Below are 567,241 nucleotides of genomic sequence, written 5' to 3' on the forward strand. Positions count from 1 at the left end.
CTGGTTATACATTTTTTAACTGAGACATTAATACTCAGCACTTGTAATGGTTTTAATCCATATATGTCAAAGCTCTTCTGTGGAAAGAGAGATACTGTGTAGCCTGGTAGGAGCCTAGAGATAACCCAATAAGATTTAGTAACAGTGGCTACAACACTCATTGACCCAGCTGAAGACGTACGGAAAAGCAACAAAATCCTCTGCCCAACATGCACCTGGTTTAGTGTGAAGCCCAGAACAGCTTCCCTGGAGTAATGTAGTGGGGAATTCAAAAACATCTTTATGTGAATACTGTAGTAACACGGAGCTGCCTTTGCAAGCTAAATTTTGCTGCTTCTGAGTATAATCTCAAGCAGAATCTGTTGTTTGAATTCATAGGGCATAAAAGACCTGCTTGAGCACTTCTCGTTGCCATCCCAATACAGGTAATGGGGACGGAGATTAAACAGCAGTCTCTGCCCTCCCCATTTCTCCCATTTGTAAACATGTGGTGTGTATTTCTGGGCAGAGGCTGCAGTGTCCTACTGTGGGATATCCTGGGCAGCTCTTCTCCACCGAGTATGTAAGAAGTCAATGACAAAATAAGGGTGCTGAGTCCCAGCCTGCTGTAACACACCCAGTCCTCTTCTGTCCTCCTAGCCAAGCAAGAGCCCTTGACGTTTTGTTTTATGCTGTTATTTTCCCTTTTGCTTTCTCTTCCACTCCAAACCATGCTGTTGTCAGAGTTGCCCACCCTCTCCCTCCCCACCTACTGTCCATGCTCAAAGCAATTAACTCTGCCACTTTCTCTGGGTCTGTTCCTCTGAAGATTACTGTCCCATGTCCAGAGTGGATCATCCATCAAACAAAAGGCCAGCTGCCAGCCAGGGGTCTGGTGCAGCCCTTTGGCACTCGTGCTGGAGGTCTCTGGCTGCACGGCTGGCGAAGCATGAAGAAGGCAGTGCACCAAGGAACAAAACCAGCATGGGCTGGAGTTTAGTGTTCCAGCCAGCGTGCGCACACACAAACATGAGCACACATATGTACACTCACAGTAGCAGCTCCACAGCCTCAGATCTCTGGAGATGGCTTGGAAGAAGAGCCCAGGAATGAATTAGCTGTCAGGAGACAATTTGCCAGCTCTCACACTGCAGAGACCCCCCTTTAGGGGAACTCTCCTTGCCAAGAGCTGGATAGGGTTTTCAGATGACTTATAGAACCTGTAGAGTGTTATTATCTGAAGAAAATGTGAAAGTGAACTAGCACTGAACATCATGCCCACGCTGAGCCCACATGCCATGAGCACACAGGGTGCCTCCAGCCCCGTTCCTGCAGTGCTGCAGGACTTCCCTGCCAGAGCTGGAGGGAGGTCTGACAGGCTTCTAGGCTGCCATAGTCAGCACAGCATCTCCTTTTCCTTGCTAACAGCCCTTCTGCACACAGAGCCCAGGCCAATGCTCTCATGAAGTGAGATGGCACCTTCTGGTCTGGCGATGCCACTGCAGACCTGGCTTTCCTCACAGCCCGGCCAAAACACCTCCAGCCCAACTGCTGTGCCCATCCTGGCCACCCACCCAGGCCGGGCTTAGGTCTGAGTTATACCACAATTAACTGGTCTTTGGAGTGAGTTAAACCCAACCCAACATCCCTCCACAACAAGGGCCACTGATAAGCAATATCAGCATCTTTACAATATGGCCCAAACCACAGCCAGGCTTCCTTCAGCCCACCAAGATACCTTGGAGAGGCAAACCAAGAGGAAGAGAAACATCAGTGCAGACTGGGCTAAAAAGGCAGGGTCCAGCAAGAAAAACAAGAAGGAAATGACTCAGGACATGGATGCACCATGCAGTCTGCTCTGGGCAGCTGGGCACGGCCCTACCAGCTTCATGCAGCTGAGATAAGGCAACATCTACCTTGTGGCTAAAGCAGAGACTGAAGGGAAGCAGTGTGCCCTGCGCCAGTTGGTGGTCCCTCCCTGTGCCCGGTTTGCCATGCCCATAGCACCAGCCAGCTGTGCTGTGAGGTGATGGCACATGGGCTGTCAGCGCAGCAGACACCAGGGAGAAGTCAAGCTGAGAAAACCCGTTGCAAGTGGAACAAATATGTGAGAAAAGAGGCCAAACAGTGAGATGCAAGCTCCTTGCTGGGAGTGAGGCTAAGCTGGACAGGCCGCTGGCAGTGAATGGACATCTGGGTGATATAACAAGCCATTTAAGAAGTCCAGTTTCCTCTGCTTTTTGCTATCTTTTCTTTCCCACCTTTCTTTTGTGTTTCCCTTGTTAGCTTTTAAGGGCAGACAGCTTATCCCATCAAGCTGTCCTGAGAGGAGGGACTAGGCTGTCTGACCCTCTACCAGTTCCCTACTGACAAGCATTTATTCAAATCCTTCTCCAGTTTCAACCAAGAGAGAAGCACAGAGATCCCAGAGATGATGAAAGTCTTTTAGATCTAATGAAAATAAGTAGGTGGATAGAGAAGACTCTCTGAGCATCCCCACTGCAGGAGAGATTGCAGTGTGAGCTAAAATACAAAGCACCAGAAAACCTTCATGGGAGAAACCATGTAAATACCCCAGGGCACAGGAAACACATTTAATCCTCCTCCACGCTCAGAAGGACACTTGCAGCTGGACACGGAGCAGGGAGTCAGCAGGCAATGGAGGCAGGCACAGCCTATGGCAGCTGCATCAGTGGCAGGTCTCTGTTCCCCTGGCCTCTGCGCAGACAGAGGGCACAGCTGTGTGCGAGCACATACATCCATTGCACCCAATCTGCTGTGGTGTGGGTTCCCTGCCTGGCATCAATGGCCAGCGTGGAACTGTGCATTAATGTCTGGGACTGCCAAAAGTGCTTAAAAGGCCGCTCCATCTCTCACAAAGCAAAGAGCATCCTCATCCCTCTTTACTCCTGTCCCAAGGAGATTGTATCCTCTACACTAACGGTGCTCGGCCAGCTCCGTAATGAAGCCACATTGTGCCGCTAATGCACCTGCATCCTTCTAGGCAGAAGGAGGCCAATAAGCCTGCTCTCTGTGTAAGTCTTCCCACACCCTCTCTGCAAATAAGCTCATGCCAGGTCATAGCCTGACTCCACTGCTGACTTCAGTGGCACATGAGTGCCCACCAGTTCCTTCAGAAGCTGCTGAGCAATATGAACCAGGCTTAATGATGGATGTAACTCTCAGCTGCTCCCTGCAGATTTTCTGTACTCTGCTTGGGAGATCCCATTTCCCCCTCTGAAGGAAGAAGGCAGCAAATGAAAGGGCATTATCTCTCCTATTTGCACTGATACATTGGCAGTGCCAGCACATAAAAAGTCAAAGGAGCCACATACCCATCTCTTTTGAAAATGGAAGGGCTAGGATGCTTTCCAAGCCTAGAAACAAACTTAAAGCCAAGGCTGATATTTCAGGGATCACTGCCAATTAATTTAATGAATAAAATTCTCCTCTTCAGCCATGCTCTGTGCATGCAGCAGAGGAGCTGGATTGTTTTCCTGCCCCAGTTCTGGATAATAATTTTTGCTGCATTCACTCAGAGACATCTGTCTGTTTTCATGCCTGCAGTGTAAGCTGGTGTTGAAGTTGCATCTGCTAAGGAGCCTCTCTGCTCCCTATCCTGGGGGCTATTTCAGGGCAAAAAAATCCACTAACCGCTTGCACTGAAGTACACACTTAACAAAAGCATGAGCAAAGAACATAATGATGCATCAAGCTCCGTATACAACTCACTGGCTGTGGCCATGCCTGGAGAGATGGAGAGAGCAGTGGTCTGGAGCAGGGTGGTTGCTTGAGCCACGGTGGCCGGGGCTGCATGGGCTCCCCGGCGCCAAGGCTGGGGCAGCACAGCTCGCTCCTGGGGCATCACAATGGAACCAGAACCTCCCCAGTGCGCAGTGCCCCGCTGCTGGGGGCAGCTGGGCTTTCCCAGTGGCTCTCGCTGTCTGCTGGCTGGCCCCAGAGAACACGCGCTGCCATGAACCCCTGCCATCCTGCTCCTTCCCTGCAGGCCTGAATCCACGTCATGTCCATCCTCCTCCCAACACCACCAAGGCCGAGTGGTGCTTCCTCACCTTGCACGCGGCTGTTTCACCAACCGCAATGTAGAGATGCTGGATAAAATAGCATTGAGTTCCCAAACCCACAACAAAAAGAGAAAGGGAGCAAGAAAGGGCTGGGTGTGGCATGTGTTTCAGGGTGTATGAATGACTGGAAACAAACCCCAATCCCCGAAAACTCAGAGAAAACAGGAATAAAAGGTGGGAGAAAAGCACACAAGCAAGGGAGAGGCAGTGAGGAGCGGGGCTCCTGGTATTGATGTTTGAAACGGGCTCTTTAAAATGGAAGATAATGACACTGAAAATTATTCTGAGCTTTTCAAAGGCATAAATGACCAAACTGCCTCCTGACTCCTGAATTACATTATCCAGAAAGAACTTAATAGCATGTTATTATCGCTTCTCCTTGCTGACAGGATTTCGGCACTGAAAAGACAAACAAGAAGTGCATTCATAATCGCACCCGCGTTCACCTCTGCACTGCGCTGGCCACAGCTAATTTCAGGTAAAAGTGTCTCGGCGGCCAGCCGGCGGAGCTCGGAGGGGCTCCTTGCGCTTGGCAGTGAGGTAATTGCCTTTGTCACTGCCTCAGGGGGACTGGCTGGGTGTCCCTGGGGTGGCCAGCGCTGAAAACAGGCTGTATGGGGGAGAAGAACACGGCCTGAGCTGGCTGGTGCCAGCTGACGGGGACCTACCTCCCTGGGGGCTGGCTTCGGAGGGTTATGTCGCTCCCCATATCTGCTAGGGGCCCAGGGCTGTGCACATGGCAGCAGGGTCCCTGTGTCTGCTGCAGCTATGGCTCTGCTGGCCTGCTGGGAGCTTGTAAGAATGGGAGCCAGACAAGAAAGTGGAACACATGGACAGTTGGAGAGTGTGAGCAAGCAAGCTGGTCTGAGCTGCCCAGGGATGGACTTAACCTTTGCCATTTGTCATGTACAGTTACTTTTCATGACCAGCAGACCAAGATACAGTGGTACTGTTGATTTGCAGAGCTGGAAGGCCTGGGCACCCCTCTCCCTCTTCCTCTATTCCAGGAGGTGTCCCATCTCCTCCTGAAACCTTTCCCAATGGCCAGAGATAGGGCCAGCTTCAGCTATGACAGAGCAGCACAGAAGCCCAGCCCGGAGGGAAAGAGACAGTGAGGGAAAGAGGCAGTGAACCATTTCATGGGCTCTGCTTGGCTGATGCTCTGCAGGACACATTTGCATGGGGCCGCCTGGGACACAGAGCGTGACCCAGCCCAGCAGGGTCCCTGGGCAGAAGACCTTCCCTGCCAGCATCACGAGGCCGAGCTAAACCCCAGGGGCAGCCTTCGTGCAGCGCTCTGTGGTTTGCCCGTGATTTATGTCCTGAGTTTAACAACATTTCGTTTCAGCAGCCATGCTTTGATGTCCAGAGGCCCCTAAGCAAGAGAAGGGAGTAACTGCCAATTATAACAGCCAGCGCTGTGCTCTGCCTGCTCACTACACGTGTACTCTTCTCATCTGATTTCTTCCCTGGTAGCACAACATGGCAAATAAATAATCCTGCCCCACTCCCAGCGGAAGGCAGGCTGTGGAGAGAGCCACCACACCATCGTAGTGGGCTCCCCAGCCCAGCCTTGGTGGGAAGCCATAGGAGCACCTGCTCCCACAGCATAATTCAGGTGCTGCCAGGGACAGTGCACATGGCAGAGGAGCACCCGAGAAGCTTTGCAGCCCTGTACCCTCCCACAGAGGCTCCTCTTGTCTGCCTCTTGGCAAGTGACTGCTTGGCAGAGAGTGGGAAACACAGGGACCAAAGGAAACCATGGGTAGAAGGCTTGGGACCGAGCTCCCAAGAGTAAGACCATGGAGCAGTCCCCAAAATAAAGTAGTTGCATTAACATTGTAACCTGGGAAGGTTGAGGGCTGAAGAGCAAACTGCAGGGAACAGCCCTTGGCCAGCAAGGCCATGAGGGTGACCTTGCACAGTCTGCACATCTCTCTGTCCTCTTTCCTGGCTTCAGTAACTCTCTTTCTCTGGGCACACAACTAAAGCGCCAAGTATGATTTGTCTAGGGTGAAACTCTTCTCCCATAAAACTGTTCAGTACTGCACAGTAACTGCTGTGCAAAGTTAGCAGTGGTACCACACTTTTAGCTGACTTCCCACACCACATCAACCTGCTTTCTTCTCCTGTCTTCCTCTGGGGCTCTGTCCAGCTAACACCAATGCATTTCAGGTGTGCCGATACCCCAACGTAAATGCCCACCCCACATCACCTCATAGCTGAGGTCTCCATGCTGGCTGTTGCCGAACAGCTATTTATATGCTCCCAGTGGCTACACTGACAGGCTCACCCTGCTCTGATTTATATGACGGTCCCACAAGTCAGAGGAGCAACCACAGTCCCAGCGCAGACTGAGTGCGGCACAGAACTGGCTGCCTTGTGATATAGGCATCTTAAATTGCTGAGTTTTCCTTTCAGCCTTATCAGCATGATGGATAGTTTAGCCATGGTGAAGTACAAGGCAGTAATAACAATGGCCATGATTATTATTTTTCACATTTTCCTTAAAAGCAATATGATATTACCAGGCTTCGTGTGGGTCACTTTGCTTATTAGCTACCATTTAGTAATCTCTTCCATCTTTGCTTTATTATAAGTTAGAGGCACTGTTAGGCTGAGAGGAGAGCAGAGACTCATGGGGCAGCCACCCTGCGGAGACACTCGCTTGCTTGCTTACATCCACGCTACACACGGGGTTGCAGGCCTGCAAACCACCAGCAGCTAATGCGCATTTTACATGCAGACATGTCTTGCTAGGTCAGACGTAAGTCTTGTTCCCTTCTTTGCAGTGCTCCAGTTATGGGAAGATGCTTTAGTAGCGTTATTTATGCTCATATGTATGAGAGTAGGGAAAAGTAGCTCAGCAAGAAAGAATCTGAATCAAATGAAAATAAAAATCAAGTAACATAAAATAAAATAGTAAACCACCAAAGCTCTTCCCCACTCCCCACTGCTCGTGCAGTCTGGGTGAACAGTCCTTGCTTGACCATCAGAAATTACAGTACCTGGGTTACAGCAAGCAGCTCAAGAGGGAAGCTGTGCAAAGGACAGCCCTTGCTCTGACACCGTGGCTGACCGGAGCAGCACGGAGGATGGCAGGCACAGTGATGCTCTCTGGGTCACACAAGCTGACCCAGAATGGCCATAACCCTTTGACAAGGTCACCTTGAGCTGCACAGGGTCTGTGGGAGGCGCAGGTAAGCGCAGTCACGTCCTGCCCAGGGCTGAGCCAGGCACAGCTGCAGGCACACGCACAGCAATGATCCCTGCAGGGGACAGGCACGGATCACTACCCCATGGAGAAGCAGCGACAGCTTTCCAAATTGGCATGGGGGACATATCTTGGCCGGGTGTAGCTCCCTGTCTGCTGAATGCTCTCAGTGGGGAAACGCTCAGTACTGGCTCTACAGGGCCTGATCACCATCATACACTCAGCATCCCTCCAGCCTGCTCAGGAAGCTTTCAGCTGGATGTAAGCAGAATCTCCTGCTGGTTTAAAGCCTGTTTAAAGCTTGAGGTAGCCACAGCAGGACCCTGGGAAGGTGCACACTACCCCTTCTCAGGAAGGCACTGAAACATGCAGGTTTTGCCCAAGATGAGGATGGCAGTCACCCCTGTGGCTGGCAGCACATGAGGACTGGTGATGGGAAGGAGTGAAAAGCCTTTGGGCCGTGCCGACTCTCTCCACACAGCACGGCTTGAGGTGGCAATCATGGAGTGGAGGCAGCAGCTTGGCCCATAGCCACCAGCTGCTGGCATCTTGCTGCCTGGGGGGCTCAGCTGGGGAGGTTTGGAGGTCCTGTCCTCCAGCACTACTGTAGCCTTGCCCAAGGTGCAGAGCTGCAGAGGTGTGTGGCCCAAGAGCCCCAAGCAGGGGGAAGCAGGGGGACAGCAGCATTCCCTGGGGCTGCTGCACTCCTACAGCAACCGAGACCTTCAGCTAAGCCTGCAGGCAGCAGGGAGATGGCTCTTCAGCGCAGAGCAGGGAGCAGCCTTTCTGCTACTTTGCTGCAGACATTAAGAGGGGAAGTGATGAGCAAACTCACAGGCTCCAGTTGCTCCTTCCCTACGCCCCCTGCTCCATCTTACAGCACCTCTATTCAAATTGTCAAGGGATCAGCAGCCCCAAGCAGACCTGGATTTACCTGGAAGGCTCTGAAGTATCCCTCCCACCTCCCAGCCCAGCAGTGCCAGCAAATTCCCCCTCCCAGCATAGGGCACAGCCCCAGCCTGCACCCCCCTTCTCAGTGCTGTTTGTTTGCTCTGTGCTGTTTGAAAGCTGCAAGACAGACTTCTCACCATCACACAGGGCATGCCCTGGGTGAGATGGGGATGGCCAGAGCTCAGGCTGCTGGGGCAGGAGCCAGCCCCAGCCTCTTGTTTCTAGAGAAGACTTAAGGAGGAAGAAATGTCTGTCCCCCTTTTCTAGCAATCCAGCTTTCACAGGATGAAGAGGAAAAGCACTGGCTGCCCTGAGGGCTGTGCCCCTCCAGGCATCCCTCTCTGCTCTCAGTTGAATGCCAGGTGTCCTGGCACAGCCTGCCATGGATGATGGCCCCTTGCATGCTCCAGGACTCAGCAGCCTGCCCACACCCCTTTGGACTCTGGGTACAGGGAGGGGGGGGAAATGGTGCCAGGGAGACATGGAGATAGGCAGTGGTGCTGGGGAAAGAGCCCTGCCAAGCAATGCATTGGAAGGCAGCCCTGGTGACCCAAGGGGAGTCATTTGTGAGGGGAGTGACTTTGGTGCTGGCCAGGCTGCGTGCTGGTCACGGTACATTTGCTATGGGAAGCAGGGAGTGATTCATTTAGAAAGCTTCTATGCTGCAGCTCCGCAAGGTTCATATGCCCCTGTGAGATGGCAGAGGGCACCATGCAGCCTTCATCTGCAACTCTATATGCCACCCACTTGTTGTCATTAAAGTTCACTGGATGTGCTAGGTAAAGGCTATGGCGTCTAGCCAGGACTAATGCTCTCTCTGGCTTTTTCCTCAGCTGGACATGAAAAAGCATGTTCACTTCACACCCTGAATTCTTGAAGTTTTACATGGCAACATCATTTACCCCAACTGCCCCATTTTCCACCTCCAGTGAACCTAATGACAGTACATTTAAATGCTAGATGAAATGACTGCTGGCCCCCCAACACTTCTGAGAGCACTGAGAGCCTTCGGGATGGGAGATGCTATGAGGCTACAGTGTAGTATTTCATATTAGAGGAGCTGAAAGTTGTCCATGAGTTTTGCACCTCTGACTCCAGCTCTTAACCCCCCACTTGTCAGCCATGAGACAGAGTTGGTGTGCTCAGGAGCCTGCTGTGAGGCCAAGGGTTAGTGCCCGCACCAAACCTCCATTCCCTCCTCACAGCTGAAGCCGGGCAGACAGTAGCCCATGCGCCGCTGCAAGCGGAGCACCAGAGACTGGTTGCTGGTGGTGAAAACACAGATAAATGTAGGTTGGAAGGAGAGGCCAAGTGCACAGAGCTGATCCAGGTTACCCATGTTTGACAACCACAAATCGGGATAAGAAAGTGTCTTTTCAAAACCCTTTTAACACATTCACCTTTGCGAGCTTTCAGCAGAAAGACAAGGCAGGAATGTTAAAGGGTCAAACTCCGGGTGTTTGCTTGTTCTTTCCTCAGGCAAACCCTCACTGATTGACTGGTGAGAGCAAAGCACAACTGACGGAGGAGTCCAATGGCTACCACCAAAGCACGCAGCCTCCTGGCAGAGACTAACGACAATAGACAAAGCTCTTGCAAACACACCCCACTCTGCCTGCTGCATGCCACCAAAATCAGCCTGAGGGGCTGCTCGTTCCCTACCACTTTCATAGCCAGAACCTTCCTCAGGCAGCAGGACTAGCAGTCGCATGGTGGGATTCTGGGAGGGGTGAAAGAACAGACGTGGCCAAGAGTGGGTTGGGGGCTCAGCAGTCAATGCAAATGTCAGCTGCAGGGAGACCCTCCACAATGTGGGATTGTCTGGAAATGAGGCACACAATCTGGGTCTCCCTGTGGGATGAGCTTTCACACATAGACATTAGTGAGACCCACATGGTGCTCTGGTCAGTATATCCACACATGGATAGGCAAAGGCATTTGCTGGGGCAGCTATACGATGAGGATGTGCAGTCAGCGATCACTGCTAGTGGGTCTCCTGGACTCTACTGGGTGCACCAAGCCAATTTTCTGAGCAGAGCTCTACTGGTGAGGAGAACAAGGCAGGCCCACCCACACTGGCCAACCTACAAGCCATTAAGTGCCTGAGCAAGGCACTGATTCAGCCGAACTGCTCATGTGAGCAAGATTACTCATGTACAGGCTGCAGGACCAATATTCCAGGGCCCTGTGACTCCTTGTTGACTCAGGAGTCTCGTCACTGCAATCACCACCACTCCATTCTCTGATGTCATCACACAACCCAGAAGTCAAAGGAATCTCTGACCTATCATTCCACACGCTGGGGACAAGCTTTGCAAGAACATTCAGTCTTACCAGGGTTTCTTTCTTTTGCTCTTAGCAAGGATGGGAGGTCACATCACTCTGCTGCTGCCCCATGGCAGGAAGGGCTCAGAGAGCTAATGCTAGGGTCAGATGATTTGACTGCACAGGAGGCCAAAACCCCACATTCAGTAATTCCCCATCCACAGCTCTGCCAGTCACACACCGCTTCTTGGCACTCCTGAGGCAGCCAGCTGTGCCTACACTCTTGCACATGTAACCAGTCGCTGTCATAAGCCATACGTCCGCAGTCACTAACTCATGCCCAAGCACACCTGTAGTAAGGTACCTTTCCTGGATTACAAGCCTTCCCTCTCCCACACAGCAAGCAAGAGCATCAGTTCCTCAGTCTGACACACACACTCACCCACACTCTGCTCCCTGCTTTCCTTCCCATGCAAATGGACTCACTGCAAAGTGGGGTCTCACACCAGTGCAAGCTGGGAAACTACATGAAAACTGAGTGTATGGTCTTCTTGTGGTTTGCTCTCAGGCACAGCCTGGTGCCTGAGTAATGACCCTCATCTTAGCAAGACTGCTGGCAGTAGAGGGATGTTCCCATCTGTTCTTCGTGTCCCCTTTCACCATGACGGTTTATGAGAAAGCTGAAATGATCTGAGCAGTCACCTCCATCCACCCTTTCTGGCTACAGAAGTCCTCACAAGCATCAGGGATGTCTCCCAGGATCCCAGATGTGTCTCACATAAAGAAGGCTTCTGGGTGAGACTTCCTGGTAACTGTCCCATAGCTGCAGAGTCAGAGCCATCAGATCTGTCACTTGCAAGCCGAGCAAGTGGCAGGTTTTTGTCTGAGGCAGGAACAGTGAAACGTCACAGGCAGTGATGAGGTGAAATACTCAGTGCATGGCGCAGGGATGGTGACATCTCACAGATGTGCTGCAGCGCGCTCCCACAGGCAGGGAGGAGGCAGGCTCAGTGTGGATCTCAGTGGCAAGAAGTGTCCTCCCAGCAGAATGACACCCTCTCCTCCATTCCATCCCAATACACATCTGATACAGCTCCAGAAGGCCCAGATATGGAACAAACCTCTTGGGAAGAGGAAGGACCAAGACATCATTTTATTTGGCTTGCAAAGAGTTAGCAGTGCTGCCTGGCATCACTCACTCAGTGGAGAAACAGGAACAGTGCTGAAGTTAGAGGCCCAAACGTCACCCTGAGTGCACAGCCAGGCATCCCTCCTCCAAAGGTCTTTGATACAACACATTTATTTTGCTATGTGGCAGTACATTACAGAACACATACATTACCATCAGTTTCAGAGCCCTGAGTTGTCATTCCTCCTGAATTTTGGAAAAGAGGCAAGACCAGTGTCCCCTTTCCCCATTTCACCTGAAAAGAAACAGATGAGGAAAAGTCCAAAGACACAGAGGCACTTGCTGACAGGACTGGAGATGAACCTCAGAAAGCTGGAGTCCCAGTCCACCACTCTCACCATTAGGGTCCCCTTTCCCTGGTGGTGGGATAGGAAGCCCTAGTGCCAGCTCTCCACAAGGTCTCACTCTTTGGAGAAACTCTCTGCACACCTGAACAGAAATCAGACTAAGGAGACTGCAAAAACTAACACAAACACTACTAGATTTTAAAGGGACTGACCACCTCTCTCTGAGAGGCTGAGAAATGTAGGGCATTCTAGGCAGGGTTGGGATTCTCTTAAATTCTGTAAGATTATTTAAGAAAGAGCCAAGGAGCGGCTTTTGCTTTCCACTGGAATCTAAATGGAATTTGCCCTGCTCAGATGGGGAAAGAAAGTACCCTGCCTTTCCTGCCATACAGTATCCCACGCCTCCTTTTCCTAAACCATGAAACGGCAGAGCTCCAGTACCAACTTCACCTCCCAGTGCCACAGAGAAAGCTAATGCTGTAACAGGCAAAGACAGAAAGACAGTGCAGCGTGTAACATAGAACAAGACCCCAAAATAGCTCACAGAATAGCAGAAACAGTCAGAAAGGCAAATGTGCTGTGGGGAGCAGAAGGGAGGGCAGGAGCACCTGGGCCTCTCCCACCAGTTCATGTCAGTACATAGAATGGTGCCTCCGCCTCAGGAGAGCAATGACCCAGTTCCCCAGCTGAGACCCCTTCAGCCAGAGGAAGAGTTCATACAAGCTGATCTGCCACAGGCTCAGGGCTTCTGTGAGTGAGATCTGGGCCTTCCTGTAAAGTGAGTGACTCTTGCTCCTCTGGTACCTAAAATGAGAGAAACAGCTGCATTAGATCCAGCAGGATGCAGCCCAGCGGGAAGGAGGCCTGTCATGCATCTTCATCCCCTCCCCAGGGAAGGAGAACATTCTACATCTGGAGAACCATCAGCAGTGGGGACCCGTGGGAGTAGAGATTTTTTTCCAAGTAATGCTCCTGAGAAGCTGGGGACTGCCTTGCTAGCACGAATCTGGCAGAAGAGACAGCCTGCTCCCCTGTGAGCCCAGCTCTCTCCCCCTGTGCATAGTGACTCTGAGCCATGGCATCCTCTGCTTCTATGCCCAGCTTCACTTCAGCTAACAGGAACAGGCGCACATTCCTACAGTCAGTCTTTCCTGGTAAAACACTCATACGAGCCCAGCAATCCTTACACACTGATTCCAGGAAAAGTAATTCTCCACCTTTCCTTAGAAGCAGAGGTTAACTGGGATTTGCACGTCCCTCATCAGTGAGAGAAATAACTCTTATTTCTCCTGCAAGGAGGAGGAATCTGAGGCAGAAGTGCATTGACTCATAAGACTCACAGATGGAAATTGCTTGCACGACTCCTGCTCCTGGCTTTTAAGCATCAGCCTGATCTTCAGTCAGCCCTAGCCCCTCGATCAGGCTGCAGAAACTGGCAGCAGTAAACTTTCAGTGATCTTTCCTATCCACAAATACTTTCCAATGGTGATGCCTGTAATGGACAGGAAATCCCTTATCCTCCTCTGGAGGGGCCAAACCTTAAACCCTAAGGCCTCGAACTCCATCCCTGTCCCCAGCCCCAAGGTGACAGACCTGTCCTCTGTAGAGGCTGATGGGTATGAGAACAGTACAGACAGGCTGAGATGTGCAACTGAGCAGGGGTAGGACCACGGCAGATGTACTAATGAGTAAGAATGGTCCACAGCTAAAAGTAAGAGGGCAAAAGGTCAAGTTAGGCCTTGTCAGGGCCCTAAGTGAGGGATTCTAATAAGCCTTTATGTGCCTGACTAGCCTGGGACCTCCCCCAGCCTTCTGCTCATGGGTGCAGGAACTCCAGCTAGTCTCAGACCTGCACCTTCAGTCCCTGCCTCAGCTACACTGGAGGAGTAATGGCCCCCAGCTCACGCTCTGTTCCCCTTGACCTGTACCTCAGCTCACATACTGACCTCTTGCTTGACCTCAGCCCTGCCTTGTCACCATGTGGCCTGACAACCACCACACCTGATCTACATAGTGACTTTCTGGTTTGACCTTGGACCTGCCCTGTCACCATGATGCTGCATTACAATATGGACTTTTGATTAGACCTGACCACCATCTCAGAGTCTGTCCTGTTTGCATTGCTCAGCTACTGTGGGACTGGGCCCTGGCCGGCCTGCTGGCACTGCGATCCTCTCCGGCTCCTTGCCCCCAGGGACAGCCAGCCCCTTCTGCTCCATGACCGGCCTGTGGTGCCTGAAGAAGAGACTCACGTGGAAACAGCTCTGATGCAGCAGCGAGACATGTTGAGGAAGGAGCTGGCACTGGCCCGTGTGTTCAGAGCTAATTCAATCCCCCTTAACAAGTCATTGGTCTTCAACAGCAGCAGCATCTGGCGGGGGACATTGTTGAGGAGCTGGGTGATCTGGGGTAGGTAAGCAGCAGTGTTGGACCGGATCTCCATATCCTGCAGCCAGCCGCATCATGTTGGGGAGAAAGGAGAGAGAAGTTGAGAGTGCATGGCAAACCCAGTTCCAGATGCAGCTGAGATTCGGCAGGAGGAGATGGTGTCTTTCCAGACCATGACTCTAAGCCAGAAGCTAAAGAGCTATTTGTCCTGCTTTCCTGTAGACATCTGGCTGTCCCAGATGAGGGTCAGCAGGTCTCTATTTCATGATATGGGATCTCACACTCACTGTTTGTGACCTTCAGACTTATTACAAAGGAACAGACCTCCACAAATCGAGTGTGCAGGTTGTGATGGTCAGAGATGTATACGGCTCACATACCACCATGGTTGCTTTGCTGCTGACAAATCTTTGTGTCCTCCTGCTTCTGTCACTGACCAAATACACAAAGCTTCAGCAAGAAGCAGCTTAGCTCTCCTAAATGTTTAATGTTTCACTCTGTTATTTGTTGGCAGAAAATTCCTGCTTGATTATCTCTTATCCTAACCAGCATCACTGCAGAGCCTACTTTATTTTACATATATAAGTTTTCTATTTCTTTTCTTTTCATTTTTAGCTCCAGCTGCTTGTCCACATCACAAAACAGCCACATGATCTGTCATCAGAACTGTCATTTTCTGTCAAGGGCAAAGCCTGCATGCTCAGGAAGAAATGAGCTGTGCCATAGGACCTGAGAAAAGCCCCTTGGCTGCAGTCACTGAGGCTGCTGCAGGATGCAGCAAAACACAATCATAAAATCAGATGAGATGAGGCTAGCAACCTCCCTGAGCGGTCAGCTGCCTGGCCATGGCTAAAGGCAGGAACAACTACACCTTTGGCAATCCTCACACATTTGCCTACCCTGTTCCTAAAACTCTCCAGTGGTGTGATTCAAAGCCTTCCCTGACCATCCATACCAGCATTTCAGTGGCCCTGCCATTAGATCTGGCTTTTCTCATATTTAAGCCCAACCTCCTTAGTTGAATTTAAACCCACTACTTCTTGTCCTGTTCACAGCAGTCTTTAACAGATTTGAAAATCACTACTACAGCTCTTCTTGAGCCATGCTTTTCTAGACATTTTCTGCCCTAACTTGCTCAGACTTACCTCATGGGTTGCATCTGCTTGACCACTAGTCCTTGCAGCTTCCTACTGGACTCACCTCAGTTTCATCAAACCTTTCCTGAGATGCAGGGCCCCAGACTGGACACAACACTACAGATAAGCTTTTGTTTCACAAGGGCTGCTTCCTCGTCTCGCAGGCTACTCTCCTGTCCATGCATCCCCAAGCACACTCTCTGGAGCTCTGTGCTGATGGTATCTGCCCAGACTGCGCTTGGCTCTTGCTGCTGATATAATCTTTCAAATTCACCTCTAAACTAAGGGCAAGCAGCAGCTCATTTCCTAATGCCACACCAAATCTGCTCAGCTCCCCATTATCTGCTGCAGGATTATCCAGTTTCAGCATTAATTGTGTCATGTAGGCAAAGACAACAGAGCTGGTTCCGTACGTGCAATTCAACCCAATGACAAAGTTCATTAGCCCACACAAGGCGCCATGTGGCCGCAGTTACACCTCTGGCACAACATTCACAATCCAGTTTAGGATAAACATTGCCTTTTAGCTCAGATTCAACACTGGCCTTATAGTAGTAGAGCCAGCTGTGTTGATTTGCTTTAGTGCCTCTGGATTTTTTTCTGGAGCTGCCATCTCCAGAACTCATCAGATCAAGCACAGATCTGCTAGACAGTCACTACATTATTTCTGCAGAAAATATATGCAGAAAATTAACTCAGGTAGGAAGCAATCAAAGTACTGGGTGTGGGGGGAGTCCATTACCCAAGGTATCTGACCAACTCATTGCTATGGATAATGGCAACCCAGTGCAGTAAATTCTGCCACATCCATCAAAATGAAATGCCAACCCAAAGGAATTTCATAGGACTGTAGTATAATGCTACTTAAATGAATTTCATTCTCACTACTACAAATGAATGCAGATAAAAACAAACCATAGGAACATGTTTCTACCTATAGACACTAGTCCACTGGCTGAAAACACAGCACTATACGCTTATCTCTAAATTTAAACAGCACAGTTGGCAGGGGCTGCTACTATTCTTAAGGTGGGGCGTGTGTGTCAGGATTGAGAGGAAGCATGAGAAGGAGCCCAGCATGTGTGTATAGGAAATGGAGAAGAATGTAAGTGGCAGTTTCCTAGATTTGTAGTGATTGAGTTGACAGGATCTGCAGTTAAGCAACCTTGACTCCAAGTTAATAGGGTTTCTGATTGGGAGGTAATTTCCAAGGGATTTTAGGAGTTTGTATCAGTGCTGATAGTCATTTACATGAATAGTGATAATGCATTATCCTCCTCATGTCTTCCCACTATGCCTTTATGTCTCCTCTACCTTAACCTATCCTCCTTGATGGTTCCCTGCACAGCTGCATTCCACACTTTTTAAATAAAAGGCTGATATACAAATGTTTCCCCTGCCAGAACTGGTGAACACTTAGCCATTAAAATATTATACAAAATTTAAGCAGCCCTTGACAATTGAAAATAGGAAATTAAGTTCAGCCACTATAAAACACATAGCAGAAGGAGTCCTGGGTTTTTCTGGCTCAGCTATCAATGCTGAATTTGCTAAAGAGCTGCCAGGGGTTGCCCAGCACTGCTGCAGTATCAGTGGAGCAAGTGGATACAGGAAAGAAGGGTATCCAAGGAGAAGGAAGGGCACACGATAGAGAAGGACACACAGGACCTACCTCGCTGGTTGAGACTGGTGACTTGTCAATGCCCCTGTTGACAGCCTCCCAGGATCTGGCGGTCACCACGCAGGCGAAGAGAGGGTACATATCCCCTGCCCCAAGCCGCCGGCTGTACTTCTGTACCCTCTTCATGTCGGCCTTGATGAGGGCCTGCCAAAGGCGGCAGTAGTCCATGCGGAAGGACTCGCTCAGCACCTGGGGAGGAAGACATGGCCCCCAGAAGTCCATGAAGGAAAGGGAACTGGAGAGGAAAGCTTTGTGCCCCCTAGCTGTGCCCTATCCCCCATTTCGGAGGCAGGAAATAATCTTGGAGGGTTATGGAAGTAATAGGAAAAATGTATTCATATGGGCCTAGAGGGGCAACGCTGCAGCTGGGTATGCTTTTTCAGTCTGATGCCCACAAGACCCCAGAAGCCCCCCACAGCTACATACCTGGTAGAGCCCATGATCCAGCAGGATAATGTGGGCCTTGCCAGAGGCTGGGCATTTCTTCACTAGCACGTTGCCTGGGTGCGGGTCACAGTGCACAAAGCCATTCACAAAGATCATTTCACTGTAGAGCTTCCCTAGGTTGCGAGAGATCTGTGAGGAGACAGGAGATGGTCACACAGTGCCACCACAGCGGGGTGCCTGTCAAGGAGGGGAGGCAGCCTCCATGTGCCAACGCTGCCAGGAGCAAGGGTCTGGTACATGCCAATATCCCTGTGCAGAGCTCTTGCAGCTCCTCACAGTGAGAAATGCACGGGGTGTCTGCTGGCATCTACCCTGGTGTTTGTGGGGTCAGGGGTTTTTTAAGGACATTTGCCTGGTATAAAAGAGAGAAAATACCTGTGGGTAGGAATGGGGTTTCTGGTAATGAGGAAAAAAGTGAGACAGCAGAAAGGGGCAGACAGGCATCCACAGGGAAGGCATGGAAAGAGCTGATGGGGTAGTGAGAGACCACTTGGAAGAAGACTCGGGTGTTTCCATCCACGGATGGCAGCAGGACTCAACAGAGAAGGAGTGGGAGGAGACAGAGCCTGTCAATCTGCTTACCAGAATGAACATGGATTCCCTCTCCCCTCCCTCCATCACACTTTCCCCCTTTCTTTCCTCAAACCCATGCTAATCTGATTTGCAATGCCTGTGAAGATGGAAAAGCACAGAAAGGCTGTTTAAATCATCCTGTCACTGCTGTGTCCCTCCATGCCACTGCTCCTTATCACCAAGAGATGTTATTAAAGTTAAAAACCTCCTAGGAGCAAGCAAACATCCCCAGGGCCTGGGATCAACCCCTTGCCATGCACTAACACGGCAGCCTTGCCTCGACATCTCACCACCAGCCCTTCCTGCCTTCAGAGAGCGGCACAGAGCTCCACAGTGGAGTGCTGAACAAGCAATTAAAAGACAATCATTATAAATGATTCCAAGCATGTCCCCAGACACACAGCATAAGCAGCAAACAGGCAGCTGTCCCCATAAGCAGAAGTGGTAGAAGAGGTAACAGGGATACTAATGACAGCTCATCCTGCAGAAAACCAGTGAGCCAGGGAAGGGCTTGTTTTACTGACCTCTGAAACGCAACCACACCTCTGGGAAGAGCATTCGTTATGAATAGTGCCCAAGTATCTAAAAATGAGGAAGAACAGGAACCTTTCCTGCAACACACCAACAGGGACAGCTATAGGACCAGATGGGACAAGCTCCACCCCTCAAGTGGGACCTGGAACCTCACTGCTGAATCATGGAGAATGCTGCCCCCATGCCGAATCACCCACACAGGTGGCATAGCACAGCCCTACAGTCTCCTGCAGTGCAGCTCCCGTAATGCCACACCGGTGTTACTTAAACTACTGACTCAGGGGAATAATGTTTATCTCCTGAATCACCAGCAGAGATCACTGGAGCAATGAAGTGACCCTCCTAGGTCTCCTAGATCAACAAGCTCCGAAATTGGATAGGACCAAAGTACTAGGTGCTGTGACCTCCTAGAAGAGCTGAGTATCACTTGCTGACAGTCCAAGGACGTGCCACAAAGTCTGTTTTAAGCCAGTCACTCATTCACACAGCCTCCCAGGGACCTGCACACCAGGCAGAATGCACTTGGACATCATGACTGACCATAGTATCAACCACACCACCTGTGCACACACTGAAGGAGCTGCATTTTGCCCTCTCTGCCTCACTCTTTGCCCTCCAGGAACCTGGAAGAGCACAGAATTATTGAAGATGAGGACCTGGCGACAATCTGGGGCACAATGTGATGCCTCATACCCATTAAACACAAATCCATACAAGGGCTGGCAGTTCTGAAAACCTGATGGTTGGTCACAGCTAAAACCTGGAAAGCTATTAATTTGGGGCACCAGAATACGGGCTGTGTCAAAGACAGTGGATTCTCCTTCTGTGCTGTGGTAATGGCATATGCTGAGAAAGTCAAGCAGTGGAACAAGTTGCCCACAGAGGTTGTGCAACTGCCATCCTTGGAAGTTTTAGACCTGACTGGATAACACCCTGAGTAAGCTGGTCTGACCTCACAGCTGACCCTGCCTTAGCAAGAGGTTTTATAGGAGACTTCCTGAAGCCCCTTCCAATTGCAAATATCCCATAATCCTATAAAAACACCTCTCACTAAGTTATCCACACCACCCTCATAACAGCATCTTATGGTATGGCTATAGACTCCAGCTGCAGGAAAAGTCTCCCATCCTGAATCAGCAGACAGGTTCCTAAACTGATCTGTGGCCATAGCCTTTTGCAGGCAACAAAGCAACACAAAAGAAGCTTGCGATTCATCTTCCCATCTTCCCACGAAAACAGAGGGGTCACAGCCCTCATGAGACCCATAGGCTAGGCCATGGGTACAAGACAAACTTCACTGCAAGATCCCCATCCTCTCTCCCTTCCCTGCTGTATTTATATTTACCTCTTCCCCAGCATGCCTGCAGTAGTTGAAAATACACTTTATGGCTTCTTTAAGAAAGAGGATCGCATTCTGTACAACTTAGTTAGCATATAGAAGATATGTTACAGGGATTTATGGCAGAAGTATAGAAACAGACTTTAGTTTGGAAAACAAAATTACCCAGTGTACAAGATGGAACTGTGCTGCACACTAAAGTATTTTCACATATTTTTGTCTGTTGACGAAAAATAGGATTTAAATTAAATTAAGATAGAAAGCACCAATACTGTCAAATTCTGAACAAAAAAGGAAGGTTATATTTCTAGGGCTTACAGTGTAATATGTGAAGAGTGACCTATCATTATATAATGCAGACAAAAGGAGTTCATGTTTCTAGAGAAAAAGTTTAGGAAAAAAAAACATGAAAAACTTTATATACATTAATTCTCCAGTACTGTGCCCCATCACTATGAGCCTTCATGCCACTGTTATTGAGAAGGGCACTGGATACATAACATACATAAACCACATTGGAAGAATGCTGTTAGGTGAAATGAGATAACAAACACATGAAAACCTCTACTCAGGAGAAGAGAGGAATTCAGCATGCATTTAGGCTGTGTAGGACCTCGGGGTGAAGGTGCATTGCAAATTAGACAAAAGGTTGCAGTGATGCACGGAAGCAAAGACCAAAGCAAACACACAGGCGTTTTGTTATGACAGGGAGAGGTCATCATTCCTTTCCCTGTTTTTCATCCAACACAGCGAGGTCCTTTCCATTACCCCAGCATTGTTCTGCTGCACATTGCGAAAAAAAAATAATAATCACCCTTGGAATCCTGCATTCACTTCCATGTGACACCTCATTAACAGAGAGATGCAGATTGTACAGAGTGAGTTCAGAGAGAGCAAACAAATGAGCAGGATGCAGAAGGAATTTACTTGGGAAAAAAAGATAGAAACAACTGAAGATTCTGAAGTTGGCTAAGGAATGGAGGGGCAGTCTTCTGATGTTGGAAGGTTTGAATAGCAAGGAAGCAGAAGCACTTGTAGCACTGTATGTGCTACAAGAAATACAACCAGGCAGAAGGGGGTATAATCAAGAATGGCATAATTTAGGCATAACACGTAAGGAAAAAAAAATATGCTAGTCAGTAAGCAGAGCTGAGCTTTGTATGTCAGGATGACACCAGGCTCTGGTCAGAGGCATGTTCTTGCCTATTGCAAGAAAGTGTGTTATTGGCAAAAAGTAGTTTGATTTGTCTGTCTGTGCTGCAGCAGATATGATGACTACATTCACCAAGTGAGCCTGCAGCCTCACCAGTCAATGCAAATAGCAACCTGCCATTGCCACATTACATGACATGACCGTGACACTGTGTCAGGCAAACTGTACATTTTCAGCCCAATGTTTTCATTTTGAAAAAAAACTGTAGCTGAGGAATAAGCAGATTGCAGATGATGAAATGAAGAGTCAGCAGCTGGGGTAAAACCACTGGACAGATACATGTAGAACAGCCAGACTCTTCACCAAACAAAGCACATGAAGTTCATTTTATATACTTAGTACAGCAAGGATGCTACATGCCACAAACTATCTTACATGAGTTACAAGCCAATACCAAAGAAAACAAGAATGTGGTGCAGACATTAAGGATTGTTACTGTACAGTATCACACAGTATCTCTATAAGCTACTCAAGTTCACTGGAAATAAGTAAGACATAAAGTATGACTTTGGAGGCTGTTCAAAAAATTCTCTCTTTAGACAGCCAAAACCCTTCCCCTAAATCCCACCTTCATTTTAATGATGGCCAGTTTAAATTTCCTTAGCTAACATGACCCTAGAATTTAACTACTTCCTTCCCTCTCCACTATTTACTACTCCAATGTGTTCACCAGTAAGGTTATTATCAGTATAAATGCAGCACAGATACTGCCCCATTTCTACAGGGTGTTCCTTTACTTGATGTGCCCTAGGAGTCAACCTGCCTTTTACACAGTCGCACTGCACTGGAAACACACACTTACTCTTTGATTGACTAATATCCCAAAGTTAATTCTAACATGTCACTTCCCTCTGATAAACTCCCAGCATACTTCAGAAAGTCTTCGTATTAGTTTTAAGCATATGGTCTTTCACTTTGCATTGCTCATTTTTATCCCTTTCTATTACTTCAGTCCTCAAGGCCACCAAGTGCTATTGCCACTCTGGTCCTTCTCTACAATGACAGAACCTCTCAACTTGTCATCAACAACCTCCTTCACACAGTTCTGTTTGTGTCAAGGTCATCACTGAATTAATTTAATAAGATCAGTTTGAAGAGCAAACCTCACAAAACTCCTCTATGGTAATCTCTCCCCACCGTTGCCTCTATCATTTTCTTACCTACCTTGCAATTTCCCTACTAATCCCCACCTTTTCTAGTTAACCAGCTCATATCAAGGTACCAAGGATTTTATCAAGTACACGTATTGCATTTCTGTCATCTAATTCAGAGGATCCCAAGCTGTAGTATAGATAGCAGCAAGGATGTATTTCTTCTTGTATATGTACACAGCTGCAGTTGCTGCTATCAGTTCTGAAAGCCTAGACAACCTGTTACCCTCCACTAGGAGCTGCTTTTGATGAACCCATATTACATTCTGTTGCATACAGCCCCATAACAGCAAACTTTTGGGGACACATCAGCCCCGTATGCAACATTCTCCTTAATGAATCAGCACACCCACCTGACAGAGCAACCTGACAATAACAAAATACTGGAAAGTCCATCACAAATTAGTATCTTTAAAAACACCAATATGCAATAGTGAGCAAGAAACCTCTCAGAAAGGAAAGAATGCGTGCAAATTTGAGTCTATGAATAGTCCTGCAGAAAAAAGATGGCACATATCATGTTCATGGGTATCTGCAAGGTAACAAACCAGCCCGGGTTATCCATGGCAAGTCACTGATCCTTTCCTGGCCTTGTGAGCAAACTGGAGGGGTCCTGGCTTCATGCCTCCAACTAACATGAAGAAGAAAGGCTAAGAAAAAAGTCCTGTGACATGGTACCGTAGATCTGATCTCACTCACTGCCTGCCCCTGATAAGTCCCAGATGAAACTGTCTGATAGGGCATCATCCCTTCCTGTCCCACCTCCATCTGTGACAGTTTCTTTAGATCTGGAGCAGATACCAGTCTCTGGCCTTAATTTGGCTGTAATATTTGCCAATTATTTTAAGAGATGGCGACACTAACTTCTATTGATCTCATTAAAAGTAAAGGTCGTTGTGCAGCTCATTTCTCAGGGCTCAATATTACCTCCTGAGGCCAAAATAGCAGCATTGATTTTGGAACCTTAATCGAAGGTTAATTGGATTGAAGAGTGCATTGGGTTTTGCTTTCTTTCATTGTTGTTATTACCGCCATCATCTAAGGGTTTGTTTAATCCTGCTAAGGCAATCCTGCCCAATTAAACTGGTGTCAAATTAGCAAAGGGTGCGGACGGAGGACAGCCACAATTTGGAACCTACTCTGTGTCTCTGCTCTGAAGTGGCTCTTGTCCAGAGCAGATTAGGATGGTCACACACAAGAGATGCGATTTCACACTCTGCCCTGTGTGATCCAGTTATGAGGATCAAACACAGCGCCCTGTAATGCAGTACCATTGCTATGCACTGATTAGCATCTCAGCAAGGTGATGTCTGGACACACATGATGTCATTAAGATACAGGAAGAGTTTTTAGGACTCCTGGAGTGTACTCCTAGAATGCCCCATACTCTCTGTTGGGGATTGAGAAAATTATTTTCTGGCTCAACGCCCCATCTTCCACAGCATATAAGTGGGGAAAAATATTCTGACTCATCCACCCAGGGAACTGAGGTACTAACTTGGTAAGTTTCTACAGATTCTCAACAGGACACAGGTAGTGAAGACCAGTCATTGTTTAATTGTTTTGTGCATCTCTGTCAGACCCAAAATGGCTCTGGGCATCCTTTCCCCTTGGCTTTAAATGTAGTCGCATTTCCTTGGATTTAATGCAGAGCATCTTGCTGAGACTGAAGCAATTGATTGACACTGATGCTTCAGACTGACTCTCAGTAAGAAACGGGTTTGTGTGTAATTTAACTTTTACCTGATGTCTTTGCACAGTTCAGAAGCTGAAATACTGGAGGTCACTATCCTCGCTTACAAGTGCCTTGTCAATTTTCATTAAGCTTCAGACAAGAGGAAATGTAGGAGAATCTGCAAGGAAACCTCTCCCCAGATTAAATCAGCAGGTGCAAAGAGCAAGAATAGCCATTTTCCCCAGAAACCGTGTTCTTCTCCATGCTCCATTTCATCTAACACTTGAGTGGTATAAGCACAAATACTTGAGACATGAGAGGTCTCCACACTTGCACTGACAAAGGGATCCCACCCTGGGAAATCCCACTAAATTTTAGCAGCTACAAGGCAGCAGCTCCTGACTCTTGGCAGAAGGGTAAATCTCAACTAAAAGCGTATTTCAAGTTGCAAAGTTATCAACCATGGGAAGGTAGCTGGGTTCTTTATCGAGCTAAGAGATACTATTCCAGTGCAGAACCCATTTAGTAACGGAAGCAAAAAGCCACAGAAGGATGGGGTGACAGATGGCAATAACTGTGCACAGTAGCTCATCTTAAGTACCTTAGCTGTTTGCTTTCACATCTCCACTGAACAAAACACTTTCCTGGCTTCTGAATCATCCATGGCTCATGACTGGGCTCTGGTGAGCTGAAGTACATGGCATCATTTCCTTTCTCTGGCTCAAGACCAAGCCAGGGTGATCATGGGGGACTCTCCACTTGGCTACCTGAGCTAGCTAGTTAGTTGGAGGCAATATAGCACATGCCAGGAGTGCATCTGTAACTCCACAGCTCCCACAGCCTGCTGATCCAGCAGCCTCTGTGAAGGCAGGCAGAGCATCCACAAGGAGGGACAGGGAAGACTCCTTGCAGCAGATCAGAGATAATGTTAAGATTTGTATACAGATAAAGTCTCCCTAAATTAACCAGGTAAAATCAGAATGGGTGCAAAAGGAGCATCTGTGCCATTTAGGATCTTCTTTAAAAGTCCACGCTCCAAGTAGCCTTGCTATCCTTCCTTCCCTCCTGCATGTAGTATGCTACAAACATCTTAAGAGCACCTCAGTCTGTTTTTCCTCCCTTCCCTGCTCTACCCACCTCTTCCAAATGTATCTTCCAAATCAAGACTGTAAATGCTCTTGTCTCTTGAAACAGGAACAGCCCTCTTAACCCTGTTATGGCCTGGTCTTCCCTCAAAATTCATGCCAGCTCATTTCTTGGTAACTCCCCTCTCCAGGCTTCCCTCCCACTGTCAATACCCTAGCTGCATGCGCATCCTCAGCTACACTTGCACATGAATAAGTAACTGTTCTACAGGCAGATATTTCAGTGTTTGCACTTGTCTTTAGAAATCAAAGCCTTCTCTGATTAAATGCCATTACAATCCAGAGCTTGGACGGATCCAGAGAGATTAATGTGCTTTTAGGCAGCTTTAATGATAATCCTGCTACAGACGGTATTAAGTAAATGTCAGTAACCTGGTTTGAAGGGAGCTTTCACCTCAGGGATCCTTTCCATTTAGAGGAGAGAGGCTCAGCTTGCTTTTCAAGGCTGCATTGTCACACAAGAGAAATCCTGCTTAGTGAAGACTCCTCTGCCTCCGCCCAGTAAAACAAAATGGAGTAAAATGATAGAAGGCTTTATAGATAAATAGATTGAGGTGGTTTACAGGGAACTAACACATCTCTCAAAAGCCAGGACTGCTGTATATTATAAGCCATGTCATAGTTTTGAAACCACGGGTTGCCCCCCTTTCCTCATGCTCTTTTCAGTGTCTGCTGCCTTTCGCTCACCTCACCACCATGCCATGCAGTTCTTTAGCCAGGGTGTCAACAGCAGCAGCTGATAATGGACCTTGGTCATATGCATCTCTATCTGCTGCACCATGCCAGAGGAGAAGCCTGAGGTGTGCACTGCCTCTACCTCATCTTACTGTGGCTGTAATAACAGACTTCGTTCCCCATCACATGATTCTGACAGGCTCAGTATTCCCTCCTTTCTACTGTCGCTTTATTAGCAATCAGTAGAAGTTAATAATTCATCTCAGGGGGTGGGGGGAGAAAAGGAAGAAAGAAGAGCTCAGTGCAGACACTGAGAGAGTTTTTAGAAACTCAGTCCTACCACCGAGCTGAGTAACATCCTATACCTGAAGATTGCTAGAAACCTCTGAGGCTTATATTTTGCAGTAGTAAAAGTCTGTTGACAACTTTTTTAAAATTACATCTTAGCCATCATTTAAAGACCAGCTCAGAATCAGCAAAATGTATGGTTTCATTGCTGCATGGAACCTGTTGTGCCAGGACATCATAAAAAGACCTTCCCAAAGGCACGGATGAACAAAAAAAATGAGCTGAATTTTCACCCTAAATCTTTCCTATTGCAAGAAAAAGCCTCTGCAAGTTAGAAAAACTGAAATTAGCTGCTTCTTTATCTTGGCACACACTGGCAGCAAAATATGTCACTGAAAGTCGTTGAATTTTTCTACCCTGACTGGCTGGAGAAAGCTATGGAAGATTGCAAACAGTGTCCCTCTCGGGGACTTCTCCACACAACCCTGCCATCTCCAGCAGGTTGAGAAAATTCAAAGAAGCCACCAAAGTCCCAGGGAGCTACACTGTGCTAGCTAACTCGATCTCAGAGTGAATCTGCTGTCCAAGAACTGTGAGAAAGCCCAGCTCAAAATCTGAATGCACATATGCTCAAGAGTCCTCATGGTAGTGCATCAAAACAAGCCTTTCTGACTGACTATTGCAAGACTTGAGGAATATTCGCTGTTGTATCTGAGCACTGTCTTTTTGATTTGACCTCTGCCTTTATAGCAGAAGAAAAGATAGGATAAATTCACTCAGAGAAACGACTCTCTCACTTTTGACCAGTTGAGTTGTTCCGGTGAATGGAGCTGACTGCATGTTCTGCCGTGGACAAGGCTTTTAAAATCTCTCTTGATAGCAAGGTCCATGAGCTGCCATGTTCGCAAGAGTCATATTATAGTGCTCCTTGCAGACTAGATGCACCATTGAGGCATTTACCTTGGTAAATACAAAGAAGGATCATCATCACAAAATAGACACAGAGAAGGAATTGTGTCTACCTCTGATTGCTGACAATGACCTCTGTGATGCCCTGATGAAAGGGAGGAGGAAAACCAGTGACCCAAATGCTCGAAATAATTCCTTATGGAGATGTGAAAGAAGAGAGACTGCACTATCTACGAGTAAAGCTGTATTCATTTAAGAAGTCCCTTGAATGAAAACGGACCAGACATCTTGCAGGGAAGAGATCATCGTTCACTATTACCCATTGACCTTGCTTGTTCGTCACAATTACAATGGAAAGATAGATAGTCTCAAAACCTACTCGAACCTTGGACCGGCCTTTCCTGTATTTCAGTGGAGAAACACATGAAAAGGTGCCTGCCTTTCTGCCTGCAGAGGTTACTCTGCAGGGTGCAAGAGCAGAGGAAGAGTAAAAGAGAAACAGGCAGGTTACTCAGTCCTCCACCTGTAATTTGGATGAGCTCTTTAGGCAGAGAAAGAGCTGCATGCTGAGTTAGGGAGGCAGCTGAGCAGACACACTCAATGTTCTCTCCTTGTGAGGTATACCAAACTCACATTTCCCCTCCCTTGAGAGATCTTTGGCATGCCTCTAACTGATGTCACACAAATTTTGCCACAGATGGAAAGGGAGCAGAGAGGAGGAAGAGCAGAGAGAGACGAAGCATTCAGATTTTGGAAGTGGATGGACAGATTAAGTACAATTCATTTTATGCTGTAGTTCTTTGGTAGTCAGTCAACCGAGTGCAACTTTGAGGCTCATCGATAGGGCACAATAGGAAATGCAAGCAGCTGTGTCTCAGTCAGCACTCACTGACTGGGATGGGTGGCTTAACACACTGTCCAATGGCTCAAAACCCTTTCCCCTGGCATCTTCTCAGCTCTTCTGGGAAGTAGTACCTTCTTTTCCTCAGAAATCATTCAGCCACAGAGAATCCAAAGTGCTCTCCTGACTTAATGCCACACATACAAACTATTTCACTCATCAGGGAAACGTAGGCTCTCTGTAGCGATGAAACCTGGCAGTTGTTTAATGAAGAACTGCAAAACTACACAGTAATGTAGGACCAGGAAGCAAGGAAGAAAACTTGCATTTGAAAGAAAAAGTGAGATTTTGGAAAGCATAAGGAAACATCTATGAATATTATGCAAAGCATCATGTCTGAGGCTCCAGCATCCTAATAAATCATAGGTCTTATATGATCACAGTTATATCTCTTGCATAAGGTGATAGCTTTTGAGATACAAAAGCTACATCCCATGCATTTGTCCAGGAAAAAGTTAATGCAGAAGAAGGAGAAGGAAAGAAGAAAGATAGAAACAATCAGAAGCTGAAGTTGTTCCTTTAGGATAGCAGCAACTGCCACCTTGGAACCAACCATGGGTGTATGTAATAGAAGAGGATGATCATTTTTCACTATCTGTCTTCTCAAAGATCTTTCTAGCTGTGCAGCCTACAAGACAGTTCCCCAAAAGGAGTTACGTATTTTTCATAGAAGCACAAGAACTGAAATCTCTCAGATTGATTGCTCTGTTCACATCTGTATGTGCTCCCTTTTCTGCCCCTGCCTGTCCTGTCAGCCTCTACTTTGCATCGTCAGTTGATTGCCCACATCAGTTTTGTATTGCCCACCACACCCAATTCAGAGATAGATGAAAAACTACCTCATTGACATCGATGCCATTCCTCTCCATGTAGGCCCTGTCATTCACCTGTCCCCCTTCCATAAACTCCATGAGAAGGACGCGGCTTGATGAGAGCTCCCAATAGATCCTGGGAACCTGAAACAGGAGCAGATGTGTTAGGTCAAAAAACAGGCTGGGAAAGCAAGGAGAATATATCACACACAACCTAGAAAACGAGTGAAAATTGAAAAGGCTGAAGTGAAGACTTGTTTTTTTCCTGAGCACAACGGAGGTAAATCCATCTACCAGCCTATTCCCCACGACAGCAGCAATGTGCACAAGGACAACATGCCAATTTAACAGCAGCAGGATCTGTCCTATACAACATTTCTGGCTGTGCTCTACAAGGTTTTGACCACCTCCCACCCCCACTGTCTGAGAGCTTGCTTATCTGCTGTGCAGTTCCTCTAGCTGGGCTGTTTAACTAGTACCTTTGCAAGTTTCTGAATCATCCACTCAGCTCCTTTAGATAGGAACTGCATCGTTTGCTACGCAAAGGGCCCACTTATGCAGATCTAAAAATAATAAGTCATCGTCGTAAATCGTATTTCTGCAGTGCCCCTTGGAACAGAAATGCCTTTGAGCTGACAAACTCTGCATACTTAGGCCATCTGCAATTGAACTGGAACTAAAAACAAGTGTCACAAATAAGGGACTTGTCACAGAAACCCTGGGAGACCCTTAACTATCTTATTGCCAACGTGACACCATAACAAGTGTTAAATGTCAAATCACTTTTCATTCAATCTGCAGTAAATCAAGCTGAGTGAGGTACCAGTAAGAGGTCCAGCGTCACCCAGGGAGGCAGTGATGCAGGCATCACTCAGTCTGGCTCCCCTTTTCCAACCTCTCTTTCCAGCAAAATTCTTCCCATGCTGAAGTCCCTCCTGTCAAGAGTCCTTCTGCTGACATTCCCTTTGGATATTCTTCACATCACTGCGCTGACATGACAGTTCCCAAGCTGTCCAGATTTGCCTTTGCACATGGGTGAAGCCACGCAGGTACATTTTACCAAAGATATAAGGGATTATTGTGCCTCGGTACAGAGATACACATTTTGGATCCTATAAAAGAGAAAGCCAGCTGTGCAGCCCCCTCTCCTCATCTGCCTGACTCTGCTGTGGACTCAGGACTCGCACAGTGCAAGGATTCAGCACTTTCGGGCAGGACAGGAAGAGGTAAGAGGTATTGTTCATCTAGTGTGACCAAAGCTAGGGGACCAGCTAGGCCACTGCAGCTCATCATAGCTTCTGAACAAGCAGCATTTTTTAATACTCTGCTTGTAACTACTCACAGTGCCTCAGTCCCTCACAAAGTATCTGCCTCCTCCACTGTTCCTGTCCTAGAGAGACCACTTTCCCAATGTCACCCACTTTTACCTTACCACGTGTGTTCTGCTTTAGCTCAAAGACTCCTTTGCTGAGCAATTCCAACGTCCCTCAGTCCCACTGTTCGACACTGCTGGCATACTTTGCCTGTTAACCCTGCATAGACTTTGAGGCCAGAGATCCACTATGGGCAAGGGGGATTCAGTTACTCACAGCCTTCCCAGCTTATCTGGATGACATTTTTTGCAGTTAGATTCATGAGAAAGAAAACCAACTCCAAAACTAACAGTACCCCAGCCCATCCAGCTCACTGATCCCTACTGCCTTAAATCATTTCAGATGATCCTCATTCTTGACTCAAGATTTACAGGGGCAAGTCAGTGGGCTTGTAAAGCACTGTCCATGCTCTTGGAGATGCCTCTCTCACTCACAGCCAAATTCTTCAGTGATTTTTTTAATTACTCACAGATGTTTGGCTGTAATGCTAGTGCATGGAAACAATTTATCTTTGGCTTTAAAAGCTCAAAAAGGTTCACAGCACAAAATCTACTTCTCAGCTTTCTAGCATGTTTAGGAAAATTAACGATACAGGAGACCAATTCTTCTGTTGCCTTCGGGTGATGAACACGTCTCTGAATTGGCAGGTCAGATGGAAGGATCCATTATTTAGCCATTTCAAGCCATTTGTTATTGTTACACATATTGATATCATGATAGCTCCTTAATCCAGCGAACGGGTGATTGGCTGCTCCATGGGGATTTACTTCAGAGTATCCTACTTACAGCTGCAATGGATACAGCTCTCCAAGGTACACCACTTCTGATAAGCACCCACTCAGCAAAACCTTTGGCCTTCTGTAGCCCTGGTGGCTTTTAGCTATCTGTGTCTATGGGAAGGCCACTGCTGCCACTGGGGTCCAAAAGGATTGCCCCAAACCTGGAATCAGGTGACAAGGAATTACAGCCCTTGCATGGAGGAAGCAAAGAAAAGATGGATGCATCAGCCTGCAAAGCCTAACAAAAACTCATATCATTTTAGATATCTATCACTTCCATCATGGGACTTCTGCATAAACAGGAGGTGAAAACCTCCTTTCATGTGTGTATGCAGGAGGTTCCAAAGGAGGGTGCATTTTTTGCTACTTTTGTGTCTGTGCAAATGCAGTTTCATCACTGACTGTGCCCACAGTCCTATGTGTGCTTGACCATACATGTATTTCCAGAATGCACACAGTGCAGGCTTGTGCCTCTTGTATGTCAGCAAAAGCTTTGCGCATATGTGAGTTTGAAGATGTGAAGTTATGCCTTCCTAAGAGATGTGTACATGCATGGTTGTCTTGAGACATTTGCCAGTGACCTTAGTCAGCATGTAGCCAGGGAGTTGGGGTAAGAGTGTCAGTGGGGAAAAGCAGAGTATGGTGCAGCTGAGTTTGTGTATGAAGATAACACAAATGCATTAGACATGGATGAGTATACTCTACCCCTCTACTCTGCTCTCATGAGACCGCACTTGGAGCACTGTGTACAGTTCTGGTGTCCCCAACATAAGAAGGACATGGAGCTGTTGGAGCAAGTCCAGAGGAGGGCCACGAGGATGGTAAGGGGGTTTGAGCACCTCCCATATGGAGACAGGCTGAGAAAATTTGGACTGTTCAGCCTGGAGAAGAGAAGCTGTGTGGAGACCTCATAGCAGCCTTCCAATATCTGAAAGGGACCTACAAGGATGCCGGAGAGGGGCTCTTCATCAGGGACTGTAGCAATAGGACAAGGGGTAACGGGTTTAAACACGGGAAGTTCAGGTTAGATATAAGGAATAAGTTCTTTACTGTGAGGGTGGTGAGGCACTGGAACAGGTTGCCCAGAGAAGCTGTGAATGCTCCACCCCTGGCAGTGTTCAAGGCCAGGCTGGATGGGGCCTTGAGCAACCTGGTCTAGTGCACAAGATGTGTAAAGTAAGACTATTAAGGTATATACATACACAGAAATATCTGTTCCCTCACCTTCAGGAAGTCAAAGTTCTTGAACATACGAGCAACCTTCTCAGCATTTCTACCTTCATGAAGGAAATCCAGCTCCAAGGGCAGATTCTTCTTAGCTTCTTCCACCAGCCACATGAACTCAAAATCTGGAAAGATCTGCTTCACAACCAAGAGGAGAACCTGAAGACAAGGAAACAGGCAATCTGCTGCATCCTGGCTCCAAAGCCTCACAGCTACACACGGTGTTGTTTTGGTAGGATCATTCCATGTAATTTACAGGGAGGAAAAAACCCAAATGAACCCCCAAAACAAAACCACAAACAAAAAAACCCTCACCAAACCAAACACAACAAAACCCCAGTCTGTAAGTGCTTGTAGGGTTCCTGCGGTATCATAACACAACACATGGTGCCATGCCTTGGTCGTGCAACACAAATTTTGGCTTGTTTTTCCAGCCAGGAACATCTAGGAGTTAAATGATGGCACAGACAGAAAATGGAGCCCAGCTGCCTGCTGCCTAAAAGTAAGAGAACGAAGCCCTGGAGAAGAGACCACATGGTCAAATCTCTCCAAGTGTATGGCCCAGGAGTGACCCTCTTCTGAGTCCTATGATTCTACAAGTCACTGTTTGGCTTCACTCGAACAACCCTCAGATATTGCAGAAGAGGAAGATCTAAAGTGAGACTTAACTCACTTCCACTTCCACTGCTGAGTAAGAATTTTGCAAGCACACAAAATCCACTGGGCAGTTCAGAGAAGATAGTGGAGTTTGGATACAGGTAGTAGACTACAGTTTTTTAAAGAACACTTCTGGTGGGGGTCAGAGGGCATGTTGCTCCACAGCATCAGTCACAGCCATCCTGAGCAATGCTGAGGTGGCGTTTTGCACATGTCATATATCCACCGCCTGCCATCCTCTCCTTAAAGGGATTAAGTATTCAGCTGCACAAGGCCTTGAAAAGCCCAGCCAAAAGGTTGCTAAAAGTGTTTGCTTAAAGCAACATTTAAGGGACAAGTGATGGGCAATCCTTCTTGAAGAGATTGTGCAATTGGATGGCTTAATCAAAACTGCACATCAGCCAAGCACACTTTCTGTTCAAGTGAAGGGCCAGCTTCTCAACCAGTGTCACAAACTTACATAACCTGACAATCTGGACCACATCTTAAGGAAAATAACATGTTTAGGTTTTTTAACTACTTGAGTCATAAAACAAGAATAAAACATTAAAATGTGATCCAATTTGCTATCTTTACCTTACTTGTTATGCACACCCATCTGAATAAGAAAATCAACTTATTAATGTGTTCCTGGACAGTCTCCCTTTCTAGCTCTCCACCACTGAGGTGGGAATTCCGGCACTGCAGGAGGAACACTTAAAGCACACACAAAAAGTTGCTATCATTGAAATGTATGACAAAAAGTAAATTTATGAACCATCACTGCTCCTGTTCAGCTGTGTGAAAACATTTGTTCTCCACCCCTGTTTCTACTTCTCTTATCTAAATGTCAGTTCCAAACTCAATGTTCCTTTAAAAATGTAATCACCAGGTTCCAGACACTATTGAATGATTTTTCAACTGTTATATCTAGAAGCATAAATCCTTTCAAATTTATGTCACCCAAATGAAATGTAACCAGCCATCTTCATGAATGTGTACATAAACTTTACAGGGGCTGAAGGATTATTTCATTGGTGCCTGATGTTAGAAAATTCACGCATTGTTTTTTGCTTTCTTTAAATGCTCTTTTGAATCAATTTACCAATTTGAACATCAGCAGGGACAAACTTAACAAGTATTTGGCCTGTCCCTTTTCTGACATGTGTCTAACATTGTCTTGAAGTAAGTATTGATATAAGAGGAACAGTGAAGTATCTCTCTCTGGATTTATCAGATGTTGTACTGATTCTTAAAGAGTCAGCACTGATGCCATGAAACCTCAAGTGAATTTAGGAATTTTCCATCTAGCTTTTTCCATCCAGATTCCTTCCCATCAGTCTCTAAATAAGACAATCTCCATCAATGTTTACATCAACCTGCTACCTAGCTGCAATATCTGACCGATTCTTAGAGGACCAGAACCTCAGTGCAGATAATCTGCCTTTTAGTGCAGCCTACACGAAAATAGTCCCACACAAGGATATGATAATGCATATAAGCCAACACTTCACAAGAGGCCCTTTAAAAACAAGACTGCATGTGTCATGCTGTGAACTACTTTCCTATAGTTGTGTGTACACAACAGATCTTGAGGATGACAAAATAGACTGTCTATTTGAGGAAGGACAACACTAAATTGCCAAAAGGAAATACACTGGTTTAGTTTCAAGTTTCCCAGGAGGTTTAGTCTAAAACTAGAAAATACAAGAATCATTCTAAAATCATTTGTTTAAATGTCTCTTAACAATATAACCAGCAATCACAATAACATACCATGGCAGGGGGGGGAGGTATTTCTCTATTATATCCACTGTTAAAAGGGCAAATGTCCCAACGTGGATCTAGGTCCTTGGCTCATTCACACATCATCTTCTTATTGCCCTGGTTTCACAGTCTTTCATTACATGCCCATCCTTCTTCCCTGACTGCTTAGTTTCTGCCATCCTGTTCTGGGCAGGAATGAAGAATGCCATAAGCCCCTTGAGATCTGCTGTGCATGTGATGATTCACAAAAGCAAACTCATTGGGCAGACCACTGCAGTCAGTCCTGGAGAGGACCAGAATCAAATCCAAATCCTCAGCTGGACCCAAATCTAGTTTAAACAGTTCTCTGTTCTCAAACCAGCATTGAAACAGACATATCACATCTTACTCGGATATCTTTATTGAACCCCAAAAATTTCACTGTGAGTTCAGAATAAATATTCAGCTTCAATGCGATGTGCTCCAGCTGGAACCATCTGTGCTTCTTTGCAGACTAGCCACAACTGCTCAAAGCTGGGTGTTTTAGATACCTAAAGAAGCTTTAGTTATGTGCTCCTCTGAGAGTGTGCTAGCGGGATCTCTGATAGGATCTTTGATTCCTGATCTTCTGTGATGGTGAACTGTGTGTCATTGCATCAACAGTATCCTCTAAACACTTATCAGCCCCCTTCAACCCCCCTGTTGAATCCACAATGGAATTTAACTGAAAAACACATGCTAATCCCGTAGAATGATTTTTCCTTGGCCACACAGCACTGCAAGGGGAAATGAGGCCAGTTTAATCAACCACTTCATGAGCACACAGGCTGAAGACAGACTTCAGGACTCGGTCTCTAGTCCTTAAATCTCATATAGACTTACTCTGACGTCATTCATGTTTACCTATTTTCTTCTTCTGCCCTCCTTCGCTCTTACCCTCTTCTTCAGTCTTTCCATCCACACAATCGCCCGCACTGCAGTCCTCACCAACTTTCTGTATTATTCCCGTAAGGCATCATTTATCTCTGTGGAGGTTTCAAAGCTACACAATGGTGGTATTATACCTGCTTATACAAGAGTGAATGTGGCCCCCACACATTTCAATGGCAATTGCTCTGTAAGTCAAAGTCAACATGTAGTTTTACCTCTATGAGCAAAATATCCTTGGAGCTCTGAGCTTGGACCTTTGGGTGCTGGATTTTCACTGCCACGGTTCTCCCATCCTGTAGCACTGCCTTGTGCACCTGGGCTAGTGATGCTGCTCCCAATGGAGTGTACTCAAAACTCATGAAGAGCTCTTTTATCTGCCAGGAGAAGAGAAAGAAGCATCAGCTTGGGGTGCCAGAGACTATCCTAAAGAAAGCCCAACCCACAGGCCAGAGATAGCATGTGCCAAAGCTGGACAGGCTCAGCCCTTTCATCCTTTCCTTGTCCCCTGCCTGAGCCTTGTCACTGCTTGGCCTCCCAGTGAAGCCTGCTAAGCATGGAAGTGCCCTGGAGATACTCTGCTCATGGAAATCTATGGTAGAGCCCCAGCAGCGCATTTCATCTAGGACATGGAATGGCCCAGCAGCACGTGAGGGACCCCTCCAGGCTGTCCTGAAAATGGGTTGGAGCAAATATGGTCAGCATCCTTGGTCACTACTAAGTGCAGAAGCCAACAGCTGTCCCTTTTCATGTATTTCTTTTGCAGATATTTATATGCCATCCACCATTATCCCTGAAACCTGACTGCATATTCCCATGCATTACAGCAGTGTCAGCTAGCTTACTTGGCAAAAGCCAGCATGACCAGGAGCAGCTGTAAAAGCTGGATTCAGGGCAGGGGGAAAAAATTACAGTTTGCGCTTCTTACGACTTGCCCTGAAAACCTGTTTTATGTCATGGACTTTCTCATACCCCCAGTAAAAGTAACCAGTGCTCCCTGCTCACAAAAAGCACCAGGCAGGGACAGCAAAGCACTTTATGGGCAGGAAAGGAAATTATTGGCAGCTCTGCCCATGAAACTCAGGACTAGACTATAAGGAGAGTTGCAGATGAATAAGTAGATTTATCAGGGGAAGCCAAAACCTAGACAGACATGGGTGAGGCAATGGGAGATGGGCAAAGGCCCATCTGTCCTGCATAGTACAGCACCCTGCTAGAGACCCTCAGCGCAGCACTGGGCACCCTGGACCCTGAAAACACTATTACTATGGTCACTAGAGATGCCCCTCTACACTGTTACATTAGCTCAGAGGGAGTGCCAACATGGTTATGTGGCTTCAAGCACAGAGCTGGTTCATCTAATGCTAGTTGAGGGTTTCTGTCCTGCTCTGTAGAGCATGGTGCAGAGAAGGCTCTGAGGCATCCAGAAGTCAGCAAAGGGAACCTATCCCACACTTCCCACAGGCTGGACTGATTTCGGGTGAGCGGTTGAGAAGCCTGTAATTTATGCAGTAACAAAAAAGAAAGAATGTCAGTGCATTTTTATAACCTGCTTTTTAAAAGGTAATTAAAGATGGGAGCTGCAGCGAGCTAGTAATTAAATATGAATAAAGACCTTCTAAGCAAAGTCTTCATGCAAAGCATTAAACGAATATTCTTTTTGCTGACAAGGAAGAAAAATGCTATACAAGGAGCAGCCTGTTCCCTTCTGCAGCTGCCAGGGAATGAGCCCCCTCCCACACCACCCTACCCCTTCTCTTCCAGCCCCTTCCACAGAAAACTATTGCTAGCAACAAAGTGGAGCATTTGCAGCAATTAGATTCCAATAGAGAGTCAGCTGCCTCCAGTAATTCACTAGGAAGGTGCATTCTGTTTATTTATTTAATTCCCTTTGGTCCTGGCAGCAAAATCAATTAAGTAAAACAACTGCATTTAAAAATAACTAGTTATGTTGTTTTAATTACAGCAGGTCCATAATTCAAACCTATTGACATTCATGCCTCTAGAGAAAAAAGGTTTTTCTCTCTTCCCCTCTGCCCTTTCTTTTCCCTCTCACTTCTGGATTTTTGAGATCCTTATTTCAGATTAATAGAAAGAAAGAAGCACCTAAGATGACAGATGGCTATGGGGACACATGTTCAAGACACAGGGACATTCACCTTTAGGTGAAGTTTTGCTATCAGCTGAATAGAAGACCTGTTAAGCAGAAGAGATTTAAGGTGGCCAGGAGCATGTTGGGCTAGGAGATCCCATAAAGAAGGAAAAAATGCAGAGAACTTACCACAAGAGGTCAAGCTGCAGCTGTCTTCAACTCTCTCACTACCCCACATACTCATATTAAAGGAGTCTACCCTTTACAGAGTAGCAACCAATATCACTAGTCTAAACCATCATAAGGGTGGTAACATCCTCCAAAGGTTAAAGCGCAGAACCGGGAGCTCAGTGGCTTGAATCCAGTAAGGTACATTTATAGTAAGATGACATATACATTAAATAAAATTCCACCTGCTCTGGATTTCAAAAGCTTTTAATTGCCTACACTGACAATCCAACCATTCTCACCACTACTGAATGCATACAGGATAAAAAAAAAAAAAAAGCTGCCCATATTCCCTCTGGCAGGAATAATATATCCAATATTCTTGTGTGACAAAGTTTTCTAAGGAAATATCATTTGAAGAAAGCTGTCTCTAGGAGTTCTTTTGGGCAGAAGGACTTCATTTAAAAACTTGTTGTTTAGGACATGAAACCAGGTTAGCAATCATGTTCATTAGAGCCAGCCCAGTGGCCCTGCTGCAGTGCAGGAGGAAATCTGTGTGCATCCACAGGCTTCAGACGAGGGCAGCAAGGCAGGAACTGCAACAGGGCCAGAGAATTGATAGATCCTCCAGGAGCAGAAGGGTAGAGTGTGCACATGGGGGAGGGAGCAGATCACCAGGCCATTACATGAGCAGGTGTGAGGATGAGATAAAGCAGCAGCACAATTACGCTTGGCTCCAGGACCCCCCACTTTGCAAATCACCCTCATTCATTATGAAATTGTGCTTTTTGCAGCTCGCTGGAGGCAGCTAGTGCCTCTGTTGGAGGCTGGGTGTCCCTGACATGCAAAAGCAAGCGAGAGACTGTATGACACGGAAGCAGAGCAGAGGTGAGCCAGGCTCCACACTGCCTGCTGCAGAGCAGGGTCCTTCCCAAGGGAAGGTGCCTGCACCCATTTCATGCAGGTGGGGAGTTCTTGGAGTAGGCTGCAGGCTCTTACTGATCACAAGCACCCAGCTAATAAGCACCCTTAACAAAAACTCTAACCATCATTTCCAGGATGTGTAATTAGCAAGCAAAGGTCTGGGATAGTCTCGAGCCCACCTGACATGGTAGTTAAGGAATTCTCAAGCTTCTTTCAGGCCACAGCTGGTCTCAAAGGGCCTTATCAAACTGGCTATTACCATCTGTAATCCTGGCAGGAGATGAAACAAGCGTAGTTTCTAGTCGAGTTTAATAAAGGTTTAAAAGAGAGAAAAGGCCCTTTAGGGCTGCTCTTCCAAAGAAGCAGGACAGCCAGCTGCTGGTATACAGCTGTACAGGTGAGCAATGTCCCTGCACACAGTGGTTTCCCTCACTAGCCTCCTGCACAGTCAGCTCCCCATCAGGCACGTGCTTAAACAGCAAGTGAATGTATCACTGTATTTCACTGGCTGGAAATACAGCCCTGACTGCCTAGTTCTAAAGAATGAAGCTCATTTAATTTAAAATATGCAAAATCTTCTCATGATTGTTGGTATTAGTATTCACACCTCAGGGACCTGATAGAAAAGCTCTTACAGGATCTATCTACTTAGACACTTATTAGTATGTATTTGTGCTGAGGTTGCACCTAGAGACCATCATTAAGGCCAGAGTACCACTGTACGAAATGCACAGCCATGGTGGGCCCTGCACAAACTCACACTTTCCAGGAGCCTCCAGCTGTCACCTACAGGCCTCCTCACATGCTGAAGTGCCTTCCCAAAGCACACACTGGTCTGCCTGAGGTCTGTGGCACACACCAGCTGATGCTGCAATGCTGAGCATCAGAATGCCTCAGTATTTTTTGTGAATCCTGTCCTTAAACACTTAGGAAGTTACTGGAAGTCAATTGGATTTAAACTTCCAAATCCTGAGTCCTTTCTGAAAGTATTACCCTACATGACCTGCCCAGCACGTTCTTAGAAGTCTTTGACAGAGATGGGATTTAACCCAGATATCCCAAGTTCCAGCTTGATGTCTTAATCTCCAAACCTTAAATGTTAACTATGCATGTCTTGCTAGCTAATTTCTTTTGAAATATACTGTCTCTTCATCCCAACCTTTTTATATCCAGGTGCTGCAGGAAATGATCAAGTATTACCACCTGCTTTCAACCTGCCCACTCCACAGAGAAGTATATTCCCTTCCCTTTCCAGAAAGGCTGCTAAAATGGTATGCTGGAGCAGGACCCTCAGTCTTGGAGCCCCTTCCTGGCTCAGCACTACATAACAATATCCTGAGTGGGATGTGGTGACTCTGCTCTGCCCTAGCGACCACAACAGATGAACACTGGCCATGTGTTAGCAGTCCGTTCAGGACAAATTTAGGGTGCAGTGGGATGCAGGCTCACTAACAGAAGGTGTCTCAACAGCCCAGCCCTGTTTAGCTGGCAGGTTGAAACCCTTCCAGCATAGTGCTCCAGACCCTTGTTATGTGGTGTAGTCAGAATGAGACTACTAAAGGGTCTAAGGAAGAAGATTTTGCATTGCAAGTCCTACCCAGGAGGTTTCCAGCAGAGTCCAGGATAATTTTGAAAATTCTGGTTTTCCACAACCACTTACAAAAACCCCTGCCAGAGCTGAGCCACTCCAATATAGGTAGTGTCAGTGAGGTGACTTTCAAATGCTCAGCATTTCCCAGGGGAAGACAGTCCTTCACCAAAGCATTTCAAAACTGCCTTCAAATATTTCCCAGGACTTCAAAGGAGACTTCAGCCTGCAAAGACAGACAATGGGAAGGGAACATCACAGAGCTCTATAAAATCACTTCTGTCATAGACAACAGGATTGGGAATGCTTGTTCACTCCATAGAAGTACTCAGGAGCAGCAAATTGTCAGAACGCAAGATTACCAGATGGCAGGACTAAAACAAGCAAAAAGAAATACTTTTTCCCCACCAATTATACTGTGGAACTCATTGCCACAGGATGTTATGAATACCAGAATTCCAGGTGGGTAGATAGGTCAATGAAGAAAATCCATCACAAGTTATTAAACACCAAAATATAATCTCTGGCCCAGGAAATCTCTAACCTTCAGCTTACTGGAAGCTGGAAGATCATATCAAGTAAAGTTTAACTATATGCCTGTCATGCTTTTATAGCCTTTGTCTCTTAGTCAACATTGGCTACAGTTGGAGGCAGTGGTGGGCTTCAGCTTTTGGTCTGATCTGTACAGTCATCCTTATGTTCTTCAGAAGCAATTCCCACCAGGACTGACGAGTCTCAAAAAGTTACTGTTATCAGAAAGGTACTGATAGATCCTGTAAGTTTCTGAGAGGGTATGGGGGAACCACAGCTGGCTCAGTCTCCAGGGTAAACCCTGACCTCTGGTAACAGTTCATCTTCGTGAAACCTCTGTCATGTAACTTTCAGACAATAAAGTTGCTTCTGTTACCAAAAGTATAGAGATATGCCAGAACTGAGTGCAAATATGCCCATGTCATGGGACTCTGCCAATCTGGCACATCTGGGGAACATGCAGCAGGAGCTGTGACCATCTCAGACAAAGGCCCTCTCCAGACACTCCACTGTGCTCCACAGCTTTACCTATCACAGACACTCAAAACAATTCACCAAAAGGGGCTCAACAGGGATGAGGCTATTCTCTTATCACCAAACAGCAATGCAAACTGAAACATTCAAAACCTCAGCCACAGTTTCACAGGAGATTGCGTCTTCTGATCACAGCATACTGTAACTGCTCCCAACTCTTGCATTTTGTATTTGGAGATAGCAATCTATGAGATGTCCTGCTACTTAAAAAGGGCCTGACTAGGCAGCACAGGATTAACTTGAACTTCTTGCCTACAGGATACTCATCACAGGCCATGATACAACAGACCTCCACTAACAACAGTATTGTGTTGTGATGAGTAGGAGCAGCTCACAGACTTGTAGCATTTTGTTGCTATGCAGCAGCACAGGAAGATGTATATGGGGAAGCTGGTATAAATCCATTCAAGACAAAGGGAATCATATAGTTGGGAGAAAGGTCCATAGTGGAAGCTGACAGCAAGAAAGTGATTGAGGTAGGTAAATTTTGCACATCTTCTTGTGGTGTCATTCTCCAAGCTGGAATTCTTTTAATGAGGTGACTCAGTTCATCTTTTTTTTCCATGGAATTTATGAACTTGCTGGAAAACAAACTAACACAATACCACTCTGGGAAGAGAGCAGCTTTCCATGGGAATTTTTGGGGGCTGCAGCTGTCATCTTAACACTGCATAGTACAATGTCCCCTCTATTTCATGTGACAGAATAGCTGAAGAGTTACTCAGTTCTATGTCTGATACAGCATTTCTAAGACTTGTGGCTCCCAAAAATTTTGGAATTCGCTGCATTGACACTAGGACCCTATTGCTTTCAAAAGTCTGAATGCCCTTCCTGGACTAGGTTTAAGGGTTGCAAACTTCATTCTAGGCTGGTCACCTTTTCAAGAACATATACATAGCTGTCCCTGGTCTCACTGGTTCCTGCAAGTCTGCAAGACCAGAGTTCCAGGCATGAGAAAATGTTACCTTGGAGTAGCGCAATCTACTCAGACAGAGAATGAAGGTTTTTTCCATTGTCCCAGCCTTTCTATCCCCTCTATGAAAACAAAATGTCACAGTGTTGCTCTGAGAATTATTAAGACAGCAAAAACTGAAAGATTAGATTTATCGCAGCAGACAGTGGATTATGAAGAATAATTCATCAAACGTCAGAACAAACAGCCCACAATTTATAGGCGGCTTTGTTGAGTCAGTGAAATCTGATTGGACTTCTCCTCACCTAATGAATGCCAAGCCTAATTGATGGTTTCTAAATGCATCTGTCAAGAACATGTATTTATTAACTCAATATTTTTAATAATATTGTAGATATATACAGAAGAGTGGTTTTATTCTGAATGGATTCACTGGTGTTCATATTATATATACATGAAAGTGTGCACATATATAGAGGTATACCCTGCATCCAAATGAATACAGGTAAAAAGTACGTGTGTATTCTGATGCACTGAAACAATTACATGTGGCTTATTACACGAAATCCCTGCATCTTTCAGTGCAGGAGATGGCAAAGCACTGTGGTCCATTTCAAGGGGAGATGTGCATTAAGGTGCCTGCCTAGAATTTTACAGAGCTAACGTTGGCTCTTCCTGACATCCCCTGTGATGCTGGGCCACACCATGTCACAGAGCTCATGCACGGATAAGAAGAATTAGGGCTGTCCAGTCAGCTACAAATCTGCCCTTATCTTATTTCTCAGGATCAAATTTGTAACTTTAATATCTTTTTAAAAACCTATCTGTACTGTACATATACAGCAGTTATTACACACACAGCCATGGACATGTAACTTCATCTGCCAATGGTATATACATTTGTTCCTGGCATGCTGATCACTGTTAACTTGATTAGTCGCTGCTAATGTTGCACTGCAATAGCACAAAATGAGGGCTGTCCATCAGCCTTTCTTCTCAGAAAAGGCTGTGAGCCAGCTGGGGTATGAAGTTCATCTTTTCCTGTTCTTTCTACCTGGTACCACTTTGGTACGCAGCAGCCCACAGCTATACCACAAAGAATCTTCTCTGTGATCCTACCATCAGCATTTCCCAGTCACAAAGCCATGAATGTTACAGAAAATGAACTCTGCTAAAGGAAGAGTCCTTGATCCAATCATCTGGAGACCAAAGTTGGCTCACTCATTCACTACCTGATACCTAGGATCCTGGCTATTCCCTGTTCTGCTAACCTACCATCCTCTTTCTACAGTCTCTTCTAGCTAGAAAAACACTGAGAAAGCCTACATAAAGCCACCCTTGCTTTCATCTTATCCATCCACTGAGCTGTACAGCAACACATCAGTCTACTTGCTATAGTACCGTTAACTGTTAGAGTCATACTTTAAGGAAAAGCACCTTTTATTCCATCCCTGATGATTCCTACTATTTAATAGTATGTGCTCAGACACACACATGGTAGCTTCATTTATTTTCCTAAGTAAGAAAGATCTTTAAGACAAGGCAGAACTGTCTGAGAGTATCGCTCATCCTGGATCGAAACCAATCTCAGTGGTGACAGCTACAATAGCCAGTAACAGCAAGGAGCAGACACAGATTTTACAGATCTCCCACTATCCTACCTCTGAAGTGGTCCTCATCTCCCTTCTTGCTGAATGGTGAGCCACTTACTCGTGGCTCCCACAAACAAACAATATTCAGTCCAACAAAAGCAAGGATTGTCTGCCATACCCAGACTGGAACCTAAGTGGCTTAGGAACATCCTCCTGACTGGCACAGGGACATAAATGTTTTTCAACAGTTAAGCTATTGGGTGTCCTACTACCTTCCAGAGACACAGGATGCAAAGATTAACAGACTGGCTCAGCACTCTTGAGAGTCAATGCTTTCAACAGTTGGAGTTCCACAGGTTTTCTACTTGCATCACCACAGCCTCTTCCATGATTAGCTTTATTCAGCTGTTCTTTGTCCAGGTGCTGCTTTCACAAAGCACTCTAAAAGCAGAGAGGCTGCACATTAGACTTCTGACATAAGGCAGACATCAAGGTGGGTAGTAGGAAACCAGAGTCCACGTATTAACTGCAGGGCTAGCACAACTTCAGTAGCGCAACCACATACAACAAACCAGAGAGAAGAAACAGCAAAGCTGGGATGAATCGGAACAACACTCTGACCCACCCACCAATGTGAACGTTACTCCTGGTGGAAGTACTCCATTTCAGACAATGCAGATAGCTTTTCCTCCCCTTGCCTGTAATTCCACACTCAGAATTAAATTCCAGGAAGTTCTTTATTTCCAAAATGTCCATGACCAAAGAAAAGATTTTGCTGTTGGAAGTTGCATCATAATTTTAAGCTGCAAGTCCAGTTCATTTCTCTATAAAGAAGCTGGAAGAACCTTGCACCACTGAAATCAACTATTTCCTCAGGATCCACCAAGTGATCATAAAGTCCCTTAAACCTGACGTGGCCATTGGGAAAATGCTCATTTTCTGTTTCCAGATGCAGTTAATCTGCACAAAGACCTGGCTTGTTCAGCATCCGACTTCTTTCCACCTCGGAATAAACATCTTGTGCAGCTAGTCACCTTCCCACTATCATAACCACTTTCACATCCCAGTCTGTCTGTGACTGGCCTCCGACAGCAGCCAGTGTTTCCTGATCCAGAGAGTCAAGCCAGAGTCCACCAGCAGCTATGCTTGTGTGGAGAGAGAAGGGGGAAAAAGATAAACTCTAAAAGTGCACGCTAAATAGTGTCACTATGCACTTATGCACTCTATTTTGCATGATACAATCATTTATAGTCTTATGCAAAATGCACAGACCAAAGCAGAGCAAAGCTGAGGCATGTATATATACATACATACATATTCCTGTTTACTTCCATTCTATCATGCTGAAAAAGAAAGTAGTGACTTGTGAGCTATTTATTCCTTCCAATAGTGCAGGCTATGAGGCAGATGCTGCAACCCGCCCCGTGTTCCCCACTCTCCCCTTGCATATACAAATGCTTCCCTATCTCTTAATTTGCTCTTTTGTCTTGAGCTGTCCTCCCACTTGAACAATGCTCATTAAATCCACTCTTTTCTCTCTGTGTTTTTGGAGAAATATTACTTCACTTGCATCTCTCCTGTCTGTGAGGATGGAGCTACACTTGTCAATCATTCAGACAGATTGGAATCACAGCCCTCAAGAGCACACGGCCTGCTGCAAAGACAGCACATTTGGAAAGAACCATCGAATCACAGAAAGGCCCAGGTTGGAAGGGAACCTCAAAAGATCATCTGGCCCAACTTTTCATGGGAAAGGGAGCCTGGGTGATATTATCACATCTTGAAAACCTCCAGTAATGTGGACTCTACCACATCCCTTGGGAGGTTGTTCCCATGATTTATAGTAACCAATGCTAAAAATTTCTTTCTTATATCAAGATGAAACCTCTCCTGAAATGCCACAGGGATGGGACCAGTTGGCACATTAAGCAAGAAGGCAAGATTTAAGGAAGTACCCAAAGGCAAACGGATTTCCAAGACCTTTTTGACTCCAGGCGTAAACACATCCCTGCCATCACTGGCTGAAGTCTGAGTAGGAAAGGGTCAACAGACCCACAACAAACAGGCTCCACTTTAGTCATAGACAAGCAGAGGGAGGCTCTGTTGAAGACTGCAGAGATGCCCCAAGGGTCCTGTCAGCAGTAAGCCTGCACAACAGCAGCAGTCCAGTGAGAAATAACCAGCTGCCAGAGCCTGAGAATATATAGGGACCTTCGGGAACACGCATCACCTGTGCCTCATCTCAAATGCCTCTGATTCAGCTTTGAAAGCTGGGGAGCTTTGAAAAGTGTATGAAAGAAGGGGTGGGGAGAGAAATGTCTGCAGGCATGTTTATGTGACTATACAGAGAGTGGTGAGGGGATGTCTGGGGGTATATGTTTGGAAGAGGTGGGCTACAAGTATCTGGTTGGCAAGCAAACATGTGCCAGGGCTTACGCAGTTAAGGAGAAGGCATGGGGCAGTGCATTTGTGTGCACAGCTTGTGTGGGGAATGGTAGGCAAAATCCTCCATCCACAGAAAGGCAAGTGAAGAACAGGGCCAGGACATGTGTTTGTGTGTACAGAGGCAGGTTGTGCAGGGGGAGCAGAGGGCTATGTTGCAGGGTCCATATCTGGCAGGACAGTACTGCATATATGCGACTATATGCTATACTGACAGACCCTTCCACTCCAGCGACTAAAATGGGGAGAGAGGGGCATACTCCCATGACTACTATGTGAAATGCTTTTATGTCCCTCCTCAGAAAGGGATGAGGGAAAAGTGTTTCTAGGACTGGGACAAAGAGCAGGAATGACAGAAGCAGCACTGCACAATCCAGTAGCCCGTCACCAGGGTGGACAGAGGCACAGTATAATTAAAGCAGGCAGAGGGAAAAGCCCAGTCCCAGCCAGATTCTGCCCAGCTACGTCCCTTCCTCAGGCTTGGGTCATAATTACATCGATGGATGCATGATAAAGTTTCATTGAAGCACAGCATTGCCTCAGAGTAATATGGCAGGGAAGTGGCAGTGAGGATCTGAGGTGGACATGGAAGCGCATGTAGCCTGGAAGATGCGGGCAGCTCTGTCTGAATTGAATTCGTATGAGGAAAGGGATATAATGAGGTCACTATCTTAGAAGAAAAATGCTAAAAAGGTAGTAAAACCCTGCTGAAGATGTCAAGCTCATAAGCCAGTTATTGGTGCTGACTGTGCCTTGATGGGATACTGAAACATCAGCACACCTGGCAGGTCAGTCAATGCAGGCAGCACAGCTGTACAGCAGTCCATACCACAGAGAACAAGGTGCAGAGACTGAAGAGAAGTTGAGGTAGAATAACTGACAAAAAGATCTGGATGAGACCCTGGAGTTTGTATCCTTTACAGTCTACTCTCACAAAAAACATACAGAGATCCAGAAAAGTCATTTAAGACAGACAACTGCATGGCAAATTAAATCCACAGTCAACTCTGCCAACAGCATCACTGGCACCATGCTGGGAAAGGGGTTCCATGCATCCCCTAATGACCAGTCATACAAACCCTGGAGCTCAGAGCTCTCTGCACTAGTCCAGAGAGGAAAGCCCTCCGCTAAGCCACTGGCATACTTTCCTGTTTCCTTCTTGTCAATCTTTTCTTTGAATATCAACATCTCCTTTCTTCTCCTGCCCATATTTCCCCTAGTTTTCATGACTCTGCTCTGATCCATCTCCTCCTTCTAACAGTTTATTTATTATCTGCCTCTTCTTCCTCTTCCTCCCATGTTTTTTCCCTTGTCCCCACATCTTGTTGGGCTGCCAGGTCCCTGGTTCAGTGATGTAACTCAGCTGATTTACTCTCCTTAAAGCAGTGTCTGCCCTCATGTAAATCACACTCCAAACCCAGCCTGTGAAATGGGCTTGTTCACTAAACTCTATGAATAGGAAAGTAGGCACAGCTGGCCTATTCATAATCAACATAAAAAATAGATTAGCACTTTACAGATTAAACATTATCATTTCAACAGTTAACATAAATCAGCTACACTTACAGGCCTAGCACTGCTGCTGCCACTGCAGGGTGATAAGCATTGCAAAGGGAAGGGCTGCCAGTCTGGGGTGCAGTGAGAAACAGTTCGTTTGTCTTCCCTCTCAGAGGTAAGTTCTCCTCTGGCACCCCCAGGGTGTACTGCTAGAGGTTGTTACAAGGAGAAAAGTGGGCTAAGGAAACAAAGGTAGGGGGTTAATTTTGATTAATTCACATGCATTTCTGAGCAATCCAGCAGCCTGCTATTCTAGAGACAGAATCTAATCGCCCTACTTCCTTCCCTGGGAGCCTCAGCCCAAAAACGGATGGAGCAACAGAGTCAGCCTCTGGAATGACAAAAGGACAGAGCCTCTAAATGCTGACTAGTATCTAGCTTTGTTTCCTATAGTTCAAAATCATTGGGTTCCTGTGTATGAGGTAAAGCAGGTTTTTCGATTCTATCTATTGTAAGCAGGGGCACCCATCTCAAAAAACACCTCATCATAACCTGGGGAGCCACCTCACCAAAGGGCCAATGACTGCGATTCACTCCAGACATGCCCTGTAGAGAGTAGCCTAGAGAGTGCTACTGGTCAGGCTGCATTTCGTCCTTCATTGGCTACAGGACACTAAGTCACTGGAAACTGTCAACCCAACACGCTGTCACCAGCGTGCTATGGTTCTATAGGCAATGGAGAGACAAGGCCCACAGAAGCTGCACAGTCCACACCCTTGCCTTCCTTTCTGCTCACTCACTGAGAACCACATAGTGCCTCACATGTTTAGCTTGGAGCAGCCAACCTGTAATTCCTGAGCTGGTCTTCATGATTGCTAGGGATAGGCAAAGGCCTTCAACATGATAATCCATTAAGAACCAGCCTTGCAGCATTTTCAAACAAAAATTTAAAATTAAAAAGGAAGAAAAAAAAAAGAAAAAGAATAAGAGGAGTTACAGTCCGACAGACAAAGGACAGCCTGGAACAGGAAGCATGGCCTTAGGGGTTTTCCTGGCAGCCGGGGCAAAGGCTCTAGCAAGTTCACAAACGACAGGCAGCAAAAGTTACATGGAGAGACTTCTTTAGTATAATGCCTCTTAACAAACCCTGGTAATTTTAATTGCTCTACCCTCCTTCCAGCCTTTCTTGATAAATGGGAGTAACACTTAATAGACCTAAACGAATCAGTTACGTCCAATAAGGTGCTTGGCAAAATTAGCTTTGTTCTCCATTCACAACTGATACCACCTCAGTTTCATTCATTATCTGAAATGAGCCAACTAATGTATATTTTCTACTAATAATTTGAAATTTGGAAGGGTTGGTGCTGAACAGCCTCTTCCAAGAACGTGCCAATTTGAGATGGAGTGGTTATGTGAGCATTGTAATGGAGAAACTCATGGGTTTGCTTCAGCTGAGCTCTCCTGGCACAAGCAATAGGCCATGTGAGTTTATTGCTTCAGTCGTCACAGACAGCTTCACAGGTTTGGCTCTGAATGATGCATCCTGTAAAAGAAAGCACTGCAAAACTTACAGAAAATAAGTGCAAAATGTGCTTAATGTTCACAAACATAACTTGATTTCCAAAGAGAATATGAGAAAACTTCCTCTCTCTCAGGCTGGCCTGCCTACTAGGGACTGACACACTTTGCTCACTAATGGTGGAAAGATCTTTGAGACCCCTTAGATCCCAATTTTTGCTTCAATTCTCAAAACACAAAAGCATGTTGAATGCAAGGCCTCCCATGAGGAAATTTCCAATGTTCTCACTCATAGCAGCTTTTTTACAGGGAGGAAAACCTCCAGCCAGGGTTGAAGTGCTTTTACAGCTCAGCATCCTTCCACGGAATCAGGAGCGGTCTCTCAGACAGATCCCAGAAGGGCCATAAAACAGAGCTTATTAGACCACTGTACATCTTAAAAATTCATAAAAATGCTATGTGTCTATTCTGTGCGTTAGGAAAATGCAAATATGTCAAGGTCAGGCCCCATAACTCCTTATTTCATTTTATGTCATTTGTTTCATCTACAAATAAGCTATTCCCAAAAGTCACCAGACTCACTGCATCATGTTTTCGTGTTCCTGATGGAACAGGAAAGAGCCAAGTAACTGGGCAGATGTAAAATTCTGAAAGAAAACAGGAGATGTTAACCAGGCAGAATCAAGTAGGATATTAAAAGATCAGTGGGCAGGCAGATGACAGGATTCCCTTCTCCCTCAGAGAAAAATCAGACATTCTAAACCCAGCCTGGGATCAGATCAGAGCATCAAGTAAGACTATTTCTGACTGTATCAGCAGCAGGCTTTGAAAGAGAAGCCAGCAGTCCCTCCACATGGCAGCTCAGTGTTTTGGCCCCTGCTGTGCCATAAATGCACAGAGATTGCTGAGCAAGTGAGACACATACCATGTTTGAAAAAAAGAAAACCTCCATATGCAAGAAAGTCATGTAAGGACTATTATCCCAATTACAGATAGTGATTTCCAGCGATTGTTTGGAACTGGAAGGGTTACCCATGCGCTGAGAGGTGGTTTCTGCCGATGGCTAGAGTACTGCTGTGCAACACATTCACCACCTCCACAGGACGTGTACACTGAACACAGCCCAACACAGCTGTGGTGTGCATTGCCCGCCAAGATCTATTTGTATCAGAGCAACACTTGAAGTGTCATCAAAACTCTGAGAAAACCATGCTGAGGAGAGCTTACCATCTGCACCCAAGACACTACAGCCAACAAATTCAGTGCAGGTATGTCATACACTAAGCCCCAGGCACCTGAAAATTTTTTAAATTTAAGAAAAAAATGACACTAAGCATGCAGATCAGAACTACTCCTTACCAGGCCATTCCCTATTGCATTTTCTGATCTCCAATCTTGCACTTCCTTGCAGAACGCCTTCCAAAATATCTTACAGAAAACCCACCGTCCAACCGCATGTATTGTAAACCTATTAGACTGAAGGAAGTCAAAGGAGATGATCTTCTAATCTATTCACAAAACCTTCCCTCTCTTAGGCAATAGGGCTTACAGCACCCAGGAAGAGGCTGCCATGAGCAGGACTCAGCCAGATGCTCTCTGAGGACCTGTGGGCAGAGAAAAAAACATGGAAGGAGGAGTACCCTGTCTCAAAGCTCCCCTGGCAATAAGGACACCAGGTCGTCCTTGGCATGACACTAAGGGTCAGTAACACTGGAGCTTGCAAATGGAGCAAGCAGCGACACAAGGAACAAAGCAAGGTTGGCTACCTGAGCCATATGAAGCTCCCTGTTTGGTTTTCCCATCTGCCCTTAGCAAAGGAGCAGTGGCTCTGGGAAGCTACTGCGTACACCAGAGCTTGGTATACACTGAGATCTGACAGTGACTGGGGCCTCTTAACAGAGACAGGGCAGGGAGAGCACAGCAGATGCTGCAGCAGCAGCAGGACCCGCGCAGGCAACAGTTCCGGCCTTTCAGTTGAGTAATGCGGGCCCATTTGTTCTGGGTGACATTAATGCTATTCACCATCCATCTCAGACTCTTTAAATTACCTTTTTATGGCCAAAATCCTTTTCATAATTGATAAAAATCTCTTTTTTATATCCTGAGTTATTGAAAAAAAATGTGAAGTTTTTTTATTCCTCATTATAGTTTTAATCCAAATGTGTTTTTTATTGACGGCTGCTTGGAAGCCTGTCAGGGCCTACTGAGAGAGGCTCAGAGGGGTGGGTGAAGGGCCAAATCCTCCTGTCCCACTTCTCAGCCCCTCATACTGTCAAGAGTAATAGCCACCACAGCCAAGCCTCCACTCTGGTGGGTAACGGTGGGTAATAGGAAGAGAAGATTTCCTGTGATGTATATAATGTATATTTCCTGTGATGTATATAATGTATATTTCCTGTGATGTATACAATAGCCACCACAGCCCAGCCTCCACTCTGGTGGGTAATGGTGGGTGGGTAGGAAGAGAAGAATTCCTGTGATGTATACAACACCCATAGCAGGCAGAAGAGACACTTGCTGACCCAAATCTAGTTTTCCCATGTCTGCTAGCGATGCATGCAAGGGCCAACTTCACATAGCACCCCAGCACAGAGATGCTGGGGCGGGGTACTTAAGGGCAGAATCAGAATCACAAGCTATGGGAGACCTGGGTGTTCAGTAGAGCCATTCAGCATCAGTCCCACAGCCCCAGGCAACCATGAATTTGCACTGACTGTGCCATGCATCAGGGCTTTGGGGAAGAGCACTCAACCACAAGGCTGTGTAACACCAGAGGAAGCAGGCAAATGTCCTGGCATTGCGGATGGGTTAGACAACACTGCCAGCATGGGAAGAGGCTTTCTGGGGCTATAACAGGATCTGCAGCATCATGACCTGAAGACCTTGTGATCTGGCAGGGTAAACGCATCTTCTCTAGGGCAACATAGGGAGCCACCTACAGAAAGTGGCTCATATTCCCTTGGGAACAACTTACATGCTGTATGACATGGAGTGTAATACCAAACAGCCTATTGAAGGCCTAGCTGCTCTCCCATAGGGCTGAACACTGCTTCAATAGTTCTGCAAATCAGAAGTAAGCATATGTCTCACCAGAGCTTAAAATGCTAACCAACAGTTCCAGAAGGAAGGGAATCAGTCCATCCTTCTCCCTGTCACTGGCACAGCAAAGGCTGCCATGCCGTACCAAGAATGTGTACAGAAATAGGAGTAAACAAAGGAGTCTCTTCCATTCCCTCTGTCTTTTCTCATACTCCAACAGTTCCAGGGCAGAGAAGGCTCTTGCTGTGGGAATTAGCACCTTGCTGTGGCCTCATTTTAAATCTTTCTCATAGCAGGTTCACACGGGCATACGGTTTTTGTCCCTCCCTGTCAAATGGCCATGTGGTATTGCTGCACATCATCGCAGTGACCATGCTTCCAGGTGTATATGGGTACATTTCAACAGTGGATGAATAACACTTGTGTATCCAACCTTGAGAATCTTGGGAGCAATTTAAACTGGAGGAACAAAGAGCAGTACCACTCTTAGCCACAGTTTTGCTGCAGGGACAATGAATGACTTCTCAGATGAGGAATATCTGTTTCTTACTGTGCAGCACTGGTGCCATACCAGATACAACAGTAGGAATCCAAAGACAGCAAAGACCTTTATCTAAAGCTGGATTCTCCAAACATCATTGTGAAAATGCATCCTGCTTCACAAATCCAGCACAGGAAGTTCCTCTACCACATGTGCTTTGCTTACAAATCACAGTCAAACTGTTGACATATCCTGCCCTGCTCAATCAGCAAGCTCCATTACTGTATGGCTGCAGGAGGTTTCTTACAAATGGCAAAACAGTCCTTGGACAACAGGTAAAAGCTACAATTAACAGTGGATGAAAACTATGGTCTCCTTGGAGGTGCTGGCTATTCAAGCAATTAGAAACTACTTCCCATTACCTGCATTCCCACAAAGCAGAGCTAGACTGACATCTTTCCAAATGACTGTCTTTCCATCTATTTAAGCCCTTTATACAGTTTGGCTTCAGCAGAGATAAGACTTGACCTCTGGGCTCTCCCCAGCCCTTTCTCCCAACTTTGAACAAAGCAAGCCCTAGAACCAACACATTCACACACATAGCGTGTTCTCCCAATGGAGCCTGTACTGCCTCTCGGCCTTCCTGGGGCACAGCAAACTCAAAAGAACACACCACTTCATTTTCATTTTCCACACTTGAAACATTTTCACTTTCAGAATCTTGTTCAAGCAAGGAAGATGAAAACAGAGGTAGGAGAGACTCTCATTCATATCACATCAGCCATTCTTATGCACATAGCTTTTCGCAACTGCTCCAAGGAATATACCCAGAAAAAGTCCAACCTGTGGTGTCTCCACCATTTCGCCAAAAGACACTATGATCTTGCTGGTGATCGTTTTCAGGAGTCATTGTAAAGATTTCTTTGACCAGCCTCTTCCATGGCTACTACTCGTGTTGCCCTGAGAATCCCCCCACTTCAATTTCTTGCATACAAGACTCAAGACAATGATCACTTCCCACCATCATTTAGCCAAACCACTATGGCTTAGATTAGAAAGACAGCATCTGCTCCCTACTGATTATTTTTATCCCAATGATTTCTGATAGGTACACAGATTCTGCCTAGACTTAAAACGGGGTTTGACAGGACAACTCACTAGTCAGTATATGTGATGCTTCTCCTTCTCTGTCAGATCAGCACACATGCCATTTGCCCTTAAATCAGTTCATTAGCTCATGTAACAGAGCTACATGCTATGGCTCCCTGTCTCCAGCCATCATGCTGGCTTAGAATGGGAGATCCCCCATCAGCAGGGTGTCACATAAGTCTGCATGGTGACAACAGGGCCATGTTGAACTGGTGTAAACCTACCTCACAAGCCCTCTGTCTTTGCTGAAAGATCAGCCCCATTGGCATGGTCTCCATTTACACCAGTTTTGCCACAAAACCACTCCATTTGTCAAACATCCAAGCCTCTGATAAGATTATCAGGAGTAGGTCACATCAGAAGAGAGACTGTTCCTAATTGACTGAAGATACAATGCTTCTATACACAAAATTGGCTTTTTTTGATCTGCACACCCTTTTGCAAGCTCTTGCCTAATTTGTCAGCTTGTCACATTCCTCCCTAGCTATATCTGTATTTCCAGTTGCTATTTGTATTTGAGAGCAGCAGGGTTAGACCCAGGTTCCCTCATTTTCTCTTCTATTTGAATTCAAGTGCGAGTTCCCAGGGGTGATGCTGGCCCCAAGGGGGAAGGTTTCAGGATCCCTGTTTGCAGTCTCCTCTGTCCTAACAGTCCACCTTGACCTTCTTCCATCTGTATTTCAGCTAAATATATCATATTTAAAATGTACTGAGGATGTAGTTACACTGGAATTAAATTTGTTCCTGAAGTAAACCTATTAAGTCTTCTGGCTCCAGCAAAGACAACACTGGTGCATTACATTCTCCAAATCCTTTCTGTTTTTAAATACCTTGATTTGGTAACTAATGGACATGGCCATTTACCTCCGCTTTTAATATTGCCCAGTTTCACCAGCTCCTTTATTTCTATGTCATTCTCTTAATTTCTCTCTTTTATCATCGCTCGCTCTCTCTCATTAGCATTTCCTCTCTACTCCTTTCTTCCCATTTCTACCTTTTTTTTCTCCTTCTCTCTGTCTCTTTAAAATTAAATATTGCCCAGCACTGCCCATGTGGCTGAAGTGAATGCTAAGAAGGAAGGCTGCTGTGGAGACTGGATTTGAGCTGCCTCGCTGGGAATCAATGAGACATGGAGGGTTCATCTAGCACCCAAAAAGCTGAAAGACACACCAGGGCGTATCAGTGGCAGCTGAATATGCACTTGTGAGAAAAGAAAAGGGCCCACCTCCGAGCACTGGCCTCAGCCTCTGAGAGACACCACACAAATTGAGCCAGAGGTGGCTGCTGTGGTAACTTAATGGGGGCCAACCTCAGGGTGGCTTTCTACAGCTCCTGTGCAGGGGAGACTGTACGATGAAGGCCCATGGAGCAGCAGGGGTCTGCAGGGAGCAGCCAACCTGCCCTGCTCCATCTACCCACTGATGTATGAAACACAGCTGGTACCAGCTGTGCTACAAGGAGGCAGTGCTGAGAGAGAGGGCATCTTACAGGTCAGAGGCTGACATTAACTCTGCCATTAAACTGCAGAGAAATACTGCCATTCCTGGCTAGACAATACCTAGACCCTTAAACTATGTATAGGCAGACCCACCCCATGCAAATCTCCCCATAATATACTCACTAGGTGCAAATACTTCACCTCACATTCCCCCCATACCTCCTTACCACAGAGTCAGACAGCCCAGAACAACTCAAAATAGCCCCACATACCTCTATAAGCAAAAACAAATGCACATGCTGTTTCTCTTCTTCAACCTTCTGTCTTCCTCCTGCTCACATGAACCTCCTCTACCTTTGCACACTGTTGCCTCCTGCCTCCATCTCATCATGTCAGTTGTGCTCCTTGAAACGTATTCCCTCAACCTGGGCTGGAGTGTGAGGGGACCCTCATCTTGTAAGGGACAAGATGCAGAGTAGCAGAACACCCTCTCTAAATACTGTGGTTACTTCCCTTATATCTAATGAACACAGGCACCTAGCTCTGATCCCAGTGCTGTGAGCTGCTGAGGGTTAATGGTGACACAAACTCCTAGGCTACTGTGTTACCTGACTGCAAGCACCAAAAGTGATTTATGCCATTATTTTCTTTGGGGGTTAATTAGGGGCTTGAGAAAGTAAAGGGCTGTCAGTGCTATCTGGAATGAGTCTAGCCAGGGGAGAAGAGCCGTCCCTCACAGAGCTCTGCTAATATATCTTTGTCCTGAACTTCAACACCTCCAGCTCCCACCCCTCAGTGTTGCAAATGGCCCTCCGTCCTGAGCTCCAGCAAACCTGTTAGTCTTGGCATAACCTCTGGGGTATGCTGCTCTGCTGAGTCTTGCCGTTTCCACCTGGCAGCTTTCACACCCTTAATCTTCGGTTACCTTCTCCTTTCCTCGTCTTGCCAATAATGCCCATCAATGGACAGGGAAGATTTGCATAGCAGTCTCCCAGTGGCAAGGAGAAGGTATATCTCCCCTTGATATCTCTTGCAACTGAGAGCCACCAGGGACCTGTTTGCTCCTTCCTCTCGCTGCCCAGGGCTTGCTGAGGTCTGAGAAACCAACAAAGGCTATGGCTGCCCCTACCTCTTTGCCGAGATCCTCGCGGATAACTTGCTCAATCTCCTGCCGGGTGCTCTGTGGGGCCTGGTTGTGCAGCACTTTGAGGGTGCGGGTGTATTCCTCAGGCAGCAGGTAGTCAAGTGCTCCTAGGTGCTGTCCCACCTTGATGAAGGTGCCTCGGTTGACACAGCACAGCTTCCGGAGGCGCTCAGCAGAGCGCAGATGCACCTGCAAGGAGACCAGAAGATCAGCCAAACCCTTTTGCTGTCTGCAACATGCACACATCCACATAGGTACCTTTTATTTGTCCAGTATTTAAACAGACTAGAGATTTCCTTCCTTGATTTTGGGCATCATCATCTAATGTGCCAGCTAAGCATTAGGTCTCTGGCTTGATTCAGAAGGGCTGAAGCTGATGAGGACAAGACACTCCAGAGTATAAGGGGCCTCGACACTTGTTTGTAAAGGCACCATGACCAGTGATGGCACATTAGGTTTTGGCTCTGTCCAGGGCTACATCCTGGCACAGAATATGATGTCTAGCCATAGGGCAGCACTGGTTTGTCACTGTGATCCACTGCTACAACGCACAGTTTGGGAACCTCTTGTCAAAAGACAAAAGTCAGGACCACAACCATGTATGCTAGAGTCTTGGTGTGAGTGCAGTGAATTCAAGTGAGAACTACAGGTACCATCCCAGAAAATTCCAGGAGCTTGGAAGAAGAATCTGTTACAAATCAAAACTATAGATATCTATTTGGCAGTGAGAAGGACAGTATGGGGACAGCCCTCCATCCTCCTCAGCTCACTCTGACACACACATGGGGGAAATTACATCCCTCCAGTTCAGCCAGGGCTTGGTCTTACTGCTTACACTGCAAAGAAAGTCTGCAGTGACAGTGATTTTAGCAACCAAGAATTAGACGACTTGCCAGTTTTGCTCACATTGGCCAAAATGCAGCCACCAAACGACAAAATCCATCACCAACTACTTGCCTGGTCTGGATTTCAGCTCCTGAGATTCATTCCACCTCTCAAGAACTGACAAGCCACCACATCCTTTAGTGGCAATGATTTATTCTGCCTTTATTACTCTCACTAGAAAAGCTTCCTGCCAAGGACACAGCTATACTCGATATTCTTTAATAAACTTCAGATAAGTTTACCCTGAGACATTAATAGAATATAAAGAAATCAATGACAAAAAAATAACTCCACACCCACCTCCTGTTAATGCCTGACACCTATCTGCACAGACACTCCTAATTCCTCCAGCTTCTGTGTCAGAAGGTCACTGAAGATCAAATCATGTGTCTGCAGACCTCATCTGCCCAAGATCCTGTGGTGAGGGACTCCACCAAAACATGCATGAACACCACACACACACATATGTAGTGGCTGTCTTTGCCCTCCATGCAAAGCAGTGCTGTGTCGCATCATGGGACAGGGCAAGTGTCTCACATTTGGGAACACGTCAGGGGACAGACTGGGTGCTGAGCTGCAACTGCACGAAACACAGGCCTAAGGGAGTGTGAGGAGAAAGCAAGTCTCACACTCAGCATGCCAGACTTAACAGCTTGATGCACACATGCACACACACACTTTCCTAGGTAGGCATGCATGGGCAAGTATAATCCGTGCGATATGAATCAGCTTCCCCCTGCATATTGCCTGCTGAAAAGCACTCGCAAATATGTAGGCAATGAGCGTGCCTGAAATCTCCTGTATTATTGTGCTGCATTTTACACACCAGCTTTAAATCTCCTGCTGTAAAAAGCAACCCTCTGCCCTGGCTGCTTCCCTGCTCTCCTCCCCTGCGTGCAGCGGGGGCAAAATCAGGCCAAAAGGGGACAAGGAAAGGAAGCTGTGAAAGAGAAGAAGAGCAAGAAAACCAGGGAGGGAGTAATGGGATGAAAGAGAATGGCAGTAGAAGGGAGGGAGCCAGAGCAGCTGGGTAGTTTGTCACAGCACTGGGAGCGCAGCCCATTACAGGGAAACAGCTTTTATGCAGCTCTAGTAATCACCCTCTGCTCGCTGCCTCCAGCTGTGGAGGAAATCACCCGCCAGCAGCAAGCGATGGGGAAAGGGAAGGAGAGCGGTGGCCAGCCACCCTCCTCGAGGCATTGGGCAGCCACAGCCCATTGCCTTGAGCAACCAGCATCAGGAACCCACCGGGAGGAAACAGTGGTGAGGCTCCTTGCAGATGTGTTCCAAAACCCCAGCACTGAGCAGGTACCAGCAGAGCCCTGCAACCTCTCCCAGGCACAGCAGGAGCCCATCAAATGACCCAGGCTGTGGCATGACTCGGCAGAGCAGTGGCAACACTGGGGCTGTAGCATGGTGCTGGGCACGAGGCTGGGCAGCCAGCTCGGGGCAGTGGTGCTGGCTCCAATGCACCTACCCACACCACGGGGATCGCAAGGGAGATGGAAAAAACAGGATGGAAAACCCTCGTAGCTGAAAATGCAACTCATTGTAGACACACTTGGAGGTAGGGTGTATCTTCATGTCAGTCACTGCTAAGAAGGAGGCTGAAATAGCCTCTCCTCCACTAGAAGGAGAGAGGAAATTTTGGCCTTCCCAAACTAATCCATCCTGTAGAGAACCCAGTTGGCCTCATGGACACAGCAGACTTGGCCAAGAGAGACAAGAGCATCCTTACAGAAGGCTCCAGGAACAACACAGAACAAAACCCCCATGCACAGCACCATCCACCATGCTCTCACAGGTGGCTTGGCTAAAACTCCCAAGACAGCTGCCCTGGCTGGCTTTCTGGACCAGGGAATGCCAGCTCCTGCATCTGCTAGAGAGACAGAAGACGACCAGGCAGCTTGTCTCAGAAGAAGGAAATCTATCTGTAGCCTTACATTTTACAAAACTCCAGTCCGTATTAAAGGCAGAAGTACAGTGAGAATAAAGCAGGACTGTTAATGCAGCTTCCAAGGTCTCTTTTCTTATCAACCAGATCAGGAATTCTAGCAGAAAAATGTTCATAACACTATTTATTAATTGCCTGTATCTCTCCAAGCGAGGTCATGGTCCAGAAGCAGCACCTTTTTCTGTGATAGACGACCTTCTCCTAATCACAGGCAAAGTAAGAATGCCACATTCCCACTACTATGTCCAGTACTGTTGACCCATATTTCTGTCCTAGCTTGAAGAAACTGCAGCGTAAACAGAAACCCCCAGAATGGCTCAGAGCTTTTCTCCAAGAAATCTCACAAGATACTGCTCTTTGCTGCACAAGCAATACCTGAAGACTCTTCTTACCAGGGAAAAGAGCTGAGAAAAACAGCTAGTTAGACACGGAGCCGCTTGTCTGCATCATGCCTAAGAGCACACTGCAGAAAAAGGAAGCATTTCATGTACTGAGGATTACCAAGAATAAGCCTCCCTCAGGAAGCACTTCAGATCACAACTGCTGTCTGGAGTGTGTATATGGTTCTTTCCTCAGTCCACATGGACATCTCCTTCTGTGTCATTCCCTTTCCCTGAACGTGAGCAGGACAAATTCTCCATTGGCCACTCACGTGGTTTACCTAAACCCTGGTAGATTGGGATTAACATTGATTATTAAAATTGTTCCATATGGGCTACAGTGAAAGTAACAATTGTTAGGTATGGAGAGGAGGCACCTCTGGGATGAAGCACATACTCAGCTATCAAGGAGCTGCAAAGGGACATTTTTTAATTTACCCTTGGTGTACAAGCAGACCTGGCTTCTCAAGTCATTTTGATGCTTCTGAAGAAGCCTTTACTCACAGAGACCTTGGCAAAGAATTGCTCTTCAGAGCATCAGACATGCAAGTGTCAGAGATTAGCAGATGCTAATCTGGTCTTAAAAATAAAGGAATTAATTCAGAAGAAAATAAATACCAAGGTTAAAATATACGGGTGAAAACTTGAGTATCTGGTGACATACATAGTGACAAAAGGGCTCAGAAAGGCCACTAGAGACAGTAAGGTATGTGGTGGAAGCCACTACTCGTATGAAAAAGCTCTCAGAAAAGTCATTCTAACCCTGAAGGGCATATTCACAGCTGGCAAAACGTGAAACGAGGATTAGGAATGCAGAGAAAAAAATTGAAACACAGTTAGTCAAAGACATAACAAACAAGTCACCAGAAATGCCTGGTGATGAGTGCTGCCTCCAGGAACATGTGGACACAGACATTTCACAAAGGATGTCAGGCTGGATTTCACCCAGAGCTCAGGGCTAGAAGGGCTGTCCCTCCTCTCACCTCCATGCCAGAGAGCACTCTTATACAGGTGAGCAGTAACAGCTCCACACCACGTGATGCCCACTCACGAGACCGAGCAAGAGAAAGGAGGCACCATCCCGTGACACCCCACCTGCAATACTGCGTCCAGCTCTGGGGCCCCCAGCATAGGAAGGATGTGGACTTACTAGAGCAAGTCCATAGGAGGGTACACAAAGATGATCATAGGGCTGGAGAACCTCTCCAATGAAGACAGGCTGAGAGAGTTGGGCTTATTCAGCCTGGAGAAGAGAAGGCTCTGGGGAGACCTTAAAGGGAGCCTACAAGAAATCTGGAGAGGGACTTTTTACAAGGGCATGTAGTGATAGGACAAGTTTAAAGAGGGGAGATTTAGATTAGATGTTAGGAAGAAATTCTTTACTGTGAGGGTGATGAGACACTGGCACAGGTTGCCCAAAGAAGTTGTGGATACCCCACCCCTGGAAGTGTTCAAGGCAAGGCTGAATAGGCCTTTGAGCAAACTGGTTTAGTGGAAGGGGGGTTAGAACTGGATGATCTTTAAGGTCCCTTCCAACCCAAACCATTCTATGATTCTCCTGCTGCAGTCAATTCCCTGCGTGAGGCAGGATGCTGAGGAGAAGCCTGCCCATTGCTACTTACAATGTCCTGGTAAGATACACTCTCCAGGACAGCATTTCAAGGAAGATGTCTCCAGAAAATACCTTGAAAACTTCAATCATACAAAAAGTATAGATTAATTCAAAAAGCAGCCAAGATGCTAATAATTATAATAAAAATGAGATCACATATTAAAACTGTCAGCTTCCAGAGGACTAAAGGGGAACAAATGTTGCCCCATTTTTAAGAAAAATCCAGAGTAATCTAGGAAATTATAGTCCTGCAAGCTTTTATTCTGTATCAACTAAATTAATCGAGACGATAATTATAGAGAGTACTAAAAATCATCTAGCTAAATGTGGTATGACGGAAAAAAGCCAACAGGGATTTTGAGAGGAAAAAAATAATTCTTCACCAGTCCACCAAAATACTCTGAGCATGTTAATGCAATAGCCAACAGAAGAGAAAAGGGAGATAATTTAATGAGACTTTCAAGTGGCTTTCAATAAATTCCCTAACAAGGACTGAAAAGAAAACTGAGTAATTATTGGAGAAGATGCAAGAACATCATTTGTTCATTTTACCCCATTCCCAGCTCAGAATTCCTTCTCTGCAACACCAAGCCCAGCACTACAGACAGCAGCAGTGGGGGACTCTCTAGTTAGGCCAAGGCTGCAAGTTTTGTGATGTTTTTACCACAGCTTCATTTCAACCTGCTCTGAGCTCTTTTAGACAGGGTGATACTGCAGAAGCCCTGTCTATTTACCACCTGCAATGTTGTCACTTCCAGTAAGGCTGAACTAGCACTGGAAACACTGAGAAATGTGATGAAAACGGAAACAGGTCCAAGCAGCACCCACGAGCCAGAATGAGCTGAAATGGGTTGGCCTGCATCGTTGTCCTAAGCAAACAGCAGAGTGCCCCATTACATCCATTCTTACGCCAAGGTTTCATTTCCCTGCTAGTGATCTGGCAAAGGAGAAGAGGGTGCAGTGACAAAAATTCCATGAGATGCAACAAAAATTATTCACCACTATGGAGAAATAAGTTCTGCCAGGTCCCTACCAAAGATAGGTGAACAATTAATACACTGGCAGATCACCCTCAGCATAGATGGCTGTAAGGTTACACATATTGGAAGGTGCAATTTATCCCACCTGCACATGCTGATGGACTCTAAATTAACTGTAACCACCCAACACTTGTATCACATTGTTGTGGACGGCTCAGTGAAGGCACCTGCTCAATGCACAGTGGGGGTCAGAAAAACCCAAACAAGCTGTTTGACTGTGTTAAGAGAGAAAAAGAGAAAAACACTAAAAATATCAAAATGCCATTGTATAAATTGAAAGCACAACCTCACCTTGGATTCTGGACATCCCATCACAAAAAGAGGTATAGGGGAAAAAAAAAATAGGATAGAGAAGGACAAGGAAAATACAATCATGGACTTGAAAAGAGTCTATAAAAAAAGAGATCTGAAATGTTCAGGGACTGTTCAGATTAGAGAGAGTTGATGCATAAGAGAGAGGAGTGGTATGAAATAATAAAAATAAAATCTCCCATTCCTAGTTCCAGCCTCACAAAACAGGAAATAATAAAGCATTCCACAAAACAACAACCTTTTAAAAGTGGGGTTTTTTTTACATCCCATCTTGCACAGTGCAGCATTAACCAGTGGCACTCGCTGTCAGAGGACAGAGAAGCCAAGAGTTTAATGGAATTCAGAAAGGCTTTAGACATTTATGATAGAACAACCATATGCAATTCTATATGGAGCTTTTCATGTCTAAAAGTGCTTTTATAAAGCTCTTTACAAAACTCAGGATTGCTATCCCCATTTTACAGACTCATAAGGACATTACATGTAATAAAATGTCTAAAGGGCTTTAAACACTCTTGCTCAAGGCATCAAGACAAAAATTACCCTATTGATTGCCCACAGTGAGAGACAGAATGCAAACGGGTGCATTATCAAAATCTTTAAAGAACTTTATTTAGTGTATTCAGCTCCCACATTCCGGTTAAATCAGTCACCCCTTCTGCTGGGGTTCAACCTGCTTCCAAGGATCTTCTGTATTTACTAAATTACCTGCCATTGCAAGAACTTGGGACATTCGTGATTGACTCCTGCTTTCCTCCCATGCCATAGCACAACTGCTGCTTATTCTTTCACATTAAGCCTCTGGGATGCTGGGAAGTATCCTGTGGCACACAGTGTGTGGAAGCGTGTCAGGCATATATGCTGTCAGCCATCCTGGATGAGACAGCTCTTCCAGGCATACCTGCAGTAGCAGGAGACTGGACTGGAAGAGCCAGGCTGTCCCTTGGACTCCATACAGAGGGAAGAGAAGAGGTCATCACACCTCTGTAGTGGGTATCCCTAAAACACGGTAAGTCAGGGAGGGAGAGAAGACATGTCAGAGAAGATAGGAGAGGAATCTGGCCACAGCCCTTTTCTCTTTCACCCCTGATAATGACAGGGTCATATGCACACAACTGGTAAAACTACAGAACAGCTCTAGATAACCCAGGACAGCACAAACCAGAGAGGAATGAAAGGATGTCCACCTCAGTGGACAGTGACACTACCACAGTGACAGACTGAAATTAAGTGCTACACGAAAAGACCTGTGAAGATGTTTAGGGAGGACATAGCTACTGGTGAAGTGAATAGGGTACTTGGGTGCTTTAAAAACAGCAATAGAAAACACAGAACCCATTGCAATGACAGCGTAGTTGCATCTAAGGGGCTGTTATCTCTTCCAAGAGATCTATATAAGCATACAGTTAATATAAACTACTATAGCCTTCACTATCAGCCTGGTAATCAAACTGACTGACAGCAGGGATGCTGCAGGGAGACACACAACTCTAAATGGAATTGTTATTGCCTCCTTTTTGTATTATCTTTCCTGCCTGCCTTTTACAAAACCTCGTTCCTAGGTACACCCGATATTTCCCATTCAAATGCTTCCTAACACTATACTAACTGATCATACTGCTGATCATGGACACATCCTCATCTTTGGAATTGGAGTAACTCCTGGTGCAATGTACCCCACTATCTAGTAATTCATTATTTGTGTAAATTATGTATACCATTCCTAAAGATTTACCTATGGCTCTCTGCCCATATGACCGTAGGGCATTCCATATGTTCCCACTTAGGCAGGAACATTGTTACCTTTTCAGACCTACACTTTTTAGTTAGCTCCCCTTGGTGCAAACCCTGGTTAAAAAGGCATCCTCCTCATTCTCAGTTTTGACTTCCATAGCTCAAAATAGTCCTAGCAGAAATCAAGATCCTTCAGATATTCTGGCACAACAAGTTGGTTGCCACTGGGACAGCCAGGAAGTGAGAAGGGAGCTTTATAGCTTGCAAAGGATAAAGGACAGAGATGATTGCCTAGATTAAAGTGACAATTTCTTAGCCTCTCAGTTTCACAAACACAGGAGCAAGGAGTCATACAACTAGCAGGATGGCCAATGAACTCTGTACAAATGGAAGGATATACACAGTGAACCTGTGTCAGGCAACTGAAATCTGGTGATGGTGCTGTGGCCTTGAATCACCAGTGCTGAAGGCAGCTGAAATTAAAGCACACATGTTTCATGATTTGCGCAAAACTTCCCTGGAGATCATGAGGGACTTTTTCCAAACCCAGGTGAGCACATTTCATGCTTACAGACATGCAAGCTCCCACCCTCTGAGCCATCACCCACACATGAGCACACACTAATATTGATCTCCTACCTACACTACACACGCTCCCAGGTTCTTCCTGCTAATACCCTAATTCACAACATGGTTCCTAACAATCTGTACACATGACTAAAGGGTGGCCTAGCAACAAACCCCTAGTTTGAGATGCCGCTTGGTACAGGAAACATTTACACTGGGCTGAGGTCCATCTCTTCAGCCAGTCACTTCCCAAGTTGCTCTGGAGAGGAGGAAGCAGTGTTGCTCAACCACAGCACAGAGCACCAGCAGTCACCTTGCTGAACCCCGCCCTTACTGGCTACTGCATACACAAGCAGCACCGATCACCTCCTTGTGTTCCATCTTCATTTTGCTCCAAGCTCGGTCATTTGTGCTCTGATTACCTCTCATTACTGACGACCTTGCTGTAATGAGTTTTAATCTGCCTCGTATTAATTAGAAACATTTTCATTAGCCAGCTCAATTTTAGGTAAATAGCTAATAGAAGCAACTGAGCTGCAATTAGTTATCTGTAGGGCAGTTTAGGAGAAAAATCAGAGGGGAACAGCTGTTTCCCCTCTAGACACCTCTGTGATACAATGCACTGTTCTGTCCAGGTCTCCTGAGCAGGAAGAACAAGGAGCACAGGGAAGGAATGGGAACATGCTAAAATAACTTGGACATACCACTTCTGTGGCTATGGCACTACCTGTCTATTCTCTCTCACTAACACTTTCAGATCAAACTGCTGAATACAGGAATCAGAGTCAAGCTGAGCCCTTTACACTCACAGACATCACCTCCAGTGAACAAGGTTCTGCTCTTGAAGCTGTACAACAGGTCCCTCACACAGGCTCTTTTTTGTGGCATGTGCACTTACATGAATGGTATTTACACACGAGGATCAGATCAGATGTGCATGAGAAGAAAGGAGCAGATGTATGTATACAGAGACGTATACTACTTGCAAGTCAGCAGATTTCCAAAAGCGCCTTCAGTGCCTTGTTGTCCTGATAGAGTTGGTGTACAAAGAGATCTGTTCTGTGCTTCGTTGCAGAGCACCCATGGAGAATAGGAAGTAATTCAACAGCACGCTGCAGAAGGCACAGAGACATTTACAGAAGCCGCAGTGAAATTAGGCACATATCTCGATCCATTGATCACAGTGCCTGCAGCTCCTGTTACAGAGGCAGGTGAAATTATAATAGATTTGACACAGCATCTATCAAAATCTTGCTAACAAAATTAATTCAACTCAGCTTGGATCAGACTATGTGAGATGGCATTGAAAACAAGCTGAAGGGCTGTAAAGACACCATCTTATAGGCCCTTGTGTTGAGCTGTAGTGGGGGGCTCCCAGCCACCAGTCCTATTAACCCCTGTTTTATTTGCTGTTTTCCGTTGTTGTAAGGAAAAGATCAGCCAAGATGTGTGCTACATTCAGGAGTGTTCTCTAAACAGGAGCTGCTGACACACCCTACAGAAACCATAGACTATTGACTGAACAGCAAGAGATTATGTTGTGCAGCAAAAATGACCTGAAGGGAGAACACTCCTAGACAGCTGTGTCCATGGGAAGTGAGGGCTGGTCCTGGGCCATGGGGAGGGTGGGGAGAAGAGCTCAAACAGGGCCACAGTAGGAAACAGCTCTCCTTGAAGCTCGTACAGTTATAGCTATGTATAGGGAGGCTTCGCATCAGGGAGAGGGGTGTAGAGATGGTCTCTTCACTTCCAAAGAGTCTGAAGTCCCAGATAGAGCAGGGAGAGCAAAACAAACAAGGACCAGGAGCCACTGCAAGATAGATCAATCAGTACGGTACAGAAGAGAAAGAGTTTCATGATTTGTCCTCAATAATAAAACAAGATGATCCCAAGAAGGCTGACCTGGTCACATTTTCTAGCTACTCAAGAGGTCAGACACTGTAAATGGGAAGTGAATCAAACGGGGTGTTATTAAGGTTAGTGAAGAGGTGAGAGATGAGATTAAATGAGTATCAAGGGAATCTCTTCAGTGCTGAATGTTCCTGGCCTTCACAGAAAAGTGAACGAACCTAGGGGCAGGGATGAGGATGGACATCTGACAGGCTCTTCCTTTAGTCCCCACACCACATCTTGCAATAAAAAGGAGCTGGAAAAGCCATGGACTCCACAGGAAGCACCAACAAACAGAAGATACACTGAAAAACACACTGAAAGGTGAGGTTTATCAGGATGGATGGCCCAAGCACTGAAGGAAAGATGGAGAAAGCTCAGCTCAGTCTCATCTAGTTCAGCAGCTGAAGGTCAAGACAGGGTAGCTTCACACAGTCTGCTCTCCCAGTGTGGGTGTGCAGGGAAGAAGGAAGCGCAGAGGCAGCCGCTGCAGCTGGAGGGGAGAAATCGTCACATCCACTTTGCCAATGCCAAAGAATCCGGGCTGACATTTTTCTCTTCCCAACAGTCGAACCCCACCCTACCAGCTGCACGTCACAGCTGACCTCCAGTCAGGACCTATCTGAGTCAATGTCAGCCAACTAAGCCGTGCAACAGCAGCTTCTCCCCCTTGCACATATGCAACTTCTCGCCTGGCAGGTGACTCCAAGGCTGGGGAGCAGAGCAAGCGGGCCCCCTATCTTACAGCCACGCAGATGGGCGCTAGCATTCAGCTTGGTTACAGAACCCAGAAAGAAGTGTTTCCATTGCAGTCTCTCTGGAGATCTCAAGACAGCCCCTTACCAAATGGACAGAGGCAGATTCCTTTCCCCTTCTTTAATCTGAGAAGCTCTGACCTTTAAAGTACACATCTCTTCCCACAGGAACAGGATGCCTGAAGAGGAAAGAGACAGTAACACATGAAATACCTAGAAATGATTAAATTGGATTGACGAGGAAGTCAGGAAAGATAACAACCGTGGGATTACACTGTCAATTCCAAAAAACTGCAGTGACTGTCATAGCAGCACATCCAACAGATAGAGAGTGGCTGCGGTGCCAGTAAGTCATCATCAATGGCAAAGCACAATTCTACTTTCAAAAGTGCCTATGTTGGGGGAAAAAAAAAAAAAAAAAGAATAAACCCCCAAAAGTGTTCCCTTGTTACTCAGTAGGTCTATTCCCTCCTGGATATCAGTCAGAGTTGCTGACTTCAGTGGAAAAAAAAAAAAAATGTATATATAAAAATTATTCCAGCTTTTTCATCCAGTTAACACCACACAGCTGCACACCAAAACCGACTGCCACTGTCCATTAGGATCCCAGCAATGTCACCACTATGGAAGACTGAGCTGGCGTCTCCTCTGATTCATACACAATCAATAGACTTGTTAAACTGCAATTAGAAAGTCAGATCCTTCCTTGCAGCCACTCCTGTGCTTTCTCATTGAAAATAATAGGTTTGTGCAAGTGCCAATGGAGGCAGAATTTGGAAAAAACGGGCACCTCTGGGTGCCAGTGAAGGTAGCATTTGGCCTACTGAATCTTTACGGCTGCTAGAAACACAGGCAACAGAGAGCAACTACATTGGCTTTGAGAGTGCCACTTTAAAATAGCATGAAATAGCCGTTCAATAAAGTAAAACATATGAATATTTGACATGGCACCAAACTGAGATGAACAAAAGGAGAGCCCAGGTGAGGCCGCATGTTGGTTATTCGTTATCTAGAGTAGATTACTTTGGCTCCCACGATAAGCAGAAGAAATTACCCTCAGCAGTACCAGAGGCAATTGCCTTTATTGCAGCTGGTATCACAATGAACAATATTGCACATCTCCCCTGCACTTGGCTGTGGTTCACCAAGGTTGTGAAGGGAATAAAACTGAGGTCATCTTTATATACAATTACATATTCAATGTTTTGCCTTTTCCATTGCCAGTTGTTGAGTTTTCCCTCTCATCTAAGAGATGAATGAGCATCCACGAGGCAGGGATGCTGCATTTGTAAATGTCAAACATATTACAAGAACCTAGAGTAAAATAGTCAGTAAAGCTGTTGGATGTCTTGTCTCATTCTAATTTTAAGAAAACAGAGTGTCCCTCCACCTGCAGACTCACTGTCAGCCATTGTTTTATTTACAAGGAATTGGGTGCAGCAGGAAACATTACCAGTGTATGGGGAGCTGGGCACACAGCCAAGAAGGAAAGGAGCAGAAAGCTTCTACCTCCAAGTTGCCTATCCCACCCACAATCAAAGTGGCTGGTCAATATTTAAGAGTGGTTCAGCCTACGAGATTATAAACTACACTTCTGCACAGTTGCCTGTGAAGGAATATCCCTACCCTTATTCCCCATCCTTTCAGACAAGCAACTGCAAATAGCAGGAAATGGGCTCTACCAAGAGGAAATCTACAGATTATTTTTTCTTGATTTAAAAGATGCTGATTACCACAGATCACGTGAGCAAGTACCCCAAGGGGCAGGGTAAAGGAAGGCTGGTCCATCACTACCTATTTATAACTTCCCTGTGAAGAAAACTGCAAATCAGGCAGCACTTTCCACAACTTAAAAAAGAAAGCACCATCTACGAATCCAGAAGCTTCAGTCTGAATCTCACATAAGCAAAAGTCAAGGTTGCTTTGTCAAAAGGGGTAGAATCTGGTATAAAAGGCTAATACTGGACAAGAACAAACAATGACACTGCATTAGAGATAACAGGCAAGAGGCAATCTCCCTCAATAGGCTAGTCAAAGATAGCTAATTTCTATCCTTGGCTAGAAGGTAAATAGTAAACTCAAGGCAAAATCCTAACACAAAGGCAATTGGTGCAAAACCTGACAGAAAAATAATACTGACAAAGATCCTCCAAAGAATCACACGTGGCAAAATACGTTCACTGTGGATAGTCCCAAAGTCAAAATTTGCATGCCAAAAACGACCATAGAGAATTAGCACTACACAAGACGGATGCAAAGAAAAACAATGAAATCAGATGCTAGTAATCCAAAAGTAATGCTATCTATGACTTCTAGCCTTAACTATTTAATATTAAAGCATTTACATACTCCAGAGATACAGAGATCCCATGAAGAAGGATGAAGTCACAGTGAAACTGGGAGTTGATATCAGCAGGCAGGGGAAGATGGAAAATGGGACAAACATGGTCTTGATTTGATCTCTAGAAAAGAATGGAGCTTCACTGTTCTTTCATTAAGGAGATCAAGACAGGCTGTGCGTTGATTACCACTGAAGATTTGTTCCTTTCCTGGGCAGGGACAGAGTGTTGCATGTACAAGCACTTGGCTGGAGATAGATGGGACTCCAGTCCCAAACAGAGGGATCCTTTGCCGAGTCATTCCTGCCTGATGACTTGAATGAGACATCAAAGAAGGCAACACTAAGAACATGAACTGGCCTTCTCCAGGAGCTTCTTTAAATCTACATTACGCCTATTCTGAAGCCTAAAATGGGCTCCTTTTTAATCGTGTGCTCCTCAACACCGGAGATTCACTCACAGTAGCCACTCATCACTCATGGATTCATAGTAGCCAGTCAACTATTGAGCTAGATATCTGTTTCTTTGAAAGCACAATTACCAAGTCTCCATGAATTGCTGTGCTGACTGCACGTAAACTGGGTGAGCTTCTAAACACAACCATTAGCAATCCAGATATTTCAAATTCCTCCTTCCCTATGACAGAATGCTTCAGGGAGGCAGGGTGCCTCAATCACCTCCACTGTCGGAAAGCAGCCATCTATGGTCCATACCACAGCTGTCCCCAGAGAGCACCCCACAAGAATGATTTGGGGCAGGTAGTTTGCACCTTCAAGGGAACACAGGCAGATAGAACACCACTGGCCACTTGGAACTCAGCCAGTACGTCAGATCTGACCTCCTGAATACAGGGAACGCTTAGTGGCATTAAAACAGTTCAGATAATGAGTTTGTGTCTTGTTCTAAAATCCATCAAAGCCACAAGTCCAGCACTCCTCACTTCCAAGCCTTCATGATGCTGCTCGACCATGACCCAGACAGAAGACATTGGTCCAATACCAACAACGAACACAGCCCCTCCATATGGCAATGCCCAGACTCAACCTCATTTTGGCACATGATATTGGGAAACCAAAAGCTCAATAAAAGCAAGCTTGGAAACTCACTCTATACTCTAGTCCTAGTCTTGCAAATCCCCCATCTCCAACAATTATGTGTTGGCTTACAGAGAAGCATGTGTTTCTAGCAGTTATACAGGAGCTGTTGGATTGTACTATTCAGTTGCCTGAAAGAAGAAAAAGAAATCTCCTCTGTTGGCCTATTAACCTGTCATAACAAGATTCTTCATAATTAATTTGTCCCTAACAGTTGCTTTGCAATGGTAGGGAGAGAATATTTCAGGAATGGCAATTACATCTGGTGTCAAAATGATGAGGAAAACAAATGTTGAACCATCAACAAAATGCAGTGCCTTCTCCACTCCCACCCGATGGTGGGTGACAGCACTGCAATCGGAATTACAGTGCGGTTAATTACTAAGCATGTGGCAATTGAGAATTCATTTCCCCTCTTGACATGAAATTTGATGAACAATGCAGGTAGAAGGAGGGGCATCTGCCACTGGGATGGGAGTTGTGTGGGGAAGTGGTCTTACCTATATGTTGCTTCTTTAGTTTAATTACACATATGTGCAACAATTGTAAGCAGTGGACACTAAAGGAACTTTCCTTCATTAGCTACACATATACCCCACCATTTTGCAAAAGGACAGAGCTTTACTTCTTGGTTGTTGCTTCACTTGAATTTAGTATCCTTCAAATAAAAATGACATGCCTGCATTACTTCAATACTAACGTGAAATATAATGAGTTTCTAGGCTGTTTCTAAATGGAAAAGTTCCTTGGGCTGAGAGCTCATTGGTTTTCAGAACCTGACACCTGACTTTCTGGAGTGAGATTTCCAGGATTTTAAGCTAAGATATGCAAGGTGTGGAGCTTGTCTCTCCAGGCGATGACAAAGTTGTGCCAGAGCTGGGAATCCTACTCCAGAAAAGGACTGGGAAGGGGAAATCTGCTGGCTCAACTGCCATTGACGCAGATGTGCAAAGCCGGAGCCTGGGAGAGCTCTCCTGCCTGGGGTTGGCAATGAATCCACCCAGCGCCTGATTCAGGCCTGGTGTGTGAGTGAACAGAGAGATCAGCTGCGCAGGGCTCGTGTGGGAAGCTATGGGGATATACCAGCAGAGGTGAAAGCATGAAGCTGCTTCTGCCTGCATCTTGCTCAGTCCTCAACCTCATTACCAAACACTTGCTACCCTAAAACCAAAACATAGGTTTAAAAGAATCAATCACCCTCATTCCTAGTACAGACTCAGTCCCTAGACTCACCTTTGGGGCCAATAAGTCAAGGAAAGTTGCAGTGGATCTAACCCAGCCAGTCAGGGAAGCAGGAGCTGGTATGCTTCATACGCACCAGGTTGCAAACCCCTCTTGTCTTCAAGCACACAGTCCAGTACAAGCACCAGCTCGGAGCGAGGAAAGCATGGTTCCAGCTAACAACCTTGCTGTTGTTCATTCCCCATCACTCAGGAGCCATCATTTCATTTTAACAATGTTCCTCAGTCAAGGATTACCACTCTGTATACTGGCAACAAATAACTCCCAATTCAGACTGCCACAGCAAAACCTCAGCTAACTGCAAGAAATAGAAGCAGGGAAGCTGTTCTGGAGAGGATGAGAAGAGCAGAACAGGCAATGCCAGGGCACTGCAGAGATGAAATAGCTCCTACTGGGCTCTGGAAATGCCCAGCTGCGCTGCCTGACTGTGAATGCTAAGGAAAGGGCCCGAGGGAGGAAAGTGTATCTTCCCTACTTCTCTTCACACAACAGTCCTAGGATAAGCATATGGGAGTGCAAAGCCTGATGCCCTTCATCAATCCTGTAAAAAACTTGCGTTAAGACCAACCCTACACTAACAAAGCAGCTGCACAGTTACAGAGTTCACAGGCGCTCAAAAAAAGTACATTTTCAGACAGAGACTGCAGGCCCGGTAAAGACATTCTAGGAGTTGGTTTGGTTTTTTTAAAAGCAATTCTGCTAGTGACCTTTGCAGTGAGTTTACTTCTAAATTCAGCAACACTGGCAAGATCATAAATGGATCTAAACTTAGCAGGAGACATTTCATAAAGCACTGTGCATGTGTGTACATGTGCAAGCTCACATGCAGATATTGATTGTTAAAGCGGAACTAAAGATGACCTTTGTCACTATGTTTATCTGCTCCCTGTGGGCCCCTTCCAAGTCACATCAGCTCAGTACGCTGACAAAAACAAGTTGTTACTGGTGTCAGACTTGCCAAGATGATGCTGCTGCAGAGGAAGGAGCAGCAAGCTGCTCTGAATGGTGCATCATCAGCAGAATTTGCAGCCAATGAGACAGGATACTCAAGACAAAAGAGACATGGGAAAGAAGAAAAAAAAAAGGGAACAAAAAAGAAACCCTCAACCAGTTGTATGGGACCAAAAGCAGGCTCAATTAGGCCAGCAGTGAATGTGATTACCATCTTGGATTCACTCCTCCAAAGCCATCATTGAACCTTTGACTCTGTTTCAGAAGTGGCCACGTTTCAACAGAAGCACTCATATCTGAACACACAGGCACATGTCTACAGGCTTGTCCAGATGTAAAAAACACGCAGACACGTGCTCACATCAGCAGATTTCTAGGCAGGGCACCTGGACACCTTAGTAAATAAAGTGAGAGGTAGCTTCCAAACCTGGCATTGAACTTTACATTTTGTTTTGTTCCTCAACTAAAACAGCAACTGCTCCAACTCAAGAAAAACAGTTTCTTTTTTGTCTTGTCCCCAGAGCTTCCTCAGCCCCGCAGAGTCCTGCCTGGTCCTGGGGCACAGTTCCTTTCAGAGACACCTTTTCTCAAGTGTGCAAACAGGGTGGCCCCACATAGGTAAAAGTGTGTGCCTGGAACCCACTAAGATGCCTTCAACATTGCCAAGAAGTCCAGAGAAGTGTTTGCAAGACACCACCCACCGCAGCGGTTCTCTCAACACTGACTTAACAGACCAAATGAAGACACCCGCTTGACAGGTAAGGTAATAGTGCGCTACCTTCCAGCACATTCTTTTATCAGATTCACTTTGGGGAGAATGTGATAAGGTCACTGGCTTAGCAGAGCAAATCTGCAGTATTCAGTCCTGGTCTCAAACTCCAACCTGACCTGATACGTGAAATAGCCTCTGCATGCTATGCTAGTCTTATCACTCCTGTTTTCACATCTCCATACTCTCTAATTTGGGGGCCTTTAAGCTGATGTTTGATTGCAAGCTTACTACAGTAACCTTAGAAAGGGGAATAGAATCCACAATATGGGTCTTGTTAAGAACTCAAAGGACAAACAAAACAACATTTGAGATGCCCAGTTTGCCACTGCAAGTTCTGAGTGTCTCTATTCCCAAACAAATCTTTTAGGTATGTATTTTTTTCTAGTCTCAGATAAGATTATTCCAATTCTCAAGCCAGCTGTTTTCCTATTCTTAAAATACGTAAAGCACCAGCTACCTGTCAGCTCTACTGAGTTTACAGACGGCCTCCAACAACCAAGTCATATAAACTGGTCAGTAGTTCAAGGCTTCAGTCCTTCATGAAGAAAACATCCCCAATTAGGGTCGGATCCAAAGTGAATGGGACCAGTCTTAAGTCACTTACAGTGGCATCCTAAGAAATTCCCACTTTTTGTTTCCTTCCCTCTTTACACAGACCTTCAACCCTCTGAGAAATCCTATGCTCAAATCTATTTGCACCACTCACATCTAGGGTGAAAATCTCAACCATGAGCTCTTCAGAGAAGATACCATCTCTTGCCATATCTCTGGACTTTGCAATGCTACTGTTCATTTCACATTGGGACTCAAGGTATAGCCCAAACACCAAATAAAACAAGATTACTTCTTCACTTTCCATTTGTTTTTTTTTTTTTTTTATAGTGCTCCTCATGGCGCAGGCTCCTTGCCGCCTACATCCTTCAAGGGCTTCCTAATGGTTTCCTCACTGTACTGGTTGAGATGATCAGATATTCCTCTGGCTATTATGTACCTCCTCAGCAGCTAGGAGGACAAAGTAATGAGGTCTTCAGGGATTCAAATAAAAAGGGATAGCCCCACCTGGAGGAGAGAAGGCTAAATGTTCCCGAGGCACATAGATTCACTCCTGCTGGGGAGGCACAAGAAAGATGCAGGACCATTTAGGCAAGTGGTGTGCCTGACGCCTCGCACTCATGCTCCTGGAGTGAAGCACTTCAGGGATGAGGGTACACAGCCAGGAAAAAAAAAAATGCAATAAATGAGACATTGCCTCTTTCCCCTCACTCACCTCCTTCCTCCAAAAATATCACAATGAGATGGCCCATTTCTCTGAATAAACCACTGCGTATGACTGAAGAACATCTTGTTTCATAGGCACACATCCCAAAAAAAATGGACCTTCCTAATGCTATAAAATTAAAACCTAGAGATGCTGTGGCCAGAATGTTCAGCTGATACCACTCTAGAAAGCAGAAGGAGGAAAAGGAAGTGTCTTATAATTATAAGATTTATTTTACAGCTTGTTATGTGTTTTCAGTGCAAAGCTTTCATACTTTATGTGTTGGCAGGAAGTTTGCTAGACAGCAGTGCCCAAATGTAGAGTCATCAAGCCACCAGCTGGCCCTGCTAGGAGCTTTTTTAGACTACATTAGTGTCAACCATGCCTTTTAGATGAAGAGATATCCTGGGGAGCACATAATAGGGCAACCAAATGTGATCAGCTCGGGGACTATGGATGGGCTGTGAAGGTCTGCACCTCTCTTTTACTGGTTCCCATTTAGCTTGGTGACAGAAAGTCACTGCCATCTAACGGCTATTCTGTGTCTCATTGGGAAGTTCATTTGTTTCTTTTCACCCCATGTTACCACAGGCTGAAGCACAAAGACAGCCACCTGGGGGTGTAGAACAGCCCACAGTCTCCATCACAGTTGCCTTTTTGAAGGAATGCCACAGAGGGCTCCTGGGGATTTCTCTCTGCAGATGCAGTCCACCTCCATAATGAAGAAACTATTTTAGGACATCACTTCCTATTATTTATGGCACACAGTGCTATGGAACCACAAGGAAAGTCAAAACACACAGGCTATTCCTTTGGTCTGAACTACCCAGAAACCATAGTTTATTTTTGAAAAGCATATGCACACATACACCCACCCCTTATCATTCCAGGATCCCTCAGTCAGGCAGCTCCACTGAGAGACACAGCTCATTTGGAAACACCCACCCAACCAGGAGAAGCAAACACAACATCAGGAATACCCTCCAAGGAGCAAGGAATCATATTCTGTATAATGATGGTACAAGGCTACACTTTCCAAATATTTGCCCAGATATTGACAGCCCAATAACCAGGAGTTTGAATGAGGAGAACATCTTCATTTGGTTCTCAAAAGGAGGAAAGTTAATTAACCTCCCCAAATGTCTTTTCCCTGACAAAGCAATTCTGTAGCCAAAAAAGTTAATTCAAGAATGGATTCCCACTGTCTCCATTAAAAAAAAAAATACCTGTACCCACGTTCACAGCAGTAACCTTTTGTCTTACAGGGCAAAATGACAAAAAAATGCCCTGCTCAAGATTTTCAACCGTGGCCACTTGTGCTAAAATCTGCAAGATGACTGACCTACTGCAATCCTCTTACTACACTAAAGACAATGGCTCTGAATCCCATTGATGCCAGCCCTTCAATAAACTGCATGTTATGAGATACCTCCTGACTGACTGCAGGATCAAAAGAAATTGATGCCAGCAATATAGGAAGTGTCAACCAAGGTGGTACAACAAAAGGAACACTGGAAACGTCACAGGGTAGGCTGACTTGAGGCTGAGGAGACAAACACTCAAGGCGGCACAAGTATGTCAGAGGAATGCAGTCCTCTACAGAATGAAATGGTTTGCTGAGAAAGCAATAGGAAAAGAAATGGCACTGAGCACGCTGCCCTCCTTCATCCTCTGAATCAGTACTAAAAGGGGCAGAAATGGGAAGAAATGCCCAAGTTTACATGTATAAAGATCGCCAGAATAATTTAATGAAGCAGAAGTGAAGAAAGTTACTATCTCTCCTAATGCTCCTGACACTAGACCTACAGACATCTGATGTCTTGGGGCTAACCATGGCTAAAAAAATAGAGTAATATTGAAAATAGAGTAATATTGAAGATAATCCCTTAGAGCTAAGCAGGAACCTGGCTAAAAGCCCATGGAGAACCCATTTCCTTCTTAATCTGCTTTGCATGTAATTGTTTCCTATGACTATGTCCCTGTTTGGCCCTGACAGGCTCAGGGACTGGTGCTACCACCAAGGCTTCCCATCTCTCCTCTGAGGCCACGGGTAATTTAGTCTCCAGTTTAACGGCTAATTCATGGAGAGCAAGTTAAGCATTATTTGCACTGGAGTAGCACCTACCAGTATGCTGAGTACCAGGAGGAGATGCACAGAAGTGTTTTTCCACTCCCAGCTGCAAGCCTGACCCAGACACCTACGCAGCTGCTCAGGGGACCAGAGGCACAGCAGCTGCATCCAGACCTGCTGGCACTACCCACAGTCCCAGGGGCACCAAATCCATGCTTCACAGAATCTCTCTTCCAGGCACAGCACCAAAAGTGAAGCTGGATATCAGTAACCAATTCATACACGCTCTTAAAACTCCAAACTCTCAGCATATGAAGAGAAGCTTAAGCTGGCCTCACTGGAAGGACAGAAAGCAAAGAGAGTATAGTGAATGGCTGAGAGCACCAGAGATCTACCAGGACAGAGGTTAGTAGAAGCAACATCTGGATAAGTATCCTTCACATACAACGCTTACTTGGGAGGGGCATTCCCATCCTCTTGGCCCCATCCAGTGACTATTTTTTAGTACCAACTCCAATAGGACAACTTCTTACAAGTCATTCTGGACTAGTCTGAGACCAACAAAATCAGCTCCCACATGTTAAAAGAGCTGCAAGATGATAAAGACTTGATTGCTATTCACTTAGAGCTGCACTGAGATAAAGGGTTTGGCATGCAATTGCCAAAAGTCCAAAAAATTTTCCCATGCCAAACTGATGCTTTGCTAGCACAAGCTCTGCAGGGATGTTGCTGAGGAACGCACAAGTGCTGTCACTATCAGGCTCAGTGGCAGCCCTTCATTAACATCTGCCAACAGCAGGACAGGCCTCCACTGGCCAAGTTTTACTAACTCATGCTATGCCTGCACCTTCTTCCTCCTATCTCCCAGCTTATTCCCCTTCCTGCAGCCAAAGGCTAGTGCTGGCCATGCCACAGAGTCCTCGTGTCATGCTGAGCTTGCCACTGGCTCTGTCACGCGCAGAGGCTGACTCAGCTAGTCTTGGCTGCCAAGCAGGGAGAGCACAGCTCTGTGCAGAGCCAGCAAACAGGGCCCCTTTTGGCTGCCTAGGGCATGAATTGACAAACCATCAAAACCTGCATGACAGAGGTTAATGAAGCCATAGAGAGACATGGCAAAAGGTCAGGAATTTGCAAGGCCTGCTGCAAACTGCTGCCAAATGACAAACTCTCCACAGCACTTATAACTCCATAACCTGGGTTTCACTCAAGAAAGCTACAAGCAGTCCTTCTGCAAACCAGGTTTCAAAGGCATATGGCAGAAAGATGGGCAGATGGAAAATGAAGCTCCAGACTCCAACACATCTATCTCTAGTTTATGCCAGGGCATCAGTGCTCTCACCTGGCATAGGCAGCTACAGCAGAACAATTTAGCATCTATAGACAGGAGAGGATGAGAACAAGCCCCAGAAAACTGTGGCAGGGGATTTGGAACTAGATGATCTTTAAGGTCCCTTCCAACCCAAACCATTCTATGATTCTACGATTCTGTGAAACCACTCTGCAAACTACCCCAAATACTCTTAAAACCATACTGATAATGTGGATTTTCTGCCAGAGGAATACTAAAGCATGCTAGAGTCCAATGTCACCAATTTCTACGTGGCCCATCACAGTTTCCAGCTTTGGAGTCCCTCCAGTCTGAGTGTCCCTGCAGAGCACCACCCCATGCATTTCAATCACACCAGTGGCCTAAATCCTACAAGCTCAAGAAAAATGAGGTTAAAGACCTTACTTCAAACATACTATGCAGACTGACCTCATTTGGCACAAGCCATATTTCCTACTCCAAAGAGGTCTTGAGCCAGAATAGCAGAGAGACCCTGACTACATACACCACATGCACTCAACTAAAGCCCAGTGTCACTCATAGCTCAAGGTATTGTAAGGAATGAAAAGTGCACCACGAGACTGAGAGGAGTGATAGGGGTGCTCATCTTCCTTCTTATTAGAAATGCTTTTTCCATTAATGTGAATTACTGATATCAAAACACAACAATGTGTTTTGCAGAGATGTACATTTCTTTGCCCAATTCTTATTGCTTTAGCCTTATTCATCCGTATTATTTCCCTTCCAACACACTCCTTTCAGTTAAATCCCTCAACCTTCATGTTATGGCCATTACCAACCAATAAGCGCAGGACAAGAAACCACTGCCAGGCCCCTCTCAACAGCTGACCTCTACACAACCAGTCTGGGCAGTAGAGAATCGGTGACAGAGCCCAAATGCATCTTACCCCATACACCGAGCACTTGAATCTCTAATGGACATAAGTGAGCACTGGTTGCATGTGGCTACACTTGAGAAGGGACCTTCTCCAACAGGCAACACAGGTCCTGCAAGAATCTTATCTAATATGCAGCACATATTATCTAATTTGCTGTCAACAATTTGGTAGAAGGCATATTGAATTACTAACCTGACAACCTGATGGTTTGCTTTACAGAAATGGCTTTGGCAACACACCTGTGCTTTGCAGTTTCCAAGGAACACAATCCAATGCTATCACATACCTGTGATTTGAGGAAGTCATACTCCTCTGATCCATACGGGACGCTCCGAAGAGAGGTGAGGTAGTCATAGGTGATAAGTGCCGTCTGCAAATGAAACCAGAAATGTTGAGCAAGCTCTGCAGTTATCAGAACAACAAAACTTCTGTTAAGGAGAATGTATGCAGCTTAGGCTCCCAAGTTTAGGCTCCACAGTGAGGCTTATGGTAACAGACTCATAAGATATTAAAATAAAATACTTCATAGAATCATAGAATCACAGAATGGTTAGTTCCAACCCCACTGACATGGGAAGGGATGTCTCAACCTAGACCATGTCTCCCAAGGCTCTGTCCAACCTGGCCTTGAACACTGCCAGAGATGAAGCATTTACCACTTCTTTGGGCAACCTGTTCCAGTGCCGCACCACCCTTACAGTAAAGAACTTCTTCCTTATGTCTAACCTGAACATTTATAGAAAGCAGTGCAGGGACCTCATTGACATGTAGCTATTAAAAATAAGCAACACTTGGCACTCCTATACAATCTCCTATTTGAGAAGCTCAAAGCATTTTCATAATCTCTGTACAGCACCTTACACAGCAGACTCCCATTCTCAGTCAACCATCTAAGGCTTCCACAGTAAGGTCTGCTGCTAGTAACAGGGGCCATGCAGACCTTGTTTGTGCCCCATGAGTTATCCTACACTTCACCTTCATACTTCCAACCTGTCTAATCACACTGGTGCACACTGAACTTAGTCTGGGTAGATGGCTCAGCAGGGAGCAGAGTGACCGTAGACAAGCTCACCCATTAGCACAGCAGCAGTACTTTTGGGGATATTCAACTGCACGAAGGACTAGAGGGCCAAAGAGTCAGATACCCAATTACAAAGTAACAATATGGGGATCCAGCTAAAGTATGTTAGCTAGACATAGCCACAGACAATGGAATCAGATTCCTAAGTGCCTTAATGATTTCTGAAAATGGATCTGCTATTTCACAATTCTGCCCCATGATTAAAGTTCCTCTCTTTCCACAGTCAGAATGCCAGCAAACAGAACAGAAACATAGGTCATGTTTATTGAGTTTAGTTGGAGGGAGAGAGGGGAATGTACATGTAGATAAGCCTGTCCACTAACCTGACATTTGAACTTTAAGATCCTTGCCAGAAAGTCAGACTTCCTAAAATCTCCCTTCTGAAGGGGTAGCATCCCATTCTGGGACAGGATACTAACCCCACCTTTCATCACAAACATGCCTAGGAAGGGCATAAAGTACAGCTGACGTATAATGAAAGACAGGGAGGTAATGGGATCAAATCTGGTTTGAGACAAAGTCACTGGAACTGACAACAGGGAAACAGTTAAAAGCTCAGAAATGCATACAAGAGGGTAACAGGCTGGGAATCAGTTACAGATAGACACGCTCCTTCCCTGTGCAGGTTAGGTTTCTCACGTTTCCTGTTTTCTGAATTGGAAACTGAGCACAGCAAAATTTTTTTCTGGCTTTTGAGGCTCTCTTGCCCCTGGTCAGCTCAGGAGCTGCACAGCTACACAGACACCCATTCAGAAGAAAAACTTTTCAAAGCATCGTTACAACCTCAAAAAACAACTTTGAAGTGCAGGGAGGTTCAAATCAGCCTTGCATGAAGGCTTGAGTTGGTTCTTATTTTATCTCTGGTCCACGAGGGTAATTATCACCAACTTGAAAAGAAGCAGCTAACAGATTGGCCTGTATTACAGAGGAAGAGGGAATTAATTAAGCAGTTGCTAATTACATCGTAATCTTAAACACTAAATTAGTATTATGATGATCCTGATAGGCAAATCTGACATTGCCAAATTCCTGCTACTGTCTGAGATGTATTCCAGCTACTGCACAGAATGTTCCTTCCACCACACCAGAACAACTGGGATACCCTCTAAGAAATAGGCAAATGCACAACTGCTCTACCAGGTTTCTAGTTTTCCCAGAACACAGAAACTATCTGAAACATGTGGCTGCCCATGCCATTAACTTCGTTCTCATCCAAGACTAGCGCTTGTCATTCAATGTTACAGTGTGAGACTGAACCTCGGAGACATAAAAAGACCTAAAAGATCAACCAGTCCCTCCCCTTACAAATGTCAGATTACTTCTTTATCTGATCTTGTATCTAGTCTAGTGTAAAAAGTCCCAAAGACTTGGGCTTCTGCTTTTTATCAATGAATTCTCAACATCTTACACTCTTCCACCACTCCTAAAACTGTCCTTAGATCTTACCAAGTCACAACGGCACAATGTTCCCTTCGAATAGTTGTCTACCCACACATAAGCAAGAGCCAGTTCCTTAAACTGAGGCTCAAGGCAGCATTTTCTGCTAGTGCACTTCTTCAAGCTTCTCAGGAAAGTTTTTGAAGGACTATTGTAGCAGCATGCTTAAAATGTAAGCAGGCTCAAACCTTTCTAACCAAACTCAGATCAAATCTGACCGGAGTCTTGTAGTTCTAGGTCAGGCTTCTTGACCTCCGTCTGTTCTTTTCCCCAGGTTTTTCTTTTCTTTACCACACCATAACTTATCTTAATTTTTTGTGTCTGCTGCTGCTGAATTTAGCTCGTAAGAATTACAGCTCTTAATTACAGCCTGCTTTTGCCTGGCTATGGTCCAATGATTGAATCAAGCATCCAGGTAAGAAGCCTGGGCAGGGCTAGATTGAAGGACAAACGTTTCAGGTCCATGGAGATGACACCAATATCCGAAGTCACTTGTTTGCTATGGAGTCTCAGCTTTCATTTAGAAAAGGAGAAAGCTTGAGAATTTGCCCAATGAAGTTGTGGATGCCCCATCCCTGGAAGCGTTCAAGACCAGGTTGGACCAGGCTTTGAGAACATGGTCTGGTGGAGGATGTCCCTGCCCATGGCAAGGGGTTGGAACTAGATGATCTTTAAGTCCCTTCCAACCCAAACCATTCTATCATTCTATAAGAAGCTGAGCTTCTTACAAATTAACATGTCTAATTGCTCTATTGGCTTCACCCAGTCCATGGCTAAGAAATGAGAGCAGTTCGGGCTGCCAGTGCTCAGATGAGAGCTACCTGACATTCCAATAAGAAGCAGACCCCAAGCTGGGAAGGCAGAGATCACTGGTGCAGCAGGACTAAAGAATCTCTCAGAAGCAACCTAACCATACAGAGTACTATTTATCAGAAGGAACACAGAATTCAAAATGAGACAGAAAATTCTTGTTTGAAAAGTATACAGTAACTTGGTTTTGGGGGTCACTGCTTGCAGCTATGGATGCAGAACCCTCTAATGCATTTAAGAGCAGGGCCAGTGAAGTGCTTTACAGCCCATGACTTGTGTAACCTGAAGACAGAGAACATGAAAGTCCAACATGTCTAGATTCACCAGGACGTAAAGCAAAGAAAATCTCCTTTCCCCTAGTTCCTATTCATCAGGAAAGTGATCTCTCATGGTCCCTCAAAACACAGACCAACTGCACAGCTTCATCATTGCACACTTCTCACTTATTTTTGTCTTAAATAGAAGACAGCCACAAAAACACCGGCTTCAAGAAAGAGTCAGAAATACTGGACAAGCTGACAGAACTCAAGGGCAGACTGGAGAACCCTAACAGCCTGAATAGCAGATTCCCCTTCAGCTACAATAAGCTGTGTTCCCTCTCCATGACTCAGTTTCTTGTGCAGTAAAAAGGAGATGGCTGCTCCCTGCCACCAGGCAGCATTGCCTTATGGAGAGGGACAGAGCATGAAGCTTAGGATTTATTAGGTAAGAAGGAAAGAATACAGTTTGTATTTTTGCCCTCACCCTTTCAAAATAAATAATTATTTTTCGCAACAGTTCATGGTGCAGCTTGTAGATATAAACAGCACAGCACCTGAGTCAACCCACAGAGCTTGTTTCTTATTGTATCTGCACTCAGCAGCTGACTCCCTGTAAAACTCATTAATAAAGTGCTTAAAAGTCATAGAACATGCAGACTGACAGCTGCTTACCACTGAGGGTCTGTAAATGACAGAGATCATGGCCTGAAGTGACAGATGTATAATGCAAGTGAGGTACAGGGAGACTGATAGCCCCTCCAGAGTCTCTGCTCTCCTTGTTCTTGGCTGCTAATGCATTCATCAGTGAATATCCTCAAGAAGAAGGCAGCAACCTGTTTGGCTGGCAGTCTCCATCTCAGGTTTTCTAGAGCAGTGATCAACACAAGGGTGAAACAGCAGTGTGACAGGTAGATGTAGCATTTATTTTACGAATCTAGAAACCAATCCAATCTCAGAAGCACATCATCACACATCCTAGCTTTACCCTTGCTTTGAAAATGATCCTCAAAACACCTGCTCTCCTCTCCCCAAATCTCTCATGCTAAGGGTCACGGGGCAATGGCTACTGTGCCACATCAATGCAACAACCACAATCCTCAAAACAGAATGTTCCAATGTAAAAAATGGCATATGGAGACAAGATAGTTCGAAGTAGGCCACTGTTAAAGGCAGCAGGACACCATACCTGGGTGACTGACCTTGAAGGGTGGCTGATGAAGATGTGGGGCCAAAGTAAGCCCTTGCTCCGAAGGCCCTGCCCTATACAGGGAAGCAGAGACAGTTCTATGCAGCCCAGTATCTCTGTTTCTTTCTTTCCAAAACATGCAAACAACAGCTCTATTCCTTACATGTTTTCACCTCTTTTCACTGTGTCAATAACTTAAAGAGCTCACTATTGACCTTCTGACTCCCAGAGCCAGCTGCCAAGTGGACATGCAGAGAGGGAATGTAGGAAGTCACAACTTATTGTGAACTCAAATTCTCTTACCCACCTAGGAATCTTCCTGCACATTACTAGGGTGAAACTTACTGTGGCAATGGTTCGGCCCACACGAACAACTCCAAAATCACTGGGATCCAGGAACTTGTTTCCATAAAGATAGATGCCAGAAGCAGCTGCTGTCAATGAGGCAAGTTTCAAGGCCCTTCGTGCCATCACCAACGAACCCTGCGGAGACACAAAATAGCAATCGTAACATCTGAGAAAGACATAGTGATCTGATGCCTATAGCCCCAAGGGACCTGACAAACCAAGTTTTAATTGGTCCTTTGCTAATGATGCATTACTAGCACTGTCCCCAGTCAAGAACTCAAATAATTGTGCAGCAACCAAACATAAGCTGTTCCACTCTGGCTCCATTGCTATTCCCAACTCAACAGTGCCTACAAGCCACAAACCCAAAAGTAACTCACTGCACCTTGCACACCCACAACAAAACATTTGTTCATTCTCCCAAAGTCCTTACAAGGAGAAACAGGTGGACAGAAAGAAGGGAGCAAAACAAGTTCACCAAAAGTCAATAGGCAATAGGCCACCTCTTTAATGCAAACGTTTTGAAGATGTCACAGTGTATGCAGATTGCAAGGGAATAATAGAAGATATAAAAAAGCAGGGTTTAAAAAGAGCTCTTGTAACATCAAGAGCTCCAACAACGTGTTGGAAACTCTGCCAGACTACTTGTGAAAGAGCCTCACTACTGACGAGTGGTGGGGGAAGAGGCAATGCATCCCTGGAGGTTGTGTGTGACTCCAACAGCCAGCGGCAGACAGCTGCACACAATGCAAGCAGATGGGGGACCTGATCAGCAGGACCAAGCAAGACTTGTTCTCTCATCATCACCACCCCACTTAAGTGCCAGGCAGGGACTGCATTAGCAGAAGGGACATTTGCAGGCATCAACAGTCTGATCCTGGTTCTGTCACAGGCCCAGCACAGGCCTGAGGCGAGACACTTCTCCCTTCTCTCACTTACTCCCTGGGAGACAAGGGTGGGAAACAAACACATTTCCCACACTAAGCACTTTGGAGCACTGCATTGATTGCTTACAGTATATAAAGTAGTGTAAACATGTAATTCATTACATATGATACATATGTTATGATGCTTTATGTTACTTCAGAGGATTCAGACCTGAAAAAGAAATTACAAGTTAGGTATATTTTTCTTTCCTTTCCTTTTGGCTGGTATCGGATAGAAAACACGACTGACCTTTATGCTTACACCACGAACTAAGAGGCATGGTTCACCTACTCCACAAGCACCCCTGACACGGTGCAGGGTTTTACCCCATCGAGTCCACTAATCCTTTCACTTTTAGACTTGACTGAGAAACTCTCCTACTTCTCACGGTGAACCTTTAGCAGGGTCAGTCTCGCTCATGCCTTTTGTCTCAAAAGCCTTGTAACGACAAAACACATGCAGTGACACAAGTCAAACCTTTCAAAAACAGTTCACAAGAACACAATCAGCAAAATAGGCTAATATAACACAAGAGACCTCTGTATGTGAGCCTTAAGCTAAATTTTATTATTTCCTTTTATTTTCTTACAAGCCCTAGGTAACTTCGAGGCAAAAAAGCAGAGACGTATCTGCCAGTGCCTATCAGAGCTGCCTAGAGCACCCCAGCGCTTTCTCCCATCGGAAGGGGTAGTTGGCTGATCAGGACTCCTCTGAAGCTACAATCAAACTCAAGAGAAAATACACCTGGCCCCTTGGCTGCAGAAAAATGAACATGCGCTTCCTCCCCCACCCAAAAAAGCTGTCCTTTTCCCCACCCCTCACTAAAATTCTAGAAATGTTAGGGCTTCTTCCTGGCAGCCTGATCTCTTTCTTGTATCCTCTGTCACCCTTAAAAAGCATTTTCCGCAAGCTGTTTTAATTAAATCATTTCTGCTCCTGGTATGCTTTTGTAAAATTTCATTTATTGGAAAGTAAAAGGTGCAAACAGGGACATTTAACAACACAGAAAATATGCCTCTCTTTCATTTTTTTTCCTTTACTTTATTACTTCACATTCTAAAAGAACTTTCCTTCACATACTAAAAGAACATTTACTTGAAAGCAGAATGCAAGTCCATCTGTTCTTGCAACTTATTCCTACCTGAAGCTATAATCTGCAGTTCGTGACATCACATCTATTGCCATACCCGCTGGCTATACGTCATGAACAGAAGATGGGAACTTTGCTAGCAAATAAACAGGCAGAGCAGCAGAGCTCCTCAGCAGCAAAGTTCCTGCTTTCATGTTTAATGTGTTGTACCAATAAAAAGGGAAGAATTTAAATCCCTCCAATACGAGGTACAGAAATGGAACTATCAGAGATAAATTACATTTCAAAGTTTTGCATAAGGTGTCAAAGAGCCTTTTCCATGTAAATGAGCCACTGCGGCACCCCTAAGGGTATCCATCCTAAAGACGCTGTCAGCTGCGAAATACGCCCCAGATGCCACTGCCTCTCGTTAGCCAGACCTGCGCAGATCAGCCACCTCCAGCTCTTCTTTCATCCAGGTGAGCTGGCTCCTGTGACCTCCGTACAGCTGCACATACTCCCCTCTCCTCTCCCCCGCGAGCCATGCTTCCCTAGTCCCACTCGGGGCAGCTGGGAGCACCTCACGGCTCGCAGGACGGGAGGTCACGGGCTTTCTCCCGCAGGTGACCCCCTCGAGGCCCGCCGCCGCCACCTGCCCAGGCCGTGCCCGGGGCACCGCGCCCTCCCGACGGCCGGGGAGCGGCGGGGAGCGCTGACCACCCCCGAGGTCTGCGGGGACCACGCACCCGGCGCCGCCGCAAAGCCCCGCCAAGGCCGATCCGCCCCCTGCGGCCGGCGCCGCAGCAAGCGCGGCTCAAGGTCTACCCATGAAGGACGCGAGGGGCCGGCTCCGGCCGCTTTTGGTTCTCCTTCAGACGTGCCCCGCCGCGCCTCCCGGAGCACGCCCGCGCCCCCCGCCGCTCCCGCCTTCAGAAACAGCCCCGGCCCCGCCGAGCCCTGCGGCGATCAGGCCTCTGTCCGCGGGGCCTGCGACTGCGGTGGGCGACCGCCCCTGGGCCCGGAGCCCCCCGTCCGCCGGCACCAGCCGGGGCACAGAGCGGCCGAACCGAGCCGAGGCTCCCGAGGCCGCAGCAAGGGGTGGGAGGGCAGCGAGGGCCCCTGTCCGCCCTCGCCGGACCCTCCGCAGCCTCCGCCACCGCGCCGACCCCTCCGCCGGCGCCCGGAGCCGGAACTTACCGCCGAGCCGGCACTTCAACTCCCGCGCGCCCAGCCGTCTGTTGCCCCCTCCGCCTCGCACATGGTACACCCTCGCCTGCGCGGCATGCTGGGAAATGTGGTCTCCGGCCGCTGCAGCTGGGACGGCGGGGGCGCGGTGGGACTGCAAGGGGCGTCCCCTGGGCGAGCCCACCGGGGAGCGGCACCGGGGGGACAGCCACAGCGGAGCGACGCTGCGCACCGGCGGCCCCTGGCAGGGCTGCGCGGCCCTCAGCTCCTGACGGGACGGGACGGGACGGGAGGAGGTGCAGGGGCAGCGCTCCCAGTTCGGCGTGCAGCAAGGTACATGGCCTCTGCTCTGTCAGCTGGGCTCCCAGCTTGGCACGGCTGCTGAAGAGCCAGCCTCTGCGCTCGCAAAACAGTCCCAGGTTTTAAGATACTTCAATTGGTTTTCAGTGTTTTCTCAATGAAAGCCCTGCAGCAGGGAGAAGGTATGTATATATGTATGCGTACATGGGTACATCTATCAGAAATCATGAGGGAAAGCAGAAATGCCAAACTTGGACATCAGAGCACTCCTTTTCTATGCTTATGAGAGGTGCCAGAGGGGCACTGATGCTTTTACCGACTAGAAATCAGAACTGCTCTTCAGTGGAAGGTGTGGATTTGACCAGGGCACTATGAACACTTGGTGAGCCTGGCTACTGCAGCACATGAGGATTAGGTGTGAGCACCACCACCTATACCGCCGTAGCACATGGGCTCACAATGCTGTGTCTGCTCTCTGTGCTAAGGGAGTGCTCTGACCACTGGGCTTCTGCCAGTAGAGGTGAACACCTGCCCTGCTCCTGCTGAACATGGAACAATGTTGTCCATCATGTAGTCAGATCCTCAAGCAGCGTAAATTGATAGCGTAGACTACGCAGCTATACTTAGCTTTTATCATTTGGTGAAATGCATACATGGCTGCTTATTATCAGCTTATATTTAAGGGTAGAATTCCAAGAACTGGTGTTCTCCATCCAAGAGAATGATCCAGTAAAACAACTGTGTTCATCAAGAATAAAAGAGCTGTTGGTAACAAGGGAAAGTAATTGTAAAATGGGAAGAAAGCTCTCTCTGAAGCTAACCTTTAGCTCCTTAAAATAAGAAATGAAAATGATAATAAATGTTATCATATTCAAGGTTCAATGCAAAACCAATCTTTTCCCCAGTTGTCTTTCTCTTTTATTACAATAAAAGAGAAGGAACAAAGCAGAGAATGAAAAAATGTTGCTGAATCATCATAATTATTGTAAGAGATTCATATTCCTTGGAGTAAATACCTAGCTTGATAGTCACCCCCTTGAAACTTAGTATTTCTGATTGAACTTCTCTCCCATTGTGAAAAGAAGGAAACTCAATGTTTTCCAGTCAATATCCTTCTCATAAGTAGAACCTGCAGTTCAATAACCTGGGAACCCATAGTGGGAAATTGGAAGTATTTGGGACAGAGTTAAGGACACCATTACCACAATTAATCCTTAATACTTTAAAAGGATGCAAAAGACCAAAACCAGAATGAGACCAAAAGGATCTTAATAATACTTTGAGAATTATTGTTTCCAGCAGGGTTCTGGAAACACTGAAAAATCCAGGAAAGCATCAACACACTGCATTTCCATTAGTATTTGCAGGGATACAGCTACACCCAAAAAGGTAGAGACAGGGGGAAAAGGGGTTGAAAAACAGTTGAAGGAAAAGGTCTCAGCTTCTAGAAGTAATAAACCAGGACACGGTGCTCAGGGCAAGTTCCTGATGACCAGCCTCTCTTCCAGGATGGACAGATTTTTCATCCAAGCCCCTGCGGAAAGTGCTGTAAAGGTAACCTGTCCACCTTCTCCCCAGGTGTGGGACAATGGTATATGAAAGATTTTAGGAAAAGATCAACATAATACTGGGAATATTTGCTGGGTTCCCCTTTTGTTTCCATCTGGCTTCACTTCACTTTTGTTTTCCCTAATTGTCTCCTGTGGCAGACATGAACAAAAATGCACAATGTGGGCTTCTTGCTGAATATTATTTAAGGAACAAAGCAGCTACAAATTATGAAGGGCAGTGTTAAGGGTAATTACCCTGCCAGCATGCTGAGGATACAGGGCCCACACAGCCAGTTGCTGCATCAGCCATATGATGGCAAAACTGGCTACAATCCCGTAAGTTTCCTTCCTTTCTTGGACAGATGGGAGCTTTTGAACTGCTTGGGGGGCAGTGAAGCATCCCAGCTTAGTCTTGCACCATTACAAATTGTGTAGGAAAGACTATTTGTTGGAAGGAAGCTTTACAGTTTAGAGGGTGATGTTAAATGAGGAAGAAAACAAAAAGTCAAGGAGATGTGCACGTAATGTACTACTGAGAAAATCAGAGAAATGAGTGCAGGATGAACATGAAGTAATCACTCTGAATCACAGAATAAAATAAGCATAGAAATATGGGCAAAGGATCGACCGCTCCTGTATGTACTACACCCTGTGGAAGTTTTGCTATAGATTTTTACATCTGCACATTCACGACCTCCATCGGCATAATAGCAGGACATCCATTTAAAGCTACTGTGCTACTGCATATAAAATTCTGAAATAGAGACTGTAACCTCAGCACAACCACTGATTTCTGATCACAGGTCACTGCTTCTACCCAGGACACTTAAGACTGTGGCCCAGGCTATCAATCCCCTGCTTTAACCATTAGATCACGCATGCTGGCAAAGCTCCCAGCAAAGGGAGCAGGTCAGTATCTGATTTTTGCTGGCCTCTCTTGGAAAAGCTATGGGAGGTTGCTTCAGATTAATTCTGTTCCTTGCAGCTCTCAGTTAAACAGGCTGACGCTGGGTCTGCTGCGAAGAGGCGGGGGGAAAGAGGCTTTTGTAGTATAACAATGCTGTGTGCCGATGTGCAGTGGGCAATTATGTAACCAACGCTAAATCTTTCTATAATTAGAACAAGCACCTAGTTAGAGTGATCAGAGCTCTTTTGTGTGAGCCTGCATGGGGTACGAAAAAAAGAGCTTGGCTAAAAAGAAAGATGCTGGCTTGATTTCCCTTTCCCTTTCAACTGATGAATAAATTAAATCTCAGATTACCCCAAATTGCTGTGAAAGACGAAAAGCAAAAAGCGTTTCCTTTTCATTCTTGTTGAAGACTTTTGCACCCTAGGTGTGAATCTCATGAAATGCAGAAACAAACCCAAAGTCTCAGGCCTCTCTGTCCCAAGCACAGGAGCAGGAGGAGCAGCCAGACAGACGGAACAGAGGACAGGTCAGCAGGAGCCTTCTCTACTGAAAATCAACCTCTTTTTTGGATTTGCTTTGGTGAAGAATATGATAAGATACCTGGAAGGTCTCATTTATACCAGACATTCCTCAGGTACAGGAGGAGACACGGGAAAAGAGATCGAAACAGTCCCAGAAAGGTGATCCCACAATTCTGTGGACTCAGAGAACCAGCTTAACGCGGAGACATGAAAAGGTATGGGGAGAAATTGCTACCAGAGCAGTGGGAAGAACAGCTTGACCCAGCAGGTCCTTCTTTACTCTTCTGATCTGTCCTGCCACTCTGTGGATGGTCAGCAACACAAATGTTGAGGCAGATGCAGCTTCTGCAGCTATAAAAAAGTTCAGCTCTTAAAGTGACTGTAACAATGCCAATTCATACAAGTTGGAGATCTGGCTGGTGGGATCTCTGCTGCTAGAGATCTGTACTTCTGAAATATTTTTGTTATTTTCTGGTTAGTTCAAGTCACCAGAAGAAGTATTACAAATACCTCTGTATAAGGGTTGACAGATGGGCAAATTGACATGGAAGACAGAAAGCAAAACAACCTGCCTGCAGATAATTCCAGAAGATAGCTTAACATAGTCCCACAGATCTCCTGCTGGGCTAAACCCACCCATGTTCTTGGTCCAACTTTAAATGGAGATTGGCAGGTTTTCCCTTTAGATCAGCAATGGAAAGCTCACAGCTGACTCTGGGAGCCATCAAATTTTACAATAGGATCTTCTTACCAATCATAATGTACAGAGACAACATTTGGATAAGACATCTCTTGACAGAAACATGCCCATTGCCCCAGGTCATTCACTCCCTTCAAGGCAGTAGTGACTAATGTCTGAATGTGACAACAGAAAGTGATGTTCTGCTTTCCAAAGCTGTGCTTTAGGTGAGCTGCAAAATCTGCTTCTACTAGTATTTTGAAAAGCCTTTGCTCAACCTTGTTACGCAGTATCAGTGTAGACAATTGCACACCACCTCCATACATCTCTCTCGTAATTTCTGCTGGCAAAAAAATCCCCTTTATTTTGTTTGCTAAAGTTATTGGTGGCTAAAGAATGCTTCACCACTTCTTGCGGGTTGTTGGGAAGTGTCAGTGAGGCCACCATGTCCCGTGTGAAAAGATGATGTTTATCAGCTGGGAGTGGAATGCTTCCAAAACATTTGCAGAACACCCAGGAGTCTGGAAGGTGTTACAGAAGTACATGGAATAATTTTTGCCTATCTGAGAAAGTTTAATTTTCTACAAAGAACAACAAGTAATAGAAATTAAACCAGCCTCCCTTTCAGTCATTCCAGAGAATACAGACATAGTTCAAAGAATTTAAAGATTTTTACAAAAGCACTAACAGACCTTCTGATCTTCTTCCCCCAGCTATAATTATTCCTTCTGAATGCTGCCTGTAACCCCTAAAGGAGTGTGAAGTGCAGGGGCTGCTGATGTGGCTGAACTTTTCCATCTAGGTAAATCTCTTTTTTTTCATTGTTTAGCATCTTACCCATGGCATAATTTATCCCTTGAGTTAAGAAGTGGTGTTTATTTTGATCATTTCTATCTCACAATGTGCAGTGTCTGTTAGGCATACAGGTATCTGATATTAACAATAGCTTATTCCATTACTTTGTATTGTCATCTTCATTTGTTACAAGATATTTCATGAACCATTTAATTCTGTATTTGCCAATGTGAAAAGTGCTGAAGTAGATAAAAACGGTGCAGAGGATTTAACAGCCTAAATCTACCCCAAAAGACTCCTTGGAATGCATCAGAAATATGTTCTCAAAACCAGTTGCGGTATTCTCATCAAACTAACTAAAAATGTCCCTGCTGGCAGCCATGCCACGGATTAAGTCCTCCGCAGAGCCTGAACTCCTTACTCACCATACAGAGGATCAATTTGGCATGACCATTTTGTGGAAAAAGGATGTATGTGGAAACCTGATAGCATTAATGTCCAGAAATGTTAAGCAAAAAGTATCGTGGTAAAAAAAAAAAAAAAAAAAAAGGATTAATCCTTCTTTCTTAGAGACAGATTTGTATCTAGGGAAAATGTGTTTAATGACCTCAGAACCATTCCTTGCCTAATGCTTCTTTTTATCAAAGCTCTACCAGAGCAGGCATCTCTGAACCATTACCAGGTCTTTTTCAGATAAAGTCCAGAATAAGGAGATAGATGAAGATGCACACAGAGGATCAATTCAGAAGAGAATATGAATTTTTCTTGTCTGATGCTGTATATATTGTGGGACATTGTTTCACCTGGGTGTTCATGTATGAGCCTGTATGGTTGCTCAGGCTTGTCCAAAGCAGATCTTGTAATAGTGGAAGCGTCTCTTCCCAAGAGACTTCAGCTTTGATTAGAAGATAACAAGGGATTGAAAAGTGAGCACCTCCCACAGTTTCCCAAAGCTTAATCACTCTCAGTGTTAAATATTTCTGCCTAATTTCTTGTTGGAATTTCCCTAATTTCCACTTCCAGTCACTGGTTCTTGGTTTGCCTTCCTCTATGAGATGAAAGAGTACATTCAGATCTTTCATTTCTAACTTGTATAGGTACATAGAGAGGATAGTTAGATCACTTCTTAATCTTTGTGTAATGAGCAAACCATACAAAATGTTTTCATTTGCTCACTTGGACAATTTCTCCTTGTAATGTGATGGACAATAAGGACAGAAAAAATGAGTTCACCTTATTTTAATCTGACAATGTAATATTTACCTCTTAAAACTTCACCACAAAAAAAGTTTACTTCTTGTATTTCCCCTACACTTCCAATAAACACTAGCCTTATATTATGTTTGTAGTCTTCTAACTCTCTTCTCTCTTCCAGCATTGTTTTAGAAACTTCAATGCCCCAACAACACAGAGTCCTTCTAGAGTTCACCATGCCCCTGCTTCTACATCCATGGGCTGCACGAGGCTTTTTGTGACTTCATAGCACCAGGAATTCATGCTAAGCTGCTTCTCTGTCATAACCCTTGTGGATCCTTTTCAGAGTCACTGTTTCCCAGGACAGCCTGTATTTAACCCCCCATTTCTTACTTCCAGATAAGAATTTTGCATGATGTGGTATTAAAACTCACCTTGCTTAAATGGATTCTACTTACCAAGTAATCTAGCTCACCCTGTATGACTCTCCTCTCGGTATTACTGACCATTTTGCCATTCATTTTGAAACTAACATATTTAATATTGATTGCAGGCTGATGAAAATGGTGACAAGTCTAAGTCCAAGTGTCCCTTCTGCTGTAATTTCCTTAGAAACACCTTTATGCAGCACTGATCCACCACTGATCATTCCTTTGTTTTTTGAAATGCCAGCCAGTTCTCCACGCAGGAAGCATACATCTTCAGGTGCTGCACCGTGCTAATTCTTTAATCACAGAATCATAGTATCACAGAATAGTTAGGGTTGGAAAGGACCTTAAGATCATCTAGTTCCAACCCCCCTGCCGTGGGCAGGGACAATCAAAACCTCATGAGAAGCAGAAGACAGAAGCAGTGAGAAGTGTACCAGGTCAGCTTCAAGGATAACTATGTGAATTATTTATTTGCACTGGTGGCTAAACTAATACAAAAAATAAATTGTTTTCTCATTTCAAGAAGAAAATGTAAAAAAAAACCAAAAAAACCAACCAAACAAAAACCAAAGCAAAAACCCCAACAAAAACCAAACAAACAAAAAAACCAACCAACCAACAAAAAAACAAACCACCAAACATTTTTGACCAGCCAAACCTTTTATGTAAGCATTTTCTAGGTTTGGTATGTGACAGCTAATGCAGAGCAGGGACAAGAAGTTATTCACAGCTGGGTTAGAAGCACGTGGATAAAATAACGACTCACAGAGCAATATGCTCACAAAGCCATATGGTTTTGAATAAGCTTGTACAGCCGCTTTGTACTATATGGTCCACTCTGTCCAGTGCTAAGAGCCTTACCTATTCACAAACTCAAAATTAGCCATTCTGACACCAAAATTAAACCACAGAAAACGGTTCAAGGGGAAGAAAATAAAGTATTAAAAAGAACCACTGTTGTCTTATAGCCAGACAGCCATAAACATCTGCAAGCACGAACAGCTCATTGTCTATAAAGAGAAAGCAACTGCACACTTCTCAAAAGAGGCCAGGAAACTGAGGAAACCAAAGGAGCATCTCCCTAGTGCAGGAGCTGAAGCAGATTGCTCATCTACAATGTTACCTTCTAAACAACAATTGTGTATTGTGGCTGTCATAGAAACTGGGTCGCAAAATAGCTCCAAAAGATGTATATTTGACATACACCATTAAATAATGCATCACAGCAAAGAAAGAAGGAGAAGTAGGAGGGAGAATGAAGTAGGAAAGAATGTCAAAGTAGGAAGGAGAAAGATTTTTTTTTAGCTGAGACTCGTCTAACAGCTGGAGAGAGAGACACTGGCAACTTCCAATGGTGATAGGAGGCTCCTGAATTAGGAGGCAATATTGCCAGATGTGACAACAGCAATTCTGTTGCTAAATGACTGGCAGAAATGGGTAGGAGAGATGACAGATGAGTTTTGCTCAGAAAAATTATTGATAAACGATATATGTCAAAGTCCTGTATCTTTAGCTTTGTCTGAAGTGCTCATAAGAGGCCAGCTGTCTCGCAGAGACAGGGATATATCTGTCATTCACAGAAATGATGACAGAGCTGCTGTCACCACAATGCAAAGCCAAAGTCTGATTCTCACTGGAGATGACAAGAATTTTGGCAGAGAAAGACTGCAACAGGACTGTCCTTACTTTACTCCAAATCTCTCACATCCTAGAAATTGTAGCAGATGAACTAGTCTGCCCTGCAGATTATAAGATGGCAAGTCAGGCAAAATGGCTAGAAGACTGCAAGACAGACATTTAGTCTGCCTTCTGGTCTTCCTGCCTCTTACGGTATGATTTTTTTGTTTCTAATAGACTCTGTTTCTTAATCAATCTACCCTTTTCCCCTCTGGCCAGCTTCTGTTTCTCTTCTAGATGAACCATACCTAGCACAATGGAACTCTTCACCCTTTGATTCAGTAGAGAGCAGTTACTAATTAATAACTGAATTTCTTTGATTTTGTATGGTACCACTTCAACACAAATAGCAACTTACCCATGTAAAGCTCTATCTAGTTCCCATCTACTACAATTCCCTGAGAAGGTTTTTTTTCCTGTTCTGCATTTTAACTATAGAGGGCATCCCTTGGGTTGATTTAAAAAATCCCCAAACTTCTATGTAACATATGGATGCCCATTATATATAGACAGTGAACTCCTTGCATTTAATACAGAAGCTTTTATTTTAAATCAATACATTTTTACACCCTTTTTCAATCTCCCTTCTTCCCTTCTCTCTCTCATGTCCCGATATCTAAGTAGCCAATACCAGAGTAAAGAAATTAATATTCTATTCCATTTGCTCTGTGTTTTCTGCTTTTTACTTGGACACATTGAGCTGGATGAACTGTAGTTACTGAAGTTGTTGGAAACTATCTGAATAGACAGGATGTCTGGAAATAAAAACAAAGATACTGTACTGAGCAAGCCCCCTCTTTTTCTTTTTCTTTCTTCCAATTGTACCTCAGGGATCTATATCGCTCGTTTTTCTGGCGCAGCCTTGCTGGGATTGCGCCATTTCCACCGGGTCCGTCTCCTCCGCCCTAGTTTGCCGAGGCCGGCAGTGCCTGGCGAGGTATGCAAGTGGGGCAGACCCGCAGCGCGGGAGACACCCCGCATGTGCCTGGGGGGTTGTTCATTAGACCGTGCCCTTTCGGCGGCAGACGCGCGCCCGGGGCCTGGTCCGTGAGGGGCTGCCACACACCCCGTAGTGCCCTTGACGCCCGCCCGGACAGCGCTGTCCTCCGCGGTCCTCTGCGCTTTGAAGGAGGCAAATGCCTCGCTGAGCTGGGCTGGGCTGGGCTGGGCTGGGCTGGGCTGGGCCGGGCCGGGCCGGCCTGGGCCGCCGGTCCCTCCCGCACAGCCGGTGCCCGCGCCGCTGCGGTAGAGAAACGACATCTCCCGAGAGGCCTTGCGGCCCGTCCGCACGCGCACCGCCGCTACGCACAACTCCCAGCTACACGCTGAGGCGAGCGGCGCATGCGCAGTCGCTGCCACTCCCTCTTCCCCGCGGCCTAGCTCCCGAGAAGACGACGGAGGCGGCAAGATGGCGCTCACCAGGTGCGTCTGTAGGCCCGCCCGGTTGCTCTCGCTGGCCTGCCTGCGGCTGCCAGCCGCTGTGCGACGCCTTCGCCGGCGGGAGGGGCCGCGCCTGGGGAGTGCGCTGCAGGGCCGCGGCCTCCCCTGGGCAGTGGGCCCGCCGGCCGGAGAGGAGGCCGGGCCGCGGCTGGACGGAGGGCGACGAGGGCCGGGTCGGGCCTGAGGGGAGCTGCCCTGCACTGCCCTGCCCTGCTCTTCCTTGCCCGGCTCTGCCCTGCTCTGGCGGGAGGGGGTGTTCGGCGCTGCCGCTGGTGGCTCAGGGTTCTGCCTCCTCCGCGTGTCCTGTGCGGGGAGAAGGAGCTCCTCCGCCCCGGCTGGGGGTGGTGGGTTCCGTGGGGGTTCTAGTGAGGTGTCCGTACCGTGAGCGAGAGCGGGACGCCTTTGCTACAAGCTGCTGCGTCTCTCGCAAGGCTCAGGAGTGCCCTGGAATGCAGGCTTTCTCCGGGGTGGACGCTTTCTTAATAAACACATAAAAGGGCTCCGTAGTCTAGATGAGCTGAAGATGGGAAGTCAAGAAATTGAGGTTCGACTTCTTGGCTTTAGCCAGGAGGTATCTGGTGTTAAGGGGGGGCATCGTTGACAGATCTCTTTGTGGGCGTTTGCCTTGAGAGAAAGGAAGGGGGAGTCGTTGGGACTGGGGGCGTGTGTTCTTTTTCTGCTCTGTGGTGTTGGAAACAATACACAGTTGCATGTAGTGTTCTTGTTGGAGGATGGGTATTGTCATACTCCAGTTTGAACATGACATGAATGTGGATGGATTTAGCATCAGTTTTTATGGGAATCTTACAGAGTGCTGAGAGAGCATGCATTGCTTTTGCCCCGTAATCTCAGAAGTTACTGCCCTCAGGTTTATGAGCGGAATGGTCAAGTTTCATGAATTGTTTCTTAATCTGTATAGCATGACTGTAGAGAAAGTAGTAATTTAATAGTAGACTGAAGCATAGTTGAGTGTCACTGAGTGAAATTATGAATTAACTTTTTATGTTTGTCTTTTTTTTTGGTGGCTCTCGGCAAACGTACAGTTTTTTACCAGCTCCAACCCAGCTGTCTCAAGACCAGCTAGAACTAGAAGAACGAGCGAGAGCCCAAAGATCAAGGCAGACTGCTCTGGTCTCGTCGCGAAGAGAACCTCCCCCATACGGTTACCGGAAGGGATGGATACCACGGGTGCTAGAGGTAGGTATTTAAATTCGCACTATAGTAGAGTGTTTGCAAATGGGGGGAAAAAAGTATATTTTCTAGAGTAGAAATAAATTCCGAGTGTTGCTCAGAGTTGTGTAAAGCCTTACCATGTGCAGTATTTCCATCCAGACTGCTCAACCTCTGGGGTTGAGGTAAGTTGTTCTAATTCACCACATTGCTTAGAACATTTCATGGTACACAAAATGTAACAAGGATCCTTCCTTTCAGAGATTGTTGTGTTGTAATATGGAAATAGATCCATGGTCCTTTCAGTTTACAATCTGTGAATGCAGGGATCCTCTTGAGAAAGACATCTGTGGGGTTCCTCTGTCTGTTTGTTAAAAACGTGTTCCAGATTATAGCTGGAATAACTGAAAGTGTTTACATCAGAGGGGAGAACACTCATGTATTCTGTTCTTAATGTAACAAAAACTGCTGTTGGGGGAGAAAATTGTTAAGAGTTGGAAGGAAACTTAAAAGTTTGTCAGATACTCATTGTTCAATATGTCACTGGCAAAAGGGGTTTGAACGATGTGTGTATTTAGCTGTAATCCTTGCCAGTTTAGCGTAATTTAAGATGAGAGTGTTAAAAGATAAAGGAAAATACAGATGTATAGCTCTGATTAGAAAACTGCTTTAATTCAATTTTTCCACTGCAAGCCACTAGATAAGGTGGCTTCAAACAGTGGTTCCCTAAAAGAAAAGAGTTTTGTGTGGGTAGCGTTTAATAAAGTATATGATGTTAAAAATTATACCTTTATTACGCCCAGTGTAGGGTTCCCTTCCTACAATGTTGCTTACTAAAGGTAATACTTTAGTGCTTATTCTTTCTAAATGTTAGCAAAATAACTTCTTAAGAAGTCAGGTGGTGAAGGTTTTCAGAAAGTTTCCAGCATCACTGGGCCACAAAGTGATACACATCTCACAAAGACTGTTACGGACTTCTTTCTGCCTCGTAACCAAATGCAGATTCTTTCAAGAGTGGTGAATGTTTCCAAAGTATAACTTTTGTCCAGTGATCCTGGAATGGCATTGTTGGAAAAAACAAAATCTGTTCCTAATAGATCAAGAGTTATGCAAAAAAATTTTGAGGAATGACTGAGTTCCGTTCTGGCTGATACTTCAGCATTGATTCTGTAACTAGTTGTTGAATGTGGGACATCCAGTGGAAGGCTTTAAATAACTGAAGCAGTGTTTCAGTGAACACTGAAAGATGGCATAAGCATGTTGTTCATTGGAACGAAGAGTTCTGCTACTTCATTCCAGCCTCAGTCCACACTCTCTGTTGCAGTGGTGTTAACGATTTGCTCATGTGGTGAGCATGGGGAAAGATCAATCTACCCATGATACCCATTCTTCTTTAATCTGATTTGTTATCAGACTCCACATAAGCAGTGCCATTGCAACAGAGGGAGAAGGAGATGCTCATGTTGCTTTAAGCAAGTGCATCCTCTGAAGAACTGCATTTGAGACTGTAGCCTGCAGTTGTTCTATGAACAGTACTGATTCTGTGTGCATCCTCAGTGTTACTGAGTCAGGATGGTCTGCTTTAAATCATCTATGGTTATCTGTTTGTTAAATGCTTTTGCAGCAACACGTTGAACAAGAGAGGAAGTAAACTTTAAGAATATTAGGCTGTTGGGTGTTGGGCCAGTTTTCAGTGTATTCACATGTCACAGTAAGGAAACAGGATAGCTTGGCATTCATACCGTTGTAAAACTATGAGCTACAGGCTTTGAAAAGAATAGAGAGCTTCTTTAACTTCTCCATTATGGTGTGAAAAGCAATAAATAACCAGTAGAAATTTTCATTAAAAAAAGCTGCTTTTGTAATTTTAATATTTCCACAGTTGCTTTATTGCAGAAAGTACATGTTTGAAGTTCTGATTAATAACTTGCGTGTGAATGAAATACTTAATCACGTTTTGTCTGTAGTGTAGCAGTGCCTGCACATTCTAGTCAGTGATACAGGCTTTTGTTCTGTACGAGGAATAATTACTGCAAGATATCTGTGCACTTTGGTGTCTTTTAATAAGTGTAAGTTAAAATCAGTCCACTCTTTCGTTGAATTTCCTACCGCTGCAGATGTTATGCCATGTTTTTGTTCTTCAGTCATTCACTACTTTTTCTTATGTGTAGGATTTTGGAGATGGGGGTGCTTTCCCAGAAATCCATGTGGCACAATATCCATTGGATATGGGCCGAAAGAAGAAAATGTCCAATGCTTTGGCTATTCAGGTGGATGCAGAAGGAAAAATAAAATACGATGCAATTGCTCGACAAGGACAATCAAAGGACAAGGTAATATTTCTTCAAATACATAGACTGGCACTATACCTGGAAAAGTTGTATGTGCACATTGCGTGTGCTTCAACTCATTGGTCTGCTTTTAGCCAAATGGTTTGTGTCCTGTTATGGAATAACTGGAATAATTTCTAATGGGCATGAGAATTTTGACTGGGATCACTGCGTCATCTCTGTTATGTAATTAAAAAGTAAGGCAAAAATGGTGAGAGTCTCTACACAGAACTTTCTTGGTAGCTTAGCAGGTTTCGTTAGAGAGCTTTCCGGTGAAGGCAAGAAATGGAAAACAGGCCTGATGACAGGCAGCCTCGTTTCAGTGGTTAGAGAGAGGGAGCAAAAAAGAAGACAGAAAACACAGTTCGGCTTTCAGAGTACTACACCCTGTGTCTTACTAACCTAACATTTAATGCTTCTGGCTGTTTTCAGTATTGTTGGGTGCTTTGTTTTTTGTTTGGTTTTGTTTGTTGGGGTGTTTTTTTAATTGCAGCAGAAAGTATTGCCAGGGGTTATGGTCCAAAACTTTTGTGCTAAGTTCAGTGATGGCAAGATTCTCATCAAGTTTAATGGGAACCACCTTTAATCTTTCGTCATCTCTTTGCGATGACGCTTTACCTTGAAGTCCTAACTGCTATTGGGGAGACCAGGTACTTGGGTGTCCTAAACCCACTTTGAGGAGAGTATTTACGTCTGCCTTTTCAAATGTAACAAAGTGGATACAGTAAATCTTTCATTCTTTTAAGCCTGTGTTGGGGGCTGGAAAACTGCTGATGTACAATCAGTTGTATGACCAGCTGCTTGTTACAGAAAGCATCTCCTGTATAGAATAGGGTAACCCGAAGAAAATCTAAGAAGAGGGTTAACTACAAAGAGTGGTTTAGTTAACAGATATGAATAGTTGGTTTCAAAATAATTTGACTTCTGCTGTAATTTAGGGTGCCTTGAAAAGTGTATGGCTATGTAATATGCCCCATGTCTTACTGCAGATGAGGCAAGGGGAAAACCTATGAAACAGAAAAAAAAAGATAAACTTTACCTCTCAAACAAACAAACAAAAAAAGGGGATGAGCATTCTAAGAACATCAGGGGAAATCTTTCTTTTTTAACAGATGAGGGTTGTTTTTGTTGTTGTTTTAAATTGATCCTACAGTTGCCAAAGTTGCAAAAAGGTAATGCCAGTAGGATTTTGTATTTTTTAAGTGTTGCATCTTGTACATCCCCATCCTGTGCATCATAAGTTACCTTGAAAAAAATAAATTCATGTCAGACTCCATGCTGTCATGGGGTAGAAAGTAGTCAAACTGAACAGAAACAACAGCAGTGGCAATACTTTTATTGAGGGGACTTTCATTGAGGTTCAGTCACACTTTACGTAGTGTCTTGAAGAATTTGTCAAGAGGAAGGTGCTAAAATGTTAATTAAATTTAAAGAATTTTGTGACTAAATGTTTGATACTTGATACTAAATAGAAATTTGACTTTTCCCAAAGCATAAAAACTAATTTGGAGCAGATAAGTAGACAAGAAGTAATAATGAGACTGAGTTTTGGGGAAGCTGTAGGGCAAATCAGTAGGGGGAAAAAAAAAAAGTAGTGTCATTAAACCCTCATTTTTACAACTTGTCAAATACATCTTTACTTACTTGTAGGATCAGATTTAACTTGCATATAGTAGAACTGTTCAGATTGGGATCTAATTATATTTGAAAAGGAACTAGAAATTATAATAGACTTCAGGCAAAAATGACTAATCTTTTGCTGTGCCTTATTTAGTTCAGAGTTAGGAAAATACTTAGAACAAGTGAAGTTAAATTTAAGATGTTAACATTTGTCATTTGATTCATGAAGATCTGTACCAGCATTCATTAACTTTCCATATGGCATCTGTAAAGAAGCAGTAGTATTCTTATTTGGTAGCCATACTTGCTCTGTATGGAAGAGAGATGTGGCTTTTCCAAAACTGGGCTCTGTAGAACTGGAATTAGGGTTTCTTAAACCTAAGCTCTGCCTTCTGGGTCAGCTTGGTTCTGATTGCATGTAGCTGGATGTGAATGCAGAGACTAAAGATTAAGTATTGTGATTCAAGGGGAAGTAAAACGGGGGAAAAATCAGATATTTGAAACAATTTCACTGAAAGTGTCAGAGCTTCTATTGCTTGATCTGTTTTGCAGGAGAAAATATTGGCAGATGTGTCATAGGGAGCAGTTCTTCAGAGATCTGTGTTGACTTGAATAATGTGTAATATCTTTTGTAAGAGAGAACTTCTAATAGTACAGTGTCAGTAGGATTACATAGAGAAGTTTTATCGTCCTGAGAGCCGCAGTCATAATTCACATATTTCTTCAATCTTAATACCTAGAGCTAAGAGAAACAGATACTTAGCATCCTGCCAGAAATGAGATGGAGTTTATGATCCTATCGTATGAGCTACTGGCTTGGTTTGAGTTAAGAAGCAAATTTTGCTTTTGCTACAGCTTAATGATTTTCAAAGTTGAATTTAGTATTCTGCCTTCTTGTAGAGGCAGCAGTTCCATCACCCGGACCCTCTATCTAGATGGCTTGTCAGCAGTTTCTACTGTTGCAGTGGTTCATCTCTCTTGCATCTGGTCCCTTACATATTTAAAAAATAGTTGCTTCAGAGAATTTCACTTGAAAAATGCTGACATAAAAGAGATAGTGTGACAAGCCTCGTGTTTGGGGCTGGCAGAAAGTCAGCTAGACATAAAATGCTGGATAACGTTGACAAATCTCAATGCGTGACTGTATGGATCCAAGGATGGAGTTCCATCTGGTTGTCCAGATGAAGGATTTCCAGCACAGCTATGTGGTTAGCTCTTGTGTTGCTATAGATTGTTCCAATACTTTCTCTACTCAAATTACTAAAAGGCAGGCTAAAATAATGCATCAATATTGATATATTTTTTGCAAGATTGATGCTCTGTCCCCTCATTAGGAAAATAAGGACATACGATTGCTTCCTGTGTTTTTTATTAAGACGGAAGAGAGTGCAATCAAGGAATGGAACTATTAGGTCCATTACTTTTTTTACGGCAAGGATGATTTTTTCTGTGCAGGAGTTGGATTTCTTCTTTGTGGCCCAAGGCTTTGGCTTAGATGTTAAAGGAGGAAAAAAAAAAAAAAAGAAAAACAAATCTTACGTATAGTTTTTTGTCCAGATTGTGAATTCGGTTGAAATATTTTCAAGAGTAGTTCAGTTGTTGAAGGAGCTCATGTCACAGCAGTGGAGCAGGTCAAGAGAACATGAGTATAACGAATCAAAAGTGTCTTATAAAAGTCTTATAATGTATTTGCCTTTGTAGCAGAGCTTGGTTTGAGAGCTTATCACCAATTTTTTTCCCTGGTGTGTGTGCCAGACTTACAACCAGGTAATTGTAATGACTGCTGAAATGTTACATGCTTCCTATGGAGAAACCGTTCTGTGACAAGAAAGAAATTAATTCTGCAATGCTTGGCAGTAGCTTCTTGATTTACATGTAGGATTGATGAGCATGGTACAGGGCTGCATTGGATATACAGAATAAAATATTGAAGGGAGGCATTTATATGTTACAAATTAAGAAATTTCTGTCAAGTCACTTTCATGCATCAGGTGTCTTGTGAAACTCTGAATGTGATTGATGTCTAAATCCTATATGAGCTACAGTATCTTACACAACTAGTTAGATAAGATTGTTCTCTTTCTGACGGCAGTGCTGCGCAGATCTCTAATGGCTGCGTGTTAAGGCTGCCCCAGCCAGAGAGGGAATCGTGTAGCTGCACCAAAAATTGAGCATTTCGTTTCTGCCTAGGAGGAGATTCTGCTTTTCAGTAGCAATCAAAATGAAATATCTGAAACAGACTGATACTTCCTTTTAAATTTCACAGATGGTAAATGGTAGTGGATGGGCATATTACAATATGAAATAGTGAGTCTCCCCTTTGTCTTAGATTAATAAAATGTCTCAACTTTACTGTTAAAATAAGGTAAATATCTAGAAGAACAACAAAGTGCAACATCTTTATCTGCCTGTCTATATCACCTCAAAAAAGCACTCAGAACATGCAAGTGAATCAAGTTTTTGATGGAAACAGAAATTTATGTATTTTCAGGCTGGTTTAATCTATATTATGCAGCTTGCCATTTGCATGCAATACTTCAGGGTTTAAATAGTTCATGTAGTTCATTTGTACCTCAGTGTATTGTAGTTTTTAGAGCACCTCTTAGACTTATCTTATTTTCCTTTTTCTTTTGGGGTGCTCCGAGCTCTTTCGGTGTACTTTGTTCTTCATGCAGCAAGACACTTGGACTTAGAGTTAATTACCTTAGAGGAACACTGCTCTTCAGATGTCCTTCATTCAGCATCTGAGAAGCTGGGATATTATTGATACTCATTCAAAGGATTAAAATTTTAGGAGTGAAGGTTGAGAAGCAGTAAATGGCTCTTGTGTGACAAATTAATGCTAAGGCTAAATGTTGGTTTTATAGTTGGACGTGCACTCTGTAATGAACTTGAAATAACAGTTGTAATGACTTTTAACTACTTGAACAAAGACTTTTTGATTATTTTGTTATTTTGTTGGAGAAATGTGAAGCATTAATGAGATACAATATTTTTTTTTTCCTGTAGTAATCTAATAATGTACTTTGCTTATATTTAAAATTGGGGCTTAAAGCTACTGACAGCTGCATGTTGTATGGAGACTGTGTCAAAGATAGATTTTGCAAGTGGAGTTTTTTGGTTTGATTTTGGTTTGGGGTTTTTTTTGGGGGGGGGGGCTGGTTTGGTTTTTTATTTGTTTGTTTTGTTTTAAGAAAACAGCAAACATAATGATGATGCTGAAGACTTGTATCTTATATTCTTAATCCTCGAAAACAGAAGTACAAAGGTGATATTTTTTTGTTTTTATCTGTCTTGGGCACCCTGAAAAAGGAAATGAGTAAGAAAGGGAAGCAGGAAACTGGTGTCTAATCCCAACTCTGAGAGTGATGTACGTAATTATATTTAATCAAATTGCTTCTTTTCTTCAATTATTACATCTGTAAAATGGGGTCCAGAGTATAATCTTGGTTTATGGGAGTCATTGAAGAATATGTAATTGTAATACATTTAAAGTTGTATACAAGTTTTAATTAGTACCTAAAGTATAATGTAGGTCTGAAACGTTTCCTTTAATATACATACATTTATTCCTATTCGCCAGCACTAATAAAATATAATGTCTTCCAGGTTATTTACAGCAAATACACAGACCTTGTGCCAAAAGAGGTCATGAACGTGGATGATCCTGAACTGCAAAGACCGGACGAGGAGGCAATTAGAGAGGTATTATATGCACTGATGTGCCTAGTTGTCGGTGGTCTATTGTACGTCTTGCACATGTGATGAGGTCCATACTGTGGTGCTTTTGTCTTCAGATAACAGAGAAGACAAGAGCAGCCTTGGAGAAATCAGTCTCCCAAAAAGTCGCAGCAGCCATGCCAGTTCGAGCAGCTGACAAACTAGCTCCTGCACAGTACATTCGGTACGTAGTGCTGGGGGGTGTGTAAGATGTTGTTATATATGAAATTGGTTAAAACTGGGATGTTCCTTGTATTCTGAGAACAGAAATTCCTTTTGAATTCTGTTCTTCTGGAAGTAATATGAAACTGGCTTACATATTTTGAATGAACCCACTAATGATAATGTAGTTTGAAGTGTATTGAAATATATCTTAACATGTGGCACTTTATGGAGGGGTTATTGTTTTAGCAACAAAACACAAATTTGTGACGGAGCACTCTTAATGATGCAGCCCTGAAAACAGCATCTTTACTGGGAGTCTCAAGCCAGGACAAGGCATGTAACAAAGTTCTTGCCACATATAAAACGAGCAATTGGAAAGAATTGGAATTACTAGGAGACTGATAGTCATTTGTGGTCATTTTCTGCTTGCAAACACAAAAAAATTCCATGGCAGGGTTAGACTTGGCCTGAGGTGAATTCCAAAAAAAGTATGTGAAGAGGTTGTTAATAACCTGTAAGTACTCTCCAGGGATTCACAGACATAGGTAAAGAGTATGGTGACATGCTGTGTGTGCTCTTTTAGTTTGTTTCTTCTACTTCAGAATCTAGGTTGAAACAGAAGAATACAGCCCTGGAAAGATATGTCCTGTGTGGCGTTAACTGATTCTCTGCATTCAGTCAAGTAGCCTCTGTGCAGTTACCTGCTCCTGGCATTCATAGTGGAAAAGTCTTAAACTGGTGTGGATAAGATAAAAATGCAGCTAGAGCAGTGAACTGAGTAAAAATGGAGGTGAGCAAGGAATATCTAGTTGTGTGCAGAGAACTGAGTGCTTTGATGGTTTTATTCAGGTACACACCTTCCCAGCAAGGCGTTGCGTTCAACTCTGGAGCAAAACAGAGAGTTATTCGGATGGTGGAAATGCAGAAGGACCCTATGGAGCCTCCAAGATTCAAGTAACTATTCAAAATGTGTTCACTGCAAATAGAAGATTCTGAAGTGTATTTCCATACAACATGCTGATTGTAAATGTTTTCTTAATTGTTCAGAATTAACAAGAAGATTCCACGTGGACCACCTTCTCCTCCAGCACCTGTAATGCACTCTCCTAGTAGAAAGGTATAAAATGCTGTAGCTGTTCTCAGTTTTGAATTCTAGATGGGTTCACAAATTCTACTATGATCTAGTTCATTTCTGTGCACTTTCTCCTTACCGTTCTTTTGATGTGATATTAAGTGGTAAACTCAGTGCCTGGTGCAGACTGTTGTTTACAGGGTGGCTGTGGGTGGCTGTGTTTGTTGGGTTTTGGTTGTTTTGTGTGGTTTTTTGTTGTGGGTTTGGGTTTGGGTTTTTTTTCAGTGGGGGCAATTGTGAAGGTAGCTCTGTTCCTACATATCTCATCAAAGGTTGAGTAGATTTCTCATATGTTTTATGCAGGGATGCATTGCTGGATCATGACATGGACGAGTTGACTAAGGTTTCAGCCTTGGTACACTGATGCTGCTTTTAGGCATTGCTATTAAGCTAATCCTCAATAACACTAACTTGTGTTATTGAGGATTAGCTCCTTCTGAAAGATGCGTGTAGTGTTGGTTCATCAGTTTGCTACAATTTGAACTGACATTAAATGTGCAAATGTTAACAAGCTGCCCCTGAGTTCCGGCCTGTGTGGCGGAAGTTGAAGAGGATAGCTGGAAAGCTGTCATGACATTATGCCATGTTAGCAAAGTTACAGTGCAGGAATGAACATCTTATTGCTGTTAAGAAGAGTTGGGGATTTTGTAGCAGTGTCTTCAACTTCATACTCTTGATTTATTTCAGTAGTTTCATAGCTGCTTTTGAGAAAGAAAACAGTATTTCCTTTTGCTATAATCTAAAGATGACTTTGCTTCTTCTCTTAATCAGATGACTGTGAAAGAGCAGCAAGAGTGGAAAATTCCTCCGTGCATTTCAAACTGGAAAAATGCAAAGGTAATTAAGTTGTCATAAATTCATCTTTCTAACGTTGCACCCTGCTGGGAGACTTCTGGGAGTGATCTAAGCTTGAACAATACTGGTTTTAAACCTCTAGAGTTAGGTAAACTGGCTGCTTCCAGCATGGAGAACACATCATTGCACAGCTCAGGTTTTTTTCTCCTTGGCATATAAGGGTTGTCAGATTGAGTGCAAAGTATTGTATAGGAGGATAGAACTGAGAATACGTTACTTCGTGGTAGAGATTATGCATTTTGAGAGGGAGAAATACGGCGTTAGTTAAAATCCTCATCCTAGTGCAGTGTGTGGAGTCAGAAGTCAAAATCTCCAGAGCTTACAAAATAAAGCCATCTAAACTGAAAAAGGGAAGGGTAATCCATAGACAAGCAAGCATGTTTCTTTTTAATACTGCAGTCCGAGTTTCTGAGAATTTCCCTATGTTGCATTCTTCGCTAATGAATTTCCAGCACTTAGCTATTTTTGTTCCTTGTTTGAGGAGGTATGTCCTGTCCCTTTGATTTTTATAACACAGTAAGTTTATTTTCAGAGAGAAGGGATAACTTTTTAAGTTGCTGCCATAACTGGTCTAACAGTTCTCAAACTTACCAAGCTGTTGTCATGAGGCAGCCTCTTCAGATGGAGGAAGGAAAAGCTGTATGTTTGGATGTTACTTTTTTTCTTACCCCAACACAGCTGTATAACTGGGACTGATGCTAATTAGTAGATCAGATTTTAGGTTACAGATGCTAAAAAGAAAGCAAAAATTTTGTAGAGCTCGCTAAAGAATCTTAAAATATCATCTATAAATAGATTTGGGTTCAGCTTTTGAAAACAAAATTGGCATTTAGTGCCTCTTCTGCTGGCAGTCTTGTCCCTTACTTTGTCATTTTGAATCAGCCTAACCCCTTAACAGGTATGAAAACAGTTTAGGGAATAAGAGTTTTTAATCACAAATGGTAAAATAGCTTGGAGACTGGGAAAGGTATTGTTTGTAGCTGTTAACACAAAGCAAAGGGGTGGACCTTATCGATCGAAAACTGTCATTTGTACTGAGATGTGACTTGAAGGGAAATTGTGATTCAGATTTGGGGGGAATATGCAACTGGAGCAAAGTTTAGTATTACCTGGTATGAATTTTATGAATTACCTGATATGAAGTACATATGAAGGCAGTCCATTGAGGCATGTTAACGATGGACTGTGAGTTTTATGTGTGGTTTAGTTTTCTTACACAATAAATGTAATAATGTGTGTTATTGGAAATAACATTAATTTCTGTGATTAACTGCCTCTGTTTCCTCTGTAGGGTTATACCATTCCACTAGATAAACGTCTGGCTGCAGATGGCAGAGGATTGCAGACTGTTCATATTAACGAAAACTTTGCCAAGCTTGCTGAGGCTCTCTATATAGCTGACAGAAAGGTCGGGTTGTTGTTTGACTGTTTTGTTCCATGTGGTTTTACCTTTTTATGTTTTATTTCCTTGGGAAAATGAACTGTGAATAGGCTTTTTGATTTATCCTGTTTCTTTGCTAACTTAAGACATAAGGTTTTGTCTTCATTATCTTTGAATCAGTGGCTCAGTGTGGGTTAAATTATAGCAGGTCATGGGTCTTGTTTCTCAGCTCTATCTGTTGTGGCTGTCTGGCTTTGAATTTCCTCTTTGTGGCTTGATTCCTGCGCTGTTTACTGGCTAACTCCATGACAAAAGATCTGCTTGCATCCCAGGTGCTGGCTTTCTGCTTTCTAACTTCGTCTTATGTGTGCAGGCTCGTGAGGCAGTAGAGATGCGTGCCCAGGTGGAGAGGAAGATGGCTCAGAAAGAAAAGGAGAAACATGAGGAGAAGCTCCGAGAAATGGCTCAGAAAGCCAGGGAGAGAAGAGCGGGGATCAAGACCCATGTTGAAAAAGGTACGTTTCTTCTTTATTAAGGTACTACAGGGGTTTTTGGCCTCGCTGAAGTTTGGCTTTGGAGAAATAACCTGAGAACTCGTAATACCTAAATGTCAACTGTAATTTCTAAGCATGACATCTGTTCTTAATGTTTTTACTTGATCAGCCAGTGAATTTGGTTAATTCGCTAGCTGGTTTGATGGAATCTGGAGTTGAACCTCGCAGCAGTATGTAAGCGTGTGCAAGTTTGGGACATTGTTGAGAATTTCAGTTGTTAATGGATCAGTGCAAGTACTGGCTTTCATAGACTAGTCTAAACTAACCATTTTTTTTATTTGGAAAAGGCTTGTTGCAGAAGAAGAGCAGCTTTGTTTAAAAGAACTAAACCATTTTTTAAGTTTTCAAAGATGGTAAATGCAGTATTCTGTCTCTTGCACTGTTGAAACTGGTCTTGCAGAACTGTAGCTCTCTTGGCCAGTGAGCCCCAAAATTGCCAATCTAAGAATCATAGCTGTAGTGGTAAGTCTTATGTTTTGATTGAAACGACACTTCAGAAGTCAAGATGAAGTTACAGAGTAGTTGTGACTATTATGACCTTTCTAGAAGGTGGAGGATATGGTCATATAATGTCAAATCCTGCAGCTGTGATGACTGACCTCTTCCCAACAGGCTAGGGACTGGCTGGCTGGAGAGGCACTCTGTTGGAAAGAACCTAGGAGTCATAGTGGACAATGTGCTCTGAACGTCAGCCAGCAGTGTGCCCTGGCAGCAGTATTGCTAAGGGCATGCTAAGCTGCATCCACAGGAGTGTAACCAGGAGGTCAAGGGAAGTAATAATTTACTGGTGACCTGTTAGACTGTCTGTGGAATACTGTGTGCAGTTATGGGCCCCCAGGTACAAACCAGACACTGATAAACTGGAGTTCAGTGGAGGGCCATCAGAATGGCCAGGGAGCAAGAGTCTCTCCCTGCGCAGGAGGTGCTGAGAGAATGAAGCTAATTCTGCCTGAAGATGTGGTTTTGGGGGTACCTAATGGGAGCTTTCCCATATCTACAAGGAGATCATCCAGAGCTCTTCACTAAGAATGAGACAGTGGTCAAAAGTTGAAGCAGGAGGTTCCAACTGCATGTGAGAAAGCTTTCACCATGAGGACAAGCAGCAGTGGAAATAGGTTGCCCGAGGAGGCTGGCAACCTCTATCCTTGGAGATTTTCCCCACCTGAGTGGGAAAAGACCTGAACAGCTTGCTTTGAATCCAGCATTGATCGTGCTTTGAGCAGGAGGTTGAACTAGAGACTCCCTTCTGACCCTAGTGATTCTCTAATACCGAGTCAGTGTTCTTCAGAGCACTTAGATGACGGTGTTTGAACTATATTTTTACACTTAAAAGATGAAAATATGATATTTTGTGATGTGATGGCCAAGTATTCTCAGCCCTTGATAGCTGACAAAACATAGCTGTTGGATATGTCTGCTTTAACTCTTTTGTCAAGGACAGTTGATTGCTTGTGGCGCAAGAAGGCTGTGGTTTTCCATGTGTTCAGTTTGCTGAAAGTGTAGCATTTTAAACAGTGCTAAAGGTCACTTCTGTTCTGTAAAAGGGTACTGAATTGACCCACTGTACCAATGTCTGCGGCAGAGTTAATTCGAACTTCAAATATTTGTGTATAACGAGCAATCTTGCATTTGTTCAGAGGATGGAGAAGCTAGAGAAAGAGATGAAATCAGACATGACCGGCGCAAAGAGAGACAGCATGACAGAAATCTTTCCAGGGCAGCCCCTGACAAAAGGTGGGTAACAGAAGAAAGCTGCTTTATTCCTGTACTGGCTCTGGCTTCCCCACTAGGGAAACCATTGCACTGGCTTTCCTTTTGCTTGGTGTGTGTGCCTGAATTTTACCTTGTGGAGCTAGTCACTGGTATGAAGGGCTGTTTGACCCCTGTATGAAATGTATCAGTGTGTTAGTGTACTGCAGTACTTGCATCTAAATTTAGAGCTTTCCAGATGTGGGGAGGGAGAGGTGGTTTTGGGTGTCTTTTATCTTTAGCAGAACTTCTGTATGTTCAGATTTAATTAACCTTGACAGCAAAGGTTGAAACCTTGATCCTGTAACTTCAGTGAGACCATGGTCTCATTAGTGGCTTTGTTTCTTGAAGCTCTTCATTTGAAGTGAGCTTGGATTTATGGGTGTAGGCTGAAGTATCTTGTTTGCCCAGGCCAGTGAGATTTCCAAGCAAAAATGGTTTGTGGAGGCTTACAATCTCCAATCTCTTACGATGAGATTGCTCAGCCTTCCCAGAATATAATTACATTGGTTCTTGCAAAAAATAAATATGACATTTTAGACCAAGTCAGCTTGATGTAAATTGCAGATAGTGGAAAGCAAATTTAAATGTCATGCCCAGCTGAACATAACTTCCCTAAATGTTTCCTTTGCCAGGAGACAGATTTTAAATGTTACCTAGTGAGGAAGGGCAACAGTCAAAATCTGGCTCCTGAGGCAAATGGTTAGCAAGTAACACAGGATCAGGCTGCAGTTGAGTGTGTCAACAGACACGGTTTACTGACCTAATAAAACCTAAAATTTTTAATTCAGGTCAAAGCTGCAGAGAAATGAGAACAGAGATATCAGTGAAGTTATTGCCCTGGGGATACCCAACCCCAGGCCATCCAATGAAATCCAGTACGACCAGAGGCTGTTCAACCAGAGCAAGGTAAAAATACCTTCTCACAGCTGTGTGGCTTCGTGTGAGAACATGCTCACCCTTCCTTGGTGGGCATGGCTAGAATACTGAAGGGACCCTGTTGTGGTGGTTGGTGTGGATACATTCTGAAAGAAGTCTCTACATAACTGGTTAGGAAACTATTGCTCTCCTTTATCCATAGCTGATGCAACAGAAATGGAGTATTCCGAATGTATGACTGGATTAAAGTTTTTGTTGTGGTTTTTCGCACTGGGGAGTGGGGAGAAAGGAAGTATTTGGCCCTCAAAGTGCAGAGACCTCATTTTCTTCTTTTGTACAAATGTACTGACTGAGGGAAATCTGCTCTCGGAGAGAAGCGAGTAAATGCTTTCCATTCCCATTAATGCTTATGTTAAAAATCCTTCTGAAGATAAAAATAGTTAACAGCAACATTTATTTTCCCTGAACCTTGTACTATTCAGAGATGAAAAAGCAGATTAGGCTTCAGAAAGTCCCTGAATAGACCTGCAGTTTGTCAATCATTCTCTTTCATGTCTCCAGTGAAAGACTTGCAGGCAGAAGGGAAAGCTGATGAATCAAAAGTGAACAAGCAGGCACTTCTGCTTTCACAGTTCACACAAGCCTCTGTGCGATTTGGATCAATCAGCTTAAATCATGTTTTCCAGAAATTCTGAATAATACACATTTCTGTATGGTTGTACTTGGCTCTTATAGACAGCTGTACTTGCAGGGCAGACTTAAAGGATCTATTAATCTGAAATATGAATGGCCTGTAATCCTTCCTGTTGCTTTCTGCAAGAGTAGAAGTGGCCCTGACTGAGGCTTGGAATGACTGTATCATGTTCTTTGGACTTAATCCCACACCCAGAAACACTCATATCCTGATGAAGTGCTTGAACTCATTTGAAATCGATGGTAAATCACACAATACCATCTTTGTGTATCTGTGAGACACCACCAGTGTATCTTGATGTTAAATTAGCTAAAGTTTTTCAGACCCATTTGTGTTATACTGCTGTTCTTTCTTCTTCACAGGGTATGGACAGCGGCTTTGCTGGTGGAGAGGATGAAATTTATAATGTTTATGACCAGCCTTGGAGAAGTGGCAAGGATATGGCCCAAAACATCTACAGGCCCAGTAAAAATGTGGATAAGGACATATATGGTGATGATCTAGAGGCTCGAATAAAAACCAATAGGTAAGAAAATAAAGTTAAGAAATACTCTCGATTAGTACTCTGAAGTTAGTCGACCGAGTTTCACTGCTTCTCCTGCAGGTTTGTTCCTGACAAGGAGTTTTCTAACTCGGATCGTAACGCCAGAGGAAGGGGCAGAGACGGACCAGTTCAATTTGAGGAGGATCCCTTTGGTTTGGACAAGTTTCTGGAAGAAGCTAAGCAACACGGTGGATCTAAACGGCCATCAGACAGCAGCCGCCCTAAAGAACATGAGCATGAGAGCAAAAAGAGGAGGAAGGACTGAATGCCTTTGCTCCTTGAGAGGTAGAGAAATGGACTACATACAAACTTGGACTTCACCCAAAAGGCATTTTTAATCAGAGGTTTATAGGGGAGTGGCGTTGTAACCCCCCAGTTCACAGCCCTTGTTGTGTGGATGTATATACACACACTAATTCTTCTAAATAAGACAGCTACCCCTTGGGAATGGAGGCATGGAGACCACTTTGAAACATTTCACAAGGGAATTACTCTTTAGGAAGTGTTCTGACTCTGCCGATTCCCTGTTGCCCAGCATCTCAGGGTAAGAATGTAGCCCCTTCCTACAGCTTTAGTTTTTATAGGTAGCTAAAGCTTTTACTTCATCTGTTAAAAGCTTTCCTGCTGTATATAATTACTGTCTTATGCTGTAATGGATGCTAGGCAGTTTATGATTCAGTGTTTCTCTAGCGTGGCTATACACAATTTATTTGAACAAGGAGGGGAAACAGCTGGATTGTTTTAAAACAAATACTCATTCATAGTTTCTCAGTAATCTTTATTTTAGTTTCTTTACATTTAGTGAAATAAAACCTTCTACCACCGCTCACTCCCTTTGACTCCTTCTTTGACTGCGCCTTCTACGGGACTGCTGTCTGAGAGTGAGCTGAAAAACAAGAGCAAGCATGCACATTAGCTAGGCAGGCAGGTTTGGTATTTTTCATTTCTGATCTTCTAAAATATTCATATGGAAAGCAGAAGATGGGTTTATAACTGGTTCAGTTTCATGAGCCAGAACCACAAATGCTAAGCTCCTGACAGGAAAGTTGTATGTAATTTGCACAGCAGTTGCTACTTGTATCAGCAAAACGCGTCTTAAAAGCTTGTGCTTTCAAGTGGAACTAATAGAAGGTAACTGTCTAAACCTAGCCTAGAACAAAGTGGGAGAAGTGCTCATTTATTTTCTTCTAGAGAAGCCTGTATTTTTGAAGACATGAAGAAGGCTAACTACTGCCTGCCTCCTGCTTCGTATTTTGCTAGAAAGAAGCCTCTTAGCTGTTGTGCCTCTTGTGAGAGTATAGACCTCAATGTCTAGGTAGTGAAGTGAATGTGGCATCTTACAGCTTCAAGAATAAAACCCAGCAAAATAATTCCTAATGAACTGTCACTAAATACTCATTTGATCTATTCCTAATACTTATTGTGATAACTGCATACAGATCACACGCTTGTTACTTTCAGCCCAACCTGAGGGGTCAGGCTAGTGCCTGGCTTGGTGCAGTTCAAGACTCAAGTCGAAAAACGACTCCTTCATTTCTGCTTCCATTTTTTGCATCACAGTTGTAACTCTCAGGTCCCCTCTTAGTAACAGGTACTGAAGTAACTGCAGCCAATGAAGACTTCTGCAGTAGTATGAACCATGTCAACCAAAATACTTTATCAGAATGAACACAGTGCATCCCTGAAGTCTCTTGCCAATTCACTTTACTCTTACCCTCCCCTAGCATCGAAAGTCTCAAAAGGAGAAGCTTGTTTTCAGAAGGATATTTAAGAATTCTTACTGGTTGTTCAAAGACATGAACTCTCCTTTTATCCTTACCTGTCAGCACCACTGCACACTGCATCGCACTGAAAGCAGTGCAATGGCCATTGCTTTGCTGCAGTGAAGCTAGAAGAGTTGTCTGGCTCTAACTGACCATTCAGTGACAGACACCTCTGTACGGGTACTAGACCAAAGGTTTTTAATGGATGGTGTACTCTCTCTCTTAATGCCATACACTGATGCACTGAGATTGCCAAAGTGTCCTGTTTTTTACTTTACTAACATGTCGAGTGTTACAGACAGCAAGTAAAAAAAGCTACACTAAAGCTAATTTATATTTCTCTTCAACACATGAAAGCAGGCAGATGACTTTTCCCGTACAAAATGACAGCTGAAGAAAAATAAACCCCACAAAAGTTCAAAGCTCAGCTCTATGTTCTTTGTTGTCTTCCTCTGCCACCCAACATCCACATTAGATGTTGGAATCCACCTGCAGAAACCTGGGTTTCAAACAATTAGATGTGCAGCAGTTCCTGCGCAGTTCTACTGCATTCACATTCCTTTAACTTAGCATAGCAGGAAGTCTTGAGCTCTGGTATGTGATCTCCCTGATACCTACATGAGCTCAGACTCTCAATGAGTTAAGCTGAGAGGAGGGAATGAACGAAAGTGTTAATGGCTTGAAAAACATTAAAAGCACACTAAGTGGCAAAATGCTTCATCACACTTGGAACAAGTATAGCAGTATTTTGATGCTGCTGTGTCCAACGAAAGGCAGAATTTAAGAGCTCAATTCACTACGTTACTTCATTACAGGAATTAGTACGTTACCTTGGCGCCTTCAAGTATGTGGGAGTCCTTCTGAAACACATTCTGAACCTCTTGTGGAGTCGAGAATTTAATCCAGCAGTAACGTTTGTGGAAGCCTGTATCTCTGTCCTAGTTACCAGTTAAAAAAATAAAACCCCAGTTACTACAGCAAATATTCATACAGGCTGTTAACAACTTTCTACAGATAGTCAATGTAAGGACTCAGAAATTATCACAGAAATCAGCACACTTGCTGTTTCAGAAGCCTTTTTCATACTTTAAGGCATTAATTCTCATTGACAGCATGCGGGGGCCTGGCAAGCAGAGGCTGCTCTGCATTCCTCTCTTGTCAATTTTTGAGTCCAGCAGTGATAAATTTAAGTTATAGCTGAAGACTGGAATAATGCATAGCCGGTTGTTTCAAACTGCAGTTGTTATCTACTATTAAGCCAGTCACAACAAAACTGACATTTAAATGGCTGCCTGATTTGAAAATAAGCCTGCCACGGTACTTGAAAAGTGCTCAGCAAGACAAAGCAGCTTCTTAAGATACCAAGAAAGAAGGCTGCAATTCGAGATGACAAGCGCTAACTGCTCTGAAAAAAATAAAGTTATTTTTAAGAATAATTTGCCAGTTATAAAAGACAGTTGTCAATAAAGAGGAGATGCTGCAGAAAAGGCAGGTCTACCAAACGCCTTTTATCCCAACTCTGATCCCCATCAGAGTCACACCAGCTCTGCCACTGTGATTATCAGGCGCTTACAAACACTGATGCACCTGTAGTTTCCACCCTGTAGTCCCAGTGCCCAGTTTCAGTACCCAGTGATGTCTTTATGAGGGTGTCCTACCCTGCTGGCAGATTTTTGTATCTGTGGTAGTTTTAACACTCCTAAAGGAACCGCTGAATCAAAACACACTTGCATCAGTTCAGCCTTAATCAGTGGTGGAGGCAGTAAGCTGCCACCCTTCTTAATGAAGCAACACGTCTGCCCTGGGCCCGAGGAACAGTGTGGCAGGCAGACACCTCAGCTTCAGTGCTCACAAGTAACCAGACTGTTCCAAACTCTCCCTCTCCATTTTCAAACTAGTCCTCAACTGATGGTGAACCCACCAGGTTAATTTAACTGACCATTGCTTCACATGGAGAACACAAGCAGGCAGGAGAAGCTCTGCTCCTTCAGCAATGACCTTCAACTTATCCATAACAGAGTGGGAAAGGAACACTTTTTTGACTGTTGATCTCCAAGACACTGCAGTAGATACCGTTATCCCTGAGTTACCCACTCAGAACGGCAGAGGCACGAACAGCCGACAGCTTGGAGGCATCCTAGAGAGGCTGCGGTTTTGTGTTAGCTTTGTGCTCTGATGGGGTAGAAGCCAAAGCAGGAAAAGATCATAAGTTCATACGCACACTTTTAGTTTTAAGGCCAGTGAGACCAGGCATATGGACACTGTATTGTTTGTCAGAAGAAAGGTAACACGGTGATAGAGAAGCTCAAAGCACTTTCAAGTTAATTATTCAGAAACGGCAGCGTTGACCAGACCTGGGGCATGTGCTTTCGAAAGCCTTTCCAAAGCCAATGGCAACCACCAAGCTCCAGCGAGGCCTACAGCCCTCCACGGGGACAAGGACGGAAGGGCGGGCAGCACCCAAAACCTGACCGGTGTACAGCACAGGCTCCCAGGAAGCAGCTCCGAGGGAGCGGGTGCCAGCTCCGCAGCACAGCCCTGCGGCGGGACCGAGCCTACGGGGCCTGGCGAGCACCAGCCGGCGGCCCTGCCCCGTTTAACCGAGAGACACGCAGAGCGGCCTGGAGGGCGAGCGGTACTCACGAACGGCAGCTGGCACCTCTGCACCGACCCGAACTGCGAGAAGTACTCCTTCAGCTCCTCTGCGGGGGAACAAACACCCGGTCACACGGGCCCGGCCCGCCCGCGCAGCCGCAACCACCCCGGCCCGGCCCGGCCCGCACACGCGCTGGGGACCCCGCCTCCCGCGCCGCCCGTCCCGCGGCAGCCCGGGCACCGGTGCGCGCTGAGGGGGGCGGTGCGGACTCACTGCTCGACACCGTCCAGGGAACCTCAGCCACGAAGATGTCAAAGAGCCTCCTGGAGCGGCGCCCCGCGGCACGCACCGCACCGGCCGCCGCCATCTTGGGAGCTGCGGCGGGAAGCGGGCGGCCGGCCCCGCCCCGGCAGTACGCTGCACCGCCCGCCGCGGCATGGCCAAGATGGCGGCGGCGGCCCTGACGCGGGAGGGCGGGGAGGACGCCTTCCGCCGGCTTTTTCGCTTCTACCGGCAGCGCGACGCGTCGGACCTGCGGGGCGTGGTGGACTTCTCCGCGCCGGGGGGCCAGGTAACGCCGGGCTCCTCCTGCCCCCGCCCCGCGGTGAGGGGCCGGGTGGCGCGGTGCGCTGCGAGCCCGTCCCGCCCCGCTCTGCTCCCCGTGCGGCGTCGCGGTGTTTCAGCGTGGTGCTGCTGCAGCCTGTCCTCCACCTGCCGCTTCCCTTCGCGCTCGACGCCAAGTCTCTAGTGCCAAGTCTCTTCTCCCAAGAAGACGCTGCCCGCCAGCGCTGCCCCTCTTACGGGTCGCTGTAACGTTTAAACGGTGGTTGCGTGGTTAGAGATGAGCCGCTGAGGAAGGATGCGAGGCTCTGCGGGCTCCTCTGCCCGTGGATCCAGAGGCAGGCCTCCCCAGGGCCCCCTCGGGCTAGCTGCCCCCGGGGTACAGAGCCCTGTCCACGGGCACAGGCTGCCGTCCCAGCTGCCCTGGCCAGCACACTGTCTATTCACAGATTTACTGCTTCTGCTTATGTTTGCTTATTCCCATAATGTTTAATTAGCTCTGTATGCTGCAGTAAGGGGTTTTTGAAGCATGTAATAGGACCACATGGGACTTAAGGGAAGCAAAGGAACGTATGGGTGGAAAAAAGCAAGTCTCACTGTTGGAGCTGACACGATTTCCTGGGCCTGCTGGTCCTTGTCTTTGCCCGGGAATAGCTGGGTGAGCTGGAGAGGGAGCCGGGATCAGCACAGTGCACACCCAGGGTTCTTGCTGTCTTCTCTTAGTAAAGCATTTTCTCCTGTCTTACTTCTGTATAACAAGCATTTGGCTTGGCCATCAGGGCACGTCCAGCATTACAGTGGATTAGGACACGCAGGCAGGAGTACTAGCCATCATGGTTTGCTATGTCCTCAGTGATAGAGAAGTGATCCTTTACATTAATTTTCTCTTTTATTACCTTACAAAAGGATAGTGGATGTCTGCTGAAGTGGTGTTAACCTGGGATTTTCTATATATGAGCCTGTGTGAAAAAAGGGAGTAGGGAATATAGTTAAAATGAAATCTTCCCTAATTTTTCATAGTTCAAATGCTTAGCCTTTGCTTTTTACTGTTCTATTACAATATATATTTTACTATCTTTTCAGAGCATAATTTTGATATTGTAACGGGACATAAAACTTGACCTGTATGAAATTGTTCAAGGCGTTAGCATTAAACAAGGGATTTGTTAACATTTCAGCCTGTCTTAAGCTTGCAGCAATCCTTTCTCAAATAAAGGATTCCAGCATTACGGCCCTTCTGGGAAATCCAAAGGACTTGAAAGCATCACAAGCATCTGTTCCCTCTTCATCCCATTCTTTTTGTGCCCATTACCTTCTAAGATCAGTTGATAGCTTGCTAGTGAAAGCATCTTTTATTCCTCTTTCCCCCAGGTTAAAAACATCTGGCTTTTCTCTTTAAGAAGAGCTACAGGCCAGGCAGATTGGCCCAGATACTCTTGTTCCTTTTCTGTCAGAAAACTGGTTCAAGTGATTGAGCTCTTCAGTGAAGTGTGACACACCAGCTGCCCTGCTACCAGGCTGATTTAACTGATTCAGCACATGTAGTTCTTCAGCATAGAACAGCTCCTGCTTTCCAGAAGTCCTGACAGCAGCTCATGTGTAAGCAGTTTGAGAAGGCAGAGAGGTGACAGAGTCTCAGTTGAAGGAAGAGAGTTTCTGGGGATGCCCTGCAGACAGGACTCTGAACTAAGCTCTTCAAGGCTGGCAGTCGCAAAGCTGCTTTTGGCAAAGAGCTGAAAAATTGGTAAAACAGCACGTTGCCAGAGGCCGCTGCCCAGCACTGGTCTAAAGTTTTCTTACAAATTCTATGTAGGTAATTTGCTTGGAAGATGTTACCCAGAGCTGTCAGCCTGCAGAGAGACTGATTTGCACATTCACCACTGCAGAGTCTGTGTGCAAAGGCCTTAATTTCATATACACTTTAAGTTACCATAAACAAAGTCTTGCCTGTCCCTGCCAGCTTATTCCCACTATGCCTGGCCGGCTCTTTCCTTACATGAGCTGTACTTTTGTATAGCCACATGGAACAATACCAACCTGCCTCTCCCTACCGTGAACCATAAGATGGTTCTCAGCCCTAAGGGAGAAGGGGATGAGTTTGGTTTTGGCAGCAAGTGTTATTGCATCTTAAATACATGTGTTATTGCTACCCAAGAGAGTATGTCAAGAAAATATATCTTGCTAAGCCTTGAGCTGTTGACCCTGCTGTTGAAAACACAAGGGTCAATGTGGTATTCAGAATTTACTGGATTTCTGCAGTCCTTCACATCAGGCAACTTTGGCCATTCAATCACTGTATTACTGCTCATTCCATAAATTACAGAATAGTCATCTGCCCTATGGTATCATTAGCAACTTGTATTTGGAACACTCTTTGAAGGTGTAAAGTGTTATGGGTATATTGCTCTCGAATGGAGATTGATAATTACTAGAATGTTTTATAATGATGCGGCTGCACTGTGGAAATGGACAAATAGTGCCATTTTTTTCTCATTGATATGAATTGTTTAGGGGTTTTTTTTTAATGAATGTAGGACATCTCTCCTGATCTCTAAGTACTGTAAAAACTGTAGTACGGTTTGGCACTTGTGTTGAGTACATACTAGCTCTGATAGCAGCATGCCCTGTTATGGTCACAATTGCTTAGTTTTGTGGGACAGTTGGCATTTTCACAAGACTTACTGTGGAATAGGACAGCACTCTTTCTTATAGGTGCTGGGTTTGGATTAGTTTTGTATTTCTTCCTTTTCATAACTAGATCTGTTTTCTTTCGCCAGGTGTTCAGATCACAGCTCAGTATTTCTTCCGTCAGTGATCAAGATGCCTACAGAGCAGGATTACAGCCAGTTAGCCAGTGGAAGGCCTATGGCCTCAAAGGTTATCCAGGTAGGTATTTCTTGATTTCAAGAAAAATTAAAACAACCTTGTTCCTTTGGATTCAAGCATCTTCCATCCTATCCTCTCTGCCCTGCCTGAAAAAGCTACTTTGGTTTGCTAAAGTATGATTTAATGTTATTTTAAGTGCAGGAGGACAAACGAGTCAACTGAAGGCTGGGGTGCAGCAATGTATATGAAAGTGAGAACAGAAGGGCCTTTTGTTTCACAGTCTCTGATGAACCAGCCCATCCCTCATGAGGATGGATTCCTGTTGGCCTTGATAAAGATTTTTATATTTCTATAGCATCTATTTTTCCTCAACATATATCATGAACGTTGGATAAGAACCATTCTTTTGGTTCGTCAGGACTGCAGTCAGTGTCTGTGTGGGTTGCTGTGAAGCTGGCCTACCATTTCTGAAACTGGGGCAGCCACACCAGTCATCTGGCATGGTTAATACACAAGGAATTTAATAAATTCAGGAGAAAGGCTTCCACCTCTTCTTGCCTCTATGAATTTTTTGTTCCACTTACCTGTCACATTAGAGCTACCCTCGTTTGATCTCACTTGTCATTTTATGTCTGTCCAAACGTCTTTCCTAACAATTACATGGAGGGGGGATAAATCGCAAGTGTTCTACTTAAGTGCATTTTTCTTCTGCCTTTGACAAAGAAAACATTTCACTAAAATGAAATGCAAATACATTAACGAATTCTCAGTTGTGTTTAGAATCAAGTCTTGTGTGGACAAGAATAATATTTTATCCTTTTCCAGCTACCTTTATCTGAACATCCTAAAGCACTATAAGATACTTAACCAACTGCCCCAATAGTCCGCTAAAGTAAGTTAGAATTTCTTTAGTTTGACTCTGGACAAATGGAAGGGAACTCATTTGGTTTTGTCCCTACAGTGAGCAATGAAATATAAGACTAAGGAAGCTGGGTGAATTTCTGTTGCAGTGTTCTGAGTTCTGTGAGATGTGGGCGATGCTGTCTTTGGGTCTTTGTGACTGACACAAGATGGTGATGAGAGGTTGTTCTTGTTGCTAGACATCTGCATGTCTTCTTCTTCCTCTGACTGAGGCTGGAGGCTAGGTGTAAATTAATTCCTAGTGTGCCACAAGATTTTGCTGCAGTAAGAGAATTGCGCCAGCTTCCTCAAGTCAGATTCCTGTGGTATACATATCCCCAAAGTAATCATCTTTTGCCCATTCCACTCAGACCAACTCTTTCAAGGCTATTGCGTTGCCTTCAAAGCTTGTCTGTGGTGGTCTTTAGTCAGCTCAGAATGATTGCTACAGAAATATATTCCTTACTCTTCTCCCTCCCATGTGTGGTAAACCACTGATTTCTAGCTTTGTTGGCCCTTCCAGGAACTATTAGTCTTGAATGTTAGTAAAGAATTTTATACTAAAACTCTGCAACTATTAGAAATTCACAGTTTTCAGCTTTTCTTGACATCAGACGCCTAGCAATAAACCACTTTTTAGTTGTTCTTGCTTTTGTACATCTAGACTAATGTGGTTTCTTAGGAGTAATCAAGGAAAGGTTTGGAGAGACAGGAGCATGTTCTAAGCTTCTGATACAAGAGTCATAAAATCTGGATTCTTGTTCTCAGCTCTGCGTGTAACTAGCCCTGCAGGCTTCAATTCCTTCATTAATACCTGGAGGTAACACATACACAGTCAAGAGTAATTTCATGAATGTAGTAAAGTGCTTTGAGAACCCCACATCAAAAGCTGCCAAAGGGAAAGGCAGTATTATGGTTCTGTTCTGTGCAGAGGCCAACAGAAAGTAAATCTAATGTTCTGGCAGAGAAACTTCTTGTAACCAGACCTATCAGAAGGCTGCCATAGTCTTACGGTGCAGGGAGTGGAGTGAAATGAATGACAGTACATTATTAATACACTGAAGGCTCTTTTTCTAACTAGTTAATTTTATCTTGTGAGGTCAGTGAGATGTGCTGGCAGGAAGCTTTTTCTGTGCTTTTATTACCACTGTCATAAGGCCACAAGGCAAGTTTGTATCCTGCTGAGACTCCTAGCCTTGCTTCTTCCTTTTTCGTCTATTTTTGTCTCTGTTTAACTTGATAATACTAAGAAGTTCAAAATGACACAGCAGGGCAAAACCTCGAAACCTCCTGTTCCTTTTTTAACTCCTATACCCTTATCTGTCTTTTTATGTGAATTTTGTGTTGGCGAGTCTTACTGAACTGACAGTCTCTGAGAGAATGCCTTGATTCTCAGCATAGGTACAATAAAGATTAATAGCATCTTCCCTTCAGACACTCCTCAATACTGTCGACCCTGGCCTAGAAGGAAACTCCCCTGGGGTACTGGGGAGAAAATTCCAGTGAAGAATCCTGTTAGCATTCCTAGTGATGGCAGATCTTATGTCAAGGACTCTTGTCTGTTAAGATATAGACCAAATCGATCCATTACATCTCTGCTAATCCTCTTATTTGGGCTGCTGCTTGAACTCTGCCGGAGGTGCCCGGCTAAATGAATGTGCAGACTAGCTACGTGTTTATTTTTTGTTGTCAATTAACAATGACTACAAAGTATTTGCAGGCAGCAACAAGCAATGTGGGATATACTTTGACTTTCATGCCCACTTGATGAGTATTACCATACCAAAATACAAAGATGGATACAACCAGACTTACCTGGGAATAAGCATGAAGCAAAGGAGAGGACAGTTTACATTACTAGAGACTTGCTCATCTCTTGTACTACTCTCTGTAGTTCATGACACTGAAGTAGCAATAAGAAGACAGTGTGAATTCAGAGGCAGCAGCAAGGTTAGTTTGAAGTCTAGAAAAACTGGGCCAGAATTACTTTAATTTTGCAGGGTTCAAGAGAAGAATCTTGCTGAATCATTTCAAAATCAAATTTACTCCAAAGCAATTTGATTTATGGTTCTTACTCCGTTATCTAGCTGTGATCAATATGCCTTACACAGATTAAGTCATTTCTTGTCATTTTTTTGCTTGGACAAAAAAACGGGCAGGTTGGCTGCCCTCCCTGCCTTCTACCTTATGGCCACCATTTGTTTGTACTGAAAAAGCAATAGGTTTTAACTTACCTGTTCAGACCTGTTAATAGATTTCATCAGCTTACATGCAGAATCAGTGGGTTTATGTCTAAAGTGTTTTTTCAGTACCTTTGACCCTTGTCCTTTGTTCTAGTTTTAGAAAAAACAAGGGAAATGCCTAATTATACTCTTTCTTTACCCCGTCCTTTTCTTTTTTTCCTGTGGTCAGGGTTTATTTTCATACTAAATCCCTTCTTGCCGGGATGCCAGCGTCACTGGGTGAAGCAGTGTCTCAAGCTATATCCCCAGAAACCCAATGTCTGCAACCTAGACCTGCACATGGCTCCCGAGAAGACCATTGACCTCTGGGGACAGAGCAAGGAGCAGCTAAGGTAAGTCCACAATAACCTTTGGTGGTTAAAAATAATGGAGTCCGAAGGTTTTAAAGACCTTTTTAATTAGTCACCTGTAAAAAATACATATGAGAGAGATGCTGTTCACAGTATACAATCTTTTAGTTATTTGGGTATTTATCATTGCCTTGCTGATTTCACTGCGCATTTTTCATAATGAGTTTTCTACAGCTCTCATCTTCTCCCTCAGTCTCTTGGTAAAATCAACATGCTGAGATTTTTCTTTAAAAATACTTTTAACATCTACAAGATACGGAACGGCAAAAGCAAGATTTGCACATAGGAGAGAAGTTATGGCTCCACTTGTATTTTCCAGGCTCAGTCAGAACTAGTTACAGAAATTCAGACACCTTCTTCTGTGTTCCATCAAGGATGAAAAATGGTTCCTTGAAAGTATTGTGCATTGTGACCTACAGCTGAAAAAAGTGAGGTGTTGTTCCAGCTCATCAAGCCTTTCCCAGCAGCACCTCCTGTGTGCACAGAGAATGATCAGAACAGAGGTTAATTTGCAGCTGAATTCAGTTGAAGACAGTGTTTGGAAAAGTCATGGCTGGCAGTTTTAGTAAGCGCTTGCCTGAGTCTTCAAATGAGCAAGCTACTGTATTGTGCTTTTACCTGGAGAACAGCAGATAAAACTAGCCAACTTGTCTAACTGCCTAGAGATGACAGCTATTCAGGGAGGGGAAAAATAGAGTGCTTAACTAAAAAGTTACTTAACTAAAGTCTACTTCCAAGTCTGGGAACAATTTTAATGCTTTTGAAAGCCATTGGGAAGATGCATAAATGTGCTCGGGTCATGGCTTATGTGCTCTTTTCAGGATACAGGAATAACAAGGTAGGGAAGGTCTACACAGTTCCTAGAAATATATGCTATGCTTTCTTCACAGAGTGGAGTTTGGGTATTTTCTTAAGTGCTGGTGACAATTAAAAGCATAAAAGAGGTTAGAGCATCCCTACAAGGGATATATATAACCTGTGTATACAAGGAAAAGGCTGGGAGGGATTTTATAGATGCAGTCATTTACCAGCTTCAGACCAAAGCCCCAGCTGTTAGTCTTGTTCTCTTTTGAACATAGTTGTACCAGAATTTCTCTGTGCTTTCTTGTAGGAGCACCTGCTGCTACAGTTCTAGGAACTTGCTGTTTCCAGATACATAGCACTCAGGACTTTCCTCTCCTTAGCAATCACATGTGAAATCACATGCAAAAACAAAGACCTACTGAGCATATTAGGGTTCCTGCTGTTGTGCAAACACTCCAGCGCTGTAGTGAAAGTAATTGCAGTTGCTACTGCCCTGTGACAGAGGTGGAAACTGGAAAGATGACTTTCAATAATCGGTGAGCTATGAAAGATTACTAACGGTGAAGAAACTGGCCTTTTACTCCTGTTCCTGGTTTAGCTTAGTATGGTGTAGGTGAAGGGCAGAAACAACCTGTATACGCAGGCAGAAATACGCATTAAATCAAAGTGCTTGGTTGAGACTTGACCATGGCAGCACAAATATGAATGTTTTGTAAAAAAGAGCATGTCTTTTACTGAACTAATGAGGCTGTAAGTGAGAGCCAACCATCGGGTGCGACTGATAATATGCTGAGTATATTTCCCTTTTCTTTCTTTCCTTACCATAACACATGACTTAGTTTGAGAAGAGAAGCTGAAATTGCTGGAATAATTGGACTACCAGATAGATGTGTAGCTTCCGTTTTGTGTTTGTTACTTGCATGTTTCTATCTGATTTACTATAGTTACACTTTTTGCAACTTTCTAAGGACTCTTCCATAGGCCATAGTAAAAGCCCCTCCCTGAGGTCTCTTCCTGCCTTCACCATCTCAGAGGAAGACTGGTAAATTGGCGTGTGGCTTCAGACCTCTGAGTCTCGCTGCATTAGGGTTGACACTTGAGAAGAACAGGTTGTTGTCCTGCATAGCAGTCTGGATAGGAGACACCTGCAATATAGACTTCTTGACGTTACAAGAAGTGTACGGTCATAGCTAGAGCAGTCTTGCTTCTTACTGGACATCGCATTGGTCAGTCCTTAGGATGTCTTGTAAAAGTACCAAATAGTAGAACTAATGGTCCTTTGCAACATTATGCAGCTTGGTATGCTTTACTGTCAGGCAAAGCATTCTCCTTTCTTGTCATTTTCCATTAAATGCCTCAAATATTTTTCCTTGTGTTTGCAGCTTTTAGATCTTCACAGGTTCTGTTCTTTGACTTTCAGGTGCTCAAATAGTACACACTTAATTCTGACTTCTAAATCTGCACCAGTTCACTGTGTTGTCTCCATCTGATAACCAATTATGTGCCATGTTGAAAATACAGGCTTTTAAAGTGGCAGCAGTGGACAGTAGGCCCTTTAGCTTGCAAAAGTTGCATGAACTGAATTTTCAAGGTCTTTGGAGGAAAAAATAATGGCACTGAAAAAAGTTCAGCATTGATTGTTTTAATAGGCTGTCATATGGATGAGTGACTCTCATTACTGTATGCTGCACTACCAGAAAACCCCTCAGAAGTTAACGCATATTCTGTCCCTTTTGTCTTTGCAGAAAGAAGGGTTCCAGTAAATGGGAGCCCAGAAGCTTATTGGAGAAGCTGCGCTGGGTGACCCTTGGTTACCATTATAACTGGGACACTAAGGTATTGAAACTAAATTCTTTATTTTTCTCTGCTGTAAGCACTCAGAATGGCAGACAGAAGAGCATATCATGGAATAAAATGCTTATGATCCTACAAGACAGCCTTGAGGGAAGGCTGTAACAAACCATGCTTGTAAGAACATTTCAATCTGTATTGGCTTACTGTGAAGGATTTAACAGCAAAGTCCACTGCTGCATTCTTTCCATTGTAAGGTAACTGGTAGCATAGACACAGCTCTAGATCTGTGACTCTCTTTCAGGTTAAGTGAGCATTTTTACCTTACCAAAAGGGATAGCCACAAAAGCATTGTTAACTACTTAAGGTGAGAATGACCTTGAGTGCTACTTCTGAGAAACTACTTCTCTTCATAGGGGTGAGTGAGAGCAGGAAGAATCTGCTGATGATGTGACTTTGAACTTAAGAACTTGAACCAGTATAATACAGCCTCACCAGCTAACAGCTATTTTGGGGCTCCTGGCCAAAATAAACTTTTTCATAAGACTGAGTTACATGGAGGCTGGAAAAGGATGGCAGAGTGAATATGCAATCTTATCAGTATGTTGCAGATGCTTAACCAAATCTGCTTGCAGCCTTATATTTAGCAGGTCAGCCTATTATTGGGTGGCCTTAATAAAAACTTGGTTATTCCCTTCCAATCACCTCAGAATCACTCATGGGAGAGAGAAAAAGTAGGTTTGCAATTGATTTCTGTTTCTTGTTCTTCAGAGTTCTGTTAATGACATACAGTCCTGTCTTTCAATTGGCAGCTTTAGGTAGTAACCAAGTAGATCCTCAAGGATGTTGGTACAAACTTTAGGTACTAATCTTACTGACTTCAAGTTTGCCATTGAGATATAATGATAACTCCACTATTAATTCTATTTCTAGCAGCCTCAGCATGAGCCCAGAATTAAATGATGAGGTAAACTTGCTATGGTTCTGCCTATGTTGTAGTCATAAATATGATGTCCTCTGTGAATATCAGCCAAACTTGTGACTTCTCATTCAATATTTGTTTTCAGTTGTATGTACTGCTCTGATGTTCTGGATGTGGTTTCTGTTTACTTTTTTTCCACTCTCCTTCCTCCAGAAGTACTCAGCAAATCACCACACTCCTTTCCCCTCAGACCTTGCATTCCTGTCAGAACAAGTGGCTGCAGCCTGTGGGTTCCGGGGTTTCCAAGCCCAAGCAGGGATCTTGAACTACTATCATTTTGACTCTTCACTGGGAATTCATGTGGATGAGTCTGAACTAGACCATTCTCGTCCCCTTTTATCATTCAGGTGAGTCAAGGAAAGCGCTCAAGTAGTGTAGAAGGATTGGTTGCCTTTTTTATATAGTTGCATATGGCTCTAGGAAGTCAATATGATGTAGTTTGCTAATTGGGTTTATAATATTCACTCTCTGAAGATTTGCACAGTAGGAAGCTGTAGCTCAAGGTTATAATTTTTTCTTTGAAGACTGCTTGAATATCATGGATGTGGCGCCTGCGGTGGAAGAGCTCTTTGCGTGGAGCGCAGTTCTGTTCTAGTACCGTGTCAGTTTGGTACTAGCAGGCAACAATGACATAACTCAGCAGAGCTTCGAACCTGGCAGGGCAACTGCTCACACTGACTGCCTTGAACCAGGCCTCTTAGTCCGTTTTCCGTGTTCACATTGTAAAGTTGTTAAAGTTGTTACTAGGAGACCCCTCTGGTTTGCTTGTTTGGGGTTTTTTATTTTTATAAAACGATTTAGTTGCTAATCTTTTCTTATTGTACATATAATTGTTCTCTGCCTGAATTTGTTTTCTCTTCTCTCTCCATCATACCATCTCTAGTTTTGGGCAATCCTCAATATTTTTGCTTGGGGGCCTGAAGCGCGAGGAGGCCCCAACAGCAATGTTCATGCACAGTGGAGATATCATGGTGATGTCTGGCTTCAGCCGCCTGCTGTACCATGCCGTGCCCCGGGTCCTCCCCAACCCTGAAGGGACAGCTTTGCCTTCATGCCTGGACCAAGCACTTTCTTCAGACCTTCCTGTTGGCTCGGTCATTGAGCACAGCTCTGATGAGGACTGGCAGGTGTGTGCCAAGTACTTGCAGTCTTCCCGCATTAATATGACTATTCGGCAGGTGTTGGCTGAGGGTCAGAAATTCCCAGAGGAATCTGGGACAAAGGGGAAGGGCCAAGCACCCTCTGAAGACGGTCACCATCAGGACAACAGCAGAGCCAAGAGACATAAACCAAACACAGACAGCTGAGACCAGGAGGTCATGCTGACATGGACTGGATAGGCGATCTCCGTATGGAATTGGGAACTAATGTAATTATACTAGGTGTCACTTGTCAGTATTGGGATTGATAAACTTCTGCAGACTAAATCAAGTCATTCTTACTGTAAGAAATAGGTTAAAGGAGAAAAAGAATTTAAAAGTAAAAGAAGGGTAAGTTCAGGACCAGGACCCAGGAGATCAGCTCTTCTGTTGTTTTGTTGCAGACATTTATTGTACTCTGTTCCATTTAAAATACCTGTATGTCAGAGACTTTTAAGCTTGGTGCAGTGATGCTCATAAAGTATTTTGAAAACATTGGGCAGAAAGTGCTAGCAACAGATACATAATTGTGAAGGGTTAAAGAATCCTCTTGGGCTTCTGCTGCTCAGCTGAAGTGCAGTAGCAGGTATGAGTGAGAATAGGCTGCTATGGGTGTGAGACCTACCTGCAGCACTTCCAAGAGAGCTACCTCTACCACAAAAATTGGTTCAGTGATTGGAAACTAGCAGCTCCCTCAAAGCAGCTCCTGCTATAAGCTTGCTGTAGTCCTGTGCTCTCCTCTTGCCTGCTTGTACCCCCTCAACTGCGGCAGAAACCGCTCTTATGAGTAGAATGACTTCTTTTGCATACCTCAGATTTTAGAGAGAAACAACTGGGGGCAATATCCACTTGGAATGGCTGGTAGCTCCCAGATGGGAGTACGTGACTGAGCCCGACATCCCCATTCTTTAAAAACTGCCCCCTCTTAAGTACCTGCAGATTATGGTCCTGCAGTCCCAAGCTAGCATCTTGAAGGAACAGAATGACTTGCATTAGAAGAAATGAAAAGTACCTAAAAAATTAATCGGTGACTGTCTCTGTCACCCAAAGGTAAATATATTGAAACAAAGAAAAGCACCAGCTTCTGTGCCAGTTCTCTTTAAGGCTCAGACCTTTCTATCTGCTTTTTAATGCAATTTTAATTGTTGGAGTGGAATGCTCTATCCCTGGGGTATTTTGTTGCACTTTCCCAATGAATAAACTTACTCAGTTTTTAAATTAAAGATCTTTATCAGTTGGGGGATGGCTTTTTTCTTCTTTTCTTTCTCTCCCTGTTAGTTATTCAGTGTATTGTTAATGCTGCTACATCCCTTGTGCTATCCCTCCAGGCTTCTTTTGGATACTGCCTCTGCCATCTGCCAGCTCTGGTGGAGGAGCTCTGTGTGTGGCTGCAGGGCTACCTGGTTTAGGCGCAGTTCAGGGTTTGTTGGGCAGGTTCAGAGAAGTGTTGCCTGCAGTATCCAAGTCCTATTAAATATGTATGTGACAGCTTTTCCTCATGGGGAAAGTGTTTGGTCTGCTTATTTCATAGCAGGTGAATGTGTGTGTGTGTAACTAATTCCTTAGGCAACACTGCAAAGAGCTCCAGTAATTTAATGTCTAAAGAAATCAGATATAAGTTTTAATATCTTGTTCTATGCCAGAAATCTGTCCTTTCTGTGTCCTACGCCTGGTGTATTTACAGCTGAGCCCTGGGAGAGTGAATACTATTATGCGGAGAGGTTACAACATGACCAGAGAGGAAAGCTGACTAAGTCTCAGAAAACAGCAAAGTTCCTTTAGTGGCACCTGAAGGTGGGGAAGGGGAGAGGAATGTTTGTTTGCCTGGCAGTGAGAAGGCAGGGTGGCTGCTCCTCACTCTTGAGAGGGAAGCAAAATCTTCCAACTCCTAGAGAGAAGACAGAGTCGTGGAACTGGATAGTCATGAACTGGAGCTGCTTCATGTCACAGGCTGAGGCTTCAGTCCATGGTTCTCATTTCTTTTATCTTCAGTTCCCTGCAAATATATAATAGACAAGCTATCATTTATTCCAGGATTCAATTGTTCCTGTGATTCCAAGACAAGAAACCATACTGTTTATCCTCTGCAGTTTGAAATTGTAGTAAATGCTGCAAACTACTGATAGTAATTGGTCATGGGAAGTAACCAGCCCATTGAAGCCTTATGTTTAGATGTGACTGAGCTGAGAAGTTGCTGAATTACTGACTTGCAGTCAAGCTTATTTAATGCCATTGTGAGTGAGAGACAGTCCTGATCTAATTCTTTATCAGACACCCTGAAAATGAAAAGTCCATGACCCAGAAATGGGCATATGGGAAATGACCCAGAAATAAAAAAGTTATCATCTGTGTACAAAGAGAAACAACCCTGAAGAAGGGAGGATTTCCTGAGCTGCCAGCCGAGCAGGAGCATTGGTTCTGTGGCCACAGAAGAGCAGAGAACAAATGAGCAAACCACAGAACTTCTGTGGGCTCTGCAAACTGGGCTTCCAGAACCCAATTTTGAAGAGGCAGCAACAGCCCTGGGAAGAAGGCAGGGAACAAGACTGCACCCAGTAATGCACTCTGCTTATTTTACTTCTGTGACGGGAGGATTGGGAACCATAAACCTACCCTAAACAGCTCTCAGGCTGTGCAACTGTACCTTATTTGTTTAGGTTTGTGATGACACCATAGGATTTTTCATAGTACTCATCAAACTTTTGTCTCTAGGTACCAGAAGTACTTGCTTGTCTTCATATGGTTGCATGCTGAGATAATCTCTGTGGCTTTTAATTTCTCTAAAGGACGAGAAAGGAAAGAAGAGGTCACTTAGACCAATTCTGCAAGAAAATTAATGTAATGAGTTGATTACAAGAAGATAATCATATGTTTAATTCAAGGCCACCTGGAAATGAAGCCTGTTGTTTGCTACATGTACTGTGTTCATTACGTGACCTGTCGCTAAAGCTAACTGTCCAACAGAGTTTAAACAACTACTGGTTTTTTTATAATCAAAGGTGAAGGGAAAATAAAATCTCCACTTAAATCAATCAAAGCAGAGTGGGATGAATACTGGAATCGGAAGAGGAAACTGCCTGTACAAACTTAAAATTTTCAGTCCCCTTGAGAGTACTGTGCTAGAGAAGTTCATTGTTACAAACCAGCCTGCTGGCTAGTACCCACGCCAGACGTACTGCATGCCCTCTGCATGCCAGCCAGGCAGTAACTTACGGGCAAAGTGGTCCCTAGAACTGTGCCTGCTGCTGGAATGAGTCTGATCACAGGTATTTTTCCTTTCTTTAAGAACTTGTTGACATTTTTTCCTCACATCAGATATTTCTACAGATAGCAGTAAGGTGCGCCTAAGCTCCTCTACACTACGTGCTCTGCTGAGTTAGTAGGTAGGGAGTACCCAGATAGCAGCACGGCATCTCACTGCCATGGCTACAGGTCCAGGCTGAAGCCAGCTCGCATCTTAAGGAGTGCAGACAAGGGCTTGGATCTGTCTTCATCAGTTCATGTAAGTCATTCTCATTCTCTGCATCACACCTGAAGCAGGATAGATTTAACAGGGAAAAGAGACTTGTTGGTGACAAGACTGTCTTCCACTTAATTGGGATGCAAAATTAATTGAGCTATAATCCAGTGTGCTCTAAGCATACTTTAGTTCTTATGAAATCATAAAACTTGCCCAGGTCTGAACACATTACCTCAAAAAGTTAAGGGAAGTACATGGACTGCAGATATTAATGATCCAGAAAAATAAGTTGCTGGAGGCCTCAAAGGACCCCTATATAAAGGGCCTGGTTTTTTGGATAATCTCTATGCAAGAAGAGGCTTTGGGAGAAAACCAGTGACAGTCACCCACAGTCTGCTGATGCCTCTGTAAATCCTAAGGCCCAAAGCCGTTTGAAAACAACCTGTAGCACAACACTATAGATCCGCTAAAAGAGGCACAAGATGTGGCTGACACAAGTTTAGCACAGTACAAAAGAAGTTCTGCTGTTTATACTTAGCAAATTATAATCAGAAATACCTTAATAAAACCATTTTCCTATACAAAGAATTGAACGCTATGTTCACATATGCTCTGGTAAAGTTGAGATAAAAGTTGCCACTGTGCAAGTTACAGCTTAGCTCATACAAGCTGTTTCCTTGCATCATCTGATATCTGGAGCTGAAGGACCACAAAAGGTGTTTGAAGGGATCTCTGGAGGTGTCTAGTCCATCCTTCCCCTAGGAGTAGTGCTGTTGCCAATGGGCTACCCACATGAGGCTTAGATGTAAGAGTAGATGTAGAGTCTCAATCATGTTCCATGATTGAGACTCTACCATTTCTTTCGGTAACCTGTGCCAGTGCTGCCCTACTTGCCTTAAAAAGACATTTTGCCTTGTGTCCAGCCTAAGTTTCCCAAAATACAACTTCTAACCATTCCCTCTGCCTTTTTCCTACCATCTGTTACTACCAAGAGTTTGGTTCCACTGTCTTTTTAACTCTCCTTCAAATAATTGAAGTCTACAGTTATACCCACTCCCCCTTAGTCTCCTTTGTGCCACATGGAAGGACCCCAGGACCCACAACATTTCCCCATAGATCATGTGCCCTGGGCCGCTGACTTTTCTTGCTAGCCCTCTTCAGCACCTCTTCCCATTCCAGGTGGCACACCACTCTCTCTGCTAGTACTGGTTTCTTATACAAACAGGATGCCAACAACAAATGGACTGCTGAATCCTAGTTCCTAAACATGCTAGACCCACCAGATCCACTTAAATCCACTGGATCCTAGGCTGTAGATTTTTATTTTTGTTTCAGTGTTTCCTAAATAAAATCATTTTTCCTCCCCTCCACATCGCAGTAAAACAAAAGCAGTAGTTTTGTGAGGGGCAGAATGACTCTTCCATGGTTCCCTATGGATTTACGTTCCTGAAAAGCTCTGACCTCTCACTGAAGCTCTTCTTCCAGCTGAGCATTTATATGTTATTTTTCCCACATGATCTCTCTGGTGTTTGCTACATGCACACTACCTTTTCCTAAATCAGGGTATTTATAGGGTCCCTCTCCTCTAACCGGCTACCTTCTGAACCTGCAGGAACTTAAGTAGGTGTGAAATTTATGCCACTTACCAAATCTAATTGAAATAGACTGACAGGTTTCAAAGTTACTGGACAGGAATGTGAGGACAGAGTTTAGCACATGCACAAACCATGAGAACATAAGCCTTATTCTGTTAGGAAGCCAGGCTCAAAAGCCTACTTTCATGTTCTTGATGCAGACTTGTCTGGACTTTTATAGCATGTCCTGCTCTAAGGGGTTTTGCTTTTGGTGTCCCAGTCAAGAGAGGAACAATCTGGGATATCAGAGTAATTCTAACCCAGTGAGCATGATCCTCATCCAGTGCCTGCTATTTAAAGTGTCTGACCCCTTTTAGGAGGAGCTGACTATGCTCAGAGGCTCTGAACAGGTTAATCAGCTAAATGCTTATCTCTCCAAGATGGAAAGTGTCTACAGTACAGCAGGGAGCCAGATCTGACTTTTATTCGCAGCTAGGGCTCATATTTAGATAGGCATCACAGAAGATATCTACCACTTCCACTACACTGGGGGAGAAGGAGGTAGGGGGTGAAGTCTGGAAAACCCTGCAGTAGCTTTTCCTCTCTGCAGAACAGAGGAGATGCTTATTCATCCAGACAGTGAAGGTTTTAACTGGTTTAACTTTTGGAGGTACTTCCCACCTCAATTTTCCCAAGTCAGTAGGGACTATTCTGTCTCTGACCTTTCCCCATGTGTAGTGAACTCTCCCCTGAGCTTCCCTGTGTAGCCTTTCCCTTTTTGCATCTGTAATGACACATCTTAGCACTGAGGTTGTGCCCTCCTTCACCATCACTCAATGCTTGTTTCCTTATCCGAAGTGCTCAGTGCTGCTGTCTGGGCTGAAGGAGGTCCCTTGCCATCCAGCTTTTCTCACCTGTTTCATGATCTCAAAGCTCTTCCAAAAGGTGGGTTAGGGCCATTGCTCCCAGAAGGCCAGAAGCAAGGCAAACTTACACCAAACTGTGGGGAAACTGAAATAGAAGTAATGTGAGGTGGCACTTACACTTAGGTGTAGATTTGGCACTTATAGTCATGGTTTAGTGGTGGACTTGGCTGTGTTAGGTTTATGGTTGGACTCAGTGATCTCATAGGTCTTTTCCAACCTAACTGATTTTATGATTCTATGAGGCACAACAAACATTCTCCAAATACTCTTGTTGAAACAATATATAGAGAATAAAAAGAAGTCAGCCTAGAAGACATATTCCCTCTTCCTTCTCTCATGTTGGGAAGTCAGTACTTTACATTTGTTTTTAGCTTCCTTCTAGGTGAATTTAAAACTCATTCTGTATTTACTGAGGCAGGCCAGATAAATCAATAAAGGCCTTGGCTTTCTAGAGGTGATCATCTCACCAATCATTTCTTCTCTGTTCCGCACTAGGGGTTTAGATAAGAAGGGTTTGGTTTTGTTTTCTTTTCCATTAATGGATAGGTTTCTTAATTAGGATGGGGGAAAAATGACTGCAATTTTGCTGCGGCAAATTAAAACCAAAATGAGGTAGCAAAGAGCAGGGTCTGGAGGTGGGGGGGCAATCAGAGACAGCTATTGATTTTGAAATGATGGAGGAGCCGAAGGAGAGCACATAACCTAGAAAGGAGACTCATCTTTCAAAGCACTGTTCTTGCTTAAAACCAATCAGTCCAGGCAGAGGTGTCACTTGTTGCTGAGGCTTTGGCATTAGCTTTGTTTTCAGACAGAATTCAAATTCTGGGAAGACTCACAGGTTCATAAGGGGGTGGCTCCTTAGACAGATCTTCAGATTGTGGAGCAAGGAGTCATGGGACTGGGCTGAACAAAGTAAACCTGAGTGGAGCATCCAGAAATTCTTAGCAGGCAGTGGTAACAAAAAAAATGTTTGGAAATAGTTTCTTCCAAGGACAAAGGAAAAGTGTCCCTGCTGACAGGCAAGGCAGGCAGAGGAAAGGGAGCAAACATCCACTGAATATGGGACACACACTAAGATCTAACACCATTCTCACTCCCATTTGTTGCATAGCAGGTCCCATCTTTTCTAGGACAGAGAGAATTAACCTGGCATCATCTTGCCTTGTCCGAGTGGCTGAGGTAGAGCTTTCTGCCACTCTAGTCAGCCCACTTTCGTAAATACAGGCCTCTTCCCCCTTGGCTTTTCAGACAGCGTTCCTCTAAGATTCAAGTCAGATGTTAGTCTGACCTTTTGTCAAATATAGCCAGCACCTGGAAAGAGTGTCAGAAAACAGCACCGATCTTGTAATGACTAGTTTGTCAGCTTATTCTCATTGCTGGGATGAAACCTGACTTTGCAAATTGCTGATTGTCAGGTATCTGTGGCAGGGGGTTGAGAAGATTTTAGCTGCACTACTGCAAATAATCTGAAGCCATTCTAAACCCAGCTGAATGCTGCATGCGAATAAGCCCCTTTTCAGCCCAGACAGTTGAAAACATGCCACAAATCCTTTTAAAGCAAGGGGCTTGTTCCACCATGTAGGAGGCCTTTCTTTTATTCTTCACACTGACATTGTTCTATCAAATCCTCATCACAATGCTGATGACAAGGTGACATCTCTTTTGCTCCCTATAGGACTAGCAGTTTGTAGGAGATAGCATGTTCTTGTTCACAACCCATTTTTCGCCCTCACTCTTTCTCTTGCCTCCAAGCAATGCTAGAATAAGCGTAACAAAAATCTGTCTTTTCCCTGCCACTGCCTCCGCCTTTGTAGCTCAGACATTGCCACATTGCCTGTTCCCTGCCTGAATCCTGACTGTGGGCAACACATGTAATTAGCTGGCAGAGAGAACTCTACTTCCCCTCCTAACGCCCTACCTTCACTTGACAACAGCAGGAGCTCACCTCTTCAACAACTGTTTCTGTGGCTGCTCCTGCTATTGAGAGCTGCTGCTGGACGTCAAACACGAGCATAGGAATATGCTCCAAGCCCTTCCTGGTCCAATGCTGTGATTGTACTCCAAGACAGATCCAAGTCTGGCACACTGTTTTGATGCTTCACTTACCTGGGCTGAAAATGGAACCAGTTTGCGGACATCTCTGCCTTGCGCAGGGGTGTTAGGCAACAAGGCAAGTCTGTATAATCTTATTACTGTTCTTGTCTAATCCACTAGCACTTCTTCCCTTCCCACAGGACAAAATGTAAGGGATAAATTAAAGAAAAGAAGGATCCCTGGTGAGCAAGCATAAAGAAGTGAAGATACAGAATGCTCTTTCTGATGCCTGTGGCCTACTCATCCCTGCCCATAGCTGCAAGCATCACGGCACACTGTTCTGGAATGGCAGAGGCTGCTCAATGCTGAAAGCTGCAATCCCTGGCTCCACGGATCTTTAATACTTCCTTTCCCTGGAATTCACACAAGAAATGCTGTTTTTACAGGTGACATGGAGCCTACTGAGAAACCATGGGTCCCATATGGGGAGTAAGTACGCAGGCACTCAGGGTTTCATTCATTGAATATTATTTTCTACACAGAAAAGTGGAAAAGACAGAAACATTAGTCACATTCTTGCTTCACTGAGATCTAATAGCCAAGGTCAGTGCTCAGCCAAGAATAGATAGTAGAAGTCTTCCATGATGTATTTTTGTGATGAGAAGTTCATAGCACACAGACTGATCTATTATTGGGTTTCACTATGAAAAAATTAACTACCACGACCATGCAAATTAGCAAATCTCTGCTGTATGGAGATTGCTTCACCTCTACTGAAGTGCAGCTATTTGTTCTTTTGCCAGCCCTCTGCAAGATGACAGTACCTGTTTGTCAGTGTCTAGCATGCTTGCCTGTGCTTTAAACAAAAACCCTTAAAGGGAGAAGATGAGTACTCAAGGGAAGATGCTGCAATGGCCACTTTGGTGAAGAAAAGCACCGGATCTTTGCCTTGAGCTGTGTTCTGCATGTCTGCGGTTACAGTGCAGCAGAAGTGACATGATGACCTACCTGCTGGTCTGCATCACCTCTCTGGTCTCCTCTGGCACTTCAACCTATAGGACCACCATGACCATCTACTCGGTTTGTTCTTTCCAGCTTTTGCATATGGGTTTGTGCAGGATTCATCAGTGTTTCTCCGGAAGCCAGGCATTTTCAAATATTTAATGCCACAAAGCCTTTTTTCCTCCAAGTTTTCCCCACAGACCGCAAAGCAATCATCTCCCTAAACTTTTAACTGAGAACACAGGAGATCTATGATTCATATGGCCTCAGAGGCCACTAAGCACTAAACCTAGAGAGTTGATGAAAGAAATAAGTCCTCTGAAGATGAAAGGAGTAAGGTCTCTGAAGATGAAAGGAGTAAGGTCTCTGAGGAACACACGTTAGCTTCTGTGGTACCTGAAAGATGCAGCTGTACTTTTTTTGCACAGGACATACTCTGATCCAGCTGAGCAAGATCAGAAAACATACTCCATGTGGGCACTAACAACAAGTGTGAATACACTAGGTGCAAGGAGGCTTTATGTTACGGTTTGCACATTTGCCTTCTGTCTATCCTTGGAGTCTTGCAGTACCTCTTGCTGCTGAGCTCCAAGCTTCTGGTGATGCTAGAGTTGAAGCTGTTCACTGTGATGCTCCCTAAAGCACCTTTCTTGCAGTGTGGGTGTGAGCTCTTCCAACAGACAGCTCTCTGCACATGCCTGAGAACTGGCAGCTGGCTCAGCCTTCACTGCTCCTGAGGACACTGTGTGGACACAGGAGCAACAACCAAATGTATCATAGTAATTCAAACCACATCCATTCTGTCTTTGCAGCCACCAGTGTATGAGGTACCTAGACAGTGGCCCCCTCTGCTGAAAGATGGAGTATGCGAAAACCACCCCATACCCTAGTGTCTACCACTTTCCTAGTCTGGAGAGAGGGCAGCGTGGTCCTCACCCATTCTCAAAAGAGAGAGAGTGAGTTTGGGGCTTTTAGAATAACACAGAAACATTATTGCCTGGGAGCCTGGCATCTGGCAGGGAGAGGAGAGTGCGGTCGCCATGGTAATTCTTTGCCTCATTTAACTGCAAAGTAACCTCTTGTTACACGCAGCCATTCCCGGCGCATCTGCCCTGCACACAGCACAGGCTGGACACTGCCCATGTATCCACACACACAGCAAGCCCCTGCCCACAGCCACGCACACACTCTACAGCCCCTGCTGTGCGGCACCCCTGTCCATATGCGATACACAACATGTATGTGTTGAGCAATGCACATTCTTTCAGCTCTCTCCCATTCATATCAAATATGCCTCTAGATAACCAGCCAGGCTTACAGTCCCTGCTCCTACAACTATAGGTCCCTCTGCTGCAGGCATAAGATGCTTTAGACACACAAGATAATGCATGCTCAGCCAGCTGCCAAAAGATGCACCCACCCTTTCTCCCCCAGCCTTGCCATACCACCTGCCTACAGCTCTTGTACAGTTTATTCCTGGATACATTTTGTTTTCATGCTGTGGCATGAGCAAGGAATAAATTCAGCTCTGTCTCATTCATTTTCCTCTGTTTCTGCCACTGAGAAAAAAGTGTCCCTGAGAGGCAGATCTATAACGAGTGACTGTGCCTCTCTGCAGTGCCAACTCACAGGAAGCTGGTGGTCAGGTCAACGGGTGCTCCTGACTGGACCCTGCTGCTCACACTTCTTGGCAGGTAACTATAGAAAATCAATCTCAATTCCATTTCTCCTCAAAGCACCCTGTGGGTTCTCGCAAGACGGCTCAGCTCCCTGCTGATAGGAGGGAAACAGAAACCCAGAACTGCAGTGACTGATTTTATAGCATAGCAGGAGTGTGGCAGATAGGGGCCGTGAGCTGAGTCCCTAACTCCTCTGCTACACACCAGGTATCACCTTGTATCAAAAGATGAAACTCAGCTCCCGCTTACGCCACCAGACACAACCTCTCAAGCTACCACCGTCACACCAGGTTCCCTCAGCAATTCCAGAAGGTGCTGGTGTGATTAGGGTTTGGGCAGTGTTACCAGGGTGGGCACAGACCTGCCCGCAGCCAGGCCAGGCGGCAAGTAGAAACTACTCAGTCATATATATGTACATGACAACTCCAGCTAACAGGGCCCATGGGAACCAGCAGGATAGACCTGGCGGAGCCTCAAGTTCCCACATTGCATGGTACAAATGACTTTTTCTGCCTCGTGCTGTGGTGAGTTTTAACAAACACATAGCGAAGGCAGGCAGTCAGGGATGGCCCTGACCCACATGAGGGTTACAGTCACCTGAGTCTGACTGGGTTGCTAACAATCAAGTACCGCTTGTTACTGCTGCATGTGGCCTATGGAATGTGCTGAGAAGGGCTTCAGCTGAAAGGTCTCCTTTAGAGAGCTGGCAGGGATGCTTGTCCATATTCTTTTAGACCCACTCTCCTCTTCCTAAATGTTTCAAGCTCACCTTGCTGCCCTGCACCGCTGGACAAGGCAGCCCCAGTCCTGGCAGGAATGGTCAGGCTTGCATGTCTCATCCTCTTCCATCTCCGGGAAGCGACAGGCACCTTCCCACCCCTGCTCCCCCTTCTTCCCATTCCCATCATCACTACCTGCATGCCTGACTGTGGCTGAGCTCATGTGCCTCCGGAGGCACAGGCCCTGCCTTTAGCCCTGCACAGGAGGTAGGACCCAGGCAGAGTCCATGCTGCTTGCAGAGCCCACTACCAGCCCAGCTGGGGTTGCTCCAGCCCGAGAAAGACACCTAATGCCTGAGCACACACTTCCCTCTTATGGCCATGCCCGATACAGCAGATACCCAGCGCTGCAGCATCTTCCCTGGAGATGTGATTTTCCTGTGAATAGCGACATTTCCCATAGTTGCCTCTTACACTTGCAGGGCACAGACGTGTCTCCAGTGCACTGGGGGGCAAGCACAGAGCCAGCCTTGCCGCTCTGTTTGGCTGAGGTTGATCACCACACACTGTGAGCTGTGTGAGTGGGAAGGACAACTCAAACTCCTGGTACGTGTCCTGCCAACAGCATCACACTGTCTCTCTGACATAAGCCCAAGTATCCAGCCCTGGTCCTGGGGCAGATTTCCCCTATGGCAGGGCACAGCCTTTAACATCTTTCCTTTCTTCAAGTTAATAATGGCTTTCACTTACCGTGATTTTGAAGGGAAAGTTTTTAACTACCTGGTTATGGGTAGTTAAAGATTTTGTACTATTTCTCCCTCACCCCATTGCACTATATGGCAAAGCCTCTCTCTCCTCTGTCCAAATAATAATAATAACCTTGCCAAGAGGAGTGGCAGCAGCCTTCTGCTTTCCTGTACTGACCTTTTTCTCTGGGCTGAGCTTCAGGTACCTGGTTCTTTCTGTGCTCCCGTCACCCCTAATACCAGATTTATAATTCAGGTTAGTATGCTGCACAGAAGGGCTAGCTTCCCCTTACATCGTATCTACGGCCACCTTCCCCCAGGCACCAGGTCAGGTCAGGTCAGTTCAGTTCACCAACCTGAAGGAAAACTAATTAATTTTCCATAGGATAATTTTCAGTGAGTTGAACTGACTCACTCTGCAGGTAGAAGGCTGAGCATTGAAACAAACTCCTTTAGCCAAACAGAGTGTTTTGTCAACTTGTCTATCTTCCTTCATACAGTTCTTCTGAAGAGGAGAGAGGCAGGAGAATGAGAACCTGCAAAACCGTGCTTGGTACCTGAAAGGAGACAAACTGCTCCTTCCTTCCTTCTCCAAGCTAAGGTTTGGTCACTGCTCAGGTGCTAGAGTACTGTCCTCACTGTTTCTCTTCTTCAGTATGGTATGCTGTCTTCTCATGTGCCACCTTTGTAATAGCATCAGAAAGGGATGAAACCAAAACTATCCACAAACACACATTTTAAAGGGAACACTGGTTTTAGTTTTGTTTTTCACACAGGACCAAGTGAATAAAGAGGAACTTGTCCAGTTTCCTGCAGTACCAACAACACTGTCAGAAGCAGCAGCAGCTGTGGTCCTCCTTGAAGTTAGCCACAGCAGCCTGGTTGTGCTCTGCCAGACTCAGTGCTCTTTACCAGAGTTTCTCAAAGCACGCTGCAGCCATTGACAAAGTGCGACCGCATCTGCTGTGAACCTGTTTGCCGGGGTACTGATGGGAGGAGGGCTTGGGGTCACTTCTGTAGTGTCAACAGTTGTAGCCCCAGATCCTCAAAAGTATTTAAGCACCTAAAAAGAAGTTAGGAATTAAAATACCATGAGGCTCTGGCTCCTATTGAGGATGCAGTTATATTGGTATTCAATGTTTTCGCTGATACAGCTGATAGTGCTTGGAAAAGTTCTGCCCAAAAAAAGAGCCCTATTCTGCTGACATAAGCTGCCTGCACACAAGGAGGGCTTCACTGGTACAACTGTGCTGCTACAGCGATATCACACGCATTTACATGTAAATTAGGGCTTTGTTTATACCGCACAGATGCAGCCTTTCACTTCATCCTGGATGGGGAGGGGAGGGTAATAGTCTCACTACTCTCATTTTATGAACTAAGAAAGCAAGCCACAAACAAAATGAGCTCATTGGCTCAATATCACTCAACATAGGTGGCAGAAATGACAGAGACCTGGGTCATAGGTTACAGCCACAGGACTTTCTTCGCTGCTAGAGACAGGGAGACAAATGGGAGTCACTAAATAGGAGCCTCATCAGGCCAACTACACAAGGTCAAATCCCTGATGTGTTTGAGACAGAGGGGCTAGTAATGAATGCACTAGGGAGCCCTGAATCTAGGGGGCTGAGGCCTGTTTACATGCACACAGCATTGTCAGAAAGGAACTGAACCTAAGACTTAAAGGAAGTTCCTACTGTGCTGCTTCACCACTTGCCAACCTGAGCAGCAAGAGGCATGAGTGACAATGAATGCCCATGGAGAATGGACACGAAAGCTGAAGCCATACAGGTGATTAACAACATATCACAGGAACCAAAAATGAAATCAGAAGCTGCTGAGATTACCGTGCTTCCAACCACTGCTGCCCAAGTAAATACCCACTGAATGCACCTCCATTCTGCCAATACTCCTGTATCTTGACCACAGACTCTGGCAGGCCATATTTCCATGAAAAAAAGCCAACATAAGCCAAGAATGATAAAATAACTGATCCCATCTCAGCTATTTATTCCCAAACTTGCCTCTTCTGCTCTACTAAGCCAAATACCTTACACAGATATAAGGTGAATTACACGGTAGGACCAAACTCAACATTTTTGCTAGAAAAGTTTTAATCTGTATCAGCTTCTCTCAGTGGTAAGTACAAGGTTCCTGGAGCTACAGCCTTTTGTTGGTCCCACAGTGCCACTAAGTCACCTGTTGAGATACCTCACCACACGGTTCCACCACAATGGCACAAAGAAAGATCCAAAACTCAGGCTCCAGAACAAGCAGGTGTTGCCATGGGCTGGGTGAAACGTAGTGAAAGTGGTTAGATGTTACTGCTGGCCTTAAGTTAGCTATGAGACGCAGTCTAGCTCCATTGCAGAGGAACAGTCATCTCCATTCCAAAACACTGCACAAGTCACTGCCCAAAGGAGAGACAAACACCCAGAAATTTGAACTGGGGGGAGGGGACAGGGACAGACAGGGACGTGACTCTGAGTCCTGTTTTGCACAGGAGTCCTGGAGACAAGGGACATGAGGAAAACTAGATAAAGCATAGAGAAGAAGGCTCCAGACAAAGCTAGGACAACACCGGTAGTCGGCCCTGACCGAAACCTGGAGAAAAATAGCTCTTTGGTACTGGCTGAAAGAAGGCTGGAGCCATGAGCAAGGAAATAATATCCCGCTGCCTGATCCCCTCACACGATTGGAAACATAACCTTATACATACCTTGTAACTTAAAACAAAAAAAAATTAAACACAGTTACCTACTTCCCTCCTAACTGAAGCATTAAACTTTTGGCTAGCTGTATGCATCAAAATTAATAACAGCCACAGCAGGTTAAGTCAGTCTGTCATTAATCCCCTCTGCCACACAGGACTCCCTCCCATTCCCTGTTCTTCTGGCCAAAACCCTGATCCTACGCATTATCATCCCAGCCCCTCTTACATTTCTGTTTTCTTGTGGCTCATCAGACCCATATTCATATGCATTTTTCAGCCCCTTGTATATCCTCTCAGGCGTTTTGCATCTCCAATCAGAAACCTCCCATCCTGACTCCTTTCCCATTTCACCACAAAAACATCCTGCAAGCCTGGCTGGTTTCTCCAGGCAAACACACTGAACAGCAAAGTTTGTCATGTTTACAAATTCTGGTCCAAATCAGTGCCCAGAAATAGGTTCAGCCAAGGCTTCATTGCAAAAAAGAGGGGAAAATAGTCTGAACAGTCTTATTAGCATTGTACAGTTTTAGGGGTTAAGTTATTTCCAGAACACTATTATTCTCTGAGCCAGCCGTGGTGAGCCTAGAACTGTAGCATTCACAGCAGAAAGTGTTAAGGACAAGGAGAGTGTCTCCTGGAGCAGAAACACAATTCTCAGCTTAGCTAAATTTAATCCAACCAACTCCATTATTTAGAAATATGCACCTGCCTCCCCTTGCCTCCTCCAGAAGGAACCAATCTGCTGTGGGCATTCATGGTTTACCTACCTAGCAAGACATGCTGAGGACAAATGACGGGCATTTCTACACTAAGCTAACCAACCTTCCAAGCATCTCTCCCTCTCCTGAGCCATGCCAAGGCCTCTCCAGCTTTCCATGAAGTTTAGCTAGGGGCTTGACAAATTCTCATGGGGCACCCATATAGCTACCTGCTTTCTTCAACAGCTGCGAAATCTCCAAAGAGCTTTCCACACTCAGGCTAATTCTTCTATGCTTCAGGCAGGCATTCTGCCATTCAGTCCCAAGCTAAAAACCAAGGTTCACTGCTCCCCTGGAGTAATTTCCCAGCGTACTCCTTGCACTTTCAGTGCTAGGTTGCTGTAACTGTCAAAGAAAAATAGGAAACAGAAACAATGCTGACCTCACAGCACTGCATTGGACTGTCCAAACTGCAGCTTTTCAATTACACTTTCAGCACTTCGGCCTGCACCTGGAGACTGAAGATGAAGAGGAAAGGCACCAGAAGAATATAGACTGCTCTCTCTCAGAGCAGCATGCCTGCTATTAACTGCCTTGAATGCAACAGAGGAGCCACTGCTTATTCTGTCTCTGCATTGCAAATATAAAAGTCAAAGGCCTGGGTTTATTTCTGACTACAGCCACCTTGGGACCTTCCATCAAGACTCTCTGTGTAGCTGGCATCATTCACATACCCAATTTTGTCTCAGTTACCTACTCTCTCCTTTCTCAAAGGAAATTCTTCCCCTCAGTCACACCTCAATGATGAGTTCTGATTCTCTTTTATCAGTGCAGAAGGCCCTTGTTCTCTCTGTTTGGGATGTTGGAGCGGAATTCTTTTCTGCTACACCTCTCTGTCCCAGTGGTTATGCAATCGACCCTTCCTGAATCTGCCCTTCTGCTGTCTCCAAACTTCACAACTCCACTCTGTGATCCTCAAACCTATGAATGGTTAGAAATAGTACCCACTGACTCATGTCCATGATGTAAGCTCTCTGTTGATATGAGCCTGCTGTGCAACAATCCCTGCCTGTCTGACTTGTTACTTATGGTCCACTCTTTTTGACTCCTTAAATATTTTTTTATCTAGTCCTTTGCTTCACTCAGTTGGCTGAGTAAGGCTGTTTGCTCTGCCAGCTCACAGGAACAGTATACTTGGAACCTAAAAGGAAACTTAAAATTGGAATTTGCTGTTCTGAGTTTGCTTTGCTCCTGTTTTCAACTGCCTAGTCCAGAAACAGAAGCTGCAGCCTCCTGTGTACATGGGTGTCTCGTGTGTCACACAGAGCCATCCATATCAGAGCTGCTGGCAGGTGTGACTCCAGGAGCTATATGGCATGTGCTTAGTGCGGCCTGTGGCAGCAGCTGTGTCCTGGGATGGCACCTCCATGCCGGACTTGTCTCCATGGATATCCCAGAGTCTTCTGCCACTGCAGCCCCAGGGTGAGCATGGCCTTCCCTGCCCCTGCGCTGTGCTAGAAGGGGCCTGATGACCCGCAAACACGAGGTCCCGCACTAAGGCCAGGCTGGGTCCTGGTGACACAATGAGGTCCCATGCACAGGGGAGCACTGCAGCCATGGTGCGAGACTGCCCGGTCCTGCATGACTTAACCGGGGGGTCCCTTAATGGTTTATTCTTCCTGTTTACTAAACCAATACTGAAAGCATTGCATTGTAAGCGTTTGTGCTAGTTGGGTTTAAGGACAGATAAACTAACCAGTGTGCAGGGTCTGGGCTCTAACTGAACAGGTAACACAGCAGTGAGATCCAGTGCCTGGCAAGTGAAGCAGCTTATCCTCTCTAGAAGGCATCAGCAGAGGGAACTCCTCCATGTGCAGGTGGGCAGGGAGTGGAGGGTGCTGCCCCATACATGCCCTGTGAGGGTAGGCTGGTGGACCATCTACACCCCATGGCACAAACTGGTCTGTGTAATTCCATCCATCCATCCTATTCAAATGGAGACGAGATGGGAGGAAAATGCCAACAGCCAACTATGGCAATGGGGAAAAAAATCCTACAAAAAAAGTACCGCAGTATGTGGTCCCCTAGTACCCTTCTCACTCACTTGCTCACTCATTTCCTTTTTTCATTATAACATTTGTTCATTTCCTGATAGATTCTGCAAAACACCTTCCCTCCTTGTTCAGAAAAAGCTCAACAGCACCTATGTCTCTTCTCCACCAGCACTCCTAACTGCACTGAACCAAGTCCACCTGCACAAGCACCCAAATGATGAACAGGGGTGTTTGCAGCTTTGATCACTAGGTCCTTCCTAGCAACACCTGTCTCCTCCGTACTCCCCATCCTGCAATACGAGAGAGGGGACGCAGCCCATCCCATCTTAGCTGACAGCTCTGTCTCACTGCGTACCGAAACCAGGTGAAGAAAGAATGCTTCCTGGGCAAGTCCACACCTGCTTTAGCGGCAATCAAGATAAGGGAGCGGCCACAGACAGCAAGAAAAGGAACAAAGTCTCACACCCAGACTGTGTTTGTTACCCCTGAGCCAGTGTTTGTAGCCCTCAGTACAAAAACCTTCTTGTCCAAAGGTGACCCAGAGATATGGAGCATACTGGACAAATACCACTGCCTACAAATAGGCTGAAACCAGGCTACAAAACTCTCCCAAGTCTTCTGGAGGGAATAAAAATGCCTGTCTTTCACAGAAGCTAATTCACTTTTTTTAGGAACTCCATGTTCCTATCAAATTTGCAATGAGACCTGTGACAGAAGCTCCAAAGTGTGACTATAATACAGAAAAATAACTATCAATAGTAGCAAATCAGAAAGGATGAGACCATTCTCTCAAATTCACCTGCTTAAACCTGTTAACCTCCCATTGTGCTAACTGAGCTTTGTTTTATTGTTTCAAGTTACATTCGGAGAAACACCACAGTCATTCCCTCTCAATTACACTGGAGGAATCAAAGGTCATACTCCTCCATCTCTTCAGTATGTGATTAAACATGTTTGGCTGTTTCCTTCTACCAGTTAACACTCCTGCAACTCAAAAAGCTCTGGATGCCTTCCTCTTCACACTCCCTCACCAAGGTGTACACAAGTTGTGTAACAGTGCACAAATGTGGATGCTTTGTGGTTTGCAGAGCACCTTTCCTCTCGTGTTGCCTGTGTGATGGTTGGAAATCCAAACTTTACTAAGGCTGGTAATATCTACCCCTGAACTAAACACAGTGTTTAGCTTACCCAGTCTTTGAATAAAGCATGTATTTCCAAACCATACTCAAATTCACAGCCAAATATATGATGACTTTTAAGCATAGCCATGGGCAGAGTAAACAGACTGGCAGCTCCAGCTGTCAGGGATACTGGCTCAGCAAGGCAGCCAAGCATGCACCAATCTTTAAGCCCAAATTTAAATCCTATTGACTTCAGCTCTGCCTGGAGCTCTTCTAGAGCATTTCCTATCAGGTCCTTCACTACCCAGGTGTACTTGAGCCAAGATACACCTCTCCCAAGTCGACCCTAGGCAGGAAAGGGCACTGCAGTAATTCGGTCTGACCTCCTGAACCTCCATTCAGGGTTTCACCCAGAGGTTCTCCCACCAACCTGAGGCAGGTTAGGCACTGCAGCGTTCAGAGAGCCCATCGCGACACAGCCCGAGGCCTGTGCGTCCAGGACAACCCCCATCGTCCCGAAGGCACTGCTTCACCCACCAGCTCCCTCGACCCTGCACAGCGAAGGCAGGGCTCGCCGGCCACCTCACCCCACCCTGGCCGTCTCCTTGCTCCATCGGCTGGGGTGCCCTAAGGGAAAGGCCGCCTCCGGTCACGGGACCGGCTCCGGCCGGCGCCCCGCGGCGCTGCCCGCTCCGCGCCAGGTCCCGCCCGAGCCACCGCGGCCCGCCCCGGACCTCAGCACGCACCCTGCCACCCGCCACGCGCCGCCGCCCCAACCACGCCCTGCTCCGCGAGCCCGCCGAGGCGCCCGCCCATTGGCTGCTACCTCAGCCATCGCCTTGCCCCTCCCTCCCGTCATTGGACGGGCCCCGCTGCTCGCCCGTGCCCCTCCCGCCACCTCGCGCTGTGATTGGCTATCTTATCTCCTGCTCTTCGTTCCCGGTTCTAGCTCTGCTAAGTGATTGGACGACTTTCACCTCGCGGCTGCACCGCCCTCCGAACTTCCCGCTTTGCAATTGGACAAAGCCCTGCCTTCCCCTCGCTCCCCTCCCACCTGATTGGCATGAGCGGCTCTCATTGGACCCCGTCCTCTGGGCCCCGCCCCCTGTCTCTGGCCTCCGCTGCCAGCCTCGCACGCGCGCCGATGCGTCGTTGCCGAGCCCATCCTCGAGCGTGACGTGTCTGCCGGCGATTGGGGGAAGTGGCGGCTTGCGCTTCCGGTGCGGCGCGGCCGGGCGGGGGTGGCGGTGCGGGCGCGGGGTGGCGGAGCGGGCGCAGCGCGGCGGAGCGGAGCCGGCGGGATGGAGCGGCCCGGGCGGGCTGCGGCGGCGGCGGGCGCGCAGCCCCGCGCTAACGGCTGCAGCGGCGCGGCCCACGGCGCGCTCCGCAACGGCTACGTGCGGGGTCTGCCCGCGCACGACACGCAGGTATGCGCGAGCACGGGCGCCCCCCGCCGCACGGGTGGGGCCGGCGCCTCGGCGGGTGCGTGATCGCCCCGTGGGCTCCGGCGGCGGGAAGGGCTCGTGGGGCCGGCTGCGGGGCGCCCGGGGGCTGTCCTTGGCGCTTCCTTCCAGGCGAGAACCGCCCCAGTGCGTCGCGGCGCTGCCGGCCCCGTGCCTCGTCCCGCTGTAGGAGCCGGCAGTGCCCCCGGGGAGCCGCGGGAGCTTGCGGCTGCCCTTACCCGCGGCGGCCGCAGGCGGGTCCGGGAAGCCACCGAGGCGCGGCTGTTGGGGAGTTCGGTACAACTTTGCTGGCCGGTGGGGTCGGGTTTGTGCCCCGCGGCCCTGCGGTGCGGAGAGAGGGCGGCGGGCAGCGCCTCGGTCACGGGCGTGCCGCGGAGGGCTGCACCCGGCGGGTGTTTGTTCGCCAGGCTGGAAACTTGAGGTGGAACGGCTGGCCCTCGAGTTACGGCTGTAGCTTTACTGCAAGGCTTTTGTTTTTGCTGTTTAGCAGCAGAGCTTTAAACTTAAAGCTCACTACAATATAATCGGTCTGTGCTTTCAGAGAAAAGGTTTTAGCAGTTCTTCACTATTGCTTTATTGTTACAGGTGTGATGTGCAGGGCTACAGGTACAAGTAGCCTGGAGTAGGGACTTCCCTCTACAGAAGAGTTAATGTTTGATGCAGCACTTCCCGTCTAGCTGTATTGGCACCTTGTGATGCAAGTGTCTGTGCTTTCAGACTTCTCTTTGTTTCTCTGCAAAACACTAAAATTTTGTGTTACAGTGTAAGGAACTTAATGGCTGTCATTGACGCAAGCCTGGCTGTATGGAATAAGTTGTGTTACCTCAGACACCTAAAGCTGCTTTAGAAGAGCCTTCCTCCATGCCATCTGTCCTGTTTGCTCCATGTTTTTACTCCTGTGCTGCCCCTTCTGTTTTTCCAGTGTAGGTTTGTGCAGTCACTGTGTGAACCACATTGAGAACTGATGCAGGGTGAAACTAAACTTCCCCCCGGACCCACCCCCTTTGTTAAATATAAGCCAGGACACTTACTGCATTTCTTTCACTGGATGGATGCTCGTAGTCTTGCCCTGGCATTTGGGAAGTGATAGCACAGTGTTGGGAGTGAACAAATAGAGGAAGAGGGTTCAGTACCTTTGTTTGGCAGCAGTGTCAGCTTGTACTGGTTTGGGGAGCTATGGTACTGGTAGTCTGGCCTTGCAAACACCAAGCACTGCTGACTCTAAAACCGTAAGTGTAAATCTTTGCACTAAGACCAGTCATGGTGGTGGCGAGCATTCTTCTGAGTAGTGTTCCTTCCCTGTCACGCCCCAGTGCTTTTTAAGAAGGAAGTCTGAAGACAGTTATGCTTTTCTGCTTCAGAGGAACAGAGAAGTGGTTAGGGAAGCTTTTCCTCAAGGATTTTTTCAGCCGTATCTGGAAAACATGGGAGATACAGCATGTGAATGTCAAAACCATCTATGTCAAACTGAGGAAGCTTAAAAATCTTGCTGGTTTATGAGACATTGTAGTCAGTCAGTAGCTTGCATGGGATACTATGCCCAAATATGTCTTGGAAGCCTGAGGTGTTTGAGGTAACTACTTGTGAAGCGGGGGAAGATTCATTGGCTTTTTGCTAAGATTTCTTAGACCCACTTCTCAAAAGCTTAGCGGCATTGGCAGAGGCTGCAAGAAGACTATAAGAAAGTTTTGTATGTTCCTGGCAGCTGCGTGCTGGTCAAGCAGAAATTTATAATTAGGAGTCTTGCATTCCTTTCTCTATAATTTTATGTGGGCCAGATTGCTAACTTTCAAAATAAGGTTCTAAATGTTAGAGCTTGACTGGAAGAAGTGAGTGTTTAGGGGTACTAGTCATGTACAGCTTTCTCAAATAGCATCAGTGGTGGGAGCTTAATGCTACCAAAGATATGGTTGCTGATGTATCAGAGATTTGGCTACTTGATTGGCCTTTTGGCTTTTGAATTTTGGTTGTTGGTCCTTTGCACAGGAGAAGGAAAACATGTTAATGCTTACCATGCGTTGAATATATTTGTCTGTGTATGTACGTACCACATACAACGCTTGAGAATCTGCAAGTGAAGTAATCAAGTACCAGAAAGGAGGGAGCTTGCACGCGAGAGTGCAATTCCTACTTAGGAGAATAAAAGAGAAAAGTAAAGGTGAGGAGGGGAAAAGGTGCTTTTGCAAGAAAGTCCTTGAGAGAAGTAGGAGGCAAGAAGAGGTCTAGATAAAGTGACTATATTGATGGGAAGAGGAGGGAAAAGAAAAAAAGCATTGGTATAAAGAAGTGTTGCACTGGCAATTTATCTGGAAAAGCCTGGAGCTTGTGAGAGGAGAGCTTAGAGACAGGGTATTACATCACCGTGCCCTCCTGTAGGGCTTGATAGCGGAAGAAAGCTTTACCCATTTTTAACTGTGTGAAAAAAGGAGTCTGCCCCTACCTAGGATCTCTCTGCTGCGGTTAGCTGAGTAAGTTTTGGGTTTTTTTGGGGGGTGGCTGGGTTTGTGTTTTGTTTTGTTTTTACCCTAAATTGTCCTTATGACACAGATTTCAGGCTTTCCTTACAAATCCCTCTACAAAGACTGGTATTTAACATAGCGTGGGCTCTTCACCGTTATTCCAGCATGAGCAGTAATCTGTATATGGGTTCAAAACTGATTTAATACTTCAGTGTTATACTGCACTATGTAGGATGAAAGCCTGACATCTCAAAGGGTATTGTCATGATGTGAGGAAATGAACACAGCCAGGAGAAAGCAAGCAAGTCTACATAAAAGAACAGTGAAGTTACCTCTTCAGGTTCTGCGTGATTCTACTTTATATGTCCTTCTGGTCTGTTGGAGAGAGCGTTGAGAGAGAGTTGGAGAGTTCAGTAGAAAAATGGTAGTTAGGATCTATCAAAACACTTGTGGGAATAATAAAGAGTGCAGGAAAAATTGCTTTTTCTTTCTGCAATGCAACTTCAAACTGGAATGTGTTTCTCTGTTGGAGTGCTTTGCTCTGAAGCAAATGGCTAATGGTTTTCTAATACTGCATCTGAAAAAAAAATTCTTACTTAAAATAGGGAGATGGGGACATCTTTAATGGGACAAGGTGCCCTTATTTTCCATTACAACTTATTGGAATCTACCTATCATTGTGAACACATTTTTAGTAATGTGGTTTTTTGGATTTCTTAATTGAGCTTCTCACCTTGGAATGGTTCTGTTATGCCTCTAGAAGTTGAAGAAGAAATCATCTCAAACTAAAAAAAAAATGGAATATACGTTTTAGATATCAAGTTCTTAATTTCTGTTGTGCATGGTATTTCCAAGCCAGATAGGACTGGAATGATCTAAACAAATTTTAATTTCCTTCATGTTTCTAGAAGGTCTGCAGATGCCATACTGTAGCAATCTCCAGATAGCTTATTGCATCCATGCCTTTTGTAAATGAGGTCTAATACTACTTCCTCAGGAAGACAAGGAATAGTTTGGTTGAAGAGAGTAGGAGGATGGTGGGATTTGCATTCCTTTGAAGCTGTCACTAGTCCTGAATTCTTACAGTGATTAAAACGGGCAGCGTAGATTTTTAATCTTTTGGTTTGTTTTTTTTTTTTCTAGTGCGTACATGCTAAATCCAGCGTGTGTGGTCCTGTGGTTGTGTTTGGGTTTTTTTAGAGAGCAATCCTACCATTTGTAGGCTCATTTCATGAGATAGTTCAGGATGTATGGGAATGATGGCTTCATCTTGATTTTTATAGATGCTTTTGCTGGAATTAAGGCTAGTATAATTTCTTTGGGAAAGCATAATTACAATGACGAGTGCAACAAAGACTGGAAGTTTTTCTTGTTATAGTGAGTTAGTGGTAGCAGCAATGTGAGTAAGTCCTTGTTTCAGATAAAGTTTAGGATAAGATAAAGATGTTAAATAACTTTGAGGACAGAATTGTTTTGGTTTTCTGTTTTTTTTTTTCTCTTTCCGCATCTGCATGCAAAATTAAAATGTAAGTATTTCTGATAAAAAGAAATAACAATTGATCCTAAAGAACTGAATCTCATGAACTTATTCACGAAGAAGTGATCGTTCTCTCTTACTAAGCATTCGTGAGACTGCATCTTGCGTATCATGTCCAGTTCCAAGCTCATCAGAAAGATGCTGACATAGTCATGTGAATCTGTGACGCCAGTGGGGGGGCCCAAGCAACAGGAGAGGCTGAGGGGATCTGGGTTTGCTCAGCTTTAGGAGGAGAAGGCTCAGCTAGCTGGCTGGAGCGTATAGAGAAGGGGGAGCCAGACTTTTGGAAGTGTGTGGCAATAGCATAAGAAGCAACAGATGTAATTTGGAAGAATGGGAAATTTTGATTACTTATAGGGAAAATAGTTTTTCTATGAGGGTGGTAAAATACTGGAAGAGGTTGTGTCCTGGGTTCAGCTGTAACAGAGAGGTTGCGGAACTTCCATCCTTGGAGGAGGTCAAGACTAGGCGAAATGTGTCTCTCAGCAGCCTGAGACTTGTTTTGAGCTGGGAGTTGGAAGGGGCCTCCAGTGGTCATCACATCCAACCTTGGTTATTCCATGGTTACGGAGATAAACTTGTGGATTGCGGGAGGGTTTGCCCAGGTGTAGACATTAGCGTTTAATGCCCGAACCCACATAAAAATGTGTGCCTTGGGGCTTGTAGCATGTACTCTTGAGGCTTGCATCAGACCTGAGGAAAGAAATTATTACTTTGTGCCTCTTGCTTGGCATTTTGATTGACTCTGTTTGTTGTGTCAGCAACATAAAACTGAAGTGAGTAGAAAATTGGCTGACCTAGAAAGACCGATCTCTGTCAGATGTTTTAATTGATAAAACTTATTTCTGAAACAGCGTACCTTGCATGAAGATACTTTTCTAATACCAAATTCAATTACAGAAGACTGTAAGCCTTTGTGGAAAGAATAGCTGCACAGCATTTTTTTTCTGGCTAGATGAATATCTGAGGCCACAGTATTAAATTAGTAGATGTAGTGCCAGTGAGAGTTTGTGTATCTGTACTAGTATGCAAACAAACAGCCAGGGTAGCTGCTGATGTGACTAGCTTCCCTTAGGTTTGAATATGTGCTACTGAGAAGTCAGTTTGGATAAAGTGTGAAAATCTTTCACTAATATTGGGACTGCCATTTCAAATTTAACTGGTGATAAGCCTTAAATGCTGTAATTGTTATAAATGTATGCAAGTTCACTTTTTGTTATTATAACTACTTGAGTGGTAGGTCATATTGTATTTTCCTATCTTAATCATACAGCAGAAATGCTGTTTTCCCAAATGTCATGCTTTCAATTTCTTGGGGGAAGAAAAAAAGCTTTATCATCTATTGACATCAGTTTATCTAGGAGGAACATAAAACATTGGCCCAGCTGCAGTGAGGTTTCCAGTTATTTTTTTTTCCTTCATTTGGAAAGCACTCCTAGAAAAATAACCATAATAACCAAAATAACTTCCCAGGGAAGTATTGGAATCACTGTCCCTGGAGGTGTTCAAAAAACGTGCAGATGAGGCCCTTAGTGGCATGTTTTAGTGGTGGACTTGGCAGTGCTGGGGTAAAGGTTGGCCTTGATCTTAAAGGTCTTTTTCAACCTGGTCGATTCTATGATTTTTGATTTAAAAGTATAGTCTTGAAGAATGCTTATAGTTGACAAAGCAGGAGTTGAAAAGTTTAGGAAGTAATAGGGCTTAATGTCTGTAAAAATAAGCGAGAGCAAATTCTAAAGTATGTTAGGAATGCTTTCAGAGGTATAAAGCCTAGAAATTGACTTGTTACTGAACCACTAAGGACTTAAGCTGTGTTTGGAAATCTTTATTGTTAAACGCATTTAGTAACTAAGTGTGCAGTTAAGGAATTCTCTGTCAAAATGTTGTACACCTAAATGCTACTGAATGTATTAAAGTAACATATTAGGTTTAAGATAATTTAAGGTAAACTGACAGAAAAAAGTATATTCTCAGTAGGATTCAAACTGTCAGCCATATGTAGCAAACCCAGCCTTAATGGCATCATTCACTTGATAAAAGGAGGAAAAAAAACCCAAAAAAAAAAAAAAAAAAAAGGCACAACCCCCCCCAACCAACCAAAAAACCACAACAAACCCCAAACAACACTTAAACATTATGAAGATTTACGCTTTTTGTGTAGTTACAGCAAGCGCGTCTTAACAAAGAAAGACCAAATTTGTTGGGAGTAACTAGTTGCAAATCAAAATATTTGTCAATACCTGTCAACAAGAGCAAATATGTAAGTAGGAATATAGGAATACATTCCAGTGTTGAAGTCTGGTTTGTAAAACAATTTCCCTTTTTTTTTTTTTTGGGGGGGGGAGAGGAAGCTTAAACTGTGATTCAAATCAATTCATTCTAATTTTGGTACTAAATACTTGGTCCTTTTACCCATGCAACAGTCTGAGATCTGAAGTCTAAGAGCAAAGCAGTACAAGGAAAAAGGCTGGCGGTGACAGGGGCATTACCACAGAATAACCTAGCAGTTTAGAGCAGTTGCCTGTGTGGAGTTTTCACTGCTGTAGTTTCTGTCGTGCTGATTCCTGTGATCCTTTAGAGTAAACATGACTGGTTCTGAGAGTGGAGGCACATCCTAGAGCAGAGGTGCATCCCACGTTTTTCCGTTTTGTTCACTATAGTTGGGAGGAATCTTCGATGAAAACAAGCAACTCATGGAAGTGGTCTTCCACATTCTGTTTCTTAAAAAAAAAAAAAAAAAATAAAATAAGAAAAAGCTGCAAAGCTGCTGATAGAATTTCTGCAGTATGTGTGGGGTGCAGCAATGAGAAGCTACTAAATTTTAACAAGCATTTAGCAAAGTTGTGCTCCAGCATAAACAGTCCTTTCAAGGTGTTTACATAAAGTCTGCCCGGTTCATCTCACTTTGTTCTTTCTGGCAGCATGAAATCAACCAACCTCTTTAATACACAGTGTGAGGGTTTTCCTGGGATAGCACCATAATCAGTACTTCTCTCTTGCTGTGTGGTGTGCCTGTTGCACTTGTAGCATCTTCTCTCCCTAAAGTATATGCCTGCCATGCAAGATATGTAGCCAGATGCCTGTGATAAATCCTGTGTGTTGCCTACAGCAGCATCTGCAAACATTCCTGTGTTCAAGCATGGCTCGTGTCTTCTCACAAAACTTCACCTTCTCTAGTGCTTTGGAGGTTAAGCATGGTACCCTTCAGTCTGAGAGTGTTTGGCTTCTTGTGTGCTCCTTTGTATCTACTGATTTCTACCATGCTGACTTTGTTTAGGATGAGTTCTTATACAAGTTGTCTGCTGACACAGGTGTAGCAAATATACTGAAACCCCTTTTTCCTATTGGCTTTGAGAAATAAGTTTTTAAAGAAAACAAAGTGAGATTCAGACTAATGCCAGTCTCATACATGACCTGTTTTGTGTGCTGACAGTGAAAGCAATACTAAAATCTATACCAGTTTACAGGTTTCCTTTTACTTTCTTTGTAAATCTATGACAGGGTGAGGTATGGTGGTTCTTCTATGAAGATCCTACTGTCCAAATTTAGAAAATGGAAAATGGTGAATGGTACTAGAAAAATCAAATTTACTGCTAACTGTTGTTTATGAACTGCAGTTCTTTTATGTTCTGATAAAGGAGTTATCTTCAAATCTAGTGGGATAGCGGAGGTTGTAATCAATAAAGCATGCAATTGAATATATTCTAGTGTGAATTTATGCTCAGTGGGGTGGCTTAAATGAGAACTACTTTTGTTTAGGTTACACTATTCTGTCCCTAATGTCGGATGACCTTTAACTATGCTAAGGTAATTGCAAAAGGGGTATTATGTGAGGTATTATGTGAGATATTTTCTATATATGTCATTAAAGAATTTGAATAACTTGGGATAGACAGAAATATCTTTTCTACCTGTGGAGCTGAGGTCTTATTCTGATAGTACCGGACCTCCAGATACTGCAAGATCTAATGCTGTCTGGAGGCCAACGTGGCCCTTATAGCATAACTTTATGCAGTGGTTGGGCAAGAGCATCAGGTTGGGTGTGCTTGTGCCACATGTGCGTACATAGAATCATAGAATAGTTAGGGTTGGAAAGGACCTTAAGATCATCTAGTTCCAACCCCCTGCCATGGGCAGGGACACCTCGCACTAAACCATGTCTCTGCCCAAGGCTCTTTCCAACCTGGCCTTGAACACTGCCAGGAATGGAGCATTTACCACTTCTTTGGGCAACCCATTCCAGTGCCTCACCACCCTCACTGTAAAGAACTTCTTCCTTATATCTAATCTAAACTTCCCCTGTTTAAGTTTGAAGCCATTACCCCTTGTCCTACCCCTACAGTCCCTAATGAAGAGTCCCTCCCCAGCATCCTTATAGGCCCCCTTCAGATACTGGAAGGCTGCTATGAGGTCTCCATGCAGCCTTCTCTTCTCCAGGCTGAACATCCCCAACTTTCTCAGCCTGTCTTCATACGGGAGGTGCTCCAGCCCCCTGATCATCCTCGTGGCCCTCCTCTGGACTTGCTTCAGCAGCTTCCATGTCCTTTTTATGTTGAGGACACCAGAACTGTACGCAGTACTCCAAGTGAGGTCTCACTAGAGCAGAGTAGAGGGGCAGGATCACCTCCTTTGACCTGCTGGTCACGCTTCTTTTGACGCAGCCCAGGATACGGTTGGCTTTCTGGGCTGCGAGCGCACACTGAAGCTGGCTCATATTAAGCTTCTCATCAACCAACACCCCCAAGTCCTTCTCCTCAGGGCTGCTCTGAATCTCTTCTCCACCCAACCTGTAGCTGTGCCTGGAATTGCCCCGACCCAGGTGTAGGACATCCACAATCCCATCCTCTGCCTGTTCTAGACATGCTGTCATGCTACTTAACATGCTTCAGATTTGCAGGGTGAACTAAATCTGCAGCCAGTTTTAGAATGTAATGTCTTCTGAATTGGAACTGTTTGTTGCCAATTAGAGAGATGAATATAATCAGACACCCTGATGTGTTCTGCTTAGACCAGTGCAATCTTTTCTACCTGTAGCTGTATGATGCTGCTGCTCAGTAACTGTTACAATGTTGTTCAATATGACTTTTTTCCCCAAGAGATTGGCCCAACACAGGCATTACTTGTGGCTGATGCAGAACGCCATCTCTTTGCTGCCTTGTCTAACCAGCTGGGTGGTGCGCTCTGATTTTTCTCCTGCAGTTGACTTTATTAATGTGATGATGCTCTTCTATGTGCCTGTGGTCAGGGCAGTACAGAAGAGAGAGATGTAGGTGAGCTTACGCCTGCTTTTTTGAACCACACGCTTAGGTGAACTCTTGACTTTTCTTTATAGTCTCCACTTAGATATGCAGTATGTTCTACTCCAAAGGTCATGGCTCACTTTATCGTAAGGCTTGTTGAAACCATAAAAGTCTTAATCTTGCATGCTTCTTCCCCACCCTCCAGAAAAATAAATGAATTACTAAGCTGTAGCCACCTGCTTTCTTGATCTCTGGAACTGAACTTGCTGCTCCTTGGCAGCAGCCTTGGAGCTCACAGCATGTAAGCCTTCATGTGAAGGCTAATGTGCAGATTCATGAGGCATGCTTGGAAAAACAAACTGGCTTGTATACTATATGTGGCTACTATACTCAATTCTAGAGTATTTGTAATCATTGTATCCTTCATGAAAAGTCTGTGGAATTGCATTCAGAGTATTTCTTTAACATTTAATTCAGGTAGGATAGCATAGGAGTTTCTCAGCTTTTGTCATTGTAGCTGACATGAGAGTAGAAGGATGTATAAATGCGTTGATAGAATGACACTGGGAGATCAAATTGATTAGAGTATGTGTTGAATCAATACAAGTATTCCCAAAAGGGCCGTTCTCAGTGAAATGGTTTTGACCATGTGGAATAACTTGTTTAGTTTTAGCATTTGTCACAAGCAGAGGCAACTCTAAAGGCCTGGAAAAAATTGGTATACCTCTGATTAAAATTGTTTATAGGTGGAGGTTTAGTTGGGTTTTGGTGTGGATGTTTGTTTGTTTGTTTGTTTTTCCCCAGTAGCTCTTTTTGGGTTTTAGGTAGCCTCAGATATACTCTCAGGATGTAGCCTTTCATTTCTTCCAGATGAACTGCCAGGTACGTGGGAAAGACATTAAAACCTTTGATGTGATCTCTATTTATTAGATGCTAGGTAATTTGTTAAGTAGTCACTAGCAGTTTTCTATTGCTACTGATCAGCTACTAGTAGACAGCAGAGGTAGCAGGTGTGTTGTGTGCCTGCTCCTGAATAGCTGCATTCAAAGCCAGATCTGTCAGTGTGAGGACACCAAATTTAACTTTTAATTCATCAAGCTGTGAAATTGTAGTAATTGGAGCTTTGTTGCACGATCTTTCTCAGACCTGGATGTAATAAAATTCTATGGTTTCATGAATTGGAGACATAGTGATACAGTTAAGCAATCCTGAGAATAAGAAAGAGAGAAAGCTTGCATGGTTTTTCTCTGCAGCGTTGGCTCATTGAGTCTGTTGATTGTCGTGTTGCTGCTGCCCCTCCTCTCTACCCAACAGCTGCTGGTTCTTGTTTGCGGAGATCTATGAACAAGTTTGTGGAACAGTGCTGTAAAGACTATTGGGGTCTAATAAATAACCTTCTGCAAACCATTATGTTTCCAACCTAGATCAGCACTGGAAGGACGCTGCACTGAAAACCTGATTAGCCTTAGTTGTGCAAGCCAGAAGGTGATGCAGATGGCTCAGGGTGGGAATAGGGCAGGGGCAGTTCCTTTGGCTGGCAGTATTCCTGAAGAAAACAGTGTATGAACCTGTAGCCTGTGTTAAAGCTTTAGATTGTCATCACTTGAGCTGCAGTGTGGTAAGCAAGTGTTTCTACACCTGTTCTGAAGCATGGTAGTTTTTTAACTTAAGCCACCAGTGTACACTGTGTGTTTTAAAAACTACTTCAGCATTAAAACTGGTCCCAACATGCTGCAAGTTAGTTATCTGCATCTGGGCTAAGTGCTGCTGCCAGTAAAAGAGAAGTTCCTACTGTGTCTTTGCTGTTTAGTTTCCACACTTGGAGCAATTCTGAAGTCCCCAGTGACCAAATTGAGGATTTGCTCTGGTTAAAACTTGATTTGAATGTCTGTATTGGCAAAGGGAAGAGGTAGAAATGAGTATCTGGAGAGGAATGTGCTGGTGCAGTTCATACTCAGTGACTACATAGCTATAGCGTATTTGTATCCTAAGAGCAGACCCTTGCTTCTGAAAAATCACTTTCAAGGTATTAATGCCAGGCTTGAAATACAGACTTGCTCCAGCATCTGAGATGAGCAGGTGTCACTTTCCAGATAACACAGTGTTTGGTGAGGCCAGAAAGTATGTGTGCCTTTATGGATTCATCAGCTGTTACAGAGGTTAGTACAACGCTGGCTTCCTTTCCCGCATGATAGTATGAGTGCCATAGGTGAACAGCTGGGTTTGTTCTGTCTGCTGGCCCTCACTCCTCATTAATTATGTGCTGTTGTCCTTTTTTGATCTATTTAGGATTAAAACTCTTTCCTATGTGTTGATGTTTCTTTGATTAGTGTATTTTTTAAAATACATTTCTTGGATCTGTATTTATTTGGTGCTACAGATAGGGATTTATATATAAGAGAGTGTTCTTTCACATGTAGCTATTCTATTACAGGGTAGCTATTCTGTAACTTTTAGGAATACAGATAGCCATTTGCATCTAATGGCTGGGTTTCTATGTTTTGATACATTGATCTTTAACTTTTTATACAAAACAATGATGTTTTTCCCCCAGTGTTATGTTGAGTGAGCCTTTGCCTTGTAGCTGTGAAGTTTTTCTGTAGTAGTCACAAATATTACATATTACAGTAACTGTACTTGAGATGGCCATGCACATGTATTATACAACTAATCAAACTCTTTGTTTTGCATACCAAAAGATGATATGCAAGTTGCAAGATGACTTTTAGTCTGGATTTTATGCAGAAAGCTTTGCATTGTTCTGTGTGCTGACATATATGCAATGTTGAGACTGTTTATACAAAGACTTTTTTGTCTGGTGTCATGTCCTCCTCATGGATGAGTACAATGTTTACGTCACTATCTTTAGGTTAACAGTTATGGAGACACACAGTTTATGCTTGTTTTGTTAGAGTAATATAGGCTTACAAAGTTGAGCCTATTTTGATACTCTCCAGTTACTTTTTCAGTTCTCATAATCCTGAAAATGCATTGTTTAGATTAATAACGCTATTCATTTCTATTTTGTTTTTCCCTTGTAGTGAGCCTGGGAACCCTCACTGCTCTGTTAGTTGTGCCTACCTAGTTCTTGGTGCAGAGGAAGGCAGAGGTTTTTTTGTTTTGGTTGGCCTGGGTATAAGCAATGCTGTCTATGTACCTTTGCAAGCTAAAGAACTTTAATGAGATGTTAAATGGCACTAAGTTGGTAACTGTGACTTTGGTTATATCAACAACTTAGCTGCCTATGGAGACTGACAGTGTTTACCAGTCATGGCTAACCCTAGCTGAGAGTACTTTGAGTACTTGTAGCTGATTGGAAGGTCAGGGACTACTCTGAATGCCTATCTATCATTTCCCAAATGGATATCTCACAACAGCCTCTCTTTAAATTTTTACTGTAGGTAAATCATATTGTGCACAATGGAGGATTATACAAAAGGCCTTTCAATGAAGCTTTTGAGGAAACCCCAATGCTGGTTGCTGTGCTGACCTACGTAGGCTATGGTGTACTCACTCTCTTCGGATATCTGCGAGATTTCATGCGGCAGTGGAAGATTGAGAAGTGTCAAAATGCAACAGAAAGAGAAGAACAAAAGGTAACCCCTTAGAAATGATGAAGCTGAGGCTATAGCTTGAGCATTTCTTTGGGGAGCAGTGTTGTTCAAAGTTTTCTGCTGTTTTCCTTGTCTTCTGAAAGCCCCAGATACTGTGCTAGTACTGCTGTCATTAAACAAAATAATGTTTCTTTTAGTTGGATTATTTTTTGGCAGAGCAGTTCCCTCATCTGGTTCACTGCAAAGCTGCATCAACAGTTATATCAACATGCTGAGAGATGCCCCACCTGCAGAAACAAGGGTTTGGGGAAAAGAGACTGCATATGCCAGCATCAGCAGCTAAAGAAAAGCTTATCAAAAGATCTGGTTTGAGTTTGACAGCAGCAGGAGGCTTTCTGATGCTCTTCTGGTGGCTGTGTTTTGATTTGGAAGCATGCTATTAATTCTCTGCAGCCTAAGCAGTTGCAAAGAAAGGCTTGTGGATGAGAACCAGAGCACAAGCTGGATGACTTTAAATTCATCTGGAGTCCAGAACACTAGCAGGTTAGCTGGTGAGTAATCTGAGGTGCTGACTCCTGGCTCACTGATAGCAATTAATAGGAATTCATTCATAAAAAGACCTATTCACAAAAGCTTCTGTCACCAGGTGAATAGCCTTGCCTGCTTCAGCAGTTAATCTGGAATAGATAATACTAATTTTGAGTGGTTGTAAAATAGTTTTAAAGGCCTTTATTCCCCACAGGAATTAATTACTGTTAAGAAAGCTACTGTTTAAACTTGCAGTTTGCAAGCTATTTCCTGTGAACACTTAATGTGACCTCTCTTAGCACAGTGTGAATACCAGTGAGCTTTGCTCCAAAGGTGAAGTGGCTTACTCTTGCTGATCAGGATTCTGTTTTCCTCGACTGTTTCGGGGAGCCAGTCTGGCTGCTAAAATGTTAAGGGAGGTTGTTTTCCAGTTGCTGGTTTCTGTTTCTCTGTGCAGCCACACAAGCAGTTGGCTGGCAGAAAGTAGGGGGGGGGTGAGAAGGACATCTCACTAATGCAAACAAATAATCGGAAGCCAGGGAGTGGGAATGGTGGAAAAAAAAAAGGAAGGCTTCTTGGGGAGCCTGTTTTTGGAAGCAACACTGGAGTAAAGTGTGTGTCATTTTAACGGTAGATTAGCTGAGATGCAGTAAACTAATGAGTGCCTAAAATAACTTCACAGTAGCTTCTTCTGGTGCACATCGTGAGGTAGAATTAAGCTGATTTGTTGTGAGGCACTTAATTCCAAAATAGAAGCATTCTCATTGGAGTTTAATGAGTAAGAGGGGTTTTTTTTGTATTGGTTAAAAGTACAGGAGTTTAAATTTACGTTACTTGCAAAACTCAATTCTGGAATCCGGAAGTAAAAGTCTTGGATCCCTTTTAACAGTTACAATAGCCAAGTAAGGATTGCTGGCTAAATCTCAGCTTGAAATTTGATGTGTTCATTAATGTCACTTGAGATACTATGGTTTACGTCACGTGAGCACGACACCCTTGTATTTTTCTGTGTATAAACTAGAAGTTGATACAGAAAAGAACAGTCAAACAGTTGGAGAAATCTAGAAGAAAGGTTTAAATATTGGTCTGTACTCATGGCACTTGAGGATTATGAGGATGTAACTGAAGTGTTGGTGCAGTTACTCTATACTGTTGTCATTAGATTTCTGTTGCAGTTTTTGTGGAATGCTTGTTCTGTTACCAGCATGTAAGGTGCAAGGCTACTTACAACAGCGCTTTTCTGTGGGAGCAGTCGTGACTGACAGGAGAGTGTACAAAAGGAGGACTTTGGACAGTAGGTCTAATTTGGGAATACATTATTGATATTAAGCTCTCGGTAAAGATTGTCACAGAGGATGCTGAAACATAAAGCTTGTTAGCAACTGATTATCCTAGTTTTAAAAGAAATTAAGCCTTGAAATGTTTTATAAATAAACTTAGCATTGCATCTTACCCTGAAAACAGTTGGTTAACTACATCTCTGGGGCAGATGAATTTGAAACCCTTTGAGTTTGTGTGTTGGTCATGGCTTGCAGTGAAGTGATGCATGTATTCTGGTTTTGTTTTGTACATAGGATATCTGTGGATGGAGCTAGTAGGAAGTGCTAGTGAATATTGTGCAAGAATGAAAAGTAGGAATTCTGTTTAAAAAGTTTTGGTGTTAAAAGAAATTTCCGCCTAGTGTGCATCCCCCAAATCACATTTCTAGTGGTTAAGTTGGAATAGATGTTTCCAATATTGGACAAATAAAAAGTGATCATGTGAGGTCTAGAACATACAGTACTTTTATCCTCACGCTTTGCTGCTTTACGCTTTGTTTGCCTACAAATGAATTGATGAGAGCACATTGCAGTGTATCTAGCGTGGGAGCCAGGTTCATTTTGGTGCAAGGGGGGGGGTGGGGTGGTGTGGTGCTCAATGACTTTGTTTTGAAACAATTTAAAGTGATTTTCAAATTTTAATCTCTCAAGCTGCTGTCTGACAGCCCAATCATCTTTTGGTAAGGGAATACAGATAGTAGTATGCAGAAAAGGCTCAAAACTTGCACTTTTTTTTTTTTTTTTTTAAATTAATATATAAAATCAGAGCCTACAGTTCAGAAGAGCAGCAGATCAGAGAAGCCCTGCAGTTACCCTGGGGTAGGCTCTGGCAGATTTGTGACCTTTGTGTAGAAAGTAATATTTTTTTAATATTTAAATTCTAGAGAGCCAACTAGGTAATTATGATTTTCTGGAATACCAAGCAAAAGAGTTAGCTTTACCTTTTTGAAATAATTCGTAATTGCTTAAGCGAAAAGCTCGAAGCAAAGACAGCAGCAGTAGTTGTGTAGTTGAACAGTGTGTGACATTCTGCTTTGTGAGTGAAACAAACTTACATGTTGCAAGGAAGTATTTCATAAAGGGTTGAATTAACTTGTCCTCAAAGTGGTGGAATTGAAGTATGTGGGTTTTCTGTGGTGTGTTTCTGAAGGTGATTGCAGTTAAAAACATAATGTAAACTTAGGTCCAAAATGTGATCTTACAAACAGACACGAAAAAAAACCACCTGCAGTTTTTGTGTGTTTTGGAGGGCAGTTTATTTCAGTAGAGCAACTCCTTCCTTAAATTGTCACTTAATACTATAATCTTAGTCTGTGCACCAGAACTAGAAAACAAAAGTGACCAAACTAATTTCAAGTCTTTTCAGCAAATCTCTGGGACTGTCTCTGATGGTAGGTAAATTCCTCGGAATTATTAGAGCTTTGCATTGAAATTAATGATTCCAGGAAAACCTAATATTCACTCACAGTTGGAACACAAAAGGGTGAAAAAGGAAATAGTCTGATGGGTTTTGGCTTTGTTTAAAATATATCCAGCTGGGCTTTTCCTGGAAACCAGTGTTGTGTAGCACATCCTCTCTGAAGCATTATCAGTCTGTTCTAGGCATGGGTAAGCAGCAAGATTAACAATTCTCAATTATCCTGGAATCAGTTTATGCATACCCAATTTAATGTAATGTCTGGTCATACAGTGCAGTTAAATCTGCAAAATGCTTGTAGGATTTTATAGGCAGGATGCAAATCACTTTTACTTTTATTCCAGTGTGATTTGCCTGGCAATTACTGTGTACATTTTGTATATGGGAGCAACTGTGCAAATGGGGCTGATAATTCTCTAACATACCTCTTCATGCTCAGTAGGTTGCCCAGTTAGAAGATGTTTCTAGCACCTGTGATTTTCGAACACTCATTCACAGGAATCCAGCTGTAGGAGTATCTTGGGACAGTGAACTGTACTCCTTTGCTCAATGTTGTCTTAGTATCTGTACAGCTCATCAGAGGCCTCTTGATGGTATAGAGGCTACCCACGGTTATTGCTCCACTTTTTTTTTTTTTTTTTTTTTTTGAACACATGTAACAGTGAGATAGAACTAGTCTTTCTGCTTCCTTTTAGAAGCCTGAAATTTGTTGCAGTTGTGTGCTTGATTTCGCTTCAGAGTCAGGTTTGTATTATCAGGGAACACGTTATGTGAATTGCAGATAAGCTCGGCTGGTGCTCATGGCACCATTTGTTAGCTTGGGTGCAACAATTGGCTCTAAAAGCAGCATAATCTCTGAATTTGCATGTCAGTGTGCTCCAAGCTAATGGTTACAAAGCTGTCATTATAACCTTCACTTGTTGTAGTATTAATTTACTATATGATGAAATCTTGGATTCCCAAATCACCTGTGCTAAGGTGCTGCACCCCAAGGGAGAATTTTATTCTTCCCTTGTTTCACTCTTTCTTGAAATTGCTGTGCCTTTCAGGCTTCTGGGAGACCACAAGTACTTAGGTTTCTTCATCAGGCATCATCTTACTAGTAGGGGATATGTTCTGGCTTAAATCAATGGGAATGGAGCTGTTTATGATTTCTTAGCTCCATGTTCATATGAATTCAAATGAAAGAACATGCTGGTTTTGCTTCCTCCTTTGGAAGCTGTATAACCTTTACAGTTGTTTGACCATGTTTACTCCGAAGATTGCTCAAAGAATCAACTCGCTCATAGAATGTTTTTTCCTCCAAATGAAGCTGTTCCATCTCAGGCTGATATTCTTAGTCTGTTATGGCTAGAAATGTTGGATCTGAGACAGGATGATAACTTGATGGAAAAATGACAATAAACACTGAAGGCCATTTAAAGGTGACAATGATTGCTTCCAGCAATAGGGCACTGTTGCAGCACAGCACTGTGGCTGCATGTGCCAAAAATTTGAAATAGATTTTGTCCCACTTTTCTACCCAAATGTTTTTTCTTGGTTCAGAGATTGAAAACGCTTAATTTCCCTTTTTAGCAGACTGTCCTCTCTACTCTCTATCTGAAATGCCACATTGTAGAAAGATGGGGACAAACAACTAACCAACCAAAAAACAACCAGCCCCTAAGCCAGTCAGACAAACCATCTGGTCCCATAAGCCAGTTCCAAAAGAGGGCTCTCAAACTCTGAGCATCAGTAGCAGTGTATAAGGCATAATATCCTTACCACTTCTCTTCTTTTTGTTCTCAGATGCATGGGTCCTGAGAACCCCTAGGTGGGGCAAGGATTACCTGAGAAATGGACAATCCAGTTTTGATTTACGCCGAAAGAGCACTTCTTGTCTGTCATGCTCCGAGGAATTTTCTCCTAAGAGCCAGCTGAGGGTGGTTTATTGGGGGTGGGTGGGTGGGATGGACAACAGAGGGGTTGGCATTAAGCTGATACATCACTTGGAGCCCTTTGCTATAATTTTACAGCTTGGTACTCCTCAAAACTAAGGCTAGTGTCCTGTATTCAACCTTACTTTCCTTACCCATTATTTGTTCCTTGAATTCTTTTTGACTTCTAAGACACTTTGTTTGCTTATCATAATCCAGTTGGTTCAGAGAACTCTGCTTCACAGTTAAATCACTTTAAACTTACTTCTACTTTTGGCTTGTAAGGTCATACTTGCGTTTTATATCTCGGTGATGTCAGCCTGTTGTGGGTGATTGTCTTTATCTCACCAGTTAAGCTTGTTACTCTTCCTGCTTTGTCAGCTTGTGTTTCAAAAGAAAATGTGCTATCTGATAAGTAATCTGAGAAGAGATTGGACTGTATAGGCCCAGGCATACCTGCTTGAGTTGGTACAATGACTCATTTCCAGCCTCCACTCCTAACCAGAGCCAAGAACCTTGGCTAAAATCTGAGTTGTTTCCTGGGTCACATAGTTTGTGTGCTTGAATAACTACTGCAAAGCTGAAATCTCTTGCAAAGATCATTAAGAAGAGTTGAAAATGCTTAAAAGGATCTCAGCAGGTTGTAATTCAACATAAGTTGGACTTGATCTTAAAGGTCTTTTCAAACCTAGATGATTCTGTAATAAGTACAAGTCCCTGAAGTATTGATCTTCTAATGTGCCAGAGTTTCTTTTTTCATCTTCTGACTTCCCCCACCCCTTTACAAATGATGTAACTGAGGATTTCAGACACTTGCAGATAATTATTTTGATTTCGTGTCATGAATTGGGATCTTCTTAGGACATTGCTACACGTACTTCCATGCATATCACCACTTTGTGATACAGTACAGTAGCTATGTAACTTTTCACGTATATGAAGGGAGTTCTTGAATGCACTTGTCAGTACCAAGATGTTTTCCTTCATTGTACAAGTGAACAGTTTGTTAGTGATTCAGCCTTGGAATCCACTTTCTGCCTGGATCAACATGAGACACTGAAGTTGAGGAAGGGGAGAGCTGTGTAGCTACTTCAGAAAACCAGTTATTTTCTAAGTGGATTACAGCTTTGTATCAGCTGGCCTAGTACCCTTGTTAACATCTCTTGACAAACAGCCTTCAGAGAAGACCTGGCACGTTTGAAATAATGCAAAACTATACTAAAGTAGGAACATGGAAGAAATAATTGCCCTTCTGTGCATCTTAGCTCATAGGAATCTTGTTCCCACTGTCTGTCCTTGCTAAGTAAGGATGTACTTGCGATTCCCTGGAGGAGTGATCACTAGCTAAATTTAGTTTGTTTTCCATTGTTGAAATAATGAAAATTAGTATCTTTGTGCCTTTTTGGCATGTCATTATGCACAGGCAAATCAGAAGAAAGCTTAGATGCAACTATGCCTGCTTAAAAGTTGGCACTGTTGGGCTCCGTCTTTCCTGTATAGCTGCTGGTAGGAGGATGCAAAGGAACCTGGATGGTTCCTTTACTCCAAACTGAAAGCACAAAGTTGTCAAATTGTTAAAATAGGAAAGTAAAGAAAAAAGTACTCTTCCTGTAGTTGAGTATTGTAACTAAAAAGCTTGTCAGTGCTCATTTGTTTTAGTTGTTATTAAAAAATTGGTATAAATGCCTGCAGTTTTGCTTCAGTGGTACAAACTGTCAGGCACTGTAATACTTGGTCGGACAGATATTCTGTCTTGCTTATTCTGTCACCAAAAATAAAATGCCCCTCACCATGTTTGCATTTCTCTTGTGAAAAACAGGAAGAAATGCTATGCTGGCTCTTATCTTTGTCATAAATTCTACTTTTTCCTTTCGTAGATTATTAAAAAGGCTTCCCCCACCCCCAACAGTAGCAAATAAATTATGCATTCTTATCATAACTGAATGTCAAACTTCCTTTTAATTGAATAGTAATAAGGAAATCTCATGACTCTGGAGCATTTGAAGTAGGCCAGAAAAAAAAATGTTCTTGAATGTTCAGATGTCCTTGCTGTCACAGTTAGTTTGACATTCCTGTGTGTTATCCATTCAAGACAGTCAGTCACTTTTCCTGAAAAACATTGGAAGGGAAGCTAGATTTCAGGAAATACTCATTCAAAGAAATCCTGTGGGACTTACGTGCCGATAAGCTGTGCAGAAGAGAGGTGCCATAATGTATCTTACTAGCTTGGATTCAGAATAAGAAATTGTGGAAAGTTCTAACGATAATCTCTATATAATAATGCTAGTGATGCTATATTAAATGCATTTCTTACGAACAGCAGAAAATACAGCAGGATACCTCAGTTTTCAAATTATGTCTGTGTTCAGTAGAGCAATGCATGCAGTTTGGTGCCAAAAAGCAATTGCATGTTCCCTTGCTTTGCTTAACTCTGAAGGTTGAATACAAATCTCTTGCAAAAATGATACGCCCATGCATTTCACGAAGGGTTATTGTATGTTTGAGAGAGATGTTCTGCTTACCTACCAAGACAGCCAAGCTATTTCAAGTCCCATTTGACTTGAGAGAACAAGGCCTCATTGTGTCATTAGGAGCTCCCACTTCAGTTTCTGTTGCTTTTAGCACTCCCTCTCCTATATGTTAGAATTCTTTAAGGCTTTCTAACTTGAAGCATCACCTAATGCCGTGATTGTTTTTTCTAGTGGTAGCTGAGGACTTCTGGATTCTATGAGCTACTTAAGTTATATACAAATAAACACGTGCTATTGAGGAAATTTTGGGGGCACAGTATATTTGCATGTTGAAAAAGTTTGGAAATCACACCTAACATGGATTTTGCACGAGCGGATGAATCTTTTCAGGTTTTCTGCCATCTCACCTTCAAATAATTTTGCTCTGGCACAGATTTCCAGGGTTAAAACACTTTGGGTGGAATTGGCATCAGGGCTTGTGATGAAAAACTCTAACTTTTCCTTGAGTTTTCTCCTTTTTTTTTTTTTTTCTTCTTTGTTTATGAATTACACCTAATTGACAGAAACAACTTACTCTTCTTACTCCTAGTTTGCTGTAATATATATTTTCATTTGAATGTGTTTCAGGACTTTGTCCCGTTGTACCAGGACTTTGAAAATTTCTACACCAGAAACCTCTACATGCGCATTCGGGACAGCTGGAACCGCCCGATCTGCAGTGTGCCCGGGGCCAAAGTGGACATGATGGAGAGAGTTTCCCATGACTACAACTGGACGTTCACGTGAGTTAAAATTGAAGAAAAGGCTTGAAGTAGAAGGTCTATAAGAGCAAGTTGCAGGCTGTAAGGTTAAAAGAGCAGTGAATTGTGTTTGTTTTGAACTTTCCAGTGGCTTGAATCAATTAATTTTGCTCTTTTGAAACACATCTGGCCACCATGGTGATTTTTTGCATATAATCTTTTGGCTACTTACTAAGGCTCCCGACTGCCCATTTCATGGGCATACACCTGTAATAAAATTAATACTTTTGTGTGTGATGACCAAAACCCAGGTAGATACTTTGAATTGCACTGTTACTTGTGACTTTGTGTTAATTTAGGATGAGTCCTGACACTTGAAGGAAATGTTGCTGCCTGAAACTGAATTTAACGCAATTGGTTTTGAGTCAGAACTGAAATAGTCTGTAGAAACAAAATCAGAAATGCAAGGACAAGGATTTTTACCAATTGGAAATGACATATTACAAGTTTGATGTAGAGAGGTTTTCAGCACAGTACTCGGTGAAACTTGTTATGTCTCGACTTGGCTTTCAAGTGCAAAATAATTAAAACTTTTTTCTGCTAAAGTTCTTCCTTAATCTCCTTGTCACGTATTGTTAGCACAGCAGTGCCAGATGTGTTTCCTTTCTGTGGTTAGAGGATATCCTGCTTGAGGGGTGCCAAGTTAATTGATACAGAGATCTTATTTTGTTATTGAAAAGAAAGTTGTATGTTTCTGGGATGGAGGGGGGATGTCAGAGAAACAACAAATTGTTTGAGAAGCTCCAAGCAATTTTAGGCACGATAGCAAATTCACCTTTAATGAAGACTCTTCTGGGAACTAGTTTGAGACCATAAGATAGGGGAAGCATCTCTTTCACTGATTGTTTCAGTCTAATGAGGGGCAGTACTGAAATAATTTAATGCTTAATTCTATTGATTTTTAACATTTCAGTGTATATTCTAGGAAACTGAAATAAAAATCTTCCCGTGTCATGAGTTTTTTTTAATCATGAGTGTCCTAACTTGTGGTGTCCTTAAAATACAGGTACACGGGGAGAGTGATAAAGGACATTATTAATATGGGTTCCTACAACTACCTTGGATTTGCACAGAACGCTGGGACTTGCCAAGAAGCAGCAGCTAAAGTTCTGTCCCAGTATGGAGCTGGCGTGTGCAGCACTAGGCAGGAGATGGGTAAGTTGGAGCAAGATAGGATGTTCCCCAAATGTATGTTTCAGTCTGTAATCTGATTGCAGGTCTTTGAAACATTACTTGTTCCAGCATTTGAACTTTAGACTAATCAATAAAGTGACTTTTACTTTAGTGAAGAAAAATTGATTTGCTGGCTTTAGTTTACATGGCACAGCAGTTGGCTCACTTAAATTTTCTTTCCTCCTTGCGCCTATTTAAAGAGCAGCCAGGTTGGTGGAAATTCTTCTTGTAGCATATAGCAATAATGAAAGTTTCTCCTCACTTTGAGTTTCTCATTTGTTTTATGTGCAGGAAACTTGGACAAACATGAGGAGCTGGAAAAGCTAGTTGCCAGGTTCCTAGGTGTGGAATCTGCAATGGCATATGGAATGGGGTTTGCAACCAACTCCATGAACATTCCTGCTTTAGTTGGCAAGGTATGGCTCAAGTCACTGGCAAAAGCTTATCTAACAAAGACTCCGCTGGTTGGGTTTTCCTAAAAGCTACTTGTTTGGTTTTGTTTTTCTTCAGTGGCAACCCCTGCAGATATTCTCTATGGAAACTATAGGTCACAGTATGAATCTCTAACCTTTGCAAAAGTCTTTCTGGGAAGTAGCATTGTGGGACCAGTAGCAGTCCAGATCTCGCTCTTTTTCTGGGAGTGAGTTTAGCATGTTAAGGCATGCTTCCTCAGGCTACTCATTAGTGTATGAAATGGTGGCCGATGAACAGACTGAGTGGCTGAAGACAACTGATGCTCTTGAGACACTAAGAAATGTGTCAGTGAGACACAAAGATAAGCTGGATTGCATGTTGGTGCATACAGAATTTATTATCTTTGAGTGACAGCTGAAAAATCCTTTCTTTGAAGGACCAAAATCCTATTAGAAAAGCTGTTTGAGAGAAACAAGGTCAGATGTAAAGACTGATGATGTCTACTATGTGCTCCATAGAATCATAAAATGGTTTGGATTGTAAGAGACCTTAAAGATCATCTAGTTTCAACCCCCCTGCCACAGGCGGGGACACCTTCCTCTAAATGAAGTTACTCCAAGCCCCGTCCAACCTGGCCTTGAACACTGCCAGGGATGGGGCATACACAAACTTCTGTGGGCAGCCTATTCCAGTGCCTCACCACCCTCGTAGTGAAGAATATCTTCCTATAAATCTACCCTCTTGCAGTTTAAAGCCATCCCCTCTTGTCCTGTAACTACATGCCCCTGTTAGAAGTCTCTCTCCAGCTTTCTTGTTGGCACTTCTAGGTACTTGGAAGGCTGCTATAAGGTCTCCCTGGAACCTTTTGTTCTGCAGGCTGAACAAGCCCAACTCTTTCAGCCTGTCTTCATTGTAGAGGTGCTCCAGCCCTCTGATCATCTCTGTGGCCCTCCTCTGTACCCGCTCCAACAGCTCCGCATCCTTCTTATGTTGGGGGCCCCAGAACTGAACACACTACTCCAGGTGGGGTCTCATGAGAGTGGAGTAGAGGAGAAGAGTCACTTTCCTCAACCTGCTGGTCATGCTTTTTTTGATGCAGCCCAGGATATGGTTGTATTTCTGGGCTGCGATTGCACATTGCCATAAAACAGTACACTATGCAGCCTGACTGTCCCGCATCTCAGACTAAGGGTTTTGTAGTTACTGTAAAATGAAATGGAAGAGAGTGCTTTGCGTTTTCTGATGCAAAACGTATGTTCTCATAGCTCTTACTTAAGAGTAGAATAGGGTGATTTTTCCTCTTTTGAAAATGATTCACTGTTACTCTAATGCTACTAGCCTATTGCAACTCTTTGTGTAGTGAATTATTTTCCCTTTATTCCATTTATTTATTTTCCCACTTCCTGTGATCACTTCGTAAATTCTTCAACTTGTGATATGTTCAGATAATAAAATTGCTGCCTTGTTCTTCCTGGCAACTTTTCTTCCTGGTGAATCTCCTCTTGACTAGCTGTAGTGTCTTCCCACATAGTATTTTATTTGTAACTGTGAAGCGCACTGCTTACATAATGCCTTTTTCTTTTAGTCTGTTAATTTTTAAATATCAAATGCTTTCCGTCATGAAAGATGTTTTTGAGTCTGATGCCAGAGAGAAATTTCAGTGTATGTGGATCACACTGTATGTATTTAGTACCTTCTGAGAATACCCTTGAGATGCCTTACTCAGCTCCTTAGTTTTCACTTTTGAGCTTTAACAGGTTTTATAGCCACTGAGAGAATCTGAGCAGTAAATAACAAGGTATGTAATGTACTTGTTTTTATGCACATTAGCTTGCACATTTACAAAACCAGCTCTTTTCATACATGGATAAGAGCAGTCCGTCCTGTGTTAGAAATGAGCATACTTCATTTTGGTGCACTTAAAGTAGTAGGAAGTTTCTGCCTTATAACACTAGAAGAACCCTTATACTGAGGTGAATACTCCAAACAGAAAATGCAGTCTTCTGAAGAGAAGAGTTCTTGTCAAATGAGCCATTTAGCAGTTCGGAACATTCACTAATTAGTTGGGTTTGGGGTTTTTTTGTCTGCCTGAAGTTGCTTCTGACTGCACTTTTGATTTCTTAATTGTCTGCAAATAAGGACTTCCCTAAATCCTGAGTTCTGGCACCACCCAGTACACAATTGTCTGTGTGTGTTTGGCAATGATAGGTAGAATCCTCAGTAAAGCCCAGAGACTCACATGCTTGATGAAACTCTGGGGCTGTCTTTTTTTTTTTTTTTTTTTCCTTTTAATTTTTATTTTTATTTTACTACTGTTTTTGTCTCTCTGCGTGTCCTATATACATTTTCAGATGCAAAGCTGCTTGGAACATGAATTTTTTTGACATTTGTCAAATACAATCAGTAGTGGCATCTGCATTTGGCCGGAAGGAGTTTCTTTGACAGTCACTGATAAGATTTGACGCTAATCATTACTCATATCTTATCTGGGTACCTATATTGCAACTTAAGTAGTTTAAAACTCAAACCATTTCAACAAAGTTACTTGCATATATGTAATACTGGACCACCTGTTCTGTTTTTGCTCTTTGGAATCCTTGAGCACTTGGTTTATGTTTCTACTGAATCCTCTTTTAATAGCAGCAAATATGACTTGACTATCCTAGGATCCAACTGTACCCCATAATCTGATCAACACTGGTCAGCAAAAGGAGTTCAAAAGCTTCATCAGCATTACCTAGTTGATCTTTATTCATTATCCTTTGTTAACAGCAGCTTCTGCTAAGCAGATGCTGAAAACAGGTATGGTTGGTATACACTGAAAGTTGTATTTCAACACTGTTAAAGCATTACTAAAAACAGGTCTTTCTGCACCTGGCAGTTTTCAGCAGGAGAGACCCACTGTTGACAGCCAAGTTGTTGGCTGCCAAGTATGCTGAGTCTAGACCACAGGTAATGTGAGATTTGAGGATTACACAGTCAGAAGTTGTTAGACCATTTGAGGCTAAGGTAGACTCTGAAACTTGCCTGTTTTGAAGTAAGTGTAATTAACGTGGTTACTGTAACTAGGTAATAACAGCATTCTGTACTGCCTTTAGCACAGAGCGTTTCATCCTAGCTCTGGACTGACGGAGGCTAGATAATAGATTTAGAGCAATGGAGTTTGAAGGATGTAAGAAAACTAATTTCCATGTATAGTTAGTTTCTGAAATTGCACAATTCATGTATGCAGCACTCTGGTAAAATGTAGCATTCACTTCAGTTTCCAGGTCTGCTCTGTAGGATGAATTGATAAATCTGATCTTCACTGACATGTTTTTCTTGATACCAGTAGTGTGATCTCCAGTTAGTGTTGGTCGTCTTGTCTCAAATATAAGTTTGCTGATAAATGCAACTGAAGTCTTATCATTGTAGTAGCAGCACTCAGTTTTACATATGATCATGAGTACTGTACTGTATCAGTTGCTTCTTTGATTCTTTGCCCTCTCTCTAGTGGCAGATGATACAAGGCTACTTCCTCTTCAGTTTTAAATTAATTTTTGTCTAATTCAATGTCCTATTCTGTTACAGGGGATGAAAAGTGGCTTAGTAATTTGTTAAATCTCTTTTCTCTACCAAAAGCTCGTCCTTGTTTTTACAGAGAAGGTCCTTCTAGGCTATTAATCTCTTCCTCTTTTTTAAATCTATCACTCTTCCAACTTCCTACCATTTAAGAATGGTTCTAGTACTGGATTATTCAGGTTTTGTTATGGTAGTGTGTAACAGCAATGCCCTCTGACATAGTATACATACTCCTTGTCTGATATAGTAGCTCCAAAGAGCAAATACTAGTTGGAAATTTCCATGCTTCTTATGTCAAAGTCTCTGAAATACAATGTGAATCCTTGTAACAGCAGTTTGAGCACTTGAGATTTAGTGCAGTTTCTGGGGAAAACCAGTCTCGAGCTTTCCTAGGATGCAGAATATTTCTAGGTACATTGCAAGTCTAGTGCAGTTTTTTTTTTTTTTTATTGTGGAGAAAATACTCCTATTGTCTATGACATCTCCTTGTGTAACTGTAGGCAGCGGTTTTCACAGTCCTTTGCAGTAAATCTCGCTGCAGAGAAGAAATGTTCTTGACTTTTCCCTCCACCAGTTGTTAGTAGAGAAACATAGAATGAGCATGTGTTTAGTGTCAAATCTTCAGCATCTTAACATGCTTTTGGGTTTTTAACTTAGTCACTTACAGACTTGCAGCAGATTTGCATAGTAATTGCCAAGGTTATTTAGAAATATTATTGCTCTCTTACAAACTAATCCCCCAATATGCATTCCTGTAGTCCACAGTGATAACACTGTAACTGAATGCTCAGTCTGTCAGCTGTTGACCTGTAATCATTGCTGCCCTCAGAACAGACATATCCTGTTTTGATATATGTCCAAGGATATATTTTCCCTTTTTTCTAAAGCAAACAAATTCAATGTAATATTTGATGGCTTCAGAAAACTTCTCAATTTCATTCTGCAATTTTGTTCTCCACTTCCTGTCTCTTTTGTGTTACCTCTATCTACTAAGTACTTAAGAATTCTGTTCATTAAAACAAATTAGTTCCTTTGGTGCCATGGAGCACACATGGGTTTAGTCAGTGGTTACCTCCTAATGTAAGACATAGGGCAACTTTAGTAAGGTCTTTAATCTGGGGCTTTAGTGGCCTGTTCCTTAGCATCACTGTAGGCTTGCCGAGTGAACTGCAGCAAGATGCTCTGTTCTCTGTTTTCCCTGGCTGTATAGGGGGATGAATACTAATCATTAACATGAGATATTCAGGTAGATTCAGATGCAGAACTTCTGGGAAGAGTGTAACTTAAGTGGTTCTTTCAGTTAACAGCAGTTGTATATTTTTTTTTTGTCATACTACGGCTGCAGACTTTTTCGTAGCAAGTCTTACCTGAACTAGCTGCATTTATATTGGATTTTTTTTTTTTCTTTCTTTAACTGATCTCTAAGCAGTTCAGAGCTGAGAGGTGTTATATGCTTGGCTGTGAAACATAACCTATTCAATATCTTCCTCTTTCCCCTTTTAATTCAGGGCTGTCTGATTTTGAGTGATGAACTGAATCATGCATCACTAGTGCTTGGAGCAAGACTGTCAGGAGCAACTATTCGAATCTTTAAGCACAACAGTAAGTATCATATGGTGGACTCTGCCTTTCTGCAGGTGCTAGAGATCAGATACAATCTCTTCTATCTTATAATAGTTGGAAATCCAGTTTCATGGAAGAAAATCAATTGCTGGTTACCTGAAAGGTCAAAAGACTGCTGCTACTGAGAATATAATCCTCTGGAACTGGATGGTTTTGGTATGTTCTGTCTCGGCTAATACCACTCTTATCCTGAAGCTGTTCTGGCCTACATCTCCTGTATATGAAGAGGAACATGCTGCCCATTGGCCAAGTCTAGGGGTACTAGTGTTTTAACATGGCTTCTTGTTACTTGGATAGCTCAGCGTGGTTAGACTACTCTAACAGTCTGTGTCACATAATAATGCAATCTTGCAGTGATCTAGGTTACAGTTTGGGCGATAAGAAAGTTTTATTTTAGGACCAGATGCTGGCATGTTTCAACAGTAACAAAAGCTTACGAATATAGATGTCCTGGCTAAGCTAGACAGTTATGCATTGGTACAATGTAATACAAAAGGAATTTGGGGGATGTGAAGCATAGATTAATTTCACCAAGTTACTTCCTGTAATTATTTGTTTCCAAAATAATGCAGAATTTTCACTGCTAATTACTGCTTCCTCCAGAGGAGATGTTTAGAATAACTTTTGGATTAAAAATACTTAGGGTTTCCTCCTCTTACTTCTTTCACTGAGAATACCTGGTTGTCCTTGATTAGTAAAGTCGCTATCTTCATTCTTCAGCTGCTCCTAATACTCTTTATAGTATCAATCCCTGAGATCATGATGACTCTTGCTGTCTTTGAAGTGTGTGGCCATGACAACAAAGCTTGGGTGGCTGCAATTATTTTCCTTTCTTTGCCCTACTTGATAGTGGATCCTCTGCTGTGCTTACTGTTTCTTTTATGTTCTCTTTCTTGTTCTCTATTGTTCGAATAATTTTTTTACAGAAGTATAGAGCTTACTGTAACATTCAGTGATTTTATTATTATTTTTTTCTTTATTCTTCATAAATCTTGATTGCTGGACAACATCACAAAAGCTTTGCATTAAACTTCTGCATTACTGTAAATATGCTTCTGAACATTCCATCCAGTTCCAGACTTTCAGGGAACACTGGTGACAGATATACCTTTAGATGTGAGAAGATCTTAAGGTCTCAGGTGTGATGAGGAAGAATAGACGATTTATGGGAACGGGGTACAAACTATCAGTGGTAAGATCAGGGGATATTCTAGAAACTTTATAGATGGTGGGGATCTAATAGAGTGTCAGGTTAGAATCAGAAGGCAAAACACAAGCAATGATCTTGGCCTGTCAAGATGATACTCAGTTACGTATGTGTTCGCAGTCCTACTCTTGTTAAGTCTTTGCTGCCTTAGTTAACTTCGTTTTCCTGAGATGTTAATGGCTTCATTCATATTCTGCTTTTTAGAAATCATTGGGAAAAAAATTAAAATCCCCCTTCAATTCATTGTTCAATGTTTCCATCTTTTTCCTATCTCATTCTGCAGTTTGTCCTTTTTATTAAGGTCAGACCTAGTTCCCATCTTTCTATCTTCAGACACGAGAGCAGAAGTTTATATTCCGTCATTCTCCCTAATTGCACTAAACTCGTCCTTTCTCCCTTGAGAGGCAGGAACTCCACTGCCGAGTTCTTCATCTTTGTCTTTTTTTGAACATCAGCTGTCTTTTAACAGTCTATTAACTGACCTACTTTGCTGTATAATTTCTAGTCTAGTTCTAGTTCGCAAGCTCCTCTCACTGCTACAACTGCCCTAGCCTACCAGTCTTCTTTTCATGATTGATTGTGTTCTTTTTCATGCCCTAGTGTTTATGCCTCTTGCTCAGCACTTTAGATTTTATGGTTTGATTACTCACATCTCCACTCCTTTCCTCAGGTTGTTTGGTTTTTAAGAGCTAATTTCATGTATATTTATTTGCTCATATTAGTCAGGTCTCCTAGGATCAGTGTTTGTAGCCAAAGTCAGTAAGGTTTCAGAATACATTGCTACTAACAGCTTCATCTGTCTAGTTTCTGATACGCCAAGCACTGTTCTCTTCCCTACACTGTTTTTTCTTTTTTCTTCCTTTCCTGTTTTTTGTTTAGTAGCTTCCTGTTCCACACCTCCAGTCCCTTCAGTTTTAAACAAAGTAATAAAAAAGTGCACTTGCTCCCCTTCTTGTTCTGTGCTGTGGTTTATCTTCTACTTAGCTTTAGTTGATCCTTGAGCTTCCTCAGATTTTTTTGAGTTATTTCTATGCACAAGGACATCCTTACCACCTAATTCTTCTTCCCCCCCTCCCTTCCTTTTCCCCATTTGCTCTTTGTGCCTAATGCTTTAACTTCTGCTTTTAGCTTAGAGTGATGAAGTTCTTCCTTAGAGTTCATACTGACACCCCTTCCCTTTAATCTCGTCTGTGAGCCCACAGCTAGATGAAGCCCATGCTTATTGACTTATGTATGGTCTGTCCTCCACACTGGAACAATTTGTGCGTTTCCAGAATATTGCTGTCTTTAGTCATGTCAAAGCTCAAGCTAGTAGCTGTTTTGGTACCATTTAACAGTAATTTCTGGTGCAGATATGCAAAGCCTGGAGAAGCTGCTCAAAGATGCTATTGTGCATGGGCAACCTCGTACACGGAGGCCCTGGAAAAAAATTCTTATCTTGGTGGAAGGAATATACAGGTACAAACTATTCTTTATATTCCTAGGACCCTCCACATGAGATCTAGCTGCTTAGTATTTGGGTTCTTTTGCCAAATCAAACTATGAATATTGTCACTTCATAGTTACTTCATTAATCTCATCTGCGAATTAAATTGAGCTATGTATGTCTCGCATCCTGGACTTTCTGTTGCTAGTAGTGTACTGCACTGTGGGAAGTACTGTGATAACTGGTGTTATCACAATGCTTCCCACATCCTGATTAGATGGTAGGAATTAATTAACCTAAACTGATTATTTACATCAGAGCTGGGATCTTCAATTGTTTGTCCATTCCATTCTTTCTGTGCTCACTAGATAATGCTGGTGTGAATGGAATTGCACAAATTGAATGTTTCTGCTGAGAGTGAGTAAGAGCATGTAGTAGGCTTAGCTCTGTTAGGCATTTAAGTTATAGTATTAAATTAAATATTAATTTCAGCACAAAATGGGGCATTTTGGAGTGCTACTACTGAAAGCCTAGTCGGTTCTTAAAACCAACAGGTAAGTAGATGTCATCAGAATACTGACATCAGGGTGGAAGTAAAAATGAGATAATTCATTTATGAAATTGTCACAGAACACATTCCTTTACCTTATCTCACTGTTGCTGCTACTACTTGGTCTGTATGTCAGCGTCCCAGAGGTGTTAAATAGGTAGAAGAATCTGGGCCCTAGGTGCAAGGAGGACCTTTCCTCTCTCTGCAGAACATGATGCAGCTAGCAAATTTTCTGTGTTCATAAGTACTGAAAGAGTGAAGAAAAGAAAGATTAGAGACTTTAGGCTCTATAAAGAGGCTGCAGCCATTATATCAACTTACAGTGAATTTCTGTTTTTCAACAGTATGGAGGGATCCATAGTCCGTTTGCCTGAAGTGATTGCCCTAAAGAAGAAGTATAAATCCTATCTCTACCTTGATGAAGCTCATAGTATAGGTGCCCTGGGTCCCAGTGGCCGGGGTGTAGTGGACTATTTTGGACTCAATCCTGAAGATGTCGATATTATGATGGGAACATTCACCAAAAGCTTTGGAGCTGCTGGAGGATACATTGGGGGCAAGAAGGTAAAAATCTGGGAATTTCATGGCTGTTTCAGGCTGGTGGTGAAGTCCTTCACTAAACGTTTCAAACCTGATCTATTTCTCAAGTACCCCGATTGTCCATTTGTTTCACAATTTTACATACATCATCTAGTACAGTGAAAGTTTGTGTAATATAAAAGAGTCTAGTAAAATACCTCATAATTGTGTAGTTCTCACATGGTCAGCAGTGATCTCCGTTTACAGAAGGTACAGTAGTGGTATAATTTCTTAGGAACTGCTAGGAACCAGGAAGGCAGAGATTTCTTAGTATTTCTTTTAATAACACTTGCAGCAGAAATGTCAAAAGGTAGTATTTTTCAGCCTGTTTGGAGAAAAATCCCCTTAGATTAGTCTGGTAGAATTGATTCTTTCTGGACTTAAACAGTTTGCTTTCTAAAAAGACACTTCTTCCCTTTTTTGGTGGGGTGAGGGGAGGGTTGTTTGTGGGTGTTTTGTTTGTTGCTGCTGACTGTCTTCTATTGTGAAGTACTGCTAAAGTGTAGTCCTTGCCAAACCCTCCTTTTGGGAGGGATGGTGTAGGCAATTGCATGTTTCCCCTTTCTCATATCCGCAAATATATCTCATAAATAAGGTTCTAAGCTTCATTTATGAGTAAAATTCTACCATTTTCCTATATCAGGGCAATAATTTTTAGATACTACTAGTAACAATTACTTCAGCCCAACCAAATGAAGATGGGACTTGCAGATGTTCCTCTGTAGGAGTTTACTACAGTTGGATTAAAATTACTCTGACACCTTCCCCAGAAAAGAAGTACCATATTATTATCTTTTTCCAAAGGTAATGGGCTAGTGGGGTTAACTCCCTTTGCATAAGGTGAAGCAGCTAAGAGTCCTTCTCAGCTGGGTTTTACTACTGTTTGAGGGACTGCTTCAGAGGCAAGAGGCCTTAAATCTTGCCTAGTTTATTTCAAAGTCCCTTTACAACTTCCTTTCATTCAGTTCTGACTTCACGCAGATAGCAACATAAAAGTGAACACTTCCACATATTACTATAATATGTTCCCAGCTTGTGCTGTCTGTGGGGCCATCGTTATTAATTTTATGGTTGCAGAAGACGGAATCTGTCCTGGCATTCATGCCGGTGTTTATAATGTTTTGCTGGAGTGGTCTGGGTATTTTAGAGTGGATTTATTACAGCTAACAACAAACAGCCTAGATTTATTGTGTGTTGGTCCTTTGCTCCTATATGACTTGCATTTGACCTCTAACAAATGTAGCAAGTGTGTTAACTGTCGAGTGCAGGAGAGGTAGGCTGAGGTTTTTTCACTCTGAAATTACACCCACTGCTTTATTTATATTGTGCTGATAAATGGGAGAAGATATTTTGTGACCTAGTCCCTTTTGGTGATCTTTTGTAGGCAGATAATTGTATTGAGCATGATATATAAGCATCTATGGGTCGTACTCCCCTCTATTTCATTTGATTTGTGCTTGCACTGTTATAAAAAACACTTTGGAAACACAGCCTGCTCACAGCTTGAGTAATGCAAACACCTTCTTGCAATCCAGTGCTGGTGGTGTTAGCTAAACAGGTCTGTTGTAGGCATTTGTCTCTGATCAATGCACATTCTTGCCCTGTGACATAATTATGGGTTGTCACATCCTTGCTGTTTGCTTTTCAACTGTTTATTACTTGTACTGTAAAATCAATCCTTGAGATAACCTGTTCTCTCCTAAGACATTCTGAAAGAGGTTTCTTGTGGTGGCCTGTTTTATTGTGTGATTAAGACATGACAATAAAGCATTTCTCAGAGTGCTGGGAAGGCAATGTCTGATGCCTCTTGTGTTTTGCTAGGAACTGATTGATTACCTCAGAACATACTCTCACAGTGCTGTGTATGCAACATCAATGTCACCTCCTGTTGTGGAGCAAATCATCACCTCTGTGAAGTGCATTATGGGCGAAGATGGTACAACTGTTGGTGAGTCTTTCTAACAGTAAGCATGTGGAAGGGGAAAGCTGAACAGAGTTCAACATATAACTCATTCAGTGGGCACATCCGTAATTGTCTGTTAGTACATGTAGACTTCAAATTTCTGGAGCAATAAATCAATTTACTAGCCTACTTGGCAGATCAGCCTAATAACATAAGAAATTTCCAGCTAGAGGTAAATAATCTTAGCCTTAGATAAGATGCAGTGTCGATTTTTGTTCTGTGTCTAGCTCTTCTCCATTCTCTTCCCCATTCTGTCGTTTGTTATTTGCCCCCACTTTTTAGATGGCTTTCAGAGTATTTTGCTGTGTATCTTTTACAGTCTTGTGTGCTGGTTACTGCAGGGGCAATGCTTTTGATTTTCATCTCTAGTATAATTTGATGTTTGCACCTCAGTTGAAGTAAATACAGGGGTGTTTCTGAAATCCCTTTTTATTTGGGGAGCTAGAGGCGGTTTTAAAGATCAGTAAACTTTAATGCACTAGAGGAAGAAATTCAGCATATTTGTCTTTTTTCATTATGAAAGTAAGAAATGGGAAATCTGTACTAGTCTCAATGCATTCAAAGAAGTTAAAACCACCAATTCTCATGTCTAATTTGACTAGTAGCTTGCAGCTTCTTTCAGTTATAGCATGAAGTAACAAACTTGCACTTGTGGTATGTAATCTGCCTTGAAACTGAAATAGTACAGCACTTTGCATGTAGGATACTTTTCTCTCTTCACAGGTAATTAAAAAGTTGTGATCAGCTCACACAGATGACAGTGTAGTTTGCTGGGGGATCTGTCAGTGGCATTCAGCTCAGAGGCTGATAGAATTCAAACTGCAGAACACAGTGATGGGAGTTTCAGGCATCTGGCCACGAGGTGGTGGTGTGTACTGAAGAACTATTTTTGCTTTTGAACTTGGGTCATCTGACTAGCTAACCTGACAGTGAAAAAGCTTGCTGGAGAAATTGCTTAAAGCAGTTTTCTGTTTTAGCAGGTTCCATTCAGTTTGCTTGCGTTATCTGAGAACAGAGTTAAGTGCCAGCAATTGGTGTTGGTGGTTGCTCAATAGAGAGGTCGTCACTGAGGCAAATACAGCCAGACAGCAGCCTGTATTTGTTCTAGCACTGAGTACTTCCCAGAGTTCCATGTGAGATACCTGTACCAGCCAGGAGTTGTCCCCAGTGCTGATCCCAAGAACAGATACTAACAAAGCTTCAAACTACATGAAAAGTTCTGCAAAAGGACTGGGTCTTCCTGTCATCTTGAAAATGACTGTTTGAGCTCTTTCTAGCTGATGATTCGCCAACAGTCTGTCGTCTGCTCAGGCGTTGCTTGTTTTGGGTTTTTTCCAGTATCTGTTTTGCTTAATGAAGCAGGAAGCAAGGAATGTGTAACTGATTTATGTTTGCAGTATTCAAACTCAGGCCTTTTTTGCCCCTTTTCTGAGGCTACAGCGTGATATTTGTTGAAGCCAGGAGAATGGAAGCAACTTCTACTACAGACTGTCCTCCTGCCATTATGCCAGCAAGATCCATCAGAGCTGAAAGGGGAACCAGATCAGGAACCAATTTGGCAAAAAAATAAACTCAAAAGGTCTTTTTTTATTGTAGTGTTGCTTAAAATGTGTGTCAGGCTACATCCTGCTTATTTGGTGCTAAGCAGTACCAGAATTTGTAGCCTCTCTTTTTATTAAGAAGTGGTTTTGGTGTTTGAAAGCTGTGTCATTTCAAAAAAGCCTCTGTACATCCAATTTCTATACAAACCATAGCACTTTTCGGAAGTGGTGGATGTAACAGCTGGATAGACAAAGTCCTGTCCATTCATACCCAGGATTTCTCAGCTACAGGTCTTGTGAAAGTGTTAGGTGCTTAGAAAGCTAGTAAGTCAGCCTTCAGCTAGAATAAACACCTCATAGAATGATCTACATACTTCTCTGTTCATTTTCTGCACAGTGCTGTTTCTCAGTCATGCATTTTTTTAATTGCCTTAAGGCTTTAGAGATAATACTACTTTGTAGGCACTTTCTGTGGATGAAGTTGGCAAAAGTTCAATTGAGTGAATTGAGCAGCTGCTTAGTGATAGTATGACAAAGTTTTTTTTCTTTGTTTAAGGCTTTGGCTGAAAAACTAGCTTGGATTCTGTAGAATTATGGGTAGGGCTCTGGAGGGCCACTGCTTGCAGTTGGTTTGACTGTGAGAAAATGTGGAGTAGAGTGGTGCTGGTAAGAATTGTTAACTGTGGAAGAGAAGTAGAGAAATAGTTTTAAACCGAGTCAGTGGTAAACACCTCTGAATCAACTTTTTATTACAAAAATTTCACTGATTTTTTCAAATTAGTCAAGCTGAACTAGTGAATGAATGAAAACTGAGATAGGGTGATGGTTTTACAAGGGCACAGGACTTGGTGCTGGAATCAGAACAGTAGGTGGCTAGCTCCCAACCCTGGTTTTTGGGCCACAACTAAATCTTCTAACGGCATCAAGAATGCTTTCTTGAAAAGAGCCTTTGCAGCTTCTTTGTCAGCCTGCTTCTGTTCACCACACACTATTTGTAAAAGCTGCTGTTCTCCATTGCATCAAACCTTTGTGGAAATTGTGCTGTCAGATTGAGATGGTCTGTAGCTGAGAAATAAGTAGTAGGAAGGAATTAGTTTTTGAGGACAAAAGGGATTTTTTGTGTATTATTTTGCAAGGATAAGTTAATTCTCTCCTCTTCAGGTTATTTCTAAATCTAATGAAACATCTCGAGGCTCTAAACTTACAATATAAGGTGTTGTAGTTAGTAAAACTTTAAATAACTTTACATAACTAAAAAGTACATATCTCGTTTCAGATCTTTCCAGCAAGCTGCCAGTGACTAAATAGGATTTTTAGTAGGAGGCAGCACAGACAAAGTACAGATGCTATGAAAAGCTGAATGGCTGCTTACAGAGAACATAAGATGGATAGCATGTAAATGTGCTGCCTGAATTGGGACAGTGGTTTCTTGTGTCTTGGTTTCCGTTCAAACTAATCTGTTAATTCTCTGTACTGTTTATGTATGTAAGTGACTGGCAAGCCTCAATCTCTCTGAAGACAGTTATGGGAATATAATTGCATATGAATAGAAGTATATTGCTTGCTCCTTCATCCAGACTTCAAAAACCACTCCCAACAGCCAAAGTGATAGCAGAGCCATGTTATGGGTTCTTGGTAGTGGTGCTTCCAGTACTGCTTCTGGAACTCCTCTGCATTACTTGTGCAACGCTGTATGTCTGTCCTATTTTACTTTGCATTACTTGTTTTGCACATAGTTGGCTAGAAGCCCATCATGTAGTCTTAAACAAAACACTTGATTTGGATCACTTGAGAATTTCTTCAAAGGAACAGCTGTCCTCAAGTGATGAACATCATGAGCACATACAATGTCTTCGGAGAACTCCAGTGACAATTACATGGGCACAGCACATATCATCACATTTGGCTTTGATATATAATAGAGCAAGGCAAGTAGGAGAAATGAAGAAGGCTTCTTGCAGCAAAAGAAAATTTTTGGGGCTGGTTTTCCAGTTCAAAGTCACCATGGTAGAAATTGTTAATGAGCAAGTTTTGCAGATGTTTGTCAGTGGTTCAGTGGATGTTGCTTTTTCTGTTCAGCCACAAAGATGAATGAACTTCAGATAGTTTAGTAGATAGAGGCTCTTTTAAAAAATAATAATAAAAAGACACAATAAGCAGACTTTTTGCAGTCATAATATACACAAAGATGACAAATTGATTCCTGAAATGGAGTTCTGGAAACTTGCAGTGTACGGCGACTTGATTCTTGTTGTTCATGTGGTGTTTGGGTTATTTAAATTGACTGCAAGGAAAACGAGACAGCTTGGTGCTTGTCCTGGTAAATGAGACATTGTTGGGATTTATGATATTAAGTACTTGACGTGTCTTGGTGAATTTTTCAGCATCAGTGGTTCAGTTTGAGTTGGAAGCTGGATTTTTTGCTATTACAATCTCACTAGCTATGACTAGGAATCCAGTCGGCTTCTTTCCATGCCATTTACATAAAAGCCAGTCGTATATCCTGTGCAACTGGAGTTCTGTTAGCACTGTTGGTGTTCAGGACCCAGCCTGTTTGTTACCCTGATAACATCACTGGGGCCAAGTGGAAGAATATCATGAAGTAACCTGACTGAGATGTGGGCAAATCAAAACACGCGAAATGAAACCAGTCTGGGGACTGGTTAACCTCCTTCAGAGATGAAACTTAGTTTGCACTCCCATGTATTAAAAACTGAAGGTGAGCCACAAATCCAGGAGTGTTTTAAGTTTGAACGAAAGCTAGCAGGGTTAATTGCTTCTAAAAGATGTGAACTACTTCCTTTCATGGAGATTAATTCAATAATAGTAATTATACATGTTGACAACAAGTTTACTCTCTTTCATCTCAGTTTCAGGAGGCAAATATCCCACACCCAATCACAGCACCATATGTAGCATGTAAAGAATAAGTTATGGACAGTCCTTGCCCAAGATGTCACTTAAGTTTTGGATGAACATTGTCTTGAGCACTGTACAGAAACTGAGGATTATTATCCTACATAACTCAAATGTCGCAAGCAATGGAGGTGGTAGTTGCATAGGCCATCCCAGCTGCTGATCTATTGGAAATGAATAATCTTTGAAGGCTAGTCAGTTAGCTGCACACAGTTTGATTGGGTTTTGTCTCATCTGAGCACCTTAGTTGTGAAGAGCTAGGTTTTCTAACCTTGCCATTGCTGTGTGCAACAAACTTCAGTCAGTTAAATCAGAAAAGGTAGTTAAACTAATTATAGCCAAAGGGAATAAGGACATACACCTGTGTTGGCAAAGAACTGAGCCTGAGCTGTTGAGAAGACAGGACCATTGCTATACTGTTAGTGTGCACAGGGAAAAGCATGCCGGTAACAATACTAAGCGTGGTCTGTTTCAATTGTAGGGGAGAAAAGACTGCAATTAGTACTTTCACCTCCATGTAGTTAATCAGGCCCTCAAGTGAAGATATGACCTCAGTAGTTCAATTAGCTGCCTAATCATACGTTTCTTCAAATTGGACACTTTGTAAAATTCCCCTCTTCTTTCCAAAGACAGAAGTATATGCAAGTATAAAGTGTAAGCAGTAGTGAAGGAATAGCCCACATTACATCACTTGGAACTGAATTTTAAGTAACTTGTAATATATTTATAAATGAAGCTTGTACCTTGCCATTGTTAGCAGTAGATCCACAAATGGAAGCGCTTTGTGGCTGCTGTTGTATTCAAAAGGGAAAATAAATACTCCTTGTGCAGGCTGAGGTTGAAAATGTTCAATTAGCATTAAAATCGGTTCATTTGAATTTTCTCCAATAATGCACTTGTTAATGAGGTGTTAAATTATCACCTTGGGAACCCGGGGACCAGTCAACACTAATTTGAGCAAAGTGAAAACTTTTTTTGTTGCTGCCCTTGAGAATCTCAAGCTGAGCTGGGAAACTGTTGGAAAAACAAATACTCTGGGGGTCATAAAGAGAGTTTCCTGCTTCTCTCCAGGGGACTAACAGTTTTTAAACATCACTCTCTGTATTTGTGCTTCCAGCTGGGGATCTTTTAAATCCAGCTTGTTGCTGCACCCCTACCTCCCTCCCACAGAGCATGGCAAGCCTCCAGAAAAATTGCTTTAACCTGGGCTGGGTAAGAGAAATCTCTCAGCCTTTGGTGCTTTGAAGAGTGTTTACAGACATTAGGAGAGCTGTACCCTTTGTGCATTGCAATGTGAGAATTCTGTGCCTCTTCTTTTGGACTTTAATCAACATTGTGGTGTTTGTTCAAGAGCTCATAAACCTTTATAACTGTACACCTGCTTTGTTCTCGTAACATTCTGGTTCTTACTGTTTCTGTTCAGGTGCAAGCTGTCATCCTGTATCTTCATAGCCTAAACACTGATCTGTCATAGCAGATACACAACTAGGAATGTGGCTTTGTTGAAGTAATTTCATTTTTCTGAATTTCTTACACTGCATTTGGTTTAAAATGTGTGGCTCACTTTTTATGCTCAATAGCACTTGAGGTGCCACTTTTCTATAGAATGCTTGGTGTGCTGCTCACACAGGGAATGGAGTAAATACCAGGTAGCAGCTCACTAGTATATATTAGAAATAGTGTGACCAAAATGCTTTTAAGTCAGTATGAATGTTAAGGTAAAACATGTAAACAGGAGTAATCACAAATGAGGTGATGTGCACTCTCTTTGGGTTAGTGTAAAACAAGAGTTCATGGTTCTTGGTGTGATATATGATTTACTAAAACACTTTTTTTTTTTTTTAAATACCTGAATGACCCACATAAGCACCTCTTCCTATCATCAGCCCTGGCAACCACAGCGATTTTCTACATAGAAAAATGAATTACAGTAGTATCTGCAGTGCACAGATGTGGCAAAAACTCATTCTGTGAAGGGCATATAATGTAAATGTTTCTATCTTCTTTGGAAACAAGCAACAGTCTGTGACTGAAGCCCTTTTTGTGAACTCTCTGCAGGTGTATTTGGTTATGTGGGACTCAGACCAGTTGAACTGCTGTCCTTGTCTACTTTAGAGGGTTCTGATATAAAATATAGTTGGCATGAGGTCAACTCATGCCATTCCACATCAGTGCAGTTGATGAATTCCCAAATGTGGATAATCTTGACAGCCTACACTTTCGTCCTACTAGTGTGCAGATGTTTGCTGATGTGCCAGAATTCCTAAACTTCCTTAGATAGTACAGATTTAGTCTTGGAAGGAAGAAACTGTCTGCATACCACTTAATGTGCTTTGAGAGCGTATGGCCAGGGGAGAGATTTGAGGTGATTTTAAATGAGATTGTGCAGATTCTGTTGCAGTGTAGCTTCAACAGTGGGGTTTAGCTCAAGACAAATTGGCTTGTCAAGAACAGGATAAATCAACCTGTAAGCTGCCATTGGTAAGCTTCTGTTAATGCTCAGGTTATTGCTGAATTGTTGCATAGGGGAAAAGTTGTAGTTACAATGCTGTCTGCGTGGGGGAAGATGCGTTACAGAGTATGCATACTTCTCATGTTCATGTTGGCTAGCAGCTTCTAAGGTTTCTTAACTGTTTGTCTATGGGCACTGGGATCAAAATCAAACAAACAAAAAAACCCACCCCTAAACCCCACAGTGAAGTACTCAAATAATTCTGAAGCTTCAAGCTTGCCTTCCTACTGCTCGGCTTAATATTGTATTGTACAAGTGTGTCACCACACTCAGGCCCCAACTGGGCAGTGGAGAACTCATTTGCCCTGCAGCTAGCACCTCGAGAATTAAGTACTCTCTGCAAACAGATGTGGTACTCTTAAGAATAACTACCAGGAGCTGGAAGCGGAATGTGTAGTACATCCCATCTTTACTGAAAATAGCCTGTCTTTTCTAGGGTTATTGCTGTATTCCTGACAAGTAACGTTTTGTTTAGGACCTGCCATTGTAGAGGCAATTGTGGCTTTCATATGCACAGCTTTGATCTTACCAGAATTCTTGGAAAATAGAGCTGTGCAGGAAAAACAAGTCTGTAAAAGTCACAGCAGAGACAAGGCCTCCAGGGTTTGGGACTTTCAGGCAAAAAGCCTATTCTTCCACCTCACTGCAGTTCCAGGTGGCAGGCTACCAGAAACTGCTTGCCAAATACAACTTACTAACATGGGAAAGCTCAACACCCTTCCTGTTGAAATTATGGCAGAGTTTTAGGGTAAATCTGAGAGCACACTGGAGGACAAATGTGGCTGCTATAACAGATGTACAGGCAGATATGGGCAGCTCTGACAGTGGCAGATTTGCAGGCTATAGCTTGTATCATGAGATGAACTTCGTAGCTGCAAGCACCTTTGTTAAAGGAGAAACTTGATGCTATATAGGACCTCATGGGAATGGGTCAAGATTCTGCACAAGAAGATACATGAAGACTGCATTCTGTGAAAGATTCAGGTGCTTCATACATAAACTTAATACTTAAGCAAACAAAACCAAACAAACTTTTCTCCAGAGCGGACATTCTTAATTTTAGGACACATTAGTGTCCTAAAAGGGCACATACACACTTGTAGCATCCTGTCTCTCCTCTTGCTCATTGTGTTAGGTAGATAAAATCTCTAGCAATATTGGGAGGTATTTCCAAGTCATGTTGAGGGACAAAAAGACCTTTGGAAACTACTGTTTGGAAACAGTTCTAAACTACTGTTTGGAAACAGTTTCCAGTTTCCAAACTGCTGCATTCCATAATGTCCCATTTAGTACCTCTGAGGAAAAGTAGGTACTCGGGAATATTCTTGTTTCACTCTTGGTGGGATCTTCCTACCAAGAGACTGTTAGTCGAAGGTAGTCTGTCTGCCAGGTTTTTGTCTGGATTTTCAGAGTAAGTGCTTAATGCAAAGATGAAATACTTCTCATAGTACTTTACCATATCAGTAGCTGGTGAAAGCTTACTTCTCTGTTGGATCTTATTATTATCTTGGGCCCATGGAGCCTGTTTCATAGTGCTCCTGGCATCTTTTCTTTATGGAGCTGGTTTCTTTTAAGTTTGGCCAGAAGATGGTACTCCAGTTTTTGACTGCCACCTGCCAAAGAAGTTTGCCAAAGAGTAGGGTAGTCAAACACACCTCAGCTCTCAGCCTTGCTCACTATCCAGGTAAGAGAATGGATAACCCAGCTCTATTTGTCTTATTCTAGACTAAGCTGGTCACTGGCTATTTGTAACCAAAGGTGGATACTTTATAGCTGTCTGATATATCTCTTTCACTGAATACCAAGCCTTGCTCTGCTAGACCTTGACCATTAGTCTAACTGCTCCAGGAACAATTCTGTTAGAAACTTTTAAAGTGTTGACATGGAGTGTAACCACTCAAATGGCTTTTGCTGAATACTGCTTCTTGCCCTTACGCGCTTCCGATGTGATTTTATAGTTGAGAAAGCACTGAGTGGCTGATGCAGTTGTAGGGATGAGGGAGAAGATTGTTGTTAGTCATCTGCAGTTCATCTGTGCTGTTCCTTATGGCTACCTTACTGCCTGTGATTTCCTTGACATACAAATCCCTCTGGCTGAACTGGCTTTGAGTTTCAGAAGAATAGATTAAGACCTGTGGATTTTGTATAATCTCATGCTTCTATACTGGTTCGATGTGAAATTTGAAAAACAGTGCAGTCAGAAAAATCTATTTTTTATGACCAGCTAACGAGGGCTCCACAGGGAAACTAGTATCTCAAAGACCAGTTAGCAGAGTTACTGAATAACTGACCAGAGTTGAATACTTGAACATCTTGTCCAGCCTATAAATTGCAGCACATGGTCCTAAGAGATGTACCTAATGGCAGTACAAATATACTGACAGACTAAATGTTAATACTCTTGATAAATAATACCCTTTCTGTAAAACCACAAAACCTAGGTTTGGGGGTTTTTTGTGCGTGGTTGGTTTGGGGGTTTTTTGTTTGTTTGTTGTTTTAGGGTTTTCTTTTTTTCATTTTCTCAAGTATTACAAAGTCTTGGCTCAACAGAACCACCCGAGATTCCCCTAGTATCAGCAATAGTCATACTGCTTACAGAGGTAAAAAAGCGTGTTTGAAAGATGGGAGATACTGAAATGATTTGCAAAAGGAACAGTTTGGGTTGAATTTGTAACTGGATAGATGGATAGATGAGCTACTTCTGTTACATATGTAAGTCCTTCCTGATGTAAAGTTGTAATTACCTCCTAGAAGCTTCACATTGGTGTGTCTGGAATAGCAGTTAATGTGTTGAATGGCGGATAGCTCTTTCAGGTAAAGCAACATTTGCAGTTTATGTCCTGCAGGTCTTGAAAAGGTCAGAAGCTGATGAACAATTGATTTCTGTCCCACCATCAACAGAGGCATTGTGAGGAATGGGTCTAAGAGGGGAAGCAGATAGATCAGCAGCTGCTGAGAGGTAGGAGATTAGGGGGAAGAAATGTATACGTAAGAAATAGTTTTTCATGTGTATATCAACATACACAGGAAACTGCAGACCCTGCACATCATAGTCAGTCTTTCTTCTGCTTAAAAATATATTTTCCAGTGAATTTCCAGACAAATTCCAGGCTATTAAAGTAGGCAACGGAATTATTTATTAAAACCCCAACCAAACAAACCCAACCAGAAACACACAAACAAAAACAAGCTGTAAATAAAGACTAGCATTTTTAAAGTTTAGAAATTGGTTTTGAATGCCTTTGCAATGAATATACCTTAGTGTAATTAAAAATCATCCTTAAGCATTAGTTATTAGTTATCCTTGCCTTAGTTACAATTTTATGTAAGAGGTTTTTTGTAGTTCAGGCATGGAAAACTGGTTAAAGATGACAAATAATACACCTGTAGTGGTACTATCATAAGTTTAGGTAGTACATTCCCTATGGAAAATTTTACTTTTTTGTACCTTTGCTAACTTGGACTGAAGTAGTATTCATTTTCACAGTCCTGAGGTTATTGAAACACCTGGAGTTAACATTTAGTGACTTTAATTCAAACCATAGGAGTGTTTTTTTTCCAGAGTACTGCATCTAGTATGAAAAATTCATTAATTTAACTAAAGGTGACACAGGTATGGCTGTCAGACTCTTCATCCTTCCTAACCCTGAAGGTTTTGCTACAGCCTGCTTTGTATGCACTCATTTTTATTAGATTTTAATTCTTTTAATTTTTATAATACCTGATACTTGTACCTGCTTCCTTCACCATGTTTTGTGAGAAAGGAGCTCGGTTTGGAGTAGCTAACTACACAGCCTGCTATGACACAGCCATTTTTTTTGTTATGGGATTTTCTCTATCAGGAAGAAGGTAATAGCTTGTAGCCTGTTAATTGTGGACATTGTCACTAATATCTTTGTTGATTCCATGGATTTATGCTATTTAATTAACTTAAAAGTTTTAGTACCAAGGGAAATCTTTGAAAGGTGCTACGTAGATAGAAAAATATTCCCCTGCAAATATTTTTCTTCAGGATGAAATCTTTTGACAATTCATCATGAAGTGAAGGATTTTCGTAACAGTCTTCATGGAAGCTCTGTAGATACACTGGTAAACCCAGAGGAATTACACTGTGTTCTGGGAAGCAGAACACTGTGTAGGATCTAGGGGTTTTGACAGATTTGCTGTACTGATATTTATTGGAGTGGTGGGAGAAACTACTGATGGTCAGGCACAGTCTTAGATCCATGTGGTGGCACACGTAAGACTGTTTAAGTTTTGGTTTTGATGTGTTTAGTGCGATTGACGGCGTGTATGAAGGCTTGGCTGGTGGGCTTCAGGAAGATTTTTCATAGCATGATTTTTCCTAATACGGGTTCTAAAATGTTCAATGACTTCCCTTCAGATTTGAGGCATACACGTACAATCCATACACGTTTGTTTTTATTTAGTAAAGTCTTGTGGCATGTTTTAAGTGTCTTTTTATTTAGTGCTGTCTGTGTAGATCAGTATTAAACTTGAGCGTTGTGCTTTTTCTTGGAAAAGCTGGTGTGCACTACAGCTTTTTGGTGTTCTAGGGAAAGAAGTGTGGCTTACTACACTCTTTCTAGTGTTCTGTATATGTAGAGAACATCTATGCCATATGATATAGGGGCAACTCCAGCCTAATAGCAGCAGCACGGCAGAGCTGGTGCTAATGAGATGTCACAGTAAAATAGATGCTATTTGTTATTTTATCCCTTTTTTATTTTGGACAGCTTCAGGAGCGATTTTTGTGCTGCCGTAGTAAATGAACTTTGGACATGGAGGGAGTTCTTACAATGTAGGCATTTTTGTTCTTCTCATGCTTCAGCTGAAGCTGAATTCATGTTTAATCTGACTGTATCCTTTATTTTTGTCTATAGCTGTCTTAAAATGTGAAGTGGGCTTATTTGCTGTTCTTATGGCACATGTTCAGCTGAAGCTGATAAACTGTCTGGTTCTGTAAGGTGTAATATAGTTGTGTGATGTTTTACAATTAGTAAATGCAGTTAGTAATGCTAGCTGAAACTGAGTACTAAATTATTTGTAGTGCTTCCTAGTTGAAACATATGAAGAGTCCAGATCCTTGATCATAATGTCTTGTGCTACGAAGGCAAAGAGCATTTCTCTGCCCTCTTACATTGCTGTTTAAAATCTCAAAGAACAGTTAGCTTTGATACTGGCTTCCATTGTAGAAAAACAGTCTGCAGAGAACAGATGGAAAATATAGTTTGCACTCTTTGTTGCTATGTTGTAAAGCTACTGAACTGTCTCCATGGAAGTAGATTATAAACATCCTTTATGTAATATGCTTTGTCAAAGCTTGCACATTCCTTGGCTTGTAAAGAAATGTGGTGCTTGTATGTGTTCCTGATGGTTTTTCTCTCTTTAGTTTCAATCTTCCATAAAGGCCTGTCAAACTGTTTGTGTTCTACAGAGGTTTGAGTCTGTTTCCTTTTGTCTCCACTGATGCTTTGTCTTATTCTTTTTAAGAGCGAAGATGTGCTTTTTAAGTTCCAATGTCCAAAGTACCATAATAAAAAGAAAATAGAAGTTTCAAGACACTTGTTTTTTTCTAAAACTGCATTAAATTGGCAAGTTAAGTTTTATTGAAACTGTATAAATTTTTTTCATGTTTTTGGCTTCTTTGTGGTAGAGGCACCATAACTAGTTCAGGATAATAGTCTGACCAGCAGACATCTCTCTTCCCTTTCTTCTCAGCAAGGCACAAGAGTAGTGGTCAAACAGGATATGTACAGCTGTCTTTGCAATGATCTTGCATGTTGCTATCATGGCTGTGCATTTGTGGTAATAAGCAATTTGTGTAAGCTAATGTGTAAGTAGTGTAAATACCAGTCCCACAAATCCTCCCAGTAGTTAATATACAGAGATAGATAATGTACCCAGACAACACAAACACAATTTTTTTTGTTCTGGAGAGATGTTCCTGATCTCATTCTTTAAAATTACTGATTCATCTGAACCAATGCTTTTTACATTCAATTTCAAAATAAAGGTGACTGTAAGTCATAATTGTGAGGACGCAGTGAATTTCAGCCATGTGACAGCAGTGTAACCAGATACAGTGAACAAGATATAAACAAAGATGAACAGCTAAACATAAAAACTAAATAATCATTAAAAAGTATTGCTTGTGTAAATTATATTTCGGAAATTGATTTCTGCACTGGTGGGGGAAGAGGGGAGGAATTACTTATTGCAGGCAATGCTGCTTTTCCTCCGCAGATCCTTCAGCTAGTGTCAGAGTGAAGTTGAGCAGATAGCGTGCTTTTGTTCTCAGTTTCTCTCACAGGAAAGTTACTTGGTCCTGTCTGTATTGCTATTCTATTTAGCTATGTTACTCAAGAGAGAATTTAAGTTGCTGTCAGTAGATGTTCAGCCTCTGCATAAGTTGTGTGTGGAAAAATACTGCGGTGGCTTTTGGGTTGGAGTTAGGGTGCCTTTCTAGATCTCCTGAGGCTTGTCAGCCTAGTCTCTCACTGCAGCATTGTTGCACAGGGGTTGGAACATACCAGAGGAGATAAGTGTAATGCAACCATAAAATGGAGTTGTTTCGATGCAATCCTTTGCGTATGAAATAATTTTGTATTCAGTCAGTCTTACTGATTTTTAGATACAGAGCCATGCTCTTGCTTTCTCGCTCTGTTTTAATGGTAAAATAGAGTTCATGGATAATTTTTTTTATCAGCTCTACCAGACCAGACATTATCTTGAATTCTACTTGAAGTGGAAAGGGTTTGCATGTTTCTGGCAGCCATTCACAGGAGGCAGTGATTTGTTTTGGTTTTGTTTGTTGGGGTGGGGGTTTTCTCTGTGGGTTCTTTTGGGGGGTTTGGTGGGGTTTTGATTGATTTGGGTTTTTTGAGACATCAAATCCTCCTGCTTCTGTCTAGGAGGATTTCCTATGGAGAGTCACACTGAACACAAGTGGAGAGCATAGGATCTTTTGTTCTCTGTTGCATGAACTTTAAAGGAGAGTTGGTTGCTATTTCTGTAGCATCTTAAATCTGGTAAACCATTGTAGTTAACACTGGATAAAAAAAATTAAAAGCATGTTACCAGCTAAATGTAATTCTGGTAGTCATTAAGGAATCTGATGGTACCACCAACCAGCAGTCTTTTTAAAGACTTCTCTGAGTCTTAAAAAAAGCAGATTTCTGTAATACACAGTACACTTTGAGTATGCATAGAAATGACAAGAGACTGTCATTTGCTGTCCCATCTCTTGAACCTGCATTCTTGGTATAAATTACAAATTGCTATTATATTTGGGGATGTGGTTCTTTTTTACATGGTTAACTCAAATAGATTATTTATGAAGTGTGGATCTACTATTTGGTGATTTCTGTATCTCTAAAATCAGGGGGCTGCTGACAATAAACAATGAGCAATTCATTTTAGTTTGTGTGCTGTCTCACAAAAGATAAATGCTTGTGTAAATATGAATGGAAATTGTGGATAGCTTTCTAAGTAGAAGAGCTATATAGGTTTTGGGGTTGGTTTGGGGGGGTTTGGTTTGTTTAGGGTTTGGGGGGTTTTTTGCTAATGCTAACTGATTAGTAATTCAGCCTTCTGCAAAGCAATGATTGTTGCTTCATGGCAGTTTTTGTATATTAGGCTTAAGTAAAATGCTGATATGCAGAGTCTGTTTCACAGCAGTCCGTGAACAATGTCTATAACCACAAGTTTTTTTGCAACCCAGGTGTTTCCAGATTCTGAGAGAAGAATCAGTCGAACAGAGTTGTTTGCAGAGGCAGGCCAAAGGGGTTGTATGTCCTGCTGAATAATCCTTCCCTCTCCTCTATGTACTGCTTGTGCAGACTTCAAAGACTGCTTGGGGTCAGCAAATCATTTCCTCTAATTATCACACAGGGAGTCTGAGATGCTAATGGCTCTGTATCCCTGTTGTGTGTCACTTTCTTATCTATACAGGGGGAAAGGGCAGCTTTTAAAATCAGAGGGGGAAAAAAGCACTGCAGCTCAAGTGTTAAACCTTGTGAAGGTTACTGCTACAAACCCAGTGGTTCTTAAGATCTCTTTTAAAGGCTGACAAATGTAAACACGTTTTGCTGACTTACAGCCAGATTAAGCTGTTGCTATCCCTTTAGCTGTGAACTCCTGAGATCTGTATAGTGCCTTATAGAACAAATAAATGGTACAATGAAAAAGCTCTAGGTCCAAGAGGGCCACGAATCTCTTCAGCGTGAGAGCGAATGTGTGGGAGGGGGTGCTGTTAAGGGCAATGCTTCAACTGATGGACCGCGCATAACAGCACAAAAATGCACACACTTCGGTGACAAATATGTGGCATGTCTCAAATGCCAGACTTGCATAGGAATTACAGTGGTATTAAGACAGCTGAAATGTTTCCATATTAAATTACAAATAATCCTGTCTTTTGGATGTACTAAAGAGTTGTGCATTGTTCCTATTGAGCAATACTTTAAACGAGAGAGATTTGAAATAGTAAATTTCCAAGGATGAGCTATTAGCTGTATTTTTATCAGAATGATGAAAACACCTGGTATTTTTTAAAATGCTAGTTAGTGTACCCATAATGTTGCATACCATGGAGACTTTAAAAATCTGTATTCCCCAGGACTGTACTGAAGTTGGTGCCTTGCGTGGGTTTTATAGTTTGGGGTTTTTTTCCTCCCCTTTGTTTCATTTAATTACATCTCAGTTTAAATATCAATCTATCTGAGAGGCAAAGGGGACTAAGGTGTTTCAATTAATAAGTTAATTCAGTTGCTGGCTTTAGAAAATTCAAATTAATTAGGAAATCTAAAATGTAAACTAGAAGGAAGATGATAGATTCTACAGCAAAACTGTTACGACATGTTTGTCCTTAGAGTGTATTACATGATTTGATATGGTGTTAATTAGAAACTGATACCACTTCTTCAGTCACTTTCTGAAATAAGGAGGAAGGTTCTAAATGTGCTACAATCTCCTTCTAGCCCAGGTGTAAGTGCTAACACAATTAGTTGTGGTGTAAGTCTGTGTTCTTTGGCTTAATTTGTCCAAGTACCGGGCATCCATTAATATTAGTAGTTCTGAATGTATTATCTTCGTGTAAGGACAAATAGCTTCAGTTGCCTGTAGCTTGATTGATTGGATTAACTGGTTTCTGACAATACAATATGCGCTCAATTTTCACTGCTTTCTCATTGGAGTAGTTTTAATAGCAGTGGCAACACTAATGCTTTATAGCTGTTGGGGATATCAAAAAAGATGATTTTGTAGTATATTCTGTGTGTAATACAGGTGAGTTGGAGAGAACAGTATTGTATAAAACAAGAACAGTAGAAATAGTTCATTATCAAGATGAGGCTAATTGGCATACATTGGAAGACAAAGGCCCCTACCTTGTCAAGGACATTGAACTTTCTCTTGTGTGCACCTTTGCGCACTCAGTGTGAGAAGCCTGAGTTGGCTTCTCAGAAGCTGAGTTGGAGAAGCCTCAGAATCTCCATTGAAGGCTACTGCAGAGGTGCAAAAAATATTCAAACTCCGAGAAGAGTTTTAAGTGTTAGTAAAAATAGCTCTGTATCTCTGTCCCTGTGGAAGTTTGTTACTTGCAGTCTCCATTGTTTTACATCCCCACTGCATGTACTCACTAAGAACAAACAAAAAAGAGAGATTTTTCCAGTAATACTTCTGAAGTTCTGTTGAGGACGGACCCCAGTATCCAAAGGTAAGAGCCACCTTTGCTTGTTCATCCAGAAGAGACAACTTATTCTTTCCCTGTGAAGCTTTTTGTTCATGTTCGTGCACTTAACTGTGTTTCTTACAAGGACTGAGAGATCTTGTTCTTCATCTTTCACCCTTTTTATTATTGATTGTGGCCTTCTGGGTGGTAAGCCATCAGGGTCCTGACTGCAGCTCCCAGATGTACTGAGCAGAATTGTACATCAGTTGAGATTTTTGCAAAATCTTAAATGTTGTTCAGTTGCTGTGGTGGGTTTTTTTTTTTTTCCTCTTCTATTATGCTTTGCTCAAATATCTTTTTCTTCTAAGGCTTTAAATAGCATGTAAAATATAATAGAATCTGAATAGCATCCTTTGAGCCACTGCTGCATGAAGAAAAGAATGTACTGATTTGTTCGTAGTTAGAGGGTCAGTCGAGAGTAAGCTGGGCCAAGCCATCTTTTAATAATGTTTGTTACCATCCTGGAACTAAAACTACATGAACATTTCCATTCTATTTTGTTACATGTAATTCCTGGAAATAGTCACACTTGGGCTTGCAGCTCACCTTTAATTTCCCAGGCTTGATAGTTATTCTAGCTTTTCAAGACGAACAAAATGTTCTGCTGTTGTGAAAAAAGGATGTGTTTCTTAACCATTTCATTAAATACATACTGTTGAAAGAAGGGGAAGTTGAAAGTCAAAATTTGGCTTGGAAGCAGACTCAGAAAATGCTTTGAGTGTTCAAATAATTACTGCTTTTTATTTGGCAGAATTTGAAGCTCATGGGGAGTATTTAGTATGTAATGAAATTCATCCAGTCTCTTGCATTGCTCAAAGTAAAGCTAGCATTTGGTTGTACTGTAACTTGTTTAATTACACTGCGAGGTCCAGTTCTCTGAATTACTCCAGTATAATTGGGATGTGTTTCCAGATGTCAGAGGAATGTCAGCCTAATGGTGTTGTGGTTGGGAAGAAACATCTCTTAGTTCTTCTTTAGCTTTGTTTACTAGCTAACCTTTAATTCTCTGTCCTTCACAACCCTTACCTATTAGTCTTACAGAATAAATGTTGCTACTTCTGCTTTTGAGATGCAGAAATGTAGAGCCAGAAGAGGGGTGCATACCAGAGCAGTGAAGATCTACCATAATTACTTAGAAAGCCTAGGACATAGGTGGCATTTTAGTGCAGTACAGCTACTTTCCCTGTAAAACTTCTAGTGGAAAAAGTCTATGCAAAAAGCTTTCAAAGAAGATTCAAAGCATCTCATTTTTTTAATTGTATATCATCAATGTCCTCTCAGAGAGACTTGTGCTATGTATTTAACAAATGTTCTCCTTCACTTCTGTGAGTCTAATGAATCCTGGAGCTGCACAGTGGGAGTCTGACAGACTGGAAGTTGCATTAAACAGCTTTGTGTTTTTATTGAAAACATTGACCTTGGTTCAAAGGGAAGGTAATTATTCTGCCCTGGAATGATAGCAGCCCCTCCTTTATTGACAGCACACCATCTGGTTGTGATAAATTAGATGGCCCTGGCAAGGCTGCAGCTTTCTGGTAGCAATGGATGACTTAGAGGCTTCATATCCATATTAGTAGAAAATAAGAAATATATATTGTTTATGGGAATTATGTACTTCCCTATCATTGTTCTGAGTAAAGCTTCTGCTTCATATGTCTTAAATTTTCTTTCAAGGGTACATCTCAAAGTAAGATCTTGTATGGGATTTTCCCAGAACTGATTCTTCCTGCAAGTTCAGTTCCACTCATCTGTTGAGGGAGAGCTTGAAAGAGTGACAATAGAACTCTTGAGGATTTCAGGTGTAATTGGCACCATTTATTGTGCTCTATCACCCAGGGACTGTTACTGTAGTTCTCACTTAACAGTAAGAACAGTATGGGTTATTAAAGGGTTTCTCTCAAGGAGTGGTTGCTCTTAAACTTGGTTGCTGTAGCTTCAGGGAGGTAGATTCCTTTGGAAAACTTGCCAAGTAGTCAGTTTGCATCTATAAGTAAAAGTTCAGAGTGGTGTTAGATAGCTTCCTAGCTAAATGGTCCTTCTGGCAACAACTACATTTTCTTGCTGTCCCAGCCAAAGTATTATTACTTCTTACAACCTGCCTAATTATATGATACATTCAAGCTCAGTTCTGTGCTCTGACCAAAAAAAGTCTGAGCCAAGGGTGATTGTTAAACAGAAATGTCTGCAAGAGTCTTGGAGGGGAGAGACAGCTTTAGTCCTTATAATATCTAAATTATAACTCCACTCTAAGACAGGTTTAGATGCGTGCAAGTAGAACATACTCAATGTGGCTTACTGTAGTCTGATTTGCTGAGAATGTTGGCTGGCTTCACTTCTAGGTTTTCTTTTATTTCAGAACATGATTCTAAATTCTCTTGCCAACATTGCTGCTTTTGCTTTAGAAATGTCCTCAATTTGTTGTTTTATTTGCTTTAAAAAGATAATCACAGCAACACCACAATGAAGCTTATTCTTGCCAAGCTCTTTTGATACCTTTTGTGAGGCTAATTGCTGCAGAGGGAAGTGTCATCAACTAAATCTGCAAAGCATTTTAGTCTTTCTTACTTGAGCAGAGGTAGCAGTAATACCACTCATTACTAGTTCTTACTTTCCTGCCATTCTATTTTTAGAGTGGAGTCCTTGCAGTTATATTTGCACAGTGTGGCATGAATAACATTTATCTTAGATTTAGATGTAAAGATGAAACACTTTGAACCTGGCATTGCTATGCTTGTTATTTCTGTGGCTAGGCAGTTTGGACATTCATGTGAGGATTGGCCACAGGTTAAAATAACTGAAGCCATGCTGAGTTGTTACTAAAACTCAGTCAAGCATTTTATGTATAATGAGCAAAGTGCCCTGGCAAGTTTGACTCACCCTTTGGCTGCCAGGGTACATAAGAAGTGGATGTGTATTATTCTGGGGTTTGTCAGCTTGGGACTTCACCTTTCATGGCAAAAGACCTCAGCAGCTTCAAGCCATTTAGGCTAGATACCTATTATGTGCAGCACGTTGATGAGCAAAAGTTGCAAAGTGTTCATTATTAGTAGTCTCTCAAACTGATAGACTTGACATTTCATCCCAAATTGTGGGAGGCAGATAAAAGTACAAGGTAGGACTGAATTAATGTGGGTAATTTTAATCTGTTTTCTGCATCCAGTAAATTATAACTTCTTGATAATTTTTAGATTTATCCAAGAGGGAATGAGTTTGTGAAAACCAAAACTGTGAGAGTGGTCAAACATTGGAACAGGCAGCCCATAGAGATGTGGTGTCTTCATATATGGACACAGTCAGTACCCAACTGGACGCAGTTCTGGGTACCTGCTCCAGCTGACCCTGCTTGTGCAGGTAGATTGGACTGGCTGATTTCAGGACAGCTTTTCCAACTTAAAGGATTTTGGGAAAAGTGAAAATGGTATCTCCCACAGCAGTAATAGTCTATTTTCAGCATCTTGGGACATTTTATATTTTTACACACAGTGCAGAGTGGATGTTTCAAGAGTCATTGTCTGTGCAAGATGCATCCTAGAATAACCTTATTGCATTGACACTTCTTAACGGTATCAGTGTCTGCTGCTCTATAGCTGATTTACGTGGACATAAAATTTTAATGTGGACATAAATTTTTTTTGGTTTTGTGGACACAAATTTGAAGGACATGGAGCTGTTGGAGCAAGTCCAGAGGAGGGCCGCGAGGATGATAAGGGGGCTCGAGCACCTCTCATATGAAGACAGGCTGAGAAAGTTGGGGCTGTTCAGCCTGGAGAAGGCTGCATGGAGACCTCATAGCAGCCTTCCACTATCTGAAGGGGGCTGGAGAGGGACTCTTCATTAGCGACTGTAGAGATAGGACAAGGGGTAATGGGTTTACACTTAAACAGGGGAAGTTCAGGTTAGATACAAGGAAGAAGTTCTTTACTGTGACAGTGCTGAGGCACTGGAACAGGTTGCCCAAAGGAGTGGTAAATGCTCCATCCCTGGCAGTGTTCAAGGCCAGGTTGGACAGAGCCTTGGGCGACATGGTCTAGGTTGAGGCATCCCTGCCCATGGCAGGGGGGTTGGAACTAGATGATCTTGAGGTCCTTTCCCACCCAAGCCATTCTATGATTCTATGTCTGTTTGCTTGCGTGCATTTCCAGCCTGTGGTCAGGGAAGCTGACTTGTCCTCTAATGAGATTCCTTCTGATGTTTTTTGACAAGCCAATGCAGCATGGCAGTAGCTGTCCTACTAGGCCTGGGCTGGCCAGGACAATTCTGGAACCTCATTTCTTGGGCAGACCATAGCCATTAGGTGCTCCCAGACCCGATTTTGTGGAAATGGAGAGTTGTTCATCAAAGCATTGGGAACCTCTGGAGCTGAATGATGCTTATTGTCTAGAACACTTGTGTTGCACTTACAAAGGATGTGCTAATTGGTAAGCAGGCAAGACTCAAGGGGACATTCTTAATCTTGCCAAGTAGGCTGTTTTGTGCCATGTGCAACCTGTTGTATATCTCTAGCCCAGCAGTTCTGGAGTAGCTATTTGGTTACAGTCTTTCAAATCTACTCATTGGCTATATAGGTTTCTTGGCATCTGCCTTAGATGCTTATGTCTTTGAGGTGCCATTCTCTACATTCAGTCACCCTGTAGCCCTGAAGTAGCAAAGCAGTCCAATAAAGGTGTTCCCCCTAGTAAAAAAGCAGCTTCTCTGAGGCAAGTTCCAGTTTTCATTCCTACTATACTTGCATGCCTCATCAGGGCAACAGTTAGTTTCTCTTCCTTATGTGAGGATTACTTTTCTGGTGATCTTCCTGATGATGTTTGACTTTCACCCAGTTCAGGATATTATTTTCTTGCGGTTTTTGTTTAAGCTTTGTACTTCAGGGCTGAAACTTTACTTCTCACTCTGGGCAACAATCAGATCTTGCCCAAGATTTCAGTTTATCAGTGACTGCAGTTGCTCCACAGATTATTGGTATTGGTTACAGAAGATTTCTTCTCTGGTAGCAGAAGCATATTCTGCTGAAATACTCTAATGCCTGAGCTAACTTAAAAATGGTTTTCAGACATCTGCAGGTCAGTCATCTCATGTTTCAGTCACAGCTTCATCAAAATCTTTGTCACTTGTAAGTACCTGGTAGTGATGCTTCACTTGATAAAGCAGCCCTTCATTCATGTATGTTTAAAGACTTCTACCCGCTGTTGGCCAGTTGTACTGACAAGGAGTGCTTGGAGTCTTCTATCCTGTGGATTTGTAGATCTCCTTCTTAAGGAGCGTAAGTACTTGATGTGTTACTTTCATCATAGTAGCTTCCCTCTGTCCTTAGTAGGTCACTGAATTCTGTAGTTGGGACACTGTAAAGGACACACTGAACATTAGCCTCGTTTCAGTCACACTGGGGAAGATGCAGGTTGCTATATGATTGTGCCAGCTACAAAGGTAGAAAGTATAAAAGTTGATTACTGATGATGTATGTGCACACAGGAGATTGAATGTGCATGAGGACAAAATAATTAGAGTTGAGTTATTAAGAAGTAATTTTCCTTCTTGTAACCTTAACAAGTTTCACCATGCAAAACCTTTTCAGCCACTCTTGCTCTGGCATATTAGATACTTCCCACTGCCACCTCCATGGATAGGAGCTGTAGGGTAGTTTGGATGTAATTTTAACCACCGAGATATCTAGTTCAACTCTAGGCAGGAATGAGTAAGTGGTGGTGGTAGACTGCCCTGAAGTTCTGAATTGTCTGGCTGGTATGTATTGGAATCCTGATCTGCCACATGGTAGCTCAGTAAAAATTTATGGCTGGAAGTATGCCAGTGTGTTACCTTTCTACTCCCAGAGCTCTTCTGTTAGCTATTGCTGCTTCGTGTTAGCTGCTCATTTGTACAAAAATGGCACCGAGTCTACGCAAAAAAAAAAACCCACACATTTGTAATCTCAGTTTAATGACTAAGAATTAATGATTTCAAAGTTTCAGCATTTATAAACATACCTAATGGAATTTACTCATTTTATGTATTTGTAACTATTACTAAATGTTTGGCTTATGTTGGTTTCAGGAGCCAGCATTGCCCAGATTTGAGGCAGGATGGTCTGTTAACTCATCTTTTTTTCTTGTGGCTCTGGTGTCTGTAGCATTGTACTGGCTTAATATCTATCTCTTTAAAGCTTGATTTTTCAGGATCTTATAAAAGGGATTTTGCTGTAGAAAAGCTGTTTCCTGTAGTTTGATAAACATTGGCTTAGTTTAAATCAATTGATTTTAATACTGCTTTTACTATCTCCTTAAAATGTTTATTCATGCTGGTCTCCTTTACACATGTATCTTATTTCAACGTCTCTCTGTTCATATAATGAAGCCTGCTGTTTGAGGCAAAAGATGACTAATCAAATAATTACAATACTGACACTGCTGTGCACTGGCGAATGGCCATTTTAGGTGATTTTATTACTATGTCCTTTTGTAACATCTTTGTGTCACCATGTTGCAGAAACCTTTGACATGAACTAAGACTGGTTTACTGCTGTACAGAGATAGTGACTGCTCTAGAGAATTTACAATTAAAATTTTACACAGACCAGGGCAGTATGAAGGAATCAGACTTATCCTGTTAATACAAATACTATTTTATTGGCTACAGCAAAGTTGGACAACACTAATACTGTGACGTTTGCAGTGCATGCGCAGCCCAATCAGTCAAGTTCTTTTGTGGTTGCCAATGTAGTGTTTCTATTAATAGAATAATAAACTGTGGAACTTGTGTTATTTTGAACAATTAGTAAGATCTGGGAAAGTGCCTACATTGTGGTATTTCAGTACTTGAAGGGGGCTTATAAGAAAGATGGGAGCAAACTTTTTGGTAGGGCCTGTTGCAATAGGATAAGGGGTAATGATTTTTAAACTAAGAGAGGGGGGATTCAGGTTAGATAAAAGGAAGAAATTTTTTTATGATGAGGGTGTTTAAATACTGAAATAGGTTTCTGAGAGAGATGGTGGATGCCCCATCCCTGGAAATACTCAAGATCAGGCTCGACAAGGCTCTGAGCAACCCGATCTAGTTGAATATGTCCCTGCTCATTGCAGGGGGGTTGGACTAGATGACTTTTAGAGGTCCCTTCCAACTCAAACTATTCTATGATTACACACTCAATGAAAGTGCTTTTAAGACCTCCTTAAGTCAGTATATTTTAAGTGGTAGTTCTTTAACAGATTGTATCTTTCCAGTCACATCAAGAGTCATGATCTTTTCATGGTGACAGCTGCATCTCTATGAAGAAGTTCATGGTGTGAGCAGGCTGCCTTGGAGTTCTCTAAATGCAGCTGGTAGTTGCAAACAAAATCAGAAAGTGCAAATATAAAAATACTCTTCTGGGCTTTGGAATGTGCCAAAGGCTTCAATCTCACCAATATATATAAACTGAATGAATACACAATACATGCACCCAGCTGGGTTTTTGGCATGCCTATAGACTCCACTGGAACTGTTTAACTTGATAGCAAATGCAAGGAGAGAAACTTTGGTATTAGCATAAATTTTGTTTCTCACAGACCTTTCAATGCCAAGAACATCAGGCATAATTTTTCTTTTCTTCTTTTTCCATTTCTGAATCTCCATGGCTCCATTTCCATTTCTGAATCTCTATTGCCAATTTTTTAAATCTAATCCAACTGTTTTCCTTTCTCCTTTAAAACATGGAGCGTTTTTACCATCACCGCTGCAGTGGCTCCATACTCAGTACCCATGTAATCCAGACAAATCCCCTGCATGCAGTCTTGTTAAAAAGCCATAGGCATGGGGTTAACTCAGAACGGTCATGAGCCAAGCCTTTCACTGCTTCTCCTAAAACAAATCGTTGCTAATGCTGCTGCCATATGGCCAACAAACATGAGCTCTCAGCAGTCTTTTGATTTCCTCACTCATGCTTTCAAGTACGCTGGCTCTTAAACCGGGCTTCTCCTCCCATGTTATTTGTAGTTTATCTCCCAAGCGGTGAACTCGAGAAGCACGCAAGTGTGTCGGAAGAATAACTAACTTGTCTCAGCTGTCCTGTTAGCGGTTCCTTTAGCGTCTCCTGGATGAACTAAGCACGGCTCTACGGTAATGCGGTATAGGCTTTTTTGGAGGGAGCGCATCCTGTCAGCAGGTCAGTGCCGCGCAGAGGGCGACTGCGGGCTCCCTCTGTACAGCAGTGGCCTCTAGTGGAAGATGCTCAGTACTTCCGGTGACCCCAGCCTCAAGACATAAATCCTAAAGGCTTCTCCCATAATGATCCTTGCCATTTCCAAGCTTGTTTTTAAACCTGGATCCCCTCAGCAGCACTGCAGAAAAAAAACAGTGGGCTCTTCTCTCTTCTGACTGGTTTACTAATACTAGAGTTTGAGCTATTAAACAGTAATATAATAGCACTGAGTTAAAGAATTATTCTAATTACTTTTTTTAGGTTTCTTATTGTTTTGGCAGGTTCTCTTGGCATTTGCCTGTGTGAACTAGTGCTTCATAATGTAAAACTGGGGGAATATAGCATTCTGACTTATACATTTTAAGATGTCTCTGTGCAATCTCAGGTTACACTGTATAACTGTATATAATACTTTTGTGAAGACCTGTGATGAAAATCTCCAGATGGCATCTGAAGGGAAGGATGTAAAAATCTTACTGCAAATATTGGCAGTGGTGCGGTGCTCACATGTGCAAACTTAGAGGAAGCAGATTGGTACGTGCTGAGCCACCTTGTCCCTGGAACTTAAACAATGAGATAGGAAAAGTATTCTGAAATATAAGAAATCTGTATAATAAATTTTTTCTTATTAGCCTTTAGAGTTTGATCTCTGCATGTGAATTGGTCTTGATTCCCCCTTCTGCCTTGGGATGTGAGTTAATGTTATGAGTCTTGTTTCGGACAGATGATGTTAGAAGCCTCTTAAAATCAATTGTGGCAGATACTACCATCCCAGGTCCTTAAACATCCTATACAGCGTATTTAACACCATTGTGCTCTCCCTGTCTCTTAGTGCAACTTTTCCTTAGAAGGTAAAAGTGTTGGTATTTAATTAACGTTCAACTGGAATTTTGTTTAGTCTTCCAGTGTTTTTTAGTTTAAAATATCACTCTTATCAGTCTACTTTCTGTAGTTTTCAGTTTACATACTATAGCCCTTAAACAGATACTACTTTGTTTCAAATCTGAGCCTTGCTTCCAGTCAGGTATTTTTGTTGTGCTTGTCCTTTCTGCTACTTGGCAAATCTGAAAACATGTCTTTTTTGTGCAGATGTTAGAAGTCACTCTTGTGCTTTTCAGCAGAAGCCTTAAATAAAGGGGAATTTTTTTGTATCTTACATGAAAAATATGTTCATGGCAATAAAAGAGTAGTAGTGCTTTTATGCCTTCCCAAAAAAGGAATCGGCTGTTGTGTGTTTTTAATGATGAGGTATTTACAAGTAGAGTGTCCAGAAAACAACTTGACTTATTATGTTAACATTGCAAAAGATCTCCATAAGCCCTTGGGAGGCAACTTAGCTTCTGAAAGCTTAGTGGAGAATCTGTTAAATCAGCAGAAGAATATTGAATTCCTGGTTGAGATTTGAAAAATGCTTGTTTCCAAAACAGAGTATGCTGAATTATGTCTTCCACTGAAACAGCCAACCAAAAGACAGAAATGTAGGAATAATAAACAGAATGGAAGTACAAGCTTTGCAAAAACAAGGGGGTTTTAATGTGGAAAAATTTACAAGCTTTAAATATATTATAGCATCACTCAGACATGAAGAAATAAACTTCTAGAGAATGATATATATAACCAAGTTTTCTTCACCAGTTTACTTTGGTTTAAATACTTCGAAATGTCTGAAATTACAGGCTTTTGGAAGTAGAAATTATCACTTACTTTCTTCTGTTTGACCCACTGATAGCAAGGTATATGAAGAAAAAGCTCTACCTATACTAATGAAACATTGCTTTATCTACACTGTCACTGATGGTGGTGCTCTCAGGAAAACAACCATGAAATGCAGCTTGCTCCATACCTTCTCGATGTAGGATGTTTTTAGCCACCTTGTCTTGTTTGGGGAGCAGGACATGATGGCATCACTTTGTTCTCTGTGCCTTCATAATGGACTGTGATTTCTTTCTCTTTGTTTTCTTCCCCCACCTTCCCCTCCACTCCCCCCTCTGGTTTTCAGTGGTGGTTGGCTTTTAATTATGTACGTGTCTGGTAAAAATCTTAGTAAGCTCCTATGGTCAAGGATTTCCATTTCATGTCATTTGGGAACCATTGTGGATGCTACAGAACAAAGTCTTTTTATTCCACATAAGAATATAGAGGTTCAGTTGTTATTTAGGTAACTAGCAACAGTCAATAAATATTACTGCTCAGGTTATAAAATGCCTTGCAGCATTGTTTCCTGAAAATGTAGGTTGAGATCTGCTGCTTTGATGTCCTTTCACACGTATGCGTGCTATGTATATATGAACACAGCTGTCATGTTCTGCACAAGCACTTAGTTGACCAAGTACCTTCTTTTAGTTAGCTTGATTTTTATTTTTATTTTTTATTTTTATTTCTTCTAAGGCAAAAAAATTAACTTGTTTTGTTTTGGGAAATCGTTGTACAAGGGAGGGAAGTGGTTTGTTAGATTCCTTTGACTATTGTTGTCAGGAAAGGAGAGGACAAGAAACCTGCTCAGGTAAGCAGTTGTACAAAATGGATAGCCCTCTTAGCATGACATCAACAGGAATACTTTGCTAACATCAGGAAAGCTGTGGTATTTGTCAAGGTAGACTTATTGCCAAACAAATGCCTTCCTTGACTGAAATAAGCTATACCAAGAGAAATTACTCTGCTACGAATTAAGTATGGCACATTTGTCAGTAGGTGATTTAATGCTTCTCACCTCCAACACCTCTGCGCTGTCAAGAGTTTGCAAGATGGAACAAGCTTGAAAAACAGTGTGAAACAAATTACATTAGAGACTGAAAGTAACTTGTGCAAAGAATTCATGGCGTGTTTTAATCTCAAAGATGCCTTATGGATCTGTTATTAAGATTAACTTGCTCTAATCTTTACTTCTTGTAGTGATTGAAAACGTCTTTAATATGCTTCAGTCAATCTTTTTAACAAAACCTAGGTCTTGTTAGATACATACTGGGTCTTATCAGACGCAGTGTGCTGCTATCAGAGTACATCTTCACAAGTTCTCATGGAATTCTTACAAATCTCTGCTAGTAAGTGAAACTGAAACATTTGCAGTGAAACAACAGAGGGTGTTCCATTATGTTACAACATAACCTGGTATTGAGAGTGTGAGTAATTCTGGAAATAAATATATATCACAAGTGGAGTGATTCTGCATGTACTGAATAGCAATCAATTCATATCAAGAGTTTTATTCTAATTTTTCATTTAGTCATTAAAACTAAGGATGTTGGCCTTCAACTGGTATATAAGATAAAGGTGTAAAACTACTATTTGGCCTCATTGTCCATGTTGGAAACAAAAAAATAGATTAAGACTGCAAAACTGAAAATCTAATGTGGTGAACAGCTGCAAGATTAGTTAATGAAAGAATATATAGTAACTTCCTCATAGCTATCTAATGTGAACTGGTATTTGTTGACCAACAAGAGCTCTATTGCAACTTGTGCATACAGTTAACAGTTTCACTGCTCGGAGCCATTTTTAAAAATGTGTCCTGTTATGTTGCTTTGAAGTCTTTATAAAAATCACAGTGTAAATACATAGCTTCCTTTGTATTCCATCAAGTACTTTGGTTTAGGTGCAGGTGATTGTGATCCCTAGTGGGACAAGCAGATAAAATCCTGCTTGTGTTTTTTTGGCCATCTGAAGTTGGTTTGCCCCTCTGGAGTTCAGTGTCAGTCAGTAGTCTGTTTGTGTACAATGCAACATGCCTTTTATTTCTCAAGAAGCCTTGCTGATGAAGTGTTGCATTGTTTAGAAAGACAAATTTGTGATTGCTCTCCAGTTACTGCCTAGAGATCACAAGAGGGAGGGAAAACAAATACATCCTGGTTGAACTAAATTTTATTTGGAGTCTGATACCATCTATGATAGCTTATTCATCATCCTTAATAGATGACAGAAACACTACAAATATTAGATCTTTGTGGCAGAGTAACTTCCACAAATTCTAGGGCTTCTTTGTTGCTTGTAGATGGCTTTTTAATGTGGAATACAGAGCTTACACAGATCTCAGCTCTAAGAAGTGTCTGGTTTTTGGGTTTTTTGGGGCTTTTTTTGGGGTTTTTTTTTTTGGTTTTTTTTTTTAATTGCTGGGCGATTGCTGTTTGTTTATTAAACTCCCTTTTTGCCAATAAGCATTGTCTGATAATCTTTGCAGTATTTGGACTGTTGGTTAAAGCATGAACTTCTGTGATGTAAAGAGCAGTGAGGCTCAATACAGGTGAGTTTCTCTGTTTATTTACCTATTTGATACAGGAGTTTAGATTTGGTGTGGTGGAATGTACCATCCCCTATTTATCCTGCAGATAACTATGATAAATATCAACTTAATTTCTGCTTTGAGAAGAAATTTGCTGAAATATTCCTACATAATGTTTTCAATATAACTTCGGTCTTTCTAAGCAATGTGACCTCTAAAGCAGAGGCCTTTGCAAGTGATGAAGTATCATTGTTTTAGCCTGTGTGAATCTGTCCTGGCGGAGATACTAACTTACTTTCTACTAGGGTTGTGGGGAATGTGTATCTCATGTGCCTTTAGATTCACAATGGAGTGCTTTCTCTAGGGTGTTGGAATTTTGGGGTGCCATTTTTTCAGGGACATGCTAGCTGCATTTTTTAAAGAGTATTGCTTACCTTACATACTGTATAATTTGATATGACATATGGTAAAATATAATAAGAGAAATGCTCTCCCTCAGCTCAAATCTGAAGCTTGTTTAGAAGTGGGCAAAAGTTTGCTGTTCATATTGGAAGTAATGTGCAAGTACTGGAGGAATGGTAAAAATTCAGTCAGTCAGCTCTTACTGTATTGCTTCAGCTGGTTGTACAAAACCTTTCCACTGCAGAAACTCTGAAGCCTGACTTTTCTGCTAAGTCTAGACTTAAGTTGCTTAGGGTTTATAAATGCAAAAGCATATATCTGGCATTCTTGGCCATGTACAGTAAGATCACCATGAGGTTATGGGCAGTGCCTTAGCACCAAAGTTTAAGAGTAGCTCTGAGTGACTTCTTCAGCAAAGCTGCTGCTGATCTGTGAGTTCACACTTGGTTATTTGCGCCTGAGGTAGAAGGGCTGCAACTCTGTATCATGTATACTGCACTTAGGGTGTACAGTAAAACAAATGTTGGCATGAAGATGAGCAGTGCCAATTTAAAGTGACTGCCTGTTGTCTTGGACTGGTATAAGGCTATGTCAAGTAAAAGCATGTTCCTCTTCTCAAACTGTCAGCTATAAATATTCAGCCCATCTTAGCTATTCAAGCAGAGGCAATTGTATTTCTTTTCTCCATTCTTTTTTCTTTGCTGAGTCTGCACAGCTACAGCTCTGAGTTGAGAGTGGTAAAAGGAGAGTGTTTCTCCCCTTTAGGTGGCCTATATATTCTGATATAATGGCAGCATGTTCGTTAGGGAATACATGCGGGCTTTAGATTAAATGATGCCCAGGCTGCTACAAGGAAGGAAGTGTTTTTCTAAATGGCAAGAGCAATCTTGTTACAACTGCAGTAGACCTGCAAAAGGGTATAAAAGCAAAGGAGAAGTTACTAGTTAATCCTCTAATTCCAGTGTAGGTCTGTCAAGTGGCTGGTTTAAGCCATTTACAGAACTCATAAGGGACTTCAGATCAGTTGCTCTGATAACGAATTCTACTTTTCCAGCCTTTTGAAGAGCTCGGTTCCAGTAATCCTCTCTTTCTTCCCCCTTCCCTCCCTGAAGGTCATCATATTCCAGTTTCCTAGATGAAAGGATGTTACCAGAATCGTTGCACAACTCCTATGTGAGAACAATTGGCAGGGTGGTGTCTGAGCCAGCCTTTTTTGCGTGGTCTTAAAAATGAAGCTGCATACTGCCAAGAAAGCCAGCTGCTAGAGGATTGCTGCAGCCCTGGCAGTCTTTCTAGGCCTACACTTGAGCAGATGTGGACAGGGCTCTGAGCTTCAGAAGGTGTTTGAGTTGAGAAGAGATTTTGAGGTTCTGTTTGAATGCTTAAGCACTGGTTTGGGTACAAGTGGGATTAGCAATGCTACCTAGTCACTGCTGTCTCCAGGCACTGCTTGGTTTGTCTTTGTGGTCCCAGAAAACACATTAAAACTCTAATAGCAATTAACAGCCTGCTACACCAGTGTGTACCGGGGGGCTGAACCAGCAAATGTTACAAGCTGAATAATGTTGCATAATATTGCAAACCCTATTCAATTAACATGTGGCATCACTCTTCAAGTGCAGGATTTTACAGTGGGATAGGAGACTAAATATGTTGAAGTACAGAGGAGATGCAGGGAGAAAAGGAAGTGGAAGACAAGGAACCTGCACCTGGTTCCTGCTTGGTTCCTGGTGCTTTGCTTCATCATGACTACAGATCTCTTCAGATGGTAATGACACATGGTGGATAGTGAGAAGATACCACTGAATGCTTTCAAGTTCTTGTTAATGTTGTTGTAGCCATGGTGACAAGTTTCAAGAGATGTAATAATTTCATTAAATTGACTGATGGCTCTGGAACAAAGTAAAAGCTGACAGGCTTTTGAGACCCACAAACCTGAAGGCAGCAAGTGTCTTCCAAATCTATCAGTTGCTGTACTAGGTGATTACGTCTCTGTAGAGGACGGAAAGACTTGCACATGAAACTTGTTTGCATCTCAAAGCATTCTTCAATCTATAAGGACAAATCTAGAATCATAAACTCTTTTTATGGGAAAGAGTTTAAGGAAGACTGTGAAGTGGTTGCCAACTACAAATTAAAGTTACTCTTTAATCTTTAGCCTGGAAGGCTCACAACAACTTGGAAAGGGTGTGAATCTGTAGAGGGGAAAACTATAGAAGTGCTGAAGTTCCTTCTGCTTGAAGCACTGTAAACTCCATGCATTATGGGAGCATGGAGAGAATGTATGTATGGGAGAAGCTATATTCCTGGTTGTGGGAGAGGGGCTGATCACAGTAGTTATATCCAGCTGTGTATGTTACCTTACTACTCTCATAGTAGTGAAATCTCATGTGTGTTTTGATGGAATTGTACATCACTGACTTGAAATGTTGTCAGAAGTTGTGCATTTCTGTATAGGAGGTACGCAGATGCAGCTTTCTCAGAAGGCATCACAGTAGGTTGTGGGGTTTTTTTTGCATGTGGACTGCTCTGGACACTTGTGTTTTTACTGATTGTCTCAATTTCAAAAAGGCAAATAATGGCTTTTGGCCCACTATCTGTAGTGTCTTGTAGTAGGCCTGTTTCTTTTTATTTTGTTGCATTTTTTATTTTTTTAAACTTCACTTTGCAGTCTGGGGTATTTAAAATAACCGAATAATTGGTCTGAAAACATAAGAGAAAGCTGGGTCTCCACTGGAGCATCTGATGTGATGTGAGCCAATTAAAAAATAAGTTTCATAAGCACAAGATGCCTTTGTCTTTTCCTGAAATCTTACTGCTTTTTGGGAAAGAGGAATTAAGCTTCTGCAGAAACTCTGGGGGAGAAAAGATTAAGAAATAATGCTCTTAATGGAGGAGATGTCTTAAATGGCAATGACTGCTGTTAAAAATACCAGCTTCTACCCACTAATGATAGGCCAAGTTTTGCAAACTTAACAGGTTTCATCCTTTTTTCTCATGGTTTGCCTTTGATGAGATTTTGCCTTTGGTTGCATGGTTGTGGGTGGAATGTCTGATACTCTTGGCTACAAGAACTATAGGTTCTTAAAATTACATTTGTTCTGGCCTGGAGCAGAGTTATTTGGGTGTTGGATGTTTCTTTGAGAGCTGGCATTCCTTTTGGTTAGTCACCTTATGTTATCTACAACTTTAAAGGAAGACTATTAATATCTAGCAGTCATCTTCACTTTGTGGCATAGATTTGCACTGCTGTAGATTTAATGCTTCAGTATATGAATCACCCATCTGGTGAAAACAGTGATTGGATAATCAATTATCTAAAAATACACTCTGTGGACCAGAGACAAGTAATTATAAATGTTACTTATTATAGTCTCATCAATGGCGTAGTGCTTAATCTCTTAAGCACATTAGAGTATTAGTTGATCAGAAATGCATTATGATCTGCTTAGGCGAGATGATGCTGATCTTTTTCTGGGTGATACAGATACATAGTACATTGTGCTAGGCTAGAATTTAATTAACTGATAAATAGGTTGTCACATGCATATCTGACTAGCTGCAATGTTTAAATTATACTAGCTGTCTAATGTCCTGTGTACTAATTTTGACAAATGTCACAATTGGCTGAATGCATGATGGATTGGCCACTGCTGCTTATTGCGAAGCGAGCTGGATTATCAGAAGTAATTGGTTTAATTTAAACCCAGCTCGTTTTAACTGGAAAAGGGTAGGGAGCAGCCACGTGATCAGTTCAGCAAGTAGACCTAAGGAGGAAAGTAGTAATTTCCATGAATACAGACAAGCAGGATAAAACATGGCGAACAGCCCTAGCTGATTCTATAGGTTTCCATTCATTATTAAAAGTGTAAGAAGCTGCTCTTCAAGGTGCAGTTACCAGTGAATTCTGAGCAAATTTTGAATCTTGTTTAAAAGCAGGTACCTCTTGATTAAAAACCTGATATGGAAAAAGAATAGAGCGTGCTTGAACTTGATGGTTGTGCCTGTCTTACTCCATTCACCTACTGCCTTGTCATAAAATCAGTGATAGAGCTTGATTACATGAGGGAAAAGAAACTGCAAATTCTACTTTGCAGTTAATTTAACCTTTGTGTAAGCACAAGCGGTACATCATAGTTTGTACTTCAGCTAGAGGTCTTCTGTCGCGGTTATGCGTGACTTACATCCTATTTTATTTTCTTTTCTAGGGAAAGCACGTGTGCAGCAGCTAGCAGAGAACACTAGATATTTCAGGAGACGACTGAAAGAGATGGGCTTTATCATCTATGGAAATGAAGATTCCCCTGTTGTGCCTCTGATGCTCTACATGCCAGCAAAAATTGGGTAGGTTTAACAGGATAACTTCTCACCCATCTTCTCTAAAGCTAGGATGGTACAAGAATATTAAGACTTTTCTAAATGTAAGAAAAGACTGGTTTGATTTTTTGCTTTTATGGTCATTACCGAGTCTTAGAAAACATGGAAACTTCCTGTAAGTGATCTTGAGAAAATTGAGGCTTGTAGCTTGAGGCAGCAAGAAAGCACTTCAGGGAAGCCATTTTACCACTGCATGCCATGTTTTAAAAGTTGGGTTTGAGTTTTTTGGGGTTATTTTGCACGTTGTTTTGTTTTTTCCATTTTATGTATATGCAAAGTACATATGTGTGCTAAAAAGAAGCTGAAATTGAATTAAAGTTAACATTAAAAGTTGCTAGAAGAATCTTTTTACTGGTTCCTGGATCAGAAGCAGACAACATTTCCACAGGTGAACTCTGAAAATTAAAAAAGGAAAAAGCAGGGGGGGCGGGATACGATGGGACACAACAACCTGTATTTGATGAATCCCAGGTTTTTTTAAGAAGTCTGGATTTAATAACTCAGATACTGTTATTGTAAATACTAATAGAACTGTAAGCTTTATAAATGCTTATGGACATGTGGGCTGCTGTGTGGATAATTACAGCTAAAATTCTGCAAACAGGATATAATGTATACATTAAAAATTTTTGCAACATAAACAAAGTCTGATTTCAAGGACAACTTGGCTTTGATAGCTGCTTTTCAGTGTCTGTGTATAATGCAGTGCTCAACCAACACTTCCGAATTTAGAAAGCACGGCTTCATTTTAAGCCGTACCAAATATCTGTAGTGTTCTAGCTCAGGCTTCAGTCTGGCTAAGTACTGTGGTTCTGTGAGGGAACAAATATCTTCTAGCATTCTGCATGAAGCTAGATGCAATCTTCCTCCACCTTTCTCAATATAACCAAATTTAAAAGGCCTTTAACCTTTATAGGTGCTGTAGAATCTGCAGTGTGTGCCATCCAGCACACAGAGGCATACTGTTTCTGTTGCCCAGCTGCCCTACCAGTCGGTACAATCTTTTCCTTGGAAATGTTAATGGAAATATTTATTAGCTTAGCAGTTGGACCAGTAACTTAAAAATGAAAAAGAACACGGAGCTCTGATGTAGATCCTAAGGGGCAGCTCTCATCAGGTCTACTTCATCCTTTCTTTGTCTCTTGTGGTCTGTTTTTAAAATAGTTTGAGAGTACTAAATGGATATGAAATGAAGTGTATCACTGTGCATCTATTTATGAGGAAAATAGTTGCAGCAGAAGTAAAAGGCAGAAATATTATAAACCTGGTAAAAGGGTATTATTTTTATACATCCTTATAAGCCTCAAGTTCATTGCTGCTGCTGCTGAAAACAAGGTCAGTTCAAAAAGAATTAACCATTTCCTATGGCCTGTAGACACACCCACAATTGCACTGCCATTACAGAAAGGATCTAGATCTTCATGCCTCTCATCACATAAGTCAAAGCCCCTGATTTCTTTAATCCCCATATGAATTTGGTGTCAAATTAGGTTATCTCAATTTACTGTGGCAATTCAATGGTTCCCCTGATAGACACTTAAAAAGTGGTACATTCTGTGACACCATAATGTACTTTAATTGAATTAAATTGGTGAAAACAAACCATCTTGTAATTGCAGAAGCTTTAGGGGTTTGCAGCAAGGGGGATTCCTTGTATAGTCAAACTTCCAAGCCAAAATCCCTGTTTCCTATTGAAAAGATTTCCAAGCTTAGGTTACAAATCCGTTTAGAAAAGGTCTACTAAAAGACCAGCCTCTGCCACATCTTATCTTTTAGCTCTGTTAGAACTTAATACAGTGAAACCTTTTGAGGAGGACCACCTTACGAATGAATTAAAAAATGGCTTTTGTGAATAGGCATTCTGCCTCTAAAAGAAAGCGCTGCAAGCTCCAAATTGTGGTCTTGCAGGCTTGCTTCAACAAAGGCCTGTATGGTTAAACATACAGAGACCTTCATGCTGCTGCTGCTTTGCCACCACTAGTATCATTCTGATGATCTTTCTTGTTCTCTCTGGCAGTGCGTTTGGGCGTGAGATGCTGAAGCGGAACATCGGTGTTGTGGTTGTGGGCTTCCCTGCCACCCCCATCATCGAGTCCAGAGCCAGATTCTGTTTGTCTGCAGCTCATACCAAAGAGATGCTTGATAGAGTAAGTGTCTCATCTTGTCTTCCTTTTTCCCATGCCTTGTATAAACAGATACAGCAGCAGTCTATTTTTTGTAGACTGGTTCAGTGTTTGGTACACAAACTATTAAATCTAATGTTCAAAGCCTTGTATAGTAGAGCTTAGAACCTAAGCTAGGTTGAGCCATGACTTTGTACTTCAGGAGAGTAAGCTATCGTGTTCAGAGACCTGCTTGAAAGAATCCCATAGGATATGATCCCGAAGAGAGGTGGTGTCCAGGACAGCTGGTTGATTCTCCCACCTCCAAAGAATGGTGCATTCTGACTTACAGGAGAACAAATGTGGTGTGAAACCTGCACAGATGAACAAACTGACAAATACATAAAATGGAAACATAAATAGGTGCAAGGTGGCCCAGGGGGAATAGAGACAGTTCTGAGCGTGGGGACGGGAAAGCTAAAACCCACCTGGAGCCGAGTCTGTCAAAGGACATGAAATGCAGCAGGCAGGCCTTCTGTAGGGATATTAGTAGCAAGAGGAAGAGTAGAGAAAATGTGGGGCTGCTGCTGAATGGCATAGGGATTAGGTGACAAATGATATGCAAGAGGCCAGGGTACTCAGTGCCTCTGTTGCCTCAGTCTTTACTGATGAGACCTGCCTTCAGGAATCCTGGGCCCACAAGGTCAGTGGGAAAATGTGGAGCAATGTGAAGGAGGGTAGAATATGGGAACAAACTGACCATTGACAAGTCCGTGGGACCTGATGGGATACACCCACAAGTGTTGAGGGAGCTGGCTGTCACTGCAAGGACGCTCTTGATTATCATCTTTGGAAGGTCATGGTAAATGGAGGTTGGAAGAAAGCAAACATCACCACTGGCTTCAAGAAGGGCAAGAAGTGTGATCTGAGGAGCAGCAGGTTGAGAAGCCTCACCTTGGTCCTTGGGAAGATGGAGAAAAAAAAATCCTTTAAACTATTTTTAAACATTTTGTAGATAGGAAGGTAATTTGGGGTAGTCATCCATGAAGGGGAAATCATGCCCAGTGTCCAGATATGATCAGGTGGTAACACTGCAATACATGAACAGCAAATGGGACATACAAACAGACATTTACTAAGGTCAAAAAAAAATAGATTCAAACTTTTCACATTTCACTGCCACAAAATGTTCAAATCAAGAGCTGAAAATTGCTTTTTTTTATTTCAGTTTTGTTAGGAAAAATAGGCGGTGGTGAGTGCAGTTTGGTAATACGTATTTAGTGCTGTTCTGTACCAGTTAAGCAACCTGCCATGTATCTCCAGTGTTGTACTTGCTTCTGAGTTCTTTCTGCCTTCTAAGACCCAAGTTCCTCCCCAGCTACTTGTCCTACTACTCGTCCTTCCTGTCATTATCCCAGTTCAGCGCTTCTGTTCCAAATAAAAATCCTGAAACAGTATCTCTAGAGAAGGCTTCCTCCTTCTCTTCTTTTCTCTCAGTATAAAATGAACAGCATCACCGACTTGGCTCAGAACATGGTAATAGAACTGACTGCACTGACACAAATGAGGGAGCAGTAACTTCTGGCCAGGTGGATGGGGGGGGGATGAATGGGGAGGAGGTAGGAAAAGAAAAAAACCCAAAGCTTCTGAAATTATATTGCTGCAAACTGAGCTACAACTGGAACTGTGCAAATTTGATGTGCTGGCACTACCTGAGCATTCATGCAGTCTTGCAGTTGGTTAGATTCTTGGTTTGCTCTCAAAGTTACTAGCTGGAGTCTTTACTATAACAAGCTGCTTCTGCAGGGTCTATATATAAGTACTATACTTGCTCTTTTCCAAAACCAATCTGTAACTTTTATTACTCTGCTTAAAAAAGCTCTTTCCCTGTCAATTCTCTTACAAGTCTTTCTGCTTTCCAGAAAATATTTCAGGTTTTGTGCTTTTAACATTAAAAACTCATTTCTAGAGTACCTCTGTAGGTGCTAAATGCTCTAAATCGAGGAAATGCTTGTTTAACACATTAGGGCTTGTCTGCCTAAGAAAAGTAATCCAAGACAAAATGAGGTGTGAATTTTGAAGTGAACGAAGAAATCCTGATTTAGCTCAGTATGTGGAGGCTTTGTTCCAAGTTAGTGTAATCCATTTCAAGGTTCAAAACAGCTGCATGCTCTGAATCCAGAACACTGGCAAGATGAGTTAATGAGGAGCAAGTCTTTGTGTCAGTGATTCTTGTGTTGTGTTTTCTTGTGATGCAGTGAAAGGGGATTGATTTCAGGCAGCTAATCCTTCAGGCAACCCTCAGCTCCGATTCCTCTGCTGAACTGTGGCAACAATATCCAGGAGGAAAAGGAACTGAAGTGAATAGACTTGGAGAGAGCTGGTAGAGAGCTTCTTCAAGTCAGTGACAGAGAGGAGAACTTGGTAGCCCATCTGTGCATGCATGGATGTTAACTAGGGGTGTTACAGCTTTCCTTTTTTTTTTTTTTTTTTTTTTTTTTTTTTCCCCCCTAAACAGAATTTGTCTGGGTTTGGAGCACAAGGAAGAGAAGCTTGTCTTATAAATGCTGATATTTGTAATGCTTCCTTGTTCTTATTAAATAAACCCACATGATGGGGAACAGTTCTCAGTTACAATTTTAACAGTTTTATGTAAATAAAACTTCCTTGCCTGAAAATATTTGGCTCAGGATCAGAGTGAAGTCCCTCATAACCTGCATCCCTGTGGGCTGGTGCTTTCTTTTCAGTGCTGAAAAATATATTACACTCTCCTGAAGTCAGAGTTCACCAATGCCATTTCCTTTGTAGTCTTTGCGGTCACATGGTCCTTTTTGTTTTAAATTAATAAAATCCTAAATCTGCATTCAAGAGTAACAGTTAACAGACTCTTTCAACAGAAATTCAACCTTGAATTGTTTCCATATGGGATCTTTACTTAAAGCTCTGGCAAACTGTGCCCACACTTTTGTTTTGTTTTGTTGTTACCGAGGTCCAACTTCTGGGTTTGTCATTCCCCCAGATTTTAGAGTGGAGAGGTTTTTGCTGCCAGATATAACAAGCATGAGGGGCCATTGTTTAAAGAAACAAAAACTTGAACTATCCATCCAGGAAGGAAAAGTATGTAGGGATATTAACCCCCGTCTGCCAGCTAGTCTCAGGAGACAGGCATTTGGCCCAGAATGTGTTAAATGAGGGCATTAATGTTGAAGTTAGTGGCATTCTGAAGAAATGTTCAAAGTACCTATCTGAATAAATTTATAATTCAAGGGAGTGCAGAATGCCAGGCTTTGAGTTCAGAAATCACATTGGACTTGGAAGTCATCTTCTGAACTAATTTCTTTGTCACTTGCCTATGTAAGATAATTAGCATCACATACTATTGCAGACTTGTCTGCAGCAACTAATTTATTTTGTACCTTGCTCCAGGAGTGTTCTGTAGAGAAATGGGTTGAAGTTTAGGGTTTGGCTTTTAATAAACCCTATTGCGAATGAGTGTCTTATCAAAGAGATTGCAACATAAAGAAAGAATGATTAACTGAGCTGGGGCTTTCCTCCTCTCTTATGCTAGCAGATGTTTGATCTCTGGTAGACTTCATAACATTTGCATTCAGGTCAAAACGGTGAAAGGTTTTGTTAGCTCACTAGCAGTGTCCTGAGCCACCAGTTGACTGAGTGTTGCCTTTGTGGCAACTTCAGTCATTGGGACTTAGTTTTTAGGGAGAAAATGTTTGTGATCCTGCCCAGAATAACTTTTTTCATTCCTTGGATTGGCTGGCAAAAATGTCCCATGCAATGTTGTTGACAATACAGAGCTTGTGTATCTATTTGTACATGGACAATACAAATTAATCAAATGTAGATACAACAAATGAAACAATAGAACTTGTTAATGCAGTATTGCCGTTTGTCTTTTGCTATCTTGCAATTTAAAAAATACAGTCATTCAGAGATGTATACTACTGACACACATGTTTTCATACTGATTTATACATGAAGAGGAGTCAAACCTACATGTACTTTTTTTTTTTCTACTTCAGCTTTATTACTTCCAGGAAGGGAGGTTGTTCTTGGTTTTTCTGTCTGTGAATAGTCATGGGTTTTGAGGGGGTGACTGCAAAATTTGAGTTAGTATTGCTAGATATTATGATCCTGCCTTGGAAGTGGAGTAGTTAGGTGAGTGCAGAGTCACTCTCAGTTAAGTCATCAGTGCTGTTCACTTGGTCTTGAGACTTCTGAATGCTAAAATCAAAACCAAATCCTAGGCACCTCTGAAGATACAGACTTCTAGCACAGTAAAGTCTTGCTTATGTAGAATGGCTGTTGAGTAGTCTGCAGGCATGCAAAAAGGAAGATGTGCTGATAACTTGCATCTGTCTCCTCTGCTGATCTACTGTGGTCTTTTTCTCAGGCTTTAAAAGAAATCGATGAAGTTGGGGACCTTTTGCAACTGAAATATTCCCGTCACCGTTTGGTACCAATCTTGGACCGACCGTTTGACGAGACAACATATGAAGAAACAGAAGACTGAACTCCCTCCATGTGCCTCGGTGGGAGGGACACACCTTGTGGGACACTCCATGGCACGCAGGCCACAGCATCCCTGAACAACACACTTAGGACTGCTTAGCATAAAAGACATTTCCTCACAATACTGAAGTGGCCACGTCAGCTCTAAATGGCATTTTGTAAATAGGGAGAGGAGAAAAAAAAGCTTTGATTCCTGTGTCTACAGGGTCTGGCCCTAGAGGTGCTTGGCTTTAATTTTTCTTGTTGCTTTTTTTATTTATTTGTCTCAATGAATTCACAGCAACCCGAGTTGGCTGTGGCTGATCAGCTCAGACTTTGTATGCACCATTAGCCTCCCAAATGCTGGCTGAGATGTTGTGAGCATGTGTGACGCTGGCATGGCAGCATTTCCAGTGTCACTGCTAGGTGCCTGACCTTCACAGTAAGGAGTAAGCTGACCTGTCTGTTCTTGGAGTCTTCCTAAAGAAACTGTTGATTGCTAACTTTGACATATTTAACAAGATGGATAATCAACCAAAGTTGCTTTTTCTTTTGCAGTTACTTGTGTTTAAAACTTAAATTTAGCCTTTTTAAAATAAATGTATTGTTGACATGTCACTGACAGGACCATTGTTCCCAAACATTATTTAGTTTTGTAAGCCACAGGCAGAAGGACTTCTGGGACTCTAGCTTCTTTTCCTTCCCAGTATGGATGCCAGATTGTCGTCCGGTTTTAACACTAATTGTCCTCTTGATATAGGGTAAGTGATGGAAAGGGGTTTTGGTTTTGTTTAGTTTTGGGTTTTTTTAATGAGCTGTGTTTTGTCTTCCAACATACTACTGTTTAAAAAAGAAAAAAAGAAAGGTAGTTCTAGTGTGTGTTGCTTTCTCATCTTCAGATTAATTTCTCTTGCTTTAGAATTATCATAAAATCATGAACAAAGTCACTGCTAAGTTCTAGAAGGGTGCTCTTGGAATTAAGTAAAACATAACAAGCCTTGTGCTTCTTAAGACCAGCACCCGTCAAAAAGCAGGCGTATTAAATGGATTACTGTTAGGAGAACCACTTACTGGTGCAGATCTGTGAAAGACTGATTGCTACCCTTTTGCTAATTCATCATTTTTTGTCATATATGAGGTGTTCTTCATTGATCTTGTTGCTGAAGGCTTTTATGCAAAGAATTTAGACAGCTTGGATCTTATCATGCATTACATTTTGGCTAGGCAACAAGTTGGCAGCTGCATGTCTGTGTAGGCCTTCCCTGAAGAGAGAATGTCCTTGCGATTGCATGTAGTTTGGCATCTTTATTCTTTTCCATTTCTGTAGCTGAGATCAAATTAATCTTCACTGAGCTGGTTGTTGTTCAGAATCTTTTATTTGCAAGTTCTGCACTGTCTTACTGTGAGTTTAAAATAGACACCTTTGATCTAGCACACCTTAGAGGTGGCCTGTTACTTAGTCATTGCATCTTATATTCTTTCAGTGAACAGAATGGATCATTGAAGAGGTACCAAAAATTTTATAACAGCAGTCAGTTGCAGTATAGTTTGTTTCTGTATTTTATACTTTGGACATGTGGGATTTCTGCAGAGATAGTAAAACTTTAACATTGTGTCAATTGGATTGGGCCAGCTCTTCAATTTGGGTTAGCATGATGCTGTAAGTTCTATGTTCACTCTGCAACTAACGGGGTTGGTCACTAAAGCCAAGCAGTTCTGCAAATACATCAGTGATTTAAAGCAGAATTGGTTTCTACTTTATAGAATATCTATCTTGATGTGTTTATAGATCTTGTTCCATTTTAATGTAATGGAACTTCAAAATTCTGATTGTTTTTACCATTGCATTTCAGAAATCTGATTTGAGAAAAACTAAAATTAACTCTTTGAAAATGGATCCAGATAACTGCTTCTGTCATAGTCCACTAATGTTGATTTACTCACCACCTGGAGCAAAGCATGTGCACAGTTCAAGAAGTCTGTAACCTGTGTATGCAATTTTGATAGCTATGGAGCAGTCTCATTTGTTCAGCCACAGAGTGAGTAAACTGCAATTACCCAAGCTTACTTTGTCGCCTGCATTCTGCCCAGGACTAGCTCTAACATTCCAGCAGATGACCTGCTGCTTTCTGACTTCAAGAAGCTTTGCCTCAAAGAATTATTGCTTCTTTTCTTCTTTCTGAATTCTAGTAGGGAACAAGAGGAGGTTAGTGCAGGAAGCCCTGACTCCAGCCCTGATCCTGTTGGCTTGATCATGGAACTGTTTAAGATTGGACAAAACAGACAAACTTAAATGCATAGGCATGGGTCAGTAGGGAGCTGGCTTGAGCATTCCCAGATGTACAGCATGCTTGTGTCTGTGTAGTGAAGTCAGTTTGAAAACTGTGATGTATTGAGTTACAGGTGCTACAAGTCTTAAGTTTTAATCTTGTCTCTGGGATTCAGTTGTAGTGCAGCTTGTCTTTAGAAGGGAGAAAAACATCTGCATAGATCTCAGTGATTTAGATAACTCCTGCATAACACTTCTGAAATTGTCAGTGTTTTAAAACTATCAATCTTCACTGGGATTCCACTTGCACTTCTTGAGGCAATTGTGCTCATGCTAAAATTCTGCCATTCAGTATCTTTCTGTTATGTCATGCCGTCTGCATATGACTGAATTCTGCATTGCAAAGACATTTCAGGAATTATTCAGGCAGTTATTAGCATTTGCAAACTGCTTGGTTACATTTCAGCCCTGCCATATCTTTTTTGGGAAGCAACCCCACCCCTCAGGAGGCCTTTTATTCAGGGGAACCTGTTTTGCCAAAGTCTGATACCTGTTGAAACTGCTTCTGAAAAAGAAGGAAGTCCAAATTTTGCACTTTTAAGCCAGTAATTCACTGAGTGTGAAAGCCAGGAAAATCTTTTCACATCTACTAAAAAGCTCTGCTCCCACAACGGAAGGAGCAGACCACTACTGGTTTGTACTAGGCAAAACCTACAGCATGTATGCTGTCACACTATGTGTAGAATGGATTGCTGCTTTGGTATTTATGTACTGACCAGAAATCTGTCTCCTTTTTGTCCTGGCAGTAGAAGTGAATGAAAGAACCAATCTTGAGAGATCACAAAGGAAGAAAAGCTGCTTAAGAAATAGACTTCAGTCCCTGCCAACTGTTCTGAGACATTCTAATTGAAAGTGACTCCTGGTATTTCTTAAGGGATGCAAAATTCAAAAGAAAATGAAGGCTGCTTTTGAACAAAGGATTTTGCCCTTTACTATATGTTGACTAAACTTATAAATATACAATAGTCACCTTCCCAGTATCTCTCTGAAGAACTTAGCAAGCAAGATTTTGCTTCTGCTGAGCAAAGAGTTTAGAACCATTATAGTTTTCAAGGCTGATGGCCATATTCTTTTTCTCTTAAGAAAACTGAGAAGCTCCTATTACCAAGCATCAGCGGAGAGTGAGAGATCTGCTTCTTGTTAGAAACCGGCCTTCCCAAGTAGACCTTTGTCTTAAGGAGCCTGATTCATAATTTTTCTTTAGTTTTTGGCAGAGCATAAACCAAGGGAGTTTTGTGTTAAGATTTTCATGGCTCTTATTATTACATAAGACACAAACTTTTGTACAGTATGTGTATATGGTATAACTCAACTCCTTGTTTTGTTACTATATTTTTTTCCCTTCTAAGTAGCATCCTTAAAGAGCTGTTCTCTAGTTACTGGTGTAGCACGCTTCTGCCTTAGGCAAAGACTCAGGAGCGAATTGACCGAACATCTTACCGTAATGAAGTCATTCAGTGAAGGAATAGCATCATGCATCGTCATCTTGTTGTTTCCTCTAAGAGTGCAGAAGTGGTATGCACTGTCAGACAGGAACCTGCCTTCGCACAAGCAGGAAAGGGAAGTGTGCCTATGAAATCATGACCCAGTCCTGTGCTGTGTGGATGGTGGACCAATACAGCAGAGATGGAGAACAGGGGCAGTCAGTCATCGCTTATTCTCAGCTGTACAGGGATCTTTTATGTGTACTTGAACAGGCATCCCTAAGACAGGAATGCAACTTTCAGTGCCCAAAGGGGCACTCCTCTAAAGCTTTTCCACACCAAGTAAACACTTTTTCTCCTTCTGTGCAAATTTTCTTTACTTCTGATAAGTATCTGGCTGACAGCTGTTTGCTTGTCCAGCAGCCATGTTATCCATGTTATCGGGCACATCGTAGGAAAGGTTGGAGGAAAACCATGAGCATGAGCTCTCCATTTCACCCAGGAGAACACCTTGCAGCATTAGATGTGGAGCGCTATGCGTGAGCTCCCTTGCTGCATCACGGAGAAGGAAACTTGTGGAGGTTTATCCCAATATACAATGCTCAGTCAAAATGTATACAGTTTATATGTGCAGTTCATGTATATTATTTTTACAGTTTATCCTCTGCCTGTGAAAGTGTCAAGCATGCTGAGATCTATGTGGGTGGCACTCTCTGCGCAGAGATCTGAGGTACCTGTGGTCTGGTCTGTTCTAACACGAGTGAAGCACTGAGCTGTCTGGGAATAATGCCTAGTATGACCCCTCAGCAGGCTCTGGTGCTGGACCACTGTTTTGGAAAAGCACCAGTCATTTGACCTGTGTAACTTGAACATGGTTTTGAAAGAAAGAAAGGAAAAAAAACCCACACACAACTCCTCGGATTCCATAGTGATAGCTTGTATTCCTGTAGCATCCCCAGCCTTGCGGTTGTTCACCTGTTCAAGGATTTGGATGTGAAGCTAGAGCACAACCATGAAGTGCTTGTGTGAAGTATTGTGCTTTATTTTTCACTAAAAAGTGTTTGGTGCAGACATTGGAGCTGTTGAGTTTGCATCCCCAGAAGGGGTTGGGTGAAGGAGATGATGACTGTGGTATGCATTGAAGGCCTTAAACTGTGACTCTTGGTATGAAGAATTTAGATTAAAACTGACCTTGAAGAATGCAGTGGATTTTAACCCATGGAAGAATACTCTGTGCTTTTAGTTAAGCAGTATGTACTGCTGTTTTCTTGGAGGGACAGGTTTGACTCAATTTATGCTTGATCCTGGCTAGCAGCTGTTTTAAGGAACAGAAGAGGCATCTGTATTTGAACGCCAAAAGCAGTGCAGCTCTCTGCACCACTGTTCCTATGTTAGTGAGCATCGGTAACTTGTTCCTGGGCTGCTGAAAGTGGGAGGATTATGGAGAGGGTCAGGAACTTCAGAAGCAGTGGCAGCTAGCAGATTAATTCCCTCAACAGTAGTGAACAGGTCTCTTGACTTGAATATGCCACGGGTTGGTGCACTTTGCCCATGGCGAAGTGAAACGTGCACCACACCATCTATCTGACTGCTGCAAAGCTTGTCTCTTTTTTCTTTTTGCCAAATCTCATCCTGTTCAGACAGTATTTCTGCTACCCCCTAACGGTGTATTACGCTAAATGCATCTCCAGCCCTCCGATACTATTAATTTCAGACCAGTTTGAGAGATGACAGGAACATTGGAGCCTGAGGCTTTAGGCTAGCAGCCCCAAAGCCAATGGTGGCCCACATTTCCACAAGCCCTGGGCAGAATTACCAAGTCACAGCACTTCGTCTAAAATTGCACTGTATTCTTATGCCTCTGTGTTGCTATAATGTACATATATATCGGATTTTTTTTGTAGATAAGACATTTTAGATAAAATTTTTAAATGGGCTCCCCCCAAAATATTTTATGCCAGATGTCTAATTTTTTTTACACTTGGGATTAACATGAAGTTGGATGCTCTGTGGGCAGGGAAAAGATAAATGGATGATACATTGGCTTTAAAAAGGTAACAATGCATGTTAAAAAAAATAAATTAAAAAAATGGAGAAAAACTGCTTGGGAAAAAAATCCATTCAAATATATTCTATGTTCTGCATAATAAAGACTTTAAAAAAAATATTTATTGTGATTTTTTTAATGCTAATGAGGCTTTTCCCCTGTTGGGGAGACCAAACCCTTTCCTCCTCTTTCCCCATCCCTCTACACATACACCCCCTCAGAAAAAAACACCCACCATAAGGTTGATGCTGGAATCACTGGGTAAAACCAGAGCCTGGGTGAGAGCTCAGGCTCATCAGCGTCCCCACTCCAGGCTTGGACTCCAGCACCAGGAAACCTTGCACCTGTGATGGATGCGCAGCTGTTTCTTACCAGTCTCGGGTCTGTCGTACAGCGACAGCCCTGATGCACAGTCTAGAGAAGCTGCTTCTGCTCTGGAAACGACAGCTCTGCAGAGGTTCTGCTGGTCCTGATGTCTTGCCTGCCTGGGGTCTGTGCTGGCCACGTAACGCTGGCTCCACTCAGAACTCAGGCTGCCACCCGTGGGTGCTGCTAGAGTATGGGGCTGCTCTCAGCTGTCATGCTGCTAATGAGATGTTTGAAAGGCTTCTTGATGCATCTCACATGCTCTTCTTGACCTGACATCTGTCCTGCAGTCTGTCCCTTGTTTTAAACATTTCCTTTCATTCATCTCAGCCCTAAGTTTGTGTAAACCAGATGTCGGTATTCGAAAAGGAGGCGTGGGTCCTGTTTTCAACTGTGAGCGTGCAAATAGGCCCAGGTGCTTTGCAGGATTGTGCTAAGGCTGCTGTAGAATGTTGGACTTCATTTTTCCATGCTAGGTGTCCCTTTCTGGGGGCTGTGCCAGCACTGGCATTTTTTCTCAGTGGGCTGCAAAACCTCCTTTCAGTGTCTTTCCCTAATACTGCCTTCATAATAATTTCGTTCACAGGCTGATGGATGCCTGTGGAGATCCTGGAAAAGAAGCTTTCCAGACCCCAGGTACCGAGCCGCACCGTATTGCCAGCGGGCTTTGGGGGCTAGGAACGATGCTGCCGGCGCAGGAGAGAGCAGATCAAAGAACCAAGACTTGTTTTGAGTGATGGAAACTTCCTCTCGCAGCGCGGGAACAGCCGGAGCTTTCACCGGGGAGCACAGACCCCGCTTCTGCCCCCAGCCCCGCTCGTTAGAGGGGAGGGGCCGGCCTTGGCGAGCGGGATCCGGCTGCGTGCCCCAAAGCTATTCTCCCGGGGGCGCGGCGGGAGACTGAGTGTCCGCTGCGGCTGAGCCCCGCGCCCGGCTCCCGCCCCTCCGTCCAGGGCGTCTCCATCCCCCCCGCCTGCCGCGGCCGGCCCGGAGCCCGCGGCCGCCCCGCCCCGCCGTGCCTCGCCTCGCCTCGCCTCGCCCCGCCGGGAGGGCGCTGCCCCGGCGCTGCGGCGGGGCTCCCCCGGAGGGCAGCGCCCGGTGCCGCGGGGCTTGTGCAAGGCCGGCGCCGCCGAGGCGAGCCGCCGCCCGGGAGCGGAACAAAGAGCAGCGGGCCGGGCCGGGCCGGCCCCGCCGGAGGGGCAGCGCCCCGCGGGGTACCGCCGGGCAGGGGCGGGGGGTCGGGGCCGCCGGGGCCATGCGGCTGCAGGGAGGGGAGGAGCGGCCGGCGGCGCCCGGAGGGGGCAGCGCCCAGAGGGAGCGGGGGGAGGTCTGGCAGCGCCGACAGCCCCCGAGCGGGGCAGGGGAGCGCCGGGGCCGGCTGCCGCGCCGCTCGCCCGGGAGGGGCTTGACCGCGCTCCTTGCGGGAAGCAGCCTCTCCCCGGCGAGCGGTCGCCGACCGCCCGCCCTCCGGTGCCCGGCGGTGCCTGAAGAGCCGCGGCAGCACCGGGGAGTGACTTGGCGGGGGGAGGAGAAGAGGAGGAAAAGAAATCAGATTGCCGAAGGGATTAGGAAGGGGGGTGGGGAAGCGAAGCCCTCTTCTCCCCCCCCCCTTCTCCTCACACACTTGTGGAGCTTTTCAGAGTTACCCTTCAGCATCAGTGGCACCGGCGGGCGAGCCGGGGGAGCAGCGACACCGAAACGTGCTCGGCAAACTGCAAGTGAGATCAGAGGGAGCGGAGCGGCCCTGTCCGGCGGACCCTGCCCCGGCCGCACACGCGGGGGCTGCGCTTCCCGGCGGCGATAGTTTATATACATTAATATTTTTTTACGTTTTCCCTGCTCCTCTCGCTTTCCCGAGCAACGAAGGACGGGGCTTGCAGCTTTGCGGGCGGGCGTGCTGCCGGGCCGCCTGCCCTGGGCGGGCGAGGAGGGGCGAGAGGGAGGGAGAGATGCCGCTGATTAGAGGGAAAGTCGTGCTCATCCTCGGCTTCGTCTTCCTGACAACTTTCCTGGCTGCGGTGAGAGGGCTGCCCGTGAGGAAGCAGCGCAGCAACAGCCCGAAAGAGAGGAGCTCCAAGCTGGCGGAGGTAAGGCAGCCTTTGGGGAAGGATGGAGAGCCGGGGGGTACAGGGCCGAGCCCTCCGCAGCCCTCACCCGTGCCCGGACGGCTGAGGAGGGCAGCGGCCAGCCTGGGCGGTCATTGGGGTTCCTTCGGGGCCGGTTGTGCATCTCCGAAGGGAGCATCCAACACGTGTCCCGCGGCCGGGCCGCCCGGAGCCCCGGGTGGAAAAGCAGAGCAGGAGGAGCCGCGGGGGAAAGCAGGGTTCCGTGCCTCCCCTCTGCTGGGCTGGCTCTTCACTCGCTGAGCGGCACAGCCCTTTCCCGGCCTCCGGGGTTGTCGGTTAGCCCCAGGTCTGCGCAGAGGCTGCAGGAAAAGGACTGGTTTAGGTGTTTTGAGGTGGGGGCCGAGCGCCGGGACCCAGCGGCCGGGAGGACCCTTTGCCTCCAGGGGGCAACATCCCCCGGAGCAGAGCGGGGTCCGGCCGCAACCCGACCTGCGGCAGCATCAGTGGCGTTGGTGGCTTGCCAGGAACTCCAAAACTCCGCTACTACAAAAAGAAGACGTGACGGATTTCAGCCACCGTCTCCCCTTCCCGCTGGGACGACCCAGGGGCAGATTCCAGAGTGGTCATGCTCCGTTCTCATCCCGGCAGCCTGCGCCCCGTCCAGCATCCCGGGCAGGCGGCCTCGGGACCACCCCAGCCTGGGGGGGAGGTCCTGGGGCTGCACCTCTTGCCTCTCTGAGAGCCGGATCCGGCAAGCGCTGGCTTCGGAGCGCACATCGTGTAAGGGGAAACTTCAACGGGCAGTGAGGGAGTGGGAACCAGCTGGTGGGACCTGATGAGGATGACAGGAAGAGGATGGGGAAGAAACAAACTGCGAGGAGGGCAGGAAGAAGGGTTTGAATAAGACAGACAGACAGTTGAACAGTTAAAGCAGGTTACTTACATCTTGATGCTGTTCTCTGGAGAAAAAGTGGTTCAGGTGGCAGAGCTGTGTTTAGAAAATACCCTTTTGAAGAACACTACTGCTGGAAGTGGGTGAAAGGTCTAAGTGAGAAAGCTGGCGATAGGAGGAGGTTGAGCAGGATGGGGCTAAGAGCAGCTCAGCCATTGCTGGTGATACACAACAGTGTGGGGAGCAACAGGTTTGATCTGCAGTGTCCCTCGGACTGGCAGAGGAGGTGCTGAGCAAAGGCAGTATACCTTACTGCTAATTATTGCCAAACCACAGTGCTCATCTCAAGGGAATCACGCTGGCAGTGCTCTTCAACGCACTAAACTCCAGCATGGAACCCAGGGAACAAGTGTGAAGAAGCAATCTGCTGCACCTAAAGCCTGGCCAACAGGCAAGAGAGGGCATGGGCTGTGTTCAGCCACGTACCGCCTGGTAATGGTTTTAACTGGAGCATGGACCACGCAGATGCGAACAGGACTCTGGGAATGTTACATGCTGTAGTGCTGGTACCACCGTGGTGGTGCTGCACTTTGCTTATGAGACTTCAAGCACAGACATAGTTGCTGGTTCACTCGCCAGGCAAATGCCAGGCAGAGTGTGCTCAGGCTCCAGCTGCAGGGGGTCTAGGGATTTACAGTGGAAATCCCGGGAAGTGCTGCAGCCCTGTGGCAGGGGGCATAGGGACAAACTGCATGTTAGGAAGCTGTGCAGGTCCCCACCGCGGGACCCTGCAGCACAATCTCAGGCTCCTTTTTATCTGATGTCTAAAATACATCGGGCAAGGCAGGGAGAGCTGCTGTTGGTCCCAGTTTGTGAATGGCTGTGAATGAGGAGCGTTGTGTGGCCAGCCAAAGATCACATACGGCACTCACAGCGCAGCCTCTGTCCCCAGGACTTTTGCTTCTTGCAGAAATACAAACATACAAGAAGTTTGTAGGCAGACGTTTGAGGGTGGAGGTGAGGAGGAAGGCAAAGAATGGATTCCTCTGGGGGTTTGTTGGTGCTCCCGTGCACACTGTGCATCCCTCAGGGTACCAGCTTCACACTGCACAGCAGGGAGAAAGCGGTAGGTTTTGGCATGTGTCTTCTGACTGTTTTGGGAGGAAATCCTCAGTTTCTGGTGCCTCTGGGTGAGAATCTGGAGCAGACATGCCTGCCTGTTTGAACTAGAGCAGGGAGCAGAAGCGCAGCAGTGTGGTGGTTAGAAAAAAATCCAGAGTGATTTTGGGTCATAGGCACAGATGGTTCCTGTTGCAGTGCTGATACGTCCTGTCTCTATGGCAGCAGGGCAGCCACAGCTGGAGTATTGGTTACACTATGGGTAATGCCCTACAGATGTGGGTAGAATGAAGGGGGCCAGGAGGAGAAAAATAGAAATGACAAAGCAGAGCAGATAGACAATCGAAACCATTAAACAATTACAAAACTTGGACTTATTTTAATCTAACATCTTTATTTAAAGCAAACATTTTCCCTTGGTTTAGAATTGAATGGGAATTTTTATAATCTGTGCTGAGCCTCAGAGTTGCACTTCTATACTAAAATAATCTAGAAAAATCAAAACCATTAAGGTTTTCAGTAAATTTTGGAGTTTGAAAGTCTTCCAATTGCAGGAATGATGGAGGGACACGTGCTTTATCTTGGGCGATAACCTTATCGGTATGTCCCAAAGTCCTGTCCCTCAGTCAGGATCCACTACTTCCGGCTATAAATTACCAAAGGAGCCAGCATTTGCATTTACATTTTCTCAGCCTTGATACTGTGTAGAAAAGCTTTGCCTGTGTTACGCTGAGCCTGGCATAAGCAACAGATGTAGCAAGAATGTTTTCTATTTCTTCAGCCCAATTGACTAGAAGTTGAAATATTTTCTTTCCAACTGTGAGTTAAATCTAACGAGGGAAGATACCTGCTCATTTGGAGGCTTTTTGGCGCTGTTTTGGAAGGCAGGGGGGCTCCAAAGCAGGAGGCAGGTGCACAGCAGGGGTTTTAGAAACACTTTTGCGGGTCGGTGCATCACACTCTGACATGGGCAGAAATGTGGCAGGTCCAAGCGCTGACCCATGCCGGCAGCTCTTCAGATTTGGGTAACTGAATACTTGGTAAAGCTTGTGTCCCTTGTCAAGACAAGAGAGAGCTCCTCACATTGCTCAACGGTCTGTTTATTTACAAAGTCAGGGGGTTTAAACACAAAATATGTTTTGATAAACTCGCTGGACTTCAAAATATTGGCTTTGAGGCTTTGAGCATCATTAATAAATATTTGGATTCTTTCCAACTGATACCAGTGGGTTCCAGTACTCTTTTAGTAAGTTGAAAATAGCTGACATTCTAACACGCTACAAATGTAAATGTTAGAAGTTATTAGATCTGTGTCAACCCGTACAACCGCTTCAATACCTATGTATAGAAATAACAGTACCAGTGGTAACAGTGATGGTGTTGGTAGTGAGCATCCCTGCAGTGATGGGGTGCAGCAGAGCAAGCTGGCTATAGAGCAGAGCAAGTGTGCTATAGAGGGTCCAAGCTGCCCGGCCCAGCGCTGGTGGGCTTGGTGGGTGCTCCTTGGCAGGAGGAAACCCATCCAAGAGAGGGGCCTAAGAGCATGGGCAGCAAGCAACACAAGGCACCCTGGGGTGTTATGGCAGGGCTGGGACAGGGGCAGGGTGAGAATCCAGGCTGGAGCTTGCTGTTGGAGTTCCCCTGGTCTGAGGCTTCGAGCAAAGCAAATCTGGTGTCTGCGATAACAGATAATGGAAAGCAACAAAAGAATACCAAAGGGCTGTAGCTGGCTGCAAATCAGTGGGTTTGTACGGCACCTGGTATGACAGGCTCCTGCCCCCTGAGAAAGAAGGAAATGAGCAACAACGGTGTGTATTATTTACTGATTACCTCAGGCAGCCAGAGTAGCAATGGGAAACTATGCTCAAAACTGACGGTCTCCACCAAGATGTTTTACTTATTGATTAAAAACCATCGGTGGCGGTCTTGATTTAAATCGACCTTTCCTGTGTACAGGAAGCCTGAAAGCAGAGGAGTGCTTAGAAATTAAATGTATAGCAGTGACACGATGCCTGACGGGAGATACCAGCAAGTGCAGAGTAAAGGAGCTCCAAGGTGATGTGGAGTGGCTGTACTAGATAAAAAGCGTTAAATGGAAATATGAGTGGGGCTTGAGTGGAGTTTGTCAGGAGAATGTAAGCTGGGGGAGCCCTGCCTGGGGAGACCACCGGGGCGACCGGGGGGGAGCACGGGGGTCCGGAGCCTCCCGTGTGTCTCCCCCAGCTCTTGCTCCAGGCTCTCTCAGGCCTGTGTGGCCGAGGAAAGGATCTCTGTTTCCCCGGGGCCACCTCGCTGTGCTGCGGGTCTTCAGCGTGTGCTGCCACCCGTGCCTGGCAGCCCCGCATGGGGCACCCGGACCTGCCCGGCCAGGTCCCCGCGGCCGCGGCTGTGTCAGTAGCAGAGTCATTTTGCCTGCGGATGTGCTTTTTACCTTTTCATTTCTTCAGCAATTAAGCGTTCTTGTCCCTGGCTTTGTCCTTGGCGGAGGTCGGATTTGTGGGTACAAAACGTGCACTGAAGCATCCTTCCGCTCTGAAAGGGGCTCTTTGTGCGCAGGGAGGTACTTCGCCCTTTGTAGCAAATTTCCTTTTGAGAAGTGCCAAATTATCTTAGTCAACACAGTTGAAAAACCTCCCGCCCTGGGGCTGAGGCAGGAGCAGAAACAAAAGGGAGCCGGGTGTAGGGAAGCTGCCCGACGAGGGGGCTTCTTCCCTTTTCACTGCACAAATAGGTCTGCTGCGCTCCCATTGTTCCAATCAAAGGGGTTCCTGTAAAAGGCACATGTAAGGGGTAGAGATTAGGCACAAATCGCTCTACAGGGCATTGCCCAGCCCTCTCTCTGGGTTCTCAAAAGTGTCCGGCTCTTGCAGACCTTCTTCTTAAAGACAGGCAGGTGGGGACCTATCTTGCCTTCAGTCGCTGTCCCCCCAAGCCCGGTGAGGTGATGGAGGGAGTGTGCTGGGAATTAATTCTTGCTTTTCTCTTGTCAGTGTCTTAGGGGTAAGGAGTACAAACCAGGGATCTTCTGTATTCCATAGTATCAATAAATACTCTTCCACTCAGAATAATCTCCAAAACAAGATGCCCAGACACTTCCCGTAGGGAAGCCTGAGGACAATGTGAGCTACAGCAGCAAGGTTGCCCATGCCATCCAGCTCCTCCAAAGCAAATGTTGTCAGCCAGAGGTTTCGGTTTTGTGTAAAATGCCATAGCTCATAGCCAAGAAGCAGGGAAGAGACTGCAGCCGTGTTTCAGTGTGAAAATGTTTCCATTTGAGACAGGAGCTTGCCAAAGTGCAAGGACTACTTTTTCTTCTCTGGTAGACCATATTTGCAGGGAACCTTCATTGGGCTGTTGGATGCTTTAATGGTATTGCTTCCAAGAAGCTTAGTTTCTGCATTCCCTGTGTGTAGTAACTTCTTTGAGAAGCTGTTGTGAAGTATACTTCATTTCAGTATGAGATGTGACCTACCTGCCTCTGAGTCCCAGGCGGCTCTTGGTGTGAAGGGCACTGGCACCTCCTGGGCTGCAGGTTGGTTTAGTCTCCAGGGGAAGGATACAGCTTCAAAGGGAATAAAATGAAGTAAATTGCTGCCTTCTGCTGGTCCCCAGCACTGCTGGATGGGCTCAAGGTGGGGACCTGGCTGCAGGTGGCCAGGAAGCGCCCATGCATGTGGGGAAGAGGTGGCAAGGCGTGGGTTTATCTTGGATTAGGAGATGCTGGTTGGCCCAGTCTGCCAGGGCCTTATCTAGCACACAGGACTTGAAGTGTGAGGCAGGGCTGGGAATGTGTCCCCAACCAAGGAAGCCTCCGTCACGTGGGGCGCAGCAGCAGGCTGGTACATGGCATGGGTGTGGTGCCCTTCACCTTCAGGTGAGCCTCATCCTCCATCCCAGCCCTGGCATCCTGAGCCTGTGTGTGAGCAAGGCAGCCCTGGCTCTTTCCTGGTAGCTGAGCCCCAGGGCACTCGCTAGTCAAGGGAACAGTATTTGTGGGATGGTGAGGTGTGTCCCTCACACTGCAACCTCTTCTAGCAGGCTAGGGGTTAGGGGGAGGCTGGTGTTGGTCTGGCCCCTCTGGTTGCTGCACTTGTTTTGCTATATCTTGGGTTTTTTCCTTTTGCAGTTTTGCCTGGGCTACAGTGGGGAAGGAAGCAGCCGCTGGAGCAGTCAGAGGGTTACGGTGTGCAGGCTAACAAATGTGGATCATTAGCTGGAACAAGTTAATGGTTACTGAAGCACATGGGATTCAGAGCTGGAACAAGTTAACAGCAACTCAGTCTGATGCATTAAGAGCTTACGCGTATTACAGCTCAACTATGCTAACAGAAAACATGTGCCCTAGCAGGAGCGTTTGCCAGAGAGCACCAGAGGGTATGGATGTGCGTCTGTTCGCCTCCCTGGGGGACTGCTCTGTGCAGTCCCTGTGGGGCCCTGCTCCCGTACCTGCACTGTGCTCTATCTGAGCAGCTCCCAGCTGGCCTCGCTGCAGTAGAGGTCTCAGGGTACATTCATCCTCAGGTAAGGGTGCCTTGCCTCTGGCTGGGCTCCTCACAGCAGGCACCACCCATCAAGGGTTGGCCCTTGGAGCTGCATGCTTTGGCAGGGTCTCTGGTGCAGGGACAGTCCTGGCTGCTGTGCTGGGACATGTCAGTGCTGCGAACTAGAAGCTCCAGGTTCTCCACCGCAAGGCCTGCGCGGCTCATCCATGCGGGAGGCAGGGCAGCCCCTCCTAGGGGCAGGTAGGGAGGAGAAGCTGAGCTGCGGTGGGACTTCCCAAGAGCCTTCTCCAGGTATGACATGGGAGACCTGCATCTATTCCTGACCTTGCCACAGGCTGCCTGAGAGAGCTGGGACAGGTCGTTTTCTTTATCCGCAAAATGGGAGTTTACAGCATCTGTCTCAGTGTTAAAGAGGGGGAAGACATTTATGGTAGAGAAGCACCTGCGTGTGACACTGAGGAGGGCGACAGCCAGGCATGGTGAGAGGTGAAAAACTACCAGGCTCACACTTGTGCTCCTCAAGTCACGAGTGACCTGAGGAGCTGGCCAAGGGTGCCACAGGCAAGTTACTCATCAGCACACCTGCAGGAGAGCTGGCACGGTGAGAGGGGCCAGGCTGTGCCGGCCGGGAGGTGCAGTTCCCAGGCTGACAGCAGCCTGGCCAAATGCTCTGTTCTTGGTCTTACACAAAGTCAACTATGCTGTGCCCTTGCTCCTCATGGTGCTGCGTGCTGCTGCTTCTCCACACCATGGTGCCTTCTGCTCCACGGCTGGCTCTGCCTCGGGGGCAACCCTTTGAGAAGGGTTTTGAGATTACAGTTGTTGCAATTGTGAGACATGACAAATAAATGTGAGACATGAAAATAAATGAGATGAGGAAGCCTTTGATGCTGCTCCCTGCAGCTCTCTACTCAAGACAGTTGGGAGGAAGCTAGTTATAAAAGAGAGTAATTCCACATGACCTGAAGTATTTTGATAACTGCATGAAAATTATAATTGTGAGGGTGTAATAATTATCTGCACAGCCCAATGTTTGCTGCTGGCTCCTGCTGGTCCATCATAAACATCTGCCCACACAAGCATGATAACCAAGAGCCTTGTCTGTTCCACCAGCACTTGCAGAGCCTCCCAAAACCTAAATGGAGATGCTTGTGCCTTGGAAAAAAAGAACAAGCCGAAACCAGCACTCAGGTGTGAGTCGATCCTGAGGCAGTGTCGTGGTTGAACCCCAGCCAGCAGCAGGTTCAAGTCCCACACAGCCACTCACTCCCTCCCCGTGGTGGGATGTGGGATACAGTTGGAAGGTAAAAAGTGAGAAAACTCATGGGTTGAGATCAGGACAGTTTAATAGGTAAAGCAAAAGCCATGTGCACAAGCAAAGCGCAACAAGGAATTCATTCACTGCCTCCCATTGGCAGGCAGGAGTTCAGCCATCTCCGAGAAGGCAAGGCTCCATCATGTGAAATGGTTACTTGAGAAGACAAATGCCATCACTCCAAACATCCCCCTGTCCTCCTCCTTCCCCCAGCTTTATATGCTGAGCATGATGCCATATGGTGTGGGATACCCCTTTGGTCAATTGGGGTCAGCTGTCCTGGCTGTGTCCCCTCGCAACTCCCTGTGCACCCCCAGCCTGCTCGCTGGTGGGGTGGGGTGAGAGGCAGAAATGCTGTGTAAGCACTGCTCAGCAATAACTAAAACATCCCTGTGTTATCAACACTGTTTTCAGCACAAATCCAAAACATAATCCCATAGTAGTTTCTACTGTGGATAAAAGTAAGTCTGTCCCAGCCAGAACCAGCAGAGGTGGATCAGTGAGCAGAGCAGCTGGGAGATCGTGGTCCCGCTCTTTACTTGTGCCACAGCTCCTTTGCAGGCGGGAGTATAACCGAGGGCAGAAGAGGAGGGAGGCAGCTGGATGTGTCCACTGCTTTGTCTCTGGCAGATGTTCCAGAGCTCACCTGTCAAAGCCCAGAGTGATGGCTCCTGCTAAACCACCTGCCTATAAGTGTAAAGGTGTTGTGTCTGATTGTTGGGATTATGGTCTTGAGGTCTTGAAGACAGGAAGAGGGACTGGGTGGCATCTGCACCTTTCCCGTTGTCTCGTAGACATCCACCCAGCTCTTGACACCTGTAGAAGCATGTTATGCCTTGGCACGGCTCTGGGGGACCTGTTAAGCGGGTGACGAGCTGATGGGCAGCAGAGGTCACTTGCCTGATATGTATCCAGTGGGTTTTCCATCTGGCTGAAACACTCTGCTGGTAGATGGGTTATGTGCTGGTGGATGGGTTAATGGCTGGGAGGATCAAACTGTAGCCCTCCAGAGGCTACAGTGGTCTCAGCTGGCTGGGCTAAAATAGCCCTTTGAGCAGTGTCTGTGGTGGGGTCATCAAGGAGAGAGCATGCCCAGCACTATGGGAGGGAGGCAGAGTGGCACACTGCATTTGTTCCTGCTGATTACCCTGCAGTTCCACCTCCCTTTATTTTAAAGAGACAACAGTGTTACTTGTTAGCACTGGAAAAACCTCCCCTTTCTCCCACTCCCACCAGCAGAAACTGCCCTGAGCCTTTCTGCAAACTATGCCTCGGGCCTCCCCCTAGACAGGCTGGCCTTCCCTCTGAAGCAACCGACCAGCATCCCTCTGCTTCCATGGCTTTATAATATAACCCTGCTCTGGAGCTGCTCCTGCCTGATTTCAGTCCAAAGATAACTTGTGTTGGAAAGCTTTCTCCAGATCTTCACAGCTTATTTAGGTGAATATGGAAGGGAAAATTTTTATGGTAAATAAAAGAAAAAATGTGCTGGTTTCTATTTTGTTCTTGGCTAAATTGTAAGTGGGCAAGTTTGCAACAAACTGCAGGACAGATGTTAAAATAATGTTGGAGAGAGCTTGGGGGAAGGAGTAGGAATACACTTGTGTAGACTCAGCTCTATTCAGGAAAAGATCAATAGTTCTTCTGGTGGATTCTCGTTTCAGTACAGTGTGGTAGAACTGTTCAAAGGAAACCTTACACAAGTAGTAATGATTAAGCAACAAAACCCCCCATTCCTTATAATTATAGCCCAGTGCAATACCAGCCTTTAGCAAATATGTCATTTTCTTCACTGCAGTGTTAACAAGCCCAAAGCACAGTCTGACTGTTGCCTCTGCTCTGACTCCCCTGTGCACAGGTTTCTTTTGTTCAAGCTGAACAAGTTTATGTGCTCACTAATTGGCTCAGGACAGGTGTGGGTGGAAGCTGCATCCTCTGCGCTTGTCCTGTGCCAGAGACTCCCTTGCGCTGATGCAGAGGCTGATGCACAGGTTTCATCAGTGCTTTGCTCCCGGGGAGTTATCTCAAGTGTACTTGTCTTGGGTTTAACCCCGTGATGAAGAGCAGCTCTGCTCAGCAGTGTATGTAGTTACAAAGAGCACTGCCAGTCGGTTCACTGGCAACTTGTGCCTACAGAGATGCTGGAGGGACAAGTACTTGTGGTTGTGGTGGCAGCATAGTGGTGCCCCTGGTAGCCAAAGGGCAGTACAGCACAGGGACTATTGTGTCAATGTTCTCGGGTTTTAAACTGCTGTAGGATCTGAGGTATCATGTCTCTAATCATTTTTATGTAAGAGCTGCAGCACATGAGCGTTTGTCGTTTGCTTTCTTAACCCAGGTTTAGTTCAGAGTGTTAGAGAAGTTTGTAGCAAAACCGCAGATCTTAAGACCAGAAGAAATCATTAGATCATTGGATTTCTTCCCTAGCACAGATGCGGTACATATGTGTTGAGCCCAGTGACATGGGTTTGACTGTCTCCACAAGAGATATTGCCACTTTCCTTGTTAGCTTGTTCCTGTGGTTAATCACCTACAGTGTTAAAAACACAATCCTTATTCCTCAGTTGAATTTGTCTGGCTCTGACTTGGACGTGTTGGTTCCTATTATGTGTTTCTGTTCTGGATTAGAGGGTCTCTGATGCCTGATGGATTACTGCCTTAAAGAACTGGGAAATCAAGCCATTGCTTTTTCTTTTTAACATGACAAACGAATTGTACAAGTCTTTCACTGGAAAAGTCTTTCCGTCCCTTGAAATGGTTTTGCAGCTGCTCTCTTTGCCATCTTCAGATTTCCAAGCAATTTTAATGGAGGCATATGGACTAGAAATCAGCCTTTATTCTCTAGAGAAATGATGTGTGGCCTTTCCCCACACCGCCGCACACCCTGTCACCCATTCTGTCTACAAAGTAGGCATGGCACTGGGCTGAATTGCTGACGAGCTCCTTCCCCTTCCTAGTATCTTTGCTGAGTTTCTGCCCCAAGGTCCTACACTGACTCCCTCCACAGTCCGTGCTACACTGGGGAGAGCCTGGATTATGTGGGAGGAGCTCCTGTGCTGATAGGGAGGGGGATGTGATCCTGCTTGTAGCTTCAGTCTAAACATGGTCTTCGCAAACAGAAAGCGCATGCTCTTTCCAAAATCCTGCCCCATAGTTTCTCTCAGGTTTCTGCCCTGGGAACCCTTATTCCCAACCAGACAGGATATCCAAAGTGGATGCATGAGGAGCTGCAGCAATTCCCCCTTCAGCTCTGTCGTTTGCTTGGTGCTGGCTGGTTGCAGGAGGAGGCTGGAGCTCAGCTGTGAGATATTAGGACTTCTCGTCACTGTGCTGTGCACCACAGCTTCTGTGGTGTGGTGGCAAGTGTCCTTCCCCAGTGGCAGAAGGAGAAGGGAGCTGCTGCGACCAGCTCTGCAATGGTTTGCAGCCTTTCTCCTGTGCTCCGTGGAGAGTAGGGGAGTAGAGTTTTCACTCTGGACAAGCCAGCTCTTCCCTTAGCTGATGCACTGCAGTGGCTTACCTTTAGGCTCTATGGCTTTATCCAGCTGTTCCCTAACCAGGGCGGAGGAGAGCGTGGCAGGAGGACGACTCTGAAGGGCAGCTGCCTGTGTGGCTGGCAGGAGCCCCTTGATGACATGGAGAAGACACATCTGTCTGTCAGGATCATGGTACCGTGGATGCTCTGACCCAGAGGGAACAGTGGACCACCTAGGACCTCACTAAAATCCATGGCTTAAACATCCGGGTCAGGCACTGAGCACGACTGTGCTTTGTAGGTACATCTTCTGATGCAGGGACAAATTTTAACCCAGCAAAGCCTCTGAATGCTGCACACATTAACAGGAGGGAAGGGTTGGGTTCTATGGTTCAGTGACGGTCACTGAAAGACTCTGGACCATCCAGGGTGGACACCCCTGGGGTCTTTGTGCCTCTGGAGGATTTGGGAGCGCAGGGAGCTCTGTTCACCCAGTGACACTCTTGCAGCCAGTTCCCCTGGGGCAGTTTTACATTTTCCCTGTGGGAACAGTACTCTGAATTTCTTGAGCTTGTTTGGGCGTAAAATCTGAATTAGGCACTGAGTGCAAGTTTGGAGACTTGGAATCTGTTCCTGGCTTGTTTGCTCTGATGTCCTTGGGTGAGCTCGGATCTTATTGCTAGAGGAGACCTTGCTTTCCATGTGTATTAAGTTGGGGTTGTCTGTGAAATGAGCTTACTCAGCCCCGATAAGCTCATTATAAATTAGGCAGGAGTGCCAGCCTCGCAGGGCTGTTTGTTGGCAGCCCCTCGTGCAGGGGTTGTGCTGGGCACACGCAGCTGGCAGCAAACCCAGCATCAGCGGGTGGTGGTGTACAGCCAGAACTGGGACATGGCAAGGTTTGCCTGCTTGTACCCCTTTGCTATTTCTGCTCTGCTTGGGCTCCTCCTTTTCCATCCCAGGGAGTCCCTGGGCAAAAGAGGAGACCTGGCAAGGGGCTGAAGCACCGGGAGACAGGCTGGAGAACAGCCGGGCATTGTTCCATGGGTCCTTCCCCAAACTGCTGCGGTTTTGGATGGGGGCAGAGAAAGCTGGGAGGGCAAGGTGCGGGCAGAGGTGTCTGTCTGTGCCCATGTTTGCTGCCAGCAGTGCCACGGGAGAGGGGTGAGCTCCCCGGCCAGGAAGAGGGGTGGGCCCCAAAGGCTCTTGCTCGGCAGCACAGGCTCCCTCCTCCCCACGGCCGTCTCTCCTCCGGGCCCATCTGGTGAAGTCTGTCACTGGCCCTTCCCCGCGCCCAGCCTGCTCTGGGCAGCAGCCAAGGGACCAGCAGCGTCCCTGCTGCTCTCTTCCCTCCCCCGGGGACGGGGGGCCGCGGGCTTTGATGTGCGGGCACAGGGCTGGGGACAGGCTGTGTGCGCTCATGAGAGCCTGGCCAGGCTCCAGCTGCCTTTGAAGTGCTCCAGTGATCAGGATGAAAGGGAGGGGAGTCCTTCCCCAAACCATCTGGCTCTAATTGCAGGTAGAAATGCCTCTCCGCGTCCCCCGTGGGGAGGGGGCACGCCGCTCTCTTCGTTAATCCCGCGGCTCTCGGCTGGGCTGGCGCGAAGGGCGAGAGCTTGGGAACAAAAGAGGGTTTCAGCCGGGCAGCCAGAAATAGGCAGCCGCTGGCGACTTGCGGGGGGTTCGGGCACCTCCGCTCCCAGCCCCGAGCTGCGGGGCCCCGCAGGCCCGTCCGGGGATGGCCCGTGCCGCGGGGGGCTTGCCAGTTGTTCCCGTCTCCGCTTTCTCGGGCGCACTGGAGCCTGCTGGCCCTTTGACTCGCGGTTCCTCATGCCAGCGCGCCGAGCGCGGGGACGAGGAACGTGGGAACTCGGCGCGATCCCGCCGCTTGGCAGGGCGTGCCGTCCGCTTCCCTGCGCCGCCGGCCGGCTGCAGCGGCTGCCGTGGCCAGGCTCCCTGCGCGCTCCTCCCTGCGCAGGGCTGGCTGTGAAGCACCGTGTGCCACTGCAGTGTTAGAGCTATTGGCACCACTAGCAAGTACGTTGTGTCGTCCCGTTTGGCTGGGTTGTATCTACCATGTATATCTACACCCTCTTTGGGCGGCATCTGAAATCTCAATTAAACCTGTGTTGCGTGAAGTTGTCTGCCCTAATACTGGCACCACAGAGCAATTTATTTATGTGCGGTTTTCCCCTTGTCATAAAGACCTTGCTATAAACTTTTTATGTAAATATATAAAGTTATTAATCGTGTGCTCTGATAACTCTGTGACCTTGCCATCACAGAAGTAGCCCTTGCCGTTACCCATCTCCAGGGACCAAGCAATGGCAAAAAAGGGAGAGCGAGGAGTGGAAAGGCAAGTGAGATGGGCAATGGGGCAGCAGAGGGGGGCAGAGAGGGTGGTCACGGGGATGGGAAGTCTCCGTGTAGTCTGTAGGTTGTTCAGGTGCAGGGGGGCCAAGCCCTGGCACAGCACAGGCCACTGGGTATTAACTTGATTAATTAACATGTTAATTGCTGCCCTGATGCTGCAATAAGATGGGGTGGAGGAACCGTTTAGTGCATGAGACCAGGCTCCTCTTTGCTGGGCAGCAGTTTGCTCCCTGCACAGCCGCCCTCAAGAGATGTTCTCAGCACCTCTTCCCTCTCCAGGTGTCTGCCTCATCCGGCCCCCGTTCGGCAGGGGACGAGGAGCTGCCGCCATCGGGCAAGGCGCGGGGCCTGAGGCGGAGCGGGCAGGCTGGCCTGCGGCGGCACAGGCGCCGAGGGGTGGCTCAGCAGCCTGCCAGGAGCCCAGTGGTGCCACAGCCCAGCGGTGCTGGCCGGGATGAGAACCTGCCCTTCATGCTGGACCTGCAGAGCTTGCCAGGGCTGGCCAACGTGGACCTGAGCTCCCAGAATCCCAACATCCAGGTAGGGAGCAGGTCTGTGCAGGCTGTGAGGGGATGCGGTCAAGCACTGCCTGTGCTCCCCAGCCTCGTTTGCTTCCCTAAGTAAGGAAACATCTTGTGAGTGGGGTCCGTGTGGCCACTGCCGTCTGTCTTCTTGGTAACTACCAGATGCAAATAGCTGGGTCCTTGCCAGAGAAATTTGCTCGTGGCATTTTCCTTGCCCCCACAGCCCCTCTCTGTAGAGCAGGAGCAAATGCTTCTACAAGGGTGACTTCAATTTCTGACGGCGTCTCTGGCTTCTCACGCTGGGAACCAGTGCATGGGCTGGTAGGTCTGTCCCAGGGCTGTGCCCCAGCTCACTGCCCTGCCTTATATCTGGCCTCCAGGTGACCATCGAAGTGGTGGATGATCCTCAGGCTGAGATGGAGATGGACTTGTTGAAGGAGACAAGTAATGACTGGTCCCTGACGTCTCCTGAGTGGTTGTCTCACAAGGACCTCTTCTGGCCTCTTTTCTGGGAATACACCGACCCCATTGAGGAGGAAGAGGAGGAGGAAGAAGAGGATGAGGAGGAGGAAGAGGAGGAAGAAGAGGATGACAACCTGGATGTAGGGGACAGGGAGGAGGAAGAGGAGGAGGAGGAAGATTACACAGCAGACTATGAGGAGGAGTCAATGCTCAGTGGAGTGGGAGGTGACTGGGACCAGCAGTGGCCCAGGCAGAAGAACTGGATCTTTAAGGACAAATATAATTATGGTGAGTCCTCTTGGGTGCAGGCAGCTGCCCTGCAGATGGGCACTGCCCTGCCTCGCTGCAGGGGAAGCAGCCCTGCACTGTGGATCACAGCACACTAGTGCTCAGCTCCTACTTAAAAAATAAGCAAGCATGCCAAGGAGCAAGGCCAGCACCCAGCTGGGGCTGCCAGCAGTCAGACATGCCAGCATCCCAGCAGGAATTGCCCTTGCATGTAACCAGACTGGAGCCTGGACTCTAGCAAAGGCATGCTCATATGAGAAATATGGTGTAAATGTTTAATGGCAGGTGCTGCTACCATCATCTCAGGTACCTGCAGTGACACCAGTGCCAGAAGCCTTTGCCACAGACCTGGACATCCCCAGGACAGGAGCTGCAGAGGGCTATATGGCGGGTGCTGCTGGGCAGACAGGCCAGGGCACCACAGCAGCTTCCTCCTGCAGCTTCCCGGCCACAAGGCCAAAACCAGTCAATCTTTGCTAACACTTTGATGCTTCAGCATCATGGCCAGTGCATCAGGCAGGTTTGGAGGCGATGGGGATGGGCAGTGCTGCCTGCCTGGGTCAGTATGACTGGGAGCAAAGCTGTGAGAACAAGAGCCTTTGTTTGGGAGCTGCTTCCCTGGGGCTGCCAGCAAGGACAGGGTTGGCCCTTGGCATTACGGGCCCGGGCAGTGCTGGCCCTGCATCCCTGTACAGGACATCCCACGGACAGGGCAGAGCTGAGGGAGGTCCCGCGTGGCTGCTGGCTCCCCTGCTGCTGAGGCTGTGCTGAGGTCCACCACTCTCTGCCTCTCCTCTGTTGTGCACAGACTATGAAGATGAGGAGGAGTGGAGCCCATGGTCTCCTTGCAGCATCACCTGTGGCAGTGGAAACCAGAAGAGGACCCGGTCCTGTGGCTACGCCTGCACAGCAACGGAGTCAAGGACCTGCGACCTGCCACACTGCCCTGGTGAGCCCCTGGCAATACCAGTGCTTGGGCACTGACCGATCCCTATGTGGGCTGGTCTCCTGCTGCTGCGGGCAGGGCATTGCTCATGCTGCAAGAGCTAGTTATGTTTGATGTGGTCTGGGCTAATGACCACAGGGGTTTGTTTCAACAAGGAAGCTCTGATGGGGCTTCTTGGCTCTCCAGCAGTTACATGGTACCCAAGGATGGTAGAGCTGGGTTCCAGCTTGGTCTGCAACTCCTTGCACCTCTCACACTGGGAGCTTGAAATGCTCTCCTGAGGCATATTGAGAGCTGGCTCCATCCACTGGGTTTTACGTAACCCACTGCCTTGTGTGGGTCTGTCCTGCACGTCTTACTGCTGGTCCACCCTTCCAGGGAGAGTGCCATGTACCCAAAGCAATGGTGGGAGAGGGAGTGGAAGATGAATGGTGTCTGGTGCCCTTACGGAGGAAAAAACCCACCACTCCTCCTGGTGTTCACTCTGGCTCTTTGGTTTGGGTTTTTTTTTCTTTCTCAAGGAGCAGATGGAGAAATGGTTTTCCCCACAAAGGAGATGCCTTTCAAAAGTGACAACACCACAGAGCTCTTCAACTCAGGTCAGCTTCTGCCTCTGCCTTGCTCTGGGGGTTTCAGTGCCAGACCCCATGGGGACTCGCTCGTGGGGAGGGCTCTGCCAAGGGCTGTCTCCTTTGGTGTTCAGACCTAAGTCACCCAAACCACTGCCATGGCAGTCATGCTGGCAAACCCAGTTCCTCCCGCAACCCTGGTACAGCACAGTCCTGCTTTACAGTGCAGTGGCTGAGGCCAGCCTGCCACATGCCCTGTCCCATGGGGGTCTACTGCCAGCCCAGCCCTTGCAGCAATGGGTGTCCCAGGCAGAGACCCTGTGACAGGCAGCTCTGCCCCAGCATGAAACCCCTTCCCCCTGTTAGTGTCTCGGGGATCAAGCCTGGCTCCTCCTGCCTGGAAGATGCACGCTCTGCTGGTGGTGGCCATGGAGTAAGGCCATGGGCAAATGGCAGCTGGGTAAAGTGGGGTGCGGGCTGCGCGTGCCCTCACCCTTTCGGTGCCCTTCCCTCCAGAGGTGGACAGCTGTGAGAAGTGGCTGAACTGCAAGAGCGACTTCCTCACCAAGTACCTGAGCAAGGTGCTGACGGACCTGCCCAGCTGCCCCTGCTCCTACCCGCTGGAGGCCGTCTACAGTGCCGTCAACCTGCGGGATGAGCAGCAGGGCAAGAGCTTCCGATGGCGGGATGCCAGCGGCCCCAAGGAGCGCCTGGACATCTACAAGCCCACAGCACGCTTCTGCCTGCGCTCCATGCTCTCCCTCGACAGCACCACCCTGGCTGCCCAGCACTGCTGCTACGATGAACACACCCGCCTCATCACCCGTGGCAAGGGGGCTGGCGTCCCCAACCTCATCAGCACCGAGTTCTCCCCAGAGCTGCACTACAAGGTGGACATGCTGCCCTGGATACTCTGCAAGGGCGACTGGAGCCGCTACCACGCCGTCCGGCCCCCCAACAACGGGCAGCGGTGTGCTGACAACCCCGCCGAGGAGGAGTACCTCTCTCAGCTGCAGGAGGCCAAGGAGTACTAGCCACAGCCATGTCAGAGGAGCTATGGCCACTGCCAGCTCCCACCCCGGTGCAGCCTGGTGTAGCCCTGGTCCTGCTCAGGGGCTCCTCGCTGGCGCTGGGCAGCGCAGGGAGGATGCAGCGTCTGTCTCATCCCCCTAGACGGGTGCCTCGGCCCACCTTGGATTTCAAGGGGTGCTGGAGGTTATGATGCTGCGATCCCTGCCATGCCACATGGGGTGGTCCCACACCCTGGGATGCCTGGGCTGGCGCACAGGGAGCTGCAGGGGATGGGAGGCATAAAGGGAATGGGGGGCTCTTCCCGTCTGCTTTTGTTCTCCACAGTCTTTCAACGCAAGCTGAAAGCTGAGCATCTTCAGGGTGAAATGGCCTCAGCTCCTGCTGGCTTCATGCTGCATCTGAGGAGCTGGCCTGCTGCGGGCAGAGTTGCCTGGTCTTGCCTGTACACCTGACCTGGCACATGCTGCTCTACTTCTGAAACTGGGGGTGGGTCCTCTAGGGAGGGACAGGGCATAGAGTGCCATGCACAGAGTGCAGGCACCCCTTTCCTTGGGTTTTGCATGCACGATTGGGAAGGAGCAGGGTTTCATGGGTCCAGGGGGTGTGTGGGGCAGGAGGAGACTGGCTGCCTGGGCTCCCTTGGCAAGGTTGCTTTGTCACTGTGGTTTGGGTTGTGAAAGGGAACACTGGGTGCCAAAGCCAGACACACGTGGACCTCAGAGGAGGTCAGCATGGGGGAACACCACCTGTGTGTGCATTTCAGCCCCTCTGCCTTAGTGCTTAGGGGAGCAGGGTGGCAGCACCCATGCAAGTCCCACCACCAGCCCGTCCTGGCAGCCCCACAGTGGGTTTCAGTGCTCGGGAGCATGTGTGACACTGCCCAGCAGAATGTCCTGTGTTTCCCACCCACAGCCCTGCTGGGGGCAGGAGGCAGCTCAGCTGCCACTCATGCTATTACTGAAGAGCAGCAAAAAGCACTGAGGCAAGTTCTCTATGGGGATGGCAACAAATCAGGCACTGCTGGGAGCACCCAGCATTGCCCCTCTCTGGTCTGCTGCTGGCCTCAGGCCCTGCTCCATGCTGTGTCTGCCCAGCTCCCCAGCAAGAGGCAGCCCAGAGAAAGCAAATCGTGTGTGCAGCCTGTGCTCCTCAGGCTTGCTGCCTGGCCAGGCGAGCCAGTGTGTCTCCAAAGGAGGAGGACACGCACGTGCTAATAGTGTCAATACCTAGTTAATAATGTCAGTACCTGGTGTTTGCAGATCATGGTGCTCACCATTGGTGCTTTGGTCTTGCCTGGGTTTTACTTAGCTTTTCACAGGTTCATGGCAGTTTCTCCGAGCATATTTTAGGGGCTCCTCAAGTTTCCCACAGAGAGACTAGACTGAGCACCGTTATCGCTGGACATTCAGTCACTGAACCTGGCGGAAACTTCATAGCTTCTATTTAGCAAATTTTAAGCGTTGGAGAAAATGAAAGAGCAAGTCAAGCACCTGTGAAGAAGAATTGAGTCATTTCTAGACTAGAGGTTTCACCCAAGGCTGTTGGCTACTCCATGCTTTTCTGCAGGACACTGTTGGACAAAAAGCATCTGTCTGGGTGCAAAGGTCCTTGTTTGACTGTCCTGTGCTAGGTCTGTCCTTTCAGGAGGTCTCATAGCTCTTTGGGGAGTCTTTCTGGGAGTATCTTTTATACGTTGAATGTATGTTGATCCTTTTGCCTTGGTTATGGATAGAATATTGTGTCCTTGGTCATCAGTACGTAAAAGTACTTGTGAAAGTATTAATGAAGTTATCACTGAATTATTCTTATCTAACTATTATTCCACACTCATATCCCCAGACTCCAGTAATGGGTGTTATCAAAACAGGCAGACACCATCCATTTCCCAATAGTCATGCAGTCTGAGATGACCAGTGTTATGTAAAGGGTGAGAAGGAAGGCACAACCAAATAATGGTGACCCAGACCATGGTGAGTTTTCATGACCATTACATGTTCCCTAGCCTAAATGGTCATTTGCTCACTAGTTTCTGGTAAAGACATGGTCAAGAGAGGGTGGCAGTGATCTGATGGCTTGATTCTGGGAGCCTGGCAAATGTGTGGGGAGGCACAGCAACAGACATAGAGGCATTTGTATGGGAAGCAGACAAATTGAGTGTCCAAGGCCATGGAAGGATGAGCTTGTTATCTTCTGTCATTCAGCAGAGCATCTTCCTATTTCTTCTCCCTTATCATACATCATCATTAGCATCAGCAGACTGTCAGAGGAGCTTATTTACCATCAGTGTACAGACTTTAAAACAACATCCTGTTGAACTTGCCTAGTGTCCAGTATTATACCCACACATGGAAGCAGGACCTCTGCAGACAGCCTTTTTTGAAGGAGGCTTTCAATAGCTCAGTCAATTTGTTTGTTAGACTGGCTGCTCTCTGAGGAATTGCTCTTATAGTAAGGACTGTTAACCAGGATTTGCACCCTCCTCCTCTTTATACTGGGTATGTCAACTGGTCTAACCCCCCAAAAAGAAAATGTAATTTCTCTAATAAATGCAGTTACCATCCAAGGGCAAGTAGAAAAAATTATTGCATTGAACCCCCCAAAAAGCTGGTTGAAAGCCGAGTGGCTGTTCTGCCTCGCTGCCTCTAAGGTTTGGAGGATACAGGCATGAGCTGGAGCATAAGAAACAAGAAGCAGTGGTGTTCCTCACACAAGCACCTTATACGCCAGGAGGCTTTGCGTGCCACCATGAGAAAAGCAGACATTAAGCAAGCATTTATTTTTATATCCCATCAAAGATTCCGTCCAGCCCACTGCTATTTAAGTGATAAATCTCTAAGCTTCCACTCCTTAAGTTTATTTTGTTGGGTTTTGTTTCGGGTTTTTTTTAATATGTAATATATATAAAATGCCTTTTATTCCTACAAAATTTCATAGAGAAGAATTCTTTATTCTGATGCTGCAATAAAGCACTTTATATATGTATGTTGCTGATGTCATTCAGTTGGGACCGAAGCATGTGTTGCTATTTGTTTTGGTTGAGAAGGAAGATACCACGTTGAATGCTATGTGTCTTGGATCCTCAGCACCAACTGTTCTACAAAGACCCACGTGGCTTTGCCTCCTTCCCTTAGCATTTGCATTTGATGGTGTCTGGCTGTAAAAATCAGCAGCTAATAGAGACTATCCGGAACCCATCACCACAGCCATGGGATATGTGAAGTTCTGCTCACAGAGAATGAAGCCTACTACAAGAAGACCATCAGGGTCAGTGCTGAGAAGCAAATGCATTGCCTGTGCCTCAGCCCTGACCCTAGGTTTTAGTCCATGCTCAGCCTGGGCAAAGCTGGGTGCCAGCTGAACTAACACCAGCAGAATGCTTTAAGCAGGTGTTAGGCATGGGTGAGGGTGAAAAACTCAGCATCATCCCAGCTGGAAAACTGGTTTGTCAAACCACCTCCATAACCAACAGCTAGTGTTAGACAGGGGATTTGCAAAGCTTTTCAGGGGTCACAACTTTTTGTTGTTGCCATTAATTTGCTGCATAAATCGTGACCACTTCCAAGCTCTTGCTATTTCCAGCTGTTTTCCCTCTTTTTCTCGTGCTCCTTTTCCTTTGTGCTGGCTGCACATCTGTCAAGGGTTTACTGCTACTCCAGCACAGGGCTCTGCTCCACAGCTGCCTGGCGCCACTGCTGGCCCCTGCCCGAGGGAGCAGATGGCTCTTCTCCATGAAGGATGCTCTGAATTTCCCACTGGTCTTCTGCGACATCAAAAACATTGTTCATAGAGCCCAAGCCAGGGGAAGCAGGCTGAGCTCTGCACTGCAGGAAGAGAGCACAGAGAAGATCACTCTTTCCATGGAGGGGCAGTCAGCAGTTACTGCTGTGTATGTGACATGCCTAACGTGCCTTTACCCTTTGTAACAAGGTCCTTGCTGTGCCAGATGCTGAACCCTGCTCCGAAACTTCTGGGCTATAGAAATCTCACAGCCAGAGGAGAGAAACAGGAATAATTGATGCCCTAATTCTGCAGATGCTCAAGACCTGGAGATGTCACCTGAAATTGTGGAGTGAGTCTGCAGCAGAGTCTCAAGCTGCACCTTTGCCCATTGCTTTGAACACAAGACTTCTTGACCAGTTGAGTTGTCCTAGTCTGCCAGCCTGGGCTGGAGCCGTCTCAGCTGTACCAGTTCCCTGGTGTCTGACTTGCAGCTGAGTTAGTTTGTAGGCAGAAGGAGCTGTGCCCGGATTCTGCCAGGCACAGTGATCAGCATGCCCCTGCTGACCTCCCCTCTTGGCCCCAGATGAGTCAGGAGCAAGCTGTGCAAAAAGGCCTTTGAACTGTGAAGGTATGGGTGCATGGTCAGCTGCCGGGGGGACAGGCTGGGTGAGTGGAGCCCACCTCTCAGGGATGAACGTGTGATTTCATCAGAACATGATTACAGCAACAGGGAACCCAATAGCTGTCGGTTTTGTTTCTTCAGGGCTTTTGCTCCAAGAATCTGCCTGTTGGAAAGCACAGAATAAGTCCAGCTGGGCCCAGAAGGAGCCGATTTGAGAGCAGAAGGCAGAGGATGATAATGCCAGGAGAGTTTGTCCAAAGCTTGTGGAGCTGACCTGAACTGCAAGCCTGGCCTTAGCTTAGGAAAGAGCCAAGTGTGGTCGTGGTGGTCTGTGGACCTTTAGTAAAAACTGGAGCTCTGTAGAGGAAAAAAACCCTTTCAGACACCCTGTTTCCTGGTCTGTGAAGGGGCACACCCCACTGTGTGCCACGTTAGCCCTGTGGACTGGCTGTGCTGGTGCCAGCTTCTCTGTAGAAGAGTGAAAAAAATAAGCCACAGTAGCTGCAGCTTTTTGGCAGCAGCCCTGCTGCACCACAGCATGAGCACTGGATGAAGAGGAGCCTATGGCAAACCTGGTCTCCCGGGCTTTGCCTTCTCCCTGAGTGCAGAGAATCACCCCAGCAGGTCTCCAGCACCTAGTAGAGCCTGTCCTTATGACGCCATGTGGAGAGATGCCAAAATCACACTGGGCTAGCCCTGCTCGATGTGGCCATGGGACGGGATCAGGATTTACTCCCTCCATCTCCACAGAGGATAGACCGACATGTTTGCAGTCGGGAAAGGAATGTCTCGCCCTCCTTCCCTGCCATGCAGTGGCCAGGTGCCCCTTGGAAATGCTTGAGAGGAGCACAGCTGGTGGGGTCCAGCCCCTGCTTTGTTCCAGGTCCTTGCAAGCATGTCAGCTATTCTTCTCTCATTGCATCACAGCCTTTGGACACAGGGATGTACCACAGAAAGTGGATTTAGACAGGCTCTGGAGAAACTACATAGCCTCACCATGAGGATGCGGGCAAATAATTCCTCACTGGCAGCCCCACTCTCTCCTGGGCTTCAAGCTCTCCAGTGATGGAGATGACACAGTAAGTCTCAGCTTTACTGTTCTTGCAAGGAGATAGATACATTTTCCTAGCAGCCAATCTAAATTCTTCCTGCCTTTTTTTAAGCCCACTGCATCTTATCTGCAGTGATCACAGAGAGCATATTATTGCCTTATTTGCTCCTACCTCTCACACATTTCAGAATTTTATCACTGCGCTCCCTACTTCCCTCCTTCACCATCTTCTCTTCTCCAGACTAAACAAATGCAATTCTTTCAGGCTTTCTTTTGAAGCTGAACTTGTAGACCTCTGGCTTGTCTCATTGCCCACCACTGGGCTTGCTCCAAGTAATTTATGTCTTTCTTGAAGCGTGGAGCCCAAAACTGAAGCCACGGGATCTTATAGAAGGCTTTCTTAATGCTATATGGAAAGGTTTCTTCACAAGACCTACAAACCCCAGCCTGCCCAGGCAGCTTTTGTTCTTTTCCAGGATGTTTTAAATTTACGTTCATTTGAAAATTCATCATAACCTGCCCAGCTTAAATGTCTTTTAGAGATGGACAAATATGCTTCATTTTTTTTTTCTCCTGGATCACTTTTTCACTTGGTCAAGATAATTTTCAATCCTGAACTTGTATTCTAAGGGTTTTACAGCACCTGTGGTGATATTCATTATTTTTGACTTTTAAGTTATCAATTATATTATCTTCTACACTAACACATACTGGATTCATTGCAGTGCTATTAGGCTTTCCCTTATTTACTACTAAAAATATCATATAAAGCATTGACTACAGTCTTAATAAAGCCCAAATATTCTGCCCAAGGAAGGCATTAGGTTGAGTTGATATGAGCTGTGCTTGATGTAGCTGTGATATAGGTGTGCTGATTGTTACTTTTTACCTGATTAGCTGAGTATATACAGGCTACTAACTGCCCATACTAACTAATTTTTCAGTATTGTTTCATGAATTGATGTTATAGACTGACCTAATTCCCTTGGCCCTCACCTCTCTCCTTCTTCCTTCCTCCCTCCCTCTCCCCAGCCTCATTCTTTATGAAATTCTGAAAGATTGCTCCACTTTCCCAAGCAAATCTTCTAGGCCAAACTATGTCAGGCCCTGTTAAGCTGGAAATATCCAACTCCTTTCACTTTGGCTTTAAAAAATATATTCAAGTTCTTCCCATTTTGCCATTGAAGTAGATTTGGGATGACATTTCAAAGCAGTTTTAATAATAGCTACTTAGGATAGGGCTTTCAATCTCTTTGATTTGTGGCCTGATTGTCCCATGGAAGTTTCACATGGATAAACAATTAAAATACGTGAGAAAGGGCCGAGTCATAACAATTCCACCTAAACCAGCATCCAGTCTCTGGCAGCGGTCAACAGCAGGTGACAAGGAAGGAAAAGTAAAGAGAAGGACAAGCACATGTTTATGTTTCCCTGAAGTTCTTTCCTTATTGCCAGCAGCTGGTGGCCGAGAGGCTTCCTGAGCCAGATGTGATGGTTGTTCTGTTTAATAGCCCTTGGTTGGTTTATTCTTCCACAAATTTTTTCACTCCTGTTCTGAATCCATGTAAACTTTTAGTGGTACCATAGCACCAGCTGCAAGAAATTCCAGAATTCACTAAATGTGTGCAGAGACCCTTTCATTGGGACCCCGTATTATGTTGTTTGATGGTTGCTCCTTACTCATCTGCTCCATATGCATCATATGTGTGTAGCATGCACCTCTGACCTCTCATCACTGAAAAAATCACCATTTACTATCTCTGTTTTCTGTTTTTCAACCTTTGTTCTCTTTAATTCACAAGACTTTCCCTCTTATCCTGTGCCAAGTTCAGATTCTTGAAGAGCTTCTGGGCAGGAGTATACTGGACCTTGCTTTTCTTCCTCATGTTATATAGCCCTCCCTCCCCAAAATAGCTGAAGGACTGCAGTCTCTCCTGACACTTCTAAGTAAAGCAAAGGTCTGGGGTTTCTCATTAGCATCTATATAGCTGCACCAGATGTCAGCTGTAGCTGAAGGAGTGGGTATCTGCTGAGAGCAGGCAGATGTAGTGTAGGGACCTTCACCAGCATGCAGCGACTTAAGGCCCAGATCACCTTCGCCAAGTAAACGGCTGGTGTAAGGCATTGCCACTGCTGTGCCCCTTAGAATTAGCATAACCTGACACACTCTGTGCCTCAGGCCAAGTGCTAGCTCACAGCCTGGCCTTTAGCACAAGCTTTCCTTCACCAGTGGGTTCATCCAAGAGATTCTGCAGTGAACAGCAGACAAGGCATGGATGGCTGTGCATGCTGTTCTGCTGCTGTGGGGATGGTGATCTCCAGCCCAAGGGGCAGGGAGCCAACTGGGGCAGCACCAGCATAACTCAGGGCAGTCAGTTTTGCTGACGAAGAGCCCTCAAAGCCCTGAGTCTATGAGCCCCATGACGTGGGTTGCTGGCTGGGGCCAAAGCATGTCCTATTAGAGTAGCAGCAGGATGCCCGAAGTAAACCCTGTTTGCGATGAAAGGAAGGCAATTAAAATTCCACTTCAGCTGCCTTCCTGTCCCACTTCCTAACCTTCCAGTGGCAGCAGGTGATTAGCGGGGCCTGCCTTCTGCTGCCCTCGCTCAGCTGTGCCAGCAGCGCCCCGCTGCAGGAGAGCGCTGCTGCTGCAGCACAGCCAGCCTCCTGCATGGCTGCTGAACCATAGCCAGTACACTGTGATTCAGCTGCCGAGTACATCTCAAGTTAACTTAGAATGAGCTCATTTTGTCAGTTTCCAAATCACTTTGCTGTGAACACACTTGCTAGCCCTGCTGTTTAAGGTTTCCCATGTTTCTGCCCAGGATTTCCCAAACAGAAAACCAAACATGCATGCTGCAGTGACATCAGCGTGCTTGCTGCATGTTACACTCCCACAGCCTACAAAAGTTTATATCTGTGCATAAGAATCCTGGCAAAATACCTGTGGCCTCCTTCTCAGCCAGATGATGCTCTAAGGAAGACAACCCTGCAGGACATAGGGAAGTCCAACCTTATCTACAGGTGCCCAGTCTTTGTACAACTTCCTTTGCAGTCACAGGTCAGCACCCGGATAAGCACATCATATAAACTTATTTCATACCCCACTCTTAATGTCTGTACACACTTTACCATCAATAATCACTTTGGAATTGTGAGCAGAAAATGCTAGAAATGTTCTCCCTAGTTTAAAATGCAACTCAAACAATTGTATTTGTTTTCTTTTCTAAACAGGCACTAAAGACTTTTTTCCCTATAGGCCCTACTCGAGTGGATGGCTACAACACACCATTCACAGTGAAAATTTAGAAAAAACCCCAAACCAGTAAAATTCACCCAGTACCATTACTTGCTTCTAGCTTACTAAAGGTACTCTCTGCAGAAAACAAAGTGCACAAGAGAAGCTCATGCCTCAAAGGGAAAACTGAGAGCTTCAGTCACCCCTGAGGTTAAGCAGATTGCCACTTCAGACCAGAACTAAATTTCCCCCCTATCCTATAAAAAAATTTATTGCTTTAGAAGACACCTCTGGGAACTAACTGTATTGGCAGAAGAGAACAAGCACATGCTTTTCCCCTCCTCACCAGTTGAAGCGACAGCTGAAGTGGGGTCAGCCAAAAGTACTGCACCTGGTTTATTTTACAGGAATAAATCCCACCCCCATTAAGAGCCTACAGTTTGCTTTGGCCTGAAGCTCTTGGAGGTAGCTGATCCTGGGCACCATGACCTGCTAGAACTGTTTTGCAGGTGAGTTTCCCTGGCAGTGGTTTGCCAACTGTCTCGAACAGCAGGTGACTAAATGATTGGCATTCCTGTAGAGCAGGCTAGATGTAAGTAAGGATTGTGTTGAAGAAGGGGATGTGCAGAGGAGAGGAATAGCTTGAACGGGATCTTGGATCCTTTCAGAAATGAGAAGGGTTTGAAGCATTTACTAGCTGCAGATCAAAAGCAGAGAGAAAATGAGCAGCTGCTCAGACTAAAAACTGCATCAAGCTCCTGCTCTCTGCTCCCCAGAATGAGGAGTAAATCTCATTGGGATCAGCACTCCTCACTGATCCATGTTTTTCCACACGGATCCCTCCCTCCGCCTATCGACCAACCCTTTGAACTCAAGCTGATCTGAGGACATAAGTTCCACAGTGTTTTTTTAAGTTAGGTTTATTTAGCAATAGAAGTATGTACATGTAAGAGAATCCCCTGCAGCACGAGACATGCACAAAGCAGTGAGGGACTGAAAGTGGTGCTGCTCAATGGCCTTCCGCATCACCTGTCATCCCACTTTACTCGGCGGCAGGGCCAAGATTAGAAAGGGACAGGTGAGAAATTGATCAGTCCATGTGGCAGAGTCTTCAGGCAAAGCCTTCCCAGCAACCAGTATTAAAACAAGCGGGCGCCATAGCCAAATGTCTGTTTAATACCCTCGAAGTAGTAGCGCTGCCAGCCTTGCTTTGTTCTTTCCTCCTCGCTGGCAGGAACGCCCTTGCCTTCCAAGCACACCTCCGTCTCACCACCTTTGTCAGTGAAGTTCAAGGTAATTGTTGCAAAGTGCCCTAGAGGAACCAAAGCAAACCTGTCAGCAGTGTGCACTACACAGTATATGCTGCCACAAAGAGCTGCTCTGCTCCTCCTCTCACACACCACCACTTAAAAGACTCCTCAGGATCCTTCCCCAGGGGATCTATTTATGACAGCTGCAGGCCTTCCCCACAAACAGGGAGGAGAGGGCTCCCTCTTCATGGGGTTCAAAGCAGTTGCAGCAATAGCTACTGCATCATTCCTAATCCCTGGCCACTGCTCCAAGTGGTGGCTAATGATTTTGACCTAATCAAGTGGGATATGAGGCTGGGATAAGGCCACCGCAGCTCCCAGAACACCGTGTGCTCCCCGATCATGAGCCAGAATGCAGTGTGGCAAATGGGGCTGGAATTCTTCAAACACAGGCAAGGGCTGTAATACCACAGTCCATTTTTGGACTACTTACCAGCTGGCCAAGATTTAAATCTCCATTTCATAACAAGTTGCTTCTCAGGCACCTTGAAAAGAGAGAGAAAGACTGAGCAGTTGGGTTGTTTTTTTTTTTCAAATTCTGCAATCTAACAGAAAGCAACTGGAACTGGGTTGATCTAAGGCCTTAGAGACCCCTTGAGAAACACACACACAGGCAGAAAGAGATTCAAGCATCCCTTTCTTTCCACTCCTTCTAGGACAGCAGGCCATAGTACAGCCCCAAACAAGAAGACTGTGACCCTGCCCAGAAGACTTTAGTGGCAGGAGGGCCAAAGAGGAAAAGGGTCAATTACAATCTTTAACATCACTCTAATCCCTAATATGTAAGTAAAATCAGACAACAACAGGGCAGATGCATGACTAGAAGCCAGATTTTCTCCCCAGACTGAAGTCCCATACACTAATTCATACTCTAATCTGTACTATTGGGAATGCTTCAATAGCCACAGTGATTACAGGTAACTGCTGGGCACCAGGCAGAACTCCACACTCAGCTAACTGAAGCACTGCTACAGAACTGGTACCTCAAAAATAAAAAGGCTGCCCCTGAGCAAGATACACCCGCACTAGTTAGTACTTACTAGGTCAACAAACTCTCCTGTGACACTGCCATCCAGCAGCTGAAACTTGCCTCCTTTATCAGCCTCCAAGGTGGCTTGTGCGTGAGTGAAAGCTTGGACCATCTGAAAAGAATTCAGGAGGAAACCTGTATTACTTGACATTATCAGCTTGTAAACTTGCTGGCTAATGCCTCCCACCCAGCTACAAAAGTTCATGAAGATGAGGAAAGTCAACAGCATAAGGTCTTCATCAAGAAAACACAAAAACCTTGCCCTGGCCAAAAAAGCAAGGTTAGAGCCACTACAGCAGCATTCTGCCTGCCAACGGAAAAGAACCACAAGCTTTTGTATTCTATGCAGTGTTCTGCAAGCCACACTTTGATTTACTCTGTTGATTTCTTAATGAAACCTTGTTCTAAGAAAAGGTCATATTTTTTGCTTTTATTTACTAGAAAAACTAACAAGGAACAAACCACTAACACCATGTTTAAATGTTTAAATAATGGTAACAAATGCTGCTCTTGCTTCTTACACTATATAATAGTTTGCAGGAGAGGGGAGCTATTCCCAAATTACGCTTTGATACTCCCCAACCTGAAGAGGAAAAAGCGAAACAAAACCAAAAAGCACACAACTGTAAATACCAAGAGATCTGACCACACGCAATAACAGATACACCTACAGAAAGGTGCTGACAGCAGCCCAGAACTGGCTTCTGGCTGGCATCAACCCTCTCTTACCAACTGTGTGAAAAGATGCACATGTGAACTTTAAGCAACCATTCTGCAGACCAACTTTCTTATGCCATTCTCATGGATTGTTGAGTGTCCTACAGAATCCCTTAAAAAGCTTCTTAGGAACAACCTCCTGTGTGCAAAGAACGAGAACAAGTCTGACATTACCTCCTGAGTAATGAATACCCGGTAGAGCTCTTCGGGAGATGTTAAGAAGGTGTCCTTCAAGCTGATCTTACACGTAGGGATCTTGACTCCTATGGACTTGGACTGCGATGTGGCAGTACTGCTGCTAGCAGCCGTCTAACAAAACAAGCAAAACACACATGCACATTCCTTCTTTCACCCCAGGAAAAAAATAAAATCAACAAGTGGTTCACGTATCCAAGAGAGAAAAAAACAAAGGTCTTTAGTAAAGATTTCATTAGGAACAGCCATATTTGAGTGTAAAAAGCAGATTTATCACTCTGCGTGAATTAAAAAATATCATGTGCTGCAAATCCAAAACCACAGATTGCCAATTCCTGAATATATATACACCCTATAAACAGCACAGGCTGCTCCTGTAAGCTCCGGAATGCAGTACTGTGTACCTTTCTTCACAGATCCAAAAGCACGTTTGCACAGTTTTATTTACCTTGCGGTCTTCTGCTTTAGGAGCCACCTGAGGGGTTGTTTCCATATGTTCACCATTCACTGTGGGCAAAATCATGCCCTGGGTGAATTCTGGAAAGACAGGAATGTGCCGATGAAACTAATTAAAGATCAAACCTTTTAACTGTTCTTTGAAACATAGAATCAAAAAGGGCTTCCTGGTTTCCCCCCGGTCTTGCCAGCACCCACAGCTTGAAACAGTTTGTTTAAAAAAGTAAACAGATCTCTTTTTACAAGCAATTAATTCTTCTTGCCCTCACTAGTCCATCGAAGGCCGTACCTGAACCTGCCTACACTAACAATTAGGAACTTACCTCCTATTCCCAGCCTAGACATACCGATCACTCTCTTCCACATGTTGCTCTCACATTAACGTTAGCCTTACACTTACATAGCTCTTCTTCTCTCTCACTCTCAAATATAAATAGCAATCACATCTCTCATACTTTTACTTTGCTGGTCTAGACAAACCAAACCAAGCTTTTCCTCTTCTTTTCAGACTGGCTCTCCATTTCTCCTAGCACTGTAGTACAGAGTAAAGTTACTTCTAATTCCATTTTTGATTTATCTTTTTTGACATCAGATGCTAGGAGCACCTACACAGAACCCAAGGGAGGCCTCACCAGTGCCCTGTCCAGCAGTACTAGCACTTCCATAACTCCACCAAAAGCTCCAGGCTCTTTCAGCAACATGTTTGCTTTCTCTCCAGCTCTGTCACTTCTGCCTTTACCAATTATAAAACAGTTTGCTCTTTCTCCTTCCTCTTCATCTGTTCAAACCGGCAACATTCCATTATATAAAGCAGAATTATATAATTAGTTATATAGCAGAATTCTATTACATGTGTATACTCTTGTATCCTGCACTACTTGGTTCCCACCTATTCTTCTTTATTCCCACAAGATCATACAGTTCTTCCCAAATAACATTCCCATCTTCCACTGCGTGACTACATCTCCCACCCTGAACACTAAAAAGCCTGAAAAACCCCAGGGGTAAAGAAATTTGATCCTGGAAAATATGCAACCAGTGGTGCTTAGTACTCAGCAACATTAGTATCTAGCATGTGTAGTGTAATACAGGTAAATGGATACAGAAGCAATTGTAGCAATCCCAGCTTGTACTAGAGGGCAAAGCCAAACTCCATCAAAGCACAATGATTTAAGTCCAACTGCTGGAATCAGATTTATCTTCTAAAAAACATAATTTTGATCCAGATGCTGAAATAGCTCATTCAATGACACCAACAAAACCTGCAGAGCAATTTCCAGTTGTCAGTTACTGTCAGACCCAAAAAAAATAAATGCCTTTACTAGCGTGGCAAAAGAGAAAAAACAACAATCTTGAGAGAAGATACCACCTTCCAATGGACTAAGCAAACTAAAGGCCAGACTGTGCCACATGCAGTGACTGACACTCTGTGTCACTGAGGCAGCAAACGCATGTTACTAGATTTATTTTCTCTATAGCTGAGCTCCAGCATGTGTAGGACATTCTCGGTTTTAAAACACGAGTCCAAAAATGGTGTTTATTTTTGGATTATTAACAAAACAAATCTTTCTGGGCTGTGCTACAGTGTCTAGAGACAGAAGTGCTTCTTGCCAAATGCTTACCATTTTCAAAAGAGATAGACAGAAAAGTTACTGTTGTTGCTCAGACACCAACCTGTTGGGACGGGGTGAGGAACTAATATTCACTCCTCTCGTTACCCCCATCCCTTCTTTAGCATTAGCCCATATGGGTTCCCATAACACTTCTCCCTCTCAGCTACATACCTGTTTTGAGAGTGCTGATGTAAGTTTTCATTGCATCTCTAATTTTTTTTGCACCCTCTTGCTTCATCAGGGTCTTTAAGTTAGTGTCAGGCTCATCTTTAGCAAGGCTGACAAGGATCTAAACAAGAAGGACAAGCGCTGGTTTACAAAGCCATACTTGCATGGTCCTTTCATTACTCAATTCAACATCACAGTTAGACTTTGGCTGCACTTTCACAAGCACCAGTGCAGTTTTATTGATCTTTCACTTCATCTCTCTCTGCCTACGGCAATGTACACAGGTACCCAAATACCTTCATGTTCTGTAGAGCTCTTATATGTGGCAGGGGGGTTAGAACATGATGACCCTTAAGGTCCGTTCCAATTCAAACCATTCTATGATTCTACTAACTTAAGCAGCCTTCAGTACTAAAAAAGTTCCACACAAATGGTCCAAAAAGGTAACACAGAAGGAAATATTAATGCTGTGAGGAGCCCTGTTAGAACAGCCATACAGCCAGCAATATTAGCCTTTAGCTGTGCTTACCTCAACTTCATCGATGTCATTTTCATCTGAGAGGTTAGGAATCTCCACGTAACCTTTGTATTTCACCCCGGTCTTTGAGGTGCCTGCAATTACAATTATGTTGTTCAGATCCAACATTTCTTACTCTGGTTGTTGTAAAAGCAAACTTGTATTGTATCATAATACAGTACTTTCCTTTATTATTATTTCCCAAATGAGGTAAGTATCCTTATCTTATACTTGAATCCAGCTCTGATTCAAGTGGGGGCAGAACACCACTCACCAGTCCACGCCAGCTTGATAGCCCACTCATAGAAGAAGATAAGCTTCCCTTTGCGGTTGTTAATGGAGGCCTCTCCGTCCAGTTTGCTCACTTCTGTCACCTCACAAGCCCCTTCCTCCCCCTCCACCCTGACAGGCAGGAGGAGAGTTTTGAGCCGCTCTGTGGACCAGTTGGAGGCATCCCGCTCCGTCCTGCGGGAACACCGGGCGCTGTGAGAACCTGGGACGGGCCACACCGCCAGCACACGCTGCGACTGCCTAACCGTATCCCGGCCCGTCCTTCCCCCCCGCCCCGCTCCAACACACACACAGCTCTTGGCGTTCCCGGGCACCCCACACACAGGCGGAAGCAGAGGCCTTCCCAAGACATCGGCCCGCACAGCCCCACCTCAGCACCAACACCGAGGAGGGGCGGGAGAGAGGGGAAGGAGGAGAGAGCCGCTCCCAGGGCACCGGCCTCCGCCCGCCGCCCTCCGCGCGGGGTCCTGCCGGGCGGCTCTCGCCGCCGCGCTCACCAGTGCCAGTTGTTGACGTTGGTGGCGTCCGCCCGCTGCTCGACGATCCACCGCGGGTCTCCCTCCCCCCACTTGGCCATCGGGACCACCGCCGCCTCCTCCGCTCCGACCGCCCGTGGAAACTGCTAGAACCGCCGCGCCACCTCCCGGCTTCCGCCACCGGCACGGTCCCTTCCGGCGCCCTTCCCCCGCCTCGCGCGCCTCCCGGCTGCTTGGTTCCGCCGCGCCGCTTCCAGCTGGCTCCCGGCCCGCCCACGCCCCCGCCGGTCGCTACCCCCGGAGCCGGGCACGCCGCGCCTCGCAGCCGGCCCGATCGCGGCTGCCGGCAGCCCAGCCCTCAGCACCCCGCCGAGCGCCGCCCGCTGGGACCGGTGGCGCGGCTCCTGCGGCGGCGCGGGGCACGCCGGTACTGGTAGTGCGCTAGCAGGGAAGCGCCGCGCCGCGCTGCGGCGGGGGGACTACCCGTCCCGGCGTGCCCTGCGCGGCAGCCGCACCTTCCTGCCCTGCCGTGCCGGTGCCCAGCGCGGTAGAGGAGGCGCGGGGAGGTGAGCGGGGCCGGGGGCGGCGGGGCCGGAGGGCGGGATAACGGGGCCGTGGCCGTGATTCCCCTGAGGCGGCCGTGCGGTGCCGTTGCAGATGAGCAGGGCTCGGGCGGACGAGGAGGAGTACTGGCACAGCTCCAAGTTCCGGGCCTTCACCTTCGATGACGAGGATGACGAGCTCTCACAGGTACGGTCCGAGCTCGGCGCTGCCGCGGCCCGGCGTGAGACCCCCGCCCCCCGCCGTGGGCAGCCCCTCTCGTGGCCGCCTGAGCTCAGGGCCCGGCCCCGCGCTCTGCTGAGGCTCTGTGCCCCGGGGGGTGGGGGGGATGTTGCCTCCTGCCCCGTGTGGAGGCCACCACGGGCTCCCGGCTCGCCCCCATGGTGGCCAGTCCGAAATCTCATTAGGACAGTGGTTCCTCGCCCCTGCACCACACTGCACTCCTGCTGGTTGACCTGTCAGTGTCTGCGTAAGTGTCAGTAGCCTTTGGGCTTCCGATGGTGAGGAGAGGCTGCTGTGTCTGCTGAACACCTACAGGCACAAAACGCCTCCTCCGGAAGAGGCAGTGGAAGCTGAAGAAGCTGTGTTCAAAGCTCTGAGGGATGTTTTTTGAAGGAAACAAGAAACAAAGCACACCCTGCAACATTGGTGGTCTTTATACAAGCCCTTTCTTTTGTCCATAGCTAAAGGAATCCAAACAGGCAGTGAATAGCCTTCGGGATATCGTCGATGATGACGATGATGACCTTGAGAGGGTCAGCTGGAGCGGAGAACCTGTGGGAAGTAAGTGCAAAAGTACTGCAAGTTATCCTTGAGACAGAGGGAGTTTAAAATTAACGCTTAAGTCATGTCATTTAGTTGAGCTCAGGAATACTACTTGATATCTAATCCTGCACGTCAAATCTAATTCTGGTCTCTTCAGGTCACATTGTGAGCCACTTGATTTACCTGTGTGGATTCACTGATGACTGAGCAGAAGCCCAAATTACATCAAATGCAGACAAGTGGAGGGAATTCACTGTGTTTTTCCTAATATGTAGCCCAGCTTAGGGCAGATATTTGGATGTTATGGCATGATATTCATCATCGTCAGCTGGCTGCAGGATTCTAGGTGATCATTTCCTTCACACTGCTGCCTGAAATGGCACCATTTAAAGTTCTTTGTGCTTTGTCCCCACAGTGCTTTCAGCAGATAATCCAAGGTTTAGTGTGTGTTTGTAGAGTGACTCTTATGCTTGAAGTTTGAAAGGGAATTGTAAGTATTAAGTAAATGTGTTTCTAGTGGTGGTGGGAGCAAGCTCATGACCCACAGATGATGTGCTCTCCTGTGCTTTGGAGTTCCTGACCCACAGTGTGTGGCACTTGCTAGCCAAGTGAATTTCCAAACAGTGGAAATTTACATTTGGATCACCCAGGGGACCCTCAAAGAGTCTGTTCTTGTCCTGTGCTGTAGCTCCTCCCTCTGGTTCAGTCCATTTCATTTCCCACCCAAGGCCTCTAGCTGTCAGCTTTCTTGCTCTATCATCGCCCTCTCCTAAAATGTGTGTTGTGCAGCTGCGTGAAAAATAGGGAAAAATGTGTCTCAAACAAGCAGGAGGGAGACATATGCATCGATGCTGTCTGTGTGGGGAGGAAAACTGTCTTAGTTTTCCAGTGTTCAGGAAGGTATACTTCTGTAATTTGAGGTAAACCAGGGCTTCTTTGTCTTGCTCTGTATCTTTAGAATTAGGATTATGCTTTATCCCTTTGTTGCATATGCTTTATATGCAACAACATAAAACTGTTGGATGGTCTATGCATTTTTCTTATAGAAGCTGTAACCAGCTGTACAACACTGCTGAAATCAACAAGGAGGAGAATGCACAATGTTTAACAAGCACTATTACATGAGATTGGGATTCTGTGCACCATATCTGCTTAGTGCTGAGAGTCACAGTTATCACTATGTGCTAGTGCAGAGTTAACTGAGCAGGACACACTTGATGACATTCCTGCTGTGCCATAAGATCAGTTCTTACAGGCCGTTTTTCTCTTTCTCTGTTATAAATGACCTCTGCACATAGGTATCTCCTGGTCAATCAAAGAGACAGTGTCCAGCAGCGCTAGCTCACTGGAGGGCCGAGACTCCAGCCTACAGAAGGGCTCTTCCTCCTATGCTGCTTTTCCCAAACAAGTTTCCTCCTACTCTCTAAGCAGCCTATTCAGAGGTGAGGTTCCTCATATACAATATGGACAAATAGCTTTTCCCTCGGGAGCATCAAGGGGCAATTGTGTTATCTTATGTAAATTGTTTCCTCTCAAGTGTATTGCAAAACAGGGAAGCTCTGATCTCTCCTCAGTGTGAGAGTGTATATCCCACTGGTCAGAAATTGGAGACTGTCTTGTGCAGAAGATCGTACGCTCTCGTGGTGTGGGAACGTGCTTTGGAGATTATGGCTTCTTAAAAGCTACATGCCACAGAACAGCAAGGTAGAGCACAGCGCTATACAGCAATCCGTTTGCATGGTGGAAAAGAGCAGGCTAAAAAGGGACTGGCTTGACCCACGTGGGCCTTATTTGATCTTCAGTACTGTACAGAGAAGACAGGTTGATTATCCTTTATTTGGATTTCAGTTGGCTGTTGCTGATGTTACAGTTTGGCCAGCAAACCCATGGTAGCAGCAGTGGTAGCATAGCTGCTTATGGGGGGAGCTGCACAGCAGGCCATGAGGAGACTTAAACAGTTTGCAAGAGTTCAGCTCTGTTGTCTCACAGCCAAGCAACAAAATGTCTTTTACTTTGTCTCTCTTTCTCTGGGGTGTTTGTTTTCTCTCAACTTTGATAATACAGTGATAATGAAAGGCATCCAAACCACAGCCCTAGTGAACGAAGCTGTCTGTTTTCCATGGCCTAAGCAGTGCTGTGTGCTTGAGCCTGTGCTCTGCAGGTAGATGAGCGAATTCAGGCTCTCTCTCTCCTGGCCTTAGCAACAAGAGGGCAGATAGGGCTGAGGTGTGATATGGTTTGTTATGCCACAGACAATTTCAAAGCCTTAGGCTACAAGCAGGTGAGCCCCAGCTATGCTGGTGTGGTGTGAATCACTATAGAGAGTGGCACAGCTGTAGCGCACTGGCTTGCAGTCTAGGCTTGTGTTTCCTCTGCAAGAGATGTTGCTGGTAAATAGACAGTCTCTCATGAGTGTTTGTTTTGATTTCAGGACGAAACAAACTTCCAAGTTTCCAGTCTCTTTCAGATGGTAAGTTTTGAATCCCTGCCTCATTTTGGGAGGGGTGCAGATTTACGTAAACCAAAGCATTTCCATAAAAGGGAAGTGTGTTCTTCCTTATGTTGCAGAAAGGGAACTGAATCATGGGTTGTCTGAAAGCCATTCGGTAAAGAAGTGAAAGAGTTGGCTTGATGGTTTGGTGTAATCTGCGTATGCACAACTGTCGACTGTTGTGTTTAGAGCAACTTTGAATTGCCATTCGGTGCTTGAGTTAGGGTCTTCTACCACAAAAAATAAAAATAAAAAAAGGAAAAGGTGGTTTTGGAGGTGGGTCTGAATCAGGATTTTGATATGTTACTCAACTTTAGCTTTACCTTTCAGCCCTCTCTGACACGGGAGTTAAAAACTATGCCCCAGAGCTGCGCAGACCAAAAGCCGAGTACAAGGTGAGCAGCCACTGTTTCTAATGTGCTGAGTTCAGAGTACTGCCAGGAGACCTTCCTACTCAGTTGGCTTCATGGGAAGTGATTAATCACTATTTCAGACAGCAGAGGGCAATGCAGGGTATAGGACATGAGCTGCAAAACACAGCCTCACAGTAATTTAGGTATTCTCTGCTTTTGCTCAGTAGGGAGCTTTGCTCAGGGTCTTAGTTACTCCTTCTCCTAATGAATGGCCCAGCAGTCTTTGTGAAAAGTATTTCTAAACAGTGCTTTGCCTTTAAGCTGCTTTCGTGCTGGGTCAGGTGAACTGGCATCATGTGTGATTTTTAATTTTTTATATCTAAAGGCCTCTACGAGGGAGTTGCACAGAGGTGGAGTTCCAGTTGGTAGGAATGCTCTTCTTACAAACAGGCAGTGTTAGGTGTTGTAGAATTTAGTGGACTTTGGGACTGGGTGGATTCCTCCTCCTAGGTGCAAGGTTGTGGTTCTGTGTCCCCAGGTCCAGCCAGTGACAGGACTGAGCACATATTCCCTACAGATACAGGCATGCACAATACTGACACAGCTGCCCACATGGATTAGCACAGACAGAAACCAATGCCTTTACCAGCAGACACATAAACACACAACGCTCAAGCCCAATCCTGAGCCTCCTTTCTGTCTGACCAGGATTGAATTCCACTAGTGGAACATACACATACTGTGTGTCTCTCCAGTAGCTGGTCTTAGACAACCGGTTGTTTTGTAGCTGAATCCCAGACCCCAGTCTCCTCCAGTTGCTTGCACGCTGACCCTTGAGCCCTAGGATTCATGGACCCATTCCAGTTCCTGGTACTCAAACTGCTTATTCTCCTCACTGGCTGGTTGGACTTGAAGTTCATTAGCATTCATATGAATACACACACTTGGAATAGAGAGCCCACCCACACAGGAGGTGGTTAAGTATGGAATTTAATGAGAATACGACAGACTGCAGTGATCCATTGCAGGGCTCAGTGAGGCAGGCACACTAACTAGCTGCTTGTTTAACTTAGCTGGCACCCTGTAGCACCCTTTCCCTCTCTTTTCCCATGCTTGTTCTTGCCTAATTCATTATGATCCCTCCCTTTCCTTGCTTTTTGTCTTTCCCGTAAACTTCTGTACCAAGCCTCGCACATTTACACAACCCTCTTAAAACATCCCAGGATTCTCTTTCCCTTGTGCGTCATACTAAGTCTTGTGCCTCCAGAGTTGCATGGTGTTTGGGGAAAGTTTCTTTGGTTTACTCATCCTGGAGGGTTTTACGCAATGGGGAATGACTTAGTCTATCTCATTTGATGGTGGCAACGAGTGGCCAAGTCAGCGTGCTCAGATTGCACCTATTAGGTTCCTGGGTGTTCCCCACCTGTGCTTGGCCATCTGATCCTTACCAGGTTGTTGTGTTTATGTTGATTAGCCATTAAACACATAATCTAGCAGTCAGCACTTCCTGAAAGCTAATTGGGAGAAATAAGTGTGCCCTATTGCATTCTGTTCTGTGCGTGCAGAGGCAGGGGTGCAGGAAAGAGAAGAATTGTACAGCCCCTTAAAGCAGGCAGGAGTATTCTAAGTGAGGTGGAATAAAGGCTGAGGAGCCTCAGTGACAGGCTGAGTAGCTGCCTCTGGGCACAGGTGCTGGAGGGAACCTCTGTGCTCTGGACACGTGACGCTCAGCTACGCATTGACTTGAGAGACTCCTGTTCCCTAATAGGGCTGGATGAACCCATTTTTTTTCTTTAGAGGTGGGCTTTCAGTATATTTTCAATGAGTTTAAAATTCTGTGTCTTCAGAGCTGGTTCTGGTTATTGCCTTTCTCTGGCTCTTTTGAGGCGGAAGTCTAAATTACAACCACTGGCTCAAGTGCCTCACAAAGACTTAGGCGCATTCTTGGAGTCTCGGTTCAGGAGTGGCTCAGGCCACTGCCTCTTTATGTAGTGCTTCCAGACTGTAAGCTGCAGGGGAATAACTTTGGTCATTGCAGCAGTGGCAGCATATTACCTTAAGATGGTTTTGCTACAGGCTTCAGTGCTTTTGTCACATTGTACTAGTCCTGTGCAGCTCTCCAGGCTCTTGCCTGAGCCTGCTGTCCCTGCATTCTCCACACTGCTGTGGAATGCTCACCAGCGGAAGTCTGTCTGAGTTGTAACAAGAAAGTCCTTCCCCTTCAGTTTTGGTTTGTCAGTCTTGCACATATTTTGCTTGTCCTTCTGAAAGCAACATCAGAGCTTTAATTTACATGGAAGGCAACCTGTCAAAATGCACTTGTTATAATGGATGTGATGACAGACCTTACTGAGGCAATAGAAAAACTCTGTTAGCTTCCGTGTGTCTAGCTTCCCTCCCCACTAGCATGCAGGGTCTGAGAGCCCAGCATCTGTACCTGAACACTGGAGGGACACATCCTACTAAGAACCCCCCTGGAGCAGCTGAATGATAAGTCTCGGAAGCTACCCACGGGCCATCATTCTGATCCAGCACAAGTGGAAAGCAGCGTGGGGACTACTTGCATGATCTGGCCTCTTGAAGCTCAAGAGCTCTTTATTTTTCTTGTGGCAGGATTACAGCAATGATTGGAGCCCCAAAGATACAGTCAGGCGAATGCAGAGAGGCAAGGTAAGGACTTTCCAGTCCCACCTCCTTGCAAGAAGCAGAGGATGGGTGGTCCTAAACTGGCTTACAGTTTCCTAGGCTCCTGGCTGTTCCAGGAGCAGAGGGGAGATCCATGTTGCTTGCGGCATTTAGCAGAGATTGTGCTCTGCCTGCCTGCTGCTTTGCCAGGTGGCAGTGCTGGGATCACACTAGCTCAGGACCAGCAGGGTTTTGTTGCATTACTTACCTGAGTCATCCCCTCAGGTAAGCTCTGACAGGAGGTGTCTGTGCTGCTGTGTCCTTCTCTACCTTTTCTGCTCCCTGGGGCTGGGTTTATGGAAAAAAGTCTGAGGGTGCAGGGCTTCTTAGTTGATGGCAAATGAAGGGAGGAAGACCGAAGCAATCTTGGATACACTGGAGCTGGAATCAGTTTCAGCTGCCTCCGTTTGCAGTAAGCACTTAGGCAGCTTGTGGTTTTACTCTGCATGTATCTCCTCAGTGGCTGAGGTGAGTTAAAGGCTGAGAGAGGCCACAGTTACAGGGTAAGAAGAGAGGAAGTCTTACAACTCTACTTTTCTTGTTTCCCCTGTGGAAAGGGCCCTGCAGAGTTCCCTCCTCCTGTCAGGGCTGGTGGCTGGTGCTGTGCAGGGAAGTTTAGCCTTGTTACTGTGTTTGTGCTGAACGTACAATGTCTCCTTCCTAGCCTGGGCAGTAATAAGGGCTAATTCTGCAGCCCTGGAGGACAGATTCCCAGGGATCATGCAGCATATGATTTCAGCTAAATGAGAAGTTCACTGCTGGTTAGGAGGACAGTTATTCATGTTGCTGAAAGGCTTATGGGAGCAGTAGTACCTTGGGGCTTGGTTCAGCCTGGGGCTTGTCTGGTATCGCATATAAGCCTACTAATATCTCTTCTGTCTCCAGGTCTGCTCTCTTGAAAGATTTCGCTCCCTGCAGGACAAGCTGGTGCTCTTGGACGAAGCTGTGGCAGGGCATGATGGAAATGTCATTACAGCTGTGAGTCCTACTGGGGTCGTATAGGGCTGGGACTTCCTGGGTGACCCCACAGAGGGTGCTTTTGTGAGTGCAGTCAGTTGACCACCTAATCTTGCAAGATGGGGGGTTGTTCTTTACTTAAAAGGAAAAAATTACTGGAAAGTGTAAAAGCTTAAGACTGGGGATTCCATATTCCCTCTGGCTTTCCTGCCACTCTGCAGAATTCATGCCAGGTTAATAACAAGGAATCTGATCCTTCAGCCTTACAGATCTTTGCAGCAATTTCTTGAATGCCAAGGTTTAATTTGCTCATTGCAGCACAGAGGATTTGGGGGGCTCCTCCAGTTTATCTGGCTTCCAAAGCATCAGACACCAAATGGGACTGTGTCAGATCTTCCCTCGTTCAGGTCTTTTAAGCCCTTGAATCTCTCATGGGAAGGTTTTCCTTTGTAAATCTTGATCTCATCACTGAGGAGCTTAGCCAGGCAGCTGCGGACCTGGCTCACTGCCTGTCCTGTGTCTAGTGGATAGCAGAATTCAGGCTGTAAGAGCTGTGTCTTCAAAGGCCCTTTGAAGAAACTTCCCCAGGCCTTGGCTAGTTTGCTGTCTGTTTTAATTCTGGTGAAGACTGATCTGGTCAGCTGAGAGCTGCCTCTCTGTGCTCACAGGTCCTGATATTCCTGAAAAGGACGCTAAGAAGAGGTAAGTGTGACTGGGGCCAGGGTTTCTGTTGTGTCTTTCAGTTAATGGCAGAGGGGCTAGTTCTTTCACTGGGCGCAAGTCACAAAGAGAGCATCTGGGGTATTGCTACTTTACTGAGAATGAAATATTTTTGCAGTGAGTGTAACATGGAAGGGAGGATGGTGAATGCCCATGAAGGCCCCAGAGAGAAGCTTTGAGCAGCAGAGGGTGGTAGCAGTGATGGGGTGAATGAAGATGAATCTGTAGGGGTCGCACACTGTTGTGAATTCAGCTGGCAGCTCAGTGAAAGGGCTCTTCTCCTATGCTCTAGTCTCTGAGACTGTGCTTTGAGATGAGATAAGGTTGTTGGATCCTGCCAGTGGCTTGCAACTCCATGCTTGGCCCCCTCTGGCTTGGCAGTGCTAACTTACTTTACCCACCTGTACATTTCTCTCCTCAGAGATCTTGTTTCGGGAGCTGGAGGTGCGGCAGGTGGCCTTGTGCCATCTGATCCATTTCCTCAAAGAGACGGGTGAGCAGAAGTTGCTTCTGGATCTGCTCAGGTGAGGCTCTTGCCCAGCCTCACGGCAGGGCTGAGCACGCTGCCAGGAACCTGCCTTCAAGTTAATGCTTGTTCATTCCCTTTTGCAGGTTCCTAGACAGGACTGAGGAAGTTGCTGTGAGTATTCCCAGGAGCAGAAGCTCCCTCTCCTCAGGAAAGTGAGCGTGTAGTGGGCAGGGGGAGGCCAGCTACAAGGTGTCTGGTAGCAGCTTTGCATTCCTGTTTTGCCGTCTGGAGTCCTGTATCTCCCAAATCCATGAGAACAGACTGTGCTTCTTTTCCCTCTCCCTCCAGCTGTCCCAGTACCGGGAACATTTGAACATACAGGATGTAGAAAAACGGAGGGAGTTTCTGAAAGGCTGCATTGGGTAAGTAAAAATGCAGGAGGGTGGGAGGGATGTTAGTGCTTCACAGAAGGTAGTGGTAAAGAAGATTAGACCTCTGCCACAGTGCAACAGCTTACGTAGTTTGAGAGCTGATGTTGGTTTTGACTCAGTGGGAGCGGGGTGTTGTGGACACATTGTAGACCAGAGAGGAAGAATTTGTGATCACTAGTCCAGCAGTGTTTGCTGCTTACTTTGAGGCAAAGATGCTTCAGGAACCTTCTGATCATTTACCCTCGAGGTTGTGAAGGATGAAAGCTTGGGTGCCTGAGCACGTGAGGAAATGGCAGCATCAGTTTTAGCTTGTTCTGTGGGAAGTGTCATGTAATTTTGCCTTCTCTGGAGCCTTTCTAGTAGAGAGCCAGTTGGAGAGAGCAGCGGGGCAGGAGCTTGAGTGCTAACCAGTCTGGGTGGGGAGAATGGGAGGTGTTCCCCACATCTCTGTCTGTGGGGAGGATGTTTGGTAGAGAAGAGCATCCCTCTAAGTGTACTGTGTTAAGAGCTGCTGACACTGCCTCCTCCCTCCATGTCTGACCAGGCTGCCATTTTCAGCTGAGGACACCTCCCATATCCAAGACCATTATACCCTGTTGGAGCGACAGATCATCATTGAGGTATGAATCTTCCCTGCTGGAGATAACTGGGACTAGCTACGAGATCTCTATCTGTCCCTGACAAACACCACTTTGGATCTAACCAGCCCGCCCTGGCTAGTGTGGTTTAACTGCTGTCTAAGCTGCTGTGCCAGGCGCATGTGTGCAATACCACGTTGAGGCTGTGCTTGTGCATTGCTACCACAACGCTCTCCCCAGGTCTCTCCCTGCAGCTAGGTCAGGCAGTTGCCCTGGCTGCTGTTCACTCTTCCTGATTCCACAGGCCAATGACCGGCACCTGGAGATGTCCGGGCAGTCAGAGATATTTCGGAAATATCCTCGCAAGGCTTCAATTCTCAACATGCCACTAGTGACCACCCTCTTCTATTCCTGTTTCTACCACTACACAGAGGCTGAGGTGAGAGTGGTGTGGGATAAGGGTTACATCTCATCCCTATATCCCTCAGTATGTGGGGTGGTTAAGCTGGGGCATGTTAAGGAAAGAAGAGGAGGGAGGTCGTATTTTACCCCTCAGAGAGACCTGGAGGAACTCAGCACCCTGTGTCCATCTGGGACCAGTTTGGAGTTTTCTTTTGTGCTCTAAGATGGGACATTCAACCTGGAACAGTGTGTCAGGGGGTTGCCTCCTAGAAATCACTATTATTTCTGGCTTCAAGGAGTCAAAATTGGCCCTTAGTCCCATGAGTCTGAGGTATGTGATATACTTATTTTGAAAGTGCTGGAGGTGCACGAGTGGAGGATGTAGGGGAAACCAAACCAGAGAGCTAAGGCGGTGTGATAGTTGCTCTCTTCTGCCAGCTGTTCCTCCTATGGCACTGACATGAGCAAAAAGCAGTAAAAACTTGGGGAGATTCACCCTGTGTGAGGCAAATGCCTTGCAAGAGATGTCCTCTCCCCTTGCCTGCCCTGCTGAGTTTGCACTGACTTGTCTGCTCTCTCTAGGGAACATTCAGCAGCCCGACCAACCTAAAGAAAACATTTAAGGTACGTGAGTCTCCTGCTGTCCTGGCAGCACTAGCTGAAAATGTGGGCAACCGAATTGTGTTTAGCAAGGGGGCTGGGTAGAAGGAGATTGAGCAGCTCAGCACTGAGGTAGGGAGGGGGGCATGGCATCCTTCTTGAGCAGAGCCATTCCGGAGGCTCAGAAAGGAAAGTGGGAGACGTGTGAAGGCTTTCACTGAGTGCACTCTGGCTGCAGCAGCACTTGCAAGTCCTGACCTTCTGCTCTCTGCAGTGCTGGCACTGGCCTCAGGCAACATCTCACCTCCTTGTCTGGCTGTTGGTGAGGGTCCTGGTAGGGCTGGGGCAGATGCTATTCCTGCCCAGCTCAACAGGCCTTCTGAGCTGTGCTGGTGATCCGACTGCAGCTTTCTGCCTTGCAGATTCCTGATAAGCAGTATGTGCTGACTGCCCTGGCTGCCCGTGCCAAGCTGCGAGCCTGGGGTGATGTGGATGCCCTCTTCACTACCAAGGTGAGCTGCGGAAAGGGGACTCAGTTCCAGGTACTGATATCTACTACTGATAGCTGGCTTGTTCTGGAGTGACTGGACAGACTGGTTTTATTTCAGCAGGGCCCAGCACTTCTGCTGCAGGGTGCTGCAATACATTCCTTCTCTCCCTGCCCAGGACCTCTGCTGGGCCTGGTTTGGCTGCAGCAACAAGGTCAGAGAAGGGGGCTGCTCTTGTGCTCTCTTACCAAAGGGTTCGCAGCCAACCTGCACCCAGCCACTGCATGAAGGGCTCTGCCTATGACGCACATGGTGGCTGGTGTCATACATTGCTGGCACTGGGGAAAAGCATTTTCTGGTGGCTGGAGGGATTGCCTTTTAGGATTGACATAGGATTTGACTCTCCTTTCAGAACTGGCTGGGCTACACCAAGAAGAAGGCACCTATTGGCTTCCACCGAGTGGTGGAGATCTTGCAGAGGAACAATGCTCCTGTGCAGGTGAGCAAGGAACCGCTGCTTATCTTCTCCTGCTCTTTGTTGGGATTTCAATGATTCCCCAAGTAAGCTGCTTCCTAGCTGGGAGAGGAACAGCTTACTGAGCTGCGGGATGGTAGTGAGGACTGGGTCCTAGATCTGACTGCGAAAGGGACAGTGGGCCTACAGTTGTCTGGCATCTCTCCCCCCATAGTGCACTGTCACCTTTGTTTGCTACATTAACTTTTCTTTTGCTTAATCCGGCTGGCAATGGTTAACCTGATCCGTAGGGATGAGGTAGCCTAGGACTCTAAGCTTTGTGAGCAAAGCTTTACTGCCTCTGGGGCTCTGAACAGTCTTGTCCTGGTCGCTTGTTGCCTTAGGAAGGAAGGGGTCATGTCTGTGTGACCGGTGACCTTGAAAGGTTTTGTGACTGGGGTGAGAGAAGCAGGCAGTAGGTACCTGCAGAAGGGAGCTGAGAGACACTTCCTTCCCTCACAGGTGCTACAGGAGTATGTGTGCCTGGTGGAGGATGTGGAGACACGGCTGAGCCTGGCCACCAAATACAAGTGCCATGATGTTGTCATTGAGGTAGGTCCCTGCTCTGTGTGTGAAAAGATGGGACAAGAGCCTGCTTTTTCTCCCTAGTTTTCCTGTGCTCTGCCATGTGCCATTGCGGTTATGTGCCTGGTGTGGTTTGTTTTATCCCTGTGGCCTGGGAGCAGTGATACGGTTCCTGGTGGAAAGCAAGTGAGCCAGGAGAGTGACTACTAGTGTTTGTGCTGTGGCGGGAGCTTGAGGAGGGGATGAAGAGTTGCCCTGCTCATCTCCAGGGTGCCATCTAAATGTGTAAGTGCCCTCTTCACTCAGCTGGGTGCTGGTTTTGCTGTTTATCTAGACGTACAAGGATCTCAAGGATCGCATCCAGCTGACAGCATATAAATGCAAGGTGGAGCGAGGCTCTGCAGAGGAAGAGAAGATAAACAGCATTCTCAACAACATGGTAAGAAACACCTACTTTTTCTTCCAGAGACTCTCATCAGAAGTGGCTGTAAATTAGGTATAAGGGCATGGCTGTCATACATACTTTTTATCCTTGCTGGGAAGCTAATCTTACATTTGGGCTTGCATTCAGTATGGGAATGAAGGGTGAAAGTGATAGAAATAGCACCCTCTGGCCATAGTTGTTCTTGTCAGGGATTGGGACTTGCTAACTTGGCCCTGAGGCATTTGTGCTCAGCACTGATGTTAGTCATATCTCATTCTCTCTTTTAGCAAATCCGATGGAAGAACTGAGCACCTGTGAAGCGGCCTGCTTGGCTGCTGCGTTGCCAGTGAAAGAGGAAACTGCAAAACCCAGCCCAGTGCCAACAGAGCAACTGTGTTTCTACTCATTGCATGATCAACGTTTGTCAGTTACAGTGGCTTGTGGGACAGTGGCATTCAGGCTGGTTGAAGGCAGCTGCTCCAACGTAGCCAGCAAAACCATGGTACTGATCCACCAGGGTTGATTCTTTTTGGAATCTGATTCTCTTTGACTTGGCTATATAAGCCAGGCATTGTTTTTGTTTACAGAGGAGGTCGCTGGGCACAGCGAGGTTATGTTTGCTCTGAGAGGTGCTCTTGGTCCTCGCAAGAGGAGCAGGTCGGTCATGCTCATGGGTCTCTCCACCAGATGATTCTGATCAGTCCCTGTAACACTCAAGCTGGCTTGGGCGTCATCAGTCATGGCTGTGGCTGGAGTAAAGCCTACTGGACTGTGTTCTCCCTGCATCAGAGTGCACTGGGGGAAAGGACCAGCTGTACCTTCAAGCTTTGGCGGTTTGTTCTGGCTCACCCTAGGAAAAGAGGTGTTGTATGAACTTCTGCAGAGAGCCAGGACAGCAGCCTCTGCCAGTATCCTTGTGCTGGCACTCTGCAGCTCTTGGAAGATCCCTTTATCAGGGAAGAACAGGCCCCTAGTGTGGAGCTGGTCAGAGCCCTGCTGGGCTGAAAGGAGAGCAAGCAGGGACCCCTTCAGTTGGCACAAACCTGCTGGTCCCAGCAGCTCTTTTCTCAGTGTTATGCCAGGAAGGATTGAATTGCACTTTCTCAGAAACACAACTTCTCAGGCACCTGCTGGCTTCATCCTTCCAGACCTCACTTCAATTCCTTAAATAAAGCTGTCTCTTTCTCCTTGGGCTGTATATTTTCTTCCCACACTGAGCACTTCATCACCCTGTGTGCTAATCCTGAGCAATTTATCACACCTCCCACTAAGTGAGTATGCGGGGTATTTTCTTATGTCCTGAAAAGCACAGTGTGTGTCACCATGGTGCAGCTTTGCTTGCAGCAGTATCTTACTTCACACCTTCAATGCCGTCAGTACAGATGAATTAATTCTGATGTAGGAGACTGCTGCCACAAAGGTGAAGGTTATATGTAGTGGTGTAACAGTCTGAGGGCAGGTTTGGGTTCCAGCCTCCCTTTTGTTTTTCTGTTGGTATTTGTTTTGTTTTCTCCCCCCCCCCCCCGCCCCATGGAATCATTTAGTTTGGAAGGAACCTCTTAATTATCTAGTCTAATCCTGCTCAAGCAGAGTCACCTGGAGCAGGCAGACCAGAACTGTGTCTATTTGGGTTTTCAGTATCTCCACAGCTGGAGACAACTTGGCTTCTCTGGGCAACGTGTTCCTGAATTTGACCACCCTCACAGTATAAAGGTGTTTTCTTGTCTTCAGATGGACTGTAGCATTTCAGTTTGTGCCCACTGCCTCTTCGCATCATTGGGCACCCCTGAAAAGAGTCTGGGTCCCTTTTCTTCATTCCCTCTCATCAGGTACTTACACACATTGGAAAGTTCCCCCTGAGCCTTCTCCAGGTTGAACAGTCTGAGCTCTCAGCCTCTCCTCATACAAAAGATGCTCCGGCCCTTTAGTCATCAGCCCTTTGCTGAACTCTCTCCAGTGTGTCCAGGTCTCTTTCGTACTGAGGAGCCCAGAGCTGGACACAGCGCTCTGGAGTTAGAGAGGAAGAATCACTGTTCTTAACCTGCTGGCAACATTTGTCCTAAGGCAACCCAGGATGCTGTTGGCTAGGGTAAGGTTTGCTGCCAGCTCTCTCAGATGCCCCAGGCCCAGACATTGCTTGCTTGTAGGAGCTGGAATGATGTCAGTGGTTAGGATTTGCCAGGGAGCAATGGGAGAAACTGAATGTACCCTTGGAGGAATCTGATGAAGCCATAAAATGAATCCTCACATCTGTATTCTCTAAGCACGGGTCCTGGATGCCGCTCTTGTGATTTGACCCATGATATGTAAGATGTGCAAGGAGATGTGTCAGTCCAGCAGCAGGGGAGCTGTGATCTGGCTATGCCTACTGATGCCTTGACCTTGGTCTGCAGGGTGGAGGATGCAGTGTGCCATGTGCACTCTGAGAGCCCGGGTAAGTTCTTCCCAGCCTGGGCCTGCAAATGGGCCTGCACTTACATGGACTTTTAACTCCTTTTTTTCATTGCAGTTCAGGCAGAACTCGCTAAGTAATGTTTTTCTGCTAAAAATAGTGAAGGTATGGCAACTCCCCTCCCCCCCTTTTTTTTTTTCAGTTGGGAAGCAGAGGATGCTGTTGTAGAAGAGATCATTATTTGGCTGGAAATCTACTGTGCACCAAATATTAATTTAGTTGTTTGCTTTTTTTTACCAGTCCTATCCCAGTGTGTTGGAGACATCAACCCTGTTCTGTGGATGCTGGCTAGTTTAAGGCCCATTTTAGTTTAGTCCCATCCATTTTTGTGGCTCTTCAAAATTCTCCTTGACGTTTGCCAAGAGCCTGGTCGGTGACTGGGACTCCAGGTTGCTAAATATTCACGCAACAGAGAAAGCATCTCGCTAAATGAATGGCAGTACTGAAACAGAGGTGGCCCTCTACTTGTTTCATGGCTGCAGGGTCAGTTGTAGCAGACAAGCTGCTTGCTAGGCTCTGAATGCCCAGCCAGGAGAGATCAGCCTGCAGCATTACAGCAACCGTTTGCATACAAACTGTCAACTGCCCCATAAACTCTTATATAAAATAAGACAAGCGGGGAGAACGGTTCTCCAGGGAGATGCTTGGAACAATAAAATCCTCTTTCTAATCATCTCAGGGTAGAAAGGAAGGGATTATTAAATAGCTTTTTATAGATCTTTAAAACTAGCCAGATCCCAAGGCTTGGCTGTTTCAGCTAAAGGTTTTGCATCAGCCTGCGTGAACCAGGGCCAGGCAGCTGAGCTCTCTGCATGTTTATTCCTGGCAGAGAGGCTGCCTGCTCCATGTCACTCTGCTGCTGCCTTTGCCATGTAGGAACAGTGATGGGCAGCAGCAAAAGTCCCTCCGAGCCATTTTGGGTGGGCAGCCAGCGGTCCCAGCGTGGGGGTGATGGTTTGTGTTTCACTTGCACGTGGCAGAGCACAGGTAACCACAGTGTGGTGCCTGGAGGTGCTGGTCTATCACCCATGCTGGTTCTGTGGACTCTAGAGTCCCTTTCTCCTTGTTTTTTACAGCAAACCTGCAGAAGCAGGGCCTGGCATGCTTTTACAACAGTCAGTGCTCAGCTGGTAGCCTGGGCAGACGTCGTGTTCCTCCGCTGCCTCCTGTCACAGATGCTGTCCGTCTGCCCTGTCATTCAGCCTGACATCCAGAACCCCTGTGTTGTGTACAGCCTTGTCACTGCCATTCCTCTCCTCAGGTACAACAGACCATTACCTTTCAAAGCCTGGATATGCTGCTGTCATTTGGGAGCTCATGGGGCACAGCTCTTACTGCCTCTCATGATTTTATTGTGAAATGTCATTGCAGACCTTGTCATGGCCACTTCCCCAAGTCCCCAACTGCTGGAGTCTTCAAAACACTTCAGAGTTTCAGCTTTCTGTTTGTCTATAAGAAGTTGTAGACTTTGTGGCTATAAATATAAAAATATGATTAGAAGCAGTCTCCAGGAGCATCCTCTCCTTCCCCTGGTACGCTTGTTTCGGCTGCCTCTGCTTTCGGGTTGCAGCACCTCCTTTGCTACAATGCCATTGTAAGGCTGCAGCACCAGTGCTCTGCCCAGGATCCTATCCATCCGTGAGTGAGGGGTGAAGGGGACAGACCCTGCTGCTGTGCATGCAACATGCCCCTGCAGTGCCCCAGGTAACAGCTCTTTTTGCCTAAACTTTGTAGCAGTTCTTCTGAGGAGTTGCACTCGGTGGTTCCCCTGCCTGTAGGATTCAAAGCTGGGTCTGGGCTGGAGATAATTTTGCTAGTTTGGAGGGTGGTGTGGGAAAAAAACCCTCCTAGAGAAATCCTGACACCGTACAGCTAAAGCTGGAGTGGAAATAGCGTGCATGAAAGGGGTATCATGCACGAGAAGTGGATGGGCAAAATGAGGCAGTATGTGTCTCCTTCACCGGTTTCTCTGATCAGCACCATGGGGATCACCCTTTCTTTCGGGAGCACTGCTTTCCATGTACCTGCCACCAGTCACTAAAGAGCTACCCTTTCCCACTGTGAAACAATAGTAGCTCTGAGGCTAAACCAGTGAGCAGGAGCCAACATAAACTTTCTGAGCAAGAACACAGTCCAAAGTCTTTTTCTCTTCCTTCAGAGAAAAAGAGGCCCAAATTCTATTTCCATGGACATGCTGTTCCTATTGCCGGCTGCTGCCTCTTGACCATCACTATTTCACTGTATACTTCTGCATGCATGTCTAATTCTTGTGTTGCTGAATGCTTCTAAAGCAGCTACAGTGCTCATCATGCCATGATGGCTGAGTTGCTTAAGACTGTTTGCAGCCTGTAAAGGGCTCCTGTTAACGAGAACAAGCTACAGAAAATATAAGCTATTTTTTAATTTTCTATTAACTTCAGCATGCCTCACCTTAAATGATTCTAAACCAGAGGTTTCAAATTAGTCACCTCTGATCGATTATCAAGGCAATTCTTCACAGGAGCTGGAGATGAGAATCTCTCTTCACACCTGCGTGCACACTGGTAACTGACATTTTTGTTTGTCCTGCAGGGAAAATAAGAGTCAATGCTGAATGGCTGGTGACCGTTTCCTCTGCAGCCCTGAAGAGCAGCATGTGGCAGAGCCTGCCTCCCCAGGAGGCACTGAAATTACTCAATGACCTCTCTTCCCCTGAACGCTGCCCCATCCGTGCAGAGCACAAAACTTCCTGCCCACGGTTTGTGTGCAAGAGTTTTGTCAGCAAAGATTTTGTCTCTTCAGTGACTCAAGAGGACTAAGTAAAGGGTTGAATGCTGAGGTACTACTTGTCCAGGCCTCCTCTTTGCTCTGAGACTTGCTCCTCCCACAGCTGAAGCATGGGCTGTTGAGTTGGAAGGTTCTGAACTGTTTGTTGCCCTTAGGACCGCACACCTGCCAGGGAAGATTGCCTTAGGTGATGTATGAGCAATAAAAGACCTGGTCCATCATCCCTGAGTTATTTTGTCCTTGGTTCCGATTTGGCTACTTACTAGGGTTGTCTGAAGCCACTGATCAGGGCTGGGGCATTGAATGCAGAAAAAAATTCCTATGGGAATATGTAGAGAGGGCAGTTCTTATAGGTAAGAACTTATGGTACTTCATGGACTGGACTATTGGGGAGGTTAACACCGCTTGAGGGAAAGAACTTCTGCTTGTGCAGGATTGTTCTAGAGCCATTAGACTCAGTTTTGCTCTGCATGGCAGAGTAATGCTTGGAACACTTTAGATTCAAGTCTCAGAGTCTGATTGTTTCTAAAAGACCCCAGAAAGAGACTTGCAGTCAGACACTAAATAAAACCATTATTTACCATTAATTAGCAAGCCGCTTCAGACTGTTATTGCCCACAAACACATCCGCTTGTTCTCTGTTCCCAGAACCTTTCCCTGGTTTGACCTGACAGCTGCACAACTGAGAGAGTGTCCCTTTAGCCAGCTGCTGGAAATGAGTAAGCTTGTCCAGAGCCATCTTGCTTTACTATACCAGGCATCCTTTGGAGACTGGCCTACAAAGCAAGGTGGGCCTATCAGCACCAAGACATCTCTTCCTTCAGCTGTGGTGAAGCCTGGTGTGACGGATGAGAGGACCTCATTCTCCACAGCTGCTTCCAATATTTCCTCAGAAAGTCCAGAGGAAACAACTATTATTCTAAATCCTCATAAGCTAACGAAGCCCAGAGAAGAATGATTTGCTGAGATCTTTATCCCAGCCTCCTCCCAGAACTGAGGGGTGCAAGAACCAGCACTGTTCACTCTTGGCCTCTCCAGCCAAATACCCAATGTACACATTTGCTTCTATGAGTTTCACTCTCTAGGCTGCTCAGCAAACTTGCTCCTCTCTAACTGCCCGAGTCTTGCGTTATTTTGGTCTGAATTTGCTTATTACATAGTCATCTCGGCCTACAAACTGCTTCCATTTCACTGAGTTTCTGTTGCAGTTTCACTAGAAAACTGAATTACAAAACCAAATTACAATTATTCTGCAGTGGCTACAGTTTTGGTGCAAAGAACTAAACAGGATTGGGGCTAGTCTTTTTATTTATTTTTCAATGGGGCATCTTGATGCCAGACAAAATAATAATGATGTAGTCTTTCTGTTGAGACAGGCTTTCACCAGCACTATTCATACTTCCTTGCTGGTGATAATGCACTCCACCACCACAGACTGAATGATCTTTCCTTCAAGGAAAAAAAGGTAACTGGATATTCTGTCCAAATCCACCCAGGACAAAGCATTTTTTATTCCCTCAATCTGCTAGTTCAGTTTACAGTATTCTCTTATACTTCTTGCCATCATCTATCATGTGTTTCAGTACAGTTTGCTATGATAAACTGCTGCCTGGTTTTACCTCACAGGAAATAATGTCTGTGGTGATTAGTTATTCATGTTGTAACTAGGCCCCTCACTTAATTACAGTTGCTGACAGCAGCTGTCACCACACCTGTATACCAGTTATTGTGTGTGCCATTTATCTTACATCTGGGCTTTACAGTGAGCCCAGTCGGCAGACACTAAAGCCTGGCAGCTGCCAGGAAGTTGTTATCAATCACTGGTTATTAAAATATGTCTGTGATATCTTTTTGTCATTTTAATCAACTCTAAAGCAGAAGTGAAAGACAGACAGTGGTACAGCCTGGTTTACAGCTTCTGCTTCACTTAGCTCCTTGAAGCAAACAAAAGATTGCAGAAAAGAGACGATGTGGGGATCTGTTTGCTGTCATCAAAATGCTAAGAGCTACAATTGCCTTTTCTATAATCAGGAGAAGGTAGAACTGTACTTCCTTGGACAAACTTCCAGGTAATTATGGTGTATTCTGCTGGGCTTCTTACAAGTGTGGAATTGCAGTGTGAGTGTCTAATCCTGCCTCTGGGGGCCCTGCGATGCAGGGAGAACGTCCGTTTCTACCCTAGTCTGGGCTTGCTGCAAAGGAGGAACTGTAGTGTAGGGCTCCAGTCCTGCTTCTTTGATAAACTGTGAGAAAGTGAGGGCATCTGCTTTCTTTCCTGACCAGGACTTTCGCTCCAGGAAGAGACCCATGTTGTCTCTGTATGGGAGGGCAATGGATCTGCTGAAGACAGGCTCCTCAATCCCTAGCAACTCTCGCACGTGTCGTGAAATCTCCTGAAATACAAGACAAAATACCAGAAATCCTCATTTCACAGGACAACAGCTAATACCATTCGTTCTGTGTCAGAGCAGCAGGAAAAAGAATGGAATTTGTGATTTTTGGAGCATTTTCACACTTGAAGTTGCAAGTCAAGAGGGATCTGAACCCATGAGCCCTGTGTGACGTCGTAAAGCAAAGCAGATTTCTCCAGATTTACTGTGGGGAATGGCATTGCAGCTGGTCTCTTCATGGCACATAGAGCTCTGCTTTCCTCTTTGCACTTGCAAAACAAACAAGTTCTGGGTGAATGAGCTGGAGTCTATTCTGTGTAATGCAAAAACACTGCTGTTTGTTAAGTTATAATGTCAACACCAGAGTCTATGCAGAAGAGGTGTAAAAACTTATTAAGCCACTAAGCCATACTGCTCAGTAAGAAAATGATGGGTGACTGAGCTGTCTGAGCCAGCTGGATCTGGAACTGTCGGTGAACAAAGCCTTGCCACTATTTTTTAAGTCACTTCGGAGAATGTAACCTTCAACTGAAGCCTTGAAATACAATTCACGAGGTTTTACTGATCTTTCACGGCTTTTGCTCAAAACCTTTCCCCACCTTTGGCTTGACTCTGAAGAGCAGTACCCTATTTTGTGTGATATCAACAGAATACCAGGCCAGCATCTTCAGTGGTTTTGATATTTAAAATACCAGTAGAGTGGAATTAAAGCCAGCAGTTACTTCACTTGTCCATGCTGCACAGCCTCCACATACTTCACTGTGCAGCTCTCTACCAAACTGCCATTTCCCCTAACTGCAAAAAGTTTCTGTCTCACTGAGCTGATGCTATCACATTCATTTCTATAGTAACTATCTCAGTTTCAACTGTTTATAGACTTTCATTGATATTTCTTGTTGGGAAGCTGATGTGCCCAGGATTATGGCCTTAACTTTATACCTGGTCTAGTACACACTTCCTGAGAGACCCACAGGGCCACATCCTGCTCAGAGCTCTGCACACTTGGATTCTGTCAAAGTTCTCTAAAACAGAAATAACTAGCAGGAAAGGACATGATCTTCAAGAACATCCAAGTTCCACTGAAGTCTGTGAGATGTTCCCAATTCACTTGCAAACTTTGGAAAACATTACAGAGACAGCCTCACTCCCAAGCTTGCTGCAGTATCCCAGCCCTGCGGAATTTCAGTTTCTACAGGAGGAAGAATGGGTTACTGCTGATATCTCTAACTCACGACTTAGTGTTTCTCAGCAGTTAAATTACCACCATGCATAATCCCTGTATCCCAAAACGAGGCTGAGGCTTACAAAGCCTGTAAAATTCTTGCTATCTTTGGTAAGTGCAAATGACTAAAAAAGGCTGTCTCTGCTTGTACTAGAAATGCTCTCAAAAGGCTCCTGTCTGAAAAACTAAGGATTATAATTTGATGCCTTCTCCTCTAACCAACAAAGTCATGGCACTAGACAAGGTTTTTGGTGGCATATTTTGTTTCAAACAGTTGATTGTGCAGCCAGACAGAACCATGGAGAAATAGCTTTATGGTGCTCTAGAATAAAACAAATAGTGATCAGACTCTAGTCATTGGAGCATAAAGATTTTTCTCTCTTCCTGGTTATGTGAACTTCTACCTTGTGTCCTCTGGGGAAAGCAACTTCAAATGATGATGTGAAACAAAGGCTTTGGGTCTGTAAATGCAGGCCTGAGTCCCTCTGTGGTTTCCATTAAGGAGAGGAAGGAAGGTAATGAAATTTAAGTCAACTTGCTTATTTTCTCAACCTTCAGGAAGCTTTGGAAGGCCACACTGTAGCCCCAAATTCCAGCCTACCAGTTAGCTTAACTATTAGTGCTTGTTAAACAAAAGATGCAAGTTTGAAAGGAAAATGACTAGACAATTACATGTTTATAAAACAAGGAAGGGACAGATGCTGTTTGTGTTCAGGGATGCGCAAAACAAGGAAGTGATAACATGTTGCCCTTCTGCTGCTTGAGATTGGTTGCTCAATGGCTGCAGGTTACATCTGATTAGATTTTTAAAAGTTCTACGAGTAAGTGGAAAATTACTAGAAAAAAAAATAAATCTGAGGGATATCCAAGAAAGGCACATGCACCTGGCTAAGTAATTTCATGGGGCAAGAGCAGCAACATAGGCTTAACGAAAGGCCAAGCACTTCTGATGCGCTTTAGGTGTCCCAGAGAGGAAGCCCACAGTCTCCAGCCAGCTACGGGTTTATACCTGAAAAGACTCAAGACATATGAGTGTTTGGCTGAGTGAATTCGGTTGGCCAGTTTAAGGCTCGCTCCCCGAATAAGCCACCTGCCTCGGTGGACAGGCTGTAGCCTCGCTTGCTTGCAAGCAGAAAGGGCCAGAGCTGGGCTCCGAGTGCCTGAGGAGGGGGCTCCGGGGCCCGCGCCCGCCAGCACCTGCATGTGGCCGAAGTCCTGGACGCCTATGGCGGGCAGGCTGGAGCAGTTCACGAGGATGAGGCGGCGGCCGGTGATGCCGTTGGCCCTGAAGCACTCCTGGACAGGAAAGCGGAGAGAAAGGCGGGTGGGCCCGGGTCGCGCTCGGCCGCTGCCGGCTCCGCGCCAGCGCTCACACACGCTCACGCACACACAGAGCTCACGGCCACCGGGTCGGGCGGGAGCCTCCCGCCCGGGCCGGACCCGCACCTCATACTGCGGGAAGCCGAGCTGCACCACCCACTGGGCCACCTCCTCGGCGCCCCAGGCCAGGCAGGGGCAGACGGGCTCCGGCCCCGCGGCGTCCGCGCTCGGCTCCATCGGCGCCGGCCCCAGGCCGCCGCGGTAACGCGTCCTCCCGGGGCCCTGTTCCCACGGCAACCGCGACTTCCTGGAGGTAACTCCGCTTTCCCTCCCGACCCCGCTCCGTGCGGTCAGCTTGCGTCCCGCTGGCTCTGCGGAACTAGGTTTTGATTGGTTGAGTTGTTGAGGGGGGAGGCTGAGGGGTGAGCACCGAGGCACCACCTTCTGCCAGGCTCACACGCGCCCACTCGGCTTTTGTCGGCTTCTCTCGCTCGGGTGTTTCCGTCGCGGGCCGCAGCGCTTCGGCTCCGCTCGGCTCTTTCCGCCGCGGCCGGCTGTCGCCTTCGGCCCCGCGCGCTCCGGCCGGCCGCCCGCTCCGCCCTGCCCATGTCGGACGTGCTGGCCGTCGCCGCCGGCTCCCGCTTCGAGCCCCCGGCTGCCGGCGCGCCGCGCGGACCCGCGCCCCCAGGTACGGGCTCGGCAAGGGAGGGAGCAGCCGGGCTGGCCGCGCGGGGGAGCGGCGCGGCTTTCCGCTTGCGCGCTGCCCTCCCGGCTGGGGCGAGCGCTTGCAGCCCGGCCGGAGTCCCTGAGGAAGAGCATCCCTGGCGGCGGGGCGGGCTCGGCTGGGCTGGGCTGCCCGAGGGAGCACCGGGCAGTGCCTTAGGGGCTGCCGGCCGTGGGGCTGCGGGCCCGGGGACACGTATTTTAGCCGGGGAGACCGCCGTGAGTTTCTTTTCCGTGATGGGTTTCCTGCTTTCTCCAGGAGAAGCCGTATTTCCACGGTCGCGGTTTACTTCGGTGAAAACAGGGTACCCCTGGCCAAGAGCAGCATCGGGGGTTAGTGCTTGGCTAGCATTTGCTGTACCGGGTGGGTTGCGCTTGCGGGGACCCCCACACCGCTGTGAACGGGGTGCTGGGCTCACCCGCTGCTCCGGCGCCCGAAACTACAGCAGCAGTTCCCGGTGTTTCTTCCCGGCAGTGGAACGAGCGAGCGCTGGTGGAGGTTTCTGAGGGAGAGGATGCTTTCCCTTGTGAAAGAGGCCCCGTCTAGCCGGGAGCCGGATGGTCTCTGCTGGGGGCTGGAGGTGCCTCCCAGCTCCAAACTGACTCTTCCAGACGGCCAGCGGCGGTAAGACGTGTCATCAGAGAGCTGCAAAAGCTGGGACTTGTCCGTGCCCAGTTCGCTGCCTTAATGCGACCATACAGCGGGGCAGTGGAGCGTGTACCGCAGCCGCATGGGGACAGAGCTTTCCCAGAGATCAGGAGACTCGGGGGAGACTAGGAGTCATCTTTATAGACAGTCCTTTTAGCAGTGACCTAGGAATTTCCATCCCATCAGTGCCCTGTGGGAACCACTGCATGATTGCTTTTTCCAGGGCTTTGTCAATCTGGTTTTACATGATGAAATTTGGCCTTGTTCTGTCCTTCTGAAGCGAGGATTGGAGATTCTTGAGCAAACCCTGCTTCCGAGGGTGGTTCTGCATGAAAAACATGCATGGGTTTTTGTTCTTCCTTTCTTAGGGTTGAGGCAATTAAAAATCTTTGTTCTGCAAGGTGCTAGATATAGCTGAACGTGAAAAACTGGTTGGCACAGCTCTTCATTCCACAGCCGTGTGACCTTGTCAACATTTGACTGCTGGCTGTGGTTTTTCCTCCTATCTGTGTATTCTCAAGACCAAAATTTATTTCACCTTCTCTCCGTATATTGTTTATTGTTAGAAAATGAAGACTTAGCCCAAAAGACAGAGTCTGCAGATCAGCTGGTTGATTCTTTGGAGTCCAGTACTTTGCAGAGCAGGTAGGAAGATCTTTTTGTGTATTGTGGCCCACATGCATGACAGTCTGTTTCACCTCTGTGACCTCCATGTGGCTGTTGATTCTGTGTAGGTGAAGAGAAGGGACTGGAGACTGAATTGCCTGCTTTGGGACAGCATATACCAGAATCAATATAGGAGGGGCTGTTCTGACAGTCTTAAGGTTGTTTTAAATGATGAAGTTTAGTTCATGGTTCAGCTGTTCAAATCATAGCATCATTCAGCTTGGAAGGAACCCTGCAAGCTTTTGTAGTCCATTGTAAGAGCTATAAACTTTCAGCAGGAAATTTTCTCTACCTTCTCTGAAAGATTCTTTAATAACTAAGCATTCCCACTGTCTATAATCCTGGTGGAAGCTGAGCAAGAAAAAACTTTTTACTCTTTTCTTGACCGTGTTTTGTTTTTTTCCTTCACCCTTTGTTTTCTGTGTCACTCCATCAGTGCTGCTGTTCGACCCTGTTACCGGATGTTTGGCTTGTTATTATGTGTTGGGCATGTGGTGTTTGTGGCTGAGCCATTGCATTGGTTACAAGCACTAATACTGTATGCAGCGGAGTTTCATTTGCCATACATTTGTTGCACAGGATACCATTTCAGAAATGATTTAATTGCATCAGACAGTAGATAAACCACAACCTAATTGAAAAAGAGGGGAAAAAATTCCAGCAAAAACCCCAACAAACCACCATCCATACTAAAATAGCAGTTTGATGCCGTCTTGGTTTGATGTTAATGGCATCTGGATCAGCCTTCTTGACTCCAAACATGTTCTTCCACCTCTTTATTATGTCCTATAGTCTTCTTCAGAGATTAATACGGACTGTAAGTGAAATGGACACAGTAGATGCTGGATACTTGTAGATGTTACCTGATAAATTTGTCTAAGTTAGATCTCTGTTGAAAGGGATGGGGGTAGTCCAGAAGAGTTGTGTGAGGAGGAATCAGCTGAACCCTGTCTTTGTAAATCTGCTTATAAAGCTTGTGTAGCTCTTACTAATCTTTCAGTGAACCTCTTGGGCTTCAGTGGTGTCTGGAAGAAAAAATTCCCGAGCTGTTAACTCCTGTGCTGATGGAGAGCACTCTGAGCAGACATGTGCTCCTGTAGTAGCAAGTGACCAAATAGCCCTTCTAGGGGTGATCACACAACTGCTAAAGTAAAGAGTAAATGGGCTGGAAAACGATGGCATAGAAGTCAAAATTTTTCCTGAACTCACAGAGAAATTGTTAGAGATCACTGTGAGAGTTCTTCCTTTAAAAAATTGTCCCTTACAACTGTCCCTTTTTATATTGTCCATCTGCTGCCATTTTGTGAATCCTGGTATTCAGCTCACTTGTATTGTTCTTGCAGACTTTCTGGTCTTATCATGCCATTCCCAGGAAAGGTTATCATACTGTTCAGAGAATTTAAGTAAGAAATGGCTTTATTTCTGGATAAAATCTGTACCCGCATAGGAGTAAAGACTTGGAAACAAAAGCCACATTTGCCCTGTTCTAGACCTCTCTAAGGATGCAGGAAGGAATATATCTGAGTTGAGCTGTGTATGGGGGTTTTTTGTTAATTATTTATTTAAACTATTCCACACTATACTGAGAGTCTAATCCCTTGCTAATGAGAATTTTTCATTTCTGAAAGGAGACATTTGAGGAAATGCACATATTTTCTATCAGTAGTGTTCTCATGTTTCTGATCCTTTAGTCCAAGGCAGTTGACATTGGCTTTACAGTGCTGTGAGAAAGCTTTGCTTTTCGAAAGGGCAACTGTTTCTATTCTTACTAAAGACTAGGTTGCTTCTCATGGAAGTTTCACATAGTGTCTGAGAGTATGTTAGAGGAGACTCTTCTGGCTTCCATCTGAGTTCAGGTGGGATGATAACTCTTTCCAGCTATAGACAATATGCAGCATTCTTTAATAAAATTTAGAAGAAAAGCCTCAGCAGAGAATTAATTTCAAAAATGTTTGCTTTCTTGCCCATTCTCTTTCTGCTACATACCTTTCTTTTTGTTTTAACGTGCCCATTTCTTCTTGTCGCAGTCCAGTGCTTGGACCTCTTTGCTATTATTGTGCTGCTCTTCTATGTCTTGTGGCTTGCTTGTCTGTGCAGCATGTTTGAATATGGCAGAGACATACCTGGGTGCTCCCTGTATCCATTGAGACCGATAATAGGAAAGACATAATGGGCCACTAAAATGGAGGGCATTTTCAGGATGGCTGTCAAAACTGTTCTGAATCTTTTCACTGATCCAGTTGACTTCTGATGGAATATGCAGATATCATGTATCTAGCATAAATGAAGTTGTCCTTTCTTGAGCAGAAAGTTGCTACTGATTTCTGCACTTGGTACAGTGTTGGTGAGCTGCCATGCTGTGGGATGAGTGCAGGGAATTACTGCTGTCTAAAGGATGGTAAATACGAAGTATCTCCCTGAAGTTGCTCCCTCTGGCTCACATGGAAGATACCCATGTAGGGATGAGGGCAGGACTGGGGTACAAGGGTTTCTGTGTGCACATGGCAGGTGCTCACCGCAGAAGCTTGTTCCCTTCAGTCTATTTGAATTAGAGTTCCAGGGCAGAGTGATTCCTCCGCTGGCTGTGCCCTGGGTGCAAGTGCTGAATTATAATGCTCTTCGTCTGAAAGGTCGCAGACTGGGTCGCTCGTGAATGCAGGCACCACAGAGGATTCCAAGGAAGGAGCTGGCTCTTTGGAGGATCAGGAAGTGACAGAACTAGAAGAGAAGCTGCCTGACCAAATCCAGTCCCTCAAAGAGGTAGGTTGGCTGTTTCTTATGTCTGAAAGCAAGGACAGAGGTGCGGCAATAGTTCTTCCACTATGGGACTGAGGCTTTAAAGGTTGTGTGAAGATAAAAGTAGTATAAGATTCAGCTGTTAATGGTTATCAGTCTGATTTGCAAAATCCCTCTTGTGTTTTTGGCTAGTCCTCACTTCCTTGCAGTTTTGGCTTGCTAAGGCTTCAAGATGATTCTCACTTTTTGCCTCTAGTCTGGGGCTTCTGGGAATTCCCTTCTTGCAGATTTATGGAAGAAGGAACTGAAAGTGACTACTGTTTTTTGTTTCTTTTGGTGAGCAGCCAGTTCGTTTGTGTTACAGATACAGTTGGGAAAACCCACACAAGTAGCACCCAGCTCAGGAGCTGTGAGCTTGCATATATGAGGAAAGAGGGCTGGCCCTAGTCAACCAGATGCACTTTTAACTAGGATGCAGCAAATGACAGCTTGATGGTAGCTGTAGTATGGATTCACATAGAGCTGAAAGGCTCTCCCTAGAGAAATTGTGTCTTGGGAAATCTTTGCAAGTGTAGTAATCTGCAAGGCTGCTGCTTTGTTGAGAGGTGACAATTAACTCTGAGGCAGATGCAAAGATGTGCCTGCCCAGGGACTCACAGGGAGGCCCAGGGGTATGTGATATGTGAGGCCTTTCTTACCATGATGGTCTTTCTAACAGAGTTTCTTATGTGCTTTGTGCAGGAGGCTGTTGTTCGGATGACCAACTACCATGTACCCCAAGGAGCAGGGGATATAGTCATGATTCAGTCAGATCACACTGGTGCTGTGGATATCCTTTCAGCGGAGCTGGAGACTGCAGACCTCCTTGGGGAACAGAGGAAAGGTGAGTCCTAAAAGGAAGAACTTGTTGGGGCCACTTTTTAAGTGCCTGCCCTGGCTAGAGAAGAGCAGAGGCTGTCCTTGAGACACTTCTAATTCCTGCTGGAAATTTGGGCTTCTGGCTAGTGAGTAGGAAATCTTCGTGTCCAGGGTTTCTGGAGGCAGGGTCTAGAGTGCAAAAGCCTTATCAGAAATAGTTTCACTGTTTTCAGGTAAGTGTTTGTCAGTAGTGAAAAGTCAGGTGAGCCCACGATCTTTTCCCTTGTCTCAGCTCAGCCTCCCCCTCTGGCTCCACCCACCATGTGGACCACTGAGAAGACGAAGGAATTCAAAGCCAAGGTGGGAAAGGAGAAGAATGGCCGGATGGTGGTGAAGCGAGGCGAGGTGGTGACAGTCCGTGTGCCAACCCATCCTGATGGGAAATGCATTTGCTGGGAGTTTGCTACAGATGATTACGACATTGGTTTTGGAGTCTACTTTGACTGGACCACAGTTACTAGCACTGCCATTACTGTTCAGGTCAGCGAATCCAGTGATGAGGAGGATGAAGAGGAGGAGGAGGAAAATGAAGGTTAGTGCAGAGCTTACAAGGCTTACTTTGTGGTGCTTGTTGATATGCTGCTGAGACTGTCAGATGTCGTCATTTCCATCTACTTTGTTTACTCGGCCCATTTGTTATCTCTGCAGCCTTTTGTGTTCTTGGTTAGGCTGCGATGAGAAAGCACTTAGCCCTTCCTGCTTCAGTGTATGTCAGTGGCTGTCCTTCCCCAAGAGCATTCTTAACATTGAACACATTGAAAAATAAAATCAGAATTCAGTTGTCCAACTTCTAGCTGATAAAAAGAGCAGGGTCTGAAATTTTAACTTGACTGGTTTTCTTAGCCTCTTGGGCTGAGAAATTTCTGGTGATGAGTAGAGGCAAAAAAGTTTTGTTTCTGGGGTTTTTGTTTGGTTGTTTTGTTATTGGGGTGTTTCTTGGTTTTTGTTGTTTGTTGTTTTGTTGTTCAGGTTTTTTGTTTGGTGTTTATTTTTTTTTTCCCCAGTACATCAGTAGCTCCCACTGACTGCATTTGAGAGGATTGCTATCTGTGTCTTGTGAAACACACCGTGATGTTGCCTGTTCTGTGGCTTCAGTGTATGTGACCAGAGTAGCTGGGGGTTGCCGTCTGAAATTAATTTTGCAGGTTCTCCAACGAGGGCTAGGTTTCTGTGTGAGGAATCCTCTTGGAGAAGTGAACTGAGGACATAAACACAGTGAGATTATAGCTAAGAGCTTTCCTGCTGTTCTTTTGCTTCAAGTCTGTATCACTGGTCCAGTACTGTGCATATAAAGTAAGGTGTCTAAAAGGTAAGTCCAGGGGGAGGAGACCAGGCTGGCAGGCAAGTGGATACTGTCCCATCTGTATTCCAAAGAGAACTGGTTCTTGGCATGTCCTTTGTCACGGTAAGGAAAGCTGGACTTTGTGGGTATTACTTGCAGAAAGGTCAAAGCAGACACTGTGGGTAATGCTGTCACAGTTAGGCAGCCATATACCTGCATGCCTCTGCTGCATTCTTGTCTTGATCTTTTTTTGGACAACCTAGCAGCTTAACTGGCTCTGGCCTGCTTACTTGTCTCCTCTCTCTCATTCAGGACTTGCCCCTGTTGGTGATGTGGAAAGGGGCTCCAAAAGCTATCTGCGGAACCGCTATGGAGAGATCATGCCAGTATATCGGAGGAACAGCCATCGGGAGGTGCAGGCAGGCAGCCACGAGTACCCAGGCGAGGGCATCTACCTGCTGAAATTTGACAACTCATACTCTCTCCTCCGCAATAAGACTCTCTTCTTTCATGTCTATTACACTAGCTGAACTAAAGGGAAGGGCAGGGACGGCAGGCAGGTAATGGTGAATGTAGCGGGCTGCCACCTAACCTTGGTACTGCCTGATGGGCACTGCTGTGTGACAACCAAGGCACAATTCTGCCGGCTCTTCTTCAGACACTAACTGGTTTCTCCCCACACCCTCCTTCCCTGCTGTCCCAGTGGAGAAAGGTAGCTGTATCTGCCTGGTTGTCCACAGGCAGCTGCTCTTTCTGTAAAACTTTGGGAGATCTGCTCTGTGCAGGCATTGGGCTGGGCCTTCATGTCACAGCTGGAAAATGCCCAGAGCCCAAGTTCAGGTGGTCGTGGTTTCAATCTGTTGCGCTGGTACAAAATGAAGTGAAAATATTTTTGATCTGTTACTATTTTGTGAGTAACTTTTCCAACTCTCCTGCTGCATCTGCATCACTAGAGGGCAGCTGTCAGCTGCAGTGAGCCAAAAGCACAGCTGGCTTATCACCTGGCCACTTAGATGCCATCACCTACCACCACTACATGTCACCAGCACCTCGTGCTTCCTCCAGTCGTGCGGGTGGGGGCGCAGCTGGCCAGCGGCAGCCCCTGCTGCAGTGGCTTGGCCATGCTACAACAGGCAGCCCCTAACGGCAGTCATGGCATGTGTTTGAACGGGGTTGGGGGGAGGGTGCACACCTGCAAGTCCATAAGAAGGTTTCCCTACAGATGAATTGGATGTTATACCTGTTGATTGTAGGAATGTGTAGGTTATTATAAAACTTCAGTGACCACCAAAATTTTTTCTGTAATGCAGATGTGAAGGAGAAGAAATTACTTACTGCTGTGCTGAGTAAATACGAGAAGGTTGGAGTACAACCAAAAAATAGGAAATGTTTCATAGTAGCAGCATGTTGGTTCACTGGTATTGCTGCCAGCTGGATAATACCACATGTAGCAAGAAAAAAAGGCTCCCCAGAGAAGTGTAGCTTGTCTGCTGCTATTGCTGTTGCAAAGATATTGTTGGAAAAGGACATCTTTTCTCAGAAACTTGAAGGGTATGGGATTTAAATAATCCTTTCTGTGAACCAGAATCAGCAAGGCCATTGCTAACCCTGACTGTGTGGTAAAGGGTGGAGTTCCTTGGCATGTTTTGGTGGCTAGTGGTGGCGTTGGTGATCACCTTCTGCTCAAGTACTGGCAGAGTTGAACAAGGATTAAATTAATCCTTCAGAGATGAATTTTAAATCATGTTTATCTGTAACTTGTTTATTTTAATACTTTTAAATTGAAATCATTCTCTTTTCTAAGAATACTGCTGTATCTACATTTTTGATACCTCTTTGCAAAGACACAAAATAGCTGTTTGCATGGTAATTCTAGTAGAATTCTGAGTTTTATTTTTAAATCCTCCAGGTAAAGCACCTTTACTTGGTCTGTTCCTTCTACTGAGAGGAATGATGGACAAAATGATTTTGGGGTAGTTAAAGCCAAAGACTTCACTCTCATGGGAGGGATGCATATTTCCTATTAAGGATATATTGTAATGCTGTGCAATTTGCTCCATATTCAAGCTCTTCTTTTAACTATCTTTGCTTGCTTAATTCCCTGCCATGGAGCACTTAGTAGGTCAAAATGGTAAGAGAGAGAGCACTCAGTCTACAATAGAGCAGCCCAGGCTGGGAGCAGGAGTAGTGGAAATGCAAAGGACACTGGTTGGAGCACAGGGGCTTTCTGGGTGAGCAGGCGGGGAGCAGAGTTGTTGCTGCTTTGGGCTCTGAGATGGGGAGAAAAGAGCTGCTTTTCTCAAAAGAGAAAGCAAGCGCACCTGGGTAAAGGGGACTGCAAAGCTGCCTTATTCGAGTGAGGCAACCACAGGACAACCTTGCAGGGGACAGAACAGTAGAGCTTGGTATCTGTCAGAGTAAGATGCTCTTTCATTTAGCAGCTTGGGGAGGACTGTTCCTGCCTTTAGCCTCTCCTGGGGGAGAAGAAGGACCATCCTGTGGCCTTTGTACAGCATTTGAATCAGGCCTGAGCAATGTGGGTAAGGTGCTGTCTTTTTTTTATGTCCTTTGTCTATCAAGTTCCTAGACACTAAACAGAATAAGATAGGGAAGACCCTTCAGTCTGACCGCAATGTCAGCACTGCCCCACTCAATGACTGCTTTTGGTCCTTTGCTGGGAGTTTCGCAGAACCCTGCATGCAGTTGCAGGTTAATGTATGATGCACTGTCTGGCGCCTACTCCACTTTCTCATTAGGATTTATTTACAATGAAGGCAATTATCGCTACTCAGTTGCACAGCTCATTGCAGGCTAGTGGGTTATCTCCACTAAAAAACTGTTTTCCTTACAGTGTGGCCTTCCTGTTGCTAACTTGCAGCTACTTCCCCCTCCTGTCTGTCTGTTGCTCACATTAAGGTTTGAAGTATGTTTTGTCAGGTCATAAGGAGTATGGCCTGCCTCACAACCAATTTTGTCGCTCACTGGCACATAAATAGTATGTGCTACTTTTCAAGCCATTAATTGGTGGTTTTAGTTAAGATGAGTTGCACTGTAGATGGCAGTCCTATTGCTCAGTTCTAGCTTTATGAAGTGTGGACCAACCTATTAAGGCAGCTCAGGTCGCTTGTTAGGAACTGTGCCCATCTCCTCGTTTCGCTGACTTAAGCCCACTTAAGCACTGAATATGGTTTGTCATCCCAACCAATGTGTGCCTGGTCTGCAAATGCATTGTGCCCATAGATAGGCCTGCTGCAGTGGAACCGAAAGCACTTGGTGTGTTACTTACACCAGGAACTTAAGGTTCCCGGAAGTATCTGCTATCTCTTATGAACACAAGATAGTTTTAGGCACAGAGTATTTCATCTGCAGGAAGCAGAAGCTTCGCAGTCGTACAGGATAATTCTTCTTTTTGCTTACGGTTTTTTAATTTCCACATTACATGAGTATGTTGTTTCTCAGGTATTCCGATAGCATTCATTACCCAAGTGACAACTTCTTTTTGGAAGGGTCTATAGTCTTCATTAATTTCTGATAAATACAATAGCTTGTCTGTGTGGCTAGTGATTACCAGCAGCCATTCCCATTCAAAATCGAACCCATAGCTGGTTCAGACAAGTAACCTTATTTTTCATGCCTCCTTTTTTTGTTCGGTGGATCTCCTGGATTTGTATCCAACCCTGCTATCTGGCTGAGGCAATGATGGAAACCCTTCTATTTTAATTGCAGACTTTTGGAACTAGACCTTAGGTCTAGAAAGAAAAATTAATTAAAAAGGGAGTTGCAATTCAGAGAGGGAAATTAATCCTTGTGAAGGGAAAATTCCTTTCTTGTTCCCGTGGAAGGAAGATTTCAGATAGGTTTTTAAAATGTGTTTCTTCTCCCTGTATATTGTCTAGAAATCCAAAAAGCTAAATCAAGGAAGAAGCTTCTTTGCATTTTGCGTTTGCTTTTGTGAAAGCACAAATTGTTTTCCATTTTGTTTTGAATATAATTTAGATCTAGAAATACGATCTACGTGTTCAGCCAGAAATATGCCCGTCCTGTAGTGCAGGACTTGCGTAAACATTAGCTTTATAATTGTTTGTTTATAATAATGAGTACAATCTGTTGGGCATTTTTTTATGTCAAAGGTCATAAGATCTCCATTGTTGGTTTTTCTGTGTGCTCTTTGCTTGCTTTTCTTCCCCTTCCCCCCCCCCCCCCCTTAGGTGTAATGTAGCAGCAGGAGTTTAAAATGGATGTGTTTTACCAAGGACAGTGAAAATCGCTTGAATCGGGGACCACTTGTACTGATTTAGTTTACTCACAAGCTCTTTGGAGACCTGTAACATAGACTCTTGTGAAAGGTTATTGGTGTCAGATTGATTATTGGTAATGAGCCATTTACATGAACAGGGAAGGTGAAAATGCGTAAAAGAAAGAGCTTAGTTGTCTGACTTCGGGTGCTAGAAGAAAGTGAAGTTTCTATGCAACCGAGCGTAAAAGACACAATGTACCTTTCTTTTTGGCTCTACCCTGTGCACTCGTCTCCTTGTAACTGTGTGTGCATGTAACCTTCAACTGTGGCCTGCAGTGGGTCAGTTATTGTGGTGCTGGACCTGGTGAGGTGGGTTAGAGATGAACCTTGTCACATGTCTAGTTGCTGAAAGACTTATTCATTTGTGTGGGGAATTAGGGTAGAGAATTAATTTAGAGAATCCCTAAATGAGTTCATTTTATCCCCACTGCTTATACCCTTCCTTCTTGTTTCATTATCCCTACTAAAGCCACTCTACAGAGGATTTATCACAAGGTGCCTTAGGAACAAAAGGAGCATGTCTGAAATAAGAGCCATACATGTCATTAGTCCAAGGGATTTCTCCTTGTTTTTCTGCCAATTTGGGTAGAGGGGAGACACTTCCTACGATCAGGCAAGGAGAGCCCTATAGGCTGTTCCTGGAGATTTAAGCTGTTCATTAGACTGCCTTGTTGCTGTAAGTTGAGTCATAGAATGGTGTTTGAGTTTCCTGGTGCCATAAGATCTTTGCCTTTTAAAATCATATGCTGTTGTCATGTACCAGGGAATACCAGAGGACTATTCCTTTCGATATACTGATGTTAAACCTGAGGACCAGAGGAACACTAGACAGGCATAGAAGAGCATTCCTCATGGCCATTCATCATTTTTCTCTAAAAAGAGTGTCTGAATTCAGCACTGAGTGGTGTGTGCTTATGTGTATTGAGGCTGGATAAGAGACCAAAGCAAAAAAGGTGGGGTTTTTTTTTGGTCTACAAGTGTGAAGGGAAAGACTGTTTCTCCTTTCCTCATGTCTGGGAAGATATTGGATGTGACAATGTCATGTAGATGACTTGAAAATATCTCAATGGGTAGAATGGAAAACAGAACTGATCATGATTGGCTAACTAATTAGACTGTGAAAGAAGTCAGGAGTTTAGCAGGAGTCAAAATGCTAAGTCATTTATCCAAATAAGTTAATTTGATGTACATACCAACATAATAAAGCTTTAGAAGGTACATAAACATGCAGAGTTCAAATACGTCTCGCCAGGAGAATTTTCTGTGGGGTTATTTCACTTTGCCTCCAAAGAGTCTTTGGCAACATGCTCTGAAACACTGGTGCGGTTGGAGCTGAAGACACAACATCAGGCTGGGTGGACAGTGGGTCTGACTCCCCTTGGCTTTTCTGTGTTCCATTCTGGATTTTACACCTTGCCTTCTCAGAAGCATCAAACAAGAAACGTACCCTTTATCAGGCAGGGAGAGAGGAAGAATTTTGCAATCCATTAGTGAGGCTATCTGGTTTAAGCCCATGTGGACTGGAGAGTTAAGTCCCTTGGGCAAGAAGCTGGATGCCAACCATAAAGCTGAGAGCTAAGGAGGCTTTCCCAAATAATGACCTTGCAGTTTAGGAGCTGTGTTTGGAAATTTTAAATAGCTGGAAATGGTCTCCCGGCAACCTTCAGGATGCTCTGGTGACTGCTCTCCTCAGAGGGAAGCGGTTTGCTCTCAACTCACTGCTCCAAGTTGCTAGCGTAGATCTTTCAATGGGGAGCATCTTGTAGAGCTGGTCATACCTTTTTTCAGACCTATATTCTTGTGAACTATGATGGTTGTCTGTCAGTTCTTATCTATGTGATGTGAATGTTTTTGATGTCCTGTGATTTCAAAATTGAGTTCTCAGCACCAACCATTTGCTCTTCATGTCCTCCCAAGGTAAGAGTTTTAAATGGAGGAGAGGATATTTCAACAAAATGTGGCACTGAACCTCTTGCTGAAGGGCACATATGAAGGCTACATTTGTAGCATGCTTGCATTCCTTCTATGCTTGGTTTGTATTGTTTATATTTGATGTGTTGTGGCTGATTTGTAATAGCATATTGGAATTTATTCCCTTTAAATAAACTTTTCACTATGCAACCAAGAACTTTGTCTTCTCTTTAAAGCAAGTGAGTGTCTTGATATGAAAAACTGAACTACAGCCTTTCCAACAAAACAAGAATAAAATTAAACCTAGTCTTATGAGCAAAGAGGCAGCACATACTCAAAATGTACTTTGAAGTGTACTGGACATTATGGCTGCTTATGGATAGGAAAATGCTCTGCTGTCAGCTGGTGGTGATTGTTCCAGACAGGAAATTTTCTGTCTGTTAAAATGACTTGCTGGGATTTTTTTTTTTTGGTTGGTTGGTTGGTTGGTTGGTTGGTTTTTTGTTTTTTTTTTTAAATTCTTCAAATTGTCTCCAGTGCTTGAGATTATACTGAATGCCTGAAGAGAATGGGAGAGGAACAAGCAAGTAGCCAAGCTCATATAATAGACACGGATAGTTTTGAATGCTTTACCCTCCAGTGCTTCATATGGGTACTTGTCATCACCATTTGCAGAGATCCCCTATAGCTAGTTCTTCCATTACTTCATCTTTTAATCTGAAGGATTAAAAACATCTCTTCAGTTACCAGGTACTGATTAAATTATCTGCAGAAAAGTGTTTGCTCTTCATAGCTGCTTGCCCATCAATTTTATCCTACTGTGAAGACTGAAGGAAGCACCTGCTAGTCAAAATGAAGAATGATAACCTATAGCTGGAGCCATCCTTTCATAGAATCATAGAATGGTTTGGGTTGGAAGGGACCTTAAAGATCACCTAGTCCCAAGCCACCTGCTGTGGGCAGAGACACCTTCCACTAGACCAGGTTGCTCCAAGCCCCGTCCAGCCCGGCCTTGAACACTGCCAGGGATGGGGCATCCACAACTTCTTTGGGCAACCTGCTCCAGTGCCTCACCATCCTCACAGCAAAGAACTTTTTCCTTATATCTAATCTAAATCTCCCCTCTTTCACTTTTAAGCCACTCCCCCTTGTCCTATCCCTACATGCCATTGTAAAAAGTCCCTCTCCAGGTTTCTTGCAGGCCTCTTTACATACTGGAAGGCTGCTATAAGGTCTCCCCTGAGCCTTCGCTTGTCCAGGCTGACGAGAGAGAGGCCTTCTCTTGTCCAGGCTTGACTCTCTCAGCCTGTCTTCATAGGAGAGATGCTCCAGCCCTCTGACCATCCTTGTGAAACTCTTCTGGACTCACTCCAACAGGCCACATCCCTCTTGTGTTGGGGGCCCCAGAGCTGGATGCAGTACTGCAGGTGGGGTTCCACCAGAGCAGAGTAGAGGGGCAGAACCACCTCTCTTTACCCACTGGCCGCACTCCTTTTGATGCAGCCCAGGATACAGTTGGCTTTCTGGGCTGCAAGTGTATATTGTTGGCTTATGTCCAGCTTTTCACCCACTAGTACCCCCAGGTTCTTCTCAGGACTGCTCTCAATCCATTCTCCACCCAGCCTGTAGTTGTGCTTGGGATTGCCCTGACCCAGGTGCAGGACCTTGCACTTGGCCTTGCTGAACTTCATGAGGTTCATACTGGCCCACCTCTCAAGCCTGTCCAGGTCCTTCTGGATGACATCCTTTCCCTGCAGTGTGTCGACCACACCACAGAGCTTGGTGTTGTCGGCAAACTTGCTGAGGGCGCCTCAATCCCACTGTCCATGTCACTGACAAAGATGTTGAACAGCACCAGTCCCAGTACTGATCCCTCAGGGATTCCACTCATCACTGGCCACTTAGGAATTGGCAAACAAGCTGTCCCTCCCTGGAAAGGGATGTGTGCCTCGGGCTCTAGAAACGAGCGTAATTCGGTACGGAAATAAGGGCAGCCCTGGCTTACGATGGCCAGAGCAGCTGGCCTTGGCTCCCCGACCTCCTCCCTGCAGCCAGGCCTGCCCCTCCCGGCACCGCACCCGAGCTGCCGGGCGCTCCAAAGGCCGGCGGGGGCTGGCCCCGCTGGGTGCCTCGCGGGGAAGGCGATGGCCGGCGATCGCCCGCAGCTGCGCCGCGGAGCCTTAATGGCGGCATCCCGCAGCCTGTGCGTCCGCCCGCCGCCATGCTGCCCGCCTACCGCCGGGGCCGGCCGGGGCCGCGGGGCAGCGCCCCGGAGAGCGGCCTCGCCTTCTACGTGCTGTGGGCGCTGCGGGAGCCGCCGCGGCGGCTCGGCAGGTGCGGACCCTCCCCGCCCGGGCAGCGGCGCAGCCCCGGCCCCGGCCGCGGCCCTGTGAGGGTTGGGCTTCCCGCCGGTCTGCGCCCTGCGCGCCTCACCTGGCCTGTGGAGCTGCCCGTGAGTGCGCTGCCTCAGCCCATGGCTGCGCTCCCTCCCCAGGCTGTCAGTTACTTTCTCCACTGCATCCCTGCGCGGTTTCCTCTTGAAATGGCAGACCCTCTTTCCCCTAGCATAAACATGTTTTCAAGCTTTCTCATGTATTTTTTGGACCTTCCATTTTACTTCATGATGATTACCTGTTTTCTGCTGGTTTTCTCCCCTCGCAGCCAGTCCAGCAAGATGAGTTTCCAGGCCTGGCTGCCCCTGCCGCTGCCCGAGCAGCTGGTGGTGTTCGGGCTGGGAGACTGGAGCTGTTACTCCGCGGACACGAGCATCGCAGTGGATGTGCTGGTGTCCCCAGGCATCGCACCGCAGCGGGTCGGCATGCTGGAGCCCACCCGCAGGTCGTGGCGGGGGCTGGTGCTGCTGGGGTGTCAGGAGGGGTGTCCTGGACAAGCATTCTTCTCTGTGGTGCTGCCTGGTTCTGCTGGTGTTGTCCCAAGCTGCTCAGGCCTGCTGGTCCTCCACCATGGTATTTCAAGTGATCCTTTCAGCTTCCTTTTGGCTGCTTTCAGGGCTAGATCTCTCTTTGACTTTGGGGTGTTAACAGCTAACGTGGAAGCAGTAGTTTTCCTCTGGTCAGTGTCACTTGTGGGCTGAAAACCCATGGTCCCCTGTGCAGGTCTCTGGTGTGGGAAGGTGACTGGAGAAAGGATGTTTTTATGGCCTCATTGGAAGAGATGGACAAAGGCAACTCTGTGAAGCTTATCCTGACTGTCAATGGACAGGTAAAATAATCGACACCCTCTTCTCTTCCTGCCCTGGGTCCCAAATATTGTCACTTCTGAGCTACAGAAGTTCCTCTCACATCCTCTCGTTTTCCTTCATTTTGCTACTCCAAGGCAGAGCCACCAAACATGGATTTGTTAATGCACATCTGTGCTGCACCTAAACCCTCTGTGATGCTTTAGACCTACTCCCTAAGCACAGCTTTGCCGAAACACCTTGTGTTGCAGGACATAGGTAGCAGAGAGCAGTTCACTTCTCGTTCCACTCTCTCCTGGGTCTGTGGTTGTTTTACCTTGTGCTGAAGCTATTGGATTCAGCATCTCCCAGTGCCTGGCTTTGCTTTTCTTTGTTTATTCTGTTGATTCTGGAGATGAAAGCTGGGCTATTCTCTTGCAGCAAATCTGTTCCTTGCAAGACATCTTTTTCCTCACCCGCTGTGGATGGAGGCCAGCACATTTGGTGTGTCCTTTTATTCTCAATGTCTCTGTTTCTGCTGCAGTTGCTACGAGGTGTCTCCAGCAGTACGCCTGTCCACCCTTTCCTTGTCCCGGAGACCACACAGTCACCAGTGCTTCCTGCAGATGAGATGCCCCTTGGCCAGGACCTAGAGGATCCTACTGCAGTATGTGTATCCTGGAGCCTTCCTGTTGTTATTTCACCCTCTCCTTGTTATCTTCTCCCTCACTCATAGCTGCTCAGTTGATGTCTAGCAGAAACATTTGTTGCTACTCTCTTTGTGGAGACCTGGCTAACCAGGTTTGGAAGCCAAAGACTAACTTGTGCTAAAGAAGGTGGTACTCTCCATGGGAATGCCTTTGGAAGGGTTGAATTTAACAGCCCTTGGTGGGATGATCGATCAGCCTAGTTACTCCTAGCACAGATGGCTTTTCAGCCTTTCCAGTTGCCTTGTGCTAGCTGCACCCATCACAGCCAGCAGTCTGAAAGCAGACCACTGGGCATGTAGCAGCACGTAGCTGCATTGCTCAGCATATATTTGGTGGCTGATATGTTGGCATACTGCCCCTTAAGACTCAATGGGAAGATGAGCCTCAAAACAGTCACCACACAAAACTAATCTCTGGCCCAGGAACAGAAAACTCACATTAGCCTCGGGTCTTTTTCTTCAGGGCTGATTTGACTGGGACTCTTTATCACAGGTTAAGAGTCAGAGCTCAGAGGTGACTGCTAGAGCATCCAGGCCTGGGAGGAAGGATGCTCACCCACCGCTGAGGACCCTGGTGGTACCCTGTGCTCTGAAGCCACCATCTGGCAAGGTGGAAGCCAGTGAGGCCTGGAGGGAGAGTCCTGTCCACCTCAAGAAGCCCAGGAAAGTTTTATTCGAGCCCACAGCATCTGAGAGAGATCTTGATGAAGAAGGTAACTCTGGCAGCTCCCAGGTTTATTTTATAGGTCTTGTCTGAATGATCTGTCGATGCTGCTGGTCAGCAACTTCCCAGTCCGTTTGTCTTTGCCGAAGGCAAGATGGGCTTGTCTGTCTTGGCTTGTGAAATACTGAGAATGCTCCTTAGTCCTGGATAAACTGCTTGATGAATTTTGCCTGCTGGGAGAAGGCCAGAAATAGAACATGGAATACTCTTAGTGCTAACACTCTGTACCACAACATAATATGCCTCTCTTTTCATAGGAGTAAAAGTGCTTTGTAAATGAAGGCAAGTATTGTTACCCTTCATTTACGAAAGAGTAAATTGAGGCACAAGAAAGTTACCTACTGTGACATTCTGTAACCTTTCCATTGGTCCCTTTGTTCCCCTACTATCAGCATTGGTTTTTATTAAAGTATGAAGCATATGGAAAGGAATATTTGTATCATTAGTATAATTGTACTGACTTTTCAGTAGTGAGAAGGAAGCTGCCAAGAGGTTGGGAACAAAAATTTAACTTCTGGACTGTGAATTCCAAGTCAGTTCCAGTGTGTGACCAAGCTTGTGTGTAAACATTTGACAATAACTCAGCGGATCCCATGTGAAGTGATTTCTTTGTGACTTGGTTTGCTTCTCACAGGGGCAAATGCAGCTCCATCATAAAGTCACTTCCACTGTAGGCAGTGTGAGAAGTGGGAAAATGAGCTTTCATCAGAGGGGTAAAATGCAATGGTGACAGCAGAATGGCAGTCAAAGGAAGCATGCCCTGTTCTCATCTGTCTTCTGCATTTCTTCTGATGAGCTGAGCACTTTCCATGGTATGTCTGCTGGCTGCTTTCTTAATGGGACCATCTCTGTGTTTCCTCTGCAGATCTGGCAGTAGAGGAGTTGCAAGGTGAGGATCTGGTTCCTAGACCCTGGTTAGTCTTTTCAGCCACTCAGTGATGCCATTCCCTTTAATGTCGCAAGCCTCTCATGCTTCATCCTTTATCTCCTCAGTAACCAAGAATAACAAGTAGGTTGTGTGTGTGTATACTCTTCCTCTCCATGCAATTGCCCTCAGTATAGGTGATTCCAGTACTGTCAGGCTCTTCAGTACGCTTCTCTAGCTCCTCTGAATCTCAGGCACACCTCTAGGTGCATAGCCCTTTGAGGTAAAGGGTAAGATGTGGAATAGACTTTGATTAAAAAGTATTTTTTATGTTGCTCAGCCAACTACAGGGTCCTGGGAGAGGAAAGGAGGAGGAACAGAGCAGTACGAGGAATATCTCTGGAAGCAGCTCCAGACTTCTGGTTGCACTATCTATCTTAGGCACTAACAAGCTGCATGCATGTAGCTCTCCCTCACAAGGTGTAACACAGGGGATAGCACAACTGGTGCTTATGGGGATGGGTAATCAATGGGGGGCATCCAGGCCTGTCTGAAGCGGCAGCCTATATGTGTCCTACATACAGCCAGACTCTCTGTTGGCTCCCTCTGCCAGCGACATCTCTCCTAGTAGAGCAATTCTTCCCCAAAGCCAATAGAAAATCTTCCTCAGGGAGCTATGGCTCTTGCCATGCCAGAGGGAAGTGACCTGGGGCCTTTGCCTTCTCGTTTCTCCCCTCTAAGCCTCCAGCTGCCTTGTTCTTCCCAGCAGGAAAGGGAGCTGGGGTGTCTCACCTGACTGATTTCAGCCCTGTGCTCTCCCCTCTCCAGGCAGTCCCAGCCCACGGTGGTGCCATGCCATGTGCCTCAGTGACCTGGGGACAGCTGTTCTGATTGGTGGAGAAGGTGCTGATCAGCAGCCCTGCAAGGATGCATTCTGGAAGCTGGAAATTGGTGGGAACTATCAAAAGCAATGGGAGCAGTGGGACCCGAGGGCAACTCATGCAGGTGGGAGGGGGTACTGAAGGGTCTGTGCAAAGGTGTCACATCTCCTAGGATGGTCACCAGGCTGAGCTGACGACACAGGCTGCCATGAAAGGCTGTGGGGTTGTATGTGAGAACCCTCCAGGACCTAAGGTGTGAGTTCTGGAAAGAGCTGGGTGAATTTTAAAGGGTATGTAGTCTGTGCGTGATGACTGGTGCAAAAGCATGAGATATAATTCCAGTGCCTTGCACTTTTCTGCATCCCACTGATCCTCTCTTCCACCTTACTATTCCTCACCTAGTTAGTGTTCTCCTTCATTACTTACACAGAAACATTTCTGTATGAGTCCTCTCTAACCTTGAATCAAAGGGGAGGAGGAGATGAAGGGAGTAAGAGCTTGAGTAAAGATTTTATGACATATTCTTTAAATCTGGAGAAATTGAGAGCATCTTTGAACTCCCACACCATCTGTCTGGTATTGCTTCCACAGACAGTGATTTCTGGCTTCCAGTGGGTTTCCAGCTACAGAATGCCATGCCATTGTGCTTGCGTGGTCACACAGCTACCTACGACCCAGACACCAAGCGTATCTACATCTTTGGGGGCATAAGGGAGGACAAAACCAACAGCAGCATCTACATTCTAGACACAATCACTTGGAAATGGCTCCTAGTGGCTGTAAGTACTGCAGCTCTTCCAAGACACAAGCACAGGAGGGGTGGCAGGCCCTGCCTGAATGTGGCAATCAATATGCCCGTATCCTTATTCCAGTAGTCTTGGTCCATTGTTGCTGCAGGTTGTCTGAGCTGCTTAGTTGGGATTGACAGATATAAAAAGGCTATGTGGAAAGGCCACAAGCTTGGCAGAAACCAGGGGCTGTACCTACAATGAGTGAAGCAAGGCAAAAAAATGGCTGCTGCAGAGTGCTGTGTCTGGCCAAGGTTGTGGGAGGGAGGTACTGAACAAGCGGCAGAGGGAAATGGCCTCTCATTTTATATGGTGCTGTTGAGAGCTGCACTGGATGCTGAGGTGAAGAGCTGATCTTCTCAAATCAGGGACTGCTCTAAGCACAGGGACTGCTTGGAGCTCTGTAGTTGCCTGTCATGTCCTTGCAGGGAGCCCCATTAGCAAGGGACTATGTCTCTTTCCTGGCTAAGTCACAAGATGGCTTTTACAGAATAAGCCTGGATGAGATCGTTCAGTTCTCTGTTGTCTTCTGAGGAAGCTGGGCTAGGAGATTGTCTTCCTTCTCTCATCAGAGCATTCTGGTGGTGCAGTGTACCCAAAGGATGTACTGTCTGCCTGTGTAGCAAAGATCTGGCCAAAGATTTCAATAAAGTGAAAATTAAGACTTGCTGAACTCACTGCATGACCCCTTTCCTACGGGTCATGCAGCAAATAATGCACTTCTTGTAACAAATGTATGTTGAACTTTCTCCAGGCTAAAGGGAGGATGCCAGTGCTCAGCTACCACAGTGCAACTATCTACTGCAAGGAGCTCTTTGTTTTTGGAGGGACTTCCCCCCAGAAGGCATCAATGGCAGCTGGACCCTGCAGCAATGTGCTCTATATCTTCAATCCAGAGCATGAAATTTGGTATCAGCCCATCTCGGAAGGGGAGAAGCCTCTGCCTAGGCTTGGGTGAGAGTGCTCTTATTCCAGCCCTCCAGAATAGAGCAGGAAACCTCTGCTCACCTTCCCTCCCACCTCAGTGTAATTTCCTAAATATTAGGTGATTGTTCTCCACTGTTTTCTTGTTAAGATAGGGCTATGTTTGAGCAATGTGACTCCCAGTACCTCCTGTCATGAATCCTGATGGGATTCTGTCCTTGGGCTGCAAGGGCTGGGGGCAGATGCAGGTGTAGACTGAAGCTATGGCAGGCAGCCCAATAGCAGAAGCTAAGGCTGAAACATCAGTTTTGGGAACTGCTGAAGATGCTTTGTTCACTTGCTGCTTCTCTGCCCAGGCATTCAGCTACTTTACTGAAGAACAAGCTGCTGATTTTTGGGGGTCGGAGGGCTTCTCTCTACCTCAGTGACATGCACATCCTAGATCTGGGTAAGAAAGTCTGTGCCAGATGGCTGTCTTGGGAAGGGCTATTCTAAGGCCGGGACTGGGAATGAGGCATGCTTGATGGGAAGGTGGCATTGACGTTATGAAAACTCCTGACTAGACAACAAAGAGGGAAAACTATGGGGTAAAAAAAGACCAAAACACTTTTCTGTGGTGTGAGGGGAGGGCATGGGGGAAAACAAGAAACTGTGTTTTTGGAAGAAGCTGGGTAATAAGGCAGGTTGCTGATGTGGAAGAGTATGGAATTTTTCGTCTAGTTATGAGGCTGGGATTTTTTTGACATTTCACCTCCCTTTCCCCTCGCTGTCAGGTTTCATGGAGTACACACCAGTCCCCCTCCTCGCAGGACAGCCTTCTGCACGTTGGTAAGATCCTATTGCAGACCTAGGAGTTATCTTCTTCCTCTGTCCTCTTTGAAGCCAGGTTTAAATGGTGCTTGTGATCAGACCTATCTTTGTACCGCTAATCAAAATACAGTGGATGGCCCCTCTGCTGTGGGACCAGAAATTCCTGTCCTATCCTAGTTGGTGCCCGTAAGGTGTGCAGGTTTCAGACCCCTTAGTCTCCCCGGAAATCTGCCTTTCAGGCTAGGAGGAGGTTTTCTGCCATGTGCTAGTGAAGTGTATTGCCTGCTGTTTGGTCTCCACAGTACCTGGAGTACAACAGACACACAGAGAGGAAGAAACTCTTGTACTAGGACTGTGCTGTTCCTAAAGGGACATTTGCTCATTAGAACAACAACCTAAATCAGGCCAAAGCCCCGCTAGTCTGCTATCTTGCTCCATAGAAAAACATAGGAGTTTTGATAGCTCCTTCTGAGATAATGACGAGCTTTTCAAGCTTAATTATGGCCTGACTTGCAGAGGCAAACAACTCTTTCAGGGTTATTCAGCAAGTCAGGGCAGAAGAGAAGCAGAAGTTAACTTCCATTCTTCAGCTAAAGCCCCCAGCCTCCTGCCGAAATATGCCCACCCCTATCCATTACTGACTGAGACAACCCCAGCAGGTTTTGCTGTAGTCACCTTTCAGCTTTGCCTTGGTCACAGTTTTCATGCAGCTCTGGCTGTGTCGGACCAGAAGGTTCTCATCAGTGGAGGTTGCAATACCAGGGGAGCCCTGCAGGATGCATTTGTCTTCCACCTAGGTGAGTGACTCTCCCTACCCGTTTCCTCGGCTGAAGGTGACTATGGGCTGCAGTGATGTTTCTGAACACCTCGTCTGGTCCATTTGTTTAATCCATTGCAGTAGGAATGGGCTTGTAAATATTGATAGCTCCTTTCTACTTCAGATACTCTTTCATGGAGCACGGTGATCCACCATGACCTCTGCTCTGTGCCCCGAGCTGGCCATACGTTGCTTGACCTATGTCCTGCCCGCCTGATGGATGTGGACAAGGAGAATAAAAAGGAGCATAACCTGCACACGGTGTTGGTCTTTGGGGGCTCCAACTGTGCTGGGACCTTCTACAACAGCACAGTCAAGATCCAGCTGGACCTAGGATAATGCAGAATACTCAGAATAAGCCTGGAACAGCAAAGGCTCTTCACCAGCCTGAATACAGACATGGATTGCAATAAATGAGTCCAAGCAATGTGGCAGTCCAAGTATGTATATGTAGGTGAATGCTTTCATGATCACAAGAGATTCTGAAGGCTGTGGGTGTTTCCCTCTTAAGGTAGCTAAGCCAGCACTGGACTGGCAGAAATTCCCTCTGATATCCCTGGCTTTCGTATGTGGGCTTGGGTGCCAAAACATTCAGTGGGATCTGAGCTGAGCCTGCAGAGGAACACAGTCACAGGTTTCTGGGCTGGAATTCCCAGGGTGCTTTCAGCTCTGAAGGTAACTCAGGTTTCACTTGGGATGAGTGGAATGGGATTTACTCCTGCTGCCTGGAAAGTCCTCACAGTGAAAGTACAGGCATGATTCTGGTTTGGAGGAAATCTGGGGTGGGATTCCCTTGGGCGACAGCCTGCAACAGTGTTAGGAAACACCTAGTGCAGCATCTGAGGATGGCAAAAGGAAGAAAACGCTATCATTTTCAGCGTGTGGGAGAGAGCTGGTTGTGTCTTGCTGACTGTGGCACAACCACCTTGCTTTGCTCTAGACAGACCTCTTCTTATAAATTCCACAAGACTGCTGCTAGACATAAGAGGTACAAATCAACTGTCCTTGATAGTAATTCAGTTGTCATTGCAACGGGTGGCAGAGTTGCTGACTGTTTGCTCTTGCAAGACCTGTGAGACCCAACAAGGGTTAGGATTAAGCCGTCTTCTGTCAGAGACTAGCTCTAGCTGTTTATATCCATGGCACTGCTGATTATGCCATAGCTCTGAGGCAGCTGCAATGACAAGCAGGCCTGCTGGATTAGTAGCACACTGTTTACACTGGTTCCCTGATGCTCTTTCTGTAGATGGTAAAGAAGTCCTGTGGGGAGTCAAAAATTGGTGCAATACCTCACAGCTGTCTGTGGCCACATTCCCCAACTCAAAGCCATACAAAGGGGACTTGTGATAATTATGCTTCTGCTTTAATCTGCTTCATGGAGATACATCAGATAGATAGAAAAAAACATAGTCAGAAGTAGCTGCAAGCTTTCCAGCACAGGCACAGCTTCTGTAAGTCAACCAGGCTACTTCCAGGTCCTCTGTTCTTCTTCCCACCCAAACGAAAGTGAGACAAGAGTACTAGGGCTTCCTGCTGGCACTGAAGTCCTAGTCAAGCTTTAGCTATTTTCCTCTTTGACACTCCAGCTTACTTGATCTAATGAGTAGGACAGGACTTCAAGCTCGCAGCTCTGCAGGAGTATCTGGCTGCCGGGATGGGTGGCTTACTTTGAATGCCTCTAACTCCAGGAGAGCTTTGTTTATTCTCATTATTGTGGGATATGGACCCATGTCCACTTTGAATCTGCAAAAGGAAAAGAATTTGTGATGTACTATGAATTAGACAGCCAGTGCAGCAGTGAGCAGAAGAGCAGTGCGCTGTGCCTGCCCCGTATGGGAGAATCTTACAATGCAAATGTACATTTGCATTAAGAGAAAAAGGTTCATCCCTGTAGGTTTAAAAACAAATGCTAGAGGAAAGGTTACTTAGTTCTTCCATCTTCAGTGGGCTTTACACAGTGTGCAGCGCAGGGTAAGAAGGCACTATGCTTTTCTTGGGAATCATGCAACCACTACTTGCATAGGTTTAAGGCTTTCAACGAATATAGACAGATTAATCTTTCCCCACTGTACAGTGTAAATATAGGGCAAATAGGGTGTCGTGGTTTAAGCCCAGCTGGTAACTCAGAACCACACAGCTGCTCGTTCACTCCCTCCCTCTGCCCCCGCTCCCGGAGGGATGGAGAGAGGAATTGAAAGAATGTAACTCCCATGGGTTGAAATAAGAGCAGTCCAGTAACTAAGGTACCATACAAAAACCACTACTGTACCACCAATAATGACAAGGGAAGTAACAAGGGGAGAGGATACAATTGCTCACCACCCACCAACCGATACCCAGCCCAACCCGAGCAGTGATCTGGGCGTTCCAAGTAACTCCCCCCAGTTTATGTACTGAGCATGACATGCTGTGGTATGGAATACCCCTTTTGCTAGTTTGGGTCAGGTGTCCTGTCTCTGCTTCCTCCCAGCTTCCCCTCCTCCCTGGCAGAGCATGAGACTGAGAAAGTCCTTGGTCAGAGTAAACATTACTTAGCAACAACCAAAAGCGTTGTTCCCAGGCTGAAAGTCAAAAACACAGCACTGCATCAGCTACTAAGAAGGAGAAAAAATGACTGCTACTGCTGAACCCAGGACATAGGGAGAGAGGTCATAGAGTGTGGACAACCTTAGCTTTTGTAAGGATACAGATCACGTTTCCCCCAGGGGCCTCTGAGAAGAGAGCACAGCTCCTTATTTCCAAGAGCTTCCAAAAGAGACAGTATTTATGGCATAGGAAAATTAATGCAGAGAAGAATCCGTAACTGGATAGGGCAAGCAGGAGGGATGCTTTTGTAACAGGCACAAGGTGCAGCAGAAGGTAAACTCTGACAGCCCAGCATAAGGAGTACCTTGTGTACCTTCAAGGAGTCTTGAGAGTTCCTCAAGCTTAGCCTTACTTACCTTTCAGCATTGGAAACTTGAGGCACCAAGCACAGATCAGCCATGGAAACCTGTAAATGTAGCAGAGAAAAGGGGTCAGAGTATGAGCCTGTCCCATCATTCAACACTGTGGTGGCAGGCTTTGAGAACTGGATAGAAATTATGTTATTAGGCAGTATAGAGGAGTTGTCATGACAATCTTATTCTTTAATCCAGCATAAATAACATGACAGTGGTACAAGGAAAGAAACTTCATAGCAGTCACTACTAGAAAAAGCCATTAGCCTTTAGGGAACTTCATATTTATCAGCTGATCATGACCACCTCAAGGACACAATGCTTCTATGGCAACTGCCTCTGACCAAACAAGTCTGCTGGCAAGCTGCAGAGGGAGGTGATGGAAGGAGGGGAAAGTTTGCATGGCTGGGAAAAGATGAGTAAATTTTGCTTGTTTGCATTGCAGGAGTATCAGGAAGCTCCTGCCAATGTCAAGACATGATACGTGATAGGGCCTTTGGAGACAGGCTCGGGGACTCGCAATCTGAAGACTCAAGGACAATACAGCTAACTGCTTATCTGCACAGAGCCAGCTGCCCTCACCCCACTCCCCATGTCACAAAGCTCTGGGTGCCTTTCACAAGCATAAGATCTTGTAATTAGTCTTTGCCCACCAAGGGCTCCAGTTCCATAATGCTCTTTCTAGACAATCCTCTGCACCATAGTATATTGCAGGACCCTTCCTTTTTTTTTCCTCAGGTGTTGCAGAAAAGCTCCAACTGCCTACCAAATAGGACTACTAAATGGAAGAGGCCTGAGTGGCCTTTAACTTGGTAAAGGTCAGAACAGCTTGTATGTGAGCGCTCTGAAAGCTGACCATGTTAAAATTGGTCAGACAGTGCAGAAAAATACAACACAACTTAGTTAAAGGTTCCACAGAGCAGAAATGAACCTGTGTTTCTTGAGCCAAGCTTTGCCCCGTGGCAGGACACTTTGAACTCCAAATGTCTTAAAGATGAAATATATATAATCTGTTTCCCCATCCTCTAGTAGCAGTCAGATCCTAGATACAGCTGCAGAATATGGCCATCAGCAGGTTACAGGCAGGGATGAGTAAACATCTCCATAACTATTTGCAAGTCAGTAATGGCCTAAGTAGGATCCATGCAGCTTTTTCTTACGGTGAAAGCACCACATGGAACTTCAGGCACAGGATAGGGTTGTGCTGTGTTTCCACAGCTAATTTCCTTTCTTATTTTATGGAATATATACTGGGGTTTTCAGTTCTCTAGAGGTATACAATGTTTGCTCAGATACTTACTTCATCCCCCACACAGTAGCGCCCAGCAGTCTGCTGCAGAATCTGCTCGAGCGCTGTCAAGAAAGGTGGTACACTGGAGTGAGACACTGGAAACTCATTTGAAAGGGACAGCGAAGACCTTTCAGACTGGGCATTATGAACAAAGGCATTTTGATCCTAAGCTGAGTATGAAAAATGGCCAATTTGGGACAGAACCTAAAAGGAACAGAAATCTTACAACATAGTTATAGGAGTCTTCAGGATCAGTTTGTGTCTGTCCAGAAGAGAAGATGGGCCTGCCACTGCAGTGCATGGGGGAAAGGGTTTTGAGGAAACAAAAAGCACCCTATTTGTCCCAGGGAGGTAAAAAAATACTGTGCTACTTGCTAGATTCTGTGGGAGTTTGCCATTAGATGCCTTTTGTCTGATTACAAAAGCATATAAATATAGATTGATAGAACTTTTAAGCAAAAGGCACTAGTTTGGGAGCAGCTGGGTGGAAAGGAGAAGTGCTGTCAGCCCTTATGCTTCAAGGTCAATCAGCTGCTGTGGTGTACAGGATGACCCCAGGCTTCCCTTCTTCCGTACACAGCAGTGGAAGCACCCTATGGACAGCATCTTTCCTCTGAGAGCTTGAAGAACTAAGGGACTCTGGGCAGAAAGAGTGCTGTCTCTGCCAGCAGGGCAGAACCCCAATGCACCAGCCCAGGGAGATCTGTTATTCTGCTTGTAGAGGAAAGTAGGACCCCAGCGGTGCAGCATTTTGAAGGGTCAGTTGAAATGCTGATACTTTTGGATGTGGGACTTGCCTTGAAAGCCAGATGCGATGCAGTTTTGAGCCCATTCAGTTTTTTTCTCCCCTATTTGTTTCAGGACATTCAGGTTCTGCAAAGATAAGCAATCTCAAGGTTAGACTGACTGCTGCTGGCAGGATCTTGCCCATTGCCTCATCCAGTGGAGGAGAGGGGAGATGAGTTGCCAAGTCTGAACCCCCAGCCTGAGTTCAGCCTGCTGGGTCAGCCCTGATCTCACCCTCACCGAATCATGCACCCTGCTGTACCTCTGGGACTGTCCTTCTGTAACAGCTGCCAGGGTATCTGTCCCTTTGCCTGTGACCTTTGGGTTGGTCAACTGTCTTCTTCCTAAAACATCCTAGATCCAGCAGTAAAACCATATGGATTCAGCTGTTTCTGGAAAGAACCCTGGGGTACTACAGGATTTTCTTTGTAGGAAATAACTGTATTGCTGCCATTGGTGGATCAGGCAGAGGCTAAGCAGAGATTTCATCTGCCAACACACAGTCTTAAGGTCTGCCACTCTACTGGCTGGCAACAATTTAAAGATACTGAACTTTTCAGAGATATTGCAGACTCCTGGAAACCCATCCTGTTTTTTTTATTTGCATGGATACGACAAGGCAATACCTGGAGTGGCTGAATGCCGGAGACAATGTGATCGGCAATCATTCTGACTTGGGCTCTCTTCTTCGGATCTTGGGGCAGGAGCCTGGGGTTAGGATGGGTGTCTTCTAGGTAATGAATTATAGCTAGCTGTAATGAACAAAGAGATGAGGAGGTTATTGGAGAGCCAAGGAAAAGTTCACATCCTGAATACCTGGGAAAGAGTTGCTGAATACAACAGCTTTTGCATGAAGTTTGTTACTGATCCAAGCAACAGAATATCCCTTTTGATGTCCACTTGGGACCTTTTTGTCATTCAGCCCAGCTGTAATTTCAGGCAAACCTGGCACGGCCATCTAAGTCAGACTATAAACTGCTCAGTGAAAAGTAGAGTTACGAACCAACGCTGAATTGAGCTTACATCACTGACAGCAGTTTCTCAGCAGAGTCTATGTGCTATTTCTTTCCCCAAGTGGGTTTGTTTATCATAAGTGCCACCTCTTTTCCAATGCACAAATGAGAGAATGAGGGGAAAACATGGGGCAGAGCAGAGCCATCCCCTCCAGACTGGGCAGCAGGTTGGAGCGAATGGTTAACACGGCTGTGGCTGGTAACTCACTGACTGAGAAAGGGTGATGCCATCAATTTTCAAGGCTGGGACTTGCTGCATTGGATTCACTGCCTTGAATTCAGCAGAAAACTGTGGAAACAAAACCTGAGATTACTACAACATGAAATTATTCTTCCTTGTTTTCTTCCCCTAAACCAACCCAGTTACTATTTTTTGTATTTTTTTTTTTAACCTGTCTTTTCTCTCTACCTCAGTACTAATATTTGCAGTACTATTAGCTGTGCTATTAGCCTATAGCAAACTTTCACTGGGGCTCAGGGATCTGCCTGAGGGCCAGATTGCCTTACCTCTTGATAAACCATTAATACAAGCCCAGGATGGGTGGTGCTGCAGCAGTGTCACTATTACTGTTACAGTTCTCCAACTGCATCTTAGCCCATACTGGCACATTGAGCTGGTGGTACTACTAGGTGCACAACTCCCCACTACGGGCCCCTGAATAAGTTCTCAGTGAAGAGCTCTTCTGGCGACCCATCCCTTCCTTTGGTAGGCCCTCTGTACCCCTTGCTACGTCATTTATCATCTTTTGGACACACACCCCCTGCCACACACACGCTTTCTGGTGCTAACTGAATGAGGTTGAATCTTGTTTAAATTGCAGTGCAGCTTCTCTGAAGTCTATGTGCCAGATACATTCAGTTATATCATGCTAAGCAGGAGCAAAAGATCTTCAGCCTTATGAAATTCAGTCACTGATGTTTAAGAGAGTTAAAAACCTTTAGTGTCCTGCAGTCGTCTTCTCCCTCTGTCCTGCATGCCAGGAAATACTGCCTGAAAGCAACTATTAATTACAGAGAAGTGGTGAGGAATTCAGTGACTTTGCCTGTGAACATTCTAGTGCTAATCACAACTCTTCTCATGCTCTGCAAGTTTAGTACCCCTGGAGAAAGCAATGGTAGATGTATCCTTACCTGCTGCCCCCCATCCTTGAGGAGGTTCACTGGCACCAGGTCATAGGAAATCCCTTTCAGAGCCAGTGCTAGGGAGAGCAGAGTGTACAGCTTCAGACAGGCACAGAGACCAGTTTCATTGATAATGGACTCAGGGAAATGCTACCATCTCCATTTGAAGAAAGAATGGCATTAAAACAAAGAAAGATCCTATCCCTCAAGAAAGGTGGCCTCAGTCCACTAAGAAGATGGACTCTGGCAAATAAAGGACCAAAGATCAGTGCTGGTAAAACAAGTGCATTTTCCAATATAAGCTTTGCCACTCTTTGCAGCACAGCCTGTCCTGATGTGGCTTAGAGAAGGCAGGGAGCCCTGTGCTCACCTGCAAAATCTTGCTTAAGACTGTCTCAGTACAAGCAGGGACTATTCCCAGCCCTGCTCAGCAATCAAGACCTTGCTCTATAATTTCAAGACCAGAGTCTGAGGCAGTATCTGTGTAAAAACAAAGTGCAGGGCCCCTCTAGGAAACGTGGAAGAAACTGCCATCTGCATCACACTGGTTTTACAAAAGGAGTATTTCCCTTTTAACTATCTGCAGGCTGAGCAAAGCCCTCCTGTCTGTTCTCCTTTCCCCCTGCTACAGGTAAAGTGCGATGTTCCCTTCCCTCCCATTGGGAAAAGTGCCTCACTGTTCCAGGTTCATGTTTGCTGTTCTCTCAATAAGTGACTGATTAATCAGATTAGTGAAGGGGAGGATACTGCAAAAACACCAAGACAACGCAAGAGAGATCAACACTAGATCTTACCTATTCTCACTCTCCAAGAGCAGGAACTTCGGAAATAGCTATAAAGTATTGGCTGAGAAGAGAAAGAGAGAGAGAGTGGTTATTTTGTGAGAACACCCTAGTATTGTAAGGTGAACACCACATGAACAGAGGGCATTTCAAGAACCGTAAGACAGAGAAGAGCAACGCTAGGGGGAGAGAAGGCTCCTTTCTGAAAGTGACTGTTCCTGTTTTGGGTGTATAGGTAATATCACTGTCTTTCACGCTGGCCCTCTGAATATTTAGTTGCATCTGATGTTTCCAGCAGTGCACAAGTGTCCTTAGAATTCTCTCTTACAAAGCTTCCCTCTTTGTCCCTACTGGATGTTGCTGACTCCTATCCCATCTTAGATCTTTGAAACAAATTCCCCACAGATTGTGACAAGCACCTGCACTGGGTATCTGCATGGCATGCAATAGCTTTTCCAGCCATTGAGGGCAGAGCCAGGCCTCTTTCCAAACAAGAGCTTCTGCTGTTTGAGGTGAAGGCCGAGAAGGCAGACAATTCATCTCTACCTGAACTCTATCATTGAGGCAGCTTTCCCAGACACTTCCACCCTGTCCAAGCTCTCACCTTTTCAGATGCCATGGTCAGTGTGTGCAATCTACTCCAGGAAATAAAACCAACCCCTTCACTCTCCCTTTTAACTCAGCAGGGATGGGGGAAGGTATCTCATGAAGCCAATGAGAAAGGACTGTGCTCTCAAATCTGCGCTGAGAACACAAAAACCAGCCAGTCAGATTCAACCCTGAGCGACAGCAGTCAGCTGCATCCGCATCCCCGTGTGTTCTGCTGCAGCCCAGCCCTGATATCAGAACTATTAACCAGCTTTGAGGTTGGAAGCACATTTAGGAACCATCCTTATCTCCCTTGCTGTTTGTCCGGAAATAAATAAGGTATCTAGACAGCCTGTCAGGCTCTCAGCAGTTGCTAGAGCAGAAACAGAGATAGCCCTGAGGAACAATAAAACAAGGAAACCGAAGCCACATGTAGAATTTCTGTTTCACTAGGCAACTACTGCCAGCTCTCCGAACAGGGGCTACCTTTGCAGTGGGGTCCCTTAGGGTCCTCCTGTAGCCCTCCTCCCACTAGTACCAGCAGGTGCAGATGGCTTTCTACATTGCAGGTCTGGGAGAGGCTGCTACTCTGCTCCCAGGCCAACTTTGTGCAAAATACAAAGCTGTCTTTTCTTTCCACACAGGAAATTGGTATTGATGCATGTCTCTTTCTCTGTACCTCCACCCTCCCAAAATGCATAGAAATGATACCAGAGACTGACAGCAAGGCAGAAAAAGGCAGGGATATGCTGACTGACAGACAATCTGTCAACAGAAAACCAGAGACACCCTGAGGATCTCTATGCTCCAGTCCTCTGTAAATTTGATGCTTCTTTTACAGTGTAGATTGGTTCAAACAACTTTAAATGAGATATGCATTTGACTAAATTACTGTAGTCAAAGTTTACTGGAGAAACGGCTTCTAAGTGAGGAGGGAAGTGATCCCAGTATTGGCAACACTTTCATATACAAAGTATTTATAGATTTTCTTTAATTCTCTGCTTCTGGAATCAGGGCATTAGAAATCTTAGCTATGCTTTTTATTTTCAGATGTCCAGCCTGCTGGGTCGCAGGGAGAGAAACATAAACTATAACATCAAAAGGGAAACATAGAGCATTTATGACATGCTATTTTTACTTGTTTTCCCTGGGGATCCTGCTGATTTTTTAGCTCAGAAATTCGTGTGCTTCACCACATCTGTTTTGGACTCTGGCCTCTCTGCTGGCAGAGACATTTATCTTGATCCTCTCTTACAGTTGTTGTTTTTGCAGCCTGTGCTAAATTGTGTTAAGCTAATTGCTTTGCTGTATAATTTCAAGGCCCTGGGGGATCTCACCAAAAAGAACATGGAAAACAACCCATCCCTTAGGTGGGAACTGTGTCTCCAGAGGCCGGGGCCTGGAGTGATCACTTGAGTTTATGCTGTTTTGCTCCCTGCAGAAGGGCAGACCACAGGCAGAACAATCAGCTAAGGAAAGACTACAGATAGACAGTGTTTTGTTATCAGTGGACAGGTCCACTGAGACAGTGACATTCTATCTAGCCTTCCTTACAGGAAGAGCTGAGCACAGGCCAGCGAAGTAGTGGGGAAGAATTATCTCCACTGACAACCCCGTGGAGTACAGTATCTTTAAGCTGCAGGTTAGACTGGTTGGAACCAGGAAGATAGCAGGACAACATTTGCTTGATGTCTGCTAAGATTTCTGGTTTGGTTCTGCTTTCATTTCCAGCATCAGTGGTGCAATGAGGAAAATTTAGGCTTAAATCCCAATCCAGAGTAAAAATCTGGGAAACGCATTTCACTGATGAGGAAGATAGAAGAGACACCCTTAACTTTGTATGTAGAGCTCTCAGGTTTCCAAGCCTGCGCTTTAATATGGTTTCTGGATACCACCTCTTTCCAGGCTGTATTCAAGATGCACTTGGAAACGCAGTCTTTCACCTGTTTCTTGAGACACGAGAAAACTGCTCCTTGGAGGCTTGCACAGGGAAACCTCAGTGTCTGAAAGGCATCACTTGTATTAAGCTGGGTTAAAATGGAAAGGCATAAGCAGGAGTGGGTTTGCTCCTAAACGTTCTGTATCCTTGCAGCAGGTGTTAACAGCTCAACTCACTATCAGTTAACTGTTAACTTCTTATCGCAAGTAACCACCACCACTGCTTTGAAAAGCATTAGTCTTATTCAGCGTGGGAGCAAATTCCTTGCTCTCCACTGAGACACACACTTGGGTGCAGGCCGCGGCCGCGCGAACCTGTTGTAACAGACGCCGTGCACGGCGGTGCAGCCTTTGCGGTCAGCTCCGGCCCAGCCTTACCGGGAGCCCGGGCCAGCAGAGGCCGCACCGCGCAAGGCCCGGCCCGGCCCGGCCCGGCCCGGCCCGGAGCAGAGCGCTGCCGCGCTAACCCCCACTCCCTCCACCTCTGGCACCGCCGTCCCCCGCTCCCTTCCCGCCCGGCGGTCACTCTCCGCGGGGAGAGCGCGGAGGCAGCACCGTGTACCTTGGGTGCGGCAGAAATCATCCTGCTCCGCGACCCTCCGCAGCAGCTGCAGTGTCGGCCCCGCCCCGGCAGGGCCCTCCCTTCGCCCGCAGCCGCGGCAGCCGCCGCCCCTGCAGGACTACATCTCCATGCGTGCCCCGCGGCCCGCTCACCCGCCCCGGACTCCGTCTCCCGGGCTGCGCCGCGCCCGGCCCGGTGCTGCGGGTCACACAGCCCTGCGGATGCCGGCGGCGGGGCGCGGCCGGGCCGAACCGGGCCTTCCGCGGCAGCGGGAGTCCCGGGCGCCCCGCCGGCTGCCGGCGCACCCCGCCGCCCCTCCCGCGGCGGCTCGCCCGGCGGCGCTGGCCCTCGTCATCCTCCTCAGCTTCGCGTCCCGCTTCCACCGCCTGGCGGAGCCGCCGCACGTCTGGTACGGGCCGGGGCGGGGCCTGTCCCCCTCTGGCGGGGCCTTGCCCGGGACCGGCGGGCCTAACCCCGCCCGGGCCAAGCCCCTGTTGGTGGGTGGGTGTCCGCCGCCTCTCCGGGGAGCGCGCCCCAGCTCCCAGCCTGCGCCCCGCTGCGCCGCCCCTGCAGTGCCCGGCTGGGAAGCGCTCGTGTTTATTCCAGGCAGGTGGTGGGGCGGGATCCTGGTGGTGAGGGCCGTGAGGGAGCGCTGTGTTCTCTGACCAGCCCACTGCCGGCTCCCGCCCCGCTCCCACCGCGGCGCTCGGGACGTGTCACAGGGGGAAGGCCCAGTATTGAAGAGGCGGTTTTGGGGATCTGTGGATTGCAGGCTGAGTTTTTAACACCCGTAAGCACAATCTGGATCAGAAGGGTGGGCTGGAGATTGTGAAGTACCAATACCAAACTCTTTAAAAAGGACCGTGCCTAAAATGTCTGAAGTACTCCTCATGATTTCCCAGTGAATTTAGTGCACTGTCTCATTTCCAGTGTATGGCACTTACCCTATATGATGATAAGCACAACTAAGAAGACCTTCTTGGACTTTTTTACTGTCTTTAGCATTATAGCAGCTTTTTTTTGTTTGTTTTTAGTTGGGATGAAACTCATTTTGGGAAGATGGGAAGTTACTACATAAATCGGACCTTCTTCTTTGATGTCCACCCCCCTTTGGGGAAGGTAAACTGCTCTTCTGTTACATGTTTTAGAAGCTACAGGAGTGGGCTGACAGAAGTCTTCCCCTTCCTTCTGGCTGAAGGATGTAATGAACACCAGTACTGCTCCTAACTGTTGTTGGCATCATGGTAATCTGGATTCTATATCCAGAGCCTCAACTTGCACCTTTTCTTTTTTTATGAAAATACTCTGAATATGGGAAAACAAAGCAGTATTGCATATTCAGTATTTGAAAGGCTTGAAATAAAAAAATTGAACATGGGACTTCCGTGGTTTGGAGGGGGCACGTCATAGAAGCTTACAGTTCAAAGGAAGCCAACAATTCCTCATAGCAAGTGAGATTCCTACCCTGAAAAGGACCTGAAAGAACCCTGAAAGCCTTGTCTTGCTATTTTGTAGTCAAAGAACTTGTTCTAGCAACAGTGTGCAGTGTTGATGAAGGTGTCTCCTCCTGCCATGTAAAGGTTATCTTCTTTTCAGGCTGAGTCTCCTTAAACTATAGGAATAGGGAGCTATGGGAGAATCTACAGAGACAGAATTGTCTTTGCTGAATCTCACACCTGGTATTTCTCTTGAGCTTCAGTTGTCCTTGTAGTCAGAAAGTCCTGAGCCCTTCTGATCTTGCCTTTAGGCAAAGGACAGTATGTATGCATATGAATTCTGTACATAGACTCTTGTTTGAATTATGCATCTGAATTAAGTATCTTCTTATCCTCTCTTATCCTCTGGATCAGACTTAGCTTCTGTAAAAATCTTACCTGCTGCTGGCTTGGATATTCCTTCCTCCAGTGACATTTCCCTGACCAGTTTTTTTGACCTTTCCTCTTCAGATGCTGATTGGACTCGCTGGCTACCTTAGTGGATATGATGGTACATTTCCTTTCCAAAAGCCAGGGGACAGATATGAGCAGCACAACTATGTGGGAATGAGAGGGGTAAGGCTCTACAGGCTGGTATCAAGCTGTTCAGCTCTCCTGTGCTTTTCAGTACAGAGTCTTATGTCATAAGAACAGCTCTCCTGGATCAGACCAGAAGTCTTTTTTGCCTTGTGCCTTGTTTTTAAGCTCCTTAAAAAAGTGTTAGTAGTTGTATTGTGAATAAGTCTTAATGTCTGGCTATGAGAGGCCAGATAAGAAAGTAATGTGATTATTGAGGCTAACTGTTGCTGCTAGTTAGTGGGACCACTCCTGAGTGAAACAGATATCTTGCCAGTTCTGCAAAGGGAACATTGCTGAGCTTGGGCTTCTGCTCACTCCATTTTGCCTGGCTGCTCTGCTGAGGGGAGCTAAGGATGTCAAAAAGCCAGGCTCATCCACTGCCACCTGCAGTTTGCCATCACCAGTGACACTGAGCTAGTAAGCTGATGGAATGGAGGGGAAATTCGGAGTGGTATTCTGTCTGAAATCCTGGCTGAGCTATCTAGGAAGACCAAGAGCCATAAAACTGACAGCGGATAGCACAAGCCAAGAGAAGAAACAGAGGCCAATTGCTAGTACCTAGAAAGAAGAACAAAAACTGGGAATGCATATTTTCTTGGTTTAGTTACTGGGTCTCCAGTAATTTATGGTTCTAGATTTCCCTGAGCCAAAGGTCGGAGAAGTGCTGGAATCAGACACTGAAGAGAACAAATTTTACTGTGATGCTGCTCTCTTGTTTTGATTTCTGTTCTTCCTCTGACTATCCTTGGTCTCATTTGTGCTAGGGGGGTGATACTGGGGTCTGCTAAAAATGTAAGTTATGGGTGTATTTTGTTCTTAGATTTCATATTCTAATATCTTGTTAGGTTGAGTGTGGTGGATGTGTAGTGCACCTGATTGACATATCTTTTTATAACTATCTGATTCAGCCTAGTAAGAGACTTATTACTGGCAGCTCTGCAGAACAGAGTAAGCAGCTGTCCTTATCTGAGCGGTATCTTTGTTCATTTGGCTTTTGTCTGATGTTCTTAAGTGAGTCAGTTCAGCTACTGCAGCATCTCCTGTTGTTGGTAGGTGTGGAAGATGAAGGAAGGGAAAGGGAGTAGGTGCATATTCACCTTGGGGAGGGTTATAACTTCTCTCGTGATCTTTTCCTGCAGTTCTGTGCTTTCCTTGGCTCCTGCCTGGTTCCGTTGGCCTACCTCACAGTGTTAGAACTGTCAAAGTCACTGCCAGCAGCCTTACTCACAGCTTTCATCCTTATTTTTGGTAGGTGTTCCTGCTACAGCAAAATCGAGCAGGTTAATTGTTCAGAAAATTTAATTTCTGGATTATGGTGTGTTACCTAGCCAGGGGACATTGGGGTGTATAAGAGAGTTTCCCAAAAGCAAAGTAATTCTGCTTTATATATATGAAGCTTTTTAATTGATGGTCCCCTTGAGAATTTTACAGCCTTGTTTGGTTCATAGGTACTTCTGTTATCTGAATTACCACAGCATTGGATTACATTTTGCCTCAATGCTAAGAATTTTTATAAGACAGACAGGAATGATTTTGCCCAGAAGTGAAATACGTGTGTCTCCTATATGAATTATGGAGGTATTTAACAGCATTTCTGGGGAAGAGTTCACAGTAAGAAATGAATAAAGTTCCTTGTTGAATTAAGCCAGGTGGAGAAATTAACATTACAAATGGAGTTACGTGAATTGGGGTTTTGTGAGGACACACAGATACTGAGGCATGGAGACTTAAAATACCCAAGTTATTATTTTTTTTAATAGGTAACCTCTGAAAAATGACTGTTCCTTTAGCATCCTCCAGCACCATGCTGGTGCCTTAGTAGGTAGATCTTTGCTGTCTGTAACACTTTCCATCTGAATATGGAAGTTAGCAGCACTTCCCAAATGGTGTTTCATAGATACTGTTGTACTGTGTGGTTTTGTGAATTTTCTGTTTGTTTTGTTGGGTTTATTTGTATTTGTTACCCAAGTAGAAGTTGAAATGTTCTGATCTGCTTCTGTTTCTAAAATTTCCCTTCCTCCCCTTGTCCTCACTACGCTGAGGAAACTGTCTTTCTGCAATCTTGATTCACTTTGGAACTACAAGCCTTTTTGACATTGTTGTGTATCTCTTTGCAGATACAGGCTGTATTACTTTGTCTCAATATATTCTGCTGGATCCCATTCTGATGTTCTTCCTCATGGGAGCTGTTCTGAGTATGGTGAAATGTAACAGCTGTGCGGATAGGTAAGATAAAGATGATAACTTTGTTAAATTATAGGTGCTCAGCTTTCACACAGATGAAGTATTAGGACATGTCTGCCACTTGGTAGTCTGGGTGAACAGCTGATAGGTAATCATTTCAGGAAATCTGGAGGTGAAAATGGCTTACAGTAGGGGAGAGATTTTTAGCATGAGGATTTGTGAAACTAGGGAGAAAGTATCATGGCTGGGGTAAATCAGGAGAGGTACTTACATAGATTATTTTAGCATCAAAGGAAATTTCAGCAGAAATAGTGTTTATAGAACTCTGAATCTTGAAAATTAATGTTAAAGCTTTTTAAAACTTGACAGGAAAGAAAGCTAGTGTAGGGTTTTGTAGGTCAGAAAAGGAGGAATGAAGGATGGATGTAACCTGTTCAAGGCTTTGCTCTTTAATGACAGAAAATATGAATTTGTTATCTTGAACCAGTCACTTTGTCTCCAGGCTGGAGAAACACAGCTTGTCTGTGACTGTAATCCTATAAGCACTTATAAAATCTTGTTAGCTGAGGTAAATAGTGTAATTTTTTTGGTTTAGAAAAATTGGTACCAAAAAATTGAGTGAAGTATAGCCAGAACATTTCTGAATAAAGTAGTCAAGTTGCTGAGGATATTTGCTACAGACCAATCCAGAGGGGAATGGTGATTTATAGGCTATGTCAAATGACTTCTTTGTGGCTGGGCTGCACAGAGTCGTTTCCCCATAATGCATTCAGAATTCAAAGACAGAAAAGCTTAGCATACTGTGTTATGTGTGAGCAATTTTTGTTTCATGAAATGCTCAAGAACTGATCATATCAATCTTAATGTGACTGTGGCACACATGGCTAAAATGCAGCCTGCAGTGTCATGTACGGCCATCCAAGGCCATCCTCAGCTACAACACATACCCCAGGAAGTGCAAGCACTGAATTCCAGGGCAATGTTTGATCAGCTCTGTGCGCCTTGACCTGAACTTATTTCTCATGTTTTGAGAGCTAATCCTGTTTTCAAACTAGTTGATTTTATGCAAATTAAAAGCCAGCTGTAGTTATTGTGTTGCTTAGCAGGTCATGGGGATTTTGTCTAGTCACGATACAAGCATCAAGGCATCAGGAGTCAGTAGGAAGAGGGTTTTGAATTCTGCCATCATCTTTTCTCATCTTTTCTCTGTGGTTCAATTTTAGTTTAATTTGTAATTTGTTTGCTTTTTGCTTTGGGTAGATGTTTTCTACTATGGCCTTTCTGCTTTAGGGAAAGTATCTGCTCTTTTTCTCCTGTTGTCCCCCATGTCCTTAGCTTTCTGAGAGAAGTTTGCATTTTATGGAGCAGAAGTTCTGTTCCTATTTTCAGACCTTCCACATGTCAATCTTTCTTCACACTAGTATTTTAGCTTATACGCAGCGTCTGTGCTTTCTTCCTTGAAGGGGAGATTTAGGGCTGCCTTCACAAGCCTGTATCTGAAGCCAGTGTCCTTGCATCATTCTAAAATTAATGAAAAACTTGTCTGCCTTTTCCTCATGGGCTCCCGAGAAGATGGAATGTAATTTTGCAGGGTACCTGATTTGCTGTTTATTTTCCTGACTGCAGATGCCCATACATGTAGCCATCAGTTATTCACTGACTGGTCTATATGTCCTGCAGGCCATTTTCTGCCTCCTGGTGGTTCTGGATGAGTCTCACTGGCGTGAACCTTGCTGGAGCAATGGGGGTAAAGTTTGTGGGCCTTTTTGTAGTCCTCTTGGTTGGCCTGAACACAATGTATGACCTATGGGACTTGCTGGGGAACCTCAGCCTGTCACTGGTGAGTGTCAGAACCTTTTATTTTTGTTAAAGGTTTCTTTGTTTTGTTTGCTTTGTGATTCCCCTAGTCTTTGACAGCCCTGTAATTAGCCAAACAGCAGTACTCTATCTGCAGCAAACAGGGCAATCTGAGGTGGACGATGCTAATTAAAGGTGAATGTTATGATGGAAAAACTATTGCCATACATTTGAATAAAACCCAAACCAAAACAAAAAATACCCCAAACATGCTTTAGCAGAGTATAACGTCATAAGAGCACAGCAGAAAGGTGATTTTTTTTTCCCAAGATAAACTATTTCCTTTCCAGTTGGATGAATTTTATTTCAGTCTAGGCTAAAAATGCTCATTGGGAATGGCTGTACAATGGCCCAAAGCAAGATGTTGTCCAGCTCTGTTACATGACCTTCTGAGGAGTACGTGCTACCTGGCAGAGAGGCATGTGGTGCAGCCCCGAGTTTGCATAAGCAGTGCGAGCTCCAGCTCTGCCTTGTGACAGTATGGGGGCATAGACCATATAGGAGCAGCACGCTATAGTCTGTCATCAGTCATGGGAATGCTCTGTAACTTGCATTCTCCATAGCCAGTCCTGAGGATGAAGGCAGCTATAGCCTGCTTGATTTCACACACATGTAGTTCTTATAAGCTGTAAGAAATTTGCTAGTGTGTTTGAGTGCCCTGTTCTAATACTGCATTTTATATTTGGGGACTGTGAAATCTGCTGTTTGGAGAAATACCTTGATGTTCCATTTGCTTTCTTGCAACCAGCAGGAAAACAAATTCTCCAAGCACATATTTTAAAATGTGCTCAGTTCTCCTCTTGTCTCAGCCTTTTCTGAAGCTTAAATTCTATTTCTTTCACTTACTTTTTTTGTCCTGTTTGTCTCATAAACAGTGGGAGAGTTTGGGGGACTTTTTCTATTCCTGCTGTGTGATTTGTTTTCTCTGATTAATGTGAATCAATATGGGCTGCAAAGATGCAGTGTTCCAGCTCTGGAGAAGCACTTCGTGAGCTAAGTCAGTTAATTGCATTTGAAATGGAACAAATCCATCATGTCTAAGCTTTCTGCCAGCAGACGACTGCACAGTGATTTCATTTGTGCTGCTGGCAGCACAGGCAGCAAGCCCCCGAGTGTTAGAATATGTAAAGAAATTTACTCCAGAAGGTAGATGCTTTCTGAATAACTATTTGGCAACCTTGGTGCTTGAGGAGAGGAAGAGAGGGGAAAAAAAAGTGAGGATAAACCCCTGAAAGCCTGAATAACTTATCTCCGCATTTGTTAGGAAACTACTCATGATTATTTACATGCAACGTTTTGGGGACTAATTTGGTTTCTAGAATTCTGAGCTTATCTTGGTCCACTCTTCTGTTTGCTCGATGCTTTCAGATGCATTTTCTTTTTTTAATTTTGCATTGAAGTCTGTAGTTAAAGAAAAACTGTTCACAAAGATTGAAACATATTGTGGTCGTTTTGAGCAGGGAGCTGGAGATGAGTTCATCTGCCTCTCTGCTGCATAAATTTGGTGAAGTACCATCAATCACCATTTTACAAGTGCCCAGTGGTTAAGTGTTCTGCTGAAGTACTTGAGCTGAGCAACTGTTTGTTGACTTCACTGAGTTCTGAGTTTTGTAACGTGTTCAGCTCTTTTCCCATTACTCCTGAAATCTTTGGATCTGATATTAAGGGGTGGCAACTTAATGATGGTGTGATAGGTGTCATGTAAAAAAATATGGAGGATAGCAAGTACATCTGCCTTCATCTGCTTTGAAGTCACATATGGACATGTAGCAAAAATTTTTGCTATTTAAATATTTTCTTCTCCCACGGCTATTTATTACCCACCCTGTATTTTACATTATTTACTCTACTACCAGCACTGTCAGCAGGATGTGAATATGTAATTGCTTCTTGAGCATTTGTGTACAAACCACCTTTCCAAGTGATTTAAATAAAATACTCTGCTTTCATGTTGAGGCAGGTGAAATGCTCACAAGTTTTGCTGCTGACTTTTCTGTAACTTCTGGCTGAGCAACAACAGTGTGAAGATGTGTGCCAGTGATAAACAAATTAAGGTCCTTGTTTTCAAAGTATTGTCAATGGGAGATATGGAAGCTGCCCAACCTCCTTTGCCAAAGTATTGTCAATGGGAGATATGGAAGCTGCCCAACCTCCTTTGCCAAAGTTAGGGATGCTCAGCACTTTGGAAAGTTAAACTCTGCTATTGCTTTTTTTTTGTCTTCCTCCCAAGACCCTGAAATTTCAAGGTACCACACCTCCAGCTTTTGAAGATGTACAGCAAGGTCTGCCTAAGCTTTTACCTCTTTCTAGGCCTTTTTGAGGTAATCCTGCAGCCTGTGGAGCTTGCTGGCAAGCTCCAGCTGTAGGACCACTATTAGAGTCCTGTGAAATAAGGAGTGGAGTTGTTCCTACAGCTGCACTGTTTGATCCAGGTTGTGTTTGTTACAGGTCATGTTTGGGAAGCATTTACTGGCTCGTGTACTCTGCCTCATCCTGCTCCCGCTTGCCCTCTACACGGCTATGTTTGCTGTTCATTTTACAGTATTAAATAAAAGGTATTTCACAATGTTTTCTCCAGAAGAAGAGTAACTTGTCTTTGCTTCGAATTAAAGGCTATTCATTATGAAGTTCTCTGCTTTCAGTGTCAGAATCACAGCCACAAGCTGTGTCTGTTTAATTCCCTACCCAAACTCTTGCATTGTTCTTACAGAAGGGCTCTGGCCAAGCTGGCAGTGAAACTGAATTTGAGCTTGAGACTTGCTGAAATGCCAAGCAAGAATCCTAACCAAACTTTCAGTCTCCTTTTTCTCCTCCTCTCTTTCTTGGACCTGAAAATGTCTCAACTCCATTCTTTTTCTTTCTTTTTTCTTTTTTCCTTTTTTTTGGTAATTAAAAAAAAAAAAAAAAGGGGCACTGAATTCCTGAAAAATGCTTTGGTTGTGATTAAAAGAGTAAGTCTGAGTGTGCCCAAAGGGAGGACTCTTCTCTGAATGCTTGCAACCAAGGGATGCTTTTTATGTGGAAAGAGCACAACAGCTAGTAAAATGGCCAACGTTTTTCCATATGCCAGCATTAAGAGATGAGGTGAATAAGTGTTTAACCATAAAAAAAGATTATAAAAATAAATCCGTTGTTATATCTAACCTGATAGTGGGTCAGTTTATTTGTCATAAGAACACCTCAAAGATAGTTGATGGTGCTTTGTGCAGTGCTGGTGTGTACCTTTTTGTGACCTCAATCATTTGCAGCTCTGGGCAATTTCCTGCAAGACTATATTTGCCATGATTCACAGCATTTGAGACGTGTGCATCTGAGGGAGCTGCAGTCATTCTTCTCCTGATGCCATATCTGGTTTTATTGTTTTCCTTCTGTAAAAACTATTTGTTAATACGTGACAGAATTTTGTATGCCTGTCTGCAGACTTTGAATTGTTACATTCTTTGCTCTCTTTTGCAGTGGTCCTGGGGATGGTTTTTTCAGTTCAGCATTTCAGTCCCAGCTGATTGGGAACAATCTTCATAACATCTCCGTTCCAGAGCGTGAGTATCCAAAAGAATAAACCACTCTGAGTGTTGTCAATGTATGTGGGGTTTTAAATAAAACCAGCATCTCCTGTGACTCAGTGCAGGACAGTGCAGATTATGCCTTCCTGGTCAGATCCATGCTGTTCCTCTGTGTGGTTTTATTTATCAACAGAAAAGAAATAGGCTGAAAAGAACACTGTTTAGTGCATGGTCACTACCTGTTTCATCGTATTCCTTCTAGAGGGAAAGATGCCATTTTAAGGGATTTGAGTTTTGTGTGCATGCATCTGGTTAGTTTTTGGCCTTTATGTTGCTCGAGACAACAAAAAGAGGTTTGTCCTGTTCATCTTAGGTTTGTATGTGTTCAGATATGGAATTTGTTTCCAAAATATGTGTAAATGGAAAGATGAAAACTCTCAACTCCTTTGTGACACAGCGTGCTCCTCGTTCAGCAGTGTTGTATTCAGCATGCATACGAATTTAGGGGAAAGATGGTTCTGTGGTTGTTGTCTGATCCTCAGGTTGGCTGGGGACTATTGAACAATGGTTTAGCTCTCTGATTACTTCAGCTTTTCTCTGGCTGTTCACTGCTCCAGAGCTGCTAGTGGGAGAGCATTTTCCAACACTGTTCTCTCACTTGTGCTGGGAGGCTATGTGGGAAGGTGTTTTAAGCTAGGGTATCAACTCGGCAATCTGATAGCTGAACTTGCCTTCCTTCCCGCTTGTGTTGCATACAAAAGAAGTAGAGCTTGTTTATGTTAAAACTAGGTGGGAGAGTTTTAAGTTTTTCAGCCAAATGTTATGTAACAGTTTTACTGAATTGTGGTTGAGAATGGAAGATAAGCTTGCAACAAGCCGTGTGGAGTAAGTGTCAAACAGGAAACGGGCTTTCATCAAAACAAAGCAGGAGAATGCATGCCTAATAGGAGCACTGCAGACTAGCTGGAGGAGATATTTATAGGAGAGCTGCCTTATGCCTTTTTTCTTTCTTTCTTCCTTCCCATGTAGATGTGGCATATGGATCTGTGGTCACGATGAAGAACCTCCGGATGGCAGGGGGATACCTTCACTCCCACTGGCACCTCTACCCAGAGGGCATTGGGGCTCGCCAGCAGCAGGTTAGTGTGCTGCAGTAACATTACCTTTTGACTACAACCACTGTAGTTAATGGTTGTAGCTCCCTCCCATTGCACATAGTGTTCAGGGTTGTTGTGACAGGAGCTATGTATTTACTCAGCATGTTACCCTCTCAGTGCCACAGCTGTGCACTTGGCTTGGAAGTCCGAGCAAAAAGGATGCTCGAAGGGAGCCTACCACATGGCACCAGAGAGGTGACTTACAGTAACAAGGCTTGGTTGTCATAGCAAGATCACCTTCCGTAGGTGGAGGCCAAGAGGACTTCAAAATAATTCTCCATACTGAAAGTGCCGTTGTTACCTCAAAGGCAGCCATAAAACTTGTACTTAAAACATGAATTAGTTTAACATAGGTTTCAATGATGTGTTTTAAAAGCAACAGGACTGCTGTATATTGTTTCACTCCTGCCGCTGGCCTCTGTGACCTTACATGAATTCCTCTCCTTTTGTGCCTTGCTTTCTTCGTCCATTGACAAAGAATTTGTAAGGCTTTACTCCTTAAATTAGAGCTTCTGATTAAATGATTAAGCAATAAGTCAAAGTAAAAATCAGAAATCATGTAACTATTGCTAATTAAGTAGTACAAATTTTATATTAATTTCTTATTTTTGTCTATCACCATCAAGCTTCACAAATCTTTGCAGTTTCTGTAGCTTTCCCAAGATATATTTTGCAGTTTGCATGTTAGTGTCTAAAAATTGTTCTGAGCTCCTTGAAAGTTGCTAGAGAAAAACAAGTGTTTGTTTTAACTCAGTTCAGTCACTGTGATGAGAATGAAGTTTCCAGAAATTAAAACTTTGTCTCAATATTCTTTTCCTGCTGTCCTTCCCAAACAAAAGTTCTAATACTCTCACGTGACACTGATGTTTATTACCATAGATGGAGATGTCATACCAAAACTAGCTCAAAGATAGGCAGAATTCAAGTGCAGAGCATGCTTTATGATACTAAAAGCAGGGAAGGGGGGATTTGAAGAGGATGCTGATGGGAGTTTCCTGGAGGGTAAGTGGGAAAGGGTGGAGATTTTCCCCCCTGTGTTCCCTGCCATGGAGGCAGGACAAGGGTGGGGGGCTGTGAGAGTTTGGGGGCTGTGGAGAGGGGAAAGGAGTTCATAACTTGGGTGAGATTTAGGGAGGAAAAGATGGAGAGTGTGATCAAATTGCCTTCTCCTTTCTCTCCTTTCCTGATGATAAAACCTCAAGGTATGAGGTTCTACCTCCAGCTCTCCCTTTTTCCCCACCCTCAGACACTTGTGTATGTTCTGCCTCTCACTGGGCCATCTGCTTCCACCTCAGTGGGGGCACAGGTCTGGGCCTAGGCTAGGGTCCCCCAGAACAGGCCTTGTTGCTGCTGGAAAAGGAGAGTGAGCAAGGTGGGCACAGTTCCTCATGCTTCTCGGGAAGGCTGCCCTTGGGAGCAGTACTGTGGGGCCAGATGGTTTCCCCTGCCCAAGGTAGCAGTAGGAGCAGTTAGTTACTCTATGTGAGGCTGAGCAGGCCAGCAGGGGTAAGCTGGGTAGTATGTGCGGCTTTAACAGCAGGTCCCCAATTCCTTTTTGCCTTGCCTGGATCTTTTGGCAGAAGTATTATGGTTGTCACAGGCAGCCTGTTGTCTTACATCTCTACCAGTGACGGCTGTCTGAAAAGCCAGTGCTGTTTCTATTTTCTGGTTCTGGTATTGGTCAGTGACTATTCAGAAAGTTCAGGTTTGGATATCCTTTTGTAGAAGGAGCCTCTGAAGTAGAGTGAGAGGAGGGGTCAAGCTCTATGGTTGGAGGCCAATACTTGTGATGTATGTGAACTGCCATTAAGCATACGGAGCTATACACTGAGTAAAAGGTGTGATCTGGGTTAAGGATTGGCCTTTCTAGAGGGCACTGTCATAAAAGTCATGCCAGGCTTTCTCTGTTATTGGTGCATTCATTTGGGACTTCAGTTCGCTGGTGAATGTGTGTTTGCCATCACCACCTTTTTTCTTGTTTGGTGAAATAATACATCATGTGCTTTCAGGTCACTGCCTACTTACATAAAGATTTGAATAACCTCTGGATTATAAAGAAACATGATTCAGACACAGGTAACAAATGCCAGTAAAGTGTCTTTTATAACTGCTGCTTCAGTTTTCACTTAAATGTTCAGAGTTCCCTCCAGGGCAAAGTATCCTTCGTGGATATGAGGGGCAGAGAAGAACAAGGGAAATCAGGTTCCATCTTGACAGATGCTGGTTTTGTCTACTGTGTTTTGTGCAGCTGAAGTAAATAAGATTTTCTTAGTTGAAGGTTGCATTGACAAGTTTTCAGCTATGCAGGGCTGCAGATAACAGAGGAAATTATTCTGAACTTAGTTAATATTTTGTGGAATCTGTTATTGTGGCTGTGGATCTTAGAGAAGTTGGGTCCTGGTGCATTCTGATATATTGTGTTTAACTGATTTGCATGAATGCTTGCTTGGGGCAAGATAATACTAGTGAACGTGAAGATCTATAAACACATCTAAAGATCTAAAACACATATATCTGTCGTTTTAGAATATCATATAGTGTAGGTGAGGCATGTTTGGTCTGACAGAGTTCCCTTTCTTCACCTGTAGCATGTGTATATAAAAATTAACAAGAACTGTCTAAACAACAAAAAATGCAAATAACTTGGATAAAACAAAATCATACTCAGTGTTGCAAGAGTAATTTTATAGTTCATGAAATATATATATATATAGTTTTGGTGGTAGCCTGCCCAGGTATCCTCTTCAAGGGCAGTATGTGCTGCCTGGGGCCATGTTCTTTGGAGTATCACTCTTTAAACTAGAGCAGTGGTTTACACCAGGCTTGCAGAGTCAACACAAATTTGTTTGCCTTGTATTGTCTGCCTGAGGCATCAGCATTCCCAAGAAACTTTTCAAGAACCTGGTATGTTTGTTGGTGCATTGATATGATAACTTCGCCTTCCTTCAGCAGATCCGTCAGACCCCTCGATCCCTGTGGAGTTTGTGAGGCATGGAGATATTATTCGTCTGGAACATAAAGAGTAAGGATGATTTTTGGGATTCAAAGATATTGCATGATTGAATAGAATTGGTGGGAGACTTGTTCTGCTGGAGACTACATTGTTAAGCCAGCACAAGCAGGCCATGTGGCAGAGGTGTCTGTATATCCACATTTCCACTGGTTTGTGGAGGTTTTTCTACCGTTTATGTTTTGAAGGGTGTCTGTCAAGTGGGAAACTTTCATCAGAACCACACAACCTCATTAAAAATACCTTCCTGAGCAGAAGAGAGATTCGTTCAGCTGTGTGAGGTGCCATATTAAGGGTAACTCTTCTGCAAAGAAGCAATTTCAAAACCCTCATTCTTTTGCTTGTCCCCACTCTTTGAGTTTTCTAGGCAAATAGAGTGTGGGGTGGTTTTTGTCAGCATACTACAGGTGTCCTGTCCTGTGTGTATAGGCAGTATCCACCAGGTGAAGTTCTCAACAGCACTGAAATCACAGCAGTGAAACACTTGGAACAAAAATGTCAACTGGTGTCTTCCCTCTCTATATCATAGAATCATAGAATCAACTAGGTTGGAAAAGACCTTTAAGATCAAGTAGGGAGTTCCTGAGAGGAAGCAGTGTAACCCTGGTGACTTGATATTTAATCTTCATCTAGTCTAACGTCACTGTGCCACAATACTCTGTGCTGTTGCAGCTTTGCTTTCTTAACAGAAGCTCTGAACTTGTGAGCCTGGAAATATCTGGTATCGTGTGTTCACAAATTATTGCTTAGGTTTCCCAAATGATTTTAGGACTTAAAAAAAAGAAAAAAAGTCTCGAATTTTGGGGTTTACTATCAAATAGATGATAGTGAAGTGATAAAATCTTGATTAGGCAATACTGGTTAGGTCTTGATGAGGTCTCCACAACGGGAGGTGGAATTGTGGTGCTGCGGAAAAGATCCGGCAGATAGCGCTCGTCCCCTTGCGTGTGAGTCTCGCCCAGCACGGGCAGAGTGTCTGTGCCCATGAGGCCGGGCTGGGTGCTGCTGCACTGGTGATGGTGGGGGTCCACTGTTCGAGTGGTTTTATTAAGGACTGACCAGGGTATGGCTAGGTCTTTCTGGCTGCCTCAGTTAGCAGTCCTGGCTAGGGTGGGAGGCTGTTTGTCTGCAACATGTACAGCCGGTGCTAATGGGGGCCACTGGTTCCCCCCTCAGTAGATCTGTGCCTGACTAAATCGTAAAATCTTTCCCCTCAAAAGTAAAACCCATAATCAAGAGGGGTCAGGGTCTTGCTTTGCTTCTTGCAAGAAGTCCCACTTTTCATTAAAAAAAAAAAAAAAAAAATCCAAACCAAAAAAAAAAAAATCACCCCCAAAACAAACCCCCAAAAACTTAGCAATGGCTTTTCCGCTTTGTAGTAGTGGATTATAGCTTGAGGGTTGGATTTATTCATGCTGTCCTCCTTTTCCAGCACTGCCCAGTGTGGCATAAGCTCAGAGTCGCATGATGGGAAGCGGCAGTTTCACTTTGTGGCTCCCATTGCTGTTAAGGCTGCATCCTGCCCTGCCCTCGGCTGGAATTTGGTGGTCAAAGTGCTGGCAGCTCTCTGAATGGCTCAAACCAGAGTTCTTGTCACAAATTGACTGAGACGTAAAAGCAAAGCAAGGTTTGACTTTTAATTTTGTTTCAGAACTTCTAGAAATCTTCACAGTCACCAGCATGAGGCTCCCCTGACAAGGAAGCATTTTCAGGTCACTGCTTATGGAATAGTAAGTGAATGGCACAATAAAACAAAAGCTCCTTCTTTTGGGGAGAGTTCATACCAGGCCAAGGGGTTTTATTCTTGGTCTTTTAGTTTGTTAGCTAAGGTGATAATGTGCATCTACCATACTGGAGTTAAAACTGATTTAGTATGAAATAGCTTCTCATATTTAAGGTCTAAGTAACGTGAACACAGACAAGAAAATAATTTAAGCTTTTACTGCCAGTCTAGCTTTGGCATTATTCAACTCCTGAAATGCCAAACTGAGCAACCTTGAAGTTGCTCTGACAAGTATTATTTTATGTATTTGGCCTTGTCACATAGACAAGTGCCTTTTTTTGACAGAATGATGACAGAATTTTGAATCACAAAAATGAAATCTGCTTTGAGGGCTGAATTTCCAAACGCAAGAGGCTGTTGCCTGAACCCCTTTTGTGAGGCTGCCAGGTTACCCCTGTTTAAAATGTAACTCTGAGCCACAGTCAAGGATGAATTGGAAGCAAAAATATTTAAGATTGGCAAGATAAAAATGTATTTGTGAGCGGTTGCTCATGTCTAGAACCATCTCTTCCTGATGGGGAATCTCTTCTGTGAAGTCTGAGCGAGGGTAGCCTGGACTCCTTTGTTTAGCTTTGCCACCATTAGAGTTTCAGAAGTTCGTATTTGCAGTGTTTCAATCACATATGTCTTTTAGTTTTTTGGGTTTTTTTGGTGGGGTTTGTTTTGTTTTGGTTTTTTCTCCTATGGTATTTTTGCATGATAGAACGGAACAGGAGACTCCAATGATTTTTGGCGGATTGAAGTGGTGGGCAGACAGGCTGGGAAGCTCATCAGAGTACTACGGGGTCAAGTCCGGCTAACCCATGTGGCCACAGGATGTATGTTGGGCTCTTCTGGAAAGATTCTGCCAAAATGGTAAATAGCTTGTAATCTTCCTCCACCCCTGCAAGGCCTTGAGCTGACATGTTCCTTTGCCCAATAGTACTTTTAAACTAAGCAATAACCATATTTCCTCAATTTTTTTGTCTTTAAAACAATAAAAAAGTGACTAGCAGGTACTAAAAATATAACCACAGGAAAAGATCTGAGGTAGGGTTATGCAGTCTGTTACAGTGAAGGTATAGAGCTCTGAAAAATCATATCGCTTATAAGAGATCCAACAATGGCATGGGTGTAGATCTTGTAATCTGTTAAGTCCGGGAGGAGACGACACGTGTGTTCTTTGAGGTCCATTTTATCCTTGGGGTTCACAAAAATTGCTGGAAACTGGGACAATTCATGCTGTTCCATACCATAATCCTCCAAATTTCTTTTTATTGGCATTCATTTATTTTGTGATTGGAAGACTTTCTGCCATTTTTGCATGAAACATCTGAAGCGGGGGCAGCGGTAAAAAGCTGATATGAGCAGGGGTCAGGATTTAGTATGTCCTTGAATTATATATTTTTATCATTAAAATTAAGTATATGCAGAGACATCCAGACTAATGCCAAGCAAGCTGGTGTATCTGCGAAACTGTACTGTGTGGGATGCTAACACAGATCCTGAAGCAGCAGGCTGTGCTGTCGTGTTGCTTCTGTTTCCAGAGCAGCCTCCGTTACTGCTAGCTTAGGTTTCCCTTTACTGTGTTGTGGTAAAAAGGGCTTCTAAGGAATCCTGTGGATGCTGAATCATAGTGAGCGCGGGCAGATACCTCTGGTGACTGGTCAGGAATGCAAGTGCCATTTAGGCTTTACCAGTAACACTGGGCTCATGAGTAAATAGTGTGATTGGTTTTCTAAAAAATAAATTGCTACCTCTGTCAACAGCATTCAAGAAAGGGAGTGGGGTTTTTTTTCCCCTAACACAAATTTACCCTGTGAAGGGAACTTATTGACACAAAATATTGATGACATTAAAAGCTGAGGGGAAAAAATGTTAACTGCAAATAAGAATGGTTAGAGTATACTGGATTTTTTTTTTTTTTTTTTTTTTGGAATTTAAAGGGTGGTAATAACTGTCCTTCAGAGAATGAAATGGTGATTAATGAATGGAATTAATAAATTAGTGGAGTTAAGTCTGCTAAGTGGTGATTGGTAGAAAATTCCTTATTAATCTATTACATTACTGTGGGATTTGATGCACTTTCTCCCAAAGTTTTTGATGTCACCTGCTAGAAATAGGGTGACAGACTAAATGAACAGTTGGCGGGATCCTCTGAAGTCATTCTTTCATTTCTGTAATGCAGTTGCTGTAGGCATAGATTTAGTTAATGATGGTCATTTTCTTCTGGAGAGACTGAAAGGGTTGACTTTATGTAGTTTGTACTTGTCAATGTGCATCATCTTCAAAGATCCCACTAGCTATGTATGGACTTAGGTTTTGGTTTTAGTTTAGATGCCCAAAGTTAGAAATGTGGTTCACATATTTAGTAGCATTTTGATGCTGGCTACCTTGCAAATCCGGTTTAGTTTCTAGATAGTGCTTAGAGCGTGTAAGAGTGCAGGGGCTGGGGTTGAGTGTTGTGGTAGGTGTTGTGGGGAAGTATAAAGGTAGATGGGGAAAAAATCAGACATGAGCTGGAAGTATGGAATGATCATCTGTGGGATGGTGACTGACTGTTCTGCTGTTCCTCAGGGGTTGGGAACAATTGGAAGTCACCTGCACGCCATACCTGAAGGAGACTCCCAATTCCCTCTGGAACTTTGAAGATCATATTAACCCTAAGTGTAAGTCATTTATTTCCTTTTCATTTGAGAGTGTGTCTTGGCTTGTTGTTAAAGAAAGGGATGAGCTATCAGATGGCAAGAACTGGCATTCAGTGTTTGGAGTTTGTGGTTCTTTTCCAAATCAGGCATGAACTTGCTGAACTTGGGTCAGTCGTTCAGAGATGCATAGCTTTTTTCCACTTCACTGTTTATACTCTAAGCTGGTGATAATGCTCTAAATGTAGTGGAAACATAAAGACTTCTTAAAGGATTTTGAGATCTTCATTGGTAACAAAAGTGTGACGTTTTATGGGCACTGCAGTAGAGGCTGTTATTAACATTAACATATTATTAACATAATTGGTTTGATTGGGAATTACTGTCATCGATATGAAAATGTCATACATACTTTGATGTTGGGTTTTTTTTTTTCTTAAAAGCTGAGATCCACCTTGTTCTGTCCTTCCCTCTCTTACTGGAGGCATGCTAAATAATGACTTTGCAGTACCATCAAGAAATGAATAGAAGTGTGACAGAGAACCAAGTTTGCCAATAAAGACAGATGGGCCTTGCAGCCTCATCCAGGAGTTAAATATGTGTCACAGCCTCATTTGGCCTGAATAATTTGATACAATTTTCATCCCATGAATTGCAGATGACTTGGGCTGAGTTATTAAAAAACCTAGTGTTCTTCAACCTTTCAGAGTGACTGTATGCAAACCGAAGGAGAGAAATCCTGGGCTGTTGACTGGGTAGAATTTTCTCTTTTGTTGTAATGCATTTTACATTCCCACACTCATGGCTCATTTACAGATAAACGGCAGCTTATGAACAATATGTCTCTAATTTCAGCTAGAAATACAAATCTGTTCGCTTCATGGACTTTTATCTATTTCTCTTGCTCCTGAAAGTAAAGGAAATCTATGAGTACATCAGTTGTGAAATTCACTGGGGGATACTTTTGACTGCAAGCCTCTGTGTTTAGAATATGAATGAATTGCGCAGGGAATTAAAAAAGGTGCTAGAAGCAGATTTGTCACAGGAGGAGAGAGTTCAGTTTATTATGAAAAAAGGCAAATAAAAGTAAACCATACAGACTTCTAATCTATTTTTATCTCTTTTTCTGAAGTGCCCAATATCAGCCTGGATGTTTTGAAGCCCTCTTTTGCAGAAATTCTGCTAGAATCCCATATGGTTATGATCCAGGTAGGATGTCATTAATTCTAGATTATTTTTTTCCTTCTTTATCTTGCATCAGAAAGAAATATCATTTTCTGAGATATCTGGGTGACAGCTGCAAGACAGAGCAGAATTTACATGCCCCAGCAACCTACTTGAATTTATACTTAGAAAAAAAGGTGGTCTTGCAGCTAAATCTTCCAAAAGTTTGGAAGCCTTGGGCTCGACACCTGGCTGTGCTGTTGGTGCGATCTAGCTGCTGCCTATTTATGTAATCCCTCCACTGCTGAAATTCAGTTCTGTAAAGGAGACTTGGTAATTTTCCTTACACTACTGGAAGGTTTTAAAGTTAAATTAATATTTGCAAGGCAGGAAGATATTACTGTGGTCAGTTAGAAAAATTAGCTAAACAGACAGGAGAACCATAAATGTTTGGATTGAAGATTGAAAATTTCTTTTTTTTTTTTTTTTTAAGTTCATCAAGGTGCTGTCTTTTCTGCTTTCCTCTGTTTATTCCTGAATATAAGAAAAAAAGAGATGGATTTAATATTTTTGAGATGGACTGCTCTTGCGGTCTTTCTGCATGATTGTTCTTTGTACTCTTGGCCACAGCCCTTCTGCTTCCAGCTCTCAGTCCTTCATCTGAAAAATGTGAAGTTACTATTTTGAGAAAAGAGTTTAAGGTTTTATTTGCTACTGTTTGTAAAGCTCTTTTCAGATTCCTAAGAGAAAGAAGGTAGTCAAGCAAATTATTAATGCTAAGCATTTCCATGGCAACCAGTGATAATACTGTCTCAGGTAAGGAAGCACCTGCATGAGTTTCCATGGAAATAATCTTTCTGAGGCCTTTTTTTCAGAGTGGAGGGAAACCTGTCGAAGTAGTCTCTTAATGAACAAAGGTCTTGCTTATGCAACATGTGCCCTCAGTGACAGAAAAGCTGAAGAAGATAAATGAGAGAATACTTCCTCTAATGGTACCCAAAGAACATTTTCACTTGCACAGTAATATTAAAACATTCATTGTCCTCATTGTGGCCATTTCTGGAAGATGATGTGTTTATGTAGTCAGAAAACAGCTTTACTCAGGAAGAGTATTCATGTATGTTTGTGTACCCAGACATTTCTGGGCAGGCTTTGCAGCATAACTACCTGCTCATTTGAATTTTATCTTGACTTACCTGTAGGGAAATACTGCCCTCAAACCAAAGGACAATGAAGTTACATCCAAACCTTGGCACTGGCCCATCAATTACCAGGTATATTGATCAATCCACCTTCCTTTATGTGTTTTTGCTGTCCTTCAAGAACCACAGCACCTCTTAATTTCGTTGAAGATGTCAGCTTTGTTTTGTAACACCTGAGCTGCATAGGTGGGAATTTGAATTTGTCTCACCTTTGGCACTGTGTGAAATACAAACTGGACTGATGAAAACCCATTTTATTCCCTTCTGATCTGTTTCCTCAGGGCCTGCGTTTTTCTGGTGTAAATGAGACCGATTATCGGGTTTATTTGCTGGGAAACCCGGTAAGTTGGAGTGGGAGGTTCCAAGCCAATGTCTTTTGCAAATTTTAGCTTAGTCTTGCTTCTGCCAGTGACAATGGTTCACTTCCTCCTCCTCCTCCTCCTTTTGGACTGTCTCTCTCGTTGTACTCTTGTGCTTGCATGTAGCTTTTAATTTCCTCTCACATGCACATGTCCAGCCTAAAGTCTCAAATCTTTCTTTTTTCCCTGTGTAGGTGATTTGGTGGCTAAACCTGGTCACTATTGGACTATATCTTCTCATAACAGTTTCCGCTGCAGTGGCCCTGAAGAGAGGTGTCCAGCTAACATCTGAACTCAAAGGTGAGGTCAGTCTTCTTATCCTACCTGCACTATATTATCTTTATTATAGCATTCTGGTTTCCTGATACAGAAAAGCTCATCTTGATATTAAAAATCTTTTTTTTTTCTATTTATTTATACTGCATTAAAACCCTGGGGTTTGGAGGAAATACACTCCAGGCAGCTACATGTACAAAACACTAAGCTATATAGTGCTTTGAAAGTGCAGCACAGAATGATGTGACTTTAAACAAAGGGTTTTATACTAGAAATAATCACTCTGAACAAATCTCACTTTTTGCATGGCAGACCATTCCTGACAAGTTGACAAATTTCCTAAACCTGTAAGGCTTGATCAGAAATCCTCAAGTCAGCAGGGACTCTGAGACACCTACTTAGGCAAAGAGAAGAGCTCTGGAAGAGATGCATAGGCAGGATACGTGATCAGTGGCTCCTCAAAAGTCTTACCACTCCTTTGCTGGAGACTTCAGAGCTGGACGGGGTATAAGCTGGCATCTTAAAGTGATCCAAAGATATAAGTCCCAATAGGCTTTTGTTGCCTTGTTTGCTTGCAGGAGACAAGGGCTTGGATTAGTCAGTAGCTCACATACCAGGTCTGCTTTGCAGGTGATCACCCACCCTAGTATGGGAGTTGCTTATGAACTGCTCAAGAGCCAGATACTGGCCACAAATGCTCTCAGTTACATTGATTACTGCAGCTCAGAAGTGACCAGATGTGTATGTGTTAGACTGCATTTGATCTAGACATATCAGTAGGAGAAGGTGATAGAACGTATGTCAGAGAAACCTTCCTGATGCAGAGATCTACTGGTCCCATGGGTTTTAGCCTGTTCTGCTTTGCAGGCTTCCAAGGTGTTTTTTCTAGTAGAGATATTTACCCCACATATGTTACTGATAATAGGCTTCCTTTTCATAAATGCCTTTTACAGGCACCTTTAAAGTGTGTGGGTGACAGGTGTGTGCCAAGGATGAGAAACCACTGAGCTTGGGTTATTGAGCAATGTCCACAAGGAAAAGAGCTTAATACATCAAATAGTTTTATAGTGAACAGGACAGATCTTCAAAAAAATACTGCAAGGAGCTACCTGTATTGGCTGTAAGGGAGACAGACCAATTGGATCAATGCTCTGCTCTCAAGCTCTGAGTGTGCTCTGTACTACTCTACTACGCACGGTGTGTTGAAATGAGAAATGTTTCCTGATATTTATGCAAAGCAAATGACAAATACAAGAGACGCATTTGTTATTATAATCATCCTTTACTGTGTCCAATGCCAACGTCGTAGAGCTTTTCACAAACCCTAATAAGTCATACTTTGACCATTCCAGTTTAAATCAATGGCTGCTTCATTCACTTCTTCGTGGGAATTCTAAACTGTTATGTGAAACTATTCAATTATGCAAGAAGTTATTGGCTAAGCTGCATGCAGACACCAGAGCTCTCAGTCCCTTCTCCAGGTTCTGAAAGTGAGGCAACATTTCTTTCCAGGAAAGGCTGGCAAAGTGATCGTCTGGATGGCTTGTAGTCTCATTGCAGAAAGAATACAAAACACTAGAAACTGGCATGACCTGATTAGTCTGAGGTACATCCTGAGAAATTGCTAGTTTGGTCTTAACATAGAGTTTACTTAATGTGATAAGGTTTGCGAATAGGAACTGTAGCTGAAGTTTTATCTGCTGAATTCTGTTTATTTGTGTTCCAGACCTGTCCAGAGTTGTGCTACGTGGTGGAGGGCAGATCATGCTGGGCTGGCTCCTTCATTACCTCCCTTTTTTTATGATGGGGCGAGTTCTCTACTTTCACCACTACTTCCCTGCTATGCTGTTTTCCAGCATGTTGACAGGTAAATACTGGAGTGTGGGAGAAGACAAGGCAGAAAAACAGGTGAAATCCTGTTAAATGGAGTGTTTTCATACTAAACATTCTTTTTTTATGTATAGGTTTTCTGCTTGCTTGTGCAAAGTGCTTGAAAGCACTGACGAAGTCAAAATCTTTTTCACAAAGCAGCTTGCAGTGCCACATTGTCTTGTTTTTTGTTACCACCCTGAAGAGGCAGTCATATCTAGTGCTTAGGGCATTTAAATTTAGAGATGCGATTCCTATTATCTCCTGTTTCACTTTTCTTATATATGTTTTTATACAAGTTATTTCCCTTTGTTTGCTGCCCTCACTTTTGTCATGTCTGTTTATAATTCAGTCTTGGTAGATTTTCCTGTGATTTTGTACCAATTTAGTTAGCATCTGGGGCACAGATATCTTTTACATTTATTCAAATGGAAAGGTAGGATAAAAGAACCTTCTCCTGATACAAAACAATCCCTATAGGTCTGAAGGTTACCAAGGTGAATTAATTTAAAAATTGACAAGGTCTTCTGGTGTTAACAGAGCTTTGTCAGCCCAGTCTATGACTGAACGTAGCAGCTCTGTTCTTTGGCCTTTGCATTGCTCCTGACTTCTACCTCTTCTTTCTCCTAGGAATCACCTGGGACACACTACTGAAGTTCTGTGCTATGTTCTTGTCACCCAGCGCTACAGCTAGAAAAGTATACGGAGCAGGGTTCCTGGCACTGGTTCTGCTCATCATTTACAGGTGAGTGCTGAAAGCTGAACTTCTGAATGTGTGGCAGTCACTGTCTTGATGGAAGCCTTACTGCCTGTTAATTAGCCTTTGTTTCTGTCTCTCTGCTGAACTTGTCAGACATTATCAAGCCCAATCCTAAACCCTCAAATTTTATTAGATTCATTATCTGTGTCCCAGTAATGCATTATAGAACATCTTTCCATTGCAGGGAATCTCTTCTATCCCAGCACTCAGTGTGAACACTATTCTCCTCCAAACCCACAGTTCAGTGTTTTTGGATTCTAGTCCCAATGCTGGATGGTGCCAGATCCCTCAAATATAGGCACGTTCTTCATAGCTGTATGTTTTCTCAGCAGGCTTTTCTCCAAAACTGTTGCTTTCTAAGAGAAAATACCACCTGTGATGACTCCGTACTATGTGTATATTGTGTTCAGCAGAGATTAGGAAATCTCCAGTGGAGCTTAGAGCAGCCCAAAATCAAAGGTCCTGTAGGACATCTATATGAACTAATTGCTGCAATGTTCTTGAGACAGAAAACTCTGTGGTCTCTGATGGGCATTTGGTTTTTTCCACAGCTTCTACCTCTTCCATCCTCTGTCCTACGGGATTATAGGACCCATGGCCTCTGATCCTAGCAGCCCCATGGCAGGGCTCCGGTGGATGGACTCCTGGGAGTTCTAGAGCCAGCAAAGGGAGTCTGGGAACAGCGAATGGGAAGCATGAGATCTGCTGCGTGTCAGGCTGATTCTGGTGCTTTGGAGATATGAGACAGTAAAATTCCCTCTCTGGAGAACCCTGTTGCTTTGGCATTTGTTTGCACTGCCTGCATTGGAAGATGCAGAGGATGACTGTGAGAAGGTCCTCTTAAAAAGACTCATGTCCTGAATCCTTAGGTTATATTCCTGGACAACTGGCTGCTTAAATCTCAATTCTTTTGAGCAATATCTATCAGTCAAACAGCAGTGGCATTCTAGCAGTCAGACCAGCACAAGTTGGAGGCTGTGTGTAGTTGCATGATTGTGTATGCGTGTGTGTCTACCTTGTAATCTAAGCACTGTTACAGAGAGACGGTGTCTGGGACATTAGGATTTTTACGATTAACAATCTTTTTTGACAGCGAGATTTTTGAAAGCTTCCTTTAAGTATCTGGGGACCAATATTCTTCCCTGCCCTGCTGTCTGTGTTTTTTGTTGTGACCCTGAATTTTTAAAATTTGACTGAAGGGGGTCTGCTTGAAACCCCCTGAGCCACTGTGCCTTGCCTGTCTCCCAGGCCCTCTGCAGACAGAGGAAATGGAGATAGTTTATCCCTGTATACTGCCTTGCTTTTTTGTCACTTTTAATCATTTCATAATAACCACCTAACAGGCCTGTGCTCAGGGCCACACTGTTCCAGCTCAGCACTTTGTAGCTTCTTCGAAATTCTGTCTGAAACTGCCAAGGAAATTGCAGTGGGAATAGCAGGTAATTTATTTTCTGCCCCAGCATGCTGTGAAGGTCGGACTCCTGGGGGTGTAGTAGAGTCTGAAATGATAGCTTGAAATTTTACATCAGCTGTCATTCATCTTTTGATCCCAGCTATTCCAGTGCCAGTACCTGTGCTTTTAGGGGAAAGGCTTCACCTTAATGAATGTGGCATCTGCATAACTGTCTGTCAGCCCAGTCTGTGGCCAGTAGTGCTATAGTATCTGCTCGCTGTATTCCAATATTGAGCAAGTTCCCTCTCATAGATGGCTGAACATCAGATTACTCTATTGAAGGAAAGGCGAGGCCAGGCAAAAATTCTTTGTCAGTTAGGTGTCAAAAGCCATTGGATATTGAATCCACCCCTTCCAAGAAAGCAGAATTCTGTTTATCATGTGCCTTTCTTCTGTGTTAAGTCCATTTTTGTAAATGTTCGTTTTATTCCATCTCCTACTCTTTACCCCTTTTTAATTTCTTGTCAGTTCAGGGTTGCTACCTTGTAGCATCCAACATGAATGACACTTAGACTCCAGCTGTATTCCTGTCTCAAGTAACATTTGCAAACCTCTTTTGTGTATGTTTCAATGAACTCAAGCCTTTCATTTCTTGCTCTGCTTCTCAGCCTTGCATCAAAATTACAGGTACAGGGAGAGCAGCAGGTGAGTGTGTCTGTCTTTAAGCATGAATTGTGCATTCACTTCTCTTACCAAATCTTGAATTCTAATGTATTTCTTACAACACAGAAGGGCAGCATTAGCATAGTGTTCTGTGTGGGGGACTGAGGCTCCAGTCAGACTTGCTTTCATTCCTCTTTAACAGAGATCCAGAGCATTGTTCAGTAAGGCAGCTGCTTGCTGTTATAAGGCTCTGGCTTGGTATGTCACATCTCTCTCCAGAAGCTGACTCCTATAGACAATAACTCAGATGGTATAGACCAATGCCTCTGATTCTAAAGGTTTAATGTTAATCACCTGCTGGTAATACATGGTGGGAAGTCATTGCACTAATTTGCTACTGGGTTTGATGATTTTTTTCCGGTTGCTATTGCAAGTGCTCCCACTGCATAAGCCAGGGGTTCACAGAGGTGATGTATATGCAAGAAGGATGAGGGAGAAGGCTGCAAACTTGTTCACATCCTGCTTGATCTGACAGCAGCTGTGAATTGTTACCTGTTGGCAATGTGGCTGGCAGACAGTGCAGTGCTGGCATTGTAGCAATGTGATTTGGCAACTTCTACTCTTGGTGAGATTATCGGCTTAATACCTTGCAATCCTGAATATGAGCTTTCCCTAAGGTAGTCCCATTGCTGTGGGGAGGATTTGCCAGAAGACCTGATAAAAGCCATGATTTAAGGTGCAGGGTTTTTTCCAGCGCATACAATCACATGCTTGCCCTTATCATTAACAGCAAAAAATCCCTAAGAAACTTGTTATTTTGGAATGACAGTTTCTAACATTATTCATCAAATTAAATCTGTGGGAAAGCAAAAGTTGACTTGGTAACCTTGGTTACTTGGGTTATTATGAAGGGGTCAGCTTTGTAGGAGAGCTGCCTGAGGAAGATGAGCCAGTGTGTTCCAAGGTCCCTCTGTCCTTTATTACTAATAAATAATCTTTTGGGTGGAGATTGGCAGCTGAGTTTGGGGATTGGACAGCTGAAGGTGGCAAGTGTCATGCTCCCATCCCACCTTCCTGTGTACAAGCCCAGCTTCCAGGTTTATTTTTCTTTAGGACTGCCATTTCAAAAATCCTATGAGAGCACTTGGTGGGTGTTGAGATTAATCTGTTTCTTAGGCTGTGTGTGCTGGTAAGGAGATGGAGGCATACAGTGAAGAAAAATCTAGCTATTCCACAAGAGGGAGCAACCTCCAGCTCAAGCTTTTTTTTTTTTTTTTTTCCTGGTGGGTTTGGGGGTTTTGTTTGTTTGTTTGTGTTTGTTTGTTTATTTTGGTTTGGTTATTTGTTTTTTGTTCTTTTTTTTTTAAATTAATTTGATCTGGCGTTAGAAGTACTCAAAGGTCTACATTTGAAAACGAGAGGGCAGACATTTCCTCTGCACCCTCTGGACTCCAAGGGTTGTGTTTTCAAAAAGTAAGTGTAAATTGATGTTGCTCTGTTTTCTCTCAGGAGAAAAATATTGAAAAATTATTTTAGTTAGAATTTGACCTTCAGTCTTTGATTCTCAAACCCTGTCAGGTGATAGCTGCAATATTGTGGTAACAAGTATTTTGTGAGGTCAACAAAGTACAATAATTGGGATTCTCTTACTGACTCTGAATTAAACTGAGTGGTGCAGATGTGAGGCAATGGGTGCAGGGCAGTCTGCTTTCTGAATGGAATTTGGGCTGCTTCAGTTCAGTTTTTCCATTTGTGCTTGTGGAATGACTTAAGGTTAATTTTGAGGACTGCTTATTAGTCCTTTTCCCCAGCCATGTGGAAAATAGCTACGGGTGCTTTCTGAGGCCAGAAGATGCTGTTCTCTGAAGCAGCTGCTCTCTTTGAACTTTGCTTGACAGGGCTCCTTTTATCACTGGTAAAGTGTTTCATCAAACTGTATCTGTGGATACAAATCACAAAAAGCTGCAGGCTGCCACGCTCCCTGTTTCAAATTCTTTTTTATATGTAAACTCTATTTTCACCTTTTTGGTCTTTGGAGGATAGATAGAAGGCCTTTGGGCTCATCTAGCTTCATCCTACACAATCCATCCATCTTAAAAGGCTCCTGTTAACTGTCGCTTCAGGACACCAGTGTGCACACACCTATTCCAGCAGCAGGGGCTGGCGTGTTTCCAGGAACTGGACTACTCATGCTATGAGACAGAGTCGTGACTGTAAGGAAGACTTGAACAGCGATTCCTGTGCTGAGGTTGCCCTTGGTCCAGGTGGAGGACTTCATGTCATGCATTGCTTACCAGCATTGTTACAGCCCTGTGGGTGAGAGAGCCACCACCACTCTCTTGTCTGCAGTTTTCATTTTCCATGTTGATTGGGAGGGCTTATTGATACATAAAGGGCACTGACCGGACCTGCTTTTTATTTCGCTCTCCTTCCTTCTGCTTCTTCAAGTATGCCCAAAGTACAGGACATGTCTTTGCTTCTCCTCCAGTTTTCAGGCTGTGCATCCATTTCTTACAGGTGTCTGAACAAGGGGTGGGACAGGACACCTCATAGTGTCCTGAGTGGGTGAATACCTGACACATGCACTGAGAGTAAAACTAGAATCTTGTTATGGAAAGGTAAACAAATGTGTTATTTGATAGTTCCCTCCTGTATCAGTCTGAGAATCATTTTCAAGGGACTCGAGAGTGAACCAGCTGTCAGCATGGAAACACAGGCATTTACCTGAAATTCTCTATTGCCATGCTTAGTGGCTTCCCTTCCAGAGGCCACGCCTGCATGATTTACCCTCTGGGTTGGCACTCTGCACCCAACTACCAATATAACACTGTTTCTTCCTCTCAGGATACTGCTGGCAATGTGAAAATCTTCTTAGTGGTGCCCTGTGCCTCTGCCAGCTGGGGAATATAGGTAAGTTGGGGTTTTTTCCCCTTTGCGGTGAGTGACTCCACATATTGGCAAGTGTGTGAAATCAAAAAGTGTGTGAAATCAAAAAAGTGTGGACTATTATAACATCATCAGGCTCTTTCCTGCTGGGTAAGGAAGGCTGAGGATAAGAAAACTGCATCCATAGCACACTTGCTGTCTTTGGAGGGCTGTGGGCTACAAGCAGTCAGGACTGAAAATAATCTCTGTCTTCTTTAAAGTACCAAGACGTTGGTTGCATGGTTGGTTGTGAGTTGCTTTACTTGAATGTCAAGGGCTACAATTTTCACAAATAATATCTGAGGTAGCGGACATACTAGCACATAAAACACTCCTGCTGAATTTGTAATTGGTCCTAAAGCTTTGCCAAGTGAGTTCATTGTGTTTTACAAGAGGCCCTGTTTAGAGGAGTCCTTGGAGAACTTGTCCCTGTCTGAGCAAGAGTTTGGAGCAGCAGTGAGATGGATTCTTTTGTAATTCTGTCCAATATTCTGAACCTTACTAATGCTGTGTATGTGTGCACACGTGCACCTGTCCATGAACTGAATGTATTCTAACTAAGGTGCACTTACTGCATCATACAGCGTGAATGGGAGAATGTTCCCTTGAGCTATAAGTGTATTTTGTAGAGGAGATACAGAAAATGAGGTAGAATTTGGAATTTAATTTTGTAATAAATACCTCTTCTTTCAAGCATTCTCTTTGTGTCTGTGTCTTGGCGTGGTTTTTTTCACCTTTCCTCTTTCCCTCACATGTAGGTTTGAAGTAACAACATGAACTTTAAACAGACCTGTTAGAAAGTTTGATCTAGGACAGCGGTGATCTACATCAGCTTTTAGCACACAAATGTTGCTGGACTTCAATTCTAGGAGGTCAGGTTTTACTGCAGTTGAAGTGATACACTGATAAGTGCAGCAGGAAGTGAAACTGGTACGTTTGGATGAGAATAAAGCACTGTGTTGAAGGTGGTTTATTTTTCCATGTTAAAGATGGGTTAAATAGTAATTATGTATAATGTGTTGGGTTTAATGGGTGTATTCATCAAGCTTCTGGTAGGTTGCCTATGAACATTTCATTTGACAGATCAAGCACTCTATTCAGGAACTCAGCATTTTCCTGTATGTCATTCTTATTTTGAGTGTGTAATGTCCATAACATCAGATGGATGCACAATGTTATATAAATGAAGCCCTTGCTGTGAACTGAATGTGAGAGTTTTTAATAAAGCTGACTACTGTAAATCAGAATCTGCTCTATGCCAGGCTGTAGTGACAGGGCAGCATATACTTTTGAGTACAGTGTAACAAGGGATTGCCATCCTTGGGGTGAAACTAGATGGGGAAAAACAAACTACCTTCTTGTTTGGGGCTACGCATTGATGTCCAGATCAGTGGTGGAGGAGAGCCAGCCAGTCTGTTTAAACATATTCCAAGGGCTGCTAAAGTAAACCCAGGACAGCTAGAAATTGGACTATGGCCTGCACTAGATGATACAATAGGCTGATAGATGGTTACTGAAAAGCCTATTAACATCTTGTACTGCTTCAGAAAGTGCAAGTTGGTCTTTGGATATTGTCTGATCAGGGCTGTCCTTCTGGAAGGAAGAATTGCTGATGCAGAAGCTGTGCTAGAGTGTAGGGAGGCAACCATAAACAAAAAGCATGAAGTATTGTTCAGAAAATGGTGATAGTATCTGAAGTAAAGCTTTTCACTGCCCTCTAAAAGAAGAAATGCTTCCTTCCGCAGGTAAGTGATCTCTTGTGGGTGGACGCTGGTGACTGGTTCCATTTGCATTTGTTTTGAACCTGCCAGGTTTCTAGGCTTCTAAATTCCAGCTATCATCGTGCTACATGTTCCTCAACAAGAATGAGGCTTTTTTATAACCTGGTGTTTTAATACAGATTTTGTGCTCTGACTTCAAGCTGCTGCTTAATCTTCTTTCTGCTAACCACATAGAAACTTTATATGCAAGTTGCTTTCTCTAGCCCCCAGTCTCCTGTGCCTCTTTTCTCATTCTGTTCACTTTACCCATATGGTTTCCCAAATTGTACACTGTCCTCCAACATTAGTCTCCCCAATTCCATATGCTGAAATAAATGTTCATTGCTCCAACTGCTGCTTCCTGGTTTACATCCAAGGATTATGGTTGCCATACACTTTTGAGTTGTTTTCTAATACACCATCTCTAACTCTGTAGCTGTGGCCCATGTGATACATGCTCTGGAAATAGAAAGTTTGTGTTTTATCTGAATAGGCATAGTCTACCAAGTGTTGATTGCTGTAAATTGCTTTTCCATATTTACCATTCTTGCAGTCATTATGTTATCTCCAGATTTCATCCAAAGCTACTCATCCTGCAGTCTTGCAGCTGACATCCTCTCAGCTGACAAAAGGTAGCTTTCAGGTTTCATTCATCTGACGTTTTTCTTCACCATGTATTTTCTGAAATACCTGGATTTCTCCACTGACCAGAAAGAGAGTTTAGGTTACTTGCCCATATGAAGGCATCAGTGTTGAGTCAGCTGAGTCCAACCCTGGCAGTGTGCTGATCCCTTGGAATGCTTTAGGGAAAATAACTATTTGGTTACATGTGGAGAACTAAACTAGCTGAGAAGTGGGGAGGATTGTTTGAGATGAGAATGTGAATATGCTTGAGATGGCACATTTTTGTTTAAGATTTATGGACTGGGAACAGCAAAGTAAACGAAGGCAGTACAGCTGAGGAAAGTGAGTTTAAACCATTTGATAACTTCCAGGCAAAATACCATTGGAAGCAAGTGTGAGGAGTGATATTTAAATAAAGATCAGCAAGAGCACAAGTACCAACTGTCCCAGTGCAAAGCAGGGCCAGGAAGAGCCAAAGAAGCCAAACATGAGAAGCTGAGCAGCAAGTTATTAATTGACTTAAAATACAAGAGAAAAGCATCCAGAAAGTGAGAACTCAAATTACTAAAGGCTGCTATGAAAGAGTCATGCGAAGGGAGAAAGCAAAAAGGCTGCTTTACAGAATGAAGATGTAATGAGTGATATCAAAGTTAATGAAAAACTGTCAGGACACAGGTAGTAGGAGACGGATCAAGAATTAGACCACTACTTGGCAGAGATGGAAACGCATGAACTGATGGATCTCTGAAAAGCTGAACTCTGAAAAGTTGTACACCCTTCTTCAAATGTTTTTATAATAACCCCCCTGCTGGGTTCTTCATTATTTTCTCTCTACTGTTTTTTATCAGGCTGGTTAGTTTCTTCCTTACTTAATGTCCTGGGTTCAGCTATAGCAGTCATTTTTTCTCCTTCTTAGTAGCTGGTGCAGTGCTGTGTTTTTTAACTTTCAGCCTGGGAACAATGCTGATAACACCGATGTTTTTAGTTGTTGCTAAGTAATGTTTACTCCGACCAAGGACTTTCTCAGTCTCATGCTCTGCCAGGGAGGAGGGGAAGCCGGGAGAAAGGAGAGACAGGACACCTGACCCAAACTAGCCAAAGGGTTATTCCATACCACAGCACGTCATGCCCAGTATATAAACCGGGGGGAGTTACTTGGAAGGCCCAGATCACTGCTCGGGTCGGGCTGGGTATCAGTCGGCGGGTGGTGAGCGATTGTATCCTCTCCCCTTGTTATTTCCCTTATCATTATTATCATTGGTGGAAGCAGTAGTGGTTTTTGTATGGTACCTTAGTTACTGGACTGCTCTTAACCCGTGGGAGTTACATTCTTCCGATTCTCCTCCCCATCCCTCTGGGAGCGGGGGGAGGAAGAAGTGGGGGGAATGAGCAAGCGGCTGCATGGTTCCGAGTTACTGACTGGGCTCAATCCACGACACTTAATCATCCTAGTTGGTCCTTTTGAGTATTGCTCCATTTTATACTCTCTAAGTCTGCTGAAATTTCTTTGTTTCAAGCATTATTAAAAAACCCCAAACAGTAAGTATGTTGGAGATACCCTCAAGCAGCTCTTGTAGGACTCATGGGTGCAAGCTATCTGTGCTTGCTGATTTTAAGTCTTCCTTGCTAACAGTTGCTATTTAACATTATATGTAGTTACTAATGGATTGGAAAGTGCTTTATAATGCGGCATAAGTACATCATTCCAACGCTTTGGCATTTTTGACTCTGGAGCTTGCAGGTGCAAAATTTCTCACTGATCTTGAGAATTATTTTTGACAGAGCCCCAAAACTGAATGGCTTGGATAGGTGAGGAGGAGAAGACCTCAAGCAGGAAAGGATCCCACATACAGAAGCAATAACACATGGGGTTTGCTTTAAGAGCAGACGGCTGTGTGCAAAGCTGAAAGGTTGTGATGCTAGCACTGCCCTGCCATGAAGGAATGGGTGCTATTAAATGCAAAATCTTTGTTTTAATAAATCATGTCAAAGATGCTATTCTCAGAGACAATCGCAGTAGGTCAAATGATTGTAGGCAATGCCCTGGTCAGTAGTGTCAATTCAAATAGCAAGAAGGAGGGAAAGAACAGACAGAGGTGAGATCAGAGAGAAGACAATCGATGATCGCTTCAGAGATGAGCACCAGCAGCACTTCTGAAACAAGACAAATCCATGTGGGAAACTACAGAGGAGGCTCCACAGGGAGTAAAGCATCTGATGTTTCAGCAGCTGAAGAATGATCCAGTCCAGAAGCATGAGGACAACCAGAGGAAGATCCAAGTCCATGTGCACCATCCCTAGGTAGGACGAGAGCCAGATAACTGTGGTAACACAGTGCTTGCCAAGTTCCCAGGCTTGTTAGCTAGAGCACCATGCTAATGAGGCTGGAGAGCTTTGGGACCACAGCTGCTTGCATCCCACCAGCTTGGAGTGCACACACCTCTGTAGCTGTGTCTTACGATCAAATTCAGCTTGTGTGTCAAGACTGATATGGTAGGTAGACTTTTTAAACTTACTTTCATAGAGCGACTTAAAAAAGGCAGAGGTTTCTTCTTGAAAGATCAGCCTGGTGGGAGTTGCAACTGGTGGATCATCACTGTGCTAGAGAGCACAAGACGAATAACAACTGAGGTAAGGTCTGAGAATCTGCAAATGCCAAACCTGGTCAAACAGTCTCATAAGTCAACAATACCCAGCCTAGCAGCTCTCTGAGTGGTGCCCTTTGGCTTCCCTCCCCACTTCATGCCCTGTCAGCCTTGGAGTGTTTTCACCTGCGTGTATAAACTTGCCCCAGCTGGCCCTGGGAGATCCAAGAGGAACTTGGGAATGTCAAGTAGCAAATCGAAGTCAAAAGCTGTGTCTTCACTGTTCCTCTTACCTCTGCCTATCCCTCTCCCCTTAGCCCAAATCCTCAAGGTTGGTAATGCTGTCCTGCTCTCACCACAGGCATGGTGGCAGCCAGTGAGCTCTGCAGCTGTTGCCTTCATCATTTGATGAGCAAGATTATTCCCTCATGAATCCCTTTTGCTTCTTGTTATGCAACTGTATTTTGTGATTTGCTACTGAGCTGTACTGCATGCACCATGGCCTGAGGGGGTAGCTTGAGAAGACAGCTGGGAATGACTCCTGCTCCCACCTGAGGATGGGGATGGGTGTCTGAGGAAAAGAGCCATTGTGGTCTGTGGTTTTGAGATGGTGGCAAGGGGAAAGAAAGGGGATTAGCCAAGCCCAGGAGTCTGTACCCAAGATGAGCAGGGAGCCTGCAGCAGCTAGATCAGAGTGGCATTATTCATGAAGACTCACAGATGTAGAATTGGAAATGAGGAGTCCAGAGGGGATTTGGGTTTGTTGGTGCAGCAGCTGGGACAAATCCTGACAGTGCCACAGCAGCACGTGCAAAGCAAAGTTTGGGCCAGGTTGGAGGGGTGTCCCTGGGGAGGAAGAGTTGTTCCCCAAGCAGCCTGAACCCTGAGTGCAGGCTTGGGGGCTGGCTTTTGCGAGCTTATTCTCAGTTCTGTCACACTGTTCCATGAGACTGGGCAAGTTTCTTTTCCTGGGTGTAAACTAAGGCACTGAACAAGTGAAGCTGACACTTGGCAAGGGAAGTTATGAGTGCTGGTGGTGTAACTTGAAAGGACTGTAGATTACAGTGACACCCACTTCAAATTAAAAACATCATAAATTTGTGTTCTTCCAAAGCGCAAAAGAGCTTTATTGTCCTCTTTGCAGGTCAGTGAGTTTCTCCAGGATCTGCCTCCCCTTTCTCTGTGTGGCCTACAGATGATTTTGGAGCAGCCTGTGGTTCTTCACTTATGAGAGCTCCAGGGACAATCTAGTAGAAATTCAAAACCTCTCAGAAAAGAGCTGAGGTGCCAGGCTACAGAGGTAGAGGCAAGGGAGCTGGGGACCATCCCAGGAAACATTTGCAGTGCTCAATCTCTTGCCACATCCTGGGGCTTCCTCACGCTTGAAAGCTCACAAAACACTTCAACAAGGGAGGTTTGCTTGTTTGTCTTTCCTTGCACTTTAAATCCTCTCTGGACTCCACTTGTGCTGTCAGCACCTCCATGCTGTAGCAGCAGGAGGAACTCATCTGACAGCCAGGTAGCTGCAAGGGACAAGCTGCTTTGCATGCAGGGAAGAGCACCATGTCTCCCGAGCCTTTGCTCTTTTAAGTCATGTGGATGGAATGGTGGCTCGGATGTTTCTTACCCCTGAGTTCTCCCTGTCTCCCACCTCAAGTCCCTCCTTATAGCTCCCTCCTCCTGTGCTGGAAGATCCATGCTGTCACAGGGGAAAACTGCTGGTTTTATTAAAGGAGAGGGCAGGTACCAGTGCTAGAAGGCAGCAAAGGGATGGATTCACCATTCAGAGGGGCAGGGAAGGTGGGGAAATGCTCCTGAATATACCCATACCCTGCCCAGAAGGAGTTGTTGCTGGCGGATGGGGAAGGAAATAACTCTCTTTGGCTCTTAGACTCTGCTGAGTCTCATACCAGTGGGGGTTTTGGGTGCCAACAGGTAGGCAGCGGTATGGCCTGCCCACTGCCCCTTTCATCACCTGGGCCGCTTATATGTTCCACGGAAGAAGGTGACACATCACACACATCACCCTCATTGCTGCCATTATGTCTGGTCTGTTCTGACACTTGTGCCTTGTCTGCAAGCGCTCAGCATGCAGCCACCATCTGCAGCACAGAGGGAAGGTGCAAGGGGGAAGATTTTGAACAGGAGCCACCATTTTTCCTTGCCATCATGGCTTCACTGCTATTGTCTGAGATACCCTTGCCATTGGCTGAACCTGCATCTTCTTGTTGCCCTGGGATATGACAGCTGGTAAGGTGCCTGCACGGACCCAAGGAAAGATGTCCCACATCCCAGCTAAGCTTTAGGAGCTGATCACTCTTATTTACAATTTGTTTTTATGGTGCTTCTTTTCCTCCTCTATCAGCCAGCTCTGTGTAAATTCAAAATGTTGCTAGGCAAACACTCAGTCTTGGTTGCTGCTCTGATTGCACATGTGTGCTTCAACTCTGCTCCTTGGTATCCTGCGGTCTAGGGAGGAGTCTCCGCTCTCCCTCCCAGTGGCCTGGCAGCACAGTGCTGCCCGCCTGTCTGCTCCCCCTCCTTGTGGGCAGGGCCAGGCTGAATTGTCCAGACAGGCTCTGGTGAAGCTCCACATCTGTGTGGCTGTGACAACAATATCAGAGCAGCTTGTGCAGATGCATACAGGATAATGCTTCATGCTCTTTGCTGTGTTTGCCGCCCTGATCACATTAACTCACTATTTCCCACTGCTCCTTCAGGCTCCTTGCAGCTTCAGCAGTTGTCAGCACACCAATCTATCATCAGTTCCCAGTGTGAATGAATGAGTCCTTTGCAACCACACAGCTAAAATGCTGGGTTTAGTCGGAGCTTGCTGTGGGCCAGAAGATGGTGGCCACAGCAGGAAGCACTGAGGGCCGGCGAGTTGCCTGTTCCGACCCCCCAGCCATGAAATGGCCCTGCAGCTTGTGACTGTTCTTTATTATCAAATGCTTTCTATTTATCCCCCATTCTCTAAGAAGATAGATGTGTAGAGATCGTGCTTTTCAGGCTTTTCTTAGTTGTCATGAAAGCTAAAATGCTGTATTTTTAACAGGAGCATGATTTAACAGAAGCCATTTGCATCTCTCCAGGACCTAGGACCTTTGCCATTAATTGGGTCTTTTCTCGCAGTGGCATTCAAAACACAGTATCCCTGGAACGTAATTTGTTTTCTGGCTCAGTAGCCAGAAATCTGTAAGTATCTGTGGGACTCCTCGTTCCCCTCTGACAGTTCAAATTCTTTGTGAGTTTGTTGGAGTCTTCAAGAGCTCAGCTTTGGGACAGGGTTTTTCGGCTTGCAATGTACACGGAGCTTTTCTTATACAGCATCTTGTCTGGTCTGCACTGAGAATGAGAGGTCTCCAAAGCCCAAGAAAACAGGTAATTAATTCTGGCACTTGCAGAGATGTCTCCCGTGGCTTCCTGCTGTCACTGCAGTCAGCGCTGTCACTCCAGCTCTTCAGGATAAGGGCCCCTGGGAGACAAGCTGGGACTGGGGCTAGGATGTAGCATTGTGCCTTTGAACATGCCTCCTCTCAGAGACTAGTTTCAGTACTCCAAGGAGAAGAGCCTCCATTCTGCCTACGCTGAGCCAATGTGCTCCTGGGTTGGGCCAGAGACTGCTGTCTTCTCCTGATTACAAGAAAGAAGTCTGATTTATAGAAGCAGAACTTGTAACAAGATCAGTGCAATTGTTACTTCAGAGCAGCCTGTGAATGTTTCAGTAATATATGTGCTTTTGTGGTGCTCACATCCTTCTGGAACCCTCAATGTGCATGGCTGCTCTGGCTTTCCTGGCTTCTGTTGTGCTGCTTAAGACCTCACTTGCCCCTTCTCGCTTTGTTTCCTCTATGCTGCCCAAATCCCAGGGCCCAACTAAAAGCAATGTTTCCCTTTGTCTGAACAATAGAGAGAAGCTGGGTGTCCTGAACATGTTTGACATGTCTTTTGATCTGTTGCTAACATCTTTGCTTGGTTCAGCTGGCTTAATTTGCCTTAAATTAAACATGTATCTAGTCATGTAGTGTCTAGACTGCATCTGCCTATGGAGATAGCAGGTGGCTGTGGGGCATCCTGAGGTGGAAGTGGCCAAGACCAAGAGGTTGCTGTAGTGCTGGAGCATCACTGACGACCTCCACCACAAAGTTACACTTGGAGGGAGCTGTTCTGAACCGCGAGCGAAAGCAGCCGGATCTCCGTGGTCTCCTCGCTAGCACTGCGCTGCCGTGCTGCTCCTCGCGTAAAATCAGGCTGATGGGAAAACGTCAATCACGAATGAGCTGAACTTTCTTCTCCTCAGCTGCGAGCCCGGGGCGGGTTGGGGATTGTAATTTTCCTTTTCCTTCCCTTCCTTCCCTTTCTTTCCTTCTCCTGAGTGGGAAATGTAAAGTGAGCTCTTCCTTGCCGGTGAGGCGGTCGGGAAGCCGCGGGTGGAGGAGATGGGCACAGGGTAGCTGCGGTGCCGGCAGCCCGCCCGCGGCAGGGCAGGGCAGGGCAGGGCAGGGGCGGCGGGCGGAGCGCGGATGCGGGACCCCCAAGTGAGCGCGGCGGGGCCCGGCCGGGGCTGCGAGGGGCGGGCGGCTGCCGGTGCCAGCGCCTCGCCTCGGGCAGAGAGGGGCAGGTCCCCCCGCCCCTGCCATGGAGAGCGGGATGCCGCTGTCTGGCAGGCAGCGAGCGCTGATCCGGGAGAGCTGGCAGCGGGTGAGCGGCAGCCCAGAGCAGCACGGCCTCGTCCTCTTCACCAGGTGAGCGCGGGGAGGGGATGCGGCCACCGGCACCCCGGCACCGGCCGCCCCCCCGACCCACCCGGGGGTAAGGGGGATGGACGGGCTCCGCTTCTTGGAGAGGAACGTTTCTCGGCGATGGCTGCCGGGCTGCCTTACCCGCCCGCTCCCCTTCCCTGGGGCTGGCGGTCCGTGGGGAGCAGCGCAGGGACGAAGCCCCTCACCGCGACGCCGCGGCTGCTGTGGGGCAGCGGCGGGGGGAGGCCGTCCTGTTCCCACCCTCCGCGGAGAGAACTTTGTCCCGGGGAGATGGAGGGCCAGGGGCAGGGGACAGGTTTTGCGCGTTTCTGTCCACTGGCCGCCCGCCTTGTCACCGTTGTCACTTCTGCTGTCTGCAGAGCTGCGTGTGCGCCCAGCCCCGGGGAGCGCGTGGAAGGGACCCCCCCACTGCCCCGGGGGGCCCCGGGCACTGGCCTGCCCGCTGGGAGGGAGTCAGTCTCAGGGCAGAGGAAATGGTGAGCCCGGGAATGGCTGAAACCCAACTCCTTGCCTCCCCTAAGCAGATTAGTGTCTAGATTATGGGAAGATGAAAAGGAAAAATCTATGAAAAGTCATTTAAAAAGGGCAATTAGAGAGCTGATGACCAGCCTCTGGAGCAGGAGGTAGCAGGCAGGAGCCAAACCTGACAGAGCGGGGCTGCAAGCAGCAACAGTACTGCTTGAGAGTTTCAGTGAGGGGAGTGGGGTGCAGTAGTTTAACGTGCAGGATGGGGAGAAGAGAGACTGTCTTGCCTGAATTCCCTTTGGCCTCCATGGACAGCATCAGCCTGTTAGATCTGCTTGGGTGGCTGCTCCTAGACCCGTATCTGCCTGGCATACACGAGCAGGGAAGATGAGGGGGAAAAATTGGGAGCTGGTGATAGTGTGGGAGAGTGGGGTGTTAGCTGAGGTTGTACATGCACCCCCTTGCTCAAGTAGGAAAGCTGGTTGATGGAGCTTGCGGGTCTTCCTAGTTTTGGCATCTTCGGGGCTCAAGGGGGTCATGAAGTAGGGATGGGAATTGTTGAGACAACAAACAAGACTCTGGGGGGAAGGGCCAGGCTGGGAGGAGCTCCAGCGAGCTGGGACTGTTCCTCAAGTGCCATAAACACGTATTTGAGAACTGGGATGAGTGGGCTAGGGAAATAGAAACTTTATTGCTAGAAGTAACCTGGATCGCTCCAAACTAAGACTTCAGAACTTCTGTGTCCTTTTCAGGTGGGGAGTGACCAGTAGGTGGGAAGGGAGGCAGAGGGGGGCTGAGGGTGTGCTGCTGGTGGAGTTGTTCCTGGTGTGAGCATGACTCTAACTAAAGCTGAAGAAGTGAGGCAGTGGGGGTTTCTCTCTTGCTGTTGCAGGTTGTTTGACTTGGACCCTGACCTGTTACCCCTTTTCCAGTACAATTGCAAGCAGTTTTCCAGCCCTCAGGAGTGCCTCTCTGCCCCCGAGTTCCTGGATCACGTCAGGAAGGTGAGAGAGGGGTTGTGGCATGGCTGAAGTGCAGCCTCCTTGGAGGAGGAAGCCCTTAGGCAATGGCTTGGGACTGTGGTGTGTCTGACTGGGGAATGTATGGAAAGTCTCCTCCTGAGATGGTAACTGCATGGGCTTACTCATGCTAGCAGAAGGTATGGTTTCCAGGACAAAGTGCCCTACAATGGTGGAGACAGGATGAGGATGTGGGTTGTGGTGAGTAAGAAGCACCATGCTGATTTCCATGACCTCATCTGAGAGTGGATTGCCTCTTGTGAAAGTTGGAAGCCCCCTTGTTCTACCACGGAAGTGCCCCATTGAGTTCACTTCTGTCCAGACTAGGACTGAAGCCCTCTGCTTGGCCACATGCTGAGCAGGAGGTGGCACGGAGCTGGTCAGTGGGCCCAGCTCCCGTGGACCCACTGCTGTGGAGAGGCTGTCGGTGTGGCTGCAGAGCCAGAAGGCCCGCAGCATCTCTTGGATAGCCCCTGGGAGAGGAGCAATGCTGATGGCATATGGAGGAGCTCATGCATGGGCAGAATTACACCCAGTGCAGCAGAGACCCTCTGCTGAGCCCTGAAGAGCAGCCATAGCCTTGGCTTGCAGAAGCCTTTGTAAACTGTCTTTAAAGCTCCACCTTTAAACCAGTTTGGTGCCTCACTTGTCTGTCTGTTCCTCATAAGAGGCTGTTTTACGACTGCGCACCTCTGATAGCTGCAAGCTTTTTGTTATTTTCCAGTCTCTGTATACTGGCAAAGTTAAGTCCATTTTTACTTATGGTATTATTTTTTTGAGCTGAAATATCTCTTTGCTCTCGTTGGAGATAATTTCCCTGTTCGAATTATAGAGCACAATTCTATCACCTCTTGGCTTTGCAAAGCCAACCATGCTCTGGCTTTAATCTCTTCTTCTAATTCAGTGTGTCTGTTCCCTTCATCCCTCATTAACTCTTCTCTTTCCTATTTCCATTTGACTCTTCATGCTTCTGGGAAATGACTGTGATACATGCTTTACCAGATCAGGTCTTTTGGCTGTACTATCCACCCCATCTCCTCAAAATACCTTGGCGGATCTTAGAATTGGAGTTGCCTTATTCACAATTGCACCATCTTGGCAACATCTAGTCGGAAATTCTAGTCCTGGCAACTTCCAGGGCTCCCCTGCAGCTGTCCTGAGGTCCTAAGAGCTGTAATGACTGCATCTGCATTAGATCTTAGCCCGTAACCGCTCTGCTGTAGGGCTGTTTACCCCCTCTGGGACAGGGAGGACAGCAGAGCTATGACATCTCTGGCAGTGTCCCACGGAAGGATGTGGTGTGTGCTGCTGCCAGCACATCTCACCGATGTGACTCGTGGATTGCAGTAGAGCAAAGGAAAGCTCAGAGGGCATCTGCTGGTCTGGGAGATGGTCAGGCTGAGAAGGGTGAAGTAGAGGGGTCAGACTTTTGTTCCTCTGGGAGGGCAGCAGAGACTTGCTGTTAATGTCTTAACGCTGTTGATGTTTTGCCTCTGTGCTCCTGGAGGTGATGCTGGTGATCGATGCTGCTGTGAGCCACCTGGAGAACTTGTCCTGCCTGGAAGAATATCTCTGCAACCTCGGCAAGAAGCACCAGGCAGTCGGTGTGAAGGTCGAGTCTTTCTCGGTGAGGCATCCTCTCTTGTCCCGCTGTGGCTGTGTTTGTGCAGCCCTGCCTGCAGCCCTTGGCTATCCCCATCCCTCTGCACCCATCTCATGTATTCAGCTGGTTGGTGCGAAAGTTGGTGGCTCAGGGCAGTCCCTGAGCTGCTGATACCGGCGAAGTGATGTTGGCTCAATCAGGGAAACCTTTGAGCTATGTTCGTTTTCTGCCCTCCCCAGTCAGGCCAGGGATAAAGGACAGGGAGGAGCAAGGCATTTACCCTGTTTGAAGAGGATCATGCTTTGATGCTCTCCTGAGATACAGGGCTGCAGGGTCAGCCTTTGCCCTGGGTCCTGGATCTCTACATCAAATGCTCTAGTCAAACCTCACTGCACCTGGGAAAAGGAGCATCACCTCTCTCTGTGTCTGTGCTGGGTTGGGGTTCCTGCACCTCAGCTGCTGTTTCCTCCATGGCAGTAAGACAAGATCATCCTCCGTGTTACACCCTTGCTTACTCCTCTCCTGCCATCAAGCATGGACAGAAATGCTGGATAACCCAGTGGGGAAGGGCAGGTCGAAAGGGCTAGCTTTGGCCCTCTTCAGGGGGAGCAGGGTCCCCTTTGCTTGAGGTGGTGATCCCCATCAGCTCTGCATTCAGTGTGTGGGTGCTCCTGGATGGGGTTGCTCGCAGCTCTCTGTGGAGCAGCCTAAGAGGTGGTGGGGCAGGCCCTGAGCATCCAGCCTGGGATCTGATCCACTCCTCTGGCACCAGGGCATTGCTCAGCTCTGCTGATCCGTTCCTATGCCAGGGCATAGGGCTAGCTACCTGCATCTGGGGACAATGGACATGTACTTCTCCCCTGGTGTTACATGCGTGGTCAGCCCTTGCTCCCTGCCTGCACCCTCTGCTCACCCAAGGATGTGGGGTGGGGGCCAGCACAGGTTAGGGGAAGGGGCATGGTGTGGCCTGGCCCTGGGCCCCCTCTAAGCAGGATGGGGCAGCTGCTTCTTCTCCACCAGTGGCCTGGCTCTTCCATGCAATGGGAGAAGTCCAAGAAGGTGATGAAGTGAGAGAAGGGGCTGCACGCTGTCCTCTGGTGCTGAGCTTGACTCTTTCCTGTTTGTTTTGCAGACTGTTGGCGAGTCCTTGCTGTACATGCTGGAGAAATGCCTTGGCACTGCCTTCAGCTCAGATGTGCAGGAGGCCTGGAGCAAATTCTATGGTGCCGTGGTGAAAGCCATGCGACAGGGCTGGGACACCCTCCCAGAAGGGGACTAGATCCTGCCAGGCACCCCCATCCCTGACCACGCAGTGGTCCTGGGCAGGGGGAGCACTCACACCATGCTCTCTGCCTTTCTCCACCTCTGTCTTTCTCTGTGCACCAGCCCATTGCCATCTTCTCCAGTCACGCATGGTTCGGGGTTCGGGGCTCTCCCAGTGGTTCCACCTTGCTTTGACACAATCACATCTCTGCCTTTGCTAAGGGCTGGCAGGGTATGCCTCTGCAGCGAAGCCTCGGAGCGCCACAGTACAGGTATGCTGCCCTGCCCCAAGTTCCTTCAGGCTAGCTGGAGTACCCATGTATCTACCCTGTTTTTTAGCTGGCTCATCTTCTCTCCACTTGCTACCCACCCTAGTTAGATGACAGCTAGCATAGGCCTCTCGGGCTTATTTGCCCAAGATCCTATTTGCCGTGCTCAAGACTGTTTACTCCTCCTGCGCTGCTGTGCCCAGTTCAGCTGTGGCAATGGTGACTTTGGCTCCCTCCAGGGGCACGGGCAGCAGAGGTGGGAGCTGGCCGTGCCATACGGCTGTCCTCTCCAAACCATCTGGGGACGTTTTCCCCCTCTCCCTTCAGCAACACATCACTACTGGATGGTTAATCTCTCTTGCCTTGCCTCGCCTCACCTCTCCCCTGGATGGGATCCATGGCTTTTCCTTGCGTCAGGTTGGCCACGACTCAGTGTATTTCCTAGGGATGCTTCGGGCAGCGGAGTCATGTTAATCCCAAGGTGAGGCTGCTTTTAGCAGGTCTGGGCTGCCAGCTGAAAGGCTTTGTGTTGGTTTGGCTGGTTGGTTTAACCTCAGAGCCAGCTGAAATTGAGCAGCAGCAGTGGCTCTTTGCTGCTTTGTGTTAAGGAGAGTAAAGTAAATACAAGGAAAAGATGTCTTAAAATAAAAATGAAGGTTGCAACCATGTCATGGCAACAGCTTCCAGAAATCATTCCTGGCTCTTAGCCAGAGGAAGCTTAGCTGGAATTTCTCTGCTGATGCTCTCAGGACCTGGAGCACTTCCCAGCTGCACACAATGCCCATCTGCAGAGCTCCTCGCCCTTTAGTAAAGCCTACCAGCCATACTTCAGACACAGACGATTCAGAGCAAAGCGAGGCACCCAGTTAGGTGTGTGCAGCAGGATGGGAGCGAAAAGACAGCATCTGTGGGAAGAAATCACAGGAAATAGCTGAGAGGCAGCACCTGAGGGCTCTGGGGGAGCTGAACTTGAGCACTTTGAAGAAGAGTTTGTCTTTATGGGGAAGTAGCTGTGGGACAGGCGGAACCATTAAACAGCCATTACTTGCCCCAGGGCAAGGGCATGGAGCAAGTGTTCAGTTATAGGCAGTGCCCTTTTTTGCTGCTACTTCAGAGCAGGAGGAGCATGGCATTGAGGGCTAAGGTGGTCCTGTTCTAGAGACAAGTTCCTGCTATGCTCGACATCCTCCAGAAGAACAGGGGCTGAGGGGAGGCACTAGCTGTGACAGAATGGTATAGGGCAGGAGGGCATGGGAATAGGGACATCCTCTGTGTTACCCTGTTCTGGGGCAACAGCTTTCAGCATCATGGGGGAGAACCTTCTGGCTTTATGTGACAAGTAGGAAGTAGAATGTGTGATGGGTGGGGTGTGGTGTTACTGCCGCAAACTATCCCTCTCCCTCTAGTTTTCCCAGCTCCTCAACTTCTCCTCTTCTGTACCACATCTCGTGTAACTCCCAAGAGAACTGAACTAGTCTGTGTGCCTCTGATACCCAGCTGTACTGTTTAATAAAGAAGAACAGTGAATCTCAGCACTTTTTGCTGCCTTATGTTTAAATTAACATAAAAGGTGCAAGCAAGCAAAAAAACCAAGGATGGCAGAGGGGGGTTACTGGTTTCTTGACTCTAGCTTTGGAGATATTTGTCATTGGGAGTGCTTGTGTAGCCCAGCTCGACTGACATGAGAAGGTGCCCGGCACCAAATGTCTGTTGGGAGCTTTTGTGCACTATAATTGAATGGGTGAGCAGTGAAGGGGCTAGCAAAAGCGTCCTGCTGCTGATGGCTCATTACCCTTCAAATTTAACGAATTCTAATGGAATTATAGTTTTAAGCAACCAGCCTAAAAATCCTTTTTCTGCTGTTCAGCTGCTGGTTGTTCTTTGAGACAGCATGGGCTCGTCTGCTGCTGCTGGTCACCCGCTGCTGCAGGTGACCACAGCAACAGGGCATGGCCTCACAGGGAAGCCCTGCCCAGCTCCATGCAGCACCCACCCTGCCAGATGGACTGTACGAGGGACATCCTGTCTCCCCCTTCCCAGGGCATGTTCTAGCTTTGACGCAGTGGGTTTCCAGCCCTGGGAGGGTCGGGGACTTGGTACTGAAGAAGGATGGTCCCTAGAGCAGAGAAGCCATCTCAGAACTGTGATAGCATCTCCCGAAGGCTGGAAGCTCCAGCCCTGCCACAGGAGAGCACAGTGAGCATCCTGGGAAAACTGTGCAGCTCTGCCTTGGGCAATTTTTAGGATGGGCTTTATTCAGGGAAATGTGCAACTGGCTGGAAAGGGCAAGGAAAGCAGCAGCAGTCTGAACACAAAGAAATCCTCCCTGTGTTTCATTGCTAAAATCAATGTCCCAGCTCTTACTGGCCCAGAGCACAGCTGCCAGCTTCAAGGTGGGTGGTGGGAGCCCAACCCTAGTGCTGCAGGGGCAGGCAGCACAGCAAGCCCGGCTCCAACCCTGTGTGCCAACAGTGAGGTTTGCCATGGCTCTGCACGGTGGGAATGCCCCTGGCACTGCCTGCTGCTGGCAGTGCAGTGGGAGATGCCATACAATTGCCTGCCCTGGCCGGGAGGGACTTCTGCATGCACAGGCTGTACTCAGGTGAGTGGGTTTCTAAGAGCTGGGGGATGATGGGGCTTCCACAACCTTGCTAGGCTGTGAGCAGCTTCCCTGGTGTGAGGGCTGGGAAAGCTGTGAGCCAGGGGGGCAATTACAGCTCTTGCTCACAGGCAGGGCTCCTGCCTCAGCTCCCAGGCACCAGCAAGGCCCTGCATGTTGCCCTGTTACCACTAATTATGAACTGGGGGGTTTCTTTGGGGGTGTGTGAATACGGGAGTGGGGTTTTAAATTTTCCAGTTTTTCACCCAAAATGAAGCCCTCCCTGTGCCCCCTGCCCTGTGCCATAAGGCAGGCTGGTCAGGCAGGGCTCACTACAGAGGAGCTGTGAGGAGCCGGCTGGAGGGACCTGCTGAAACCAGAGGCAAATCATTCAGGTAGGACTCTGGGTATAAAGAGTGTGTTTTGGGAGAGAGGAGAGGAGGAAAAGAGTGCTGTCTGCTCAAAACTTAGAGAAGGTTCCCAAAATGGTGTTCACCCCTTTTCCCAGGATGTGCTGGTGGGCAGTTCAGCTTTGGGAACATCTGCTCCATCCCTAGATGGGATGGGTCCCCCCACTCCATGCTGTTGTCTTGCTGCTTCTTCCTGCTCACTAGGGTTTGCATCTGTGGAGATGATGGTGAGCAGGAAGGTGCCTGGCGGTGGCATGAGTTGTCCTTGCCACTGAAGCATCTGCAGGACATCCCCAGGAAGGCTCAAAAGCAGCCCACAGGCATGGAAAGGGTCCAGGGTACTTTTGCAGCCTGCAGTGGTGATGGTTCCCCATCTCCTGGCATTGGGCAGGATAAACAGGGGGTGACAACTCCAGGCAAGCCACTGGGTGAAGTCATTTTATTCAAGGCACGGTCATAGCAATAAATCACAAGAAGGTACAGACCTCTGGCACATTCCTACAGCGGGGCAGCCAAGGGCAGTCAGACCAGCAGCCCGAGCTCCCGATGGTGCAGTGCCACTCACAGGCACTTGCTCCCACCCCGAGAGAAGCCACCAGCACCCCGCATCTCCCAGAGCCGGCAGTGAGGGCAGCGCCTCAGTTGCAGGCAGCCCCCTCCAGGGGCACCTAGGCAGGGAGCCATGAGACCCCAGGGTGCTCTTTGGGGTTGGGAGGGAGGGGCTGAGATCAAGGCTCCTCTGAGGCAACCCCTGGGTGGCTACTGTGCCACAGCCACTGTGCTGGCATGCAGGAGCGTGGGATGGGGCACGGGACTGCCAGTTGGCCAAGGTGAGACCCACCAGCCCCACGGGGATGCCACCGGGCCCTGTTGAGTACAATGGAGACCCACAGCTTCCTGCTGGCCTGCCTTTAACCCCCCCAGACTGACACATTGTGCCCCCTCAGCAGCACCAGTAATGCTAAGCAGTGCCATAGCTGAGCCTCTGCCTTCGCGCAGCAGCACTCCCCATGCCAGCAGTCCTGGTGCTGGCAGACCCACGTTATCATCCCTCCCTCCCTGCAGGTCCTGGGATAGTGGCTAGAATTGTTCTGAAGCCAGCAGGGAAATTGGGAGCAGGAAAATCAGCCCCAAGGCCAAAGCAGGGCCAAGCGAGGAGACAGCATACCCTGGTGGGCTAGCCTGGTGGGAGAGGGGCCAAGCCGGGTGAGGATCTGCCCTTGTCCCCAGGGGCCGCCCCAGCTGCTGTAGATGAGCTGGAAACCCTCCAGGATGCTGCCTGGGCAGAAGTCAGCACATTTACAATGATCACAGCAGGACTGACCCTCAAGAGGCAGTGTGGCTGCTGGGGGAGATCCCATGGCTGTGGCTTGCGGGCAAGGGCAGGATGCAGTGGACCAGAAACTCTGAGGCTTGGGTCCTTCCAGCCCCCTTCCTTCCCCCCCATTTCTGTTGCAACAGGACAGAGCTAGACAGGGTCCCATGGCCCACCCCAAAGAGAGCATGAGAGGGATGCTGCTGGGGTGAGTGGGATGATGAGGAGCTGCCCTCACAGCCATTAAACACGCTTGTCCCTTGACCTCCCATTCCTTCCCAAAGACCCAAGAGCACAGGCATGGCACTGTGGGGCTGAAGGAATGGGGTGGGAGGCCCAGGGGAGAGCTCGACTTGCGTTTTGATGCCTGCCTCGGGGCAGGGCCAATGCAGGAGCAGCCCGGGGCACTCACCTCCTACATGAAAGCACACAGGTCTCAGCAGTCCCTGCTTTAATGGACAAAGCCACAGAGGCAGCAGCAGGAATGGCCAGGAGCCCGCATGGCAGCTGGATGGCCACCATGAGCAATGGGTAGTCAGGGTGGGAAACAAGGGTTAGGGGTGGCCGTCCCCTGCCAGTGGGGACCCGCAGGACAGTGTGGGTCGTCCCTCTCCTACTCCCAAAAGCATGGCCTCTCAGAAACAACCTCTCCCCGCACCACCGCACCCCATCTTCCCCACAATGGGCTGGAAGAGGCAGGTGGGGACAGCGGAACACAGGGCAGGGGCTAAGCGGGTCCAGGCAGTGGGAGGGACCAGCAGAGCCTCCTGCCACCTCCCCTGCAACGGGGTCTCCCCCTCACATCAGCCCTGTCGTCACCCCACCCCGTCAGTGAGGTGGCCCACACCAGTGCCGGGAAGGCCCCTGCCTTCCTGCCCCCTGGCACATCTTCCACTCTTGTCCTTCACTCTCGGTACGGCTGGTCCTCGCCCTGGCAGTGGGGATGCTCACTGGTAGCGGGCCTGGCTCTCCATCACGGGGCCGCTCCTGTACTCGCCCTCCACTGTCTCCAGCTCTGTTTCGAAGCTCTGCAGTGCCCCGTCCTCCCCGTCCTCTGCCGGCTCCAGGTGGTTGCCCATGGTGCCATAAGACTGGTGCGCCGGGGAGGCCGCCGGCGTCAGGCTCAGCTCAGGCTCCTGCAGGACTGTGGCCACAAAGAGCTGCCCCAGGGGGCAGCAGGGGGTCAGGGCCCAAGGAGCAAAGGGGGGTTACTGTGGTGGGGCTGGGGAGGGATACTTACATTGGAGTTGGGGGTGGAGGAAACGCTGCTCCGCTCCACGTCATTGAAGGCGCCCTCAGACTGGTCAGACATCTGGGGAGAGGGAGGTCGGGAGGAAATAAGTGATGGTTTGGGAGTCCCCAGATAAAGTCATGGGGCAACTAGCCACCGTCTCAGACTCCCCAAGGCACACGCACCCCAGAGAGGCAGGGAGGGGATGCAGTGGGGCGAGGGAACAGGATGAGTGGCTGCCCGTGCTCACCTGGTAGCTGGAGGGTTTCCGTGGCTGCAGCTTCTTCAGGCAGAGGCCAAAGAAGGAGAAGACAATGCAGGAGAGGAGGACCACAAAGGTGAAGAGGGTGACAGGGCGGGTGGGACCTAGAGCACAGAGACACTGGGGCAGCACATGAGCCTCCAAGGACCTGCTGCACATCCAGCTGAGCCCCAGGCTGGCACCTGCTTCGGGTGTTACAAGCTCTCAACCCTCTCCCCAAAACACTCCCCCATCTGCCAGGTCTCCATCACATCTTCCCCCTTCCCACCCTCCATGCCATGCCTAACTCAGGGGTGACACCAGTGGCTCATTCGCCCAAGCATCAGATGTGACCCTCAACAGTGGCAGAGGCAGTCCCAATCTTTCCCTACCAAGGCGCAGGACGGAGAAGAAGAGCAGCCAGAACATGCAGAGGATGGGAGCCACCACAACCTGGCTGATGGCGGCGACATGGAGGCGCTGGTTCAGTTTGGTGGGGATGTACACATAGTAAATGTTGTACCGGTCAACCATGTGCTTGAGCAGCATGTAGAGCAACCCTGGCAGGAGGAGAGGGGCCTTTGAGGGGAGGACAATGGGGACAGCCAGGTCGCAGGGACAGCAGAGCAGATCCAGGGGACGATGCCCAAGGGTGCCCTTCTGTACCATGCAGGAAGCTTGTGCTCCCACACCACTGCTGGTGGTTGGAACAGGCTGTTCTTTGCTCTGCCAGAGACAGCAGGACCATGGGCATGGGATCATACTCACCAAAGGGGACAATGATGGGGCAGGTAATGCTGTAGGTCATGACAACGGAGAAGATGCAGGACGTCCAGGCATACTCCAGTCCAAACTGGAACTGGTAGGCTTGGCTCTGGGGCACAAACAACAGTGTCATTACTGCCTCTGCTGCTGCAAAGGCTGCCATTGCCTTTGCATCCTGGCCTACAAGATTGCCTTCCCCTGTTTGCCTGAAGTCCCCACAAGCCTCCCCATAGGACCTGGACAGCCTGAGTTTCTAGTCAGCACATCCCTGCTGTGCTGGAGCTTGTGTAGGCTCAGAGGTGACCAGAGCCATGTACCCGCTTGATGTGGAGCCGCTCGGGCTCGGACTTGGCGAAGCAGAGGCGGGCGGTGTAGACAAGGAGGCCCGGGATGCGCAGCAGCTCCATGGCTGTCCCGATCAGGCTGGAGGTGACCACGTAGTTGACGAAGAAAGCGCCGTTGTCCGGGAGGAAAACGCACCTGCCCCAGGGAGGCAGCGGGTGAGGGCGGGCAGGCGGCTGGGAGAGCCGCGCTGGGCTGGTGTCGGGTGCTCCCCGAGGTTCAGGAGCTCCCAGCTACTCACTGGAACTTGACATCAGCCTGGTCCAGAAAGTGGGTGTCGAAGAGCCAGCGGAAAAAAAGGTCCAGGCTGAAGCAGGGAGAAGAGGAGCAGCTCAGAGAGAGGGGGATCTACAGAGCCAGGTGGGAGGCACCCAGCGGGCGTGTGCTTTGCCCTGCCCCGGGTGGGTGAGACCTCTTGGACTCTACACTGCCACAACAGCCCCTTCTGCCACACAGGACGGCCACAGCATGGGTGCTCGCCTCCGCCCCCTGGGGGGTCAGCATTGCCATAGTTGCCGCTATGCCTACACCTGACCTGGTCCTTTCAGGGTCTGCTGAAGGGCTGACCCCAAGCAGGGCTCCGCCAGCACCCGAGGATCAGCCATGGCAGCCTGGCAAGGTGCTCCACCCCCTCCTCTTCTGCAGGAAAGCTTTCTGTCCATGACCATGGGAAGCAGATCGGCATGGCTAAAGAGCAGGTGTTTTCCTCCCCAGGGACAGCTGTGTTTCAGCAGTGGTGGGCCCTTAGCCCTTTAGGGCTGGTTTGCGGGAGGCGAGGGGCTCGGGTGCGATCCCGGCTGCTGGGGAGCAGGGAGAGCAGTGCAGAAGGGTGGTCTGTACCTGCTCAGCCCCAGCGAGGGCAGGATGATGACCATGAACACCAGGAAGAAGAAGCACTTGTGCATGGTGAGCTGATTTTCACTTGACCTGCAGAAAGGGGGGCAAGAGAAAAACACTGCATTTCTCTGCAGCAGAGCACCTGGTGGGGAGCATCTACCACAGCCCTGGGGGAGCCAGCCCCGTTACCTTGTCCAGTGTGACTCGAAGAACGCTGAGTAGTAGACGAGGAAGGGCAGAAAGACAGAGAAGGCCCAGAGCAGCAGCGTGGGGAAGAACTGGGTGATGATGGGGTTCTGCAGGAGGAGAGATGCCAGATACCCCTTCAGGAGCCTGCCAGAGCTCAGCCGTGTTGGTGACAGCTGTCCAGGCCTCCTGGCACAGCATGGTGTGCGCAAGGGCCAGGCTGGGGCATCCCCTCCCCGATCAGGGACACTTGTTTCAGGAGGTAAGAGTTTGAGGCCAGTCAAAGGCACCATGGTTGTGCTCTGAGCCCCAGTGCCTGTCCAACAGCTCACAGGTCAATGAGCAGGAAGGAGACGTGCTGCTGGCTGTGTGGCTCCTAACCCTAACCCTGCCCTCCTCCATCTACACCAGTACCAAAGCTCACATTTGCACAGGTGCCCTGGGGCTCTGCCACTAGAAACACAAGAAGAGGATGGATGGCAAGCAGGGGCATGACCAGCCCTTGCCTCTCATCAACACTCGTCCCAGTGATGGCTCTTTTTCTCAGGCCAGTGTAGATGCCGTCCCCCTGTCACAGACAAGCTTGGAAAGGGAGACCCTTTGGGAAAGCTGGCATGGGACCCCATGGACTACCTTGAGGCTCTCCACAGGGTGTGTGACATTGAACATGTCCATAGTGTTGACAATGATGGCTGGTGTGGTGAGGAAGAAGAGAAGGACGAAGAGGCAGATATTAAGGAGGATGAATCGCACCCACCAGGATGTGCCACGGACTGATAAATTCTCCCTGTGAGAGGAAAGCACGACTAGGACATGGTGTGGAGAAAAAGCCATGCATCCTGGGCGTCCCAGCCCAGCCCCCTGAACCTCTGCCTCCCACTACCTGCACCAACCATCCCGACAGCCATTGCTCTGAGCTCACCATCTCCCTCTCCTGCACTGCTGTGCTGATACCTGCAGAGCCCCCAGGACCAGTGAATGGCCACAGGGGGAATCTGTACCAGCAGGAGGCTTTGGAGTCAGGCTGGAGAAACCAGAGCCTGGCAATCACCCCACACTTTGCCTGGCCAAGCCCTGCACCGTTAGGTGATCACCCCAGCCACCCCTGCTGACTTCTGCTATGATCACAGGAGGGACTGTCAGCCCCTGCCACCCTAGGGGGGAAGTGCTCTATAGATATGGGCACAGGTTCTCTACAGCTATGTGGGCTCCCTATAGGTACAGGCACAAGTTGTCCCCGGCTGCTCTCCCCATTCCCTCCCTCCCACCACAGGGGTTCACCAGATGATATCGCTGGGTGCAGGGGCATAGCGAATGCCCCAGTGATGTGACTTGACCACGGTGGTGACAGAGGACTGCTGAGGGTGCTTGCGGCAGCGAATGTGGCTGTAGTCCTTCAAAATCCTGCAGCAGAAGGGAGCCAGGAGACAGGTCCAGATCAAGGGCTTCGAACCTCGTCTCCCCCACCTTCCTGTGAGACTCTTCCCACAGCCCCAACAGAGCAGCCATCTCTGTAGATGGCAGAAACACCCAGGTGACAGACCCATTGCCCGGCTTTGGCTGGGGAAGCAGGCAAGATGACCCAGTTCCCCAGCAGCGGTGGCCACCAGGCTGGGGGACATCCCTGTACCCACTGCACGAGGGGTACTCACACAGCTGTCATCCGCTCGTCCTGGAAGGTGACGAAGGCCATGTCAAGCCGCTTGAGCGTGATGCGGTTGCGCTCAGCATTGAACTCGTCCGTGAGCTTCTCCTCCAGCTCCCCATAGTACTGCTCAGCATCCACCTGCGGGAGCAGCCGGGGCTCTGCTGCACTTGCTCTGCCTTGCCCATGGTGGGAATGTGCTGCCGGCAGCCCTGCCCGCACCCTCCTACCTGCTCAAAGCCACAGAAGCGGCAGCAGAAGATGCGGGCGCAGGGGTGGGTTTTGATCATGATCTTCCCCTCTTTCTGCGCCTTGGTGGTGAAGTAAAGCCGCCCCTTCATTGCCTTGCGCCTGCCGGGAAGCCGGTAGGGGAAAGAGTCCATTTGGGAAGCGGCAGGCAGACAGAGGCAGACTGTGTCCCTCAACATGGTGGGCAGGAGCAGTACCCCCACCCGCAGAGGCAACGGGGACCTGTTAGCACTCACCTTTCTGCATCCAACTTCATCAGCTTGCGCACATCGAAGCAGAACTGGACGTTGGTGACGGTGCAGCTGGGATAAGCCTCACTGTGGGTACAGAGACACGATGGCACATGGAAGCAGGGGACGGGGACAGCCTCTGCCACCTGCCTGCCAGCCACCCAGCGAGGCTGTGGCGCACTGCTACTCACTGGAAATGCTTGATGATTAGAGAAGGGTCTGTGATCTCCTTGGGGATGTGGGTAACCATCAGAGTCCGGGCGACCTAGGGAAGGAGAAGGGGCAGAGGGGGCAGGTGATCTATGGGGCGTCTCGCTGCCGCCCTGCTCACCCAGCCACCGGGAAGGCAGAAGAGAGCTGAGGCACTGACTGCCACACTGGAGGTCAGCACCAACCTCTTCAGTGCTCAGGAGGTTCAATCTAGATGATCTTAAGGTGCTTTCCAACCCTAACCATTCCATGATTCTATGATTCTATGCTCATCCCAGACCCTGGGGGCATAGCTGGACACCACCACCTCCCAGACAGACAGGCACGGCAGAGCTTCAATCTCAAGAGATAAGGCAGCAAGAGAAAGAGATCTGCCACCAGGTGGCCAGGCTTTCTCCAGAAGCTGGAGAAAACCAGCCATCTCTTTGCCCGCCTGCCCAGGCCCAGGCTGTTTCTAAAGCTCTCCCCACCTACTGGGATCATCCTTTCCACAAAGCATAAAGCTGTCCCTTAGCACTGAACAAGGCAGGGCTGGAGGAGGGGTGGTTGCTCACCTTCTCGTTCTCTCTGTATTCAAGATGGACGGAGTGGTGAGCCATGCAAAGGATTGTGAGGATGAAATAGATGAGGGCGAAAATGCTGTGCAGCCACAGGAGACGGTCCCTGGAGGAGGGGAAGAGGAGATCAGTGAGCACTGTGACAGGCATGTGGCATTCAGACCAGCCTGGCACTCAGCGTCTCACCCGTGACCACCCCAGCCACCCAGTGGGACCTCCCTGAGCTGGCTGCTGGACTCTCACTCTGGGGACAAGAGGGGCTATGTCCAGGGTGTTGGCTGAGACACTATAGAGCTGAAGCTGTCCTGCACCCCTAAGAGCACTTCTGCTGGCAGCGGGGTGCAGTAAGCAGTGCCAGCATGCTGGCCACCACAACTGTGTTCGTACATGATGCAGAAAGACATGGGGGCTACTGCAAGCAGCATTCTGCTATCAACATGGACCTGTCCCTGTCCCTGGCATTGGGCTGCGACCAGCGCCGTGCCTGGGTGCTCTGAGCAATGCCCACCACAGTGGCAGCACCCACAGCCCTCCCTGGACATGGGAGCCACGTACTGTGTCGGGATGTTGGCGATGGTTGTCCGGCCAAAGTGGGTGGGATTGTGTCCTGCAGGGAAAGAGGAGAAGCAGGATGTTAAGGGAACCCAGTGCAGTGTGCATGTCTGTGCTCGCAGAGTTAGCGGCTGTGGTCTTTGCTCCCTCCTTTTCCATCTCCCAGGTCCCCACCAAGCCCCTGCTGCCCTGGAGCTCCCTGCCTCTTGCATTCCTCTGTACGACAGCCGATGGTGGGTTCCTGCTCACATGGGGACTCCTGATGGAGGGGTTCTTCTGTCCTCCGTCCCGGCGGCACAGAGCTCACCCTGAGGCTGGGGAGCTTGCACCACAGTCCTGAGCCACCCCACAACTGGGGAAACACCTACCCAGGAGGTCCCCTGAGAAGTTGACGGGCAGGATAACAGCCACGGAGAGCACGCAGACCAGCATCAGCAGGACCAGGAGGTGCCGCTGGAAGGACAGGTAGGTGGTGGCATCGATCCCACACTTGCTCTGAATCTCCTCGTCCCTGGGGGAGAGGCAGGTGGGGGTGAGCACTGGTGGTGCCTCCCCCCCACCTGCCGTTCTGGGGACCCTGGCTGCTCCGGCCTCACGCATCCTGCCTGTTGCACATGGGATTTGGGCACAGAGTGGATAAGGGACACAAGCAGCCCTTGAGCTGCCACCTAATTACACAACCAGCTCCTACCAGAAGAGGTTGAAGCCCTTTTCTTTGGGACAGGATCCAGGGGCCAGGAGGAAACACAGAGGTGAGTCCTCTGCTCTCTCTCTGGAGAGGATGTTTTAAGAGGGCTCTGCTCTGCTGCTGGTCCCAGCAGCTCCAGGTGATGGGCCACCACCTGTTGGGCACAAGCTCCCCATGGGCGGGTAGTGGTGGGGCACGGCTATGATGCGAAGGACACACTTACTTACTTCATCTGGTAGATAGAAATGAGCCAGGAGCAGAATCCCTGGAAGGAAAAAGAGTCGGGATGAGCCGGGGATGACCACTCCAAACCTCCCTAGTGAGGAGCCAGGCCATGATACATGCTGGGGACACATGCAGAGGCGGTGTGGTGCTGGGACTCAGCCCCCAGCTCTGGGGTTGGAGGGCTGTGCAAATGGAAGCAACGCCCAAGTGACCCCAGGGATGCTCAGCCCAGTTGCTCATCTGCAGCGGTGGCAAAGGCAGCTGCCTTGGGAGGAACGGGAAACAGGGGGCATGTCTGCAACACAGGCTCAAGGCTTCCAGCAACACCCTCCCCTGCCCTTTCCCTGGCAGCTCCTAACGTGCAATGCGCTTTTTTGACCACTACTGAGCGCTGAGGCGGCACTGCTGTACAGCACTAAGATCTTGTGTAATAGCTCATTCCCTGTCCCTGCATATGTGGTATTAGGATTTTCTCCCCTATGCGTTATTTTATGTTCTACCGACACCGGAGTTCATGGAAGTTCAATGTCCCTCTGCAGCCCTCCCAGTCACGGCTGTACAGAATAACATTCGGCCATCTGGCCACTCCTCTTCACCCCTTTCTGGAGGGTTTATGCTGGCCTTGGACAGCAGGGACCCCAAGCAGCCTGCTACGGGATTCCCTTACCCTGCCCTGTGAGAGCTGGCAGCTTCTTCCTTCTCTCCATCCCCCGCCTTTACTCATGCCAGGACCTTCCCTCCTTCTCCACAGCTCAGCTTAGTCTGATCGACTGCAGCAGGAGGCTTTCAAGGTGCAGACATCCCTGCGCCAACAGCTCCGCAGGGGCCCAACATCCCCAACATCCCCAACCGGGCTGACTCCCCTCCTACACCTCACTCTGGTGCTCCGCTCTGTAGAACCATGTCTAGGAGGCTGTCCATGCAGACCCCACGCTCCCTGGAATGTAATTTCTTGGATTTTCCAGAAACCCTTCTGAAAACCAGCATTTATCAGCTGGTTTCAAATTCTCTAGGATCCCCATGTGCACGAGAGAGGATGCACACTGCAGTCAATAGCTTGGCTATTCATCTCAGGGGGGGCGAGAAGTCCTGTGTCTCCTACTGGAAATTTGTGATGGTAGCGGGAATTTGCCAGGCTACTTTTATTGCAACCTCATCCTCCAACTCTGCTGCTGGATGGATGTTCTGGTGCTTCCCCACAGAGAAGGGCTCCCGGGCAGGAATTAGTTCAAGCTCCTCCTCACTGGGTACAGGGACCAAAAATTAAGCTCTCCTGCCACATTCTCACCTTCTCCAGCAAGCGTTTTCTATCTTCTACATCTATCAGCCCTACAAACCCTCTGGCAGGTTTCCTGTTCTTCACATGTGAAAAAAAATCCAGTACTTGCTTTTATGCTCTCTACAAATTTCTCCTCAAAACCGTTCTTCTCTCCCCCTTAGTGTACTTCGAATCTGACTTGGCAGAATTTAGGTTTTCCTCATTTGGGAACAGCTTGGCTTTTAAAAGGATGTCTTCCTGCTTCTAATAGTCTCCCTTAATCTGCTCTTTAGCTGTTCTGGCTTTCCCTGTGGTCTTTCTCCCTTATTTTTTGATGAGCGATATTCATTTGCCCAGAGCACCCGGTACCGAGCCCTTAAACAGGCCTCCTGCCACCTGCAAGGATTTTGCTTCTTTACCTTTCCTGCCTAGTTTTTTTTAGTAAGTCATGTCATTTTTTTCATAGTCACACGTAGTGACTGATTTTTGAGCTTTTGCTGCCAAAAGAGAGAAAGACACAGACAGCAAAATGTATCTGTCTGTGCCTGTTTCCAGCAAAACCTGGTCTGTGCCTGACGTGGTAGAGAGAAAAAAAGCATGATGCCGGCAGAGGTGGAGGTGTGATCCAAGGGTCCCAGAAAGGGATCAGAAAGGTCCCTGCAGGTGCACGAAGTGGCTGTGGCCATGCATCTGACTAGGTCCCTGCAGCCAGCAGGGATGGCCATGCAGCTGGGAGATGCTTGCCCTGGAAGGAGCATCCCCTCCAGGCTGCAGTTCCAGGTAGATGCCTCAAAACAAGCCAGGACAAAAAAACTGCTGCTAACGGGTGTTAAGCAGGAAACCCTGCGCTGGAGTGTTTAATTTCTCCCATTTAACTTCTGAGCTGGGTTTCTGGTGGAGAGCAGGGTGGGCTGGGCCAGGATGAGCCCAGCCTGGGCTCGCAGCCACGGCCCCCAGCACTTACCATGTCCTTGTTGTCAGTGTCCAGGGGGCTGCTCTCCGATGGGGACTTCTCCTTCTCACTCTGCTCTCCATAGAAAAGTGACGTCAGACTGCAGTGAGGAGAAAGGCGGAGAGGTGAGGCAGGAGAGAAGCAGCAGACAGGAGAGGATGAGCACTCTTGGATAAACTTCTTCTAGGGAGCAGCCCAGAAGTTTATCTCCCTACATCCTGCACTGGGGCTGGACCAGCAACTAGCACTGGGCTTGGGGCAGGGGCTGCATCCTGCTCCCTCTGTGCTGACAATTCCCTGCAGCTCCTCTGTGGCCCTGGCCCACAATGGGGTGGCTTGTGGAGAACTGGCCTTAGGTCCAGGACAAGGAACTGCTGAACCATACTTTTTTCTATTCCACTGGTTTCAGCCCTCTCAAACGGTGTTACAGTAAAAAGGAATGTAATCTGAGCTTGCATTTTAAGTCTTGATTGCCCCTTTCACCTTCCTGGTGGATGGAAACATGTCTGTCTATTGCCAGACCCAGCTCCAGAGCCCAAGGCCAAAAAGAGCTGGAGAGGGCATAAGGCAGGAAAGGCCTTTTACAGAGTTTGCTCTGGTGGGCTACCCATCCTTGCAGAGACCCCTCCTTTGTGCACCCGTCTGCACAAAGCTGCTTTGCTGCCTGTGGCAAGCAAAGTGTTCTGGAAGGCAGGCAGCTGCAGGCAGCACAGCATGCCTGGAAATCTGGTCTGGGTTCTGTTTGTACTAGGTCATCCGTGGTTTTGGTGAAATTCTGCACGTAGCATGAAGATTGGGCCAGCAAGCTGCCTTGTGACATGAGGAGCAGTGTTATTGCTGTGTGCCTGCCTCCTGGGCTGGCCAGCCCTGCTTATCCCGAGAGAGCAGCATCGGGAGAGGCAGCAGCTCAGACCCCTCTTGAAAGTGGCTCTTGGGCCTCTGTCCTTCCCAGGACAGAGCCCTCTCTGGCACCAAGAGCACAGCCACCAGACAATGCCTGCAAGAGGGAATCAAAACTGGCCTAGGCTTTCCCTCTCCCAGCAGCAGAGAGTGCCTGTGCCTCCATGGACAACGGCAGCCAGGCAATTCCCAGTGGGAAAGAGGGATAGGCACACCTGCGGAGCTTCTGCATGGGTCACCCTGCAGTGCCAGCCCTCTTGGAGAGGCTGGAGCCATCACCTGTGGTGGCCTTGCATCCTCCTCACCTATCATTGTCCATCAGCAGCGCCAGGCGCCCGTAGTCCCAAGCTGCTTTCCGAAGGCAGGAGAAGATCAGGAGCAGAAGCTGGAAAAAGAAGGAAGAGGAGAGGTGAAAGGTTTTGCTGCAAGGTCTCGCCCTGTAAGTTCTCCTCACATCCCTCCTTTCTGTTTTCTCACTCATGAGCCCAAGCTCATGCAAAACTCCTGCCTCAAGCCAAACTGCTCCTGCTCCCTGATCTCACAACTGCTGCTCACAACGATGTGGGCAAAGCTCTTGGTCCTCTGCACTCACCCCTGTTCCCTCAGCCAGTCTGGTGCACTGATGCACAGGCTGCACTTGGATGTGGCTTCAGTGCACCCATAACACATACACCCCCACGCTTACAGCCAGTCTCTGACACCACAGGGACTGTGATGCCCATAATGTGGCACCCTCCTGGCCCACTCACCAGCCAGAGGATGAAGTTGATGGCGAGCACAGTGGGCACACCACCGAACGGCAGCCCTTCCAGGACGGTGCTGCGGGAGCGGGCGCTGAAGCATTGCTCCTCTGTGCTGTTCACCAGCGTGTCCAGGAAGCTGAGCACATCCAGCGAGGTGGGGCTGGCACCCTCAGGTGCTGGCTCCACTGAGTACACACTCTCCATCGGTGGTGGTGTTGGCCTCACCCTGTAATACAGGGGCATGGGTGTGGATGGAGAAGCTTTTGTCTTAAAAGGGGCCGTGGCTCTTCCAGGTCCTCCAGCAAGGTCTGAGGAGCTCACTAAGGGACAGGAGGGGAAAGGACTGGCTGATGACGTTGGAGCTTCCCCGGTCCCACTTTCTCCTGGGTAGGGGCTATGGGACACAGTGCAGTAGGTGATGCTGGAGAAATATCACAGTACCTCATTCCTTTTCCCCTCCCCATTAAACCGCATGCTATTTGGTTGTCTCCATCATACCTGAGACAGGTCTTTCACCACCTCTGCCCCTCGGTCCTGGAAGCTGGTTGAGTCATGGCCACCCTGGTGTGGTCAGCAGGCAGGAATGAGGAGCCAAAGCATTTGCATGAGTTTCTGAGAACAAGAACAATAATGATGTTAACAACTGGGCTGCTGGAGCTGCACTTGCTTTGCTCCCCACTGCCAGATATCTACTGTGTGTAAAGCATTCCGAAGCCCTCCCTTCTCCTCCAGCATCACAATCTGTATGACTTGGGGGTCACACAGATGGGACCTCCCATCTTTCCAGCAGAGCAGAATTGCTCCTTCCAAGACATTTTGATGTCTTCAGCAGAATCAGTTTCTCAGAACCCTAAACTTCAGGCTTCGCCCATCTTTTCCAGGAGTTGATACCACAGGCTACAGTCCTCACTGGCAGTAAACACTACTAACAGCCAAGGCTGTGTCTTGTTTCCAAAACCTTTCCTATCACCATGCTTTCAGTAGGAGAGGATCCTCTCCAAACCTGCAGCGCTTGAGACCCCTGGGAAGAAGCACCATACAGCAGCCAGCATGGCTATTAATCATGGGAATGCCACAGACCTCTGTGCCAAGATGGTGCTGAACGGCCGCTGCACTCACCAGAAGGACAGGAGAGGGAAACCAGCACATCACACACTAACAAACAGAGTGTGGGGACATCAGGGTCAGAGTCTCTTCTCCACATGTGCCTTCCTGCCATGACTTGGAGCCCCCACCAGCTCCCTTAACCTGCTGCTCCTGCAGCCTGGAGAGCTGAGTGGCCTTCAGAGGAGGACAGCTATGACTGTGGTGAGACCAACCACATCGCTAGGGTGAGAGACACCCTGGGACAGCGGGGACATCCTCATGGTGCTCTCATGATGGTCCATTAATATGTTGTTAGGGGGCTTTCAAAATGGCAACTAGGTTGGGTTCCTAAAGTCTCTTCCGAAAAGGCCACGAGTCAAGATGTCTAGTACTTTCTAGCAGATAATCCTAGAGGGCTAAAAATCCTGCTTAGGGGAAGACTGAGGTTACTGGTGGGGGGTGGGAACAGATAGACAAAGCAGCATTGTCCTGAGAAGCATTGTTTGTCTTTGAAGTTGGCCTGGTCCTTAGCAAGGACATTTATCAGATGACCTCTGAGGGGGCGCTTCCAACTGCAGCTATTCTACATCCCTATTCTTGGGGACTTGTGCTCCTGACAAGAACATCTTCTGGCCAGCCTGAAGTTTATAAGGAGTTACATGAGTGCCTTGCCCTGCAGACATGCTGAGCACAGTATATTGTTACCAGTATATTGTGGTCAGTGCAAAGGCCACGTGAAACCTCAGCATGGATGCTTATTAACATGTACTCCTCTGAGCTTTGTATTCAAGCCATTGGGCATTAATTCCTCTTCCTCCTTTTTATCTATATGTCAGCCACAACTGGGACCGTGCTGCAGACCCTGCAGTCACCCAGTGACAGCAGATCCCTGCTGCAGGATGCTCACTGCCCACATGGACAGGACGGAAGAAGAGCGGAAGACATGGTCTGATTAAGCAATGGAGAATGCAAAGACAGACAGCACCTCCAGGGACCTGGAGATGCAAAGTGTTCATGGTGTTTTTTCCCAGACAGGATAAACTCTTCTTCAACACCAAAGGAAATCTGATTGAGAGGTCCTCGGGGAGCACAGAGAAAGCACACACAAAAAGCCCTGGCTTAGAAAGGGGATCTTCCTGAGCTCTACACAGATTTTCTTTTGTTGGGAAACATTTACTTCTGCTGTGTCAGTGTGACAGATGGGACACTACAGTAGCACGTGGTTTTATGTGTACTGTTGTAGCCTCAGCCTCTCTCTCTTAGACCATACAGCTTCCTGCTTGAAGAGATTAGTTCTGCCCTAAAGCTCTTGAGGAGCCCAGACACCCTCACCGCACAGCTGAGCAAAGCAGGTATAACAGGGGTGCTGGGGCGGGAGCTGACACAGGTTACATGTCCGACTCTCTTTGACCTCCTCATCCAGGAAAAGGAAAGACTGAGGAAGAGGGAGGTTTTCAAACACAAGAATTGACAGAGAGATAAAAAAAAGGCTCTGACAACCTGACAAATGCAATCAGTGGGATACCAGAGATTCCCAAGGGATTCTCAACCCAGGCTCTGAAGAGGGTTGAAGAACTTGAGAACTACTCTTGGTGCCCGCAGGTTTCAAATTAAACATAGAGAGATGGTGACTTGCTATTTTCTTCATTTCTGAAGCATAAATTCCAGTCCAAAGAAAAATCTCCACTGGAAGCCAAAGAGTGGCTGGGATGCTTGGACCAGGGCTATGAACCTAGCAGACCCTGAGGCTCACCCCACTCGAGGGTTAGGCTGGCATCTGGCTACCTGCATAGATGCTTTGAAGAGACATCAGAAACCACTGGAGTACAGGCATCAAGATCCCCAGGACATGCAGACTCACAGCAGTCCCTCTTATGGTGCATATGGTGCACTGTCACCTGGGGCACGGGCTTCAGTGTCTGCTAGAGATCTGCCCATACTGCCTACAGTATCTTTGGTTCTCCTTGGAGGTCCCTAGCCATATAAGTATGGCCAGTCCACGGTGTCTAGAGACACCATAGGCCAAGCTGGGACAGCTGACCACTAGCGTGGCTCCCAAAAGAACTAAGATACGCTGATACTACTCCAAAGGGCACCCCAGTAGACTTGGACTGAAGTACCATCCCTGCAGTCAGGTGAGAAGTGAAGGCTGGGCTGGCAGAGCCTTCCTGCAGTGCTCTCAGTCGTGGCCTACCTCCTGGTCCAGTACTTTGAGGCTCAGCGTGGCCCCATTTGGACAACCACCCCTGAAGAGGGAACCCCAGCAAGGGGAGATCCATGGGAAATGAGTGGGCCACTCTGGCCAGTGGCAGCTGTTTGCCCTGGCCTGCCTGCCTCCTGCTTGTCATCAGGCAGCTCCAAAAACACCTGGGCCACTGAAACCTCTGGCTGGGGTCAGCCGTTTCCTATGGAGATGCTCTCAATCTGTTCTCCCCATGTGCACATCTCCCCCCCTCCTTCCCTCCCTCCCCTCTTCCCGCAAGCAGCAGAGCCATTGCCATCTGGCATTTTCAGCTGCTAAATAATTAACAGCCTTTTTGTTAACATGGAGAGTGTGTCTCTGACCACGGAGCTGTTGGACCTTCAGCAAATAAAAAAGGAGACTCCTAGCAACCTCTGAGTCCCTCCTCTGCCACCACCACTGCACTATCCAGTGGTAAGATCCTGTAGCTTGTACCTAGGCACCTCTGGCACATCCTGCCAGAGGATGGTGGGGTGAGGGGGATTTTCATGGGGATTGTTACGGTTGTCTTTTCCTATCAAGTCCTTGTTGCTGCCCCCTTCCCTCAGTAGCAGACATTTTGCTCCTGGTGGCCAAAAGCAATGGGTTCCTCCTGGAGATGGTGCTAGTATCTCCTGCTCCAAGCATTCCTGCCAACAAGACTCCCAAATACAAGCCTTCACCCAGGCAGCCAAACCAGCTCCTGTTTTTCCACCCAGCGTTGCTGTTTCAATGCCAAAGTCTTACCGCACACAGAAATGTCAGGAGCAGAAGACACCTGAAGCCACCAGTCCAGCTCTGTCCCCTCTCTCTTAGGCTCTTCCAACTCAGTTGCCCAAAGGAGCCATCATGTCATGTGGTAAAGCAGTCCTTGCAGGTTATCACAGCTCCTCTGAAGCTGATTTCAAGCTCATTATCTTTCCTTTTAGCTGTCCCTTCACCCCGAGATACTCATGGAAACCCGCCTCCAAATACTCAAACTGGTACTTTTCTAGACCGTTGCAGCTAATCTCACCTTTTATGGTGCTGCTCTTAGAAAAGCTTATGCAAATTATATAGCTGCAGCGTTACCATTAAAATTACCATTGGGAACAACCAGCTAAAAGTAAATCTTGTAAATATTCTAGGAACAGCACATGCAGCAGAAACTGCAAAAGGAGATTTCTGCTCATGTACACTAGGAAGAGCTTAAACTCAGACCCAAAGGACATGTTCAACCTCCCTCCAACTGGAGGAGACTCCTTACTCAGTATACAGAGAGAGATCACACAGACACTGTAGGTCAGACTTAAAGTCACTGTTAAAACACCTAAGATAAATGTTCACACCAGATGTATGAGATAATTCCACATTTTGCAACACTCTGGTGACAGCACTCTGCGATCATATCTTAAAAGTCCAAACAAACCCCACAGCATCACCAGACCAGTTCCTGTTCCAAGCTATGCCACTGTGCTTTCCTCAATCTTTCAGGGCCAGAGGAGGAAATATTGTTGTGAATAACAGAGCTGGGTGGGTACCTTCACCTCCAGAAGGTGCTGGGAGAGCTTCCCATTAGGCGTGTACGAGGCAGTGCCTCTAGATGCCAGCCACAGACAGGCATCCCTTGGAGGAGCCACTGCCCTGGACAAGCAACAGCAATAAGCAAGAAACACAGCAATGTTGGGAAAATGAAGCAATAACATAGAGGCAGAAATCGCAATATATGGTCTACCCAATCTGGTCTTACTTACAAGAAAGATGCTAAAACAGGGTCAGAAATCATGCAGAGCAGCAGAGAAAGGCAATCCTTCTTTCTCCTCTTTGCGATGGCTGCAAATGCACAGTGAACATGAAAGATTCGCCATTGAAAGGGATTTGCTGTATTATTTCTATGAAGCATTTCCAGCACGTAAGGTTTGCCTTGAATATTCAGTGCCCTGTTTGTTTTGTTGATACACCAGCATATGCTTCTCCTCTCCGGTTGGGTGGGCACTAATCCAGAGAATCAGATTTCCAATTAAAAATCAGGCATGTCTTTGATGCGAATGCAATTGCTCAAAATTTGTCTTTCCCTTGAAGCACCCTGCCAGCAAACTCATTTACTAGGGGATGCACGGACAGCTGGAGTAGCAAAACACCAAAACAAAGTCTTGGGAGCTCTCAGATGACTCAGCCAGGCTTCTCAGCATGCCTGCACTCACCCAGTCTTGGTGTCCTGCTCCGGCATTACTCATTTCGGCTGGCAGGTGGGCAGTCAGGGCACAGGGCTGCTGATGGAGCTGTCTGGGGCCATGCAAAGCCAGCAGAAAAGCCAGCCTGAGGAGCCAGACTGTCGCCCAGAATGTAAGCATCCCTGCTACCTGGCTGCCTTTGCATCCTTCTTCCTTCACAAGGAGATGTAGGCAGGCTGCAGGAGGGGAAAACAAGGACCACCATAATGGGAAGATCAGGTTTGTACCCTGGTGTGCTCAGGACCGGACAGGGAGGCAAACCTCTGGTGTCCCACCTTGTGGGACTGCAGTGACTGACCTTGCGGGGCTGCAGTGACAGGGAGGCCAGGAAACCCAAGTCACTGCCACTGACTCAGCATGACTAACAAATGACCTTGGGCTGGGAACGGATCATCAACACCCTGCACTGAGCTCAGCACACACCCTGGAGGAAGCAGTGTGGGCACCAAAGGGCATAGTGACCTCTCCCATCCCTCTATCTCAGTGGATGGGAGAACAGGTATACCACAGGCCATAACCATCACCAAAGGGTATGAGCTCAGAGGGGATGGGACCACAGACACAGCCCTCCAAAACCCCTTCCCTCTCAGAGTCATGGCTTCCATGTCCAAAAAGCAAAGAGAGGGTCACGCTGATTGTAACCTGTGAGACGAGCAGGTGTGGGGCAGCAGCATCCCTGGGCAGGACTGTTTGCACCACCTTCAGCATCTTCAGGGCAGGTGCCTGCACAGTAGAGTAGCCCCACTCAGACAGTGGAACCAGATCTTGCCAGGGAGCCAAGGTGCTGGATGCAGAGAGATTTCTAGCACAAACACTGACACTGGTAGGAATGCTGTGCTCACACCCTGCTAAGGCCATGGTACAGACACCTACCAGCAGAAGACCCCATCCCATTACTGGTAGGATGGCAGCTGCCTCATACAGGACATACACCAGTAGGTCCTGTTAGCCTGCTGGAAACCAGACACATCTTCTAAACAAGGAGAACCACACCACGAGCCGCAAACAGGCTGGTGGGCTACGGAGGCTGAGGTCAGTCATTGTCGTTGCCAGTGAAGATAGAAATACCCAGATTGATCAGGAGGACTCAACAGCCAGCATCCCTTGTCCCCATATCACCCACATGCACTGGGGTACTCATAAGGATGGTGGGTATGAGTGTGGGAGTAAGTGGCATCAAAGACAAAATGACTGTGAGCACACGACTGAGTAAAATAAACCTGCTTAAAGACTGTGTAAATAAACATCACCTTCCCCACCTGTAAGCTCTGGCACTGTTCTCTCACCAAGGAGCACAAATGGCTTGTATTGACTTCAGGTGAGTCCTTGGGATGCACACCCTACGGTGAGCCCCTTCCCCTTGGTGGTGAGCCTGCCTTTAGCACTGCTGCTCCCATCCCCAGTGCTTTCCACAGAAAGGTACAGTGCAGAGGCACAGGAACCCACCACGCAGGCAGCAGGATGAGGCAAGAGGCAGCTGTCCTGGGACAAAAAATGTGTGTCCTTCCCCCTCTCCTCTCCTCATCCACCACCCCCAACCTGCCCCACCAACAGTGACCATCTAAAAACATAACCCACCAGGAGGGCGAGACTGTGACACCATTCTGCGGAGCCAAGCAAGTTTTTCTGCTCTCAGGAGTGGCAGGTTGCAACCACCTTTGGGAAACCCTGTGCAGGGTCATGCTGCCCCAAGGACTCACCTGAAGCCAATACAGCATTTGAGAGCAAACCCCTCCCCTGTCACATCCCCCTGTGGTGGCTGCAACATTGCCCCCAGCTCCCTGCCCTCCCCAGCACCACTGTGCAGACCCAGGGTGTATGTGTTTTAGCACTAGGTCAGACAAAGCTCCATGTGAGAGGTTTTTGAACAAGAAGGTGTCCCAATCCCTGGCCCCCAGTGGGGCTCTCTGCGGGATGATGTTTGTGGCCTTCCTCTGCAGTACAGCAGCCACCTGCATAAGCCCCTTCTCCTGGAGGGATGACCTGGACTCAGGAAGGCAGCACTGGTTCACTGCAGTGCTCCTTGGCGCAAGGATAAAATCAAACCTAGGCAACTCAGAGCAAACGGTGCTTACGGTGAGATCTATAGCCAGGAGGTTTGTCTGGGCCAGCAGCTTCTCCAATGCCATGCACAGAGCAGCACTTCTCCAGCGCCTCCTCCACACGTGTGTGAGCAGCAGCTGCTGGTGATTGGGAAGGAAGAACCTGAGCAGAGTTTATTCCTTCCACTCCCAGCCCTTTTTGCCACATTTGACTAAGCCGCCACTGCAGGCTGGCTCTAACCTGTGTTTGGTTGATATTTCGATACCCTGCTGTACACACAGTGTGCTTAGCCCTTTACACTGCCCTTTGTGCCTGCAAAGCACTGAGCAAATACGAGCTAATTGGGCTGCAAGCTGCCCAGAGCAGGGGCCTGTGCTCATTCTCCATCGTGCACCCTTGTCCTCTGATAATGCTTAAACCAACACTCTACAGCACAAAGCATGACCCGGGCCAGGTCCAGCCCAAGCGCAGGGCAGGGAGACGCCCAGCTGCTGGTGGGCGATGGCTGGGAGCAGCCAGCCAGGAAAGGGGGCTTATAATAAAAATAGGGATAGATAGGGCCTGTAGTGACAGGACAAGAGCTGATGGTTTTAAACTAAAAGAGAGTAGATTCAGACTAGATATAAGAAAGAAATTTTTACAATGAGTGTGATGAAATACCGGAACAAGTTGCCCAGAGAGGTGGTAGATGCCCCAACCCTGGAAACATTTAAGGTGAGACTGGAGAGGGCTCTGTGCAACCTGATTTAGTAGATGTCCCTGATCATAGCATGGGGGATGGGCTAGGTGACTTCTAAAGGTCCCTTCCAACCCAAACTTTTCTCTAATTCTATGAAAAAACAGGGGCTGACTGCAGGGAACACAGACCCAGGTTGTTCGCAAGTGGGAAAGGGGCAGGGAGTCATCACAGCGCTCTCGGTTAGCACATGCACACACATGTAGAGAACAGTATTTCAGGAAAACAGTAAAGAGCCCCCTGGTACTACCAGGCCCCTGTTCTGAGCTGGGATGCTGAATGCTGTCTGCAGTCCCCAGAGCAACCCCTGCACTTGCAATTAATTAACGATGACACGCACAGATGAGGACAGCTCCCAGCCCCTGCCGCCTGCATGACTGAGGGCCACCATAGCAGCTGGCCTTGGGGAAGGGCTTCAGCTTCCCTGCATAGGGTACCCTGAGTTGCTTATTGCCTGCTAACACCAAGACCATGGCATGGTGTGCTCATGCACAGCCAGCCCAGCAGCAGCAGCTCCCTTGGCATCGAAGGCCAAGGAAGGCACCTCAGCAATGCTGAGCCGGTGGTGGGATGTGGGTCATCTACAGGCAGACTGCTTTTTCCACCACTCAGTAACTCTGCTCAAACAGAGGAGGATTTTAAGACCTCTGTGAAGGAAAGTGCCACCTCCACTGGGAAAAACATTCCCTCGTGGAAACCTATATGGAAACCAGGAGCAGCTGTGCCATGGTTGAGGGCCAGCCCAAAGCTGTCAGTGTGGGCCACGGGCATCTTTCACAGTATCACAACGTGCCAGGAGCACTGTGGTCCCGGGAGATGCGGGGAAAAGCAGGATGTAGCTAAGGGAAAAGGCAGCTCTTTCATCTGAGAGTCCCTTCCGCTGTTTGGGGAGCAGGGAGCTGTGGGAGGTGGAGAGGAAAGTGGGAGGTTTATCTGCTGCCTTTTATAAAGCCACCTGCTGCAGAGAGACTGCCAGCCACAGGAGCAGGCAGCACATCTACAGCTCTCACCAGTGAGTGGAGGGAACCTTGCCCCGGAGCAGAGGGAAGAAGAAGACTGGCAAGAAGAGGACTTGGGCAGAGCATGAGGGGCACGTGGAGTGGGAAACCCAATACCGCACTGCTTGGACCAGGCAACTCTGGTGGCTTTGTGCCCTGGTGTCCTGCCTGGCCGGGTTGGCATGTCACTCTTGAGGATGGCAGGGACCCCACCACTGAGCTGGTGGAGAAAGTGGGTGCATTTCAAGTCCCCTGCATGGTTGATCTCAGCTGCTGAGCTTCAGTCAGTCCTCCTCATTGCTGTTGCCTGCAAGCCTGCTGTGCAACATGGGGCAAGCACGGGTGCGTGGCAGATTAGCATGGGTCTGGCACCCATACTGTTGGGCCCAGCTCTGCTCCATTCCAGCCTACTGCTGGTGGATAATGACCTGGGGGCAGCCTGCCACCGAGCACCCTCATCCCACAGCCTCCCAGGGGCCAGTATAAGGTGGGCAGCGTCATGCTGTCCCTTCCAGTGGCCAGCCTCCCCCCTTTTGCTCCTCTCCGGTTTCGAGCAGCCACAATGTCCCTCACAACTGATTCTGCTGCAGAACAGCAGAAACACTCTTGCCCTGCCCAGCTCCCCACTCTGCAAGCACAAAAGCTTCTTCCTGAGAGCAGTGAGTTACAACACTATATATATATACACACACACACACACATCACATACGATTTTAGAGCATCTCTGGAGCTAGAACATTTCTGTTGCCTGTGCCCAGTGCCAGCAGTGGCGGGAGGTTTGGGCTGCAGCAGGAAGAAGCCCACAGGCACAGCGCTCGCCAGTCCTGGCCTGGGCGAGGCTTTCCTCCCACCTCTGCCCAGCTTCCGAGCAGATCTGGGTAACACCAGACGACCACGATGAATCATGCTGCCCTGCGAGCGTGGGAGCTGGTAGCTCAGCGAAGCCTCTGGCACCAGTGGGTTGCACAAGCAGGAATGGCCCCAGCAGCCGCTGTGCCAGCTGCATGCAGCCGTGCCAGAGGGATTAGCTCTCAGCATACCTGTTTGAGTCAATAGCACATCAAAGGGAAGGGGAAGTCTTTGATGGTGAACACAGGGGCCTGCAACAGGAGGGCAAGGAGAGAAGGTGCTCCCCAAGGCCTGGCTTGGCCATCTCCATCCCCTGGGGATGCATCTAAAGGGGACCCACCAAATCACCACCTCTCCCCCAGTGTGCAAGCAAATTTGGTCCTTGAAAAGGAGGAGGGAAGAGACTGAACCCATCTCATAGTTTCAACACCAGATTGTGCTGACTTTGCCTGGGTCATGGGCCAGCCGCTTGTCCTCCAACCAAATCCTCACTCTGTGCAGGGCCAGCCTGGCTCTGCTTTTCACTGGGGCAGTGGAGGGAGCATGCAGCCAGTCTGCCCTGGTTGCTGGGGCGCACATCCAGCCACCTCTGCAGCCCATGCAGCCTTCAGGGAAGATGGGAGGAAAGCTGCTGCTGCTGCAGTGACCACGAAGGGAGGCAGCTCTCCCAGGCACACATGGAGCTGCAGACATGCTGCTCTGCAAACCACCGACTGCTCTAGCCTCCTCCTGGTGCAATGGGTGCTCACATGCACCAAGACAGCTTGTCTCCATCACTTCCATCACCCCCCTGGGAATTCCTCTTGCCCAGGACACCCAAGCACAGCCTCATCCAGATACATGCCACAGGGCAGAGCAGAGCCAAGCAGAGTAGAGCAGACAGCCCTTCACATCCATCAGCCTGCTCCCGTCTCCTCCATGCAGAGGACCTGGAGAGTCAAATGGCCCTGGAGCATCAGAGATAAGAGGGAAATCATGGGGCTGTTGGGATGGGCTTGTTGGTACATTCCAAGCCAGGGGGAGTGGGACAAGATGCATGGCAAGGAGTGGGGTTCAGGTTCCCCCTGACATGCCCCTACCAGAGGTGAGTGGCCCAGCATAAAGGGGTGAGCAAGGCACAGTCAGCACACAGCCTCTTCTGTGCCAGTGCTGAGGCTGGCACTGCCCACACCCACCACCCTGCCTTCCTGCCCCTCTCTAGCCATGCCCATTGGCAAGGGGCCTCGGGAGTAATGGATGCGATGGAGGATAACACAGGAAATGGTTTCTTTCCGTTCAGAGAGAGAAAGAAGTGTCACATCTGGACACATACAGCAGCCAGGCTGGGAAAGGGATAAGGCATCAGGAGGAGAGATGCTGTGGGCCAGGAGGCACAGCATTGCCCAGAGGATGTGGTGAGACAGATGGCAGATTTGGCAGCGGTGTGGTCATGAAGGGACCGGCAAGCTCTTCCCACTGCAAGGGGAAGCGCACAATACTGCCCAGCCTGGCAGGTTTGGGGCAGGTTGCATCCTTTCAAACGTGCCACATCCAACAGCCAGCACCAGAGACACTCCATAGGCAAGTCAGCCTTGGAAAAAGGCTATCTGGGATCAGGGAGAAATGGGAAAAAAGATCAGGATGGCAAGTTTTAGGGACAGAGAGGCAGAGAAATTGTCCCTGGTTTCTCTGCACAAGCATGCCTTCCCTGCACACAGGGCCATGTAACCAGGCTGGTACTTAGGGAAGGGCTGGCAACCCCTGAACTGCTCTGCCCACCCTGCTAGCACTTTGGGGTCCACAGGCAGCCACCCCCTGCCCTCCACAGCATCACTGCTCCCACGCTCACAGGGAAGAGAAAAGGAAAGGACATTAAACATGAGGCGCTGTAGCAGATGGCTGCAAAAGGAGCCTCCGCAAGCCTGAGTGCCCCTGTCCTTGCAGAGCACTTTGGACACAGCAGTGCTGGCATCAGGAATACAGCCGGCCAAAGAGATTTGGGTCCAAGACAGGAAGCCATGTCCCAGCACGAGCCACTGCAAGCCTCTCCGCACTTCTGCAGCTACTGAGGCCCTGCCACAGTTAGCGAGAATCAGACAGGCTCTGTGTCCATTTTGGACACAGATGCTCAGGGATACAATATTGATACAAAGGGGTTTTCACAGCGGTTGGGTCTCCTGACCCAGCCCCAGTCCAGACTCCTGCTCCTGTTCTCCCTGCCTGCATCCCTACCCCACACATCCCAAACCTGCCACCGTGACCACTGCAGTGACTGAACTAACCTGGAAGTCTTTAAAATGCATTGTCCTCAGGAGGTAGCCCAGCCACTGCAAGCTGTTATTAGCAGTCTTCGCCTTGGTTTTTGTTTGGTTTTGTTTGTTTGTTTGTGTTTCTTTGTTTCTGAACAAGGAAGAATTTGATGAAATCTCATGGAAGAAAACACAAGAAATTAAAAACTTGGATGAAAGAAAAATGGAACTTGATGAAAGTCTCCCAATAGAAAACAATGAAGCTGCCTGATGAGAAGATTAGCAGCAGTGTAATAGGAAAGGAAAAAGCAATAAAGAAGACTTTGAACCAGAACAAATAAAAGAATCATGACTTCTGGAAACATTTACCTGACTTACAAGTAATCAGATTTTGTCTGAACTAAGAACTTTTTAAATTAAAAGACAGCCAATTGAAAACTGGAAGTTTTAGCAACCTGCATGCTGAGACCTCAGATCACTCTCATAAGTGAAAAATAAGTGAGTAGAAATCCATGCAGTGTCCCTGCTGCCAGACCTGCTCAGTGGCTGAGCACCTGGAGCTAACACCTGATGAACTCCAAAAGTGGCTCTGATAGCAGCAACCCTTCTGAAAGCAGAAGGGAAAAAAGTTTCAATTAATTTAGTACTGATTAGTTTAGTTAAAGTTCAGAAAATTACTGCAGGTTAATGCAGGAGAGCCTGGTTCCCTTTCCAAGCCTGATGAAGGTGAAGTGTGAAAGGATAATCTCTACTAGTTCTGAATCCTTGAGAGCCATATATAGTCAGGTTATGTCACTGGTTATATTTTATACCTCCTATAATAAAATTCTGTTCCTATAATATTGTATTAATACAATATAGTATATTAATACAGTAATGTTAAATTCATTACATATACAAATAATGTATATTCATATAATTCATATGAATTATATGAATATACATATACATTATTTGTATAATGAATGTATATTCATTACCTATACAAATAATGCTTTCATAAACTTATTCTTTTTGCTTTTGTGGACCCATACATTTTAAGCCAGTTTATTTAACCAACTAGAAACCATTTTGTAAATGCTTGCTTTCTGAATTTTTAATTGGATTTTATTGTCCACTGAAATATAGCTGGAACAAATTTATAATAAATAATGAAGGGATATCTAAGAAAGAAACATGTCACTCACCATTTTCTAATGCAAGAAATATAGACATTAAGAATCTAAATAACCATATGTTACACTGAAAACCCACTCACTTAAGCATGGTGAAGCCTCCTGCTCAGCCCTAAGTACCACAACATACTCATCACTGAGAAGCAACTTGTCCTTAGGAAAAGAGCAGAAGTATACAAATACAGCAAGATTAAAACTAGGCACTTAGGTCATTGCTTTCTGATAATTAATTTAAATCATGACTCCAGTCCATCCATCCTACTCAGATGCAGGTCAGGAGCCAAACAAGGCGCAGATCAAACTTATGCTAAAGTCTACGAAATTTGGTTTGGTTTTGTGCCATTTCTTCCATTATACTTTCCTCCTGCATAGTTCTGCCATCTGTGACCTCTCCCTGACAAAAGCAGCCCAGAAACACAAGGAACAGTGCATGTCCCCAGCCTGGAGCCTGCAAGCCCTGGGAGTCTCTTACCAGTGTAGAGACCTCCAGACCGTTGCTTGCAGGCTCAGGGGAGTTTGGGAAACCTCTGAACTTCTGGTCACTTCTCTAATGCTGCCTTGGGGGTTACCCCATGGCGACTGAATTTGTTAGAAGATAATAAATAATCACAGAATCACTGAGGCAGAAGGGAGATCGGCTAGTCCAGCCTCCCTTCTCAAAGCAGGGTCAGCTACAGGAGGTTGCTCAGGGCCATGTCCAGGCAGATTTTGAATATCTTCAAGAATGAAGATTCTGCTCCAAGCCAGAGCCATGCCAAGAAGACCACTTCAACCTGCTGATGCAACCAGGTCCTCCAGCCAGATGGGTCCCAAGTCCCAGGCTACTGGGGGCTGTCCCAGTGCCAGCTGGTATCCTAGCTGCACTGGTGCCCTGTGGCCCATGGTCAGCCACTTCCAAGCTTTGCGAGTCACCCCTCAGCTTGCTGGCTCTCATGCGACATCTCAGCACCTCAGCCTGTGCCCCTTCCCTGGCATGTCATCCCAGTGTGTATCATCTAGTAGGTGAGTAACGCAGCAAGGGGACTCCTCTGGCAGGGTCACCTTGGCTTGGCCAATGCAGTGTCCCAGGTCTCATCTCAGGGTACCAAGAGCTCACTTTGGGCCACAGCTGGGAGCTGCTCCCCAGCTATCCTTCCAAACTGGGGTTTTGCCCTAACTTCCCACCTCTACCTTCTCTGAATTTCAGTCTCCCCTAGGCTCTCCAACACAGCACATCAAGGACCTCCTTGTCTCAGTCTCCACCACCATTTTCCAGCTAACAATAAAGCACTCCCCGGTGAACCAGGGCCAGAGCCCATTCCTCTCCCTATTAGGAGGAACTCTAAATTACATGATGACATGTTTTCCCACTTCTCACAACCTGCCTTTTAGCACTTGCGGGTGCAGTGAAGTTTAGCTCATTCAGATCCTGCCTTCCTCTCGGCTCACCCACAATCTGCACATGACAAGACACAAAATGTTGATGCCGGGGTAGGATAATCGGGTCACCCAAAGCTTTCACATGCTCCTACTGAACAGGAGCACTGAGCCCATCCTCTCTCCTCTGTTTAGAACTCCATTTTAAACACATCTTCATCTGAGATCAAAGTACAACAGCGTAGAAGCCCCTCCTTGGTCAAAATGAATGCCACAGCTTCTCACGGGTACTCTGCTGGGAACTGCACAACTGATCCTGGTGTAGAAACGCTTCCATACCATGGTGTTCATGCTCCCCAGAGGCTGGGCAACATTACAGTAATTTCAATTAGGAAGGCAATTTCTCAGCCAAAGATTTTTTCTCTGCAGCTCTTAGCATGGCTGCAACTCTTACGCCAACACAACCATGCACTGGGAGGGCTGTACCAGGACAGGCAAGGCAGGACAGCGCTGGGGCTTTGGGAACCACTAAGATGAGTCATAAAAAGTGATCCTGGTGAGGCGGTGCGAGATTGAGTGAGAGCTGAACCACCAGAGAGGTGAGAGTAATGTAGGGACGGGGGCAGCGGGCTGGGAGAGGGGAGCCCATGCCCCCTGCCACGCTGCTGCACCCCACTTCCCTCTCTGCCTCTGCAGAGAGGCCCTGGGGACCTGCCATGCCCAGTCTCACCCATTAACCAGCAACAATGGTGGCCTGGGTGGTGGGAAGGGCTGTGCAGCATTACCTGGCCCAGCCTGGCCCATTGTTGCTGTAATAGCGTAAGCAAACTGCTGCCATTGTCCCCACCTAATAACAAGGTGTGATTACAGCCTAATTACCAGTCCCAACTACATCGGAAGCAATAACTTCAAGCCAGCTTTAAAAAGATGTTTAGGCATCTTAAAGTGCAGGTAGATGTCAAGTGAGATCCTCAAAAGCTCTAAGATCTCTCAATGTTGAGGGATCTGATAGCTGGTTAGGGACTGAGTATAATCAAGCCACAGCTGAAGGAAATTGGGAGCAGAGATGCTTCTGAAACAATCCCAAAGCAAACCTGCTTTTGCTCTGAGCACAGTGCATCAGCAATGCAGTGTTTCCTTCAAATTTAGGGCTAAGTACATGAAATATATTTACAGCAATTAAAGTATGTAAGAAGAGCTGTTTCACCAAATGCAGAATGACAACAGTAGAAGGCTTTGGTGTCTATAGGATTCACAAGGAGTCAGCATTTGCACAGCACACTGATGCTTGCCTAAGAGTTTAGGTGACTGATTAGTTTAATATCAACTGAATTCACCTGTAGGTGTTAGAAGCATTTCTCCCTCTCCTTGCTGCCTTGGGGAAGCTTTCTCAGCCTGTTGAGATGGGAGTATTTCCTGTGAGGAATATTTTAAAGCAGGGACACTCCTCCTTTTACAACTCTGCAGATGTCAGCTCTGAAGCTGCGCTGAAATCTGCCTGCCTTACCCTTGGGCCAGCAGCCTCTGCATGGAAGGACAGTATTTACCTGTGAGGGCCCACACACACCCCTGACCAGCGTCCCCAGCAAGCACTGCTATTTCTGTCCCTGTCTGCAGGACCACCCTGTGCTTGCCATTGTTAGCAGCCACCAAACCAGGGATGAACTAGTTAACCTCAGGGAAAGCTTTGCAGGGGAGAGGAGCCACAGATTCCAGTATTATCACAGAGAAACATAAAAGAGCTGAAAAGCATTCAGATGGAGTTGCAGTAGTCAGAATGCTGCCATGGGAAGAAGGCAGAGGTTTAAGCTCACAGGGAATTCAGGAAAGCCCATATGTGCTATGGAGTCAGAGGCTGCAGGGGTGCGGCAGCCTCCCTGCTTTCATTTATTACTTGTTTGCCAGTGGCTGTTTGCCAGGCTACTTAAGAAAAATCCTTCCTGAAAGAGCCGTTTCTGATTCCCTCTCCATCTGCTGCCCAGCCCTGACCACCACTTTGTAGGGTAGCAGGGAAGGCAGCAAGGCCAAGGTTCAGGTCTGGTCTCAGGACCAGTCTTTCTGCCTTCTGCTTTTTCCACACTTTCTCCCCTCTGAACAAATATCTCAATCCACTTCAACAGTGCTTTTTACCCCAAATGGCACATTCTGCCCTCTCTCCACTGCTCAGAGAAGCAGCCTCACCAGTCACACAGCCTAGTAAAACCCCAACATGGGGCAAAGTGCTTTCTCATACCTCATTCACCCACCCAGCTTTCCCCTCACCTCCTGTTCCCCGCCCCCTGAACTCTAAAAGGGGAGAGGGCAGCCATGTACATCAGTCATGGAAATGGTGGCTAAACAGTTAAAAGGAAAAAGATGTTCATGCAGAAATAACATCTGCCAGCCAGACAAAGGTCTCTCTTTTTCCTGGATAACACCCATTCTATTCAGGAGGTTTCTGAATTGCAAACCCAGTGTGCAGCACCACTGCTGCTAGAAAGGATGGGGAAACAAGCTAGAGAGAACGCAGGACTTTGATCCGTGGACAAAACTGCGTGAAGTCATAAATTGGAGGGGAGATGCTCAGCCAGAGCATTAGCTCATCCTGACCTGACAGCCCTTTCAGAGTCATCAGTCTCTCAAAGCTGGAGGGAGAAATGGGGAGATGTTCCCCTCCTCTCCCCTGCTATCATGAAGCATTTCTGACACTGCCAGGTGTGGCTCTCAGAAGGAGGATTCTGTGGCCAGGATGACGTGGGGACTGAACACAAGCCATGACACAGCGGTGGGATGACATTTTTATCTCGCATCAGAGGACAGCAGCGCAGGCCAGTGCGTGTGCCCTGAGAAAGGACACCGAGGGCCTGAGGCTCACTCCTTGCTGTTGCCACTGACTTACTCCAGGAGCCCAGGGAAGCCCCTGCACCTCGCAGGGCCTCAGTCGCCCATCAGGCGGGCGGAGACAAACGTTTGTTAAAGCCACTTGGTGCGTGGTCCACTATGAGGGCAGGAGAACAGCGTCTAAACAGAGCTAAGTGCCCAGAAACCTCTTACAGCAACAAACCAAACCCGTCCCTGCACCCCAGACCTGCAGAGTCGCCCTCCCGAGCTACACCAAGTGCAGCCCAAGGCGGTGCTGGCACACCTGCCGAGGTACTCGAGCAAGTTGTCCTCAGCATCCCGCAGCGCAGTCCCAGAGCCAGGCCCACCGGAGAGGCGCAGCTAAGCACGGCGGGGCCGGACTAGCCCCACGCACGGTGCGGCTTCCCTACCCCCTTCCCCAGCCACCCCACCGGCAGGACCCCCCCGACCCCTCCTGCACCCCACGAGTCCCATGGGCCACCACTCGCTGGAGCCCCGCTGCCCGGCAGGCCCCCGCCCGCTGCCGCGTCAGGCGCCGGCTGAGCCTCGCAACCCGGACCGCTGCTCCCGTCCCGCCGCCGCCTTCCACCCCGGACTGACCTGCTGGGGGGTCTCGGCTCCGCTCTGCTACGGGCCTCGCGCCCGCCCCCGGCCCCCCGCGCCGCCCGGCCGCGGGCTGCTCGGCCCCGGCACCGGCAGGGGAAGGGGAAGGGGCCGGGGCCGTCACCGCTCCGCCTCCCCGCCCGCCCCGCTGCGGCGGAGAGGCCGCGGTCCCCGGGTTGCTCCCCCCGCCTCACCGATGCTCGGGCTCCGGGGCCTGCGCTACCGGCCGCCGGGCCGAAACGCACGGAGCTGCGGGCCCGAAACGGGGTCGGGCAGGCCACTGCCGCGCTGCCTACCGTGCGCCCGCGGCATCCCTGCGGGGAGGAGCGGCCCCGGCGGCCCCGGCTCTCGGTACTGGGGGGCGGCGCGGAGCTGCCGGCGGAGCGGCTGGTTGCGGGTCTGCGCGCCTCAGGCTATTTCTGGGTCTGGGGCTGTGCCCGTCGCATCAGCCCCTCCTCGGGATGGCTGCCGGGCGTGTGCCACCGGGGGGAGCGGAACGGGCCTCGGGGCAGCCAGCCACCGCCGCGGGGCGCACGGGGCAGCCCCCAAACACAGCGGCAGGGGGATGGGTGCGTTTGAGACCTCAGCAGCCTGTCCAAAGCCTCTGCCGTTGGTGCAGCATCGCTCAGTAGCGTGGCAGGGGTGGTAGCTAAGAGGGCTTCCTAGGGGTCTTATTTCCGCAGAGCGGCCATGCCTTCCTGCCATCGGGAGTGACGGGCAGGTGGGACAGGGACCTGATCCAGCAAGGTGCAAAGGGGCTTTGAGAGCCTGGTTTTGCTTAAGCGTTCCACCCTGCTCGCCATCTCCAGTCCATGAGGATGCAGGCAGCGCACCCTGTACTGGAGGAACGGCTGGCAGCACACCCAGGGGTGCGGTACTGGGTGTCTCTTCTGGCCATCGCTGTTCACAGCCGGTGATCAGGGACACACCTGCAAGATGGCTACCAGGTGACAACCACTTCAACAGCACCTTTTATCCCAAATGGCGCAAAATGTGACCGCAGGGAAGTCCCAAGTGCTTCGCTGCTGCTGCCATGTATACGGAGCCTGAGAACCCGCATCTGTGGCTTCTCCAGATGCTGAGTAAACAGTGCTGCTCTGCAGCATCCACTGAATGCTCCTTTGGACTCATTTCATCTCTTTCGGGCTTAAGAAACACAAGCCCCTGCCGTTTAAAGGACCTTCCAGTCTGACAAGCACAGCTATGAAAATCACCAGGAGAAGCATCAGGGAATAAAAACATAATGAGCTGTCAGCCAAGAACCTTCCTTCATACTCCAAGTGGAAGCAGGCTGGCACAGCTCACAGACCATGAGGAACCAGGGGGTGAAAACCAGGTGTCTCCCATAGCATCACTCTTTTTTTCATGCTCCCCAAGCCTGAGGTGGGACCCAGATGATTTCTGCTCTGCTGGAGCATGGTGCAGAGCACAGGTGGGCTACAACACGATGCATTTGGATAAAACCTTACTATAAATGAGACCTTTCCCCTGACTGGTGACTTCTAGGAGCTACCATAGCCCAAACAACACAAACCTAAAACTTTCGGGAACAGCTGAACAAAATAAGATTTCCAAATCTCTTTCATTGTCATCTCCTTCAGCCCCAGCAATATGTGTGATGTGGAGAAGTCACACAGCTTGCCCCTTACTCCAGACAAGCCAGCATTAGCCCTACAGCATCACTGAGGCTTGGCTGCTGCCTGGCAGCGGGTGACACTGTCTGCCTCAGGAAAAGCAGAGAGGACTGTGCTGGCTTAGTACAACATGTGCTGCGCAAAGGCTGAGCGACAGAGGCTTGTGGGAGAAACAAATCTGTAGGGTTTTCCTAAAATTACTTGTGATTGCGATTTGCCACTGGGTCCCCAATATTCGATACCCTACTTCTTAGCAAGTACAGGCTGTGTTTTGCATAAGCCATGGCTTCTCTGACCTACTGAATCATGGAATGGTTGGGTTGGAAAGGACCTTAAGATCATCTAGTTCCAACCCCTCTGCCATTAGCAGGGATGCCTCACACTAGACCATGTCTCTGCCCAAGGCTCTGTCCAACCTGGCCTTGAACACTGCCAGGATGGAGCATTTACCACTTCCTTGGGCAACCTGTTCCAGTGCCTCACCACCCTCACAGTAAAGAACTTCTTCCTTATATCTAACTTGAACTTCCCCTGTGTAAGTATTACCCCTTGTCCTACCCCTACAGTCCCTGATGAAAAGTCCCTCTCCAGCATCTTTGTAGGCCCCCTTCAGATACTGGAAGGCTGCTATGAGGTCTCCACGCAGCCTTCTCATCTCCAGGCTGAACAGCCCCAATTTTCTCAGCCTGTCTTTGTATGGGAGATGCTCCAGCCTGCTTAGCATCCTCGTGGCCCTCCTCTGGACTTGCTCCAACAGCTCTATGTCCTTCTTCTGCTGAGGACACCAGAACTGTACACAATACTCCAAGTGGAGTCTCACAAGAGCAGAGTAGAGGGGCAGGATCACCTCCTTCGACCTGCTGGTCACGCTTCTTTTGAACTTCTTTTGTACTGGAAACCGATACACTCTATCGGTTAAAGTGGCAAATGCTGCTGGGAAGTCTTGACTTGTGAGCAGAGCGGGCAACCTTGCTGCTGGTGAGCAGGTCCAGTCCCAAAGGACTGAACATCCGCTCCTCCTCCCTTGGTATGCCAAAACATCAGGATCACATAAAGCTGGGCAAACCTACCCTGTGCCTATGCCATTCCCTGGAGATACTTGTTTCTTCCTAACTCTGACCCAGATTGTGCATAAAGTAGAGAGAACAGAACAGAACAGAACTGAACTGAACAGAACTGAACAGAATAGAACTGAACTGAACTCAACTGAACTGCATGGAACTGAATGGAACAGAACAGACCAGACCAAGAGGGAAACCCAGAGGAACCCAAGCAGAGAGACAAACTCCTTCATTTTCTGATATGTATTGGGCCTTGGTGGCTGTGACTTCGTTTCAAGCAGATCCTTACAGGTTCTTCTTACGGTCTTACAAGGGCTCAGGCATCGCATGGTTTTAAGTCCCTCCACACGCCTGGGAAGCACAAGCAGTGTGTGGCTCAGCCTCCAGCTCTGCATGTGGAGCGGCCCTTTACCTCCTTCCTGTGCTGCTTAAACCCTGCAGCAGTGCAGGAGAGATGCGGAGCCACAGCCAGAGGCAGCAGGAGAATGCAGCACAGGGAGTTGCTTCACAGACGGAGCTGTAGCACTGCGCCCTGCTGCCTGTGTGATGCTCCCAATTGCAGTTCCTCTTTTCCATTTCTTACGGCTTTAATATTTAAGCTGTAAAGCCCAGGCAGGCTCAGGGACTCAGGTTGAGTTTGTCTAGACACTTTTCAGGCAAGATGGTGCAACTGTTCCTGAGAACAATGTCTGGAGAAAAAGACTGTTTCTCCCATGTTAAAAAAAAAAGGCTCGTGGTTTCTCTTCGGGCAGCTCCAGTGTCTCCGAGCTTCAGAGCCAAATGCTGGCAAAGGTTTGGCCTTTAGCCAGGGATGTGCCTTTGAATACCCCTGTAGAGCTGAGGCATTCGTGTCCCTGGAAAACTGCAGCTTGCTCAGGCCAGGGGCAGACTTGGGGGGTGCGGGAATGAAATACCCTTTAGCTGCTGCTCCCTGCTCCTGGAGCCAATAGGACTGTGTCTGTGTGCCTGTGGCAGCCCAGCCTGGCACGGCACGACACTGCCAGGATGTCCCCATGCTGGCTGATCCCCACCAGGATGGGTGGGCCAGCTGGGGTGTGGTGAGCCCTAGGCCAGGGTTTGCCTGTAGGCAACTGTGGAAGAGAGCCCTCACCTCCCTACCACAGGGACAGGAGCAAGTGTGGGGCTTCACAGGGCTGTGCGGTGTGGACAGGTTTGGACATGGCACTGGAAAGTGGGGCTGGGAATGGGCAAAGGAACAAAATAGCTGGTGGTGGCATAACACAGCCCTGGATGTGGCCTCAGGCCTTCTTACCTGTAGACTGCTTCCAGGACAGAATTACTTGTTTCCTTGGAGGATTTTTTTATTATTATTACATTATGCTCATGCTTCAAAAGGAGGAATGAATTTCTTCTTACGGCTAGGAGAAGTGGGGGATTATCCCCTGGGTATTGATGGAAGCTCACACCTGAGGAGGTTAAAGAGGCACTTGCCCAGCGATGCTGGATGGTTTTCCCTGTGGTTGGCACAGCACAGGGCGCAGACTTTCCATGCTGACTTCAGCCTTACCATGGTCACTTGGCATTCCTTCCAGCTGGACTCAGGGCTCCAAGCAGGCACCTGGAAAATGGAATCCAAGCAGTTTAGTCCCAGCGCAAGGAAAGGATGTGGGATCCTCAGGAGGGAGGCCGCTCCCCCCCACACCTGCCTGCCTCCTTCCCGAAGGACCTCCTGCCTGCCGTAGCTAAGGAAACAGAGCGCCGGCAGGCAGCAGCTTCTCCCAGTGTCACCACTGCTGGATCCCAGAGCACGGGGGGATGTGGGCACCATCCTGGGCAGGCAGCGCCAGGCACCCGCAGTCCAGCCAGAGCCCTCCAGCCATCCCACAGCCCCCAGGGCCTGAATGCGGGGCAGCACCTTCCACCGACCCCCGGAGATCTGGGGCAGAGCCGGCTGCGACAGACTCACATCCCCCTGCACAGGGGAGGGCTCTGCTCCCTTCCCCGGGGTTTGCCTGCAGGGGACGCTTGTCCCCGAGCAAGATGCTTCTCTTTCTTGCAAAAGGAGAGGCTGGAAGAACTGCAGCAGAGGCTGAGCCACCATCGCACCAGCCACCTCAATTCTGTTAATTAAAGAAAGTTAATTTCTTAATTTTCAAGTGCTTACCCCGGACCTTTGCAGGGCTCTCTGAAGGCAGCTTGCCATTGGGAATAGCAGAGAAACTGGGGCCGCAGCTGCTAAGTCAAGAAATTGCCTCTCCCCCATGCCAGCTCCCTAGTGGTTTGGTGTCTGCATGCTTGTAATTTCAAATCCACTTCAAGCATCACCCATCACCCAGGCTGCGTGACCAGGCACTAATCAGTTACATTAAAATATGTTAATTGGCTCTTCCCAATTGCTAGTCAGGCAGGACAGTGTGGCTCAGCACCAGCAGGCATGGGATTTCTCCTTGGCTCCAGGTCCCAGTTTTTTGGCTGGCATGGGGAAGCAAAGTCTTCTCACAGTGCTGCCCAGCCACCGCCAGCCCCTCTCCAAAAGGCACGATGGTTGGGCCCTCAGCGCAGGGAGCTTGAGTTGTCCAAGCCACCAATGCAGCTGAAACCCAACTGCTCATCTCAATGAATACCACTCCAGCCCCCCCAGAGGTCAGCCACTGCTGCCTCCAGCGGGGCCTCTGAGGCTGCTCCCACCTGCTCCTGTATCACCACAAGCATCTGGTGCAGCTTCTTGCTTGGGGCTTTCCTCTCTTCACCACAGCATCCTGCCAGTAGCCAAATGTTCCTCTGCTCTTTCCACCCCAGATCCTGCCTTTTGCAACATTTAGCACTTCGCTCACCCCCTTGAAGAAGGACCTATTGGAGGTCGTCTTCTAGACCTGCAGGCTTGCACTTGTTAACACCAAGCCAGCTTTTGTGCATCAAACATCCTTTCATTACTCTGTACATAGCTAGTCTGCACTTCCCAGAGGTCAGGCCCATTGCCCACCTACCCTGTCAACAACAGATGCTCTGACCTCGCCCCATGTATGCTCTGAAAGCCCAGGGCATGCTGTGTTGCTTCCTTGTGGTCTGAAGATGCACACAGGTAGGAATGCAGGTCCATTCCGCCTGTGGAAAACACATCCCCCTCTCTGAGGCACATGTGTGTGAGAAAGAAACAAAATAAGTATGTGGTTTATGGAGCCTGAAGTGGAGGTTGTAGATCACAGGCAAATCTTTCCTGCAAGTCTCAGGGAAATGACCCCTCTGTGTCATGAGGTTCATCTGCCAATTCCTGACAGAGGAGAAGATCCAGGCTGAGCACTTGACCTTCAGGAAATGGCATTTGCAGTGATGCTTCGAGCAATGAAAGATTGATTGCAGAGATGCCAGGGAAAAGTGATGGTAGTTTTAATGAGAATGTCAGTGGATTATGGGGGAATGATGTAAGCTGACAGGCTGAGTCGGGAGACCCAGCGAGGAAGATGCACATCATGTAATGAACCGTATCATTGTTCCGGCCAAACGCAGGGCTCTGCATGCAGGCTGTCTCTGCCCACATTCCCAGCCTTCCTGGGGGCAAACACTCAACGCACTGATGTTCTCCCTGGCTAAAACAGTTGCCGGCAGCGCAGCTAGCTAATGCACTGTGGCATAGTCCTTTATGAAAGTCATTAACTCTAAATAGGCTGTTTCATATACAAAATACTGAACAAAAACTAGCTCATTGGCCTTTCCTCCATGTACAGAATAGCATCAGAATGAAAAAAAAAAAAAAAAAAAAGAAAAGAAGACCAAAAGGAAAGAGAAGAGACTTCTGTAGACTAGAATTCTGTTTCTAGAAGCAGCTGGTAGCAAACACCTCGAGAAGAGCATAAGAACAGAGCACTGTCCTCTCCCACTCACCAGCACAGGGCTTCCTGTACCAGCAAATTGTTCTTGAAGAGATTTGGATGCCATATAAAATGTGGGCACCCACAACACCTTGCAGCAAAGGGCTCCATGGGTAAGCCACATGTTGTGTGAAGAGCACAACAACTCCTCATGACTCTTATGACCCTCTCATGAGCTATTTTCACCCACTTCTCAGCCTGGAACATGCAGTCAACTTTTGAGCCTAGTCATCAGCAAGTAGTTATTTAGTAATTTCCCTGCTCATGGTGCTGGTTTTACATAGGGTTTATCATCTTCAACTTCCTTCATCATGATCTTTGCACTTCCTTTCTCCCTCCCCTCCTTTTCACATTCACTGAAATGAAGCCACCACTCAGGCAGAGGCAATATGGGGTTTAACAGGCTGGAATTACAACAGGGAGGAGCTGAGAATGCTCAAATGAACTGAAACTGGAAGGGAAATGTGAGTGAATGACATGCTATTAATGGCCAATAATGCTGCCCCAGGACACAAGTAGAGTCCTGAAACACTGGTGTTTGCTGGTGATCACAGCCATAGTTCTGGTCCCTCATCCATCTTCTCAGGTAGTTCAGCAACGGACAGCTCTGCCACTGCTTCAGGAGACCTTCAAGAGCCCCAAGGAGAGCTCTAGCACACAGAGACAAGGCAGATGCAGCAACTCTTTTGCTCACTTGGTGACCAACATAGTACGTTCTGTCAGTTTTGCTGGAGTGAGTTTGGTGGTCTGCAATGACTTTCTCTCTGTAGCCCCTTCATTTGCTACTCCTTCCTCTTGGGTGAGATGATGAAGGCTTTTGGGAGGTCACTCGATCCCACCCTGTCAGGGAGGGTGGGATTGCAGCTTCCCTTTAGCTTGGATGCCTCTGGATGCTTCTCTGTTAAGGGAGAGCATAGGAAGGGGTCATGCTTCTCTGAAGAAGACCATGTTTGCCTGTGTCAGCGTCTGGGGCCTCCAGCTACCCAGGGGTTGTCCAGGCTACTCAGGTAGGAGCGGCCTTTGGAAGCAGCTTGTCAGGGCTTTTTGTGGTGAGTCTGTTGGCAGGGCTGTGTTCCCCTTCCCTCCCTTCCCTTCCTTTCCCTTTCCTTCCCTTCCCTTATTTTCCTATTCCTTCCCTTCATTTTCCTATTCCTTCCCTTCATTTTCTTATTCCTCCCCTTCCCTATTCCTTCCCTATTCTTCCACTACTCCCTCCCGCCGCTCCCCTTCCTCCCGGCGGGCTCCCAGCACCACCTGCCGGCTGGCCCGGGCATCCCCGCCGCGCCCAGTGTGCCGGGATGGTCTGCGGTCCCCATGTGCCAGCCCCTCCCCAGCACCCCCGGCGGCCGTTCCCCCGGCGGGACAGGTTCGCCCATGGCACGGGGACCTGCAGCGCTTCCTCGGCTGCAAAGGTGCTGGAGAGGGGCCAGCGGCAGCCCTGGAAAACCGGGCGTGGGGGGGGAGCTGGGTGCCCGGGGAGGTCTGAGAAGTGCTGGGGTTCGAGAGTGCCTGAGAAGTCAGTGGCACCTGCACAGAGCCCTTCTCATCCCGGCCATCACCCCAGCCCCTCCACTGTCTCTTTCTGACCCCGACCACCTTCTTCTTTGCAGTTTTCACAACACACAGAAGTCCCCTTCATCCCCATGTCATCACCTCTTCCGTTCCTGTTTCCCAGCTCCTTTCAGTCCTGTCCTCCATACCATGCCAGGGCTCCTCCTGCCTGAGCCCTCCCCAGGGCTCCCTTTGGCCCTGATCCACTCGGAACCCCCAGTGTTCCTGCTCCCCACTGTGTGGCTGCTGCTCCCTCCCTGGGCACAGCCTGCTCGCTGTCCCCTCCAGCAACATGGGGCAGCCCCCTTTCCCCAGTTGTGAGTGAAGCAGATCCCAGCTGCTGCTGCTGGCAGACATTTTGGAAAGCTGGGTACTGGCTGTGCTTACCCCAAATCCACCAGACAGGAATCTGAGAGAAGCAAGTGAAGACAAGTCTGGAGAAAGTCCAAGTCTCACTGCTATGGGACTTCTCCCTCATATTTATTCCTCTTATGTCCTGTTTTCTCCTGATAACTCCTTACTGGGTCTTCAGGGGTGAATAATTCACCTAGCTTATTGCTGTTTACACTGAGGTCGTCTGTAGTCATCCTCTGCAGTCCTCCACTGTGGAGGTCTGCTGCTTCTCTACTGCAGTCCTCTGTTGGGTTTTCCTCACTCAGTCACTGCCCCTGCAAGGAGGAGGGAGAGCTAAGGCTGAAGGTGCCATCCCGACGGCAGACACCACACCAGCTCTGTAGGCCCTGGACCACCACTGGCCTGTGGAGACGCCCAGAAGTTTGAGGATAAGGGAAATTACCATCTGGCAGGAGCATGTCTTCTCTTCAGGCAGGCTGATGTGTGGTTGCCTTGATATGGCGCCATCAGCCTAACCTTAGGCTCACTCAAAGCAGCGCTAAGGGCTTCATTTGATACCAAATACATCAGGTGGTTCCTGGAATGTGGCAAACAGCTACCCATGGTCTAACTGTGGCTTTTTTTTCCTTCGGCCAAGAAAAGAAAGTACCATCTCAATTCTTTTTCCTTGGCTCGTTTATGGAGATGCTATTGCTAGACCAAGGTTCAGCCCTGCCCAGCCCAGACGGGGTATTAGCCTCAGGGCCTGGTATTTGCTCCCAAGGTCTGTAGGGGTATCTTCACACATCCCAGGCACAAAGAAAGAGTTGCCTTCCCTGGAAGTCCAGGCCACATGGATGCTGGATACAGGTGAATGTGGGGCTGCCTCCAGCCTCCTCAGAAGAGGGCCTGGTTCTGCCTCTCATCCTCTTCCTGATCAGGGCTTTGAAATTCTTCTCTTAAAGCAAGCCAGATCTGCTCCAGGAAAAGATGCTCTTCATCACCAAGGACAGAATGCCACCCAGAGGACACCCTGCTTGGTGATGGGGCTGAACAGAGGTTTGACTTAGTGCTGCACAGAAAGCACCTTGTCCCTCTCATCGATCAGTGTGGGAATCCGTTCCATGCAGGCACTGGACTGGTCAGGATAATGGCCCTTCTTCTGCACCAAATCCAGGGCTTAAAGGCTTAAATGTGTGCTCAGAAAGTCAAGTGCCTGGGCTCTAGCTCCTTCTGATCTGTCAGAGATTGAGCCCAACATCTTTCATACCAAGCTACCTGATGGGATGGGATTGGCTTCTTCAGTGGAGCTGGGCAACTGTCCATATGGCACATGGGGACAGAGAAGGGCAAGAAGCAAGATGGTTTTTGACTTGGCACTGGGGAGCTAGAGGCCTGGTCTCTGCTCCCAGTGCTGTTAGTGCATTTTACATAATGAATCATAAATGGAAACAGCACCACTGGGGAGGGTGGAAACAAAGCAGGCAGAATCTGGCCCTCTGTGTAGCAAACAAGTAGTTAAAACCATTGCCACCTGCAGTGTGGCTGGGGCAGTGGCTGTGAGCAGTGCGTCTAGTGCACTAGCTGAGAGAGAGCATTTTTGCAGAGCCAAAGTAATTTAGGAACTGCTCTTACAGACCCACTGGAGGAGCATTTTGGTGGCAAGGGCAGCAACCGTGTGATGGCAGGGAGAAATCTCTTCTCCCAGAACACTGCTGCGGCAGGCAGGAGGATTAATCCTAGTCTATTTTCTGGAATTGATTTAACGCTCTGTTCATTTATCTGCAGCTTCTGCTGAAACATTTCATATTTCAGATCTGATTTCACTGTTTCCAAGGCTGAAAGGCTTACTTCTCTAGAGAGCAGCAGTTCTGCAAGAGAACAACAAGTAGGAGCCCTAGGGAAGCAGCAAAAGGGAAGGAATATTTTATCTTTAGTAACTGGTCATTTCCATTTTGGAGGCAGTGCAAGAAGAACCATCTGGTGGGTGCTGAATATTCACTATGTAAACAGTGGCTTGGCTATGAATATGTGCATGTGTTATTGTTCTTTATTATTTATAGGATTGCCTAGGTGTGCATGACACTTCACAGGCAGAAAGGAAGACCTGGGCTCTTGTGCCTTGATGTGCCTGATACAAATTTGACACAATGCTCAACAGCGACAGAGCAGATGAGGACTGGGCACCCAGCTGGGGGTGGGGAGGAAGATGCCACCCCTGCGGAGAAAGGCAGTGCGCAACTTCTGGAGCTGCTCCCACTGACAGCAGGTTGCTTCAGATGACCACATATTTGTCCTTCACTTTGGGTTTTAATCCTCCCTTGCAACAAGCACCATTTACATTTATTATTTTGATTCTCTACTCCTTAAGAGCTCTGCCCCCACAGTGTCATGTCTGGAAATGATGCAGAACAAAAGGAATCTCGGTTCAATACCTTTCCTTGCGGCGGTATTCACCTGGGACTGATGGAACCACTCAGCTAGCTTGAGCTGTATGGCTCAGGAGCTTCAAATCAGCCAGGTGAAACAAAAAGAGATGTTTTGTTGTGTGCTTTTCAGCTAGCCGAAGTATCCTGAAAGCAAGAAGAGTCGTATCAAGTCCCAGGATGACACCTTGTTGTCAGGGTATAATGTCTGGTACTAAAGCTTGCTGGGGATGATGGGAGTTAGAGAGCACCCAGACACCTGCAGAGGATGCTCAGAGCTTTGCAGGAAGAAATGACTGTAGCATTTCCCCCTTCTCTTGACCTTCCTTTTCTTTCCTCTGCCTGAGCTTTTCTATAGGGGTTTTTGCCACAGCATTCATCCTTTCCTCTGCTAGTGTTGTGGTCAGGGTTTGATGAAGGGAGCAGCCATAGGCACTTGAAGGGAAGGATCTCGGGTCCCTTGGAGTGACAGTCCCAACACTATCATAGAGACAGGGCTCAGGGTGACCTGCAGGACCAGGAGGATGGAGGAGTGGGTGCACCACAGCCAGGGACAGCAGCCCTGGGCCGAGCTCAGGCCCATAAGTCACTTCTTCCCTGCAACAGTCCTTTCCCTTCTGTCATCAACATTTTCTCTTCCTGCTGTTACACTCTGACACACTGAACTTTACTGTACTGCAAAAGTTTGTTTCCTGACACCACCAGCAAGCAGCAACTGAGCCAAATGTTGATTTTTGTGACAGCTTTCCTAACACACCAGGGCACACTGTAAATTGTGACTTGGTGCGCTTGTTTCTAACAGGCCCTGCACTTCATTGTGTGGGCCAGCTAGAACAGCCCAGAGCATCATCAACAATGCAGTATCCCAGCTCCTTGGAAACACATTGTCCATTTGGTCTTTATCATCTGCTCCCAAAAAGACACTTAGATGTCTATATGACTCCAAGAATGAGGGAGATAGGCTAGGAAGGACAGGGAGACATGTAAGGACTTTCACACAGGATGAGGCAATGTTAGTGACTGCTCTGATTTTTTGTGACAAGAGCTCTGTATTCCTTGTTGAGCACCTGTAAATAGAAGGTATCCTGCAGTCTAAATAACAGGTCTCCCCCTGTTAGTCACCACCAGCATCAGAGGAATGCAGCCATCGTGTCAGCTCCTTGGTTGCAGGAGGAGGAGCGGTCCCATGTAGCCAGCACCAACTCAGGCAGAGCACAGAAAACAAATCAGCAAATGTTTTGAAGGGTGGCCTTCCTTCTAGTATAGGCATCAAGTCCAGTTTAAAAGAAATATACTGTGAATTAGAAGACCCCTAAGACACATCTTAGAAAGCCACTAGTTTTTTCCTTGCCTAAATACACCCCTGGTGCTCCTGCTACCGGGGCCATCAGAGTCTTGGATTTTCTGGCAGAAACAACAACAGCCTGGTCTGTGCAGTGGGCTGCTATTCAGATGTTCAGAAGGTAGGTTTTGGTTGATAGACATAAAATATCTTTTACAGCCTACTCAAGAACTCATTCTTCATTTGGAGACAATTGACCCTTTGTCAATAAACGTTTCACTCTGTCTTCTGAAGTGCTGGAAATCTACTTGCTAAAGAACATCGTCATTGGGAAAGGCGGAGAACAAGCCTTTTGAAGAGAGGGGTTCTAGGTGCATTTTTTCCCCTGTGAATTCCATTTCTCCTCTTCATTCATATGACTTATTGACCTGAAAATGTCTCTCAAATACAAAGATACAGCAAGCTGTGGGTATGTCATTGCGTGGCAGATTATTTTACTCATTTACTTTAGAACTGTCTGGATTAGTTTTCAATGCATGCCACTATCCAGATCATAACAAGTTCCTGCATAAATACCTTGTACACCAAACATTACATCCTAGCTCAGTTTTACACTGAATGATAAGCTGGGATGTTTGTAATGAGAAAAGAGCAGGGAAGGCTCGGCATACTGAAGCAGGAGGTATGGCTGTATAAATCCCTCTCTTTCTCAACACTGTCCTTGAAGGAAGGAGGAGGGAAGGGCAGGTGAAGATTGGGCAGATGGGAGCTGAAAAAGAGTTTCAGTAGCTTAAGTCATAAATTGAGACACAGCACACATTTGACAGTGTGCTAAAGTCATGACCATCTGTCAAGCATTTAGTTACAACCTCTTCTCTTGTTAGGAAGAGTCCTCCTCACTGAACCCCCTCAGTAGAACTGATATACCACAACTGGCAATCTGCATCAAAATGATTAAAATCTGATTACCTGAAAGTTTGCTGTCAATCAGCCTGGCCTCAGCGCTGGGTGCCCCTCAGCTCTCAGGTACTTGAAAAACACTACCAATACCCCAGGTCCTTCAGTCTTTTTTTCAGAGGTTTCCACAACACAATCCAAGGAGAAGGATTGAGGGAAAAGGATGGCTTCATCTAGGGAAGACATGGTAGCCACTTTCAAGTATGTAAAAGACTGCAGAGTGAAAGGGTTCATCTTTCTCTGTAGCCACTAGGCAATGACTAAGGCCTTAGACTGCTACAAGGGAATGTGCCAAGTTAGGCATGAAGAAATACTCTGAAAGGATAACAGTGAACTGAATGGATTGCCTGGAGGTGGTGGAGAATCTCCATCACCAGAGATCTTCAGGACCTGATCAGACTCTTCTCTGCAAGGGATAGGTATACTTAGGGCAAAGATACAGAGGAACTGGGAAAGATGGTTGAGCTGGCCTCTGAAGGTCATTTCTCATTATGAATAGGAGCCTTCGCATTAGATTTCTGTTTCAGGAAGATCAGGTCCATCCTGATAACCTCAGTAGTATAACCCAGAGCTGAATGAGGAAAGGCCTGATCTCCCTTTTCCTGTCAGTGTTCATGTCTCCACATAGGCAGATTTGAAGCTGGTCAGCATAAAGGCATGCAATTCTGCTGCCAAATGTGCTTTATTTGTTTTGTTGTTAAATTGAAAACATCAGGCCTCACCTGCTACTTTTTGTGACCATTCAACTTTATCTAAGCAAACAGGAAACCTCTCCAGGCATTGTGGGCATTCACATTTTAAAAGCTAAATAACTGGAAAAATTAAAAAAAAAAAGGCCCACAAAAACTTGATAAGGCTTGTATTTAAGTGATAATTTAAGGGAAGCAGCACCGGATTTACGACAGAGCATTAATTTCTTCCAAACCATCATAGCAAATAGCAGAAATTAACTCACTCATTTCAGAGAAAAATCACCATCAGACTGTATCATGAATGCTAAACTAATGGGGCTGTCTAAGGCAATGCACATTTGGAGTTGGAAGAAATTATACATAATTTGGGATGCAATTTAAAGCGAGACCTTGAAAGATGTTGAGCAGGCTGTATCAGAGCATGGCATTCACTGGAACTGTATTTTATTCTGCTTAAAATGTCTGAGCACAGGCAAGTCGGAGATCTGGAAACTAAGCTACCAAAACTGTCACCTGCCAGTCATCATCAAGTGTAGCCCAGGTTATTGAACTAGAAGATGAAAACACCAGTTGGATGACAGCTGTATAGATTATTCCAGTGCCTTCTCACCCTGCTTGCTAAAGGGACATATTGGAAAGGACCCATACCAGAGAAAGACTCCCTGGGCTGGCCACAGGGGAGAGCAGAATGGTGACACTCAGCAACATCAAGTCTGGGGTGAGTGAGAGGGGCTGGCTGTGGTATGCTGTGCTGGGGGACATCTACACAGTAGGTAATGACAACAATAAATTGCTCTTATAGGTGTTCCTCCTGCCCACCTGTAAAGGTTTTCCAGAGAAAGGCATATGGCATAATCTCTACCCTATTCAAAAGACAGGAAAATCTTGTCATATGGATGAAATGATTTGCCTATGGTTGAAAGGCAGGATGGGGAAATACTCCATCTCATGGGTCACAAGCAGACTCTGTCCAAGGAAACTCTATCTTCCCAGAGAAGGAAAAGGGAGATAATATTTATGAGTGCCACACATCCAAGTTCTCTCATGACATTGGTTTTACAGCAAGATAAAATCAAATTCCTGCAGTAAATATTGTTACTTTCTAATGCTTGCTCCAAATTAACTACTGTTCTTGTTATTCACATACTGCCTGTGCTGATCTCCTTATCTATCCATCTCTCTCTTACATACACATGCACGTGCATAGGCAAATTAATCCCCAGACAACTTCTCCCCCATCCTGCCAACAGCTCATCATATCAACACTACAGCACTGCAAGAGGAATTACTTTTTTTTTTTTTTTACTTTATTCTAAAATATGAAGCCAGTATTTTGACAGTGAAAAATCATAAGCATCACTTTGCAGGAGCATTTTAATGAGAATGTGGGGGAGAATCTGCTTCACCATTCTTCCATTCCAGTGGAAAACTTCCCTTCCCTTCCCTTCCCTTCCCTTCCCTTCCCTTCCCTTCCCTTCCCTTCCCTATTCCTTCTTTATTCTTTCCCTTCCCTTCCCTTCCTTTTCCTTCCCTTCCCTTCCTTATCCCTTCCCTATTCTTTCCCTTCCCTTCCTTATTCCTTCTTTATTCTTTCCCTTCCCTTCCCTTCCCTTCCCTTCCCTTCCCTTCCCTTCCTTTCCCTTCCCTATTCCTTCCCTATTCTTTCATTTCCCTATTCTTTCCCTTCCTTATCCCTTCCCTATTCCTTCCTTATCCCTTCCTTTTCACTATTCCTTCCCTATGCTTTCATTTCCCTATTCTTTCCCTTCCTTACCCCTTCCCTATTCCTTCCTTATCCCTTCCTTTTCACTATTCCTTCCCTATTCCTTCCTTATCCCTTCCTTTTCACTATTCCTTCTCTATTCCTTCCTTATCCCTTCCCTTTCATTATTCCTTCCCTTCCTCCCTCTCTCCCTCCCTCCCTCCACTTGGCTACAGCTCCTAACACTCCCTATGCAGGCAGGATTAATGTCATCCATGAGACACAGTCCCTTCAGTCAGAGTCTTTCATGACATGAAAAGGCTTCTCTGTATTTTTGTTATTATTATTTTGATGTAAGCTGTTAAAACATGGAGAAAACACAGTCTGCTTATGTAAAGATAAAATCCAGGCTGGGTCCTGTATCTCTATTGCAAGGCTCAGTCTACTTTAAATTGATGAGTTGAGGGAGCATTGGAGATTTTTATTCTCAGTAGTTGTGACAGGAGAATGAGGGAGGTGGGAGTGAAAGCTGGATCAGTTCTGAGCAGCTTTCCCTCCAGTTCCGCCGAAGGTGTCTCTTGGTGGTTCGTCACTGCAGATCCAGTGCCTACAGGCTTGGTTTGCACTTGCTTTTATTAGTGACACTGTTTTTCTCAGAAATGTTGAATTCATGAAAGTTATCTGGGATAAAAAAGTTATGTCTGATAAAGAACCCTGGAATGCTTGGTTGCTCTCACCACCCTCCATGCTATGTCTGTGCAGGAGTCAAACACAGCCACTCTCCTCCAGGCCTCTCTCCCTAGACACTGAGACATAAAACACATTTTAATCTTCCTCTGAATCGCCAGGCAAAGGGAGAGTCTCTTTTGGAGAAGCAGAGTCTGTGCTGAGGGGCTGGCTAGTAAGCCCAGGACCTGAGATTCGGTTAAACACATCTTTCTTTGACTTTTGACCATGGCACAGTTTGCCTGTCTCCAGGGGCAAAGCTGCAGCCCAGCATCCCTCTTCTTTCCCCTTCTCCTGTCATGTGTGGTTTGTCTGTGCAGCGAGACAGGGATGCTTTTCGTCAGAGCTGGGAGGGTGCTGCACAGAGGTGTGTAGGAGAGTGAGAGGCTGTGCACAGTGCCTGTGTAGACAGTACAAGGGCTGTGTAGGTGGGCAGAACAGGGTGAGAGTGGGCAGCTGTCAGAGGGCAAACACATGTCTGCAAAGCTTCTACCAGCGTGTCATGCTGCCCAGGCACCACCTGCCCAGCTCAATCGTTTCCTAGCTACCTGCTTTTGTGAAAAGGTGCCCTGAAAACCCAGGGAGGCTTTGAACCTGCAGAGATGCTCCATCAGATTTCCCCCTGCCTCAGATGCTGGTTCCAACAGGGGCAGCTTTGGGGCACAGGGAGACACACTGAAACCTTACCCTGCCTCCCACACCCACGTTGCGGGAAGGAAAGATGCTCTGCTGGCTGGGGAGAGCAGGACGTCCCTTCCCACCCCTCTGCTCTCCCCGTGGGGCCTGTCAGAACCACAGCGCCCCAGGCAGATCGCCCCAGGACCCCGGGTCGTGCTCCGGGGCAGGCGCAGGTGTGGGTAGTGCTGAAGGGACAGCTCCGGGCCGTCGGGCGGGGCGGGCCGGGAAGGGCCCCCGGCAGCGACAGGGACACAGGGATAGAGTCGGGAGAGGGAGAGGGCCAGGCAAGAATACGTCTGGGGTGGGAGGGAGAGAGAGTGAAGGAGAGGGAGAAGAGAGGACAGGTACTGAAAAGCACAGGAACAGGGACAGAGAGCCTAAGAGACGGATAGGGATAAACACGGATCGAGAGGGGACGGCAGGGACGAGGCCGAACCGGGCGGGACAGGAAAAGAGGGAGAGGGAGAGGAAGAGGGAGAGGGAGAGGAAGAGGGAGAAGGTGAGGAAGAGAGACAGGGTGAGGGAGAGGGAGGGAGAGAGGGAAAAGGAGAGGGAGAGGGAGAAAGAAAGGAGAGGGAGAGTGAGAGTGAGAAAGAGAGGGAGAGGGAGAGTGAGAGTGAGAAAGAGAGGGAGAGGGAGAGTGAGAGTGAGAAAGAGAGGGAGAGGGAGAGGGAGAGGGAGAAAGAGAGGGAGAGGGAGAGAGAGAGGGAGAAAGAGAGGGAGAGGGAGAGGGAGAGGGAGAAAGAGAGGGAGAGGGAGAGGGAGAGGGAGAGGGAGAGGGAGAAAGAGAGGGAGAGGGAGAGAGAGAGGGACGATAGGGCAGACGCCGGGCTGTGCTCCGGCTCAGCTGCTGCGGGGGTCTCGGCATGGCCGGGGGGCTCGCCGCGGCGGTAGCAGTGTCTCCGCCGTCGCCAGACACGCCGGTACCGGGCGGCCCCCCCCGTGCCCGGGGACAAGGGGACTGCAGGGTGGCGGCGTACAGCCCCCCGCGCCGCAGGGACGAGGAGGGCCCGACCCCCCCGGCCGCGAGGCTCTGCAGGCACCGCAGCGCTGGGGAACGCTGGGGATGCCGGCGAGGGGGTGCTCGGGGTGCCGGGGCACCCACACCGCCACCCGGCCGTCTCCCCGCTGCGTTTGGTCCCCCGGGCTTTCCTGTGCCCTGCCAATGCAGGCTGAGCCCCGGGGCCGGAGGTTCGGGTCGGGGGTGCCGTGCCCGACCGGAGCCGCAGCTGTGGCTGCGGGGCCGCCCCGGCTCGGTAGCCCAGCGCCGCAGGTTGCATCCGAACAGCACTTGACCAGCTGTTTTGTGCATTTTCCAATTTCGTGCAAAGCAGGGCAGCGGTCATAGAGGTAATCTGTAGATCCGTGGCTTTAAAGGATAAATTAGAGCATTGGATTTGATCCGTATTGCAGTGGATTAGAGCAATCTTTCCCCCCTCCCTTTCTCCTCCCCCCCCCCCCTCCGCCTTTTCAATTCACTCCCCCCTCCTCCAGCACCACCTTTTTTTCCTCTCATGCAATACCAAAACTGACCCTGCCTGGCAGAAGGACTCTACTCGGCTAGCGGAGCGGTTCCCACACCGCCGGCACACCGCGGGCGCCGCCGCTCCCCGCGAGCCTCCACAGCCCCTCCGGGGCACCGCGGCTGCGAGTACCCGCGGCAGGCGCCGGCCGGGGGGACTCCTCCGGGCGCTGGGGAGCGGGCACTGCCCACGGGCTGTCCTTTTGTCCCGGCCCGGCCGGGGCCGCGGGGCGGCGGCGACGAGGGAGAGCGGCCCCCGGAGGGCATTTTCCGGAGGCAGCGGGGCCGGGACCCGGCAGGAAATGGAAGGATGAAGTGTGCAGCCGGAGCGGTGATGTTCCTTGTCTTCTTGCTTTCCCCTGCAGGAACGTAATCCGCAATGCTAGTTCTCAGGTTGCTCAATGTTGTCGCTCCAGCCTACTTCTTGTGCATCTCCCTAGTGACCTTCGTCCTCCAGATCTTTCTCTTCATCCCCAGCATGTTCAGAGACCCTTCCACCACCCCACTTTTCTCTCCTGCTCTGCTGCATGGGGCCCTCTTCCTCTTCCTCTCAGCTAATGCCTTAGGCAACTACGTCCTTGTGATCCAGAGCTCCCCCGAGGACTTGGGCATGGGCTTAAACTTGGGCAAAGGATCCGAAGTGGTGGCGGACTGGCTGGATGGAAGCAGGTCCCCTGGCTCAGCCTTGCCCAGCACTCACTTCTGTAGACTGTGTGCCAGAGTCACCCAGAGGCATGACCACCACTGTTTCTTCACAGGGAACTGCATTGGGAGCAGGAACATGCGAAACTTCATCATGTTCTGCCTCTACACCTCCCTGGCTTGCCTCGATTCCCTGGTGGCAGGCATGGCTTACATTTCTGCTGCACTCTCCATGTCCTTTGCGAACCCACTGGCCTTCCTCACTCTGCTGCCTCACTCCATCAGCCAGTTCTTCTCAGGTAAGGACTCCTTCCTCAGAAACAAGGAGCATGTTCCTCCTCCCGGACGCCTGGGTTAGGGGGGATGTGATCTTCTTCTGGTAGCTGTGTGTGGGAGCTGTGGTGGGGAAATGGGCAAGAGGGACAATTGTCTGTGTTCGACAAATCCCTCTTTGAAGGCTAGAGACAGCCTTTGCAAAGGACTTTGCTTCACCTGAAATAGAGGCTGGGACCTGCTCTGGGCTGCAGACACAACCTTATTCCTAATGCATTAGGCTCTGGAAAATGCCCCATAACCAGCTTGCTGGTGATGATAGAATAGGGCTATCGGTCATGCAGGGAGTGTGTTGTAATTAGATGCAGGAGAGGGATTTCCTCTTTGTACTGCAGGTGTTGAGGGATCTTTTGCCTGTCCTGCATGCAGAGGTAGGGAGGACTGTATGTTTCTGTATCCTAAACGTCTGCAGGTTCCCCTTATCCGAGTCGAGATATTCTCATTCTCTTCATTCAGGTCCACTCACTCCCTTTACTTGTCACCCACCTCCTGCCTCCTGGCTGCACAAATTTACTGAGATCTTGCTAACCTTTCAACACAGGAGAATTGGGGTTCAGGCAACAGAAACCAAGAGAGGAGTTAATGTGACATTATTAGCTACCTCTCTTGTCAGCCGGGTCTGGGACACAAGTCCACAGAGAGCCAAGGAAAATTCTCTGTGCCACTCTTTGCAAGAGCTCCACACCAAAAGCAAATATCTCTTTCTCCTTGTCCCTATCCCTTGCCCTTCCTTCTGCTTCTCACCCCTTCCCCTCTCTTCCTGCCTTTCCATAAATCTCCACAACCCTTCCGCTTCCCCCTCCTGATTCTGCTCCCATAACTCTTCCTCTGCTTCCAGCCTTGCTTCTTCACCTTTCAACATGCCCCAAAACTCTCCAACCTCAACCTTTCTCTCTCCAAACCCAAGAGCTAGATAAAACCTGGTCTCAGAAAAGGGGCTATGCTGACAGCCTAAACTCACTCTGCTGGAAATGCCATTTGCCCCCGCCCCAAGCACCTCATGCCTTGCACACTTAGATCAGTTTTTGTTAGACTAAAATACGTATCACATATATTTTAGCTTTGCAGCTTCAGTAAGCAGGGCCTGGAGTCTGTTTTGGCTCGTGCGCTGTCACCAGAAATGTTGAATGGGATCTGAGTGTGGAGTCTCCGCTGCTGGGAATATAGGAACCAGAGAGGCCCCAGCTTGCTGTTCAGATTCCAGGCTGGGTTTGCAGGATTGCCATCTGAAAACAAACAAATACCTCTCTACTTGGTGAATTGGCAGATTTGTCATGGTAATCACTGAGAGACAATAAACATGAAATCCTGCCATGACATTTTTATGGAGTCATTTTTCCAAGTAGAAGAATTTTTGTAAATAATGTTTCATGAGCTTCACTAGCATTAAAAACACTGGGAATGGTTATTCCCCTGTGCCCAAGCTCAGCACAGCAGCCTGGGAGGGAGAGCAGGGATGTGGGAGGAGATTATCAAGGAATTAGTTCTCTCTCTCTGACTCTGAGGACCCATCTGCACCGAGCTGGGTCCTGGCATGTGTTTGAAGAGCCACTGAAGTGCTCCAGCTCTGGTGTCAGCAAGTGCGGTGCCAAAGACAGCACGTGGGCAATGGTTGAGGGGGGCACAGGGGCCTGGGTGCAGGGCTGGGAGCTGGGAGCCAGAACACCCTCTGCAGGCAGCAGCTCCCACCCAAACTCTAGCTCAGTCAGGGTGAAAACTGCTGCCTCACACCGCAGTATACAGTTACCTTGGTTGCTTGGGAGGCAGGGCCTGCTGGGTTTCTACTGGCACAGTTCACCTCCAATTCGGGAAAGAAAAACACAGCCTGGAATAGTTGTTCATGCAATATTTTTCAGCTAACATAACTATTACTGAAGGTTGTCGTAGGATCCAAACAGAGCATTGCTATAGCAGGGAAAAACTTTACCTTTCTTCTTCTCCATCATGCCCTCTGCACTGGAGGAGGACTAAAGGAGGATGAAGGCTGAATCTGCTGGTCTTATGTCAACTGAGTGCTCACTGCTTTCATGCTGGGAAAATTTTCAGTTGGCTCATTTTTCTCAGACTTTGGTTGGACATGGATTTCAGAATCTGACCCAGAGTCTATAATTTCAGCCTGTGATGCAGCTTTTCTGGCATAGACAATGTATGGCAAAAAGCTTGACATCACACCAGGTCAGTTAAAGCAAAAGTGAATCCAAGACTAAAATGGACTGTGGTGATGAGGGACAAATAGAGGGCCCTTTTGCAAACACAGGTCAGATTGGATCCACAGAAGAAGTTACAAAAAATGCTTTATGTAGGTAACCTGAAGAAAAAAATCATGTATCTGAAAAGCATGGCTCAGAGATGCTTAATATTTGCAAGGGGAATTGAGGATAATTACTTTCTTGATGTTGAATTTCAGCAGTTCATAGAAATAAAGCTTACAGCTGCCTTGCAAAAGCTCTAAAGAAAATAGCTGTCTTTCTCCATATCCTACCTGAATAGGAGCCATAGGAAAGAACAGATGTCTGTCCCAGTCTGGTCCAGTAAAAGAGGGGCATAGAAGCCCATATTTAGCTTAATCTATCTATGTTATAGATTAAGTTATTCTGACAGAATTAGTATGAGGATTTGTCATCATCCTAAGGGGCTTGTTCTTCCCTTGCTGTATTGCCTACAAAGCCCACTGAGCTGAATGGGATGTAATGAGAAGGGAAAGATGACATTGCATTTAGGAAGAAAACTGAATGACTCCTGTGCCTTTTCAAGTGAGGACAATCTCTGAAAGCTTGAGGCTGTAGTCAGTGTCCTTACAAATCTTCCTCAGAGGAGCCTGCTAGCTGAACCCAAAGCTTGATGTGATTGTCACGGCTCAGCCCCAATCTCTCACTTACAGCACTGCCAGGTGGAGAAACCAGGATTCACAGATTGCAAAACCAGATGACACCACCTTATCCAGGCTTTTGCAGAAGAGAGGCATGAGATGCTTATCCAGCCACACATGTATTGAACTCTAAACTGAAGCAGCCACGTACCTGTTTTATGCACCACACATTCAATGTAATCCCTGCTTCAGCAGAAATGCTCTTGTAGGGCCTTAGAACAACCAGAGCTTTTACGTGTCTGAGCCTCTCTGCCCCATGGTCTTCCTGAGAGACAGGAGCACGTGAGAGCTTTTTCATTGCTAAGCCTCACAGGAACCAGTGAGAGGATAGCAGCTATTTATACCAGTATTGACACACATTTAATTTGCTTTCTGTGCCTGTCTGTAAATATGGAGGTTTAATAATATACCAACATACACAGAATGTGTGTGTACACATTCATATGCACACACAGAGTTATTATTTTAATGGGTTTAGATCTGCCTACGCACTGAAAGGTCACCCAGTGATACCTGCTATTATACTAATATTTTCCAGAAGGAGTTCTAAAATCATTGTAGAGGAAGGGGCCCACAGACTATTTTTATTTAACTATATTCAACATAAATATATACTACAAAAGCTGTTGAACTAGGAGCTTCTGACCTACAAAGTATTTTGAGTATTCTAGCAGCAGCTTTGAAAAAGGAATTTGGATTGTATATTGGAAAGTTTTCTGTTTCTGTTTCTTGTATTCATATGAAAACTGCCTTTGCCCAATGGTAGAAAAGTCATTACTGATTTATTTTCCCTTTTTTAAACATTTTTATTTGTATACATACATACACCTATTGATATGAGAGAGAGAGAGAGAAATCCCAGTATTAATGCACACAGTAAAGCTTCTGGAAGCATCTACATGCTATAGGACCCACATCCCTTTTTAAAAGGAACCTAGAAATCTTAGATTCACTGTGATGAGGGAGTAGATCCTTAAATAAATTAACCAATCTTCAAAATAGTGCTGAAGACATGTTTCACGTCTGCCTGAATTTGACCCTGTAATCTAGATGCTCACAATAACAGCAAAGGGAGAAATGTATGGAGACCATTATCATTTTAGCATTTCCCCAGCAGGGTCCATTGCATCAGGTGCTACAAAGGAAACCTACATAGTTAGAGCAACCAGCCTGTCTTGCTCCCCACTCCCAACTTGTGGCCAGAGAATGTAGGCAGCTTATCTTGGGGCTGAATGTCACACTAGCACGTGGAGTGTGTCTAAACTCTTTCTTTTATTGTCCTCCCTCTCCCTGACTCTTGTTCCGCAGGAGCTCTCCTTAGCTCTGAGATGTTTGTCATCCTCATGCTCTACCTCTGGCTTGGGATCGGACTGGCCTGCGCTGGCTTCTGCTGCCACCAGATGCTGCTGATCCTGCGCGGGCAGACGCGGTACCAGGTGCGGAAAGGGATGGTGGTAAGAGCCCGGCCCTGGAGGGAGAACCTGCAAGAGGTCTTTGGCAAGAGGTGGCTGCTAGGACTTCTCATCCCCGTGCTGAACGTGGGAAGTGACTGCCGTAGGCAGAAAGAGAAATAAAATCCCTGGGCATGTGTGTGTGTATCCCATGCACACAACACCTTCCCTCTTCTCTCCCGCTGTCTCCTGGATCACTAAAGAGCTGGGCTACTCCATCTCTTGGGATTGCAGTCTCCGTGGGAGGAAACGACTGGCTATCAAACAGAATAAATTTAGCATATTAACAAGGAGATCACAAACCATGTAGATGAAGAGTTACTGCAGCTTAGTAGTCACATCACTGCACCTGCGTATGTGGCAACAGTCTGTGAACTAGCAGAAAAATTAGTCAGACCCTTCTGTGGCTTCCTGCCTGACTCCTCCAGCCCCCAGCCTCATTAGCCACCCTGTACACTCCCTAGTGAACCGCAGCAGGAGCTTTCAGAGGGCCTGGGCTGTTGTGGTAGACTGCAAAAATCGTGTCTGTTCCATAAGAGGGTTTTGCAGGGTGCCTTTATTGGCTCTCATATACTTGAGGTGACTTCATAGTACTGAGAAGCCTTTAATGACAGAACTGCAATGCAATCAAGCTGCCTAGAAGCAGGCTATGCACATGGCTAATGTGGCAGGTAAACCTCTCCACAGGCTAGAAAATCAGGAAGAAAACAAAGAGGAATTCAGAATTTTTCGTTTCTGTTCTTGATTTGCTCCCTATGCAATGACATATCAGGACTGTAGCTCTGCTACTTATTTTTAGCAGTCCTTTGCCCAATGACACAGTCCAGGCAGAGCTGCCCTTCTGACAGGGAGCAGCAAGCAGATAAATCACAGACAGAGGCACAAGGAGAGGAAACCACAAAGGTGAATGAAAAGGCTGTGTCTGAGAAGCTGTGAGATGAGGCAGGCTATGCGTGCCTGGGAGAAAGAAGTGTGGATACACAGTGAGCTATAAGGAGGGTGCCAGGAGCCCTGCTGATGTGTCTGAACCCTGATGCATCACTCTCTTGCAGGGGCACCTGCACCATTAGTGCTGTGAAGAGCTCAAAATCCCAGCAGATGGGGAGGTTTTCCAGCCGGTCAGGATGCTTCACTTTACACTAAACAAACAAAAAGATGTTTACCTTGGACATCCCTGCCACACCATAGTTATAGGCTCTCCAGGGCAATTCCTTCTCGCACTGCTGCAGAGGGGTAAATTCATCCATGTTATAACTCCATTAAGGAGGTTAATGGAATTACTACAGGGATTAATCAGACTAATGTGTCAGTTGTTTTCTAGCTGCAGCAACAGCCCATGAGATCAGTGCCGAGATCCTATGCTAATAGGTGCCTTAAGAAAGGATACCCTGACATCTCTACCAGGATCATAGTGCTGGATTCCCCAGCAGCTGCAGCAGGAAGCCTCCATTTTGGCAAACTGCATCAGCTTATGTGGGCTGGACAGGAATCCATTGCTTCTCCTTAATAGGCTGGGGAGTATGTGGACAAGCCGTGAAAAATGTTATTTATTTCTTCCTCAGAAATGATCTCAGTGCATCCCAGGTAGGGGAATGCACTTGCTTTCATTCTTGCATTTCTTATGAGTCGGAACAGAGGCACTCATTCCTGCAGGCTTTGTAACCATCTTTTACCACTTGACACTTGCATACACATTTGGATCGATAACAAACAAAGTCTATTGTGATGAGCAGAGTAACCATGAAAATATACTGGAAAAACCCTTAGTTGGATAATTAAAACATGTAGGATATAAGTCCTTCCACATTATGTGTGTTCGCATGAACACACTGCCGTTTCCATGTGTAATATGCTGTATTTTCACTAACAGTGAACAATAAAAAGTGTTCTGCTTTTTTACGTGAGCTGTATTGCGCTTTTTGACAGTTCATTAGCTGTCTCTGGACGTTGGTTACAGCATACACGCGGACATGTCGAAGGAAAAAGTTAGGATTTGTTTGTTGGCCTTGCCAATAATTCATCATAGGATTTTGGACAAGTCCTTTCACCCTTCCTACTTTAATGTAATGACCAATCTAAAAATGCATCTAATAATCAACTTGCAGACTCATTCTAATTTCTATTTATAAATTACACTATCAACCTCAACTGAAAGCTATAGGAAAATTAAGCTATTACCATCACCCACAAACAGCATCCCAATGTAAATTATTCCTTACTGGCACAATGGCATCAAGGTGAGCAGACAGTCACCTTGTCTCTGTATCTGAAGCCAGCGCCTTGTGCCATACACCTTGCCTTGGAAGGATTCCCAGGATTATTCTTATTCCACAGACTGGTTGATCCAGTCTATTTCTAAAGGCAACAGGCTCCAAACATTTCAGCCAGCAGCTTTCTCACATCAGCAAAAATTGCGGTTTGACAGCCCCTTCCTCTGCTTTTGGTGTTTGCTTGGCACTGCAGTCTCATGGCACGCAGCACCTGCAGCCATACTGCCTCAGGCTTTAAGCTCCTGAGGGCCACATGCTGAAAAGGCCACAACCAACTCAGTGTTTTGGTGGGCCACTCTGCAAGGACAGCCCCCACACAGCACAACAGGATTAGCTGTCCATGAAGGCTGTTGCCTCTTCACACAAAGGTTGGATCGCACTGTGCCCCTGTGTCAGGGTCACAGCTGTCTGCCCTCACTGTAAAGTCTCAGTCCTTGCTGGAGCACAGGGAGATCCCAGTTTGAGTAACTGCAGCATAGTTCCACACAATTATTCTTTCTGTCAGACACCTGTGTTCCTGGCTGCAAACTGCTGTATCGCCATTTTATGCAGCTAAACAGTTTCTTTGCAGCAAACTACTGGATTTCAGCAGCAGTGGTGGGACTTTCAGATGGATACAGCCTTTACAGTTATGACCTTCTGGGATGAAAAGAGCTATAAAAATGTAACATTAGACTGACCCTGTATATTGGCTTATTTCTCTGCTTGTTCCCAAGTGTGTGGAGTGCCCCATTTGGGGTAGAGTAGTGGTTCTGTGGGAACAGTTGAGAGTATCTGTCTAATTATCCAGCCACCCTGACATCCCTTCCTTGTCATACTTGTGCATCCGCTTACAGAAAACATTGGCAAGAAAATGTAACAGGGCTCAACAACTGTGAACAGAACCTTTGCTCTTAGCTATGATTTAGTAAATGAAGGCTGAGCTCAATGGCAATGTCATAAATTCTAAAACTGTTCAATGGCTCTAAAGTTTCATAAGGATAAATAATAAAAGCTTCTCATTTTCTGTGCTTACAGAGCCATTACTTATTATTTGCACTTTATTACATAGCAGCTGCAATAACAAATGTATTTTGGAACACGATTTATTGTGACGATGTCTAAATACTTATAAATGTTTTAAAAATAAAACACTTAGGGCTTCTCTGGCTTTGGAAAATCAGATGAGCATCAATTCTTCTCTGATGGTGCTAGTGGCTGAAGTAAAAGATTCCTATCACTTAAGACCTTGGACAGAAATTATAGACTTTTGCTTAGTGGCTTGCCTATTTTAAGTGTGGCTATCTGAAACAAATGGTGCCACCTCTAAGATCTCAGAATTCTGTCCAGTGACAGTATAGAGCAAATTATGGGATGCAACTATAATGCAAAGCAGAAGTCTGTTCTTATGTATAGTAAGAATCTCATACAAAATAAGAAGTAGATGGTTTTCCTCTTCATACTACACTATTGGGCAGCACTCAAGGCCTGCATGCAAAAGGTCTTCGTTGGATATCCTCAGAGATTATAGAGTTAAAACATGAAGAGCCTCAAGCAATAAGGCACAGGGAACAGATGAGAAAAGATGACGTGAAATAGCATTTATCTTTTTTAAGAAATAGCCAACTCAAGTGAGATGATCACGGTCTAAAAATACCTGCAAGGAGACAGAATAGATGAATGAGGAGATTCATTAACTGTAAGGAAATAGCTGGAGGAGGACGGGCAGTCTTGGATTGAGGGAAAGAAAAGCTGAGGTCAGAGCTTAGAGTATCTATCTTTAAAACAGTCAGAAGAGAGCAATCAAAGAAAGTGGCCCCAGTGAGAGCAGAAGTGATTTTATGTTGGTAGGGATGGTGGACTGAGAGCCATCAGGCAGTAGGAGGTATGAGAACAGAATTCAAGTTATCTTCATTGATTGTTGACTGAATGGACACAATGAAGGGCCAGACTGAGAAAACTGATTTCTAATCAATTTCTGCACAAAACATCTCAAATCCCCAGCAGAACCAAAAAGGTTTTCTCTCTTGAATAGCAGATGATGTTACAAGCAGGAGGTGCATGGGTAGAAGTCTAAAGTAGCAATAGCAGAGTCTTTATAGTTCTCTTCAAGTTATTTAAAGACTAGCCAGAACTATTATGATTGGAGCAAAGCAATGGCCTACTTGTTCAGTATAAATAAATAAAGGGAGAAGAAAATGGAAAGAATACGTGGAGTCTCTGTGCCCTGCTAGATATTTAAATAAATGGAAACACAATGTCAGATAACTTATATTAAGGAACACTAAGATATTCTCTAATAACTACATGTCCACGTGAGGGTTCTCTGCTTTTCCAGCTATTTTCCAGCAAGCCAGAGGAATAAGGAGTCCTGACCAACAAAGGTCCTCGCACTAGCATGTACTGATCCCATGATTTTCTTCTCCAGGGAATGCCTGTAACACTCAGAAAGATGGATTTATCTAGAAAACTTTGATTAATCAAGCAGTTTACTACAGCAAACAAAACTTGATTGAGATTTTGGAAGTGTTATTGTCAAGGCAAAGAATTTTTCCTTTTCTGTTCAAGCCACAGTACAGGGTATCAAAAGATCTTTTGGACCCATCTATCCATGTCTCTAAACTAGTATGCACTAGACTGCAACTTTATGAGTGCTCTAGCTGTCTTCCCTTATGTGCCATTGTCACTAACCATCCAAGGAAATAAGCCAATTTGTGCATATGAAGCCATGAAAGAAGGCACAAGAAAATAAAGGGACTACAGAAATAAAAGATGGCAACAAAGTTCTACTAAGCTATCAGTGATACAGTTCATGGAGATCTAAAATGTTTTTTAAAGCCTCTGAAAACAAAGCTCAAAAAAAATGGTAAGATTTTTCATGCCAGGAGGAAAGCTGAAATTTCAAATCAAACTGTAAGACCTAGTTTCTGACTGCCATAACTCTAGTTATAGTTTGGGTATGAATTCAGCCCACCACCACCTCAGACCATTCCATTGCTTTAGGGTAGTCAGATGTTTCAGAAATTTGTCCATATATCCATATGTCCATATATATGTCCTGTCAATGCAGCTGGCAGGCACAGTCAGCCTGAGCAGAGTCAATGTCCTGCTGCAAGAGATGCCACCAGCTCAGAAAGAAATGTTATTATCTGGGCTGCCAACAGCACACTGAAAGCCCCTTAGCTCAAGTAAGGATAATTCAAGTAACACAGAAGCTTTCTATCAGATCCAGGTTTGGGGTAGAAGAAATTCTGTAATCAGGCTGGAGGCAAAGACCATATCTCTCCCTTTGACAACCTCTTTTTGGCTTTGTGTACTGACTGCGCCTTATGAACTAATTTGCCCAAAACTTGTCCAGCATCATCCAATCAGCCATTGGCATCTTCTCGGAAAGAATGAATTTCAGCAGAGGCTTGTTAGGTTATGTATTATGTTGATGGGAAAAGAGTAGGAAAGTGGGAAATATGTGAAGGAGGGTACCAACCCTGCCTACAAATTATAGCATGATGGACAAATTCAATATGAGCCTTCAGAATAAGATGGCAGCATTTCAGACTGCATATGAAGCTGAACTTGAAGGAAAAAAAAATAATAATGAGCCTTTTCCATGGTGCTCAGATGTCATAAAGACATGGAATATTATATTCAGTTTTGCCTTCATTAGTTAAACCATATGGAGTTCACAGAAAAGCCATAAATTATTAAGAAGGTGAGAAATGGATTTGTAAGGGGAAAAAGGGTTATATTCGCCTGGCTGGGGTAACTACAGCCAAAGGGGATGTGAGGAAAATGTGGCAACCATCTATGTGTTTTGGAGGGTGGGAGAAATAATTCTTGTTGGATAAACAAGCATCAACTAGAAATAGAGCTCAATTTAAGAAAAGGAAATGACATGTTAACATTTCAGGAAATACTTCCAAACTGCAGTTCTTCCACTGTCAGCCTTAGAATAAGCTTAGGTTGGGGAGACTGAAAACTTCACATTTAGGAAGCCACAAGAACTGAACAGGGCAAAGCACAGTGAGTAGGGAACTGCCTGCGTTGCTGGAAAACAGTGGTAGAAAATAAAGCAGAGAAACTTCCGCTTTTTACCTAGACAGTTCCTCAAGCTTAAGCCAAGAGGAGCTAGATACTGATTATACTCACCTGGGATTTGTTCATGTTACTATGACCCTTTGCTATGCTGCATTGCACTTCTTACCATCTCAGCTGAGTTCAAAATATTTATTAGTACCAGTGCGTTGTTCAATAGAGGTAACGTGAAATACAAATAGTTGTGCAAATAAAGTAATTATATATAGGGATATGTGTTGAAAGAAGCATAAACCAGTGTTTTGGTCTTCTCTTTATAAGCATGGGATTAGAGCATGTGATTTTCACATGGGTTCTGTGTATAAATGCTACAGCAATGATTGACGAACAGCAGAGAATGTTATAATTTTATATCCCTAAAGTAGTTTTCTATTCATTTATGAGTTATGATGATATTTCTCAGCATTTCAATAGGACTGAGAGATACCTAAACTGCTTATGTTTTTACCCTCTTTTGTACTTTCAAGTATTGCCTGAATGACCACTCTGTGTATGTATACTGATGAAAACATATCTATATTTCTATTTAATTTTTTTTTAACCTTTAAATGAACAGTTAGGTATGTTAACTTCCCATAACACAACTTTCAGCTGGTTTGGAGAAACACTGCATGTTAAGAACTTCTGGAAATATCAGGACCCTTAAATAGAGGTCAGGAAGGGGGGAAGGAGGGTGGTGAGCTAGCGGCTGCATGGTACTTAGTTGCTGACTGGGTTTAAACCGCAACATAAATACATGTAAATTGAGATATCAAGTAGATTTAAGATCACTTTCGAATTCTGACATCATTTTAAGATATTCTTTTTGTTCTTTACTCTTGCTCTGCCTCCCTCTCCTTACGAATCTAATACAGGCAAACATTTTTGATAAAACACAGCAGCTCATGTAGCAAAGATTTACGTGGAATAACTGGGAGACCTTCACAATATCTGAGAAATACCAAAGAGGAGAAAGTAGACATTTCATTAGCTCAGCTATTATTATATATGAAGCAACTAGAATGACCTTTTATACTTGTTTGATAAAATTTACTTACTGAAACCCCAGTGGCAATGTAACCAATATGTAATTTAAATTTTCACCAAAAGCCTAAAATTAAGGTTTACCTTTAAATCGAAGTGTTAAGAGGCTGTATGGATTTTCAGTCCCCATAGGAAGTCCCTGAGGCATTAGAAACATAACTCTGGTGGTCAGAAGTCTCCAGTACCACATGAGAGCAAGTAATCCTTTTGCGGTTAACTAGCCAAATGTCAAGTCTTTTAAAAAGTGTGAATTTTGGGAGGGATGCTCAATAACTTGGGTTATGTAGGTGCACAAATAGCAAGACTGTGCCTAAAGCTTCTTCCAGGCACACGCAAATTCCACTCATTAATGAACTACCACAGATTACAAGCCATCTGAGAGAATTATAAATGTTTATGCTGTCTTGAAAGTCAGTCATTATAAATCCTATGTCCTGATCTTTCACACCTTGGAATTTGACAAATCCCAGTATCTCTCCAACAAAATTATGCCAACTGTGTAAACAGACATAAGCAAGCAGGACAGAAGCTCCATGGTTGAAGAGACAATAACGAAAATACTCAGTCCTACTAGTTGCAGAGCAATGTAGCTCAGTCTGGGAAAAAAAATTTGAGCATATTCTTAGCTTCAAGCATAGACATAGTCCCAATAACTACAGCTGCACTCTTCACACCTTCCATTTTACTCACGTGTTTCTCAGTTCTGTTGGTTAGGCTGCAGAACTCAATGTCTTCCAGCACTGCGTTGGGGGAATTTTTCTCATTTCAAATATTGTAACTTTTTTAGATACAAAATATAACATCTGATAAGCCTCCAGGCATTTGACCCCAGTTTCACATGTTGCATTACTACAGTTACATGAAGAGGTTTACATGCTGGGGAGGAAAATGACATGTGTGGGCATAAATTAATACATGAGTGGGGCGAGACAGATGTCTCCTTACACCACAAAAGGTTTTTTTAGTGTCTGCAACACAGTCAGCTAACACTCTCTCCATTCTCCTAGCCTATCAACCTTGAGATATTTATAACAACTTCCTTGGATAGGCATAGAAGTAGGGATTTTAGTCCCCTATATTACTTACTTTCAGTTTTCCAAACCACAAGGAACAAGTTGTTATACTCGCTTGTGGAATACATTAGGAGAAATTAGCCCAGTGAGTATATAGTTTAATTTATTAACCTGAAATAAAATATAGGTTAGTATAACCACTTAGATGCTCAGCCTTTAGAAAATCCAGCACCAGAAGCATGACAGCCCACAGCCATGACTTGCAATAAATACCAATATTGCAATTCTTATACAAGAAGCTTAAAGCACTTTATAATAGGCAACAAGTATTGCTCTTCCATATTGCAACTGAGAAGATCAAAGTGCCTTCTCTTAAGGTGAGACAAGGAGCAGAGGCTGGGGCCATCTCAATTCCAAGCATATGTTATTTTTGGAATTATTTCATGCAGCAGTAGCAATGCTCGTGCCAAGTGCTTTTGAGCTGGGTACAATTTGCAGGATTAAAGCCACAAACGTAAGCCTACAGCATACTTTCTGGCTGAAGGAAAGAGGAGGGGAGAAGAACAAGCACCCAATGAAAGCAGCGAATACATCTCCACCATCAAAATACATTTCTGCTTATACATCTAGATCAAATGGAAAAAAAAAAAAATCTTTGTGGTTAAAAATACTGTGTTCAGATTTTTAAAATGAAACCAGAAAAACTGCTTTAGGACACTGTGTGTGGATGGTTACCTTAAAATCTGTGAGAAAAATCCTTGGTAACATTGCTGTTCAGTATTCTTTTCCTTTCCTCTGCCTTTGTTTTCCTTCTCCTTTACTAACAGCTGCCACCTACTTATGGCATTAACTTTGTGGAATTTACTTCATCTTTTTCCACTTTCTTCCCCTCAAATTGCTGAGATTTTAGGCGTCAACCATATGGCGACCAGTTACTCACTCAGATTTCTCTTATTTTATCTTCTACCTGATGCGACTGTTTAGACTGTAGAAGAGGAATGGAAAATTACAGTGCATTGAGAATGGTGTATGATTGAAAACATTTTGTCATGCCAACAAAATACTGAACATCAATAGCGATCCCTAAAACAAGACTGGGAGCTGATACTACACATCATAAATATCACATCTACATCAAGATCTTTTCTGAGTTAATAAGAAAGAGACCAGGACAAATCTCAAAGAAAGGAAAAAGTCCAAAAGCGTATGTTAGACATGTCAGTGCTAATGGTGCTTGTTGGACATTAAGTGTGAACACAATTGCCAATAATAATTTCCTGCTGTTATGTGTACTCAAGTTAGAGCAGTTCCGACCTGGAGCTTGGGTGCCATGGAAATGTCTGAGAAGAGTCCAAGAAGCATTGACTGCTGTTATATTTGTTCTCATCCCAAACAGAAACAATGTCAGGCAGGCAGAGACTTATTTTAGTCACATTTATATTCTGAAGGGAACTTAAGTGCATGCAGTAGCCCATTTACTGAAAAATGATGTGCTAAGTACTGACCTTGCATCAGAACAGGATGTGATAAAGAAATTACAAAAGCATGCCTAAAGTTCAGCTAAGCTGCAGAGAAAAATGGGGTGTTTTCCTCCCTTCCCCATACTAATGCGAGATGCAGGCAGTGGCCTGTTACTGTTATTGTCATTATTGTTTAAGACAGTAGTGAATATTTGCAGGACTACTGAATCTTGTTTGTCGCTGAACCAACTGCCAGAACAGCGAGATGAAGCAAGCATGCAAGTATTCCTCTAAGGTGTTCACCCCTGGATAACAGACTTTACAATGACATGGAACAGGAAAAGTGATATCGGGAGTAATCTTGCCCCCAGGAATTCAGGATTTTTACTTTATTGGCATTCATCTGCTTCCACTCACTCAACTAAGCTCACTGATAAACTAACCCCTTTTGCATCTGATGGCATTAGTGTCTCAGGCTGGTAAGTGTTTAGGTGCTGGAGAAGCAGCGGAATTGGAAAAAAAGCCAAGCCTTACATACTGCAATAATGCTTCCCATAACTTCTCTGTCTCCAGGATCAGGCAGAGGCAGTGCATGTAACATAGCTGGTTTAAGTTTGGCTGCAGAAAAAATGAACAGAGCAACAATTTCAATGTGCAGGCCAGTTTTGTATTTGCATACCAGCCTTTCAAAGGAATAGATCCTTTGCCTTTGGCTATGAGGCACATGTCTGGGCTGCCCAGTTTGGTTCTGAACTGCTAGAAACTAGACAGGGCCATTGGCGTATCTGTGCTACAACAGTCTCTACCCAAACGCTGCCATTGCAGACCACAAGCACTACAGCAATAGACCCTCAGTGCAGTTTACTGCTCTGCTCTGCTCCAGTTTGGGCTGGCTGCAGCTCCCATTACACATCTGGAGGCATTTCATTATTCAGATTATTATCTTCAAGCTCAGACTCGCCTTCCTTGCACAACTAGTGTGGAAACAAATGTTTCAGTATTCTTTCTGGCCATGTGTCACACAATTGAGGTCAGCAACACACTTTCAGATTTTCTCAGAAAGCGTGCTGCAAGCATGGTCAGCAATAGGATGTCGATAAGTGAGAGGCAATTTCACTTTAATGATGACTATCCTATTCTAACTTCTAAGCATGTTTGGACACTTTGCATAGAATTATCATTTGCATGGGAAACAATGCTTAGCAAGAATACAAAACAATAGGCATTGTTAACATTCACTATGGGTAAAACAGCTTTCCCACTGTCTACTCATATTTCACACTTTCCACACTAAACACTGCTCATGTCACAAAATATTGAACTCTGCAATGAAGTCTGCCTCTGGCAAATGTAGAACAAGGCCTGTCTGGCACAGCAGTGTTTTGTACCAAACAAAAACCTTACTTTTTTTTTTTTTTTTAGTAGAATTTTTAGGGATATGATGAAAAAATGGTATTTGTACTCATTGAGCTAGCAATTTTCTCAGGAGATGCTGTTTCATCCTCACTTACTTAGGAGCTCTCTATTAGTCTCCTCCATTGCAGAGAATTGAGCAATTTCGGCTGTCTATGCAGGCTTCTGCTTCTTCAGCATGAGGTGACAGAACCTCTCATCAAAGTTGGGGTACTATTTCCTGTACAAGCAATCCAAATCAAACCAGGAGAAGGGGATGAGGATAAAGAGAAACAACATCTTCCCCCACCCCCACAGTCCACACTATTTCCACAGTGCTTGAGATTCACTGAAAAATGAATGCTATGACTAATGCCGCAAAACACTAAGCTGCCAGCCAAAATACATTTTCATTTCCAACAAAAACACAGGACTTTTCCATTGAAAACACATAAATTTTTCAAGCAGTCCTATCTATTAAAAAACAATAAGGATTGGTTTTCTGTCTGTTTTTGGATTTCTTAGTCTTGGTAAATATAAGTGGCCTAAAAAAAAAACCTCTTACTAGTGCTATGGAAAAAAGGTAAGACTGCCTAAGTGGGCATGGTAAGAGGCATTCCAGTTCCATTAAACTAACTCAATTAATTTAATCGCAGTAAGAACAAGAAGAAAACAATGAAGAAGTTGATGAAACTCCCCTTTTGGCCCTGGAAAGCCCACTTCCTCCATTTCTTAAAATGTACAAGATGCAGAAGAAATCTTTCTGCTGGCAGTGCTCCAGTTCAAGATGGAAATTACATTGCTGCAGTGCAGAATGGCAAAAGCATTTCACAAAAATTTCTGTTGAGCAATTAGAAAAAAGCCAGATGTATTACTCACATATCATGACAACAGCTTGATTTTCACTTCAAAAAGTAATTCAGGACATTTGAAACAACAGCCATTAGGCATTTTAAAGTCAGCAAGTCTGAATAAGTTGTGATTGAAAATTTAACAGCAGCTAACCAACAAGCTCTCTGGACGATCAATACTATTTCAATGAATTTTAGACCACTAAGAAAGATTTCAGAAGGCTGCGGGGACGGAAGGACTAACACAGCACCAGCTTTTCAGTGGGTAGGTAAACTGATCTGAATGAACATAGGCTGGACAACTGAGAGAAAATAGTGGAATAACCCGTAATTTTTGATTAATCAAGGACATAGGCAGCAAAAATAATTAAAAGTGATAAAGCTCGTAAGAAATAGAGCTGGTCAAATAAAACTAACACCTTATTTTGATGAGCTAGAATTAAAAATTGGTTAAGGACAAAGCCAACACAGATATAACATTTTAATTCTGATGGGCATTTAACAGTGTGCCACATGACACAGACTGCAGCCAGAATTATACAAATTAAAGGGATGGTGTGAAAAACATTACGACTATGTTTTCTGAATCGTATAGAGATCTCTTAAACACTACCTTCTACCCTTATTTTGAAAATGGTATGAAACTGGCATTACTTAATATTATTTTTAATAATTAGAATACAACACAAAATTACCTTCAAAATCTAAAGACAAAAAAGTTTTGAGGAGAGAAGCAGAGGTAACTAATGAATGCAACTGGTTGCTTATTAAAATCAATTTGTTTTGCCTTCTGACTGCAAACTGCATTCAAAGGAGTGTGGAAACACATTTAAAGGACAGTCCACCAACTGCAGAAGCAACAGGTCCAAGGACGATTTAAACTTTCAATCTGATGCCATGGTCAAGGCTGCAATGAAAATTAAGCAGAATGCCAGTAGGGAGGGTTGATACTGGACAACTCTTCTAGCAATCCTGTTTTGCTATTGAAGTTACTGTTCCAAATAAAAATTAATTTAAATAATTTTAAAGGATCCAAAGAAGAGTGCCACAGATGAATAAAGGATTGAAAAGATTTGACAGCTTAATCGGTTACTTTAAAAAAGAAAGCTGAGGAATGACTTGTTCAGTTTGTAAATGCCTACAGTGAAACCAGCAATGTCACAGCATGCGCTTCAGTTTAGCAGACAAAAGGCAAAAGATCTGACAGCTGGATACTGAAAGACGCTGAATTCAGGCTCTATGTAAGAGGCACATTTTTAACAGTAAGTAATTATGTTTTGAACAATTTGGGTGGATTCTTCGTCACTAGGAGCTTTCAAATCAAAGCAGGATGCTTCCTCTAAAAACACACTTTCGTTCAAACAAGAATTTGAGGAAGTCTTGGAAACTGTGCTCTACAAGAGAGCAGACTGAACACATGGTGTTCCCTTCTGCCTTCTGAATAGGTTACACTGAAACAGTTAGTCTCACAGACATACCTCAAAGGAAGTACAGATTTAAGAAGGGGAGAGAATTCTCATGCATTTTGGTCACTATGGACCATGCACTACACTTGGGGCTATATGGTTGTGTTTCAGAGGCCTGAAAGGAAACATCACCCAGACACAGCAAGAGTGAACAGTTTTGTAGGTAGGGACCCCACATTTCTGCCCCAGGAATTGGGAGAACAAAAGCAGTAACAGCATGCTGTCTTCAACCTAGTGGATGCCAGAAATTTTTCATGCCAGAAGATTGCTCAGTCCAAGCCTGTGAGGGTATTGCTCCTTTCACGCTCTTTGTGTGTCATGAGAAAAAAAACAAGACAGATGCGGTGCACCTGAAAAAAGCAACTCATGTTTTTGGCCTCAGTGAAATGAAGGTGAACAGGCCTGACATCTGCAGATAGACTTCACCATGTAAAGAAAAAGCTAGCCAGAATGGACATAGAGACCTGAAAATTTCCTGCTTCAATTATACCCATACCTTCTACGAATACAAAATTTGCAAACACCAAGTTTCCACTCTCGGGGAATAAAAGGACTTCAATTAACGGCACTCCTTTTTGGATGTAATGAGATTCAAGTTATTGCCTTGTCTGGTGCCAAGTAAGAACTTAGACCAGAATCTCTTGTACCTTAGGACAGGATCTCATGCCACAAGGCTGCTGCACATACTGAGCATGACTGCCTAGTTCTCACTGTAAGAGTAATCGCTGAACAAAGAAAAAATCATGTAAAGATGGCCACATTTTGAAAAATGTGCTTTAGTGAAAAGCTGGTATACAGATTGAGTTGAAGAATGTTCTTCGAGAGTAAAATTTTTCTCAAGTAATTCTTTCAGTAGCCAAGATCCTTACTTCACAATTTAGAACTTGTGCATACCCGACTGACAGGATTAATATGCAGCGTAGGAGTTCACCCGCACAGACGGTGAGCATAATGTACAGTCATCACATAGAGATAACAGTTCAGAGGTGGAAAAATCCTTCCAGGTTGTTCATGACAGATCTATGGCAATGGTCACCCACGACAATATATTTTTAGAGTTCTGTACAGCCCACTTTTACCCATGCTCCTCCCAGAGACCCTTTAATTCATACATACTGTTAAAGCTCACGTGACTCTCTTTGGAGAGATAAATCATAGTACCACTTTTGGATCTGCACTTTCCCACATGGGCAACATACTGTTCAGGAGCTGTATGTAAAAGCAAGCTTCCGAACAAAGGACTTTGCAGTTTAACAGCACTAAAATAACCCACAAAGTTTTCAAGTATAGACTTTATTTCATTATTTCACAGTCTGTTTCTGTAAAGTTTTAGCAAAAAGGTCATGTTCTACAACAGAGTTCTTGGGCTACTGTATTCAGAGCTGGCAACAGACTTCAAAAGTACAGAAAATGTTTACATTCCAATTAGAGCAGTAGAATTTAAAAAATACACAGTAAAAATAATCAAAAATACCAACATTTATTAAAACTTAATAGAAAAACAGCAGTCTGACACATCAACCTACTCTGCCTGCTGGGTGTCAGCAGCAACCGAAGCCACAGCAGGTCATCCAACTGACTTTTTAGACTGCTGTCTTCAACTAACTTGTTAATACAAAGTTTTGCTGCTTCAAAGCTCAAAAAAATTATCTGTAAGTTCATTGCTTACAGGTTTCCAATCAGAGAAGCTAATGTTTCTGCTCAAATCTACTGGACCACTTCCAGATCCTGCCCAGAATACGGACCTGTTCTGGTCCTGATGTCATCAACTTTCTCAACACAGTTCCAAGCTAACCTATTTTACTAAATCGCAGCTAAGAAAGGAAAGCCCTTATTGTTTAAAGGTTTATCAGGGCTTACAGGAATAAAAGCAGCTAAGAGAAACTGAATAGAATGGTACTTGATGACATTATTTCTCACTAGGGACCTTCAACATCCCTTCTTTATAGATGTTGCGTCGAGATTTGCAGTTATCTAGGGATATGGTTCCTAAGGGGCCTCAGATTTACATGTAATAGTTCCAGAGTGGATTTTTCTAGTTCAGCAAATACTATTTAAGTCTGGACTGATGCCCAGTAGGAGATTTCTAACCAGCTGCTGAACTTTAGTCACAGATTTATTGAATATGTATTTATGCAAATTATACCAGCTGAAAGGCCCATCAGCTCTAAGCACACCCACATCAGCCCACCCTCAGTGCTGCCAGGGGAAAAAATACATGTGATTCTGTGTTGACTATGAGACATTTCTATCAGCTATAGCCTCCTTAAATCAGAAAGTATTACACTGCAAGGCTAGCGTTTCCTTCCTTTTACTCTACCAGAGCAGTGGAAATAGGATGAAGGTCACCAGTAGACCCACTTTTTCTTGTCTCAAACAGCTAAGATTGGACTTCTTTTTTCTGACTTGCTTTCATCTCTAGGTAGCCTACCATCTTGTTTTCTAGGACAATCACTTCCTAAAAAATATATCTATATATTCTGAACTTCAAATTCTCCTCTCTATTTGATGGGTAGAATAAGAATTTTAGGTAAAGTAAGAAAGATAACCTATGTATTTTCTCACACCTCACCTCTAGGCACATACAGATACCCAATCAACAGAACTGCCTGCTACTGCCTCCTCTCCTTCCTGTAAGCTCAGAAGAATCAAGCATATTTTTTTGGGATTCTTTCACAAATGGCCTAAGGTACCATCACATCTGTATTGCCAAATATCATTTGGTGCAGATACCACAACTGATTCCAAAGGGGCTACATTGGACATGACCTACATTATTACACTGTATTATCCTGCCTTCTGGGTTTGCTGGCTGAGTTTTGATATTGCTGTGCTGCAAGTTATGAGACATCTTAGTATGCACAACTATAGCATGTATATTTAAAAAAATATATGACAACACAGTCTGTGAACACTTTTCTTTCAATCAATTCCCACCTACTGCACTAGTCTTGAGCAGGTGGGCAGGATACCTGGCAAGGCATAGCTACTAGTTTGCTACAGCTCCACTAGGGTGAATCCTGGTACAGTATTTCTCTCTAGGCCTATGGACAGTACAAATATGACTTAGATTCCTCCTCTTTGTGAGGCATGTACAGCATTTCATCAATGTAAAAAGGGGAAAACCCCTTACAAGAGAGAAGTCCCTTACAATTTCTCTAATGCATATATTTGAGGAAGACTACAAAAGCACTCTTCAGAGTCTTCTGCAATATTGATGCCCAGAGGCATCAGAAAATGGAAAGGTCTAGTCACAAATCAGCAAGACATCTACCTTACTTTCAAGTTTCTTTTTTTTTTTTTAAAAACCTGAAAGAGATAACAGGAGTGATCAAAGCATCAAAATACCCAGTCACCTAGACAGCACGGCTTTTTGAAAACGTTGTCACACAGAAAGGAACATACCATAAACAATCCAGAGTCCTTAATGTTCTTAGACAAAGTTGTTCTTAGTTCTCTACACAGACTGCCTCTGAAAAAAACCCTTCAGACTGGAGGGAGTGACATAGTTAAGTGTCTAGATAAACTGAAATGAAATAAATGTCTGTAGAACAGCTTTTGTAACATGACTACTGTGGATCTCTACTAGTCAGGCCTAATACCTTATGCAGACAGTAGTGTTAGCTATATCTCAAGGCAAGCAGGCTAGGAATGATATAAACCTATTTGGAGGAAAAATGTTTTGGGATTTCATTTTTGGTTTGGGATTGTTGAGGTTTATTATGTTCAAACTCAAGGTAGATAAAAATTTTTGGGAGATTAGCCAAGCTGACATCCCTGTCCCCAGGTACATTCACCTCATTTCTCTAAATAAAAAAAGAGAGGGAAAGGGGGTGGGAGATGGACTTGTTTCACCACAGGCTATTTATGCTCCTTTCCCTTTCAAACTTTTCTTTTCTTTTTTAATACTTAGTTATCTGATTTCACAGGAAAGAAAAAAAAAACAACAGTTTATGCTTGTAAACTAAAGATATATAGATCAAATAATATGCAACTAGTCTTGCTGAATTAATCCTGGTGAACGATTATCTTCCTTGTGCTATTAGGAAAAAAAAAAAAAAGTCACTGCAGTCTTTAACAACAACGTTTAATCTACTAGCCACTGAGAAAATCCAAACCACTTGCCTTGTACACTTCCGAGCCATTGATAAATACGGCTTTGGAACAAAACAAACATTTCCAGTGCAAGCCTTGTGATTTTCACTCACTCAAAGTGTACAGATCAAAATCAAAAGTATACTCATCAAAACACATCATTTCACCTGGGTCCTAAGACACTCATCACATTGACCAAAGACTGCAATGAATACAGAATGCTAATTCAAATGCATTAAAACCCCAAAGCAAGACTCTGCTACAACAAAGGAACGCAACAGCCTAAAGATACCACCTCACCAACCTAAGTTTCCTCTCCTCTCCCCAACTCCCTTCATCTAATTGCAACTGATGATGGTCCAATACTGGGGCCTGTTGTGCTCTTCCATCCTCGGAACTAACTATCTGAAGCGGGGACCAGGAAGATGTTTGCCTGCAGAATACTGCAAATGACTGTCTTTACTGCAAGAATGGGAACATGCCAGCAGAGCACATCCAAGCTTCTAGAGTCCCAAGAAGTACATGAAATTAGCATGGAGTTCAGGGTTGCACTGAAGTAGTAAGCACCCATTCTGCCAAGACCCCACCATGCTATTCCAGTCCCACAACTGGCTCTGAAGACAAGTCATTCACGGCATGTCACTTTGCAAGTCTTGGACTCAGAAAATGCTCAAGTTTGAGACAGGAAATAGGAGGCACAAAAATAACTTGACCAATAGCTATGTACCTTTTTAGTATATGTTGGGATAAGGGGGGTCTTCAAGGTTACCATCAACTTTATCAGATCCTGTTAGAGATGCTTCTAGCTCTGCCCATGACTGTGGAGCATTGTTCTTTATTGCCTCTATGAAAAGCTGTGTTTGATGCTTCAGCCGGTCCAGCTCAGCCTGAGTCACCTGGTTCTGATGAATGAGCTCCTTGGTTTTTAAAGTTATCTCCAGCAATCCTGACCTGCGTAGCACAACAAGTGTGTTCTGAAAGCGTCTGCACTTGCTTTGCTGTTGCAAGAGTAGCTCAGGGGTAGTGCAAATCTCTTCTGGTATCAATGGGGGGCTCCACACTGCAGACTGCATCGTAGTCTGTGCTGCACTCTCGATCTCATGAGGGGTGCGCTTTGTTGCCTGCAGAGTTCCAAAAGGCAAAAGGGGAGTCAAACCCGGCAGTTTCTGAGTGTCACTACAAACACGATGAAAACCAGGAAGAGCTGACAGTTTTCCACTTGTCACTAGAGTTGAAGAACTCTGCTGGTTAGAATCCCGAGGGGTCTTAAAGCTAACTGGTAGGTGGGCAAAAGGACTAGTAGGCAAGCCTGTGCTCCCTGATACAGGAGAAGTCTCCATCTTGGGTGTTTCTGTGCAGAGTCGTTTATGGCAATTGGTTTCCTGACATTCTTCTAGATCAAAGGAGCGATCTCTTTTGCAGGGCTGTGGTGCTATTTTAGGATAAGAATTCAGGATAGGCAGGTAATTAGTGGAGTCATTTCTCTTTTTCCCAACAGGGTGAGGGTTAATGGGTGGTGGGATTGATGGACGAAGAAAGACTAGCTGAGGCTGAGCTGGAATCACTTCAAAGGATGGCTGCACAGTCCAAGACTGGAGCTGTGATGAACTCCCCTGAGAAGCATAAATGGGATAAAAACAGAAGTCTTACAACAACATTGTAGAAAAGGATCAAAAAACCTTAAATGAAACAGGTGGACTGTGCCATTTCTCCATATTTGATATACACTGTCCAATTTATACATTCTGAAGTATTACATCAACTCATCATTCTCCTTCTCCGACAACAAAGCACAGCACTAGAATCAAAGCTGTCATCCATAATCCTTTTACAGTGGAACAGCAGATACATTTAAAAACAATTCAATCCAAATTCATACATGATTTCCTAAATGAAGATTACAGTGCATGCTTATATTGTACAATGCTCATGTAAAAGTTCAACCTAGACTTGGGGTCAAACAACAAGTGTATGGAAAAGTTGAAAAATAATTAAGCATTGCGGTTATATTTTTAAAGAATCAAAGAAAGACTGTAGAGACATTTTAGGAACAATTCAGACTCCCTCTTTGTTGAAAGGCAGCACTCTAATCTTGTCAATTCTATTCTTATAGCAAGCTTTTGAAATGGTTATTCAATAAAGACGACAGCTGTTCAGTAAGTTTTGCAATCTTAAGTACAACACAGTTTCAATAAATTTAAAACCAAGAAGAAAAAAAAAAAAAGAGCTGAATATCAACCAACACAAGGAAAAAAGCCTGTTGTAAGCCCAGAGCAGTTTAACTCCGTAGCTCTGGTGATATAGTGCACACTAATGAACCTTAAAAGCATTATATTTCAAGAAAAATACCCAAGTTTTCACTCTCTCTCACAAGCCATACTCTGTAATATAGCAGAACACATCAATTTTTACGAGACACCACCTCTTCCTCCTTCAATATATTACTACTGATCTTCACAAGATCTCCTGGCCAGAAAACATGCCTGCTTTTCTCCGAACATATACAATGGTCTAATAAGAGGTACTATTTCTTTCTGAAACAAAATCTAACTTCTTCATATATTTAAGTCATTGCCACCACAATTAACATAACATACTGTCAGCTGCTTTTCCAATTCTTTATGACTTGGAATGCTAGCAGCAGGCCTGTTGAAGGCAGAGTTTTTAGTGCATTTAGTTGCATTCTGCTCTTGCTCCTACCCAAAAATCTCATTTTTAGTAGAGAAGGGCATGCTTATTTTACTAATTCTGCAACGTGTTGGGTTTGAGGTGGTTTTTGGGTGTTGGGGGAGTTTTTTTGGGTTTTTTTAATGAAGGCTAACATCCTGCACATACCAGAGTAACTTGTCTAAAAAGCCTTCCTACTAAGGACTTTCACAAGAGTTACAGAAACCTTGCCACAAGCACCACTGTGTTTCAAAGAACTAATCCTTGCTTGATTTTTTATTCTTTTTTTAGTAACATTGATAGCTGTTTACACTCTGAAATTGGGACAGCAGGTAACCACCACTGCGCAGGATCACAGTGGTTCTAAGATAGAAGGATGATCCTGACTGAAACTGAAACAAATAAACAGCAGTAATCGGATGCTGCCTTTTGTTGGTTTTTTTTTTGGTCCAGCAAGCCCCACTCAGGGCTGTGTTGAAAAGACCATTTTAACAGGATAACCAGCATGACCATCTGAGGTAACTAGGCATAAAGGAAAGAGGCAGAAACACACTTCATTGTTAGTATTTTGACCTGGACTCACTGCTTTTGTTTATTGCAGCAAATATTTTTCAATTCAACATTACTGTCCTTAACCATACATAATTAGACTCAGAAGTTATGATGCACTGCTCGAAAGAACCCAGTCTGGTAATTTTACCCACCTCCAACTCTTACTTTCAAATTTCCTTTTTCATACACTACCAGGGTTTTTTATATTTTGTGTGTATGTGTGTGTATATATATATATATATATAAAAAATACATATAAAAGCTACTTTGTATTAGCTAGTTCTCCTAACTGTTTGCAACACAACCTGGAGTTCAACATTAGAATACCTCTGCAATCAGTGTTTAGTTTTTGAGCTCTGGACCAAAGGCTATCAATCAGCCTTTGGTGAAGCTTGCCTACTCCCTGCTATATGAAAACTTCAGTATTTGTTTACACAGTATTTTGTCCACACATATAGGAACATGACTATAAAATAAAATTGTTTCTTGTCAAAATAAAGCACAATGCTCATAGATCAGAACCATAAAATCATAGAATAGTTAGGGTTGGAAAGGACCTCAAAAATCATCCAGTTCCAACCCCCTTGCCATGGGCAGGGACACTTCACACTAGACCATGTTGCCCAAGGCTCTGTCCAACCTGGCCTTGAATACTGCCAGGATGGAGCATTTACCACTTCTTGGGCACCTGTTCCAGCGCCTCACCATCCTCACTGTAAAGAACTTCTTCCTTATATCTAACCCAAACTTCCCCTGTTGAAGTTTGAATTCATTACCCCTTGTCCTATCGCTACAGTCCCTGATGAAGAGTCCCTCCCCAGCATCCTTGTAGGCCCCCTTCAGATACTGGAAGGCTGCTATGAGGTCTCCACGCAGCCTTCTCTTCTCCAGGCTGAACAGCCCCAACTTTCTCAGCCTGTCTTATCTCCCCCACAAATGCATAATTTGCCAAATACTAATGGAAAACTGTATTTGTGTTAGCATTGTCACACAGTATTTGAGTTTTATAGGTTTTGCTTGTTATCATAAAAGATTCAGTAGAAAAGGAATTAGGATATACATTAGTTTTTCCTCTTCTCACTGTATTCTGACATGTATTCTAATAAAAAAGGCTGAAGAACTTCTCCTCTGCTCAGAAAACACGTGTACAGAGCAAGAGGTCTAATAACACAGGAATACTTTGAACTTGGAGCTCTAGGATCTTCTGTTACAATGTAAACGTTAAGAGTCTCAGGGATATGCTGGAGGACAACAGGTAACAAGATACTGGAAGACATAATAGGGAATGTAATTGATGCAGTGTGAGCCTTCCTATGCAACTAAGAGAAATAACCTTCAGATAAGAATTCAATATTTTCATTCGTAACATTCTGGATTAGTGTTTCCCTTTGTACATAAAGCACATCTAGGACCTTAAGAACTAGGAAGCAAAACCTATCATCCTAGTTTATTGTTTTTACTGAATGAAAAACAAAATACCAGCTTTCAAAAGGAAAAACACTCACTTTTGTTTGTTTACTCTTTGGTGCTATTAACATAACATTCTTAAAGATCTATTTTTTGTGGGATCCCTTTAAGACAAAACGGTTTAGTAGATGTAGCCAAGCTTCTCCATTTCACATTTTTTCCATCTTAGTGATTCTACCTGTCACAATAGAACTTTTCAAGTTACCAGTTACTGTCTGGACTGCAACAACTTCGTAAAATCTTTAAGAAAGGAAAAATGTTACAACAAAGAACATGCAATATTTTTCAGAAGATTATTTCTTCCCTACCTGCTTAACTAACACATTTTTCATTACGACCATAGGAGAAAGTGCAGGAAAGGAGCTGCCTGTGGCCATTGGGCATTGCCAAGGCCCATCTTCTGCATTCCAGCACGACGCATTCAGCACGTCCTCCGAGTCAGTCTGCTCCATAGCACTCAGGCACTCTGAACTTCCATCTGCCAAATGTAAAATTCAGCTGTTAGTTGTTTCACATGCACCATGCTTGCCACCAACTTTCAGTTGCACTTTTCTGCTTTCTTTCAACCAAGCCACAAACAACAACAAAGTTTAGTTCCGGAACACCAATAGAATTAGACCTGCTGTGACAGCTGTCAAATAGCCTTTAACAAAAGGCCTTATATTTCAGGCCAGTTCTCATGCAGATATTGCAAAAAAATTACTACTTTTTGTTCTTTCGTATTTAATCTCCAAGGGACTGCACATGATCATGAAGATTGCTCTAAAACCTGGTGTAGGAAAGAACTATGGGCTCCAGCATTGCCACAGCCAGTCTGTGCTACAGGCATTTTGTGTCTTGAAATCTTCTCTCTCTCACAAAAGCCTTTTTTTTTTTTTCCTCTAAAAGCCATCTTCTCACAGTTTTATTGAGTATTAAAATGGCACACCATGGCTACATTTTACTGATGTTATAACAATTACTCTCTGGTCAAATCATAAGAGAGATTAGGCGGCATAATCCAACAGTTCATTCATCACTGCAAAGAACAATAAGTAATTTTGCCATCCCCACTTCTAACATGCCTAAGTCTAAGAGTCTTCCATTCATTTCTTTATTAGGCATATTTTAAATTCCCATGCCATTCAAATTCACAGAAAGAACTTTTAACTACATAAAGCTCTACTCCAGAAGAGTTTGATGGTATGATGATTGCAGATGCAACCTGTTTTACACTGAAAGGCTCTCTCAGTTAATGAAGCATAAATGGCAAGGGGCTAAGAGACAGATATGTCAAATGTGACTAATAAAAGCAAAGTCTGAGCAAGATAACACACAAAAGTAATGCAGTGATTTTCTAAACCTGAATATCCAGAGTCCTTGTCAGATTCCGCTGCCGCCATGCTTAAGTGCTGGTTCAAGCTCTTCATTTCCATCACTTTGCCCAGTAGTTCCTCAAGGGTCTCAATAGGTGACTATTTTGTCTCCATGCTTCCATAGTGCCACAGGCAGCTTTTAACACCTTTTCCATCAAAGAACTACAAAAATAGTTAAGAACAAAAAGGGCCTTTCTCTGAATCTAAGGAAAGTTCCATCAGTGTAAGACAACAAAGGCAGCCATGTTTGTCCTTATGGAAATCTGGTTATCAAAGGTTTGCTGTATCTGTTAAACAATCTGCAGAATTCTACTAAACTTCCAGCTTCACATTTGCTATGTTTCTCACATATTTAGACTAGCAAAGGCTTGCCAATGAAACAACAGTTTATTCCCTGCAAAACTCTCTAAACTATGCATGTTTAATAACGCATTACAGAGTAGAAAAGATGGGCAACAATTCTGTGTATCAGCTAACACTTTACATTGTAGAATCTTCTGGACTGAAGTTTTCCATCTCCCTTAAGCTGAATTTTTAAGTTTTGGGAAAGTTTCCGTGATCCAATCTTTCATGGATTTCTGCACCAAGTACAAAAAAACATGGTATGGCTGTTAAGCCCTTTAAGGTAGGTTAAAAAAATGCTAAAAAATCTAAGGCATATTAATGAAGAAATTAAATAAAGTAGAAATATTCTAGATATTTAAAATTTCTTTATTTTTTACTACTGTTGTGAATGCCATCAATGAAGCAAAGGTATTTTATAAGTACTGAAGACATGGATGCACCTCTCACATTCAGCTCCTTTCTTCAGTGGTTGAGCAAGTCAAGAGTACAGTACAGGTCAGCCAATCTTACTGACGTACTTGAAGCAGAATCGTGTAATACTTACACTTACTGAGTAAAGTACATGATAGATTCATATGAGGAGCACAATGCACACATGATTTCTAACTCTATTATGAATTCTGTCAGACAAGGTAATAATTCCTTAAGGTACACACAAAACTTGGGAAATAGGAAGGCAATCTCTTGATCTGCCAAAGATGTAATGCCCAGTTCTACAAAGTTCAACAACATGGGTAACCAAGATAAAGTAACAGCTAGAAAGCATATGGTTGTTATCCATAATTAAATCTGCCCCTCTGAGTCAAGTGGGATAGTTACTTACCTCTTTTTATGCTGACAGTGGGATAATTGGAGACTTTCAGGATAGAAATATCTCAAATTATTCGAAGAATGAAATGTAGATATGAAACTAATGTACTAGACATGTTTCTCCACCCCTAAAAAAAAGCAAAACAACCAAAAAGCTAAAGGCTATACAACTTTTTTTCCCCCCAAGAATCTAAAGTTACTTAGGCAATTTTTATCTTCCAAAAATTTAGCTATCCCAGGGACTGCATCCCAAAACAAATCAGCTGTGCTGGGTGAAGCCCATACAACAAACACAGATGAACCTGCAAAGCTGTGGCTTTGTTAATACAGTCTGTTTCACTCTAAAGTAAGTCATCACAAGAAAGAAAGTCATCAGAGAACATGCTGGGGCTAAAGAAATCCATACTGCTAAAAACGCAACACATACGATACCTGCAACGCACTCCTAGAGGGAAATGCCCTCTTCTTCCCACACCCAGAATGAGAACACTGGAAAGCTGCAACTAAAAGCTATGAAACCAAAAGCTGCAACTAAAAGCTATGAAAATGTATAGTTACATCGTGGCCTCCCATACTACAGACTTGCCACAACATTCAGCTGCTTCCTGAGGGCAGGCAGACTCTAGTAAGACAGAGCAAAGGTTCTGCTTCTATTAAAGAAGGTAGCTGAGAGTCTGGCCAACAGAAAAATGACAGAATGAAGTGCAGAAATAATTTTTCATATTTGTAGAAATTATTTTCCTATAAAACAACCCTCTGAAGTTGTGTCTCACGTTAGGGCTGTATATTTAAATTGCAACTATGGTAGCTCAGGAGTCTGCATCATAGTCAGACCAGCAGCCCATTAACGGTTGTATCCAGTGCAAGCTACTACAAATAACATTGCAGCAGACATTCTGGAATAACCTACCCTGAAAGGCAAGTTTCTTCTTAAGGTCCTGACAACTGGTTGTTATTCCGCTCCAAGAATTCAAGCCTTGGCACCTCCAGTAACGAATTCTATACGTCGGATATAGTGCTGAGCCTGCAGGGCAACTCTCTATACAACTACAGGAAAGAGAGAATAATGGTCAGCGAAGAGAATTTCCTCAGTAGCTACCTGCATCATTTTTACTTTTCATCTTCAGTCGCTAACTTCTGCTAACAGGTACGGAGCAAAGGTAACTACACAAGAGCAACCTAAATGCTACCCCTGGAATGGAAGGTGAGGCTTAAGACAGGGTTTAAGTCCTGATCCATGCTTTCGTTACTTAGACCTTCCCAAAACAAACGTATTTTTTAAGAAAGTGATATATATTGATGCTAATCTCCGAAAAAAACAGAACTAGAAAGAGAAGGAGGGCTACAAATAAGGAGGGTAAGAACACACCATCTGCTAGTGAATCTTTGGGAAGGGGCTGGCACATCGTCTTCTCTTCCCTTATGGAAAATAAACCAAAACAGGAACAAAACCACAACCGAAAATAAACAAACCAGAAGGGCCACTCTCTCCAGACACGGGCGTGCGATGGCTCCTGCCCAGCTGCCCGCCCGGCAGGCAGGGCCGGCAGGCAGGCACTCCACCGCGCACCGGCACTAAGCGTCGGGCGCCATCCCCGACGCCCAGGGCCCTCCTTCTCGCCGCAGCTGCGAGGGCTGACCTTACCCGACCGCCGCCCCGGCGCTTCGCCCGTACGCAAGGCCCGGCCGGCGGGACGCCCTCGCACCAGGCCTGGCGGGAAGAGAGGCGCACGCGGGCCGAGACACCGGCTTTCGGGGCCGAGCCGCCGCCCCGCCGCACGGCGAGGCGAAGCGGACCCCGCGGCGGCTCCGGCTCCCCGACGGCCACCTCCCCCCGCGCCAAGCCACCCCTCACCTGCGTGCGGGCCGCCACAGCACCAGCCCCGCCGGCCGCACATGCGCACCACCCTACCACGGAGCACAAGCCTCCCCAGCGCCTAGACAAGGCCACCCCGGAAGAGGAAAGCCGCCCTCCAGGCGCCGCTCGGGGCGCGTGCGCACAGCGCTGGGCCGCGGGTTCTGTGGTATCAGGCGCCATGATCGGAGCCAGGGTTCGGGGCGATGCTGATCTCTCTAGGTGCTGTGCAAGAGAGTACAGTCATCGCTACACGGAAGTTTAGGGTTTTGTAGAGCCTCTCTCACTCCGAGAATGAGACAGCAAAAGCGTAAGATGCTGACAGCCTCTTACAAAATGAGGAAAGCAGCACCAAGGAGGTCCAGCAGCTTTGAACTTGTCTCAAAGAGGGAAAACATGTCCAAAGGAGGAGCTGTTAGAGTAAAGGATAGCCTTCTCTGTGGCTGGTAAATATGAGATAGTGAAAGAAATGCGTGGATTTGCTTTCCACGAACTGCATATAAACCAAGGGCAAATAAGTAAGATGAAGTGAATCTCCTCTGGTTAAATGAATACGACTTGAATAGCTATTTTTTTGTTCTGAGAACTGCACCCAGAAGTCTGTCGAGTATTTTGCATTTGGACATGAAAGTAATTTCATTAGGGAAAACTGAAAAAGCTGTGTGAAAGGGCTGAGCAATGACACAATGAGTTCTCTGAACAGAAATTGATAAAAGAAATATTTGCATTGTTACCATGGTCTTGTTAACCTGAAACATACTGATTAAAAAGATCAACATGATCTAATAAATTCCTGAGTGAAAAAGAGAAGGGTCTTTAATCTCAGCATAGTCTCATAAATAACCTATCAAATGCAAAAGAAAAATGTGGAGGATTATGTGAAATGACACTGTCGCTTTGAAAATGTGACACACAATGGATTCCAGTCCTAACCATCCGAAGCGCTGTGAGAGAACACCAGTGACACATACTCCTAGGATGTAGTTTTGAGTATTTAAGTACCAGAGTTGGCTCCGAGTTACATCTGAACAGTACTGTGAAATGTGTGATCTCTAGAGTCTGGATTTGGATTCCTTACTGTTCAGGAGGTTTGGGTACTGAGAAAAAGCATGCTAAGAATGCCACTGCATCATGATACTTGCTCAGGCAGGGTCGTGGTTGCCTTATTGGCAGAAACAACCCTTACTGATCTCCACAGAGACCAGATTTTTCAGGATGTGGAATATGGGTGCTCACTGAAAACAGCTCGTCAGAGAGTGAACAGTCTGTATTTGGGACAGATAACCTGCCATTCAGTTGAGGTGATTCAGAACAGATTTGGAATCTGTGATACCAGGCTTTCATCCAAGGGCAGCAGGTAGGAGAACTGAAATACTGTACTATTTAATAGAGAAGGTTTTTTGGATAGTCAAGGTAAACCTCTTTTAAATACACTAAATCTTAATCACCTGAATTCGCCCTGAATTCAGTTGATGTAAACCTTAGGTTGATATTGAGCATTATCACCTGAATTCTCCTGCTCCAAAATACACTTTTTTTATGGTTTTAATATTTCTGTTGTCACACTTTCTCTCCCTTTTCATTTTATTTGATTCTTCATTAATACAAGGTCTCATTTACTGTGTGCTTTCAGTGATTACTGTCAGTGGCAACAGGATGTTTTCCTTTTTTCATGTGTTACACTGTGGTTTGTTTGTTTATCCTAAAGGTGATCACTTCAGCAAATAAGTACTACCTTTTTGTGCGCTTCCCTGTTTGTTCTGGTCATACAGCAGGAGAAGAGTGAAAAGAATATGGGTGAAGCATGACTGCATGTTTACTCAGTTTAGGTGTTTCAACACTTTCACTAGAAGAAAAATGGGAAAGTGTTGAATCTCTCCTTCCAGAAAACGATGCAGAAATCATCTTTCATGCCTTAAGAGGGACAACAGCAAGTATTTATCCAATGAGGCACTTAAATAGTAGGTCTTACGTGCTTATTGAACAATTAAGAAAGGTGTTGATGGTTGGGCTTCATAAATGCCTATGGTACAAAGAATCTTTTGTCCTAACACAGCAATAGAAAGAAATGTTTAACAAACTTAGAAAGTAAAGCATAGCCAGCTCAGAAGAAGAGCATGGTTTTGTTATGCATTGTCTGAACTGGAGAGGTTAGGTGTTTGTCTGAAAACACTGTGTACTCAATCTTTTTTCTTCATATACTCACCAATTTATTTTGCTATCACCTGCAAAATACAGTTTAGTGGATACTGTGTTGCATTAAGTTAGTTTGCAAATAAGTAGCTTTATTCATCTCACTTTATTGAACCAAATCGAAATTCTGTGGTATTTGGTTACATATATCTTTGTTCCTTCTATTTTTCATTTGTGTAATTTTAATGCATTAATAGACAAATATTGTTCAAATGTTGCCTCTAAGTTTTCTTTGGTCTCAACCAAAGAATTAATGCATGTGGATAAAGTATTTGCTTCGCCTTTCAGCGGAGGGACACTAAAGCTCAAATGCGTTTCCTTTTATATTGGTGTTAGCTGTGTTGTTGGACATTAAAACAATACTAAATCTCCAAATCTGCTTGAAAGGACATTCCACATGTGGGTTTAGTTAATAATTAATATCTTATTTAATAAATATCAAAGCATCAAGGAGATACTGGGTGATCACCTGCTCTGAACTATAGTCTATCACAAGTCATAGAATTTCACCCAGCAGTTGAGTTAACAAGATTTTTCTCTCATGAAAGTGTTTTAGCAATGGCTTGTTTTTCTTCTACATTTCAACTTCATCTAGCTGTTTCCTTTACAAAGTACACATCTTTCAGATTCTTGTATCAATCTGTAACTTCATCTTTACCATAAATGTCTCCAAATTAAGGGAAGGCAGAATGATGATAATTTAACATTAACAGATGATTAGTAGAGATGGCATATCAAGAATAAAGCACCTTTGATGCTCTTTACACTCTTCTGTACTATATTATTTTGGAGGAGAAGAAAAGTGGATTTCATACCCCCTTAGTCACTCCCAGACTCTTGGTCCAGCTGAGGATTTGGGGAAGCTATGCAAAAGAGCAGCCTCAGAGACTGCTTTTAATCTGTACAGCATCAGACCTCTGCAGCAGGTCAGAGTACTTTGGAAGGCAGCATGCCCGTTCATACTCCCTCACTTCCCCAGCACAGTTACCATCTTCTCTGTCTGTCTTCAATATAGCCTGCAGTGTGTGGAAAGCTACAGGGAGTGGAAGGATGGCTCTACTTAATCAGTGCAATGCCATCAGGGAAATCACCTCATGATGTTGTTATTTTCTGCCGGAGAAATCTATAAGATTTATAGTGTTGTCACGAAAGAGCTACTGTTTACTCCAAAGTAGGATAAATGTCATGTTTTTGTGGAGATCAAAAATCATTTGGGTTTGTATTTCAGATGTTGGTGGTTGCTTTAGGAGCTTTTCTTGTCATCAGTGTCGAGTCTGATAAGGCCATCTTTGTTGACACTTTGATATGTATTGTAATTTGTCCAGTGTATTCATTTTTTTCAGTTGCATCTTAATTTTGTGAACCTGAGAACGATGATAAGTATCTTCACATTCTCCATGGCTTCTGCATTCCTGCGTTATTTCTAATAACCACTGGGTGTCGTGTGTCTCTTTGAATTACAGTGTTTAGGGAAGGTCAAACTTGGTCCAGTCACGGGCTGCCTCTGGCCTTTTTTTTGGGATTAGAAAGTCTATCTACTTTACATAAAATTAAAATAAGTAGTCACAAATCTTACATTAAAATTATTTTATTTATGTACCAAGGGCAACAAATAGGGATACTACAAACAAGAGCCTAATTCTCTAGACGATTTAGCATTCACCCAGTTGACTGAATGACACATCGTTTGGTGGAAAAAACGTAAGATGTCAGTAGGTAATTAAAGATGGTCTGATAACATAAATGAATAATGTAGCAGAATTAAGGCTGCACTGGTGATTTCAAATCTGTATTTTCCTAATTGATGGAGACTATATTAGAGAATATTATTTTGAGAAGGATTTGGGCCTGTTATTTCCTGTTATTTTTACAAGCAAATGAAAAGCCAAGAATTCCTTACTTTATGTGGAAGGATGACAAAATAACCTCATGCAGAAGAGAATTTGAATCTTGAACCCTCAGTACAGACCTCTGCTAGGGAGGATTGCAGACTAGCCATATTAGTTGCACACAGAAGGATTAAATTTTCTATGGACTAGTCATTAGACAGATCATATGATGCAGTAACATTGATACAGCCGTATGCTGTGCCTCACAGTACAGATAGATGAGCCAAGGATATAGACTGGACGTAGGCTTTCCGAGAAGCTCAGATGCCACTGTGACTCAGTTGCTTTCCCTGTAGGCTTGTTATGTTAGATGGCTGCATTCATCTGTTGCGTGTGGCTTCTCTTAGTAGTGGTTGAGGCTTTGCTTAATGATATGATGGTGAAACATTCAGAATTACTAGAGCCATTTGAAAGACAAATATAGAACGGGCTCTTGGTTCACAGGGCAGTGTTCCCATATTCTAGGGGACAGTAGCAGGATCCATCTTACCTTTAACTTAGAAATCTAGGCTGCACAGACTATCACAGCGAAACACTGAACATTGTGTCCAAGGTTACAGGAATTATCAGGGTTTATAGGAGAAGATCAAGAAAAAGCTGCTGGGTGCTGACTTTTCAGGTGGCCTGTGTATAGCCTAGCCAAATCTGAACGGATTTTTATGAGACTAGAAGAAGGCAATGCCTTGATGTAGTACCTCACAGAGTCTTGGGTGACATGGTCTAGTGTGAGGCATCCCTGTCCATGGCAGGGGTTTGGAACTTGGTGGTCTTAAGGTCTTTTCAACCCTATGCATTCTGTGATTCTATGATTCTGTGATCTTCAGACCAATTTTGTAAACTTACCAACTGTAGCAGCTCTTCTGAAGAGGTCTTCCCAAGAGATCTGTACAAGAGGATGTTGGTATCAATTAGAACGCACTTTTGTTCTGGAGTCACTTGTGGACCTTGCTGAGGTCCATAATGCTTATGTTTGCAAGCCTCTGCTCAGGGAGAAACTAGAAACGATTTTTATGATTTCCAGTGAGGCAGCAGAATGGGCAGAGTATACCAGTTAGATTCTTAATTCAATTGCAAGGCTGATTTCTGTTGTGCTGAATTCAGAGGGAGCTCCTGGGGGCTCAGTGCTCTTGAAAATGGGGCTACTTGTTTGCATGTCTTTGGGAAAATAAACAGAGCTTCTTGGAAATGTTCTGACAGTAGTTGTCTTCCAGGTTGTATTGATTTAACCAAAGTAAAACCTCGATGGAATATGTGTCTATATTGCTGCAAAGTTCACTGAAAAATTGCGTGGTTTATTTTGATTCTTACAGTAGTAAATATAATGTTAATCAGTACAATACAAAACTAAAAAGAAATAAAATGGAAATCAAATATGGTGATGTTCCACTTTGCTTTATTTAATTGAAATATAGTTATTGGTTTTGGTGCAAACTTTTGAAATCTTGGAATTTCCTGGAAGGTAGAAATACTGTCCTTTTTTTATTAAAATTAGTATAGCCCTCTAAATTTCCAACCTTCCAGAACTGTTTTAATACTTTCATCAAATGTGATTGTTATGGTGGTCAGGTAAAATGGAAGATTGCACAGTGATGCCTGATAAAGGTATATTTCTGATCTTAAGATAATTTATATCATTTGATTTGTGATACCCTGCTCTAATATTGTGCTCCTTTGTATCATTGCTGCATGGAAAGAAATAGCATTGATATTAGTTGTTTTATGTTCTTGCAGACCAGAGAAAGAAACCTGTAATGGAATATCAGAAATGACAAGCATACCCAGGCTGTCACACTCCTGACAAGCTCTGCTATGCCAACAAACACTGCTTCAGTAGGGCAAAAGCAAAGAACACCAAGCATGGCAGAGTATTTAGCAGATGTTTATGGCATTTGTGGCCCCAGGACTAGCCCTGTGTATATATAAGACTGAATTAGATTTTCTTTCTGTTTTGCCGAGGGCAGGAAAATCCTATCCAGTCAGGGAAGGCAGTTTTTCACTTTTTTAGGAAATTCTCCACATGATGGCAGTAAAAAACCTCTGGAATTCAGAGGTGGTTTATGTTTCACCTTCAAAAGCCAAAGGGAAAAAACAACCCAAGATGAAGAACTGAGTATGTGATTGAGCTTTTATATTTCTCATTTTTCTCCTGGTAGTCCTTAAATTCCCCAGATAGTTTTCCAGACAGCAAGGCTACATGCAGCCTGGCACAAGGAGAATAGGTCACCTGTCACATTATACTGGGGCATAGTGTCACTCACAAGCACGACTTCAGAAGATATTTTTGGTTTCTTATGCTGTATATTAATGTACAGAGGGAAACGATAAGAAAAAAAGGAGGTTTCTAATCCCTGTGTGAAAACTTGTCCCCGTCCAAAGAACTTGGAGACTGTAGCTCATCACTTCAAGCCACATAGCAGAGGGCACTTGGGTAAGGACTCAGTTTGCCCCAACTGGGCATTTGACCAACTTGGTTTGATTGCTGTAACAATGCCAGACAGAGATTAGTTGTGGAATGAGTTTGCAGTTGAGACTCAGCCTGTCTAGAGTGCTTGGATAGCTTGGTGTATGGAAGCACTTAGAGGGGAGTGTATTTAAAGAACCCAGAGGCAGCTGTGTGGCTAAAATTAAAATGCTTTTTTATTGTGTTGTTTTTGCTTGGTTTCCTGTTGCACGCTCTCGACCTGTCTTACGAGAGCAAATGGGCAAAGGAAGGGGATGAGTCAAAGGGGTGAAATCGATCCTAGAAATTCCTGCTTTGCTTTTTACAGCTTGGATGCACCAGATATTTGACATGAAAAGGCCTGTGGCTAAAACAGTCTTAGAAAGTCTTCGCTTCATATTCATATGCCTTTCATTCCATTCTTCATTCGTTCAGCCCATAGATTTTCTTTTTGTGTTTGTGCAAGGATTACTGCTCCAAAACTTGATTCCCATCTTTCCTCCCAGAACACTGTAAGTCTAATTCACCAGTGCCTAGCACCAAAAGTAGTTATCTATGGCTGATCAAAATGTGTAAAAATACCAAATACAAATGCAAGTGGCAGAAAAATACTTGTCTGTAAATGAATGCATAAGGTAGAACTTACAGATGAATCAGATCAAGGTCTCAAATAAAGCAAAGTTAAAAATATAGAATCACAGAATCATAGTATCATAGAATAGGTAGGGTTGGAAAGGACCTTAAGATCATCTAGTTCCAACCCCCCTGCCATGGGCAGGGACACCTCGCTCTAGACCATGTCGCCCAAGGCTCTGTCCAGCCTGGCCTTGAACACTGCCAGGAATGGAGCATTTACCACTTCCTTGGGCAACCTTTTCCAGTGCCTCACCACCCTCACAGTAAAGAACTTCTTCCGTATATCTAACCTGAACTTCTCCTGTTTAAGTGTAAACCCATTACCCCTTGTCCTATCACTACAGTCCCTAAGGAAGAGTCCCTCTCCAGCATCCTTGTAGGCCCCCTTCAGATACTGGAAGGCTGCTATGAGGTCTCCACACAGCCTTCTCTTCTCCAGGCTGAAGAGCCCCAACTTTCTCAGCCTGTCTTCATCCAGGAGGTGCTCCAGCCCTTTATCATCCTTGTGCTCCAACAGCTCCAAGTCCTTCTTATGTTGAGGACACCAGAACTGTACACAATACTCCAAGTGAGGTCTCACGAGAGCAGAGTAGAGGGGCAAGATCACCTCCCTTGACCTGCTGGTCACACTCCTTTTGATGCAGCCCAGGATATGGTTGGCTTTCTGGGCTGTGAGCACACACTGACAGCTCATGTTCAGTTTCTCGTCAAGCAAATATAAACAAGGTTAGTTTATAATCAATAGAGCAATCGGTCCTTTAACAGAAAGAGAATTTTCTTTGAGAGAGCATATTACTTAGAAATCTTAGCGTAAAAGACATTTAGCAGTAAATTTATACTCAGACTCTTCTGACATGAGGAATTATTACCCCAGAATAGCACATGGAGAACTAGGAAATAGATTTTAAAACTTGGCCAAGGTCATGTAGGAAGCCTGTGGCAGAGTCAAAAAAACATGAGAATGGTAAGGGCAGTTCCTGTTCACTATTTCCCTGTCTGATCATGTGCCTTATAGAGGTTGTAGAGCTGTGCAGACTAAGAACTTGCTTACTCCGATGCCCTAAAAGCTATAAATACAGAGATAAATACAAAACTCTTAAGTTATGGGCAGCTTGTGATATGATTCCATGTGATCTTTTAGCAAAGGAAAAGACATGTTTATCTGTCATAGTGAATGTAAAGGCGCTATTCAAAAAAACCAGGCACCCCTCTCAGAACCAACAAATGCACTCATTCCATTTGCTTAAAATGCCCTGTAAACGTTTTCTAATTACAAGTCACGAAGCTTTCCCAAAGAGTAGGAACATTATTAAGGAGTGAGATAAAATGTCCAGCCTACCTTGCCACTGAGAAATGGGAAAGTGGAAGCAAGAGGTGTAACTCCCCAGTCTGTGAAACCATAGGTTGATCAGAAATTATAAACAGAATTTCATATTGCTCATCCTTCGGTGGTACATCAAAACTTTATTTTCCTAAGGGATTAGGTTCTTTGTGTACATGTAGCACTCCTGTTCATGACAAGGGGAGTTGCCCATTGCAGCCTGAACCCCCAAGTCAGCAGCACTGAAAGGGTCACATTAGCAGTTTGAACTCTGGCCATGTCCATGGTACTCTAGAAACAATGTAACCAAAAACCAGGGGGTAGTCCATAGAGGCTGATCAAACTAACAAAACTGGAACTGTTACTGGTCTAAATCACCCTTCTGCATCAGCAATCATTTTGGTCAGTGTTTTGGGTATTCTGCTGAAATCTCTGAGGGGTGAAAGATTGAGGAACAGTGGTCCTATTAAACACTGCTAAAGACTGCGGCTTTCACAAGTACCAATTTTTCTTTTTTTTTTTCTTTTTGTTGCACAGACAATGCAGCTGTGGTATCCCTGTACATGTTGATTACATTTTCTGGTTTGTGTTTCCTCTTCAGAAGTAGCTCACTTGTGAATGACCCTGTGTGATGAGTAAGAGAAGTTCAGTATGCAGTTTTGGTGCTACAAAAGGGCCTGTTGGTAATTTCAATGCATGTTTCCCAAGTCCTCGGAAAGGTCACTGGGGGTCTCCATTACGTGCAGTCTAGAGCCTGCTACAATTTTCTCATACAATTTAATCTGCTGCCTGGATGGCCTCCAGTATACAAGCAACTGACAATCTACAGTCTTTGGAATTGATTTCCTGGAATCGTGGAAGGCCTGCTTGGCCTCCAGATGACAGATGTGTACTGGAGCTCTTAGTGCAGCAAGAAGCTTTACAGAGATGTCAGAAAATTCGCCTCATTTCAGCATTTTCTCTAGGCTTTTAAATCTTCTTCTAGTGATTTTAGGAATAAAGTTATCACTAAGATACAAGTGTCATTCCGAGTGGGCATTATTAATGATAATCTTTTCCTTTCTGTAGCACTTAGCATCTGGGGACCTTTATAGGTTTATAGATATTCTTTAAGACAAACACCACACTTACGAATTTGCTAATTATTGTCATAGTCATTTTACAGCTGGGGAACCAAAAATCAAGGGACAAATAAATGAGTTGCCAAAGTTCGCACACTAAGGTAGTGTCATCACCAGAAAAAAGGGTTTAATCTTAGCATTTACTTTAAGCAGTTAATGTGGATTCATGCTTTAACTCTCTTGTCTTCATTAGGATTATACCCACTCTTTATTTAAAGCACATGAAAGGTATGTGTTCTTTTTAGTAAATACAATACCCGCTTGTGTAGCAGAGTGAGAAAGTAGCGTGAGGTTTCTAACTTATTTTCTGGTTTTAAGGCCAAATATTATTCTGTATATAGCAAACGCCACTAAATCTGGACTATAAGTGCCATTCCTTCCTCTTACAGTATATAGCAGCAAAAAACACATCTCCGACTGAGAGTCACCGAAAAGAAAAAAAAACCTAGTGATGAATGCACATCAGGAAAAGTTTTGGATTTTCATTGAAAAATACAAATATAAGGAGTTCCATGAGAATGGGTGTTAATTTTCTCCCTTGATGACAGGCTGAACAGGCAATCTGAAGCCTGAATGGTCTGGTGTCCTTTCAAATCTAGAAATGTCTCTTCAAACATAAAAATCAGGAACAGAAAATAGGAACAGAAAAGTTGGAGTTCTTAATACAACTCTACTGGCATAGTAATGGCTTATTAGAATGGCTCATAAGACTTAAAATGTGAGTATAAGGGCACACATGGTGACTTGTCCAGAAAGAGGATACATAGTCCTGTTACGAGATCAGGGAGATTTCCGTTGAAATCCCAAGCCAGAAGTAACTGTTGCATAAGGCTTGAGTTCAGTTTTGGCCCTTTTGTGGGGGTGGCACTGGTTTGGGGTGGTTTTGTTTTCCTTGAGAAACTAGCCAAATCCTCTGAGGCATAGACCTTCATAAAAGCAGGTAAAAAAGAGTTTGCATAGACACCAGCTGGAAAAGAATATAACAGCTTACAGAGAGAGTGCAAAATTGTTATTGTTACAGCCTTGGTACAGAAAGTAGAGGAAGCAACTGAAGAGGTGAGAATACAGTCTGCAGCAGCCTTGTGCTGAATAGGATGTGGATAAGAACATGAGAGTGGAAGAGAACTTGTGGGAAAATTAAAGTATCCATGATCCTTTTGAAGGAAAGAAGGGAGAACAGCAATATAGAAAAAGAGGATTTCAAGAAAGCAGACTTCAACAAACTCAGGATACTGGAAGATCACATGGAAGAGAAGTTTAAAGGAATAAAGGAATTAAGCTCTTCCTGATGAAAAACATGCTATTCAGAATTTAATGATCCCAATGCAAAGAAAGAATAGCAAGCATATAACAAGAAATCATCTGGTTAAATCATATACATTGACCTCAAACATGAAAGAGTCATACAGGAAATGAAAATTATGTGAGATTACTAGGATTAGTATAAAGGAATGCATAAGTATGTGGGGACAGAAATCAAAAAGAACAAGGCACAGAAGAAGTTATAATTAAGAGGAACAAGAAACCCTTTATAAGCAACCGCCTTAAAAAATACGTTTTTATAAAGAACATTACAGTTTATGACTATTGAGTTTTTACTTGAATTCTGTGAGGCATAAGAGAAATACTGAGAAACTATTCAATACTCAGCTGAGAGAGAAAACTAGCAATGTAAGATGTCTTAGGCCAAAACATTTAATGCTTTTTTTTTGTTTCAGTATTCACTGAAGAGATCTACTGTAATCATGTGGCTAATACAATTATTATGAAAAACAAAGGAGCATGATCTTACAGCCTAATAAAATGGATTCTAGCTTATTTAAAGTGCTGGCCAAAACTACTAAAAGCTGTCAGCAGGCATCTGTCATAACCTGGAGATGCTTGCTAAGGCTCTAGGAGATTGACAAAGGACAAATTCAGTGTTTAAAGAGTAAAAAAGAAGCAGGCAGGGAATTCTACATCAGTCAATTTAACTTCATTTCCTAAAAAAACCCCAAACACCCTAAACCAAATAATGAACAAATAATCCAATGAGTTGTATTTAAACATCTGGAAGACAGCAAAGAAATGGCTAACAGACAGAATGGATCTGTTGAGAGCAGCCCATATCAAAACAGTCTATTTTTCTTCTGCTTTGGGCTAATAGGGCTGTGAACAGAAGAGCAATAATAGATGTGGTATATCTTGACTTCAGCAGAGTTTCTGACCATCTTTACATGTCATATGTATATACCGCATTTTTCTAAGCAAAGCAGGAAAACTTGATACAAACACCATGATGGTAAGATTAGTGCATTATTATACAGAAAGCATACTCAGACAATAGTTAGCAATGGTGGTAGTAGTAGCAAAATAGCAAAAGTAATCAGCACTGTCAAAAATTGGAAAGATGTATCAACTGGGTTGAACAAGCATCTCTCCTGTGTCTCGTGCTATTTGGTATTTTCAGTACTGGCTTGGGGATGGAATACGGAGTATGTTTATTCCATTTACAGATGGCAGTAGGCTGGCCACAGTAAGTTGGAGGACAGAATTCAAATTCAAAATGGTGTTGGCCAGTTGGAGAAGCAATCTGGAAAATTGGATGCAGTTCAATATGGAGAAATGAGAAGTATCGTATTTAGGTGGGATTAAGCAGCTTTAACAGCTTGGAATAGGAAATAACTGGCTAGTCCTGTAGAAAAGGATCTGGGGCATACAGCAGGTCTCCCTTGGATGCAAAACCAGAAATGTAGCCTATAAGGTAAAAGAAATGATGGTACTCAGCATCAGTAAGGTTTCACCTAGATTGTTGTAGTTAGCATTTAGCATTACGCTTCACAAAGGGGGTGGGTTAACTGGAGTAAATCCAGACGAGAACAATGAGACTGATCATAATTTATGAGGAAAGTTTGAAGAACTGGTGGTGCTTAGCCTATAGGAAAAAAGGCCTGAGGTGAAATATGTCTTCTGGGCTACCCCAGAAAGAAAGGGAATAATTTTCCTCTGTGTTCGTCATGGATAGGACGAGAAATCAGAGTTTTAAAATGCAGCTAGAGAAATTCAGATTAGATATTGGGAAGAGTAAGCAGGAATAACGAAGCACTGGCGCATGTTGTGAAGAGATGAGGTCATCTCTCTGTTACTAGAGTTCTTTATGTTCAGACTACCTGTGCTCAGAAGTGTTACTGATATGCCTGTCCTGCGCTAGGACAGTACATAAATGAGATGAGTTTTCAAGGTCCTTTCCAGTGGCATCTTATGTCAGAAGTTTGCCCGTCCCCAGCCTTGGCTGCACGATCTTGTGTGTATGTCAAGCACTTCAGACAACACTGGTGGCAACCAAGCACTTTTCACTAATACTCACTTCAGTCAATTCTTTAAAATGGAAACAAGTATTCTGATTTGTATAATACAAATGTTGGGAGGATTTTCTTTATCTGTTAAGTACCATGTAGAGTTGGGGGCAGAAACCGTTGGACTCCTATGCAGTAGATATTTAAAGCAAAAATAGCTTCCTTTTATTCACCGTAGAAGTCACCATCAGCTATAATCCATCTTCATTTTCCCTTTTCCCATGTTTTTCCTCCTCAAGCTTTTTAAAATACTGCATTGGAAGCTTGAAGTTGACTTCTTATTTAGCATGAAATTTTTGGCTCTACCTAACAAAATTCTAAAAGTCATATCTGTAGTTCACGTAGAAATTGCAATTTCTGTGTAAAGCATCTTCTCACCAAATAAGATCACAAAGCCTTAGTACTGCTTTACTTACAAAATGAGCACTCAGAGCATTATTCTTATAGCTAAGTAACACGGTTGTAAGTCACAAACGAGTGTATATTGAATTGTGTAATAGAAAACTAGTTCCAGACCTTCAGTAACTTGAAAAGAAATCAGGATTCTTTTATAGAAAAGAAACTCCCAGATAATACATTTTTCCAGAAGTTAGGTCTCATTTCACTTTTATTCCTGTCTCCCTTTTTGTACATGAAATCTTTGTCAAATACATATAAAACTATAAAATACTTTTTCTTTGTACTAAGCATTAGCATAGTTACAGAACTGGAATGCATGATAGTCACAGGAGAACAGAGATGGAGCTAAATGTTAGATATTGTGAAGGAGAAAATAGGTAAGAGTATCGTGTAATCAAGGATGGATTTGATCTGCTAGAAATTAATGGAAGATAAATCATTGGAGAACATGATTATCCTGTCTTATTTTCATTATTTACAGTGTTAAATTCAGGAAGTGGTTATTTTTATGGTAATTTTAGTAAACGGGAAAGCTTTTTATTAACACACCAAATAGGTAATTTAGAAGTAGTTATTGCAAAACTTGCATGTATATTAACCTGGGTTGGGAAATGGAATACTAAAAGACTTAGTGGGAAAAAATGATTGGAAAGACTGAAGTTACGAAAACAGCTCATTTTTCTGAAGTGAAATGTAAGCATTGTCAAGAGTTGTTAAATCACTAGATAAAAAGAATTCACACTTATTTCAAAAAGAAAATTAGTTTCTTCAGAGTCTCCACATCAAATGAATGAAGCTTTGTCTGTTCAAGTGGAAGAGAAAACATGGGTTTGATGATCTTCCAAGTGAGACATCTTCAGTGTCATTGAAAGTTAGCCACAATGAAAATGTAATTCCCTACTCTAGGTTTTCCAGCAGCTCTTCAACAGCAACCTCCTTACAGAGCATTCTCAGTTCATCTTTGAAAACCACAATATGACAGATCGATTGGTGACTGCATCTTAAAAAAAAAACAAAAAAAGGGAGAAAGAAAAGAAATGAAGGCAAAGGCTTGAACTTGATAGAAAGTTGCAACCTTCTTCTAAAACATCACCTCCAGTGTAGCACAAAATGAGCAATTTAAAAGTGATTGAAGCACTTTGCCCTGAATACTCTCTTTCAGACAGATTTAAATTTGTGGTTTCATATTAGATACTGCAAATAAAGAGACAGAAGAATGAAATTAAAGGAACAACTAAAAGAATCAACTTTGACATTAAAGCAAATGGTTCGTTGCACATGAGAAATGATCCAATAATGGATACAAGTGTCCATACAGAAAAATGAGTTCTTTCTTTATGCCATTTCTTGTCTGAAAAGAAAAGCAAAGAATATTGTGTCCAGATTGGTATAGATGTTGCCCACTAGTTCAAAAGAAAAGCATGAAAGGGATCTTTTCATTTGTTCTGATGATGGAAATAAAGAGAATAAAGCTATTTACGTTAAAAATCACTTTAAACATCTGTATGTTAGGTGTTCAATATGCATTGAAAATATAATTGTGGAATAATACAGCATCTGACACCATCATATGGCACATTTCGGGAGCTCAAATACTCTTTTGCAACCATCAGTCTCATGTTTGCTTGATTAAAAGAAGAGGATTGATGCTGTACCTTCCTAACAGCATTCGGCAGAACATCGTGGAAAACTGCTTGACCTGATTTTCATTTACAGTAAGGCGATGGCTTGCATTGCATAAAGTGACCTAAACATACCTGGAAGTCCATTTTACACCATCCAAGGAAGATTATGTCACCTTTTTGACAAAGGAAATCAGGTCTAAAAGGTCTCTATACTTTCATCAGAAATAACACAGGCATTCAAAATTATGTTGAGCCCAAAGTGAGCTGTGGTCAAAACAGAGGAGATTTTACTGGGTTTGTTTTACAGATATGCTGCATTTACAAAAGCTGTTACGCTGTGGTTTTGATGGATAGAAAGCTTGTGGACATACAACTCCACTGTCATGGTCACGGTGACAAAATGGCATGTCTAATTAACAGCTAGAACCACACAGGGAAAAAAGATGTTCTTTGATTGTTGTTGGAGTTTTTATAATCAGAAATGCTACTTAGCCAGCACCACTGTTTATTAATACAGTTGCCGGGTTTTGGTCTAAATTAGGAAGAAGTAGCAGAAATGTGAGAGGTAGGCTCTTAAGCCTACTTTTCTTCCTTCTTTTAACACTTACAGGCTTTGTACACTGAAATATATGGGAAGAAGTTATGTCACAATTTATGTCAGTAGTAAAATTTAGGAGTAGAATCACAGTGGATAGATACTCAAATTTTGAAAGATGTCAGTTTTGCAAAATATATACAGTTCTGTTCGGCAAGCTCAGTATGCCTCTGTCGTGATTCAGATTAATTTGGTTGAACTGTTAATCTCTGAAAATCACTGCTTTTTAAATATTCTGGAATGGCTTGTCAGAATCTGGCAGCCAAATCCACTGAGCATTCTCGTGCTCTACTCATCTTCCTTCTCCCTCACGCGTCTCCTTTCTAAAGGGAGTAATAATGGTCTATTTCCCAAAACTCTCTGAACAGACTAGCATGGACCATGACTATTCCAGACATCGTTCTTCTGGAGTGCCATGACACCAGGGAGGAACCTGGTAAGACCTTTGTCTTTCTATCTTAAAGCTGCTGCTTCTTGCTAAGAGGGGGAATGGAGGAGAGAGAAAGCAACCTACCCGACATACAATGGAATGAATAGGAAAGGATAGTCAGGGGTCAGATGGGGGTACAATACCTGTCAAGATGTGAGAACAGCACAAGCTAGAATCAGTAAACAAAAAGGGAGGAAAAGAAATTCTTCAGTTAACAGAACATGTCATTAAACCTGAGTTCCAGTGTGCTTTTGCTATCATAAAATATATATGAAAGCTACTAGCAAAGTGTATCTTACTGTCCTCTACCCTCTGACCAATATTGGAATTTACCATTTATACCAGTCATTTTGTTAGTGCAGTCTGACTTGGCAGCAGCATGTATTATGAACTTAAAGATTAGACTCCTTTTATCATAGAGATCAACATAGGTCCATACCATGGAATTTACATTCACCCCTAATTAATTATCTTTTCCATGAAACTGGAACAGTAATAAGGTTGTGCTAACATTCTGGAAGGTAAGCAGACTGACCCAAGTAACTATAGATCTATTAGCCTGGCATCAATCCATGCCCATATAATGGAAAGTTTTTAAGGATTTATTAGAAAAAATAATTAAAGAATGGAAATATAATGAATGCCAGATTTATAGAAAATCAGTCTAGTCAAAGAAGTTTGATTGATATTTATGTTTACTAATTTATAGAAGCAATATATACAGATTCTTATAACATGGTTGAATTAGTACTAAAAAACATTCTAATTCAAGAGTGAACACTATATGAAATGAATAAAGCATGTGCTGCTCTGCTTGAAGAACTTGGAACAATAAAAATTAGGAGAGGCACTAGGGAGTCATCATGTATGGAGCTTACCTTGCACAGGGATTGATACTAATGCTATCAGGAGGCTACTGGAAGTCTAATGCTAGCCAATATTTCCCCCATTATTTTGACAAATACATGTCACTAAATGTATTTGGTAAAATTTGTGGATAATATAAAAATGGGAGAAATAGTAAATACCGGATGAAGCCAGGGCAATCTTACAGGCCCACCTGGACTATTTGATTAGCTATGCCTATTCAGTGAAAGGTATATCTTAACACTGCCAAAAGCAAGACTATATATTTAGGATCGGAAAACATATTGTCTGTTGGTCTATAATAAGATGGGTTGTTTCCTGGAGAACAGTGATTCTGAAAAGATTTCAGGGTCACAGTGGACAAATGACTCAACATGGGTTCCCACTGTAATGATTTGGCAAAAACAGATCATTTGAATAGGAAGTGGACCACTTGAGAGGTCATGTAAATTTTGGGTATGCAATTGGCACTGGAATCCTCAGTAAGTTTCTGGGGCTTGCATTTTAAAAAGAGCAGTGAGCACTTTGAGTGGATAGAGAGCCATGGAAATAATTCTGCAGAATTGCTTTGGATTTTGAAAACTGAAGAGGTCAGTCTGCTTAGTTCAGAGAGGGAGAGAGAAAGAGAGTTTATTCAATTACAATGTATAAATACTTTCTTGCAGAGAAAATCTCACATCCTAAATGGCTCCTCATTTTATGGAGGTAGGCATAGTACAATAGCATCCTTTTTTGCTGGAACCAGCATCCAGGTAAATTCACATTAGAAACGAAACTCAAAATTTTTAATAGTGACAGAAGAAGCTACAGAGGAAGATGGAGATTCTTCATGCCCTAAGATGAAGATTTGGAAGTTTCTTTAAAGAAATATGAGTAATCTTCAAATCAAAATTGGATTGGGTTTTTTTTACATGCATTACTGAAAAATAAGTTAGTAGCCTTAGTATAGAGAGAAATTTAATAGTCTGTGACATGCCAGAGATTCATCTAAAGGATTTAAAAATCTTTTGTGACCTATGAATTTATAGGGGAAAAAAATTTACTTACAAAAATATCTGAAAAGAATTTTAAAGTTCTAAGTCATGAATTCAGAAAAAGGAAAAACAGAATGTAGGCTTCCTGGGCCAAACTGTTTTATCTGTGTGTTATGATATAGCCCAACTACATGTTCTTAGATGCTGGAAGTCATGTAGGAAATGGCTAAAGGTACAAAAGAGGTAAGAGACAGTGTCTGGGTAAAGCAGTACCATGGTAGTATTATGTGATCATGCAATTATAAACTTATTCTAATGAATATGCATAAACAAAACTACTGCTGGCATTTACCAGCTTGTGAATGCTTGTCTCTGCAACATCCATGATCCTTTAATGGGAGCAATGAGACTGAAGAGGAATGAGAAAGAGGCCAAGACAATCAAATAGGGAAAGAGTATCCTAAAGACAGATTTCTCTGAGAAGGCTATAGAGCACTTTAAAAATCTTGTGGAAGAAAAATACCTTTTTTAGGGATTGTTTCTGCTTTCAAAAGAATTATTTAGACCCAGTTCTTCATTTAATTTGTCCTGTCATAGATTAACTTGGGATAAATCTTAAAGGCTGTTATGTTTAACTAATTACCAGGTACATCAGTTCCCTTGTTTGTTTGAACATACGGGGTTGGCTGAACAGAGCTTGGTGGGAGTCTGGAGATGGGGGAATGAAAGGAAAGAGATGTCATTTCTGTAAATTTTGCACATGGTTCTCCGGTCTCAGGGATGATTGAAAACTATGATTGAAGAACTGTGAGAACTCTATATTTTATTTCCCATTTCTGTGGGCTGAAAAGGCAGATAGAGGAAATGTCATAACTCTGAATAAAAAGAAGGTAAGAACTAAATTTTAGTGATTGCTCCTTGTTCTCAGCTGCATATAATGGCATAGGAATGGCTTTTTCTGCCACATGCTACCTCAGGAAGAACTTAAATGGGCTTCTCTCATGGAATAGTAATAGTAAAAAGCAGTACAGAATAATAAGAAGCAAATATAGCAAGCCAGTGAATCTGTACATTCTTCTGTTTACAGACTGTAAACTTGCGTTTTACAAAGTATACACTTTTTTGTTTGATAAAATTTCGTTGCATAAAACTTAGCTTTTCTTCATTTCCCTTTGCAACACCTTTCTTCTCATCTTCCTTTCCTGAAATAAGGAATGAAATCAATGCAATAGCTTTTTCTTAATAACTGAAGGGAAAAATTGCAACAACCTTGGTGCCTCTAATAGGAAGTACCAGTGGGAATTATACCTTGTTGTGAATGTTTTCTTGATTTCAGTGATATTGTTCATTGAATTATTCTTCAAACAATCTTCATGGAGTTTCCTTCGTGCTGTTTTTTTACTATGTAGTCCATTTCTTGTATCACATTTAACCATAGCACTAATATATGTATTTCTGTTAGTTTAGTGACTGACTTTTTATTGGTGACTGACTTACTTAAATAAATAAAATATGTTTATTTAAATAGGAAAAGAGAGGCCTTATAAGGAAGAATGTGGTCTTCATGATTTGAGAATTAGGTGGAGAATAAAGATAATGACATTCCGTCCTGCTAACAGGCAGGGTACACAACAAAACGACCACACACTTGCTGTATAACATGCAGAGTTTATTAAACAAGCACACTAAAGCAAGTAAGCACACCAAAGCAAACAAGCACACCAATGCGAATCAGGTATATTTCTCTCTATATATAGTAAATAAGTACAATAAAGCAAATCAGATATATATATACACATATATATATAAGTAAAGTACAGAGGAAAATTAGCAATGCATCAAATCATTACTGCATAGAGAGAATAGTGATTAAGAAGAAACACATCACCAGTTACTACCGAGTCATGATCCAGGCCCACACTTCAAGCTGGGAAGTCCCATTGCAGCCAATGCCAGGAGTCTTAGCTAATTGGGAAAATTCCTGCGTGGTGCATCCACCTGTAGGTGAGGCTTTGAATTTGGCTACAAGGGGGTCCTGCTTTTATACCCTTAGAAAAACAACCAGCTTTATGCCAGATCTGTAATTGTTTACTTGTGGGCTGTGGAGTTTCTCATGGTCTTACTGTTGTCTGCACTGAGAGTGTTGGCCAGGCACCCTGGTGCAGCCAAGTATGAAGGTCACAGAACAGCTGCACACCTATGTTTTCCTACCTCCGTCTGACAAACAGTTACGATGAGCATAACTTTGACGAAAAACATACTTTGTTATGTCTCTCAGTCATGAGTGGAAATCAACTCTCAGCTGGGTTCCCCTCCACACACATTCAAAGGACAAGGATAGTACACCCGATGGGAGCAATGATGGGGTAATAGAAACTACTATCACCAGTGTGGAAGAATACAGAAGGTGTAGACTTTTTACCCTGAGAAAACAGGAGGCCTGTATTATGTGCCAGAAAGAACTGGCACGTGAAATTGCAGCTCCACTAACAAGGATTTTTAATTAAAGCTTTCACTTCTGGGGTGGTATTATGTGATTGCAAGTATCAAAAAATGTTTGTTTTTAAAAAGAGAGGGAAAAGCTGCAGGGTTGTTGTTTTGACCCCGGTGTTGTGCAAGATCTTAGAAAATGTTTGAAAGGAAGGAGTAATCAAGATCATGTAAATGGAGGTAAATGGAAGATGGTATAAAATGTGATCTAGTTTTATCAAAAGTAGATCACATCAGAGAAACCTCATCTTTCTTTGATAACATAAGGAATTCCTTAAAAAAGGGCAGCACAGTGGACCTGATACATCTGTATTTAAGCAAAACATTTGAAACAGTGTTTATGGAAATCACTGTTTAAGCAGGAGAGGACAGGAACTGGAATTAAAAACTGGCTAAGGACTTATAGTGAGGTATTTTGAAAGAGAGGTTATAAAAATGTGTAAAGTTTTCTTATGCTACTTTTCAGAGATTTTTCTTGGGACTAATTAATATTTCCCATTGGTGAGCTTAGTGCAAAACCCAGTTTGTGCTCGTAAGATTTGCATATAACAAAGAGTTGGATGGTATTACCAATATTAGGGAGAATCTGCCTATAAGATAGGAAGAACGAGATCTCATCACCATGAGAAAAAAATAAAGACTGCAGAAATCATGCATTTAGGGACCTTCTGCTGTGAGCTGGAGGCTCATTGGTCAGCAGGGATGCAGGAAGTTTATTAAGATAAACACACTAACAGTATTTTTCAGCCATGAAGAAGGCTGCTGTAAATGTCAAAACCACATTTTCTGTGGGTATTGGAAAATATTGATACGGTTAGGACAAATGCTGCTAAGATCTCATCTTGATTACTGGTATCAGTCTGACCATTTGTACTGGAAAAAAAGTGGAACAAACCCAGAAAAGGTCTCCAAGGACCATTAATGGGATGGTAAAAAAATCTTTTGAGAGGAGATTAAATGAATATGGCTTGTTTTGGCTGACCAAGGGGAAGATTCAAAGAGGATATGATTACTTTCTAGAAATACATTTGGGGGTAAATAGCAAATAGGGAGAAGAACAACTAAAGTTAAAAGATAAGATCAAATGGATGTGAATTAATAATACATTTAGACAGGAAGTTAGAAGAAGTTCTGTAGCCAGCAGAGAAATGAACTTCTAGAACTATATTCCAGACAGAGTAATGGGTGCAAGAAATCTGACTGGCTTACAAGGTGAAGCTTGATAAATTAAGGGCAGGCTAGGGATTGTCATGAAATCAGAAAGTAAAGCTTGTGAAATGAGGCTTTTAGCATTTGCTTTGCTGTCATTCTTCTAAGAGCACGAAAGGAAGATTTGCTTTCTGTGTATGGCTGTGTCAGGAAGTGTTTGGTGCCACATGTTTTGTTTGGTGTAAAACTAGTAAGTGGAAGAGAGTGAAGCCAGAAGAGATGGTAGTAAGATATGGTGGCACAGATAAAAGTAAAGGCTAAGTACTGGCATGTCTTCTGTCGTGTAAATACTAGGCATATCCATGAGAGCAAACTGACTGACTGACTGTTCAAGGACATGTTTCAGTATGGGATCCAAGGGTTTCTATGGCTGATATGTGCGCGGATAGAAGATTGTGTCAACCCAGACCCACTCATTAGCTGAGGTTCTTCTTGTCTTGCTGGATCATGGGCTTTCAGTAGCAATTGTTGTATTTATTTGTTGCATTTAATTAATGTATCACATACTTAGGAATTTCCATTCATTGACAGGAGAGAAGAAAAAAAAAATCTTGTTTTCTTTTCTCCTTTCTGGTAGTGTAATTTCACTTTTGACATGTTTTTCCCTCTCCTGTTTGATTACATTGGCCAGAGCTTTGATGAGATTTCAGATTTGGTGCACTGATTTCAGGTCAGAAAGAAAATTTTGCTGGTCAAGCTGTCAAGGATCTTCTTGGGGGTGGGAGATGGAGTGTGCTTTTCCCTATAGTTTGTAAAGTTGTTCACTTAAGATCGTCTGAGTTCATTTCACCTAGCAAATCCCCTGTCATTATAGGCACCTTGGGAGTGACTTCTGGAAGATGGAAAGGAAAGTGTGCGTGTTCTTGTGCCTGTAATGTCCTTCTCAGTTCTGTGTTCCAGGACTGAACTGATGCATGATATAGTTGCTAGAGTATGATTCAGAAAGTGTTGTTTTACTGATGAAGTATAAACCTGAATTCTTTGTTGTTTGATTTTACTAAAGATCAGTAACATCTTTCTCAAGAATTGAGGTGCTAACTGCAGCTTTGCGATTAGTTACCAGCTGACTGACTATATTCTCTCGAAAGTTTGAGCTTGGCATGATACACTTCATCACTTCCTGAACTGCTGTGTAGTACTGTTATGTGCTTTTCTGCATTGAGAGTTTGGATGCATTTAAATTACAGGACAGATAAGTTTATAATCATCATCATGCTGTCTTGCAGAGAGCAGTTTCTAAGACACATTGCACTGAGGCATTATCGTTTATCATCTCATGTTGTTATTAAATTATTATGACTGGTATTTATACTTTTTTACTATTAAATATGAGATAAAGTGTAAAAGCACTCCCCACCTTCAAAGGGATTGTAATGATAAAACCCCAAACCAGACAAGTAGTAAATGAAAGCATTAAGTGAAGTTGTTCATATGGTAATTCAAGACAAATGACTATTCTTACCTCCAGAAAAGAAAAATGTAGCTCAAATGCAAGGTGTGAGGAGGAATTTAAAAGACATATGAGAGATTCTATTTGAGGGGGGAAAAAAAATTACCTTTATACATTTTTAAGCTTTTACAGAGTTGCTGAAGTAGCTGAGCTGCTAATAAAATACTCAGTCTACTTTTAAAACTTTGAAATAAGTTACCATGATATTTCAAATATTTGCATAGAGGTAAATGGGGGGCCTATTGATAAATGCTGCTGGGAGGGGTACTGGATTTGCAAACTAAGTGCAATGAAACCAATGAATTTATTTTCAAGTAGCTGCACTAGAGATTGGGATTGGGCACAAACCTCTTTCTTATGGAAGAAAGAAATCTGTAAAATTGTAGATTATTTTAAAAGATCTTAAAGGTAGGTTCATGAAATTCATTTTAAAGAGATTATTTTTTGGTAGGTTATCAAATTTGGGACATTTTCAGGCTCCTTGTACCTTGCCCAAAATGGCAGATCCATTCTCAGTATTTGCCATTCTAGGCCTTTATGCCATTGAGAAACATGCTGTTATGGGATATGGTGTTGAAAACCTTTCCCTAAGGGGTGCAGACGGGATGCAGTTCTTAGCTTGAGAACTCAGTCTTTCAAGCCTTTCCACTAACACTTAAAAAACTAGACCATCTCCTAAAAAATCACATAGGTGTGGCCAGTACAGTTTCTTTTCATTTAATCTTTGAAAGGAGGAATTCTTTTACAAAGCAAGACTAGAAAGAGCTGTAAGGAAACCATAGTACCTTCCTTGGTACTATGTGGCACAGTAAGATGGGGTTTTTTTAGTTTCTTCCTCCCTTCCGTGGGAGGAATGTACTTCCTTCTCCCCTCTACCCCTACTTTCTTATTTTATAGCCTCCCCTACTAAGAAGAGAGTTTTCATCTTCTCTTTCTAGCAGTCTAACAAGTCACAGCTGTTGGTTCAAGCAGCATGTAGAGCTATTTTCCTGTTTTCACACAGTGGGAGAGTTTAAATGCAGAGTGAACCAGGAAGGGATTTATGTGTGTTATCCCTGACACAGAACTGTTAAGTGGGTTCCAGTGGGTAAAAGGTTAGCATTTGTCAGATGAAGTGAAGGAGAACAACTCCTGTAACATAAAGAAAGAAAGGAAGAGAAGGTGATCCAACACTAAATGGATCTGTTGAGTGAACAACTTTGGATCCTATCTCAAGGGTAAAAGCTTCTTGCATCTAAATTGACTAGATCATTCATCTATAGCAATGTGCCACTTAAGTTTGCCTGGCCAAGATACCATCAGTTGGCATCTTTGGAGTTGCTTATGAAGGAAATGACAAATAAGCAGTTACTGATGCCTCAGCATCTTTAGGAAGCATTTTCTCTGGACTAAATGAGAGACCAGAAAATGAATCCTTTATGTAAGGGAAGTCAGAGTTCAAGGACAACTTTATGGCACTGGTTTTCTGAAATCTATAGATCCTATTTGCTGTCATAAACCATTCAGAGTCAAGGGCCTGGTTTCACACTATTCTTCTGAAACTCCACTTACTAAACATAATGTTTAAGTACAAGTACACCTTTGAAGCCATTGCCAATAGTTTAGATAGCTCTAGAGTTCACCTTCTGACTTAGATTTTCTTTCAGATGTTCCATAGCATGGGCTGTTGGTGCTGAGGTTCTACTCATCTATCACCCATCCCTCTGACAAGAAACATTGCTTCTATACTTGTCAGTGTATGGAGATTAAGGCATCACCCTCTTTCAGGGGAATACTTTAGCAGGTGGTTTTGGAGTGGCTTGTGGCATGCCTTGCAAATGCACTTACAGCCAAGTATACTCCCCTTGCAGGTGATCATTTAAAACCTTTTTATTTTCCCTTAGATGCAGAAAGAGGGAGGAAAGGTTTTTGACATGGAGGAAAAAAAAAAAGAAACTAAGCAAGATCTTTATTTTGTCTGCCAGGTATGTAGACTTAAATTTGATCATTCTATGCAAAGTGGTATTAAGTGCCACTGCTATAAAAAAAAAAACAGAGGAGTAGTGAGAATTAGTTAAGTGGTATTGAACTGCTGGTTCTGGATGCCAGTCCTAGGTTCATTAGTTCATTTGTTTGCTTTATGAATGTAATAAAAGGGAGATACATGGGAAGGAAAAAGTAGCATAGAGGGTGAGTGTAACTTTCATTTGTGTCGTAGCATACACAGTAACTTCTGGCAAGTGGCAGGCCCGGTATTCTTCTTGGACACTGAAAGACTTTTCCTAGTTTTTATTTAAGGCACTACTTTCTGATCAGTGTCTCACTGAGCATTGTGCAAATTGAGAATTGTTGCCTGAATAAAACCTCCAGACGAGAGGTCATAGAGGTTTAGGCAGAAAGCAAAAATAAAGAAGATATGAAAGAACAGGTAAAAAATGTGGGAGAGCTGAGCACACGACTACTTCGAATAAGAAAATGTTAATAGGAATCTGAAGTTCATATTCCAAACCTTAAAGGTTCATCTAAATGTGGTGATACAGATATAATCCAGTACTGTCTCCTCACCCAACCATTCATGTAGCTTTTTCAGAGACAATTTTTAAAAGCCCGAAAGGAGAGATAATAGATACTAAGCTGGGTGGGAGAAGAGGGACAGGAATGCGTAGCAATTCCAATGATGAAACTTGTTCCTTTCCCTGTCTCTTGAGTTGTTCAGTCTGACAACCTTCCAGTCCACAAACTTAAAAATATTGCCAAATAGCTACAGAAAAATAATTTCCAGAAAAGGGTGGCATCTGATTTATTTCCTGCATCCTACCCTGTCTTGTTGTGGTTTTGGCTGCAAGATTGCAAGTCTAAAACTGAGAGAAGTGTCATCGGCCCCTGGAGACAGTGTCCAAACAATTGAACATGTTTGGAGGAAAGGTTTATTCTTTGGCTCTCTCAATATTTGCAGCTGCCAATTATTGAGTAGTTATGGCCAGACACAGACTCACTGTGGTTCATGGCTGGCTCTTGGCTTCAGAATTATCTGGAATTGTTCAAGGAAGGTTAAGGAGGTGTCCAGGCATTTCCTCAAGGTTCTTTTGATATTTTGCGCTGCTGGCGGTCTTTAGGCATGATGGTTTCTCTCAGGAGACATTACTGACTCGTATCTCAGAGATTGGCCTAGTATAGAAACCTAAATAGATGAAAATTCCTTTTCTGTTCATCTGAGAAACTAGGCTGGCTCAGAACTCTTCAGCTCAAGGCAGACAAGGTTTTGGAAAAGCTGAAAGCCACACAGTTCACAGCCAGTTTTCAGGGCTTGAATCAAACTCTGCTTTGCAGGAAATCTTTTCAGTTCTGTAAGTGACAGCAGTTAGCAGTCCTCTTTTAGGAACTGGCTACCTGCAAAGACCACAAGAATCCACAAGTCCTAATCTAAGGAGAACGCAAAACACAACATCCCTTTTGCCATTCTCCCTCTTCTGCCCCCTTCAAAAGGAAACCTGCCCCTGAAACCCAAAGTTAAAGCCGAACTTGAACCTAGGTATCTTTTATGAATACGACTGAGGGATCTAAAGCCAGAGAAGCGATCTTTTTATTTCTCTCCTTATGGAGATTGTGCAATCTCCTTATGGTGATTCTTTGTCTTGCCTTTTCTTTGGGTTTGAAAGGCTCAAAAGGGTGGTGATTCTGATGAGGAATGGAACCAAAGCTTATAGTTCTTGTCCCGTCCTGCCCCTGGTCTCTTGCTCATGAAAAAAAACCACCTTGAAGAGTATTACTTGGCCATGGTAAAAATGTGAATCATAGAAGATGTTTCCAGGAGGAAGAGTTTCAGTTTCTGTATTCTTTTTCCAAACACACACACAATATACTGGATTTGAATCTCTGCAATCTGGACAAATACCTCAGTAGAAGAAATCCTGCATGTTTTACTAGAGGAGAGTAAGACATCCTTTCAACATTCAGGATGGATTTGGGTCTCTAGGCCTTTGAATCATTTCCATCTATATCTCAGAAAGACAGGAAAGTTCATCATGTTCTTGGTGGGCTGTGACCATTGCCTTTCAAGTTGCTATCCTTCAGATCTTCATTAGTCCTTAGGCTATCATTAAATGCTTGGCAATGGTTTTATCTTATCTTTGTTGTTAACATCTGCAGGTGTATTAGTTATCTAGAGAACTTACTCATTAGGGATCATTTTTACAGCAGGATAGTTCATGCCTTCTGGGAAACTTATTACTTGAAGAATCCCTGTCAAAATAAGACTTTCTTTTGCCCCATTTCAGGTTCTTCCCTTGACAGAGGCCACCTGGGGTCTCAAGAGGGCTCTAGCTTACACGTGCTTGGACAGCTTTTAAGATTTAATGCAGACAGGAGATCAAGCTATATCCACAACACAATACCCAGGTTATATTATTTTGTTAATTTAATACTGAAGAACAGTATGCAGTTTGGACATGATCTGTGCCAGAACAAGAGAGTTTAAAGTACAAAATAAGCATTTGAAGTTTGGACTCAATGCATTTTCTATCAACACATGAAAGACTTGATCCAATACTGACCAAATGTACTTTGATGGAGATGCCCTTCTTTTAGCCTGCTCCAAATATCCTGATTGGTAAGGAGTATCCAGTCCGAGAAACAGAGCAACTCTTAAATGTTTCTCTGGAGAAAAATGCTAACACAGAGAAAACTTTGCAATCAGTGTACTATGGGCTACCATTTACTTCTACCGGTTCCCTTTTCCGGCAGCTGGGAACGATCCTTTGTGCACCAGTCAAAGCTTCTTATACCATCAGTTTCACGGTGAAATATGCTCGTTCTTGCAAAGAGTTTTTCCCTTTAAAGAATTAAAAATGGGGACATCTGATCCTGGGCTTTAGGAATCAAGCGTCATCAGAATAAGCATATCCAAATGGCATCTCTGGTTCCAGAGCAGTCCATTTGCCAGGTTCATGCCCAGAAGAAATTGTTAGGTCCACAGCATCTTTCCAGCAGAGGTGGGAGGAGGGTTCTACTCTAGCTCTGGTTTGTCAACAGCTCATCAAAAGAGATGTATTTCTTCTGGATCTGCAGTAAACACACACATCAACAGAGCTCTTCCACATTCCCTGGTGGAAGGAAAAAATATGTCGTCTTCTTTCTCTTCAAGAGAATACTCGAATCCCAACCTGCTTCTGCTTGCAAACCAGAGCAGCTAGAGCTTATTTTCTAGGAGCAAGAGAAAGACACAACTGAAATAAAATGTAAATAACCAAGATCTCGCGCTCATTCTTCTCAGGTTCTGAACAATGGAGTAAGCTCACTCTTAGATAACCATGTAGTACAGCTGAGGGCAGTGCCTTACCTCTCCATGGCTGTATTCTCCGCTCATCCCAACCGTCAGCCTTAACTTCCCTTAGTCTGAGCTTCTTTGCAAAGAAATCCTGCAGGAAACTCCTAGCTGCCTGTTGTTATCAGTCTTCCCATTGGCTCCCTATTGGTTCAGAGTATGAAGGGGTACTACAAGGTAAAGGAGTTAAACCTTCACTAATCATTAATCTCCCAGGCAAAGCTTCAGACAAATCTATTAAAGTTATTAAAGTCACAGATATGAGGTAATACTTTTCATGAATTAGGTACTGATTAAAAGGCAGAACTGTTAGATTTTCCACATGACAAAAGGTTAATAGTGGGGTGCTACATGGTACAGTACTAACTACTACTATTGTGTGTCACATATTGAGCAGTTAGCTATAAAAGGGGGTGAACAATGAGACGGCAAATATTGCAGATAACATGAAAGTGAATCTGTAGCTAGAATTCAGATCCATACCCAGCTCTTCTAAGAAATCCCCCTGATCTATTGCGGTTTTTATCACAGCAGATTCTTTTAGTCCTTTTCACTGTATTCATGAATGTAACTTGCACAATACAATATCCCAGCAGCCTTATGCTTTCCATTCTGCTGAGTGAGGTTTATAGCTTTTCATTTTCATTTTCAGCCTTGGGCTGAGTTGAAAGACAGAATCCATGTCCCAGCCTGCAGACTGGAAGCACTTGATTAGTATGCAGGGCAGGTACAGAGGGAGGCTGTCTCTATGCGACAGCTCTCAATCCATTCCTCTGATTATTATGGCTCAGAGAAGAGAGAGTGCAAGGGAAATAGGAAAAAAAAAGTGAAAGGAAAAAAAATTACTGCCTTTTCAAATAATAATAATAAAAAGTATATATCTTGCTATAAAGTATCTGGAAATACCAACCAAGACAATGTATCTACCTCTGTATTGTTAACCAGTCATTCCCCCTGTAAATTTAAAAGTATCTGTTAAAGATGTTAAAGGGAAGAAGCCAACCCTCAAATACTAATTACCTGTTGAATTTATTATTTCTAGTCTCTTTTAAGGAAGAGCTCATGAGTTAATACAAAAAGCACCATAGCTTTTCAATCCACTCTGCTGCTAATTTTCTTGTTTTCTGCTTGGGCAGATGGCTCCCTATCAAGACTGTAAAGCTAAGCCCATTATAAATGTGTTCACTTGCTTGTAGGGAAAAGAACAAGGAAGACAGGGAAATGTGAGATATTATTATGATTTATCTGTTTTGTTTTAGCGAGATGTGGAAATATGGGGAAAAAAATGTGATCTTTGTCTGTTGTCATTCATGCTGAAGGATAGAAAAATGTTTCACAGATAATCAGATCCTCACCCTTTTTCTTTTTCTTGTTACATATATCCCAGATGACTGCTTGTTCATGGCTAAAATACTACCGCTTCTAGGTAGGAATATTGGGGCAGTTTAACAATGGATTGTTATACTACACAATAGTTTTAGGACTGAAAACTACATAAGGAATCATAACTCATTCTTTCTTACAATGAGATTATAGGGATCACCTTTAATATGGTAGTTACCTTGTGCTAGAGCTCTTGCCTTACCCTCTAAGCCAGTGAGGAGAGCACTTGCCAGCAAAATCCTTGGGTCCTGAGTTTAGTTTGCTTAAGGAGGTTCAATTACACCATCTTCTTCCTCCCTAGAAGCCTGCCCTAACAATTAGCAAACTGGTTGAGGTAGGGGCAACATTATTCTTCCTGTTGGCTCTGTGCCTTTGTGCTGGAAGGAGCACAAGATTTACAGTTCCAGAAGAATGGCAGGCAAGAAGGGGCGCAACTCGCTAGCCTGGGACTCAGAGTTCTCTCCTGGGTTCAACAGCATTTCATGTGTCTTTCTTTTTATGCATCTTTGTGCAGTTCACCGCTCATCCTTTTCACTTGTCTCATTGGGGCATTTAATTTTGTCCTGGCACAGTATAGAAAGCCAAGGTACCTAATCTTCATTGAGGGTCAGGCAACTAAAATGAGCTGTTACAGTACGTAAATTTTTCATTAGCAGCCTGTGGGTTATTTCAAAGAGTGCCCATTTTATCCAAAGCAGAAACCAGGATTTTGATCTTGGAAATTTTATTGGGATATTCAATGAACAGCTAATTCTGTTTGATAGTAAGATGAAAACAGTGTGGAAGAAATGGTAGAGTCAAACTTCAGATGACGAATTCAACATCAGTTGTAACATCACTAAGAGGAACATTTCCAAGCTTTAGGAGGTACTGAGTTTTACTATTCATCAATCACACATAATCCAGAATTATCAGTTTAATTATTTGCATGCAGACTTATGTAATATCAATAATCACCACTGTAAGTGGAAGCTATAATTCCATCAAGGTGAAGTGACACCAAGAATAGTGGAAAGCCCAAGTCACTACGTGTCAGAGCTGGGATTTCCTGGCTTTAAGCTGCTGTGTCTGTATAACCTAGCATCTGCATTTTTTCTTTCTATTGTGGATTTACAGTTTATTTCCCTGTCCACCTTCTGTTTGGAAATGGAGCTGATTATTTACATAGCATAATAATTATAATTTATTACTAATTTTGATGGGACTAAAACACTCTGTCACCTGACGCTAAGGGGACAGACAAGTTCTTTTAGGGATCCTTGGCAGAATGATCATGGCACTAAGTTTTAGTTACAATTAAAACTTTCTTTTCTTTACATTATATATGATTAGTATAGCACAGAATTTGTGATTAGAATTGCACAGGATTTCTACAAGCAAAATCAATGTAGTGCAATTTATAAGTAGCATAATACAGAACTTATAATACAACTTACGATTTCTAATCACCTAGACCCTAACCTAACTTATGGTTTCTCATCACCTAAACCCTCTGCAGATCAGATCTTACTACATGGTTTGCTGTATCAATACAACAGCAATAATCTAGATTCAAAAATCAAATAAAGAATCCAAGTTACTCTGTCCTGGGAGGAAGCAAAGAACAGTGGAAGCGTCCCTGGCCATTGGGAGGTCACAGGTTTCGCTGTCAAGCAGCAGCTCCAGTCTAAGCTCCCCATTTAGGACTTGTAACTACTTGATTTTTTAGACAGTGCTCTCTGTGCCGTTAAGCTTCCCTGTTCTGTGACAGCATCATCCACAACACTTGGCTGGCCAGGTGCCTGCGACCTTCAAGGCCTGTAAGGAATGAAGTAATCAGCCTGGTGCCTGGGAACCTTGAGGCTAGCAGGGAGGGAAAGAAGAAATCTGTTTGGTTTGTTTAGTTGGTTCACAGGACCTTAGGGCCTGGTAATGAGCAGAAAGAGAACTCATCATACTTGTCTCACTTGGTCACAGAGAATGACTTTACCTCATAAAATGGCGTTAGTTATGCTAACCATATTATCAGGGATCGGGAGCAGGAAATAGCAGTCACACACTCCTAGAATCATGAAGTAATTTTCTATCTCTGTGATAAACGCAGATAAGGAAGAGGCCTAAATTCACCCATCATGAAGCACCTTTGATGATGAGAAGATCTGGATCAGTCGTGAAACTAGGCTTTATTTTTAAAAATATTTACATGGTACCTAAAGGGCTGATGGAACACCAATGACATTGTCCTCATTTTTAGGCTGCAGAGTCCACTTCACCATAACAATTAAGTATATGTCTTCTGCTAAGTACAAGGTAATGCAGCTGATTTCCTGGGACCTGCTTGTACGCACAATTTTAACCATGTCGCTCATCTTGTGCTGTACATGAACAAGAAGAAAAGAATGAATGAAGATTTCATGGCAATGTGAATTTTAGCATTTTAAATTTTGGAGTATTTGACTTTGCAGCCATAATATTCTTTGAATATAATGTCTTTATGTGTAATTTCCTGTGTTAATTCCATCATAAGGAACCACATTAAGTCTCACATGGATCATTAGTAGAGCTGGAACGTAGATATGCTTGTACAGACATCTAGCATTTGAGCTAACTGACCTTAACAACAGGCAGATATACTTTATGAGTACCAGCCTCTAAAGGCAAAATGAGACAAGCACTTTGCAAAGAGATTTCAAGGCTATTTGCTTACAATAGGGGAATGATGGGACTCAGGGAGCCTTGTCCTGGTACTGCATGTGCCCTACTGGCTCCAGACCCTCTGCTCTAACTCTCTGCACTCCACCTCCTTCTGTGTTCGGAAAGAAGCTCCCTCTTCTCAGCTCAGCCTGTAGTAGGATGTAGTAGTGGTGCTCGGTATGGATGAAATAATCAACAAATTTACTTACTAACCTCTTATGTGTACTGAGTGTACACAGCTAGCCATTGTAGACTTTATTATGTGTGGTTGTTCTCCAATTACCATGAATTACCTAGGAAATGAAGAAAAGTTTCTCTCTACTGGAGCTATCCTAGCATTTGATCTGTGGCTCTGAAGCACAAAGGTACCAAACCTTCTGAAAACAAGTGTAGGAATTTTTTAGCATTGACAAAACAATATAGTTTTCTGTAAGTTATTCATCAGAAAAGACAGTGACATCTTTGTACAATGTATAAGCCTGAGGCAGACGGCACAGAAAATTTAAATTCAAATCATTAAAGTTTGGCAGTTATGAGCAACTAAACCAAGGCCTTATAATGTCAGGTGCTAGGTAACTATTACTCTGGTACACCAGCTCTTGACAAACACAAAACTTGCCCAGTTAAGATCTGAAACCTTAATAGTGGCAATACATGTAGATAGATACATGGGACTGAGAAAACTCAACTGCTTAGAAATAACCCTGACAAAGATCAGATTTATTTCACTGACAATATTTAAGGAAATCAATAAACAAACTAAACATTTGTTGAAAAATATCATTTTAAAGGGCTTTCGGATCCAGTATCATAGATTTTGTTAGCAAGGGCATTCAAAACACAAAAATTTATCTTGATAATCTCCTTTCAGCATTTTTAGTCACTATAAACTGCGAAGACTTTGGTACGAAACACAGGCCCAGAACAAAACAATTGACTTATTTTGGTAGTTGGCTGGAAATAAACTCGCAAATGCCAAACATAAAATTGAATAATTTTATCTTGCAATTTCCATCCGTTTCTGTCTGCAGTAATTTGCCAGCATTTATGTAGTGCTGTTGATCATTAAGTGATTTATTGTCAATTTATTCAAAGGCACTTCAATAGCTGAATTTTAAAAATAGATATAGTTGCAGCCCAATTCTTCTGAGAAAAGCGAATTGGAATCTCTGCTGCAGTGTGCAGGGTTATTACCCATATTAGGTGGGATTTTCAGAAGTTCGAACTTTTGAACAAAAAACTAATTTGTGTTCTTTCAACAGAAGTTCTAATTTAATAGAGTTAGGCTATATTCCTGCTGATATAATAAAAAATATAGTTGATTTTCTGACCTTATCGACACTGGACTATTTCAATCTGAAATTGATGTTAATCAATTTAATGATTAACAGTTAATTAATTAACTGATTAATGTGATAGTTCGAAGAAGAAAATCTGGAGATTTATTGATATCTGGAGATTTATTGATATTGAAATCTGGAGCTTTATTGATAATTTCATTTATTGATATTGAAATCTGGAGATTTATTGATATTTTTGAGAAGTACTGGTCTTAACCTGAGACCTTTCCTTATAGTTTACCTGACCCAGGTAACAGCATATTTTACCTGACTGTGCTAAATCTAGAGATGCCCTGTTCTGGTTTATGTGTATCTGTGTATCATGCACGCTGGTGCCCTCATCCCTCGTCCATTTCTATACAATAAAAGCTTAATTGATGCTGAGGTTTTGTACTAAAGGGAAACCAGAATAGGTCTTGGGCAGGAAAAGCTTGCTTTGGTTTAGAGGCAAACAGTACAGATTGAACGTGTGCTAGACCTGAGCACGCTCCAGGTTCCCAGAGATATCCTGACAAGCATTCTGGTCTTGCTAGTCCAGATGCTTGCCAGCAAACTCTGTTTGCTGGAGAAGAGATCTGTATTTGATAGAATCTGCTACAGGAGTAAGCTAGGTGGTAAGTGGCAGAGGTGTTCTGTTCTAAACAGAACAGTCTTCCGTTGTCTAGGACAAGGGAGAAGCCTGCAGTCCCAAACTCTCTCCTGGTCATTGAGAACCATTGTGTCCCATTCCATCGTGTCCAAGTTAGTTCTTCAAAGTCTGATCCCATCCAAACCAACAGCAGCAGCGGCAGAAGTTGCAGCAGGAGGCATCATAGAATCATAGAATCATAGAATCGTAAGGGTTGGAAAGGACCTTAAGATCATCTAGTTCCAACCCCCCTGCCATGGGCAGGGACACCTTGCCCTATGTATGTGTTAAAGTTGCAAAGCGGAGGCTGACGAACTGAAGCCCTGTTTATATAGTCACAGGCTGTGTGTGAGGCCAGTGAGTCCAACTGGAATGCATGCTGCAAGGATTTGTGTTACCGGGAGGCAGAGCCAGAGGGTAGCTCTTGTGCTGTTGTTCTTACCTGCTCATTCAGTGTATGCTCAGGGAGTATGGGCACAATCTGTCCATCAAAAAGTCCTCAGATTTGAATAGTGTATGAAGCCATGTTGCATGACTCAGGTATATAAAATGCACTCTTACATGCATACCAAAATGCAGTTAGAATTTGTGTTTTCCCAGTGTAGTCACTGGCAATGAAAGCAGAGAAAGAGAAATTTTAAGTTAAAATAGCCTCCTCATGCTGTATATTTCTACTACTTTTTTCAAGGTGGAAAATGATACAATAAATACTCATAATTACAAGTGGTGAGAATGTATTTCAGCATGTGTGTCTATGTAACTTTGCTTGTGAGATACAAACTGAGTTGTATTTAACATCTAATTACCCAAATTCTTAAATGCTGTAATAAAATATAGCAGTTGGAATTTGTGCGAATCAGACAAAAAAGCAGCACATGGTTTTGGATGTAATCTTGGCCAACACAGAACAGGTAGCATTCCTTTTTCTCCCCTGTCCTGTGCTACAGATTTTCTGCTGCTAGAGGGAAGTCTTTCAAAGCAGGTCCTCCTTTATCATAGCCAAAACTGGTCACATAAAATTGAAAACCACATATGTTTGTACGGCAAAAAAGACAAAAGCAAAAATTTTAGCAAACCAAAATCCTAGTTGTAAAAGCACACATTTTACAAGTCTTAAATACTCTGCTTTTAAATAGGAAAATGAAGGAATTCATGTAGAATGTTAATGAAGCTATTAGAAAAATATAGTTAGTTCTTCATTTTCTAAGGTATACACTAAGATTCTGAATCCATAATTTTAGGAAACTTTTTCTCTTTAAATACATCTTTACTCAGGCCGAGATTCAGCAAAACATTTCAATACAGTCATGAAATTATTTATATGCTAACTGCCCTAGATTCAATTGGGTCATAGAGGAGCAAAGTGTTCACCAAAGCCACTGTTTATGGAAAGGACTTGGGAAACCATAACTTCCTGCATTGCATAAACTTCCTGAGTCACAAAACTAGAAACTGAGGCAGGTTTGGCTTTTGTTCCTTCAGTATACAAGGTCTGCTAATGCACAAGGTCTGCTGATTGGCACAGGAAGACTCACTTAAATGGAGGCACAGTATGGGGCCATAGTCCTGGAAGTAGGACCTGTACTGCTAGGACTGCTGGCCAGCTGCAGCACAGAGGCAACCTGAGACTGACTGGCTGTCATTATCTGAGCAGCAAGTGTTGGTTTGGCAGAAAAAAGACATCCATATTCTGGAAAGTTCCTTTCCTACTGTTCTGTGAGCTTTGTGTAGCTTTGCCAGCAGGAGATGTGTAGCCTCAGAAATTCCTTCTCTTTTTCTTTTGTTTACATATAGTAAGAATTAAAGTAGATTCAAAGGGGACCAACCTGCAAAACTGTCAAATCCACATGAAACTGACAGCCTGGGAGACAACTGGCCATAGCTGTAGTTATGGTAGATCCCATGGTATGCTCTTGGAAGTCAGGTTATTAATTCTTACTGTCTTGGCCAAAATCCAACATGTTTTATTATTTTCTGCTTCCTTCGAGCTCTTCTCTGCACTCTCAATAACACGAAGCTTTCTTCATCTCCTAGCCTAAGCTTGTGCACTGTTGCTTGCACGATGCCCCAGGAGATGATAAACGGATAGTAAGCAACGTGATTCAAATGTGCATACCTGTGGGTGAGACGTATCCTTCTGAGCTCCTGCACACAGCTTAAATACAACTGCTGTACTTTTGGTCTAAGGAGAGCCCAAGGAGCTGAAAGAGGTTAAAGCTGAAATGCTGTTAGCGAGTATCCACAGAGTGGACAAAAAAGGATACTGTGCAAGCAGAATTTTCTCTCACTCAGCCTATGGAGTTGATCTAGCACACACAAAAACATGCATTACAACATTTTAAGAAGTACAGCAAAGCTCATTTCTGCATTCTTGGGTGATTCTGCTGGGTCCAAAGGGCAAACTTGCTTCAGTATAATCCATTGTTTGCTTTGGAATCTCAAAGATTAAAGGTGTCTGTAAGTGTCAGTAATTCTCATGGTTATTGTTAAATATTTCCTTTTATTATCTGTATAATAGCAGTTAGAGATTAGAAAAAACAAGGTGAGTTCTCAAGTGCACCCTCACCGTTTCCTGTCTATGAGCACAAGAATGCTCTGTGCGTGAGGAGACTCCGACTCACACGTCCCAGGAGAGCGGCCTGCCCACCAGAGTGCAGGCTGTTTTGAAGGCAGGCACTCTCCACCCTTCCTATTGAAACTGTGCCATGCTGCAGAAAATAATTTCAGTTCACTGGGCCAGAGAGAGAGAATGAGAGTCACAGAGAAAGCGTAAGAGAAAGCATGACTGTACTGGTTAAAGCACCCATCTGGCAGAGAGTGCCTTAGATTCCCTTCCCAGCTCTCAGGGCTGTTTCTTAAATATTTCATATAAATAGTCACTGGATAAAATACAGAAACAGATGTTTTGGATGCCATACTCAGAGGTACCTAATTTTTCCCATGCTCTCTATAGGAAATCTAGACACAGAACAAGAGGTTCTGAACTCCCCTCTAGGAGCCCATTACCTTCCACTTTGGCACTGCGGGGTTCAAGTTCTGGGTAACTGATTCCCTTATTGGACTGATCCTCAGGCTGTCACCTCAAAAGTCTATTTCAGAGATGCACTTTCTCCACATTTCCCTTCCCACTGTATTTGGTACTGACTTTTTTTTTTGGTAGTCCTTCTTACAAGTGCTCCATTATTTGTTTGGCTCTTCCAGATAGCTTTAAAATTAAAAGCTTCAAAAATCAGGTCAGGCTTTATCTTTGACTAGAGCACATTTTTTGTTTGATATTTGACCTGTGAGAGCATGCAGCCATTTTCCCATTACAGAAGCTTCACTACGCCTGTTTGCAGGTAACAAGCTGCATTGGAATTGTTTTTCTAATAAAAAATGTTTGTGATACAGTTTGGTGTTTTATGCATTTCCCCAGAAGACTGCCTGGATTGGAATAAACACACACCTTCCCGATGAAGATTTGGTTTATATTTGGAGAAAAATTGATTTTGGAAAATATTCGAGGAAAATCACAGGTATTCCCCCCCCCCCCCCCCTTTTTTTTGTTAACCAGAACATTTTCAATACGATTGGCTTTTGGGGAGTTCGGTTTCTTGCCTAAACTTATACAGTTTTGCAGCAATTTCCTTAAACCTGACGAGTCCACTACTCCAACAGGGAGCACCAGGAAGGGATATCCATGCTGTTCTTCACAACCAGAGGTAGATCACTGGTGTGCAGGACATCTGGAAGCAGCCTGTGGCAGCAACATGAGTTGCAGGACAGCAGTGAGGGACAGAAGTGGTAGGCTGATTTTCAGATACAGTGTCTTATTTAAGAAATGAGGTTTTATTTCTGACAAATAAAGAACTGATTACATTTTAATAGTTATTTATAATTCGGATTGTGTGTCAATAGGGTTGGACTTTATGCGTAGAGGTCAGCCTCTCTCCGATCTCTAAATTCCTTGGCAGTCCTGTTTTTAACACAGGAAAACCAGTGTGGTCTAGTGTTGTGAATTACCCAGGTGGTGAGTTTGTTGGTTTCACCTGCTTTCTGGTGGACAACTATGTGTGTCTGACAGGTTTTAGAGACAAGACGACTTGTAGAAGACCAAATGTTTCAACTTACAGGGATGTTTAATGGGGAATTCCAGTACCAAATCCAAACTTTTGGACCTTGTTTTCTCAGGGAGCTTTGGGAAAGAGCATTCAGTGCCCTTTAGAGTTACCATGCCCCAATAGTGAATGTGCACTGTCAGCCTAGAGTAGGGTTACTCTTTGCTGGCCCAGTGCCACGAGGTGTCTTATCCCGCTCTTTGCTTGGATGGCTCTAATGGTGGTGACAGATGTTTCATCCACTTGTAGAAACTACAGCTGGGACTGGTGTTTCAGCGAGCATTTTTGAGGTGGTGAGAAGAGCTGCTATCACAGGAAGAATGTGCTATAAAGAGGTTTCTGTAGTGCCAGAGCAGTCTCTCTTTTGGCCAGGCTATGGCATTTCATCTGCTCTCTGGGCTTGCCAAGGCAGAGAGGAAAGAATTTGCTTTCAGTGGTTCAGAAATCACACAGGTGCCAGTATGTCCTTTCCAGTCCCTGTTCTGGAAACAGCTCTTCCATCTCCAGTTACATATGAGCACTGTAACATGCTTTATTACTTTCTCAAGCTGTAGCTTATTTCCCAGGTTCATTTGTATCATTTTCCTGGATGGAACCTGGTTCCAAATGTAATAGTATGCTGGCTTTAGCCCCATTCACTGTCCAGCTTGAGAAGAAATTACAGGCATGGGCAGTGGAAGAGGACAGGATGGAGCCTTGTTTTGGTTACAAGATCTAGGCAAACAACTGGGTAGTTTTTTGAACATTTGTTCAATAAAAAGTATGACTCGGGGAAAGGCAACTCACAACAGATACGATTCCAGAGCTCTGGAATCCTGTCAGAGAGCAGGAAGGAAAGAGATATGTTTCCAGGTGCATTTCAAAACCTCAATTATCGCACATGGATGGTGAAACTTATTTGGAGATTTTAACATGCCTAGGGTCAGGAATAAATGGCACTCAGAATATTTTTACTTTCCATTCTAAAGAGGAATGCAAGAGAACCATATTTACAGCTGTAGCAGGTAGACAGAGTTTTATGTTACTTCATCCCAAAACGTAGAAACAAATCATGATCTGAAGAAACACAGCCACTCTGGAGGAGGAGACAGTAGCTGTTCAACTGCCTGATAGATTAACACCATAAAACAGAACAGAGACCAAAACCCTCCCCTTAGCCTGCATAAAACCAAACAATTTAAGAACAGAATATAGCTAACTAGCTTTAAATTTTAGAGAGATACTAATTTTGATACTTCCAGATTTATGGGAAATGTCCTGGGAATGTTAAAAAGGTCAGATGTCCAATTGGTTCATTTTATTTCTCATTCAAAGGGGTGCACATCCATAGCACAGGCCAGACTTTTAAGATTTTCATTGGAAGTGCTGAATTTTAACAAGCCTTTCTGGATCTCAAGTTTGCCTTGGTCTTTTATCAAAGGGCTGATCAGAGTTTATGCTACTGAGCCTGTGAACCATAATAATAACAAATGAGGAAGATAGTTAGGATTTATATAGCTTTATATTTAATATGGGGAGTTTCTAAAAGGACTCTGTAAGTAGGGACTGCTGCCCAGACTCCAAGCTTGGGCCAAGCAGTTCTTGGCAGGCCTCAAAGAGGGTGGTGAAAATGAAGCTTTAAGCCATCCTTGCATCATCCTGGGGTTGTCTCCCTGCCAGCGTAGTCCCTAGTGTAAACTGTAACACCAGCAGAGCTACTGTATTTTGCACTGGCTGCCACTGGACCCATGAAACTAGTCTGGTAACTGGGGATCCATGAGAAGTAGGCTCCACTTAGCCATTTTAAAACGGTATGTCTTTCACAAGGAGCTGGGAAAGGAAGAGCCATTGCAGTCTCTGCCGTGGCTGCAAACCAGCTGAGGCTTTGTCATATCTGCGCTGGCTGATGCGCAAGTAGCTGGCTGAGCTGCCTCACAGACTCCATTGCATTGATAATTTGGCAACAAAAACCAGTTTTCAGTGTCTGGAGGATCTGGTGCGCACGTCTGTGTGTGCATATGCAGATGTATGTGATGTCAGTGAATGTCCCCGCTCGCTGCAAAGGTCACTTTGTCTGAGATTTTTCATTTGCTTCAGAAAAAAGCAGCCTCGAGAATGTAATGAAGGAAATGAGGTCTGAAATTTGTTTCCTAACATCCATGAATTGCAGCACTGAGCTAAGGGGAAAGCATTCAAATCCCTCTCTGCCCTCTTGGATAGGAGTCTGTTTGTAGCTCTGCAATAATCGGCAGACATCAGTGTCTGCTATAACTGAATATTTTTGGTATCTAATTGGCATTTAGATACCAACGTGATAGGAGCTTTAGAAATAGCTAAAGCAGATAAATATTGCTTCTTCTTTTCCTGTGTGTATGTCTGTATCGTCTATGTGAAGCTGTGTATTAATGTGAAAAATTCCCTGTTAATTTTAATGGGATGCATCTCTCTGCAGAGAATTTGCTTCATTCAAAGCTGCAGTAATGTACAGAAGGGATAATTTTTTTTCTTTGTGCTGTGAACATCTAGATCAAATTCCCGACGTATTATTTGTGCAGAAACTGTGAATGCTCCCAGCTTGCAAATGAAGTCCAACCCTTGTTAATGTTTACAGTAAAACAGCTGTTCTCAGCATTTCTCCCTGAGCCTCAGCTACTTCAGCTCTACCATACTCAGCCTTACATCATAGCAGCTGCAATAATAAGAGGCTGAAAGAGGTCAGAAGCAGCCAGTCCTGCTAAACCACACCTTTGTTTAAAAGAGATTTTGGATTGTAAAATGTCTCAACTGCTAAATTTTTCAGCCTGACTGGACTCCATGCATGGGCTAGGTCTTCAAAGACCTAGCTCACCCAAAGCACATAGCCACTGCCAGCACAGAGGAAAGCAGAACACAGGCTCTTTATACATTTTCCCGGGAAACTTTCTATAGATCCAGACTGGGAAATGTTCCAAGGCTTCACAGAACTAAAGATAACAGTAATAAAAAAAAAATGGACTAGAGCACACTGACTTTTAAAAGGAATAGCTGAGCCTATTATATTTGCGTGGCAAAGCCTTCATAATTCGTGAAGCAAGACTTTGCTAATTTACACTAATAAAAGGAAGATCACTACAGATTACTGAGTTTTAGCAATTAGCAGGTATGCAAACAAACAGCATTCTAAGGAAAGAAGAAAGCATCAGCACATTGGTTGCTTTCGAGACTATAATTTCTTTGTAAATATTTATGATCACTCAAACAATAAATGCTACCAGATATATTTTGTAAAAAATAATTAGGTGTTAGCAGTATGTAAAATAGAGCATTTCCCTGCTCATTCCTCTCTTCCCTTCAGAAGAGAGAGGCCATCATTTTTCTGGTAGGTATGAAGCATACAGTCTGTTGAGCTTTTGCAGTATCATCTACATTGTAGAAAAACATGAATAAACACGAGTTTAAAGTGAATTTAAGCACATTTTAACATTAGATGTCCCACATGTGATTTACTGAGACCTCTTCTTCTGTAGAGTAGCAGTGGGAGATATGTGGGGTTTAGCACATAAAAGAAAATGTGCTCATTGCTGATTTATTACACTACATAAGAATTGGATAAAATTTGACGGTTTTATTTTACTGAGAATGGAAATCTGAAAATCAAAGTAAGAAGAAAATAAGATTTGTACAGTTGAAAAGTTTCTGAACAGATTTATAGGTCCTTTATCCTATGTACAAGAGGTTATTTTAGCAGCATTTTCACAGTTAAAATCAAGTGCAAACATTGCAGTCGCATGCCAAATACTACCTGCGATACCTTTTAAATTCATGGTGATAAAGGAACAGTGACCTTTTCTGGTCTTGCAGGTCACAAGGTGATGTCACAGACTGTCAGATGATGTCACAGATGTCCTAGGTTATGGCCATAGGTTGGGGCAGAGGGGCTGTCGCAGCTGGAATGCTCACTGAGTTTAGCAGATTCCACAGCGTGATGCCATCAAGAGGACTTAGTAAGAAATGCCAAATGTGCTTTCCAGTACAAGAAAGAGAAAGAAGAAGAAAGCAATAGAGGCCAGACAGCAGAATTTGAGAATTCCATTGATACCAGTACTTTTAATTGATACACATACTTTTAATCCCATGGGATTGCAGATTCCATTGATACATTGGAAATCCAGTGTACACTGGAAGTAATTGGGTCTAAATTGTAATAAATTGGACTATAGTTTCAGATATGAGTCTCAACAGTGGAGAATTATTTACCTGATTTTTTGAGACTCTAGTGATGTCAGGGTGTGGATGTATGAGGCATTGACCAGCACAGTAAAATAGATACCCTTTCTTGAAGAGCACAGAAGCTAAATGTACAAGGACTAGACAAAGGAAATAATATGAGATGTAATACTCAAGCAAATTATTTAAAATAACCATAGGTACATGTGAGAGCTCTGTGCTTTTATCACAAAAATCATGTAGTGCCTGGGGGAGAACCGCCGCCCCCCCCAAAAGCCAGTTTATGTACCTTCATACATATATATTATGCATACATCTATAATGTGTATGTATAGATTTTGTATATGCAATCTAATACCAAGTGCTTTTAAAAGATGCAAACATCAGTGACATAAACCTTTTGTAACCACACACCCAAGCTAAATATTACTTAGCGGCGCGCATTTTTCTTCGGGTTTCACTGTGCGTGCAAAGCATGATCAGTCTATTTCTTCTGGCACAAATTGTCACCTGAACCCCTGAATAAAAATATTCCTTCTACTCTGTCAGAGAGAGAAAATACATTCTAACTCGCTCACTCTAGGTACAAATGTGCCTGTCACATTTGAAAAGGCAACAGTTAAATACATGTTTCTGCTGTCAGAAATGCAGCAGTTAAACCCTAAATAATATCTATAGGATTAAGATCCAAGTACTTTACAAGAAATCTATATGCAGTTATCTTTTCACATTCCCTCTCTATCCCCTGTCATAGACTATGAGAGATAATACAAGAACTGCTCTAGTGTGCTTATCTCATTAGCTCCATTTTCAGGTAAGTGGAGCAAACAGTTTCACCTTAGTAGATTTGTAGCAAAATAATACACATTCCTTTATGCTAGAGGAATGAAAAAATGAGGATTGAGCCCAGAATGGGGGCAGAGGGAGAGAGACAGGAGGGGGTTTTAAAGAGTTTTCGGAATAATCAGGAAATCCAGTGAGACAAACAGAATGTGGAGAGAGCAAGCCAGAATTATCAAATTACCATGACAACCGTGGGCAAGAACCCAGAGAGAATCAGGTAAAGAAATTACAGTAGAATTACAGTTAACTTCACATTTATTTATTAAAAAAAAAAAGGAAGAAGCAATCCAAAGCAGTGAGGAAGAAATATTTCCTTTGGCCTGGCTCGGAGGGTGCAGAGCCCTCTGAAATGCAGCCTTGTTTGCAATTTTGAAATCGCTTTGCAACTGTAGACAAGGAGCTTTTCTCTAGATTTGCATATGCAGATTGTTTTAACCAGCAGGATTTGATGTCAGATACAAAACTCAGAATCACAGATGTCTTGATTTGTTTGAAAACAGAAACTAAAAGAGAATTCAGGAAAGGTAAAGGATGCTTGTGCGCGTGCGTGTGTGACACACGCAGAGTGTGTATTTCTGTGTTATTTCTAAAACATCCTCCCTTGTATGTTTTTCAAATGGCCACTTTCTCCATTCAAACATTTGCTTGACACATTCGCAACCAAAAAGCTTTTAAACAATGAATACAGTGAAAAAAAGTGAAACTGAAGTGAAATTAAAATAAGTGAGAGTGGTGGTGTTTATTTAAAAACGCTACAGGTTAACCATGAAGTTGTTAACCACATTATCTGTCAAATCTGGGTTGAAATTCTGTTTTTTCAGTTTTAACGTGCCATTTCAGATGATACCATTCACATCTATTGGAAAGATACAAGTATACAATTCTGTCAGGCAGAGCCCCATGTCCAGAGAAGGAACGGGGGGGTTTGTTCATGTGGAGAGTGTTTGATTTTTTTTCCCAGTTTTGAACAAAGCCCTCAAACTGCTACCACTCCGGAATATAAACTAAATTCCCCCAATGCTTTATCTTTACTGTTTTATGCCACTATCTGCATGCTTATTGCATTTCATATGCACTCAGTAAACACAGAGACATGCCCAGATTGATCTTTTTAACCACTGCCCCGAAGTTTGCTGCGTGGTCAGGGAGGGGAGTGATGCACTCCATTGTTCCCTGCTATGATGTCATGCTCAGGCTTCGCCTTGGTTAAACAGGATTCAGTTTACTGGACTGCAGCAAAATGTCTTCAGGGAGCCCAAATTTATTGTTGTAGCAGAGATGGAAAGAAAGAACATCAGAAGAAAGAAGACACAGGAAAAGGACTTAAATTCTGGCGAAAATAACTGCCACCTATATTTTTCTCTATGCTTTTTCAGAAGTAGATGTGCACTCTCGTTTATATACACCCGCAAACTGTGCATAGCTCAAGGGTGTGTTTATTTTAATCTTGGGAACTAGGACGAGCGGAGATTCACTCTCAGGACTTGCATCGTCACCGAGATCTCTCTTAAACATGCCGTTTTATATCACACTGTTCATTCTTTTTACTCACATTAGCCACACACAGAGTCCACATAATGGGTCTAATCCTGCTGGCTGTCCGGTGGTGTTAATGAGAGCTAAAGGCATCAGGCATGTTACAGGATCCAGTGGTAAATTAATTAATGTCCCCCAGCATCTGAAAACTGTATGCGAGGATAGTGAGGGGGGAGAAAGGGGGCAGCCTTTTAATTATGTTGGGAGATCCTGAGCTGGAAAAGAAATATGAAGGCACTGAGGGGGGAGAAGAAGGTCTTTCCTCCTCCCTCCCTCTCTCCCTGCCTCCTTCCCTCCCTCCTTAAAAAATCCCTGGGGCCAGTCCTTCCCAAATAGGGACAGTTGGCAGGTATGTGCTAATCTTGTTCCCAGCTTTGGCGGAGCCCCGCACAGAGGCTCACCCTGTCCTTTCAAGGCAGCGCTTCCTGTCCTTCAAGAGTTAACCTTCTCTAGAACGTTTATTTCACCATCTCAGGGAAAAAAAAAAAAAAAAAAAAGAGCCTGCAGAGCTGAGAGGCTGCAGATCACAAGGCCATTCTGATAGCCTCCTGTCCCCATGGCAACAGCAACGGCATTTATCAGTTCCTTATGAGAGCAGGCACAGCAAATCTGCATTGCACATGGCAGCCTTCCAGCCTTTCAAATGAAAGAGCACTTTGAACTGCTGCCAAGTGTGGAAGGAGCAGAGCTGTCAGGACTGCTTAATGCTGGCAGTTTGTACTTGGGAGCCTTTCAGTTCCCAGAATCCTTCAGCCGTGGCAGCCTGCCAGGTACTTAGCGGAAGCTAAAAACTAACCCCCAGACCATTCACTGCAGTGCACTCAAAATTTTCCACATGTACCATGTCACAAGTGCAGACTGTACAATGAAAGCAAACGCCTTCTTCTTGGGGTTCTAATTTTATTAATAATCTAGGAAAAAGCAATCGGAGATTAGCTGGCTGACAGCACTACAGTATAGCCACTGTTTGTAAATCGGGGAGGGGGGAGTATGTCAGATGTGTATTTCATCCCTCAGAAATAGAATCAGCTCCAACAACAGGGGCTGCACAGCCCCAAATCTACATGCAGTACCTGAGCATGGGGAGATGGGTGTTAGCAGAGGGAGAGTGTGCAGATTTACAGCGGAGTGTTTTTTAGCAATCATCATCAAATGCCTAGCAGCGAGACATGGAATAGAAACAGAAGACAGTATTGCCGGCTGGTAAATATTTTCTGCCCTTACCCTCTGCATTTTGCTGACATTGTGAGAATCTCGGAAAGGCGCTGATGAATGTAGCATAGAACATGGCTCTTGGTGGGTTTCCTTTCAATGGGGAGTTTTCATGTGAACTTTTCATTGTTTTGCATTACCCAAAGCACAAGCACAAGGGCTTCTATTGGCAGAGGAAACAAATTGGCACAGTTCTGCTTTTTCTTTTTTTTTTTTTTTTAATCTGCACTGAGATCAAGGGCAAGGGCTTCATTTTCCAGCACTAGTCATAAGCCTTTAGCACAAATAGAATGAAAATTGTCTGTCGCTCAGGCAGTTGGACAGGGTTCAGGAAAACTATGTCTGGCACTAATTCCAAAGGGAAGGTTTGGTTCAATCCAGCATCATTAATTTCAGTAAACTGTTTTCACTAGTCTATATCCCACTGTTCAAGAGCTGTTTATTATCTTTTACTAAATGATATCTTTTGGAGAACAGAGTAATGAAAATTCCTTATATGACTTACATACACGTATGTATACTCTCACATGTATGTACACATATAAATAGATACAGTATACATGGATGCACTCACATTTTCTTACTTTCCTGTTTTTTCTCAACAATTGCTTGTTTCTTACCTTGCCTTCCCATTACAAAACACATTTCTAATGCCAAATAAAAAAAGAGTAAAAATAGCCCAGAAGGTGAAAAAGAGAGAGAGAGATGAAAAAAAACCCTGGAGCAAAGACAATCTCCACAAATTTGTGAGTTTCACCACAAAACAAGGAAATGTAGTGCCTCTTTTTCAGCTTGCAGCTATCTTTGGCTGCTGCTTGAAGACTTGACTTAATTCACCCAGGCAGTAGTGTCTAAAAGTAATACACCAAGACAGTTAATTTTGGCACTTAGTCTCCCTTAGGAATTTTACCAACAGTCTTTGAAAAGCAAGTAAATGATCCTTTTTTTCCCCTCAGTTTCCCCCCATAGCTCATCTTGATATGTGCTAATAAAAGAAACTGCCTCCCCTCCCCCTTCTATTCTTGCTCTTATCCAGTGTCCATATCATCCTTCTTTCAATAACAATGTTAATCGGCATTTATAACATGGTCTTGGAGAAAAAGTAGCTTAGGTCTTCTCAGATGGCCTCGTGCAGAGGAAAAGGAGGTTATGCCATGTGAAATAACTTAAGATTGTGCAGCTTCTTTTCCATTTCCCCTTCCTCCCTTCCTTCTTTCCTTCCTTCTTTCCTTCCTTCCTTCCTTCCTTCCTTCCGTCCATCTGTCCTTCTTTTTTTTCTTCCTTCCCTTCCTTTTCTTTCTTCCTTCCTTTCCTTCCTTTACTTTTCCTTCTTTCTTTCTTTTTTTCTTAGCTGCCCCCCTCCTTTCCACCTCCCCCATATTTTGGAAAACACAGTAAAGTTTTGTTCAGTTCTCAAGTGTTATTAATCACTGGTGGAGGCCAAAAGCAGGGATATTTTTCTTGGCAGCACATTTTGATAAACAATCTGTGTATGGGGTGAAGGGAGGGGGGAGCCTGTCTTGCTGGTAACTAAGCTAATGTTTGGCAGATTCTTAACTGTCACGAAAGTGCAAGTGGCTCTCAGTGGGAATAGCCTTAAAAAAGTACCGATTCAGTTGATTCATTATTGTTGATTGTTTACTATGTCCACAGGATGTAAGATGAAAACAGTCCAGGGATAAAGTAAAAATAACAACAGTGGAGGACCCACCCTCTGCATATCCCAGCCTAGAACATGCTACCCAGTCGCTAGCCCCTCACGGAGGGAGCAGAGTTAATTACAGGTGTCTTATTTTGCACTATGAGATTTGGCAAAGGTTAACATCTGGATATCTGGGTTCGCGGGTGGGTTTTGAAAGCATAAAGACAGCTGTAGGAAAATTGATTTGGGGCGGGTCTCCAAGAGGACGCCTAACTGCTCTCCAGGGCCAAAGAGAGAGGCTGGTGGGCTGCAGAGTGCCCCTGGCTGGACACATGGGGTGCTGGTGGCCTGGCTTCACCAGAGGCTGGGTTATGGGCAGGGCAGTTCCCACCCCACAGACTGTGCCCCGAGCTCCACACTCCAGCAGCAGTGTGGAAATGGGGCTTGGAAAACCACAGGACACAACAGGCAACATCCCTTAAGAAACAGTCCGCACTGCAGATCAAGGAGAGAAAGAAAAAAAGGAAGGAAGAAAGGAGGGCAGAGTTCCTAGATGGGAAAGCAATAAGGCTCTGCATGTCAGCAAGGCTTGCTACCTGAAGAATGGTAGGAAAAAACAGAATTATGATGAGATGAGAACTGAAATGATAAACAGAAACACGTAATTACACTCCTATTCTTTGTACCTAGGTGTTTTGACACTTCCTGGCAGCTCCTAGTAGAAGACAATGGTGTTTAACTTTTAATTTGACAAAATTATGCAACTCCTTCCTGATGTGTTTGTGTTTTGATTTGCTGAACACACTCCCTTTACCACCGAGTGCTCTGTTCACTGCTGATCTCTGTGTTGAAGCTAGTGATTTGATTGTGACGGATTCTATTTTATTTGGTATACTGAGGTAAATCCATGTAAATCACACTCTCGGGAGTGCACTTCCCTTCTGGTTCTTGTATTTTTTTCCAGCTATATCTGCTGGTTTGACCGCTGAGGAAAAAGCCATTTCTGTAGGTGGGTGCCCACAGAAGAACCAGCTGATGTGACTGCTGCACTGATCAGTGCCAAAACTTCATAGAGTGAGCAGGAAAGAGTTAAGCATATTCCCAGGCTGTAAGCATGTAAAGCCATACCAGACTGTTAGTTCCCAAGCTGCCGAGATCATGGGCTCCTAATTATTACTGCTTGCAAACTTTGGGGCTGTCCTATATTCCACATAACTAACACAGGACTGCTGATCAATAATCAACAGTACTCCTCCCACATCCAGATCAACAGTAATCCTGTATTTTGGGAGATCAGGCATGGGAATAGCACAGAGCAGAGCCTGACAGACCTGGGGTGCAGCCAGGGGTTTTGTCACTTATTCCTTCACAGTGCGTTGTACCCTCTGCTTCCCATACCTGCTAGTGGCACTAAGAAGGGTGCTGGCCACCTCCCGCATGCTGTGTTCAGTATGATTGTTTTGACTCCTTCGTTTAAATCAAAGCTTCACCTGCTGTTTTAATGTAGCACCGATGTGTATGTGCCTGTGTGTGCGTGTGTACTTCCAAATAAAGGCGGCAATAGGAATAAAGGGAAAGGGATTATCGGATGGCGGTATTTATCCTAGCACTGAAAGGAAGGAGTTAGTGTATTTCACTTCTGATAGTGAAAATTAAATTCCTTGTCCCTTGGGACTACTGGCAGGTTGTAAACTTGGGGCAATCTCCACAGAATCCCTAATGCTGCATCCAAAGTGCTGACTCGTGCTCCTGCGCAAAAAGCAGTAGCTGGGTAGCAATTGTTTGTGGCTCCGTCCCTCCTTGCGCTCCCCTCCATCCGCTTGTTGAACAAGCCACTGTCTGGGAGGTTCTTAAACTATTTTCTGGTTGCTCGCTTCTTTCAGTCAGCCAGATCAGGCACCTGAATGGCTTCATTGTTTGGGCTTCCTCTTTTCCTCCTCCAAACGTAATTTTAATTCCTGGATTATTTCAGAGCTAAATAAACTGCAGACATGTTTAGTAAAAATCCAGCAAGAGCGATCTGGGTTGCTCCTGCCCCGCCATTCACATGGCAAAGGAGAGGAAAGGCGGAAGCGAGCAGTAAAGCCCGCTGCTACCCTCTCAGGGACAGTGCTGCCATAGAGGGGAGCTTTGTTACATTGCCACTGTTCAATCTATTTTCCCTTACCAGATTAGATTGATACTGACAACTCGTTCCCTGTGAAGGTGCCACAGCGTGGCATTTATTTGCATTTACATTGCAGTTCTCTTCATCAGTCAGCTTTGCAGAGATCACCACTGCTGCTGGCCATATTGTTGCCTTGCTGACACTTCATCCTTAAGTGCTGCTTGCGTAATGGTACAGTATGTGCCCATGGCCAAAGTTTAAATCAAAGTTTAATCATTACGGAAAAACAAACCTATTTCCGCGACTGTGTATCCTTCAAGTAAAAGTAAAGGCAGTTTGGTTGGGTCACAGATGCTAATCTCTTCTCTTTTTCTGTTCACAAACTATAAAGGGAGTTGATAGCACCTGTAAATGGTTTTCTGAGGCTAGATTATATCTAAGGTGATTATTATTTACGCCCACTATAAAGGCTGCTCTTGTGAGCCAAGAAGCCTGTTCCTGTGAGGTGAGTGTTACCAAAAAAGGGCTTTCTTGCAGTATTCAGTGGAGCAAGGAGCCAGGATGAGGGGTGGTTCAAGCACACAGAGTGCTTTGTCATGTTGTTGGGTTTGTATAACCCGGCGACTGAAATGCAGTTGGGATATGCTGCAGACCTGCATTCCCAGACACGCGGGATGAAGGGGAAAGCCTCAGCTTTCTTAACCTGAGGTTTTTAAGCAGGGGCTGAGCTTTTCCCACAGCCCAGTTCTGCTGCTCATATGAAGATCAGCACGGGGCAATAAGAGGATAGGAAAGGAGTTGACCTTCCAGTATGAATCAGAGTGAACACACGCTTGTTTAGTCAACTAAAGTCATATTAAAGCAGAAATCCTGCAGCCATCACTAAATCACTGTGGCTGGAAGCAAAGACTTTTACTTTGACCAAGCTTTCATGTGTCTTACTGGAAGCTTGCTTCTGTGAAGCCTCTCTAATGACCACAGTTTAGGTGTGAAATTTCTAAGTGTGAAATCCATTCTCCTTCCGTGCCCCTTCTTCAGCCAGTTTGCATATAGGAGACTCACATAATTCAAAGACTTCTCTATCTCTACTGGCTGCTTTGACAAGCTTTCCCTGGAAAAGAGAGTCCCTTTGTCCGAATTTATTTTCTTACTAGATTTTATCTGGTCCTACCATTTCTGTAACTTCAGCATATGCATTTCCTTAAGCCTTCCATGTAAAATAATTCCACTCACATCCATATCAAATTCGTTTGCCAGTTTAACAGATTATAACCAGACCCACATAAAACGTTTTAGACAACTAAAAATGGAAATGAGACGCACTGGCGATATGAAACGAATTATTTAAAGCAACAACTTTTTGTCGTGTGTTTTGAAGCGTTATTAGCCGAATGGAAAGTATCTTTCCTGCTCAGAGCCGCATCGCTGCTGGCGTGCGGTGTGTTCAAGGGAGCCGTGGCACCGCGCCACAGACCCCCCGACTCCCTTTAAAGCGCGGAGGGAAACCTGGAATGGACTGGGATTTCGGCGTTTCTAGCAACAAAGGAATCAGGAAGAGGGGCTGAACAAGACATCCGCCCGACGCAGCCCGCCTGGCAGAGGCTCCGCACTGAGGGAGCGGGCGAGTCTGCCCCGCCGCGGGCACCGTGCGCCCGGGAGCGCCCCGGGGACGCGTCGCCGGTGGCCTCCCGCGGCGCAGCGCAGCGCGGCGGATCCCCGCCGGACCACGTCCCCACAGTGGGAGGTGGTTGTTCTTTGGACGTGGACGGCGATGTCGGTGTTTGCAAAACCAGCCACGGGGTGCTGCGAGAGTACGAGCGGGCTGTGCAGAGCCCGTCCCGCCGGGCAGGGTACCGCCGGGGAGCAGGCACCCTCGGGGGAAGGCAGGCTTCGGGGTTTTGGTTTCCTCCCAGTGAAATGAATTCTCGGCTTATTTGCATGAGCCGAAGTTCCTTTGAGTGATTTGCCTGTTAGCAGTGTTATGCAAATGTTAGCAAGCTAGAGAAAGGGGTAAATAGGAAAAAAGCAGGCGTGTGTTCCCTCTCCCAAAGCCGGGAAAACCCTGTGTCCCTGTGCATGAGCGAGGTGAGATCACAGCGGTTACTCACCTGCCCGGCCGCTCCTAACCCCCGAGCAGCGCACAGCGCTGTCTTTCCCAGCCCAACCTGAAGCACTCGGCAAACATGGCCGATTTAAACAAATCAAAAGTGGAAGAGCTTCTGATGCAGTCACGGGCTTACAGAAACTGTGTCATTCTGTCACCGGGATCACTGAAAGAGAAACACGAAATCGGATATTAAGGCGGGATCCCCCCCCCTCCCCGTTTGCCTCAGCAGCCGCGGCGCGCGGGAATCCCACCGGCAGCCTCGGTGGCAAGGGCAGAGCGGGGACCGAGCGGGGCGGCCGCGGGGCTGCGGCAGTCCGAACCGAGACACCCGGTCCGGGAGCAAGCCCCGCACACGCACACGCGCGCCACCGTGCGCGCGCTCCCTGGCCGGGTCTCGCGGCAGGGCACCGCGGCGCGGGCGGGGGGGGGGGGGGGGGGGCAGGGCGCGAGCTGCGTTCGGGTTTCCAAACATAGCCGGCAGCGCGGGCTGCCCGCGCGCCCCGCCGCGCTCCAGCTGCCGCCGGCCGCGCAGGGGCGGGCGCGGGCAGCGCGCCGGGCATGCGCGCCCCGCGCAACAAGTGGGCTCCGCGCCGGCGGCCGGGGGGAGGGGAGTGGCGAGCGGGCGCTCGGCGGTGACGCGGGTGCCCCGCCCGGGCGCAGCCGAGCCGAGCCGGGAGCGCGGCGCGGAGGAGGGGAGGGGAGGGGCGGCGCGGCGCGGGGGGAGCGCGGCGCGGCGGAGGGGGCGCGCAGGCACACGCGGCGGCGCGCAGCACCCCGCGCTCGGACTGCGAGCAGCGGCGAGGATGTGAGTGAGGAGCAGGCGGCGCCGCTCGCCACGCTGCTGCCGCCACCGCTGCCACCCCGGGCCGCCACCACTCCGCCGGCGCTCGGGGAAGCCGCCGCCGGCGGGACCGGACAGCTCCGTGCGGGTGCCCCTCTTTCCGCTCGCGGCGGTGGATCAGCACGTAGCGAAGTGCGAGCTCGCGAGGCAGCCACGGCGGGTGGAAGGTGACCCCCCCATCTTCCTCCGTGCACCTCCGCCTCCTCCCGGAGGAGGAGCAGCAGCAGCGGAGAGCTAGAGAGCGCAGGGAAACAGAAGCGGCTAGAAGGCGACCCCCACCCAGCCCCCCGGAGGAGCGGTAGAAGCGGTTCCCACCCCATCGGGGCAGCAGCGGCAGGACCAGGTAGAAGAAGTCCTCTCCGGCAGCAGGAGCAAACTAAAACCAGACGATCCCCCCTGCTACAAGGGGCAACAGGATCAGGTACGGAGAGCCAGCCCCCCTGCAGCCCGGGGGGGAAGACGGAGCCAGCCCCGACCCCGGCGGCAGCAGCTCCCCTCCCAGCAGCACCATGTCCGCCGCGCAGGTGTCGTCGTCCCGGAGGCAGTCGTGCTACCTGTGCGACCTGCCCCGCATGCCCTGGGCCATGATCTGGGACTTCACGGAGCCCGTCTGCCGGGGCTGCGTCAACTACGAGGGCGCCGACCGCATCGAGTTCGTGATCGAGACGGCCCGGCAGCTGAAGCGGGCGCACGGCTGCTTCCAGGACGGCCGCTCCCCGGGACCCCCGCCGCCGGTCGGCGTCAAGGCAGTGACGCTCTCCGCCAAAGAAGCGGCGGCAGCGGCGGCGGCACAGCAGCAGCTCAACCATGTGGACGCCTCTTCCAAGGCAGCTTCGGCGGGGCTGACCCAGTCCAGCCTGGACCGCTACGGGCTCAGCGCCGCCGCGGCGGAGCAGCGCAGCCGCTTCGAGTACCCACCGCCGCCAGGCAGCCTGGGCGGCAGCCACGGCGCCCGCCTGCCCAACGGGCTTGGGGGGCCCAACGGCTTCCCCAAGCCGCCTGAGGACGGGCCGCCGGAGCTGAACCGGCAGAGCCCCAACTCCTCCTCCTCCTCTTCCTCCTCCCGCCGCGGGGCGCATGGGGGGCTGGTGTCCGGCCTGCCCCCGGGGGCCGCCGGCGCCCAGATGAACGTGCCCCCCAACCTGCTGCCGCAGACCCTGCTCAACGGGCCCGCCGCCCCCGGCGTGGCGCTGCCCCCGCCGCACGGGGGCCTGAGCGGCCGCGGCGGCGGGGGCCCCCCGGCTCCCTCCGCCTCTTCCCAAGGGGGCACCTGCGGCGGTGGCGCCGGGGGAGGCGGTGGCTCGTCCTCCGAGGCCTGCGGCAAGCGGCCGGGCTCGGTGTCCAGTAGCGACCAGGAGCGGGAGCTGAAGGAGAAGCAGCGCAACGCGGAGGCGCTGGCCGAGCTCAGCGAGAGCTTGCGGAACCGGGCCGAGGAGTGGGCCAGCAAGCCCAAGATCGTGCGGGACACGCTGCTCACTCTGGCTGGTTGCACTCCCTACGAGGTGCGCTTCAAGAAGGATCACGCCCTGCTGGGCCGCGTCTTTGCCTTCGACGCCGTCTCCAAGCCAGGCATGGACTATGAGCTGAAGCTCTTCATCGAGTACCCCAGCGGCTCCGGCACCGTCTTCTCCAGCGCCTCCGGAGTGGCCAAGCAGATGTACCAGGACTGCATGAAGGACTTCGGCCGCGGCCTCTCCTCGGGCTTCAAGTACCTGGAATACGAGAAGAAGCACGGCTCCGGCGACTGGCGGCTCCTGGGGGACCTGCTGCCCGAGTCCGTGCGTTTCTTCAAGGAGCTGGTGGGCGCCGACATGCTGCCGCAGCCCTACCTGGACGCCAGCTGCCCCATGCTACCCACAGCCCTGGTGAGTCTCCCGCGGCCGGGGGCCGGGGCCGGCGGGGCACAGGGCACGGCCGCCGCCTCTCGGGGACCCGGCGGTGGCGGCGGTGGCGGCGGCGGGGCGATGCGCAAGAGGAAAGCCTCTCCCGAGCCCTCGGACTCGGCCGAGGGGGCTCTGAAGCTCAGCGACGAGCAGCAGCGGCAGCAGTGGATGGCCAGCCAGAGCGAAGCGCTCAAGCTCACCATGTCGGCCGGGGGCTTCGGGGCAGTGCACGGCGGGGGCCCCCCGCCGCCGCCGCCGCCGCCTCTCGGGCCTCACTCCAACCGGACCACGCCGCCCGAGTCCGCCCCTCAGAACGGACAGTCCCCCATGGCCGCGCTCATGTCGGTGGCCGACACGCTGGGCAATGCCCACTCGCCCAAGGACGGCAGTTCGGTGCACTCCACCACGTCCACCCGCAGAAACAGCAGCAGCCCCGTGTCGCCGGCCTCGGTGCCAGGCCAGCGCCGCCTGGCCTCCCGCAATGGGGACATGAACCTGCAAGTGGCCCCTCCTCCCCCCAGCGCCCACCCCGCCATGGACCAAGTGCACCCCCAAAACATTCCGGACTCCCCCATGGCCAACAGCGGGCCCCTGTGCTGCACCATTTGCCACGAACGCTTGGAGGACACCCACTTTGTTCAGTGCCCCTCTGTGCCCAGCCACAAGTTCTGCTTCCCTTGTTCCAGAGAGAGCATCAAGGCCCAAGGGGCGACTGGCGAGGTCTACTGCCCCAGCGGAGAGAAATGCCCCCTAGTCGGTTCCAATGTGCCTTGGGCGTTTATGCAGGGCGAGATCGCGACCATTTTAGCTGGGGACGTTAAAGTGAAAAAGGAGAGAGACCCTTGAGTAGGAAATCCAATCCCTTCAGACTCCTGAAGATGTAGAATTGTGAATATAAAAACTGCAAAAGTTAGTCTTATGTATAGACATTATTTTCGTCGTATGTTTCTATATTTTGAAACAAAGGTATGTACTCTTCTTCATTTGAAGGATAGAGCTGGTTTTTGTTAAACAGAATATAATATTGTTTGGTTACTACATAATACCTGTTCTCATTTCTTTGGCAGTGTGTTGGCTAGGTACAAAGTTAATAGCCCTTAGCGATTACCTGCTGCTGGTGTGTATTTTTGTAAATGTATGCACTTCTCTGAAAGAAGAAGAAAAAAAAAAACACAAAAAGAAAAAAAAAAATTTTTTTTGCCAAGGCCAGTGTTGATGCCTAAAAAATTGCTACAAAAATGGTGACAGCTTATGTTTGACAAGCCCTGAGTGTTAGTCTTTCACTTTCTTTTTTTTCGGTTTTGTTTTTTTTTTTCTGTTTGTTTGCAAAACGGTGGGGTGGCTCGGGGGGGGGGAGGGTGTTTTTTTGTTGCAAGTTTGTAAGGAAAATGTTTCAGTTTGTTTCTATTGATCTGAACGTTTTTAATCTTCATGTGTTTTTTGTTTTTGCTTTTATTGATGCACGGATGCTTTTGAACAGTAGAGCAAAATGCTGTACATGAAAAACATGCTCTGTTTGTCCTTTATACATTTCTGTAGTTAACAGAACACTGTAATGTGCCTTGGAGCTTAGTAAATTGTAATAAATTCAATTGATATTAATACTTCTGGTGTAGCAAGTTTCATTTTTCTCGGAGCTGAGGCAGCATGCGCAAGCCATGGTGCCTCTTTAAAAGGCTCCCATTAGCCCATGAGCCTGCAGTTCCTTGTGATAATTGTGGCACTTGTACACACATTTTCACATATATATATGTAGTAAGATGATGTTGATGCTGTTATCAAACTTATCTAAATCTTGGCACTGCGCCTATTTGCATTTCACCTTTAATGTTGCAGTAACAGTTGCTGACTAAGCATTTTCTATTTACTGTTTCTGCATCTCATTTCCTCCTCCCTTCCCCCCCCCCCCCCCCCAGCTCTCCAGCTGCAAACTGTTTGAAATACAGGATGCATCCATTGCCTGCGCAATTTAATTAGGCTTGAGATCTGAAATGAAGCCCTCTTTCACAAAAAACCCCCCAAACCCAGCATCACGTGGTTAATAATTTTAGTTCATTTTTAGGAGCGTTCGTTGAAACTCGACATCAGCCATAGACTCTTGGTGATGCAGGACTGTAGTTGAGCACAGTGCAGAAAAGGGGAGTGGGAAATAACAGCTTCTACAGTTGGTGTTGCAGCTGGTGGGTAGCTACCCCGTTTAGACAGTGACTTTCCGTAGGTGAGTTGGTGAACAAGCCAGGGATGGTTCTGTGTTTTCAGGTGAGGAAGCTTCCTTAAAGCACTGAAATGTAATGCTTTCCTTTTGGCAACGATCATATGGGATTCTTTGTATAATTAACTATTTCATGTGACATTGGCATTTTCTGGAGATTGGGAAGCAGTGCAATACCTGTTAGTTGATCAACAGGCAAAGTAAATACACAGGCCTCACACTAGCTAGAAAATGCAAACAAACCTAACGTGAACTTTGTCCTTTCCAGTGAGGCAAGTGGAGGAAAGAGAGAAAACCCGAAACAAAACCAGCAGCTCTGCAGAAATCCTTTGCAGTTTGACCAGCAGAATACAGAGCTGTTCCAAATGCAACAGTGTCATGGGTTATGAGCGCTGAGTTTTGTTGAATATTAAGGATCCCCACCCCGCCAAAGCCGTGAAATTGTAGAGAGGTCCTTTTTAAGTCTGGATGACATCTGGTATCTGATTGCTCCATAGCAATTTGCATCAGTATTCCTGGTGGAAAGATGGTAGAAGCCTTGAGACTATATGCCTAGTGTGCTTATGAATCTTTGCTCTCGTGTACACATACTCTGGCTATACTGGGTGGGTGGGTTATGTTTGGAGATTCTGTCTTTGGCATCACTATATCTGTGATTTCAGATGATGTCTTTGTGTGTACATTCTTTTTCTTTCCATCAAGTGATATACTGGTGCTTAAAAACCTTAGAACATACTGCTCTTATGTAATGAATTGGAGGGAATAATGCAGAAAAAGGATGGTTTGAGTTAATTATTAGATCCAACCTATGCATTTTGAGCTAATTATTGGATACAACCTATATGAGTTTAGAGTATAGATTTCTACTGATCCTGTTGTCAATTACGTCTAAGAACGCAGTTCCCACCTAGCAGTTTATTTTTAAGTCATGAGATGGGGGGACTAACATGGTGAGCGCATGACTGGCAGGGAGAAAAACTGTACACATGGATAAAATTCGAGTTTAATCCCAATGAGAAGTAATATTCATGTGTTAATTGTAACTGCCATTAAAAGAGAAAAACTATTGGGTTTTCAATGTTTAATTATGTCACGGAAGCGTGAATACCGTGATTTATATAAACAGAACCACTCCTGTAATCTTGAAATCAGTCATCAGCAGTTGGAGTTAGACAGAGCCCCAGTTGGTGGATTTCTTTAATTGCAGAGCATTCTTGAAAAGCTCTTTATCAGTCAGAATTTTGGAAACATAAGCCCACTTAGGAGACTCATCCATTTGACTTTTAGCTGGCAAAGGAAAGGTAAGGGGCAGTAGACATAGGTGGAAAATAAGCTTGAAGTGAATTGTAATAGTGCAGTTAATTAAAGTTAACCGTAGCTACGGGGCATTTGTTGTGTGGAGGTTTTTTGTAACCATGTGACCTTTTCCTTTACTCTGGCTCATTAAGCAGCCAGTCCAGGCATATTAGCCAGCACTCCTTTGAACCCACTCCATAGGTTCCTCTCTTTCTGAAGATGTCCACAGCTGACAAACAAGCTGTAACCCTTCTTCAAGAAAGAGGAAAAGGGAGCTGCGAGCGGGTCTCCTGTGCAGAGATCCAGCTGATGGCTGTGTTTCACAGTAATGCTCCCCTCCCCCATATTTGCCAGTTACTTAAGGTAAAGCCCAATGTTTGCTTGAATAAATTGTGTAAGTGAATTTATTTGTCCAGGTGGTCATTTGTTGTGCTCTCATTCCTTCTTGTTATGGGGAAGTATTTAAATAGTTTATTTTCCCAAGGAGGGTTGATTTCTTTTTTCTTCCAGTTAGATTATTCTCGACATTTCTTTTAATAGCCCTGTAGCCTATTTTCTAAGAAATGGGTTAGAACATGTGTGTCACTGGATGTTTGTTTTTTAAGCATTGGCAGCTCTCTGTGAGTTGGAGATGGAAGTGTTTGTGCAGTGAGGAGATGCTATGTCCGTTTGGGGGAAATACTACACAGTTTCATCAGGAGCTGAAGCGCACCAATGCTAACCAGTCATTAGTACAAACCTTGTAATCTTTTTTATTTGGTTAGCAATGTGGTCTGTGTGAGCATATCCCCCCCTCCCTCCCCTCTAACATTTGAGCTCCAAACTAGTCAGGACTAACATTGTTTTGAAACTGCAATCTCTTCAAATAGGCTGGCTGCCAGCATAGCTTTGCAGAGCTGCAGCAGTCACTGGAAAAAAGGGTTGTCTGCTTCTTTACACGTCTTGCGAGCTGAGTTTTTCTTCCCCTCAAGGGAAAGGGCTTTGTCTCCTCAGAGCTCTCAGGTTCCCAGCTTGCTACGCAGTAGTAGCTCTGCAGCTTCCCTTTTCCCTAGGTCTTGCCATTTTCTTTTATTTTGTGGTATGCAGCCATTCTCCATTCATAGTAGGATGGTTTGTGTTGTGCATTAGCAGCCTCCTTCTCTGCCAAAGTGACACATCCTGTAGATTTGCAGCAGAGTACTGAACTGTCACTGTAATGCTGACTCTTATAAGGCTATTATTGAAGCAGAACAGCTTCCCCCTTGGCGTTCCGCCATCGGAATCCATTACAGCATGCATTTTCTACCCAAAACATAGCTCTGTACCTACATAGTTGTCCTTACAACCATCCCCTGGAAGATGCAGAAGGCCCAGTTATACCCTCCTGTATAGAAATAGGCGCTGCTGGGTTTGTTTTCAAAGGGTCTGAAAACCATGCACTGGGCTTGTGTTGTTTCAGCCCCTGCCTTAAAACCTGTAATGCAGACTGGGAAGGGGAATACTCTACTGATGGGATGATATGAAGAGAACTGCAGACAAGTTTTCTTCCCTGCTGTATGTCTTAAAAGAAGAATTACGTCTATGTACGGAGTGAGGCTAGTACTGGGCTCCCCAGAGGAGCCAGCTGAACATCTCCCTCTCCACGTGTTCGCCACAGGGCAGCCCAGCCCCATGCTGCTGGCCCTGACTGGGAGGCTCTGCGGGAGCCCAGCTCTTCTCCCTGGGATGCGCTCGCCTACCTCTGAGAGGAGAAACACGGAAGATTACGTGTCATTGCAAGTTTCTGACAGCAAACCCACTCTCTTTCAGCCATTCAGGGAACTGTAGAGTGAAAAGCAAAAGGGCACAGTTAGACATGTGAATGGGAGGGGGAGGACGCTCGTCACCAGTCTGGCCGGCCAGTAGTGTCTCTGACTGGTTGGGCTGGCTGAGCTACTTGGGGCTAGGCAGGTTCAAAATTGCAGTGTCTGGCTGCTGTGCTTGGCTTGACGGAATGAGCCAGCCTCGCTGGTATCAGTGTGCGCTGCTGACAGCGGCTGCAGCTACCCTGAGCCGTGTCCCCCCTCCCTCACTGCCACCCAGCCCGCAGCCCTTGCCGGCTGTCCGGCCCTGCCTGCTGCCGGGCTGCGAGCGCCTTCCCGTCGCTGCTGTGCGGCGGCCCTTCCCGATGCGCCCTTGTAAGGTTGTTTGGAGGCGGTGGGAGCAGGGGTGGAGGTGAGGAAGGTCAAGCTTCTTAGGTTTCAGCTGATTTGGCATCCGCTCACAGCCCTCCCTCCACCCCACCCCCCGTAGCCCTGCGCAGCCATATGCACTCGCTGCTGCTTTTATGACTCTTTGCAAAGAAACCTCAGAGATGTGAGCTGCTGTAGGATAGCAACGTATCTTCAGGAGAACACCCCATTCCCACACCGATCAGCTTTAACACCGAGAAGACTGTTTTTCCCTTGTCCCCGGAGAGAGCTGGAACGGGGAGCTGCCTCTTTCTCCGCGGCTGGCACGGCTGGCACAGCAGCACTGGGTGTGCCAGGGCGGCCGGCTCCCCCAGCCTGCTGTGCTAGGGTCTTCTCTATTTTCTGGCCAGCGTGAAGGCCCTTTGCTTTGTTTAGTGCTCTGTAAGCCTGGCAACCCCAGCGCAGCACGGAGCGGCTTGGCACGGCTCCGGCATGGCAGCTCAGGCAGGGACTGGGAGGCGGCGAACCGAAGCGAGCTGAACCGAACCAAACCGAACCGGGCCGGGCCAGGCCGGGGAGGTGGCTCGGGGCCGCCGCGGCATGTAATTGCCGCTGGCCTGGGCCCGGCCTAGACGGCCATGTGATCCCCTGCCTGCCTGCCCGCCTCTGCGCACGGGATGGGAACGGGGACATGAAACATGCCTGTGCAGCTTCAAGGAGCCGAGCAGAATTCCCCACTGTCATCATCCTCCTCCCCTCCCTCCCTGCAGGCTGCCAGAGGGGAGGGCTGATTACAGCTCCGCTATTGTTCAAGTAACCTACAAATGGATTTGCATGGAGGCAGGTTGGGAGGGGCAGAGGGGTGGGATTTATTAGCAGCAGCTAAATTCGTCGGGATTACTATTAGTCTGAGAGCTTCTCAATGGGAATGATCCCTGGGTGAGTGGTGGGGTGGAGGGGAGTGACTGGAAAGCTCCTTTTCTGCAAATAGGTGAAGGGGTGGCTGGCTCCAGCCCGGGGGCGGGCAGTCAGGGTGCAGCTGGCTGGGGACGGCGCTTCACCTCGGTTTAAACTGTAACCCTCTATTCCGAGCACGCAGCTCCTGGCAGCGCCGCTCATACCAAAGCCTTGACTCAGGGTTATCTGCATGCTGGGTAATAAGCAGCGTCACCAGAGGAATGTGCAGAGAAAGCAGCCATGCTGCTGCAAGCCTCCGCTCGCTCCTCAGGCAAACCACGGATTTAGCAGCCTGTGCCTGCCTCTGGGCTGCTGAAGACTGGCAAGGGGTAGGGGGCTGCTCCTGGGGGGCGGCTGCCCCAAGTCTGTCTGAAAGCCAAAGTAGCATTTAGCCCTTCCATAAGTAAGTGCTTTTTATGCACAGCTGGCTGGGATTTTGCTAGCCATAATCAAGGACTGTGCCCAGGAAAGGGTGAAGTTTCTACGTTAGTTTATCTGTTTTCCAGATGGGTAATCTCAAGTGTTTTAGCCAAGGTCACATGGCAAACCCCTATCAGAATGGGGGAGACCGTGGCCTTTGGTTACTGCCCCAACTGTTCGCCTCCCTTCCTCGGGGATGAAAGCATGTTGTCGCACTGACTGTGTACAGCTGGACTCAAAAGCACTTGTGCGACACAGGTGTTTGGGAACAACAGCGCTCAGTGCCAGGCCATTTGCCTGTAGCCTGTGTCCTTCCCTCAGATAGCTCCAAGGCTAGAGGCTGTTGCTGTTCATGCTGATGCAACGCACCAAGGGCTGGGGTGAAGGAGAGTGCATACCTGTGTGTCAGAGGTAGGAGCTCCCCTTTGGCTATGATGGAGAGTGAGCACAGCATATCCAAATCAAAGACAGGAGGGGGTTGCTTTATATTGCTGTATTCTGGACCTATCTGAGGCAATCTTACTCTTCACTGCACACATCATGGTAACTAACAAGAGACAAGATCATAGTGTAACCCAGGGTTTCATTTGAACATGTCCAGGCTGGCACACGGTTGGGGTAAGGACAACGTGCTTTTGTGGATGTGATTTGTGTTGGAGCTAGGGGCAGAACTAGGGAGAGAGTGGGAAGCCTGAGTATCTGGTCTCCTACAGGCTACTGACTTGAAGATGTTGCAGGCTTATTTGATCTAGCTTGATATGCTAGACATTTTCCCTTAGAACTCTCTTCCTCAGTGTCTGTAACTTATTTCTGTAAAATAAAAAAGAAAAGGTACAAAACATCTAGGATTAAAACAACTGAAAGAGCTCTCATCTTCCTGCAGCAGTAAACTTGGGAGTATTTTTTATTACTTGCTTAGTGTTGTTGATGTGCTGGACTCCCTGTTACATGTAAAGATAATTCCTCTCTGAAGAACTCAGACCGCATTGATAAGAAAGGCCAGTTGGTGCATCTATTTTATCCCACCTCCTTCAGTGAAAAATTATGCCATGTATCTTATCAAAATGATGCAGCCTTTCAAGAGCTGTACCTTCTTAAGAATACAGACTCATTTTTGGCAAACGTTTGATGTGGTGCACTCCGTCCTCCACACATCCCCCACTGCAGTCAGCTCTCCTGTTCATCCGAGTGCACTCATTCAGCTGTGCTCATTGCATCATTTCTGCTGGAGGTGAGGCAGCAAGAGGTGCAGCCACCAGGGTAATATCAGTTGTGTCATCTGTGGACATGTAGTCACGTTGTGCTAACAAGGACCTGCAGCCTAAGATAGATTCATTAGTCAGCATCCTTGATAGGATGTCTAGTGGCCTGTGTGACAGTTAAATACCAGGAAATGATGCAGAAATTCTCATGCTCTTGTGTACCTGTCTTTCCTCATGCTAGAAGAGATAACAGTGTTTCTTGAGAACTGCACTGCTTAATACAAAGAGCAGTTCCTTTCAGCTTTTTGCATGATTAGTTGCAGCTCCCTGCCTAGATCCTCCTTGTTCTGGTGGCTGGGTTTTTACAGCAGTGTGTTGTACATATTTTGCAAGTCACAGCTTGAAACTTCCTCCTCACAGAAGGTTCTGTCATTTGGAGGAACCCCACCCTGCTCTCCCTTGAAGATGTGCAATCCCAGGCCGTGTTGGAGCATGCCTGGGGAGGCAGGTGCAGCCTGGCTGGATCCTCCACATTGCCTACAAATAAACACTGTTTAAACAAATTGGACTAATAAGAACATTCAAGATTCAAGTAATAATCAAGACAGGTTTTGCTCTGCAGTCTTCATTTCATGCTTTTCCCATCCCCTCTCCCTCTGAGTTATAATCCAGAATATATGACACGATCATGTTGCTATGGAAATCAATTACAACATAACTCTATAGAACTGTATAACAATAACAGTTGTTAATAGCACCTTTGTTGAAAACAACAACATCAGGTTAAAGTCACTTTAAAACCCCCCACATTTCCTTCCTGCTGTTGCAAACAAGGAGCTACATAAAATTAAAGATTTATTTTCTAATATTTTTAAGAAAAAAAGAACCTTCCAGCACAGAGCCTTTAAATACAGTTTTATTCTTCTTTATTCAGATTTGCCTAGCAGCTGTGTAGCCATCAGGTCTGTCCTCCAGCCCAGAAAAGATTGCAAATGCTTAAAGCCAGTACGAGTTCTTCAAACCTTAGAAATAAGGGACCAGACTAGAGCAAGGTTATTTCTCTGCTCAACGCAGGCTCTTTATGCTCCTATCTCAGTCCAAGTCTGTGGGAACTGTAGGCTGTCACCTGCTCTGCAGAGCTTTCTCCTCTCTCATTTGAGAGGAGACCTATCTCATTACTACCAGACTTCTCAATGATGTTCTGTTTCAGGGTTGTCAAGTCTGTATAGGGATACACCACTTTTCCTTGATGCTTAAAGGTGTATGGGCCTGGGTAGCTCTTTTTACTGAGCTTCTTAAGCTTTTTTGGCTGTTGTTCCCTAAGGAAGCATGGCGATGCAGTCGCCAGACTTGATTTTTCATTTGGGCAACAGTGGAGTACCCACACAATTTGAGACCATTTGGTCTCAATTCAACAGTTTACCCCTCACTCACTACTCAAGACTTTCTCTGGCTGCCTCATGCAGGAAGCTGCTGTGTTGAACAGAGACCTCCACCCATGGCTCGAATGGCACATGACATATCTATACATGCTGGGCACATGTCTACATATGCTCCAGAGAACAATCCCTTCATATGCACAAGTTTGCATGCCAGCTGCGTGTTACTGGAGTTCCTTGCTCTCAGGAGGACCTTCTGTAAGCTGATATAGGACTAATAATTCTTCTAAAGCTTTTTGGCAAGTTCCAAGACTTTCTTGCCTTTTGTAGCAGAATGCTCTAGTCTGTCATATGAATTCTTTCCCTTCAGCTCTATTTCCTCAATCATGTTACTTGCAGAGGAGTGCCCAGAGTGGCAATCAGTTTGAGCTCTAGCAGCAGACCCTGTGGATGTAATTCCAAGGCTACCATTCTCATCTCTGAACACACAGGTAGTGATGTTCCTGGCTGTTTGACTGCTATAAATGAGCACATTCCTCATGAATGTAATGCAGCCCAGATTCAATGACAGCATGCCTCTGGAGCCAGCCTCGGCCTGGCCAAAACAAGAGCCAAATAGCTCAACACTGTTTGCTGTGTGCCCCCCTCTATTTGAGGAGGTTCCCTGTGGCTATTCAATTTTAACCCTCCACACCAGCAGCATTAGGCACTCAGAGATGCAGATGGGCATTTGAAGGTAATGTTTTAGGTCCATCAGCACAGAGCTAAGACAGCCCAAACTACCTTTGCCAGTCCAACAGTACTCCCCAGACCCCACGTCAGCAATCTCTCCTGCTGAGGTGCAAGCTGCAGTTCCTGTTGCTTTTGTTGACTCTGCAGGAGGAGTGCCTGGCCTGCTGCTGATTTTTCAGCTGCAGATAAACAGTTCCATCTTTCTCCCTCACAACAGAAGAATCTATTGAGATGTATCTACCTGTTGGTTTTGCCATTATCTTCTATGGAGATGCTTTAGTTTTCTCTTAGTGATACAGTCCATTTGCCTGCCAACATGCTTCATGGTGCACAAGCTGGCTTACTTTCCCCAAAGATTATTCTGTCTTAGGGTCCCAAGTCTGTTCAGTCAGTGGTTTGTCCCCCTTTGAGCATATAGCTCGAGGGGGCTGTTTGCCACCACAAGGCAAATCACACAAACTCACCCATTTAATTGGCTCCCACCACTATGTCCTTGCATAATTCCTCTGATTCCTTCCCCGCTAGGTCTGATAACCTCACAGAGCTGGTTTGCTTCAGATCCATGGGTCCTTAGAGAGGTAGGTTACACTTAGCAGTTTGTTTGCAAATACATCGAGGAAGCTTTGTATATGGTATAAGCATAGCATCTCCTACAAACTGCTTTCTTCCTCTTCAAGAATTTGTGAGGTTAAATTAGGTATCTGTAACGAACACAAAAGATGAAAGGCCCTGAGTCCTTTCTGAGTATGGTGGTTTATTTGGAAGCATGATAGATGTTAGGATTAGAATGAAGTACACCTTACCTGGGACAGAAGAACTGCGGCTGGTTTTTACCCCGATAGCTTGAAATACATATCACTTACTTACAGATAGACTTACATTCTTGGCCTTCGTGGCTTTCCAGTGCCTCTTAAAAATGCTCGAGCTTACAAAGGTGGTGCTGACTTGCTACCGTATTTATTTCTTTATAGAAATGAAATTGCTGAGTGTGGGAAGGGATGGTTGCTGTCAGGGAAGATCAAGAAATGAAAATGTACCCCTTTTGGGACATATGTCAAGGAGATCTGGAGACCCTTAACCTAAAATAGAGGATGAAGTAAGAACAAGTGCCAGAGGCAAAGGCAATAAAGGAAAACTAGACAAGCTCTATCCTTCAGCAGTCAGGGATGAAAAAGAGAGAGACATGCAGAGTTTTCTAGTTTAAAAGGGAGATACTCTGGAGCTGTTACGATGGACATACAAACAAGAGCCAAATGGTTACATAGTTATGAGCAGAAAAACTTTGCAAAGCAGCAAAGGCACTGGAAATAAAATTAATAAAATATTTGACCAGTAGGTTGTGAGGCGAAGAGTCCCTCATTACCAATTCATCCATGAGTAAGAAACACTAAGAAGTTCCTGAAGTAAGAGGCAGCAGATAATCAACAGCAAAGTTGCCACAAGATGATGGCTCTTCAGTGTGGATCTTGTCAAATATCTTGATGGTCTTTGTTGTTATTTTCTTGTATGAGCCAAAGACGTGCAATGTATTTTGTAGAAGACAAAGAGATGGTCTTTTAGAAATGCTTACAATTTAAATACTAAAGGGGAAAGAACAAGAGTGGATGTTGAAAAGTTTGAATGTACTGTTTAAGCATTAAAAAAAGCCAGTAGTACTTGGCACACTGGCGATAGGTGAACCAGGTAGCAGCAGGTGAAATTTATGGCATTCATAGTTGTGCACACTGTGAGGAAAACATTTTCCTCAGCGTTTTGCTTTCAATTAAAGGTATCAGAATGTTTGAGGAAGAACTGATTGCCACTGGATAACTTACTGGAAGCTCACCTCTGTAAAATGGGCATCTTTCCTTGATCAGAAAGCAAATGCCGGGATGCATAAGGAATGAAATACTGAATGCTGAGTGAAGCTTTGTATTGCCATTACAGGAACCAAAGATCTGCCTGTATCTGAAAGAGAATTGGTGACCCCGTCTTAAAAAAGATAATGAACCGCTTAAAGGGGTTTGGAGATAAGCCCATGAGAACAGTTAGAGACATGCAAAAATGTCTCTGCACCGCAGCAGAAGTGCAGTTATTGTTTATTTATTCTACAGCTAAAGTCCCTTAGTATGCATAAGGCTTTGTAGACAGATAGGATAGGTCTGTGCTTGAGGAGTTTGCCTTCTGAGCAAGACAGAGTGAAGCAAAGGGAATTGTGTTGGTACATGTGCAGAGCAGCGGGAGGCAGAGAGAGCCACTGGAGAGGAGAGGTCAGGGTCAAGGGTGTCACCAGAGCCCTCCCAGGGTAGGCACTCACCTTCCAGTAAGGCAGTCCCCTCTGGCATTGCTATGCAGAGGGAAAGCTTCTTGTTTCATTATCTATGAGGTGTGACCTGTCTGCTTACAACTGCAGTCCTGTAGGAAATACCCTCCAGACTCCACAGAGTCTGTCTTCACTGGCTTCTTTTTCTACGTATGCAGCTGCTTTTACAGCAGCTCCATCTTTGTATGCACGGAAAAGCAGCTGGATTGCACAAACAGCAAAAAAAATTCAGTGAATATCTGAATTCAAAAGCAAATGGGGGGGGACATCTGTGTTGCGATTCTTTAATATTTATGGACTTGGGATTTATTTGCACAAACGAATTTTAAGTCAAATTCTAAATGTGAAAAAGGTGGAATTGCATATATTATTGTAAAATTCATGGGAAGTTACCAAACATGGTACAAAATCGGTATCATTTGACATATATAATTAGCCAGCACATCAGCAGACCTAGAAATGTTCATCAAATAGACTAATCATTTTAAGTGATGAAAATCTTGAGTATTTCCTAATCCAGTTGCAGCTAATTTCAGAACAGAAGAAAATAATATTAATAGAATATGTTTTTGTTGCATATTACTTGCTCGGTTCTAGCAATGTGTATGCAAATCAGGTAATTTTGTACCTAATTGCCTGATTTGCATGCATAAATGTAGGTTGCACATGTGCAAATTATTTCATTCAAATGTAGTATATGCCTAATATATAGAGTGGCTGAAAAACTTGAATCTGTTTATCTGGATCACTCAGAATTTTCACTTAAGGAAAAAGCAAAGTTTGTCACCAGTTTTGGAGGTCAGATGAAGTAGGTGGGCTGCTTTGGGTGATTTTGCATGTGCAGTCACCCTGGAGCTGTTCATTTGTCTTGAGAAATGAGCGATGATGTGAATGCCCAGGGAGATAAATAAATAAAAGGGATCCTGTGCTTTAAATGCCATGAGAAAATCACAGAAAAACATGACACTTGCCAAGTGGAAAAAGGACAGAATCACTCAGAAGGAAATGTGGCTTTCGAAGCCTAAGATGGTTTAACAGACATGAAACCTAAGATGGAAAGTGTAAAAATACGGTACTAAAATCTAAGTGCATTAAGAATTCTTTCAGGTAATTTCATGGCTATGAAAGGAATTGGACTGACAGTTCTCGTGAATGAAGTTATGAGACCACAGGCAAGGAATAGAAAACCTTCTTTTGTTCTGCCATGTCATGCGTTCTGCCTCTGATCTGGAAGAGAAGGAAGTTCTGGACCTGGAAGTTTAGCAGAAAAAGAAACAATCAGGCTCAAGCCTGTTTCAGTACAGGTCTCTGTGAGTTGCTCCCAGTGCTAGGGCTGGATGCGTTGTCACCAGCAGTTTTCTTAACGATGTGGAAGGGCAGGAAGTGTCCCTGAGAAAGGGAACTAAAATTACCAACAGCATTTTTTACTGTGGCATCATCTGTAGTCTAATAAACAGTGGTAGGCTGTTTTCTCCCTATTACTCAGAACTCCTCTGCAAGCTTTATTTGCATACACATGGGTGACAAATACTACTAAAATAAGCACGCAGAAAAATTAGAAGCAGTTTGGAGGCACATATGGACTCACAGTTCCAAATTCTCATTCACACTAGTATGAAGTGCATGCAGGGTCAAAACAGGTATGGTATATCCTCCTTCCAAAGTTCCTTCAGGCTGGCAAGAACTGTAAAGAATTATGGATGTAAATTAGAATTTGGCACAAAATACCTTTCTGTCCATCTAAGGGCAGGTTTGTCATAGACCTGCTGACATGAGTATGATAGCAAATGATTTCTGACCAGCATAGCTTTGCTAGTAAGAACTTCTAGGGTCAATGTGTTTATAATGGCAAACCCGTGCTTTTCTTGGAATAGGTTAGTTTTCTTCAGAAAAGGAAACAAGCTGGAGAAAATGTTACTTTCTATCAGAAGATACAGGCGAGCAGGGGAAGGTAAGCAGGGCTGGAAAACACATTTGTATGGTGTGACTGGAAGCGTGTGCTCTCCCTGGAGAGCCATGGGAGAGCTGGTGCCACAGCTCCTTTAGTCTCCTCACTAGAGAGTCTGCTTCTGATACCGCAGATGCACAACTTGCCTGTATAAGCTCCGACTACATTTGTGGTGCCTTTGCAGGTTACCTACTCTGGAGAATGTTCCTTAATGCAGACTTGACTTTGAGCTCCTTTTTTTGCTCCCAGGCGTACAAAACAGTTTGGGTGTAAATGAGAATCAAACTCACTTTTTTCCTCCTGTTGTATCAGTGGGAGAGAGAGCAACACTTGACTAACAGTGTGTCTTGTCTCTTTGTGTGCTAACCTCATCAGAACAGCACATGCAGAGGTCTGTACAAAATAAATAAACCCAAACCTTGGGCTGTATTCCCAGCTCACTCTCTGAGTGTTTAGCTAAAGCGCAACTTCTGTTAGATCGGAGAGATGCTCTGTTATTTGACTAAATACTGATATTTCTACTTATTTTCATTACATCTTAGAGTAAAAAGACACTTTCTATTTTCCAGTATTTTCAGTAGGATTGAAAAGCACTGCCTGATAGTCTTGGATAGTGAAGGTTTCTTGTTTTTCACAGAATGTATATGGCTTGGGTAATACTAACTTCCTCCTCTTAACAGCCTCCCGTTCCTCCCCACTTCAGTGTTCGGGATTGATTCCATTCTTGATCTCTTTTCTGAGCCTTTTACTTTGGGTGTTTTCTGCAATTGAGGCAATTACTGCCTGTTGCAATGCAGGGTTTTGTGGTGGGCAGCAATTCCGTGAAACTGAACCGAAACTGCAAGTCCATCTCAGCAGAGCATACAGAACAGGCACTGTATTTCAGTGGCCACCAGCTTAGACAGAGGCGGCACATTGCATACCCGGCTCCCCGAACCATTGCTTCCCACAAAGCAAGGCCCCCAGGAAGGGGGTGACACCGTAACTGTACTAGGACAGGACAAACTCATACCAGAATCCCAGAAGGAGAAGAGCATTTGCATTGTTCATCTCTTTGTTGTCACCTTAGAGATTACTTTAGTTTCTTGACTCAGATCTTACATTGGTTCATAATACATTAATAATACATTTTTGCAGAGAGATACAGCTTTCTCCTGGTTGCCTTTTCACCCTCCTTTCTATAATCCCTGGTTGGCAGCTAAAGTGGTCTAATGTTTCTGTATAACTGATAAGAGAAATGATTGCCAAGGAGAGAACGGTTTCTTGAGCACATCCCTCCCCTTGAGTTAAATATAGGTTGCAGCATCCCGGTATAATGAAAAGATTGGAAAGCATTTACGTGCTGGTGTAGTTTCTGCTTTGTAGTAACGGAGTAAAACATTCACGGTTGTTGAAAATCATACCTGCAAAGACAAGTTCAGTCAGCCTCCGCCTTTACAGTGTTCAGTCCACACACTGAAATATTTCCCATTTAAACCAAATCCTCCAGCCTTTGTGTTTTATTGCTTTGTGATGTGCTGTTGGCTACAGCATACTGGTTTATTGTCTTACCATGTGCACTGCAGTACTCACATTGGTTTTGTACTGCAGGATTGCACAGGGTGCTGCACCAGCAATGCCCAGTCCTTTTGATTATAAAATATGAAAGCAAATCTGGAGAGGTTTTACCGCTATGTAAAATTAGATCTGTATTGTATTGTTGTTGCCAGAGATACTCAATTTAGAACACATTTGCAGTTGCCATGAACTCTTTGCTTTGTAACCTGAAATCATCTGCATTGCTAGGATGAAAATCTCTAGATTCAGAAAGTGGTTAAAATTCAAACTGTAAAATAAAGCCTGAGAAACATTTAGCCTTTCTAATTCAAACACGATCTCCACATCTTTTCTACATATGCACATGTATGCACATGCATTCCCAATCTTGCGTATACATTCACAAGCTCACACATTCACAAGCTCGCACACACATTCACAGGCGCTCTCTCACAGAGAATGTGTTCTGCCATGTAGCTGGTACACAGGGTATTTTTGAAGACAGAACAAGATGACTGTAAATTGACACTTCCACCCACTAGTGAAAAAAAGCCAAGAAAACCTCAGTAGAGAATGAGTTTTATAATTAATGCTGAACAATTTTCATTGACAAAGCAAAAAGAAGCAAGTGGATGGCTGATTTAAATGTTGAATGATTAATGCACAGAGAGGCGGCTGAGCAAAAAGACAAATTCAGGAGCAACTATGGAAATTTATGTATGAGAGAGTCAGCACCATATTCTGATCTCAGTTACACAGTTGTAAATCTGTTATCTTAATGGAAGTATTCAGCTTTTATATTTGCATAGCATAAGTGAAAATAGAATTTAACCCAGAATGCGTTTGCGATTGTGTATTTGCATGACTGAAAGGGAAGAGATGTGTATGTTTGCATGTGATAAACTGCAAATGCATGAGACTTTTTGTATCTCTCGGTGAGAAATGTGGAGAATGAATGTGTGTGTGATTGGGTACGTGCGTGCCAGTTGTGGGGCTGTCTGACAGGGAGTGGGAGGGTGAGAACGTGTTTATTCCTAGACTCCCTGGTTGAGTGAAAATGGCTCCTGGAAATGCCGTTTCAGATTAGAGAGCGACGGCTGGAGAGGTGGAGATTTCATTACCTTCCTCTTTGTGTGATGTTTTGGAGCTGGTAATGTAAAAGCAGAGCTATAAATAATCCAGTCGCACCTGTGGTGTCCTTGAGATTTATAGTGCCTGCTAATGCCAGAATCTTTGGGGTGTTTCACTACACAAAGCAAAATAAGAAGTAATCACCCCCAAATGCCAAGGCAGTGCAGACCCCACCTGTCTTTTCTCATGTGCTGGGCAAGGAGAAATTCTCCTTCCCACCAGACACCCAGGTTTATCCCTCAATTAGTGTGTAATGCTGATGACCACACATAGCGCTCACTCTCGTCCTTGCCCGGAGGGCTGGGGCTGATCCCCACCTGCCTTGGGTGTGTGCGCTGAGAGCGGAGCGGGTGGAGGTCACAGGCAGCAGTTTGCTGTGTGCAAGCTTTTGAGATGCAAGGGCTATATTTTTAGCTGCTCCAGATTCTCTCCTGGCTGGGATATGATGCTGAGGAGTTTATTGCCGTAAGGATGTGCCTAGAATACCAGGCAGCCTCAGAAATTTACTGTGCCGCAGAGCTCTGACTCAGTGCTGCTCTGTGACTTTCCTGTGTTGCTTCCGCACTGGAAAGAGAGAAAAAAATGGTTCCTTGTGTTCCCGGCTGCTGCTGGCGCTGGAAGGACAGTTGCTGTGATTTAGTGAGGAGCCCTGTTGCAGGGAAGGACAGCAGCTTTAGAGCTGCCTAAACTGTAGTTTGCTCACTGAAGCTGCCCTTGGATTTCTTCTCAAATATTACTCTACATTTTAGAATAGGAATAAACACACACTGCCTTTCATTTGTGCATTTCCCAAGCATGTCTGTAATGCCTCTCCAAGTAGGTTTTTGCAGCCATACACACTAAGTGCTTCCAAAATGCCAGGGGTATTTCACAGGTAGCTTTTCTGTGGGACATTTCAGGAGAGGATGTGGAGAGATGGCCACGGGTGCATTCCTGTACCCCTGGCTGTGGGAAGACGGACAGCCAGCTCCCCTGCAGCCAGAGGGGTGAGAACTTACTAGGGATTCTCCCTGTGGTGAAACCTGTAGAAAATGAAATTACATTTGCGGTTCTTCTGTCCCACTGATGCAGGTGCACCTGCAGGTTTGAAATGGTGGTTTCTACCCCAAAACCCACTTGAATTGTGAGACCCAGTATATTTGCAAAGTAAATTTCTAATTATGAAAGATCAGCAACTGACTTCTTGGCAATCTAAATTCTGAGGAGCCGGGGTTGTCCTTTACGAGCCCAGTGAAACAGCGTAAATGCTAGATGAAGAAGGATGATTTGTACCCTCAGATATTTTAGAAACGAGGAATGAGTATGAGATATGCTGACAGCAGGACACTCCTGGTACGTCTGCTTGAGAAAGACGATAAGAGCCCTTGTATTCTCGTGGGGTTTGGTTGTATCATACTCCTCAAGCAGTGGGCTTTCCTCCATTTTCCAACCTAAACGATTCTATGATCGCCGCCCGAAGGAGGCTGGAAATGAGCTGAAGCCCGTCTGCTCTTGCTCGATCCGACCCTGCTCGAGGCTCCCTGCTGCCCCCTTGTTGCTGGAAACATCGCTGGAAATAACGGCGAACTACTGTTCTCACGTTGTGTTGTGGGCTTGACTAATATCCTCACATTTGGGGGAAAATCGTAGACCTCACATAGGAATGTCTGTGTCACTGCTGTGGTATCCGGAATAATAAATAGAGCAGCAGTGCCTAGCGCTTGTCTGAACTGCTGCATTCTCGGAAGTGCAAACATGAGTGAGGGACAAGCTATAGAGAGGAGGGGTTTGTAGACAGAGGCAACATATTTTTCCAACTTTTTGGTCTTGTGAAATACAGACAAGCTTTCAGCCATCCAAGCTTTTCTATCACATTCTTACTTTCCTTTTGTGCTTAAGGCACTGCAGCTACAAAAAGCTACTGCTCTAGTAAATGCTAGAGAGTAAGGCTGCAGTGGCGAGTGTGTTTCCTTTCCAAAGCAGCCCCGCCAAATGCCACACCACACACAAAGCTTGGAGCAGCTCTGTGCGGGAACAGGATAGCTTGCATTTTAATTCTGTGTTATTCATTCTTTACTTTCCTTGGGTCACTAGTGCTCAAAAGTTGTTGCCATCCACATTGTAAACAGCAAATCTATTTGAAATTATTTTAGTGGCTCCCAGCTCAGTTCCTGCTTCGTTTGCTGGTTGGTTTCTCTTCTGAAAAAAATAATCAAATTGGACTCTAAATTACTCCTTGTTTGCAAAGGCCAGTGGCTATGAATGGGATACGGAGAATGAACTCTACTCTGTCCAGTCATGAATGGTAGCCAGGTCAGGGCTGAGCTGCATTGGCAGGAGGCAGTGGTGTGGGAAGCTTGCCCTGCCATTATCTATTCTGTAGACGAGCAGCGGATTTAATTCTCAGAGGATCTCAAGCCTATAATAAAATCTCAATGGGAACAAAAACCCTGACCCAGAAGGCGGTGGCATGTTCTACTTGTCCTCCATAGTGATGAGTATTAGTGTGGCTGTGCATCAAGGGAGTTGTGTGACAATTTTGTGGAGCCTGGGTAGCAAGAGAAACCCATCCCCCAGTGTTCTGCTGGAGTCTCTGGGAGGTACGTATTTATACTGCTAGTGAAAAACAGAAGGAGAAATCAGAGTGTCTCTAACACATGTAATCTGCAGAAAAAATACACATTTGCATGTCTGTTTTAAGCAAGGAATCTTTGCTGCTAAGGGAATAGTGGTGTGCATGCTTTTTCCCTCTTGCATGCTGTTTTCTAGGCCCACTTCCATGAACATGCATTGAAAACCTGGCATTTTTCTTGGGCTGGCATCACTGGGTGACCTCATACACCTACTTGTCATCTCAGCACTTTCAACTTCAGTGTTCCTCCTTATATTCATTAAGAAAACACTTGGCATCCAAAGCAGGGAAGGCGCCCTGTGGCCTGCTGTGTTCCCCACAGCCAGGCCAGGAAAAACAGAGCCCCAGAGCCAGTGCTTTCTGGGGGTGCAGGGGTGATTTCAGGGCACTTCTCTCCCGTTGGAAACGGGAGAAATGTGTCGCATCTACCAAAAGTGACCAAACCCCAACCACAGTGACCTTCTGCATTTGAAGGTGTTTAGAAGGATCTTTGCAAGGTGATTCACTTACAAAACGGGAAAAAAAAATCCAGATTTTTAATAAATCACCGCTTTTAGAGGATTCTGGGAGGCTGAGGTGAAAATCTGCTTTCCCTTTAGTTTTGGGGTTTGTGGGTTTTTCCCTGCTTGCTTTTTAATCACACATGCACGAGCTTGTTTTCAGAAAAGCTGCTGGGGACTCCTGAGCCTTTTAGCACTGATGTTGTATGTGCCTAATTTTTTATAGAGGAAAACAAAATGGAAGCTATTATCTGAAGGGAGCTTTCATCGTAGCAGCGAGGCAGGGAGCTGCTCAAATGTATTAACACAAAATGTGAGACAAATGTTGCCTCCTCCAAGCCAGCTTCTGACCTCGACAGTGAGAGCTTTCAGGCTGTCTGTGTACAGCCCTGCTCCGGCATCCATCTTGGGGTTTGTGGGATGCAGTTTCCACTCCTGTCCCTCCATCTGATCGGGCACAAGCAGCACATACTCCTCTGCCTTCAACCCCATCGCCGGGGAACGCTGACATCTTGCTTTCCTCCCCCCCCGCCTCTTCAATCCAGTGAGGAAGCTGGATTGACATAGCACAAGGGGGCCTGGAGCCAGGGAGTCACCCTGCTGCTGTGTGGGGAAAGCTAAATTTGGGAAGCATGATTTCTCCTGTGCTGCCAGGCCTGGGTGGGCAGCACCATCTCCCCGTGACTCTGCAAAGCAAATTACCTCAGCAGCATGAGCTCGCTGCTCTTCCTCCCCTCTCCCTCCCTTCCCAGGATAAAAAGCCACCAAGTGCGGCAGCAGGAGCTGATTTAGGCCACTGGTGTTCGGTCCCTTCAGAAAATGGGGCTGGGAGGGATGATGGAGGAGGGGTTGCAGAGCGTGCTGCTGACCTGCTGAATTATGACTTTAATGCAGTCGCTTTAATAACTTGCTGTAGCTCCAACCACCAGATGCAATTTATGGCAAAGCAGGCGCCCAGGCATTTTTCTTTCTATGAAGACTAAGCAGATCTCTGATTACCACCCCCTCCCCCCAACCCATTACCTTCCCTGCTTGCTCTGCTAATGGAAAAATGTTATGTGTCTGTGTGCTTTTTCCCCAAGCCCTGTTTTCAGGAAATGGTGGAGAATGAGAAACTAACACATGCGCACACACACGCGTTTGCGGGAAAGATTGCTTTTGCTCTCCGTTCTTCAACCACGCAAAATTCCTCCTGCTAGCAGAATTGCTGATCCTTTTCCTAAAACCTTACACCCTCAGCCACATGCAAGGCAATTGCCAGGATGGATATCTAGGGAAAAAGAAAGACTCCCTCCCTCCATCTGACCAAAGTCATCTGAAGTCTGGGTGATTTCACTGCATAATACTGCCTCTCAGATTGCCCTTCAGTAAGGAGGGCTTGAATACAAACCCCAAATAGACAGACAGAAAAGCTGAACCTGGGAATGATGGATAGGCAAACCAAATTAGAGTTTTAATGTTGTGTTTGATGATTGTGCACAATAGATGGGTGCCTTAGAAAAGCAATGCCCAGGTAAGCAGGCAGATACCCTGCCAGTTCTCCTATTTTAAAGGCCCATTCATTTTCCACCTAAGAGATGAATTCTTCTTCCCACTCCCCTTCTCTCTCTCCTTTTCTGGGATTTACATGATCATTTGCTACATATATTATGAATTACTGTTTATCTTAGTCCACAGCTTCAAAGCAATTTCCCAAATAAATTTCACTGGATCAATAAACTCGGATTCTGTTTTCTTTTCTAAATTGAGGGAAAGAAAAATAGTAAGAAGAAGTAAATGTTTTTCTTTTAGCCAAATGGAACAAAAATCTGAGTTAAACAGATGTGCCCGTTTCTGAATTCTGCGGGCTCACACAGAAGCCCTGTGATTCAACTGTTCTGTATCTTATTTTTGCTTTCCCTTTCCAAAAAGAAAAAGTGTATTTGGAACTGCGGCCCTGAAAAAATGGCATGTACTGCTGCGAACCCATTGAAAGGGTGTCCATACAAGGCATCGCAGATCAGTCCTTCATGACTGTGAAATATTTATCAGCAAAGCAAATTCCTCCTAGGTTACAGCAAGTACAATTTGCAGTGACCTGCCTCTGTGCTTTCAAAAATGAGTAGCAGACTACTGCAAAATGTCCAGCTCCTCATTCAGCTGGAGTAGCATTTTCCTCTCAAGCTTTGAGATAGCTAGATTAATATGTAGCACAGACTGCAAATTTCTTAGTGAAGAAGTAGCAACATATGGGAGCATTCATGTTGCAGAGAGAAGAGTATAAATTGGACATTTCCACGTGAATTGGGTCTGGTGTGTCTGTCTAGCTGTGTTTACAGTGACCTGCCCTCAGCCTGTACTGGATCACATTACTGTCTCCGGTTCTGCAAGGCACACACTCAACTGAGCAGGTATTTCTTGTGGGTGTGATGAGTTGTCTTTGAACAACTGAATTTATCTCTGCTGACTACAGAGGGAGCCGAGACCAGATTCCCGACTTTCAGAGGGTTGGAGTTAGGTGAAATGAATCTTTGCTCAGGCATTCAACCACAGCTCCTTGGCTTGTGCCGTTAGCTTCCTGAATTCCCAGATGATCTCCCTGCCACAGCTTAGCCAGGCCTGGAACTGCTTATTTTTCAGAAGGGATGAGGTGAGATGCAGTTAGTTCAGCGAAGACATCAGCCTTTCAAAATTATATGTAAAAGTATGTATTTGTACTCTTGTTTTTCAAATGATGCCATAAATATGCTTAATACTTTACAGGCTTAAAGCACTCTCTCCAGTTGTGATAATCTGAAAAAAACCCCAACCCTATTCAAATTTTTGTGAAGCCACAATGGAAAGCATCCATACAGGGATCTATCAGTCAGTACTACATGCGCACATCAGAAAGCAGATGCTTTAATTCACTCCTGCTGCCCATGGGGCAGTTCCCAGCCTGGTGTTTCTCCAGAGGGAGGAAGGAACTCCCCTTAGGCCCCGAAGAGCCGGCTGGGGCTGAGGGGCCTCTGTGGTGGCCGTGCCAGATTTGGGGCCACTTGGTGTCCACTTTGCCCCGAGTGGCAAACAGGCAAGAGCCAAATCTGAGGCTGGAAATTCAAGCAGTTATTATGTAGTCATGAAATTGTGTGGAGATGATTAAGGGCGGCAGCATGTGAGTACAGGTATGCTTCGTGACAGCAGAGCTCATTCTGGAGGCTCCTCGGATTCGGGTAGGTTTTTCTTTTTGAACCTGGCCTTTGATTAAAAATGCCTCGCTTCCAGCTCCCGTTGCCTTTTAAATGGCTCTGCAAAGCCCTCTCGCGGTTCCCAGCTCACATCAGAGCAGGGCTGGAAGTGTTTCACTGCAGAATAAACATATGGGCTGTAAATCCTGTGATTCAGAAGATTCGCCTGCAATATTCCTCTCCACTGTTGCCATAGGTAACCGGGCTCTGCAAAACACCATTTACCCTGGAATGCAAGGAGACCCGGAGCTCAGCAAGGGCACTCTGCTTAACCCTTTCCTGGCAGAAAATCCCGCTGATGATCCCAGCAGAAGAGGCTCCTCTCTCTCAGGCGTGTAGATTCACACACAGATAAACCCGCAGCAGATAAATGAAGGCAAACTCCCAGAATGCCACACAAGCCCCTGGCATAAGCACATCCACTCTGTGGGAATGGCGGGTCTCTTCTCATGCGCCCGGAGTGGCGCAAACACCGGACATGTCGGGGGCTGTGTTTCCATGTGTGCTGACTCGCCGAGGCTGTGTGCCTCCCTGCCCTTTGCCCCCAGCCCCGGGGATGGGTTAAACTCCTCTAGTGGCAGCAGGTAATGGAAGGCAACTAAATCAGGCTGGCCTGGTCTGCAGTCCACATCCAAGGTTTGCAGATGGTGTTTGTTGAATTACTTAAGACAGGACCTTACAGAGTAAGACTGTAGAGCTCACAGTAACCACAGAGCTTTTCTTTTGCAGCTCACAGGGGATCCCTAAGGTTTACAAGGTTTTGCCAATGCCATCTAATGGAGACCTATCAAGTCAGACAGAATGCAAGACTAACACAGTTTTTGCTGCCTCACACTATTTTGCAATCAAGGCACTTTTAACATTTAATGTCTTCTACTCCATTACCTGCATTTGGGAATGTGGACAATCAATAGTTAGCTCCATAGGCTGTGCTGGATACAGGTTGAGGAGATAGATAGGCCACCACGATGCTGTGCTTCAGCCAAAGAGTATGCCCGCGCAAGTCCTCTTGTGCTCAAAGGAGTCTTGCTAAGAGGCAGACCCTGGGTCTTAGTATAGTGCTAAAGTCCCTCCTACGTTATGGAGCCAGTCACCATGAGAGGCCTTGGAGCTGTCTCATGCACTGCAGAAGATACCTGGGGGGGTCTGGACATATCTGTGTTATACATTAAAACTGAAACCATGCTCAATGAACATATACTGTCTGTGTCTAAATAGCCATACAAGCATCTGAGCTGTACATTTGTGTCACCAAACTGTGTGTTATAGAACAGAACATGTTGGATTCATTCACTGGGTACAGTCATATAAATGTCACTCTTCAACAAATTAAACAGATGGGAACAGAGTTCAAGATGAGCTGAATTTGCATTTGCTGCAGCTCAGGAGAACGGGGCAAAATGTGGCACCCCATTTACTTTTTTTACTCCTCTAATTGTGACCTACCTGTGGGCTAATCTGGATCCCAGCAGAGCAGAAGGAGCCAAAGTGATGTACTAGGTCTGAACAGCGTTTGTTGCTGCAGTCCCAGCAGCAGTGCTGCCCAGAGAGCAGGTAGCAGCATATGCCTGCCTTTGCCCTTCTTCCCACATGGAGCTGAGGAGAATGTGCGTGTGAAGAGTAAATGCATAACCCTGAGTTCAGGCAGTGGTTAATTTATACTCCAGAGGAGCTGCAGGTGAAACTGAGGATCTGTCTTCTTTCCCAGTTTCACAAGTCTTGTTACAAAACCCCTAAATATGCTGTATTTCAAACCACTGTTGTCCTCTTCCTCATACTCCCCGCTGCAGTTCAGTGCATACACACATACATACCACCAAATTACTATATCTTTTATTACACTGTGTTGCTCTAGGGTCATCTACAGATAGGTAAAACCGCAGAATTCTTGCTCCAAAGAGTTAACCATGTCGGTTACTTTTACATCGAAAGTCTGATGGGAATACAGAGAAATCAGGAAATGTGGATAAGGCTGAAATTACATTCATAAAAGATCTTGCAGTGGTTGGGAATCACAGCCCATGCATGGACAAGCCTGTATTGAGACTGCTGTAATCCCCTGGGTAGAATAGGGGGGAGTGAAGGAGAGGTCACTGTGCTTTGTGGGATTCTCTGGCATTACTGGGGCAAGGGGAGTTAGTCCCTCTGTTATTTGAACAGTGAGCAAGTATTTTTTTAAGGATCTTTTTTATGTCGCTAGAATAAAAAGGAACAGGCAAGAGAAAATGACCCCAAATCACTAGGGGATTGCTGTCTGTGGAAAAGTGCAAATACAGAATCAAACTGTTTTCCTGCAAAATCCTTTTTTTTCATGGCTTGTTTCCATGCCACCACAGAGAAGAATGGTGAAGAAAAAGGCTGATGTACAAGGAAAAGGGGCTTTTAAAGATTTCCAAGAGCTACTGAATGGGTGTTGCTGGTTCAAATTCTCCAAACTGCTGTTATATCAGTCTGGACCTGAAGATAAACTGTCAGCCCTAAAGCCATGGAGCAATGCAGGAAGCACAGTGATATTTATGTGTGCTCTGACTTTTGGGATTTACAGGATTTATTTTGCATACCCCCTTGGCATTGCTAGAGCCCATCTGCAGACCTAGCACTTGATCCTCTGTTGTGCCGAGTCCCCTGTTTAACTCCCATGATACTGCGGGTACCTGCTGAGGTGCTGGGGACAGGTTGTGTGGTGGGGAAAGGGGGGCATGAGGGAGTCAGAAACCGAGGTGCTTGCAGGGCAGAGCAGGGCTATAACTGAGCCAGTTGCACCTCAGCTACTACCTGAAGGTCCGAAACCCACTGGAAGTGCTGAAGATGGAGAGGCTGGAGCCTGTTCTTTTTCCTGGGTTTATACAATTGCCTTGAGTCAAGGGTATTTAAATGTCAAGTTTTTATGTAGTTCCTAAATTTACTTAGGTTTGGTTGTTTATAGCAGAAGGTTTGTGTCCTTGTGCGCTCCTATCTCTCTGTTTGAAAGATAAATGCCAAGGCTTTCTTCTGGGGCTTGTGTTTTTCCACAGCTGAGGTGACACGCTCCCATTACATTTAACCTTCTCCCCCAGGAGCTGATACAATTTATTTCTTTTGGAAGGGAAATATCAGAGCCTAAGCAGGCCCGAAGCAATTTTGTTTGAAGGCTGCTCTGGCTGGGGCTGCAGAAACAGTGACAAAGAGGAGATTGTGGCAGAGCGTGCTAGTGGGGAGCTCAGGCAGGAAAGGGTTACTGTCTGCACAGCTTTCTGTGTCTGCAGCTCCAGGCAAAACCCAGAGAGAGACAATGATGTCAGCACTACCTCCAGGCCCAGGGCCCCTTGCCTGACAATGTGGGCAATCCAACACATTCCAATCTGCCACAACAAGAGCATTCATGCTCCTATTTCCTGACCTCTTTGGATTAAAACATGTGGAGTTAAATATACATCCAGCCCCATGCTCATGCACTTGCATTGCACCAGAAATAGACTTATGGGAACTGGCTGCAGCTTTTGCCACCCGACACTCGGGATCTGTGTCAACGTTGTCATCGAGAAAAGCACACGTTGGTCCTGTGAGGAGATTGTACAGTCATGTCCACATAGCTAAAATACAGTTCGCTTTTGTGCCTCGCAGTGCTGCATGTAATCAGCGTGCAATCAGAAAGGGGGGGGAAGGGGAGCTTAAATAGAAAATGAAGATTAGTCAGAGGCAGTGATTTCAGCCTTTTAACCGTATGAAACTTGCTGAGTTTTTTAGTACCGCATAAAAAGTCCTGACAGCAAAGACAGACCTTGGCCAAGCTGGGTGTCTGCACTCAAGGCTACTGGAAGAGGCAGAGCGTGTGGCAGCCTTTCTTTGCACGCTGCCATGCCGGGCTGGCAGGCACAGGGAGAGCAGCTCTGACAGAGAGAAGCTTTTTGTGTGCTTTACAGGGAAGCTGGTCTGGTAGTGCAAAGTGCTAGTAACAGGAGGATTTTATTGCTGCTGTTATTCACGATGCCTGGGGGGGGTCTGTTGCATGCACATGGGTATCGTGTTGTTTCTTTTTCACATCTGTGTGCGTGGCGTATCTGTGGCTGTGTGCCCATATGTATCTGAGTGTCTCCATATTTATCTTTCATTCTGTGACTGCGTTGCTCAGACTTTTTCCTTTTAAGTGTAGGAGTTGCATTTCTTTCTGTACATAGATGAATGATCCTTTACTAAGGAAATGTGGGGATAGCTTGCATTTCATTTATGTCTTGCTCGATAAAGGGCTTCACAATTCAGAAATATAAATGAAGAAGAAAATGAGAACTCTTTTCCTTTCTCTCTCTTTTGTCTACAGTCTTCTTTCTTCTCTTCCCAGTAATTTATTTTATCTTCCTTTTCCCCCATCAGGCTGGAAACTCTTCCTCCCATAACAAATGTTTTCAATGTAACCTATCCTGCGTGCTGTCAGGCCCCTTTTCATTGTGTGTTTCTTGTACTCTTCTTTTTTTTTTTTTTAACTCCTAGTGGGCCTCAACACAGCAAATTCCTGTGGCAGTTTGTTTTACTGTCTCGCCCCTTCATTTGGCCCCTGCCTGTAGCACTCAGAATCTCAGAGAGCAGAACACAGGGAAGCAGAACAAAAATAAGCTCCCCAAAATCTGCAGTTCCCCAATGGCTCACAAAGGTCTTGGAAGAAGGTTTAGCTGATAAAATCCTTATTGGGTGCTTGGAGGGGTGAGGCCAAATAGTTAATGTAGGATAAAAACTGCAAACGTCTTAATTCTCTTAGTGTTTGGCTTAACCTTGCCTTGACTCTGAAGAGATGGCAGTAAGTAAGGATGAGCTTGTATTAGAATTAAGATTCTCTCTTTCTGCCCAGCCTCTGCTGTGCCAGTTCCAGTATTACAGGGCATCCATCAGCGGTACAAATTTCTCTATCAGTTTCTGTTGGTGGAGGTTTGGAACCACCTCACCTCATTAGTGTAATCAAGGCCAAGACCCTGATATCTTTCCCAAGAGCTTTCTCCCCTCTGTGAAACAAGGAATACTGAAAACCAGTCAGAAAAAGTGGAGCCAGACTGTAGCAAGCATTGAATTTCACCAGTGGCACAATAAGGAAGCTGCTTCTAGTGTCAGCCACTCTAAATGAGACATACAGACAAGTTAAAGTGGTAATATGCATAATGTCTGTCATCCAGATATTCCAGAGCATATAATAAGCTGTGATTAAATCATTAAAATGAAGGACTTCAAAGGGGTCTGTCTGTGCAGACTAAGGATCCACATGCAAAAATCTCCAGTCCTTTCCCACCTTGGTACCTGATTTGCCACTGGTGTGTCTGCTTTAAACTAGCCATTTCACACTGATCTTTAATTTTGCCATCAGTAGCACCAGGGGTTAATAATACTTAAGGAGGTGTTTTGAAGGAAACTGAGAAGGAGGCTCTTATTGAAGGAGTCTCTGTATGAAGACTCATTTGATAGGAACTTGCATGCCAGTTTGAAGTTCTTTAGGAGCAAAGTGGGGGAAGCATGTTCAGCATGAGATCAGCACTGAGCTCCTCAGCACCCTAAGGCGTGAGGGTCTGCAAGCACCAGGGAAAATACAGTGTTAAAAACAAGAGCCCTTCATAGTTTTCAGGGGCCCTAAATTAAGCTGCAGAATGTAGGAAGAGTTAGGTTCACAGTTTTGGACTGAGGCAAATGCAATGCTTAGGATCCATTCTTGGTACCTGATGGATCTCTGCTTTTGTTACTTGTCCCAGCTTCACACACCAAGTCAGTGAAATAGATGAGAACAGAATCTGCATGTCCTTACACCCCATTTCTTGCCACGACTACCAGACCAGGCACCAGAAACTTGGAGGATATGTCCCAAGGTTCCTCTGATTTGACTAGGACCATTATTTTGATGGGGAGCTTTATTTTTTCCATAGAAATCAAGCAGTTTCTCTGTGTTTATGGCTACACATGCATCTAATATGGCAGTCTTACCCCAGATACACGCAGCCTTGTGAGAAGTGGTTTGGAGTGGGACAGAGGAAGAGAGGAAGCCTGCAAGTCACATCCTCCTGACCTGACCGCCTTCCCCTTCACTGATGTGTTCAGTCACACCATCCAGAGGAGCCATTCAGAGAGATTTGAGAATATATGGAGGAAGTGCTCCTCTTCATTTACAATCAAGATAAACAAGGGTGTCAGCTGAAGCAGAGCTACTGAGGTGTTCTGTGTGCTTCAGTGCCAGGCAGTAGTGGCTGCTACTTAGGAGATGGATTTATTAAGATTATTAGTAGGTGTTATTTGGAGGTGACTGAGATCGCTGGGTGATCTCCAAAGGATTAGCTTTCCAAAGATAGCAAATGCAAAAAAAAAAGCAACCCCAAACAAAAAAGCCACCAGTACCCCTTGTGTTTGTTTAATAAGGTCTCTGCACAGGATTAGTTTACAAGCATTTGCTTGTTTTTGTGGCTGGAGAATTGGGGGATGGGAGGGAGGAAGCATCTTAGCATATAATTCCCCAAGTAAGAGCAAAGCTGCAGCTCAGCATCTGACTCAGTTCACGGTGTAAGTGACAACCTGCTGTAAGCAGGGAAGGCAGAGGAGGAATCACCTCTTCCTGGATTGCACCAGATTTAGGGAGCCTCATGTGCAGCAACTCTAGATACTGTTCCTAGATGAGCTCCTTCAAAATGCTGCTGGTTGGTGGTGTAGAACAAATGAATCAGTTCTACAGTGTAACTTGGCTGTCCTCCTTCAGCGCTTCTGCCCAGAAGTGGGGCCATGTGGGAGCTTCCCTCTGACCCTTCAGCTCTCTCCAGCATTGCGCTACCAGAAGCACAGTCACCCAAAAAGGAGAAGGATCTTGCATTGCTTTTTACCGATTCATTGGGGCCACTTTGGGAAGTGGCAGAAGAGAGCAGGGTTTCTCTGTTCAAGCCAAGGTACTGAAAAGGGGACTGCGAAGCCTGGTGCCCGTGCAGTTTCCAGTGAAATTGCTTCTCTTCTTTAATGAGAAGCTGCTTGCTTGCCTCCTAAATCCACAGGAGTTGCACTAGCTCCTCTTCCCTCCTTCAGAAAAGACCTTTATGCAGAACTGGGCCTGGTTTGCTATTGCCTGTGCTTCCAAGACTCCCCTAGGCAGAACTCCTATATTTGGCAAACCTGTTCACACAGGAAAGGCCTTTAATTTTGCAGTCAGTGAGCAGAATGGGACCTATGAATATAACTTAGCAACCTCATTCCTGGGAAAGGAGGTGGGGACAGGGACTGGACAGGGACACTGCGTTACCGAACTCTTTTTGGATGAGCTATCACAAGTGGAAAAAGGAGGAGGGAAAGGCTGCAACTCACTCAAGTAGAAGAAAAGGGGTGGGAACCCAGTGACGCAGCTTTATACTGAGTGGACAGAATCGTCTGGTAACCTGTGTGCTTAATCCTATGCTGAGATTGAAGGATACGTTAGCAGTAACTAAAATAGAAGCTAAGTGGGAGGTACAGAGCCCTGGATCCAAACCACCCAGCTTTTACAGGAGATGTCTCTGGTGCTAAAATTTGTGTTACTGAAATCCTTAATTCCTACTAAAGCAAAAGTAGGCAGAGGAAAATGGAAGAAAAAAGGAAGAAAAAAGAGAGGGAGAAGGAGAAAGAGACTGTAGCATTTCAGGGTCATGTCCTTATCTCTCTGTTGGGCTCCACATTTTTGATAGCAATCATAATTTCCACATGAAAAGCTGATGGTTGAAGAAGCTGTTTTCTTTCATACATAAAATGAAAGTACACACAATAAAATAGAAAAGGCAGGGTTTTCCTTTTCCATGAGTTCTTCATGCGTTAGAGAAACATTCTCCATTCTCAGGAAAGGAAACAAAAGCTAACATTTATTTGGAACGTGTTTTGAAGTATGAATAAAAGATATTACAGGTCTGGTCTGTTCTAACCCTTTATTTACAGAGCAGGCCAAGAAGCTTATTGCTTTCACTCTCTGAAGCTGGTCAAGCAGATGCAGTTTGCAGTGCAGTGGTGGTGAATAGGTGGGTCCCTAGCCTAGGCTCTAGACTGATTCCTGGAGAATCTCACTCCTCCAAGACAGGGAGAAGTGCTGTGGCACATGTCTTACTGCCAAGCTATGTGAACCCATCCAAGGTAAAAGGACTTCACTCTATGATATGTGACTAATTTGCAACATCTCCAGAAAAAAAATCAAGCCCCTGTAGTGAGACTCACTGGGCTGCTCCAATTTACATCAGAGAACCCAGCAACCCATGGCTGGTGACACCAGTGGCCTTAAACCACCTCTGTCCTTGGACTTAATACAAATATAGAGTATAGCCAAGACTAAGGGTCTGTCTTTCTCTGTGATGAATATCCACTTCTGTGGGACTGTGGCCATGAATCCAATTTAACATCATAAAGTAATTTTCCATGACAATTCAGATCCCAATGTCATCACTCTCATCTTTCTATCTGATATATTTTAGTGTTTGGTATTATGCCTAATATGGAGAGTTTGCAATGAACTGAATGAGGCATTTAATAAAGGAGATTTCTGGACAGTGAGAAAGTTTTTATCTCTGAAAAAGTCTTCCAGCGATTTGTTGGAACATCCTATTTTAAACTGGATTTGGCTTAGAAGGGCCACATTTGTGTGATTTGTCCTCAATAGAGATTAGACCTCTCGGTATTTTTACGTGGCTGAATGATTATTTTTTGAGTTATTCATTATAGACCTATGAACCCCTCAGGAGTCCATGAGCTCTTTCTGAGCTATATAAAAGGACACAGACTCACTAGCAGAGCAGAGAAATGCCTAGGAGGAAAGAGATTTGTAACTAAACTGAGATGGACAGAAAGAGATAGAGAAGGTAAACTTCAGAAAGCCTGGAATAGAAGCAAATTTTTTAACAGCCTAACAACGATCTAGACTCCTGCAAGTCAGAAACAGAGCAGGCTATACTGAGGATGTTCAGAAGAAAGCACAGGACTGTCCTGCAAAATTTTATTTCATATCTGGTTTGGTAGCAGGACAAAGATAAGGTTTGTTTTCTAGGGCTTTCTCAAAACAGTGACTCTAAAGAAACATGCCTGCTGTCTTCAGAGGACCCGCTCATGTTATTGACACCCAGGATATTCTCCAAAAGAAGGGCCATTTGTTCAAAACAGTGTATTCACAATCAGCAGGGCATACAGGGCAAAGTGAAAAAGAGCAAAATCACTATTTCTGAGAAGCTACAAACCAAAGAATTTAAAGAAAATGCACAGACAGAAGTTGTACATACTGTAAATGCCAAGGCCTCTTAATAAGCACCTTTGAGATTCCCAGACTGATTAGGAAAACATTGCAGAGCAAAGCTCTTTCTTACACAGAGACAATTAGATAAATGCCACCTGCTGATTGCGAAACAGGCTAAAACTTACTGGGATCCACGTGTCTGACAGGATCCAGCTTATTTTCCTACCTGGGAGCAAAGTCTGATAGAGCTGCATATTAAATGGAATGGGACAGAGCCAAAGCCGGCTAAATAATGGAAATGTATTTGCGAATATTTATTCAGTGAGAATACTGCCAAAATTCACAATATTATTGATAATGAATTATTTAATCAGCTCCAGATGAAACTACAACAGAATCCCTGCCTGTTCTGTTCTGCCAACAAGTATTATGCCTGCACAGCACTCTGTCCGCAGTGACTGCAGTAATGCTTCCCAGTCTACAAGAAGGGATTTGACTCTGCTGCTCTCAGCTGAGTCAAGTTTCACCACACTGACAGAACTACTCAGGGCTGAAGTGAGTCAGGCCTGTGGCAGAGCTGGGCACGCTAATGGGTGTGCTCGGGACAGAGACACACCACACCAGTATGCCCAAACAGAAGGCCCATGTACAAATAAATGGGTGCATCTGTTAGTGCGTGGCAGTGCCTCTCCCTCCATGTAGATGTGTGCTCTAAAGACGCGTGCATGGGCTCATGCAGCAGTGAGGGGACACATGTTTTTGGCAGCTGTGTGTTGGGGTAGATACAGCGTGTGCCATATGGGCTGTCCCATCTGTGCCCTTTGGGGCACCATTCTCCATGAACCATCTGGGGAAAAGGGAGCTCCACAGAGTCCTGTCTTTTGCTTTTCCTCTGTGCCTCATTTTCAGGTAACCTTTTCCACAAGCAGGCCCTTACATTGCCAGGGTGTGGGATGCCTGTTGCACGACTGTATAGAACAACACGTTGCTGCATGGTGTAGCTGCAGGTGCCTGTCCTCCCGCCTGCAGCATCGACTCGGGGACGCCTGTACCTCTTCCCATGTCATCTGCAGTTCACCAGCAGCAGTTTCTCCCTTTGGCCAGAGGACTTTTGCCTGGGCTCACGCCCAGATCTGCTATCGAAGCAAAGGGCAGAGGCAGTGCTCAGTGAGGAAGTCCTGCATGTCAGGCGAGCTTAGGGATGTTTGTTCCAGACAGCACCTAGTTTGTTGCTCTCACTTGTCTTTATCCCAGGCAACACACGTAATTCAGGTCAGCCCTCTCCTCTCATCTGTGACCTGCTCGTGCACATGCTATTTCCAGATCAGGTCACGCGTTCCCTCTTCTCTCTCTTACCACCATTGAGCCTGTTCTTTCCATTAGGCTTAAATGAGAAGCCCACCAGGCATGGCAGTCCCAGCCCTCCAGTCACTGCTGCAGCCAAGGTCAAGCCCGGGGCAGGAATTGTCCACAAACACAGACACAGGAGTGAAGGGAAGGAAAGAACAATAAGAGCCATTTACTTCCCAATGCACTTGAGGCTTGAGAGAAACTCGTCCCCCCCCAAGTGCTGAGTCAGCAGCGGCTGACAAATTAGTCAACAGGATGACTGGGCCTCAGCTTCTGGCAATTAGCATCGACAAAGCTTTGTGTGCGCCTGTGTGTTTTCCCATTAGCTGCGGCTTGCACGCCTGTGGAGGGAGGAGGGACCGGGGAAGGAAATGGCTTGCTTTGACTTCGCAAACACATGGAATTTGCATTCCCAAGGTTGTGCAGCAGTCATTTGGCTTCCTGTTTCAGCATCTTTGCAGGCTGTAGCCGTTGTGAATAAAGTATGCTGAGAGCCTCTTAGGAGAGAGGTGCATCAACACAGCTGGAGGAAGGGCGAGCCCTGAATTGCAGTAGCAGAGGCTCTTTAGTTGGGGAGGAGTATAGTTTAACTGATCAGCGTGGCTAACAAAACCATGTATTGTCAGGGTCAAGGAGTATTGGAGTGGTCAGACAGAGAAGTTTACTGGTGTGAAAAGTATTGCTAATACTAATATTCAGTACTGGAATAAGAAGGGTGTCACAGATCCAGAGTGAGAGACTTTGGCAGAGCTCAGCGTGATGAAATGGTAGATGGAGACAGAGAGGGATAAGGACTGGGATAAAAGAGGATTCTGTGGGTCAGGAGTTCAGTGTCTTGTCAAAGCGATTTGGGAAGCCAGGGGCTAAAAGGTGGAGCTGCAGGTCAGGATTAGGCTGAACCTAAGAGCTGAGTTCTGTCACCATTTGGCAGAGGTCACTGCCTCCAAAGCAGGCTGCGAGGGTCATGGCGCATGCTGTGAACAATGACATTTCCTGGATTCAGCTCTAGTGGAACTACAAACACACTTTGTTGTTAAAATCCTGTGCACCATCTCTTGCCTTCCCATCTTCGAGGCCAGGTCAGCAGTGCTCTCAGACAGGGTGAGAGCTGAAAGTCCTCAGAGTAGCCTGGAAGAGAGATCAAGTACATCTGCTTTTTTAGCCTCACCTTCATCCACTGCATATCTGTCTCCCTGGTAAGTCAGTCACTACCATATTCTTATCCTTATTCACAATGAGCTGGTCAGTCTGATTTAGCCAAAGTTCAGTGGTGCCCCAGCTCTGAAAGGCCTAGCTGTGACCCGTGAAGGTTTAGGGGGTTTGTTCTGGATGCTCGGAGACCTGTCTCTCTACTTACAGGCTTTCACAAAAGTTGAGCTCAACTGAGAGCAGCAGAACCATTCAAGCTATCAGTCCTCCTGTTTGTGAGGGTGGGGGTGAGAAACATGGGCTTTGTATCCAGGGCACCACAACACGCTCCTTTGCTGAGCATAACTGGAATCCCTGGACATCAAATCCCGCTGCTGAGAGCCTAGCAACGAGTGAATGTATCTACTTAAGCTTTTAAGGAAGGAGTAGGTTAATGGAGGTGAAAGTAGGTCAGAATGTTTTATTTTCTGAGTTTGTTGGGTTTCTTTCTAGGAATTGTAATGCTCGGCTTGTAAATTGTCTTTGTATCCAGAGACCAGCATTGCCATATCCATTTACACTCCTTTCTGCCACACTAAACTTGAGACAGTTTATCCCCCTTCTGTTGATGGACAAGCTGCCTCACAGTACCTCACGTTTACCAAGGGAGAGGAGCATGCAGCGAGCATGCTTCCTGTGGAGCAGCTGACACCCAGCAGCTTGCTGTTCCCGTGGTGACCTCTCCTTGTCTTCGATCCCTGTGATTTTATGCTTGGTTGTAGGCTGATTTAGGGCAGATTTTTACTGATCTCCTAGCTGCTGAATAGTGTTTTCTGAAAATACCATCTGGCATCTATCTACATCATTAGGTGTCTAAATAGCTTTTGAATCTGGGTTTCTCTTCCTCCATGCTTCAATCCTTCATCTAATAAAAGGGTCTAGCTGTAGTTTGGCTTGGGTCAGGGTTGTATGACTGCACGTGAATGTAGCTGTGGAGGAGCTGTGGCTATCCAGGTGCTCCTGTGCTCCTGGAATGTGGCTGGGGTCTTCCTTCTGCCCCTTATGGAACGGTGGTGTTTAGACTTTGATTATGCTTGACTATTGCTGCTGTGCCTCAGCATCAAAACTTTAACGTGTGAATTTTGCCATCCTGTCAGCCTGCAAGGAGTAAATCCATTTCTGCCAGGACTCAAACCACTACAGGTGCAAGGAAATAGTGAATCCTAGATTGCTTGGGTTTGGACTTCTGTAGTACCAAGAAACTTCAGTGAGGCCTTGCTGCTGTGGTGTTACATGTTGCAGAAAAAACCCAGGGCTGCCTAATCTGCGTAATACATATATTTTATCAGATATGATCCCATAAGGAACCGTCTTCTCTCTCTTCACTCATTTAAACTTCCTAGTAAATGTCAGAAAGTGGATTGTCACTTCATTACAAGCGATAAAGTTCAGGGCAGCTTCACTGCAAATTTGGGCCCTCAGTTCCATCAGTTTGCAACACTTACCTCTGTCCTCTTTCAGTAACAGATCTCAGTAATCCCCTTGTCGTCTGGCGGGACGGAAGAGGAGGAGAAAGAGGCCAGACCATATGCTTTTAGGACATGCCACTATTTGAGTTCATGAGAAATCTGTTCACCTTTTCTCAGCTTTATGCTTTGGATCTAGCTTCCAGAGCCAATTGCACCTTTGGGAGAGAAGCATCCCAATCTCTGAGTGATACAAGCAATACTGTCTCTTTGCACTGTTCTGAGCTGGTCCTACATTCCCATCAAAAATTGAAGAAGTGATGTATCCTATGGTAACTGTTGTTCTTTGAGATATTATGCTTTACATGGGCCTTGTGACTGCACTGACACAACTGCAAGCTAACACAGCAGTCAGACTATGAGAGAACAGAAAGTTTCAGCTGCTCTCCTTTTATCTCCCACACCTCAGAATACCAGAACTACATGGTTCATGCATGGCCATGCCAAACACAGTTGTTTAAAAAATCCAGACTTTTCACATGAGGTACGTGTGCAACTGAGGCAAGATCCATGCTGACTGCAGCATTTGAAAGAACACCTATAGGGGCACTTCATGAGGGTATTGTAAGGAAAAATATGTCAAGGACAAGGTAGTGCCCAGATGTCATAGGGAGGACACAAGGATGTCTAAGATACTCTGAGAGTCACCTTCCACTGCGTAGCCATGTTTTATTCCAAATGAGCTATGCTTCGTGCAGCAAACAAAGCTACATGAATGGGGATGGGTCATCATGAATGCACAATGTAGGGATGGATACAGTGCTGGGTTGCGGAAGTATTTTAGTTAAGGCTGAGTTATGACACATTGTTACTAGCAGTAATTTCTACTCATTTCCTGAGGCACCCTCCTAAAAGCAGCTACTTTCAGGAAACTGCCTGCAAATAATACTGTCCCTATCTGGCTGATACCCACTGTCTCTCCTCTGCTCTTTAAAGTGGGTATTTTTCTGGTGGAAGGCACTCAGTTAATTTTGGTGGCTAAAAGGTACATGCAGGACAGGCCAAGTTTCCTTAACATGGCCTTGACATTACTCCTCCTGCCCTCCTGGAAGTAATGTGTCTGAGGAATGCAATGGCCTCTTTTCTGAGCTGGCAAGCAGTGCCATTTGTAGCATTGATACTTGTCCCAGTGGGACTCGGGCTGAGATTTTTCCATCCTTCCCTTGCCCAGTTCATTTTGTCCACAGTGCCAGGAAGCTGTCAAATGGCATTTTTGAAATTATCAATCTAGACTAGGTTGGACCTGGTGACATGGAGGTGAAAGGATCTGGAGTCTGTTTTCCTGCCCTACTAAGCTAGCCAATATCTCCGTGTGCTTATTTAGGGGGTTAGCCCTGATAATGTCAGTATGGATATTTTGCTGCCAGCTAGCTAATAGCTATGTTTTCCGTTGCAAAATCATGTAAAAGGAAATAAGAGAAAAAGAACTGCCGTGGCAGGAGACAAAGGCACAATTCAGTGGCTGGTTTAAGGTGTGCTCGTGCCATAGCCCGATTCCTGTTTAACAGCAGGTCTGACATAATGTTGTCCAAGTGCATTGAGCAAATATCCCTGAAAAGATGTTTTTACAAACCAAATCTTTGTAATTTCAGTATTTCTCTCCAGCTGTTCTTCAGTCTCAGATACCATATGCAAAGCAGACGCAACTCAAAAAGACTGAAAGGACTACAGTATTTCAAGAAGCAGCAGTTACACCCCCACTCCTCCCCCCCCAATATCAGTGGTAAAAATAATTAAGTCTTTCTACTTCTCTAGTGTGTTCCATCTGAGGGTCTCAAAGCATTTTACAAGTATTAATTAATCAAACTTCTCATCTCCTCCCTGAGGCTTTTTCTGTGCTGGAGGTGGTTCAGTCCAGTTTGGTAGATGTGGCTGTGGAAATCACAGCTGATCCTCAAACCAGCGGTTAAAAACTGCCTCTGGAAATCTTCAGCTCTTGCAACTGCTGCCCTTTCATCCTGCAACTGTGCTTCCGAGTCCTGCTTTGGTGGATGGTTCCTCTTCCTCTGGCCCATGCAGACTCAGATCTGCAGGTGCCGTCTCCTAGCTCTGCCCTGTCCCAGGTGAGTGATGCCACTGGCACAATCACCCTCCACTAGCCCCAGAATTACTGATGTGGTTAAGCAGCTTAATGCCACTTTTGGGTTCCATAACCCTCCCTCCCAGTTAGGCCAGCGGATCTGTACTAGAAAGGAATGAAAAGGAAGGGGAAAAGGATCACTAAGTGCAAATATTTGAAAAGTAACTCTTTAGGTAACCATTTAATTTGAAGTATTTATGTATAAAATATAGAAGTTTGTTATCCCAGTCATTCTTAGGGCTGAACGTGACAATTATTTAACAGTACAGAGCAGCACTTGCATTGTCTTTTAAGGAAGGGAGGAATCAGATTACATCCAGCTGAAACTGGAGAGGAAGTGGGAGAAGGTAGAAATTAACTACCCAAACTGGGAGGTAGTAATTGGGATTCAGTTCCCATCTTAAAGGAAATTTATCAGGGAATCTGTAATCATCATTAATATGTTGTATTACTTGACTTTTTAAAAACAAGTGATAATAAAATAATAAAAGTAATAAATAAACAACTATGCTAAGTGTGCAGCAAGCCTTGGGGCTTTTGTCGGCGAGAGAAACTGTTGAAATACTTTTGCATTGATATTTATGTAACATCTTTTGTCTTGGGGATCCCAAACTGTATCACCAACTGCAGCATTGAAAAGCTTGTGAACAAGGCAAGCCATATGTTGTTTTGTTAACAATATCATTTTGGAAATCATCTGTAGCATTTCTAATTAGAAGTATGTAGTGTAAAGTATTTGATTTCATTAATTTGGGTTCAATACTGCGCATTCCTCACCTAGAAACCAAAGCAACTGGCACATTATAAATATGCTGTCATATAGAATAATAGGATGAGTTAATAATTCAATAATGTGTACTGCTAACTGTGTGTCATATGTTTCTTTCCAAGCAATCAAAGGGCTTTACAAAGGCTGGTGGTAATAAAGAATGCTCCTTTCAGTTAATTAGAAATGTATTCTTTGTTCCTGAGATACACAATTATCCATTCATTGAATTCTACAGTGTCCTTGTGTTTAGTGCATTTTACTGCCTGTGTTTTACAGGTTAAGTAATGGAAGGGATACATTAAATCCTACACAGCCAGTGGCAAGGCAGGCACAAATTGAAGTCTCTTGATCCTCTCTCAAAACACTGAAAACATTATTCCTCTCTCAGTTTCACTGGTCAAGGAACACAGGACTGGAAGATGGGCTTCTCTAGGATGACTTGGGTCATCCTCTCCTGTCTCGTGCCATCAAGGAAACACATCCTATCGTGGCTTTTGTGACTGTGACAAAGAAAGAATGAGCCACAATTCTCTGCTGGACACCAGACTGCTCATTGATACAGTTCAGGCTGCCCCTCTGAAAAAAGGCAAGGGTGGTATCTTAATGGAGTTTGCAGTAGGAAAAGGCTGGTCTGGTTTGTGCTCTGGGATTAGAGGATAATGGCAGCCTTCCACTTTCAGGTGCTGGGAATTGAAAATAAAGTTGCTGCTCGGTAGGGTTTTTCTCACAGACTTGGCTTCAGCTCTGCACTTCCCCAGCCATGTCAAACAGTTCTTTCTTAAAGCTGGAAGTCCCTTTAAAAGACAAGAGAAAAATTCAGGAAACATCTTTTAAGAGCATCCCGCAGACCACCTTTTAAATCAGTGCCTGAGTTTAGTTAGGTTGGTCACAGGATTGGAAAGTAGGATTAGAAGATCATTCCACGAATCCCTTTATTCCCAGCAGGATATTTCTACCAAATGTTAGCTGAACTGTTCCTGAGGCTTTTTGATGACAGACCCCACATTCTTCTCTTGGGTCCTCCCTAAGCCTGTTCACTGGAGCAGCTCATTGTCTCCCTCACCATGATTGTCAGGCCATTTTGTCCCTTCTCCATGCCCTGTACGAGCTAGCCCTGCCTGAAGAGGTGTACTAGGTGTGTTATCTGTCCACAAGCCCCTGCCTGTATTTGGTCCAGTTTCCTGCACCTCTACATCATATCAGTGGATGCACACAGGCGTCAGCAGGTCCATCAGGGGAGAGTTCAAGGAACACAGTGAGAATGTCCTCGCTCCAAGAGCTGGGAAGTCTCAGCTTGTCTGAACTTCCTGTTTTCCTTCATGACTCTACAGTGCTCAGCAGGCTGACAACATGAGGGAAGTAGCCAGTTCTGTAGCCAATTTTATTCTTTCTCATTTAACTGTCAAGGGGAGGGGAATTCACAAAAATTGTGAGGCTCTCACCCACTTCCCTTGCTCAGAGCAGAGCTGCTGATCTATTTTCATTTCATAATGTAAATAGTTACAGAAACAAAGCTCCACAAACACTGAAGTGAGTCCCAGCATGTAGCACCATACATGGCAAATTTATGTGATCATGCTGCTCGTTGCTACTGCCTCCTTCCTCCCCACTTGGCTAGTATCCTTTGGTTTCTGTCTTAAGCTCTCTCTACAAGGTTTCAGAGCATGAGAGGAGCAACAGTGGGATGGCAGGAACAGGCAAGAAGATGGTGGAACAGGCAAGAAGATGGTGCAGAAGATAGCAGGAAGTATGGGGAAGTAGGTGAGTGACAGCATAAGGGTACAGGAACACTGATGAAGCTGGGAAAAGCATGTATAATCACAGAAGCACTCTCCTATGGAATCTGGATCAGAATTCATTATATCTGCACACTGACATTTCTCATCTGTCAGCTTATAGCTGTGAAATCCACTGAGAAGGTGTGCATCACTGTCTTTAGTAGCACATGCCTTTGAAAAACATCAAGCCTTCTACATGGTACTATATCCCTTGTCCATGAACTCAGGCTATAGGAAGACTGGAGAGGGAAACTAGACATTAAAATCTGGCTTTGGTTCAATTCACTGGGCTGGAAGGAAAGTTGATGATGTCCTAATTCGCTGAACGCTTCAGGACACCCAGTATACTGAGTAGGCAGGGGGCTGAGGGAAGGGAAATGAGAGTACAAGACTGGATAGCTGCACGTGCACTTCTCACCTCTTTATTTTTGAGTGCTGGCCTTTGCAGTCTTTACAGGGTTGTTTTTTTTAAATATTATTTGTAACAAGTTTAACTTAGCAGTACTACTGTCATTTCCCCAGCCATGTTAGAAACACCTGCCTTTGTGTTTCTTTCTTCTTCTTATCATAGAGTCATAGAATAGTTTGGGTTGGAAGGGACCTTCAAAGGTCATCTAGTCCAACCTCCCTGCAGTGAGCAGGGACATCTTCAACTAGATCAAGTTCTTAACACTCATGGAAGCTGGTGAAACTGTTACTCATGCAAGACATGGATTAGGCCAATCAAAATGTATCAAGCCTTCATCTTCCTTTCTGCTTCCTTAGTTAGATCTTATCAAACATCAGCTGTTATGTCATGGTGCTTTGTAATCTTCATTGCTTCATCCCTGTATGCTGTTCCGAGTCAGACCTGGATGGATCCCCGAAGGGGTGACAGAGCTCGCTGCCACTGTGTTCAAAGCAGAGACTGTTGAAAGCTGTGTCTCTGTCTATTTGGTCTAAGGAGACTTTTCTGTCTGAATATACTTGACCGAAATAGGCTGGAGGGGATAATCTGGCACTAACCTCTCCTTCTCCCACCCCCCTGGTTGGAGAGTCCATGGGAACTAATAGGTCTTTTCCTGCCTAACATCTTTGATTCACAAAACTTTCTGTGGCTGACATGGTGCCAGGAGGCAGAGGGGTTATTTTGGGGCAGATTCCTTTTCATTTGTTTTGTTTTGCTCTTTCTATAGCAGTGTGGCAATCCCAGTCCTGGCAGCAGGGATGCCCTGAGGGAAGGGAGAGGAGCTGCTGCTGAAGACAGAGAATTCCTCATGGCTGCTTGTCCTCTCTTTGACTGCGGCATCAGCTGGGGGCTGGGGGAGGAGAAGTGCCTCAGGCTCATTCAGAGTTGACCCATGGTTATTTTTAGCTCCTTAATGCTCTTTCCACCCCCCCCCCCCCCCCCTCCCCGCAGCCCTCCCTGGAGCTTATTTCTCTCCTCTTGGCAAATGGCACTTTGTGAGCTACTCAGTCACAGGTTAGAAAGCACTGAAAAAAGTCAAAGGGCAAGCAAGTGAGGTACTCCTCCGAGAGAGGCACTTGAAAGGCCAGGAAATGCCTGGGCCGTGGGTAGGAGCCCCTCCTAGCCTAGCTTTGCTTATGAAGCACTCTTGCCAGCCCATGCAGACAGGGTGATGAGGCTCAGATCTGAAAAAGTACATGAAGGAGGCAGAAGAGGAAAGAGGGGAGGGTAAAGGAAGAGCAGGATAAAAGATGGGGAGATAGGATAAGGAGAGTTGTGGTATACAAAGGGGACTAAGTGAAGTGAAGGAGGATGTGCACTGTTGGAGCATGACTGAGAAAAAGAGGAAACAGGAATGTAGAGCAATTTTACTTCCCTTAGATTGCAAGCCTGGAAGATCTCTCATCAAAGGGCTTCCTCTTCCCCTGGGAAGTCCCTCCTCATCAAAGCCAGGCCTATGTCCTACCGGCATCAGGAGAAGACACACTTGGGATGGGAGCGGAGCTGCCAGTGAAGGGTGAACAGCTGGCCAAAAGGAGAGTGCTGTGTCCTGGAGAAAGACAGGTCTTAGACTGTAGGGAGAGAATCGAGACCGCCACTGTGGAGAGGCTTTCCCAGTGCTTTGCAAGAGCTGCTGCCAGCTTGCCCTGTCTCCTGGCTGTAAAACATAAGGTGAGGTCTGAAGCTGGGCCCAAATCATAGGGTCTTGGTCAAAGCAGGAGTGCAGGATCTAAAACTCACCCGCACTGGTGCTGGTAGAAACTGATGCAGTGTCACCCAGACAATAAACAAAGCACTAACTCCTGAGGTGCTCCGCTGTAGAAAACCTGAGCATGAGGCACTCCAAGGGCTCAAGGCATCTTGCCTGCATGTGCTGGTGTGTCTGTCCATCCATTTATGGGTTTGGCCCTTATCATGGGCAGGATTTGAGCTTTCCAAACACTGCAGGATTTCTCCTCACCGCGCCCAGGAGGCAAGGTTACAGTGTGCTCTCCTCCTCCTGCAAGATGCTGGGAAAGCCTTTCCCCATCCCAGTCCCGCTCCCTTTCCCTTTTCTCAGTGGAGACCAGGAAAGGAGCAGCTGTGTGGCTCCATTCGCTACTGTAGCCGGGCCCGGTGTCAGCAGATGCCAGGGCAGAAATAACCTGCTCAAAATAACATAGCTCCCACCCTGCGCCATACCCCACCCTCTCTTCCCTGTAGCCCACTCTTTACTGTAGCTGCTTCTTAGTTTTCCGAAGTCCCAGCTGTGTGTCCTTGTCTCAGGCAGGGGAAGTGAGTTGCCTGGATACAGTCCCTTTGATGAGTAGTGCAGTCCCCCTGGAAATCAGGCTGCAGTCCCTCCCCTCCCCTTCCCCAGCACCGCTGCTCAGTCTGAAAGGTGGATTTGGGTCCTTGGAGGGCTTCTGAATGCAAAAAAGGGACGAGGGAAAGATAAAGCATCACCACTGTCAGCGTTCCCCCCTCACCCCAAAGAAATAGCTGGGTGTAGGGATCACAGAGACAAGCAGCGCCAGGAAACTACTACACCCATTGCTGGAGCCCAGCATGAGGCTGGTCCAAACCTGATAAAAGAGGATCCCCCACCTGAACTGAGCCAAGAAGCCAGAGCAACAGAGATTAGGGCTAATAGATATGGTCCAGCAAGAGCAGGTCCAAGTGATCTTACCCAGCCATCGGATAACCATTGCTCTGAAAAAGATTCCCACTCCACTTGGTGTGTCTTGCTTCACACTTTCGCAATTACACAGCTTCCTTGGCACGAGGCAGCTTCCTTTGGCTGATGGTGCTAGAAAAATAGGCTAATGTGGAAAAGAGCACCATGATGTCCTCACAGGTGTCTAACCTGCGAAGACCACAAGAAAATGTTCGCATTGTTTCAAAAGATTTTAACCAGGAAGAATATGAGAAAGATGAAAGAGCATTTACTATCGATATCATAAAAACCCACTCAAATCAGCCTTTTTTTGCTTGCTTTATTCCCTAATTTTCACGATGCAAAAAGCCACACCTCCTCTATTTCAGGGTAACAAGTACATATACTGAAAATCCTTACAAAGGATAATTTCTCAGCAACACTACAAGGTATCCACAAAACAACATTCTGTAATTGAAAACTACTGCCTGTATTACTGAAAGCATTCTTGTACTGAATGCTCGTATATCTGTCTTCAGTGGTGTGTCTCCACCTTTCCCCTAAGGCTCTGACATGGGCCAATTCTAGAGAAAAGGTAACACAATAACTGGTTCCAGCAGGAGAGTTCCTGCTCCTGAAGTCCAGTAAAGTATGTGGCTTTTGTAGCAGAGCTTAAAACACAGCAGATGAAAAGTAAAATACAAACATATTCCAGGACTGGAAGGAAAAAAATATCCCTAGACTAAGGCTTCTACAGGGATTGCCCTGCCAGGAGCACTCAGCCCCTCGCCTGTACAGGCCGGGCATGAGCAGAAGTGTCTCTGGTGGCCGTGGCACTGCAGCATCTCTGTGGGAGGTAGGTGTCTCTCAGTTACGCAGGTCTCACTCAGGGCTCTATCGAACCACACAAACATTTCACATTCCCTAAGAAAAGCAGTGGCCACCCACTGCAGTTTGGCAAGCACTGGTAATTCCCAGTGAGAAAGTCTATTTAGCTGGCAGTCATCTGCATTCTCAGCAGTTTCAGTTTCTTAGTGCAGTTACAGTACATTCCCTGATGCAGTGCTTTAGAACACGCTGAGCATGACATAATTCACAGATGACAGTAGGGATTTCTGCTCCAAAAGGAATGGTTGCAACCTTTTAGCCACATTAAGACACAAAAATGCAGTCTTGGGCACTGGCACTTACGATAATCTAAAATCATCTCAGGCTTTGTTAGCTTCCCTGTGGGGCAACCTGATGTGCCGGTAGAAACAGGCCACAGCTATGAGAGACTCGTGCCAGCCCAGCCATTCTCCTTGGTTGCTTCCTTCAGCATATCATCAGTACCTCAGTTGTCTCTTGATGTAATGTTGGAGAGTTATAGCCAGGCAATTGTGGGTTAAGGCATTCAGCTGCATCATACAGAATGCCACAAGTCATGCCTTCTTGCTGGCCCTTCTATTAATCCCATATGAATATCAAGTAATGAAAGTAGCAAGACAGAATGGCACAGCATACAGCAGGTGAAAAGCCCTGGAGCATTTGCCACTAATATCTTCTGGATACTCCTAAGATAGGTGTGGAAGCTTCTCAGGGCAAATGCCCTGAGGACAGGGCAGGGAAGGGAGAAAGAGAAGATAGTACAGATCTCTGGCAGGGACAAAGAGGATACACAGATGGGGGTGTGTGTGTATTTAATCTCAGAAATTAGGATTAATCAAATTAATCAAATTAATCAAAACCAGGACAATACTGATGGGACTTTTTATCAGTGATGGCTCCTCTACTGCATTTTCCTCTGCATCAGACACACTGGAATCAAGAGACCAGATGCAGATGTCCCTGAGCACTGGGATCTGACTGAGGAGGGAAGGAGGAAAAAAGGAGAGAGAAGTTTAATCACAGGTTCTTCTTTTCCATCTTTTTTCTCTCATTCCCATTTCAAAGACAGACAAAAAGAGAAAGACATCTAGAGAAAGAGAGCGTGAATCATTTAACATGAATTTTGCCTGAATGAGGACTGACATAAGTGTGTGAAACAGGAAGGAAATGTATGAATAATGCAGAGCAAGGCTCTGTGCAGACGGAAGACTGTTATTGTGTCCCTGTTTACAGCTTCTGAAAGCACAATCAAATAGATATGGAAAGAGTGCAAAAAGCCTGCATGGTCATCTCATGTTGAAAAGGTGTTAAAATACATTGCAGATCACAAAATAACACCTCTCAATCACTGCACCGAATTTGCTCATCTGCTCACACCAAGACAAAGAAGAGTTGCTTTAAGTTAGAAGTAAGTGGAATTACTTCTGTGCAGGTTAGGCTTGCTCTAAGCTGTGCCCAAGCCACAGTGGCTGCTATGGTAGATTAAGGCAGAAACAGGGGGGGACAACATTCCCTGAGCAGCTCTGCCATGCAGCCTTTGCCACACACGCCTGGGAGGAGGGTTTGTAGAACTACAGAAAACAGATTTTTTTAATGAAGGTGATCCCTGACAGAATTCCTACCTGTCCCTCTGCTTATTTACAGCTGGCGTGGGCAAGAAGCTGAACGCATTTCTTATTCCTTTTATGGGAGAAAGTATGGCTAGGAACTAGAAAACTCTCCCAGCGCGCTTGGGACAGCTGGTTTCCATTTGTGGTCCTGCCACTGGCTGATTTTGGCCAAGCATCATCATTTTTGTGCCACTGGTGAAGCACTTTGAATTCTTCTAACAAAAAGCATCATGTAAGAGCTGGATATTCATTCTGATTATTCTAAGACCATCATCATACCGTGTGGTCTCTTACATTCTGTAATTAAGGCACACTTCTGCCCTAAGGAGGATATTCTTATTCCTTCCCTTGCTTTATACCACTTCTGGATGGAATTTGCAGTAATTTCCGAGGTAGCCTGTTGGATCCCCTCCACATGCCTGGTCCTTTTCCAAATCACGGCCCATGAGTTCATCTGAGTAGTGATGGGAGACTCTGGCTGTATTGTGTGCCTCAAGAATTCAGTAGCAGCAGAACTCACACAGTCATCCATAGCTGCTGAAGATTTCTCAGAAAGCTTTAAGAAAAGAGGCTGGTGTACTGAATGATACGTTCTCTAATTTATTGCTATATGTTAGACTAGCAAGAGATATAATACAACATTACATGGGTTTACGGAGGTGACTGGAGGATGTTAATATTTTTTTTTTAACAGAGAGAAGCTTACCTGGCAGTCTAAGGAAAGGCAATTTAAAGAAAGACTCTAGGGAGAAGTAGAAGGAAGGTAGGGGGCAAAGCCAGGGCACTAAAGATATAAAACAAGGGAGATTCAGAAACAGTGATGTTAAATTTTGGATCAGAAAGAAACAGAAAGAGGGAAGAGGCAGAGTCTTTGAGGACAAGAGCGTTAAGAGACATGAGAGCCTTGAAAAAGAAGGAAACTCTTCGTGGAATTATCCTATCTCTAAGAGGAATACTCTTTGCGTGCAAATAGGCATTCTCACGTTCAGCCTGTCTACCTAGCTGACCCAGTATCACATAAAGGGGCAGCCTGTGAAAAGCCCTATTACACATAGAAACACGCACAGTTTTAAGTACAGCACTACAAGCGGTCAGCATGGAGAAGCAGTGATGCTGATGCAATGCAGTGATGAAAATAAACATGCTTGCTACTTCAGAGATGGAAAAGGCACATTCCACTTCTGCCTCCTAGAAATCTGCTGCAGCCTTCCATCAGCCAAAAGAAGCAGTGGGCCTGAGTCAAAACCAGTCTGCTTTTGGTTCCTCACCTCACGCTTGCCCATTTCCCCTTGGTGCCAGGGAAAAAGGAAAGGCCAGCAGGGATTGTCATGTTTTCAATACACTGCATTTCTATGGTATTAAAGTGCTCTCTATTTGCTTCTTATCTTTTCACCTTGAAATGGGAGCTGCAGGTGCTTGTATGCCATGTAGCTACTGCACATAATGAAAAGTGACAGGGCAGTTCAATCTCTGGGGTCCTTTCAGTCCACAGGCTCCCTGCTGTGAAACCCAGCAAGGTGGGCACTTGGGTTGCTATTTTTTCCCAAGTTGTTCTGACATACCTCCTCCAGGAATAGTACTGATGCCCCCTAACTCATATCATGCAACCCCCTTGGCTGCATCAGCTAGCATTTACTTCTGGTTACTGATAATCTGAGCTCCTATCAAATCAGTAGCCAAAATATGAACAGGTTCCCTGCTGTGGTGTCCACAGCACTGCAAACAGTCTGTGGATGTTTAACAGATGATTAGAGGACAGGTCACGCACACTCTTCTCAGTTGGACTTGGAGCCCTTTTGAGGGAGGATGATTTGAAGGATGGTGATTAGTGTCTTTTGGAGACAAAGACAACAAGCTTTAGGCCTGAATTAGCAGCTCTAAAATGCAGTGAGCTCAGCTATTTCTGCTGACTGTGTGACGCTGCAAAGAAAAATCATGCCAGTAGCAGACCTGGTGTAGAAACTGCTTGGGATCTCATGCCCTCTTCCCTGTTCTTCATAGCAATATACCCGCTACTCCTGCTTCATCTGTGCTCTGAGGAGCTGTAAAGAAGCACTTCTCAGACATCCAGATAGGCTGTCACCATGTCATGGTCCTGGATACATCATACCCTTTTCTCTACTCATATAACTATTTTACAGTTCATATTAGCTGCCTATAAAAGCATGATGAGGAACAGTGAATCCAGCTTTTGTAAATGAGGGACAATATCACCAAATCTACTTCTGCATAAATGAAGAACTGCCTTGAGACCATCTTCTGTAAAGGAAGATGTATTATACTGAATCCAGGGGCTTCCACACACTTAAAATCACTGAATCTGCACTTCTTATAAATGGGAAAGCATAGCCAGACTTGAGTCAGGAAGGTCTACCATGCAGAGTCCACAATCCCTATGCACAGAACCTGCCTTTGTCCTCCCAGATCTAATGTTGAACTGAACTGCATGCATCCCTGTGTTAGCTGGTGAACCATATGGTGTCCAAGCCTTACATGTATGAAGGCCATGCTGAAATCATCTCAACATACATGGAGAGCCTTATTCTGTCAGTTTGCTCTAAAAGCAGATGAACCTCATTCTGTCTAACATACACCCACTTTAATGAAGGTTGAGATATTGATCTCCCCAGTAAATCAAGGTGAGATCTATAGATCCCTCCCAATAAATGATGGTGGCTGTATTGATTCTCTCCTTCCCACCCCCCATAAGTGAAAGCAAGACATATTAGTTCCTCCCCGTTAAATGAAAGTGAGCTGCATTGAGGCCACCCCCATAAATAAAGGGTGGGCCATGCTGACTTAGACCTTAACCACATAAATGGAGGTGAAATGTATTGATTCCATCTTCTGTAATTGAAGGAGCGCTGTATTATGGTCCTCCTTCAACCATAAATGATGGCAAAGCATATTGATTCCATCATTCTTCAAGTGAAAGGTAAGTTTTGTAGAATATCCCCAAAATAAGGAAGGAAAGCCACACAGAACCTAGCATCTCATTCAGAAATTTATTTTGACCGTTAGGTACACATTGAGGCTTTTACTGCATTTGGGTAGCAGTAACATAGAGACATGTTACTCTTTAAAAACTCTGGGCACAAAACGAAGTGCTAAGGCACCAGGGCTTCAGCAAACGAATGTGATGGCTAAGCAGAAGGCCTCCTGAGTTCTGGTCCGTGCGTCCTTGTAGACCACCTGCATTTAGGCAAGCTTCCTGGCTTTTATGTGCCTGGTCTACCTAGTAAGGGTAATGATCTTCCTCTGACATTAGGTGGTAGAATAAATTTGCTCATGACAGTCTACAATGTTCTGTTGGTTAATGGGACCATCTGAGTTCTGGAGATGACAGGGGAAGTGGACGGAATGTTGTAAGTCAAAATGGTTAAAAAATAAGGTATAGTGTATATGCCATGTGCCTTAAGAGAGGCCAGGCCTGTACACTGCAGAGGAATAATTAGCAGCAGCTGCCTGGATCCTGTGGTGATTTTTGCTCTTTAATTATTCCTACTCCTTTCAACGAACAGCACTGGTTTTAAATAGCCTTTGCTGATGGGAAAGTTACCAAAGGTACCTTACCTCAAAGCCACACACTAGTTCAGGAATTGAGTCTTTTGGATTGCCAGTGTTGCAAACGAAGCAGCTGGGACAGTGCCCATCTGCAAAGCCAAACACTCAGATTCAGCTGCACCCCTCCAGGAGATCATGTTCAGCCCAGCAACAACACAGAACCCAGGACCGTGCAGGGACAGCTGCTGGTGGTATAAAGGGGGGTGCCAACTCCTTGCTTCCCCAAGGAAATATACTCATTTTTCCCCACAGTACTCCATTGCACAGTTATCGTCTTTTGTTACCTGTTAACGCACATCATAATCCTTGGGGAAGCTGCAGAAGACAAGTAAAGATGAGAGAACCAATGGAGCCTTGCAGAGAGGCCTTTCTACATCTTTCTTCCCAATTTGTCCCAGCAGTAGCAACAAGATAGAGAAAAGAAAAACAAACAAAAAACCAAAGTGAAGTCATAGTATCACAGGATAGTTGGGGTTGGAAAGGACCTTAAGATCATCTAGTTCCAACCCTCCTGCCATGGGCAGGGACACCTCACTCTAGACCATGTCTCTGCCCAAGGCTCTGTCCAACCTGGCCTTGAACACTGCCAGGATGGAGCATTTACCACTTCCTTGGGCAACCCATTCCAGTGCCTCACCACCCTCACAGTAAACAACTTCTTCCTTATATCTAACCTGAACGTCCCCTGTTTAAGTTTGAACCCATTACCCCTTGGCCTGTCACTACAGTTCCTGAGGGAAGAGTCCCTCTCCAGCATCCTTGTAGGCCCCCTTCAGATATTGGAAGTCAGGCACATGCAGGTGACACGAGGCAGTTAAAGTCAAGAACAAACCCCTTAAAAATCCACATACAAAAAAATCATTGTCACTTTTTTGCCCAATGTTGCAGGAAAGAAACGCACCTCTGGTACCACGTCGTGTGATGAGCAGGCAGAGTTACAGTGTTTTGTGGTTGGTTGCCATGCATCTGCCTGGCACCTCCTCCAGGATATACAGGGGGTACACATGCAGAGAAGGGAAGAAGAGGTGGACAATTAAAGGAAAGTGTGATTACTCTGTGGATCTGTAGCAGTATACATCTAAGGAGGACCCAGGCATCTTACGTTGGCCATATCCTAGGAGACAATCATGAGTAATGCAGGCTTTGATCTTTTCTTTAGGATGAAATAGAGGATGAAATATTTTACCGTGTGTTTCTTAACATATAATAATTTCTCTTAAGATCTTACAGAAAACAAGGTGTGATAGCTTGTATGTGAGTTAGCCATTCCTAGTAAACCTTGTGTTCTTCTCACGTGGGTATTTCCAAGCATACTGCTTTGCCCAGAACAGACTTTGAAAATGCCAGTCAAGTGCCAGCCCCCCCCTAAGCCCATGAATGGAAAAACCCAATTTCTTCGCAATTCTCTCATATCACCAGCTGTCTAAAGCCCTCTCTGAGAGGATTTAGATTGGATTTTGTGCTGATTTTATACAGTTGTCTTATGTCTTCCCCGTGAGTGGTGAAAGAGATTTGTTCCATACAGCATTGGGGATGCAAATATCATCCCTGTCTCACTGCATCGTTTGAAAGGAGGACCAGACAGTTGCCATGGCAACAGCACATCTGAGCCAGCTGTAGTTGCCATGGAAACAGAAATGATGGGAGCCAGGAAAAATAGTCCCAGAGGACAAACCATTTTAAAACACACACAAAAATTCCCTTAAACTAAAATAAAATCTTGCTTTGAAATTCTAGGACCTCAGAAACAAGGAGCAAACCAGAGGAGAATGCAAACACCTTCTCATGGGCTCGCTGCTTCTGGTTTTACATTTTTGAGAGACAAGGGAGAAGTCACTGGAAGTGATCCAGTGATTGCTAGAAAGGGGGTGAAAGTAAACTCCACCATACCTTTGGCCCGGCCTGCTGACCCTGTGGGAATGTGAATGCTCTGCATTGATAGCTCTGCGCCACAGAGGCACAAATCAGTACGCCAGTCAGGTATTCCTCTCGTTCACAGCAGGCTCTCCTTCTCTAAAGCTAACCATTCTCCATACAAGTGCTTTCAAATAGTGAGATTCTATCTTTGGAGATGCTTTAGTTCCTGCAAGAGGCGTAGTTTTCATTAAAAAGGCAGAAAGATGCACTGTCGGAGATGTCCAAGGCTTAAGTCTGGGAATCTCAAGCAATGGCTGGATGCCTGGCAGCACTGTGACCTGCACTCTGGCCTTCAGGGATGGGCCAGTCTGTTTGATAGGTACCAAAGAGATCGACCCACAACATCCTACATCTCACTGGGGTCTTCTGTTACTGTTTGTCTGTAACTTTTTTTTTTTTTTAAGTTTAATGTTACAGTTAAGCAGAGGAATTATTAAAATGAGAAATGAATGATGCTGTAGAAGAGAGGAAAGCAAACAGCTTCTGCATCCACACAGAGATGTGTGAATTTGGGGCCTCTTGAGAATGTAATAGGGCAAACACGAGGGCTGAGACTGGGAGTGGGGGAAGAGAAGAGAGCAGATGGAGGGAGAAGCTGACAGGAATAAATGGAGTAATAGGGGAAGGTGAGATAGGAGAGCCTCAAACTGGGAAATGATAGGGATGTAGGAGGATGCTAGAGCAGAATGTGTGTGGTAAAAATAAAAAGCAGGGAGAAGGTGAGCAGGAGAGCAGGTAAAGCCTGAGGTAGAGAACAAGGATGGAAGCAGGTAGAGATGAAAGGACAGAGGGGAGCGGGATGGCAGGCCACAGGATACGAGGGTGGGCAAGCTGAGGGCAATGTAGTTGGCACAGCAGTATGGGACAGGACAGAGTGGGAGATGAAGCCTGGCTCAGTAAGTACAGGGGCAACGAAAAGTGAAGAGAAGGAGATGTGGAGGCCAGATAGGGCACAAGATGATTTGTAGGGTAACATGCTTTCTGTTGTTTGTAGTATTCCTGTACTTTGGCATATTTCCCTGGCTTTTCCAGAATCCCTGCATGTGTATAAACTTCTGTTGCCCGGTTCACTCATCACATTGTGGTGAGCGCTGCTTAATCCAATGCAGTGTTGTACTTACACTTTCCAAGTATTTATTTCCTTGCTCTGTATCAACAGCTAATGTTATCAAATCTTTCCGTGCTTTCAAGGTGCAAAATTTCATTCATTTCTTAACGAAAACAGACTTAGAAAAGCAGTTCAGCATCTCAGGTGCCTCAGAACTGTCAATGCATTTTCTGCCTTCTCATTCTGTGATCATAGTTCCTGCCCTTTTGTTTCAGCCTCACTCCTCTCTTTATGTCTGTAAAAAAGGGAGGCGGATGCTGCAGTCTGCACACACCTGTAATTTCTGTTGAAGCCAAGGCAATCTGTATGCATGTAACTAGTGGGACTGGAGGACTTGGCTAAGGATTCCTGTTTAAAGAAATAATAAACTGCTCACGTTTACTGAGAAGGAGAAAGAAAAAAGTCTTTATTCAAAATGTAAATCTCTTCCTGCTGAGGAGCAAACCCAAAAGTCAGCCTTCAGGATATAAATATTTATGCCTTTTGCATAAACAGCAGATGTAACATTTCCAATTAACTGTCGATCTTTCCATTTCTCTGGCTGCTGCTGCTTTCTCTCACAGTATCAGAATGAGCAGTCCGCTTGATTTGCCTGAGCTCAGATCTGTCACAAATTTCTAGTCAGTAAGATGAAATTGCTCCTGAAAATGTTTATTTATCAGAGGATAACAACTTCCCTGTGTTTTTTATTCCTTGTATGCAATGTAAGATGAATTCTATTCTGCTGAAGATGTGGGATTCACAGCCCAGATAAGAGAACAGAGAAGGAGCAGAAGCAGGCATAGGTGAGATCATGTGCTCAGCCACTGCACCACACTTCAGCCCAGCCCTAGGAGAAGCCCTCATGACATGAGAGATGCCAGTCTCTGACCTATTTGGCCCTGGCCTTTCTACCAAGGCTGGCAGCCTGGGGCCGCGCAGTATCGAGTGCAGGAGGTTTTATGATGTAGTCACCCACTCAAGAGGAACTGCCTCCATCACTTCTTCAGTGTCAGCTTTCTCAGGTGTCTGATATTCAATCCTGCTAATGGCAGCCTCCCACTTCCACAGCTTCTTTCTCTCTGGGAGAAAGTGTGAACTGTGCAAGCAAGAAAATGAACCCTACTAGAGCTTGCAAACATCAGTTTTCATTGGCAGCATGCCTACAAAGCAGAAGATTTTGCTGGAGCACTGGAAGGACTGTAAGAACAAAAATCAAGAGCAGAGAAGCAGTCATAGGTAAAAAACAAGCCAGAAGACAGGTGCAAGAGGAAGGAACTGCATTTTGTATGGTGATATGTCATAAAGCGGAGATCCCTCTCTTCCCTTCTCCTGAGGATGCTTTTGCATGTTCTGCTGTCCTCTGACCTGTCCTGCAACACCATGCAGTTTAAAAGCTCAGCATCTTTTCATTTCCTGGCAATCCAAAACTCAAACGGTTGGGTATTGCTTTGAACCAGGAGCTGCTGTTCAGCTGATCCAGCTTCCACTGGGGGCTCAGGTGAAGAGCTCTTGGCCTTCCTGCTTACAGGGAAAGCACTGGCCTGGGAGCTGCACAGCTAGCCTGGGACTGGGGCAGGGCTTTGTGCTCCTGGCTGGGTTAAGGGCGGGAGGTCAGCCTTGCTCTTCAACCTTCCTGAGGAGCTGCATCTGCGGCCTGCAGCTCTGGCAGGTGCTGTTGCTATGGGAACTGGCTCTGGTTTAAAACCATCCATGTGGCAGTGCAGGGATGGAGGCATCTGCAATCCTTAGCTTAGGGGTGCACCCTCCTCACACAATTCTGCTCTCTGTTCCCTGCTTTTCTCCAGATTCCCAGCACTTTGATATGCATTTTTGCCCTCTCCCAGGGTCTTCTGTTTGCTACATTCTGCCTGGCTCTGGATTCTCACTAGGGTGAACAGCTGGCCTCTCACACAGAATGAGAAATCATCAAACTCAGAAAAAAGGGTCCAAATTCACAAGTAACTGGACATTTAATTGCTTAGTGAGCAAAATTTTGACTCTGTTCTGTGCCATGCCCGAAAGGCAAATATAGTAGTTCTCGTTTATACTCAAGTATAGTCTTGTCTCAAGCATCTGTGACCAGTGATGAAGTTATCTGCACTGTAAACTCCCAAATAATCACCAGCTTTTGCTTCAGCTGAGCTTACTGAAGTGCATTTTGATTGCAAGTAGAAGCTAACTTTGCTTGTCTCACTGCAAACCCTTGCATTTGTAGGGTTCCATCAGCAGTGGAGCAGGAGTACTGAATTAGCTGAAGTTAGTACTGGGTGCCTGCTACCTTTCTCTTCTTTGTATCAACCCTTCTGCTTGATAAGTTATGTCTAAAAGAACCTGAGGTAGCGCTGGCAAAATATCCAGGCTTTGCCTTCCCACCAGGAATGCTGGTGCTGGGTAGCACCAGCATTGACTGGCTTTTCCGTCATGCCCTGTGCTTTCTGGGACTCACACTGTTGCTCCTGCCTGAGAAGCTGCACAGGCACGAGGCAGCTCTACCAACTTTCTTAAAGTGGATCAATGTGGATTAACAATTTAGAATGGAGCAGTCTCAAAACGAGACTAAGAGTCAGTGTTCTTAAACCTCAAGCAATTCTTTCTTCTTTTTGGTCCAGCCCCCTTGACTGTGGCCGACTGTCTGGTATTTCTCTTGAGTTTTCACTGCTGGATGGAGAGGCTCCCTGGTTTAATGGCATTCATTAATCATACAACAATGCATCTCTGCAGCACCGCAGCTTAGAATCCAAGTTACGTTACTGATGGGCATTGGCCCAGCTCCTCAGGTTGAAGGTGCTCTAAGGTCAAGCCAGATACTTCAGGCTCTGTGCGCATTTTGGGTATAATACAGGACACCCAGGGTTGAAGCAGCTTGTTCTGGCACAGGAACAGACTTTCAGCTGAGTGTGCTGAGTGCTCCAGGTCATGAGTCACTCTTGGGGCTGAGGCAAAGGGAACTAAGCCACTGTCACACTTCCTGGATTTGAAGGGGAGTGCTGCAATAGCCCTCCCAAGAACTGTCCTCATCTGTATCAGTTATAGCAGCTCCTTACAGAGTCCAGGATTTCAGTCTCTCATGCCTGCTGGCTGCTCTTCTAAAAGCGGATTATCTTCCTATGCGCTTTGTTCTCTGTGTTTTCTCTAGAACAGTTTGCCAGGTTGTTACCACGGTGTCCAGCTTTTCCAGTGCTGAAGGGCCCAAAGTCGGTACTGTTTTCTCTCACATGCCTTGTGGATGCTGTGATGACCTGCAGGCACAGTCAGAAGCAACCTCCCAGTCTATCCTCCCCCTCCTAGCTGGACACAAAAGCAACTGCAGAGCCTGTGGCTACAGTTTGCAGGAATGCACTAACAAATGGCCTTCAAGGGCTTCCTTAATCACCCTTCCCTAGCTCTTCTGTTGCCAAGATGGTATTCAAAGGAAAATGTCAAGGCCTGATCCCAGCCCACAGACTGGCAGTCAGACGACGCAGTGCTAGACACTCCCAGATTTGCTTTATGATCCTTGTTTCAAGGCCTCAGGTAAGCATTATGGTATGCACCATAGAACAGCGCATTGATAACTTTCATCTAGTGTGGGACTGCACTTGTTTTTCTCACTTTTTAGGATATAGGATCCTTTGTGTTATCATAATCCTGTGCTTCACTGTTGTCAAAGCTTGACTTAGCCCTATGCTCTTGCTTTGGGAAGCACTCAGCTGCCTGTCAGGAAGGCTCCTGCACAAATTCCTGGAAAGTGGCATTATAGTAAATGACCAGAATTTTATCCGGTCACTGTCTTCAAGGCCCTTGATACAGCTGTGAAAGTGCAGTAATGCAGAAGCAGGTGAGATATGCCCTTTCAGAGCTCCCACGTAGCCTCAGAGAGACCTTTAAGGAAGGTCCCCTTTGAGAAAGACATAGGCTGTTTGTGCATTACATCATCCCCTTGCACATATGCTCACAGAGCATTTGGATTACCTCATTCTTCCCAGATTTCAGACTACATTGTAGTAGCCAGGCCCTTGAATCTGCACATTACACAGCAAGACTCAGCTGATTCTCTGGAGCCCTACTGATGCATAAGACATCCTGCTTTTCCCCTGTCTTCCATGTACCCCGTTACTTTCCCCATCTGTGTCAGGCAGAATGATTCAGCAAACAGATATGCTTCTTGTTGGCAGACAGTCCAGGCATTTAGCTTGATAGCAGCATTGAATATTGTATGTCCTTTTATTTATTTTGCCCAAGTGCAAATTTGACTACAGGCTGTCCCATTGTCTGTATAATATTTTGTCCAACCTTCCAGCTTCCTTTTAGAGAGGAAGCTGCCTGCAGGTGCTGCAAACACTTTTTGTCCCTTTATGACTAGAAGAAACTACTTTATTCCTCTAAGGCTTTTAGTCTGACTTGGTTCTGGCTCGCCCACCTGCCTGCTTTCTCTGGAGAACTGGCAGGTGACTATTTTCAATAATTTACCTTAGAGCTGTTCTGTCATCCTGCTATTTATTTCTGCCATAAATTATGCCCAGAGGTTAGAAAGCTCTTATCTTCCCACTCACAAAGGAACCGAAGGAAAATACTCTGCAGGGCACAGAGGCATCTTTGGGTGGTTTGTAAATATTTCCAGAGGCAGATGTACTGGGGAGTGAAAAGAGCTGTAGTCCCTACCCTGTTAGTATCGCCTGATATAACCTGCATCTTCTAGGTTATGCAACAGGGAGTAGTTGTGCGCACACAGCCCCCTCTTCCTACTGTGATTTACATCCAGCGTCTGCGAGATACACCTGCTAGTGCTTCAAAGCATGAAAAGGAAATAATAAAAAAAGGCCTTGAGAGATGATAGCTTGCTCCTCACACAGTGATTTGACTCATTAAAATCAGTGGAGCAATTTTCAGTGACTTCTCTGGGATTTGGATCAGACCATAAAAGCACAAGCCCCGAGAGCTGGACTGCAGCCAACTAACTTAAGAGAAGCAGAATTCCAAGCAAACTAGTTTTCATTTTTAATTCAGCAGCTAAATAAAATTGAACTGCAGTGCATTTGGATGGGATAGCTCCAAGAAAAATCCAGGGAACTGAAGGAAGTGATACTTCTGGTGTGTTTGCCTCTTCTTAGCTCTACCCTAAGGGACTAGTTGCTCCACAAAGCAGTATCAATTATCCAGCAATGGATGCTACTGCTCTTATTATTACTATATGCCTAAATGCTCACTGTAGACCAGGGCTCCAGCAAGCTGGACAATAGACAAGTATAGAGCAAACAGATGGTCCTTGCCTTCCAGAGCATCTCAGAGACCAGATTTATCATCTTCTGCTCCGAGTTTGCTGATGCGTGTTGCACCACACAGAGTGGCATTGTTTTTTCCCTGTTGAAGTCAATTAGGTTCTTAGTGCCCCAGGGAGGTGATAGAGAGGTTTGTGCTGCTTGCTTTGACAGAAGATGTAAAACGTAAGTTCTGGTTTTGCCACCCAAATTTCACTATGTTTTGTTGGAAAATGCCTGCAGAAGCTTATTCAGCATGAGGGTGAACTTGGTTGTATGGTACAGGCTTGTTTACTAAATGCAGCATAGCCTGCCTGAAGGTCAAGTGGGTACTGCATGGCAGGGCTTCCTGCCCAGGTCTAGGCAGAAATGGAGAATGAGCCCGCAGTATCTCGGTGCTTCAGGAGTATGTGCTTTCCTTGGAAAGATCTCTTTTTCTGTATCTTCCTCTCTTTTTCTGTTCTTCGCATGCCCTGATTTCCTGCCCTTTCCTCTGCTACCTCTCTTCTTTTTTCTTTTCTAATAGCATCACCTGGTCACCCTCTGCAGATAACTCCTCTGGAGAACTGCAGACTTAGAAAAATAACAGTTGTAAATCTCTCCCTGTAACTCACTTGGTTTGTGAAGTGCAAAAATAAACTTTAACTATTCAATTTTTTTGGGGGGGCTACTGTGCTCCTTGTGTTCAGATAAGTTGTACTTACGTTCCTCCAGACCCAGCCGGAAAAGGAAGTTCTAGAAATCCCATAAGAAAAGGTTGGCCTTGTTTCCAGCTTCTCCTGTCAAAACCTCTGCCAGTGTGAGATAAAACCACCAGTAATGACCAAAGAAAGGAGAGGAGCAGGAAAGCAGCTCAGAAACCTGAGGGCAGCCCTGGCTCTGCTCCAGCAGCTGGAAGTCATCTTTGACAGGTAGAGGGAGAAATCAGACTGAAGAGGGGATCTCAAGCAAGCAAACAAACAAATCAACTAAATGAACAGACTGGGTGATAAAGTAGAGCTGAGAATCAGTAGCTAACGAACACATCTCTTTGCTGCACTGCTTTCTCCTGGGTGGAAGGGGAGTCAATTACCCACCTTCCAACAAGCTATTGATCAAGCTGCTGCCATGTATTGAATCGGAGCCCCGGCCGCCCTGCGTGTGGCTCTTTGATTTTCTCTCCCTCTATAGCAGCACGTGGATGGAAGCCAGATGAGCCAGCACAGGACTATCAATCAATATGCCTCCCTCCTCCTCCTCCTCCTCTTCTTCACCCCGGTCGCCATGACAACCACGGCTGCTGCAGCAGCAGCAGCACTGTTTACCTGGCCCATTTATTTTCCTCTTCAATATCTTTCCCTTCCCCCCGCCGCTCTCACCTTGGCATGATCTTGGCAAAGCACTCAGCAGTTGTAAAAGGGATGAGTTTTGTATGACTCTGAGGAGGACGAGGCAGTTCTTGGCTCTACTTTATCACCCAGTTTGTCCATTTAGTTGATTTGTTTGTTAGGAGTCATTGCCTATAAACAAGAGGTATCTCGGTCACCAACTAGGTCATCCTCCATGATGGAGAAGGACCTGTCATTCCAAAATACAGTTCTTCTTCATACGGTTTAAGTGTGCCTGTATTAAGACCCACATTTTCTTCATATATATTGCCCTAGAGTGGCAACAGAGAACTTATTCCAGGTATGCCATCATTTACCAGCCATTAAATTCACATGACCCCTCGGACGGTATAACATAACCGTTGGGTGCACCAGACTTTCTTTCAGATCTTCAGTCACCTTTGTAACTTCTGTTGAAGGCACTGTGTCCTACAGCGGCCAGCTGCTGTGCAAGGAGCCGTGGAGCAGGCCCGGGATCACCTCCCAGTAGAAGGCCTTTGCAGTGTGTTCACCATGGCTTCCAGATGCATATGCTGAGCACTGCAGTTCCTGGCTTTGCCCTGTTCTACAGCGCTTTCCATCATCCCCACAATCTCCCCAAGTGCCAGCACAGTCTTGTTCCATCTCTTTCCTCATACTGCTTTCACTGCCTGACATCACCTTCATGCTCCTCAGGAGGATGACAGACATCTACAAAGACCAAACAGTAGATAAATGACAATGTTTAAGTAGTAGCCTATTTCCCCCCTCCTGAATGTTTTATTTGGTGTGCTGAATCATCCATCTGCAGAGTCTCAGTGTAGGATTCTTTGCTGTAAGACAAAGAAGCTTTGTGCAGGGGTATAGAATATAAAATATACAAATAAAAGATACTTCTTAAAATACAGTACAGGTGTCTACCTTATCTCAAAGGTCTTCCCAGATTCCATTTAATTGAAATTCTTCACTCAAGCCTTACATTCCTGATTCTTTCCACAGTAAAGCCATCAAACTGTTCCAGGAGACGCCTAGTTTTCATTATAATTTAATATGATTGATACAGGATATAAAAGATCACTCGATGGTATCAAGTACAGATTATCCTTCCTTGAAGCAGAAAGCGACAGGATAAACTGTGGAATTTGCTCCTGTGTGATATTAGAGAAGCAAAAACTGTATTTTGAAGAGAAAACAGACATCTGTAATGAAGAGAAAGGCACTGGCAATTTGGTGCAAGAAAGTTTCAACCCCCAGTGCTGGAAGGCACAAGAGGACTGGGGTAAGTGCCAAGTCCTGCTTCATCTTTCTATTTTCCTTAGCTAGAACAGTGGTATACTGGGAATATTACAGAGCCATCATCCCTTCCTCCAAACAGTTTGGCAAGTCTCACTCCATCAGATACGTTACCAAGCTCAATTAGGCAGGAGTGTCTCTTTATATAGGAGGAGCTCGGATCTGAGATTGTCCGGGCGCTGGATTCCTTCAGAACAAGCAAGTCTTGGACAGACTATGCAAAATGAATCTGGGGTTGGGTGTCCAACCACCACCCCATGTGAGGGCCTGGCCTCGCTGGGGTATGATTAATTCAGAGCACCAGGAGAAAGAGGGTATGTTTGACTGGCTGGAGCAGTGGCCTGAT

The 567,241-nt window shown here is 45.3% G+C and overlaps 19 protein-coding genes and 3 long non-coding RNA genes across 58 annotated transcripts; 14 read left to right on the forward strand and 8 right to left on the reverse strand.

Annotated features, from left to right (window-relative positions):
• Positions 1 to 11,621: 11,621 nt before the first annotated feature.
• On the reverse strand, positions 11,622 to 88,065 carry ADCK1 (aarF domain containing kinase 1). 6 transcript variants are annotated; one of them, XM_030483167.1, is made up of 11 exons: positions 87,973 to 88,065; positions 84,777 to 84,914; positions 79,944 to 80,027; positions 56,561 to 56,764; positions 35,741 to 35,899; positions 32,214 to 32,372; positions 28,865 to 28,981; positions 17,602 to 17,751; positions 17,167 to 17,364; positions 14,223 to 14,416; positions 11,622 to 12,774 (listed from the first exon to the last, which is right to left on the reverse strand). In XM_030483167.1, the coding sequence occupies exons 2-11, from the start codon at positions 84,900 to 84,902 to the stop codon at positions 12,603 to 12,605; spliced, it is 1,563 nt and encodes a 520-aa protein (XP_030339027.1). In that variant the 5' UTR covers positions 84,903 to 84,914; positions 87,973 to 88,065; the 3' UTR covers positions 11,622 to 12,602. The 6 variants fall into 6 exon arrangements, with proteins under 6 accessions (XP_030339027.1, XP_030339029.1, XP_030339028.1 ...); XM_030483169.1 differs by lacking the exon at positions 87,973 to 88,065 and adding an exon at positions 85,956 to 86,264 and having other exon boundaries at positions 11,776 to 12,774; XM_030483168.1 differs by lacking the exon at positions 87,973 to 88,065 and adding an exon at positions 85,165 to 85,187 and having other exon boundaries at positions 11,776 to 12,774.
• Positions 88,066 to 88,804: 739 nt separating this feature from the next.
• LOC115606743 lies at positions 88,805 to 96,798 on the forward strand. The gene is made up of 3 exons (XR_003990989.1): positions 88,805 to 91,456; positions 92,634 to 92,722; positions 94,091 to 96,798. It is a non-coding gene; the product is annotated as an uncharacterized LOC115606743 (long non-coding RNA).
• A 405-nt stretch (positions 96,799 to 97,203) lies between these two features.
• On the forward strand, positions 97,204 to 115,079 carry SNW1 (SNW domain containing 1). The gene is made up of 14 exons (XM_030481358.1): positions 97,204 to 97,439; positions 98,501 to 98,654; positions 100,799 to 100,960; positions 106,187 to 106,282; positions 106,375 to 106,481; positions 107,312 to 107,416; positions 107,510 to 107,579; positions 108,366 to 108,431; positions 109,741 to 109,857; positions 110,204 to 110,345; positions 112,022 to 112,118; positions 112,925 to 113,042; positions 114,069 to 114,232; positions 114,311 to 115,079. The coding sequence occupies exons 1-14, from the start codon at positions 97,426 to 97,428 to the stop codon at positions 114,513 to 114,515; spliced, it is 1,617 nt and encodes a 538-aa protein (XP_030337218.1). The 5' UTR covers positions 97,204 to 97,425; the 3' UTR covers positions 114,516 to 115,079.
• LOC115606069 lies at positions 110,352 to 111,508 on the forward strand. Its single transcript, XR_003990805.1, has 2 exons — positions 110,352 to 110,697; positions 111,145 to 111,508. It is a non-coding gene; the product is annotated as an uncharacterized LOC115606069 (long non-coding RNA).
• SLIRP (SRA stem-loop interacting RNA binding protein) lies at positions 115,008 to 119,512 on the reverse strand. The gene is made up of 4 exons (XM_030481362.1): positions 118,883 to 119,512; positions 118,657 to 118,715; positions 116,844 to 116,951; positions 115,008 to 115,136 (listed from the first exon to the last, which is right to left on the reverse strand). The coding sequence occupies exons 1-4, from the start codon at positions 118,974 to 118,976 to the stop codon at positions 115,077 to 115,079; spliced, it is 321 nt and encodes a 106-aa protein (XP_030337222.1). The 5' UTR covers positions 118,977 to 119,512; the 3' UTR covers positions 115,008 to 115,076.
• On the forward strand, positions 119,018 to 132,261 carry ALKBH1 (alkB homolog 1, histone H2A dioxygenase). Of its 2 annotated transcripts, XM_030481361.1 has the most exons (7): positions 119,025 to 119,180; positions 121,948 to 122,056; positions 125,309 to 125,471; positions 128,039 to 128,129; positions 128,452 to 128,502; positions 129,220 to 129,413; positions 129,950 to 132,261. In XM_030481361.1, exons 1-7 carry the CDS (start codon positions 119,046 to 119,048, stop codon positions 130,371 to 130,373), a joined length of 1,167 nt encoding a protein of 388 aa, XP_030337221.1. In that variant the 5' UTR covers positions 119,025 to 119,045; the 3' UTR covers positions 130,374 to 132,261. The 2 variants fall into 2 exon arrangements, with proteins under 2 accessions (XP_030337219.1, XP_030337221.1); XM_030481359.1 differs by lacking the exon at positions 128,452 to 128,502 and having other exon boundaries at positions 119,018 to 119,180.
• Positions 132,262 to 150,134: 17,873 nt separating this feature from the next.
• Positions 150,135 to 229,821, forward strand: SPTLC2 (serine palmitoyltransferase long chain base subunit 2). The gene is made up of 12 exons (XM_030485341.1): positions 150,135 to 150,358; positions 163,032 to 163,226; positions 171,463 to 171,617; positions 172,642 to 172,790; positions 173,100 to 173,224; positions 178,292 to 178,385; positions 180,966 to 181,071; positions 181,934 to 182,153; positions 183,990 to 184,116; positions 217,830 to 217,965; positions 220,016 to 220,145; positions 224,509 to 229,821. Exons 1-12 carry the CDS (start codon positions 150,233 to 150,235, stop codon positions 224,626 to 224,628), a joined length of 1,683 nt encoding a protein of 560 aa, XP_030341201.1. The 5' UTR covers positions 150,135 to 150,232; the 3' UTR covers positions 224,629 to 229,821.
• A 2,334-nt stretch (positions 229,822 to 232,155) lies between these two features.
• ISM2 (isthmin 2) lies at positions 232,156 to 251,694 on the forward strand. Of its 2 annotated transcripts, none has more exons than XM_030485342.1 (6): positions 232,156 to 232,859; positions 246,794 to 247,054; positions 247,419 to 247,788; positions 248,597 to 248,737; positions 249,256 to 249,333; positions 249,820 to 251,694. In XM_030485342.1, the coding sequence occupies exons 1-6, from the start codon at positions 232,722 to 232,724 to the stop codon at positions 250,335 to 250,337; spliced, it is 1,506 nt and encodes a 501-aa protein (XP_030341202.1). In that variant the 5' UTR covers positions 232,156 to 232,721; the 3' UTR covers positions 250,338 to 251,694. The 2 variants fall into 2 exon arrangements, with proteins under 2 accessions (XP_030341202.1, XP_030341203.1); XM_030485343.1 differs by having other exon boundaries at positions 249,262 to 249,333.
• On the reverse strand, positions 251,694 to 266,168 carry AHSA1 (activator of HSP90 ATPase activity 1). Of its 2 annotated transcripts, none has more exons than XM_030485348.1 (9): positions 265,761 to 266,168; positions 265,247 to 265,437; positions 264,985 to 265,067; positions 264,459 to 264,576; positions 262,667 to 262,755; positions 262,198 to 262,332; positions 261,317 to 261,418; positions 260,710 to 260,761; positions 251,694 to 251,790 (listed from the first exon to the last, which is right to left on the reverse strand). In XM_030485348.1, the coding sequence occupies exons 1-9, from the start codon at positions 265,838 to 265,840 to the stop codon at positions 251,741 to 251,743; spliced, it is 900 nt and encodes a 299-aa protein (XP_030341208.1). In that variant the 5' UTR covers positions 265,841 to 266,168; the 3' UTR covers positions 251,694 to 251,740. The 2 variants fall into 2 exon arrangements, with proteins under 2 accessions (XP_030341208.1, XP_030341207.1); XM_030485347.1 differs by lacking the exon at positions 251,694 to 251,790 and adding an exon at positions 259,869 to 260,278 and having other exon boundaries at positions 265,761 to 266,160.
• VIPAS39 (VPS33B interacting protein, apical-basolateral polarity regulator, spe-39 homolog) lies at positions 266,162 to 279,900 on the forward strand. 3 transcript variants are annotated; one of them, XM_030485344.1, is made up of 20 exons: positions 266,163 to 266,305; positions 266,397 to 266,489; positions 266,984 to 267,083; positions 268,364 to 268,507; positions 269,497 to 269,535; positions 269,887 to 269,951; positions 272,523 to 272,579; positions 273,480 to 273,572; positions 274,220 to 274,253; positions 274,693 to 274,795; positions 274,884 to 274,911; positions 275,089 to 275,162; positions 275,716 to 275,791; positions 276,054 to 276,188; positions 276,734 to 276,775; positions 277,174 to 277,263; positions 277,652 to 277,738; positions 278,216 to 278,305; positions 278,613 to 278,717; positions 278,990 to 279,900. In XM_030485344.1, the coding sequence occupies exons 2-20, from the start codon at positions 266,397 to 266,399 to the stop codon at positions 279,008 to 279,010; spliced, it is 1,476 nt and encodes a 491-aa protein (XP_030341204.1). In that variant the 5' UTR covers positions 266,163 to 266,305; the 3' UTR covers positions 279,011 to 279,900. The 3 variants fall into 3 exon arrangements, with proteins under 3 accessions (XP_030341205.1, XP_030341206.1, XP_030341204.1); XM_030485345.1 differs by lacking the exon at positions 273,480 to 273,572 and having other exon boundaries at positions 266,162 to 266,305; XM_030485346.1 differs by lacking the exon at positions 268,364 to 268,507 and having other exon boundaries at positions 266,162 to 266,305.
• A 1,683-nt stretch (positions 279,901 to 281,583) lies between these two features.
• On the forward strand, positions 281,584 to 286,483 carry NOXRED1 (NADP dependent oxidoreductase domain containing 1). Its single transcript, XM_030482223.1, is given in 7 exon segments — positions 281,584 to 281,637; positions 282,152 to 282,268; positions 282,270 to 282,414; positions 282,717 to 282,784; positions 282,786 to 282,858; positions 283,726 to 283,948; positions 284,569 to 286,483. Coding segments are annotated over 7 exon segments (990 nt in total). The 3' UTR covers positions 284,879 to 286,483.
• SAMD15 (sterile alpha motif domain containing 15) lies at positions 285,402 to 289,356 on the reverse strand. Of its 3 annotated transcripts, none has more exons than XM_030481560.1 (3): positions 288,979 to 289,356; positions 288,542 to 288,828; positions 285,402 to 286,313 (listed from the first exon to the last, which is right to left on the reverse strand). In XM_030481560.1, the coding sequence occupies exons 1-3, from the start codon at positions 289,087 to 289,089 to the stop codon at positions 286,283 to 286,285; spliced, it is 429 nt and encodes a 142-aa protein (XP_030337420.1). In that variant the 5' UTR covers positions 289,090 to 289,356; the 3' UTR covers positions 285,402 to 286,282. The 3 variants fall into 3 exon arrangements, with proteins under 3 accessions (XP_030337420.1, XP_030337419.1, XP_030337418.1); XM_030481559.1 differs by having other exon boundaries at positions 288,730 to 288,828; positions 288,979 to 289,353; XM_030481558.1 differs by lacking the exon at positions 285,402 to 286,313 and having other exon boundaries at positions 288,135 to 288,828.
• Positions 289,306 to 302,248, forward strand: TMED8 (transmembrane p24 trafficking protein family member 8). 4 transcript variants are annotated; one of them, XM_030481550.2, is made up of 6 exons: positions 289,324 to 289,540; positions 290,791 to 290,869; positions 293,521 to 293,650; positions 294,368 to 294,509; positions 294,777 to 295,076; positions 296,139 to 302,248. In XM_030481550.2, the coding sequence occupies exons 1-6, from the start codon at positions 289,459 to 289,461 to the stop codon at positions 296,354 to 296,356; spliced, it is 951 nt and encodes a 316-aa protein (XP_030337410.1). In that variant the 5' UTR covers positions 289,324 to 289,458; the 3' UTR covers positions 296,357 to 302,248. The 4 variants fall into 4 exon arrangements, with proteins under 4 accessions (XP_030337412.1, XP_030337410.1, XP_030337414.1 ...); XM_030481554.1 differs by lacking the exon at positions 289,324 to 289,540 and adding an exon at positions 289,673 to 289,794; XM_030481552.1 differs by lacking the exon at positions 290,791 to 290,869 and having other exon boundaries at positions 289,306 to 289,540.
• A 2,132-nt stretch (positions 302,249 to 304,380) lies between these two features.
• Positions 304,381 to 312,443, forward strand: LOC115606151 (rab9 effector protein with kelch motifs-like). Of its 5 annotated transcripts, none has more exons than XR_003990829.1 (11): positions 304,381 to 305,256; positions 305,757 to 305,879; positions 306,415 to 306,634; positions 307,511 to 307,534; positions 308,339 to 308,644; positions 308,983 to 309,170; positions 309,934 to 310,133; positions 310,460 to 310,551; positions 310,877 to 310,931; positions 311,613 to 311,710; positions 311,855 to 312,443. XR_003990829.1 is itself a non-coding variant. In XM_030481547.1 (11 exons), the coding sequence occupies exons 1-11, from the start codon at positions 305,191 to 305,193 to the stop codon at positions 312,067 to 312,069; spliced, it is 1,500 nt and encodes a 499-aa protein (XP_030337407.1). In that variant the 5' UTR covers positions 304,381 to 305,190; the 3' UTR covers positions 312,070 to 312,443. The 5 variants fall into 5 exon arrangements, 4 of the variants coding, with proteins under 4 accessions (XP_030337407.1, XP_030337409.1, XP_030337406.1 ...); XM_030481547.1 differs by having other exon boundaries at positions 308,339 to 308,461; positions 311,517 to 311,710; XM_030481549.1 differs by having other exon boundaries at positions 308,339 to 308,461.
• A 628-nt stretch (positions 312,444 to 313,071) lies between these two features.
• On the reverse strand, positions 313,072 to 323,076 carry GSTZ1 (glutathione S-transferase zeta 1). Of its 3 annotated transcripts, none has more exons than XM_030481555.1 (9): positions 322,752 to 323,076; positions 319,676 to 319,727; positions 318,891 to 318,958; positions 317,968 to 318,048; positions 317,373 to 317,498; positions 316,758 to 316,833; positions 315,970 to 316,022; positions 314,673 to 314,722; positions 313,072 to 313,473 (listed from the first exon to the last, which is right to left on the reverse strand). In XM_030481555.1, the coding sequence occupies exons 1-9, from the start codon at positions 322,770 to 322,772 to the stop codon at positions 313,347 to 313,349; spliced, it is 654 nt and encodes a 217-aa protein (XP_030337415.1). In that variant the 5' UTR covers positions 322,773 to 323,076; the 3' UTR covers positions 313,072 to 313,346. The 3 variants fall into 3 exon arrangements, with proteins under 3 accessions (XP_030337415.1, XP_030337416.1, XP_030337417.1); XM_030481556.1 differs by lacking the exon at positions 322,752 to 323,076 and adding an exon at positions 320,268 to 320,375; XM_030481557.1 differs by lacking the exon at positions 317,373 to 317,498 and having other exon boundaries at positions 322,752 to 322,835.
• Positions 322,868 to 353,645, forward strand: POMT2 (protein O-mannosyltransferase 2). Of its 4 annotated transcripts, XR_003990826.1 has the most exons (22): positions 322,868 to 323,160; positions 323,786 to 323,870; positions 324,698 to 324,802; positions 325,945 to 326,053; positions 326,923 to 327,031; positions 328,670 to 328,829; positions 331,295 to 331,401; positions 332,303 to 332,385; positions 333,379 to 333,488; positions 335,516 to 335,582; positions 336,456 to 336,528; positions 338,168 to 338,246; positions 339,003 to 339,154; positions 340,856 to 340,947; positions 342,056 to 342,132; positions 343,290 to 343,361; positions 343,571 to 343,630; positions 343,843 to 343,948; positions 345,651 to 345,791; positions 346,424 to 346,538; positions 347,105 to 351,519; positions 352,293 to 353,645. XR_003990826.1 is itself a non-coding variant. In XM_030481544.1 (21 exons), exons 1-21 carry the CDS (start codon positions 322,880 to 322,882, stop codon positions 347,208 to 347,210), a joined length of 2,289 nt encoding a protein of 762 aa, XP_030337404.1. In that variant the 5' UTR covers positions 322,868 to 322,879; the 3' UTR covers positions 347,211 to 352,232. The 4 variants fall into 4 exon arrangements, 2 of the variants coding, with proteins under 2 accessions (XP_030337404.1, XP_030337405.1); XR_003990828.1 differs by lacking the exon at positions 352,293 to 353,645 and having other exon boundaries at positions 343,843 to 343,953; positions 347,105 to 347,322; XM_030481544.1 differs by lacking the exon at positions 352,293 to 353,645 and having other exon boundaries at positions 347,105 to 352,232.
• A 6,425-nt stretch (positions 353,646 to 360,070) lies between these two features.
• Positions 360,071 to 367,417, forward strand: NGB (neuroglobin). The gene is made up of 4 exons (XM_030484720.1): positions 360,071 to 361,248; positions 362,624 to 362,735; positions 364,258 to 364,377; positions 365,486 to 367,417. The coding sequence occupies exons 1-4, from the start codon at positions 361,142 to 361,144 to the stop codon at positions 365,630 to 365,632; spliced, it is 486 nt and encodes a 161-aa protein (XP_030340580.1). The 5' UTR covers positions 360,071 to 361,141; the 3' UTR covers positions 365,633 to 367,417.
• Positions 367,418 to 369,316: 1,899 nt separating this feature from the next.
• On the reverse strand, positions 369,317 to 400,914 carry TMEM63C (transmembrane protein 63C). 5 transcript variants are annotated; one of them, XM_030484543.1, is made up of 24 exons: positions 400,666 to 400,914; positions 382,519 to 382,632; positions 382,027 to 382,246; positions 381,583 to 381,662; positions 380,390 to 380,477; positions 378,170 to 378,207; positions 377,623 to 377,765; positions 377,258 to 377,309; positions 376,700 to 376,808; positions 376,127 to 376,200; positions 375,942 to 376,022; positions 375,687 to 375,807; positions 375,464 to 375,597; positions 375,093 to 375,215; positions 374,445 to 374,598; positions 373,815 to 373,921; positions 373,629 to 373,715; positions 373,030 to 373,095; positions 372,764 to 372,926; positions 372,450 to 372,555; positions 372,074 to 372,241; positions 371,691 to 371,806; positions 371,450 to 371,521; positions 369,317 to 371,369 (listed from the first exon to the last, which is right to left on the reverse strand). In XM_030484543.1, the coding sequence occupies exons 3-24, from the start codon at positions 382,222 to 382,224 to the stop codon at positions 371,157 to 371,159; spliced, it is 2,493 nt and encodes an 830-aa protein (XP_030340403.1). In that variant the 5' UTR covers positions 382,225 to 382,246; positions 382,519 to 382,632; positions 400,666 to 400,914; the 3' UTR covers positions 369,317 to 371,156. The 5 variants fall into 5 exon arrangements, with proteins under 5 accessions (XP_030340403.1, XP_030340404.1, XP_030340402.1 ...); XM_030484544.1 differs by having other exon boundaries at positions 400,564 to 400,914; XM_030484542.1 differs by lacking the exon at positions 400,666 to 400,914 and adding an exon at positions 400,367 to 400,482.
• Positions 400,915 to 418,727: 17,813 nt separating this feature from the next.
• On the forward strand, positions 418,728 to 425,960 carry ZDHHC22 (zinc finger DHHC-type palmitoyltransferase 22). The gene is made up of 2 exons (XM_030481742.1): positions 418,728 to 419,704; positions 423,916 to 425,960. Exons 1-2 carry the CDS (start codon positions 419,143 to 419,145, stop codon positions 424,179 to 424,181), a joined length of 828 nt encoding a protein of 275 aa, XP_030337602.1. The 5' UTR covers positions 418,728 to 419,142; the 3' UTR covers positions 424,182 to 425,960.
• Positions 425,961 to 434,269: 8,309 nt separating this feature from the next.
• LOC115606218 lies at positions 434,270 to 435,507 on the reverse strand. Its single transcript, XR_003990850.1, has 2 exons — positions 435,407 to 435,507; positions 434,270 to 434,513 (listed from the first exon to the last, which is right to left on the reverse strand). It is a non-coding gene; the product is annotated as an uncharacterized LOC115606218 (long non-coding RNA).
• Positions 435,508 to 438,881: 3,374 nt separating this feature from the next.
• Positions 438,882 to 450,825, reverse strand: CIPC (CLOCK interacting pacemaker). Of its 8 annotated transcripts, none has more exons than XM_030481735.1 (6): positions 450,751 to 450,825; positions 449,806 to 449,942; positions 448,909 to 448,941; positions 447,728 to 447,902; positions 446,694 to 446,863; positions 438,882 to 443,312 (listed from the first exon to the last, which is right to left on the reverse strand). In XM_030481735.1, the coding sequence occupies exons 4-6, from the start codon at positions 447,798 to 447,800 to the stop codon at positions 442,431 to 442,433; spliced, it is 1,125 nt and encodes a 374-aa protein (XP_030337595.1). In that variant the 5' UTR covers positions 447,801 to 447,902; positions 448,909 to 448,941; positions 449,806 to 449,942; positions 450,751 to 450,825; the 3' UTR covers positions 438,882 to 442,430. The 8 variants fall into 8 exon arrangements, with proteins under 8 accessions (XP_030337595.1, XP_030337594.1, XP_030337597.1 ...); XM_030481734.1 differs by having other exon boundaries at positions 448,909 to 449,023; XM_030481737.1 differs by lacking the exon at positions 448,909 to 448,941.
• Positions 450,826 to 503,218: 52,393 nt separating this feature from the next.
• On the forward strand, positions 503,219 to 507,107 carry IRF2BPL (interferon regulatory factor 2 binding protein like). Of its 2 annotated transcripts, XM_030481732.1 has the most exons (2): positions 503,531 to 505,531; positions 505,756 to 507,107. In XM_030481732.1, the coding sequence occupies exons 1-2, from the start codon at positions 504,130 to 504,132 to the stop codon at positions 506,322 to 506,324; spliced, it is 1,971 nt and encodes a 656-aa protein (XP_030337592.1). In that variant the 5' UTR covers positions 503,531 to 504,129; the 3' UTR covers positions 506,325 to 507,107. The 2 variants fall into 2 exon arrangements, with proteins under 2 accessions (XP_030337591.1, XP_030337592.1); XM_030481731.1 differs by having other exon boundaries at positions 503,219 to 507,107.
• Positions 507,108 to 567,241: the final 60,134 nt, after the last annotated feature.

This window comes from Strigops habroptila, chromosome 4 (genome assembly GCF_004027225.2).
Source record: "Strigops habroptila isolate Jane chromosome 4, bStrHab1.2.pri, whole genome shotgun sequence".
Taxonomy (NCBI): domain Eukaryota; kingdom Metazoa; phylum Chordata; class Aves; order Psittaciformes; family Psittacidae; genus Strigops; species Strigops habroptila.

Excerpts from the sequence above, each read along its gene's own strand:
- ADCK1 (XM_030483167.1), bottom strand. The coding sequence starts at position 84,902 with ATGGCACGAAGGGCCTTGAAACTTGCCTCATTGACAGCAGCTGCTTCT. Across the intron at positions 17,365-17,601 it reads TGGATCATGGGCTCTACCAG|GTGCTGAGCGAGTCCTTCCG; the intron begins GTATGTAGCTGT and ends CTTCCTCCCCAG. Across the intron at positions 14,417-17,166 it reads CACCAGTCTCAACCAGCGAG|GATATGGAGATCCGGTCCAA; the intron begins GTAGGTCCTGTG and ends GGCTGGCTGCAG.
- SNW1 (XM_030481358.1), top strand. Across the intron at positions 112,119-112,924 it reads AGGGCAGCCCCTGACAAAAG|GTCAAAGCTGCAGAGAAATG; the intron begins GTGGGTAACAGA and ends TTTTTAATTCAG. Across the intron at positions 114,233-114,310 it reads GCTCGAATAAAAACCAATAG|GTTTGTTCCTGACAAGGAGT; the intron begins GTAAGAAAATAA and ends CTTCTCCTGCAG.
- SLIRP (XM_030481362.1), bottom strand. The coding sequence starts at position 118,976 with ATGGCGGCGGCCGGTGCGGTGCGTGCCGCGGGGCGCCGCTCCAGGAGG. Across the intron at positions 118,716-118,882 it reads TCCCTGGACGGTGTCGAGCA|AGGAGCTGAAGGAGTACTTC; the intron begins GTGAGTCCGCAC and ends GTTCCCCCGCAG. Across the intron at positions 115,137-116,843 it reads ACATACTTGAAGGCGCCAAG|CTCACTCTCAGACAGCAGTC; the intron begins GTAACGTACTAA and ends CTTGTTTTTCAG.
- ALKBH1 (XM_030481361.1), top strand. The coding sequence starts at position 119,046 with ATGGCCAAGATGGCGGCGGCGGCCCTGACGCGGGAGGGCGGGGAGGAC. Across the intron at positions 119,181-121,947 it reads TCTCCGCGCCGGGGGGCCAG|GTGTTCAGATCACAGCTCAG; the intron begins GTAACGCCGGGC and ends TTCTTTCGCCAG. Across the intron at positions 125,472-128,038 it reads CAGAGCAAGGAGCAGCTAAG|AAAGAAGGGTTCCAGTAAAT; the intron begins GTAAGTCCACAA and ends TTGTCTTTGCAG.
- SPTLC2 (XM_030485341.1), top strand. The coding sequence starts at position 150,233 with ATGGAGCGGCCCGGGCGGGCTGCGGCGGCGGCGGGCGCGCAGCCCCGC. Across the intron at positions 150,359-163,031 it reads TGCCCGCGCACGACACGCAG|GTAAATCATATTGTGCACAA; the intron begins GTATGCGCGAGC and ends TTTTTACTGTAG. Across the intron at positions 220,146-224,508 it reads CCAAAGAGATGCTTGATAGA|GCTTTAAAAGAAATCGATGA; the intron begins GTAAGTGTCTCA and ends TCTTTTTCTCAG.
- ISM2 (XM_030485342.1), top strand. The coding sequence starts at position 232,722 with ATGCCGCTGATTAGAGGGAAAGTCGTGCTCATCCTCGGCTTCGTCTTC. Across the intron at positions 248,738-249,255 it reads CGACCTGCCACACTGCCCTG|GAGCAGATGGAGAAATGGTT; the intron begins GTGAGCCCCTGG and ends TTCTTTCTCAAG. Across the intron at positions 249,334-249,819 it reads CACAGAGCTCTTCAACTCAG|AGGTGGACAGCTGTGAGAAG; the intron begins GTCAGCTTCTGC and ends CCTTCCCTCCAG.
- AHSA1 (XM_030485347.1), bottom strand. The coding sequence starts at position 265,840 with ATGGCCAAGTGGGGGGAGGGAGACCCGCGGTGGATCGTCGAGCAGCGG. Across the intron at positions 265,068-265,246 it reads TATCAAGCTGGCGTGGACTG|GCACCTCAAAGACCGGGGTG; the intron begins GTGAGTGGTGTT and ends TTGTAATTGCAG. Across the intron at positions 261,419-262,197 it reads GGGTATTCATTACTCAGGAG|ATGGTCCAAGCTTTCACTCA; the intron begins GTAATGTCAGAC and ends AATTCTTTTCAG.
- VIPAS39 (XM_030485344.1), top strand. The coding sequence starts at position 266,397 with ATGAGCAGGGCTCGGGCGGACGAGGAGGAGTACTGGCACAGCTCCAAG. Across the intron at positions 275,792-276,053 it reads AGCGACAGATCATCATTGAG|GCCAATGACCGGCACCTGGA; the intron begins GTATGAATCTTC and ends CTGATTCCACAG. Across the intron at positions 276,189-276,733 it reads ACCACTACACAGAGGCTGAG|GGAACATTCAGCAGCCCGAC; the intron begins GTGAGAGTGGTG and ends TGCTCTCTCTAG.
- SAMD15 (XM_030481558.1), bottom strand. The coding sequence starts at position 289,089 with ATGGAGCCGAGCGCGGACGCCGCGGGGCCGGAGCCCGTCTGCCCCTGC. Across the intron at positions 288,829-288,978 it reads TCGGCTTCCCGCAGTATGAG|GAGTGCTTCAGGGCCAACGG; the intron begins GTGCGGGTCCGG and ends TTTCCTGTCCAG.
- TMED8 (XM_030481550.2), top strand. The coding sequence starts at position 289,459 with ATGTCGGACGTGCTGGCCGTCGCCGCCGGCTCCCGCTTCGAGCCCCCG. Across the intron at positions 289,541-290,790 it reads GCGCGGACCCGCGCCCCCAG|AAAATGAAGACTTAGCCCAA; the intron begins GTACGGGCTCGG and ends GTTTATTGTTAG. Across the intron at positions 294,510-294,776 it reads CCTTGGGGAACAGAGGAAAG|CTCAGCCTCCCCCTCTGGCT; the intron begins GTGAGTCCTAAA and ends CCCTTGTCTCAG.
- LOC115606151 (XM_030481546.1), top strand. The coding sequence starts at position 305,628 with ATGAAAGCTGGGCTATTCTCTTGCAGCAAATCTGTTCCTTGCAAGACA. Across the intron at positions 305,880-306,414 it reads ACCTAGAGGATCCTACTGCA|GTTAAGAGTCAGAGCTCAGA; the intron begins GTATGTGTATCC and ends TCTTTATCACAG. Across the intron at positions 310,552-310,876 it reads CATGCACATCCTAGATCTGG|GTTTCATGGAGTACACACCA; the intron begins GTAAGAAAGTCT and ends CCTCGCTGTCAG.
- GSTZ1 (XM_030481555.1), bottom strand. The coding sequence starts at position 322,772 with ATGATTTCTGCCGCACCCAAG. Across the intron at positions 319,728-322,751 it reads TGATTTCTGCCGCACCCAAG|CCAATACTTTATAGCTATTT; the intron begins GTACACGGTGCT and ends TTCTCTTCTCAG. Across the intron at positions 318,959-319,675 it reads CTCTTGGAGAGTGAGAATAG|CACTGGCTCTGAAAGGGATT; the intron begins GTAAGATCTAGT and ends TGCTCTCCCTAG.
- POMT2 (XM_030481544.1), top strand. The coding sequence starts at position 322,880 with ATGCGTGCCCCGCGGCCCGCTCACCCGCCCCGGACTCCGTCTCCCGGG. Across the intron at positions 326,054-326,922 it reads AGCTTTCATCCTTATTTTTG|ATACAGGCTGTATTACTTTG; the intron begins GTAGGTGTTCCT and ends ATCTCTTTGCAG. Across the intron at positions 338,247-339,002 it reads AGGTCACTGCTTATGGAATA|AACGGAACAGGAGACTCCAA; the intron begins GTAAGTGAATGG and ends TTTGCATGATAG.
- NGB (XM_030484720.1), top strand. The coding sequence starts at position 361,142 with ATGGAGAGCGGGATGCCGCTGTCTGGCAGGCAGCGAGCGCTGATCCGG. Across the intron at positions 361,249-362,623 it reads GGCCTCGTCCTCTTCACCAG|GTTGTTTGACTTGGACCCTG; the intron begins GTGAGCGCGGGG and ends TTGCTGTTGCAG. Across the intron at positions 364,378-365,485 it reads TGAAGGTCGAGTCTTTCTCG|ACTGTTGGCGAGTCCTTGCT; the intron begins GTGAGGCATCCT and ends TTTGTTTTGCAG.
- TMEM63C (XM_030484546.1), bottom strand. The coding sequence starts at position 382,263 with ATGCCCCTGTATTACAGGGTGAGGCCAACACCACCACCGATGGAGAGT. Across the intron at positions 378,208-380,389 it reads ACACTGACAACAAGGACATG|GGATTCTGCTCCTGGCTCAT; the intron begins GTAAGTGCTGGG and ends TTTTCCTTCCAG. Across the intron at positions 374,599-375,092 it reads GCACCCAGCGATATCATCTG|GGAGAATTTATCAGTCCGTG; the intron begins GTGAACCCCTGT and ends TTCCTCTCACAG.
- ZDHHC22 (XM_030481742.1), top strand. The coding sequence starts at position 419,143 with ATGCTAGTTCTCAGGTTGCTCAATGTTGTCGCTCCAGCCTACTTCTTG. Across the intron at positions 419,705-423,915 it reads CATCAGCCAGTTCTTCTCAG|GAGCTCTCCTTAGCTCTGAG; the intron begins GTAAGGACTCCT and ends CTTGTTCCGCAG.
- CIPC (XM_030481737.1), bottom strand. The coding sequence starts at position 447,800 with ATGGAAATGAAGAGCTTGAACCAGCACTTAAGCATGGCGGCAGCGGAA. Across the intron at positions 446,864-447,727 it reads CAAGGACTCTGGATATTCAG|ATGGAAGTTCAGAGTGCCTG; the intron begins GTTTAGAAAATC and ends TACATTTGGCAG. Across the intron at positions 443,313-446,693 it reads AAAATGTGTTAGTTAAGCAG|GGGAGTTCATCACAGCTCCA; the intron begins GTAGGGAAGAAA and ends TATGCTTCTCAG.
- IRF2BPL (XM_030481731.1), top strand. The coding sequence starts at position 504,130 with ATGTCCGCCGCGCAGGTGTCGTCGTCCCGGAGGCAGTCGTGCTACCTG.